Source organism: Panthera pardus, unplaced genomic scaffold, assembly GCF_024362965.1.
Source record: "Panthera pardus isolate Hobbes unplaced genomic scaffold, ASM2436296v1 HiC_scaffold_20, whole genome shotgun sequence".
NCBI lineage: Eukaryota > Metazoa > Chordata > Mammalia > Carnivora > Felidae > Panthera > Panthera pardus.
In genome coordinates this window covers 43841811-44349222 of record NW_026526766.1, presented here as the reverse complement: position 1 = coordinate 44349222, position 507412 = coordinate 43841811, and the positions used below count along the sequence as shown (strand labels likewise).

The following is a 507412-nucleotide window of genomic DNA, read 5'->3' as shown; positions in this document are numbered from 1 at the left end:
TTGAGCAAGATGCTTGACTTTATTATGTCTTCATGAGTAAAATGGGTACAATATCAGTGTCTACACCTTGGGCTACTCTCAAGATTAAAGGAGCTAATATATGTAAAGCCTTTCACATAGTATTAGGCATAGAGCAAGCCCTCAAAACATGTTTCTTTAATATTAAAGAATTAATATTTTTAGGATTGCCAGGCGATTGAACATCTTTCTCCCAGTTATTACCAAGGGATAATTTTGTAGGCCCAAAAATTTGTACAAAAGAGAAAGAGGAAGGGGATTTCTGATTTGCCTGATCAATTGTGGATGAAGGGAATGGTAACTATTTATCTTTGAGGTGATTATCAGATGCATTCAGATTAAAATTAAAGAGACTTCTCCAGGTACTCTCTGCTCTATGAATGTTATTGTCATGTTTTAATGCTCAGCTTTGGATATAGCACAACTACTTCCATGAGAACCAGTAACAAGAGGTATAGTTTGGGAGATCATTTCATTATGATGACTAACAGACTAGAGGACTAGAGAGAAAATCCCTTATTTAATATCAGATCCTTCAAGGAAAGAAAAACATGTGTTTTTTTTTTTTTTAATGAGATTGTTTTCGAGTATGCCTCATTCAGAAATCTTCTCTTTACATCAAGTCAGGTTCAATTATGTAATCCCAAAGGAAGAAAAGAAAACTCATCGTCTTCCCTGCACATTGTTTGGCCTGCTTAATAAAAGCAGTGGCCTGCTTTGTTTTGTTATAATCCCTCATTCTTTGGGATTTAATGAGACAAGATACTGTATTTTGAAATGAACACATATACAAAGGCAAGTCGATTTCCTTTGGGGATAAATCTCTTATAAAACTCCGGCTCAACAAATTTAAATATAATAATGGCTTTGACTAAATCTGTATACTGTGAAATCCACTAATGGAGACCACCCCATAGTTCAATAAAACAAAACAAACGAAACAAGAAAGTCTTTTAAGCAGGTGGTCTCCCAACACAAATTCATGATAGCTTATGTTCAGTTATTAACTGGAAGGATTCAGGGTAAGATAGAGCTAGAGCTGTTTTCAAAGCATGTCACTTCTCTTTCCTCCCTCTGCCCACTTCAGAGCATGAAGTGCTCAGTGATGTGTCCAGTTTCCTTAGAAAAGGCCGACCCACACAGTGGCCACAGGCCTAGCTGAGCATGGGTCGGCAAAAGTATCCACCTCTGTAAAGCTAATTGATGGGAATCCTCCAAATATTGGGGACCAAAGATTTGGGAAGCAAAGGCAATTATGCAAATGGAGATTGCCAATACACAGCCCATGCTTTCTCAGCATCCACTGGCTGCTTGGCAGAGACCTGGTTATAAGGGACCTGTATCTGTATCCATTTTATACACATCAGCATTAGATTATATGAAAGAATGTCAAGGCTGACAAAAACCTCTCTCAAAGAAAAGAAAACCGCCCTAGAATCCTAGCTCTCTAGCCCAACTACTACTTGCATATATGTAGGTTTTCTTTCCAGATTTTAAAATATACAGACATAAACATTTACACACAGTGGCAATCATTGGAGATACAGTTTTTTATCATGCTCATTTTCATTAACTATCTCATATTAACACGGTTTTCATAATCATCATTTAAATGGTGGCACCATGGATTAGCAAACAACTTCTCATTAGCCAAGTCTGGCCCACTGCTTGTTCTTACAAATAAAGTTTTATTGAAATTTGGCCATGGTTATTCATTTTCCCATTGCCCGTGGCTATTACAGTAGAAGAATTAATAGAAGTTACAGAAACCCTATGGCCTGCAAATCCTAAAATATTTACTCTTCCCTTCACATAAACAGTTTACCACCCCCTGGCATACTTTCCACTGAGCTCCATAATTTATTTAACCATTTCTCTGTTTCTGAACATTTAGCTTGCTTTTTCTTTTTGCTACCACCTCACTAAATATCAGGATTCGTATATTTTTTCCCTTTAAATAAAAGATTTCCTTAGCCTAAATTCCTTAAAGTAGGATTATTGCATCAAAAGTTATGAATATTTTGATGGCTCGTAGTTTCTAGATGAAATTTTATGAAACAAAGCTGTTTGTCATATAAGGATGCATTTCTCTGATAATAGGTTTGCCAACCATATGGACCTGCGAGATGCAACTACCACCCTCCATTGGGTTATTTATTTTCAAAGTGAGAGTGTGGCCATCAGACCAATGGATACCAATTATCTTGGCTTGGATACCAAGATAATATTCATCTGTTGGGGTCAGGTGATCCTTCTGAACTTGTAAGACAATAATTCCAACTGATGCTCTCTGCCTCCCTCCCCCACACCTTCTTACACATAACTCTCCTGTCAACAGTGATTCTGTTTTTCTCATGAAACATATCTCCGTGTATGAAGGAGGAGTCTCACATTTTGCATTAATTCTCTCTTTCTGGCACGTATATTTTCTTTTTGCTTAAGCCAAATCCAAGCTTCATCTTTTAGCTCAAAATCAGAGCCTGAAACTTGTAAAACACTAACATTGAAAAAACTCAAATGCAAAAAGGTGGCAGAAACGGAAGATGTGGGAGAAGGGATCCATAGGTCTCAGAGCTGGTTCACGAACTTCTTCGAGTTCCTGTGGCAGTTTTTATGGGTTTGTGTATGTGTGCTTTTTGCCTTCTGAGATTTCTTGATTGCTCTCCAATAAGATTGGATGAACTCTTTGAGGATGGAGATCCTGCATGTTGTATATTGAGACCCAGCACCCAAAGTCTTCTCTCCGGCCTAGGATAGGCTTCCTCCCTGATGCAACTGTAGGGCAGTCTGGATCCAACCTGCCCAGGCCCAAGCCTGTCTCTGGTATTTACTAGCTCCATCCTAGCTATATAGACAGGCAAGGCAGTTAAGCCTCAGTTTCCTTGTCTATAGAATGGGAAGCTGTTGTGAGCAAAATCCACGTACTGTGCCTAGCACAGCTCTTGGCATATAGTAGCGATTCATAAATATTGGCTATTATTAATACAGGGTGGAATAATAACATTCAACGAGTGTCAACCATTTTCGTGCATGCTCGTTTACAAAAATCTTTTTAAGTAGTACTTATCACCATTTTGTAGCTAGAAAAAGAGCAAGTCCGAGAAATGCAGTTTTCTTGTCCCAGGTCACACAGTGATTTGCAAAACTGTGCTTCCAGCCCCCCAGAACTACAGTCTCTGAACCTCTCCACACTGTCCTTGGCACTCAGGCCATGAGGATCCTGGACTGGGGCAGCCACCTGCCAAAACCACCACCGGTGAGCCAAAGAAGGCGAAAGACCACGGGCCCCTTTTCAATATTATATTCCCAGCTGTGGGTGTTGATGGCACTTTCCCTCCTGGTCTCACTGATGAACATCCTCTGTGACTCTGGCTCAGGAAACTTTGGGGCAGTGGACAGGAGGTCAGCTCTGTAATTCCATAACTGCTTGCTCACTGACTGCTTAGGGAGAAGCCACGACAGCAGCTGGGATCTTTTCCATGATGAGTAATTGCCCCGTCATACAAATCTATTTAGACCACATCCTTCTGGTGCAAACCACCAGTTGATTTAAGATGCAAACCTTTTGTAGCTCATTGCCAGAAGGATAAAATATAGAGTTTACCCAGACTTTTCTTTGCTGAAGTATTTATTGTAAATCATTACTTACTGTGAGTTGCTACCCATATATCAAGCAATTCCTACCCAGCTCTGGGTGCTGAATGAATTCTCTGTGCTTCTCTAGAAAATGTACCATTTGTCCAAGAGCATGATTACTGTATACTTTTTAAAAATCTCAAGCTCATACATTCATATGGAGAAACTCAGGCCCAAGGACACCCAATTAGCTGGAAACAGCCAATGTGGTTTTTAATGCAGGAACCACAAGTCTTGGGGGATGTTTAGGAACATGGATAATAAATGCCTCACCTACAACTCAGGCCTGCAGCCAGTGAGGGGAGGGGAAGATGCTAACTTTCAGAGAGCGTCTCCCTTGTGCTACAAGCCTTGTGTTAAACACTCTCTATAGGCCCCTTTTAATTCTCCCAGCAGTTCCGATGGGTAGATATTATCATCTTCATTTTATAGAGGAGTAAATTGAGGATTGCACCACCATCTCATGCCGTGAAGCAGTGGAGCCACAATCCATACCCAAAAGAATTAACTTTCCCAAGTCTCTCTGCTGGATCAGAGATTCCACCTAGCTGATTCCTGGCTTCTGCTGGTCTGAGGCTTCTGTGGGAGGCTCTATAACAAATAGGAGGGCTGAGGTTCGCCATCAGCGGGGCTGAACATCAAGGAGCAAAGCTTCTATGTATAGCAAGCATTTTCATCTCGCCACCAACAAAGATCAAGCACACAGAATCCGAATCCCCCCAGGGGTGGGAGAAGGAGTGAGGTCCTATTTTTGTCCCTGACCATTCTATCCAGAGCCTGCAGCAATATGGGCAGACAATTAGTATGAACAGATCTGAGCAAAACACCAGATCTGATTGATGCTGAAAGCACACCCATGTGGGAGCACACAAAGGGCTGGTGGAGGAGAGGGGTGATCATATGTAGCAGGGCCTGCTTAAAAATTCTAATCCTCATAAGCTTCTGAGGAAGCTGCTCTTTTCACTGGGCAGGTTTTTAATATTTATTGCTAAGGGCCATTTTAATCCTAATGAAAATAGCGTGTCCTCAGGAAAAGAAGTGTGGTAGCTAAAAAGAACAAGTGTGGCCCTGGCATTTAGTGTCCGAAGGCCCACCGAGGGTAGAGGTGACCCAGAAGTGCATCACTGAAAAGCTTCAGGAAGTGCCACTGACAGGAAGGAGTGGAGCTCAGAAAGGGGTACGTGTGGACCAGTCCTGGCTGAGTTACCCCCACATGCAAGAGCCAAGCTTCCTGGCAGAAAAGCAGTCAATATAGCTCCCGGGTGAAGAGAGACAGACTCAGAATGCATCTGCCAGGGTCTGAATCCCAGCTCTGCCATCTCTAAACCCCAATCTCTTTGTGGATAAAATGAAGATAATGATGATTACAGACCCTGTTGATTTGTTATGGAGATCCATTGAGACAATGAATATAAATCACTCAGCACAGACTCTGGCACAGAGTAAGTGCTAAATAAATGACAGATACATTATTATTACTATAATTTTTATTATTGCTATGGCTTATCCCCAGTGTGATTGGTTTTGCCCAGAAAGCAAGGAAGCCAGATATGAACTAACAGCTAGCAATGAGGACAGCGTGTTGGAAGGAGTCAGGGAAAATTAATGATGCGTCCTCTATTGACAAAATTAGGTTTGAAATCTGGCTTAAGTTGGGAAGAAAAATAAGAGTTTCACCTCTGCAGTGAGGGACAGTGGCAAATTAACTGTTTGTTCAAGTAGTGTTGCCATTGGCAGGTAAAACGTATTGCTTGAATCCAAGCATGTCCTCAAGTGGGATCTAGACAGAGCCGAACCTTTGTGGAAGCGTGAAGCCTGAAGTTTGTCTGCCAGGCTCCTGGCTGCTGTTGTAGTCCAGTTTTTTTCAACAACGAAACCATTTTTAACTACTTAGTAAAACTTCCCTGTATTGTTCCCCATCAGTAATGGTGCATCAGCAAATGGGGAAAACCCTTCTGTCTTTGGGTTAATCTTACCCTTGGAATGAATGTGCACAATGACCCTGACCCCCTGTCTTTTGGGCTCACAGATGGGGGAACTCAGCTTCCCCCCCCCCCCCACCACCACTAAGGACCAGATTAAGAGCTTCAGGAGCATCATGAAAGATTAGAGTACTCCCACTCCCATATGAAAGTAAAAATGGAAATGGTATCGCATTGTTAAATCAACTCACCTTTCAAAAGGACATAAAGCTTAAATATATGCTGACATTATAGTCTTCCTTCTAAATTTTGGTTTCCTTCTCTCTCTCTCTCTCTCTCTCTCTCTCTCTCTCTGCCCCTGCTTTGCTGGTTCCCTAAACTCATGTCTAGCCTATTGAGAATCCAGCACCAACATTAGATTACAAAAATTAAGAAGAAATAGTAAAGATACTCTTCGAGACCAAATTTTAGCCATTTCTTCCAGTCTTGAGGAAAAACACCTCTTTTCTGGTTCTTATTCTCAAAAAACACCCCTAGCTAGAGGGCTCAGAATATTGTTTGCTTTCTGGCTTTTTGTCCCATCTTCTGCCTGTCACACTGGCATAGTTTCCTAACCAGGTGTCTCCCTCCCCCTTGCCTTCCTCATCTCCACTCCATTCTCCATGCTGTGACCACACACTACTTTCTAAAATTTGAATCCAGTGATATCACTGCCTAGTTTGATACCTGTCAGGTTCCTCTTGTCTAGACCTACCATTGTCAAAGCAAGGAAGGGGTACTTCTTGAGAAAAGGGGCCCCGTGGAACATGTAAGGGCATAGGGTAAAAGGACAGAACTTCTGTAATGCCACTGGTGAGAAACGTAAAAGTTTACTCTTAGATTACCAAAACATGAATATATCATAGCATAGAACACATAGTTTTCCTGGCCGTTAACGATGAAACCTGGGATTCCAGAGGAGTTTCACACTTGGGCGTTGCTGCCTTCTGACCCAGGATTTAAGGAGATAAGCAATCACTCTCCTAAGACCTTAAAGTGGAAGAAAGGGTGGAGCACGAACCCAAAGAATAAAATCAAGCTCCTTGTGTGCAAAGCTCTCTGAGCTTTTGCTTCCTGACCTCACGCTCTTTCCAACACTCCACACTTCTGGCAGTTTATGCATGTCAGTTATAAGTATCTTTGCTAATGCCACTCCTCTAGCTCTGTGTCTCTGCAATGCCTTTTAGGTACCCCGCTTCAAAAGCTGGAGGCCGATATTCTCTCTCAACCTTCCCTTCCCTTCCCCAAAGAACCAGGTCCAGCTGCCTCTGGAGACTGCCCCAAGAGGTTAGCTCAGCAGTGAACATGTGCCTATTCACCTGTAAGGTGGGGAGCGGCATAGGCTACGCTACTTTGGCTAAGCATATGATGCCCCATCTCTTGAACGTTAGGAAACAGTGAGTGACTGAGGACTGGTTGCTGTGGCCACTCTACATAGGGCTCCTCTACTTCTCAGCTGGGTGATCTTGGACTAAACTCTTTGTACTTCAAATTGCTCATCTAGAACATGGAGATCATAGCAGGATAATAATTTGGTAAAGAGGGGCAAAGAGTCCAAATGTGTTAAGTGCTTCAAAAACTGTGGCCTCTGACCAAACGTTCGCTATTATCATCATCAAGCCCTCTTTATGGGAGGGAGTTTGTTCGAAATGGCCAGTGTCAGATCGAAAACATCCTGGTCCCTGGGCATTCTCACATGGCCTCCTCACTGCCTGGATCCTGTGGTTCACAGGACAAGTATGTTCTGGGGCATAAATTCAGCTCCTTTTATGTTTTTTTTTCCTTCCAGAGGACAGGCATTCTGATAGATCCACATACAATTCCAACCCTCCCTTTTCCTTGAGGCGTGTGTGTTGAAAGAGAGACTGAAGGATGGACATATTTCTAAGGTAGAGATCATGAGGGAAAAGTTTAGTGTTGAATTAAGATTATATTTTTTAAATTTTTATTTATTTTTGACAGAGAGAGAGAGACAGAGACAGAGCATGAGTGGGGGAGGGGCAGAGAAAGAGGGAGACACAGAATCTGAAGCAGGCTCCAGGCTCTGAGCTGTCAGCACAGAGCCCGACGCGGGGCTCGAACTCAGGCTGGAACTCACGGACCACGAGATCATGACCTGAGCCGAAGTTGGACGCTCAACCAACTGAGCCACCCAGGCATCCCACGATTATGATATTTTAACTGAAATAGAATTTACATACCAAGATTATTTTTCAACTCAACTGTACACCCAACACTGGGCTCAAACTCATGATCCCAAGATCAAGAATTGTATGCTCTGTTGACTAAGCCAGCCAGGTGCCCTCCAATATTATTATTTTTAAGTCTAAAAGATATTCATGGAAGAAAGAAGAAGAGAACTAACATTTGTTGCAAGTTCATGTGCCAATCTTCAGTCCTCACTCCCATAATAATCCCGCATGAAGGGAATAGTTACCCTTGTATGAAAAAAACTCTAAAGTTCTGAGATATTAGCTCACACAGGGGTTAAATCCCCTAACCATCCCCCAAATTAAAAAATAATGGTATTTGTTCCTACTGAAATTCAATATCACTGGCATTTTAAGACAAAAAGCTATTACTTTAGTTAGTTTTAATTAATGAAATCTGCATTCTGTGGGAAGTAGGTCCCTCCAGTCCCATCCCTTTCTGCATATTTCAGGAGACCTCCATAGGAAGTCTCTCTCTCTCTCTCTCTCTCTTTCTGTCTGTGGAGTGAATGAGCATAGGCTGGCTCCAGGGCAGACTAAAGGAAGGGGCTGTGGAAAGCTGTTGAACTTCAGTGCAGAGCCGCACTGTCCACAGGTCAGCACATGGCAGCCAGTGCCCCATCCTCACACATGCTGAGTCCTCAGAGGCCCCTAAGAAGGCGCTCTGCACCGTCCCCCAAACCCCCCCCGCCCCTCCCCCCCCCTCCCCGCTTTGGGCATTCTCTTCTAGCTTGCCAATGGCTGCCTGGCTCTCAATCCAAGACGTTAAGTGAGACTTTGAACGGACTCAAAGGCCTGGTCATCCCCCCTCCCAGGCATGATTCGTTAATCCACTGTGAATGAGCCAAGATGAGAAACCCTGCAGCTGCTGCACCCACAGGTGCCCAGCTCATTCAGACATAAACCAATTGGCCATGCTCTAGCCGGGAATTCGTATGACTCAGAGTGGAGAATGAGAGCCTGCTCAAGACTCTCGCCCGTGGAATTTATTGTGTTGATGGTTAATTACCTTGGCCATCCATGCTAAGGCTTTCTTTACATAGACTTTGGCCAATAGTCACAGTTTGTTATTGCCTATTAATTTAGCACTTATCAGCAGAGGACTCATGTTCTGAGATATGAGAAATTGCAGCATCCTTTCCTGATGGAGAAGGTGGCCGTCACTCCTCCTAGAAGCAGAGTGCAGAAGCCTGCTGGGATAGAAAAAGCGGCTGACCTGGAATCAGCCAGATCTCAGTTTTGCTCCCAGCTCTGCCACCTGCCATCAGCATGAACCTCTGCAATCTACTTGGCCTCTCTTCACCTCCGTTTCCTACACACAGTACTGCTGTGGAGATTAATTACAAACGAACAAGATAATAACGGAAGGGTGCCTGGCATAGAGTGGGGGCTCAATTACCGTGTCTTTCTTCTTTTCCAATGTTTAGATCTGATCACTTTCACCATGGGCATTAATGACAGCGCTTTATCAATCACTAAGCTCAAAGTTCAAAGCTCTTTTATTAGCTGTTATGGGGATATAACAGTAATATTCTAGAGGAGCTTAACATCTTGTTGAGGAAAGACATAATTAAAGAGTAGGATGGTCTACCGTAAAATGCTCAATTACCTAGTGCACACTCTTGGCCCAGGGTGGGAAGAAATCTGTGTGGGCTTTGGTTATCAGGTTAGGCTTCATGGAGGGATGATGCGAAATGATGAATTAATGTGGCACATTGCCCTGAACACAGTAGCAGTTACTTTATAACTGGTAGCTGTGTGGAATGACTATACATATTTAATGCTTGGAATGAATAACTTCCTAGTTTACAATGTAAGCTCTTCGGAGGAAATGTCCATGAATGGTTAGAGAACAAATTTTAGCAAGGACACGAACAAAAAGCTTTAAAGTTAGGAATTTTATTTTCAAGTGGATTAGAAAAAAATTAACTACCACATGCATCGTGTGACTTTCTATTTTCTAGATCTTGGGGAAAAGCCAAAGTTTTAAGAGTCTGTTGATTTTTAAAATACATTAAATAATATTAAAGGTAGTATGTATGTATGTCAACCATCATCGGTATGTGGTATGTGAATGTCTAAAGTTTGGGAAACCCTTCTAGAAGTAATATGATTAGTTTTTGGATACCTTTGGATGAAAAGATTTGAACCAGAATCTTCATCCCTCTGCTGTGAGAGGCTGCGTGCTTATACCTGTGCTGTGCTTACTAATGTGCTGTGGCTCCTTTTCCCAATTTATTAAAGAGGGATAAATATGATGCTACCTTATGGGGATGGTTAATATCTATAAAGCATTTATAACACTGCCTGGCACATGTTAAGAGTTCAATTAGAGTAAGAGAAAAAAATCCGTGAGAGTTATATACGGGCTTGGGGGCTACCACTGATGAAGTGACCCATGGAGGTAACTAGGTATTCTAGTAGGTCTTTGAGAGTAAGATTTAACCTGCCCCTCACTGACACACAATGACAGGGCAACAGATTGCGTTGTGGTTGCCAGGAGGAAATTTGCCGCTCTGTCATTCAAACCCTTGTGGGTTACTTAAGGTCACAAGTCCTTTTACTGTATGACCAGAGAAACCACATACTTGGGCAGCTGGGAGCATATTCCTGCCAATGTACAAAGAGCTGATGTGATTCTACAAACAACGGCATGGGTGGCTTTTCCTGTAAAGCAAGTGAGTCCCCAGTCAACTGAGCTGAATTTACTCTGAATCCTTGAGCCTGCTCCAGTGTGGTCCCGGGCCCTCCTGATTCTTCCAGAGGCAGATGGAACAATTAGCCAAATCTTGTCTCTGGTTTGTGTTTTTTTTTAATTCAGTTAATATATATTTTATTCCAACCTCAGAAGCTTGCAAATTTGAATTGAATGGCACACAGTTCATATATAAAGCTATTTGGTTCCACCCAGAGGTAGATATATTTTAGTACTCACCCAGATTGCATTTCCAATGCCTGAGGTATAGCCACTGGTTTTGGAATTAAAAAAATATATATATCTTTATCTGGCAACACTTATCAAGTGAGCAGGTGCTGTGACAGAAATGCTGTCAAAGATCTGAAGAAAACACTCCTCAGAGCTCTGCCTCCTGCCCAGCCCTCTTGAGCACCAGACCCCTATTGCCAAGACTCCTGGGCATCTCCTAATGCATATGGAATTGTTCCCTTGAGAGTTCCCAATGACCAGTAGTGTTCAAACACATCGAGAAGTGCTGTAAAACAATCCTGTTTAACCCTACCATGTTTGATAATGGGTTCCTTTTGAATGATGACCTTAATATTTCTGTTCCCTAGAAGACGGAATAAAAAATGCTGCCCCAGCATGGCCATATCATCCTCTTAATCTTCAATATAAAAACCAGGGTAACATACCCTCCTTTTTTTCCTTCAGCCTGCCAGTCCCGAAGTCCTATCTATTGTCTCTCCCTTAGGGATGTTTCAAGAGTCCCTTCCCACCTCTTCATCCCTGTTGCCAAAGCCTTAGCTTAAGTTCTGCACGGATATATTTTGAAAGTCTAGACTGTTCTCCCTGCCTTCAGCCTCTCTCCTCTATAACCCATCTTTCAGAGTTATTTTCCTAAAAATAAACCTCATCATATTACTTTTCCACTTAGAACCTCTCTTGGCTCCCCATCACTCCCATGGAGAAGCCAAAATTATTCTCAGACACTAATTCTAGGGCACAGGACAGCATGGTAGTTTTACAAACATAGGATTGGAAATCAAATAGTCCTGGATAGACTGTGGGTGCTTTATTTAGTCCTTCCAAGCCTCAGTTTTGCCATCTATAGAATGAGTGTAATTATAGTATAGATTTAACAGGACTATGGTAGGGATTCAGTGAGATAATACACATATAATGCAAACAGAGCACCTAAAATATTGAAAATGCTTATAACTTCAGCCATCTTTGTTACTATTATACACCACTCAGAATAGCGGAGCCCCAGCTCTCCAATCTCATCGCCTGACGGTCTTTCCTAATAGTCACGGCACCGTCTACCCTTCTCCAACATGGCCTCACCTGCCTCCATGATTTTGCACTTTTGCCTCTCCACATGGTACTGCCCTCCCCTCCTCCTGTGGATGTGTCCTCATTCCAAGAGACCTCTCTGCTGGTTGAAAGAAGTAACTGTCATAAAGCCTGTGTACTTTTCTCTGCAGGGAAGTCTTGGAGATCTTAGTCTGTTTATTTAGAATCAGGTAGACGTTTAAACCTACTGATTTAGCACACAAGATTATCTGGTTTCCTTGGTGAGTGGGAGAGGGAACGGTGGTCTCAGTTTATAAGGAGATCAGACTGAAAGCAGCAAGGGGAAGCAAAAGCTAAGAAACAGGAATAGTGACAGATCATTCAGCATAAAGCATAGCCTGTAAGGACCTCACAGTATTAACATCCACTTTAATGGACACTTATATAAAAGGATTGACTGGGTTAGGTACAATAATTGACATTCCTTGTGAGGACTCCAAAATCATCAAAAATTAGCCACAGAAGGTATAAATGCATGCTATTGTTAAGTGCTTATGATAGGCCAGCGTTATGCTAAGTGTTTACGTTAAGAGTTTTTGACTCACTCTCATTGCCGGTAGTGTTATCACCCTCCATTCTGCAAATGAAAAAACAAGTCTTGGAGAAATTAAGAGACTCCTCCTAGGTATTCAGTTGGTGGGTGGCAGAAATCTATTGATTCTAAGGCTAGTGATCTCAACCATTTACGATATTGCTACTTGCTAAATTTATTATGTCTGATAAATTCTGCATCAATAGGCATGGCATAATATTAACACGATATTTCTGATTAATATGCACGATGAAAATGTATCTTGTTAAGTTGTTTTACCTGGCATCGTTTACATTTTTTAAATGCCGTTATGTTAGCTAGCTGCAGAATTCATAAGCAGGACATCGTATTTCTCTGCTGTGGGATAAACGATGCTTCGAACAGATGACTAAGAAAGTGAGCTTTCCGAAAGAAAACCTAATGCCTGTGAGCATGTTGGTGTTGTACATGTCTACGGGAAAATTAAAGTTTCAACCCAAATTTTATGTTTTATCTCATTGTAGGAGGTTTTCCTTAGATCTGGAGTCAAAGGGCTGTATGTGAGTTGGAATGAGTGGATTCAGTGTTCTTCTGATCTTGGTTTTGTTGCAGAGACAGATGAGTGTGTATAAACTTGTTTCTCATCTGCCTTCTTGGTTCTTCTACAAAAGCAGAACCACCCCTGTGGGAGACACTGCCTATTGCCTGTCCCTTCAAGCTTGTCCTTAGGGCATCACCTTTTAAAGCCAGCTCTCATCTCTCTTCCCATTCAAGCCAGACCCTCCCTCTCTTGTCTAAATCTTAGCCAAGCATAGCAAGACCAGCTGGTGAGAGCCTTGTCAAAAACAATGGCACCAGACCCTGCTTAATGGAACGCTGCATGTGCCAGTCGAAGCTTCCTGGATTGGAACAGTTGATTTTGAGTTGTGGCCCATTCTCTGACCCATATTGAAACACTGTCTTCAGTGAGGATTAAAAGCCTTGTGAACTGGAGTAAGAAGAAGTAGAAGAAAGAGGTCATTGTGGGTCTAGAGAAAATCAATATTGTCTCTTTGAAACAGCCTGTGTCTGTTCCCAGACTGACCATCTGGGGCCGTGTGGCTCAAAACCAGTTACAAAGGAGGAAAAGGAATTAAATTGAGACAGGGAGAACTTTGCAGGGGTAGGTTTCCAAGGTAGCTTGTTTGGGAAGACTAAAGGAGCCAAAGAGGTTAGGGAGAAAGGATTCAAGAAAAGTAGAAAAAAATTTAGATTCCTACACATACCTGTACTTCATCTGCCCCTCCTGGTGCCCCTACCGAATGTTTTCCAGATGTTTTCCAGAATAAAACGCTATTTCCATAGCACTCACAAGTTCTCCTTGATTCTTGAATGCCTCTTTAGCACAATTATTTTTGTTTTCAATAAAATTGGCATTTCCAGCAGATTCCAAACTTAGAGCCTGTGGGTATGATCACAGTGTAGGGAGTGGTAAGGATAGAAAGAGACGGTGTTGTTGCTTCAGTGCCCCTGCCGTAGAATGTTTCCTCTACCTGGGGACTCACAGTTTCACTTTTCTTTAGATGCAGGTGGTAAATGAGTGAAGATACAGGCGCAAAAGTGGCCAGAAGAAGTTGAGAGGATCGATGTATGATGCAGGATTCTCAGGCTGAAACTGAGTTTGCTGGGACCAGCGACTTTGCTCTAGCTTTAAGATACCAATGAACCCTGTTTCGGCTAATTTTCTGGAATTAGAAGGACTTAAGAAAATAGATACGTTTCCCCAGGAGGTCAACCAACCTGAGAGAAGGGATGCAATTCCTGGTCCTTGAGTCTGGAATTAAGTCCAATGCTCCTGTCGGTGGTGAAATAATACCTAGCAAGTGTGGTATTGAAGCAAGAGTGGTGAGAGCTTCAGCACTGGACAAACTCTGGCTCCAAGATGGATTTGCTACATGTCCCTGGATGAATCCCTGATATGTACGATCCTCAGTCTTCGCTAATGAATTACAATGGCAAAACTGAATCTACTGAAAGACTCTTGTGTCCTAACAGTAGGAAAGTAGGAAGTTAATGATTTCTTGTACATGACCAATATTTTGCTTCAGAGGGGAATTTCATGCATAAAGTCCATCCACCAGGGTATCCTATATATCTTCTCTGTTCCCCACCACCCACTATATTCCAGAGGTCAGTGGCTCAACTGACCGTTAGAGCATTCCCCCTGCACACTTCCACAGGCACCTCTAGTCCTCATAATCCAACTAAACTCATTGTCTCCGCACGTAAACCCGATCTTCCCCCCACATTGCCAACATAGCATCTGTTTTTCCAGATGAGAAGCGTCAGCATCACCCTTAACTCCTTCCTCTCCCCCATTCTCTGCTGTCTCATACCACTCTTACAATATGCCTCGATTTCCTCCTTTGTCACTGACTCTGAGTTTAAGCTCATCATTTTTCATCAGAGCCAGCACCATCCTTTTTTTAAAAAAATTGAGTTGAAATTCACATAACATATTCACCATTTTATTTATTTTGTATTGGGTTGTCTGTGTTTTATAATATTTTGCAGGTTTCTTGAGATATAACTGACAGAAATGGATAAACTTCAGATGTACATTGTAATTAACCATTTTAAAGTCAACAATTTAGTACAATCATAAGGTTGTGCAATCACCACCTCCACCTAGTTCCTAAATATTTTCATCACCCTAAAAGGAAGTCTGTATCTATTAGTAGTTACTTTCTATTCCCTCCCACCCCCAGTCCCTGGTAACAACCCGTCTGCTTTCTATCTCTATCAATTTATCTATTCTGGACATTTTTTATAAATGGAATCACACAATACACAATATTTTGTCTCTAATTTCGTTCACTGAGCATAAGGTTTTCTAGGTCCCTCCACATTGTAGCACGTATCAGCACTTCTTTCCTTTTTGTGGCTGAATAATATTTCTTTGTATGGATATATGACAATGTATTCATCCATTCATCTGTTGATGGACATTTGGGTTGTTTCCACCTTTTGGCTATTGTGAATCGTACTGCTATGAACACAGGGGCATATGGATTTGCTTTCCATTTCTTTTGGGTATATATCAAGGAGAGGGATTGCTTGGTCAAATGGTAATTCCATGTTTCCCTTTTGAGAAACTGCCAAACTGCTTTCTACAGCAGCTTACCATTTTATATTTCCACCAGCAATTACAAGGATTCCAATTTCTCCATATCTTCACCAACACTTTTGATTTTCCATTAAGAAAAAATTTTTTAATGTTTATTCATTTTTTGAGAGAAACACAGAATGTGAGTGGAGGAGGGACAGGGAGAGAGGGAGGTACAGAATCTGAAGCAGGCTCCAGGCTCTGAGCTGTCAGCACAGAGCCTGACGCAGGGCTCAAACTCATGAACAATGAGGTCATGACCTGAGCCGAAGTCGGACACTTAACCAACTGAGCCACCCAGGCGCCCCTTCCATGTTTTTTAATTATAGCCATCCTAGAGGGTGTGAAGTGGTATTGATTTGCATTTCCCTAGCGGCTAATAAGATTGAACATCTTTTCATGGGATTTTTGGCCAATTTTATATCTTTTTGGAGAAATGTCTATGTAAGTAAGCCCTTTGCTCATTGGATTGTTGGTCCTTTTGTTATTGAGTTATAATGGTTCTTTCTATCTTCTGGATATTAGACTCTTATTAGACATGTGATTTGCAATACTTTTCCCATTCTATATGTTGTCTTTTCATTTTCTTGCCCATGTCCCTTGATGCACAAAAATTCTAAATTTTGATAGAATCAATTTTACCTATTGTTTTTGTTTTTATTAATGCTTCTGAGTGCTTAGATGTTGTCATAGCTAAGAATCCATTGTCAAAAAAAAATTCATTGTCAAATTCAAGGTTGTGAACATTTAACCCTGTGTTTTCTTCTAAGAGTTTTATCGTTTTAGCTCTCATATTTAAGTCATTGGTCCATTTTGAGTTCTATTTTTCAATGCTTTTAAAAATCAGCCTTATTAAAGTATAATTTACTTATGAAACATTCAATTTTTAATGCCTAACCACCATCACAACCATGATTTAGAACATATCCATTACCCCTCAAAAGTTCTCTTGCCTCCATTTATAGTTAATATCCTCTCTGACACTCACCTATGACAAAAATTAATTTGCTATGTATCAATACAGTTTTGCCTTTTCTAGAATTTCATAGAAATGGATTCACATATGGGGTGCCTGGGTGGCTCAGTCAGCTAAGCATCCAACTTCGGCTCAGGTCATGATCTTACAGTTTGTGGGCTGGAGCCCTGTGTCTGGCTTTGTGTTGACAGCTTGGTGCCAGATTCTGTGTCTCCTTCTCTCTCTGCCTCTCCCCTACTCGTGCTCTATCTCTGTCTCCCCAAAATACAATAAATGTGAAAAAAAAAGAAATGGATTCACATAGTATATAGTATTTATGATTGGCTATTTAACTTATAATAATAGTTTCTGAGATTTACCTAGGTTGTATTATCAGTAATTCATTCCCTTTTATTTCTGAGTAGTATGTCTATTGTATATTTATGCTAATTTGTCTATCTAATCACCAGTTGATGAACTTTTGTTTCCAATATTTTGGCTATTATAAATGAAGCTGCTATGCATATTTCATACAAGTCTTTTTATGGACATATGTTTTTATTTCTGTTGGAGAAATTCCCAAGAGCGGGATTGCTGAGTCATATGGGAAGTATATGTTTATCTTTATAAAAAACTACCAAACTGTCTTCCAAAACTGGTATATGATTTTCAATTCCCACTGGCAATGTACATTTCAGATGTTCTACGTTCTCAACAGCACTTGTTACTGTCAGTCTTTTTTCATTGTTGTTATTCTAGAACTGTATGTTGCTGTCTCATCTAGAGTTTTGTTTTTTTATTTTTTTTTTATTTTTTTTTTTTTTCACGTTTATTTATTTTTTGGGACAGAGAGAGACAGAGCATGAACGGGGGAGGGGCAGAGAGAGAGGGAGACACAGAATCGGAAACAAGCTCCAGGCTCCGAGCCATCAGCCCAGAGCCTGACGCGGGGCTCGAACTCACGGACCGCGAGATCGTGACCTGGCTGAAGTCGGACGCCCAACCGACTGCGCCACCCAGGCGCCCCTAGAGTTTTGTTTTTTTAAATTAGATTTATTTTTAGAGTATTTTTAGGTGTACTGAAAAGTTGCACATCAAGTAAAGAGAGTTGCCATATGTTCCTTTCCCCAACCTCCTTAAATTTTACAGGTGGTGTGAGGTAGAGGCCCAACTTCATTTTTTTTTTTTTTTTTTTTTTTTTTACATGTGGATCTCCAGTTGTCTCAGGACCATTTGCCAAAAAGAATATTCTTTTCCCATTGAATGGTTTTGACATCCGTGTTAAAAATAAGTTGGCCATAAATGTGTGGGTTATTCTGGACTTTCAATTCTATTCTACTGGTCTATATGTCTATCCTTATCCCGGTACCATGCTATTTCAATTACTGCAGCTTTATAGTAAGGTTTGAAGTCAGGAAGTGTAAGTTTTCTAACTTTGTTCTTTTTCAATATTGTTTTGGCTGTTCAGGGCCCCTTGCAATTCCATATGAATTTGATGATCAGTTTTTCCATTTTTGCAGAAAGGTCCATTAGAATTTTGATAGAGACTGCACTGAATCTGTAGATTGCTTTGGGTAGTATTTCTACCTTAACATTACTGTCTTCCAATTTATGATTATGGGATGTCTTTCCATTTATATAGTTATTTAATTTCTTCCAGCAATGTTTTGTGTTTCCAATGTACAGGACTCTCACCTCCTTTGTTAGATTTATTTCTAGATATTATATTCTTTTGCATGCAACTGTAAATGGAATTATTTACCTAACTAATTTCCTTTTCAGATTGCTCACTGCTGGAATACAAAGATACAACGTATATTTGTGTGTTGATCTTATATCCTGCAATTTTGCTGAAGTGCCTACTAAGTGCCGGGAAGAGTCACTCATGTTTTTTAATTTTCCCTTGATCAAACTCTGCCCACTTTCCAGCGTCATCTCCCATCACTTCCTTCCCTGCACTTGATTGCCCGACCATTCCCAGCTGCTTATTGTTCTTCAAACCCACCATACCACTTTTCAGTGTCACTTCGCGCTGATATTTCCTTAACCAAAATGCCCTACTCCCTCACTTCTCTAGGTGTATGAACGATAATAGCATTACTTAAAATTTGTTAGAAAATGTAGAACGACATACCCTGACCCAGGTACTAAGTCAGGATCTGTAACTTCAGTGATTTGGATACGGATTAGATTTGAGAAGCATGTGGCTGTACCAGATAACTCTTCAACCAGATAACTCCCCCCATCCTTCAAAGCCCAGCCTAGCTATCATCTCCTCTGGGAAGACTTTACCCATGCCCCAGGTAAAGCTAATCAAGTTCTCCCTGTGCTATTCCTTCCCTTCCCTCCCCTTTCTTTTTTGTGTGCTATTTCGTTTACATGCTGCTACCACATCTGTTTTCTTTGCTAAACTATGCATTCCTTGAGTCAAGGAATTGAATCAATTTCATTTGTTTGTCCTTTGCAGGCAATGAACCTACAATAGATATCTATTGAATTAGGTGAATAGCCATCCACATGAGGGAGACTTTGTCACTACATTGTAAGTGCAGAAATTGGAGCTTAAGGAGTTTCAAGTTCTGTTCTAAGTGATAGCGTTGAAATTTGAGCCCAGACCTCTTCATTTCAATACCTATGTTCTCACCTTGATGCCATCCAGCCATTTTAAGGATTTGAGACAGTAAAGAGAGATATCTTAGCACACTGGGATTTTCTGCATGTGGGAAGCTGCCTATTCTAAAGCTGGTAACGAAAAGTAAGAGAAGTCTAGTAACTAAGACTGAAGAAAACAAAACCATTCAAAGAGATTGGTGCTGGAGAATTAGGCACACCTTGGAAAACCGAAGAAATATTTTGTAATTTTTTTTAAAGATCCATTTGCAAAGATCAGTCCTAAAGTGTGTTATCTGCATGTTCTTCATGTGTATATCTGTGTGTACAGTGCCTGCCCTAAAAAAAATGTACTCCAAATTTATTGTCTAAAGGAATGAATGTCTTTCTTTGCACCTACGTGTCCCAAGTTCATGTGTGTATTACACATCTTTAAACAGCTATGGGTATCTGTGACTGTGTGTTCCAGGCCCTTGCTCTTTCTTCAAAGTGTGATCTGAGGACCAGCACCATCGGCCTCACCTGGAAATCGGTGGAAATGCAAAAACTCAGGCATCATCTCAGACATACTGAACTAGAATGTGAATTTTTAATCGGAACCCTAGATGATTCATATGCACATAAAAGTCTGAGAAGCACTATTCTAAATAATCCCAAGTATGCCAGGACAGGCTGTCATGTCAAGTCTAAGCTAAAAATGTTGAAAAGCTGCCAGAGAGATGTTTCCGTTACTTGCAGAACACTGGGATCATTATCTCACTCCCCTGCTCTCCACACACCTGTAGACAAAGATCTACTTTACCACATGTGCCACCACAAGCACACAACATATTTGAACCTCTGTTGATACTTTATGATCTGGTTTGGCCTCAAAGCCTTCCTCGGTGTGCAGAAAACTTGCCCTTTTCATTCAGTAGAGCCACCCACCTGCCTCTTTCTTCTTCTCTCCGCTCTTTTTTAGCTTTCCTTTTACCTCTTCCCCCACCACTTAGTAGCAAGAAGATAACTTTTCTCTTTACTGGCTTCTATTCTGGCAATTCAGAGAATTACTCATTTTCTCTACTGCCCCCTCCAAGAATTAGATGCAGGTATCTCTCAGTTTTGTTTTGTCTAGAGGTAGTTGGAGAAAAACTGATGTTTATTAAGTTGTTAAATATTTTGAAGAAAATATGCTCTTTTCCTTTCCTTGAGTTAGTCCTGGGGATCATAACTTTGGTTGGTTGCACTGATACTATCCTCTTTCTTCATACCCTAAGTCTTTTTTAAGAGTTTAGAAATTATCCTAGGGTCACATTTTCTCTACCAAGTGACAACTTCTTCAACTTAAAAGAAATTGGCAATTGAAGCAAGCTAAAGATAACAAGTAGGGGTTATTTCTGAACAACGGTGCACTGAAACTTATCATTTCTCTCTAAAGCTCTCTTCTTTAGGAACTGATAAAAGAGAGAGACAGAGCATGAGCGGAGGAGGGGCAGGGAGAGACGGACACACAGAATCTGAAGCAGGCTCCAGGCTCCCTGCTGTCAGCACAGAGCCCGACGTGGGGCTCAAATTCACAAACCGTGAGAACAACGACCGGAGCAAAGTTGGACGCTCAACCAACTGAGCCACCCAGGTGCCCCCACATGTAATTTTTTTTTAATCTCCAAATTTAGAAAAATCCCAACCAAAATTCATAATTTGCATATTCTCTATGATTTAATTAAGTGTTTATACCAAGTACATATCAATCTAGAAGCAATGTTTAAGACCTAATGTCTTAATACCTTAATGTTTAAGACCTTAGGCTACAGAATGTAGAAGTATAAATACTGTCTGACAATCATTTGCTGTGTGATCTTGGGAGAAGTTACTTTGCCTCTCTTTCCCAGTTTCCTCGTGTGTAAAGTGAGGATGAATGAAAACAATGATACCTCAGAGGGTTTGAGTGAGGAATATATTAGTTATCATGCTTAAGCACTCAATGAAAGTTTGTAGTTATTATCATCATTTAGATTTGATGAAATTAGAGCTACTTCTCTTGAGATTCCATGGAAATAAAACTGATGTCCTGATCTAGGGGTTATACTTGTTTTAAAAGTTATGGAGAGGTGAGTATACTAATGACAGAAAGAGGGAGCCGTTCCTAAACAACCACTTGGTGCAAAGCTTCGGTCTCCCCATCTCAGTGGGGAGTGAAAGCCTCAGTGAAAGCCTTGCTTTCAGGACTATGGGGCCCAAGAAAGTGGGACGGTGCTGATGAGGTGCCTCTTTCTCTTCCCCTCTCTGTTTTCTCACCACTGCAAGGAGGGAGCTACACCAAAACACAGCTCAGAATCTGGGGAGGCATGGGAACTCAGTGAGCAGCAGGTCAAATTCAGAGTTTGAAACTGAGAAGGAGACCTGAAGGTAGACAGGGATCCATGGAGGACTGGTTTCCAGGATTGGTTGGAAGAAGCCAGAAAAGTCATGGAGGGCTGGGCTGAAAGTCTGAGGATGAGTCTGAGGAATCAGGGCTCTGTACTGGTGATTGAAGTCAGAGAAAACATTGCATCTTAGCACCATAAGATGCAGATCTTCCTCAGGAATGGTAAAGTGGGTGAACAGAAGACCCTGGCTGGCAATCAAAACAAAACAAATTACTCTGCAAGATAATAAGGTCAGGGCAAAGCAGAGAGTCAAGAAAACAGTAAGCTAGATCAGCCAAGGACAAGTGTGCACTAAATTCGACAACTCATGTAGGGCAGTGTGTAGAAACCAAGTAGACCGTCTAGAACATGAACAAAAAGGACTTGATGACAATGGTGAATCTGTCTTGTGCTTCTGCTCCTAGATTAAGCTAAACTTAAGGTCTTGAGAATAGATGAGGACAGGTAAATATCTGTGAGACATTTTACCTCACCTTAGCCTTGTAAGGGTAAGAGTGCAGATGAACATATCTAGGGATAATCAGAGATAAGAGGCAGACTGAACTGTATTAGATGTTACTTGGCTTCTCTTGAGGATCTCTATAACCAAAAATGAAAAATCTAAATACTTGGTGTAATGATACACCATGAAAAAGATCATAACACAAATCAACTGTGCATGTTAATTAAACAAATACCATTAATTGTAAATGTTCTGTTATGTTTTAAAGGAAATATACAGAGATGTGATCATCCGGGCTTCCAAATCTTTCTCAATATTCATTTACTGGAAGGGCTTGGGTCATGGCAAGTCTGTTTCTCTTTTGATCCATTGTCTTTTCCTGATCTATTTCTGTTGCTCTCTTTACCATACTGGATAATGTTGTCCTTTGAAGTTTTACTGTCCTTGTTGCCGCTCACATTGCCAGAGCTTACATTACCCACTATAATTAGCCACCTGTCCAGTCTTTGTTATGGTGGCAATTGCTGACCCTTATTGTACTTTATTATATGTTCAATACATTATCTTTCTTTTTATTTTCACAAGCACTTCTTATTGTCAAGTCTTTCAGACTAGGGCAAGGGGTCTGAGTACCCTTCATCCAGAATTGCACTGCAATCAACAAAGAACAGAATACTGGAAGCAATGAATGTGGCCTTAAAGAAGTACAGTGTTAAAGCTAGGGAAAGCCACCGAAAACCAAACCCCAACCCAGATGAGCTGAGTGAGGAACCTGACCAGTCTTTTGAGATAGAGCAATCATAGGAACTGGTAAAAAGAATAAAAAATGGATTTCTTTTAGTCACCAGGTACTTTACATTCTTGTACTAAATCCTAGGAGGTAGACATTTTTGTATTCCTAGTACAGATAAGGAAATGGAGGTCCAAACAGGTTCCATGATGTAAATAAATTGTGATAGAGCTATAATTCAAACTTGGGTCCATTTGATTCCAAAGCTCATTGTTTCCCTTCAATTCTGTATTGCCCTGGATGGACTAGAGGTATAGAGAAGGAGACATACATTGAAGAATTCACGTAGCAGAGTTAAGGCACCCTTGAAGGATTTTTTTTTTTTGAGATTGTTATACTTCCTTCATCAAAATGAAAAGAGTATTTTAAAAGGAAAAATCAGAATGTACAGTCAAGATGTCCAGGGAGTGTTAGGATAAGAGAAGCATCCACGTGGAAGCAGGCTAGGAGCCAAGAAGTAAGAGAGGCCAAAAGAGCTAGGCTAGGCTCTTAAGACTAGAGGCTAAATATCAAAGATCTTTAAATCAGACCATTTGTGTTCCTTTGGCCTAACCCAATCATGATAATCCTGTTTCTCCTTGCCTGGAATGGGTAATTCTATGATCCTCCTTTAGGGATGAATATGTGACCTAGTTTTGGCCAATGAAAACTTAAGGGAAGCCTGCTGAAGTGGAGCTTCTGGAAAGATTTTCCTGCCTGATAAAAAGAAAGAAAATTCTGAAAAAGCCTTCCACCCTTCCCTTCCTGTTTGGGGCACGATCATATAAATATGTGACATTTGGCTGCAGCAGCCATCTTGTGCCTATAAAGGAACCACAGAGAAGTAAAAGCATCCTATGAAATAATAATATTTGAACTTTGTATATGGCTGATAGTTTGAAAAGTACTTTTATATACCTAATCTCACTTAATGCTTAAATAATCCTGTGAGATTGTTATTATGTGTGCTCTGGAAGGGTCCTAAATCTGTAGATTCAACCAAAGTGACAGCCCGATGATGGAAATAATGTTACCAATGTTTCCAGGTGGTTTTTGACCTAGTCCTGTATGGTGTTCTGAAATAGTTCCCAGTGTTGCCTGAAACGAGCTCCCGAAAGAGACTCTGGACTTCAGATCCCCAGGATGTTGCAAGGAAAATCAGTTGAAATCTAAAGCACAGGTTTGTGTTTTGTTCGGGGAAGAATACCGGAATGATTAAAGGCAAAAACGGTTAGGCAAAACTATAAAGAGTACACAAGCACTTGTTGACACAATTTAGCAGTCGATTACTTGAGGACATGCCAAAGGTTTCATTCCATTTCAGAAAGTAACTGGAGGGCAGACCTAGGGAGTCATTAATCGTGGAGGTTTTATTATCATTCATTTGGAGAAATTTCACCATAGGGTTTCAAGGCAAACTCACAGTGGCTTTAAATCATGCAGGCCCAAAAATGAACAAATCAGGAGACTATAGATGCTGGAGAGGATGTGGAGAAACGGGAACCCTCTTGCACTGTTGGTGGGAATGCAAATTGGTGCAGCCGCTCTGGAAAGCAGTGTGGAGGTTCCTCAGAAAATTAAAAATAGATCTACGCTATGACCCAGCAGTAGCACTGCTAGGAATTTACCCCAGGGATACAGGAGTACTGACGCATAGGGGCACTTGTACCCCAATGTTTATAGCAGCAGTCTCAACAATAGCCAAATTGTGGAAAAAGCCTAAATGTCCATCAACCGATGAATGGATAAAGAAATTGTGGTTTATATACACAATGGAGTACTACGTGGCAATGAGAAAGAATGAAATATGGCCCTTTGTAGCAACATGGATGGAACTGGAGAGTGTTATGCTAAGCCATACAGAGAAAGACAGATACCATATGTTTTCACTCTTATGTGGATCCTGAGAAACTTAACAGAAACCCATGGGGGAGGGGAAGGGGGAAAAAAAAAAGAGGTTAGAGTGGGAGAGAGCCAAAGCATAAGAGACTCTTAAAAAACTGAGAACAAACTGAGGGTTGATGGGGGGTGGGAGGGAGGGGAGGGTGGGTGATGGGTATTGAGGAAGGCACCTTTTGGGATGAGCACTGGGTGTTGTATGGAAACCAATTTGACAATAAACTTCATATATTGAAAATAAATAAATAAATAAATCGTGCAGGCCCATATTTTCACCTGCCCCGTACAAATAATTTCATTCTGTTAAGTCCTGTAGTAAAAAAGCTGACAAAAGTGCTAATCATTGTTCATAATCAAATTCTGTAAAGTGACATTGACCTAAAAACAGTAACAGTTATAAATAAGGCAGAATACAGCAATTATAAATAAGGTAGATTAAGTATATTTGTTCAGGGTTTATCATGTACTAGAAGCTATATATTATGTAATCTAATTTGACTCTCCCAACATTACTTAATATTACTGGTAAGGTTATCAGTAATCTATAAAAGTGAGTACCTCACAAATCAAAAAAAAATTTTTTTTTAATGTTTAGTTTTGAGAGAGACAGAGCATGAACGGGAGAGGGGTAGACAGAGAGGGAAACACAGAATCTGAAGCAGGTTCCAGGCTCTGAGCTGTCAGTGCAGAGCCTGATGCGGGGCTTGAACTCACGAACTACAAGATCATGACCTAAGCCAAAATCGGACACTTACCTGACTGAGCCACCCAGACGCCCCAGTACCTCACAAATTTAATGAAACCATTTTTCAGCATACAATAGGCCAGAATATCATCCTGAATTATTAGATTCTGTGTATATGGAAACAAAACATGCAAACTATTCAGTTAATTCCATTTTTTAAATTGAGTCAAATGACCTTGTTTCACTCCCTGCTAAAAAGAAACCTACTCGCTGAATAACTCCATTAAAAAAAAAATCTTTTAGTTAATTATTTTGAGATGGTGCAGCCACCACATTTGAAAGGATCTCAACAAGCTGGGTAAGTTATATTTGGTTTGGGGGCATCTGATGTAATTATCCTCTTACTTCATACTTGACGAGAGCAGTTTATACGAGTTACCGTATGAAATTATATCAAAATCCTATGAGGTATGAATTATTCACGTTTTACAAATGAGAAAAAAGTAAAAAAAAAGATGAGAAAGGTTAGCTTGCTGCCGAGGCGATAGAGCAGGAAAATGGCAAAGGCAGGACGTAAGTTTGGGTGGGTCTTGCTCCAAAGCCCTTGTGTATCTTCTACTACTTTCTATAGTCAAGATGCCATTTTTCTTTAACTGAGGATAGGAAGAAACACCTTGGAATTTAAAACCATAAAATGAAATGCTTCACCGGGTGTAGGATCTGTTAGACAATTTTTTTTTCAAATGAGGATTTTACGTGTTTCCTACATTTCTCCCTTAGGGAGTTGCAGAAGGAGCAAAGGAAAAAGCTGTGCTCGTATTGCCAAGTGATGTTACAAGAATCGTGCCATTGCTGTGTGAACTACATGTCTACACTAGTGGCATCCTTTCAATTTTTAAAGTTCAGCTCAAAAGTCCTATTTCTATGCTAAGTACATGACTGATTGTCTATAGATAAGCCCAAAGCCTACCACTCTCCTCCCAGCACCCCCCCTGCCCCCCACCAAATCAAACTTTGCATCATTGTTTAAATAGGAAGATGTGGGTGGGCACAATCTTAATCACCTTGATGTTAATTTTAATAAAAATAAAATGGTTTGACGGGCATTGGATTAAGTGTTGCATTTCACTCTTGTTCTGGCTCTTAATGTCTAAAACTTTGGCGACTTATTTAATTTCTCTGAGCCTCAATTCTTCTATCCAGAAGCATTTCTCAAACTCTATTTTTTAAATTCCCAATCCATTTGAGGAAAAATACTTTTGTAAAATGCATGAAAATTAATTACCAGGAAAACGAAACAGAAAACATATAAAGTATATGCTCATTTCTTTAAGATTATTAGATTCAACAGGTAAAACATTGCTCTGTTAAAAGTTTCTGTTAAAATTGCTCACTCTCAATTTCTCGTCTCAATTTCCAATTTCACTAAGGCCTGGAAAGAGTTCATAGCCTGCATCAGTCCAGGAACTGCATTTTGAATCTCATTGCTCTTTAAAATTAAGGACAGGGTCGTATGGATGGCTCAGTTGGTTAAGTGTCTGACCCTTGATTTTGGCTCATGTCATGATCACACAGTTCTTGAGTTTGAGCCCCGCGTCAGGCTCTGTGCTGACAGTGTGGAGCCTGCTTGGGATTCTCGCTTTCCCTCTCTCTCTACCCCTCCCATACTCATGCTCTAAATCTCTCTCTCTCAAAAAAAACAAACATTTAAAAAATAAATAAAATTAAAGATAAAAATGTCCTTAATCATTAAAGGGTTGTTGCCAGAATTCAATGCATAATGTATGTGAAATGCTTAGAATAGCACCTAGTAAGTACAAAGCATGAGCAAATTCTACTCTCTGCCATAAAATTAAACCCAGAACCTCTAAGGAAACAGCACCAGGTAGAGAATATCCTGGCACAAGTGCATGAGATTAAGCTCCTAAGGACACTTGACCTTGCCCCCAACTTGACCTTCCCATCGGGATTATCTTCTGCTTTCTCACTCCAGCTCTACCTAGTCCTTTCCTGCTGCCACCAGGACACTGGCCTCATGGTGGGATGAAATTCCTTCCTGTTTAGAGTCAGAAACAGAGTGTAAGGGCTAACGACAACTGAGCTCACAAAATATGAAGTCTCATCTCAACCCAACCTGTCTGCTGTTTGGTTCCCTAGGCCCTGAGGCAGAGGCCCTTGAGCCAAATTGGTGACTACCCAGCTCTATTCTTTATTTGTCTTTGGCAAGTTATTTAATAGCTCTGGGCTTCAGTTTCCTCATGTATAAAATGGGGAAAAAGTAATGCCTTATAGGGCTGCTATGAAGATTAAATGAGCTACTATATGTCAAGAGCAGAGTATAGCACCTGGGACATCAGAAGCAATCTGCTCAGTAAAGGGTCACACGCCATCATCGTCATCATCATGGTCACCTGGAAACCCCTGAACCCTTCACTTTGCAGCTCCTGGTCAGTCAGTCCCTACAAAGCGAAGTCATTCTGAATGGACCCTAGAGAAATACCTTCCTAGACAAGAGGTCCTGCCTAGGAGAGATCCTGCCATGTCACTCACCTGACTATGACCCTGATCCTTAGATTTCATTGCCACTTGGAGAGATACTCCTTTTCCTTGAGTGATTGGTAGAGAAATGAGCTTGCCTTTGACATGAAAATCCTCCCCCTTCTTCCCTGGCTGTGCTGTGCCCCTCAGGGGCCACAGTCGATCTGAACACAAATCTTTACTGTCACTTTCATACAACATGCCATTCAACTCACAATGTGTTTTGATATCCAGAAACCATTTCCTAACTGTGGGTTTTGTATCAGTTATCTAGTCCCACAGTGACACTGCCTAACAAACCACCACAAACCACACAACAGTAAACATCTATTACTCATGCATCTGAGAGGTGTGCTCAGAAGCTATGCTGATCTTGGCTCGGCTAAGGGCAAATTCTACTCTTAGAATTTGCCAGTCTTGGTTGGACCTGCTCACGTGTGCGAGGATCGTCTGGTTGCTGACTCAGCTAGGATGGTCTCAGCTGGAGTGGCTGGGGTGACTTAGCTCTGTTGTGGGTCTCATCCTCCAGCAGGCTAACACAGACATGGTCTCATGGCTGTGGCAGAAAACAAGAACAAGGGGAAACTTAAACACTTCTCAGGTCTCTACCTGCAACACATTTTGTTAATCAGCTTGGCCAAAGCAGGTCACGGAGCTAAGTCCAGGATAGTAGTGGAATAGCACTATGCTGTTAGATGGCAATTGGCAAGGGTACTGTGCTCATTAAGTGTTTGTTTTGCCTTCCATTTCTTTATATTCCTGCCTGATCAGATCAGGAAAACCACTTGCCAATTCATATTACCAACTCAGGACCCTGTGTCAAGCCAAGATTTTATTGAATGTACACTCTAGGATTTGGTTTGTTTGTTTGTTTTAATGGAATCTGTAGGGTACTTTTCTTTCTTTTCCCCACTAGGCAGAAAAGCAGCAAAAGAAAACATTCATTTTTAATAATGGATATCTGAACATTTCATGTCATAATCCCTAGGATGACTTATAGCTTCTATGGGGACCAGTCTTCATCCCATGGTATTATGCTAGTCTCAACAAATGAATTTCACACACAAGGAATAATACTCAAATAGCTACATATTAGAGTTGAATGCTTTTCTCATAAAACTTGCAAAATATAAAACGAGCTTTCCTACTGTAGGTAGACTCTAGGGAGATTTCCTGTGTTCGTGATTTGATATTTTCCTCTCAAATGAAAAAATACTGTATTTCCTTTCTGACGGTGTTTCCAAACTAAATGCAGGATTACTATTTCCATTTCTGGAGGAGCAAAATTATTTTCACTTGCATGAAACTTCTCAGATGACATCTTGGTCAAAGGGAAGTGTGAAGTCCTTTTATTATCAGTTAACTCTCCAATTAGTGAGTTTGTGGGAAGGTCCCTGGGTAGCAGCAATGATTTCAGAATGGGCCCTTCCACTGTAAGAGCAAAATTAGAACCTCCTCAGTGCCCCAGCAATAAGCATATATGTGATTGTGGGTGGAGGGAGGGCAGGGCAATGACAAGGAGCAGAGTTCATCGTTTGTGCTAAACACGGTCAGGTGGATAATTCATCATAAAGATGTATGAAGCAAGTCAACAGAGGTGTGTAACGATGGGATCATGGCGGGGCATAGAGACCCTTCTGCTCTTCCCTGTATTTAGGTCACTGACCTCACATCCTTGCACAAAACTTGGACTCTGCGGTCAGACAGCCTTGGGTTTATATTTTAACCAGACCATTTACCAACTCTGTGGCCTTGAAAATTTTACATGATTTCTGTGAACTTGTGGTCACTCACATAAGAATACGTTTCATACCTGTCCAGGGACACCTGACACACAGAAAGTCACTTAATAGGACTTTTCCTACCATCCCAGATACATCTCCTCTCCCCTTTCTGATCCAGCCTCCTCCCCCACCCCATTCTTGTCCTTTTCTCCCCACTTTCACTTCAAGCCTCACAAGCATTGCTTATGCCAGAAAGAGAAAGACACGAAAAGTAGCGAGATCTTGAATTTGAAGCTGAAAGTTTCCATCAGCGTCTCTGCAGAAAAGCAGTCATGTGCTTAAAGTGGAGACACCTAAAGAAAGGAGGAGGGAGCAGAGAGTTTCATCCTGAGAAGGGGAAGTGTGGAATTTTTAGTATTTCATGGGTGGGAGACCTAGGCTTTCAGTGAGAGAGGGAGTGAGACTGAAATTACTTTGATTTTCATGGAAATTATCATTTGACTTTGATCTTGAGAGAATGTCACTGAGCCAAATGCTGAAGTTTAGGTTTTGGGGGAGGGATTTGGGGGAGGTTGTGGAGGGCTGTGAGAAAGAAGAGATGAAAAAAAGGAGATTTCATTCTGAGAGGAATAATTGTGTGTGTGTGTGTGTGTGTGTGTGTGTGTGTGTGCGCGTGCACCTCAGGAGCAATGTGTGTGTGGGGGGGGTGCGGATGCAGGAACAGGGAATCCCCTTTTTTTCTTGTAAGGAATTCAAGTTTAAAACAGAAAAAGTCTTAGAGAAGCTAAGATAATACTGTCCTTAAAACACAGGGAAAAAAGTGGAATTGAAGAATGTCTAGTAAAACAAGGGCTACAAACCTTTTATTATCATATTTGTGGCTTCTGGGGTATGACTTTAATACCATCTTTTAAGATGTTGCTCACTTAAAGCAATTGTGTTTAATTATAAGTTAAATAAAAAACCTATCCCAAGTATTTCTTTTCTACCTTCACCTCATTTTCCATTTAAGGATATTATTTCCTTGAAGAAACTCATGTCCTTGAAAGGAATGCATACTTTAAGTATTTCCACACCTGAAAAGATCTACTAATCATGAAAAGTAACATGAAGATAAAAAGCAGTGTGCTGTAGCTGCAGGCTTAGCACAACTGGCTGTGTGACCTTGGGTGAAGTCATTGACTTCTCTGAGCCTTAACTCCTTCATGTGGATTACATCAAATGGAAAGGTCCTTTCCGTTCTAAAAGTTATCATAAGCAGTCTGGAGGTGACTAAAACCCTTAAAACAAAGTTAATATGAACTATAAGAAATCCATCCACTTCTTCAAGACTGTGGAGCTTAATTCCATAAGCAAATTATATTTGCAAAGATATTCTCAACAAGGAGTTAATATCCAACATATGTAAAGAAATTATACAACTCAACATCAAAACAAACAAACAAACACCCAAATAATCTGATTATTTGCTCATCAATAAAATGGACATTATAGTGGTGTCTATCCTGTTAGGCTTGTTTTGAGGTTTACATGCAAAAATGTTTGTGAAGAGCTTAGCATAGGGACCGGCACTTAGGAAGTGCTCCAAGAATAGAGGTTAAACGAGAAAATAACAAGGGAAGCGGCTGTGCTCAGAGTCCCATCACTCCCTGCGATCCCATTTTGATACTGTGGGGTCCCCCGTGCGTTTCAAGGGACAACGTAAAACAGAGTTAGCAAAACAAAGAAGAGGAGGACGGGGTGGGGGAGGATGATAACAGCTCCAGGCTCTGCTCAAAGTGCCTTATCTGTATTAACTCATTTAATCCATATGCCAATCCTACAAGGTAGATAAAATTATCATCCCTATTTTATAAATGAGGAATCTGAGACAGAGAGAGGTTAAGTGACTTGCTCAATGCCACACAGCTCGTAAAGATCACTCTCACTTCAGTGAAGTTGGACATGGACACTGTCCCTAACATATCTGGAAAAAACAACAGAAAATTACTTCTATTCTAGCCTTTTTGGTTTTTCATGGGTGCTTAGAAAGTTGGCTGAATAATGTGTAAGCCTGACTTATCCCCCAAAGTTCTATGCCTGCATCTATGCCCGTTTCTTCCCACCTGGTGCTAATGAACATGGAAAATAAGATCTCAACATTTGTCTAATGACGTTAACTAACACCATGCAGGGGGCAGCGATTATAAGGGGGGGTGTGCTGCTGCTTCAGCAAGCAGGTGGTAGAAACTCTTCATGAAGATTGCGTACAGATTATAGCATTTTGGTGTGTTTTATGATGAAATTTGCCAAGGGTTCAAAACCTTTTCCAACTGGCTCATTTATCCTCAGCACTAATAGAGAGGCTTGATGTAAAGAACTAGAAGCATGGGATGAACTAAGTATAAATTGCATTAGGGCTAACCACACGTTGGAGGACCGACTCAGAATGCTAATGAGTGAAGCTTCTGTGATGCTCTTTATGAAAGGAAATCTACAGGAGGCAAAAGATGGACTCAGCAGACCAATTCTGAGTAAATCTACTGGCGTAGATTGAGACATTTTTTTATAGTGGGGAAGGAGAACTTTGCTAAGAATTAGGAACTATATACACCTAGTTGTATGTGTAAACGGACATGTGAACTTGTTGAAAGACTGGATATGGTTAAGAAAGAAAATGGTGAGCTGCTTTCTGTCCTGAGAGGAGCAATTTATTCATGCTAATGCTGGGAGATGAACTATTATTGAAAAATGGTTTAATAACAGTGGAACAACCTATGATTTATTCCAGGAAAATAGAATGAGGAGGAAAAATTCTTATTCTGTTCTGCTTTGTATGCTTCACAAGGTCATGCTAAGTGTATATGTTAATTTTTTTTTTCACTCATGGTTGCAGCAAGCATATTCAAATTCAATTAAATATATGTTTGCTAAATACAAAAATAAGACAAGTAGAAATGATCAAAAACCTACCTCATCATTTTCGGGGAAATTTTCCAGGCTTAAGAAGGAAAATTTGCCTCATGGCAATTTCAAAAGCTTTAAGGTTTTTGTGTATAGTCCTTTCTGTTCAGCTTTTTCTTGGTAACTTCTTTTACTAATTCAATTGCTTAAGAGGGAAGAATTTGAATTCAAAATTCCAAGTTCTCAGCAATCATATTCACACACCATTTTGTTAGTCTGCAGACCTACTTTTCTTTTGAATTCAGAAGTTTGTTTTTAACCATAGTCCAATATTTTCCCGTGGTTATTTTTACTTATAGAATGTTGAACCTGTATGTCATTTTCCTGAACAACAGAGAGTTAAGAGTGACGTGTTTGTTAGTGAGGATGGTCTTCAAATGTGGCAAATTTTAAGCCCAACTTCCCTAACTTTCCAATGAGAAGAATATTTAAAATATCTCAGGGATGACTGCATTATTTTTTTCTGTTTGTGATTTGAATTTCTTTTTAATGGCAGACACTGATTTCTTATAGTTTGAGCTTATCCAAGAGATGTTAATGGCTCTGAGGATACTGAAGTGCTCTTTGTGTTCATACTTACTCGTCATTGAACAAGGCTGCCTTTTCATTTGAAGCAAAAGAAGTTCATTTATACACCGTTATTATATGCACACAAATGCTATTATGGGCATGCAGACACAGGGGTCCAACTCTATTCTTAATTATTCATGCTAGTGGAAGGGAGGCAGAGACAACACAGAGCTATACACAATCCCAGACCTTTAAATATTTTAGTTTAGAATGTCCTGCTTGACTTTCCCCTGGAACTGGAATTTTGCTGAAATGCTATATGAACATTCAAGTATTTCATAGACACCTGCTGTATACAGATTTCTAAGTGTCAGGGGACATTACAAGATATAAAAAGAATCCCAGGTAAATAATTTGCTGAGAGAATGAGGCAATCAAAAGGAGGGATAAACTTATACTTGTGATGCTATCTAGAGAGAAAAAAGGCAGTCATAGATCAACTCATATCAAGTAATGGCCAGAATAAAATTGTGGTGGTAAGGTGGTAAAGTATAAAGCAAGCTTTTTGAGTGAAACGTGTCTTGACTCCAGAGTTGAAGGGGCTAGGGGCTATAGTTTTAAGGAACAGAGAAGCATTCCAGAACTCCAGGAAATTGCAGAGAAGAAAGCCAAGGTAAAGTCACGGCTTTCTGGTTCCAGGACAAGTTGTGGTAAGTGACTTGCCAAATCACAGTGTGTCAGTGGCAGAATAGGGGCTAAAATCCCTGTTTCCTGGTCCCTCATTCAGTGAAGGGATAGGGTCCTGGTCTTCTCTAATTGGATTAAATCTCATTTCTCCGTGGAACAGTTTCGACTATTTTGACTATGGCCATGTAAGACACATGGTTAAATCAAGTTCATTGACTTGAATAACTGGGATTTAAACCCACAGCTACACACCAAGCCAGCCAATGTTCCAGTCACATTAGACAGTTTGTTCTTTATCACATTCTCCTTGCATATTTTCTTCAGATCTGGCATTCAGCTGGAATGCATCAATATGATGGTAAGTTATTAAAAAATTTTTTTTGACAGGAAGTAGGATTTATTGGTGGGTGCGAATAAGGGAGTAGGGCCGAGGTTCTCATGAGTGCAGAACCTGCCACTTGTCCAGGGGGCCATGATTAGGGATATTTGACCCCACAGCCATCGGGGATAAGATGCTTGTCAGCCACCATCTCTTCAAATTCATCCACGTTAAACTTAGTAAAGCCCCACTTGGAAATGTGGATCTTCTAGTGGCCAGAGAACTTGAACTTGGCCCTGCATAGTGCCTCAATCACACGCTCCTTGATCTGCAGGTGGGTACAGACGGACAAGATGACTTGGCCAAAGTGGACTCTGGCCACTGCACCCTGGGGCTTCCTAACGGCATGCCACATACCTGCCTGGAGCCTAGATTGGGGATAGCATGAGGTCAGACATCAATGTTCCCTGAAAAGGACTGTCTCCAAGGTTCCATAGGGCAACCCATCCAGTAACCAGGCTGCATACACTACTAAGGAGCCTACTGTTTGCAGCCCTTGCACACTGGGCCCCCAAGGGGAAAAAGCACAAGTTATTAAAATATAAAACACTCTGTTCCAGTTGGGAAATAACCACATTTTTGATGGGGCCCCAAATGCTCTTAACCACCATAAGACCCACTCAGACATCTCCTCAGATAGTTTCCATAATTTAGTAATTAAAGGGGAACAGCCAGGACCCTTGAAGACCCTGCTTCGGCACTACAGCCAGCATTCATTCTGATTCGTCATGTACCAATGGTATGCCAGTGGTTAAGAATTGTATTAGTCCTAGATTTTTCCCTTCCATGTTTTTGTTCATACTATTTTTTCTGCCTTGAATGTTCTCTCTCTTTTCGTCTGTTCACCTCGTACCTTGTGCATGTCACAAGGAACTGGCTTACACAACTGTGGAAGTTGGAGAAGCAGTCGCTGTAAGGCTGTCATCTGAGGCTGGAGCTTAAAGTGCATGTGGCAGGCAGTCAGGAAGGCTGGCACCCCAAGCAGAAGGAAAGGTCAAAACCTTGTGTAATCCTGCCTCTCACCTTGGTGATGAGAGTATTCCTCAGAAGCCAAAAGCCCTTTATCACAGAGCTAAACATACATGGCTGGCCTGGAAGTCAGAAATGCTAAAGGAGGATGCAGGGTGAGGGTGAAGCAATCACAGACCCAGCCGCTGCATCACACCAGCAAGGTAAATTAGCAGATCAGCAGTGACTTGTGTGTATTACAAATTGGCTGCTGCTTTCCTTCTGCCATTAGGGATAATCTCCCTTGTGCTTTACCCTAAATAGAAACGTAAAAGAGTGGGCATTCTGGGGAATGTAGTTCAGTCTAGCCAAGTTGACGCCTGAGAAAGCCATCACACCTTGGTATTGAGGCACAAGTCAAGTGCCATCTCCTCCCTATGTCCCTCTTTCTTCTGGCAAGGCTGGAAGTTCTCATTCTCTCCTCTGAGTCCCCAAATCCCACTATCAAAACCATATGGTGGCATTTAACAGATACCTAGCATCTTCACTGTTAGTCTGCCCACAGTAGTTCCACCACTAGACTGTAAGCTCCCCAAAGTTAGGATCTGAAGGTAGTTATACTACTTGATACATAGTGAGGAGTTCATAAACATTCATGGAATGATGAACTAACCAACCTGACATTGAGATACTATGCGAAGATTCAAGGGTTGTGTATTCACTATCTATTCCTACAGACCAAATCATCCCCAAAACTTAGCAGCTTGAAACTACCGTTATCATCTCAGTTTCTGAGAGTCATGAATCCAAGAGCAGCTTAGCTGGGTCGTTCTGGCTCAGGGTCTCTGGTGAAGTCACGGTCAAACTATTGGCTGTGGCTGTAGTCATTTGAAGGGGCTGTAGGATCAGTTTCCAATCTCACTTATTTGGTTAGTGACAAAAGGCTTTACTTCTTCATCACATGAGCCTCTCCATGGGTCTACTCACAACATGGTAACTGACTTCTCCCAGAGCAAGGGATCCAAAAGAGAGGTGGTGCCACACTGCCTTTTATGATCACACATTGTGATTTCCACCTTATTCTCTCAGTTAGAAGTGAGTCACTAAGTACAGCCCACACTCAACAGGAGGAGGGAATTACACAGAAGGTGAATACCACGAGGTTTTGATCATCAGTGGCGATCTTGAAGGCTGTCTCAAACAAGTGGAGAAAAAGTAAGACTTTAGGCAGGAGACCATGCCATAGAGTTCTTTCGCTGAACTAAAAATATTAAACTCACTCCCCACTACTTGGTGTGTAGAGTCATGTTCTTTCCACCCCCACCCCTTTATTCACTTTTTTTTTTTTTTTTTTTTTTTGGTAAAGTCTACTCACTGAAAATAGGCCTTTAATGTCAAGCCAAAGATTGGATTTTGTGGAAATACTTTCAAAGAATGAGGAGAGGGAATCCAACTTGGATCTAAGCTTGCTCTACAAAAATGATTGCCTTTGCTGCAGCCAAGTTTGATTTAGCCTCTAGAAAATACTGATGAGCAAAGTAACAGCAGTTTCGATTTCACACACACACCAACCTGTCTCATCAAAATAGATATTGTAACCTAGTCTAGAAAGCTCCACACTACCTTAGCAGTTGGACAATAATAGATACATATGTTGGGTGGCTAATATAGCCAATAATTTATTGAGCATTTACTAAGCACCAGGCATGTGCTAAGGCCTTTACATGTATTATCACACTTAATTCTCAAACAATCATATGAGGTAGGTATTATTATTCCTCCAATTTTTTTACAGGTGAGTAAATGGTAGCTTAGAGAGATTATAGGACTTAGAAGTTTAGAGACATTACCTACCTAAGCTCACACAGCTAGCTGGTACCAGGCCTAGAACTCTCCATTCTTCAATGCCTCATTACCCTGCTGTCATCATACTTCTATGAGACGCTAGGTGCTCGGGTAGGTATTTTCACTGCTTGCTATTCTCAATAACCTTTTGAGGTAGGTATTATTTTCCTCATTTTGTGGATGAGAAACTAAAGTTCAAAGAAGAGGTCACTTGCGTTAGCCCACACTGTTAACATACCAGCAGCCCAGATCACACCCCACCACTGCGTGACTCAAAAGTCTGTGCTCCTTCTATCACCTTTATTGCCATCTAGCTCAGTGGTTTTCAACTTGCAGATCGTAACCTATGAGTGCACAGTGAAGTCAATGAAGGTGTCCCAACCAGCATTTAAAATACTGAAGTGGATATTTCTGTTTTTAATGTTTTGAGGAACCTCCATACTGTCTTCCAGTGTCTGCACCAATTTACATTCCCACCAGCAGTGCAGGAGAGATCCTGTATCTCCACATCCTCACCGACACTTGTTATTTCTTTTCTTTGATTCTAGCCATTCTGATAGGTATGAGGTTATATCTTGTTGCAGTTTTGATTTATGTTTCTCTGATGACTCGTGATGTTGAGCGTCTTTTCATGTGTCTGCTGGCCATCTGTGTGTCTTCTTTGCAGGTCTTCTGTCCATTATTAATCAGATTATTTGTGGTTTTTCTGATGTGGAGTTTTATAATTTATGTATTTTGAATGTTAGCCCCTTATTCGATAGATCTTTGCAACTATCTTCTCCCATTCAGTAGGTTGTCTTTTTGTTTTGTTGATAGTTTCCTTTGCTGTGCAGAAGCATTTTATTTTGGTGTAGTCCCAATCGTTTATTCTCACTTTTGTTTCCCTTGCCTCAGGAGACATAACTAGAAAAATGTTACTATAGCTGATGTCACATGCCTATGTTGTCTGTTAGGAGTTTTATGGCTTCAAGTCTCACATTTAGGTATTTAATCCATTTTGAGCTTATTTTTGTATATAGAGTAAGAAAGTAAAACAGTATGGATGTTCCTCAAAAAATTAAAAATAGAAATACCATATGATCTCGTAACTCCACTACTAGGTATTTACCCAAAGAAAATGAAAACAGTAATTTGAAAAGATATATGGACCCCTATGTTTATTTCAGCATTATCTATAATAGCCAAGATATGGAAGCAGCCCAAGTATCCAAAGATAGATGAATGGATAAAGAAGATGTGGTACATACGCACACAGGAATATTATGCAGCCATAAAAAGAACAAAATCTTGTCATTTGCAACAACATGGATGGACCTAGAGAGTATAATGCTAAGTGAAATAAGTCAGACAGAGAAAGACAAATACCAGATGATTTCACTCGTATGTACAGTCTAAAAAACAAATGAATAAACAAACAAAAAGCAGAATCAGACCTATAAATAGAAGAAACTGATGGTTTCCAGAGAGGAGGGAATTTGTGGGGGGGGGGGGGCATAGGTGAAGAAGAGTGGGAGACACAGTCTTCCCGTTATGGAATGACTAAGTCACAGGAATAAAAGTTACAGCATAGGGAATATAGTCAATGGTACTGTAATGGCGTTGCATGGTAACAGATGATAGCTACACTTGTGGTGAACATAACATAATGTATTGAGTCAAATCACCGTTGTACACTAGAAACTAATGTAACATTTTGTGCCAACTATATTCAAAAAAAATACTGGAGTAAAATAGAATGGAAGGGAAGGAGAAGGGAAGAGAAGAAAAAGAAATGGAAAATATTCGTGTGCATCACACATAGTAACAATAAGCATTGCTTAATGAAAGCTTTATTTCAGTTATGTACATATGTATGTGTGAGTGTGTGTGTGTGTGTGTGTGTGTGTAAAATGCGTTTCTTACTTTGGTTGCCACCAAAAGTATTGGAAAGCCTCTTTTCTAGCTACTCCATCTATTCTTAAGGTCACTGTCAAAGGATAAGCATTGAGGTTTTAATGATAGCTTACCTTCATTGTACACACTTTCTTCTGGTCCTAACCACTTAGAAATGGGCAGTTACAATTCTTGATCCACTTCCCAGTGCCCTTTTCACTAAAATAAAATTGTTAAAGGAAACCATATGCAATTGGTTAACATGATCTCAACTTACCAGCTTTGTGACCTTTGCTGAGTTACTTGACCTTTCTAAAGGTAGCCTCCCTGAGTTTTACTTTTCCCATCCTTAATGTTGGGTAATTATGTGCTCACTTATGCTGCAAGGATTGACTGAGATCATGTGAACTTCTTAGCATAGTTCCTGATACAACAATTCTTGAATAAGCACCAGCTATTATTACATTATCTACACAGACTGGAGGAGTCTCCGTTGAGAGTCTCACGTTTAAGAAAATAAAGGGGTAAGGAGGGAAATGTATTCTTCTCCAGCCTTGAACCCTCCAACTCCATGAACACAAATTAACATAAGTTTCCATTCTTTCAACTCATTTATCAAATATATCAAATACTTATTGAATTCCTACTATGTGCAGAGACTGGGCTTACTTACAATAACATGAGATTTTAAAGGTAAGACCCAAATTTATAGACGCTTCTTAAAGTTAAGGTATGTTAGAAAAGCAGAGTGATAAATCACTTTGGCACCTTATTTTATGATTGTGGACAAGAGTGATCATCACTTAACTCTTACATGTAAGCTCTGTCAAATGAACTTGACCGATAATAGCCTCATTTTTTAAAGCTATGTCCACATGGCATCTGATTGATTGAATCGGAGGTCCCCACTTTCCATTTTTATAGCTTAGTTCCTTCTCTCTACATGCCACAATCAGGAGGATTGATTTTCCTTGTACATTGTCTTTTCTTCTCTCCAATTCCCAGGTCCCTCTTTTTCGCTCCCATACTCTTCCCTGACCACTGATTTTCCTCCCCTGTTCTGCCAATTATCTCCAGCCCTGAGCTAGGAGAACCACATTTTTCCCCATACACATTTTCCGTGAGAGGTAGATTAGCAAGAATCAAAGTGTAGGTCTTAGGGGAAAAGAGCCACAGTAAAAGGCCACTGGTTTCTAATTCTATGTCACACATCTTTGCTTTTGGGGGCAGGGAGCTTACCACACAAAAGTTGCCTTTGTGTACTTAAGCTGCATATGTATAACTTAATGCTCCTTCCCAAAGGGTCTGCATACAAAAGAGCAAGGCCTCAAAACTACTGGTTGACTTTCACTGAACATAAAAATGATGACATTTTAGCCTCTATTAGCTACTAAAAAGTCACAAGCAGTAATGTTTACACTTGTGTGCCCCTTTAAACTTCACAAAATATTTTCACTCACATTTTCTTTTACTTCACATACTTATGCTTCCAGTGCCTCCTAAAGCCAATAAGAACAAGGATTATTTGATGTTACAAGAAACTTCCCTGTGAAGTAGACAGAACAAATATTTTATCCTCCTTGTTCAGACAAGAAAACTGAAGTCCAGAGAGATTGTATCTTGCCCAATTTCATGTCGCTCCTAAAGAGGGAGGTTAATACTGGAGTCAGAGACTTGGGGCAGCCAGCCTTTGTGGATCAGTGCCTGAGACTCGGACACATTCCGTGCCCTGCCTACTTGGGTCATGTATCACTTGGGTACAACTGCACCACTTCTTACAGATCTGGGTATTAGAAGTCCTTTAGTGGTAGAGCTCAGGCCTCCGACAGCCCCATAATGGTGAAAAAACAGAACCTCTGGGTAGATTTTTCAAGGAAGCTTTGCTATTGCAGCAGCTGGACAATGTTCCTTGTTAATATTTGTCAGCATGATGGCCATATCATTTCACTGTGGTGACAGAGACTCAGGTCCAGAAGTCTATCTAGTTAAAACACCTGGATTCCAGTCTTTCAATGGCTTTGAGAGGGCCCAAAGGGCCTGCTCTTGAGCCTGGTAGGCTTCTAAACAAGATGATCTTCCCCATCAGGATGTACTGCTAGGCAGTCAGGCATGAGGATGCCCTCAAGAACACTACACCATGGCTCCTCTTCCATCAGTCATGGGCAGCATGCCCGGAAAGCCAGTGATTCCAAAGCCCAAGTATCAGGACCTTGACAAGATGGATTAAGAGGAGGACAGTACGACCTTCCCTGCCATGACCCTTTGGCATTGATAGTGTGAACAACGACCCGGTGACGAATGCTAGAGCTACCCATGCCATCATGAATTCTCTGATCACAGAGCAGACCCAGAGGAGCATTCAGTGTTTTGAGCAAAAAGCAGGGCAGAGAGATGCTGAATGCATACTCCACAAAGGCCTTCCCACCAAGGAGATCAAGTACCTCCAAGCAGAAGCTCATCATACATGAAAGATACACAGTGAAGAGATAAAAGTAGAGAGGCAGGCTGCATCAGCCAGTTTCACCCCCCAGCTCCCCCTAAGCAGAAACCCAGAGACTGGGACACTTCTGGTTCTTCCACAGCCTTACCTGGCCCAATCCTAGCACCATGGATTCTGGAAGTAGGGAATATAGAAACTCATCAGATAAATACAGTTTCTTTGAACTAAATCCCCTCCAAAAGTTTGATTTGGGTTTTGCCACTCAGGCACACAAAGGGGACCAGATGCCCTTTCCAGTGAAACTGGTCCAGACCCAGGCCACTTGCATGGCTGAAGATCCAGCAACATTCAAGCAACCCAAGATGGACATCCCAATTATAAAAGGGAAGAAACAAATGCCACAGACCCATAATCTTAAACTTGAATGTGCTTGTGCCTACTAGGTTCTAGGGCTCTTTCTATTCTAGGGACTCTGTATAGAGAGAGTCTCCTTCCTTATTTCCCTGGAAATATATATATATATATATATTTTAAGTAAACTCTATACTCAACATGGGGCTTGAACTCACAACCCCAAGATCAAGAGTCACATGCTCTTCCAACTGAGCCAGCCAGACACCCTTGTACTGCTCTAATTTAAAGTCTGATGAAATGATCTTAGCAGTGATGTTGGGGGCAGGGGGGGGGGGACTTCATTACCTACTTTCATAACATTTGACTTAAAAACAATTTTTTGTTAGGGGCGCCTGAGTGGTTCAGTCGGTTAAGCGTCCAACTTCAGCTCAGGTCATGATCTCATAATGTGTGGGTTCGAGCCCCGCGTTGGGCTCTGTGCTGACAGCTCGGAGCCTGAAGCCTGCTTTGGATTCTGTGTCTCCCTCTCTCTCTGCCCCCCGTCTCCCCCCAGCATGTGCTCAGTCTCTCTTTCTCCCTCTGGTAAAAAAATAAAATAAAATAAACATTAAAAAAGTTTTTTAATGTTTATTTTTGAGACAGAGAGAGACAGAGCATGAGCAGAGGAGGGTAGAGAGAGAGGGGGAGACACGGAATCCTAAGCAGGCTCCAGGCTCTGAGCTGTCAGCAGAGAACCCAACGAAGGGCTCAAACTCACAAGCTGTGAGATCATGACCTGAGCCGAAGTCGGATACCCAACCGACTAAGCCACACAGGCACCCCTCATATCATTCAACTTAAACAAGAACTTTGATCATTGTCTATTACATAAATAATATTTATGTTGTTCCAAAACCTAGGATTTTTTTTAATCCCTTTACTGCTGCAAATGCTCCTAAAAAGCACAGGCAAATCATACAGATGTTCGTTGACTGGTTTAGACAATTTTGACCTTCTTGATCCTGTGCTCCTGTACAAAATAAGATTTGGTTGCATTGCTTCCCACAAAGAATGAGTTGGATGTTAAAATGTTGATATCACCCAAAGCAATCTACAAATTCAATGCAATCTTTATCAAAATAACACTAGCAGTCTTCACAGAGCTACAACAAATAATCCTAAAATTTGTATGGAACCAGAAAAGACAAGCCAAAGCAATCCTGAAAAAGAAAACCAAAGCTGGAGGCATCACAATTCTGGACTTCAAGCTGTATTACAAAGCTTTAATCAACAAGACAGTATGGTACTGGCACACAAACAGACACATAATCTTTGACAAAGCAAGAAAGAATATCCAATGGAATAAAGACAGTCTTTTCAGCAAACGGTGTTGGGAAAACTGCAGAAGAATGAACCTGGACCGCTTTCTTACACCATACACAAAAATAAACTCAAAATGGATGAAGGACCTAAACATAAGACAGGAAGCCATCAAAATCCTTGGAGAAAGCAGGCAACAACCTGTATGACCTCAGCCATAGCAACTTCTTACATGGCAGGTCTCCAGAGGCAAGGGAAACAAAAGCAAAAATGAACTACATCATCAAGATAAAAATCTGCACAGCAAAAGAAACAATCGGCAAAGCTAAAAGGCAACCAACAGGAGGGGAGAAGATATCTGCAAATGACATATCAGATAAAGGGTTAGTATCCAAAATCTATGAAGAATATATAAGTTATCAAGCTCAACATCCAAAAAACAAATCCAGTGAAGAAATGGGCAAAAGATATGAATAGACACTTTTCCAAAGAAGACATCCCAATGACTAACAGACACATGAAAAAAAATGCTCAACGACATTCATTATCAGGGAAATACAAATCAAAACCACAATGAGATACCACCTCACACCTGTCAGAATGGCTAAAATTAACAACTCAGGCAACAGTATATTTTGGCAAGGATGCAGAGAAAGAGGAATTATTTTGCACTGCTGGTGGGAATGCAAACTGGTGCAGCCACTCTGGAAAACAGTATGGAGGTTCCTCAAAAAAACTAAAAATAGAACTACCCTACAACCCAGCAATTGCACTACTAGGTATTTATCCAAAGAATACAGGAGTGCTGTTTTGAAAGGGCACATACACCCAATGTTTATAGTGGCACTATTGACAGTAGCCAAAGTATGGAAAGAGACCAAATGTCCACTGACTGACGAATGGATAAAGAAGATGTGGTGGGTGTGTGTGTGTGTGTGTGTGTGTGTGTGTGTGTGTGTGTGTGTGTATACACATACATACACACATGTGTGTACATATATATATGTACCCATAACGGAATATTACTCAGTGATCAAAAAGAATGAAATCTTGCCATTTGCACTAACATGGATGGAACTAGAATATATTATGCTAAGCAAAATAAGATAGAAATACAAATATTGTATGATTTTACTCACATGCAGGATTTAAGATACAAAACAGATGAACAGAAGGGAAGGAAAGCAAAACTAAAAACAGAGGGAGACAAACCTCAAATACAGAAAAGAAACTGAGGGTTGCTGGCAGGGTGTTGGGCAGGGAGATGGGCTAAATCAGCAAGGGACACTTGTTGGGATGAGCAGTGGGTGTTATATGTAAGTGATGAATCACTAAATTCTACACCTAAAACCATTACACTATATGTCAACTAACTTGGACTTAAATTAAAAAAAAAAATCCAAAAACAAACAAATGAAAGAATGAGTTGGAAAACCCAAGGAATAATTTCAAAATTCTTACAACCAGAGGCTGATATGATATGGACTTTCTAGAATCCCCAAATAAAAGACCGACAAAGTCTGGTAGAAAATGCTGTTTTACCGCCTAATGCATGCACAATCCTGATAAAGTTGTAAAAAAAAAAAAATCAATGATTTCCAATCATTCTTGGGGGAAAAGACATGCCAGTTTTCCCAGGACTGCCCATGTTTAGGCCTGTTTTCCCGGTATTACTAAAATTTATATCAAATGGAAAGGACTTAGATAAGCCAAGACAATTTTGTAAAAGAAGATTGGAGGAGTTACACTACTTAATTTCCAGGTTTATCATAAAGCTACAGTGGCTGTGATACCGGTGTAAGGATAATGTATCCCTTATATAACACATAAATCAATAATCTAGAAATAAACCCTTTGTTTATAACCCATTAATTGTTGACAGACAAGTCAGGCAATTCAATGAAAAAGGATGGTCTTTCTTACAAGTGATGATGGATATTAGATATCTGCATGAAAAAAAAGTGAACCTTGACCCTTACACCCCACACATTACACAAAAATTAACTTAAACTGTCTACACAAAAAAGAACTCAAACTGTGTCACAGACCTAAATATGAGAAGTATCAAAATTCTAAAGAAAATATTGAGGAAAAAAAAATCTTGATGACCCTGAGATTCTTAAATAAGACACAAAAAAAACCCTCAAACCATAAGAGAAAAAAATGTCTAAATTGGATTTGACAATAATTAGAAATGCTTCCCTATCAAAAGACACTGAAAAATGAAAAGTCACAGATTTCAAAAGAAAAACACAAAATATATAAGTAACACTGATAACTTAATAAGAAAAACAACACAGTTTTAAGGAAGAGAGTAGAAGATTTGGATACTTCCCCAAAGGTTATAATGAATGAGTTCCCATTAAGGTCAAGATTCTCCAGGAGGAAGTGATACTTCCTGGTGATACTCATCAAACCTCATAGAGGAGCCCTTTGCCTGCTCTTCAGCAATGAGTGAGCCTGATCAGGGAAACTAATGGGGCACCAACCATCTCAGCTCCCCACTTAGTAGTCCTCCGACTTTGCTTTGGAATATAGGTTTCCTATAGTCACAAAGTCCATTATGCGAAAACCTTTTTGGCCCTAGACAGATTTTGTAATAACCATAACCTCATAGGCCCTAGGAGGTTTTGATCTATATTTCACTTCTTGTTTTTATGGTGCTTACTTTTTCCAAACTAGTAATCAAGAAACACAGTCTGAGCCACAACCTGATAATGAAACCCAAACTTGATAGATAATCCCCATGTCCTGGTCATTCCCCTCTTTTCCACTAAAATATAAGCTTCATGAGTACTGAATGTGATCAGAAGCTAAATGGCTTAAACAAAAGAGAAGTTCACTCTTTGGCAATAATAATAACAAGCCTTCCATAGCACTACATCAACCTGTTCACATATGCTAACTGATATAATCCTTCCAACAATCCTATTGAGGAGGTATTATTAATATCCCCAATCTACAGATGAAAAACCTGAGTCAGAGAGTTTTAATGATTTGCCCAAAGGGACACAGCTAATTTTAAGTAACAGATTTGCATTTGAACTCAGGATCTAGTTTCAAAGTCTATGCTTTTACCACTATACCCATGCTTCTCAACTTCTAATGCGTATGCAAATTGTTGGGAGATGCTTTTTTTAAATGCAGATTATAATTCAGCAGGCCTGAGGTGGAACTCTGCATTTCTAATAAACTCCCAGGTACTGCTGTTGCTGATCTGACTACAGATCAGGGAAGCCACCCCCCTCATATACCAGTAGGCAGTCTAGAGGTGTGGGGTGGTTCCAAGGTGGTGTAGGATCTAGGTGCCTTCAGTCTTTACATCATCCACTAGGCGTTGCCCTCATCTGCATGGTCAAAAATGAACCCCCATATCCACATTGCAGTTTGGGGGAAGAAAGAGAAAGAGGAGAGCAATTAGCTTTCTTAAACGCATGACCAGAAGTTACACATCACTTCTGTACTGCTCATTAGCCAGATTTAGTCATGGAGTCAACACCAAAGCTGGAAGAAAGGCAGGTAAATGTCGTTTCCGAGGGGACAGCCACTCAGCTTAAAACTCAGGAGGCAGCTCTATTACTGAAATAAAACTTCTTAAATGGATGAATGTAGATTATTGAGACAACAGTCTTTGCCTTTGAATGTTTCATCACAACTTGTTACTGCCTTTTTCTTAGTGTGATCTAATACATTCTCTTCCATTTCCCTCCACCTTCTGCTGACCTGAACACAAGTTCCTTTGTGTCCAGAAAAATCCATTTCACTACTAAGTCGTCTTCCTTAATTTGATTCCTCCAAAGTTCTGCTTAAATGGAAAAGAGGACTCCATGCTTGCATACCGTAAAGATAGTAGTTTAGGATGAATAAACAAAACGTTTTAAAGGTATGCATTCCCTCTTTCTTTAGCCATATTTCTTTTGTGGCCCATCTACTCTCAATCTCTACCTGAACCTAAAGGAAACTCAATCAAGAGGGAAATATTGTCTTTGAGTCGATTTATTTTTGATGAATTTTTCCTCTTTTTCTCTAACTGGAAACGTTAAGAAACGGCTTCTTGATTTCTTATCTATCTCTGTTATAACCAGAGGAGTCCTGAAGAAAATACCGTGGAGGTCATTTATTCTAAGTAGGTGTGATTTGAGTCAAGTTTAGGCAAAGGCTGGGGACTGCCTTCCTTTTTACTGGAACATCTTAGCCTGAACCTAGCAACTTAGAGACATTTGTATCAGGCAACTCATACAATGCACTTATCCTGCCAGTAGTCATGGATGAGTCACGGAAGTAAAGAATGCAGTGCGGAACCATGGTAGCTTAATACGTCCAGTCACTTGTGCAGGTTTTGAGAAAGGACTGAGGAGTCTCACCTATCACTCTGGAACCTGGATCTTCTTTGAAGAATTTTACCTTCACAGTTGGGAAATACATTTGAGACAACTGCTTTTTTTTTTTTTTTTTTTTAACAAGCTTTTGAATTTAGCACAAAAGCAAAAGATACCCCAAGAAGAAAAAGAGGCAAGGTGGGGTGCATCAGGAATCATTATTGTTGTGGCCTGGCACCAAAATCTCTACACTTTGGGCCTCTGAAACAGGTCAGTCTACAAAATCCACTGAATAAAATATATTGAAATAAATTGAACTAATGCACTTTTGGAGGGGGGCAGTTAAAATGTAGCCTCATTTGTAGATGGACCTAGGAGTCATTTCTAATAACTGATTTTCAAAAGATGGCACCTGGCTGATAATCGACAGAGGCTGTAACTTTTGAACGGGTCTTGGCAGACAGCATGGCCAATCCATTTGTTTTAGCTTTCTCAATAATCAGTGAGTATCACTGCAGGCTCAGTTGGTCTGGCTGATTGATTGTAAAGACAGCCAAAATGAACAGCTCGACCATCTCACAATCTGATTTCCCCACCATGTATTGACCCAGTCCAAGTTACATATGTTACAATATTTGCAAAGCTGTCACTATTATAAAACTCTTACTGGGCACTTGCTACTGACAGGGGCTTTATGAGAATTCATGAAAATTAGAAACCAACTCACCTTGGCGTGTTTGAGCTTTGGAAATTCTCTTCTGGAGGGAGAAGGAAGCAGTTTTGTAGCTCTCTACACACTCACACAAACATAGCAGTAACAACAATGACAAAACAGATAGCTCTTTGAGAATTCCCTTTGATGTGCCTAACTGGGCAGTAACAGCGAGTGAAAGCAGATAGAGAACAACCTTTGATTTTGTGTGTGAGTGTGTGTGTGTATTGTTTTTGTGGATTTCAATCTGTCTTTATTTTTAGAATTACAGGATGTGGGGAGTGGAGGCCAAACCCCTGGGCCAGTTCTTAGCCAAGAAGAGGAAGTGCTGGCATCTGCTGGTGGAGGTGGGGACTGTTCCTCAGCACAAGTCTTCTCATTAACTCAGGGGATGGCCTGGTCTGTCTGGAAACTGTCTGCGTTTCAGGCCCCTCAACTGATTTACGGTTAAAGCAAAATGGGTTGTTTGAAATTGTGGAGCCAGTGGTTTGCTTTCATTTGTCTTTAAAGCCATCACTTGAATTCAGGGCAGATCAGAGAGATTTCTCATTGCACTAAATAAACTAAGGATACCGACTGAGCTTCTCAGATGGGACACTATGGGAATGTGGAAAATTCAAGGGCCATTAAATCACTGAGAACACTTAGTTGAAATTATGATACTCTAGTTACCCGTGGCTAAATGAAGAGCAGAGGTTTAATGAGTTTACCAGGTTAAAAATGAGCCTGTGTCAGGCAGGAATCAGACTCATTAATTAGGGCTCCACTTAACTATTGAATAGTTTTACTTACTAGCAGTACTCAAGTTGGGGGTGGGGGAAGCAGAAGAGATGTGGTGATAGTTCATAATTGGCCACGAGCAAACGACTAAATGAGGGTTAAGGGGGGAAAGAGGGTATTGAGAAGACCATTTTAACCAACTTTCACCATAGATCACAACAAACTTGAAAATCCAATGTTCTTACATTTTACTATTGAATCCAATTGAGACCCCAGAGTGGCAATCTTCTCCACTGTATCTTGGGAGGGTTTCCAGACCATGGCCAACCCCTAAAATGCCTGGCTACCTCCAAAGCTGCAGCTGGTGTAGAATGGGAACTTGGCAGTCTCCTTTGGAAGAGATGGAACTTCCTTAGGGCCCAAGTCCTTGAGGGATGTATGGACCAAACCAGTCTGTTCATACAGTAATGGGAAGAAACCTCCATTTCAATTATCAGCAATTAGTTGAGCATTGGGAAATTGGGGTGTGGGCTCTGGAGAAATATTGGCTGCCTCCTACTCTGAGATCTTTGAACCTTCATCTCTTTATCCCCAAAATGAGGGTAGTAATAACACCTAACACAAAGGAGTGTTGTAGGGATTCCATGTAACGATGGGGGTGGGGGGTTGGGGGCGGGTAAGGTGCTGAGTTAGTGCCCAGCGTTTACTTAGCACTCCACAAACAAAGGTGTCTGTTGTGGTCCACCCTCCGCAGCAAGGCGAAAATGCCTCCTCACTCCTACTTTAATCTCATAAAGCAATGAGCATGGAAAAGAAAAAAAGAAACCTAGATCTAAAATGTTTGGGGAGTTTAGTCTGGAACAGCTGCAGGGACTGAGTAACTGTTCTAACATGAGGGGAGTCCATTTCCACAGACCTGCTTTGCTTTCTCCTGCGCTCTCTGATGTTCTCCCTTCCTCCCCCTCTCCCCCTCCTTTCTCTTCCCATCACCCCTCCCACCCCCATCTCTCCACCTGTTTTTGTACTGGAAGAGCCTGGTGCTGCTAGCGTTTTCTTACAAAGCAAAGGCATCTCATCCCCAATTCAGAGAAATTGCAAATAAAATTGCCACAGCCGAGTCTGCAATTTAATGTCTTCTATGCTTGTCCGTGACAACTCAATGCAGTGTTGAACATGCTAATCTTCTGATTTGGTGTCCTTATTCTTTAATTCAAAGAAAAACAGCTGAGTTAGATGTATATGATTTGACTTATCAGGACCACTCTGTATGTACAAAAGGGACATGTGTGGAGGAAGAACCCATCCCTGGACAGAATACTGAGGGGACAAGCCAGGGTGGATCAAACAGAAATTAGACAACCTTTTTCTCCAAATGGAGATCTGCTTAAATGACTGAGTCCAGCAACTCAGAATAGTTGTTTTCCCCCTGTAACTATTCCATATATATATACACACATGCACACATATATGAATATCTATATTTTATATACGAATATCTATATTTTATATACGAATATCTATATTTTATATATCTATATATATGAATATATATGAATATCTCTGTGTATATTTCACACATACCTATGAGCACATTAATGAGGACAAATATCAATGAAATAGGACTTCTAGCTTCCACTTACCTCCAGCCTCTTGCCACCTAGGGACCTGTGCATTCTACTGGAGTGAACATCATGCCTCATGGTCAAAAGGAAACAAAGGGACACTGAAACTTTAGAAAGGCACGGTCTCCGGGTGTCCAATTTCGCCTAGGTCATGATCTCACCGTTCCTGGGTTTGAGCCCCACATCGGGCTCTGTGCTGACAACTCAGAGCCCAGAACCTGCTTCGGATTCTGTGGCCCCCTCTCTCTCTGTTCCTCCCCTGCGTGTGCTCTCTCAAAAATAAATAAACATTAAAAAAAAATTAAAAATAGAAAGGCACTGTCTCATATGGCATATTTCAAAGGCATAACACTGGTGGAAAATTGCATTCCTATCTTGAAATACATCCCAGTTAATGAGATTACAGACTGAATGTTCTTTCAGTAGGTACTAAGCTTTATTTCTAAGTTGTACCTTTTCTGATAGCTCACATTCATTCCCTCTCATTTTCTTCACCATTCCTTTGAATTATCTAATGTTTAAAGTTATAGGAAAATGTGGTATGAGAATTAAGCTCCTTGAGAGTTTTTTTAAGTCATTTTTGTATTCCCAATTTCTAGCTCAGTGTCTTACACATAGAATCTCAACATATTTTTGATGAATGAATGAAAAGTCAAGTTGTAGTAGTTATCCAGTATCAGTGAATAAAACAGGCTAAGTAACTCTCTAAAGTTTTTCAAACAGAAGGGAGCAGTAGCTTTCTTACTTGAGGTAATGACAAAACCGTACAACGTTGGAAATAATGCCATTCCATGACTCAGGTCAGCCAAAAAAACATACAGATATAAATACAGATACATTATCTATATATAGATATCTCAGCAGAGAGTTATCTGCAAAAATATTCTACTTAACAATTTCAGAGAAGAAGAGGTATGAATGCACTTTCGAGATTTCTCTCAGAAAGATTCTTCCTCGCAGCTAATAGTGGGTTTGGGGCAATTGCTGGGCTCCGCAGCACTGTATATGCTCTAATAAAGAAATGGCTTGAGGTGTAGTAAAGAAACAAACAAAAAAAAAGAATTAATGAAAAGGGACAGAAGAGATATAATGAAAATAAATAGTTCCTCCCAACTTCCCTCTTGGGAGCAGGTTATGAAAGATAGCTGGAATAGTAGACTCTGGAATAAAATTCTTCCAGGGTAGAAAGTAATTAGGGTGAGTAAATGAAAGCCCAGGTTTAATTGTTCTTTTCAATGCAGTAAAAGAAGACATTCATTATACAACTTTAAATGAGGGTCCCATTAATGGAGTATACCTCTGATAGAACACTATAAATTAATATTTTTATATATCCTGTAATTATTTTGTGAGTAGCCCATTTTTTGTGTATTATACCTAGAGGTATGTGTTAAAAGCATTAATCAGGTAGAGGTCATCATTTAAAACACACAATTGCTGATACCCCATTTAAGCTTTTAAAAAATATTTTAATATTCCAAGACCCTCATGAAGATGACCAATAATTTCTTAAGCTTCTTAATTAAAAAGCCTTTGAGTTCTAATTCAATGGCCGATATTGATTTCTAGATCCTTCTAGATCCTTCTAGATCCTTGGGGCCCTTCTTTAGAGTTGACCAGTGGAAGAGACTGCAAATTTTCTTTACAACTTCAAATTCTGTTGGTTCATCAGTGCCTGGAGGCAACACCGTTGACATCTAGGACATCACTGCCCCAATTATGGCAGCACAGTAAGCTTCACCTTCTCTTAGGTCTAAATTCTTCTCAGGATTAAGTAGGGATTTTGTGACACAGGTGACATCTTCCTGGGCACAGTGCCATATGGACATAAATGGTGGCCTCAGGACACTTAAGCAATCTGGTTATAAATATCTTCTTACTTCTAAATACTCAGCTGACAAGGTGATTGTGTTAGCTAGGCTAAATTAAAAACACAATATGCTGTTTAACCATGTTAAGCTGTCCTTTTCTTTCCCCTAAGAAATTCTCATATTCTTTCGCAATTGATATAAATGCACCAACAGCCTGGGTTGCGCTTTGAGATGCAGTTTCCTTTCCAATTGGTCCTACAGGAAATGGGGCCTGGATATCACCTGCCTAAGAATCCCGAATCAGCCACGGACTCTCCATGTGACTTTGGGCAAGTTATTTAACCTCTCTGCACCTAAGTCGCCTCATCTGTAAATGGATGAAAATAGCACCTGTATCTTTGAGAGTTGTTGGAAGGCTAGGAGTTCAGATTTGTAATATGCTCAGCATCTACTTGGTCACATATAAAGGCAATATCCGTGTTCACTGTTCTTTTTTCTCTAGCTTTGCTGCCAAAAATTAAGAAGATATTTACCCTGAATTCTCATTTCTCGGAGGGTTGACAGAATGAGATAAAATACATGTAAGACTTGGAAAACTCTTCAGGGTTATATGAATGCTAGCAAAATGGCAACTAAGGTAAAGAATTATAGTAAATAAAACAAAGTAAGATTTTTTTTTAAGCTGACAATTTTTTTGTTTTAAATCCCTAAATTTTTGTATTTTATCTTTTGAAATTATAAATATAAATATATAAATATATTATTATTTTATAAATTTTATAAATATATATTATATATATAAATATATATTTATATATAAACATATATATAAATATATATATAATATACATATAATATATAAAATATAAAAATATATAAAATATATAAAAATTTATATATTTATAAATATATAAATATATTAATAAATATAAATAGAAATATATATTTATATGCATTTATTATAAATATATATGCATATGCATATGTATGCATACACATACACACAGCCACGAAGTATCCCTTGTGGGATTAAACTCCCCAGTAAGGGTTCCTTGTTAGTACTTTCTCAGGTTTATCATGTGTTTTATGGAACAGAAGCCTTCATGGCAGATATATTCATTTGATATTTTGTTATATACAATATCCTTAATTTTTATTAAAACAAAAGTATTTATCCTGTGCTTACAGTAAGTATGGAATTACAAATGCCATATGATGAGCATTTTAGCCCAGATGGGTTTAGAATAGGTAAAGCCATCCCTCCTTTTCACAACACGACTCTCTCTTTCAAACACACACACACACACACACACACACACACACACACACACACACACCCAATCCTCTACAAAATCTGGTAAATAAATCTGGTGGCTTTCTAAAGCAGGTGTTGTGGTTTTCTGGGGGGACAAGGGGGATACGAGTCCGGGTAGCCTGAACATATGATCCTTCTACATTACAGTGGTCCGTAAAGTAGACCTTGAGAAAGACAGTGAAACAAGTTGAGACCAGACAAAATGGAGGCTTTATGAGGCCGTCCCATCAAGCCCGGAGTCAGCTCCTCAACACTAAAGATTGCTGATGAATCAGAAAGGGAAGAAGGCTTCAAGTTTCAGTCTCCCAGGACAGGTTGGCCTCAGAGATTTATTCTCAGATCTTTTTTTATTGGTCTCTGGTGCATAGTAAAACTTGGGTGGGCAAAATTCTCCCCATTCCAGGGACCCTGTATAGACTGCTGTAGGATTTTATGGGACTGATACGCTTCTTTTTTAGAGGGCCATTTATGCCCAGTGTCTCTCCTCTTCTCAGCCAGTGTACATCAGTCTCTAAATCTTCCTCCCCCACCTTTGAAAATTTATGGCAGCTTTCAGCCAGGCTTGGCTTAAAGCCATTGACCTCTGTGGCCTGCGTTATTGACCAGAACATAGCATCTTCTGCCCACATAATATATGTCTCTTTATCTCCCTGAAAGGAAAGGAAATGACTCTTAGAATGGCCAGGAACACAATAAAAATGAGAGAGGCTTTCTCGTTTTTTTGTCAGTGGCATTTGGCTTTTCAAAAAGCCACACCGGGATTCGGGTTTGTGCTAGGCAGTGCTTTGAACAGTGCATTGAGAGGGCACCCTTGGGAGCGTGCATTGTAGGACACAAGGCCTGTCCCAAATAAAATCACCATTTTGTAAGTTCTCACCTGGAACGTGAATGAATGAATAGCCCTAAGTCAGCAAGTCCTCATAACTGAATCTACAGACATCCTGACACAGTTAGCCCACATGGATGCTCATGAGAAATGCGGCAGGACTCACAGATCCTGCCTGCCCTTTGGGTCACAGTGGCATAGAAGATTGGAGCTGGAAGAGTCATAAGCATCACATTATTCAAGCTGCTAAATTCGCAAATGAGGAAACGGAGGCCCAGTGAGAAGGTGCAACTTCTCCATAGTCACAAAGAGGCGCTAGAGATGGAGTTTGCAACTAATGTATGCAACACCGTATGACCTTGTCCTTAAGAGTCCCGCCCAACTATTAAAAACTTTTCCGCAAGATGCAGACACAAAATTCTGTATATACAAAGGTCTATACAAAGCTGTCAGCAAAAGCCTCTTGAATTCCCCCTTCAGGTAGTATTTCCAAAACCCCATACTCAAGAATCCTCAGCTGCCCTGAAAACATGGCAGCAGATAGGTCTCCACTATCCCTTTCAGACAGGAGCTGGGAGCAGCCCTGAGAACCACCCCAAAGGAAGACAATGCAGAAAGTGGCGCTCAGAGCTTCACAGCTGCGGAGGAGCCTCTTACCCTCAAACCCTTCACTCTCTGTGCGTCCAATGGGAACAGGAACGCCACCCCACCCAGGGCTGTTGGGAGATGTGAGATAGCAGGCCCGGAGACTCCAGTGCTGTGGGTATAGCCCCGGGTTAAGAAAAACGGTGTTGGAGGCTTGTGCTACAGCAGAACGCTCAGGATGAGCTCGGAGCATTTGATCGGAGTGTGTCAGGACTTTGTGGAGGAGGATATTGGCAGAAGCCATGACTTTTAGCACAGCTCTCACTAAGAGCTGGCCATTTATGTTCTACTGACAGCATTAGTTCTCAGGTCTAAAGGACAGAGCACCAACATGGGGCCAGACTCCTTGTGGAACACCCATATATGTTGCTATCCTCCATTCTACTACATAAACTAGAATCCAGAAACAAGAGGACTAGCAGAAGGCATATACCATCTACCTATTTATATGATCGACCATAAGCAGTCACGTCCATGAGAAAAATAGGACTAGACACAGAAGACTCCTGATGAGTTTTCCCAAGTCCCATCACCATTTGATCACTGCTTCTCTCTAAGTTTTGTTAGGTAGTCTCAGAGAGATAAGCTGCAGCAAATGCCAAAGTTTGAAGTAAAATCTGTGGAGGGAAAACTTTGAAATTAAAAAATTGTATCTGGTAGGGGCGCCTGGGTGGCTCAGTCAGTCAAGCATCCGACTTCGGCTCAGGTCGTGATCTCACGGTTCGTGGGTTCGAGCCCTGCATCGGGCTCTGCTGACAGCTCAGAGCCTGGAGCCTGCTTCGGATTCTGTGTCTCCCTCTCTCTCTCTGGCCCTCCCCCGCTCACATTCTGTCACTCTCTCTCTCTCTCTCTCTCAAAAATAAACATTAAAAAAAAAAGATTAAAAAATTGTATCTGGTAACTTTTTTTTCCCCTGGAGATTTGGAGAAGACATAATTATTGAATTTTAGTGATAAAACAGCACAGTTCAGCTTATAGAACACCAAGGATCCATTGAACAATTTAAGAACCACTGCACTAGAGGGTTAACGAACCAGGGGAGTCATATTTCCTGGTCATGTAAGTATCAAAATAAGGGAAAGAAAACCAGAAACTTGGTCAAGGTGAGTTTTTAGTGTCTTGCCTAACCAATAATATTTAAAACTATGAAGCAAAATAAAACTATTTCAGGGTCTGTAGTTAATTCTTTAAGACATTTTAATAAGCCATACTTCTATTCAAGACCATGAAATTTCTCCTAAAACTGAAAGTGTCAGAGGACTGGGACATTAATAGTAGCCTTAAAACTATGTCCATATAAGTTAAATGGACTTTAAAATATTTCTATCCTGTTTAGAATCTCTTGCAGTTTTCTCATATTTTTCTTTCAAAAATAGCATATTACAAGCCTAACAATTCAACCTAAAATCGGAGTTTCTATAGTCTGTTTTTAAAAATGGTTGCCCAACAGTGGAGAATTGCTTGAATAGCCCAAATATGTACCAAAATGATGGGTTAAACAAATATTTTAAACAAATATTTTTTTATAAGAATGGCTAATGATATGGAAAGATAGAAACTGTAGTAAGGGGAAATAATCTCTAAGAATGTATCATACAATATTATCTTATGTGTAATCTATACATACACATAGAGAAAACTCACCAAATGGCTAATAGTGGTAATGTGATTAACAGCTGCTTTATGTTCTCCTTTTCATATATTTGCATTCTTAATAAACATATTGCTCTTGTAACAACCAAATCACAATTGTTAGGATAAAAATTAGAGTTTCTGTGCAATGTTATTTAATTGCTAAAGTACTAGAAATATAACCATTTCATTTATAAGGCTGTCTTACCACATGTATCCCGAAGACACCATTTGAACACAGCTTCCATATCCAGAGAAACGTGTGTGTATATGTGTGTATACACACATCTGTGTGGTTGTGTTTATAATAGTACTTTATGCTTGCATAGACCAAGTGTCCTATACAAAATTCTATCTCAACTTGATTGGCTATTAGGATACATGGATAAATTTCAACAGACAACATCGATTAGTTGTAATCTAGGTCCTTATCAGAAAGTACAGTTTCAAGCTCATTGTCATCTGTTAATTTTCAGTCGCTAAGTTCAGAGAAATTCAATTTTAATTTTTAAAAATTGAAACTAATGAATCTGTTACCAAACTACATCAAATCCTCCAAGTATTCCAAAGTCTATCCCTAGATCAAGCAGGGATATTATTTATCTGATTTGCACTTGGGTGTGACATCAGCTCTCCGGGTTGAGAATTAGGCTAAGGGGTGGAGGGGGGGGGGAGCGGGGGGGGGGGGGGGGCGGGGAACATGATACGTTTCAAAGATGTTGTTGAAGATGTTAAGCGCATCTCTGTCTTTTTTGAGGAAGACTCCAGGAAGAAATTTCCTTTTGATGTTTTAATAACAAAGAGCAGGAAAATGCTCCCAAAGAATCCGTTTGTTTTCATGTGTGGATGATATGAATCCGCTGACCAGGGGTTCCCTCTCTGACCGCTCTTGTATAGCTGGGAGCCAAATGTAGGACTCAGCTGCAGCAAATGTGTGAATCAACGTGGGGTGTGTTTTTAAACCTAATTCTTGACTCAATTTTATGTTCCCACCATGTTTCCCTTGCTCTCTCCTTTTTGTTTCTTAAAGAAAAAAGAAAAGAAAAAAGTCCACTAAATACATGTGCGTGGGAACAAATCAACAAGGACAGAAGAACTTAAGGTGAAAAGCAACAGCCTCTTGCCCCTCTGCTCCCTGCCTCCACCCCCACCCGACTCCCCAGATTCAACCTCTTTTAACTGTTTGTTTTTAGTTCCTTTAGCAGTTACCTCCATAAATCTAGATAAGAGGCTTAACCTCTTTTTCTCCATTTATCAACTTGAGATAATATCTCTAGACACCTTAATATGAAAAGGGAGGACTTAGCTCATTTACTAGAAACCTCCCCTGCTTCCAAGTGTTTTATGTTTATATTCTTTTCAGTTCCTACCTTTGCGACTTTAAATATTTAAATCTTCTCAGCAGAGGCCCCCACTCTCAGATTTTTTAATTGTACTACTGTGAGCTGCCTGATTTTAACAAGTGGAGACAACGCACAACAACGCAAATGCCAGAACAATAAGGCCAAAAAGTCGTTACCACGCATCCGAAGCTAAATAGTTAAGGATCCCTAGAAAATAGGGATGGTAACACAGGTCCACCCCAGACATCGTGGTAAGCTCTCCGTTTTATCAGGGGGGCAGCCTCAGTTACATTTATTATATAACTTAAACTGGAGTTTGAGCAATGAGCTGCAGACCTCTACCTGATACGCAGGTAAAATCCTTTCAAAAGCTTTTGTGGTTACTTGAAGCCTTGGGTTTCAACGTTTAATACACCGTTTTTCCAGTACAAAGGCCATTTCTCCTCTTAGTCTCCTGTGGATTCTCTTAAAAAGACCCCACGTGGAGTCCCTCATGCTAGGCCAGATCACCAAACCTGACCTTAATACCTAACCTAATTACAGTTTTAACCTCCCCCAAAAATGTAGTCTTTACCTTTAACCTCCCCCAGAAATGTGAGTCAGGAATTTTCTAATCAGCATCAATGTAACCTGTCACATGGGCTTCCCCATTCCCCAAAGATGAAGTAATCCACCTAACAAGACCCATTTGTCCCCAAAGGAAGGTGTCTTCATCCAAGATAATCCTTTTTTTCTGTTTAAGACTTCCTTGTCTTGCCTTTAAAAACCCTTTCTTTCCTATAGCCCTTTGGGGCATCTCTTACACTTGCTGGATGAGATGCTGCCCAATTCATGAATCTCTTAAAAAAACCATTATCTTCAAACTTACCCAGTTGGATTTTTGTTAACACCTATCCCCTGTAGGTTGCTTTGTTAACCTTAAAAATAAAACCAGAGGTTCTGGGGCACCTGGGTGGCTCAGTAGGTCATGTGTTCATTTCGCCTCAGGTCCCGATCTCACAGATCGTGAGATAGAGCCCGGCTGACAGTGCAGAGACTGCTTGGGATTCTCTCTCAGCAACCACCCCCGTCTTTCTCTTCCTCGTTCTCTCTCTAAATAAATAAACACTAAATTAAAAAAACTGGCAGTTATTTTACCAGCAAAAATGGGTTCGTTTGGGAATAACAGAGGATTACAACTCAGAACAAGCAAGCTCTGACAAAAACACAGCCAAATCCTCCCAACAAAAGAGAAAAACCGCTCTTATAAAGGAAAAGGGGAAGTTGAGACTGTTATAAACAAAAAACCCATTGGTGGAAACTGGAAGTTCAAAGTGTAGTGGCTTTTCATTGGCTGAGTTGTGACTGTCTATCATTGGCTGGGCTGTTGCTAGGGGAGGAGAGAAAGCTTTTTCTCCTCCAGCTGGGGTAGCAAGGTAGCTAAAGTAGTAGGAGACTTGCAAGGTACTTCTCTTCCTGTTAAAGTCTGCAACTGACAATGAGTGGTAGGGCAAGAGAGTTTCTCCTTCTGGTCTCCCGACTCCATTTTAAGCGTGGTTTTCTTGTATTAATTATTAAATTAATTTATTAATGTTCACATCTTCAAAGGTTCAGAGTTAAGGGTTGTGTTAATTTCAGCCGGTCCGTGGGCTGTACAGATCTAGCTCCATGACCTCACCATGGTTTAACTTGGTGACACGCCTCCCTTGAGCTCCTCATGCGTGTCCCACTGGACACCCATCAAACACAAAAGGGGACCTTGCAAAAGAGCAGTTAGGACAGCTCTGGCAAAGACAGCAAGGGCAGCGTGCTGGTCTTAGCCTCCCGTATCATTCAGCGTCAGCCATGCCCTGGACAGACAATAAGCCAAGTCCTGACTGCAAGTACAAGGGCTGCTAATCAGAAGAATGAGGAGCAGGTATGGTGAGCAGTGCTGGCAGGAGGCACGGAACCGGCAAGGTGAGATGGGAGAGGAGTCAGCAGGGAGGCCCTTAGAAGAACTGCCCAGGTGTCATAACTTGGAGACCTGAAGTAGAGGGGCGGGCTCAAAAACAGCATGACAAGATAGCAAGAATTCTTAGATGGGGATGTGTGTGGGTTTGAAACACTATGATTAATGTTCTAACACTATGCATGAGAAAACATAAAAAAAAAAGGAACACATGAATACCTTGCTTAGAGATTTGAAAGATCAGAAGTTACAACAGTTGAGGAGTACTGCTTTAGCAAAGCTGTGTAAAAAATTAATTAAAAACACCTAAATAAATCCTTTGATTCAAATACCTTACATGTACTTGCTCTTAATTCTCTAGTATAATAAGAAGGTTTGAAATGCATCATTTTAAGTGCCACCACATTGCTAAAAAGCTTGTGCCGGGGGGGGGGGCAAGTGAATGTTTGGAGTGGTGACAAATGAATGGGGTGGGACTGGGACGACTGGTTGCAGCTTTGCTTTGTTTCCTAATTTCTCTTAATGGAAGGGGCCTTGAGTTTGTATTTTCTACCTAGTCCTCCTCAAGCCTGCTGCTCTGAAATGTTGCTTTTTCTTTTTTGGCTTTTAGTTCCTTTGGGCCCTCATGAGAAATCTTCAGCAGCAAGGACTTGGTGCCCACCGGAGGCTCTTAAACTTTAGTTTGCTTAATAATCATCCAGGAAGGTTGTTAAAAATGCACACCCTTCATCTCGGCCTCCTTGATTTCTAATACAGTAGGCCAGGGTGGAGGCTGGGGGATCTACTTTTACAAGCAATTCAAGTGACACCCATGCAGGTGATCTTGGACCCAGCATTGAAAAATGTTTTTCACCCCACTTTGTCCCTACCCCATCCTACCCCAACCCTACGGCTAAAAGGGGAACCAATAACCTTTACCACTAGGAAAACAAAATTCCAAGGCCACCAGGATGACCAAATCTCAAATCCCTGAGATCCCTGCCAGCCCTCCCTCCTCCACCCAAACCTCTACATTTAAAATCTTCTCTTCTACCTTCTCTTCCTCCAGAACTCCTAGCAGGACAGAAAACAGAAATGCCACTCTGTCCTCCACACCACACCCCCAGCCCCTCCATCCACCATTTTGGTTTTTTATTGAATTTCAGTTGACACAGAATATTATATTAGTTTCAGATGTACAACATAGTGATTCGACAATTCTGTACATTTCAAAATGCTCACCACAAAAAGTGTAGTCACCATCTGTCACAACACAAAGTTATTACAATGTTATGGACTATATTTCCTATGCTGTACTTTTCATCCCTGTGACTTATTTATTTTATAACTGTAAGTTTGTACCTCTTAATCCCCTTCACCTATTTCGCCCCTCCCCACCCCACCCCCCTCTGGCAACCTCCCGTTTGTTCTCTGTAATTAGCCACTCTTAAGAGGCTCTCATCAAGCAAAAGAGAAAGTTCCCCGTCTTTAAAACTCTCCGGGAAGTCCAGAGTAACATTTCCTCTTGGAAAGCTCTTTGCCACGACTTTCCCAGGGCTGCACTTGAGTGAAACCCCCAAAGGAAATTACCACTTAAATTAGGCAGGATGTGCTGGCTGCTTTTTTGGCCTCTGCCAAGCACACACGCAGTGAGGGATGAGGCTGTGGGGGGAGGGGGAGCGGGGAATGGAGAGGGGCCCACACGTGGGGGGGTGGGGAGCCTGTCGGGGGAGACAGGCCTGGGGATGTCACTGGGGAAGCCAACACTGGGAAATGAAGCCTGTGTTTCCTTTTCCTTTCCTGCTCCTTTCCTGCCAAGCCCTTTATTGGCCTGTCAGGGGTGGGGGGGGGGGGGCAGACAAAATGATGGGCCAGCTTTGGTGCCCAGCCACCCATCTTGGAACCTGTCCTCATAGGTGCAGTCTCCACGGAGCCAGACTATAGGCTCCATGAAAGCAAGAACAAGATCTGTTTTGTTTTTGTTCTCCCACCCTTTTTTTAAGTTGTAGTCGACATACGATGTATTATTAGTTTCAGGTGTACATGGTGCTTTGACAACTGTACATTACACAATGCTCCCCATGGTAAGTGTGCACACCATCTGTCATCATACAACGTTATTTCAATATTATCGACTATATTCCCTATGCTGTACTTTTCATTCCTGTATGGTTTTTTTCTCCCGCTTTTTAAAGATAGAATCAAATGCCATAAAATTTAGCCTTTGAAAGTATGCCATTCAGTGGGTTTTAGTGTATTCCGAGGCATGGGTAACCATCCCACTGCTCTAATTTTAGAACATTTCCTCCCCCCAAAAGAAGCCCCTCTCCCTGTGAGTAGTCACCCCAATCCCTCCTTCCCACAACTGACCTACTTTCACTCCCTATGGACCTACCTACTCGGCAATTCATATAAATGGAATCATACTACCTGTGGCTTTTCACATCTGGTTTCTTTCACTCAGCATAATATTTCAAGATTCATTCACACATAGCATGTGTCAGTACTTGATTCCTTTTTATTGTGGAATAATATTTCATTGTGTGGATAGGCCACATTTTGTATAGCTCTTCGTCAGGTGATGAACCTTGTTTCTTCTACCTCTTGGCTATTTTGAATAATGTACATGAAGCTTCATGTACAAGTTTTAAAATGGACGTACGTTTTCATTTCTTTTGAGTATGGCTAGGAGTGGACTTGCTTGGGTCATATGGTGACTCTGTATTGAACCCTTTGAAAGAATCTGTTTTTACCCACTGCTGCAATTCCCCACTGATAGCCCGGCCCCTGGCACGTTCTTTGACCAATGGATGAGTGAATTGAATCGGTGAAAGAAATTAGGCATCAAATGAGTGAGGTTCTGAGTTTTTGAGTGTGAAAGCATTTTATACTCTATTAAGAGCAGTACAAATGGGACTTACTGTTACTAAATAATGATATCAAAAGTTTCTAATCTGGAATCTATGAAAGTGCTACAGGAGGGTGGCAAATTGTCAGAAATTGTATATCCTGTAGACTTGTTGAGGATGTGGGCATGTAGTGTTGCCTTTGCAAGAGGATTCCCTTAGGGCCCTGCTCAGGCTGCTCCTCTCTCAACAGCATATGGTGTCCCAGAGGCTAAGGGACTGTGCTCACCATAAGCCGTCCCCTACTTTTATGGCACATTCTGCTCCTAAAATCCTGGAATCTCTAGCCTAATAGAGACCAAGCCTCTTCCCCAAGTTCATCTCCTGAGGGCAACTCATGCCACTCTGGTCAAAGAATGGCTGTAGACAGAAGTGCAGACAGGTGAAATCTGCAGGGTAGGATTTTATACCACAGGGGCTCAGGAGCCCCTCCCCCACCCCACGATGGAAAGAGAAGGGGAGAAGGCAGGAGAGGGCAGGCCATGGGCTGGGCTGAGGCCCAGCTTCATCCCCAGCTATCCCCCTTCCAGTGAGACACTCCAAGAAATCCAAGAATTCTAAATTCAAACCTGGCTTTCCAGTCCTAGTTTCCTTGGAAGAGCTTAAGAGGATGATAGCCATCAATGATATTGTGCACAGGGCAGGAGGATGAGGAAACACCTTGTCACGTGTGGCACATGGGCCTCCATTTCCACTAATGCTCTTGTGAGTGTCAGTGGGGAGTCATGCTACCTGGATGTTTTTTTCAAGGAGAGGGTATATCATTGTCATCAGATTCTCAAAGGCCTCAAAAAAAAAAAAAAAAAAAAAAAAATCTGGACCACAATGGAAAGAGTTGAAAATGAAAGGAAACTCCAGGATAGAAGTCAGAAGTTCTGGGGTTTAGCCCTTCTTCCTCCACATACAAGCTGGATAAACCAGGGTAGTTTCTCTTGATCTTAGTCACCATACAGTGAAATGGAAATTATCCTAGCATATATTAAATTTGCCATAAATCATCAAGGAATGCAAAGTGTCACGTTAATATATATTTCCCTGCCTTTTTTTTTTGTTATAGCCCCTTCATTAGACCCACAAAATTATTAATTTGGGCTCATAATATTGCTACAAGCTAAATTTCACTACAATATTACAAAAGATTTATGTAAGATAAACTTGGATTACATAATTTGTCCAAAGTTATTCAGCAGTAAATTAGTGGCAGTTAAAATATATATAACCAGGAATTCTGACATTCCTTCCCAAGCTTTCATTTCTACACCACACCCTCATCTAAGACAAAGAAACATTGACCAGTTCAGAACAGAAATGTTTTTCTGAGAGCTGTGACTATTTAAAAGGTTTCCCTTTTCTCTTACGGTTCACTAATATTTTTCAGTTTCTCCATATGAATTTATTCCTAGTATTTGTTTGTTCTTATACTCTTATGTTTAATGGGGCCATGAATATTATGATATGTAAACATACGAGAAATTTTAGCTGTTAGCCATTATGGCTGATACATAATGGATCTTTTTTTTACTAAATTAACAAAACTTATTCTACATAAAGAAAAAAGCTAAATCTCTAAAAACTAACCAGCTTGGTCTGTAATGTGAAATAGCCAACTTATGTTTTTATTTCATTATTCAATGAATTCATTGTTATACAGAAATTCTATAGACAGATCATAGAGACATAATGATTCCAGTAGTGGTGGTGGTTATTTGACGTAAAGTGACCAACTGTCCTTCCCGTGCTGAATCTAGGACAGACCTGACTGGGCAAAACAAATTTGTTGGTCACTCTAATTGAAAAGCAATGGGGTGCCTGGTGTCCCACTCCAATGGTGTCCCACTCCAGCTCAAGTCACGATCTCACAGTTCGTGAGTTTGAGCCCCGCGTCGGGCTCTGTGCTGACAGCTTGGAGCCTGGAGCCTGCTTCGGATTCTGTGTCTCCCTCTCTCTCTGCCCCTCCCCTGCCATGCTCTCTCTCTTTCTCAAAAGTAAATAAACATTAAAAACATTTTAAAAAGAAAAGTAACATGTACCATTTTGTCTATGATTTAAATCTGAAAGCTGTGGTAGACTGGTGAGTCAATTTAGATCTTCTTACTGTCTACATCTACTCTTTTTTGGTTTGAAAAGGAATATGTGTAAGTGAATCAATTAGGTCACTATGATGTTTGTAAGCTTTAATTAGAACAAGAAGGATATTGAGAGAAAATTAACATTCTTTTTAATTTTTTATAATTAATTATTTATTTAGAGAGGCAGAGAGAGAAAGAGAGGGAGAGAGAGAGAATTCCAAGCAGGCTCTGCATTGTCATCACAGACCCCACCAGGGGCTTGAACTTATGAACCATGAGATCATGACCTGAGCCAAAATCAAGAGTCAGAGGCTTAACCAACTGACCTACCCCGGTGCAACTGAAATTAACATTCTTAACATTCCAAATAGGTTTCCGCATGATGAAAAAGAATTGTTTGTTTTCCCTTGTGTGTTTTATGTGTTAAATATATTATTATCTAATATTTATATTATTTAATATTAAGCTATTGCCTATAGTTATTACTGAAAAAAAAATTTTTTAATAAGTTTATTTATTTTGAGATAGAGAATGTGATCACTCACAGAGAGATCATGACCTGAGCTGAAATCAAGAGTGGATGCTTCACCAACTGGGTTGGTGGCCTAGGGCCACCTAGGCACCCTGAAAAAAAACATTTTTAAATTCCACTATTGAATATGGAAGTTACATGAGTTTTTCAGCCTTCTCAATTCTTAATTATAATTGTTCTGGCAAGCTTTCACTTGGATAATTTATTGGCCTCAGTTTGAATGCCCAACTGATCAGGACTGTAACCTGGATATCATCTTGACCTTGCCCATTTTGTCCTCTTACTCATCTGGAGGTATGTTCTTCTGTCCCTCATTGCTTTCATAGCCTATAGCTATGAATATTATCATTCTATTTCAACCATAGTGTTTTCTTTTTTTGTTTAATGAGCTTTTGCCTCCTGCTTTTTTATTTCACATTCTGTGGTCATATTATTGAATATCTTTTTTGAAAGGTATCAATCACTATTGGTCAGTGCTAGTGTCATATGAATTTAAAGGATTTTGCCAAAGTCAATCCTGTGTTGAAACACAAGAGATAAGCCTTCCATGCAGACCTATTGTGGTAGGCAGTAAAGTTAATAAAATTTCCCTCATTAGAAACCTTAAAAATAGACACTTTAAGAGTAAGAAAACCTGGGACAAATTCTAGCTTGACCACTTGCTAGATCTGAATGTGTAGTTACATGACATCTTTGGACTCTGTTTCCCAAGCTATGCATAAGAAAGTTGGACTTTTTCAGAGGTTCGTAACCTGATGACCACTCTTGGACTACAGGTTATCTGTGAACCCTCCTTAAGTTACATTTAGTTTATATGTCCCCTACATTCACAAAGGAATTCATTACCTGAAAGACCGAGAACCACCCAGCCGGATGGTCTCCTAGAAGACTCTGGAACAAAGTGTATGATATATAAGTTTTCAAAAACCATTGTCTAGCCTCTTTATAACCAATTTAGCAGAATCTATCAAAATTTCCAAAATAAAGAATGTGAACGGTTTGCTCAGAGGCAGAAGGCATCCTGGTCCTCTGTTGCCCAAAGTGCTACACTGAAGCGAATCCAGAATAAGGGCAGCATAAACAGTTCTCTTTGGTGTCAGGCTAAGGAATTTGGAATTAACCTTGGGGGTAGGGGAACCTGCTGACAACTTTTGAGGAGAGAAGTGGTGTGATGAAAGCATTGTTTTGGGAAAACCAAAGTGGAGTCAGTGTGACAGGATGATCTGGAAAGAGGCTGGGGACCAAAGGAGCCATGTTACAGGACGGCATTTCCTCAGTTGTGTTCCTTGTTGTTACCCTAGTGACCTGAGATATGTTAACAGATGTTTTCCAAAAAAAAAAGTTGCCGGAGCCAGTAATCTGGGGAAATGCTGAGTTACAGAGTGAGCAAGTTTTCCTCACATGATTTTCAGAACTTTTAATAACTGGGTGTTACTGAACATGGCAATTTACTAGTATTACCTGACCATGACCCTCCCTACTAATGGCTGTTAATTCGAGAGTCCACTACTGGCGGTGAAGAGCATGAGCTATGAAGTTAAACTGCGAGGGCACTACTACCACTAGTAGGACTTTGTGCAAGTTTCTTAACCCCTCTATGATTCAGCTTCCTCTTCTGGAAAAAGGGGGCATTACTGATACTTGATCACCTTATTGTTATGGAAATTAATATAATTCATATAAAGCGCTTATACAAGGCTGGCCCATAACACGTGCTTAAGGGATATAAATGTTGCTAATGATTTAACACATCTATTTGCAAATATGCAAATGCTAACATATTTGTTAAAGAGATGAAGACTTGGAGTTGCCACTCACAGACAGCTCTGTCTGTTAGAAAGTTCTTTAGAGCACATATCTGCCTTCCTATCATTTCTATACCTTTTTCCATTTGAATTATTCCCTCAAAACACATTTATGGATCACCTACTAGGAGCCAAGGACTTTGCTAAGACTTGGGGATACAAAGGTGAGCAATAACAATACCCGTCACCAAGTTGGTACCGCCTTGTGAGCAGGTAGGTACCTGAGTCCCACCTTAAAGGATAGGGTTTGTCCGGCTGAGCAGGAGGGGAAGGGAGAAGAAAGAGTCTGTGCAGAGCCTGGGAGGTGTGAGAAGGAGGCACAGGGTGGGCTGCAAGTCGGGAGGTTAGAAAGATGACACCGGTCAAGAAGCAAGTCACAAAGATTACAACATGAAGGGTTGTATGTGTTGCGTTAAGAATTTTATTTTATCCTGAAGCTAAATCCATGGGAGGATTCTAACTCAAGGACCAACATAACCAGATTTACCACTTAGAAAAGTCATTCTAAGTCTATGGCCACCTCCCTAAATCTCTGTTTCCTCACTGGTCAGATGGGAATCGTACCTACTTTATAGAAGTGTTCTGAGGATTAAATAAAAGTACCATAAGGTGTTGAACACTCTGCTCAATTAATTTTGATGACGAGATTCATAATGAACACCTATCCTGGTGGTAGCCTTCTGATGGGTGAGCACAAAGTATAAAACCTGTTGGGTGAGGCAGGGTAAGATGAAGAGTGGATGGAGAAATGGAACAAAGAGAATCTCAGTGGGATTCAGTGACTTCTTCAAGGTCACTCAGCTGTGAAGAATATAAGCTGGGACTGGAGCTCAGATCTGTCTAGCTCCAAAACTCATGCTTTTAATCCCTGACCCTGGACCACTAACTCCTCCCTCTGTCTTTTTAGACTCTAGTTCTGTCTAACGATGTTAGACATTAATGTTCTAAGGACATCATTTCAGAATCTCTGAGACACCACACTGGCTTTTTCAGGGAGACACTCATGATCCCATCTTCAGAGAAAAGCTTCTACATCTCCATGCCCTGGCCCAAACTCTCTGTGTTCTGTGGCTTTTCAGTAGAAGGTATCAATGGTTTGGAAAGAGCTAGAACCAGCTTCCCAGCTGGGGGCAGAAAGCTCTACCGTGCCTCAGTGAGTATTCCTGCAAAGCCTCACTTTCCCAATGTAACCAGCTCCTCGAGCCCCCAGGACAAAAGCCTGCCAGGCTTCTAGGGCCACTGCACTGGGCCAGCTCCAGGGGTGAGCAGGGAATTTGCTGCTGGGAAAACAATGGCCCATTGCTCCCAGCCAGGTGCCGCAGACCCTTCCTTACAGGGCTCAGAAGTGGCCTGTTCTTTGTGAGCTCCAGGAGCCCTGAGCAAGAGGGAGGAAGGCTTGGTTTTGGTTTGGTTAGATCCCTTACGGAGCTCAGTGCATTGGGCTTTCAGAAGATATTCTTGAGTTTCAGTTCACACCCCATTGGATTTCACTTCAACCTGAAAACTCACAGGGAAGGTCAGCTGAAACAACTGAGTTTGGTCGGCTTGCCCCTCAGAGCCATAAATCACGCTGCTGCCACAGAGGAAAAGAAGAGGTGAGATGAGAAACTTGGCCTATCTTCTCTCATTTACCCCAAGTACGTGTGTGCATTAAGGAGTGGGGGGTGGGGGTGGGGCATGTTGGAAAGGGCAGGGAGTTTCATTTCACACCTGCTTGGGTTTTTATTATGAAATGTTGCCATCACAGCACTCAGGTGTGTGTCCTTAAAACTCGATTCTGCCTGATAGAATAAGCTGCCGATACAGGCCCAAATGAATACTAATCATCAACACTCAGAACATGCAGATATATATGGGCCAGATACTGCACTAAGCACTTGACTTCCGTTATTGCACTTGATCCTGGAAAAAACCCCATGAGGCGCGTACCATTATCATCCCCATGTGATGCAGGAGGAAACTAGACTTGGCTAAAAACTTACCACAACAGGAAAGACACCTTCATTACTCAGATAGATGGCACAGGGAATTTTCTGGCCCGAGGCCCGGGGAGCTCCTCCTTACCAGATTGGAAGCAGGGACTGGGTGGCCATGGGGGATGGGATCCCTCACCAGAATGAAGCCACCTGCTGTGGGTCTTTCTGACCTGATGCCACCCTGATGCTCTTGTAGGTCTCCAAATAGGAAGAACGCTGTCCTGCCAGCCTGAGAGTACCCCGCAGGGGATTTGGCCCCAAGGTCTCCTCAACTCTTGTCCCCATAAATTCCATGAACATTAATGGGAGTTACCCCTAGGCCTTGAGGGAAACACAGACTTCTGACTGGTGTGAAAGAGACCTGGGAGCCCCCACCCCGCCTGCCACCCCACTGCCCTCCTCTGTGGGGGCCATGGCCTCCCTCATGGTCTGCAGGCTGGTGAGTCAGCATTTGGGTTGGCGCCTCAGATAATTAGGTCATTTATAAAATAAAACGCATGTGCTCTTTAGGGTGTCTTTTAAAAAAAAATCTCATCACAGCAGTCTGCTTTCTCAATCCCCCTCTATGCCCCTTTTCTGGGTCCATGCAGTAAAGGTCAGTTCCAATACAATATGGAGACATGGCAGGTCTGGGGCCCGTCTGCATCCCCTCAATAGAATTTTTTTTTAATCCCCATAAGATTATAATATTCTGATTTACATGAAGCTTTTTTTTTTTTTTTAAGTAATACCCTGCATAAATAGCATTACCCCCAAGTTATGCAGAGCAGAGCAGTATGCCTATTTTGAGACATGAACACCTGGCCAGGGACTGGGTGACATTTGACAAGAATTGTGTGGAGGACCTGGGAGTGAATGCTGGCGGTGGACTGCGGGGCGGCCGGCGCGGGAGAACCAGGGTCACTGCGTGAGTCCCGGACGCTCCCAAGCCCCCCAAGCCCGCGCCGCCACAGCCGGGGCCGGGCTGGCTTTCCTTGAACAGAGGTGCTGAAAAGCACGCCACGCAACTACAGCGGAGAGAAAAGGAGACGGAAAATGGTGAAGTCAAACAAAGGGGCAGGAAAAAAAAGCACAGAAACAAAAGTGTTCCTCCCCCTGCAGGGTGAAAGGAGCCGCCGCCGGGGCTCCAACTCAGTCCCTTCCCGCCATCTAGTGGCCGTGCTTCGTGACTGCAGCACAGACTGCTGCCGGTGATCTTGAAGCGGGGAGGTGCCCAGAGATGGCCACCTCCTGGACGGAAGAGAAGCCGTATACCCAACAACACAAAGAATAACTTGAGCCAAAACCTTGACCGGGAGAGCAGACCCTTCTCCGTGGAAGGGTCTGTTTGTTTTGATTCGAAATATTGTGCAACTAAAAACCAGATAAGTGTTTTGCTCAACCTGCAGAATAACGGAGGTTGGGATTGGAAATTCCCCACCACCTAGCAGTTTCTTTAAAAGGATTCACATGTGTAGCACGTGATTACACTCTTCCTCAGGAAGAGCTGGTTCCTTTATTAGTAAAGACTATTTATTACTTCTTTTTCTGACACTAGCCAAAAGCCAAACATTCTTAACTTTTGAGGAGGAGAGACCAGAGATGATGTTACATGGCTTCGTTGGCCAGGATCCACTCAGGAACCCAAGTTTTACCCTCATCTTGTAATTAGCTTTCCTTTGAAAAATACATAATGAAGATTCTGGCCATTTGTTTCTTTTTCTCTGCAAGATTTCCCCCGTTCACAGATGAAATAATACAGTTTTTCAGCAGCAAGAACTAAGATATTAGGAATAAGATACATATGTACATAAAGTTATGCTTTTAGAAATACGTATGTATACCCTGGATGATTATGCTTGTCACAGACTTTGATATCTGTCCATGCCAGAAAGTCTCATGTGTGTTAGAGTCTAAGGGATTTTGACAAAAAAAGATCAAGTAAATACAGCCTCTTAAAATTCCATTTTCCTGTGCCTGTATATACAAGACAACTGTAGATCTAAGTAGCAGTCTGTTTTTCTCTAGGCTCCTCTGTGTTTTTTCCTGATCACTATAAATGTATATGTTTTTGGCTGAAAGAGAAAGATGTAGCCTAGAGGCAGTCCAATGTTTTTTCCAAAGCACATCTGTGCAGGTCTGTGAGGTTGCTGGTCATTCTGGGGGGTGATAATGTATGCTCCTTTATGTGAGGCAAGCTGCACTTTACTTTGGTACTAGAGACGGAGGGTTTAGGGTGCTACAGAAATTTCTAGTTTGATGCACTGGCTTGCTTTGGGGCCAAAGAGCCTGTGTAATTGACTCCACTTGAAGCCTGACCTCCAAGAGCACTGAGTGGGGCACATTCAGACACGCCGGTTTGGAATGCCTGTACTGCATTCAAAGGCCTGATTCTTTGCTTTGAGAGCCAAATGAGCTCAAGGACAGCAATTACAGAGCAGACAATAGACTCTCACGGAGACCGGAGGAGAGGAAGATGCTAAGGAGTTTGGCGGTTGCTTTGGTTAAAAAGTTATTTCACATTTTTGGTGTGTTTTACTCTCAGAGATTCCATCTGCTTTTCTCCCCATTTATTCACCCTAGTCTCAATCTTAGAAAATTAACTTCTGCAGGCGATGAAAGGTATTTATCTTGAGCCACACGACAAGGGATCCCCGTTGGCTCTTGAGTAGGAGTCAGCTGGGAAAAGAACTCCTTTCCCAAGCAGGGATGCCTCTGATAGATGATTTGATTGACGGTAACATTTACTGCAGGCTTTTGCAAATCCATCTTCTAAAATTTTAGCCCCCTACTGGGTGCTAATAGAAACTGCTATGGTGAGATCTTTGAAATAGACAGGTAGTCACTCCCTCTCCCTCCTCCTGCCAAGTACCCAATGAACACTGATAAAATCACAGTTAACCAGAGGAGAGGGCCTCAGCAGCGTGTGCTGGAAAGATGTCGGTCAGCACTGAGCTTCCCGCTGATGAACACAGCTGACTAGAGCAGTGGTGGAGACTTGACCAAGAGGATATCCAGAAGCCACAGCAGGGATGAGTCTTGGGAGGGGGGAGCAGGAAGCTGGTCATCCAGGAAGGGCAAGAACAGTGGGTGGTGGAGTCCCTCAGAAAGCAGCCTAATGGCAGAACTCTGATGACCCAATAACACAACCACCCTAAATGGCCCTTCACATCTTGGTTCAGCTGGCCAAGAAGGATGTAATAGCCACCCTCTGCCATTTGTTTTCCCCACTCCTCGGGGAAAAAGCTCACTCGATAATAACCCCCACCATCTGAGCCTATTGGGTGTGTCTTTCCCTGTTAAAGAAACACACCCAATATCTGTGACACAACCAATGGACCCTGTTAAAGAGACACATCCAATATCTGTGACACAACCAAATGGACAAAGTGGCACTTCATTTTGTTCCTGACCCTTGCCACCCACTCCCCTTTAGAAATGATCCCAACCCTCTATTCATTTGTCTCCTTTGGGGGGACATTTAGCAGACTGCATTCCCCAAAGGGGCCCATGGTATCTCCTGTCCCACGTGTTCTTCTACAATGTGACCTTGTCATTCTTCTGTGAATGTGGGTGGGCTTGTGACTGGTCAATCTGGTCAAGCAGATGCCATATGATTTTCAAGATGGGGGGAAAATGACAATGGACTCGCCTCTTGATGTGTGGCTGGGTGGGCAGGGTGGGTGGAGAGCCTGGTCAGAGATGTTCTGCAAGGATTGGCCACATCTCCTTATGGTGGCTGGGATAGTGTCTCTCCTCCAACCTAAGATGTTTCCTATGTGAGAAGTATCACCAATTCAACAAAGGCACTTAGGGAACAAAAGGACAACCCCTACCATGTTAAGTGTGTCATTTATCATCTGATGCATTACAAGAAATTTTAACAGATGAAACAAATGCAGAAAATACAAAGAAATATGGTGGGTCCTTCCTCATGTTTGGACACCTTTCAGTGCATTCTGAAGGGACAAGGGAAGGAGGGTGTCTGGACCTTATAAGCCCCTGACTTCCTTCGTGTGTACACACAGAACTGGCTTATCCCCTAGGCATAATGCCTAGGGCCCACAATACTTCGAGGGGCTCACAAAAGTGTTTTAATTTCTTTTAAAAATCAAAAGAAAAAATTAACTTTTAGATTCAATGAAGTGTTTTAATATAAAATAGCAATATATTCATTTTTATACAAACACTCATAAAATATAATTTTTAAGGCTTAAGATATTTAATTTAAATGCTTCTGCTTATTTAACATTTAATGTTCAATGTGCTTTTTATCTAGGAGAGTCATCAGGCAGCTGGGTTGTCGTGATCCCCTACTAAAGAGGCTCCGACATGTACATCCTCTCAATACCCAGATCTCAAGGATCCTCTAGAAATGAATCCCAGAGGGGGATTTTTCCATTCAGTACTTCCCTATTTGGAATCTAGATGGCCCCACTGCTCCTCAGTTAGCTGTGCAAAGTGCTATGATTTACAGTAACTGTCCAGTGCTTCCTATGAAGCAGACAGGGGTTACTTTTTGGTAGAGATAGTATTCAGTGTGCATGGCTGAAGGCAGGCCTGGGATTTGTCATGGCTGTCATTCTTTTAAACCTTTAGTCCCCGAGGATAATCCGTGGAAAGTAAAACCTGGCCATTTTGAGCTAAACTTGAATTATTGAGCATGCCAGGCCTGCATGAAAAATTTAAATGTCTAGGAAAATAGACAGGGTGCATAAAAAGATTTTATTGAACTCATCCCAATCAGGGAAGAACAGTAAATGGATGCTTTTTCTTTTTTCTTCTTCTTTTTTTTTTTTTTTAAGCATCAGAGGAAGTGGGTGCAGTTTGTTAAGAGATCTCTTGGCTTCCTTGAAAATAATGGACTCAAATGCTTAGGGACGAACTAGCAGGAAAAATAATACAGCTCCCTGAGGCTAGTTCATACTTAGGAGATGGCTTCTAAAATTTTTGAGTGAAACACTAAATCTTCCACTGAAGAGTTCCTAGCCTAGTCTTTGAGTCTAGATGGTTACTCTTGAAACAACAGAAAGGGCCTGAATCACTCAGCTCTATTTTCTCTAGCTTCTTGGGGTGGACGTATACGCAAATGTGTGTGAATAGAAGCAGATGTATTTAAAGAGCATAAAAACTGACTCGTGGCATTCTTGGGCCAAAAGGATCATTTCTTATATTTCTGCCTTTAATTTGTGTCTTATGTCCACAGAGGCTTCATAACCCTTTTCTTCCCTCTTGGCTACTTTGAAAAGTGATTTGCTCCGATCCTATTAAATTCAAATTCAGTATAAATAATAGATGTGCTTTCTGTGATGTGACTTACCAGTGGGACTCGGGGCCTCTTGGCTGCAAAGTACCATGGATGGAAGATAAGGGACAAGGCAGGGGGCAGGAAGTGGCCTTGTACCATAGGGTGCTCTGTGGAGATGTGTTCCCAAGCACTGTGATATCTCCAGGAAAAAAAGGAGAATCAACTGAGCTTTATCAAAATATGCTTGGGTGAGGGGTTTAGATGCTCCCCCAAATGATGAATATGTGTTTATGTGTATGAATGGAAAATAAACTTGAAATCCCAATTGAGGTGAGGGTACTCATACATAGCATGGTAAGTTCTGAGTTCTTACTGAAGCCATTAGAACTATCAGGAGGCGCCTTGTGTCATTAAGTGATAGTGAGGAAGACACTGGTAAGTGGTACTTGTTCAGCACAGGTGCCCTGTCGGGAGCAGGTTGACAATTCACTTTGGAGCTCCCAAATACTGAGTATGGGTAGGTAGCACACACAATGCGTCAACATTATTTTTAGCTCGTTACCTATATTGACCCACTCAATGCTCACAACAGTCCTATGAGGTTATGAGGTACTGTTATTATCTCCTTTTTTACAGATGAGGAAACAGAGGCACAGAAAGGTTAAATAATTTTCTCAAGGTCACAGATGAGCAGGGGCATACCTGGTTTGAACCCAGTTGGGTTCCAGACACTGCAATCTTACAGTCTTCTGCCTCTCGAATCAGCTCCAGAATATTGCAGACTCTGTCACTGTCCTGTCCAGATCCCCTCAGAAACTCACAGCTCTTCTAGAGGCCAACAGTCCCTTACTGCCTGAGGAGTCTCTGGTCATAGACACCTGGCACACAGGGGCCTGTGGGGAGTGCTGGACAGTTAACATCCACCGGGAACCCAGCAGCTCTCAACCAATGGCCAACAAGGGATGGTGGGGGAGCACCAGCTTGAGGTGTGCTGTCTTCGGTCTCTCAGAGGCGCCTCACAAGACAGCCCACAGTGGTACTTTCTGGCTTCCTTTCCTTCCTCGCCTCACTTCGTCACTTTCCCCGGCATCTCCCCCGAAATAAACTGCTTGTACCTCAGAATCTATATCTAGAGAACGTGGGCTTTGAAAAATCATGACTGCTAAATTCATCATTGGCAGATGCGAGAAATGTCCTAAAACTAACTCTATTTTTTTCTATCATGATGAATTTACCCCAAGGAAGAAAAAAGATATATCTGGAAATGTCAAAATCCTACCAAATGATCTTAAACATTCTTGGTAATTAGAAGAGATAATTTATTTCCAAGCTGCTATATCTAGTGAATTTGGTAAATTGTTTCTTTTTTTTTCTTTTTTTAAGTGTTTATTTATTTTCAGAGAGAGTGAGACAGAGAGTGTGAGTGCGCGCACACACGAGTGTGAGTGGGGGGAGGGGCAGAGAGAGAGGGGGAGGGAGAATCCCAAGCAGGCTCCATGCCATCAGCACAGAGCCCGACCCAGGGCCTGAACCCATGAACCGAGAAATCATGACCTGAGTTGAAACCAAGAGTTAGACACTTAACTGACTGAGCCACCCAGATACCCTGGTAAGTTGTTTCTTAATATAAACTTGGTCTTAATATAACTTGAAAGAAAGGCAATATATAAAATATTACATGACTATACCAAGGACCTCATTATTTTTAGGCTCTTACCTAAAACGTAAGAATGCAAATAAACAGAATACTGAAAATACTGAGATCAAAGTAAAAAAATGCCACATTCCATTATGATTCTTCTAGTATATTTAGAAATACTTTGGACTCCAGGAATAAAAGGTTTTTTTCCACAAACTATGAGTTGTGATGTTTGACTTTTTTTTTTTTTTAAGAGAGAGAGTGAACACAAGCCAGAGAGAGGGGCAGAGGGAGACAGAGAATCCCAAGCAGGCTCCACACTCAGGGCAGAGTCTGACCTAGAGATCAGAGATCATGACCTAGGCTGAAACCAATAGTCAGACACTCAACTGACTGAGCCACCCAGGCGCCTCATACTGTATTTATACTTTGTCCCAAATATGTTGGCATCTAGATTTATTTTGCTAAAATCCCATGTGAGCCTTTTTCATTGTTCCCGTTAAGCTCTTCCCTGTCCATTATATTTTCAATTAGAGACTCTGTCAATGAAAAGCAAATTACAGTGTCCAAGATTTAGATTAGGCAGTGGATTGCCATTAACTTTCAAAGCACAATGAAGTAGAATATTCTAAAAGTAATTGCATAAAACAAGGCCAGGAATCACTCTCAGTGCCCCTCTTTGGGCCTGTTTGCCAACTAAGCTGAACTCAGTGGGAGTAGGCAGAAGCTAGCACTAATCTCTCACATAACTACCCTCTCTCTCTCTGCTCTGTGAAATCATTTCCCTTGACACAAGTTTGGAGAGGTTCCATAGCTTTCTAGGCACTTTCTGGTAATAAAAGTTGTCCTGCAATGGTTAAATAATTAAAACCCCATTCAGTATAATATCAAAACTTCAACCTTCATTTAATTTAAATCTTCCCCTTCCTCCAACACTGGCCTATTTCAGGCAAAGAGAGGTGTAGATGACTTTTCATTCTGCTCAAGATTCAGATTTTGAGTAAGGAAGAAGGGAACTTTGGGACTTAACTGGTCCTATTTGCCTGGGACAGTATACTCTTGCAGCAGGGCCTCCTGTATGGTGCTTGACCAGTGGCTGACCCCTTCATTACAGGGATTTGGTGCTGTCCTTGGAATTCTTCCCATTGGACATCTGTCATGGGCAGTTTCCCCTGCCCCCAGTGCCTCATCTGGCTGGCATATTGGTTGCCCCCAGTCTTTAGATTTCTCTTAGACCACTTGTGGCACGGTCTCTTTGCCCCCCGATTCATATGATGCTCTTGGTGGATGCCTTTCAGACTGCTCATCTGAGACTCTTTTAAGAGTCTGGACTCTGGGGAAACACACCATGGCCGTCTCATGGCAGCAGGCAGATTCAGCCTGCATCTCCCATGGTTCAAAATGGCAACACAGGTGAGAAGCAAGTAAAAAGCAAAGGTGTGGGAATGAAGAGGGAATGATGTGACAGAGAAAAGCACGAGAGAGGTAACTTCCTTGAATGAATCTAAAACCCACAAACTATTCCAGAGCAGAGAAAATGACAGAATGCTTCCCTTTGTTTTATAAAGCCAGAATGAACACAATATCAAAATAACACAACACCAAACAACAATAAAGACTCCAGGTCAACTTTTCTTATTAAGATAGATATGACAAATCCTAAACATTAGCAAATGCAATTCAGCGGTTAATTGAAGAAATGATATACCACAATCAAATAAAGTATTTCCCACAAATGTAAAGATGACTTAGTATTAGGAAATCAGTGTGTGTGAAATCTGCTGGTGGAATACATGTGTGATTATTTCAAAGGATAATGGCAAGATAGCAATAAAATTCAATCCTGACTCCTTATTTTTTAAAAAAAAAATCTTTTAGCAAACCCTTTTCTCAACAGCAAATCAAACAATAGAGACATTCCCATTTTCAATAGGAATAAGATAGTCTCTCCATCCCACTATTATATTACACTGTCTTTAAAGTTCTGAACACTGTATTAATTTTTTTTTAAGTTTTTATTTACTTGTTTTGAAAGAGAAAGAGAGAGAGGGAGAATCCCAAGCGTGCTCAGCACTGCCAGCGTCAAGACCCGACAGGGGGAGGAGCCAAGATGACAGAACAGCATGGAGGCTTTTTGTGTGTCTCGCGTCCATGAAACACAGCCAGACCAACACTACACCATCCTACACACCTAGAAAACCGACTGGAAGATTAACACAACAATCTGCACAACCTGAACCACAGAATTCACCAGGTACGCGGTGCAGAGAGGTGAATTTGGGGAGCGAGAAGCAGCGGATGGTCGGGAGCTGCTTTTGCAGGCAGAGAGAGGACAGAGACTGGGGAGGGGGGAGTATACAGGAAAAGCACCCTTCCCCAAAAGCAGCTGGAGAGAAAGTGGAAAATTGGAAACAGCCGCAGGGACTAAACTAAAAAGGGAGAAAGGAGAAAGGAGAGGGTTTAAATACCATTAAGACTGTAAACGAGGGAAGCGCAAAGGCTGCAACTCCGCAGCTCCATACCTGGCCGTGCTCTGGTGGGAAAGGTGAATCCCCAGGAACAGAGTGGGGTCTGGGAGGTTCTCGGGCCACACAGGGAAAAGCGGTTCCACTGCTGGAAGGACGTTTGGTAGAGACTGTTGAAGCCGCCTGGTCCCAGCTGACCCCGGAAGGCAGCCACATTCGCTGGTGCTGGGGTAAGGTCGTTGAGGGTGGAAGCCTGGTGCCAGATGTGTATTGCGATTTTCCATGGTCCCTGAAATGCTGAGGCTACACTGTCATGCGATTTTTTTTGGGGGGGTGGGCTGGCACCTGGCCGCAGTCTCGGGGCATCAGCAACAGCAGGGTCCAGTGGGCGTTCCTGGGTGCAGCTGACATTCTGCCATTGCTCATTCAGCCATTGCTCGGTGAGACCCTCCCGCAGAGGGGCGGAGCGGGTCAAAGCCACAGTCCTTCGGAAGTAAGGGGCTGGGGAAAACAGCCGCATCTGAGAGAAAACTCGGGAGAGAGGTACTGCCTGGGGCCTTAGTCACAGAGAGTGGACGAGAGCTGAAGACGGAGGACCGGTGTGCGATTGCTGATCCTGGAGAAGAGACTGGGTGATTGGGCAGCGCCATTTTCCGCCGTCCCCACGCATGCACATGCGCACCTACAAGCACTGCAACAATCCACCCCAGTAGGGTAGCAGCGCCATCTAGGGGAGAGTGGAGCTGTTACACCGAACCCTGCCCAACTGGGCCAACTTCCCTCTTCAAGAACACAAACCTCACCCCCGGCCTAATTTATGGGCTATAAAGAGCTACATGGACTGACCTCTAGGGGAAAATGAAGCAATTTCAGTCCTACTTCAATCTGTCAGCAGGTTCATCTATTCAATTTATTTTCTCCCTCTTTTTCCTTTTTCTCTTTTACAAATCTTTTTCTTGAATACAAAAAGAAAAAACTCATTTTTATTTTCAATTGTTATTAAAAATATGTCTTTAATTTTTATTACTATATTTTTTAGTTTTGTGTAAATTTGTTCAAATTCTACTTCACTTCCATCATTTTAGTTTAGTCTACTTCAGTGTACTCACCTTTTCAAATTTTCAAACAATTCCCTTTTTTTCTTTCTTTTTTCTCTTTTTCATTTCTTTTTCTTGAATGCAGAAAGAGAAAAACTTCATTTTTACTTTCAATTTCTTTTAAAAATATTTTTATTTAATTTTTCTTACTATATTTTTTGCTTTTATGTAAATCTTTTCAAATTCTATCTTACTCCCATCATTTTATTTCAGTCTACTACAGTGTATTCACTTTTTCAAATTTTAAAACGCTTTGTCTTGCCTTTTTTTTCTTTTTTAATCTTTTTTCTCTTTTTCGTTTCTTTTCTTTTTTCTTAAATACAGAAAATGAAAAAATTCATGCTTCTTTTTAATTTTTATTAAAAATATTTTTCTATAATATTTTTCTAATATATTCTGTACTTTTGTGTATTTTAGTCTACTTTAGTGTATTTTTTCAAATTCTCAAATGATTTCCTTTTTTTTCTCTCCTCCCCCCTTTTTTTTCTTTTTGTTTGTTTCTCTAATCTGTCAAACCACTTTCTACACCCAGACCAAAACACACCTAGGATCTAGCATCATCTGTTCGATTTTTGTGTGGGTATGTTTTTAATTTTTAATTTTAATATTTTTTTTTATTTTAATTTTTTTACTTTCAAATTTTCTACCTCATTAATTCCTTTTCTCCCTTCAAAATGACAAAACGAAGGAATTCACCCCAAAAGAAAGAGCCCAAAGAAACGACAGCCAGGGATTTAACCAACACAGACACAAGCAAGATGTCTGAACCAGAATTTAGAATCACGATAATAAGACTACTACCTGGAGTTGAAAATAGATTAGAATCCCTTTCTGCAGAGATAAAAGAAGTAAAAAAATGGCCAGAATGAAATTAAAAATGCCATAACTGAGCTGCAATCACGGATGGATGCAGCGGCAGCAAGGATGGACGAGGCAGAACAGAGAATCAGTGATATAGAGGACAAACTTACAGAGAATAACAAAGCAGAAAAAAAGAGGGAGATGAAGGCAAAAGTGCACGATTTAAGAATCAGAGAAATCAGTGACTCATTAAAAAGGAACAACATCAGAATCATAGGGGTCCCAGAAGAGGAAGAGAGAGAAATAGGGGTAGAAGGGTTCTGTGAGCAAATCATAGCAGAAAACTTTCTAACCTGGGGAAAGACACAGACATCAAAATCCAGGAAGCACAGAGGACTCCCTTTAGATTCAACAAAAACTGACCATCAACAAGGCATATCATAGTCAAATTCACAAAATACTCAGGCAAGGAGAGAATCACGAAAGCAGCAAGGGAAGAAAAGTCCCTAACCTACAAGGGAAGACAGATCAGGTTTGCAGCAGACCTATCCACAGAAACTTGGCAGGACAGAAAGGAGTGGCAGGATATATTCAGTGTGCTGAATCAGAAAAATATGTAGCCAAGAATTCTTTTTTTTTATTTATTTTTTTTAACGTTTATTTATTTTTGAGACAGCATGAACGGAGGAGGGGCAGAGAGAGAGAGGGAGACACAGAATTGGAAGCAGGCTCCAGGCTCTGAGCCATCAGCCCAGAGCCTGACACGGGGCTCGAACTCATGGACCGCAAGATCGTGACCTGAGCTGAAGTCGCACACTTAACCGACTGAGCCACCCAGGCGCCCCTGTAGCCAAGAATTCTTTATCCAGCAAGGCTTTCATTCAAAATAGAAGGAGAGATAAAAAGTTTCCCAGAAAAACAAAAATTAAAGGAGTTTGTGACCACTAAACCAGCCCTGGAAGAAATTTTAAGGGGGACTCTCTGAGGAGAGAAAAGATGAAAAAATATATATATATGTATACATATATATGTATGTATATATACATACATATATATATATATACATACATACATATATATGTGTGTGTGTGTGTGTATAAATGAATACCAAAAGCAACAAAAGATTAGAAAGAATCAGAGAACACCACCAGAAACTCCAACTCTACAAGCATCATAATGCCAATAAATTCATATCTTTCAGTACTCACTCTAAACGTCAATGGACTCAATGCTCCAATCAAAAGACATAGGGTAACAGAATGGATAAGAAAACAAGACCCATCTATATGCTGTTTACAAGATACCCACTTTAGACCTAGACACCTACAGATTGAAAATAAAGGGATGGAGAACCATCTATCATGCTAATGGTCAACAAAAGAAAGCCAGAGTAGCCAAGCTTATATCAGACAATCTAGACTTTAAAATACTGTATCAAGAGATGCAGAAGGGCATTATATCATAATCAAGGGGTCTATAGACCAAGAAGACCTAACAATTGTAAACATTTATGCAACAAATGTGGGACACCCAAATATATAAATCAATTAATCACAAACATAAAGAAACTCATCGATAGTAATACCATAATAGTAAGAGACTTCAACACCCCACTCACAGCAATGGACAGATCATCTAATCAAAAAATCAACAAGGAAACAATGGCTTTGAATGACACATTGGACCAGATGGACTTAACAGATATATTCAGAACATTTCATCCTAAAGCAGCGGAATATACATTCTTCTCCAGTGCACATGGAACATACTCCAGAATAGACCATATACTGGGACACAAATCAGCCCTAAGTAAGTACAAAAAGATCGAGATCATACCGTGCATATTTTCAGACCACAATGCTATGAAACTTGAAATCAACCATAAAAAAAAATTTGGAAAGGTAACAAATACTTGGAGACTGAAGAACATCCTACTAAAGAATGAATGGGCTAACCAAGAAGTTAAAGAAGAAATTAAAAAGTATATGGAAGTCAACAAAAATGATAGCACCACAACCCAAAACCTCTGGGACGCAGCAAAGGCGGTCATAAGAGGAAAGTACATAGCAATCCAGGCCTTCCTAAAGAAGGAAGAAAGATCTCAGATACACAACCTAATCTTACGCCTTAAGGAGCTGGAAAAAGAACAGCAAATAAAACCCAAAACCAGCAGAAGACAGGAAATAATAACGATTAGAGCAGAAATTAATGCTATCGAAACAAAAACAAAAAACAAAAAACAAACAAACAAACAAAAAAAACAGAACAATGAAACCAGAAGCTGGTTCTTTGAAAGAATTAACAAAATTGATAAACCACTAGCCAGTTTCATCAAGAAGAAAAAGGAAAGGACCCAAATAAGTAAAATCAAGAATGAAAGAGGAGAAATCACAACCAACACAACAGAAATAAAAACAATAAGAGAATATTATGAGCAATTATATGCCAATAAAATGGGCAATCTGGAAGAAATGGACAAATTCCTAGAAACATATACACTACCAAAACTGAAACAGGAAGAAATGGAAAATTTGAACAGACCCATAACCAGTAAGGAAATCAAATTAGTAATAAAACATCTGCCAAAAAACAAGAGTCCAGGGCCAGATGGCTTTCCAGGGAAATTCTACCAAACATTTAAGGAAGAGTTAACACCTATTCTCTTGAATCTGTTCCAAAAAATAGAAATGGAAGGAAAACTTCCAAACTCTTTCTATGAAGCCTGTATTACCTTAATCCCAAACCAGACAGAGACCCCACTAAAAAGGAGAACTATAGACCAATTTCCCTGATGAACATGGATGCAAAAATCCTCAACAAGATATTACCCAGCCGGATCCAGCAATACATTAAAAAAATTATTCACCACAACCAAGTGGGATTTATACCTGGGATGCAGGGCTGGTTCAACATCCGCAAAACAATTAATGTGATTCATCACATCAATAAAAGAAAGGACAAGAACCATATGATCCTCTCAATAGATGCAGAGAAAGCATTTGACAAAATACAGCGTCCTTTCTTGATAAAAACCCTCAAGAAAGTAGGGATAGAAGGAACATACCTTGAGATGATAAAAGCCATATACAAGTGACCTGACACTAATATCATCCTCAATGGGGAAAAACTGACAGCTTTCCCCCTAAGGTCAGGAACAAGACAGGGCTGTCCACTCTCACCACTGTTATTCAACATAGTATTGGAAGTCTTAGCCTCTGCAATCAAACAACACAAAGAAATAAAAGGCATCCAAATCGGCCAGAAGGAGGTCAAACTTTCACTCTTCACAGATGACATGATACTCTGTATGGAAAACCCAAAAGATTCCACCAAAAAACTGCTAGAACTGATTCACGAATTCAGCAAAGTTGCAGGATATAAAATCAATGCACAGAAATCGGTTGCATTCCTATACACCAACAATGAAGCGACAGAAAGAGAAATCAAGGAATCGATCCCATTTACAGTTGCATCTAAAACCATAAAATACCTAGGAATAAATCTAACCAAAGAGGTGAAAAATCTACACACTGAAAACTATAGAAAGCTGATGAAAGAAATTGAAGAAGACACAAAGAAATGGAAAAAGATTCCATGCTCCTGGATGGGAAGAACAAATGTTGTTAAAATGTCACTACTACCCAAAGCAATCTACATATTCAATGCAATCCCTATCAAAGTAACACCAGCATTCTTGACAGAGCTAGAACAAATAATCCTAAAATTTGTATGGAACCAGAAAAGACCCCGAATAGTCAAAGCAATCTTGAAAAAGAAAACCAAAGCAGGAGGCATCACAATCCCAGACTTCAAGCTGTAATCACCAAGACAGTATGGTACTGGCACAAGAACAGAGACTCAGATCAATGGAATAGAATAGAGAACCCAGAAATGGACCCACAAACGTATGGGTAACTAATCTTTGACAAAGCAGGAAAGAATATCCAATGGAATAAAGACAGTCTCTTCAGCAAGTGGTGCTGGGAAAACTGGACAGCGACATGCAGAAGAATGAACCTGGACCACTTTCTTACACCATACACAAAAATAAACTCAAAATGGATGAAAGACCTCAATGTAAGACAGGAAGCCATCAAAATCCTCGAGGAGAAAGCAGGCAAAAACCTCTTTGATCTTGCCCGCAGCAATTTCTTACTCAACACGTCTCTGGAGGCAAGGGAAACAAAAGCAAAAATGAACTACTGGGATCTCATCAAAATAAAAAGCTTCTGCACAGCGAAGGAAACAATCAGCAAAACTAAAAGGCAACCGACAGAATGAGAGAAGATATTTGCAAATGACATATCAGTTAAAGGGTTAGTATCCAAAATCTACAAAGAACTTATCAAACTCAACACCCAAAAAACAAATAATCCAGTGAAGAAATGGGCAAAAGACATGAATAGACACTTCTCCAAAGAAAACATCCAGATGGCCAACCGACACATGAAAAAATGCTCAACATCACTTATCATCAGGGAAATACAAATCAAAACCACAATAAGATACCACCTTGCACCTGTCAGAATGGCTAACATTAACAACTCAAGCAACAACAGATGTTGGCAAGGATACAGAAAAAGAGGATCTCTTTTGCATTGTTGGTGGGAATGCAAGCTGGTGCAGCCACTCTGGAAAACAGTATGGAGGTTCCTCAAAAAACTAAAAATAGAACTACCCTGTGACCCAGCAATTGCACTAGGCATTTATCCAAGGGATACAGGTGTGCTGTTTTGAAGGACACATACACCCCCATGTTTATAGCAGCACTATCAACAATAGCCAAAGTATGGAAAGAGCCCAAAAATCCGTCGATGGATGAATGCATAAAGAAGATGTGGTATATATATACAATGGAGTATTACTCGGCAATCAAAAGGAATGAAATCTTGCCATTTGCAACTATGTGGATGGAACTGGAGGGTATTATGCTAAGTGAAATTAGTCAGTCAGAGAAAGACAAAAATCATATGACTTTACTCATATGAGGACTTTAAGAGACAAAACAGATGAACATAAGGGAAGGGAAACAAAAATAATATAAAAACAGGGAGGGGGACAAAACAAAAGAGACTCATAAATATGGAGAACAAACTGAGGGTTGCTGGAGGGGTTGTGGGAGGGGGGATGGGTTAAATGGGTAAGGAGCATTAAGGAATCTACTGAAATCATTGCTTCACTATATACTAACTAATTTGGATGTAAATTTTAAAAAATAAAAAATAAAGTTAAAAAAAAAAAAAAAGACCCGACATAGGGCTCAATCTCATGAACCGAGATCATGACCTAAGCCAAAATCAAGAGTCTGACACTCAACCAACTCAGCCATCCAGGCATCCCTGAACACTGCGTTAATAATTGAAAAAGAAAAGAGATTCTAGTTATTAAAAATGAAGAGACGACATAGTAACTATATGCAAATAATATCACATCATGTAACCTTAAAACCACAATGCATCTACGAAAAACTAACAAGGTACAGAGTTGAGACAAAAGTATAAACTGAAATATTTATTGCATATCAATGACAATATACTTTAAGTAGAAAAACAACAAAAATGTCCTCTTTGCTATTTAAGAAGACAAACCAAAACTCTAGGGATAAGCTTATGGGTATGATCTACATGAAAAGAATCGCAAAACCTAGTCGTGGGACACAAAAATAGAGAAAAATATGATGTTCTTGAGTGGGAAAATAAATATTGTAAATATTTCAAATTAACTTATAGGTTTAAATGCAATTCAGATCCAAATCTCAATGGGATTTTTAAAATTTTTGACAGTGTGATGATAAAATTCATTTAAAGGCAAAAATACACATGAAATAGCAAAAAAGGCCATAAAAAGGAAGAATAATCAATGAACATGAGCTCTACCAGCTATAAATTTTAAGGCCATAATAAATAAAATAGCGTGGCTAAAATTTTAGAAAAAAAAAATCAAATTAAATCTTTTCTAAAGACAATATTGCAGCAAAGTCCAGGTGGTGAAAGAGATCGAAACCTGAAAACAGACATACAGGTACCTTGGTGGCCCTTTTGTGAATAAAGACATCCCAAACCCAAAAGAAAATACAAAAAGGAAAACTTGAAGATTGTATTTAAAAAACGTGAAGCTCCAGAAAGTCAAAGAATATAATGATTACAACTCAATGGAGACCCAGAACACAGAGAAGAAAATTTGCTACACAGAAGACAGATAAAGTCTCTGCGTCCATCCATAATGAACTCAGAACTCACACGATTCATTAGGAAACATACCAAAATCTTCATAGAATAATGGATATAGAATATAAACGTTCAGAGGAACTCCATTATTCATTTTTAAGAGGCTAACTAGGGAGACACAGGCCTCCAGTTACGGAATGAGTAAGTCATGGGAATCAAAAGCTGAGCGTAAGGAATACCATCGATGATATTGTAATAGAGATATAACAGGACAGATGTTTTTTAGCTGCACTTGTAAGAAACATAGCATGATATGCAAACTTGTCAAATCACTAAGTTGTACACCTGAAATTAGTGTAATGCTGTGTGTCAACTAGACTCAAATAAAAAAAGAAAAGAGAAAGAAAAAAAGGCTACAGAAACAAAATGCTACCATTCTATTAAATTAGCAAATGTTTAAAAAGTGATAATATTCAGGGTTGGCAGTCTGGTGAGGTATGGCATTTTCATACGTCAGTGGGATTGCACATTGTTACAATCTCTGTAATAAGAGAATTTAACCATTAAAACCCAAAGTCTTAACATAGAGTTTGAAGCTGTAATTCTATTTCTAGGCACCTATCCTAAGAAATGTATTAGGGATGTACAAAAAGACTTTTTTTGAAATGTTTGTTTATTTTTGAGAGAAAGCATGTGCAAGTCGGGGAGGAGGAGAAAGAGGACGAGAGAATCCCAAATGGGCTCAGTGCTGTCAGCACAGAGCCCACCGCAGGCCTGATGTCACGAACCGTGAAATCATGACCTGAGCTGAACTCAAGAGCCAGACGCTTAACCAACTGAGCCACCCCAAAAAGGCTTTTTTATAAGCAAGTGTAATTCATCATTATTTATGATAGAAAAACACTTGAAATAGCCTACATGTCCAGCTATAGAGGAATAAGTAATAATACAGCTATTAAAATGACATTTTCTGAGAATATTTAATAGCATGTGATATTGCTCATGATCTAATGCTATGTGGGAAAAAGACAAGGTATAGAGCTATGTATCTTAATTTATTACATATATATATATATATATATATATATATATATATATATATATATCAAGCACATATACATGCTTTTAAATTGTTAAAATAAATAAGAACAAAGTTCTTACACTTCCTGATTTCAAAACTAACTACAAAGCAATAGTAATAAAAACAGCATGGTGCTGGCATAAGCATACACGTACACATCACTGGAACAGGATTGCAAATCCAGAAATAAAGCTATAAGTGTATGGCCAATACATTTGCTATAAGGGTTCAAAGGCTCCTCAGTGGGGGAAAGAATGGTGTTTCAACACTGGGTGCTATCCACATGCAAAAACATAAATGTGTACCTCTACCTCACACCATCTATGAAGATAAACTCAAAATATATTAAAGACATATATAAACATTAGAACTAAAACCATAAAACTCTTAGAAGGAAACAGCTTGACATAGTTTTGTGACCTTAGAAAAGGCAACAGTTTCTTAAATATGACATCAAAAGCACAAGCAACAAAAGAAAAAATAGATAAATAGGACTTTATGAAAATTAAACTGCCTTTTTTTTTTTAGAGAGAGAGAGAGAGCACAAAACTAAGGGATAGGGGGAGGGAGGGAGAGAGAGAGAGAGAGAGAGAGAGAGAGAGAGAGAGAGAGAGAATCTTAAGCAGTCTCCATGCTCAGTGTTTAGCCTGATGCCTGGCTCGATCCCATGACCCTGGGATCTTGACCTGAGCCAAAATCAAGAGTCACATGCTCAATCAACTGAGCCACCCAGGCATCCCGGACCTTATCAAAATTAAAAACTTTTATGCCTCAAGGAAAACTATCAAGAAAGTGAAAAAACAACCCACAGAATGGGAGAAAATATACGCCAATCATAATCATATAAGGATCAAGTATCCAGAATATATTTAAAAACTCTCACAACTCAACAATAAGGCAAACAACCCAATTAAAAAATGGACAAGAAATCTGAGTACACATTCTGCAGAGCAGCTACACAAATGGTCAATAAGCACAGGAAAAAAATGTTCATTAGGAATTAGGAAAAGGCAAATAAAAACCACAATGAGAAACTACTTCCCACTCACTAGAATGGCTACATTAAAAAAATTAAAAAGGAACATAACAAGTGTTGGTGAGGATGTTGAGAAACTGGAATTCCCATGTATTGTAAAATTCTCATATTGATTCTGTGCTACAGAAAAAGCTTGATGGCTCCTCAAGAGTTAAATATTTACCACATGACCCAACAATTTCACTCCTAGGAATATACCTGAGAGAGGTGAAAATACACGTTCACACAAAAACTTGTATATGAATGTTCACAGAAACATTATACACAATAGCCAAAATGAAATGGAATGAAAAAAGTACTGATGCATGCTATAACACAGATGAGCCTTGAAAATATTGTGCTAAATGAAAGAAGCCAGACACAAAGGCCACATATTATGTGCTTCCATTCACACGAAACATCCAGAATAGGCAAATCTATAGAGACAAAAAATAGATCTGTGATTTCCAGGGAATAGGAGGAGAGTAGAATTGGAAGGCATAATGCTTTGGGCGAGAACGATGGAAATACTCTGGAATTAGTAGTGGTGATGGCTATACAACATTATGCATATATTAAAAGCCAACGGATTGTACACTTTATAATTATTAAAATCTTAAGTTTCATGTGATAAGAATTTTATCTAAATCAATTTAATTATTAAAATGTATGTTTTAGATAAAATTGAAGTCAACTGTGTGCAGAACTCTTGAAGCACTTGGAGTCAGACCTTTTATGTGACAGGAGTTTGCAGAGACCTCTCTCCACAGTCTGGGTCCTATCTTTGAGTGATCATGTGACATTGGGCAGGACACTTATTGCTTTAAGCCCATGTTCTCACCTATGAAATGGGATGCATTCCTGCCTCAACTGCCTGAGGTGTTATATGGTTCAACTGGGATAATCTTGGTATCCACAAGGCATAGTTATAAGAGAATTATTATTCCTATTATCTCTTCTCACCCGTTTATAAATTGCAGAGTCTCTGAGGGGTGGACAGAAACCCTTAAGAGAACATTTCTTCTGCCTACATCAGAAGAAATGCTTGAGCTTGTCCTAAAGGTTGAGTTTACCAGATATATGGGAAAAGCCTTTTTAGGCAGAATGAAATGTGTATTGGAAAAATGCAAGCTCAGAAAATGCTAGATGTTTAATGTGGTTGGAAATCACTGGAATACAAGTTGTGGGAGAGAACAAGGGAGACAAATTTGGGAGCAGGTCATGTAGGGCCTCATATAAGGAGTCTGTACTTTGTCCTTGGAGCAAAGAGGAAGCAATGGACATGTTTGCGGGTGGGTGTCAAGATGACAAATGGGACTTAGGGGTGTTGTGACATCATGAGGATGAGCTAGTGTAGGGACAGATTGTCAACAGGTGGACCGGATGAAAGGTGGTTTAAACATTGCGGGTGAGAAGTGTCAGGGATCCACTTTGAGGCAGGATAAAAAGGAGTATCTAAAGGAAAGGATATTTTGAAGTCGAATCCAAAGTATCTGGCAATCAACTGGATGTGTATTAAGCAGAGGAGGAATAAACACAAATATAAGGATTTTGAAAACAAGGGTGTCCCACCATACCGCAGACCAAGATGGGGCTTTCTGGAGAAGGAGCCAGCATAGTGAGGATCACAAGTTTTATTTGGGGCATATTTAGAATTAAGTTATATACTGATCATGGATCCCTGGACTGCAAGAAACAAACTCGCTCAAACATGTGCAAGTAACGGGGAATTTACTGAGAACAAAGATTCAAGTAAGATTTATGAGGTCAGAGACCACATTTTTCTTATTCAGCAAAACATGTCTTGTCCACAGCAAAGTTCCTGATGTAAGTAGGTTGTCAAACAGTATTTGAGAAATGAAGGATTGAATTTCATGAAATACAATGAGGGCGACAGAGCAAGGTCTCATCGGCACCAGAAACATCTTAGCCAACCACCTGCTCCATCTCGCTCTCTCTGAAATCCTACGGCACTTTGCTCTGCCTCACTTTGCACATCTGCCCCATTCTCCGGATTCTCTCTCTGTATGGGCTTCCTCTGCTCATTTGTCAACAGGATAGGGTCTCAAGCCCTGTATCACATTACAGGTGCAGGCCTCTCTGGCAGAGGGTTTCCAGGAAAGGGAGTCTCACTGAACTGGCTTAGAGCAGGTAGCCACTCGGGTAAAATCAGTGATGACCTGAGGGAAGAGGTCACATAGTGATCTGCGTGGCTTCCCACCAGGGGCTGTGGGAAGGAGGCGTCGGCAGACAGAAAGTGACTGCATCTCTGATACGAGGTTGTGGCCAAACACCTGGTGTAGCTGAGGATATGGGACCTGCCTTTTGGACAGGGTGGCTGTACATTTTGGAGTCATTAGCAAACAGATGGTAGTTGAGGTCGATCAGTCTAGAGGAGACAACCAGGGGAGAGTATGTAGAAGTGATAAAAACTGGGCTATAAGAAACAGAGGGAAAGAGCCAATGAATGACAGAATTGTCACAGAGATATGAAAAAACCCAAGAGAGACAGGTAGAGACTGTGAAGGACAGAATATTAAGAAATAAAAAAGTTTCCAGGGCGCCTGGGTGGCTCAGTCAGTTACACGTCTGACTTCAGCTCAGGTCATGATCTCGCAGTCCATGAGTTCGAGCCCTGTGTTGGGCTCTGTGCGGACAGTTCAGAGCCTGGAGCCTGCTTCGGATTCTGTATCTCCCACTCTCTCTGTCCCTCCCCCACTGATGCTCTGTCTCTCTCTCAAAAATGAATAAATGTTAAAAAAATTTTTTTCGGAGAGAGGGAAGATGGCGGTGTAGGAGGACGCTGGGCTCACCGCGCGTCCTGCTGATCACTTAGATTCCACCTACATCTGCCTAAATAACCCAGAAAACCGCCAGAGGATTAGCAGAACAGAGTCTCCGGAGCCAAGCGCAGATGAGAGGCCCACGGAAGAGGGTAGGAAGGGCGGCAAGGCGGTGCGCGCTCCACGGACTGGCGGGAGGGAGCCGGGGCGGAGGGGCAGCCCGCCGGCCAAGCAGAGCCCCCGAGTCTGGCTGGCAAAAGCGGAGGGGCCGGACGGACTGTGTTCCGACAGCAAGCTTGACTTAGCGTCTGGGAGGTCATAAGTTAACAGCTCTGCTCGGAAAGCGGGAAGGCTGGAGGACAAAGGGAGGGAGAGTTGCTGAGGCCCCGGACGACAGAGCTCAGCTTGGCGGGGAACAAAGGCGCTCACCAGCGCCATCTCCCCCGCCCATCCCCCAGCCAAAATCCCAAAGAGAACCAGTTCCTGCCAGGGAACTTGCTCGCTCCGCGCAAATACCCAACTCTGGGCTTCTGCGGAGCCAAACCTCCGGCAGCGGATCTGACTCCCTCCCGCTGCCACAGGGCCCCTCCTGAAGTGGATCACCTAAGGAGAAGCGAGCTAAGCCTGCCCCTCCTGCCCCCGTGCACCTTGCCTACCCACCCCAGCTAATACGCCAGATCCCCAGCACCACAAGCCTGGCAGTGTGCAAGTAGCCCAGACGGGCCACGCCACCCCACAGTGAATCCCGCCCCTAGGAGAGGGGAAGAGAAGGCACACACCAGTCTGACTGTGGCCCCAGCGGTGGGCCGGGGGCAGACATCAGGTCTGACTGGGGCCCCGCCCACCAACTCCAGTTATACACCACAGCACAGGGGAAGTGCCCTGCAGGTCTTCACCACTCCAGGGACTATCCAAAATGACCAAACGGAAGAATTCCCCTCAGAAGAATCTCCAGGAAATAAAAACAGCTAATGAACTGATCAAAAAGGATTTAAATAATATAACAGAAAGTGAATTTAGAATAATAGTCATAAAATTAATCGCTGGGCTTGAAAACAGTATAGAGGACAGCAGAGAATCTCTTGCTACAGAAATCAAGGGACTAAGGAACAGTCACGAGGAGCTGAAAAGCACTTTAAACGAAATGCAAAACAAAATGGAAATGACGACGGCTCGGATTGAAGAGGCAGAGGAGAGAATAGGTGAACTAGAAGATAAAGTTATGGAAAAAGAGGAAGCTGAGAGAAAGAGAGATAAAAAAATCCAGGAGTATGAGGGGAAAATTAGAGAACTAAGTGATACACTAAAAAGAAATAATATACGCATAATTGGTATCCCAGAGGAGGAAGAGAGAGGGAAAGGTGCTGAAGGGGTACTTGAAGAAATCATAGCTGAGAACTTCCCTGAACTGGGGAAGGAAAAAGGCATTGAAATCCAAGAGGCACAGAGAACTCCCTTCAGACGTAACTTGAATCGATCTTCTGCACAACATATCATAGTGAAATTGGCAAAATACAAGGATAAAGAGAAAATTCTGAAAGCAGCAAGGGATAAACGTGCCCTCACATATAAAGGGAGACCTATAAGACTCGTGACTGATCTCTCTTTTGAAACTTGGCAGGCCAGAAAGGCTTGGCAGGATATCTTCAGTGTGCTAAACAGAAAAAATATGCAGCCGAGAATCCTTTATCCAGCAAGTCTGTCATTTAGAATAGAAGGAGAGATAAAGGTCTTCCCAAACAAACAAAAACTGAAGGAATTTGTCACCACGAAACCAGCCCTACAAGAGATCCTAAGGGGGATCCTGTGAGACAAAGTACCAGAGACATCGCTACAAGCATAAAACATACAGACATCACAATGACTCTAAACCCGTATCTTTCTATAATAACACTGAATGTAAATGGATTAAATGTGCCAACCAAAAGACATAGGGTATCAGAATGGATAAAAAAACAAGACCCATCTATTTGCTGTCTACAAGAGACTCATTTTAGATCTGAGGACACCTTTAGATTGAGAGTGAGGGGATGGAGAACTATTTATCATGCTACTGGAAGCCAAAAGAAAGCTGGAGTAGCCATACTTATATCAGACAAACTAGACTTTAAATTAAAGGCTGTAACAAGAGATGAAGAAGGGCATTATATAATAATCACAGGGTCTATCCACCAGGAAGAGCTAACTATTATAAATGTCTATGCGCCAAATACCCGAGCCTCCAGATATATAAAACAATTACTCACAAACATAAGCAACCTTATTGATAAGAATGTGGTCATTGCAGGGGACTTTAACACCCCACTTACAGAAATGGATAGATCATCTAGACACACGGTCAATAAAGAAACAAGGGCCCTGAATGATACATTGGATCAGATGGACTTGACAGATATATTTAGAACTCTGCATCCCAAAGCAACAGAATATACTTTCTTCTCGAGTGCACATGGAACATTCTCCAAGATAGATCATATACTGGGTCACAAAACAGCCCTTCATAAGTTTACAAGAATTGAAATTATACCATGCATACTTTCAGACCACAATGCTATGAAGCTTGAAATCAACCACAGGAAAAAGTCTGGAAAACCTCCAAAAGCATGGAGGTTAAAGAACACCCTACTAACGAATGAGTGGGTCAACCAGGCAATTAGAGAAGAAATTAAAAAATATATGGAAACAAACGAAAATGAAAATACAACAATCCAAACGCTTTGGGACGCAGCGAAGGCAGTCCTGAGAGGAAAATACATTGCAATCCAGGCCTATCTCAAGAAACAAGAAAAATCCCAAATACAAAATCTAACAGCACACCTAAAGGAAATAGAAGCAGAACAGCAAAGGCAGCCTAAACCCAGCAGAAGAAGAGAAATAATAAAGATCAGAGCAGAAATAAACAATATAGAATCAAAAAAACTGTAGAGCAGATCAATGAAACCAAGAGTTGGTTTTTTGAAAAAATAAACAAAATTGACAAACCTCTAGCCAGGCTTCTCAAAAAGGAAAGGGAGATGACCCAAATAGATAAAATCATGAATGAAAATGGAATTATTACAACCAATCCCTCAGAGATACAAGCAATTATCAGGGAATACTATGAAAAATTATATGCCAACAAATTGGACAACCTGGAAGAAATGGACAAATTCCTAAACACCCACACTCTTCCAAAACTCAATCAGGAGGAAATAGAAAGCTTGAACAGACCCATAACCAGCGAAGAAATTGAATTGGTTATCAAAAATCTCCCAACAAATAAGAGTCCAGGACCAGATGGCTTCCCAGGGGAGTTCTATCAGACGTTTAAAGCAGAGATAACACCTATCCTTCTCAAGCTATTCCAAGAAATAGAAAGGGAAGGAAAACTTCCAGACTCATTCTATGAAGCCAGTATTACTTTGATTCCTAAACCAGACAGAGACCCAGTAAAAAAAGAGAACTACAGGCCAATATCCCTGATGAATATGGATGCAAAAATTCTCAATAAGATACTAGCAAATCGAATTCAACGGCATATAAAAAGAATTATTCACCATGATCAAGTGGGATTCATTCCTGGGATGCAGGGCTGGTTCAACATTTGCAAATCAATCAACGTGATACATCACATTAATAAAAAAAAAAGAGAAGAACCATATGATCCTGTCAATCGATGCTGAAAAGGCCTTTGACAAAATCCAGCACCCTTTCTTAATAAAAACCCTTGAGAAAGTCGGGATAGAAGGAACATACTTAAAGATCATAAAAGCCATTTATGAAAAGCCCATAGCTAACATCATCCTCAATGGGGAAAAACTGAGAGCTTTTTCCCTGAGATCAGGAACACGACAGGGATGTCCACTCTCACCACTGTTGTTTAACATAGTGCTGGAAGTTCTAGCATCAGCAGTCAGACAACAAAAGGAAATCAAAGACATCAAAATTGGCAAAGATGAAGTCAAGCTTTCGCTTTTTGCAGATGACATGATATTATACATTGAAAATCCGATAGACTCCACCAAAAGTGTGCTAGAACTGATACATGAATTCAGCAAAGTTGCAGGATACAAAATCAATGTACAGAAATCAGTTGCATTCTTATACACTAACAATGAAGCAACAGAAAGACAAATAAGGAAACTGATCCCATTCACAATTGCACCAAGAAGCATAAAATACCTAGGAATAAATCTAACCAAAGATGTAAAAGATCTGTATGCTGAAAACTATAGAAAGCTTATGAAGGAAATTGAAGAAGATATAAAGAAATGGAAAGACATTCCCTGCTCATGGATTGGAAGAATAAATATTGTCAAAATGTCAATACTACCCAAAGCTATCTACACATTCAATGCAATCCCAATCAAAATTGCACCAGCATTCTTCTCGAAACTAGAACAAGCAATCCTAAAATTCATATGGAACCACAAAAGGCCCCGAATAGCCAAAGTAATTTTGAAGAAGAAGACCAAAGCAGGAGGCATCACAATCCCAGATTTTAGCCTCTACTACAAAGCTGTCATCATCAAGACAGCATGGTATTGGCACAAAAACAGACACATAGACCAATGGAATAGAATAGAAACCCCAGAACTAGACTCACAAACGTATGGCCAACTCATCTTTGACAAAGCAGGAAAGAACATCCAATGGAAAAAAAACAGTCTCTTTAACAAATGGTGCTGGGAGAACTGGACAGCAACATGCAGAAAGTTGAAACTAGACCACTTTCTCACACCATTCAGAAAAATAAACTCAAAATGGATAAAGGACCTGAATGTGAGACAGGAAACCATCAAAACCCTAGAGGAGAAAGCAGGAAAAGACCTCTCTGACCTCAGCCGTAGCAATCTCTTACTCGACACATCCCCAAAGGCAAGGGAATTAAAAGCAAAAGTGAATTACTGGGACCTTATGAAGATAAAATCTTCTGCACAGCAAAGGAAACAACCAACAAAACTAAAAGGCAACCAACGGAATGGGAAAAGATATTTGCAAATGACATATCGGACAAAGGGCTAGTATCCAAAATCTATAAAGAGCTTACCAAACTCCACACCCGAAAAACAAATAACCCAGTGAAGAAATGGGCAGAAAACATGAATAGACACTTCTCTAAAGAAGACATCCGGATGGCCAACAGGCACATGAAAAGATGTTCAACGTCGCTCCTTATCAGGGAAATACAAATCAAAACCACACTCAGATATCACCTCATGCCAGTCAGAGTGGCCAAAATGAACAAATCAGGAGACTATAGATGCTGGAGAGGATGTGGAGAAACGGGAACCCTCTTGCACTGTTGGTGGGAATGCAAATTGGTGCAGCCGCTCTGGAAAACAGTGTGGAGGTTCCTCAGAAAATTAAAAATAGACCTACCCTATGACCCAGCAGTAGCACTGCTAGGAATTTACCCAAGGGATACAGGAGTACTGATGCATAGGGGCACTTGTACCCCAATGTTTATAGAAGCACTCTCAACAATAGCCAAATTATGGAAAGAGCCTAAATGTCCATCAACTGATGAATGGATAAAGAAATTGTGGTTTATATACACAATGGAATACTACGTGGCAATGAGAAAGAATGAAATATGGCCTTTTGTAGCAACGTGGATGGAACTGGAGAGTGTTGTGCTAAGTGAAATAAGCCATACAGAGAAAGACAAATACCATATGGTTTCACTCTTATGCGGATCCTGAGAAACTTAACAGAAACCCATGGGGGAGGGGAAGGGAAAAAAAAAAAAAGAGGTTAGAGTGGGAGAGAACCAAAGCATAAGAGACTGTTAAAAAACTGAAAACAAACTGAGGGTTGATGGGGGGTGGGAGGGAGGGGAGGGTGGGTGATGGGTATTGAGGAGGGCACCTTTTGGGATGAGCACTGGGTGTTGTATGGAAACCAATTTGACAATAAATTTCATATATTAAAAAAAATTTTTTTTTCATAAAAAATAAAAGTTTACGATGAATGGATGAAGAAGAGGTGGTGTGTGTGTGTGTGTATATATATATATATATATATACATATATATATATATATATATATATATATATGTATATATATATATATATATATATTGGAGTATTACTCGGCAATCAAAAAGAATGAAATCTTGTCACTTGCAACAGTGGATAGAACTGGAATGTATTATGCTAAGTGAAGTAAGTCAGTCAGAGAAAGACAAATATCATATAACTTCCCTCATATGAGGACTTTAAGACAGAACAGATGAACATAAGGGAAGAGAAGCAAAAATAATATAAAAACAAGGAGGAGGACCAAACCTAAGATACTCTTAAATACAGAGAAGAAACTGAAGGTTGTTGGAGGGGTTATGGGTGGGGGGATGGGCTAAATGGGCAAAGGGCATTAAGAAAGACACTTGTTGGGATGAGCACTGGGTGTTATACATAGGGGATGAATCATTGGAATCTACTCCTGAAATCATTATTGCACTATATGCTAACTAACTTGGATGTAAATTTAAAAATAAATAAATAAATAAATAAATTAATTAATTAATTAATAAAAGTTTCATCTAATTTTTTTAAGTTGAAATGAACAGATATTTTTATGTTTATTTATTTTGAGAACGAGAGGGAGTGTGTGTGTGCGCTCTGGGGGGAGGCACAGAGGGAGAGAGAGCAAGGGAGAGAGAAAGAGAATTCTAAGCAGGATCCACGCTGTCAGTGCAGAGCCCAATGGGAGGCTTGAACTCATGAAACATGAGATCATGACCTGAGCCAAGATCAAGTGTCGGATGCTTAAACAACCGAGCCACCCAGGTGCCCTTCATCTTAATTTTTAAAAAGTCTTTTCTGATAGCTTCACAAGCCTGCAAATTGCAGGGAGAAGGTAGATACAGTGTTCTAGGTGTCAGCATTTGACACCTTTCATGACACCATTTGGGTCAAGACAGAGAAGAAAGACTGGATAAAATTCAGATGGGAAGATTATCAATCAGGCAATATAGACCCTCAAAGGGATACTAGTTAATGGGAGGATGTCCAACACAAGGAACTCTCATGTGGGCTAAGAGGATCCAGTGCAGTCTTGTCTTTGTGAAATTTTTATAAACTGTGTGGATGTAAACAAGGGTGATTTTTTCATCCAACTTGGGAGTAGCATGAAGGTGGAAAGAATGGCAAGAAACTTCTGTGGCAGAGCGAGGGTCCCTGCTGAATCCAGTGGAAAAGAGGGGGATAACTTGGCAACTTACCACAACCATTGATTTCCGACCCACACCTCGGTCACATTCCTGCTGATGAGATGGGAACAGCAAATTCATCCTGGTAATCCTTTTTCTGGGACATACCACTTCTCAGTACTGTCTCTGGACTAATATCTGAGAACATGGTCTGAAACCTCTAAAGGGCTCAGTGAGAGTTCACCAAAATGGTCCCTAAGGTCTTTTCCAGCTAGAACATTTGCATCTGCGCACATGTAAGGAGGATGTGGGTTTCCACGGAGGGTTAACCCACCATGTGACTGCTGGCCTCAGTCCTTGCACTGGGGATTTGAATATCTTCGTGACACTCCATAGTGAAGCATCCTCCTTCTGTGAAACTATGAGGTGGCTTTAAAAGGATGCTTAAAATGTAAATACACATGTATATCAAATTATTTTGGTAAATGGACAAATACAACCTTAGGTCTCAGACACCGAAAGGCTCAAGGGCATGTTAGCACACGTGGTTTCTTTCTCACGTTTATCTATATCTGTTTGCTTCACCCCCAAATTCACCCATAAATGTCTGATTTTATTCACAATGGGAAGAGAAGCCAGTGTGCTGGGATAAGATCTAGGCAGGAATTAAAAACATGAGATAACGGAGTGCTTGGGTGGCTCAGTCGGTTGAGCATCCGACCCTTGTTGATTTCAGCTCAGGTTGTCATCCCAAGGTTGTGGAATTGAGCCCTTTCTGCCCACCCCCCTCTCTACCCCTCGCTCTTGCTCGCGCAGGTGCTCTCTCTCTAAAATAAAAAAAAAAAAAATTTTTAAGTGATAATGAATGTGCATATCATGTTTTTTTTTTTTTTTTAATTGCCATGGGTGAAGTATTTCCCACCACAGAACAGGCTTAGTGAAGCAGTGAGTGGAAGACTAAGGTAGAGCCATTAACATCTCATCTCTCGGTGGAAATGCTGGTTATCCAATGACGCTATGGAATAAAACCAGATAGGATTAAGTTCCATGTCCATAGCCCCAGGAAATTCATCTAGTGATAGAAAAGCTCAGATCATGCCTCATTCCACAAATATTTATTGAGTTCCTACCATGCTCCAAACATTTTTCTAAAGAAGTTCAATGCTTGGTGAGAAAGAATGAACAGTTATAAAATAACAGCATAGTGATGAATAGACATACACAGCCACTATGGAAGCATAAAGGAAAGACACCCATCTCTCCCTTCAGGAAGGGGAAAGGTTTTTTAGAGTAGGTAGCAAAAAGCTGAGTCTTGAAAAATGAAACTAGGGACATTTGCTGGTAAACACAGCCAGGGGTCGGTGGGCAAGAAGAACCCAAGAAAGGACGTTCGCGGCCGTTGTGAGCTCAAACACTTACAAATATTGAATATGTTATATGTGGAAACCTGCAAGGACATCTCCTCATCAGGGATATGAGATTGGAGATGAAGGTGGTGACAAAGGTGTGAGCCCCCACTGGGGAACCTGGACTTTATCCTATAGGAAATGGGGAGTCTTTGAGGGGCTGAAAGCATAGGAGTGACCTCTACAGTTCACATCTGGAGGAGGGATTTAATGGAGCTGAATCCAGAGACAGGAGGACGAGTTATAATGACCACTGATGAGCAAGGCATGGTCAAGGCCAGTCTAGAAACATGATGGTAGGGATGGAAAAAGGGAATCATTAAAAAAAAAAAAAAGTAGGTAATGTCACCTGCATTTGGTGATGTGTGGTATGAAGAGCAGGAGGAAACTGAGGTCAGGTCCTAGGTTTGTGGTTTGGATGATAGGATGGCACTTATTTAAGAAGAGAGGAAGAGCAGGCGGAGTAGATTACTCTGAGGTTTGGATGAAAAGGAAATGAGATTGGATGGCAGCTAGAGGGGGATGTGGGCAATGGACTGTACGTTTCAGGAAGACAAGGACTGTGTCTGTATTATTCCCCCACCACATCCTCAACACCTATATCATTGCTGTGCTAATAAGCCCTGAATAAATATTATTTTAAATGAATGTGGAAGGACCAGGGGAAGGATGGATCCTTAGATGAGAAGGATTTGAGCATGTTCACAAGAAGAGAGGAAGAAGCAACTTGGGGAGGAAGTGAAGTTATAACGGAGGGAAGGTATGCTCGATACAGTGAAGAAGATCCAAATATGCCACATTGGCCTAAGGATTATTTCGAGCTGAAGGCAACTGAGAATCAGCGGCTGCAGGAAGAGTTCTCTGCCCTCTTCTTATCTGCCTAAAAAGCAGGACATAAATTTCTCTTTGGGAAGGTGCCACTACCACCACCGGGAACAGAAGGGCAATTCTTACCATCAGAAATAGACAGTCAATGCCAAGATGAGTTTTCATGAACACACTACTAAAATAACCTTTATCTTCCATTAATTCCTCTGCATATTTCATTCCTCCCTGTTTAATGGTCTCTTGATGCTCAAGCCTCCTTTGCTTCATTAAAATGGTATATAAGCCTCTGAGTCCAATAGCTTCCTTGAATTTCACTTCTCCTCCATGAACTCTTGTGCAAGTAATTATTAATAAAATATTGTGCCTTACCCCTGTTAATTTGTCTTTTGTCAGTTTATTTTGCAGGCCTCCAGACACTGAGCCAAAGAGGGGTAGAGGAAAAGATTTTCCTCCCTGACAATAGCAAAGTACCTAAACAGGTGGGAAGAGATAGGGTCAGGGTGCAGGTATTTGACCAAAGGTACAACATCACATGTTCTGAGACAAGAGAAAAGTTGCTGAAGATGGGTAACAAATACAAGTGTTTGCAGAGAAAATACTGTTGAAGTTGAAGGAGATTATGCCCGATGGGCTTGCATAACAATGATGTAGTAAGAGGCGATCTGAACGATAACTCCTTCTTTCTGATCCTGCATTACTGTCCTTGAACCAACTGAGCCAGAAGGACTAGGCTTTTCCTTCCTTCCCTGTCCGATTCTGGCTTGTGCCCCTCTGAGTAAAATTGAGAGCCACAAACCTGGCACTATGTGTGTGTCTATGTGTGACAGTTTATTTTAACATAAAATAATACATGCATATAGCTAAAAATAAAAGATGCAGAATGATATAAAATGAAAAGCAAAGCAGTCACCGAATGTGCTGCAAAGCAAGGGTGTGTGTGTGTGTGGAGGGGGTTGAGTAGAGAGACAGAGCATGAGCAGGGGAGGGGCAGAGAGAGAGAGGGAGACACAGAATCTGAAGCAGGCTCCAGGCTCTGAGCTGTCAGCACAGAGTCTGATGTGGGGCTCAAACTCATGGACCGTGAGATCATGACCTGAGCTGATGTCAGACGCTTAAACTGAGCCACCCAGGAGCCCCTCAAAGAAGTCTTAACTCAAAATCTAATTTGAGGCCTGGTGCTTTATCTATTAAATAAAATGGTCAAAAAGTTCAGAAACTGTACAAAAAAAGCCTAATTCAAGACTTGCTGTATATATATATATATACATATATATATATATATATATATATGTGAATATATATATATATGTGAATATATATATATACTGTGAAACTCAATGATCCTTCTTTCCTTTACCTCTACTCTTTTCCCTTAAGGTGAGTTCATTATTATGAGGATTTATGGTCCCTCAAGTGAATAGAGTCTGCCAGTCTTTTCTATCAGCTGTGCAGACATGTCCAGGCCTGACTGGATCTGAGGGCAGAGAAAAAAAGCCTGGCTTTAAGCTGGGTCTCCTGCTATGCAAATTTATAAAAATATTTCATGTCATAGACTCGTGGATTCACTCATTTGGAGATGAGTCAAAAAAGTTAAACGCACAAAAGACTATGAAAAGAAGTGAGCAGGAGGCAACAGCAAATGGGAAACCACACAAGGTGTCTACTGCTCATCTGGTCTTGAGTGAGAAAGAATCATGACTAATACAAAAATCGACAACCATGTCCCTCAGAGGGCACTGATCAAAGCAAATGTACTTCCATTATTTTCTATCTTGATTTAATCTTAGGGGGCCAGTTTTCCAATCCAGGAAACTCAATCCAATTCAAGAACTCAGAGGGGCACCTGGGTGGCTCAGGTGGTTAAGCGGCTGACTTCAGCTCGCTCAGGTCATGATCTCGCAGTTCATGGGTTCAAGCCTCACGTCGGGCTCTGTGCTGACAGCTCAGAGTCTGGAGCCTGCTTTGGATCCCATGTCTCCCTCTCTCTCTCTGTTCTTCCCCTGCTCGCACTCTGTGTGTGTCTCTCTCTCATAAGTAAATAAATAAATAAATAAATAAATAAATATTAAAAAATTATAATAATAAAAAAGAAAGTCTCTGCAGATAACTGAGTCTAATTTTGGATAATGCTGAGTCTTTCACATTCTTGACCCTTCTTTTGCTCTTCCCTAAGAGAGCACGTGGCTATAGAGGATGATCGTGGTATGTAGCTCATGTAAAGGACAGACAGAGCCCTTGGATTCACACCATGTCTTCTAGATCAAGGCTTCTGAAACTTAAATGCGACAGGAATCATATATTGGTATAGACTCTGAGACTCACTGGCACTTTTTCCTAGGTAGAATTGGTTCTCTCTTTTCCTGAAGCAGTGAGCCTTAAGGCTTAGCCATGGAGGCAGAAGTTGTAAGGGAACATGATTTAGGGAGGAAATAAAACTATATTGGCTTACTATATCAGATACGTTAAAACTATATTCATACATCTCATAAATGCTAATTCACATAGCCCATTTCTGTTCCTCCTTCCCTTCTGACTTAGTTGTAATAGAGTGATTACCTCACCTCATATTCTTGTCCTGTTTTAGGAATCTAGCCCGTTCTAGAGACCCAGCTCTCCACTATAATGTTGACTGATATTATGATATCTACAATAGGAGTGTGACAGGTCCAGAGACCAGGGCAAGCGACCCAATCAATATCCTCTTCCAGTGTGAGCCTTCACTCAATAGAGAGTGCACCTGTTCTGCCCGGGCCAGATCCTGTGAACTGACGTTTCACAGCTCTGGTGGTACCCGGGAAGTCATTGTTGGTGATGATAAGGAGCTTTTCATTGTTAAAGGCTTTACCCATTAAAAAATATCTGATTATTGATTTTCTAGGCCCTCTGATTTCTGTAAGGTCAAGATTACTCCATTGTAAGGGGAAAGTCTTTTCTCCTTGTCTGGAATGTCCTTTCCCCACTGTCTGCTTTGAAAATTCCTACTCAGTTTTTATTTTATTTTATTTTATTTTTTAAATTTTTTTAAATGTTTATTTATTATTGAGAGTCAGAGAGACACAGAATGTGAGCAGGAGAGGGGCAGAGAGAGGAGGAGACACAGAATCCAAAGCAGGCTCCAGGCTCCAAGCTGTCAGCGCAGAGCCCGACGCGGGGCTCGAACTCACAAACTGCGAGATCATGACCTGAGCTGAAGTTGGTCACCCAACCAACTGAGCCACCCAGGCGCCCCTCCTACTCAGTTTTTAAAACCCAGCTATAATGCTGCCTACTCGGGACAGCCTTCTCTGAGTCCTTCCCTGCGCCCAGGAAGACTCAAGTTCTCCATTATGTGCCACTGCTATATCTTGTAAGCACCTCTATTATGACACCATTCACAGTGGATCAGGAGTATTTGCCACCGTGTCTGTCTCGCTTACCAAAGTTTCTGTACTGTTCACACTAGTCCACAGTCTGGCATACAGTACAGGATCAATAAGCATTTGTCGACTGAGTGACTGGCTGAAAGAACAAGTGAGTGGATCTCAAGTGTCAGTGCCAAAGGTCCCACAGGTAGTATAAAGGAATGTTGGAATCCAACAACGGATTGTGACCCCCAGGCCCACTTTTCCCCGGCACCACGCTGCCTCGCACTTTTGGAATTTCAAATTGAGCAAGCTTGTTGTCTACCTGTGATACATAGGAGTGAAACTCCATGAGCCTTACATATTTTTCCAGTCCTTTCTCTCTTACCTACCCTTCTTTTGGTGAAGAGTAGATTTCCCAGAATTGTCATTGGAACTAAGTTTTTGTTAGCAATTTGTCTATCTGTTTGTTTGTTAGCAAACTAAGTAATGTTAGCAAGATAATAAAATGGACTGGCATCAGGTTGAGTCCTAAAAAATCAAGAGCAGAACAGAACTCCTTTCCTTGATGAATTGCTGGCATTTCTCATATGTCTCTTGTGTGCTTGACATATTGGTAAGATTTTTGCATACTTTCATTTAATTGTAACAATTGCCCTTTGAGAGAAGCCTTCCTAATAGGCTTTACTTCACAAATGGGTGACTGAGACTCATATCATCTTAACTTCCCAAGGCCACATGGCTTTAGCAGTAGCAGAACTGAGACCCAAGCCTGCACGGGCATGCCTGATGTCAAAATCTACTCTCGTAAAATAATGGAGTCCACCAGGAATATACCAGCAAGGAAGACAGAAGAGGAATTAATTATGAATTAGCATTTATTAGGGTAATAGGTACCTTTCAAGCTTTGTGGCCACCCAGCATCTCTGAACACCTTTCCTATATTTGGGTGATTTTCCATATTAAGAGTCCTACCCTCCCAAAGGTGGAAACCAGATGTTTGCACTTGTACAAAAAGGGAAAATTCCAGTCAACATACATACACAAGGACTAACCTAATGAGTAAGTGAATGGACCTCACAAAAATAGAAGCAGTAGCTGGTACACTGGTCCCTATTACCCACTGCATCCTGTTAAACTCATTAAACAAGAGAGCCATTAGAGGAAAGTGGCTCTAACACCTTGGTGGCCAATATAAGCCAAGCAGAATCTAAATCTTACCTTTACAAATGCCACGAGGTTATGAAATCAAAACACTAAAGACAGCCAATCACAAACAGCCAGGTAGACTTTAAGTTATAGCCAATCAAATAATTTCCACACTTTCTCTATTAAGTTTTTCCCCTGGCTCCTGTGGGCAGAGCACTCCTAATCACTTCTGACTTGGTACCACCCAATTCAAGTAAATTTTTGCTCAGATGAACTCTCAAACATGTTTAATATACCTCAGTTTGTTTTTTAGCAGTTCTAAGGCATCACACAGAGATCTAATGAGGCCAGACAGAAGAATCCCAGAGAGTGACCTTAATCTTGGGCCACGAGGCTTACGAGCTACATGATTAAGAGAGGCATTGGCCCCTCTCATCAGGTAATTAGGGGTCAGGGTACCATAGTAATATGGCACGGCAGAAAACTGGCTCTCACCCTACCCTGACCTTTCATGGCTTTGGGGAACATCAGGCCTTCTTCTAGTACAAAGTAGAAGCTGGAGATCAAGTTGTATGACGTAGTCAACTATTGATTGGACCCCAACAACCAAGCACATTCAAGACCGCAGAGGTAGCAGTCCTTCTACTGCATGATCAGAATGCTGGGGTCTGAGCCTCAAGGTTGACCAGAATTGACTGCCTTAAGCCACTGGGCTATATTCAGTTCCCAGCAAATTTTCAGGGAAGGCACTCACAGTCAAGAAGGCAACCTGCCAAGGGAATCAGTCTTAGACAAAATTTCCCTTTCTCTCCCTTGCTTTCCCAGCCTCCCTTGCAATAAGGGCATAGGTGTGGGTTCTAGGCTCTGCTGGTCAGACACACCCATGTGAGATTCGATTTAGAAGAAACTGAGGGAGGGGCGCCTGGGTGGCTCAGTGGGTTAAGCGGCCAACTCTTAGTTTCCGTTCAGGTCATGACCTCACAGTTTGTGAGTTCAAGCCCCACATTGGGCTCTGCACTGTCAGTGCTAGGAGAGAAACCCTCCTTGGGTTTCTCTCTTTCTCTCTCTCTCTCTCCGTCTCTCCCCCACTTGCTCTCTCTGTCTTTCCCAAAATAAACAAATAAACTTAAAAAAAACTTTTGTTTGGAAGAAAGCAGGGTGAGAATACAGGAGCGTGAAACATATACTGGCTAATACCAGAGGCCTCTGTTTCTGGGACAACCATGGCCGGCAACTCTGGAATCCAGGGCCCGACATCAGTGTGCCTGTTACAGTGTTTGTGCCTAGAAAAGGCTGCAACAGGGCCGCTTCCGGGACAGACCCATGGGTGGTTTGATGTTGCTTCTACCCTAACCCTGCTGGATATTCTCTGAGCTACCTAATAACCTGGAATAAACTTATCCTCTGCTTCAACCGGCTGAAGGAGGTTCTGTTGTTTGCGACCTAGAAGCAGAGTGGTAACTGATCGTCTGTTTGGGGCCAGGCACCGCCCGCGACGCTGTCCCATCCTTAATCTCTTTGGATCCTTACACACAACATACCGGACAAAGACCATCTGAAGTGCTGAAGGAGAAGGTGGAAAGGCAGCAGTGCGGGATGGGGCTGACAAGATCCAACGCCAGAGATCACGAGGGCTCTTGTTCTTCAGCTGCTGAGTTCGCACCTTCTCCCAGAAGCATGCTATCACACACGCCCCGGGCTGTGTGTAAGATGAGCACCACGTGCCCGGCTGCAGACTTGGTGGTGGCAGCTTCCACAGACCCTTCCACGAGCTTCTTCTCTGCCATCCCACTCTGGCAACCAGAGGCACCACACCACTTAGATTCTCCCGCCAACTCTAACTTTTGGCACGCGTAGCCGTGCTTCAGAGAAAGTGCCTAGAGATCGTTCTCTGACCCTGTGATATCCACGCCCCAAGCCCCCCACCTCCCACCAGGCCTTCCTGTTACAACTGCCCACAGTCACGCAAGCTGTAAGTCCTTGACTCAAGTCACGATCTCCAAAATACGTAGTTCCTCTTTTCCAGACCGGACTGTAATAACACGTGTGATAAAACTTTGTTCAAAGCAACCTAGACTTGAAAAACATTGAGCGTCAGGGATCATAAAGACTCGGCTTCTAATTTCAGCTTTGCCCCTTATAGCTCTATAATGTTCAGTAAATTAATTACTAAACCTCTCTGAGACTTCATTGTCTCATTTCAAAATGGGCATTATATTCACCTCCTGGGCTTGGTGGTGATAAAATGAGAATGTTTTATAGTGTTGAGAACATAATTGACTCAAATCTCAGGCCCTTTCCATCTTGTGACCAATGTTTAGAAATCAAATGTAATGAGGACATGTGTTTCTTGCCCATTTTAACTGTGAATTCTTGCTTTTTTTAATTCAAATATAATTTGAATTAAAAAAAAATTTTTTTTTTGAGAGAGAGAGAGAGAGAGAGAGTGCGAGCAAGGAAGGGGCAGAGAGAGAGATACAGAGAATCTGAAGCAGGTTCCAGGCTCTGAGCTGTCAGCACAGAGCCCAACGTGGGGCTCAGACTCGTGAACTGCGAGATCATGACCTGAGCCGAAGTCGGACGCTTAACTGGCTAAGCCACCCAGGTGCCTGGAGAATTTTTGTTTTTAATACTTATTTATAGGACTTGCAAGGTAAAAGTGAATACCTTTATAAAACACATAGCTTTAAATAATATATATCAAAATAATGTTGTGGTTACTCTGGGTTTGCTCTCTCAAATTGGTTTTTAAAAGTATTCTGTACTATGCTTCTTTTAATGTACTTCAGAAAAAAAGTGTTAAGTTTTCACCGGTTACGGATTTTTAGGCTTTCAGAAAGGAGAAGTTTCATTTTTTACATTTAGAAATGGAAAGAAAGATGTTAGACATAGCATATTTTGACTGATAACTAATTGTTCATATGATGGCAAATTCAAACAAAGAAATACAAACAGAAGGGTAGCTAAGAATTCATTCTGCTCACATGGAGAGGCTCACCAGTGGCTTTGCAAAATGGTTTCACCGAGGTCATGGTTCTCCCAGTCTCGGACCCCAAACATGACTTGGCTCCTTGGGTCTCAGTCTCCTCAGCAGTAATTACAAAGAAGGCTTAACGTGGCGTCTTCCAAGTTCTGGCATTCTAGGACCGTGAATGTGAGCTCTGTTGGCAATAAATAACATTTACTCAGTTATTCCTCCTCCTCGCCAAATGAGAAGAGGGGTGATAATTATATTCTTCCCAACCCCTGAATGTGACAATTTAAGAGAATAATAATAGCATGGTATGTGTAATAAGGCATTTTGCTGAAAGTTTTATATCTACTATGTATTATTTTTTTAATGTTTATTTTTGAGAGAGAGAGACAGAGCGTGAGTGGGGGAGGGGCAGAGAGAGAGGGAGACACGGAATCTGAAGCAAGCTCCAGGCTCTGAGCTGTCAGCACAGAGCCCAAGGCGGGGCTCGAACTCATGAACTGTGAGGTCATAACCTGAGCCGAAGACAGCCACTTAACTGACTCAGCCACCAGGCACCCCTTATATCCACTATATAATTCAATCCTCATAATGCCAATAACACAAAATTATTCTTGTTCCCTTCTACAGACAAGGAAAGTGAGGCAGAGAAAAGCTAAGTAACCCTCACAATAGCACCCAGTTAGAAGGACAAAAGCTGAGGGAGTACTGAAGTGTGGTATAGTATATTGGCTCTGGGAGTCAGACTGACCTAGGTTCAAATCCTGACTTAACCATCTTTTGTGATTTAGAGGCACATTACCCAATCTCTCCAATCCTTCATTTTCATTATTTGTTAAATGGTGATGATACTGGGACACCTGGGGGGCTCAGTCAGTTGAGTGTCTGATTCTTAATTTCAGCTCAGGTCATGGTCTCAGGATCATGGGATCGAGGGTGGCTCCATGCTGAGTGTGGATACTGTTTAAGATTCTCTCTCTCTCGGGGCGCCTGGGTGGCTCAGTCGGTTAAGCGGCCGACTTCGGCTCAGGTCATGATCTCGCGGTCCGTGAGTTCAAGCCCCGCGTCGGGCTCTGTGCTGACAGCTCAGAGCCTGGAGCCTGTTTCAGATTCTGTGTCTTCCTCTCTCTGATCCTCCCCCGTTCATGCTCTGTCTCTCTCTGTCTCAAAAATAAATAAACGTTAAAAAAAAATTAAAAAAAAAAAAAAGATTCTCTCTCTCTCTCTCTCTCTCTCTCTCTCTCTCTCCCCCCCCCTCTGCTCCTCTCCTCTGCTCACACACTCTCTCTCTAAAACAAACAAAACAAAACAAAAACAAAAAATGGTGATGATGCCATCCGTACTTCCCTCCAAGAATTAAATGAAATAATTTGTTTAGCGTTCAACAAGTGATAACTATGCTAGAGATGATAATGATTTATATTACCTCCCAAAGCATTTCCTTTTAACAACACCCAGTATCCTAAGCAAACTGGCATTTCAAAACCTAAGCCCTGTGCACCAATGTTGTTACACAAATGTTAACCTTTTCCTCCAATTAGAAAGACTAACGCAACATAACTGGCAAAGCTATTTCACATTTCATGTGTACTCAGAGACAAAGTCCAAAAAATTGGCTCTTTATGACAGATTGCTGTACATCATGTTACAAACATATTCCCCACTACTCACAGGAAGGCACTTGGCAATCCAGAAGGAATTCTTCAACATGCTAATTAATGCAGATAATATATCTTCCCAGCAATCGAAAAGGTCAGAGGAATGTATCACTTCTCTCTTCCATTGATTAAAAAACATTTGCATCCTCTTTTGACCTTCTTCCTACTTTACCCAGAAGAACCGACAATGCCCGCCAGGAATTATTGGATAATCCTCCACCCCATTGCCTAATGGCAAGAAACATCTTGACGCCTTTGGGCTCAGCTGTGCTCATTAGGTACAGAAATGCCCTGAGAAGATAGCGAATGTATTCAGATTTTTGTTTGTCTGCAGTTTGATGTAATAGTGTTTTATTTTTGGCCCCCAATTGCTCAGCAAAAAGAAAAAAAAAACTTTGGGTAAGCTGCTGATTTCCTCTAAATCGCTGAGCACAGGGATTGTAGCTTGATAAAGTCATTTAGCTGCTAGATGTTTATATTCAAACCATGCCAATGGCTCTTGCTGGAGCTTTTCATGAGGAATGTGATGATGTCTACTTCTTCATGGGGTTGAAATAACTGTAAATTTACCAGTACTACCTCATAGGAAATTTTAAAAAAATTATTTCATCTTTAGGGCTTTGCAATATAAAAATTTATGTGGGTTTTCAATGAAGATGTTACAAAGAGAAAGTGTGTATGCTCTCACTGAACAAAGTTAGTTGCAACTTCCCTGAATATTCCTAAATCCTGAAGCATTAATACATTGGTCATTGGTCTTGAACGTGGCATACTCAAGTCATTTCTCAGAAAGTATTATCAAGGTCCATTTGAAAAGCAAAATTCACAATTGTGGCATCAATACTAAAGTGAGAGAAGGAAGTAGGAGACCGGAGAACTTGTATAAATACACCTCATCTCCTTTTCCCTTTTCCTGTTTGTTGTTGTTGTTGTTGTTGTTGTTCTCTTTTCTCTCTCTTCTTCCAACCCTGAAAGCAAAGGGATTAGCTGAGAATGCAGACTGCTTCTCTAAAATCAGAAAAAAGTGTTGAATTAGGAAAGTGTTGATTTTCCATCCATCCATCCATCCATCCATCCATTCAATAAACATGGGTTTTTTTGGATATCTGTAAAAGGCCAGACAATGTGCTAGAGACACATAAAACTATGTTGTTTGTTAAGTGAGTTAGTCATGTAATAAACATTACCAATTAGCCAGTGTTTGATTCAAGAAAACCAAAAACAAGTCATTATAACATTTGGGGTGAGGTTATAAAAGTATTCAAGGGGTGCCTGGCTGGCTTAGTTGGTAGAGCATGTGACTCGATCTTGGGGTTGTAAGTTGAAGCCCCACATTGGGCGTAGAGCTTACTTTAAAAAAAAAATAGAGAAGTATTCAAAATGCTGAGGAAGCAAGAAGCTGAGGAAATAACTAAGACGTCACCTGTAGTATATATGACAGAGGCTGAGTTAAAGAGGCACACGGGCTGCCACAGGATATAACAGTAAAGCTGTCTTTGGAACCCTCAGCTGCTAAGGTACTCAGGAGGCAAAGTGGGGGTTGACAGAAAGATTGTGATCTCAAGAACCACATAGCCTTGGGCTTGCAGCCCTATCGTGGCGACTGTGTTTTCGGTCTTCCTTGCAGCTGGGTAAGCCCTTGAAATGAAGTTCCAGTCAATGGTTGCAAATGGAATTAGTGCTATCGATCGAATACAGATGGAACCACAAAATTCACATGTTAAAATTCCAACCCCCTATGTGGATGAGGAGGAGGAGGTCTTTGGGAGGTGATTCGTTCCTGAAGGTGAAGCCCTCTTGAATGGGAGTGGTGCTCTTATAAAAGAGACCCTAGAGACCGCCCTTTGCCTCTTCTGCCATGTAAGGACACAGCTGTCTATAAACCAGGAAGAGGGCTCTCACCAGACATCACATTTGCTGGCACCTTGGCCTTATTCTTCCCAGCCCTCAAAGCTGTGAGAAATAAACTTCTGTTGTTTATGAGCCACCCAGTTTATGGTTAAGTTGCTATAACAGCCTGGTGGTCTAAGACAAGTAGTGTAATTTTCAAGAAGTGGCCTTAAGAGAAGGGATTTCTCCCCCCTCTCTATTTTTCTTTTTGTTGGTCGGTAGGTGGACATGAAGGCTGAAACTAGAGCAATGACCTTAGTTCCATCATCAGATGGAAACCTTGTGAGGTGGATAGAAAACAACATGAGCCACAGTCTGATGGATATGAAGTCACGGTACCAGCCCCATGTGGCCTGTGGGAGGAAAAACAAAGCTTACATGTTTTAGCCACTACTGGCTTCCTGTCACTCGCAGTTGAACTTAATCCTAACTGCTACCAACAACGACACCTTAATCAAATTCAACCTGAAACCCTCTGAGACTCACTTTCCTACAAAACAAGGATAATAATGCCTGTATTTTTTTTTTAGAGAGAGAAAGCATGAGAGGGGGAGAGGAGTACAGGGAGAGAGAGAGAGAGAGAGAGAGAGAGAGAGAGAGAGAGAGAATCTTAAGCAGCCTCCAAACTTAGTGAGGAGCTTGACACAGAGCTCAATCCCATGACCCTGGGACCATGACTTGAGCTGAAATCAAGATTTGGACGCTCAACCAACTAAGCTACCCAGGCGCCACAATACCTATTTTTATAATTGTTGGGAGGACTGAATCAAAAGAATAATGCCAGGTACCCAGTAGTGTTATTACAAACAGTTGCTATTATTATAGTGATGTTCTTTGTCTTTCCAAAGCTCATGCTCCACAAATCTCTAACACTTGAATAGCACTCCCATTCCCTGACAGTTGTAACAACTGTCATCAAGGTCAAGCACCCCCAGAAATCAAGGGTGTTTACTTGAGCAGTGGGAGATACTGAGGTAGGAGATGGGGGAGGAGGGGAGAGTAGGGAGAAATCAATAGTTCTTCTTTAGATATGTGAAGTTTGAGATGCTTATCAGACATCTAAGTGGAAATAGATGTAGAGTAAGCAATTGGATATATGATTCTGGAGCTAATAAGAAAGGTACTGGAGAGCCACAGATTTGAGACTTGTCAGCACCTCAATGCTATTAAAAGCTATGGGGTAGGATGAGATCACCTAAGAATGTAGATATCAAAATAAGGCGGCCAAGGACAGAACCTTCAGCATTCTAATATTTAGAGGTCGATAGAGAATAAGTCCTAAATGAGGAAATCAAACCAATATGCTGTCTCAGAAACCTAGACACTCAATGTTTCACAGAAGAGGTAATCAACTGTACCAATGCCCATGAGAGGGCCGAGAGCAGAAAATTGCCCATTGGCATTGGTAAGATATGGGTCACCGGCAACTTGGATGTGGTAGGCAGTCTCTGATGCTCCAGAGAGCCTTGCCTCCTGGTATCATGCCCTTATGCAGTTTCTTCCCCTTGACAATAGACTGGACTTACTGATTTGCACTTAACAGAATACAGCAAACAACGATGGAACTTCTGAGACGAGGTTACAAAACGACTGTGGCTTCTATCCTGCGATCTCTCTCTCCAGGGTCTGGCTTGGGGGAGGGCACAGGGTAAACAGATACTTGGGTTTAAACTGAGTGGGGATATTTCAAGGCAACGATGAGAAAGGAAGAGAGGGGTGTGGGACTTAACAAGGCTTATAAGGGAGTAGTTATGTTGGTGGTCTCTAAACTCTAAGCTGTGTGAGAAAAGAAGTGAGAATATGAGTGTGTGAGGAAAAGAGAAGACGGAGTAGGACGAAGCATGAGAATCTCAGTGGGATGAGGACCTGGTGGAATACCTGAGTAACTGAGGAGAAAGAATAAGAGGTAATGGGCAGAAAGAAAAACACTTCTGAGATTTCAAAACTCGGGCTGGTGAGCGTAATGTCTGCAGAGCAAGTGGCTCAGAGAGAGTGAAGGAAAACGTGGAAAGAAACTAAAGGTGTAGAATGAATCACTGATGTAGGTATGGAGGTCATCCAGGATTTCCACAGACACATGGAAAGGATGACAGCGAGAGGGGCACCTGGGTGGCTCAGTCAGTTAAGCGTCCGACTTGAGCTCAGGTCATGATCTCACGGCTCATGGGTTTGGGCCCCGCGTCAGGCTCTGTGCTGACAGCTCGGAGCCTGGAGCCTGCTTTGGATTCTGTGTCTCCGTCTCTCTCTGCCCCTCCCCTGCTCATGTTCTGTCTCTGTCTCTCCTCTCTCTCTCAAAAATAAATACACATTAAAAAAAAAAAAAGATGACAGCGAGACAGAGGTCAGGACCACCAGGCATGGAAGTAGCAGGTTCTGTACCCAGAATAAATGTCCTGCTCCGTATCACTCGGAGTGAGTCTGCTTTCCTGGCACCTCTAATCTTGGACATTAGCAAGTGGTAACCCATGTTAGAATCATAATTTATCTAAATACAAGTCTTTCTCATCTCTATTCTTCCAGATATGCCTTAAGCCTGCAAACAAACGGTATGTTTAAGGAAACATCACAAGAATCCAAAGTAACGAGCTCACACATAGAACTGGTGCCACCAAGACTGAATCACTCTAAACAGAGACAGTCATATTATACGCTCATAGAGGCATTGAGTGATATAGAAGAAAAAATTGGGCTGGTTAACGCATGCTCCTCAGTCCCATTAGGTTTTGTCGGTGAGCAGGGAAGATCAAGACATTGGGGGAATGTAGAAGGAAAAATAGGAAATTTTGGCAAAGGAAATGAAAGGAAGGTTATGAGTAGATCTTTCAAGTCATTTGCACCTACTTAGGAATGAACTTTAAAAGAAATACTGTTCTATTATACAAACATTTTTCAGAAATATTAAAACACAATGGAGCCCATTTGTCTACAGGGTGACAATGTGAAAATCCCACTTGAAGTTTCGAAGAATCCTTTTAAATTATCTTAAATCTTAATTAAGTGCATAATCGTCCCAACACCACGTGCTGGCTGCAGGGTTCTGAGCTTGTTTTCTTGCCTATGAAATGGAGACAAGAACCAAATTTCATGGGATTTCTGTGAGAACCAACAGACACGGTATCTATGAAAGTGTTTTATAAATTGTAAAGTTCTCTATACAAAAAATCTCTTCATCATCAGCCATGTGAAACCATGTCTGTCATGTGAAAAACCATTGTTTTTGTCTACCCAGATCCTTGCCCTCCTTCCAGTAATAACATAGCTCCCCTTCCACTGAAGAATTGTTCTTCCTTATTAAGGGGGGGGGTGCCCATTCGCTATCCTGGCTAAGCGATTCAGTACACCCCATGCAGCTGGCCACGGTGATGGGTCAGGAACAGCTGTGTCCTTTAAGTCAGTCCAATCCTGTTCTTCTTGGGTTTTTTTTTCTTTTCTTGCCAAGAGCCATGAGAATATGTCCCTAGAGACACAAGTGACCATATCCTCCCTTGCCACCTGAAAGATACAGTTGACATGTAGAAAGAATGAGAATTGAGAGACAGAGTCCTGAAAGAATTTCCATCATCCTATATGGCCAGCCCCAACCCTGTCCTTTCCATAATTTCCATATGTCAACTTTATGTGCGTGCACACACACACATATATGTAAGCATTTGAGTTGTAGTTTAGTCACTTCCAACCAAGAGTCTGGCGAATATAGATTCCACAACAACAAACTTTCAAATTCAAAAATATGGAGAGAGGAGAACTTTCTCATTGTCTCCTTTTCAAACCATAGAATAGCGTTCAGAATAATGAAAACACAGAACCTGTAGATAGCCTCAGGATATATACAAGATATCTGTACACAGAATGAGAAACTACCCATCCTCCAGTATCATCAGGTAGCAATAATATTAGGCATTTTGTAGTATGTGATAGAGGAAAAAAACCTCTTAAAGAATATTGTTCATATACATTAAATCCCTTAAAAAGAAATTTCACAGTTTTAGTGCAGCTATTCTAAACTAATACACGTTGTTGACATAAAGTCCTAAGTAAAAAAGACGATTATAGTTGAATAGCTAAATTAGGTGCATTGACCATCCCAGACTTTTTCTAGAATAAGTAGCACACTTTACAGAGTAGAGCTCTAACAAGGCCAATTTCTGCTTCTATGTGCCACTTATCATGGAGATCTAGAGTGGGAGCAGCCTCAGAAATACATCCAAAATGATGTATGGGGCACTGGGTGGCTCAGTTGGTTAAGCGTCCGACTTTGGCTCAGGTCATGATCTCGTGGTTTGTGAGTTCGAGCCCCGTGTGGGGCTCTGTGCTGACAGCTCAGAGCCTGGAGCCTGCTTGGGATTCTGTGTCTCCCTGTCTCTCTGCCCCTCCCATGCTCATGCTCTGTCTCTCTCTGTCTCTCAATAATAAATAAACCTTAAAAAAAAACTTAAATGATGTAAAGACACATTACTTTACAGATGAGGGCACCAAGCCCCCAAAATATGAAGCAACTTGAGGAAGTTCACTGTTTGCCAATAAATGAGGTGAGGATTCTTTGCTTATAAAGTAGTTCTTTGCTTTACAAAACACTACAGTATAATTTTCATTTTAATTGATGCTTACAATATAGATTTCCTAGTCTGTGACCATGTTAAAAAAAAAACTCTATTAAATTTGTAAAACTGACTTTTACACAACCCAGGAAAGCATTTATTGCATCTATATATAATTCCAATCTGGACACACTATTTATAATATCTGAAGTTCACAGTCTTTTGAATGAGTCAGGACTAGGAATGATAAAATGTTTAGATTGGCAAATCCCAATATCTTGAAGAAGTAGAGACAATTGCCGAATGGAAACATGATATTCCTATTAAATGTTCCAGTGGTTCTTAAAGCAGGAGATGAAATCCTTATTGCTCTAATTCTTATATTAGGTAATTTTAATCATTTCATGTTCTAAGTCACAACTGTTTAACCAGTTTCTCTTACAGTGCAATTATTTTCATCAATCTTTCTGTATATCTAATGGAACTGGGAGAGCTCCAGCAGGAATCATATATCAGCTGCCTCCGTGAACTATCCTTTTCGTTCAGTGAAGCACAGCTCAAAATAGGATTTCAAGGGTGTCATTTTTCAGATGTTATTTAATGTCGTTTGCTATTTGCTTTTTATTTGAATTACTGGGCTCAATTTTCCAATCTATGGTTTGGCTTTTTGTATATCTTTTGAATGTGTTTATCTTCCTACATACTATTCTATACTATGCTATATATTTTCTTGTATATCTTATAAACTATAACATATATCACTTGTATATTTTGCTTTTGCTCAATAAGGACTGGTGGGAGGCTGATTCTCAATTTTTTGCCACCTCCTATCCCCCATCCCTGTACAGCCCCAGAAAGTTTCTGCAGAGACCAAATCTCTAGGGGGTTAAAACTGACGGTAGGCAACACTGAGCCTTCTACTAACCCTAGAACTGTATTTCTGTAGGCTTTCTTATGCCAACTTTCTTCTCCACTGCTTTTTCAGCAGACTAAGGCAAGTGTAGGGGGTTGATGTAGTGCTAGTCTTAAAAGCTACCAGTCACAACAAAGAGATGCCATACTTAAACTACGATAACGTATAATCATGGACACCAAAAACCAGAGGGGTGCAAAAGAACAGAAGCATAAATGTCTCAAGAGAAAAAATGCAATGCTTACTAAGCATTAACCTTTGGATGGAAAATTAAAACAGCAGTGAGATACCTTTTTCACTAATCAAAACAGCAATGTTGGGGCGCCTGGGTGGCTCAGTCGGTTAAGTGCCCGACTTCGGCTCAGGTCATGATCTCGCGGTTCGTGGGTTTGAGCCCCGCATTGGGCTCTGTCCCGGCAGTTCGGATCCTGGAGCCTGCTTTGGGGGCTGTGTCTCCTTCTCTCTCTGCCTTTCCCGCACTCATGCTCTGTCTCTCTCTGTCTCTCAAAAATGAACAAACGTTAAAAAATAAAAATCAAACAAAAACAGCAATGACTTACTCAAGTATGTTCAATACTGGGGTGGTGAGATGGGCACTCTATCTCTTGGCATATCTTATAACAGTATAATACTTCTGGAAAGCTATTTAACAGCATATCAAGAGTCTTTAAAACATTCACATTTTGTCCCACTTTTGAGAACCACCACCCCCACAAGATAATATCGGAGCAAAGGCAAAGATTAATGTATGACAGATTACTTTGGTGGTGTTTGCAACGATTAAAAAAACGGAAACACCATCAATGCGCAAAAGAAGAAATGAATTGTGGCATGGGCATAGGCTGAATTATTAAATAGTTATTTAAAATGATGTTCCTGGGGCGCCTGGGTGGCTCAGTCGGTTAAGCGGCCGACTTCAGCTCAGGTCATGATCTCGCGGTCCGTGAGTTCCAGCCCCGCGTTGGGCTCTGTGCTGACAGCTCAGAGCCTGGAGCCTGTTTCGGATTCTGTGTCTTCCTCTCTCTGACCCTCCCCCGTTCATGCTTTGTCTCTCTCTGTCTCAAAAATAAAAATGTTAAAAAAAAAATTAAAATGATGTTCCTGAAAATGTTTAAAACATGGAGACATTCTCACGATTTACCACCATGAAGAAAGCAGGGCACATGACAAATGTACTGCAGGAGAAGCCGTGGAACGGAAGGTACCTGTCACTCTGTAACTTCCACGTGAGGAAACCAGCCTGAGTGGTTGCTGATGCCTAACGTTGCCTCAGCTTGTGATGATAGTGGTACCACATCATTTAACTTGTGCACATTTAATTCTGTGGCCTTAGGAAAAAAATAAAATGAGGAAAATAACATCTAAAATAGTGCCTCCAAAGTCACCCGCATTTCCACTCAGTAAGTGTGTGCCTTTAAGTGAGCGTGAGATGGGAATTATGAACTTGCTGTTCCCTCAGAAAATTTTAGCCTCTAAGGAGCTGTCATAGTGGGGGCATCTTGCAAAAATGTGTGTAGTCCTAGAGCATACAGATACAATTCTATAACATTCTCCTTTGCACGTAAGCTCTTTATGGCGTGGTAACTTCCCATAGGAATAGCTCCCGCGACGTCCCCTTGGGTCTCCATGTTGCCAAACTCAGCAGGTTGTTCTCCGGCTTCATCTTATTAAACTTCACAATGCACTTGATACATTTATGTCTGCTTCCTTCTAGCAAATGTTCACTTGACTTCTGGGAACATCATCCTCTCTTCCTTCTCATCCTATTCACTCTTTAGGCTGTTCCACTGATCCCTTTTCCTCTTCTTTCTATCTAAAGATTGTAGTGTCTCATGTCGCAGTCTTTCAACATCTTCTCTGGCTAGACTCAGGTGAGCTTATTGAATACCATGGCTTTAAATATCAACTGTAGTCATATGATTATAGCAGGACTAATAACTGACACTCCTACTCTGTGCCCCATTCTACGTGTATTACATACACTAAGCAACCCTCACAATGGCACTATAAGATAGTTCATATTATTACTCCCATCTTAAAAGCAAAACTGAGGCACAGAGAAATGAAATCATTTGCCCAGAGTCACAGCTAATAGGGGATGGAGCCACGACTTGAACCCAGGCATTCTGGCTGCAACTTGCCTGCTCTTACGCACTATCCTAGATTATGCTACACCACTTCCTCAATGATTCCTAAGTTCTACCTCTACCTGTTACTTCTCCCCTAAAACCTAAGACTTGTACATTGGACATCTTTGGTTTGACGTTTAATGTAAACTTCAAACTTAATATATCCCAAACAGTATTTTTATACCCTTCAAATCTCTTCCTCCTGTAGCCTCTCTGTTCAGTAAATGGCATCCCACTATTCCAATTTCTCAAGCCATCCTTGACTTCTCTTTCTCTCATTTCCCACATTCATTTAAATACTGTTGGCTCTGTCTTCTAAATAAATCAAGAATCTGACTGCTTTTTTCATCTTTTCCCTAGCTACCACCCTAAAGCACATCACCCGGACTCCCACACAGTCTAATTTCTACATAAGTTGAGACTATGTGATGTGCTCAGGCACATAGTTCTAATCCAGGCGCCCTCTGCTGGCGGTCTCTTCCATGGCTTTCCATTACTGCATAATCGGCTTTGGGGGAATGTTTTTCTGATACTATGAGGCAAATTAAAACAACAACAACAAAAAAAAACCCTACATAACTATTCAGATATACATAACTAGGAACATTTTAACACCCAAGAAGTCTTTGTAATAAAGTTCTATTGGGCCCCAAATAACTTGCTATTCCCTTAAAACAAAGAGCTAATAATGACTACACAAGGCATTTATATGACACCCCATATAGATTTTCCTAAACTCATAGCTATTTGACTTATAGTGATTTCAACCCACCATGATTCACGTGTATAGGCCCCAGCTGTAAAATATCCCTTTGCAGACTGCATACAAATTACTTCTCCCCAAGCAACCTCCTCTCTGGGTTCCAAATCAGTTCCTTGACTCCCAGCTTGTCCCTTCTCACAGCCCCCTTTCTCAGCACCTCCCCTTCTAAGCCAGTGCCAGACCCAGCATGGCCTCTCAAGATGTTACTGCTGCTTGTGTAGAAAATAAGGAAGAGACAGAGGAAGCAGGGAGTACATTCAACAGGAAAAAGATAAGGAAGAAGGGAAGCAGGAATAAAGATTAGCAGACTGAGAGAGAATGTCCAGTTGGCATAAAATAATGATTTTGTCCTGTGTTTGATAAATGGCTTTGAAGGTGGTTTCCAAAAGAGAAGTCCAAACATGTACTGAATTATGGAGACACTGTTGTCCGCATTCTCTAAAGAGCACTACTTTGAAGGACAATATTCTTTTGGTAGCATGATTCAGGGTTTTTTTTTGTTTTTTTTTTTTTTTTGGCGGCGGCGGGGTAGGTAGGGGGTGAGGAGGAGATTGTCAGTATGACTATGTTGTTATTTTATTTTTAATTAATTTTCATATCCTGCTTTCTTCCAAAAAGGACTTAAGATAATTTCCAAAGATGTTGTAAAGTAACAAGGAGGATTAGTATTTAAAAATTCAGGTCCTAATCCTGGATTACTGGATGGTGAACTGGCTAGAACTAGCCCTACTCTCTCTCCCAATGGGAAACTTAAATACAAATCCAACTTCTCCTTGCAACAAGGCCTCAAACTTCCCACTGGTCTCAAGGTCTCCAGGTGATTTGCAGGTGTATTCCCAGTGTTGTTGCAAAAGCAGGTGCCTAAGCTCTGCCTGGCAACGAGGAGTCCCCGCCACTGACAAGGGCATTTGCGAGCTCACTCATACAAAGGGGAGCAATAAGTGTTGTTCTCTCTTCCCTGGAGATTCTAGAACTGCCCGTCCCAAGGTGCCTCTGCACAGGGAAGTAATGCATCTGTTCCCTCTCTGACCATGAGTTCTAGCCAACACCATCTGCCCCTACTGGTATTATTTGCTAGACTCAGTACAACATAGATTCACACCACAGAAGAATTAAGGACATACATACATTTATAGGAATGAGTAACGAAAAAAACCCACAAGGGTAACATGGAACTAGGGTTGATGATATAAACTGAGTGCACACCACGAAGTGATACACTCTTGTATGCTACAAGTCCCAGTGATTTCAGCCCTCGTATATTCTTGTTCCCTACAATACCCAAAGCAAGAGTCCAAATACCCACTCCATGTGACCAAAGACAGTCCAAGCTTTCTCTAGGCTCCATTCACTGAGTGGATCTAGAGCCCTGCAGAAAGCCTCCATATGCCACAATTTGTCTTGGTGGTCATGTGGTGGTGACCTCCTCAGCCTGCCATCTGACTTTAGCAGGTCACTTCCGGCCATCTCAGAGCCAGCCTCATCCTGAACTCTGCTATTTTCCCCATATGCCTTCCCTCCAAACACTGGGTAATTCCATACCCGAGGTCAATTTCCAGAATATGTGAGACTGTACTAAAAGCAAAGGAAATATCAGAAGGGAATTTCTATACAGACAAGGTGAATTAATTAGATATTAAAACGGTCACTACCTCTAGAATCCATAGGCCAAACCCAGTGCAGTTAGTCCCTTACCCCAGACCTGGTCTCCTGGCCAGTCCCAGCTTACCTCCTACAAAGGAATTTTTGACTCTGACTTCCCTACTGAATGTCAAGGACCCCAACTTTAACTTGGGCCCAATAATAGGGAAGAAAATCACGTTTCCCTCCCCGCTCAGTGTCAGCTCTTGGACACAAGCACAAAAATCTGCACAGATATGAATACCCTCAAGAAGGTCAGTTTCACATTAATATTTGGAGACATCTAGTTCCCATAGTGTCCAAAGTTCTCCATTCTGAAGTAAGATTTTGGCTTTAGCTTAACAAAAGAGAAATGAAAATATTTTTCTTAGCATAGAAAATAGCCCTTCTCAAAAATGAACCAGAAAACAGCTGACAGCTTTAAAATAGCAGCTTGAACTGACTTAGCACCATCAAGATTTCAAAAATATTGACTCAATATTTTTGGTGGACCACAAACATGGTTCTAAATCTTGAAACCACTGTGGAGGGAAACATGATTCGCTCTGTGTTTCACAGTATCTATAAGAACAATAAACTTTCCCAGTGGCTATCACAGAGAGAGAGAGAGAGAGAGAACTGTGTAATGTGATGAAAACATCTTTCGTAATATCCATATAGTTAACATGGCAACAAGCTTCAGGAGGCTGTGTGACCCTCACTCCAAATTGGAGGCATCATCATTCAGTAGAAGCAATTCTATGAAGAGCCATTTTAAAGCGGGTTAAAAGCATAGCTTGCTGCTGATCTGACTTAATCCGGAGGTAGATTTTTTTTTTAATTTTTTTTAATGTTTATTTTTGAGGCAGAGAGAGACAGAGCATGAACAGGGGAGGGTCAGAGAGAGAGGGAGACACAGAATCCGAAACAGGCTCCGGGCTCTGAGCTGTCAGCACAGAGCCCGACGCGGGGCTGGAACTCACGGACCGCGAGATCATGACCTGGGCTGAAGTGGGACGCTCAACCGACTGAGCCACCCAGGCGCCCCCGGAGGTAGATTTTTTAAAATTCAGCCTGAGGTTCTTGCCTCGAAGAACATAGCCTCTAAGACAGATGGCTTCTAGAAGTTCTATGAATTAACACACGCACGTGCGCACACACACGCTTTTACTTCAGCGTATCCCTATTTCACAACAGTTTTTGTGAAAAAAAAACATACATTTTAATGGCAATTTACAAGTCCAGATATTTGCTCATTCTAAATTTTTTTTTAACATTTGTTTTTGAGAGACAGAGCACAAATGGGGGAGGGGCAGAGAGAGAATGAGACACAGAATCTGAAGCAGGCTCCAGGCTCTGAGCTGTCAGCGCAGAGCCAGACGCGGGGCTCCAACTCGCAGACCGTGAGATCGTGACCTGAGCCGAAGTTGGATGCTTAACCGACCGAGCCACCCAAGTGCCCCAGATATTGGCTCATTCTAAATCCATGTGAGATCTCGTGGTATATGACTAGATAGGCTCAGCATCTCGGAGTGTGCAATGATGTCTCATGATTTCCTACTGAACACATACGACTTGGCTTTCACAAATAAATTTGCCGAAGCCAACAACGCTGAAGGAAGCCAGATAGCGAGGCTTTTATGCTTTGTTTTGTTTTCAGAAAAAAGGTGGGGGCTCAACTAAAGCTTGAAAGGTTTTCAAACACAAAACCCTATTTTGAAGCTTTGAACAAAGTTGTGTAGCATGTCCCCAGCACACCCGGAGGAGTCTTGGTTAACGCAAGCGCCTTGGAAACGGTAAAGCTGAGCAAAAAGTCACTTGCAACAAAGGAAGAAATCTGAAGCAGGGTCTTATTCAAGCGACATAATCTACCCCCAGGTTCTCATACTTCTAAGCACATCATACGAGAACTGGCAGCTACTCATCCTTCTTCTTTCAGCGTGCAACTGGATGAAACCCCGGCTCTTCTCACCGCATCCCACACTGACTTTTAGCTGCTGGGTGCAGGCCTGTACTTCAAAGAAGAACTCCTCTTTCCTGAGCCCTGTTTTGAAACTTCAAAGGCCCTCACTGTCTTCGAAATGGTGACAAGTTTCCTTGCCGAGAAAACTTCCCCAAGAGGATAATTTTGATATTCTGGGCACAGACGGGGCCCTTGCAGGGCTTGGTGACACATCTGGTTTGCGGCTTTGATGAACAAAGAGGCTCCGTATGTCATCATGACTCACTGCTGTCCTCATCCGCAAGCGTTTCGCTCGGAGACTCTGCCAACGGACTCGACAGAAGTTCTGTCACCTTCTACTTAAAGTACGTCTTCCATCTCGTCAGAGCCAGGGCCTTCGTTCAGCTCATTTTCAAATGGCTTTGTTAAGAAAGGAGGGCAAAGTAGAAATGTTTTCTACTGAACAGAAGTTCATAGGCTTTCTTAACGGTAAGTCTTTAAAGAGTAGATTGAAACACCAGGGGGAAATTTCAGCTTCCTGAGAGAGAAAAGGAAAGCCTTGTCCGTATAATCTGACAGGAAGGTATTCATTCATTCATGATTTGATTTTCTTGGCAATAGCTGTGGCCATAGGCAAGAGTAAAATCTTTCCATTTAAAGCTTTAGTCACCATTATGGATGCTGGTAAAAACAAAACAAAAACTGTTTTGACAAAGCTTTTTTTTTTTTTTTTCTATTCTGGAAGATTGGACATAGAATACCAAGCTAACTTTGAAAGCTAGAGGAAGTGCTTCTGTAAACAGAGGAGAGAGGGGGAAAGCCTTAGAGAGTTTGGTGTAGGCAGAAATCTGAAGACACAATCAAACATGGCAGAAAAATACTTCTGCTCAGATTATTTGCTTCCAATTTTGCAACGCAGATTTGGAAGGCATTCTTTCCTCGATGAGATAGATAGCATCAATAATGTGGAGGAGACGGGGAAACCAGAGGAACCCCGTGGGAGGAAAAAGCTGGGTTGTTTTTCCTTTCCTTCTCTTCTGGCTTCTCTTCTTGCTAGGACATGAGCCCCCAACCCACTTTTATAAGTGCTTTGTAATGCAAATCGCTTATGTCTTCCTTGTAAGGGACAATCAATGATTCTCTAGAATAAATAACATGTAAGGAAGGACCAGGGGAGAATGACTGGAAGAAGCCATCATCTGTGGATTCCAGACCTCTGGAGCGAGCCATCTCAGCACCAACACCCTGGTTTCAAGGAATAAAACCTGAGTCCTTGTCTTTAATTCTAACTGGTTCCTCGATGCCTGAGGAGACACATATACCAGACCATCGTCCTTAATAAGAACCCCCAGACCCCAAACAAAGGCAAGACTCATGCTCTTTTCCTTTCCAAATCTCCCCGACAGTCTGTCTCTCCCTCTCTGTCTCTCTGTCTCTGTCTCCCCCCACCCTCCCCATATATATACACACATATATATATTCACTAAACCCTACTTTCACCACCTGCTGGCTTACATTTCATTTTCATCCTGTGTGAAGCCAAGGACCCTCTTGGCTGGTCCAGCGGACACCCCACCTCTGGGTCCTCGGATAGGCCTGCCAGCATCACAGACGAAGACAAAGCTGACCTCAGTGACTAAGGACAAAGAAAGTCATGTAATGTGCATTCAACTGGAAAAATCTTGAGAGAATTCAAGCACCCAGATAGAAGCCTATCCTTATGTGGCAAAGGGAGCTACTGATACCATACATATTTCTTTTTTTGTTTGTTTGTTTTGAGTTTTTTACCTATTTTGGGGGGGGCAGAGAGAGAGAGAGAGAGAGAGGGAGGGAGAGAGAGAATCCCAAGCAGGCTCCACACTGTCTGTACAGAGCCCGATACAGGGTTCAAACCCACGAACTGTGAGATCATGACCTGAGCTGAAATCAAGAGTCACACACTGAACTGACCGAGCCACCCAGGCGCCCCCATATAGATTTCTAAAAATTTTCAGCTATTAATGTACAACGTTAGAAAGCATCTGGGTCAAACTCATATATATTCAAGAACATTACACCTTTTCCAAGTTCTCACACAGACCAAGGACAACCTCCTTGATCCTGAAATAAACCTTTAGAATTAAATCTTACTCTTAATTTTGTTTGCATCTTTGGACTTAAAAAAAAAACAAGTATTCAATTATATTTCTATGAAAAATGAGAATGGAAGATATCATTCTTTCTGGACAACATTTTTCTATTGTAGGTGAAGGAAATCAATTTCTAGTATAATAAATTGTACTAATTGAAAAATAGTGTATGTGGAAGTTAAGAGAATTTTGTCTGGAGTTGGAATCTTACAGTTTTTGGCAAATCTTCGAAGCAGTTCATGACTGCAGAAAGTTTTAGAATTACTCATCTAGAGAGATAGTTGCATTAATTATCCTTAGAGCAGGCAATAAATATTGTCTGTGAACTAGGGCTTTGATGGACATTGGAAGTAGTGACTTGGGGTACTGGGCAAGTGCATGGAGTCCAGTCAGACTGTTTTGCAGTTTGAGAACTACATCATATGCTTTACCCCTCAGCATTCCTAGGGTAGAATTAAAATCCTCATAAAAGAACGGAGTTGTTTCCAAGAATTTGTACCTAATAGAAGCCCATCCCTCCTCCCATTAAAGATTCTCTTCTGAATGTAATTTGGGTTAACTTGACTGCTGAGACAAATGGGTACTTGAAGCCCCAAGTTCCACATCATAGACTACAATAGAAAAAAATTTATGATTTTTCCATTAAAAAAGAATAGAGTAAGTCTCTCTCACATCATAGAGACTAAAACAGAGAGTTTAAGGACTCATCTGGAATTAGGAAAAAGAGCCAGCTTTCTGTGGTCTATTTAATTTGTCTATGTTGAAATTTAACACTCAGAAGCTTTTAAAACTGAAATGTGAAATTGTGGTCAAGTTCAAAGAAAGGAAAATGAAATTCAAGGAAAGGTTGACTTTTCTGTATTAAATGCCAGTTCACTCTGCATAACCTCCAGGTGTTAGGTGAGGCTCTCGGTACAAGTGGGAATACAATAAAAAATAAGGTAGAGGTGGTTTATTTGGTATAAATGCTATTGGTGTATATGCTATTTTCTCAATATATACTTCTTAAATAAAACCACAGCTATCTGATTCCACCATCCAAGCCTTCTCACAAAGAACACACTGCCTCGTGACGCTTTCTGATTTCAAACAACTTCTTTCATGAATCGTCTTTCACGATTATGCTTATTACTATAAGTTCTAAGCCTCTGCATTACTCATCAGAGGGGTCTCCCCCTGTCCAGCAGTGTGTGGAGTAAAAGCCCAGGTGTCTCCACAGCTGAGTACCTGCCTGTATCTCCAAACACTCCCCGTTCCTATATGCCCCAGGGTTTTGATTCGCCTTCCTGTTACCACATGGTGAGCTTCTCCAACGTCCTTTGTGACCATCGCTCCCAGCCACCGGATTCTACAACTGGGCCTGATGCCCAAGGAACCACATCTGCCACCACCTTGACATTAGCCAAGTTAAGACCAATTCTGGACTTCTTACCTCCAGAACTATAAGATAGTAAGTAAGTGTTTTAAGCTGCTAAGCTTGTCATTTGCTACACCAGCAATGAGAAAATAATACCGTTGTTAGGTTAACGATCTTCCCAAATTGATTTTCAGAGTCAACAAAATCCCAACATGATTTTTTTTTTTTTGGAAACTGACAAGCTGATTCTAAAATCTACACAGAAATGCAAAGGACCTAGCATACACTGAAAATGGCACAAAGGAATATGGGGGAAATTATGGAAAATGTTTTAAAACTGGATTCTGGTAATAGCTGCACAACTTATAAATGGCTAAAAACCATTGACTTCCACTCTTAACACAGGTGAATTTTATTATATGTATACCTTAGTAAAGGTGTAATTAAAATGTATGCAATACTTCCAAGGAGGTGTAATTGATTATATACATAATGCTCCATACATTAAAAAAATTGTTGAATCTAGGTGATGAATGAATCTAGAACAATTCAGATAATCTACTTCCTCGGTGCTGTGTTTAAAAATGTTCTCAATATAAAAATTCTTTGAATTAGTCATTTGCTGCAATAAAAACTAAATTACAGAGAAAGAAGATGACATCACTGAATAATACCTTATGCTACTGTATCAAAATAAATTTAAATAAAATTTTAAATCATTAACTACTCCGATGCCTTCCTAATTGATTTTTAATTATTTAAAAGTCTTCATAACATACAGACATTTATATAATCTTGGTGGAGCATTCTTATAAAGAATTGAGAACCATGCCCTTACTCAGAAACATAGTCCTACATTATAACATTGATCCTATAAAAGAAGCAGACTTGATTAAGATTTAGACTTTCGGCCTCTTCTCTAAGAAAATAACTGCTGATAATGTTGGCTAACTGCTTTTTAAATTTGTTCACACGTATGAATTCTTTTTTTCCCCCACAACAACCCTTGAAGAACTTTTTATGTCTAAATCCATTATAGAAACATTCACTTTAAATATCCTTGATTGTTGATGAAATATCATCTCAGTGTTTTGGTCTTCACAGTTTAGATTGGTGCCTGCTATATTTATGTCTTCTTAGAATCGTAACGTTCCAGACATAGTGGGATAAAGACGTTTGCGTGGCTGCTTGACAGAAAGTCTATAGCCTAAAAATAGGACACATTTTTATACTATAGGCTATACATTGGTGAGTACATTTTATTGTCACTTACCTTCACAACTCTTTCATCATGCATTCCATTTTAAGAACAGATGTAAATCTTTTCTTCCAATGTTGCTTTATTTCTCTAATGGAACATTTGTAAACTAGTGTCATAAATGTAATCACAGTGCAATGGGAACAGAATCTCATCATATGCACATTTAACTGTTATAACCTCTGCGAGATAACAATAATTTTTTAAAACTAAAATACTGCAAAATATTGCTTGTATACTGACTATTACAGACTTTGTCTCATTGCCGGAGACCACTCACATGTGTACAGATGCGTACAGAATTTACTTTATATACACTTACTTAGATGGGCAATTATGAGATTTTTTTTAACAGTACCTTGACCCTAATACCTGTTAGGTTTTTTCTTGCCTTACTTGCTGGCTTTAGTACCGAACCCCCAAACACAGAGCAGATGCAAGGACGCACTACCAGGAAAACCACCTCTGACATCCACCCCTTCCCCTGGGGTGTCAGTGCCCACTTGGTGCCCCCTAGGCCCCTGCACATGTCACATACATACAACCTCAGTAGGGATGCAGCTGTCTCTTTACATGTCTGCCTCCCCAACTAGGTTGTGCTTCCTTTGCATGCAGAATCTATGTTTTATGTATCTTTGTATCCCCAGTGCCTGGGGCATGCTTGGCACTCAAATAAATATAGCCTTTGGACAGCTGCTAGTCAGAATGCAGATTATTCCAGGTCAACGTTTATTGAACATCTGCTGTTCGATAACTGCTCCGGTCAAGCAGGGAACATAAGAATGAGTGGATCCAATTCTGGTGACTGCAAAAACTTGAAGTATATTACAATTTAAAGAAGGATCTTTTGTGGTTAGAAGATTTTTACATTTTTTTTAAATCTCGCCTACTGTCCTTTAAGTGAAATTGTATGTACATATTTAGAAAGTGTTTAAAATATGTTTGTAATTGTAATTCTTATTATATATAACTATATTTCTGTAGTTTTTTTTTTTTTTTTGAGAGAGAGAGAGAGAGAGAGTGCAAGCAGGGGGAGGGATGTGGGAGAGGGAGAGAGAGAATCCTAAGCAGGGTCCATGCCCAGCACAGACCCCACACAGGGCTCAATCTCACAACTGTGAGATCATGACCTGAGACAAAATCTAGAGTCAGATGCTTAACTGACTGGGCCACCCAGGAGCCCTATTTCTATAGTTCTTAAATATTAATAATATATAACTCTGCCTGGGACCATTATAAGTATTTTACATACAACACTCTACATCATTTACACTCAATACTTTATATACACTATGTATATATAATTTATATACAACACTTTACCTACATTACAATATATAATTTTTCTCCATGCAACTACTCCCATTTTGCCCCTTTTATAGATGAAGAAACAGAAGCACAGAGAAGTTAAATAACTTGCACAAGTCATTTAACATTGAATATCATACAGCCAAAATTTTAACCCGCTCACTTTCTCCCCTGAGTTTTAGCACAATATTTTCAGCAAATCTACAGTTTAAACCTCCATCATACACACAAAAAGTTTAGTGTAATCAAGTTAACTTCCATCTAAATTCAGAAAAATCCCTCTGTTCTGAATAATTTAAATAACAATGCCAGGGATTATAACACAATCTGATCCCACACAAGAACGGCTAGTCACAAAGGAGTTGCTGAGAGTTGACAAATTTGAACTGCCGCTTCCCATTGAAAAACAGGTCTTTTGAAATCAGGTTCAAAGCTGGGATAAAGCCTTGCAGGGCACCTTCTATCCGAACATAAAATGACCAAATAACTAGTGTACCATGAATCCACCATCTATTTGCTCTAAGCAAATCTGGCCACTTGTTCACTGATATGAAGTAAAAAAAAAAAAGGAGTTACTCAAAATAAATTAATGGGGATCAGAAAGGTGCACAAGTGCTGACATGGGAGTAACAAAATGCGTTGTCTTGCCTTCTCTAAATAAGCTCTGAGTTTTTCTACCAATACGGATCATTCTATTTGTTGATGTATTTACTATTTTTACCGTTCCCACTCTCCACAAGTAATTGAGACCTCACAAACATATATATGTAAGGACGGTTTTTCAAAATCTGCAAAGAAAATTAGAGCCAGAGAGAGAAGGAAGAGATTTACATCAGTGACCACTGAGAAAGATAGGTTAATGCAATTGAGAGTGACATTTAGCACGCTGAACTTCTTGGCAGCCAAGGCTAAAAGAGAAACATTATAAATTAGGTGGTTCACGTTATCTGATACAAGAAAGCAGTTTGAGACGCACACAATTTTTCCTATCGTTAAATTCTACAAGGAACGTCTCTCAAGGAAGCAATGGACGGTATTAAATGAACAGATGGATAACAGTTTTGTAAAAGAGGCAGAGAGTTCTATTGTTCCTTATCTTCTGAATCATTCCCTTGTTTCCTAACATTTCTGTTTACTTGCATCAGTGGAGCATTAGCCCCTCCCCCCATATAATCCAATGTAACAATTGTTTAATGTCAAATAATTAGAAAAGCCATTTCTCCCCCCACTAAATTATCTCAAAATCATATGACCAGAACCCACGCCAGATCTGCACTTCTGTTTCAACATTTAACACAAGTGGAAATTTCTGAACAGAAAGAATTTAGGAGGCTATGAACTCCTCAGGGGCAAGGACTCAGTGATTAGTGAAGTCCCAAATGAATAAACACATATCAAACCGCAATTCTCCAAAAGACATTACACTAACAGCAATGTGCACTATTTTGGGAGGGGGGTTTGGAGGGTTATAATTCTTCATGTCTGAGGATACAGATATAGAGCTTCTGAGTTTTCGATTTTATCAAAGAAAGATTTCAGAAAACCCTACATCTATTATTACTATAGTTTCAAAAAAGATGAAGCATGTTGACACAAGGAAAGTATGAAGGGCATAACTTCAACATAAAAGACAGTCCTCTCACTTGAATACATTAGCGTTTAAAAAACCTGGCTACCAATTCATATTTCTTCCTCTTTGCTGCAGACTGGTGACAGCAACTACATATCTCGTCCCCAGACTTCCTTGTCACCAACATTCAAGTCCTGTTCCGTGTCCTTTATTGACAAAGCTTTAAGTGTGAGCTGGCAAGAAAAAAAAATGTATGTATTTTTAGGACCCAGATCTGATTTCACAAAGGAGGCAAAAAGGGTCAATCCAGAGCTGAGAGGCAGTGGGTTGATAGCTGACATATCCTACATATGAGCCCTGTCCACAGCCCATCACCTCTGACTGATCCCTACAAGGCTTGCTTCACCTGTGACATTAACAAGCCAGGTGTATTCCTACCCCAAGGGCTTTGCCTCGCTCTTCTTTAACTGAGAACACTCTTCTCCCAAATAGCTACACAACTGCCCCTCATCTGGTCCAGGTCTTTGCTCAAACGTCCTCCTCTCAAGGATGATTTCCCAGGCTACCTGGATACCCCTATATGCCAGGCCCCTTCTCTGCCTTATTTCACTCTATAACACTTATTGACATAAGCTACAATGTATATTTTTTATTTATCTTGCTTATATTTAGTGTCCTTGCTAGACAATGACCTCCACAGGAATGGAGATGTTGTCTATTTTGCTCACTCTTGTATCCTAACCACTTAGAACACAGCCTGTCTCAGAGTGGCCACTTGATGAATATTTGCTTAATAAATGGTCTTTAAAAAGCTTAAATATTTATATACTTTTAAGTCCGAGGTAACGAAAGAATATATAGTTCCAGGGGAGCCTGCGTGGCTCAGTCGGTTGAGTGTCTGACTCTTGATTTCGCCTCCGATCATGATCCTACCCATGGGTTATGGGATCGAGCCCAGTGTTGGGCTCTGTGCTGAGCACAGACTCACACACTCTCTCTCTAAAATAAAAAAAGAAAAAAATATATAGTTCCAAAAAAATTAAGACATACATCCATGAAAAGACTCATATAAGAGTGTCTGTTGCTCTATTCACAATAGCGCCAAACTGTAAACCATTCATCTGTCCATCAACAAGGGAACTGATGTATATGGTTACAATGGAATATACTCATCAACAAAAATGAATTAACTACTGACATGAGCAACATGGGTAATTCTCAAAAACATATTGAGCAAAAGAACCCAGTTATAAAATGTACCTACTGTACGAATCCTTTTATATGAAGTTCCATAACTGGTAAAACTAATCTATCATAATAAAAATCAGAATAGTATTTGCCTGGGAAGAGGGGAAAGGAATACAAAAGTACTTTTTGGGATGATAGACGTGTTCTATATCTCACTTGGTGTCGTTACCAGGAGAACACAGTTACCAAAACTAATTGAATGACAAACTTAACATGAGTGCATTTCATCCTATGTAAATTTTACCTCAATGAAAAACTTAGTCATAATTTGGATTCAGAATAAAGTCCCAAAACCAATCTGCAACCCCAATTTGATAATAATCTATTCATTAAACCAGGACAATGCATACATTCTTCTAAGTTTAGCAAGAAAAAACAATTACAATTCGAATGGCCTATCTTGGCCCTAAATGGTTTATCTGGAAATCAATGATTTCATTTCAGAAGAAAGATAAATATTTGGCATATTGATGGTTTGAGATTTGTTTTTTACCACTACTGGAAGTTTTTGTATTATAAACAATTTTTTTTGTATTACAAACAACTAGATAAATTTTAAGATAATATTATGTCTTCCAAATTAAAAATCACTTTAAAAATTCATTTGGGGAAATGAAGGGTCTATGAATCAAATGTAATTGAGAATTCAATGACATTTGTAGCAGTAAAATTGTTCAAAGTGATTTGGTTTCAAATTTATTTGGGGACATGCTTTAAAAACGTGTGCTTCCCACCCCACCCCCACCCCAGGTTTCAACACAGTTCATAGGTGGCTCAACTTTATGGATTAGTAGAAAGGAGATATTTCAGTTGGAAGGAACAGTGAGAGTAGTGGGTGAATTTTAAAACAGGCATATAATATAATGGACTTGATTCTTAGATTGCTTGAGATAGGACAAGTAGAACTTGACTGGTCCCCTTTCCAGGAAGCCACCCTAAAATACATAAATGTACTTGATATACCTGGTGAATTCACACAGTCAGGCATATGCTAGCCGTTCAATGTCCTTTGCTCAGTTCTTTGGCTAATGGGTCAATGCCAAGGTCCTCAGAGTCCCTGTAATGTCCAGTTAGGGAAGGGCAGGAGTTTAGAGTCCACTGGGTCTAGATGATTTACCACATTGCAGGGCTGCTCAGATGAACCTTACAGGGCTTTACTGGCTCCCAGGACAGAATCAGGCTGTTTCATCCCATCCTGACAGATCCTAATGTAGCTGGGGGTTGAAGTTTCACATAGATGATTCAGGGTCCAACTTTTACTGTGTGATTTGGGGCAAGTTATTTAACCTTTTCTAAGAATTGGCATCCTGGTTTATAAAATACAGCTACTAATAGTGTTGTGGTGAGAATCTGATGAACTAATGCATGTCAAAACCCAGCACAATGCCTCATGACAAGTGGGTATATAGAGAGTGTTATTGTAAAAATATGTTAATTAATTTTAAAGATGTTGGAATCCTGAGGGGTTCCCCAAAAGAACTTACTTTTTCTGGGGCAAGGAGGTCCTGGCATACCTGAAGCAAACACAGAGCCTAGCAGATTTCTTGTAGCCATAAAATCCAATATTTAAGATAGGTCATATTTGTGGGCTTTGCTCATAGCAGTCTCAAGGCCTCCATGGCAGTCCTGGGGAGGTGTCTCAGCATTCTGTTGGGAAACTGCTAGAAAGACTCTTTTTTTTTTAATTTTTTTAAATGTTTATTTAATTTTAAGACAGAGTGACACAGCAGGAGTGAGGAAGGAGCAGAGAGAGAGGGAGACACAGAATCTGAAGCAGGCTCCAGGCTGTCGGCATGGAGTCTGATGTGGGGCCCGAACCCACAAACTGTAAGTTCATGACCTGATCTGAAGTTGGCCGCTTAACCAACTGAGCCACCCAGGTGCCCCTACAAAGACTCTTCTATCATCATAGACCTGCTGCCTCATCACCACTGGCCCCTACCCCTGGGTCGTCATGGGAGCCAATTAGGCCAGTATTATCCTAAATTGTGTTTACATACCACATAAAAAAATTGACACTGGAAAATCTGGATATGATAAAATTCCAAACTTTAAGTAGTAAAAAGAAAAAGGATAATTACTTATAAGAGAAAAATGTTATGATTTTGTAAGAAAGAAAAGAAAGAAAGAAAGAAAGGGAAAGAAAAGAAAAAAGGAAAGAAAGAAAGACAGTTCCTGAGCTTTCTAACAGCCAAGGCAAGGTGGGAAAAGTGACAATTTCTTAAGTTTCATTCTACGCTTAAAAACATTAACCAAGGGGCACCTGGGTGGCTCAGTCGGTAAAGCGTCGGACTTTAGCTCAGGTCATGATCTTGTGGTTCATGAGTTCTAGCCCCGCATTGGGCTCTGTGCTGACAGCTCAGAGCCTTGAGCCTGCTTCAGATTCTGTCTCCCTCTCTCTCTGCCCCTCCACCACTCGTGCTCTCTCTCTGTCAAAAATAAATAAAAACATTAAAAAATTTTTTAAACAAAAAAAGACATTGACCAAATCATAGAAGACACAAGAATTTTCCTGGTCTCATGCACTGAGATCCATTTATCAGGTAAATGTCAAAATAAGAAATATGAAACAACATGATATATGGGCCCTCAATATCAAGTTTGGAGTATATGGTGCCTATGGCCCTTTTTTATGCCCCTACGCAGTCCTCATTAAAAGCTAATGACAGCATCTTAAGTGGGAATTCTATACATCTAGTGTTGCAGAGAGGTGGTTCAGGTCTACATGGAAATAGTCAAAAAAAAAGAGCTGGAGTTCAAGTGGTGGATGAAAATGTTTAAGAGATGGAGGATAACAAAGAATTGCGAAGGCAAGAAATCAGAGGGCCACTAATTTAGACCAAACTGAAATACCTTCCCAATTTGTGAACCAGATGATAAAATCTTGTTCTCAGAAATTAAAAGACTTTCTAGGAATTGTGCAGATAGCAGAATCAAGAATGGGGAAGGGAGGGTAAGAAAGGGAATTGAAGAAATATACTGAGCGCTTGCAACATGCAAGGCCTTCTGCTAGATGCTCTCCGCAAGAAGTCACTGAATCTTCAAAACCACTCAGCATGGTCTATAGAGACTATAGTCTCTGGGCAGTGGAGGCCAGTGTCAAACACATTTGTGCTCTAAACTGTGCTCTCTGCATCCCTTCATGTGAGTCATGGAAATGACTTCGACGGGCCACTGGGGGAGGAGGCTGGAGAGAGAGACAGAGAGAAAGAGAGAGAGAACGCTAAAAAGCAGCACAGAGCATTTACCCAAGGGATACAAAACTACAGATTCAAAGAGGTACACACCCCCCAATGTTTATAGTGCATTATTAACAATAGCCAAACTATTGGAGAAAGCCCAAATGTCACTGACTAATGAATGGATAAAGAAGATGTAATACACACACACACACACACACACACACACACACTGGAATATTACTCAGCCATCAAAAAAAATGAGATGTTGCCATTTGGAATGACGTGGATGGAGCTAGAATGTATTATGCTAAGTGAGGTGAGTCAATTAGAGAAAGACAAATACCATATGATTTCACTCGTAGGTGGAATTTAAGAAGCAAAACAGATGAACATATGGGAAGAGGAGGGGAAAGACAAGAGAGGGAAACAAATCATAAGAGATTAAGGAGGGGCATCTGGGTGGCTCAGTCGGTTGAGCATCCAGCTTCAGCTTCCGGTCACGATCTCGTGGTTCAGGAGTTTGAACTCCACATCAGGCTTGCTGCTGTCCGCACAGAGCCCGCTTCAGATCCTCTGTCCTCCTCTCACTGCCCCTCCCCCACTGTGCTCTCTCAAAAATAAATAAAACATTTAAAAATTAGAGAACAAACTGAGGGTTGATAGAGGAAGGTGAGTGGGGGGTGGGCTAGATGGGTATTAAGGTGGGCACTTGCTGTGATGAGCACTGGGTGTTTTATGTAAGTGACAAATCACTGAATTCTGCTCCTGAAACCAGTATTGCACTATATGTTAACTAAAAAAAGAAAAGAAAAGAAAAGAAAAGAAAAGAAAAGAAAAGAAAAGAAAAGAAAAAAGAAAAGTGGCACAGCAGAGCAAGAACTATGCAAACCCTCCCATCCTGTGAGTTTCAGGTACATGAAGACAGTATGATCTCTACAATGTGAGCTTAACTGAGAAAGTCACATTTCAGTTCTTCTTGTGTAGAGACCCAAAAAAGTGAGAAAAGAGTTGAAGATGAAAAGAAAGGGTAAGGAAAAGAGCATGGGGAGAGGATAGCATGCAAGGTGGGGACTAGCTGGTGGAGGAAAGGGCTGCTGAAGGTCCACCCGTGATCTGGAAGAAAACTTGTTGACTTTGTTAAAATTACCCCACCTCGACTGCAAATAGAATGCTGGTGTAGAGCCAGGACTTCTCTGGTCCTGAGCAATACACCCTCCTTTTTAAGCCTCCCCTAAATCCCCTCCAACCATCAGCCTAGCAGCTGGGCTGGGTTACCTACCAACATACCCACCCCCTCGGGCAATGTGTTCTTTTATGACACCTGATCACTTTTAAAACTCCTTACATCTGTCCAATCTGTACACTTCAACCAGATCTTATCTGGTTTTTAAAACTTGGGAGGTGGAGATTAAATGTAGGGATAAGACATGATTTTCCCAGCCTCCATGTGAATCTAGATATAAGCCCCTCCAATTCATGAATTTACACTAAGAATTCTAGGAAAACAACTTCATTTCCTATTTTTTTTAAATATTTAATTCATATTCTGCTTTGTGGAGATTAAATAAAGCCATCTACCAAACAAAGTGCCTGCACTTCTGTTTGTAATCGAATCATAAGACAATGGTACATAGAAGAAGAATAATACCAACCATCATAAAAAACAGGCTGGGATCGTTAAAAATTAATCCCTTATTACTATCAAGAAGGACAATGAGGACAGTTGGACAGCAAAAGGACATGCACATGTGGAAATTGTTCAGATGTGACTCGGCTGGCAGAGGAAAGGGCGGGCGTTGGCTGACAGAAATAGTCTAGACATGTCTTATAGATGGGTGATTCCAGAGTTCATAGAATCCTCTAAGGAAGGATGCTTAACCCTCAATAGGAAATTTTAAGTAGATGACTTCTCTTCATATAGATAATAAGCAGAAGGAGTATCTCTAGGGGACAGGAGTGAAGAACTAGAAAATATCATCCTATCCCCTTGAGAATAAGACAACAATTTAATAAGAGCTTTTGGCTTGTTTGTTTGCTTTGGGGGAGGGGGGCGGAGGAAAGCAGAGGGGAAGGAAAACAAAGAGACAATACTTAAACGTGCATGTTGAATGTAAGCCATATTTCCATTTCAGAAATGCCAAGATAAATGAAAATGTGCATTTTAGAATCAAGAAAATATGGTAATAAAGCTAATATTTTTTAAAAAATAGTACAGATAGGTATTTGCCCTTTTTTCATGGTCATTTGAATGTCTCTGTTAATTGTAAACTCCCTATTAAAGGTGCATGTTTACGGATATAAGGTTAAAATTTAGAGATTTGGTGGAAACATAATTTCATTTGTTATATAATCAATCTCTTATATTTGATAATCAAGTCTTAATTACAATGTGAAATGAGCAAAAGGGTTATTTTACACATGGATACAATGTAATTAGAGTTTCCTGATGTATTCTATATATGCCTGATTCCATATGTATAATCCTTCATATGGCCATTATAAAAATTGACAACATAAAAATATATAAAATGAATACAAATATATAAAATGAATATATATGATGAATATTATATGTATATATATTCATCCAATGGGAACAGTTTGCTCAAAGATCTTTACCTAGGGGCGCCTGGGTGGCTCAGTCTGTTGAGCGTCCGACTTCAGCTCAGGTCATGATCTCATGGCTCGTGAGTTCAAGCCCCACATGGGGCTCTGTGCTGACAGCTCAGAGCCTGGAGCCTGCTTCATATTCTGGGTCTCCCTCTCTCTCTCTGCCCTCTCCCGCTCATGCTGTCTCTCTCTGTCTCTCAAAAATAAATAAACATTAAAAAAAATTAAAAAAAAAAAAGATCTTTACCTAAGGATCAGTTAGCCTAAATTCAACCCACTTTTGATTGGTTATTTGTCTGTTCTCATAGTGAACTTATTTTTGCCTCTTTTGGGCAATTAACTCATAATACAGTTTGAAATGGCCAAGATAAAAACAATTCTAGTTTGGTTCTGGCATAATTCACCCTAGTTGCTTCTTCTATTTCTATTGCTGCATCTGTGGAATGATACATACCTGCAGACTGAAACACAGATGTAAGACTGATGCTACCCATCTGAGTGCACTCTGATATATTAAGGCTGAGAAAGCACAGTCTCTCCTGGATTATTATTTCGAGACTATGTAAATTGGGCATCTCCACCATAACGGAGCTCCTATTCCTCCAAACCCTGGACACCAGATGTGAAATTGTTCTATTACTACTCATCACAAGCTACCTCAAACAACTGCATTTGTTCTGCAAATATTTATTGAGTGCCTACTATGGGCTTGCCATTATGCTTGATTCCAGTGGTACACTGTAGTGGGGCAGAGAGAGGTAGATGCCACCAAAAATTCATGCTTCCTCATGGGGCACCTGGTTGGCTCAGTTGGTTAAGTGTCTGACTTCGGCTCAGGTCATGATCTCGTGGTTTGTGGGTTCAAGCCCTGTGTCAGGCTCTGTGCGGACAGTCTGGAGAAGAAATTAATAAAGTCTACTTCAGACTCTGTGTCTCCCTCTCTCTCTTCCCCTCCCGCATTCCCCCCTCCCTCTCTCTCTCTCTCAAAAATAAATAAACATTTAAAAAATGCTCCATCTTTTAGCATTGAGGTGTTCCTACAAAGAAGTTATACTTCCCCAGACCCCCTTGCCTTAGGTGGGACCCTAGGAGCAGTTCTTATCATCTGAGAATGTTTGCAAGTGATATATGTCACTTCTAGGTCAAGGTGATTTTAAGCGGGTGCTTTCTCTATCCTCTCTTCTCCTTAGTGGAAGCAGAGAATTCTGAGGTCCTAGAGAACCATAAGATGGAAAAAGCCTGGGTCCCCGAATAACCATATGGAGGGAAGCCACTCATCAACCAGGTGAGAATAAGGAGGATTTAAATATGCAAAGAGGGAAAGAAAGGCAGAGAGAGAAGCATATATAAGAAGCTCCTAGTAGTAGTAGGAAAGTAAGTACGTGAGGGACTAAAAAAAGACCAGAATATTCCTTCTGATTTCAGTGACTGCTTGCCAAATACCATATAAGGTGTTGGTGGGGGGGCAGTCGTCAGGGCCATTAGAAAACAAAAAATTCTGATTAAGGTAAAAAAACACAGAGCAAAAAATACCTGGACAATAACACCGATGTGTCCCAACATGGAAGTCTTTGGTACTCCTTGTACTCTATTGCCCATTACATGGGCTACAATTGTTATGTATAGTTTTTATGTTTTATAATCCAGTATGATCTTACGGACTTGAGATGTTGAAAAGTAAGATGTCCAAAAGTGGGATACAAAAGAACCTAATTGTTTACAAAATGTTCAAAATCTGATAAACACATATTAGAAAAAATCTAAATGTGTTCTATTTCCTTTAATTTAGAAGATAAAAATTAGTCTTTGCACGGGCTCCAAAGAATCTGTTAGTCTCCTGAAACTTCAGGCAAAAGTCTGTGGGTTTTGTGCATAGATGCATTTTTCTAAGGATAGGTCCCACAGCACATATCTGATTCTACTAGATTAAGAACTAAAGGGATTAGTGTCTACAAAGATTAAAATGTGGGGGAAGGAGAGAGCAGAGAATCAAACAGTCCAAATGATGCCAACAAGAAATTAATAAAGTGCTGAATTTTAAGTGAGCTAGTAATTAGGCAAGAACACCGTTTAAGGAAATTGGCCCAGGGCCATCCAATGAACTAAGCCTCCTTCCAGTTATTATTTCATTAGTATAACCAATATATCCTCAGAGGCCATATTTTATTTTCTGTAACAGATTGGAAAAGGAAAAAATCAGAGTTAGAAATATTAAGTGCCTTTTTCAGAACTTGCAGGAGAATCCCAGGACCCTTCCAGTTACAGCTTTTTGCTCATAACCGTCTGATTATTCCCATAAAATTGAAATGGGTGCCAAGAGAGCTCTTATCCTCAAAATTTAGATGTCTTCTGTGTGTTAGGGCCCAATGTTTGCAGTGATTAACTTAATGGGGAAGTTCTCTCACATTAGACAAAATCTATATTCTATCCTACCTTGAAAAAGAATGAACATTTTTTATTAACCCTCAAGTTGCAGACCAATTGGTCTGAAGGACGATCTTTTAGAATTCTCTGAGTTTTCTTTTCACCAAATTTCAGGACCACATTTTCCAACTGTATATCTGACATAATGAGAAAACAGTTTTCAGACGTGATGTTTCCGGTGTTCATCACAGTTATGCTTCATCTTTTCCATTGGAAACTTAGATATCATTTGCAAGATCCTTCCAAACAAAGGACTCATTTTTTTTATTCCACAGACAGGAACTGCTGCTACAATTAGAAAGAGATGCCTAATGTCTAAATGTTGACAGTACTTTAGTAAGAAGGCCATAAAAACAGTCAGATTCTGGCACAGGTGCATTCTGACTAACCATAGTCCCCCATGTAAGAAGACCACTCCCTCCATCCCAACCGACTTCCACTATCTACTTTGGAACACGGCATTAGTTGCTTATCCTGACGCCCATTCTTCCTAACTTCCCTAAGGATGGAATTCTGATTTTCAGTTGGGCATATTGTCACTCAGGACTTTTTAAATTACCTTTTACCGTGCGGGATGTGACCAAGTAAGTCTGAACAAGAATATTGATGGGTATGATAGAAAGGCTTAGAGCATACCAACATTCCCACTGAGAACAATTAGCACAAAAGAAACAAACAACAAACACGGGCATTGCCATTAAAGGATTGCTAAAGCAACCAGAATTAGGGAGACCAAGATTTTAGAGAGAGAGCAACAATGGACAGGTGAATTGAGCATTTGCAACTGCTGTTTCTCTGAGGGTATTTATCCACTTGGAGCTACACAAGAGGCTGAGAACTTAGGCTTTGCACACACAGAGGGCTGCTGAGGGCCAACAGAGGAAGCAATAAAGATTTTGGTGGTTTGGGAGCACCTGGATGCCTCAGTCGGTTAAGTGTCCGGCTTCGGCTCAGGTCATGATCTTGCAGTTTGTGGGTTCGAGCCCCATGTTGGGCTCTGCACTGACAGCTCAGAACCTGGAGCCTGCTTTGGATTCTGTGCCTCCCTCTCTTTCTCTGCCCCTCCCCCACTCACGTTCTGCCTCTCTATCTCAAAAAAAAAAAAAAAAAGAATAAAAAACATTAAAAAAAAAAAAAGATTTTGGTGGTTGGGGGCCAGAGAGTCAAATTTTGAGACATCATAAAACAAGACAGAGTGTGTCATGGGAGGGGAGTGGGTACAGAGAAGCAAGCCTGGCATGTGCCTGGTTTCTTACTTTAACCAGCTTCCAAATTCTGAAACTACACAGTGCAAGAGGCTATGAAGCTAAGTAGAAAACCTCTGGAAAACAGAACCGATTTTTAGTTAAAAGCAGGGATTAGAGTTCAGGACAGGACCTTCTAGAAAGAAAGGCCCAGAGAACACATCAGACTCTTAGTTGGAAGCCCTGGAGGGCTAAATATAGCTTAAGAGCAGAGGAGAATATAGGTAGAGAGGGACTTACTAAAACTGCATAGCTCAGTGCCTAAATAGGAAAGAAAATGGTGAACGCTTTCTGGAAAGAGATAAAATTGTCTGGAAGCTATATAGTAATAAATGGTGTTTGGCATTCAAGCAAAATTATTACACATGCCAAGAGGCAGCACACTATGACTTGAAATGAAGACAAAAATTAAATAACAGAAGCAGAACTACAGGTGGTTCTTATATTGGAATTGTCAAAAATTTTAAAATAGCAATGACTAATATGTTAGACAGAACTGATGAAAAAATGAAGAATTTCATCATAAAATTATAATCTATAAAAAGGCTCAAATGGAAATTCTAGGGCAAAAAAGCCCAATACTTGAAACTCAGGTTTGCCAGCCAATTAGATATAGCAATAAAGAGGATTAGCGAGGTGGAGACAGGTTGCTAGGAAATATCTAGAGTGAAGAAATAAGAAAAAAAAAAGGATTAAAAATTTAGAAGAGTATAAGACACACATAATTAACAACAACAACAACAACAACAACAACAAATGGAACTGTAATTGGATTTCCAGAAGGAGAGAAGAAAAAATATGAGGAAAAAAAAAAATGGACAGATCATGGTCAAGAATTTCCCCAAATTTTGGTTGTTAGGAATGTTCCCAATAACCATATTTTATTTCTGAATTTAAAAGAAGAAAAATGTGGTAAATATTGTAAATACCTATTTAGCCAAGTATTCTACAAGTTTTCTCCATTTCTTCCTGTGGGCCTCACACATTGCTTGTTAAGGTTACCCTTAACATTGGTTATTATGCGGCTCAAAAAATTATTATTGTCGTAAGATCTCATTGTCCATTTTGTTTGCTAACAGGTTACTGGTTTTATAAAATAGAGCTCTGAATTTTGTCATGGTTTTTCTTATAGCCAGCTACTTTACAGGATTCACTATCTGAATTAACACTCCCCTTTCAAATATTAGGATGTTTTATTATCTTGGGACACATGAGTACACCTTCTTTCTACTTCAGTATGCATGTGTGTAATGCTAAGATACTGTTGGAACCCATTTCCACCCACGTATGACCCTTAAAGCTGATCAGTTCAAGTCCTCAAAATAGTTCTTAGTTTTTCTTTCCTATTTATACAGATTTTTAAAAACACCTGGTCTTTATAAACAGATCAATCTTTATAAACAAATTAATCTTTATTAATAGATTAAATAAAATACCTACATATATGAACTTTCTGTGTCCCGCCACGCACTGAGGTCCTGCTTTGGATATCCAAGCTCCCTGTGTGTGGTACCTGCTCTCCTGAGACTGTGCTTTGCCCGGCTGCAAAGGGCTGCCGGAGGAGGGGGACGACGCTGTGTTGGGGTGTCTAAGCCAACTTCACCTTCTACCTGGAACCTCATATCTGCAATTCAGGCCTTCCTTACTCACTCAGGGCTAAATTTCTTCTATTTCCTATAGTTCCAGTTGGCAGCCTTGTTTGCATGCCCCAGGGACATAAATAAAATCGTAGTTGCCCAAAGTGTGGAATGTTTTGGAGGCTGTTGATTAGTGTGCTGAGAAAATAGCTTTTTGCCAGGTAAATGTTATCAAATTCCTTACAATTTTAAAGTTTGTCTTTGTATTCTGTTCCATCTCAGAGCATTTAATTGGTTCCTATGTAATAGAAAAATCCCACAGGGTTTCGTGTCATTTTAAAATTTATTGTTGAGGGTTTTTTGTGGTTTTTTTTTGGCTTTTATTTGTTTATTTTTGAGGGAAACAGAGACAGCGTGAATGGGGGAGGGGCAGAGAAGGAAAGAGAGAGGAACCCAGGCAGGCTCCATGCTGCCAGTGCAGAGCCTGATGCGGGGCTTGAACTCAGGAAACCATGAGTCCATGACCTGAGCCGAAACCAAGATTCAGACCCTTAACCGACTGAGCCACCCAGGTGCCCCAATAGATTTGTTTTTTAAGATAGGGAGATATAAAGAAGGAAACAAAACAGGAGCTAATCATTCTATCCCTCATATAACTCCTGTGGTCATTAAAAAAAATAATAATAATACATGTATATAATTAGAAAGTAAGTGACAGAAGAACAAAAAAAAAAAATGGGAAGAGTATACTCCTTAACTAATTTATTTGCAAATATATAACTAGTGATCATGGCTGAACCAGAAGTAAAACTCAGATGCTGCAGTCTTTGGAGGTCAATAAGCCCTCATTGCGGGCTGGATAGTGTTAAAAAAAAAAGACAAAATGCCCCAAATGGAGTCATTTGTGCTAAGCCGTTATCACCAAGCCAAGACTTAACACCTAACTTAATTATAGCTCCAACCTCTTCCAGGAGTGGAAACTTCTACCAGTCAATCTGGAATTACCTGATCAGCACTAGTAAGGTGCTCTGCCTGATAGATCCTTGCCATCCCACAAAGGAAGGTGACCTTGCCTGAAACCATCTGCTTTTTGCTTTTATAACTTCCTCATCCTGCCCTCTTCTGTCTATAAGTCTTTCTATTGCTAGATGGGATGCTGTCCAATTCATGAATTGTTGCATAAAGCCTGTAAGATCTAGAAATTTTACTCAGTTGAATTTTGGTTTTTAACAATAGAAAAACCTTCTTAAATAATCTTGAAATGTTCACTTCCCACATTGTATCAGAAAACTCTTGTTCTTAGAGTTGTTAATCATTATTCTAAGACAGTGAGTTTTATGGTCAAACGCTCTTTATGTAAATGTCATCTATTTCTTTCATGGGAGTTCTAATTTCATTACTCACGTGCCTTTTAAAAACAGACTGCATGAATGTCCTTCAAATTTACCAAAGATGAGAGAGAATACTGCAGTAGTTTCACAAACATCGTCTAATCTGGTAATGCTGACACTATCATGGTCGTTTTATTTCGGGCACCTTCCAGCACAATCTATACTTAACTATAAAGAAAATAGTAACTATTTCTTCTAGGAGTGTGAAACAAGATCTAAAAAGAACCCACAAAGATTACTCAGTATAATCCCCCATCTATAGGGAGTCCTTAGGGGGCAGAACCCAAATGTATCTACCTGTGTTTCCCTCATATTTCCTTCTATTTACAATTTGCTCTATAAATGCTCTCTGAATTGACTGGAAGTCATAACCATTCAGAAGGGATGACTACACCTAAGGATTTTTCAGGGGGTCATCATGCTGTTCTGAGGCCCTGACTCAAAACAAATGAAGAAGCAGAGTCACAAGGTTTGCACTGGTGTAAAGGAGCCCTTACACAAGGGAACTCAAAGGACTTTGCAATGTCACAGGACAATCTGTTTGTTTGTTTGTTTGTTTGTTTGTTTGTTTAAAGCAGATGCCGGGGCGCCTGGGTGGCTCAGTCGGTTAAGCGGCCGACTTCGGCTCAGGTCATGATCTCGCGGTCCCTGAGTTCGAGCCCCGCGTCGGGCTCTGTGCTGACAGCTCAGAGCCTGGAGCCTGTTTCAGATTCTGTGTCTCCCTCTCTCTGACCCTCCCCCGTTCATGCTCTGTCTCTCTGTCTCAAAAATAAATAAAACAAAAAATAAATAAATAAAAAAAATAAAGCAGATGCCATTCAGTAGCCATAAAGCATGAGATGAGGTGGGGACACTGTCTGCAGTTTGAAATGGCAGATTTCCTCCAAATACAATTACCATTTAAAACACTCTCATATCCATTTTTATTCAAATATGCCACCTTTGTAGTCATAGTAACCCTTTTATATTTAGATTTGGTTGCAGCCACTAGTCTACTTGAGCCATTCATTTTATCCCCCCTCCTAAAGGTACTAGGCTTCTCTCCCCTTTGTTCTTTCTAATAGAATCCACTGTTGCACTGTTTTCTTCTAACATATTGGTTCACCCTACAGGATGTGAGGAAAGCAAAATAAAATCTCATATTGAACAACAAAACTAGGAAACAGTTTCCTGGACTAACAAAAGGCTAAATGATGTTGCTGTGTTGGGATACATGGAAGGAGCCAAATTCTTACATACATTTCAAACCTATAACCTTCCTTTTGTTCCTTGTCACCATAAAGATACACCAGTTAACAGATTTAAATTCCTGAGATTATAAATGGTCCCATTTGGATTATAAAATTCAAGGGTCAGAACAGCAAGACTGTTTCCAAAAGAGGACAGAATCCAAATGAGTCCATTTTCTGTTTTTTGTTTGTTTGTTTGTTTTGATTTATAAAGCAAAATCTCAAGTGAGACAGAAAACATCATGTAAAATTAGCATTTTCCCCTGTATTTCTCTTTCAGGATCTGTTTTGACATCTGATGTTATGTTTACAGAAATGGATTTTCATTCCATTCTATTTGGAAAGAGGCATCAAAATTCAGAACAGAAGAAACCTCAGTTTATCTCATCCAGAGCCTTTATTTTGCAGGTGAGAAAACTGAAGCTGCAGAGGGTGAGGGACCTACTCAGGGGTAATATATCCAGTTAATGGCTCAAGTCAAGCCATTCCTGATCTGTGTGTTCTTTCCATGGCATGCCCAGTCTTCACACCATGCTCTACCAAAGTCCTTAAGACTTTAAATTTCAGGATTTTATATCTTGCTATGATTTTTCCAGATAATTAAATTTAAAAATAAAATTAAATAATATACTTTAGCCTAAATTATCCTAAAATTTTATAAGTAGCCTGCCCTTTCTAATTTCATCTAGTTTAGTAATCAAAGCCAGGGTGAAATGAAGAAATGGAAAACTTTTGATTTAATTTATGGGAGGACAAAAATTTTTCATTCATTCATTCATTCATTCATTATACAAGCCTCTATCTATAGTGACATTTTAGATAAGACAATTTACTGGTAAGCTAATAAACCTTAAGTCTCAGGGACTCACAATTGCTAGGCTTCTTCTAGGGTCCTATGACTAAGTTTATATTTTTCTCAGGTCCATAAAAGTGTTTGAGTTTCAGGCTACACAATACCTGGACCTAACAGTGGGAAAAAAATTTACCAAGTTTATAATTGGGTTGCATGTGAAGGCATTGGTTCACCAAGAACTAATCATGGTAACCTAACTGCTTTTCCTCTTTTGATTCCTTACCAGCTTAGTACAAGAGATTGAAATCACTCACTCATGTAACGTGTGTTTATCAAGAGCTTTCTGGGTGCCAGACACTGTTCAAGGGTTTGGGAATAACACAGTAACACAGTACTGGTCCTCATAGGGCACAGTGCAATGGACTTAGCCATATATTCCTTTTTTTTTTTTTTTTTTTTTTTTTTGAGACAGAGAGAGACAGAGCATGAGCAGGGGAGGGGCAGAGAGAGAGGGAGACACAGAATCTGAGCAGGCTCCAGGCTCTGAGCTGTCAGCACAGAGCCTGACGCAGGGCTCTAACTCACAGACTGTGAGATCATGACCTGAGCTGAAGTCGGACACTCAACCCACCGACTGAGCCACCCAGGCGCCCCGTTAAATAAGTTTTCTAAAATGTATTTTTGAGTAAGATGAAGTTATGTGTTCTGCATGATTACATTATTAGGTAGATTTCTTATTAGAGGAATGGCCAACATTAAAGAATTGATTAATAGATTCATGTAAACTTGGACAACAGTCTTTAGGAGAAAAGCACAGGGAATATCAGTCAATGGTATTGCCTTATTCAATTATTTTACTAACAATCTGAATGTAAAACACAAGCATCTTTATTAAATGTACAGCCAAAGAAAGTAAGTCAATATGATGAATGACAAAGTCACGACTTGTCAATATTTTCCATGAAATGTAGGTGGGCTTTCATGAAATGCTATTCCATTATCAACAGCATTACGCCCCTTTATTACACTGTGTTGACAGGTGTTAAGAATAATATGTATGTTTTCAATCACTGTGATAGTTTGCCAAATTAATGCCAGTTTTAATAATTGAAACATTTCTTTCTTATAAATTTTTTTAATGTTTATTTATTTTTGACAGAGAGAGAGAGAGAGAGAGAGAGAGAGAACATGCACAGGCAGGGGAGGGGCAGAGAGAGAGAGAGAGAGAGAGAGAGAGAGAGAGAGAGGGAGAGAGAGTAGGTGACACAGAATCCAAGGCAGGCTCCAGGCTCTGAGCTATCAGCACAGAGCCCTTACATGGGGCTCGAACACATAAGCTGTGAAAGCATGACCTGAGCTGAAGTCGGACACTTAAATCACTGAGCCACCCAGGTGCCCCATTTTCTTTCTTATAAAGTTCAAGAAAGTACTGACATCATTTATTAAAACTAAGTCTCCAAACATCTAAAAATAATTAATAGAATATACCATATCAATACAATAAAGTACAATGACCACATGATCATCTTAATTGATGCAGGAAAAGCATTTGACAAAATCCAGCACCTCTTCATGATAAAAACATTCAATAAACTAAAATAGAACAGAACTTTCTCAACCTGATAAAGGCCATCCATGAGAAATCCCCAGCCAGCATATATTTAAAGATTGAACACTTCCCCCGAGAACAGGAAAATCCAGCTTTTGTCACTTCTATTCAACATAGTACTGGAGGTTCTAATCAAGGCAATTAAGAAAAAATGAAATAAAAGTCATCTTTATTGGAAAGGAGGAAGTGAGACTCTCTATTTACAAGTGATATGATATTGTATACAGGCTATCCCTAAGGAATCTGCCAAGAGACTGTTAGAACCAATAAACAAGTTCATCAAGGTTGCTGGATATAAGATAATATACAAAAATTAATTGTATTTCTATACACTAGTGATGAATCATCCCAACATAAAATTAAGAAAACAATTCCAGGGGCACCTACGTGGTTCACTCAGTTAAGTGTCCAACTCTTGACTTCTCCTCAGGTCATGATCTCTTGTTTTCGTGAGTTCGAGCCTCGCGGTGGGCTCCATGCTGACAGCTCAGAGCCTGCTTGGGATTCTCTCTGACTCTCTCTCTGCCATTCCTCTGCTCAATGCTCTCTTTCTCTCAAAAATAAATAAATAAACTAAAAAAAAAAGAATATAAGTCCATTCATAATATCTTTGAAAAAAAAATGAAATACTTATGATTAAATTTTAAAGAGATATAAAACAGTACTCTGAAAAGCTACAAAACAATGTTGAAAGAAAGAAACCTAAATAAATGGAAAGAATTCCCATATTCATGAATTGAAGGACTTAGAGCAATATTTCCCAAATTGATCTACAGATTCAACACAATCCCTATCAAAATCCTAGGTGACTTCCTTGCAGAAATAAATGAGCTGGTCCTACAATTCATATGGAAATGCACAGGACCCAGAATAGCCAAAACAATATTGAAAAAGAACACTATTGAAGGACCCACGCTTCCTTATTTTTACACATCAGATGTTTTAGAACACCATTCATTGCCGATATCATTTCTTCTTCACTAAATAATATTTCTTCTTCACTAAAAACAATTGAATTGTACATTTAAAAAATATAAATTTAATGGTATGTGCATTACATCTCAGTAAAGACATTTTAAAAGCCCTAATTTTCCAATTCATTTCAAAATGAATTTTTTCATTTCTCAAATATTTAACCACCCTCTTTCATAATTTCTAATAATGGCATAATTTCCAAAGCTGCCAATTGGGGTTCAAATATCTTTCTAATTTTCATTATTTTACTTCCCATCTCTTCTAAAATATTGAGTAATTCTCTCTGATGTATATTTGATGAATAGTAGTATATAAAAAGTTATTGGGAATATATATTTTATATCTTTAATTGCATCATCCAGAAATTATTGAATATGGTTATTAATACCAAATTAAAATATTCAGAAAAAAATTTAAACTATGGTTAAAACTCCATATTTTCTTCCTAACATTATACTAGGACATATGTATAAAGTTCAGTAGAGTTTTTTATGTCAACATATTTCATTTCTCTCTGGCACCACCAACAAAAACTTTCATAGCATTTCAGATCTTATTTATGTCAGCTCTTTATGACATATTTATGTCAGCTTATTACATCAATATTGAAAAGAAAAAATGTTTCCAATTTTCTTCAAAGTACTGAATTTTTCATTTAGAGGAAATTACTCTATATTTACATAGAGCAACTGAAACATCATCAATAATGATTGAAATTTTACTGTCTTGATTTATGTTTTCCAAAAAGTAGTTTCCTCTTGTCAGTACACATGTTTTTAGCAAGCCAGGACTACAAACACAGATTATAATTACGTATCTATATTGATGTTATTCTTTTTTCCCAGTTCTATTAGATATTCATGCCTAAAAATGTCTATTATTTTTTAGGATTTTCAAGTGACTTCATTTACTTTGTCAAGAATTTGACTTTTCAAACTTTTGAAAATTTTATTGAATTTTTACTGAACTTCTGAATTTTCACTATTGCACTCACTCTTGATATTTACTTAAAAAATTTTTTTTAATGTTTATTTTTCAGAGAGAAAGAGATAGCATGAACAGGGAAGGGACAGACAGATAGGACAGAGGATCCAAAGCAAGTCCTGTGCTGACAGCAGAGAGCCCAATGTGGGGCTTGAACTCACAAACCATGAGATCATGACTTGACCCGAAGTCAAACACTTAACTGACTGAGCCACCCAGGCGCTCCCACTCTTGATACTTAAAAATTTTTTTCCTTAATGAGGACCACAAATTTCTTTTGTTTAAATCATAACCTATTCATTATATTTAAAAGAAATATTGAGAAACAAATCCAAACTTTGTTGTCCCTTCATTCTAGGTATTTCTATTCAACATTTTGTGATAAATCCTTACATTTCAAAATATTAACGTATACACTTTCACAAGAATTGCAACATGGTAACTATAAAAGACAAATAAAAAACACTATTTAGATGCAATAGCAACTATAATTCCAGGATGAAGATAAACTGGTCGTTCCCCCAAATCACAGACAGTTTTAAAAAGAACACACAATCTATCTGCACTGTTTCCTGGACTTTGGCCAATTGGTTATAGAGCTATCATTATTTCTCAGATGTTGTTACGATGGGTGTCCATTTATCAAGGGTTGTTGAGATATTCTACAATATTTCACTAGAACTAGTGAGTGTATATAATAGTTTATAGTAAATAGTTTGTAACTAAAATATATTATAATTTAAATAAATGCCTATCGCTATTGCTATAATAAAATTTACCAAGTGGTATAGAAATATTTCAGTATTTTAATAACCAGTCTGGCCTTTAACCATCGATCCTAAATCTGCATGGACTGTTCTGTGTAAGGGACAAGAAAATTGTTCTTTTTTTAAAAAAAAAAAAATTTTAACATTTATTCATTTTTTGAGAGACAGAGAGAGCAAAAGCAGGGGAGGGGCAGAGAGAAGGGGAGACACAGAATCCGAAGCAGACCCCAGGCTCTGAGCTGTCAGCACAGAGCCCGATGCGGGGCTTGAAATCATGAAACGCAAAATTATGACCTGAGCCGAAGTTGTACGCTTAACTGACTGAGCCACCCAGGTGCCCCAGAAAACTACTCTTACTAAAGGACATTCTGCATTAAACTCTGATATGTGCCTCATATGGAAAACTGACAAGACAGGAAGTATTTGAGGGAAGACAGTGACTCTTCCCTAATACTTTTGCTAAGGACTTAGCCAAGACAAGACTGGAGATTCATTTGTCCTCCCTGTGGATTAATTACAAGGTGGAATCGCCACTGGTTATTCGGAAAAGTAGAGATAACCCGGGAAGAGCATCAGCAGAAAAGACTCATCCTTGTCATTCCACTCTTTAGAGAAAGGCATGTGTGACTTCCCAGAGTTCCCAATAGTAAGAAAGATACTTCAAGATAAACAACAGGGTCTTTCCACACTGAGTTATGTATATAACAATGTCCATTGCAGTGCTGTCTATAATTGGAAAACAACAACAGGGTAATTGGGGAATTGTTACATAGGTTATGATCCACCCATAAGGTATTATGTAGCCCTTTAAAAAAAGTGGTCTTTCAGTAAAGGTAGTAGCATGAATGTATGTCTACATTTGCCTCACTGAACGCCTCCAAATCAACAAAACAAAACAAAACAAAACTATGTAGTGAAGGGAATCCCATCTACAATGAACACAGGATATGGCCCTATCCCAAACTATCAATGATAAAGAATTTCTGTAAAATAGTGATATTTGGACAATTAAGTGAGAATTCCAAAAAACGAATAGACAATGTTCTAGAGCTCAATGATACTCCCTCAAAACAAGTGACAAGGCATGAGAAATCTAATCTCTTGCTTGAAAGAATAATTAAAGTAGGCTAAACGAGGGGATGATATAAATTAGTGCCATAGTTTCATGTCATAGACCAGCAAGGCTGGAGTAGTCAGAATGTGGGCAAAGCTTATTGTTTTCTCGGACTTGGACTACCTACACATCCCACCCCATCAGCAAATTCACATCTACCTGAAACTTCAGAACGTGACCGTTTTTGGAAATAGGGTCTTTGCAAATGATATTAGCTAAAGATTTCGAGAGGAAATCATCACAGATTACAGTGGGTCCTGAAACCAATGGCTGGTGTTTTTGTAAGGAGGGGAGAGGATATAGAGAAAGAAAGAGGCAAAGAATGGAGCGTTGCAGCTCTAAACCAAAGAATGTCAAGGTTGATTTGGCATTGATTTCAGACTTCTAGCATCCAGAACTGTAAGAGGGTAAGTTTCTGTTGTTTTTTAGGCTACCAAGTTTGTGGTCATTTGTTTTGGCGGCCTGGGGAAACTAATATGCCACATAAATAAACTGGAGTGTGATAAAGGAGAGAGGGAGGGACTATCAAGCAGATTTGCAGTGCTGACCAAAGTGGATTGAATAGAAATAAACACCAAATGGCTAAACACAAAACATCTGTGATCTATTAGCCTTCATTATGAACCACAAAGGAAGACTGAACACTGTCTCCAGCTGAAAGCTAGTGAGTAAATGAAGACCTCAGTCCCACAACTGCATGGAACAGAATCCTCTCAATACCTGAATGAGCAGGAAACAGATTCTCCTCTTGAGCCTCCAGAAAGATTGCCTTGCTGACACCTTCATTTTTAGCTGAGACTATACTGGATCTCCGACCTAGAGAACTGTAAAGATAATAAATGTGTTAAGACACTAAGGTTGTATTCTTTTTTTTTTTTTTTTTTTAATAACAGCAATAGAAAACTAATTGAGCAAGGATACAAGCTGGGGCCGAAGACAGAAAGCCTCACTGAAAGTCTTAAAGAAGCAATTACATCTCCAAACGTCCTTCCCCATCCTGTGTAGCTAGGAGATGGCCCCTCTCTACTTGGCAGAAGATTGGAGGTTGACTCTCTGAAGAAGCTCAATCAGAATTATCTGGGACATAGGGCAAAGCCATGGTCAAACGTGAGCTACCTTCAAGTCTATAAACTGAATGATGAAGCTCCACCAACTGCTTTTCTTGCTCAGCTCCCATAATGCTGGCAGCTAGGAATCAATACCTCTGACAGGAGCTTGGAGAACTCCCCCACGCGAAAATTGATCAGCCAAAGAGAAGTTATGTAGAGATATTGACACATGTGTCTCCCACAATGGAATGGTTGAGTCCTGACTTGATCATCCGTAGCAAAGCCTTCTTCTTGACAGGTCCCATCCAAATGGGAGCTTTGAATTGCATTTTAGTACCTCACTCTTAATTATTTTTTTTAAGATTTTATTTTTAAGTAATCTCCACACCCAACATGGGGCTCAAACTGACAACCCTGAGATCAAGAGTCATATGCTCTACTGACTCTTAATTATTAACAGACACCAAAGGACACCAGACATTTTAGAACACTAGGCCAGAATAAACAGCAAAAAGCAACTTGTAGGAAAACGAACCTTCAAGAAGAAGAAAATGTGCAATAAGCTAACAGAAATATTCTTTCATTCAAAGATTTTATTGAACCCCTACTAGGCACTCATTGTTCTAGGTGTTGAACATAAAGTAACGAACAAAGCAGGGAAAGTCCATAGCCTCATGAGGCTTACATTAAGCAAGGGAAGAGAAGCTGCTAGACTAGGACTAAAAGCAGAGAACTATATATGAAAGAAATAGTTAAAGGACAAGATAGAACTTTTAAAAATTAAAACTACAGGGGCGCCTGGCTGGCCCAGTCAGTGGAGCATGCAACCCTTGATCTTGGGGTTGTGAATTTGAGCCCATGTTTGGTGTAGAGATTACTTAAAAAGAATATCTTTAAAAATTAAAATTAAAAAAATACAGTAAGTGGGTTCTTTCTTTCTTTCTTTCTTTTTGTTTTTACTACTAGAAGGGTTAAACGATAATGCTGAAAACCTCTTAAGAGATAGAAAATGGAGAAGAAAAAACATTTCTTAATTAGAGGATCAGGCAAGGAAGGCTGGGCAGGAGATCCAGGAGTGATGTCTCCTGAGAGGGAAACACGAAACTGGCAGATCAACCAAGATGTTCGAAAATCCTGAGGGAAAATGTACAGTTCCGCCAGAGAGTTTGGGGTGAATCTGTATACTATACAGCTCAACTGATGATTATACTTGCATAATGCAAAGGATGAATTATTGACTAGAGGTGTGACTTAATTTATTCAAAATGGTGACACAACTATATTGAAGGGATGGAGAGAGAGTTACATTGAGATGAGGGCTTCAGGGCGTGAGGGGGGAGGACACTGTAAGAGGAAGAAATCTTTTCCTTTCATAATAGGAATTTGATAGGTAGCATCCAAATCGGAAAAATCAAGTGATAACAAAACGAGTCTACTACTTTGAAAGAGAATGGGCTCAGTATGTCACCTGTCTTCCATCTTGATTTTGAACAAATTGAGAAAGAAGCAGAAGGGAGTGGCGGGCAGAAGAGAAACTATCACTATTATTACCCATAAAGGCTAAGTTGGGCAGATGGTGAACAGGAACCCCAGACAGACTTATTAACTGAGTCCCATTGTTGGGCCAGGGAAGCCTGTTCCATGGTATCAGCACCCCCAAACTCACCACCACATATACATTATTTGGAGGGGGAGGGGTGTTGCTGAACAGAACAGCTTGAGACCCTTGAACTGGGGAAATGATTTGTGATGCACTCCTTTACTTTCACGTGTTGAATAAAACAACTATTTTATTTCCGCGTTACAGTAGCACGTTCCTGCTGGCTTGTCCTAAATACGGATGAGGCTCAAGGCACACATCTCTTCTTTCCCAATATTTTAAACTCTATTTTATATTGAAATTCTGAGCCAGAGACAAGTAAAGAGAGAAGCTTAAGAAGGAAGGCAGCAGGAATACAATTTTTCTGAGCTGTCAGAAAAACGTGCTCCTTGCTTGCCCCCTGAATGGACGGTCCTGACTGTGCCTCTTCCCCAGCAGCTCTCCTTTTGCCAGTATTATTTATCCTTATCTCGTTGCTGATGTGGCTCTAAGACAGGGAGGGGCACCCTGGAGGTCACTCAGGAAGTCCCTGCTAGAATTGGGAAGACAGTCAGGGCTTTCTGTCAGGACACTCCAGGTCCCTTGTTGGAATCGGTAGTCCATGTTCCCTCCCTCCTCTTAAGCCCTGCCCCAGCACTGTGCCTACCTTGGTGGCCGAGCTGAGCTGGTGTTGCAAAGAGAAACTCAATTCTTGTGCTTCTTGAGCATTTAAGCCGGGAAAAATTCCTGTCCCTAATGTAAGAATCACAGGCATTCAGCATTTCTCATTTCCTAAATAGATAAAAAAAGAAGAAAGAGCAAGAATTTGGGTGTGTTGCTTTAAGTGCTATTGCAGAAACCACTGTCAAAAGCAAAGAAGCCTGTACTCACATCCCTCAACCCCACAGATACTTTTTCCTGCTTTTATGGTTTATGCTTTTATGGTTGAACCGGAAGGGGAGAGCCGATGTCCAAAAAAATGAGACAAATGCAAAGGAAAACAAAGTCAACCCAGAGGTGGAGAGCCAAAGAACATTTTTCAGAGAACATGCGGATTTTATTTTGGTATTTACACCTGTGATTTTTAAATAAGGAAAACAGGTCTTAGGAAGTAGAAAGTTATGCTAGATTATAGACCAGCTGGCAGTAAGTAGAAAAAACCCAGAGGAATTACCTAAGGATATGATCACAACACAAAAAATGCAACTAACTCTTAGGCAGGGACTAAAAATCTCAGTCACAGAAAATGAGGATTAGTAGAAAGAACTTGGGCATTCGAACCAATATGGGGCAAATGAGAGCCACTTAATATTGGGCAAGCTGCTTTAACCTTACTGAGCCTCGGTTTCTTCATCTGTAAAATGGGAATAATAATAGTGATAAAAGTCAGGAGATTGAAGAGATAAATGAAAACTTGTCGTTCATAGCAGCTATGTAACATACGTTAGCTCCTTCCAAGCTGAAGCTTTAAAAACAAGTACAAGATTTGCCATGCATCTTTTTTTCTCCGATGGCAACTGGCAGTGTTGCAGAGAGTGACCAGCTTGGAGCCAGGAGTGAGCATGACATTGCAAAATTCACAAAGAACAGGTAGCGTAAGTAAGAAAGAAAAACCTTTGTTTTTAGCCACTGTGAGTTTTGAGCTCTTTGTTACTGCAGCATAACCTGATTCATTCTCCTTTAAGTAATTTCATTTGCCACCAACTCATTAATTCCTGCCACATGTATGTGTTAAACAAATGCCAAGCCCTGTGTTACAGGCTGGGAAATGTCTGAAATACTGATTCTTGCCCTCAAGAAGCCCAAAGGAAGGGGGAAAGAGAAGGGTCATTGTCAGGAGTCTTTTAAAAATATCCCCCCCTCCCTGCCCCAGTTGAGTCTAGTATTTAATGAGAGTCAAGGATGAGAGATACTGCTTTTGTGCACATGGAATCCTTCCTCTGTGTCCTGATTACCTGCAGATATTGATAAAAGAGAAGGTAGAGATTGTAATAAAAGAAAGGAAGAAAGTAGTGCGGTGGGAGAGAATGAAAAAAGAGGTAGTTAAACTGACAAAGTAAAAACTGAATATTCCATGTTGTCTCTTGGTTGCCCACAACTTCCTGGCTCTGTTATCTCTCTCTTCCACTTTCCTCTGATGAAAATTTACTAGAATGTTTTTCCTTTACAATGAATATCAAGTCAAAAACAATAGAAAATTGCGTACTATCATTATAACTTTAGATCCATTTACTGTGTAAAACTTCTCAATTTATTATGAAGAAGATGTAAAATAAAAAGCCGAACAAATAAATTTCTAATGGTGAATTTGTAGGTACAGTGCCAACTGGGATGTCATTTTAGAAGGAAGCAAGGGGAACTTGCCAATCCTATCATAAACCATGCCGTCCTATGTTTCTATGTGAAAATGATATTGAGGCTTAGTAAATTATTAACTTGTATCCCTTTGGCAGTTTTCATTAAGGTTTTTCTCTGAGGTTTTATCTTGTCCTTTTGTTTAGAGCCTATTCCTCTGTTTCTTCGTTTCCCTTGACTCTCTGTATCGATTTCTTTGCATTAGATAAAATAGCCACGTCTTCCCTGTCTGGAAGGAGTGGCCTCGTCTAAGAGATGAACCTTATCGTTCAACCCTGTCCTAGCTCTTCACTGTCTCTCAAACTTTTGTGATTGTCCAAGCAGCCTATTTTATTTGTAATGGCTCCTAGTACTTGAGGGTGTGCCAAGACCCTCGGGCACTGGCTTTTAAAGTATGCAAGTCCTATGGGGCCGTAACCATAAGCCCACCAGTGCTAAGTGATCTTAGATGTGTCCCTTGGGCAGCCGTCACAAAAATCGGGGCTCCAGGCAAGTGTATGGGCCTCTATGGGAGATACCTGAGAGCTGTAGCAAGGGAGAAGGAGAGCACAGAGGCGGTGTGCACTGAGCTAGACCCCTGGATGTCTGCCAAACCTCAAGCCCGCCCCTCAGGCGGAAGTTCCAAGACAAGCATATATAGGCCTCTTTCACAGAAAGACTGAGTGTGTGTTTAAGGCTGCTGTCGGCCCGTGCCCTGGGGGGAAGGGCGGGGCGCCGGCCAAGAACTCTCTGATTTTCCCAGGCCTGTGGGACCCAGAAATACAAGCCCCCCCCCAGCCACCCCAGCTACCCCAGCAGGTGATCAAGTCTGGGAGGGGGGGTTCCCTGCAGCAGCTGCAAAGCACAGGGCACCACAAGTGAAAACTGGGGCACCAGAGGTGTGTAAAAGCTCTCCTCCAAGAGACACTGGGGCTGTGGAACGCCCCAGGGGGCAAGTATAAAGATGGAGCCCACAGGCTAGAGCCAGGCACAGGGAGTCTGTAGACATGACACCCCACCAGGAAAGAAAAGAGTCTGGGGCTAAAAACAAACACACAAGGGCGCCTGGGGGGCTTCGTCGGTTGAGCCACCTACTTCAGCTCAGGTCCTGGATCTCCGGGGTTAGTGAGTTCGATACCCACATAGGCCTCTCTACTTGTCAGCACGGAGCCTGCTTTGGATCCTCTGCCCCCTCTCTCCGCCCCTACCCCGCTTGTGCGCACTCTCTCTCTCTCTCTGTCTCTCTTAAAAATAAACAAACATTTAAAAACAAACACATAAACCAAAAAAAGATGGCGCCACCGCGGCCTGACCCAAGGCAGAGGGAGGGCGCTAAGATGGCACCGGGTAGTCTCTGACCCAGGAGAGCATCGGGGGCAGCCCCGACATGCGTGTCAGACAGGATGCCTGCCCCTCACGGGGAAGTTCCAGACATGCACGTGGGGCTCCCCCACATGAAGTCCAGGCACCCCTTACCCAGGGCTTCTGCACTGGGCCCTGGGGCGGCTAAGTCCGAAACAAGTGAGCCGTTTAAGAGCTGTTTCTCAGATCATTACAGCTTTGTGGGGCTCAAGAGTGCGACCCCCCATGGGTGTTCAAAGCTAAGTGTTTTGGGGGCTCGTCTCCCAGGTACAGGTGTTTAAAGTTGGGGTGCCCGATAGGGGGCTCAAACCTTTAGCTCCTGAAGGAGACGTCCAGCGTTTTGTGTTCCCTCCTGACTGTGGGTCCATGCACTGAGGGTGGGGTTTGTGGCAAGACTGTGTCCCTGCCTCTCTTAGCTGACACATAGTCGCTCGGCCAGTGTTCTGGGTTGTTTGGTTTGCTTTGGTTTTAGCTTTTCAGAAGAAATTGTTCCCCATGTAGCTGTAGATTCAGCGATTTCCTGGGAGGAGGTGAGTTCACCATCCTCTTGTGTCGTCGACATCTTGAACCAGAACCTGGCTCCTTTCTCCCTTTGGCATTTTTATATTAAAACTCCCATTTTAGTGTAAGGATGATCCCACGCCTTTCAAAATTTGTTGTTGAGTTTTGAAAGGCTCCCCTCCAGAATTATAAGAGCTCAACATTCTTAACTAGTAATTACCAAGGATTCCTATAAACTCTTATGTTCAAAGAAATCGCAGTTAATAAAAGGGTAAATAGAATGCCAACTCAGGTTTGTACTTATGCAGGTTTCTAAAAATAAAGAGTTGGCTTTTTATGGTCAGAGGAATATTTCTTTACATTTTTTATATGTTTTTATTTATGAGAGAGAGAGAGAGAGAGACAAAGAGCAAGCAGGGGAGGGGCAGAGAGAGGGAGATACAGAATCTGAAGCAGGCTCCAGGCTCTGAGCGGTCATCACAGAGCCGGATGTGGGGCTCCAACTCATGAACCACGAGATTGTGAGCTGAGCCAAAGTCAGAGGCTTAACCAACTGACCCACCCAGTCGCCCCAATTATAGGAATATTTCTAAAAATATATCACAATCTTTTTCTCTTATGCAGAAACTTACATAGAAGATACCCCTGCCCCCTGCACTCCTCCCCCATTGTAGCCAGAGGCACCCACTGCATCAGAGAATGTTACATGTTAGACCAGAAAAACAAAGACAAAGGCAGGGTAAAAGTATAGCCTAATTGGTTACCCTGAAGTCTATTTTGAATAAAAAAGGTGGAATAAATGCATGATTATTTTCTTTTTTCTAAAACAGCTTCAAAATAATGAATTCATTCCCTTTTATCTCTCAACAGTGACCAATCGAGTTGCTTGAGAGTCGTTAGGAACTTATAATCATATTTGATGTGTTTAAAACAATTCAATTATTACCAGTTTTGATGCTCAAAATGACCCATCCTTGCCCAGTGGGAGTCTATTTTAACTGATTCTTCAGACACAACCCTAGTAGTGGTTGATAGCTTCCTTGCTTTCTGTAAATATTTATAGATAAAACAATATGTCTGAGATTTGCTTTAAAATGATGGCACAGGAGGATGGCTGTGTTACTCGGTCAGTTAATCGTTGGCCTCTTGATCTCAGCTCAGGTCTTGATCTCAGGGTGGTGAGTTCAAGCCCCATGTTGGGCTCCACACTGGAGCCTACTTAGAAAAATAAAATAAAAATAAAGTAAAATGATGGCACACGAAAAAGAGGGATAGATGACACACGGTTGGCCATGACTTGCCAACTGTTTAAGCTGGGTGATGGCCACATGTTGGTTCATTACACTATTCTCTTACAATTGCACGTGTCTGAAATTTCCAAAATAAAAAGTAAAGATTTTAAAAGTTCAGCCTATGACTTCCAAAATAGGACCCTGAAATCCTTAGCAAGACAGTAGTCTTAAATGCCTGGTTTTGATGGGAGAAAAAGGAATTTGTAAGTTCCCGAGGCTTCTCTTGACTTATCAAGCGTAAGTGTACAGGCCTGAGGATAGGATTTTAGTCAAAATCAGAGGTAGTGAGCTTTCTAGATATGAGGACCATCCCCCAGTCTCAGGAAGGCATGAAACCTTCTTTCTCTAAGAAAACAGGAGGAGCGTGGAGGGTGAGGAGTAGCAAACGGTGAGGTGAAAGCCCCAAATGTTTTTCCTTGGGGGACCTCTGGACAGTTTTGGTGGTGGTCGCAGGGCTGGCTAAAAAGGGGCTTCCCTCAGTAACCTGTTCGTCTCACCTTCTTCCACTCTGTAGCCCAGATTCTTGCCTCTAATCCCCAAAAAGGCGGGCTCAATTACTTGTGGTCCGGGTAATCTTGCTTTCCAAACAGGGCAGGAAAGAGCACTGGGCAGGGAGTCCAGATGCCAGCATTTCAACCCCGTGACTCAAAATGACACTGTGTCGTGGGTCTCTATTTCATCACCCATTAAATGAAAAGTCAGTCTGTAAGACCCAAGACCCTTCAGGGTCTCAACCTTCCAAACCCTAGACTTCAGGAACCCTGGGCCTGAACACACAGCCCTGCAGGCCTTTATGCCTTTTCACTACCCGTCTTTTCCACCATTATACACTACATGGCCTCCTAAAGAAATATGTGACTGCTGTCACTTTTTGCAGATAATTGGGAGAGGAGGTGCCCGGCATAGATAACCCCAAAGTTGGCAGCACTTTCAGGCTTTGGGAATCAGGCGCGTCACCGACCTGTACGATTTCTCCTCTCTGTCCTTGCTCGCCTGCAAATCCTGACCCCCGTCCCCACTGCGGAGAAATCTCCTAAGAGACGGCTGCCGGCGTAGCCTCTGCGCGCGGGAGGCGTGGGGCGGAGGGCGCGGGAGCTGAGCGCGCTGCGGCCACGCTCCCCGCGCAGAGACGAGAGGGAGGGGCCGGCGGGGGCCGGGCAGCACCAGAGGCGGCGCGCGGCGCTCGCTGAGGCTCAGTCTCCTCCCGAGCCCAGCCCTGGCCGGCGAGAGCGGAGGCGAGCGCGAGCCGGAGCCGGAGACCGGGCCTCGGACCAGGGAGGCGGAGGGCCAGAGAAGGCAGCGGACCGGAGCGGAGGGTCGCGCTCGGGCCCCCCCGCCGCGTTCGCGTTCTCCTGGCGGTTCCCGGTAAGTGCGGGCGACCGAGTCCCCGCCAGTGTCCAGGTTCGGTGGCCGCAGTGGTCGTTGTCCCCGGATCCGGTTGCGCGCATCCCGCTGCAGCACCGCAGGCTCACAGGTGGCTCCGCGGTGGACGTGGGTGCCCCAGGCCCCGCAAGGAGTTAGCTAACTCTCTCCGCTCCGGGGCGCAGTTTCCGAGCCCCTGCTTTCCCGACGCCGACTGCCCTCGCTTCCTCCTCGGAGGTGGGTGGCGCGGCGGGTCAGGGCCTGCCGTCGGGGTAGACTTGCAGAGGGACGCTCCCCTTCCCCAACCCACCCACTAACGATTCGGGGAGATGCGGGCCAAGCGCCTTCCCAAGCTCTATCCCCGCTCGCTAGCGGGGTGCCTGTCCTTTAGTTTTATTTTCCTGTTAGCCCACCAGGGAAAGTTTGGGACCACAAAAGGCAAAGTTGGGGCGCGGCTGGGGGTGCACTTCCCCGGCGGAGGCAGCTTCCTTGGGGCGAAGCGGCTGGCTTGCAGGTGGAGCCGGGTCGCTGGAGCTGATCCTGCACCCTGAGAGTCGAGTCTGTCCCTGCCCTGTTGGTGGCCCTGGCCAGGCATTGTGACAATCCCCGGAGCGCTGTGAGTCGCTTAATCTTTGGTGCTAAGCGTCGACATCTGCAGCCAGCCGAGAATCTCTGTGATGGGTAGCAGCATCTTAGCCTGGTTTGACTTGTGTTCTTGCTCTGCTCTGCAAACCTGAGCTCCAGCTAATCTCAGTGTTTAACTGGCGTGTGTTTAATTAGCTTATTTTACACCTGAGATGATCTCAGCGAGCCTGTAAAATGAAATCGTTGATATAGAAAGCAGCAACAACAGTGTTGTTAAAGAAAAATTTAAATGGGAACCTTCAGAATATCCTCTGTCATGTCTAGATATTTTACCCATCTCTGTGGGATAATGAAAACTGCTTGGATATCTAACCTACTAGAAGACTCAGTGTTGGGGCTATTTTTGGCAGATTTTGTGGACAGAGGCATTGCTGCAACTTGCATATTGTTTATGAAATACACATTCAGTCTCTAAAAATAACCTACTTATTAGGAGTTGTTTGTTTTACTATGTTGTCTCTTTTACATGACTAAAGGTTGTTTTTAAAAATAAGCTTTAGCTGAAAATAATATAATAAAGACGTTTAGGGAAGACAGTTTGTGTCACCAGAACATTCTTCTGTAAACTTAAATTTTTAAAGGGTCATTTTTCTGCAACAGACCTAGGAGAGGCTTTTCATGAAAAATAATGCTGAAATCCTTATGTGTACAGGAAAAGAGGGACTATCTCCTCCGACACTCAGTGCTTTCAAATGATAGATTAAATCAGAAAAGTGTGCCTTTAACTGGAATTATATAATTGGACTAAAAGAAAACATAATGAATAATTATTGGTTGTCGAGTACTTAGTTCTAAAAGAAGTGTTATATCACGGAGAGGTTATTTGTTACATGATTAAAGGTGGGATAAACTGATAGATTTCCATCTATAAATTTCTTATATTTAACGCACATCCACATAGGTTAACACTGGATTTACTAAAATGTTTGAGTTTATAAATACATGATCGTAAGTGCTCACTGTGTGCCACGTCTTATTCTATGTGCCTCCCCCTCAAAGCAATCCTTGGTGGGAGGTGCCATAATTGTTCTTATTTCTGAGATAGGGAAACTGAGGCACAGAGAAGTTAAGTAAATTACCCAAGGTCAAACACAGGATAGGACTTCATCGTACTTGCAGAGCTCTTTTTGTAGAAGAGACCTATGATTTTGTGATTTACTTATCCTTGTTTTAATTTTTATTTAAGCATAAATGTCGAAAATATTTCCTGCGAAGCGTAAGATTCTCTGATTGTGAACGTGCCCCACACGCACCGTTGACTATAAAGTGAAGAAAAGTATGAGAGAGCCATCTGGTTAAGTCTCCACTTTGAAGACCACCACATCCCCAGAAGACCCAGGATGGATCTGCACCAAAGCACTGCCATCACTTTCCTTGAGAAATGGTGTTTGGATAAGTCACTGTCTGGCTACAGGAGACATTATAGTGTCAGGAAAAAACTGAAGTTAATTCGAATCGTAGGCCTTTTCCTGGGCCTAGTAGCCATTAGCACTGTCTCATTTTCAATCAGTGCCTTTTCTGAGACAGAGACAAAGAATACGGAAGAGGCCGTTGGCGCAAGTGGCCCTAAGGTAGCACACGGTTACCATCAAAGAACTCTCTTAGATTTGAATGACAAGATTCTGGATTATACTCCACAGCCACCTCTTTCTCAGGAAGGCAAATCCGAGAATACAACAGATCATGCCCAAGGAGACTACCCAAGAGACATCTTTTCCCTCGAGGAGCGAAGGAAAGGCGCCATCATTCTCCATGTCATTGGAATGATCTACATGTTCATAGCTTTAGCCATCGTCTGTGATGAGTTCTTTGTTCCTTCTTTAACTGTCATCACTGAGAAATTGGGCATCTCTGATGATGTGGCTGGAGCCACCTTTATGGCTGCTGGGGGCTCGGCCCCAGAACTTTTTACATCTCTCATAGGGGTGTTTATTGCTCACAGCAATGTTGGCATAGGCACAATCGTGGGCTCAGCAGTGTTCAATATCCTTTTCGTTATTGGCATGTGTGCTCTGTTTTCTAGAGAAATCTTAAACCTGACATGGTGGCCGCTCTTTCGGGATGTGTCCTTCTACATCGTTGACTTGATCATGCTGATCATATTTTTCCTGGATAATGTGATCATGTGGTGGGAAAGCTTGCTTCTCTTAACAGCTTATTTTGGCTATGTGGTTTTCATGAAATTCAACGTCCAAGTAGAAAGATGGGTGAAGCAAATGATAAATCGCAATAAAGTCGTCAAAGTGACAGCACCAGAGGCCCAAGCAAAGGTTGGTGGTGGTGGTTGTTTATTTAATATTCTGAACCATTGTTTTGGAGATCTACCACTTTTTTAATGTGATGATGTTTTAGGCTATAGACGATAGCAGAGTGCTTTCTGCAGTTCTGTGGTAGCCAGACTGATGGCAGGGGGAAAACGTATTTTCGGGATATTTTTGTAGATACCTTCTAAATTCTCAAGCTACTTGCTTCAGAGTAAAACATTTATAAATATAGTTATGTAAGTGTCCCAGTGTGGACTCAGCAGTTATTTACCTCTGAAAGTAGGCACAATGATTTTTGTGAGTAATTTAATTTTCATGGGAAAGTATGTGTATGTAGCCTAGAAAATTGCAGGTATTTTTTTTTTTTCAAGTAGGCACATGAAAATGATCAAGAACCATCTCTTTGAAGACATTTAAGGAAGAAAGTCTGTGTAACCAGTGCTGTGCCTTTAGGGCAACAGCAGGGCCCAGAAGGACTGGTTATTAGCGTGGTCATAGCTATTTTTCTTGATCCACACAATAATCTTCAGATCACTTGACCAGAAGCTGGTCAGGATCCATGAAACGGAGTCATTGCCAAGCCCTGCTGCCTCCATAGCTTGATGGCCCATTTTACATGGTATGATAAACATGACCCAAAATAATTTTACAGTGGAGTTTGAGGGAGTTTTAATGATAAGAGTGGCCATCCTTCCATGCGGGTGGTGAGCAAACTGGTATAGGGCTGAGAATAAATTGATCTACAAAAATGTGAACTAATTTTTTAAAATAATGGGTAAGCAACAGCAATACAATTTTTATGTTAAGTATAGTAATGAAGTTTTGATTTATATCCTAACATTGGAATGTTGTCTCTGAATGTGATTTTAAACAGAAAACCAAAATACATATGCAGATTTTTCATACTAGCATCTGGGGAAATTCTCGTGTATGCAAAAAACAGATGTTGACTGGAGGGTGAGATATTTTGTCCAAAATGAAAAAAATATTCATTTGATATAATTCCTTTATGTTCAGGTTGGATGACCATCCATCATGTTCTGTAGCAGCCAGACATTTAAGCAAAGTGCAGTAAAAAACAAAAACAAACAAAAAAAAACCCACTATTCATGTTCCTGTGTATTACATGTAAAAGAAAAATGTTTTCTACTGTATTTTTCTGACATTTCACTCAGTGTATGGTTGTTAGCAACTGTAGTAAAAGAAAAAAAAAAAACATTTAGCAGTAGACATGGCAAGTAAGCATTCAGATGTGAGAACTGAGTACATATCCTTGAGGGCATCATTGGACCCCTCTCCCTGCTCTAATTTTGTAGCCAAAGGATGATCTCTCAAGCCGGACTGCTCATTTGAGCAGTTTGCATTAATAATCTATGTGTTTATTCCAGTTAGAGTACTGAACAATTGCCAAGGGAAAGGCATATTTGTTAGAGGCAAGGAAATGATTTGGTGTCTTATAAATATCCTGGGCACCTCAAGGGTAAAAAGTCTTTTCGAAGGCTCGGTAGATTTGTGTTTTGTTACACAACAGTGGAACTTCATTAACTTAATCACAGATTCTGCTGAAAGTTATATTGACAACATTTATGAAAAAGGAACTTACACTTGCAGAGCAATCCAGTAGTGTATTTAAGATCGCAGGGGGATTTTGTTTTCTGATTGGAGGAGGAGCTGGTTCTCTGCATTTGGGAATAACTTTTTAAATACAGCTTACAGGCAGTATTTAATCTATTGTAAACCACTCATTAAAGTAGCTCTGGCAGTATCTTTACCTACTATAGTAGGTGACTGTCTTGTCATCTTTATGATATTTAAAATTCAGCAACTTAGGCTGACATTCCTTAACAGTTGTTATTCAAATCCGTAATTTTGTGCTATTCTTAATCTTGTGCATTTTTTAAAAGAAAGCAGATTATGTTCATGTCTATTTCTCCTGTTTCTGATTTCCCCCCAAAATGTGTTCATTGTATTATTTCCCCTTTTTGCACTATATAGCTTTAATTTATTCCTTTTAATCACTATTTCTTCTTTTGGCATTCAGTAACTAAATTGAACTATAAATTATCATGGGAGTAGGATTTTTCTTTAAACATAGCTATGTCTTGTTTGGTGTTCCTCAAAAATGCTAGAACACATGTTTAGGTGGAACAGTGTGTATTGATGTGTGATTTCCTTCTGGAAATTTCACTTTGCCAATTTCACTTTGGAAGTATTGTTGGATTTTTTTTTCAGCAGTTGGTCTGTGTCCTGTGCCTGATTTCAGAATCTTATGGAGGCTTTGCTGCCCAAGCATTGAACATAACGTGTCCCAAAGAAGGATGAGTCCTTGAGTGTGGTTATCTAGTTTTCTTTTTGCAGAGTTGTTTTCTGACTGCATATCCCAACTATCCTACAGAAATCAGTGCTTCTGATAACATCAGAACACTCAGAAAAAAGACGCTAAACCAAACGCAATTCCAATGAGGTCTTCATAGAAAGGAATGTGATGCAAAAGAATTTAGGAAGCAAAATAGTGAGCATGTGTTCATGGTCTTATTTGTACAATTATCGAGCAGGGGAGTTTGAGGAACTAGAGGAAACATATTGTAGATATTCTTGTACAAATCATCAGTGCTTCTTGCTAAAAAATCAACTCTGCTGGGCTCTTTGTGTTAAACTGTTTTGGAAACTACTTGTTTCATAGACAAGTTGAAGTTTTGATTTATATCCTACCATTGGAATGTTGTTCAAATCCTAATTTGGTTCCATTATTGATAATGTGTGCCATGGAGGCAACTGTGAAGCGTGGAAAAATGTGAACTGGCATGTTTTTTCATAGTGACAGTAATAGTTTCTCATCTCATTTAATTTTTACACCCTGTGTGTGGTTTTTTTAATTTGTTATTACTATTATTTCTTTTAGGGATAATGTTATCCTTTTTTAAAAAGTTGTGTAGTATTTTGACAGGGTAAATAGACCTGGGGCATTGACTCAGAGGAAAAAAAAAAAAGGCTTTGACCCCAGTGTATAATCAGGCCTGTGATCTTAGAGAAGTTCCATTAACTCTCTTAGCCTCAGTTTCCTAAATTGGACATGAAAATAACAGTGCCTGCTTCATGAAATTGGGAAAATTATTAAATGAAGAAACGAATGCTAAGCAGCTAACAGAGTCCTTGGCAGATGTGGGTTGTTCATTAAATGTTAGTTCCTTTCCTTTTGCTTTCTGTTCTTAAAAGTGAATCAAAATAAGGTACTTTTTAATGTTTATTTATTTATTTGGGGAGGGGGGGCAGAGAGAGAGAGGGAGAAAGAGAATCCCAAGCAGAATCCCAGTGCAGAGCCCTATGTGGGACTTGAACCCAGGAACCATGAGATCATGACCTGAGCCGAAATCAAGAGTCAGATGCTTAACCTACTGAGCCCCATAAATTATTTTAAATTTAAGAATTTGACATTTTTTGAAGACTGGCATTCACACAGGTCATTGTCTCCCTTAGGGGCGTATAATATTTGTCATAGTGTGATATTTGTAAGCCGTAGCTTACATATGGTGAACAATGCAGGTCAGGTATTATCATAAACTCCAAGAAAATCTCCAAATTTGTTTATTGTCCTGAAATTTTGTTGTGGGATTTTGCTTGAAATAAGTAGGCCGTTATGGGGTTATCTATGCTTAGCAGAGATTTTTGTTTTAAAGGTACTCTTATTTATAAATGATTAGGACTCTCTTCTAAAAAACACTCCATAGCTGGTCAGGAATGACTTTGATTCCTGCAAGATATAAAGCAGTGGAGTCTCAGGGCATCCAGAGCATTTTGCTGTGCTCCTGGCCTGGCTGCTGAGGTCCCTTGATCTGTTCTGGTGCTAGGCTGTCATTGGCCTAGAAAGCAGCTGTCCATGGTACTTAGCTTCTTCTTAGACTTGGCATTATAATCTGACAGCAACTCAGCCCAGTTCTAATGAAGGGAATGGTCTAAATAAAGATGCTTAAAGCTGGATAGTTGAAGAGTAGGCTATTTAGTAATTTAGGTGCTTTGATCCTGAAAAGTGGTTTGTAAATAGAGTTTTTACAGTTCCAATTGTTATTAATGTTCATGAGAAAAAGGGAATTGAAACCATATTATAAATCTTCCTCACAAGGTGAAGTATTTCTTTTAAGGTGCTAAACCATGAATGGTTTTATCAATACAAATGTGTAGGTCCAAGCTTACTTACAGCACAGAAGATGTTATATATTCAACCTTTGTTTCCCCTCCACACCTCGTAAATAAGTTAGTAAAATTAATGTGCAAACTTTAAGGAAGGAAAGGTAAGATCATCCTTATAATAAATAATACGGTAGACTTGGAGACTCTCTGTTCTTCTCACAAGAAAGAAAATTTAGGCATTAAAATTCTTAACTGGCTTAGATGTCTGTGGATGTAGTATGTTTATCTGGGGATACAGCATGGTGCTCTTTTCCTTGTTTTGTTTCCTTCTACTTATATAAAAAGCAAACCCTTCAGTGACTGCATGTGATTCAGAGAGTGAACAGGCATTTCAACACACCCAGAAAGCTCAGCAGATTTTAGTGCATAGAATTCAGATTGCCTTTGGCTTTTCATCCTTGCTGCTGTGATTTCTTCAGCAAGAGAAGACCTAAAGTTTGTGTTGAGAGCAAGGATTTACCACCACTTCCTTTCCTTCCTCCCTTCCTCCTTTGTCCCTTTCTCCTCCCACCTCCCACCACCTCTCCTCCCCTTTTCTTTCCTTTTCTGCCTGTCTCTCTCTTTTTGGTAAAACCAGATAATTTGTATTTGAACATTAACAAGGAATGGGATTGTTATGTTAAGCTGTTCTTTTGTTGTTGAGGAGGCCTGTACATCTTTAGTGGGGATTTGACTGTTTTTGTTTTTCCATTCTTTCATTTCCAACCTTCTTTTGTTTTAAATAAGTCTCTAGTAAACTGAATATAGCTATATTTTATTTAATTAGTTTGACAATCATTATCTTGTAACTGGAAAATTTAGTTTATTTACATAGATTGTGATTACTGTACCATTTGGATTCTTCTCTATTATGTTACTTTATACTTTGTATTTATTCTGATCTGTTTCTTTTTATAATTTTTTCTCACCTTTTTTGGAGAAGGGGCATTGAATTTTTTTCGTAAATTTTTTCCCTTTAATTGTTTGGAATTTATATACTCCATTTCTATTTTTTTAGTGTTGCCTATGAATTTTAATGTGTATATGATTCACAGTCCATGATTTAATAAGATCTATCTTTATGTTTTATAACAGCTTTATTGAGGTATAACCACTTTTTAACCCCTACAAATTAGACATTGTCATTATACCATCAATGTTTTTAGGTTTATCCATGTTTTTACCAGCTTTTTCCCTCCTTATTCTTTTTTTTTAATCTTTATTTATTTTTGAGAGAGAGAGAGAGAGACAGAGTGCAAGTGGGAGAGGAACAGAGAGGGGGGGCGCACAGAAAACAAAGCAGTCTCCAGGTTCCGAGCTGTCATCACAGAACCGGATGCAGGGCTCAAACCCACAAACTGCGAGATCATGACCTGAGCTGAAGGTGGACGCTCAACTGACTGAGCCACCCAGGTGCCCCTTCCCTCCTCATTCTTCTTCTCAGTTCAGACCTTTTTGCTATGAGTTTTTTCCTCTACTGACTTACATTCTTTATAAGTTCCTTTAGCAAGAATCTACTTAAATAGTAAATGCTCTTTTTTTAAATTTGCTTACAGATTTATTTCACTTTTAATCCTGAAAGATAGTGTGGGTGGGAGATTATTTGCTCATCTTACTTTGAAAATAATATTCTACTGTCTCTGACTTCCATTTTTTAAAAAAATGTTTACTTCTTTATTTTGAGAGAGAGAGAGACAGAGAGAAAGAGTAGGGACCAGGGGAAGAGAGAGAATTCCAAGCAGGCTCTGAGTTGTCAGCACAGAGCCTGACTCGGGCTCAGTCTCATGAACGGTGAGACTATGACTGGAGCTCATACCAAGAGTCAAACACTTAACCAACCAAGCCACCTGGGTGCCAATCTGACTGCCATTTTTGCTGTTGAAAAAGAAACAAAAAGCTGTCAGTGTAAATGTTGTTTCTTTCTAAGAAATCTGTCTTTTCTTTTTGACCATGTTTAAGGTTTTCTCTTTGTTTTGGATGTTCAGCCTTTTCCTTATTCTATGTCAGGTCTTGTTTTCTCACTTATTTATCCCCTATTTGTTATTCACTAGACTTCCTGAATTTGGGAACTAGTGCATTCCACCAATTTTGACTTTACCTCCTTCATTCTTCCTACAATCTTCTAGAATTCTGATTAAATAGATATACTATCTCAACCTGTTTTCTATGTCTTATAACTACTCCTCTTTTCTATCTCTGTTCCTCATTCAGCTCATTTCTTTACATCAGCCTCCTAGTTTCTAGTTTTCTCTTCAGTTTTGTCTAATCTGCTGTAAAGCTCATCCATTAAGGTTTGTTTTTTTTTTGAGAGAGAGAGAGAGGCAGAGTGCATGCATGTGCATGCACACATGTAAGCTGATGAGGGGCAGAGAGAGTGGGAGAGAGAATCCTAAGCAGGTCCCATGACTAGCACAGAGCCTGATGCAGGGCTCAATCTAATGACTGTGAGATCATGACCTGAGCAGAAATCAAGAGTCAGACATTTAACCAAATAAGCCACCCAAGTACCCCTCGTCCATTGAGTTTCTAATATCAATTATTATATTTTTTACTTCTAGAAGTTTTCTGTGGCTCTTTCATATCTGTCAGGTTGACTTTTATTATTTCTAGTACTTAATCATTTAATGACTTCTTTTATTCTTTAGAAATGTTAAATACATTTATATTTCATAATTGATATTCCTAGTGACCATATCCTTGTAGGTTTGATTTTGCTGTGTTATTGATTCTTGACCATGTGGAGTTGCTTTCTTACATATTTAGTGATTTTTAAAAAAAATCTTTGAGGGGTGCCTGGGTGGCTCAGTTGGTTGAGCATCTAACTTTGGTGCAGGTGATTATCTCCCGGTTTGTGAGTTTGAGCCCCATATCGGGCTCACTGCTGTCAGTGTAGAGCCTGCTTGGGATTCTCTCTCTCCCTCTCTCTCTGCCCCTCCCCCACTTGTACTCTGTCTCTCAAAAATAAATATACATGTTAAAAAAAAACAACAACAACTGTGAACTCCTATTCCTTGGGGCTTTCCCCTTGGGAAGTCATTGAGACCTAGGTTTTAAGTCTGTTCCTCTAGAGAGGAACAAGTGCCTGATAGCACGACCAACTTGGAACCATTCTAACCTAAGTGTTTGACTTTTTCCTACCCAGGTAGTGTGAATTCAGACTCCAAACCCATGTGAGTGAGCCAGTGGTAGAAATTCTTAAGGGAGACTCTTCTGTCTTTCTCTTTTTTCAATATCACTCAAAACCAAGACCAAAATAGGCACATCCTACTCTTTCCCCTTGCTAGGCAGGGTTTTTTTTTTCTTCCTTTCCTTTTATTCAGCCACTAGGAATGTAACCCCTTCAGCATTCCTAGTTTATTGGGAGGTGAGGTCTCTGAATTACTTCCTCTTTACTAGGCCTTTGTTTGTAGCTTCTAAAAATCTAGTCTTTAGCCACTGGGGAATGGCAGGTACTTTAAGAGCAAAGCAATACAGACTCCTCTGGATTTGTGCTTACTTGATGTTCTTGGTTCTAAGAAATCCCTGATTCCTCACTAGCAAAAGTAGGTAATTTAAAAATATATTAAAATATATAATATGCAATCTTTTGGGGTATGATATACTGAGAATGGTTTCTCTGAATATTAAGTCCAGTGTATTGTCAGAAAAATATGTTTCAGACTGTGGGTTTGTCAAAAGATAATGCATGTAACAAGAGATATGGATACAGAATTTTAATTGAGTACTCTCAGAGTGTTTCATGCAGCCTAACCATTATAATAGTATGTTTTCATATCTAAATTATTGCAAATATATCACTACTATAATTTTCGTCAACAAAAATCCTACCATTGGCAAATTTTGAGTCAAATCTAGGAGGCAATTTTAACAGAAAGTTGTATGGGGCCACAGTAAATTTGCCTTTTAAATAATATATTTTTTATGTTCTTTTTAAAATTTAATTTAATTTTTTTAAATTTACATCCAAGTTAGTTAACATATAGTGCAACAATGATTTTAGGAGTAGATTCCTTAATGCCTCTTACCCGTTTAGCCCATCCACCCTCCCACAACCCCTCCAGAAACCCTCTGTTTGTTCTCCATATTTAAGAGTCTTTTATGTTTTGTCTGTCCCCCTCCCTGTTTTTAATAATATTTTTTACCAAATACAGAAAGTAATATTTATTGTACAGGATTATAAAAACACATCAAAATATAAGAAATTTAAAATAGCCTATAAACTCTCCATTGCACCATCCAAAAATAACTCTGCACGTTTGTGTGTGTTCTTCCAGACTTTTCTCACATGCACACATATACACACATGCATATTCACATATATTTAAGTACTAAAATAAATTGGAATGATATTCGATATACATAACTTTAAGCTTACATTGAGTATATAACGGGTTTTTTTTTTAACTTCACTTTTTATGTGCATTTCCTCATGTCGTTAAATGTAATTGATTGTTTAGTATTATTGTAAAATGGAAAGTTGTTTTCATATCTAAATTATTGCAAATATATCACTACTATAAAAAATGCTACAACAAATAGTATTACAAATTTCTGATTTCATAGAAGCAGAAAGTCTGGATCAAAGTTTATGCGCTTTTTGTTTTTTTAATGTTTATTTATTTTTTGAGAGAGACAGAGCATGAACAAGGGAGGGCAGAAGGAGCGGGTGACACAGAATTTGAAGCAGGTTCTAGGCTCTAAGCTGTCAGCACAGAGCCCAATGCAGGATTCAAACCCACGACCGTGAGGTTATGACCTGAGCTGAAGTCAGACCCCAAAGTTTACGAGCTTTTTAAAGTTTTGTCTACATTGCAACATACTTGGTAATGTTTTGGTATTATAATTTTTAGTGTTTTCACAGTGAAACAATATTGTGTTGTTTTTAATTTGTGTTTTTTTGATTAATTGGGAGGTTGAGTCTTGAAAAGACTGATAATTTTTTTTTAATTTTTAAAAATACCTTTAGAATTTTTTTTAAAGAATAATTTTTTAATGTTTATTTATTTTTGAGAGAGGAATAGAGAGCATGAGTGGGAGAGGAGCAGAGAGAGAGGGAGACATAGGATCAGAAGCAGGATCCAGGCTCTGAACCTGACGCAGGGCTTGAAGTCACAAACTGCGAGATCATGACCTGAGCTGAAGTCAGACACTCAACTGACTGAGCCACCCAGGTGCCCCTAGAATTTTTTTTTAAATACTTATTTTGAGAGAGAGCGCGCACACATGCACATGTGAGCAGGAGAGAAGTAGAGAGAGAGGGAGAGAGAATCCGAGGCCGACTCCATGCTGTTAGCACAGAGCCAGCCCAGTGCAGGGACTCTATCTCACAAACCATGAGATCACGACCTGAGCCCAAATCAAGAGTCAGACGCTTAACGGATGGAGCCACCCAGGAGCCCCAAGAATTAATTTTTTTTAGTAAGTTGCCAGTTTGCTGGTGTCCTTCATGTCATTTTTAGTTTTCTGTGATGTCTCAAAGGTCTTACAAGTATATGTTGAGAATCACTAACATTAGATTTCCTCCCTCTCTACAATTCCACACCTAACTAAAGCCAGGAGGTTTTTGTGTTTTTTGTTTAAAAAAAAATGAATTATTTTGAAGAAGGTGGTCTTGGGGCTCAGGAGTTGGGAGATGAGGTTCCCAGGATTGGAATGTGCCCCTGACCTTGTGACCTTGGGGGATCCTGTACCGCCTAAGACCTCCATTTTTTCATCTGGAAAATGGGAGACTTGACCTAGATGACCTAAAAGATTGCTTCCAGCTTGTCATTTCTGTCCTTCAAAGCTCTAGTATATACTATGTGGAGTACTCTAACTGTGTCAAAGTAATAACCTAGTACATTTACCTAAAACAGAAGACCAGATTCTAACCGTACCCGTATCACCAAAGTGTGTTTCTAAATGGGCTTAGCTGCAGCATTTTCACACAAATGATTTACTGGCTCGGCCAAGCAGTAATTTTTGCTTGAGCATGTTGTGAGAGGTAGCTCTTCCAGACAGGAGAATAACTTGCATGGGAGAAAGTTGTTTGAAGTTTACTGCAGGATTCTCGACCTGCTCAGCATTTGTGGCTTCTGGCAGGGAAAACCCATCTTGGCAGCTACGTGTGCATCCCTAGAATGCTAGTCTCTCCACAGTCGAGAGAAGAGAGAGGTCTGAAAAGTGGGCATGTGCTTAATACCAGGTCCTTACTACATCAACACTCTGAAATTGAGATCATCTCTACCTGCACGTCAAGAACCAGAGGGTCAGAAAACATAAGTGATTGCCTGAGGTCCCGATTTAGTGGTATTAAACTGCATTTGAACTTGGGTCTGACTCCTAAATGCCTGGTCGTCCTCCTAGTGCTTTTCACTGGACAGTTGGGATTAAAGACAAAGCAAACCTCCAAATCAGATTCACATTTCGTATTAGACTCTCTTGAGTCAGTGACTTCCAAATATTTTTACCATGACTCCCACCAAGAAATATATTTTACATTCTGACCCACTATGTTAGGCAATGCATGCATGCACACATACATGTGTGCATGTTTATTTTTTATTAACATTTTTTTAATGTTTATTTATTTTTGAGACAGAGAGAGGCAGAGCACAAGTGGGGAGGACAGAGAGAGACGGAGATGCAGAATCCAAAGCAGGCTGCAGACTCTGAGCTGTCAGCACAGAGCCCGACACGGGGCTCAAACTCTGAACCACGAGATCGTGACCTGAACTGAAGTCAGGTGCTTAACCCACTGAGCCACACAGGCACCCCTGTGTGTGTTTATATAGACTTATAAAAATCTAAGTGTGATGCACTTCCTATTCTTGAGTTTTCTATGCTGTCAAAAATAGCAACCCTCTAAAATAATTTCATAACCCACCAATGGGTTGTGACCTGAGATTAAAAAATAGAATCATGTTAAGAAATTTCTTTTTTCTCCTTTTCCTCTTAGCAGGGCTGCCCTGCAAAGCTGTGCTATTTTACTGCACAAGGGCATCTTTCTGATCAAGGGGATGAATAGGGACAGAAATTCAGATGTCACTCTCCTGGACAAGCTGTGTGCTTTGGTGTGGGACTGTGGCTGCCCAGAGGAAGAGGTGCCTTTTGTCCATTCAACCAGGGTGCCCTTTTGGCTGGTGGTGATCCTCTAATTCTTCTTTTTATAATTGACTATTTAGAGTTTCAGAGTAATGGATCCACAGGGACCATTATGTGCATGTAAATCCATGCTGATTTTCTTTCTTTTTCTTGTTTCTTCTTTCTCCTTCCTTCCTTCCTTCCTTCCTTCCTTCCTTCCTTCCTCCCTCCCTCCCTCCCTCCCTCCCTCCTCTCTCTTTTTCTTTCTCTTTCTCTCTTTCTTTCTTTCTTTCTTTCTTCTCCTTCCTTCCTTCCTTCCTTCCTTCCTTCCTCCCTCCCTCCCTCCCTCCCTCCCTCCCTCCCTCCTCTCTCTCTCTCTCTTTTTCTTTCTTTCTTTCTTTCTTTCTTTCTTTCTTTCTTTCTTTCTCTCTTTCTCAGAGAGACAGAACATACACACAAGTGGGGGAGGAGCAGAGAGAGAGGGAGAGAAAATCCCAAGCAGGCTCTGTGCTGTCAGTGCAGAGTCCACCACAGGGTTTGGTCTCACAAAGTGTGAGATCATGACCTGAGCTGAAACCAAGAGTCAGATGCTTAACGGAATGAGCCACCCGGGCGCCCCAATGCATGCTGATTTTCATGATTGGGACTGTTTCAGCCATTTAGAGCTGGATCCATATGTAGTCTCAGCTTCCTCCCAAGCACACACACTGTCCGTGTCCAGTTGGGTAACTGACCCTCTGAGCAATGCAGATTTCTGCGGAGTCCTAAGATGTGAGCACATACCAAGCTATGTCTTGCTCTCGGTCTCTGACATAGACTGATTGCAGGGTAAGGAAGGTGCAGATCAAAGCATGATATGAGGCTCCCTGAGCCTCAACTCATCCTTGTTTCTCAAATGAGCTTGTCATCGAGTGGAAAAGAAATGCGGATGAAACAGGGAGATGAAATCAGGGGAAAACAGAACCTTGGCGAGAAGACCAAAGCTGCATTTCAATTAGGTTGGTTTCCTTTTTTTCAAAGGCTGGATTTGTAAACCAAATGATGCAGACATGGTTCTCGTGCTGGTAAAAACTGGTGGGGTTGGAAAGGGTGTGGGCATCAGACCATAGTAATACCATGCTTCCAGCTTTAAACGATGCACCCAGAATCTGCATTGGCAGGTACCAAGCCTGGAGAGATGATGTCCTTTTCATCCCACACAGTGGTGGTCTAACCCTGGTCCCGGCACTTTGCCCCAAGCATCACCTTTTTGACAGTAAAGAGACTAGCTTATCTCCCAGGTCCCCACCATCTCTTATAACTGCTTCTCTGTTAATGGGAAAGAAACAAGTATGTGCCTGTAATTAAGGACTGGCCAATAGAAGAGGTGGTCAGATAATGAAGCCCTGAACTTGCCTCCTTCGAAGTGCTTTTCCTTTTTTTTTTTTTTTTTAAGTTTTTCCAATTAAGGAACCCAATTAAAGGGGATTAGTTCCTTTGGAGGTGTTATGAGGGCTTCTTTACCCTTCCGTAGGACCTTCCTGGAAAGGGCCAAGTTGCTGGTGCACTGTAACTTTCTCTTTTACTGTTTGATGGACATTGAGCTGGGCAGACAGGTTGCTGGTAGAAATACAGGTTTCACCTTTAGCAGCCCTATTCCTCCCACTTAAACCTGTCATCTGTTGCCCTCACCTCTCAAGTAGGCTCAAGTTGGTTTTATTTTTGCATGTCACCTGATAACAGTTAAATACATGTTGAACGACTTCTGTTATTTTAGACCTGTGGTAGGCCCTGAGTATTGGTGTTTTCCAGCAACTTGTGATTTTGTTTTCTGAGAGGATGTACGATAGTTAAGGTTTAACACAATAGAATTATTATTTAAGCCCGGGATGGAGTGTGTCCCTCCTAGCAGTATGATCTTGGGCAAGTTACTTAACCTCTCTGGAGTTAACATTTCTTATCTGTAAATTCAGGAAAATAATAGAATTTTCATCCTACAGAGGCTGTGAATTTTGATGAGATTGCACAGGTAAAGTGCTTAGCAGAATACGGTCCCAGCTGCCTGCCCAAAGATGCAGTCCGCTCCTGGTCTCCTTTCCTCTTGAGTCCCTTCCCTGCTCTATTAGCTTGCTGTCTCTAAGTCCTGTGTCTCTAACCTCCTGGTATTTTCCTTCTGTCAGTTCAGGACCTTGCCTTGCTTCCTAGGCTCTCTTTGCCAAACCTCCCATGCCGTCATATGAAGGTACAGTTGCCCCAACTAATCCCTAACTAATAGTCAAATCCTCAGTGTTCGGACTTGAACCTGCTTTCCCTCTGTTCTTGCAGAGGATTAAGAGAGAAGCAGTTTCCCTGTCTATGAGACAGAACCTCACTCAGCTGTAAAATTCTCCTGAGCCCTCCCATCACTGCCCTATAAATGCATTTACTCTCTTCTTATGTGCATCATCAATATTTAATCTTAGCTTGTCATGTCTCCATCCCATCATGGCTCTACCTTACGTTGCTTTGTCGGCATCTGTGTTTTCTGTCTTCGATTCAGTCACTGCCCTGGGCTCAGGGACTAACCAATCTCATTTGCAGTATTCATTGTCTGGCTCATAGGTAAAAGTGCAAAGGGCACTTGATGCCCTTTGAGATGTTGATAATGGTGGTGGTGAGTGTTCATGAGAAAAAGACCAGGTCTGAAAAAAATCCTAACATGTAATGGCTTATGTTTGAAAGTCCAGTGGCAGACAACAAATTTCAAACTTAAAAATATAAGCGTCATTAGAAATTCTCCAGTCCTTTCAGGTTGCAAGTGTGGGTATCAAGGCAGGGCAGGTAAGGGCCCCCAGTTCTAAAACTCAGATCACTCCAGCTATGACTTTATTAAGCTTTTTTGAGATACAGTTTATTTACCGTAGAATTTGCCCTAAGTGTCCAATTTGGTGGTTTTCAGTATATTCACGGAATTGTAAAACCATCACCGGTATCTAATTTTAGAATAGCTTCATCACCCCCAAAAAGAAACCCTACACCTATTAGCAGTGACTCCCTTTTTATCTCTCCCCGCAGCCCCTGGGAGCCACCAGTCTATTTTCTGTTGCCATAGATTTGTCTGTTCTGGACATTTCATATAAGTGGAATCATGCGATATGTGGCCTTTTGTGTCTGATTTCTTTCACTCAGCATAATGTTTTTTGGGTTCACCCATGCTGTAGCCTTTTTATGGCCAAATATTCCCCCTGTATAGCTGTACTACATTTTGCTTATCTGTCAACTTATGGACATTGATAGTATTTCCATTTTGGGTACCATTATGAATAATGTTGCTATGAGCATTTGCTTACACATTTTGTGTGGATATATGTTTCCAGTTCTCTTTGCTATATACGTAGGAGTGGGATTGCTGGGTCATATGTTCACTCTATGTTTAACATTTTCAGGAACTGCTAAACTGTTTGCCAAAGCGGCCACACCGTTTTGCATTCCTACCAGCAATGTATGTTCCGACGTGTCATTGCTAACATTTATTATACGTCTTTTTGATTATACCCATCCTAGTGGATGTGAAATTGTATCTTCTTTTGATTTTGATTTGCATTTCCTTGAAAGATGGTGCTGCTGAACATCTTTTCATGTGCTTATCGGCCGTTGGTACATTTTTTTTTTTCTGGAGAAATGTCTATTCAAATATTTTGCCCATCTTAAAACTGGGTTGTTTGCCTTATTGTTGAGTTTAAGAGTTCTTTATACATTCTGGATACAAGTCCCTTACTATGTATATGATTTGCAAATATATACTCCTATTGTGTTGGTTATTAAGGAATATGCTCCATATATGGGGCAGCTCCTGGACTGGGGTCCCGTGGGTTTCCAAGCTGTTCTAGGCATGCTTATATCTAGAGTGATTTGAGACCCTGGGGTCTGACCCTAAAGCTGCCTCTTCCCTGGAGTTGGTCTTGAGAAAAAATTGATCCCCTTGAAGCTAAGGACTGGAGGAGGATTCAGGTTTGTTTGGGGTCCAAGACTTCCTGATTATGGACATCGTGGGAACGTGTGAACCTACTTGAACATTTTTGTTTGTTGTCTGCTAGCTGCATCACCCCTCTTTACCTACCCCTGACTCTTCTCTGTGTTATCTAAGAGAGCTTCTTGTCGTGAGTTCCTCTTCCCTATATCTTGTTTTATCCACGAGCCTTGTCAGAAAGCAGTTGGGCCATAAGCCTTCACTTCCAGATGTGAACTTGGCTCATTTTGTCCTCAGGACTTTGGCGCTTAGCTTTATGCGTCTTGGTTGTGGGCCAGACCTGCCCGTTTAACCCCCCTCCCCCAGTATAAACCTTCCTACTCCAGGCTCTAGGAACATTTGCCTTCATCTTAAACAAAGCTCTCTAAGTGCATGGAGAGCATACAGTAAATAATAACAATACAGTAACGATCTACTCCGTCATTGCCTAGCATGAACAGTAATTACACAAACCTGATTAATGAGCGCGCTCTGAGAGTAAAGAGAACTTATCCAAGCAATCATGCTTTGTACAAAAATGCACAATTGTTTCAAAGCTCCAGCAGTTTCCAAGGGGCTCAGGAAACATCTTCCTTCTTGCTTCTAGCTTGCTCCAGCTGCACAGTGACTGGTGGCATGGTGGATGGAGCTTTGGAGCCCTGAACAAGAGGCTGATTTATTTAAATAGGTTCGGATGTGCCAGGCTGTGCTTTTGATGCTTATTTTGAAGGACTGTTACAAATCTGCTGTTTTCTGCTGTCTTTTATTTTAAGTCCAATTAAGTGGAGAGCTACAAATAGCTCTGACCTTGAAAGTCTCAGTGAAGGTGAGATGTGAGAACAGGCTTGGGAAGCATATGTTTTGGCATGTTAATGCTCTGCAAGTTATACCCACTTAAGGAAAATAAATAGAACAGGACAAGATGATGTTGTGCTTTAAGAGGAAGAATTCGAATGCCCTGGGAAATGGCACCACATGCTTCACTGGTGGATAATCATAAACTGTGCTAAAAATTAATCCAGCTCTAGCTCACTTCACCGTGGCTCTGGGAGACAAGCCCCAAATGAGTGGTAATGTCAGTGACATTCAGCACATAATCACCTTGGATCGGTGTGGTCTGCTGTGTGCCACTCCTGAGCGATGCTCTCAGCAGCCCCAGTACCTGATTTTTATTATTTATTTGTAGTAAAACAATGCTTAGAGTACCATACCACCGTTTCGGCCCGGTTTCTTGCAAATGTGGATCCCAGGAAGCAACTTCAGTAGTTGAAAAGCTTGTTTTAAAAATATTATCAGCATGGGGCCTCTTAGGAAGATTCTTGAAGTCCTAGAGTTGGGTTATAGAGGTTTAAAGAGGTTTTTTTGAAGCCATCTTTACAAAAATAATATTAAGTATGTTGTGATGTGCTCTGAGCTGCTCTTTGCTCTTCTTAACGTTAACCTCACACATCTAAGGGGAGAAATGCTTGTTCAAGAATTTTACTGAATGGTTGTCTTTAAGGTTTAGTTTCTGTGTACCTATTTTTAAATATGTTTGTGTTCCTACTACCTCGTGAAATGCTCCAACATTTCATGAGTTACCTATGTGTTTATCTGTCCCCAGTTTTCTACATCAAGAAATGGGAGCAGATGGCTTTTCCCTTGTCTCTTGGGATAGTGTGATAGTTAACGAGGTTATAGGAATGGATCACTCTCTGAGCCTGCATGTGAATGACACTACAAACGTGAAGAGACCATGACAAGCACTAAACGAGAATAGGGCCTAGGACCAGAACGATTGCAAGCACATTTTCGTATAGGGTTCACATAAATTGTCTTTGTAGCAAGGATCATTCTAATGTGAATGTCCGGAAAAAAATATTCGTATAGTCATCCTGAGAGATTCATAAACCACTCTGACCACTTATATTTGTGTATGATTGTAATCGCATAAACTTCCATTTTTCTGGAAGTCCTGCATCCAGATGGCCAGAGCAGAACCCAGATCCAAAGTTGAGAGGACTTTTGAGAGCCAAATGGACGCCAGAAAAATCAATGCTCGAAATTTCAGGCACTTAATCCTACAATAACTCCGTAAGACTCTTTATAGGATTCTGTTTATATGTTTTCTCAGATACAAAATTCAAGTAAGTTAAGTTGCCTGACTTCCCAGCCCATAAAAAATTGGAAGCAACCAATGTAATTTCCAGCAGGTTGAGCTCTGTGTCGGGGAGACTCCTCTGTCCGTACACACAGATAGCCAGGCCTGCCACCGGCCCATTCATGCCTTGAAGCAGATTGTAAAAGGCTCGCTGCTCTAAGTAGACCAATTAGAAAAGGCACAACCCCGCTCCCTCCCCCAAGTACAGACAGCTCTATAGGTGTGGGACGTGATGAGCTGAAGGCGTCTTTGTGTGAAGGGAAAGGTGCCATCTCCTCGAGGTGGGCAAACACCGTGTCCACCAGGACTTGTGTCTTGGCATGGAACACAGGCTCTGCTCACCCCTCAGCCATACACCTCAAGGAGGTGCACACATACAGGGTCATACAGATGTGCAGACACAGATCACATCACAACCGATGGCAACAAGAATCTGAAGAACTATGAGACCACGTAAAAATATATCTGTCTGGGGTAAGTGTACATTCTAAACAGAGTACTTCACCTTTTTATGGCACTGGGCATGAAAGTCATGTAATAGTTAAGGTTGATAATAGCCACAGACCCATTGAGAGAATCTGAATCATGTTCAGTGTACTTTTCTACGAGGGGCAGTGGAACGGTTGAGACAGGCTATAGAGTGGGAGCTCGGTGAGCTACATGTTTGTGTAACTGGTGCCCTGATCTGGTTGGGTGATGATGGTGGCCTGGCCAGGGTGGTAACAGCAGAGGCAGTGAGAAGTGACCAAATTCTGGACCTGTCTTCAAGGTAGAGCCAATAGCATTTGTTGATAAGTTAGGTACAGGGTGTGATAGAAAGAGAGAAATGTAGGGTGATGCCAAGATTTTAGGCCTGAGTAAAGAGAAGAGTGGAATTGCCATTAACTGAGCTGGGGAAGACTTTAGGAGGAGATTTCAGGTGGGAGATTGGAGTTCAATTTGGAGTTTGAGTTTGAGATCTCAGTGGTTAAATTTAACATCTAAATGGGGATGGCAAGAGTAGGCCACTAGAGGTGCATCTGGAGTTCAGAGTAGAAAATACAAGTTCAGGAATCCTGAGACTCTAGGTAGTATGTAAAGCCATGGGACTGAATAAAATCGCCCAGGAGTGACATAGATGAAGAAGCGAAGAGGTCGAAGGCCCGAGTCCTGCGGTTTACAGCATGGCAATGGGAGGGAAATGAGGAACCAGCCAAGGAGTGGGACAAGTGGCAGCCACAGAGGAAAGAAGGACACCTGGAGAAAGAAGAAGCCAGGTGAAGAAAGGACCTCAAAAAGAGTGACTACGTCAAGTGGTGACCAAGTAGAATGAGGACAGAGAATGGGGTATCCTATTGAGCAGTGAAGAGGTCTTTGGTGACTTTGCCACTGTGGGGGGAGTGGATGGGGATCAAACCCTGGTAACATGCCTTTGGGAAACGGGAGAATGGGAATTGGAGATAAGTGTTAAGGGGGACAGGCAGGTGGGGAACAAGCTGGGAGAAAATGTAGGGTCAAGCGATTTTTTTCAAGTGGGGAAAATCCTAGCACATGTGTGTGGTAATGGGAATGACACAGGAAAGTGGGAAGATTGAAGGAAGTGAAGAGGGGAGAATTGTGGGAGCAGTGCATGCTTGAGTAACTGGGGAAGGGGAGGGGGATCCTGAACCACACAGACAGCTTGCTTGGGTGGACATCTCTTACTGAGAGGTCAGCCCAGTAACTGCAAGGCTGCAGGTAACGGGTGAATGTGTTTGAAGACTTGTACAAGGTCTCTTTTTGTTTCTGTTTTCTCAGCAGAATAGGAAGCAACAGATTTCCAAAATCTGATTGAAAAACGCTTTGATGAGTAATAAAATCTGTCGATCACAGCCACATTCAATAAAACAAAGATGTGTGGCTGAGATTGAATTATAAAAATCTGTACTCCTTGGGAAGCCAAGGTTGCAGAGTGATAAATATTAACCCATCTTATTTTAAAAGACCACGATATATATTTCTTGGACAACAGGATATAGCGGGACATTTACTTGCAGTTCAATGGGCCTACAGGGTGGCTTTCTCACTCCCTTGAGAGGCCCAGTCAGGCCAGTACATGTTTTATGGTAGAAACATAGAAATCAGTGAAATACAAGCTTCATGAGGGCAGGAATTTCTTTTGTTCACACGTGAATCTTTAGAAGAGTGTTTGGCAGGGGCGCCTGGGTGGCTCATTCGGTTGAGCGTCCAACTCTTGATTTTGGCTCAGGTCATGATCTCATGGTCATGGGATCGAGCTCTGCATCAGGATCCACTCTGAGCGTGGAACCTGCTTAAGATTCTCTCTTTCCCTCTCTGCCCCTTTCCCTGCTTGCTCTCTCTCTCTCTCTCCCTCTAAAAAATTTAAAAAAAAAATTAAAAAGAAGAGTGCCCAGCAAATAACAGGTGCTCAGTAAACAATTATTGAGTGAATGATTGATGCCAAACCAAGGGCAACCAGAGTATTTTTTACCGAACAAGATGGTTACCAATTATTTTAAGTGATCTGTTTCTGCGTGCTCAATTTTTCATCATTCAAGTGAGTGTCCATATGGCTACATCACTGCCTTTTTCCTCCAAACACTTTATTCTTTAGAACTGGCTGAAGAATACTGCTGATAGCTCTGTTTTTGTGGGATAATTTCAAAGGCTTTTAATCCGTAAAGTCACTTTGCAGGCAAAAAGCTGGCAGCATCTCTGTGCAGAATGAAAATCTGCTCCCTGATCTTCTCTGGTCCAATCTCATTATGAAATGGTGGTGAAGACCATAGAGTTTAATGGGTAAAATGCTGGACACCATCTGTTGGTGAGTTGGACGCCTACACTGGGAACCCAGCGATGGTTGTGGAATTTCAGAACCAGGTCCTCTGGTATCTAACTTATGCCGATTTGCTATCATGTGGCAGGCATGAGAAGAATCAGAAGTTAAATAGAAGCGCTACACTTTGTATTCTAGGCCTAGGTGCCTGTCGTCTTTTGTTTGATCTTCTTTGTAAACAGTGGGATCTCAAAGTAAGCTAATTGTTCTTTATTTCCCTTTGCTTGGCAAGATGCGTGTCTTCACAAAAATCAATAGGCTGCATGCTGGTGGCTGAGCAGTCTTGCCACAAAATAGCTGTGCAGGCATTTTGTGCAGATTGTCCCAGAAATCTCCGAAGAAAGGTGCAGTGCAGTATGGGGTAAGCTACTGGGTCAAGGAGAACAGATGAGTTTTGCCTTAGCAGAAGAGGAGGATATCTTTTAGCTCCAGCTTGTCTGGTTAGCAGGAATTATTGACAGACACTAGTGATTAGTAGGGAGTAAAACAACCTTCTTGAGGTATTGGATCATCATGCTTTTAAGGGGAATCATCTTCCTTATTAAAAAACAAACCAAATCTCACAAAGGTCTCCCCTCCCCTTGGGTCTGCTCACGTGCACAAACCAACCCCATGGAATGACCTTTTAGATGTGCATTACTCCTATGGGACTTTCTGGTTCCCAGGGCCAACAGAAGGAAACCATGCTCTCTCGTTCCTTTTTTAGCAAGTGGAACGTATTTTCCAAATGTTATATTCTAATTCTTAGGTTGTTTCTTTGTTTTTTTTTTAAGTTCATTTATTTGTTTTGAGAGAGTGAGAAAGAGAGAGCACAGATGGGTGAGGGGCAGAGAGGAGAGACAGAATCCCAAGCAGGCTCTTGCACCATCAACGCAGAGCCCGACGCAGGGCTCGAACTCCCGAGCTGAGATCAAGAGTTGGATGCTTAACCAACTTCGCCACCCAGGCGTCCCAGGTTGGTCCTCTCTTCCAAAGGAGGGCTCAGTTAGTATTTATGTGGACAGAGCAAATGATGATGGGAACTGGAGCTCATGGGCCCTTCCTGTGTCTATCTCCTTCGCCAACTTAATTCAGGCAGAAGGCTGGACTTGGTGTCTGCAGGCGGGTCATAGGCTATTTTTCTTTCATGCTCTGTAAACCGGCTCTTCCTGTTTGACGTTGAATTTATACCAACGGGACTCAGTAGTAGAATTTCTAAAGTTTCCATTTTGGTATACCTAGATGTTTGTTAAGATCTTTACTGGGTTGCATGCAATGGGAAATCCCATTGGCTTATTGGGATATTTTGGGTGTTTTTTTTTTATTTGAATTCTGAGCTTCACCTTCTCCTCATGCCATTTTTGAACTGCCAAGGGGATATTTCTGTTTTACATCTTTGCTAACAAAGGAAAAAATAACCTTTTCGATTTTTAAGTGAGTAGTCCTTAAAAGCAAGAAGAAGGAAGAAGAGAAGGAAAAGAAACAAAAGAAATTGTTCTAGAAAGTTTTCCATTCTGGGGCTCCTGGGTGGCTCAGTTGGTTGAGCGTCCGACTTCAGCTCAGGTCATGATCTCGCAGTTTGTGAGTTCGAGCCCCGCGTTGGGCTCTGGGCTGTCAGCTCAGAGCCTGGAGCTTGCTTCAGATTCTGTGTCTCCTTCTCTCTCTGCCCCTTCCCCACTCATGCTCTGACCCTCTCTGTCTCTCAAAAATGAATAAACATTAAAAAAATTAAAAAATTTTTTTCCATTCTTCCTTGCCACCAAATTTATGAATCCATGAAGTCTTCCAGGGATTGGTCATTTAAAAAAATGCAGCAGTGTACTTTGGTGCTGTGTTTAGCTTTGTCCAAAACACTCAGATTTATCAGATGCAAGGTGTGCTAAATGTAGGGCAGACCCCGTGCTCGACACTTTGGGTACAGAGCTACAAAAGACAGAGACTTGCCTTCAAGGAATTTATACTGTCCATCACTTGGCCAGTCGTTTGTTTCAATTGTGAGTTGGCAAATTGCATAGCTTGACTCCGGAATTTTGAGGTAAGTTTTCCTGTTGTGAAGAGGCTTCAGTAGAAGCCTGGGGCATGGATTCCAACCTCTAGTTTTATACATTTCTAGTGCCATAGACTTCTCCCCACAAAATCTTCTCAAAACGCAAGCTAGAAGGACTTTGCTGAAAGGACTACAGAAACATGGTATTTTTCTGAGTAAAGTGAATAGACTTAAGTCAAGGTTTCTTTTGGGGCACCTGGGTGGCTCAGTTGGTTAAGCATCTGACTCTTGATCTCAGCTCAGAGCATGACCTCCCAGTTCGTGGGTCCGAGCCCTGCATCAGGCTCTGCGCTGATAGTGCGGAGCCTGCTTGGGATTCTGTCTGTCCTTCTTTCTGCCCCTTGCCTGCTTGGCTTGTGTTCTTTCTCTCTCTCTCTCTCTCTCTCTCTCTCTTCCCCCCCCCCCCGGTCTGTCTCAAAATAAATAAACATAAAAAAATAAAGACTTCTTTCAAAGAACCTAGTCTGAAATAGAACCAGATAAAATCTGGTTTTCTAGTTTCAGAATAATCTGGAATGCTTTTGGAGTGCTAATATAATCTTTAGTGCTTCCCAAAGGTGAATGAATTGTCACATAATAACATGATTGCCAAAGTAGAGTCATGCTGTACCCAGACTTCTGACCTACAGAAACAGTGAGACAATAAATGCATGCTGTTTTAAGCTTCAGAATTTGTGGTAACTTGTTAGATAGCAAGAGAGATGCAGTACACCCATGCTAGCAAGATTGTATAAGAAGCTGTCCAAAAATGTTGGAATATCAATAGCTAAGCTTTGAGTATTTTCAAAGAACCACCATAGAATATTTAAGCCCACAATTGTCCTTTTCTTGGAATCCCTCTGGAATTGTTTTCTTTTTCTTTTGGTTTCTATAGTTGAAAAAAAAAAACCTCCTCTACAGAAGGACACATTAATTTGTTTATGGATTCGTGCATCAAATATTTATTATATATCAACTATGTATGTGCCTGGTGCTCAGTTGGGCATTTGAAAGTAAAATCTGACTAATGCATGGTCATTGTGCATCAGGAGCTCAGATAAGAAAGTAGATCATTGCATACAGTTTGGATGCTCAAGTTTGAAGATTATAGCTGGTTACACAGGGCATTGGAAGCAGGTGGCATTTACCTTGGTGAATTTGCCACGGTCAGGAGCCTGGCTGTTAGCCCAGTGGACTCCTAAACTTGATTGTGATGGTGCATTGCAAAGGGATTTTCTCTCAGAGGTAGACGTGTATCGCCCAAGCTCATTATGACTGCTGTCTATTAATACAAATCCAATTAGAGCCCATTAAAATACAATGAGAGTTACATCTCTAAAACCGAATGGAAAGCTCAAATCAGAAAATCAGTGCCTTATTATCCCCCAGTAGGCAAGTACATGGAAAACAAAATTATAATAATCAGGATGACAATCTATTAATTTGCAATGAGGAATTAAACTGTCAAGTTGACTGATCTGACCAGCACATTGGCTCTGTATAGATAACAAAATGTGAAGCCAGATTATGGCATCATGATGGATTTAAGAAGTGTTGCTTTGCTAAAATGCTTGACAGACTCTCACCACAGTAGGGATGACCTTACACTTGCTCAGCCAAGATTTCCTCTACCCTTGAGAGCCCTTGGACAGGCCTGGCCAACTCTGTCTCATTGTGATACTTCCTGCTCTTTGCTGTGCTTTCACACCTGACTACCTGTTCCTAACACAGTACATGACAGTATAATATAGACAGTTATGTTTCTAGGTAATGAATTACAATTACCTTTCAGTTCTCCTTCTTTAAGGTTATTCCTTGATTGGAAATTGGGATATTCCTATGCTCTTTACTCTCATATTACAGACAGCCCTCTGGGTTTGTGTTCACAGAGGGCTAATCAATACCATATGATAGTTCTATAATAAAATTGTGCGGAGGGTCCCATGGGAACTTGGGACAAAAAGAAACTAACATTTATCGAATCCTTCTAGGGACCAATTACTGTGGCCAGCATGCTACATGTATGACTCCTGTAATTCATTGTAACCCTTTCCTGTAGGAACTGGAGATGAAGAAACTTGCCTGTAATTTACAAAGTGAGTAAGAGGCAGGACCAAGGTTAAAGACCAGGCCATCTGAGCCTAAAGCTCATGTTCTCCACTGCTCTGCTGCCTTCCTTTGGTCCCTTAGTCCTCACACTCACTCTGAAGGATGGAGAGGTATGTCAGTCTGGGCTCAGTTGCAGAAATTGAAAACCCCTTTGTTGTTTTAAAAAGAGTGACAGTTTTAACGTAGGAACTGGATGCTTGCAAAATCACTAGGAGGGCTGGGTCTCCAGGAGTGACTCCAGCACCACACTCTAAGCCTGGCCCGCCCAGATTGCTGCCGCTTCTGCCACAGGCAGGAAGGTGAAGAATCAGGAAGCTGCCCCTGGGACTGTTGTTCCTGGAACAAGCCGCCGGTGCCCTGCCTCTCAGCACTATGATCTTCGTCACTAAGCACCACAGGTTAATCAGTAAAATCCTCTCTGTGATTGCCAGGAGAAAAAGCACAAGTAGCAGAAGCAGCGCGTGTACCTTATTTCCCCTCCTCAATCTAGTTTGAGAGTCTCTGGTTGGCTAAACCTACGTGACGCCCTATCCCACGGCTGTGAGGGAGGCCGGGAAATGGCACTGGCAGATTTTCCAGCCCTCTGCAGTTCAGGGAGGCGCCCCAGAAGGAAGGTGGGACAAATGCTGAGCGCCAGAACCTGTGTCGCCGAGGAGGAGTCCCGTGCTCAGAGGTTGATGTGCCTGAGGTCATGGAGTGAGGGACAGGTGGGCCCGGCTCTCAAAGCACTGGTCACACTCCGACCTCTGTGTTCCCAGTGCTCTCCATTGCCTGATGCTGCCTAGCCAGGAAAGGGGTGTTTCTAGAGACAGCCTCATGGAGAACTGGATCTTGAACGAGGGGTGGACTGTGGTCCTGAGAAGGCAGTGAGTGGGGTAGGGCGTGCGGGGATAGGTGGATCCTTTGTCTTACTCTGGCACAGAGGTAGTGACCCCTTTCTCAGAATCTCTGAGGAATCGATGGGCTTACCTCAACGAAGGCCAAGTAGTGAGCTTGCTCCCCTCCACAATGTAGTTTAAATTGTTGATGTTGTGGGAACGGTTGGGGGGAGGGTGCTATAGTTATTGCCGTGTTTAGTTTGTTTGAAGTGTGTATCTCTTGCATGCATGTTCAAATACATGACTTAATAATTTGCATACCTTTGCTGCTAGAAGGACAGCTTGGTTCTCTCGAAGAAGCTTGGTGGTTGATGGAGGTGGGAGATTCTGGCAGATGGTGATTGTTGGAATCAGAAGAGGCTCGTGGGGAGCATCTCCCACCCCTGCAGTGACAGAAGTCAGGGGAGATTGATTCACTGTCCCCATCTACTCCACAGCCAGAGGCCAGTCCCCAGCTTGGTTTTCTACTGGTGCATACCTTTAGCAGGACAGTCGTTATAAAGGAATGTCTTTGTTGAAATACGTGACTGAGTAGCCACGTACTTTGGTGGGAAAAATGAGAACACACTAAAACAGAAAGGTCCTGAAGAATCTTTGAAACTTGGAGGTTCAGGGATTACTGTTCATAGTAATGTAATTTAATTCATTCCTTAAAAGTTAGAGGTGAACACAACATTATAGGAAGATGGCAGTTTAAAAATAAGGATTGGTTTTGTGCCTGCCTGATAAGCACCCAATTGCACAGGAAATGGACAAACTATTTGGGGATGTTAACAGTTGAGGGTCATTAATTTTTTCCCCACATTCTTAGCTCTGCTCATCAGCACTTAGAAATCTCCAGAATAAGAGGCATTTCTGTTCTTAAAAGCTTTATCGATTGTCAACCCAGATAAAATTCAGGGTTTCAAAAACACTGGGACTTCGGCGGGGTGCGCCAGTTGAGGTGAAAGATGTGGTTAGAGGAGAAATGATTCAGCTGTGTGTTCCTGTCCTCTCTATCTGCTGAGTCAGGGGAGCTGATGGGCTGAGGACATCAAAAGGGGCCTTTTGTGTCCCCATACAAGGCTCTTCTCCCTCTGGCCAGAGTGTGCAAAGGAAAGGAAAGGATGTGATAAAAAGTGAGTCTAGAACTAAAACCCATTCCTGGCACCTGAGGGATCAGAGGACTCCCTCTTTGGAAGCTGTCACTTGGGGACCCTGGCATTTCCATTTGTCATGTGTCTGACAGGTGTCCTTATTTTGGTTGCCAATACATATAGAGAATTTTGAGCATAGTGTAGCAGTTAGGAGCTTAGACTCTGGTGCCAGATTGCCTTGGGACAAAATCTGGCTTGGCCACATACTATCTGTATGACCTTGAGGAAGTCACTTCTCTGTTCCTCAGTTTCCTCATCTGTGAAATGGGCATGATAATGGTACCTGTTTCCTAGGGCTGTCGTGAGGATTAAGTGAATAGATTATATACACACACACACACACACACACACACACACACTTTATAAAAGTTAGCTATCATTGTTGATGTAGATTCTTCATTTCTTCCCCCCCCCCCCACAACCATATGGGGTAGATCTTTATTAAGACTATTAAACATATGTAGAAACTGAGGCTCTGTGAGTTTAAGGAGTTTGCTCAAAGTGACAACTTACAAGGGGCTGAGCCGGGGTCCAAATGCCCAGGACCGCATGACTGCACAGCCTGTGGTAAGAGGCATCTTCATTCACCATGATGATGGTGTTTAACTCTTGAAGAGACAAGATGTTCTTTTTTTCAGCCATAGGGAATCCTTGTCTTTGCTCACTAGAAGGCAGCTGTAACCTCCCTCAGTTGTGGAGTCAGTCCGATCTGTCCTTCACTTTATGAACCCCGTCTTTGTCCTGTGTTTTATTCCTGCTAATACTTCTAAAGCCATGCATCTCATCTAGGTCTTTTCTACCCGCCAAGAAAAATTGCCTGCCATCGTAGCCCCACCCTGGATCAAGTCCTCTTTCTTTGTGCACCGAGCGTCTCTAGGTTTTGTTCTTTCTTATTCCTTCCCTGGCAAGCAGCTAGCACTGATGTCACCTAACCAAATACCTGACAGGCACGCATCAAATGAACATTTTTAAGGTCAGATTCTGCCTTTTGACAGCTTTTTGACTGCATAGAAAGTGGTTACTGCATTGCATGTTCTAATTTTGGCAAAGGAATGATTTCTTTGCAGAGAAGCAGCTGGTGCACAGAGAGGAATGGGACCAGTCCTGTCTTTGGAGAAGATTAGGTGGCCTCATCGTGCATGTGCTCAGAAATGTCTAATTCAGTCACAACCTTCCTTCGTGGCCTAGTAAAGTGCACCCTTGGGTCAGCAAGGAACGGTCTCCGCAACCTTCCCACTGCCGATCACAGGCCGTGCGTATAGTGAAGGAGAGAACTGTGATTTCATCTGCAATGCTGGGGCAGGAGGCAGAACATGTCAGGTACGCCGGGCACTTCGCTCACCTGTGTGAGTCTAATGCTCGACAGGAGACTTAGGGGCATGACAGCAGGGCTCTGGAACTCTCAGCTGCCAGGGTCTGGGCCCCTTTCCCCACTTAGAAATTCTCTGACTCCTCCCCGCTCTCCCCAACATTGGTTTGCATTTTCTTCGGATGCAGGGAGTAGATCAGTGATTCTCAAAGCTGGCTGCACTTTAGAATCACCTAGGGAGGTGTTTGTTTTTTTATGTTTGTTTTTGAGAGACAGACACAGTGCAAGTGGGGAGGGTGGGGACGGGGTGGGTAAAGAGAAGGAGACACAGAATGTGAAGCAAGCTCTAGGCTCTGAGCGGTCAGCACAGAGCCCGACGTGGGGCTCGAACTCACAAACCGTAAGTTCATGACCTGAGCCAAAGTCAGACACTTAACCGACTGAGCCATCCAGGTGCCCCACCTGGGGAGTTTTAATAAGCTCCTCCAGGTCCTAGGCTGTCAGAGATCCTGATTCAGTGGTCCTTGAGTGGGCCTGAGCAGCAGTATTTTTGGAAAGCTTCTCGAGCTTCTACTTTGCAGCTGAATGGAAGCTGCCAATTGACGAGCCATGGCACTTGGGCCTGCCCTTCCCATCTTTGCCTCTTCTTCTATCAAATGAAGATAATAGTACTGATCCCATCGGGCTGTTGTCCGGATTAAAGAGTTAAAATAATAAAGAGCCTAGAAAATTGCCTGGCACGTAAGCTCTCGGCCAATGTTAGCCGTAAGAATTACTATAATTATTATACTCAGTGCTTATGCAAAGTCCTAGGAATTCAAAGGTGAGTAAAGTAAGTCCTTGCCCCCAACTCATAATCCTCTGGGTAAGACAAACACATCACTGCCACACTCAGCACAAAGTGGCAAGCCCCACAGTGAAGGCAGGCGCAACGTGCCTCGTGGCTGCAGACTGGGAAACAAGCTAAATCTCTCTAGAAAGGGAAGCGGCTTACCAGAAGCAGGCCTGGCACCTGCAGCAGGTTCTAGAAGGACAAGTTTGCCAGACACAAGCAGAGTAGGTTGAGGATGCTCCAGGTAAAGGAACAGTCTTTGAAAAGTTATCTTACCATGAAAGAGCATCAGATAGCAGACAACTGGCTGTAGTGTGACACCATCTGTTGTTGGGGGAAAGTGATGGTTGAGAGGCCGGAGACAAAGACCAATCCATGCCAAACCTTTAAGGACCCGTGTGCCCCCGTGTGCCTGTCCGGAGGCAGTTCGATTTTACCCTACAGGCATGAAAAGCCCCATGGGTTTTTAAGAAATGGAGAAACATCCTCAAAATCACTATTTTTTAAATGTTTATTTAGAGACAGAGAACCTGTGCAAGGGAGATGGGGCAGAGAGAGAATCCCACGCAGGCCCCTCACTATCAGCACAGAGCCCGACACAGGGCTTGAACTCACAAGCCATGAGATCATGACCTGAGCCGAAATCAAGAGTCAGATGCCTAACTGACTGAGCCACTCAGGCACACCTCGAAATCACATTTTAGAAAGCTATCTGGAGCACCTGGGTGGCTCAGTCATTAAGCTTCCAACTTCGGCTCGGGTCATGACCTCATGGTTCGTGGGTTCGAGCCCCGCATCAGGCTCTGTGCTGACAGCTCGGAGCCTGGAGCCTGCTTCTGATTCTGTGTCTCCCTCTCTCTCTCTCTCTCTGAAACTCCCCTGCTCATTCATTCTCTCTCTCTCTCTCTCTCTCTCTCTCCCCCTCCCTCCCTCTCAAAAATAAATAATAAACATTAAAAAAAAATTAGAAAGCTATCTCATAGCAATGAAGAGGAAACGGCTGATGGGGAGAGGGCTCCATTAAGACCCTCTTGCTGATGTTGAGGTGAGAGACGCTGACAGCTTGAACTAAGGAGAGGCAGAGGGCGGGACTTGAGAGGTGACTCTGAGGTGGCCTCACCTGGACACCTGGTGGTGTCACCTTGACAGGTGACTGAGGCGTGAGGAGGTAGTGGCATGGGAAGGACAGGGAGGTTGCCAGCCCGGGGCTGTTGCAGTGTTGATGTGCGGGTTTGGAGGAGAAGAGAATGAATTAAGCATTGGGCACGTTGAGCGCGAGAGCTTTCTGGGATATCCAGGTGGAGGACGTTTAGGTAGAGGTGTTCATTAGGCAGCTGCGAAGAAAGAGATTGTTGCACCCCTAGGCCCTTCCAGTGTTCCCAGTAAATCTCTCTGTACTGTGGATCTCTGTGAAAACCTCATCCTTCAACCAGCTTCACAAGCCAGAAGTCAGAATCCTCTTTAAAGACTTGCTGTCCTTGAACCACAACACGAATGCCAGTCTACACCGGCAGCATCCAATCAACTCTCCTTGTCCAGGACGCACTGGTAACTGTGATTCCTTTTGTCTGGCTTGAGTTTCAGAGTGTCTAGCAGCCGCATGCATTGCTCCCCAGTTCGGTAGATTTCACTAGGCTTGTTCACATAGGGTTATTCCAGACGGAAGAATTTGGTTCATGGTCCCTGTAGCAGAATGCACCGTGGGGCGACAATGACTTTACACTGTTATATTAAAATGTTACTAATCCCAAGTTTTGGCATGTGAACTACTTACTGCATGATCCTGAACCCCACAAAGCCTCTCCTAATTAGGATTGCTAGATAAAATATAGGACAACTGATGATGTTTGAATTTTAGGTAAATAAGGAAGCATTTCTTAGTGTAAATATGTCCCGAATATTGCACAGGATAAACTTATACTAAAAGTGATTGTTTATCTGCACTACAAATTTAACTGGGCGTCTTGGATTTTTATTTGCTAAATCTGCCCACCCCTAAACCCAGTCTGCCTCTGACATTTCTTATAGAACTCTTCTAGTAGACTCTTCCTAGAACTCTTCTAATAAGAAATAAATGGTCCCTTTTTGCCCTTAGCACAAGGAGACCAGCTGAACTCCATTCTTGAGTGAACACGGCTCTAGTTCTCTTACCTCACACGCAGTAAATTTAGCTTTGTTTTTTATTTTTGGTGGTTTGTTTTTAAATCCCTGGGGGGTGGGTCTTTGTTTTTTTTTTCATTAAAAAAATTTTTTAATGTTTATTTTTGAGACAGAGAGACAGAGCATGAGTGGGGGAGGGGCAGAGAGAGAGAACCTGAATCAGCCTCCAGGCTGTCAGCATAGAGCCCGACATGGGGCTGGAACTTGTCAACTGCGAGATCCTTACCTGAGCCTAAGTCGGATGCTCAACTGAGCCACCCAGGCACTCCTGGGGGTCTTTTTTTATTGTTTGAACACACACCCAATAGGTACCCAGTCAAATATTAAAAATGCAATCAAAAAAGATCCTGGTTGATTTAATAAAATTCAGACAGGGAGATCAGCCAAAAAAAATGAAATATATGCTATTTCCCCTCTCTCCTTTAAACAGAATTAGCAAATACCTGCATTTCGCTGAGGATTCTGGGGATTGGTATTGGGTGCCCTTTCGTTATTTATTTTTACTTCTCTCATCTAAGTAACCCGAGCGGAGGGCAAGAAGAAAGGTGACTTGGGTCAGCATCTGGAATGCACACATTGGTCTTGCTGATTCGTGAGACTCTTGATGGCATCTGGAAATAACTCTGGAAGCTGGTTGTGCCGATCAGATGTGTTCTATCCTGCGCCACAAGGTCCCGAGAGAGAGGGAGAGATTGCACAATCTGGTGCAGCAACCTGTTCAAGATAGGAGGAGGTTCTCGTTTCTAATTTAACACAAAGCCACTTCCTCTCACACTCTCTGCATTTGAAATGAAGGGTTGCTTATCATTCTCCCCTGAGGTTGGACTGTATCCTGCGATTCTTCCCTCCTTCTGCACCTAGAGATGCTTTACTCCTTCTGTAAGGCCAGTGCTATCAGGAAGCCAAGAAGATGTTTGAGCTGTGTTGTTTAAAAACCCACAACAGAAAAGAAACAACAGAAACAATTGGGTGTCGGCTACCTAGATAAAGGGGCTGACCAATGTTGCTGAAAACTGGTCAGGGCAGGCTATAAAGATTGTAATTTGGACACCAACCAGCCACACCTGGTATCCATCCTGCCAAATCCTTTACTCTTCAGCTTCGACCACACGTTTAATGAAACCTGCTTAACAAGGTGCCTCAATAAACCTTTTCTACCACTTCTCCCGATACACTGGTAGAAGTCCAGTCTTAAAGATTCCTGTGTCATCCTTGGTGTCATGTTAGAGGGAAGAGAATGATGTTTTGTTATTTTTGTCGAGCATAAAGAAACCAGTGTCTCATGGTAAAGGGGAAAATCTGTCTGCTTGTTTATGAGTACTGGTGGGAGCCGGGGAACTGAAACCTCGGATCTGCTCTCCTGCACAACATGTTTATATCTGTTTCAGCTGCGCTGGCTGTGAGCCACTGTCAAATGCTAATGGCTTTGGGTATTTGTGTTTAGTAAATAATTCAATAAATGCCCTGGGAAGCTCATATGCCGTCCACTATTGCGGATCTCTTTTGTGAACGTGCACCTTTTGCAAAACCAGAAAGTGGAGAGATCTGTGTGGGCCGAGAGGTCGAGATGCAGCCAAGTGTCAGCCCTGAACCCAGGTTCAGGAGCAAGACCGCTTACATTTAGCATCCTGCTGTGGCCGCATTCCTGAGCTCTGTGATATCTGGCAATTTCGCAGCCCCCGTGTGCCTCTGTTTCCTCACCTGTAAAACGCACAAAGTTGTGTGGGTGAAATGGCTTACTATAGAGCAGCTGTAGTCGGTTCTTGTGCATTGTGTGTGTGTGTGTGGTGCATGCATGCGTGTGTGTCTGTGCCTTCGTAAGTGTGTTCAGGCAGTCTGTAACGCTCTCTTCACCTGATCTGCCCTTGGGTCATGTGAAGCAGGTAGAAATACATGAGTTTATGGAAGACATTTGCAGTAAAAGTTAATTTCCAGATACGGCAAGAAGAATTTGCCTTGGCTAATCTCAGGGAAGACAGCTTGATATGTCAGATAGTATAAACTTTTTGTAATTAACTTCTGTCAGATACCTGTTATAGGCTGGACACCATGCTAATAAGCACTTTACGGACTCACTTAGTCTTCTTGTAGGTAGGGTTATTATCCCTGTTTGACAGATGAGGAAATTGAGACTTACAGAGGTTAAGTACATGTGTATCAAGTTACATAACATGGGGCAAAAAAAAGCAAGTTGCATATGTATATTATGAACCCAGTTATAGAAGTGTTTTGGAGATCTATACATATGTGCATATGTGTATAATAAGAGTGAGAAAGCAAGGGTATAAAAAGTGCATGGGAATGAGAGGTAGCAGGTCAGGGGGTGAGAAAAGGGAGAGGAGGACTAGGATAGGACAAGAATACACAGGATCTTCGACTTTATCTGTGAAACTTTCTTTCTTTCCAGTAAGTGTCAATATGGCAATATGTTAAAATCTGAATAAGTTAGGCAGTGGATTCACAGGTGATTATTATATTCTCTGTACCTTTTTGAATGTTTACAGTATTTCATAATTTTATTCTTTTAACGTTTATTTTTGAGAAAGACAGCGAGCAGGGGAGGGGCAGAGAGAAGGGAGGGAGACAGAGGATCCGAAGCCGGCTCTACTGACAACAGAGGGCCCGACATGGGGCTCGAACCCACGAGCTGCGAGATCATGACCTGAGCTGAAGTTGGATGCACAACCGACTGAGCCACCCAGGTGCCCCAGGATTTCATAATTTTAGAAAGAGATCACACCATAGTGATCCGGAGAGTGCCAGTATGGCACTGGCACACAACGGACACTCAGCAGGCGGGATACAGGATGGCTCTTGTTGGGTTGGCTTTCTCCCCCTATTCGTACTGCTCTGAAATGACGCTGTCGATTTCACCGTTGGAATTACATTCTGTAGTGAAGATGCGGCAGTTGGGGGCTCTTAATGCAAACCCCCAGAAGGCACTCGGAACACCTTGACAGATGTTCTTGGAGCGGTCACATAGACCAACACTATAAATAAGTGTGACTAGTGCACTGAATAAATGTTCCTTGTCAGAAATAGCTCTTAGCCTGGCCTCCCCGTGGATCCTCTTTAGGCTTTCTGGCCTTCATTTTTTTTAATGTGTGAGTTAAAGAAATAAGGCAGGGAGTACTAATTTTAGAGTAATAGCAGAATCAGGGGAAAAATAATTCTCTGGGTCAGTCGAGAATTAAAAGCTTCTCAGTGCATGCCCTTGGGTATATTTTATAATTTTTGAGTGATTGCAGAAGCAGTATCAATTTTATTGACCCTAGACTGTTATGATAATGGAGGTTTTTTATTATTGAATTCTATTACAGTTAGTCACCGTGAGCCTACACACACTGTCTGTGGTTGGAGTTGCCTCGGGCACCCCTCTAATGGCATAGAGATCTTGAATATTTTCATATCAGGGTGAGCAATTTCCCCTGTCTGTCATGGCTGCTGGAAAAATCAGCACCGCTGATTTCATCTCATTTAGATTCTGCATCTACTTTCGGAGTTACTTATAACTTCGATGAACAAAAAATAAATAAAATACTTGAATTTTTTTCATCGATGAGCTCGCTAGAACTTTGCCATCGGCTCTGAACACAAGGATGCTGCTTGTCTCCTGACAGTACTGTGCAGTTGAAAAGAGGATTACACTTGCCCATGTGTGCCCTCATGCATTTAAAAAAGACAGAAAAAAGAGACAAAGAGAATACACACTGGAAGGAGCCGCAAAGATGGAAGCAGAGGTGAGAGCGATCTAAAACCAGGAGCCCAAAGACATGGGTAGCCTTTAGAAGCCAGAAAAGGTAAGGAAAGGAGTTCTCCCCGAGAGCCTCCAGAAGGAATGTGGTTCTGCCAACGCATTTTAGATATCTGACCTCCAGAACTTGCCTGTGGAGCCAGGCGTCAATGGGTAACTTGACTGCACATGTGGTTTGAGGGAGTTAATTCAGAACGTCCCCAAACATGCTTATTTCCTTGCTAAGAGGCAATGTGGTTCAAGTGGAAATTGAGGGCACTAGCCCATCCCTTTCCAAGGTCAGAGTCCCCTGGCAGGAGAACTAGTCTCAGGGAAGTTTCTGGAAGCTCAAGCCAGTCTCTGGGAGGACGACAAAAGAAACCCTAGTCTAACCCAGCTGTACCAGGAGTACCAGCAAGAGGAAGGAGGAGACAGAATCAAGGACACAAGTGGGAGAGTTGGTTTGGGGAAGGAATAGGAACATCTATCCCCCGATGTGGTAGGGAAGTAAAGAGATAAGATGGGAGTGAAGAAATGGCATTTGTTTTCCAGTTTTATTGAGAAATAATCGACATACATTACTGTATGAGTTTAAGTATACAGCATGATGGTTTGATTTACATGTGCTGTGAAATGATTAAAGTAACACCCATCATTTCATATAACTACAATAGAAAGAAAAGAAAATGGTTCTCCTGATGAGAACTCTTAGGATCTACTCTCAACAAGAAAGTGGTATTTTGAATTGAAGACGATGGTTTTGACCTTCTCAGTAACATAGACAGGATCCTCTTCTGAATCTGAGGGAAGGGAGCTTATCCTTGGGAAAAGAGAGGTTTGCGTGCAGAATGGGCTAGAGAGTTGACATGAGGTAGGAAAACGTCACAGCGCAGCTCTGCAAGCCCATTTGAAATGAAATAGACTGGATCTTCCCCTCCAGAAACACTGTGCAGCACGGTGGTGAAGATAGTAACCCAGGACAGGGATCCAAAGTCACTGTTTTATTTTGTGTTATTTTAAGTTTATTTATTTTGAGAGAGAGAGAGAGAGAGAGAGAGAGAGAGAACGCGCGCTAGTGGGGGAGGGGCAGAGAGAGAGAGGGAGACAGAGAATCCCAAGCAGGCGCTGCACTGACAGCACAGACACAGGCCTCGAACTCACGAAACCATAAGATCATGACCTGAGCTGAAAGCAAGCATCGGACGCTTAACTGACAGAGCCACCCAGGTGCCCTGCCATTGTTCATTTTAAATGACTTAATTATCAAATAAGCACAACTCTACAGTTTAGACTTGAGTTAATAAAGTTAAGAAGTATCCTCCTCACCTGCAACCCCACCAAAACAAGATATCAGTCCATTCATGCAGGTGTCTGATGTGCTCTGTGAAGTTTCTACAGCACCAAGAACTGCATCTAAATCTCCACGTTTTTTAAAAAATTTTTATTTATTTTTCTTGAGAGAGACAGACAGAACATGAGCAAGGGAGGGGCAGAGAGAGAGGGAGACACAGAGTCAGAAGCAGGCTCCAGGCTCCGAGCTGTCAGCCCAGAGCCCGAAACGGGCCTTGAATCCACGGGCCATGAGATCGTGACCTGAGCCGAAGTCGGACGCTTAAGGGACTGAGCCACCCAGGCGCCCCTAAATCTCCATGCTTTTGGAATCAGGAAAGGCAGTAGCATGCCTCAGGATAAACAGAGCCTTAGAATCTTAGCATAATTGTACTGCTAGCTATTTTAGAAGGGGGCAGAACTTAAATAATTTACCTAGCAAGTAATTTAGAACATTTTCGAATTACACAAACAAGAACAGATTGTGGAATGCAAAACGTCTCTATCTTTGTTGGATATGACACAGATTTCCAAGAAACTCGGCTTCACAGCAACCACTTTGGGCGACATGCCTCTGCCCAGCCCCCACCCCCACCCACCCTGTCCTCAGCTCTGGGACAACAGCAAAGTCTGAGAAACGAAATGTCACTGAGGGGAAACACTTCATTCTCCCAAGTTAGACTTCTAGTACAGTAAATGATCATTGTTTACAAAAATGTAGAAATCAGTGTCACCTGTGTTTCAAATACCGTTTCCCTAAAAAGCAGCTCATTAAAATTCTGTATAATTTATGAGGTGAATTACAAATCAGTGTGTGATCAGCTAGCTTCTCAAGAACAGAAATGAAAAACTGACCCCATGACGTAATCTCAGACATAATTATCCAACTCAGCTCTAACAGCTTTCTTAGGCCAATACTGATTTTGTCTTTTTAATCTTCACATGCTGCTGTTTTGTAAAAGATGTCAAGCATTGAAATTCTCTCCTTTTCGAAATAACAGGGTTTTTTTTTCAGACTTAGGAAAAAACTCAGAGACATTAAAATTTTTTTAAGTCTTTCATTGAAACCCAGAAGAGTTCTCTGGTTTTTCTTAGAAATTCCCAAGTCCCATTGGGATTTCCATCTGTTGATAAAGGGTCCCGGTAGTTTCCCTCCAAATGCTACAATATGGTACTATGAAGCTATGCTTTCTCACTACTAGGAGTACATTTGTAGCCCAAAGAGACCAATTGACCTACTGTCCTATGAGGCCACATTCCTGAGGACAGGTGTGTGTGTCCAAAGGGGTGAGAGTTTCAGCTCTTTTGATCCCTCTCACGGCTCAGTTCTTAGTTTGCCTTATTTTTGAAAGGAGACATGTTCTAATGCTGGTCAGAGTGGTTTTAGGAAAGGAGGATCAGGCTACCAATCACAGAGCAGGATCTAGTCCCTCTTTAGCCACTTGTCATACACTTGAACTTAGGTGAGTTTCCAACCTCCCTGTACATAAAAAAAATTTTAGAGTGGATATTGGGGAGGGGCACCGAGAGGAATAATACCAGCTCTATTCCATAAGACAAATATAAGAATTCAGTGCAGACATGCCAATGAAAATTCTTTGGGGATGGATCTTGTTTATATACAAATATTGCATGAATACAGAATACCAAAGATGGCTGTGTTCAGGATATGTCTCAGAAATTTGTTCACCGGAGATTGCTTTCCACACAAATACTGATTACATACAACTATGCTTCGGTCTAATAAAAATAGAAAACTGAAAAGTTCCTAACTTAGGGGGAATATCCATCTGTTGATTTAAGAAGGCGCTAAAATTTCTATAACATTGAGGGCTTTATTTCCTGCATTCACACCTTCTGAAAAGATGGGCAATTAAGAACAGGCTGCTAATAGGAAGGAAATAGATGAGCTGTCAGGTTTTTTTTGTCTTTTATTTTTAGTCTAGTCCAGGTGAATTCATTAGTGGGCCTGGATTGTTTTCCTTAAGATAATACCTGTCCATCTTCCCACAGCACATTTTGACTAAATTTTCAATGAGTTGTTCTCTGGTTTTGGCAATACGTATTCATATAACATGCAACTTTTCTCTCATCCGCTTTTAAATAAGCACCTACCTTGTAGCTCTCCTATGTTTATGACATGAATGCTTTGATGGCAGGTGCTTCTGAGATGGAATTTGGCGCCTTTTTTTTTTTTTTTGCCTCAGTATTGCCGTATCAATTTCATTCATAATGGGAGCCTCTAGGAGAAATAATGTAAACATGTGAGAAATGTGTGACTGATAGCTCGGATCCACTTTGTCAAAAATTGTTCCATTAGACACTGGGCTAACCACAGTATTGTTAAGGCAAACTTATTTAATTTTCAATAGTCTTTTTTTAAAAAACAAGAGTTGAGATAGCTGAATATTCAAATAGCTGAAATTGTTGTTGTTCTGTTTACCTGGAGTGAGAGTGGGAAGAAGAGGCGTTTGAGATGTTACACAAATGTGTGCTCAATAAGAGAAAATAATCAATACTTTTAGGTCAAGCACAGAGTATCACTCTTGAAGGTTGTATCTATCAATCAGGATCTGGTGAGGAGGCAGGAATGTTACTTGTTACTTGAACACCACGGGCTTAACGTAAAGAACAGTCACCTAGGTATAAAGTTAATTACCCATGTAAGAGAACTGTAAGGGACCAGGGAGGTAGAATTGCAGGAAACAGCTTCCACTCCAAGGACTGGAGAAACTGGGAAGAAGCTAGACTTTCTAAACCTAGAAACTTGGGAGGAGGAGGCTGCTCACTGATGCCCCTGTATTTGAGCAGAGGGCGATGAACCTGTTCCTCCAAGCAACAGCATGCTGGGTTTAGCTGTTGGGAAGGGAAAGGACTACCACCCCTGGGGTGAAACTCCACAGGAGCAGGAAACAGACAGGAAGTGCACAGGAAGTAAAAGGGAAGGAGGAAATCCCTTCTTCCTTCCTCCTCCTACACACTTCCAGTCTTGGAGTGCCCCTTTCCGCAGAACCACAGGGTCAGCTGGCAAATCAGAAACCTCATTTGCAGCATGGCACCCCCAGTCTCAGAAAGCCAGAATATAGAAGGGTGGGTTTGGATGTAAGAGGCGATAACTTTTTTTTTTTATGTTTATTTATTTTGAGAGACAGCGCACAAGCACATGTGCACAGGGGCGGGACAGAGAGCGAGGAAGAAAGAGAATCCCAAGCAAGCTCTGCGTTGTCAGCACAGAGCTCAAAGTGGGGCTTGATCTCACCAACTGTGAGATCATGACTTGAGCTGATATTAAGATTCAGACACTTAACGGAGCCACCCAGGCGCCCCCTAAGAGACAATAACTTCATCACTGGCACAGAAGTTCTCAGACAAGAAGTCTAGCTGATGGCAACAGCAGAAATTAAACCTGTGAGCTCTTAGGAAGAGTCAGGCCTTGAGACGCCAGGAGGGGCATACAAAATGTAGCATCATCTTAATGATGGTCCTCAAATGACAGTCGGCTTTAACAGTGTCTATTAACCTTCAGATAAAGCCAGTAAAACTGTGATTCAGTCATAAAGGGCAGTGAACCATCATGAGGCTATTGTAGGTCTCTATAAATAGGTTGTTTTTATATAATGGAAAATTTCAAATGTACCTGATGTACAAAGAATAATATAATGAACCCCCATGTACCCATCATCCAATTATAACAGTCATAAGCATTCGGCTACTCATGTTTTATTTATCCCCACATACTCCTGTATTCCTCCAGCTTCCCATTGAGCTATATAGTTTCATTCCTAAACAATTCTGTATGTTTAACTGCAGCTTCGTGAATTTCCACACATCAAACATGCTCATGTAAACTCCACCTAGATCCCTTTTACAGTTCTTTTGCAGGTCCTCTCCTCACTGTTTCCCAAGTGAGTGACCACTATCCCCTGTTTCAAATTTTGTGTACATGGCTTTGTAGAGTATGTGTATTTTGAGTTTGGCTTCTTTTGTTCAATGTTGTTGGTGAGATTTAAACATGTTGCATGTAGCCATAGTTCATTTATGTTCGTTGTGCTGTAGTATTTCATTGTGGGACTATACCACGATGGGTTCATTCATTCTGCCATTGATATGTAATTGTTTCCAGATCTTGGCTATTACAAAAAAGTTGCTGTGAACATTCTTGTGCATGCTTTTCGGTACACACTTGTATGCATGTCCTTTGGATATGTATCAAGAAAGCAATTGTTGGGTCTTAGAATATGCACATGCCCAGCTTTAGTAAATACTAACAGTTTTTCAAAGTGGTTATATTAGTTTACTTCCCACTACTTCCTCTTGCTCCATATCCTTGTCAGCACTTGGCATTGTCTGTATTTTTCACTTTAAACATTCTGATAGGGGCGCCTGGGTGGCCCAGTCGGTTAAGCGTCCGACTTCAGCCAGGTCACGATCTCGCGGTCCGTGAGTTCGAGCCCCGTGTCAGGCTCTGGGCTGATGGCTCGGAGCCTGGAGCCTGTTTCCGATTCTGTGTCTCCCTCTCTCTCTGCCCCTCTCCTGTTCATGTTCTGTCTCTCTCTGTCCCAAAAATAAATTTAAAACGTTGAAAAAAAAATTTTTTTTTAAATAAAAAAATAAAAAAAAAATTCTGATAGGTGTTTCATGGTATCTCGTTGTAATTTTAAGTTGTGTTTCCTTGACGAGCACATTTTATAATGCTTGACTATTTGGATATATTTTATAAAGGGTCTGTTCAAGTATTTTGCATCCTTTTGTTGGGTTGTTTGCCTTTTTTTTGTTGTTGATTTGTAGGAGTTCTTTCTATATTCTAGATAGGAGTCCTTTGTTGGACATAAACCTTGCACACATCTTCTCCCACTGTAGCTTGCCTTTTCATTCTCCTAATGCTGTCTTTGATAATAAAAGTTCTTAATTTTGTTGTAGTCCAGTTATCTGACTTTTTCTTTATAGTTAGTGATTCTTGTGTCTTGTTGAGGAAGATTTTACCTATCCCAGTGTGATAGAGATATTCTCTTATGTTATATTCTAGGAGCTTTTTTTTTAACCTTTCATATTGAGGTCTATAATCTACTGCAATTGAAATTTATGATGTAAGATATAGAACAGGGTTCTTTTTTCCCCCTCATATGGATGTACAATTGATCTAGCATCATTTCTTGAAAAGATTATTATTTCCTTACTATACTAAAGTTTTACCTGTCATAAATCAAGTATGAGTCTATTTATAGTTTCTCTATTTGTATATCCTTGTGCAGATATGTAATTTTGATTGTAATAAGGATGGAGACATCTAATGTATACACTCTTGAGTTCTTCAGAACTTTTTGGCTCTTCTTGCCTTTTTTTATTTCCATGTAAATTTTAAATTAGCTTATCAATTTCTAAACCAGTTGATAGAATTTTGACTAGAATTGCATTCAGTCTATAATGTAACTTGAATAGAAATGTCTTCTTTGCAATATAGGATCTTCTACCCATAAATATTTTGTAACTTTACATTGACTTGGAGTTTTCAAATTTCTCTAAATAATGTAGTTTTCTTTGTAGAGGTCTTCATTCTAGGATTCATTCCTAGATGTGTCATTTTTGTAGATTTACGCTATTTGAAATGGATAATTTTATATTTTTATTTTGTTTTGCTTGTATATGGAAATGTAATTGGTCTGCTGAATTCAATGATCCAAATAGTTTATTTGAAAATAATTTAATTTTTTTCTATATACAATCATGTTGTCTGCAAATAATGCAAACAGACACTATTTTTTCCTTTCTAATCTTTATATCTATTTTTTTTTTTTGCTTTATTGCACTGGTTAAGACCAATACCACTTGTACACCAGCATGTCACAAATACACACTGAACATAAGAATTTATTTTTTAAATGCATGGATTCCTCTTTCACGTGGGATCTCTTACCCTAAATATCCACTTGAACCCTAACACCATCCAGCCCCCTGAAAAATGGTTCTCCACATCTCTTGCAGTGTCTCTGAAACAAAAGGTATTGATGTCCAGATTCCATGACAATTTGGGACTTGTCTTGTGTTGGTAGTGGGGACAAACACTGCTTTGCAGTGAAGAGAGGTTGGGGTGGCAGAAGCAGTTATGTAAAAGGCACATTAATTAGCCTGAAACATCTGTCCTCCCAGCTAGCATGAATGCATAGATTCCTTGAATAATGAGGTATTGTTTCCCACTAGTTTTGGCTTCTGTTTTCTGTTTGTGCTCTTATTTGTGGTTCTGGGACTGACAGGTTATGCATAAATCAACATTTTTGCAGTAGTTGCACATCCCAGTTGAGGAACATTTTCCAGGAGAAAGCAATTTATATCATTCTGCAATCTGTATTTAACTCTACATCTAATGTATGTGATGCTTCCTACTGCCTCTTTTCATTAGCATATAGGAGAACATTGAATGCTAGAATTAAAAATGTTTTACATGTATAACAATATTTAATGAAATTTATTACATCTCCAAAAATTAAATATAAAACAGCAGGTTTCTTTAAATTTTATTTAAAATTTTGAGATTCACTAATTTATTTGTATTCTGCCTTTAGTTTTAATATATAGTTTCAAGTATTTTAAAAGAAAAGTGGCATTTTTGAAAACAAAAATCTTTTGATATTTTATATTTTCTTTATATATTTATTTATATTTTCTTTATTTTATATTTTCTATATTATATTTTCTTTAGTTTTTAATAAAAATATATTAAAATGTATCCACTTTGAATGCAATCACATTTTATTTTTTAATCCTTTACATCATTACTTTCAATATTACCGATTACATGAAAATACTCACTATAACAACATGAGAAATTTGCTAACATGAAGGTATAAAAAATACTTTTATGAATAAATACATACTAGTTGATGGATTATTCATGTATTCCTTGTATGACTTATGCAAACATGGCTGGCCCATCGACAGAACACCCAGATATGTACCATATAATAATTAAATTTAACCATCTTTGATACTTTGCCAATTTTAAGTCATATAAAAATATTAACTTAATACTTTTTAATTTTGTCCTTGTAAAAATATTCTTGTCGAGGTCATAGGATAGAACATATGGACAGTTTCTTTACTTGATTTGTAATTTTTACCTATTTGGATATGGCAAACGTGGCCTCCATTTGTCTTCTTACCTTTGTCCTTGCAAATGAGCTTGGGTGACTCTGGCTAGGACCTTGGGTACAATGCAGTGTAGAGGAAAAGATAGCCAGCATCCTTGTTTATCACATTCTTCAGTTAGTTCAATACTGATTTTTTTTTTTTTTTTTTTGGTCTGCTCTATCAATTTCGGGGAGAAATACATTAAAATTTTTCACTATGTTTGTAGATTTGTCTACTTCTCTATTAAATTTGCTTTGAATATTTTGAAGCTAGGTTATCAAACACATAAATTGAGCATTGTTATGTCATTATGCTGAGATAACCCTTTCATTCTTGTGAAATGGCCCTCTTGATTTCCAGTAATTCTTCCGGCTTTAAGGCCTATTTTGTCTAATTTTAATATAGCCATATTACCCTTCTTTTGGTTAACTTTTGCCTGGAATTTTTTGTTCTTTACTTCCTATCTTCCCATACACTTACATTCAAAGTGTGTCTCTTATAAGCTGCATGCAATGCAATTTTATTTGCGGTCATTTGTTTTACAATCTTTGTCTCCTAATTAGAGTAGTCAGTTCATATTTGATGTAACTATGGATATATTTGGGCTTAAAGCCATCATCTTACTTATTTTCTTTATGTCTTACCAATATCTGTGTTCTCTTTTTCTCTTGTTATTTTGCTACTTTTTGGAGTGAGTATTACATTTTGTTACCTTCCCCTGTTTTTTTATTATTTTATTATAACTGTAAATGCATCATGCATGCTTTACTTACTGAAGTCCGATATCAATGAGTACTCTTACCACTTTTTGGACAACATGTATTAAGAATCTTAGAATCTGTTAATCCTGTTTAATCCCCTCCCACTCTTTGTGTTACTGTTGTCATGTATTTTTTATTTCTAAAGATATCTTTGCATGGCTCAAACCATCCTGTCCAGTCTTTGCTCAGATGTTACTTCCTCAGAGAGCCTTGCCTGCATCATTCTAATTAAAATAATCTCATCTCATGGCTTTCTTCTCCATTCACTTATTTTCTTTTGTTTTTCTTCATGGACGTATCACAATAAATTAAGCATTTATTTGTTTTCTGTCTTTCTCATTAGAAGGTAAACTTCATAAAGGCAGGGGCTCTCTATCTTCTTCACCAGGACTTGGTCCAATAAATGTATGTTGACTCACCACTGTAGGTCAGAGGTGCCCAGTGGAGACCACAGCCACTAAGTCTCAACAATGAGGAAAGCAGAGACCCATATGGCATCGGAGAACTGCTACAAACCACAAGTCAGAAACTTTATATCAGGAAAATTTGGGTGGGATACTAAGATCACTCCATAAATAACACAGTGAGCAGATTTCCTCTATTCATGTTTTTCATTCATTCAACATTTCCTGAACACCTGTTCAAGTCTGGATGCCAAGCTAGGTGCTGAGTACCGTGCTAGACTCCATGCTGTGTGCGATAAGCAGTATTCTCTACAAAATTCCTTCATAGATTATCCTGGGAAACAAGACCTGGCTAAAGAGAATGTTGTAACACAAAGAAATAGAGATTGTTCTGCTGATGAGACATTCTTGGGCAGAAGGAAATCAAGAACTTTGATCCTGACACCCTTAAGTCAGCTGTGTTGAGACAGGATGCAAAAGGGGAGTCACACATAAAGTAACTGAGAACTGATCCAAGAAAATTCAAAATCCAGAGTCCCTGGATTTATAGTGCCCTGCTTTCCTCATTGCTGAGACTCAAGAACCAAAAAGCTTTAGGTCTGGAAACTGGGACCAGGGTACCATCCAGACAGCAGCTTAGATGCCCGGTGTTAGCTTTAGCCATATTTGCCTTTTTTTAATTTTTGTTTATCCACTGGTCACATCTTAAGACTTCTAGTATGTTCTATCCTTATGTGATTTTATAGTCACCGTTTTCTTCCCTTGTAACAATTGGGCCTGACCTGGTGTAAGGGATACTTGTCTCTGGCTTTTGCCCATTTCTGAAACTAAAAAAAAACAGTCACAGGTTAATTCCTAGGTTATGCTTGCAGAATGGCAAATGGAAAAAAACATCAGCAAATTTTTAAATAGTTGGGAGTGTATTGTTTTCACATTTCAGCTCCCGGCCTTTTCTCTGGCCTGGGAGCCATTTCTCCAGATGGGAAAGCAGCAGGGCCTACAATCAAAAGTGACCCTAGCAGCCAGTCCCTCTGTTTCACTGTCAGCCCTGGGTTCTGCATCTGGAACGCAGTTGGCGTTTGCCGGCAGAGTACCTGCGGAGGAAGAACCAGCTATGGAGAAGAGGTAGGTCTCAGGTGGGACATTAGGATCACATCCTGGCACATACTCAGCATTGCCCAAGCCTCTTTACAGACTGCCAGCCCTGAAGGAGTCATGGATGGATGTCTACGTGCCATTAAACAGCCAGTATTTCTAGTATTTATGCCAGTGCTGGTATTGTGTGCCCTGTTGGTCCAAGCCACTAATCAGGATTTTTTTTTTCCTGGAAGCCCTTTAAACTATGTGGAGATTAACCCACAACCTCTGCCTCTTCAAGGCCAGCCATTGACGTGAAGCCACCTGGAATGTTTGTACACCAGACATAACTAGGTGCCCACCGGGGATCAGGCACTGGGCTCAACGTAACTGGACAGGTGTCTGCACCTGCCCTTTTTCCAATACATCCAAGTCTTCACCAAGACTTCACCACAAGTCTTCATCCAAGTCTTAATTATTTTATTCATATATATACACACACACATATATACACATACATATATGTATATACATACATATATATATGTATACACATATATATGTATGTATATACATACATGTATGTGTATATATGTATACATATATATATGTATGTATATACATACATATATGTGTATATATGTGTATATATATGTATGTATGTATATACGTATATGTATATGTATATATGTATATATATGTATATATGTGTGCGTATATATATATATATGTATATGTATGTATATGTATGTATATATCCCTGAAAGCAACTCTTTAAGGTTTTATACTGGACATTCAAAAAAACCATGGCAATAGGTATTGTTTTAGAGCCCCTGCAACGTGCCAACATTATCTCAGCGCTTTCCCTTCATTTCCTCAAGTCCTTACAACCCTGCAAGGTCGATATCGCTACACCCATGTCACAGAGCAGGAAGATAATGCTCAAGTGGTTAAAGAAGTGGACTCACAATGAGTAGGCTGCACAGCTAGGGTTCACACCGAGTTCAATTTGACAACACTGTGCATCTTAGAAACTGCCTGTGTTGGTGACAATGTACGTGACAGTTTAATCCCCCTAAGTATTAAGAGAGATGTTGGAACTGCTCCTCTTTCTCTCCACGAGCCATTGTACCATCAAGACATCCATATCTCTGGTTTAGTTTAGGCTGCAACCTTTGTAAAGGGATTACACCACGGTCAGAACTTGTGCCTTCTTTGTAAGCCATCACTCGAGCACTGTCGAGGTGATGGTCTGTTTTCTTCTCTGTTATACTCCCCTTCTCTTCAAGGCAAGAGACATAAAATACTAAGATAATTGCTTCAGCTAAGGGATGAATTTTCAATCTTTTCGTTGCCCTCTTGAATAATTCCAATTAGCAATATAATTGTGTAGATTTTTTTATTAACGTATCTTAAGTACACAGAAATGTAATTGCAATAAACGATTATCATGATAAATATCAAGTATCCAGGCGGTCCTTACTTTTCACATGTTGGGGGGTAGCTGCCATGCAAAATGAGGACACAGTTCCAATATGCATGAGGTTCCTCTAACGGGTTACTGTACAAAGTGAGAACTGCCTGTGGTCGCCATTTATTCAGTGTCAGCTGTGTACTTGGTACTGTATTTGATGTTTTACCTAGGCTCTGTGTATTAGTTTGAGCTGCTGTAGCAAAAGACCACAGACTGGGTGTCTTAAACAACAGAGATTTATTTTCTCAAAGTTCTGGAGGCTGGAAGTCCCAAAGCAAGATTCTAGTCAATTCGCTTTCTGGTGAAGACTTCTTGCTGTGTCCTCACATGACAGAGAAAGAGGGAAAGCGAGCTCTCTAGTATGTCTTTTTGTAAAGGAATCAAATTCTATCAGATCAGGGTCCCACCCTTATGACCTCATTTAACCTGAATTATTTCCTTATAGGCCCTATCTTAAGACCAGACAGACACATTGGGGGTTAGGTCTTTAGCAAACAAATTGGAGGTAAGGGGACACAAACATTTTGTCCATAGCTCTATGTATGTAGTCCTCACAAGAAACGCATTTTACAGATGGAGAGACGGGAGGCTCAAAGAAAGTAAGTCATGACCATGGTAGAGAAAGGGCTCAAACCAATACTTAATTCTAAAACTCCACACTTTTGGGGCACCTGGATGGCTCAGCGTCTGACTCATGATTTAGGCTGAGGTCATGATCTTGGGGTTTGTGAGATCGAGCCCAGTGTCGGGTTCCCTGCTGACAGCATGGAGCCTGCTTGGGATTCTCTCTCTCTCCCTCTCTCTCTCTCTGCTTCTCCCTCTCTCTGTCTCTCTCAAATAAGTAAATAGACCTTAAAAAATTAAAAAATAATAAAATCCACACCTTTTCCACCCACTACACTGCTTCCTAAACTTTATTCTGTGGCTCAATATCAAGACAATATATAAATGACAAGAATAGCCAAACTTGATTTATTAATTGTGTTATGCACTAAGCTACTTTGTTTTGTGCTGGCTCAGTTAAAAGATGTACCTCAAAACAAATCAGTATCACTTAGCTTTTGAACAAATAGATTATAAAGCAAAATGGAACGGAAAGTATGCAGTTTTAAGTATGGTCAAGGACTAGAAAGATGAGTATCTTTTTTTTTTTTCCCATTGTCAGAAACTTTTATTACCAAAGGTAAAAAATAACCTAAGAGCTATAGGATTGAAGTGTAGAAAGGAGGAGTATTGGTTTAAAATACTATTAAATATGAATTTAAATACAGTCATATATGCTTGGGAAAGGTATGTATTAACTATGTTAGATGTTTAGGACTTTATTGCAAAAATAATATATCCACACTTTAAGCGATTCAAGAAATAGAAAATATATAAAAACATATACATACGGCGTTTTGTAAACAAAAATGACTCCTAGTTGTCACGTTATGTGCTTGCTTTTTTCATTTAATATATAAGTTGGATATATTCTCATGTTGCTACATACAGAGTAATCATTCATTCATCATTCATTTCACCATTTCCTTATTGGTGGCCACTTAGGTTGTTTCCCACAATCACAAAAACAGCACTGAGCATTTTTGCACTTCTCTCTTTAGACACATGGGCAGATAATTTATGTGATTTCTCTAGGATAAATGCAGTTACTGCATCAAAATCATGCATAATCAGGATGTTGACAGATATTGCCAAATTAAATTCAAGATAAATTTTCACATTTAACATTTCCAATGGTGCTTTCTACATTGAGCATGATGAAATAATGCCACTGTTCTCACTGCACTGCATACCTGTCCTTTGGTGACATTTGATCCGAGGCTTAAAGGAACTGAGGGAGATAGCCATGCTGCTGTGGAATGTGCTAGCAAAAACAACAGTCCACTGAATTTACCTGTGGACTAGGGGGAGGTGAACTGACATTCATTCACAGAAATGGTAGTTCCTTTGTCCTTTTCATTCTTCCAGTTCATTCCACAAACATCTATTGTGGAAGGCAAGGCGATGGGCACTACTAATGTTGTTCGGAGGTGAATAGGACAAATATGGCCCTCCCCAGATTCGTGTGTGCTTCAGCCTTTTTCTTGGGGAGGCAGTTATTTTGATTTATGCTTTTATTTTACATGCAGCAAAATTCACTCCTTTTGGTGTACTGCATTGCTTTTTAATTCAAACCTCAACTCAAACAAATAAAAGCAACAAATTGTTGCTATCGAATATGCCCTTTGCTAGGATTTGAATGTTTGTGTTTCCCCCTAATTCATTTGTTGAAATCCTAATGCCCAAGGTGATGATGTTAAGAGGTGTGGCCTTTTGGGGGGTACCTAAACCATGAGGGTGGAACCCTCGTGAACGGGATTAGTGCTCTTATAAAAGAGACCCCACAGAGTCCCCTAGCCCCTTCCACTGGGTGAAGACACAAGGAGAAATCCATGACCTAGAAGGGGCCCCTCACCTGATGGTGCTGGCACCCTGATTTCAACTTCTAACCTCCAAAACTGTGAGAAATAAATTGTTGTTTATAAGCCCCCGGCTGAAGCATTTTGTTACATCAGCCCAGATGGACCAAGACATCCTTTATCTTGTCAGTGAATAAAATCAACTAGTCAAGTTCTTAGGGCCTCTGACTATACAAAAATTGAGTCTTCCAATATGCAGAGTTTCCTAAATCAGAAGACTGTTCAGTTGAACTTATTTTTATATAAAATGTTGGACAGCTGTTTCTGTTTTGTTTTGTCTGGCGTAAGCATTATGTAGCCTTTGAATTTTATGCCTGCCTTTTCTGAACCTTTCCCCTCTCCCACACCCCCCAGAGTTGAGAACTTTCTATAATCATTACACGTGACAATTTAAGGCTTTTTTTCATTATAACAAGGCAGAATGAATTAAAAGGTGTAGTCTTTTGAGCTAAAACTACATTACCAACCTGAAGCTCTGGAAAATGCTAATACTCTGTATATTAAAACGACAGCCAGCTTAGCCTTCTTAATGCCCATTTGCCTGAATTTATGAGATATCATTCTTTTCAGTGGGTATTTTTAAAATTATCCAGCAGGGAGTGATCAGGTGGTGGTTTTGTTTTTGTTTTTTTTTTGTCACTAATTCATTAAAAATGTCAGTCATACCCAGCAACTCAAATGAGACCATCTGCCTTTCAGAAAACTGTAAATACCCAAAGAGCAAATGGGACTATATTCTTTGGACCTGTGAACGGGGGCTGATGCACTTGGAAAAGGCACAGCTTCCAAACCCAACATACCTAACCCCATTCCAAGTCCTTACGTCCTTACCTGGCCAGCAGTTGAACCCTTGGGAACCTTGGCTAATGAGCTTGACCTTCCATGGCCGTTTAGCCCCTTAGGATTAACCTTTCTTTCTCTTTTATGAACTTCCAGGGGTGTGTGGTGAATAATGGAAGCAACCCCTTTACCCACTGAGAAAGAATTGAGAATAATCTTAGTTTATGATGTCTGGTCTCCGTAGTAAATGACTGTGTTTTCAAATAAATATAAAACTGGCCTGATCATTGCTTAGAGAGAGATATAAGGTACATTCTTATAGGGTAGTTTTTAGGATAAAGTCCTCTTTTCAATACTTAGGATAAATGATTTTTTTTTAGGATAAATGAATTTTTTTAAAATGCTTCTTCTAGAAAAGGGATTACAATGAGATTACTTGAATACCTTAAAAATAGGAAAAGAATGAAAGGTGTAGTATCCATTCATCCAACAAATAGGTACAGGTGCCCACTACATGCTAGGCATTGTTCCACATGCTTAGGCACTGGCAGGGAACAAAGTTGGCCCAAATCCCTGCCCTCTTGGACCTGACATTCTTGAAGGAGGGACAGACAACAGAAAATGAATAAGGAAATGATGTAGTGTGAGGGTGGACGCAAGGTGCTATGGAGAAAGAAAGAATTAGGGAAGAAGGTGGGGGAATTCTAATGTCACACTCTAATGCAGAAAAGAAATGCTGATTATGAGGTAAGCACATGATACAAGTTATTTAAGGCCACTTTTCATAATCTGGATTGTATCTGAAGCATTCTCTTTTGTTTCTTGAGAAGATAACAAAAGTGTCACTGTGTAAAGACCCCCCCCCCTTCTTTGAGTCTATCCACATAAAAATGTGTAGTGTTTATGCCAACTCAAGTTAGGAGGGGAGAGCATGAAATCTCAGCAGACTTACTTGGTAAGGAGAGCCCAAGTATGGCACAGCTGTTTTTAACTTTCCTTACAAATAAGGTGACATAATCTTTGCGTCTTTAGTGGTGAAAACATGTCCAACCAAGCAGTAGATACAAAACAGTCTTTCTGATGCGAAGGGAAAAAAATCCAAGGGTACCCAGAGCATTTATTATAAGTTTAAAGTTAACTGAAAAGCTTTCCTTGGTTTAAAAGAAAAGAAAGGCTCTATAGATCAGGTTAAATTTGCCTTGGGGTAAAGAGGTCAATCCTACAGGATAGAAAATATTCTGCAGAACAGTTGGTAAACCACAGACGAATTTAACTAAGTTAACCATATGTGAATAACGCTATCCAGTGATTTCAAGTGAGTCATCTGCGTGACAGCTACAGGATACTTAATGCCAGTGGTTTTATCAGCCAACAGTAATTGGGTGATTGTTACGAACAGAGCAAAATCACATTTCACACTCTGTTCACTTTGAAGAAGGCGGCCGAGGTCTCTGAGTTCCACAGCCTTCTCTTCCATCTCCCTTCCCGTTTCAGGGGGAGCACCCTGCCTTCTGACTGCTGTTTGGAAGCAATAACCACACTGCAATTTATTTGCTTCCATAGTAAAACAAAGTAAGGTGGATAAACAGAATCAATAGAAGTGAGAATAATATATTAATCAGAGAGGCAGATGGTACTATGGTTTACGGAACTAGATTTTGCCCTCTCCTTTTACTTTTGGATGGATAGAAGATGCTTTTGAACTTTATTTTCTTCCAGGCAATTAGAATATTGTTGTTGCAGCAAAGGAGGCTGCCAGTTGAGAGGAAGTGTAATCCTACGCCATGTTTAGTGTGCGGTGCTTGTCTGCATCATGAGAGGTCTTGCCAAAAGGTGACTCCGGGAAGATTGGTTTTTGAAGTCCTATAAAGCTGGAGGCAGAAACCTTAATCAGGGCACATAGGCTTTGACTGTGCCTCCTTTCCTCGATGAGGATGTGGCCTCCCTAGAGATGACTTTGCTTCAAGAATCAAGAGATCACGGTATTCGTAAATAATCCTCGCTGAGCAGAAGCCCATATAGGCATGGAGCATAACTTTTTCCCCCAATACCATGTAAGTCTAAATATATGGGGCCAAGTCATAGCCAGCATTGGGCTTTTCTTTCAAATCTGACGTAACTCTGTCCCAGAGGGGGATGTGAGCAGCTGTTGGGTATCATGGGAATAGGGCAAAACCTCTTAATGAAATGCTGCATCTAATGCCGAACTGTGGACCCATATCTGTTTAGTTCTACGTCTTTTGGAACATGAAGGAGGAGTACATATAAGCTGTTTTCCCGAACTCGAATCCCTCAAATACCACAGTAAGAGTGTTTCATGTTTTTGATGCTCTGATCTTTACTCATACACCATCTCATATTCTTGTGCATATTTCCTTTAAAATAAATAAAATTAATGTGCCCATAATATAAAATGCTATAAAAATAATAAAACAGGGGTGCCTGGGTGGCTCAGTCGGTTGAGCGTCCGACTTCGGCTCAGGTCATGATCTCGCAGTCCCTGAGTTCGAACCCCGCGTCAGGCTCTGTGCTGACAGTTCAGAGCCTGGAGCCGGCTTCGGATTCTGGGTCTCCCTCTCTCTCTGCCCCTCCCCCGCTCATGCTCTGTCTCTGTCTCTCTCTCTGTCAAAAATAAATAAACATTAAAAAAAATTTGTTTAATAATAATAATAAAACAAAATGCTGTGATATGTATAAATGAAGCCCTGGGAAGATTGCTTATTTTGTAGACTGTTTGCCTCCAAATCTGAGAGCTTTTATCAAAACATTCAACAGAGTTTGTACACATTTCATCCTAAGCCAAAATAGAGTAAAAATAAAGTGTTGAGCCAAATTCTCTTACCTAAACTATTTGATTATGCTGAAGGAGGCATGCCTCAATTGCCATTAACTTCTTTAGCTACTAAAGAAGCAACTGGCTGAGTTATATGTAATTATAACATGCAATATGAAATTAACCACTTACCAAGTATACAATGTGCAGGGTATACTCCAGGGTTTCTCAGCCTGGGCACTCTTGACGACATTCTTTGCTGTAGGGTACTGTGCTGGGCACAGAAGGAGGCTTAACAGCATCCCTGGCCTCTGCCCACTAATGCCAATAGCGCCCCAGCCACCTGCCAGTTGGGACAAATATGTCTCCAGACATTGCAAAAATGCTCCTGGAGTGCAAAATCACCCACTGACATATACTATAGTGGGTAAAAATAGCTACAGTATAAGACAGAGGTTTTTTAAATGGTGCAGACCATGCCTTCAAGACATGTGAAGGGGTGGGAGGTGGTTTCCAGTGAGGAAGATGGGGAGGCTAGAGGAAGAGGTGCGATTTGGCTGGCTCTTGAAGTTTGTATAGGATTTTGTATTAAACTGTTGCTTGCTTATTGGTTTACTTTTAATGGTATCTTTCCCAACTGGTGTTTATATTTGAAATATGCCCTATTGGTTTCAAAGCTGTTTAAATTTCTAAACATGCCAAAATTATTTGTGCATGGATTAAAAGTTGAGAGAATGTAAGTAATTTTTATTTCCTTTTTAAAACTAACACTGAATTATTTCTGAACTTAATAATATGGCTTTTCTGGAATTAGAGCATCTGGGGGTGATTGGATTGTGTATTAACTTGCTGTTCTCCATTTATAAATGCCACCAAAAAAAAATGCCGCTTGGCATTATTTTACTGAAAGGGAAATAATATAACCGACCTTGTATCAATAATGTTCCCTTTTGGCAGGACCTCCTCAGAACTCCCCTCCCAAGAAAAAGCAAAATGCATGTCAAGTCATTTAGACATTTTACCCTGTATCCAGTGCATCTTGTCCAGATCAAAAATGTGCATGGTTGACTGTAGCTTTAACTCTGAAGACATCACCTTTATCAAAGGAAACAACTTGCTAAAGTTATGTCATGTTTGTAAAGCAAATGTTAACGCCTTCTGCTGTATTGAGATGCCATTCTTTTCCTGGTAACATCCCTCATTAAGTCTGATTGAGCAATAATCAGCCATGCACTTAGCCAAATGTGTGAGATTAATCATGAGCCAAAACTTTGTATTCACCAAACTTTGTAGCTCTGTATTATCCAGAAAAGAAGTCTTCTAGGATGACGTGATCTTAAATTCTACTTCAGACAAATTGACATTCTTTTCTAGGTATAATAACTGTGTCACTATCAATATCACCGCATAACAAATTAAATTATAGGATGATGGCAGAAGTTGTGTTTGGCTAGAAATGCTACTGTGGATGTACCACAAAGCATATTATGCCATGAGTTAGATTTGTTCATAAATTAGAGACCTCTGAGTAGTTTAATGCATTCAACCAATGTAAATTTATGAATCGCAAATACTCAATATGGCAAAATGCTCATATTACAAGAGACATACCTTGTACAGGACTCAGTACCTAAGTTCTCAAAAAAGCATTTGAAATAAACTCTTTATGCTAATAGTTCTCCTGAAATATGACGGATCGAAGACTTTCTCAATTGTGAATTTTGCTTGAATGGTTTTTCTCGCTTTGACTCCGGCTCTGGACTTCTGTTATTAATTATTAACAGACATTCTCTTGAAATTATCTTGCAAGCAGAATTCTGTGAATAGGACGGTAAATGATTGGTCTCTTATTCAGCTATGCTGGAAGGCAAGGTGATAGCCCTGATATTTTTCAGGATCCCTTCTAGTGCTATAATCAATCCTAAAGTCCTATGGCAAAAATTGCTTACTTCAGAGAGTCTATGTTAAAGTCACTGTAACAAGATGAAAGATTCCGTTTATGGCTTTAGACAGAGTTTGAGGGGAGAAAGTGTTAGAATGGTTGAAATGGAAACACCTGTATTCAATATCATTTTTAATGGGGGAGGAGTGCCAGATGTTCTGTGGGCTCATTCTTTTTTGCTGCATCTTATTTTTCTTTGTTGTTAGCAAAAATCTGAAATAAATGAAAACTCCTTCACATCTATGCAGCAGAAATAGAAAAAGAGAACAAATGACATATGACTGCTAGATGAAGCAGCACCTAAAATAATTGCCATAAGCTACTTGGAGATTTATTGTGAATTAAATTGCAGGAATGTGCATGATGAAAGTGGCATCTGTCACTTTAAAACAATATAGTAATTTATTTTAAAATGGATCCATGCATGCTGCTTAGATTGACAGGTTTTTAAAGTTTGGATGATAATTTTATCACTACCACCCCCAAGCCCCAGTATTTTATGTGCCGTTTGCTTTGGGATTTTCCTTGAATTAAAAATTGAACAATCTTATTGCTGTGCAGAGAGGATTTCATTACTTTCAGAGGTGACCTTCCAGATTCTATTAGGACAAGAAAATAGCCTTTAACAATGTCACTCAAAACCTATCTTTCTCTACTGGCTTCACCTCATTCTAGCACCTTCACATACTCTAGAAACTCCTTCTTTGACATTTCTCCTTCCTTCTGTCCTTCCTACCTCGAGTCAGTAATAGATATGTGTTAAGGTTGTTTGGAAGTCTTCCTTATCACTTTTTGTATGACTCTGCGCCTTGCATTTTTGATGCCTCAGCCCTTCAGTTTGAAAGTTAGTACTTTGAATATAGGAATTGAATATCCTCTTCCTTTATAACTGCCGAGAGTGCTTAATTCAGATCCCTATATGTAATGGGCATCTGATATTATTAGCTGGTTCTTTCTGATGAAATATCCCATTATTCCTTTAAAGACTGCCTTGATTTATCATGCATTTTTTTTCCTATCCATAAGAACCACAAACCAAGTATTAATCAGCTATTCTCAGCTTCCCTATTGAAGATGTACTAGTGATAAAGAAACTAGAACCTTTATTCATTTTACTACATAACAAGTAATTTTTTTATTTTAAAGTGATATCAACGTATGTATCCAACACAATATTCTCAGCTCAGTCCAATTAGCTTCTATAAGGAGTCACATTTTTTAATTGCTTCAGTACAATTTCTAATCTCATAAACTTTCTGAGGCAACATTCTTGAAGATGGTATCTGGTTTATCTGCTCCAGGATTCCTTAATCCAGTTTTTTTCCACCTAAATAAATCTATTTGCACCCACCTCCTACTCTGTATGAAACTACTTAAATACCGTTCTCTATAATTTCCACTTAAAATTAAGCAAGACCGTGAAAATAGCATCTATAAAAATATAATAGCAATTAATAGGTAGTTTCTAGAATTCTTTCTCCTCTCAGGAGGGATTGTATAACTAATGGAATATGAGAGATTTGGAAAAGCAACATGGAAAATAACTTTATATTAGAAAACGGAGAGTAAAAGTTATGTAAAAGGAGGTTGAAGAAATGAGATCTATTTACCTGAAAAACAGCGATAAAACTCACTAATTTGGTGACTGTTCATTTACATAAAAAAATTATGATCACTGTTTTCTCCATGCATGGACAGATAGAGTTTGTTTTTTTTTTTTTAAAGAAATAGCTTTGGATGGCAAAGATTAAGGTTAGATAGGATGAAAATATTCCCCAAATGAAGGCTGTTATGTGTTAGAATGATTTATTTATAAGGACTGTGGAATTGTTTCATTAGGAGGTCATAAGAATGAGGGAGACACAAAAGTGTCTGAAATGATGGGGACTAAATGATACTTTAAAGAGCCTCCTATTTTAATGGTTTTTAAGATTCCTTTCCATTTATTATTTAATTTCTTTATTAACTTACCTGATTCCATCAGATTTATCATCATCTCATGATTAAAGGTTTTTAAACCTTCATTACAAAAGAAGAGAGAACACTTCAGTGTTTAGTTATTTTATTGGAATACATATTTTTTCCCTTTTTCTTCCTTTATTTTTCTTCTTTTATTGTTGTCACACCAATCAAGGCAAATCACTAGCTCCAAAATAACGAAATAATCCAGATTTGCACATGGACTCTTCTAGCCAGTATTAACATAGGGTCAACATTTAAGAATATTTATAATGGAAAAGGATGACTTGTAGCTGAAATCCAGCAGAGATCATCTTTCTCTGGGTCTTTATGAACATGCAGAATTGATGTTTTGATTTAAAAACGAACCAAGTGAGTTGTATTTTAAAAGTGAGGTTTTCAGAGTGGAAATTTCTAGATTAGATGCCATTTTCCATTTTCAACGTGTGTGTGTGTGTGTGTGTGTGTGTGTGTGTGTGTGTGTGTGTTGTGAAAATTTTTCAATTCACATCATTTTGTGACAACAGTGATTTTTCTTAAATTCATACAAGGAAATAGTTACCAATGAGTTAAACTTGTAAGAAAAAGGGTCAGAAATTGACATTTCTGTACCACAGAGCTACATACTCCAGAGCAGAATTACTGGGACCTTGTGTAAATTGTCACTTGTATCAAGCACTATACATTGGAAACTTAGAGATAATGTTAACATCAAGGATATATGTAGAAGCTTTCAGAGGAATCACACAAGCACACATGCATGCACACATGCACCAACTACTGTATATACATAATTTTTTTTCAGAACTACAGAAAGGAAATTAAGGACCTGAATTTCCATTTAAGTGTTTGCTATTGAGTTAAGACTACATCAGATCCTCTTGGCCACACTGAGGTGGTTTGGTGGGGTTTTTTTTTTTGGTTTATTTTGTTTGGTGTATTAACATAGAATATGTTCAGTGTAAAGTATTCCCATATCACAGATTTTTGAGGAGAGGCTCCAGCTTTATGGAGAATTCTTAAGCACCATGGACAGCTGCAACTTTCTTCTTGCAGGTCTGTAGTTTAATAACACACAGGGACCAATGAAGGACAAATTCAGGGCTTGTAATCCACATGTTTACTGTGAAATTTCACCTTGCATTTTCAAACAAGGTAACAAGTCTCAGGTGAGCACTTCCATTTGCAAAGGGGCCCTTCCCACTCAATTGTTGAACAGTGTGTGAACCATCTTCTGTAAGTCCTTTTGTAATTTCTGGTAAATTATTGTAGATTCTTAGAGTCAAATTGATGTCCCAGAAGTTAAATATAGTCTCCTTCAGTTTTGTTTGGCACACACAGGGATACAAAATAGCACGGCAAGGATTGCTTGTATTGGCTGGTCACAATACTAATAGCATAGCATCTACCCATCTATCTCCACCCTCTTTCCTTCATTTATGTTAGCTTCCTGTCCCCTGTAGGAATATTATTGTGTGAAACATATCATAGAGCTCCAATAGAATTTTAAGGGACTCCAGAGTTGTCTCAAATAACGACTAAGACCCTTAAGGATTGTGTGGCTTGCTTAAAGTCACATAACATTGTATGTGTATATGTACGTATTGCTAAACATTATTTCTAGACGTGATTGACTCTATGATGTACATTAATGGAAACTCAGAGAATAGTCCAGAAGGGTAGATAATAGCATGAGATAAAACATTCTGAGTCATTGAGATAGTTACATGAACTTTGTTTAGGTTTGAAATCCATTTTACTTGGTCAGTGAAATTGCTTACTTCTTGTAAATACTTAAGATTTTACCTTAGTTGAAAATGAAACCTCAGGGTAACTGGGTGGTTTTGTCGATTAAATGTCTGACTCTTGATTTTGGCTCAGGTCATGGCCTCGTGGCCATGGGATCAAGCCCCACGTCGGACTCCATACTGGGCATGGAGCCTGCTTGGGATTTTCTCTCTCCCTCCCCCACTTGCACTCACATGTACTCTCTCAGAAAAAAATTCAACCCAGGCTGATTCCTGTCATTTTCTTCTCTGCTTTTCACTTTCTGGACCCTCTTTCTTCTGTCATTAGTGGGGGATTTTAAATGCAAATGCTTGATTCTTCTCATTTCTCAGCATCAGTTCTCACCCTGTGCACCAAAGGTGTAGGGATCAAGATGGTGAAGGCATCTTGAGAGCACTGAGCATCATCTGAGAGCATTGTTAAGAACTCAGATAAAACAACAGAAAAAAGTGATTTAGAATAGTCTAGGTCAGATATGAAACAGGACAGTAGTGCTTAAAGAGATTAGAACTGGGTAACAAATCATCTACCAGGCTTTAAGATGTTAGCCATGCTTCCTCTCCCACTAATTTGGTGACGAGTGTTGTGATAGGTCCTTTGCGGAATAGTGAGACTCTCCTGACCCTGAGCACGATGCTGGTAACCAAGGAAAAGAATGTCTTGTGACTGTGAGCACCACAATAAGAAACTATGCCTCAGAAAATGTCAAACAATAAAGTCTTAGCAGTACATGCCCAGAAGAAAGAGTCATCAGGAACCCTGGCATTTGGGATATTATATGAAGTGGAGGTGGAAGGGAGCTGGTGAGACTCACTTTGCAGAGGACTTGCTGCTTTCTGCCAATATTCTGTTTGACAGCTTATTGCAGATGGGTTCTTCTTTCTCATACAAGTGAAATGTGTCAAGGGAAATGTGTCCCACTTTTCTCAGACCAGCTCTGAAATTTCAAAAGGCAAGACTCCAGTATAAATTCAGAGAGAGTCTTGAGGGAAATAGGTTGACACCACACTCTAAAGTTCCATAAGTTGAAGAGGAGTGAAAATGGGTCATCTTTTAATGAGATAATACACATTCCCACAGGGGGAACCGTTGATTCAAGTATTTGAACGGGCATAAGATTCGTCTCCAGTTTGAGGCATTCGATGTCCATGATACGGTGACCATAAGCCTAGCTATCAGTAAGGGCCAGAAGTGCCAGTCTAAGTAGCCCAGTGATGCTATCACAGTGTTAAGTCACCCAGTTGCTATCGTCGTCTTCATATATCCCAGTCTTACACATGCATGCATTGTCTTTCTGTAAAGTTTTGAATTTTCAGGTAGTTGAAACATTGAAAAACTAATGCTTACACCTTTTTATGGGAAAGCCTAATCCAGTAAAGTCACTGCAAGAGACTTCAGATTATTTTAGCCCTAGAAAAAGAGTAGAAGCTGTAAAGAACAACTAAGAAAATAACTCAAAAACAGGTAAAAAATTCAGAATGTCAAGCCATAGATTGAGCCCTGATCAGGTGAAGTGGGTATTATGTAACTTTACTGTTTATCCGTTTAACTTTCCAATTTAGATGGATTTGTATAGCTTTTTCCAGAATCCCCCCCCCCAAATTAAATAGGCATATGTTGTTGCTGTAGTTGTTGTTGTTGCTGTTATAATGTTCATAATGACCTCTGAGGCAAATATTTTGGCAGGATCTTTTTATTAAGTGCATACATCCTCATTCTTTGAAACTTAGAAATCCAAATACAATTCATATGGCAATTCTTGGTTAATCAAAGAATTAAATTGACCTAACCATTTCATTATACCACCATTTCCAAATAAACTGGAGTGTGCTGGGCTATTTATGAAGCACCTTTCTCCCACGGAACTTTAGTGTAGGTCTCTTTCTGATCTAACATTCGCATTTTTTTTTTCCTGAAAATGAGAACCAGTGAGTTAGCACAGTATGTTCAAGGTTGCAGAGAAATATATGGCAAAGCTTCGTGCCCTTTGGCCTATTTCCAGGGTGCTGTTCATTAGGTCTTACTTTCTAATTCTGCCTCTACGTTTTGTCAAATGATGTGAGTGTACCTGGTGTCTCCAGAAAAGCTCTCACTGTTTCTGGCCAAGTGAACTGCGGTAGTTCATCCATTATGCAGAACTCAGATGTCAGATTACAAACAACTTCAAACATCCGGAATAGCACCAAACCAGGTTGGATGAGAGAGAGGGGAAGTGCTGGGGACAGATAAATTTGTGTTTTAAAGGATTCTTTGTTTGTCCAGACTTTGAGCAAATAAAAGTGACAGTGGTAACCAAGAAGACTTAGAAACCTCTAGATTATATAGTACCATGGACTGGCCAGACTGAAAACATGAACACACAAGCATAAAGACATGACTGAAGAAAAAAAAAAAGATAATGGAAGCAGAGAATAGATGACAAACAACAGAGGGGTGGGACAAGGAAGAGGCTGTTTGGACGAGAGGGATGATGGTGGATATAAGATGTAAACACGGGAGCCTGTGACAAAGGATCAAGTAGAGGAGACCAGCAGAAGGCTTATCCGAAAATCCCTATAGATCTCAGCAATGCCACAAGACATGATTGGTCCAAAAGCAGCCATCAGACCTCGGATAACACTGCTGTCTAGGGTGGAGAGGGTCGTATTTCAGATGATGATAAACTGGATCATCCCAGGGATCTCACAGGGGTGTTACTGCATGTAAAGTTTATTGAAAGCCATCAGGCATGTAGTTCAATGCTAGCTAATGACCATGAGGCAAGAGACCTTGTTCTATCACTGGGACTCACACACTGCCTGGCAAATGGTAGGCCCACAATATGTATGCCGAACGAAACAATGAATGAGCCATCATCATTGTCATCTGGTAGAGTCTTTGGCTGTAGAATAGTGGAAATGTGCATTTGGATTGGGAGTGATGTTGTAGATAGAATCCTGCAGTGTGGACCAGGAAAGGCAAAGGGAAATAGGAGTAGCAAATGGAACCCAAAGACACTTGAAAGGAGCAAGACTGGGAAACCAAGCCTGACATGTTATTCATTTTTCACTGTTGTGTAACTTGGTTACAAAGAGATGCTCTTCATAAGTCTTCTGATTTTCTGTTGTACATTCTGTTGATGTGTTGTACAAGCCACTATGTTTGGCCGAATGGGGGTACCTCTTCGATTTGAATATTTCTCAGTGAAAAGAGAGACTGCCTTTCTCTTCTCTCCTCACAGTGACTTACAATTCAAAACAATGTGAAAAGACACATTTTAAAGAACAAGTTAGAAAAACAGTAGATTCTTAGTTGACTAAGGCATCGGGTATTTTCTGCTAGGTACTTTGGTTTTAACTTTCATAAATAACTAGCGTATAATGCAGCTATGTAAGAATTTTCAGTTATTTACTCCTTTCATGTAATTCATTTGTAAATAGTCCCCCACCCTCAAGAGTAACATATAATAGTGCGCCCTGGCCACACTTTCCAGATTTGCTCTGGCTTGTGCCTGGTTTTAAACACAATGAGGACAGGTTGACCAAGACTGCAGGGACTAGTCTTATAGACTCATAGAAAATAAAACCTTTACCTTGTAGGAAAAAAATCTTTAGTACAGAGCTTTCAGAGGAGTCATGGTGTTGATTCCAAAAGACAAGCTAATGCATAGATGGATGAAGACTACTTCCCAAGAGGTTTCATCATTTTTTAGTACCTTCAGGGAAAGATTATTTCAAGTTTGAGTCTTACTTGAGGATACTTCAGCTGCTCTCCAGCTAGGCAATTATGGCTCTAACCTTGAAGAGGCAGGATTACTATCTTAGATCATTTCTCTGCCTGCCCATGTATCCACTGGGGTATTATTTAGAAAGAAAACACAAGAAGCATCTGATATGTTCTACAAATACTACACAAAACATCCAAACCTATTGTCCATTAAATGCATTTTGTAGGCATCTAGAATTCTTTTCAAAGTCAACATTGGGGAATGCTTCAAGAAAAATATAGTCCAGTATTAAATCTCTGGACGTGTTTATTTTCTGATGATACTAATGGAGTTAGAAAGAGAAAATGAGGCACTTGATGAGTTGGTTTTCCCCACTTTTCACATACATTCTTGGGCTAAGAATGAGGAATTCTCCTCCTCCATACAAAGGGAAATAGCTGAGTGATGTGAGTTGCAAAGAGGGGTGATTGAAGAGATCACGAAGAAGATTTGGAAGGTTAATGAGAAGCTAATAGGATTCTAGGAAAAGAGCAAAGAAGTGTTTGTTTGTTTGCTCGCTTGCTTGCTTGCTTGCTTGTTTGTTTTAATCAAGGGAACCCCAGAAAGGAAAGGCTACTTTCAGTCTTGGATTCAGCAATTTTGAAAAAGACAGGCTTTTGACATTGCCATCATGGTTCTGCCCATGCCGCGCTTTACCTGTGAGAGAGGTACTAGGGGTTACTCTTGGGGTTCTAACCCTGCAACCCTGACCTGCACTTACCCTTGCTTTTGCTTATGCTTGTGCACAGTTTCATGAAAGAAATCCTGTTCATAAGAATGACCATAGGCCTGGATGCCTGGGTGGCTCAGTTGGTTGAGCGTCCAACTTCTGCTGAGGTCATGATCTCATGGTTCACGAGTTCGGGCCCCGCGTCAAGCTGTGTGCTGACAGCTCAGAGCCTGGAGCCTTTTTTAGATTCTGTGTCTCCCTTTCTCTCTGCCTCTCCCCCACTCATGATGTGTCTCTCTCCTATTTCTCAAAAATACAATAAGCATAAAAATATTTTAAAAATAAAAAGAATGACCATAGATCATTAACACACACACACACACACAATTACAGATGTTCTGTTATAAAAGAGAGGGAAATATTGTGTGTTTCGGAAAGATTTTAATTAGTGAAAACTTGGAAAATATGAAAGAATTACTTAATTTTTTAAAGTTCTATTTAATGTATTCAGGAGTTATTCCCTAGAGGTTTTCAGAAGCTAGAGTGGTACAGAACTTCATTTAATAACTGGCTAGAATCAAGTTCTATGAGAATATTCTGGTCATTCATAAAGCTCTACCAGCTGTCAGGAGGTAAGTTTACCTCCTTCTCCAAAATGCATAATTATTTTGGCACTTGTAATTTCTCTTGAATACTTGCAGTTTTTTCCAGGAGAAAGCATTGTAGAAATCCATCTTACAATATGCCTGAAGGAATTCAAAAAGAACACAACAACTTTCAAAAAATATGCATACAATCTTACAATTAAGTAAGGACTTCAGTACATGAATAAATTTACTAGGGCTAGAAACTAGGTAATACCCACTCAACTGATAGGCCTAACATTACAGTGATGCTCATAAAAATGTCTCCGAAATACATTTTCCACTTATAAGGGTGAAAGACAGATGCAGGTCTTTGATCAGATACTTTTGTAATTATGAGAATGCTTTTTGCTCAATGGCAAGCAGATATTGATATTTATAATGGGTGAGAACATAGTTTCTTGATATGAAATGACTAATCTTAGGTCTGCAAAGTCCATATTATTCATAAATGTGACTGACAAATACATTTAAAATGTTTTATTTCTGCATTTAAAGCATCATTTTAGAGAAGGTGGGTAAGAGTGTGCCCATTATTAGAAACTTTCCTAAAACCTTGCAATTGTTATATGTAACAATCGATACAAATTTCAATAGCTAAAGAGAGTTGAAGCCTTCTTGTTGGTGGCAGGTCTCCATTCCCGTAAAATACGAACTTTATGTTTCTCTTCCAGCTATTTAAAGGGAACCTGCCTCCTTCCTTCATTCAACAGATTTTTATAAAACATCTACCACTGTCTAGGTACTGGGTGTTAGAACTACAGCAGTGTACAAAACATTGAAGGAAGACAATAATAAAAAACTATCTGATATAACATTAGCTAGTGATAAACACTATGAAAAAAGATAAAAACAGAAAGGGGACAGAGAGAGATGGGGTTTCTGTTCCAACCTGGGTTTTAAAAAAGGTTCCCCAGAGGTAACATTTGAGTACAGGTCTCAATTAAGTGAGAGAGTGAATCATGCAAATATCTAGGACAGTGATTCCTAACTGGGGGCGATTTGTCCTCTCAAGGGACGTTTGGCATCTGGAGATGTTTTTGGTTGTCACGACCTGGTCTGGGGGAAGACCTAGGGGGTTGTTTGGCTGGAACCCAATAACGAAGCATATTTACCAGGAAAATAATTTGAAAGCTCACAGCCAGGTCACGTGGAGTAATAGTTAAGACCTCTGCTTCTGTGTTCTCCGTCACTGCTTCCCACTCTACTAAACTCCTATTCTACAACTCTCCTAGGAGAACTAGCCAACTTTGCTAGCAGATGCCCTAGGAAGCTAACTCCGGGTTTTTGTGAAAAAAAAACAAAACAAAACAAGAACGAAAACATTTTACCTACTTTTTTACCTAAAGAGTGGGTTCTCCCAGCTATGTTGCCTAGTGAGGGGATCTTCAAGTTGGCTCTCCAAAGATCTGGAAGATCAGTCTGCTGATGTTCTAGAATGGAGCTCTACAATATGGTAGTTACTAGTCACGTGTGGCTATTTGAATTTAAACTAATAGAAATGAAATATAATTAGAAATTCAGTTCTTTAGAGGTGCTAGCCACATTATAGGCACTCAACAGCCTCATGTGGTTATGACTACCATATTGCACAGCTCAGATATGGAACATTTCATCATTGTTCTATTGGGCAATACTGTTCTCAAATAATCAAATATTAATCTTGTAAGGAACCTTTTAACTGAGCAGGGTTTTGTGTGTGTGTGTGTGTGAGGGAGAGATAAGGAAACTAAAACCAAGAAAGTTTAACTGATATGCCTATGGTAGCTGTCTCAGTTAATTTTTGCCCCATAAAAAAACCACCCCAAAACTTAGCATCTTAAAACAGAAATCATTTATTTAGTTTACAGTTCTGTGGGTCAGCAGTTTGGTCTAGACTTGGCATGGCAGTTCTAATTTTGGCTGGGTTCACTCATGACTGCTGGGTCAGCTATTAAGTTAGCTGGGAGTGATTGGTTTAGGAGAGCCTCAGCCATGATGCTTACTATTCTCTACATGTCTGTCATTTCTAACAGACAACTTTGGTCTGGTTCACATAGTGGTGGTGGCAGGGATCACAAGAACAAGGCAACAGCCCAGGTTTGCAACTCTCACATCATTACTTCTGCTTCATTATAGCAGCTAGAGCAAATCACAACCCAAGTCCACAGTCAAAGGGTAGAGAAATTGACTCTTGATAGAAGGAGCGGCGAAGAATTGTGGCCATTTTTAAAAATATACTGCCATCCCCCAGGTCATAAGTTGAAAGATGGAGCTCAGACTCAAGTCCAGTATGTCTAGTGGTGTTACTCTAAATTCCTCAAGGTTTTCCTGTCCACTTTCTCTGACACCTTCCAAGTCCTGTTCCAGTAGAACTCATGGTTTTGATTTCCCATACATTTTGAAATTTAAAAAAACAAAACAGGAGCCATGAATTCTAGCAAATAGTATACTCAGTTAGTATTCAACTCATTCTCTCATATTACCCTCTGCAGGAAAGTTACAGATAGCTTTAAGTAATTAAAGAATGGAATTTATTTTATAAAATATACAGGAAAAAATTTTTTTACAGGAAAAATTTTTAGTTTCTTTCATCGCTTGGATGTAAGTGGTAGCCAAAAAAGTAATGATCTTTAAAGGTAGCCTAATTTTGGAAGTGGAGCTACACTGAGGGCAATCAGGATAAGAAGCTGGAGCACAGAGGAGTTTTGGAGTGGGGACAGAAATAAGAACATAGGGTCAGTGCTGCTGGGGTGGGTGGAAGAAGATTGTAAAAGGTAATAAGCCCAGGTACCCAAGGCAGGTATTAAGTGGACTCATTCAACATGGCTATAGTCATTGCTTTCTTGTGCTATTAATCCTTTAAAAATTATATTGAAAGTTCTTCTATGAAAATCTGAACAACCTTTCTTGCAAGTAGGTTGGCAGAATGCATTAAAAGACTTCAAAGTGTTGCTACAATTTTCTCAGAATTTCCATTTCAAGGAGTTTATCTAACCTCAAGTGCTCAGATATACTCTCCACAAGGAATGTCCATGAATGTTAATTGCGGTGATGGTTATTAATGTGAAAAATTAGTCGTAATCTAATTGAGCAACCACAAAGCAATCAGTGTATGCTAATGATTACAAATTAAGTTTTTAATATATTTTTTTCATTAAATAGCAAAATCTTTAGGCTACAAGGTCAAAGAATACATTTTATCCTAACTTTTAAAGACTATTTTTTGTTTTCTTTATTTTCTACAGTCAAACATGAATTATTTTTACAGTCAGGAAAAAAAAGATTTTTAACATTTATTTCCTATAATATAAAACATTTGGAAACCATTCACTTCTGAGCAGAATTAGGTTCAAATGCTATTGTCTTTAGGCAAAAGGCCAAAAATTTACAGAGGAATAAATAAATCCAAAGTAATTCATGAATTTATCTAAATCCTTCCTGCAGGGGTGCTTGGGTGGCTCAGTAGGTTGAGAATCTGACTTTGGCTCAGGCCATGATCTCATGATCTCATGGCTCATGAGTTTGAGCCCCGAGTCAGACTCTGTGCTGACAGCTCAGAGTCTGGAACCTGCTTCGGATTCTGTGAATCCCGCTCTCCCCACCACCACCACCACCCCACCCCCACTCATGCTCTCTTTCTCAAAAATAAATAAACATTAAAAATTAAAAATAAATAAATCCTTCCTGCAGTACCTGTTAAGGGTGATAAGTTGACAAGATGCTTTATTTGCTAAATAGACCTCTATTTAAATTTTTTTAAGCAAAAGATATGTTCAATCAGCCTCTTTCAGGAACTTCTGGGACAGCCGTTTGTTTTATAAATCAAAGCTAGAAGATACCCTTTTTGGGGTTTTGTATATTTCAGTTATGAGCACTTCTTAGCCTTCTTAGATTTACCCACTAATGAATCCTATTTTACATTCAGATGTTTGACTTTCATCGTAACTTTTTTTATTACTTGAAAACCTTTCTACCTGGTTAGAAAAAAATCAGTACAAAAATGGGCATAGTGAGTGCTCGTCTTCCAGTATCCCTTCCCACCAGGGCACTGTTCATTTCACTTTTCTTATATTCTTCTATCAGTGGTCTAGGATTGTACAAGCATTTTTATATGCATAGACTCCTACCTCTTTATTCACAAATGAAACCATACTATACATTCTATTCTCTACCTTGTTTTTTTTTTTCTAGTTTATTTATTTGGGAGATGATTCCATATTAGCACTTACGCATCACTCCTTCTTCCTAAAAGCCGTATGGAACCCTGGCCCTATGTCTTGAGCTTTAACTGCCCTCTCTTTCCTTGACCATTTCCTACATTGCTCTTATCCTGAGCTTCCCCAAGCTCTTCATGCCGAGACATCCAGTGACCTCTTAGAAGGTCAACACCCCAGTATTGTTCAGAGACGTGATAAAGCTTCCTTTGCTGTCTCCAGACCTCTTCAGGTGGTGAGTAGGTGACTGCCAGGTTTGGGTTTGATAAGCCCATTTCCATGAATTTTTTAAAGGAAAGGTCCATAAGGGATCCTGAAGTTTTTTCAGGAATGGAAACTTGAGTGTGGAGCTCCTGGTTCTCTGAGTCTAGTTGTGCATCCTTTCTTCTCACTGTTATTTTCCACTTGCCCACATTGCAGCTTCTATTTTGCTTTTCTGCCCACACACCAGAGATCTTGTTCTCAGCTGGGAGTATTACTCAGTGACTCTGTTTTCTAACTTTAAAAAGTTTTGAGGACAAAGTATCTTCAGAATCACAGATACAGATTTCATATTTCTCTTAGTGCACCGTATGTCATGTGCTTAGATGTCTTTAGTTAGATGTCATCCTTAAATCCCAGGTATTATCCTTAGGTTGTACAGGAAATAGCTCTGATTTGAAAGGACACTAACCCTCAGATAAGGATTAGGCTCTTCCGTCAGTAGAGTCTACCCTCACTCATAAATTTGCTGACCTCTGGGGAGTGGATAGTTTTAAGATGTGCTTTAAATGCTAATGGCACTGGCTGTCAAATTTTGACCTCAGGTTCCCCTCTACACTCTTAAAACGTATGGAGGACCCAAAGCAGTTTTGTTGGTTTTTCTGTATTTACTATATTCAAAATTTAAACAGAAAAATTTAAAGCCCAAGACAGTCTTAGCACATATAATGTTAGCCATGACAGTAACTGCATCATGACAAACAGTAGGCTCTGGAAAATTCCACTGTATGCTTTGGAAGAATGAAAGCAGAAAAGGCAAACAGTGTCTTAGTATTAATATGAAATAGTTTTGACTTCACAGCCTCCCTAAATGGTAATGCAGTGACCCTCAAGGATCCCCGGACCTCACTTTGAGAACTGGTAGCCTGTTGTATAAATTTGAAACAATTTTTTCTCTAAGCAGACCCAGGTTTTATGTGGCCTGGAAATATTTTTTCTACTACTGCTGAGTTAAACCTAAAACCCCAGACGGACCAGGACTGACCCTAACTGTGCTCATTGTCCTTTGCGTGAAGTTAAACTTCCTCTGCCCCTTCCTAACTGGGCTCTGCTGACCCCTCCAGTATCACTTCCCTTCTTTCCACTGCCTCCACCTTCTACCCCAGATTCTAACCATTTTAGTCTGCTGAGTGCCTGAACACATGTGGTCTTTCTCACATTTTAGCCTTTAAATGCGGTATTCCCATTGTCTGAAACCTCCCAGCCTTTCTCAGCTAAGACCTACTGGTCTGTCAACTCTAAGTGAAATGTCACTTCTTCCAGGAAGACTTCCTCACCACCCCCACCCTTATAGTTGGGTTAGCTATGTCTCTCATTTTTTTCCTGTGAGAGATGGCCCTCTCCCTGTTGAACACTTGTTACACTGCAGAGTAATTGTTTCCTTGATTATATCCCCTGAGCTTGAAAGTATTCTAAGGCAAGAGAGTATGTCTGGCGTCCTGTACATTCTCCGACCTCTGGAGCATTCTCAGGCACATGATGGACACATAATACGTAGTTGTTGATGATGAATCAATCAGTCAATTTTTTAAGTATATCCTAATGCTCTACCATAAATGCTTTATGTATGTTATTTAATTTAATTCTCTTGACTGAAATAGATACTATACCCCCCAATTTTGTGTAAAGGAAACAGAGCCCTTTACTTCTATTGCCTAAGTGTCCCAGCAGCCAGGAAATAGTGAAGCTGGGATTTGAACCTTTTTCCCACCACAATATGCTGAAAAAAGGGATCACCAAAATGGTAAACAACTGGCAGAAATGAATGAATTTGAAGGTAAATTTTTCAAGAGAGAATTCTGGCAAAGAGTCATTCTGACATCTAGGTGTTCTTTCAGCTTCCAGCCATCACTGTTTGAATCTGTCTTCCCAAACAGAACTCAGAATAAAGCCACTGAAAATACTTGTTAGGGGAGATTGATGTTTTTTTTCAAAAGCTTATTTATTTTTGAGAGAGACAGAGACAGAATGCGAGTGGGTTAGGGGCAGAGAGAGAGGGAGACACAGAAACCGAAGCAGGCTCCAGGCTCCCAGCTGTCAGCACAGAGTCCGATGCAGGGCTCGAACTCATGAGCCGTGAGATCATGACCTGAGCCGAAGTCGGTCGCTCAACTGACTGAGCCACCTAGGCGCCCCAGGGAGATTGATCTTAAAAATTTCCCTGTTTCACCATAAAAATACTTTCTCAGTTGGCAGTCTTGAAAATGTCTATACTCCTATAGCTTCATGGCCTTTTTGTTTGTTTGTTTGTTTGTTTGTTTTTAATGTGTCCCAAGAGCTCCAGGGACTACAATGTAAAGGGTGCACAGCCTTATTTCACACGTATTGGGAAATTCCTACCTGATAAGACTTTCTTCTGACAGCATCTTGTTACACTGATGAAATCCCTGTGGGTTATTTTTCTAGGGGTGCCTGGGTGGCTCAGTCTGTTAAGCATCTGACTTCTCATTTCAGTTTAGGTCCTTATCTCATGGTTCGTGGGATTGAGCCCCGTGTTGGGCTCTGCACTGACAGTGTGCAGAGTCTGCTTGTGGTTCTCTCTTCTCTCTCTCCCTCCGTCCCTCCTGTGCTCGCATTCTCTCTCTCAAAATAAATAAACATACAAAAAACGTACCAGTGTAGTATTCATAATTTGTATGAAATAGGCCTGTTTCCTTGGCCATTTAATTGTGGATATCTTTCCATGCCACTAACCATCTACCCCAGTGCTTCTCACACTGCAATGCATGTCTGAATCGCTGGGCTCTTGATAGAAATACAGAACCTCAGATTCGGCTCCAGACCTGCTAAATCAAGCACTGCATTTTAAGAAGTTTCAGATGAATCTGATGGTGTTGGTCCGAGGACCACATGACAGTAGGAATGGTGAACATTCGCTGTGAAAACAGTTGTGTCCCCAGCGTCAGTGTGTCACAGTTTATGTAACTGAGCCTCACATTGTCAAGCATCAGAGTTATTTCCAATTTCCTTGTAAGATGAGGCATATCGTTATAAATATTAGTACATACCTATCATTCTTTCTTTAGGAAAAGAAACCCTGTAAGTAGTGTATGGGATCATACATCTTTTTAAGGGAAATCATATATTTTTAAAGAATTTGAAACCGTAATGAATTCTACCTCTTAGCATGTAAGACTGAAATGTAGTCATGGCACTTCCCGTCATGTCTGCATTTTCCCCTAGCTTCAGTGACCCAAGACAGAGCGTTCTTTATGGTTTTGGTAATTGTGATCACTGTGTTGTTTTTATTGAAATGCCTTTCCTTTGTCTTCTGTTCATCTAATTTTATCCACCCCTTTAATACACCATTTTAATCTCACTTCCTCCAGAAAGTCTTCCCTTTCAGTCCCACTTACAGTGAGCTCATTTGCTAAATATTGTCACCATTCTCCGAGGCAGTTATCTGGAAGCACACTTACTTACTTTCTCCCGAGGTCATTTGAATATATCACGTGGCATCTCATCTCTGTAACTGGCTTATCAAATGCTTGAAGGAATGGATCTTCTGGGTGCTTCATCCAAGTCCTCTGCATCACCTCTCCTAGGGGTTTACTCCACGAAGGCTTTGGGTACAGTAATAAGAGCACACCATTTGAAATGCGGAGGCCCGTGTTTGAGGCCCAGCTCCGGATTTACCATCTGTGTAATCAAGGAACAAGTCACATAACCTCTGAGCCCTGGTTTTGTCATCTGTAAAATGGGAATAATATCCGTGCTGCCTGCTTAACAAATAACAAGGTGGTTCTGCAAAGTAAGATTATAATCTATTATATCATTTCCCCAAAATCTAAGTAATTAGCTGAAGAGTCTCAACTTGGAGTTTATTTATCTCTGAACTCAAATATGCAATGCTTTCTCCCATTCTGCCACTCCTCACAAAAAAAGAGCACACAGTATCTAACAGGAATTAAGCAGCATTGCTTTGTTTTGATTGCAGTTCCTTCCTATATATAGCAAGCAATATTGGTTTTCTAGTTATGGTAGTGATATCAAGTTCAATCTTTTTCCTTTTCTTATTTTTTAAAAATTTAAATCCAAGTTAGTTAACATAGAGTGTAATAATGATTTCAGGAATAGAATTTAGTGATTCATTGCTTACATATAACACCAGTGCTCATCCCAACAAGTGCCCTCCTTAATGCCCATCACCCATTTAGCACATCTCCCCACCCAACACCCTACCACAACCCTCGGTTTGTTCTCTGTATTTAAGAGTTTCTTATGTTTTGCCCCCTTCCCTGTATTTATATTATTTTTGCTTCCCTTCCCTTATGTTCATCTGTTTTGTATCTTAAATTCCACATATGAGTGAAATCATATGATATTTGTCTTTCTCTGACTGACTTATTTCGCTTAGCATAATACACTCTAGTTCCATCCACATTATTGCAAATGCTAAGACTTCATTCTTTTTGATCACCAAGTAATATTCCATTGTGTGTGTGTGTGTGTGTGTATACACACACACACATATATGTACATATACACATACATATATACATACATACACACATATATGTACATATACACATACATATATATACATACATATACACATATATATGTACATATACACATACATATATATACATACGTATATATACATACATATATACATATATGTATATGTATATGTATATATGTATATATGTATGTATATATACGACATCTTCTTTATCCCTTTATCAGTTGATGGACATTTGGGCTCTTTCCATACTTTGGCTGTTGTCGATAGTGCTGCTGTAAACATTAGGGTGCATTTTTGAATCAGCATGTTTGTAAGAAGTTCAATTTTTAATTAAGCTTATTTAAGTTTTCAAAAGGGAAGAAAGTTTAAAGTAAAAGGGTTGGTAAATAGTAGGCCATAAGTTATGAAAATATGGCAAACGCTCATGTTGATGTTATAAAAATGACTGAAGTTTGAGAAACATCTAACTGTCAGATGCCACCTTCCAACTGGAAAACAATATGTGGATGTTAATGTGTAAACTGCCGGAAGATCAGTTCTATGGGTTGTTCTCCAACAGAGCTCTAGACATAATAGATTCTCAATAAAAATTACCCAGGTGTGATTAGAGATAGACCAAAAAGTCAAATGTTCTGTTAGACAGTGACCAGCCATTGTTTTAACTTGCAGAAGTATCCAAAGAGCGTAGAAAAACTAGTTTGTTTCCAATCTAAAAAAGTCGGATATAAATGTAGTTAAAGTATCTGATCAAAGTAACTGGGATGGCTCAGCACACACATATCAGACAAATATCAGTTACAGTCAGGAGAAACTGGAAGAGTGTGTTGCTTCTCAATGACACATTTCTTTTCATTATCAAAAAGAATAAATATTTGAGGAATACCAATTGTACAAAGGAAACTGTACTGGGAAAGATTTGACTAAAACCTGTGTTCACGGAAAAAAAAGCAAAAGATTTACTATGCTCTGAATTAACGTGATTACTGCTATTGTTTTAGAACTCAAAACAAGTTCCCTTAGAATTTTCTAGGTAACACTAAGTAATTTTCTCCCAAAGAAAGGGCAGTCCTTAACTAATTCTACCTCTACCTGAAGAAATGAAATCAGTCAGAGAGAGATTACAAGTGATTAGACTAAGATCATGAAGTTATTTATAACCAGAATGGAAAGATAGATTCTGGGCACCTGGGTGGCTCAGTCGGTTAAGCGTCTGATTCTCAGTTTCCGCTCAGGTCATGTTCTCTTGGTTCATGGGATCAAGCCCCATGTCAGGCTCCACACTGACAGTGTGGAGTCTGCTTGGGTTTCTTTCTCTCTCCTCCTGTCTATCTGTCTATCTATCTGTCTGTCTGTCTCTCAAAAATAAACTTTAAAAAATTTTAATAAATAAATAAGAGATTCTGACTCTGTAGACCTTGTAATTTCATCACTGATTTACATCCAGGGCAGGCTTCTGGGATGCTACATCTTCCTTTTGGTGTGGGGCGGGAGTAGATGATTCAACCCAGTCATTCTAGACTTGGATTGTGCAGTAGTGGGGTTAAATTAAATTAAGTGGGATTAAGACGAAAACCAATGTGATTCGTTTGAGGAGAGCAGCCGGGAAGGAGTCTTCAGTGTGAAGGATGCTGACCAAGCTCGTGATGCAAGTAGACCAAATCATGGACAGTTTATTTTCATAAGACCTGAAGATACCTACTTGAATTCTCTTCTCTTCATAACTAAAACAGTGCAGAATACAGTGATCAAAATCTCAGGCTCTGGAACTGAACCCATTGAGTTTCAAATCCTGCCTTTACTATTACCCATAGGATCTTGGACAAGTTGCTTAATGTCTCTGATTTTTAGTTCAGCTATAAAATGGGAAGAATAATAGTACCTACCTCATATCCTTATAACAAGGATTCAGGGTGGGTTTTTTTTTTTAAGATTTTATTTTTAAGTAACCTCTACATCCAACATGGGGCCTGAACTCACAACCCTCTTAGATCAAGAGTCGTACATTCCACTGACTAAGCCAGCCAGGAGCCCATATAATGGGATTATTTTTCATACGTGTTCAGAACAGTGTCTGTCTCTGGTATAGAAAGTATGAAGAAGGTTAAAAATATTTCTAAAAAAGAAAGCGTGAGCCAATGTTTTAGACATTTCAGGCGCCTCTGGGGTTTGCAGTCTTGCCTCTGGAGTGGAACTTATTCTCTCCTTACTTCAGATAATGAATCTCTTATTTGTTTGAGTCTCTTATTTGTTGCATTAACAAATTGTTATCAAAAAAGTTCTAAGCACATTTTCCAACTTTCCAAAAAAGCCTTTGCCTCATAGGACACATTCTACCCCTTTAATATTTCCACTTTGTCCTCCTGATGGCATCTCAACTAAAACAGACCTCAGTATCTCCTCCTCGAACTCAGATGCCCTTCTGACTCCCCGTAGTTATCTTTCTTCCATAATGGTGCAATTCATCTTTCTTGACTCCTCCTTCTATCTGCCATACGCTTCTCCCTTCATAATTTTGGTTTAAGTTTGGGTTCCCCCAGAAGCAGACCCCCAAGGCAAGGCTTTGAGTGCAAGTAGTTTAGTTGGGAGGTCCAGAAAACACCAAGAGCAGGGAGAGTGATAGGGAAGCTAGGACAGAAGCTAGGAAGGGAGAGCCGACAAATACGGTGAGTCACAAAGCCACCATCACTGGAGGTGATTAGAGCTTGTTCCTCAGGAGGAAACCTCAGGGGGTTGTATAAAACACACCTGTGGTAGCCCATTTAATACCCCCAACCCCAATGGCCATGCCCTAGCGCCCCGAACCTGTGAATATGTTGCCTTATATGATAAAAGAGATTTTGCAGATCTGACTAAATTAAGGATCTTGTGATGGGAAGATTATCCTGGACAATCCAAGTAGGCCCAAAGTAATCTCAGGGGTCCTTATAAGAGGGAAGCAGCAGGGTCCAGAGTCAGAAGGAGATTTGAAGGTGCTAAGCTGCTGGCTTTGAAGATGGAGGAAGGTGCCAAGAGCATCTAGAAGCTGGAAAGCAAGGAAATAGGTTCCCCCTCTGGGGTCTCCAGAAGTAACCCAGCTCTACCGACACCTTGATCTTTAGCCCACTTTGGACTAAGACTTATTTTGGAGTTCTGACCACCAGAACTGTTAGATAATGAATTTGTGTTGCTTTAAGGCTCTAAGTTGCAGTAACTTTTTTTTATAGCAGCAATAAGAAACAAATACAATACACCTTGGAATTCTTCTACCGAGAGGGCAAGGGAGCTGACCCCTGTCGACTCCTTGGCTGAGTCTGCTGGGCATGGGAGTGTGAATTCCTCAGCTTTCTGGTAAAGGAAAGTAGGGACTAGCAGTCCAAAGTCAGCCAGAGCACAACGGCCTGCTAAGACTCCAGGGAAATGGACGGGGGTACCAACTTCTGCCATAATGTGCCCGTCATCGGCTCTTCCTGTCTCATCTACTTCCAGGATGACCCCCCCACTTTGGATCAGCCCTTCCGGGCAGTCCCCAGCACCGTATAGATGAATCTTCCCAGAACAGGGAGGGCTTTAAGTGGGTGGCTCCCTTTCTCAAAAATCTTCAGTGTTCCTATTAAGGAAATATTCTTACAAAAAGAAGCCCAGAGATCAAAAAATAAAACTTAGGGCTGGATCCCCTGCTACTTTAATTTCGGCCCTTAAACTTTTAAATCTGGGTGTGCAGAAGAGACGGAGGATGTGCTTGGATGTGCTGTTGGTGCACAGAGTTCCACGCTTGGCACATGAGCCTCTGGAGCCCTGAGATGTGGATCGCTTAGGTCTGCATTCCTTGGAATAGCAGTAACACCATGAGGAAGTGAGAACATTGATTTGAAAATGGAGAAGGTTAATTAAAGGAAACATTTGAGATGTGCAGTTATCAATTGACACTAGAGAAACCAAGCCTGAGAAATTCTGAGTTCTGCACATTTACAGAATGTCACGCATCTATTGGCGAATCTGAGGAGACATAATAGGCCGAAATAACTTCCATGCACGAAAGCAAGGACGTTCACCTTCCTTATCTGCCTGTCCTAATGGGAAGTGCTGAAAATTTTAGAGCCTTTATGTGGCAGACTTCAGGCTCACCTGACTCCCTTAAATCTTGTCCACAGTCTTCACATTGATTTTCCCAAACTATGCTGACTTTGTGCTAGCTATTGGTCCAGACCATTAAAGGGTAGAGAAATGAGAGGGGGGAAAAAAAAGAAAAAAAGAATCCATACATTTTTAGCATACCAAAGGTAAATATGCTTTAAAATTAGAAAGTGCTTGATGCTGGAGAGGTTTTGTTTTGTTTTGCTTTGCTTTGGTTTTTGTTTACAGAGCAAGGGTGGGGCAGTGAAAAGGCAGAGCCTGAGAAAGGAAATCACGGAACCTTCACTGAGCATTGCTCAGGTGTTTGGTTCACGCTGACCCTCTGCAGAAGGCATTGATACCTCTGCTTTTACAAATGATGAGGCTAAGGTTCAAAGAGGTTACGTGATTTGACTAACGTCATGATACTAAAAGTTGATCACTTGGGGATTTGGGTCTCAGTCTGATTCTAGCACCTGTACTCTCTTGTCTTTCTCTCACGTAAGACAACTTGCATCCCTGTCATGTTTTTCAAAAGCATCTTTGTATGCTCTCTTTAACTTTCATCTGTGGGGCAGATATGAACTGCCACATTTAACGGATAAAATTACCAAGGTTCAGAACTGCTTTCCCCAAAGACCTCCAACTAATGAACAGTGAAACAGGTCGGGGTTGTAGGGCTCGGGACTCACAGTCTTTCCTGTCCTTCCCCGTGTCCAAACCAGAAGGGGCTGAGTCCTGGTGGCCTGAAATCAGTTAGCAGCGGGCAGTTCCTTTCAGAAAATCAATCTGGTCAGAAAAAAAAATTAACTGAGACTTAATTGCTTTCTCAATTATTAAATTAGTGGGGTCTGCTTACAGAAAAATTGGACGATACAGAAAAAAAAGAAAAGTCACCTGTAATATCACCACCCAGAAATAATCAAAAGTATCATTTTGATACATTTCCTTTCAGTGATTGTAATGCAGGTAGGTATGCATACTATATATTTTTTTAAGTAGGATCATGTTATATATAGTTTAACACCCAGGCTTTCTAATTAACATTAGATGACTAGTTCCCCAGGTCATTAACTAATCTTAAGTAACTGCCTCACATACTATAGCATTGCAAGAACATAAGCGTAATTTATTTAAACATTGCTTACTGCTGAACATAGAAATCATTCCTGGTTGTAAACCGTTACACGTGACCCTGCAGTTTCGGTATCTAAACATAAAATTTACATTTCCAGTAGCGGTGCATGAGAGAGTCTATTTCTCCATCTTGCGTGCTGCTATTTTAAAACCTTTGCAAGATTGATGGGGGGAAAGATTCTCCTAATTTGCATTATCCAGACGACAGCCAAGCTGAACTTGCTTCCGCGTGTGTACTTTATCAGGCGTTCTGATCCACACGCAGTTCCAGGGATGTTTCTGTGCTGCCGCAATCCTCAGAGACCGAGCAGTAGGTACAAAGACGGTCAAATGTTAACATATTTCCAGAACTCCCACGTCAAACCAGTGCCTGCATGAGAGCATGAACACCTCTGGGCAGGGACTGGGTCTTACTCATCTTTCTTGTTGCCACTTCCTGGCTCTGAGCCAGATACTTGCCAGGTTCTCAATACACTTGTTGAAAACACTGCAAGAGAACATATGTTCTGACTTGCTCTGTGACTTTCAACAACTTAGGTCACCTCTCTGTGCCTCCATGTCTCCAGCTACAAATGAATGGAAACCTGATGTGGCATGCTGTGTGAACTAAGTGCGGGAGTAACGCTGCAGGTCGGGGTTGGGGCGGGGGGCGGGGGGCGCCTGGGTGGCTCAGTCAGTTAAGCATCTGACTTTTGGTTTCAGCTCAGGTTGGGATCTCACAGTGTGCAGGAACAAGCCCCACATCGGGCTCTGAGCTGATAGTGCAGAGCCTGCTTGGGATTCTCTCTCTTCCCTCTCTCTCTCCCCTTCCCCACGCTTTCTCGCTCTCTCTCAAAATAAATAAATGAACTTAAAAAAAAAAAAAAAAGGAACTTAGCTGAAAAATGAGCCTCTGTGTGTGCACCGTGCCGCGTGGGCAGGATGCCTTTCCTTCTCCTGCAGTGTGGAGAAGCCCACTGGCATCGGAGACTCAGGCACATAGTTCATCCCACTTCTCATGCTGGTGTTCTGCGGCTAGTGCCCACTTCATTTTGTTTCTCTTCCTGTTCTGGGTCGAGCACAGTGCATGGCACGCAGGAAGTATCAGGAAAGGAGGCTGGGAAGGAGAGGGTCCTTAATGGTGAGAGGATGAGTGAATGAAATGTCGGTGCTGGAGGAGATCTTACAGATCTCATTTTAGAGGCCATCTTCTCGGTCACTGTTTTATTTTTATAAACACAGCTATGCTAGCATCCTCACCTATTGCTGGAATAAATTTAAATCACTAGTGGGAGGGGCGCCTGGGTGGCTCAGTCAGTTGAGTGTCCAACTTTGGCCTAGGTCATGATTTCACAATGCATAGAGCCTGCTTCTGGTCCTCTGTCCCTCTCTCTCTCTGTCCTTTCCCCACTGGTGCTATCTCAAAAATAAATAACCTTTAAAAAAAAAGAAGAAGAAGAAGAAGCATAGAGTTTTCCCTTTTAGAGGAAGCACGTGATTAGATTACAAATTAATTTCTCAGATGAACTTTGCAGTCATATCCAAAAGTGGTAAAGTCACATCACCAAAGCTAATTTAAATGAATTCGTATGAAGCCAGTGGAAACTGGAAAGTACAAATTATATCTTCTTTGAGGATCTTTTTTTTCTTCCTAAATAATGAAACATGTTTATTTTAACCTGCTAAATATTTTTATTTCTAAATGTTTCATTTCTTGGCATACAATATTTCAAAATCGACAACGTTTCTAAAATGACAATTAAAATGAGTTTTAGCTAAGCTGGAAGGGGAAATTAAAACTAATCCACTCACAACTTTCATCATTTATTTATACAATTAAAAATGACAGACTTTTATGCTTTTCTCAATTCCCAAATGAGTTCTCTAGTTAGAGCAAATTAGTGCCAAAGAAAAAGGCATTTGTTATGTAATTGCAGAAGTTGTTATTACAATTTTAAAAGCCTTTGATGCAATCACATATCTCAGGGACTGAATTCATTGATGAGATTTTAAACATTGGCAAACATGTTTTTTAATTTCTTAGCATTTCTATCTTGGACTGTGACTGCTAACTGCTTTAAAATGTAATCAGTTTTTCCTCTGTAGCAATTAATAATGTTCCCCAATATCTGCATAGAAAGCATTTAAAAGAAAATAGCTAGACATGGCAGGATGACCTATTGGGACTTATCTATAAAATTTTCCAAACAAGTGCATGACTCAGTTATATACTCTATTAGAAAAGAAAAACTCAATTAATTCTAGAATGATGCCACTGAGGTTAAATTTAACTTATGTATTTGAAATTAAACTACAGAGGTTTTTAAAGTAAACCTATACATTTTTATTTCATATTTTTAAAGCATGGGATAAGTTGAACACACATTGAATTTTCGAAATTACAGCAACTTTATTTTTAGAATTTAATTCCTACTTCATGAATGAGACACATTTCTTTTTATTGGATGCAATATTTTCTTTTATCTTTCTGAAGATATTAAAAATAGTTTTTTGTAATTTAAATTATGCCAAAAAATAAAGGAACCGTATAAGCAATTCTTAAGCCCAAAACGCGTTTAAGAAATAAAACATTACAAAGTTGCTAGCGTTTAAGAAATAAAACATTACAAAGTTGCAATTCTCCACCTGTCACACCCAGTTCCGCTTTCCTTCCATCCACCTTCTGAAGGGACCTCCATCCTGAACCTGGTAAATAGCTAAAATGTATGGCCTTACAGATTTAGTAGACAGGTACAAATCCTAAAGGATACATAGTAAAGTTTTACACATTTCTAACTTTATGTAAATAGTATCTTAATGGATATGGTCTTCTGCAGCTTGCTTTTTTTAAGGCAACGTTTTATTTGTGAGATTTACCTATATTGAAACATACTATGTCGTTCATTTTAAGTGAGTTAGGGTATTCGGTTATATGACTAGACTACAATTAATCTATTCATTCTTTTTGACGAACAAAGAGATTGTTTCTACTTAATGAATGATGCTGCCATGACTAATCTGAGCACCTTCTCCCAGTGACTTTGCAAGAGTTCCTCTGAGAAAAATCCCTACAGTAGGAACTGTTGGGTCACAGTTGGTTCACCTTGAAGTTTGCCGGATGTGATCAAATTGCATTTCAGGCTTGCTTGTACCAATTACAGGTTTTTTCTTTTTAAGCGTTTTTGCATAGTCTCTGTCTCCTCAAAGCCTTTGTTCTTTTTAGGTTGTTTTCGTGTTAGGTTGATGTTTGTTTTCATCTCTGACCTTCAGTGCGGGGCTTTTCCTCCAACGTGTGGTGAAGGGCCAGCCATTCATATTTAAGGATAAAGTCCAAAAAACCTGGTTGAAGTCCTCTGTGAGTGATGGGAACGGGACCGGTGTGACCGTGGGCTTCACTCTTAAGACAAGATTCCTCAGCAGCAGCGGCACTGGCCTTTCCGGCTGGATAAGTCATTGTTGGGGGGCTGTTACATGGGCTGGAGGGTGCCATCTCATTTCCCTGGCCTCTCCCACGAGATATGAGTAGTGCCACAAGCCTCTCTCTAGTTATGACCATCAGAAACATCTCTAAATGTCCCCTGGCGACCACCCCCCAATCCCTCAGGTTGAAAATCACTGCCTCCGGATCAATTAAGTGTCTGACTGGACTTTTTCTTTCCCCAGAATTTAACTTCTCTGGGGTCATCCACTTTCTCCAGAAGGGTCCCTCCAGTGTCCTATTGCTAGTGGAGGAGGAACAGGGAAACCAGCCTGGTGAAGGACCGAGGGCAGCCTTCTCTTTTGTCCTCCATTGGCTCCCTGCACCCCCTGCCGGCCCTCGGTTGGGGTTGGCATCCTTCCGACGACTCCTAGGTTAAATTTCCTCTGACACTTAGCCCCCTGTCTCCATAGGGTAGTCTCACCTGTCTGAAAATGGTGGGAAACACAGCTTTGCCATTTCTTGCCTATCTATAATCAACATTGGTATCATTGTCCTCACAGGGTGTATCTTTGTGCATATCTGAATTCTTTATGATAAATTACCAAAAGTGGTATTAAAAACTATGTGCAATTTAAAATGCATTTCTTGGTCTACACATTTTCAGCTCTTGATGCAATACCTACGATGCATATTCGTCTACGAAAGTTCTTTCCTTTGGTCAGCATTCTTTAGAAAGTCTTTAGCCCGTTACTTTTCCTGTAGCCTTCTCTTTATCAGTGAATATAAGTAAAATAAATTGTAAATCCTCGACCGAACGAGTATTAGAAAAAATATTTTGTTTTCCCCCTGCGAATAACAAATCAGTTCTTAAAGAAGATAGAAAGTGGAAGGAAAATTCTCCGTTGCTGAGGAGAACAAATACTTAGGTAAATGTAATCTATAAAACACTTGTGGCCCTGCCCTCATATAAAATACCTCTAGGGGCGCCTGGGGGGGCTCAGTCTAAGTGTCCAACTTCGGCTCAGGTCATGATCTCATGGTCCGTGAGTTCGAGCCCCTGTTGGGCTCTGTGCTGACAGCTCAGAGCCTGGAGCCTGTTTCAGACTCTGTGTCTCCCTCTCTCTCTACCTCTCCCCAGCTGGTGTGCTCTCTCTCTCTCTCTCTCTCTCACTCAGACATAAATAAACATTAGAAAAAAATTCTAAATACCTCTTACTGAGCCATTTAAACTGATGGGGAAGTGACTGAGTCAGTTGTTCAGATAATATGCTGTAGGAATACTTCTAACTCGTCAGTTGAGACTCCATCATTTATTATTTTCCTGTGGAAATAGGCTATTATTTTTCTAATGTTTTCAAAATGTATTTATTTAGAAAAGACATTGTAATGATTCAGGGACTTTTTAGAGCACACTGGTTGACCATGTTTGAACAAGCAACTCTGTCATAGTTCAACCAGCTCATTTTGCCTTTGCGGTCAAAATCATAATTTGAAGACGACTTCATGTACATTAATCCTCTAAGAAAGCTCTATGACCATTTTTTTCCTCCCTCTGATTCTGTGACCATTTTTCCTCCCTCTGGCCTTAGTTTTTTACTTTTTTTTTTTTTTTTAGAATTTTTTGAAAAATATTTTTAATGTTTTATTTTTGAGAGAGAGACTGAGAGAGCGCAAGTAGGGGAGGGGCAGAGAAAGAGGGAGACACAGAATCTGAAGCAGGCTCCAGGCTCTGAGCTGTCAGTCAGTATAGAGTCTGATGCGGGGCTGGATCTCACAGACTGCAAGATCGTGACCTGAGCCAAAGTCGGATGCTTAACCAACTGAGCCACCCGGGTGCCCCTAGAAATTCCTGTAGTTTATTTATTTATTTTGAGAGAGACAGAGACAGTGAGAGTGGGAGAGGAGCAGAGAGAGAGGGAGACAGAATTCCAAGCAGGCTCCACAGCTATCAGCATGGAGCCCGATGCAGGGCTTAAACACAGGAAACTGTGAGATCATGACCTGAGCCAAAACCAGGAGCCGGGTGCTTAACCAACTGAGCCACCCAAGTGCCTCTGGTATTGTAGATATTTATCTAATGTGAAAACAACCAAAAACTTAATTTAATTCTAGCTAATAAGCAAGGACATTTAGAAGAAAGGAAGAGGGGAGGAGGAAGATAAAAGGAAGGCAGGCAGTATGACTTAAAAACGAAAGAAAAAGTGCCTTGTAAATCACCTTTCTAAAACTCAAATTCCTCCTGTTTACTGTACGTAAGAAGAACCTGAAACACAAAACTGACCTTTCAGGAGAGACAGAAAAGACATCTTTTGTGCTTATCCGTCTTGTCAATGCCCTGTTCTATTTTTGCCCTCTAAATGTACTTGACTGGAGAGAACATTATGTTTTTAAATCTCTTCATATTAGAGATTCATGAACAGCAAGAGTTAAGGTATGTAAAGGCAATGCTTTCATCTACTGATTACCCTGTCCTTGGTTTTGGACAGGGCCACCAACAACCAGAAAAGAAATAATTCCATTCTGTAGTAAAATTGATGAATAAAAAGTGAATACACTAAACATAAACGTTTATGGTCATGTACTGTGGGTCAGATCCTCTGCCAGAGGGCTTCATTCATACATATATGGACAGGTGGATGGATACAGATGCTTACAGAGAGAGGCCAACACTTCATGGATGTTATCTCATTTTATTCTCATAAATGCCGTATGAGTTGACGGTGTCTACATTCTTTTTTTTTTTTTTTAATTTTTTTTGCAAGTTTTATTTATTTTTGAGAGAGAGAGAGCATGAGCTGGGGAGAGTCAGAGAGAGAGGGAGACACAGAATCTGAAGCAAGGCTCCAGGCTCTGAGTTGTCAGCACAGAGCCCAACGCGGGGCTCACAATTGCAGACCGTGAGATCATGACCTGAGCTGAAGTCAGATGCTTAACCGACTGAGCCACCCAGGCGCTCTGATGGTGTCTACATTCTGTAGACAGAGACATAAACTGTGGGAAGTTATATGGTGAAATGACCTGCCAAAGGTCAAATAGCTGACAAGTGTGTTTCAGATCTGATAACTGTTGAGTAGGCTTGCAAAATAAGAGGATTTGGTAATTCTAAACATTTGGTTATGAATCAGCATTCGTTCATCCAGCAAATTTTTATTGAGCACCTTGTATGTGCTGGGTATTTTGCTGGGTGCTGAAGAAACTACATGAAGAATAAAAGCCCCTGTCCTCATACAGCTTATGGTCTAGTGAAGGAAAGAGACAATAAACACAGCAAAATGATAGGACACATAATGACAAGTGCTAGGAAAAAAATCAAGCAGGTTGAGTGGATAAAGAATGATCATTAGAAGAAAGAAAGCAATTACTCCATCTGAAGTCACAAAATCTATGAGGCCTCTTTTTCCTAATTAAGAAGGAAAGCCATGTTTCATGCTTTACTACTGGCATATTTTATCTGCAGAGAAGCTAAAACATGTTAATTTAAGGAATAAAAAAGAAAAGTCTTGGGGCACCTGGATGGCTCAGTTGGTTAAGCACCTGACTCTTGATTTCGGTACAAGTGATGATCTCACAGTTGTGAGATCGAGCCCCACGTCCGGCCCTGAGCTGGCAGCACAGACCTGCTTGGGATTCTCTCGCCCTCTCTGCCTCTCCCTTGTGTGCGTGCGCACTCTCTCTTTTTCTCAAAATAAATAAATCAACTAAAAAAAAGTCTTAATAAGGTGGCTTCAGTTTCATCTTGTAGTATTGTAGTATTATAGTCCATCATCAGACAATGTCTAAATTACAGTCCCACTCTTTCAAGTATGACTGGAAGAAAATCAAGTCAGGTCATTGTTAGTGTCTATAAAATTCAAATTGAAAAAAAAAAAATACCGTTGAAGCCCATCACTGTTGAAATCGGTCTCTTCAGAGTTCACGTGGCAATTCTTCTGTGCCTTTTAAAGATAGATGATTTATTTCTGCTTAATATGGTTTCCTACTAATCCTTGACGGAATAAAATTATACAGTTAATCATGTGTACATAATTCCCATTCGTTTATGATGTAAGTATGTCATCTGCCTTTGGAGATGGGATAATGGAGTGAACTCCTTGGTCATTCTTTACCCCTTTCTGTGGACATACAGGAGGCAAGCCTCTTGCGAAAGGCCCCACATTTGACTCTTTTACTCTGCTTTCTAATTCTAATATTTTCCTGTAGACCCATCTTGCCTTGGAACATAAACCTAAGGCTTTGAAACTGTCTGAGCAGAGGGGAGGAGCAAAAGAGGGGCCCATGAAAACAGCACTGAGACTCAGGCCCCCCGAGAATCCTAGCATCTCAGGGGAGGAGGTGTGGCCCTCACACGTGGTGTTTCCCACTCGGAGTGCAGGCATGTTGTCATTGTTCCACACACCTGTCCTTTGCAGTGAGTGGCATAAATACCACTGTGGCATTGGAAAGGATTTAGATGGTACAACAAAGATTTTTTTTTAATGTTTATCTTATTTTTGAGAGAGAGAGAGAAAGCGAGAGCGTAAGCAGTGGAGGGGCAGAGGGAGAGGAAGAGAGAATCCCAAGCAGGCCCCATACTGCCGGCACAGAGCCCTATGCGGGGCTCGAACTCACGAACTGTGAGATCAGGACCTGAGCTGAAACCAAGAGTAGGGCACTCAACCGACTGAGCTACCCAGGCGCCCCATATAACAAACATTTTAAATGATAACATGCTTACTTTAATGCATACTAGAAAAGGTATATTAACTGGTACTAAACCCATGATTTCTCTAAGTGTATTACCTAGAATCAGCAAGGAAGTATTTAAAAGAGAAGTGAGTCCACTTAAAGAAAAGTACTAGGTTAGGGGTGCCTGGGTGCCTCAGGTTAGGGGTGCCTCAGTCGGTTAAGCGTCCGACTTGGGCTCAGGTCATGATCTCATGATTCGTGGGTTCGAGCCCCACGTCGGGCTCTGTGCTGATGGCTCAGAGCCTAGAGCCTGCCTCAGATTCTGTGTCTCCCTCTATCTCTGCCCCTCCCCCACTTGTGCTCTGTCTCTCTGTCTCTAAAATAAATAAACGTTAAAAAAAAATTAGAAGAGTACTAGGTTAGCAATAGTATGTAGTACACCCACGTGGCAAAACTGGGACGAAGGGACATGTAGGTCTAAGGCTGAGCGAACACAACCTTCATTATGGTCTTCGGTCACCGCAAGTCCTGTAACGACTGGTCCCCCGTGGCCCTTTGTTTTCTGGTAACCTCCTCTGCCCACATATCTTTGTGCCCATAAAATGTCCTCTTCCCTGGGGGTAGTAGACTCACAGCCTGGGCCTGCCTTGTAGGAACCCCACTCGTGTGAATCATGGGGGGTTGGCAAGCAGCCACGCTGAGCATTATTCCATTCTTGGACCTCTGGCTCTTGAACTTCCTTTTTTGGTTGGTGGATAAAAGACCCCCCCAAAGTATCTCTTACATCCAGGTGCATCCTATGTTTGTGGGTTCCTCTCCTCCATCCTTGGCTACACCTTCAGAATTGGAGTGTTGCAGTGTGGCCAGTGGACCAACACTGAGCTAGGCTTCTGGTATCTGAAATTATCTTGGGTGACTTCAGAGGTATTCATGATTTAAGGAATGGTCAGGTAGCCCTGTTGTGTGAATGTGATGCTGTTTTATTTATTTTTTTTTTATTTTTTTTTAATGTTTATTCATTTTTGAGACAGAGAGAGACAGAGCATGAATGGGGGAAGGTCAGAGAGAGAGGGAGACACAGAATCTGAAACAGTCTCCAGGCTCTGAGCGGTCAGCACAGAGCCCGACGCGGGGCTCGAACTCACGGACTGTGAGATCATGACCTGAGCTGAAGTTGGCCGCTTAACCAACTGAGCCACCCAGGCGCCCCGATGCTGTTTTATTTTTTGCCAGTGCACATGCACACACTCATACACACAGAAAGGAAAGAGATGTCCTTTGGTGGTGACTGTACTATAGCCGATTCACTTTTCAAATTAACTTTTTTTTTTAACGTTTATTTATTTTTGAGACAGAGAGGGACAGAGCATGAACGGGGGAGGGGCAGAGAGAGAGGGAGACACAGAATCGGAAGCAGTCTCCAGGCTCTGAGCCATCAGCCCAGAGCCCGACGCGGGGCTCGAACTCACGGACCGTGAGATCGTGACCTGAGCTGAAGTCGGACGCTTAACCGACTGAGCCACCCAGGCGCCCCGATTCACACTTTTCAATCCTACCAGGATCGACTATGCACTGTGAATGTCCATTGTTTAGCACTGGGAGGATATCCAGTGAATTACAAAGGAAAAGGATTTGCAACCAGACTGAATTCCAAGTTCACTACTTCCCAGAGTTTGAAAGTGGCCTTGTTCAAATGATTGGTCTTTGCAGAGCTTCAATTTCATGTAAAATGTGGGAAATTACACTTACAGGGTTGGCATAAAGATTAAGTGAGAGCATGTAAAATCCTGGTATATTAATCAAAATCATTTTTTTATTTGTTTAAACCATTTTTAAAAAGAAAATACTGTAGTTTTGAGACCGAATTGTCTAGTAACTTCAGGCATGGCGGTGGGGGGGGGGGGGGGGGGGGCGGGGAGGGCTAAGGAGCCATCAGATAATAACAATTGGGCTTTGCCTCTGTGTGTCTCTTGCACTCGGCCTTGCTTTCCTCTGGGACAGCTTCGTTCTCGGGCAGGCTGTTTACAAGCAGGAGAAACCAATAAACAACAAGTAAACGAGAAGCCACCAGTAGCCCTTAGCTTATGTTGCGTCAGCTTAATACCCCATCTTAGTCTGTTTGGGCTGCTCTACCAAAATACACCAGAGGCTAGGTAGCTTATAAATGTATTTCTCATAGTTGTGAAGGCCGGAACGTCAAAGATCAGAGTGTCTGTCTGTCGGATTCGGTGGCTGGTGAGAGTCCGCTTCCTGATTCTTTGACAACACCTTCTCCCCATGTCCTCACACGGTGGGAGATATTAGGGAGCTCTGTGGGGTCTCTTTTATGGGAACATGAATCCCATTCACGGGGGTAGAACCCTCATGACTTAAACACCTTCCCAAACCCCACCTACAGATACCAGCACATCAGGCATTAAGAGCTTAACATATGAATTTGGGGGCACACAAATATTCAGAACCTAGCAATCCCCAAAAGAAAGATAGCTCGTCTTTCCTGGTGGTGGTGGGTCCACCAACAGTCCCAGCCTTGGACCGGCTTCCGGCCATGGCCAGAAGGTGAGATACATTGCCAGAACAGGCCTGAGTCACCTGATCCCATGAAGTACGGGCGGGCAGGGGGATCCCCTCCCAAATCAAATGGACTCACAGTAGAAGAGAGAGGGGTCCTCCAAGTCAAACAAGGTGCTGCTGTTTCCAAAAGAAGAGGAGAGAATGCTGGCCTGAGAACACATCAGATCCCGTAGAGAGCCTAACACATGAGAAGCGGCCAGAAGTAGAAGCCTCTGCTTGTGGTGAAGATTACATTAGATGTGCCACACTGGCAGGTCCTTTTCCCTGCGTGTCAAGTGGCCTGTGGCATTTACTCCTTGAAAACTAGGATCAACATGATGTCATGTATCACACTACTGTACTCCGTAATAGAATGAATATTCCGAACATTAGTCAGATATGTTGAAAGATCTGCTCTGTAACTCCTTAACATCCAAATCTCTCTCACTAGCTCCTCTCAAGTCATGAGCACTGGATCAATGTTAGACTAAATTGAGGAAACTGTGAACGTGACCTTTTGAGAAAAGCTCAAGCCTTGAAAAACAATTGTAAAATAAGTGACTGGCTTAGTTGCTGTCCTTCTCTGGAAGAAAAGGGCACTGGCTGGGGAGCTGGGAAAGCCGTACCATTTATGGTTCGGTCCACTTAATCAGCCACACTGAGCCTTACCTGTAAGGGCCCATCTTTACCTCATCTGTAGAGTGACAATGATACGTGTTTTATTAGATATTTTATGTATTGAAAATATGACAAAGTAATACTAAGTAAAAAAAAAAACAAAACAAAAAAAACAAAAAAAAAAAACAAAAACCCAAAAAACAAAAAACTAGAAAGGGGCAAGGGAGGTGAGCCATGAGATGAAAAGCTTTGCCCCAAATTTACCTAAGACTTGAACTAAGCTAGTTGATATTATGTGCTCAGCAGTAGCACTGACAATCCGCAGCTTAACCCTATGAGATGCTGTATCCCTTCAAATTAACAAACTAAAGAGAATTTAGGTTCTGGGAGCTCTGAGCATGGTATCAGGAGACATGAAAAATTAGACATTTCTGCGGTTTCGAGAGAGACATGAATGTTGGAGGAAGATAAGAAACCCAGAATCAGTGAAATGATAACAGATTTCTGCAAATGAACGTCAAGTGTATTTCCTTAGTGAACATTATTCACCAGGAACACATTCCGATTTGCATCTTGAAAGTGAAGATAAAAAGAAAACCCATTCTAAGGAAATTTGCTTTCCAGTCGCTGTAACTGAAGTGCAACTCTTTTTTTAAACCACCCCCCCCCCCCAAATTTCCAGCAATTACCCATGGACCTCAATCACTATTTTGCTTTCAAATTTAGATTTAACAAAAATGTATCCAGTCTACCAGAAGGTACCCAGCATCTTATCAGCAACATTTTCACGTGTTTGGTTCTGCCTCAGGGCAGTGAGGGAGATGTTATTCCCTCATCCTGCGGAATAAACAGGTTCTAGAGAAGTTATATGACTTGCCGAAAGCCATGCAGTCACCAAGCCAGAAAGCTGGGATGGTCAAGCCCAGGCTGGGCAGCTGTCTCTCCAGGGTTCTTCTGGCAGAATACTAGGAGCCTACTCTAAACCAAAAGTGGGGTTTTTTGATTTTTCACATTTAATAGCACCTTTCTTCATCAAGATTTCTACAAGCTGAATAAATTGATTGGCAAGTTATTTATAGAAATCATTTCACCCATCACTGAAAGCAGCCTTTGAAGAGCCTTTCAAGAGCACATGAAAATATTGCCTGGAAGTTTAATGAAATGGAAAAAATAGAGAAATTATTGGAACTACAGAGTGTTTATGCATAAACACTGGAAAACACACATGGGGGCAGAGGGATGACTCCCACCGACCTTCAGCGATGATTGACACTTAAGTAACACAGGCTTCTCTAAGTCATTGTCCAGGTCCTAATTTTAAGGGATCAGGGCCCCTAAATGGAACATGTGTCACTTAAATTACAAGGCCCCAAACTAACCCTGTAACTTGGGGTGTTGATCTTAAAGCAGCCGAAAGTAGTAACTGGTGGGAACCTAAGTCAGACTCAAGGAGGGGAGCGAAGGTCAAAGCCAGAGAGTAAGAACTAACATCAGGTGAGAGGAGACAAGGAGAAAGCACCAGACAGGAAGTGAGCCATGGAATGAACCTTGGTAGCTCAAAGACAAGTTGAGAAACATGGCCTGGGGCATACTAGAAAGCTTGTTTCAGAACGAAGAATGTAACCAGGGGGAGGAATTCAGAGCTGTGTTCTGTCACCACACCCACTGCCTGCTATGTGGGACCACCAGAGTGGGCTAAAGGAATTTTCTATTTGCTCCCCCATGGATTCCACCTTCATGTCTACCACGTGAATCCCTAACAGTTTCATAATGGTTTTTAAAATAAGTAATTTAGGACTATGCACATATGGGCAAATAACATCGAATTTTACACATTTCTTACTTAAAACATAATGAATTGGTTAACCTGTGCAGGCTGCCATGATATAAACTCAGTGTGAAACCAGGTTAGAACCTCAGCAATGCAGTGCTTCCATCTTGTTATCTTCGGGGCTGGGTTTTTCCAGGTTTCTTGTTATCTACTCTCCTAGCCATTTGGCTTCCGTAAGGGGAAGAACCATATTCCAGACATCAATCAGTCTAGAAAGAATCACCACCTGGAACTTTCAAAATGTTCATGTTTACCTTCACCTGTCAAACAGACTAAGGCTTTACCTTTCTTAGCTCTTTAGTATGTCATGCTCAGTTATAGTGTGGTTCTAGAAAGTGCTATGCCCCCTGCCCCCCCAGCGACAAGTATTGACTGCTTGAGGAAACGTGTACCATCTCTCCTTGACCATCTTAATCAAAAGGCATCATCAGGGCTTCCTGGTGAAGGTTCACTCTACGGTTGTCACCCTGATTCTAGAGGGAGACTGTTTGGGGGAGGGATTCCTCTTCCCTTAGGTGCAGCATCCTGATTTCCATGGATTGGGGAGCGGAAGGATCTCTGTTTCTTTTATCATAAACCACACAGTTGAAGGAAGACTGTCTTTCTGCTGGGCCTTGGAAACTTGAGTGAAATGACAGAAAAACAGAAGGGGCAGGGGGGAAGCTTGGAGTTGATTGGCCCTGCAGGGAGACTGCCCATCAGTTTCTACTGCCTAGAACCCCAGAGGACCCTATACCCATTATTTCTAAACCTGATGCTTGACTTTCTTTCGATCCAGTGAGTTTCCCCATTTCTTTCCAATAAATTCCTTTTTCCATGTTAACCAGAAAGTTTCTTTTGCTTGTAACCATAGAATCTTAAGGGTGACCTCCAAGAAGAGATAGTAAGGGACCAGAGACATAGGGAGGAACTTCCAGGAAGTGAGACCAAGCAAAGAGGTGTGTGAAGAAGTCCTTGTGCACAAGACTGGTGGCCTCCCACCTGGTGTCCTCGGTGCCAGATCACCAACAGTGTTCTTAAATGTTTTCTCTCCTAAAATTTTTCACGTTATTTATTTATTTTGAGAGAGAGTGAAAGGAAGGGGCAGAGAGAGAATCCCAAGTAGGCTCCACACTGTCAGTGCAGACCCCAAACGTGGGGCTCAATCTCACAAACTCTGGCATCATGACCTGAGCCAAAATCAAGAGTTGGACACTTAATGACTGAGCCACCCAGGCGCCCCTCCCCCTAAAATTTTTAATGCCCCATTTAACCACAGGAAAGTGTCCTGTCTATGTTTGATTTCTGTTCTGTTTGCTCTTGGCTAGATTTCCATCACCCAGTGTAGTGATCCTTGCTACTTCAGAAGCTCTTATTAGAAGCCTCCAATTAATAGAAGTGGGGAAATGAAGTACATGTTGTTTAATTAATGAAGTTTGGTTGGCTGCCTCCTTCATGAAAAAATTAAAAGACATTACTTGGAGACTTAAAAAAAATGTTCAAAGCACAACTTAGAGGCAGGATGCCAGCTGCTGAGTGTGTAATGCAAGTCACTTGATCTGAATGGCTACATATGCCCAGACCAAATGGCCGCCATCTTCCCTGGACCCTTCCATTCCCAGGACAATGAACTCCTCCGCATCCTTCAAAATACAGCTCGCATCCAGGGTCATCTCCCCGAAACCTTCTTGGTTGCCTCTGCTGTGGCACTCACCCCTTGCCCTTTGCCCCAGTCATAGCCCGCGAATGAAGACCTGTATTCCCCGTTTCCAGTTCTGTCATTGTTCATGCCCACCCAAGTCCCCCACTAAACTGTAAATTCCTTGCCCGTGGGGGCCTTGCTTTCCGTGACTTCACTGCAGGCTTATCGTTGTATCTGGCACACAGTAAACACTCAGTAGGTGATTCATTGTTCTTTAAAGTGATTTGCTCTCCTCTCGTAGGCAGATGCTCTGCATTAGAATGTCACAGCAGCATTATCCTAGGCATGAGGTTTGTGAAGCTGAATATTCACGGTGAATTCATGTCTTCGCTGCATGTTTTCTACCATAAGTGAATCTGCATTTTTCCACCATAAGCCTTTTTTGAAAACAGCTGCTTTCAGTTTTGTTTTGTTTTTCAATCTATCTCACTCCAACACAGTACAGCCAATCAATACATATATAAACTAAAAAGAATGGAAAATGGATGTAAGCCATTACTTTTCCTGGGGTTTCCCCCTGGGCCCTATCTTTGAAAATCTTCCACATCTTCCATCCCTTGCTTAGAATAAGTACAGATTAGTTTTGACCATTCTGTGTTTTAAGATCAACTACAAATGTATCTCAAATCAAAGCTGCCTTGCTCTCTCTCTGATGGTGCATCCGTGTGTTTACTTCTGCCGAGTTCCTCCTGCTCCCTGGTCTGCTGCTGTGTCACACCAGATAATGTGCTGGTTAGATTTTGCCATGGAAACAGGCCTTTCCTTTGGGGCTTCCTGCATACCATGGCCACAGAGAATGAGACGGTTCCACTGCTAGGGTTTCCTATTGAAGTTTTCCCCCCTTTCGACATTTTAGTGAAAAATTATAGGAAGGGAGAGCAGCTATAAAAGAGAGGATTACTATACTAAGAGACTGATGTCTTTATTCCTTCTAGTATTCATTAGCAACTCAGTTGAAGGTCATGTGTCTCCCAATTGGGCTTACTGAATTGCCCAGGTTTTGCGCTCAGCTACCAAAATTTTGTACGCGACCTTTTACTACCGGTAGCGAAAGGAATCACTAAATGGAATTTCGCCAATGCTGCCTTAGACATTGAGCATCTTTCCCCTGGCCCAGCAAACATTTCTGGGTACTCATCACAGCACGTCAATGTTGTTAAAATTAGAATCTCACTTCTGGTAAGTGTTCACATAAAGCACGTCCATGATGCAGGATAATGAGTTTCAGAGGCCCCTATCTGGGTCCCAGTTCCAATTAACCTGTGTCCGAGAGAACTGCATAAGAAATGTCAACAGTAAAATGAGGCTGGTGGATTTGAGCAGAAAAAATGATGATAAATCACCCTGGTGGAACCCATCAATCAGTGCCCATTTCCGTTGCGTGAAGGAGTTGTTTTTGCAAACTAGCGTTTGTCGCTCTCCTCCCAATTATTCTGCGCATATAATCTACCATTTCCCAGACAAAGGTTGACTGGATGAATCTCTAGAGAGTAAAAGTAAATGATCTCCCCACTCATTAATCTATAGATCCTCAGTATGTGTTTGTAATATTCATGTTAACTGAGAACAAATAGAGAAACCTGCTGTTTTTACCCTGGTGGGCTCTATTAATTGCCACAACTTTCATTTTTATGGCTGTCCTACGTAGAAAGTGTCTTGCCTCCAAAACTCTTTTTTTAGCTGAATAATGTGAACCAGGGATAAAGGGAAGTGAAACACTGAGATCCCAGTGAGTTTCTCTGCTGGACCATAAATGGTTTGCTTTCTGAACTGTATCCCAGACTCCCCCTGGGTCTAGCTGGAAGATACAGCAGTGAACAAGAGAGAGCATTATTCCTACCCTCTTGGAGGTCACATTCTAGAGAAAGAAGCCAGAAAATAAAATAAGTGAATTAGATAGGATGCTAGCAGGTGCAAAGGGCTGTGGAGACACGTGAAGCAGAGGGGTAGGGAATGCTAAGAGGGCAGGGAGGCTGCAGTTTGAAATAAGGTGGTCAGAGGGGCACCTGGGTGGCTCAGTCGGTTAAGTGTCTGACTTCGGCTCAGGTCATGATCTCACAGTTGGTGAGTTTAAGCCCTGCATCAGGCTCTGACGCAGAGCCTGGAGCCTGCTTCAGGTTCTGTGTCTCCCTCTCTCTCTGCCCCCTGCCCACTTGTGTTCTCTCTCTCTCTCTCTCAAAAATAAATAAACATTTTTTTTTAAAGTATTGAAACAAGGTGGTCTGAGAGGCCTCCTTGGAAAGAGTGACATTTGAGCAAAGACTTGAAGGAGGGAAGGGAGATGTGTAAGGTCTATAGGATATGTGGGGTGAAAAGCATTCCAGAAGGGAAAGTCAAGGTCAAGACCCTGAAGTGTAGCTGGAGAAACATTAGCAATGACAGGTGAGGTCAGAGAGGTGAGGTGGGGGAGGAGAGCTGTCTAGATCTGAAGGGTCTCTGTAAGGGCTTTGGCTTCTGCTCCAACATAGGAGTTTGTTTGGAAGGTTTTCAGCAGAAGAGAGACACATTCTGACATTTTATACGGGGTCACTCTGGCTGCTGTGCTGAGAATGGGCTATGAGGAGGAGGAGGGTGGGGAGGGGGGCAGGGAGACCAAGAAATCATTCAGATGCTATTGCACTTACCAAGCAGAAAGTGCTGGACCCGGTGGTAGTGGTAGGGGCCTCCAGGAGTCACAGTCTGGACACATGGTGAAACATACACACATCTGCCATATATTTGGAGTGTTCCAGGTCAGCACAACTTTCTGAGCATTTCGTATGCCAGCTCTTGATGAGAAAGGACGAAGTTTGTCACGAATTACATTTGTGAACTTCTCAACGCTCTGAAATCAAGAAGGGGTTTTAAAATGCTTTGAAGCCATGACTCGTTGCCTGAAAGTAAGTATCTTTGGGTCGTGTGAAAGATTTTAGCAAGGCATCCCCCCTAACGTGAAATTTATACTCTCGTAATTTTAGCTATGAAAGTGATAGAGAACCATCTGCATTCCCCGTAATATTCCAGAAGGTGAACTTAAAGCATTCTAGCTAACTTGGTCCTTTTAGCGGACAAACGTTGTGCAAAAGGAACTAGGATTTTCAGCAGAACCTTGTCAACCATAGACCACTGCTGCAACATGTTGTGCGGCCAGCTCCCTTTGTCTTCATTCTTGTCCTCAGCCTGTGGGCAGAGGGTCTGCCCATCTGCGGGCCAGGTGAGCCATACCCTTCTCCCGGCGGGCCCTGACACATCGTGCATCCAGGTCTTGGCATTTCTGTGACTTCTGGAATGCCCAGCTCTCCTCTACTGCTGCCAACCATCGACTAATGAATGGATAAAGAAGATGTGGTGTATATGTATACAATGCGGTGTTACTCGGCGATCAAAAAGAATGAAATCTTGCCATTCACACCTACGTGGATGGAACTAGAGTGTATTACACTAAGGGAAATCAGTCAGAAAAAAACAAACATAGGACTTCACTTATATGGGGGATTTAAGATACAAAACAGATGAACATAAGGGAAGGGAAGCAAAAATAATATAAAAACAGAGAGGGAGGCAGACCATAAGAGACTCTTAAATACAGAGAACAAACTGAGGGTTACTGGACAGGTGTCGGGTAGGGGGATGGGCTAAATGGATGATGGGCATTAAGGAGGACACTTGTTGGGATGAGCACTGGACGTCATATATAAGTGACAAATCACTAAATTCTATTCCTGAAATCATTATTACACCATATGTTAACTGGAATGTAAATTAAAATTTAAAATAAATAATAATGATAATAATAGTAATAATAATAATAACTCAGCCCAAGTGACACTCCTTCCAGCAGGGCTAGATGTTTTTCCTGTGGCTTCCCCAACACCCGGCCCAGCCCCCATTGTAGTACTTCTTAGCGTTAATAGATTTCTCTACCTGTCTTTTCCTCTAGACTGTCAACTCCTGAGGACAGGGACCGTGTTGTGTTCTTTGCACCCCCGTGCTACAATAATACTGCCTGGCACTCAGGATGTACCTAGTGTGTGCTGAATTAAAGTTGGTTTGAAAGAGGGGTGCCTGGCTGGCTCAGCTGGTGGAGCACACGACTCTTGGTCATGGGGTCATGAGTTCGAGCCCCACACTGGGGGTAGAGTTTACTTAATAAGGGAGGCATTAAAAATTGTTTTCTTTTAAATAAAGTTGATTTGAAAGAGCCCATAGCAGCTCATCATTTTATGTGAGGTAGTTACACTTGCAGGAACCATTTAACCTTCCTTCCTGTGGTACTAAGAATGACCACCATTTATTAGGAACTTGCAGTGTGCCCAGTACCGAGCTAGGCACATTACAGGCATTATTTCTCTGAGCCCCCAGCAACCCTATGAGGAAGATAATTTTCATCCTTCTTCTGTAGATAAGGCAACAAAGGGGCAGGAGGAAGAGGCGGTGATCTATGCCTTTATGCAATCCGCAGAAATGATCAAAATGGATAATTTAGAGAACCTAAGGACACTATTTCCCTTTGATATATGTAGGAAAGTATGCTGTGAATCTACAACTTAAATAAAACCCGCCATAATATGGCCTCCTGCCTGGTCCCTGTTCTTGGTACAGAGGCTGCTTTCTTGTCTTGAGGGTATCTGGGCAGGATTGGGACGTGAATGTCTGGTGATCGTCTGAAACTCATTCAACTCAGGATACAGTCAGTTGCGTAACTTTCCCTATCTTGACTTTTGTGGGTTTTGTGACAGTATAGACCGAGTAAAATATTTTATTTTTCATTACATTAACCTTCTTGTGTACAACTCCGCATTTACACAATTGGTTTTCTTATCCCACTTATCATGTGATGATGGGCCATTCCTTGCTTGGGTTACTTGGAAGAACTATCAATTTGCAGCATCACTTATTAGTTGATTCATGTCAGTTCTGTGCATGGTGAAAAGGTATTTAAAAGAAATCCATGATAGTCTCTCACGGAGGCAGTCTCCCAATTCCAGACATTTTTATTTTTATAGGAATTTTATTTTAGTTGCAGGCAAGCATGAGCTCCTTAGCAGGAATTAGTTAAAAAGGCAAAGCATCTGTGTTTGTTCATGGTGAGGAGATCTTTAGATGTCGTCTTGACATGTTATGGTAATGCCTTATGGTAATGCCTTTGATTTTCTTTGGGCAAAAAGTAAAATTTAAGAAATGAGGACAAGAAAAAGAACCTTCAGTGTCTGTTAAATAGAGATGAAGTGTCACCCTAGACAGCCAAGTTAGAAACCAAAAGGCAAGTGCCTTATTCGGTTGCCTTAATCACTTCGTAAGTTTACCTGCCCAGGCCACACAGGAGGCATTAACGGCTTCTGGGAGGCAGCTGGAGCATGGGGTGCAAAGCTTCTTAACGGAAATAGATGTGGGAGAGGGTACTGAGAATTATATAAACTAGTGCCTGAAGGTGATGCGGTAGAAAGCACAGAATTTACAGTCAGAATGACAAGTGCCAGCAGCAGCCAGGGTGGTTTGTCACTTGGGAGGACGGACTCTGCTCGGCCTGCTGCCTGCGTCAGTCGTCCCTGGGAGTTGGTATTACTAGCTTGCGTGCTCCCATGAGGACAGAGACTCAAAGAGGTGGAGTCATTGGCCTAAGGTTACAAAGCTAGTGTGACAGAAAGAGGACTTGAGACCAGGACTCTCTGGTTGAAGCCTATGATCTTTTTTTTTTTTTCTTTAAAGTTTTTTTTTTATTTATTTTGAGAGAGAGAGAAAGCACAAGTGGGGGTGGGGCAGAGAAAGAGGGAGAGAGAGAGAGGGAGGGAGGGAGAGCCGGATGTGGGCCATGAACTCACGAACCGGGAGATCATGACCTGAGCCAACGTCAGATGCTTAACCAACTGAGTCACCCATGCGCCCCAGAACCCCATGATCTTTCTGCGGCACCCTGCTGCCTGGCACACTGCTGATGGCTCTGTCATCACTGTTCAGTGCTTGCCTTGTGTGCTTGTGTGTGTGTGTTTATATTTTATGTTTATATTTGTACATACTTGTTTATATATTTTTTGTATTATATGTAAATATTTGCTTATATAAATATATAACATGTATATGTTTATATACGTCTATATTTATTGTATCTATATAAATTTATAATGTAACATATAATAGATACCATGTAGTATAGAAGGCTTAGTATATATAATGTAACCACATATAATTGAATACAATATTTATATGGGTATATAAATATATTTATATAGTTTTTTTGAGAGAGAGAGAGAGAGAGAGAGAGAGAGAGGGGGAGGGAATCCCAAGCAGGCTCCACACCCAGTGCAAAGCCCAACTTGGGGCTCAATCCCACAACTGAGATCATGACCTGGGCTGAAATCAAGAGTCAGACGTCTAACCGACTGAGCTACCCAGATGCCCCATAGTTTTTTAAATATACAGAATATTTACTTGATTTTAAAATTTCAAAATACATGAGAATTGAAGGTTTTATTCACCTTAATTTAAATTTTTCTAATAAAAAACTTTACTGTTAAAATGTAAAGAAAGCCCTTGGGTTGAGATATTAACTATTAAATAACAAAATAATTTCTCTCCGAAGCCAAATCTGTCCTTCCTAATATGTACCTTAAAGGTAGAGAGGTACAACGTTTTATCAGGTTTATGTGACACCTTAATCAGAATAGAATTGCCGATTGTAAATATAAGCAAGAGTTCATTTATGTTGTTTTATTTGCTTCTTTCTTAGTCTTTATCTTACCTAATTTCTAATAAAAAGTTCTTTTCAAAAACTTTTCCCACTATGTAAGATATACGTGTGGAAAATGTGCCTTCAGTGTGGAAAAAAATAGAAAATATTAACAAAAACTACCTATAATTTTACCACCCAGAGGTGATCACTGCTAATGCTATATAGACTTCTAGGCTTCTTTAAAGCATCTAATTTTTAAATGCTATTTTCACTTATTCATTCAACAAATATTGGTAAGCATTATAATTAGTAAATACCATTGTTTCAGGAAACTCCTTGAAACAAAGATCTAAAGGATTTTTTATTACCAAAACTCCCTGGGGCGGGGGGAACTCCCTAGAAACACTAAATAACTTTTAATGATTGCAGACTTAACCCCATTCTAGTTTGACTACTTTAGGCTAATGAGCTTGAGGTCTTAGCACGGATGGCTGGATTCAGTTTTTATCTGGAATATCAGAAATGTTCCTTAGAAAGCTGTAGGTTCATTCAATGCAGATAAAGCAGGCTTTGCTCTATCACCTGGTGACCTGGACAGTGCAGAGCAACTTACAGAGCACAGAACAAGTGTCCTCATTCTGAGACATGCAAGGGTCTGGGCAACGTCTGCCTCTTCTTCTCCCCACTGCCTTTTTGTGGGCCTGGGCATGCTCTGGTGGGATCACAGTCTGACTGTGCTTATCAGCCATGTTCTCTTGGACAAATAATGTAAACTCACTAGGCCTCAGTGCTTGCGTGGTCAAGGGACAAACCTAGGGATGGAGAGAAGGAAGGAGGCAAAGCAGTAATTGGGAACTGGAGTCACCAGGATGTGGTGATGAGTCAGGCTTGAGGAGGTGACCAGGAAGGTTCATGACGCTCCCTGGATGATGGAACCATTCACCAAGATGGGAAACGTGGAAGGAAACGAACCTTTGGCGGGGGGGGGGGGGGGGGGGGGGGGAGTAAGAAGGATAAAATTACAGTGGGTTCACTTTTGAATATTTTTGAGACACCTAAGGGAAAACAGGGAAATAACTGGGTTAGAGATAGAGAAGAAATGGCTTTGGCAAGATCTCTGTCATTATTTTGCAACTTCTGCCTTTAATTATGATGCTTAAGATTTTATTGTCTCTTTTTATATGATAACGCATTTAGGTTATGTTCTTCAATAGGGAAATCAATTTATTCTCAGTCACAGAGGCATCTAGATTTATCGGTATCTCAGCTGAAAGAACAGACTCCAATTACACAAATATAAAAGTGCCTGCTCTTTGTTAACATGTACGGAGTGTTTTATTTTTGATATTTTAAGAAAAGAGTGAAAATTATTGTTTGGGTACCTCTGACAATGTGTGCATAAATAGCACTTGCCATGGTGAACACACTGTGCTTTATAATAGATAAAATGTCCAGAACAAAGAACAGAGCCCCACTTTAGTGAGTCGTTTACTGTCTGAAATCACGAAAGGCACCAAGTAATACAACCTCAGGGAAAAGGACAAGGTGTCCTGTGTTGAACAAAACTTAACGGTTTTAGTAGGCCTTTGGAAGGGGGAGAAATCTGTTAGGGAGGAGAAAGTGCTCCTTTATTGCCGGTACATGCCGTTCCCATGAATTGTTAGAAATAAATATATACTCTCTACGCTGCTGAGCTTTCATTCATTTACATTCTTTTCTTTATTTTTTATTTTTATATTTTTTAACGTTTATTTTTGAGACAGAGAGAGACAGAGCATGAACAGGGGAGGGTCAGAGAGAGAAGGAGACACAGAATCCGAAACAGGCTCCAGGCTCTGAGCTGTCAGCACCGAGCCCGACGCGGGGCTCGAACCACGGACCGCGAGATCATGACCTGAGCCGAAGTCGGCTGCTTAACTGACTGAGCCACCCAGGCGCCCCTATATTCTTTTTTTTTAATCAAAAGTTTCAAATCTCTGCACTAAAAATGATGGATGCTTTGTAGCGGCGCAGACAGACAGAGCCAGAAAATAATTTTGATTTCCTTGAGACATTAGAGGCTGCTTGCCCTGGTCCTTCACCACCACGCAGTTCCCTCACATTGTTCTCACCTTTCATTGAGGAGATGAAAACAAGCTTCTTCCCCTTGACCCCATTTGGAAGTAATGACAGTTAAAGAGATGGGTCACTGAAGGGTTCAGGAAGAAAGCGTTCTATTAATTATAGAATGTTTTATAGAAGCTAACCGTGTATCATACGCTCACATTGCCCTGGACACGTAGTACGTCACACCCTCATCCTCACTTGGGGTAGATGAGGAAACTAAAACCCCGTGAGGTTAAATCTCATCCATAGCTAGTGTGCTGTCATTACCCGGGTTCATGCTTACTTCCGCCTGATGCCCGTAGAGAACTCCGCAGCCAGTCCAGTTCCTTTTGAGTCGGTCCAGTCAAGAGCAATCGCAGTCAACTGTCCCCTTCTCACTGTTGCACCACCGCCCACCCAGTGACCCAGGCCAGGCGCAGTGGCTTCCCAGCCAGAAGCTGTCACGCTCACCCCCAGACCCAGTGCGTCGGCAGTCCTAGAGTTCCACTTTCCCAACACCTCGCAAAGCCATCCCTTCCGTCTCATCCACTTCCCCCCCATGAGTCCAGGCCACCTTCCTTTCTCCTTAGACAAGAGGGGCACTTCTAGACAGCCCCCTGCGCCTGTCTTTGTGTAACCTCCATGCCCTTTACCCAGGGCCGTGTCTAGAAAACTCACCTCTGATACACTGTGCCACTTCGCTGCCTACAGCGTCTCGCTGGCTTTCGTCAAGAGCGGGCAGCTCGGATAGAGCAAGAGGGAGGGCCTGTGATATCTACAAGCACACCCTAGGCAGCCTTGACCTTCCGTCTGGAGGACGACGTGGCTCTAGAAGCGGAGAACCTGGCGTCGGAATCCCAGGTGTGTTAGTTTCCTGGGGCTGCCATAACAAAGTACCACAAACTGGGTGGCTGTCCTATTAATCCTCTCGAGGCACAACTGGGACAGAGGTGAGCCCGGTTAATAGTGGCATGCTCTTTTTTTTTTTTATAATTTTTTAATGTTTATTTATTTTTGAGAGAGAGACAGAATGCGAGTGGGTTAGGGGCAGAGAGAGAGAGGCAGACATAGAAGCAGAAGCAGGCTCCAGGCTCTGAGCTGTCAGCACAGAGCCCGACGCGGGGCTCGAACTCACGAGCTGTGAGATCATGACCTGAGCCCAAGTCAGATGCTCAACCGACTGAGCCATCCAGGCGCCCCAATAGCGGCATGCTCTTAACAGGAGTTCTCTGAACTGTTTTCTGAGAGGTAGTGTTGTGTATTTGTTATGCGTGGCTTTGGTTTTTCATCATTTGGCTCTGAATCCTTTGACACCCCTTGATACTGGGGTGGCTTTGCAAAGGTTATGTAACCTTTCTGGCTCTCCGTTTCCTCACGATTGTCTTAGTCCATTCAAAGTGCTGGCAAAACCATCCTCCCTCAGAAGGCTCTAGGGAAGTGCCTGTCCTTGCCTCTTCTAGCTTCTGGTGGTTGTTGGCAACCCTTGGTGTTCCTTAGCTTGTAGCTCTTTTATTCCAATCTCTGCCATTATGTGCCGTGTGTGTGTGTGTGTGTGTGTGTGTGTGTGTGTGTCCGTCCTCTGCATTCAAATCTCTGTCTCCTTATAAGAATATCAGTCATTGGATTTAGGACCCACCCTAATCCAGTATGACCTCATCTTAAGCTGATTACATCTGCAGAGACCCTTTTCCAAGTAAGGTCACATTCGCAGGTACCAGGGATTAGGATGTCAGCATGTCTCTTCAAGGGACACAATTCAATCCACAACAGGTTTGCCCCCTGACTTGGCACTCCTTCAAACTTTGAATTCCTCACTTATACAACAGGAGTGGCAATATCTAATTTCCAGGGTTACTGTCAACAGTAACTGAGATGATGCATGTGAAGTGTTCCTCATAGTGCCCATCTCATAGAGGCCAACCAGTAAGTGGCAGCTGTGACTTCTTGCCAGACTTCTTCCTTGAAAGAATTATCCCTGTAAACTAACTCCTATTCTAAGTGTACCAAGGAAGCTTGGCATTTCAAGAAACACTGCATCAGACACAGCAAATAATGGTCACAAATTTATTTGTTTTCTGGTTTCTGTGTATCGCATCTCCTTGTGGTAGAATACGTAGACTCTCATAAAACAAATCAAAATCTGAATTCAAAAATTAGGGTGCTAATCTGCATGTGATGTGAATTCAGACTAAGCCTGCAGAGAAACCGATTGAGGAAACCCACCCATTCTCCCTGCAGGTCAAGGGGAGGAGCCACAGTGCTCAGGAGGACAGGCGCTTCTAAGAGCAGCTCTGCCGATCTCTTTTGCTTCCAGCTGTCCAGCTGCTTCGTAGAGGGAGAGATGGGAGATTGGGATGGAAGTCAATCCCTGCTGGCAGACTCCGGTTCACACTCTGGTGCTCTGCCTGCCTCTTAAGTTTGTTGCTAGCAGCTTTAGTGTCCTGCTTTCGTGTCTCAGCAGCCTTGGGATCGTCTGTGACGGCACCAACCACAGTGCCAGCCATACGTACGCTTAGTTTAACCGGCGCGATTGGGTGATGTTTATAGGCAGACTCCAGTACAGAGGGTGGCAGGAATGCTTCATGAGAGAGAAAACAAGAGCCTCTTTGGAAAGCAGGATGGACACAGTAAAGCTGTTTCTCACACTCAAAAGCTGGAATTGACCCCTGCCCTCTGGCAGCCTGACTGTCTGTGGGATGTAGACCCAGGGCCTTTCCTGCTGATCTGATCCAGCCTTGTGTCTCGGGGAGTCTATTCTGCTCCACGTCAGGAAGCATCTCCTGTCACTACTCTTTATGTTTGCCCCAGTGGAGAGGAGGGCAGATGATCCAGGTGGGGGAACGGATATAGAAGAGATGCCTGGCTATGCATTGTATTTTTCTCCTTTAGCTGTGAAAAAGGGACCTCTGAGCTAGAGTCTGTTGGAAGCGATCAGAAGGCAACTGTTCTAGAACTTTGTTGTAACTAGGGCACCAGTACAAAGATCAACTTCAGAGACAGAGCTGGACTCACATTTCCTCTTTGGGCACTCACTAGCTGTGTGGCCTTGGACAAGTTTCTTGACTTCTCTGAGCTTGGGTTTCCTCATCTGTCAAATAGGGGTAATGATATTTCCCTTGGGGGGTTGTCGTGAGAGTTAAAATGGCATAGGTAACTAAAAGGTGCTTGGTGAATGTTGGATTCCATCTTTCCCTTTCCGTTTCCAGGGAATGGACTAATGTATTGAACACTTAGCCATTTATCTGCTCTGCAGGTTATAAATACAGAATGTATCTTAAATTTTTTTTATTAGTTTTCTTTATTTTTGAGAGGCAGAGAGAGACAGAGCACAAGTGGGAGAGGGGCCAAGAGAGAGGGGGACACAGAATCCAAGGCAGGCTCCAGGCTCTGAGCCGTCATCACAGAGCCTGGTCGGGCCTGAACTCACGAACCGTGAGATCATGACCTGAGCTGAAGTTGGACGCTCAACCAACTGAGCCACCTAGGCGCCCCTCTTAAATCAGAAAGCTATTTTCTTTCAAAATTATATAAACTAATATCTTATTAACATATACTAAGTGCTGCTGCATTAATTTTATAGGTGTGGTGTTTGATATTAGTGATCTAAAACCAGGAAGACAGGAAATTACACACACACACACACATACACACACACACACACACACACACACACACACACACCCCTCATACCTCATAGGGCAGTGAATGAGACCAGTAAGCAAATTAATTGTGAGAGTATAACATAAATCCTGATACAAAATGTCCAGAAAATAAGCACTGAGTTGAAACAAAAATTGGCAGGGGACAGAAGCTTTTGGAGACCAGATGTTACCTTTTCAAGGAGAAATGGAAGGAGCATTCTGGGCAGAAGTGAAAACATGTACCAAGCCAAGGAGACGTGGATGGGGACTCCAGGGTCAGGGACCACAGGTGACTCAGTGTGCTCTGTGGAAGAATCAAAGTGAAGCCTGGGACCGTGCCTAAGACCTTGAAAATTAGTTGAGGGGACATGTGCACGTCTTGGAGGTTACTGACACAGGGCTTGGTGATCATCGCACACTAAACACAACAGACACGAGTGTAACTCAAAGGGCTAAAACTTAAAGCAGCAAGCATTTTGTTCCTACTGTGTGCCGGGCACTACCCTCGTCGTACAGTCTAATGGTGCACTACTCCACGCATGCCACTGTTGAGCCCTTGAAATGCGGTCAATCTGATTGAGATGCACTGTAAGTATAAAATATACTCTGGTATATATTACATCTCAATATTAATTTGTATATCGAGTATATGTTGGGATTGTACTAATATGGATATATTGGGTTAAGTAAAATATGTGATAGAAACTTATTTTACCTGTTTCTTATTTTTTATGTATTATTGAAGTATAACATGAGTTTCAGGCGTATGACATAGTCATGTGACAATTCTGTGCGTTATTCACTGCTCATCACAATTAAGTGTAGTCACCATCTGTCACCATATGTTATAACATTATTGACTATATTCCCTATGCTGTATTTTTCATCTCCATGACTTATTTATTTTATAAGCGGAAGTTTGCACCTCTTAATCCCCTTTATCTGTTTCACCCGTCCCCCACCCTCCTCCCTTCTGGTAATCATCAGTTTGTTCTCTATAGTTAAGAGTTTATTTTTTGTCTCTTTTTTTCTTTTTCATCAGTTTTGTTTCTTAAATTCCACATGAGTGAAATTGTGTGCTATTTGTCTTTCTCTAGTTGACTTATTTCACTTATACTCTCTAGATCCATCCATGTTGTTGCAAATAGCAAGATTTTATTCCTTTTTATGACTAATATTCCACTGTGTATGTGAGTACATATATATAGGTACATGTGTTTACACGTGTGTGTGTATGTATGTATGTGTGTGTGTGTGTATCTTGCAAGTTTATTTTGCCTTTGTTTCCCTTGACTAAGGAGATACATCTAGAAAAATGTTGCTATGCTTGTGTCAGAGAAATTACTTGTATTCTTTTCTAGGATTTTTATGGTTTCACATCTCACACTCAGGTCTTTAATCTATTTTGAGTCTATTTTTGTGTCTGATGTAAGAAAGTGGTCAGTTTCATTCTTTTGTCTGTAGCTCTCCAGTTTTCCCAGCACCATTGTTGAAGAGACTGTCCTTTTCCCATTGCATATTCTTGCCTCCTTTGTCAGAAATTAAGTGACCATACATCATGGGGTTATTTCTGGGTTCCCTATTTTGTTCTGTTGATCTATGTGTCTGTTATTGTGCCAGTACATACTGTTTTTAGTACTATAGCTTTGTTGTATGTCTTGAAGTCTGGGATTGGTATACTTCCAGTTTTGTTCTTTTTCAAGATTGCTTTGGCTCTTCGAGATCTTTTTCAGTGGTTCCTGTTAAATGTGGCTACTAGTAACTTTACAAGTGTATATGGGGCTCATATTATATTTCTATTGGACAGCACTCATCTTGAAATTGAAAAGTCTTGGCCTGGAATGACAGGGAAGGACCTAGAGCTTGAACATTCCTATAGAGAATCAGTAAGGCTCAGGTACGTATAAAGGAAGAGGGAAGAGTAATAAGTGTGTAAGCACCAAGGTAGAATGTGCAAGACCCATTTAGGGAATCGTGAGTAGACCGTCTAGATAGAATAGGTGGAGAGCTCTCAGTGGTGTTTTGATAAAACGATGCATGTTGAACATTTGCACACAGGTTGATAGTGAGAAACAGAAAGAAATGTCCATCTCTGGCAGTAACAATGGAAAATTACAAAAAGAGACTCCCTAATTATTCACTTTGGATGGTAGTCAAGGGTTACCCTAGAGAATATTAAAATGCTATCTCATGATTAAAGTTCTGAAAAAAATGAACGTGTTGATGAATCTTGTCATGCCCTTTACTTGAACTTCCTCAATGCTATGACTTCTTAAAGCTATAAATATAAATGTGTTCAAGGAAGATGTGGAGGAAGGCACGGGTGACAGACCCTTGCATGAGTATCTTTAAAGGGGAATTAAGAAATGGCTCTAATCTTTCATGATGATGTCCTGTGAGACAGCTACTAGATATGCCCCCACATGGGCACTCTGCCACAAGAAATTGGGAGCTGAATTGATCCAACAAGGTATTTTATTCGTGTATTTAAAGTATTTAGAAGGGGGCACCTGGGTGGCTCAGTTGGTTGAGCGTCTGACTTCAGCTCAGCTTATGATCTCACAGTTCATGAGTTAAGGCCCCGCGTCGGGCTCTGTGCTGACAGCTCAGAGCCTGGAGCCTGCTTCGGATTCTGTGTCTTCCTCTCTCTACCCCTTCCCCGCTCATGCTCTCTTTCTCTCTGTCTCTCAAAGGTGAATAAACGTTTAAAAAAAAAAGGTATTTAGAAGAAAGATAACCTGGACATGATGATTTTATAATAATTGCTGACTTTTTCTTCATCATCTAAAGGATGATAAAGCAAGATCCTGCCTTGGTACTGTGTTGGGTACTTTAGTGGTTTATACAGAAATGTTCGCGGTAAGTAAGGATTCATACTCTACAACAGGTAGTGTAGTAAGGACTGGTCGTTAGGGATAGTGTCGGTTAAATACACAAAAATATATGGATAGGAAAATATATAAATCATGGGTAGATTACTTTGTTGTATTGGATGAAGGGGAATTGCAAGAAAGGTTATTTAAACCAAAGTGCTCATCATGGCAAGAATTTTACCATTACTCTTATCCTCCAAACCTGCAGAATCACATAGATGGAGTTTCTTATGACAGGAGAAGGCAATTCATCCCACATGGGAAGTTTTGCCAAGATGTTCAGACTAGCTCTTGAGCAGGCTCCCTAGCTGAAAGACTCCTATGTATGTGTGACACCCCAGTGGGCCAGAATTACTGCGTGTCTCTGCTTAGGCAGACCTGAGTTCCAAGCCTGGCTTTGTCATTTATTAGTATGTTACCTTTAGGAAATGACAAAATCCTTCTAAACCTCAGCTTCCTTATGTGTAATATGGAATAGTAACGCTGTCTGTGTCATAACACTCTCCATGTCGTGAGGCATCCGTGAGACAAGGTGGTAAAGTGCCCTGCCCAGGGTTGGTAAGCTTAGTAATGGTGTTGGTCGTGCTGGGGATCCTAGAATAAGCTTTCCTGTACAAGAAGAATCAGGAAGCTGCCTTTTTCATATGAAATGTTTTTGCCCCAAGACTTCTAAATCTCCCAGTTCCTGACAAGAGTTTTCCCTGCTACTCCATTGCACAGTATAAAGCATTCTGAAGTAGAATTTCTTCCATCTGTCTTTCTACTTGGCTGGTCCCTCACCTGTCCCCCTTCTTGGGAAGCTTGGAGCCACTTCCCCCTTTGTGCCCTCACTCCTACTTGCAGAGGTTTTTGAGAACTTTTTCATTTCTCAGGTATCTGGGTCGAGAACACTTTACATTATTTTGGGCGGGGGATGGTTATGTGTTTCCATTGGTGCCCTTAATCAAAACAGTCAAGTCAAGAGGAGGGATAAAATTGGATAAATATAAATACACCCAAGACATAAGGGTTAAGTCATCATGAAGAGCCTCCCGCCCGCCAGAGCACTTACTTATATGAATGAGTCACCTCTAAAAACAGTGACATCCTTAAGGAGAAATGGTAGAGCAGTAATTACTCAGACAGCGGCTTCCTCCACCTGCTTCCTTGGGGCAGGAACTGGGGTATGTAAAGACAGAGGCTTCGAGATGGTCCCCGGGGGTAGAGCAATCAGAGGGATCCTGTGCGACAAAGGGAAACTTTCAGATCTATACCTTTTATCCACTTGCTTTCTATTTCTTTTTCATCTGGAAGAATTGCAGCATGCCACATAGCCAGCCTGTTTGCATTTAAAAGTGACTTGGCCCCCTCACGATTCCAATTCTCTGCCTGCTCGCCTTAAAAATGAAGGTACTACCCTGTAGTTTTAGGCTTTGATGGTAATGGAGGTCAGAACCTGAGCTACCTGCCTGGCTCTTCTCCGGATGGTATTCATGAGGAGTTCGTGAGCATATTTGAAAATCCTGACTCCCGGGGACCCTGGCTTCCACTTGTCCCGTTCCAGGTGCATTTGCTCCTCTTCAGGAAATCAGCTTTCTCAAGAGCGTATTCTTCATCACGGCTCTGCCAGTTAACGCAGACACGGCTGGTCCGACAGCAAAAAAATCATCAACAATGAAAGTATGACCTGCAGCACTATGCTCAGGCCAAATGGCATTAAGGGGGTTAATGCAAGCCCTGTGTACGTTTTATCTATAATGGTATTAGTATTATTATAGAGGATGAGTGCTTTAGTTTTACCATCAGAGCCCTGGATCGAGTTCCTAGCTCTTCACCCTAGGAAAGTCAGGGACCCAGTAGAAGCATAGCACACTGAAAATAAGTAATTGAAGAGAATTTAATGAAGGGACTATTTCCAAAGGTGGAGGCTGCTGCAGTAGTTTCTTAGGGCTCCTGTAACAAAGCATCACAGACCGAATGGGGGGGGGCACAAAATGACAGAAAGCTATTATCCCACGGTTCTGGAGGCTAGAAGTTGGAAATTAAGGTATCGGCAGAGTTAGGCTCCCCCTGAAACCTGGGGAATCTTCCCTCTTCTCTCCCGAGTTTCTGGTAGTGGCCAGCAGGCTGTGGTACTTTTTGGCTTGCAGCTACCTAAATCTGATCTCTGCCTTCCTTCTCTGTCTCCCTTGTCTTCACGTGGCTGTTATCTTACAAGGACGCCAGTCAGATTAGCTTAGGATCCTCCTACTTTTACACTAATTACATAAGCAATAACGCTATTTCCAACTAAGGTCACATTCTGAAGTCCTGGGGATTCGAATTTCAGCATCTCTTTTTGGGGGGTACAATTCCACCCAAAACAGTAGGGTTCGGGGAATCCCCCAAGTGTCTCTGAAGCACCTGGTTTATCTCTTGCCCGAAAATGCAAGGGCCAGAGGGTTCCTAGAGCCCTCTGATACCCACGGCTGTAGAAATGTTGCCTGACCGGAGCTGTGGCCTTGGGGAGGGAATTGCAGCCCCTGACAATGGACAGCCAGGCAGGGAGGGAGCTGGAGAAATAAACATCCTGACCTCTTTCTCCTCCCAACCTCTGATCTCCTGGATCTCCTGCTGGCACCTCCCACTGATGGAATCCAACCCAAAGCTCAAGAAGGGCAGCCCATTGACACAGTTCCTAAAGGTTGGCCTCCTGGAGCCTGGAGTAGGATGAAGTGGGTGAAGACGGGACGTGGAGGAACAAATAGAGACTAATTAGTATTGCCTGTTAACTTCTCCAAGTCTCAGTTTACCTGTACATAAATTAGGGATGATAATAATACCTACCTCATAGGGTTGTTAGCGTTTGTTTGTTTGTTTGTTTGTTTGTTTGTTTGTTTTTAAGTAGGCTTCATGCCCAGCATGGAGCCCAGTGTGAGGCCTGAATTCGTGACCCTGAGCTCAAGACCTGAGGTGAAATCAAGAGATGTTTGACAGACTGAACCACCCATTCACCCCTTAGCTATTGTTTTATTGTGAGTTCTGGCCATCTTCAAATGACTCAGCTTCTATGCTACGAGTGTACAAATCTTGTGAATGTGAGAGGCATAAGTGTCAGGCTTGTGAATGCACACAAATATGCACATAGGCCTTTTTCCCCAGCAATGTTTTCTGAGTTTTTGAGTCATAAGCCCAAGTGAAGGTTCTTCAACACCTGGGACCCATGCGGGCCAGAAGGCCACTTGGGCAAGGACTGGGTAATTTCCGTAATAGAGGCAGGACCAATCCAGTACCCAAAGTACACTGTTTGGAGGGGATGCTGATTGCTCTAGAAATCAATGAGGGTTTAAGACTGATAAGAATACCGATAGTTCCGCAGTGAGAAATATGAGAGGATTTGTGGAAAGGATAGTATTTAGGCTGGACCTTAAAAAAGTAGGATTGGGGCATATGAAGATTGGGGTCAGGGAAAGCAACAGCCTGAGCAAAGTTAAGGAAGCAGGACTGCACAAAGATCATACAGGAACTGAATAGATCCTATCTATGTGAATAGATCCGAGAGGGTGGAAGGTAAGGTATAAGACAACAAATAGGATTATAGAAGAATGGGACTAAAAATAATAATAATGGTAAAGCACCTAGAGTGCCTGCCAAGTTTCCACTGAAAGCATAGCACTCAATACATGACAGATATTGTGACTGTCAGCATTATAGCAATATGTCTGTCATGTTCTGAAAGCAAACTGGTTCCTCTCCCCTCCTCAGGCTGTCCCTCTTTCAGTATATATGGCTGTTGTAAGGTTCTTCTGAGATTGAGTTGTGTTGAAGTAGGCATCTTCTAGAAACAAGAGGTGGGCAGTTATTTGGCCACTGCAGAGGTACGAAGTGCAGTGCCACAAGCCAACAAACTCACCACACAGAAGGTAGCACCCAGGAGTTTTAGGGGAGCCAGAGGGAGAGGTGCCCTGGTGGAAGAAGTCTGAGACACAGGCCCCCTGTGGGGGTAAGAGTGGAGGTGAGATCCTTGAGGAGGTGGATGCTGGACACCAGGGAAGGGATTCAGCTTCACGTGGAGGGTAAGAGGTCCCAGGGACTAGACCCAAAGAAATCAGAGGAGGGAGCAGGCGAAAAAGAAAAATCAAGGCATTTCAACTACCACAAAGTGGTGACAAAGTAGGAGAAGAAGAGGGTGGAAGGTGTAGAGAGACCCTGGCTGCACATCACATTTCAAAAGAGGCAAAGGATCTGGAAAGAAGATGCCAAGAAATGAGAATGAGGAACATGGGGGCAGTGTAAGTCTGCTATGTGGGCTCTGAAGGTGGGAGTGAAAATTGGGACTCTTCCAAATAGGGAAAGTGAGAATCTGGGGAAGAGAAGGCAAATCAGTGCATGAGGAGGGATGGCAGAAACAGGATTTCAGAAAGGGTGTCTGGAGTTAAGTAGTAATGTGAAGAGTTGAATAAAAAGAGGCTCGAGATGGAAAGTGAGACCCTGAAGATTTTAGACTGATCAAAACTGAGAGAAGAACATCCTAGAGTTCTGCAGACCAAAAGAGCAGGTTAAGTTAGCCACAAATAGGGGAGAACATCAGACGAGTGGAAGTGTGACAGAATTAACCCCACAAAGTAATCCTGACTGTCCAGGTATAAGTTTTTAGTATTTCTATTTTCATTTTTTATATTGGCTGTAGTCTTAGCAACCACAAAGACTGCATTCTGTTCATTGTGGTATCTTACATAGCAATTTGACTTAAATGGAAGCTCTCTCCATGGAAATGATCCATTCCCTGGTTTTTGAGAGAAACACAATCTAGTTCACAGCATTGAAGCTGACAATCTGAGGGCTTGCACAAACAATTCTGAAAGGACTCACTTGTCATAATTGCAGGCAGACCAGGCTTCATAAATTGAGCCAGGAGAAAGTGATTCGGGCTCAGCAGGGGTAGTTGGAATGTGGGGTCTCCCGTGATCTTTTTTCACACTCAACTGTGGCACCTTCAGATTGGAATGGGGTTTCAAGACACCATGGCCTCTTCCAGTACCCATGGAAGACATCACTAGTCCATCCCAGTAGCGTCTCCCAGTGAGCCCAGCCAGGTATGAACTTTAAATTGATCTCCGTACAGCTCTCCAGACAACCTCCACCCACCATTTGTAACTGGCAAGGGAGTTGAGATCCATTTGCCACCAGCCTTCGGAGAGTCTTTCTTAAAAGAACTTTATGTAACTGGAATTTGTATCACTGGGGAACTCTGTAAATCTGTTATGAAGAAAATCCTTCACTAATTAATGCAGTAACACCTTTTTATCCAGCCTCATCACTGAATAAGAATTATGAACAAATGCATCTTCCGGAGAAGTGAAGCCTGTTCACATCATGTGCCATTTCTGATGGAATCCTTCCTAAGGACACTCATTGCATTCTTCCTTGCTTGGGAAACAGAGTTTATTAGATGCCATTTAATCTCTTCTTTTTCTTTTAATTTGTTAATGTTTATTTATTTTTGAGAGAGAGAGAGCAGGGGAGGGGCAGAGAGAGTGAGGAAGACACAGAATCCAAATCAGGCTCCAGGCTCTGAGCTGTCAGCACAGAGCCTGACACGGGGCTCAAACCCACAAACCCCAAGATCATGACCTGAGCCAAAGTCAGACACCCAATGAACTGAGCCACTTAGGTGCCCCCCATTTAATCCCCTCTAAATTTAGCCTTTCATTTTTTGAACATATAATTTTTTTAATGTCTATTTATTTTGAGAGAGAGAGACAGAGAAACAGAGAGAGAATGGGAAAGGGGCAGAGAGAGAGGGAGATGAGAATCCCAAGCAGGCTCCATGCTGTCAGCACAGAGCCCGACACAGGGCTCAGTCTCATGAATTGTGAAATCATGACCTGAGCTGAAATCAGGAATCGAACGCTCAAACAACTGAGCCATCCAGGCACCCCTTGAACATATTTTAAAATATTTTGTGTGTTTCTAGAGATGGGTCAGAAGACATCTGCCTCTCTGTCAGCTTCTGTGTCTTTAGAATGCCGTTTGAGTCAGCTTCTGGTGGTCTCATCACCTTCCAATTTTCTGTCTGAGGCTACTTAGACAGTCTGAGAGTCTGTCAAAAACACCGAGGAACTAAGAATGTTAAATCATTAACCCATTTTCCACACATTACCAAAGCAGGGTGGATGGACTTTATGAGGAGTTTTTCCCCTCTGTGGTGATGGATACTTCTTTTACATATTTCTGAATTTGAGGCTGTGTTACAGAGGTGTGAGGCCCTGAAATTTTAATTTCAGGATTAATGGACTGTTCGGACATGACCCGAGAATTATTTTGTTTTGTCTGCATTTACTTGTTTTGTCTAAACAAACTAATATGAATCAAAGGCTATAACTAAGTTACAGAGCAGAAGGCATGAATATTCATAAGGGTAATGGCTTTTCTGAACTTGGGCCTGAGAAAATGAGGGAATGATCCCTCATGTGTGTGGCACACTTGGTCCAAGATCCCTTTCACTGTCTCCACAGTGACCACTCATCCATGCAGTGCAGTGGTGAATAAGAGAGTCCGTACTGGACATGGGTGGAATCATGGAACTGGGATTATAAACTGAGTTGAGGATGGTTTGGGCAGGTACAAAGGATATTCATAGGTGAATGAGAAAGAACCTCTGCCTTCAAGTTACTCACAGAGAATTACAGATAGTGCAATTCTCAGACCTGCCAGACAGATATTTTTAGAACAATATCTTATACCATATTTCAAAATGCCCCCTTTCTTTGCCTGGAATGAAATTCACAGATACCATGTCTAAGGAAGAGGGAAGAGGGAACATAACCTCCAAGTTCCTTACTGGGGCAATGAGTGGGCAGAGAAAAGGGGCCATTAACCAAGAGAGGAGAAGGGCAGGCTCTCCAACTGGTTGGAAATTGGAGTCAGTCACACGGTGGAGAAAAGGTCACTGTTTAGGAACCCTCAGCTTCTTGGGAGTACACAGTGCTGGAGGACAAGACAGCCAGGCCAAATGCAGGAATACACCAAGTTCCAGGAAAACACCCAGACAAGATAGAAGATAAACTCATACGTATGGGTGCATGCAGCAGAATGGATGAATCTCAGAAACATGGGAAAGAACAAGATATTAAAGACTATATTCTGTACCATTTCATTTATAGGAGAGTCTAGAAGAGGCAAAATTATAATTACTGAAAGCACATTAGTAGTTGCTTGTGACCAGGGATTCGGAAGGGGATTAACTGCTAACGGCCACGAAGAAAGTTTTTAAGAAAATGGAAACATTCTGTATCATGAGTGTGGAGGTGATTCATGACATTAACATTTGTCAAAACTCATCAAATTGTTCACTTCACATGGGTGAACTGTATGTACATTATGCCCCAGTAAAGCTGTTTTTCAAAAACCGAGTGTATAGTCTGTCAGAGAGATAGAATCACTCACACAACACCTTAACTATGAGGAAGTAACTCCAAGGACCGGCAGATGGGACTGGGCACAAGGCATTAGGGAGATGCTAGCATAGGAGTAACCTGACCAGACCAATGTTAGATTGGGATATTTATTCCACAAACACGTATTGCACACCTATTACGTGCCAGGCACTGTGCTAGGTTGTGCTGATAGAGGAATCACAAAGTTAATAAAACTCTACACTCAACTTGGAGGTCAGTGTTCTACTGATATTTGGACTATATAGTGCCTGAATATTCAAGGTCCCAAATTATATCAAGCTTGTCAGCATGGCTATTTGGGTGACTTCAGGATGTTAACTTTTTAGCTAGAAACAATGCTTTCAGAGTGAAGAATAGTAATCAATATTGATAAGTAGTGAGGATCTCAGTCCCCACTAGCAGGAATATTTATCCACGATGAGTGCTAGCTTGTAGTTTTGTTCACTCAGCCCGTTTCTTGAGCACCTGCCGTGTGTCAGGCACTGAAAAAGACACACGTGTGACTGAGTCCTTATTCTCAAGAGAAGTATAAACTAGAAGAATAGAGAAGACATTCCTTGCCAGCATGTTGAGGAATATTCCAATGGCCAATATTGTTTGCCCTTGACCCTTTGTTATCTGGACCTGGGCCCTGAAAGTGAAAGGCCTCCGTCCTCAAAGGGAGCAGGTTCACTTAGCTGAATGTGTCCAAGGATTGACTAGTGGGCAGTAGGCAGCCTGAGGAGGGCTGAGTTTATCATTAGTCAGTTTCAAGGTCCCAAAGTGGAACAGCGAGAGGGAACCAGAGCCACGTGAGTTGGTACGTAGTACTAGTTGGATTTTCCCTGGCAGATAATGGACAGAGCATAGAGGTGGAAAGAATGGCATGGGTACGTGCAAGGAAAAGACAGGGCATGTCATTTTGCTCACATTATCCAGTTCCTGGTGCATAGCAGGGGCTCAGTAAATATTAGGTAAGTGCAGTGAAGGGATGAATGAATCATTGAATCTGGTGGAATAAACTACCACCTGGCTGAAAGCAAGGACAGTAGTTTTGAGCAGGACTGAAGATAGGAACAGGGTGATTGTTTTAGATTCGTAAGGCAAAGTACCACAAATGTTGTGACTTAAGACGACATGTATGTATTTATTAATGTTAGAGTCCTGGGGGTCAGAATTCCAAGATTGAGGTGTTATCAGGACCGCGTTCATTCTGGAAGCATCACAGGAGAGCACATTTCTTTGCCTTTTCAAGCTTCTAGAGGCCAGACTGCATTCTTTGGTGTGTGGCTCCTTCCTCCATCTCCAGTGCCTCATACCTACCCCTGGCTCTCTAGTCTTTTTCTCTCTAAATCTCACTCTATTGCCTCTCTTGTACAAGGACACCTGCAAAGTCCCTTTTGCCATATAAAGTAACATATTCACTGAGGTTAAGACAGGATGTGGACATCCTGGGGGCCATTATTTGGCCATGGTAATATCAGATACCAAGTCCTTTCTTTCACCGAGCAAAAGCCAAGAATTAGAGGAAGTACCCTACCTCCTGCACAAACAAAAGAAAGGTGAGAAGATACTGGTCAATAACCTTTAATCACATACAGATTAAATAGAAGTCCCTAGCAGTAGAGATTCAAAAAGATTTGAAATTTCTCTCCAAGCACAAGGACAGTTAGCATCATCTTAGGGAGCAGATTAGTATGGAAGTCTCCAGCAATCAGGCAGTCTACATGAGTAAGGATTTTCTGGTACCAGCTCACAGAGGACTGCCAAAATGGAAGGGAAGAACCAAGACCTGCAGGGGGAGAAAAACTGGGTTCTCTCTGAGAGAAGTAACTATGGTCAGGGATGAAAACTGAGTTTTAAGACAGTGGCTGAAGCCCTTTCAGTACTTCATAGGGAAACCTGTAAGATTAGGAAGGAGTGGGTCCTATTACAGTGCACACTGGCATTAGTTTGATGGTCCCAGTAATTTTTTAGGGCCCGTTAGTTTGATCTCTCAGTCTCCTCATCTGCAGAGTAAAGGCATTGGTTAGATAAGACAACTCTGGGGTTTATTTTTAATCTAATTTTATAAATTAGTGACAGTATGCTTGCTAACACTCAAAGTAACACTCTGGGGGAAAGGGGATAGGAAAAAAGGAGAGAGAAGTGTGAAGATAAGGGGGGAGGATGTCCCACTGGCAAGCTGTGTGTGCCTTAGTGCCTGATGTCATCTCTCATCTGTCCCAGGAACACCCATTGGCTGCCATGGGGAGTGATGTTAAGATCATGGCTTCTAAGTTAGACTGCCTGGGTCTGAATCCTGCCTCTACTTACCATATGACCTTGGACAGGTTCCCTAATTTCTCTCTGCTTTATATTCTTTGTCTATAAGATAGAAATAATAATACCACCTTTGTCATTGGGTTGTTCCAAGAATTAAACTAGCCAATACATGCTCAGGTGCTTAAAATAGTAAGTGCTACTGTAAGTGCTTACATTACTATTAGGTGCTATTATTGCTGACACAGCCCCTACTTGAGGTATTGTAGCTTTGCTTAGAATGTTTATTTCTTGTCTTACTGTAAAAGCAAATGAGGTCATCAGGGCTTTGATTCTGTGCTGCCTGATAATGTTAGGTCTACATCTGAGCTTGTTTTTGAAGTACTCATTTTTCAGTTTTCAAATTTTGGAAGGCAGCACACTTTTTATCTTTGAGGTAGGTGGGTGTCCTATCAATGCAAGTTGACAACTTAGCTATGACTTTTCAAATGTAACTTATAGCATAGTTTTCCATTTCAGAAGCATTTCAACCTTGCCAACAGAATTGACTTCATAGAAGGCTATCTACCAATGCTCACACCAAAAGAAAAATAGAAGCTGATTTGTAAAAATACCTGTGAATTAATTTATATTTGATTGTAAATCTTATTTGTTGTTTGCTTTTGTGTTTTTATTTGTGTGTGCATATGTGTTTATGTGTGTATGCCATGTTTTGTTTTCTCTGCAGATGGCTTAGCTGTCTGTGAAAAACTGGTCTATTCAAGGACATTGCTGACTCTTTTTAATGAGACCAAGGTCATGGTTTCAGTTCCCTTTTGGCCAGTTAGCTTTTCTCTTTGCTTTCTTTCATAGCCACAGGCTTCTCCCTAATCATCACATCTAAGCTGTCTCATGGGATGTGAGGATGGGAACAGGGAGAAGATTATCAGGACCAATCCACAACTGCAGATCAAGCATATGATAAGCCAGAGGTCTCCAGAAATGTTAGCTATGATCACTCATCAGGTTGTTCTTGTTTGCCTTCATGTGAATACCACTTCTTAATTTTCCCTGGGTTGGGTCCCTGCAGAAATCTGTTTCAGGCTCTGTTTCTTTTAACCAGTAGACTAGATATTTCAGCATCCATCCTCTTTACCGCCAGAGTTGGCTCCTGGGACCCAATTAGTACCATTATTTTTTGTCTTCTGGAAGTATTATATATTTTGTTTCTTAAATTTTCAGCTCTTGAGTCTATTTTCAAAGAATCTGCTAATAAGGACTAAAATTTATTAAGCATTTAGTTACCAGATGCCAAGACCTTCCACATGAATTACCCCCTTTAATTCTCAAAATAGCTTATGAGGTAGAACATAATAGTCCTTTTTTTTCCAGTGAGGCCTGAGGTGTGGAACAGTTACATTTCCAGTTATACACAGAGTTAGGATTCAGACTCGTGCATCTACTCCATATCCTGCACTCTTTAGCTACCATGCTATGACACTTCCCTGCAAATGTGTACTCTGGACAGAATAACTAGCAACTGGGTGATTACTGCAGATTCACAGTGCTCTAAATTGCTTTCTAATTTGGAGTGGGGTGGGGGGAGGTGAGGGATGCTCTTATATTTTGTCACCATAGTTGGAGCTAGATCCAAGATGGCCCCCTGGCAAACTGAGCCAGTTGGACAAACTCTGTGCCAGCAGTTAAATCTTATTCCTGCGCACTGTCAATATTTCCTAGTCAAATCACATGCCACTGGGGGACTATTGCCTGGACCTCAGAAATACTTTACTGAACAGAGATGCTTGAACATGCTAGTGCTTGTAACCAAATGAAACCTACATTTGAGGGATCCTTTGATCCGGATGGTTCTCCCCAATTGTCAGTGTGTACTAGACCATATTTTTGGAAGTGATTTTTCAAATGCTGAAAAGAAATCCCACATTAAAGCCCAAATATAGTATTCTTACTTTCCTCCCCAACCCTCAACTTTTATCATCAAGATATGGTTCTTATCATGAAGATATGGCTTAAGAATAGTATAACATCAGTGCTTTCTTTTCAAATTCACTAGTATTTCATATATTCCTCTCAATTATGAAATACCCAACATATTTCTGTGCAAGATAATTCAAACTTCAGGTCAATAAATATTATCTTTAAAAAAAATAAAATCTGGGGCTCATGGGTGGCTCAGTCAGTTGAGTGTCCAACTTGGGCTCAGGTCATGATCTCACGGTTTGTGAGTTTGAGCCCCACGTTGGGGTCTGTGCTGACAGCTCAGATTCTGGAGCCTGTTTCAGATTCTGTGTCTCCCTCTCTCTCTGCCCCTCCTCTGCTCATGCGCTCGCTCTCTCTCTCTCTCTCTCTCTCTCTGTCAAAAATAAACATTTAAAACATTTTTTTAAAATAAAATCTTAATACTTTTCATTGCTTATTATAAATGGAAATACAAAATGCCTACTGCCTCATCCCAAGAAACAAAAGTTTTGTATATTTTGAAAAAAAGCTATTTAGCTGTATCTCCAAACCTCTAAGCACTTACAATGTTTGCAAGCTGGGTAATATTTGGCACTGATTCCTTTCTAGTATTTAAATGGGTCTGACTGATCTTGAACTTTGCTAGATGGTTTCTACACTTCCCATCATCTACATCTTTTAAAGAATTGTTGAGTTGGGGGGGGGGAGGGAGTAATCTGTAATTGATAATGGTAAAATTCACTAAACCCTCTTATTTTGAAATGAATAACTTTAGGCCCAGACAATTTGAGCAAAACCAGTTTTATTAAATAACTTTGAGTCATTTCCTTCCCTGTTCTAGCTTTCCCAGTCTGCCAACAGACGTGGGTGGTACAGAGTCTGTGAAACTGAATACAAATTGACCCTTTTTATGGATTGTTTTATAAACACAAAACTCAGTAACCAACCCTAACCCCTTAATCTTAAAAGTGTCCTCTTTGATTAGATGTCTCCCCTCATTAGTGAATCAGTGTGTATCTGGCTCCCCCTTGGCCGGTGGAATTAAACGCTTTCCCTATTCCAAATAATTTATACAAACTGTTTCCCATTTGGGGCTTTCTTCCTACAGGTGAATTTTATTTCCTTCACTTCTCCTTAAATGATCTGGTTCAGTTTCCCTGTTTTGTAACATTCTATTATGTTGGTGCAAGTTCTAGTTCTAGCCAATTTGATGCTTTATCTTACTTTCACTTTTTCTCTTGTGTATTGAAATTCTTTCCATCAGTGCCATCCAATTCCTTTGGGTGCTTGGTTTCTTTGTTTCTGGGTTTTTGGTCTTCATTGTCCCCATCTAATCTCTTGCTACTTCTCTGAATTCATGAAACCTAACCTTTTTGAAATGTATTGCCCTTGTTTGGCAGATTTTCCTTTTTTATTAGACATGTGGCAATAACACTTATTAATTGGATGGCCTTAGAACAAGTTGTTTAACTTTGCTGCCCATCTGAAGAATGAAGATAATATTATGTAAGTACTTTACAGGGATGTTGTCTCTATTATTTAAACTAATGTCTGCCCATTGCCTAATAACAGTTTATGGCACTTCAGTTAATGTTTGCACCATTTTTATTTCTGAGAACTAGTTAATAGGGCTGCCTTGGCTAGTTAGAATCTCTTTATCTTTTGTCCTCCTTTCTTGCCTTCCACAAATACCTCCTACCACTACCACCAAGAGGAGAAGAAAGGAAGTTCAAACTCAGGGCTCACAATCCTCATGCAGATGTCCACTGTAAAATATGTGTTGGCTAACTCAAATAAGATACCCTATAACCTTGTTCATCATAGGCCTTCCCTTTGTGCTGTTTTTGAAGTCAAGCATTTTCCCATTTACTGAGAGGAGTTAATGATTCTTGTAAAGGTGAGAACCTACATTCACTTAAAGGATTGGGTTTTTAACAATAGCAACACAAGTGATACCCACTGATTAATTTCATAAGCATTCTTTCCTGCTGATAATAAATCTTGTTTATTTCCCACTTCCGTTTTGATCCAGAAATGTTCTTTTGTATTTGTTCATGTTGTCCTACCCTTAATTTACCTTTAGTGCCCCATTTCCCTGACCCCTTAATGATATTCTTCAGCCAGTAGTGCTATTCTGAGCAGTGCATGCTGCCCCATCTCATCTCAGGGACATCTGTCACATGAAAACAGAGCCATGAGCATTACCTCTTTCTCATCCTTCCTACTGCTCCTTCTCTAATTGTAGAGACCTGTTAGTGGTCTTGTCCTATATGGCCAAAATTTCTAATAAAGAAGATTTAGGAAACCCCAACACAGACCATCTATAAGTTCCCTGAGATAAAAGGACAACTTTGAAGAGTTTTAACAGGTAAATGTTCTTATAAATACCTTTACTAAAGTCTTAGTTACTACAGGAGAGACAAAGATAACTAGCATACCCCTTGTCAAGGAAGAGTTCCACACATAGAGAGGAAACAAATAAAATAAACCACTAAAGGCAGGCTGTAAATACTACTACAATCAAGGAATTCTCATGATACGAAGGAAAAGGAAATTAATTTCATCTGGGAAAACCTTGGAAGGCTTCATGGAAAAGGTGAGGGTTAGAGGATAGAGAGAAACCCAGCAAACTTCTCCAGGGGAACGGCCAAGGATAGTATTCCAGGCAAGAGGTACAACTAAAGAACTTGGAACTCCTTTCCCTCACTGTGTGTGTGTGTGTGTACATTTGTGTTTGAGGATGAGGGAAAGAATTGTGGGAAATACATGCCAAGGAAGGTTGGTTGTGGCCATATTTTTAGGGCCATAAAAGCCACCAAAACTTATTTTCACTCTAACCATGCCCGAGATAATAGCAGAGGAGTGGATTGGGAAAGGGTGTGCTTATGTCTTGTTCCTGTCTGATTAGCTCACCCTTGAAAGAGAAAAGCTTGTTGTTATCCATCAAAACCGTCTGCTTGTCAGTCTTATCCCACCCAGTCTGAGGCCCCGCACACAGGTCCTTTCTCACAGCAGTGACCTTTCTTTAAAAGGTGGACCTAGCCTGACATCACTGATGTTTTGAATTCAGCATTCAAAAGCTTCAGAGGCATTTCTTTCTGCAATAAAGAAAGTGTGTCAGCCCTAAAGGGACAGCCCCCTGCTTGCTGCCAAAGAGGATACAGGGTTTGGGGTTTTGTTTTGTTTGTTTGTTTTTTATAATCCGCAGCGAGGGCACTTTCAGAGAAGAGAAATGATCTGTTGGTGAAAATGCAATTTCTCTTCCAATCTTCTTCCGGGGGAGTCTGAGAACAAGCAAGAAACTCAAATGGTTTATGTCACACTTTGTGAGGAAAGGAAACCTATAAGATGATGCACTGAAATATACCTGTTTGTTTGGCTCTCGTACAAAATGGCTAGAATTCTTTGCATTTTGGCTAAGACTCAGATACTACAGGATTGTGCCTAACATGGATTATTTGATAGCAATGAGTGTATTGCTTTGCATCGTTTTCAAGGTAATTTAGCATACATCACCTCATGTACTGTTTCTAATCAGCATTCCTAGGAAGGCTTATCATAATCCTATAGCTAGGGAAGCTGGAACCACAAAGGCTGACAGCATTCCCCAGATCACACAGCTGGGAAGATGGGGGAACGTGACTTCAGGTGGGCATCTGACCCAGGTCCAGTGCCTTTTGCATTTCAAACACAGTCTCTTGTCGCGGGATCAGTTTCTTCCTCTTTAAAAAGGGAGGAATGGACAAGGACAATTCCCTTGAAGTTCCTTACACACCTGAAAAATTTGTATTTGTGATTCATAGTGAAAAATTGTACAGTCTTCTTTCTTACAGAACTAATATAGGAAATCCAAACTTGAGGTGTGGAGTGGGCCAGCCTTTGGGAGTTTGGGCTACTGGGGACCAGCCCCCCATCACCCAACCCCATGCTGATCTTGACCACAGACCCACTGTCATTGGGACTCACCTAAAAAATGTTCATCCTTTCCATGTTCTATCCTGAGTCCCATTTCTTCCACACCCTTCTTTGCCATCGTGTTTTGAAAACACACATTATTTTTGCCACCATGTTTAACAAACACGTCATGTTTATTTTGTTAGATATGGGGAATTTACTCCAAAGTACAAAATATGTCCTGATTTTCTTTTACAGCCGAAAGCTCACAAAAGAAGTTAGGCTAAATCATAGTCGTGAATGATCAGTTGTAACAATGCAGCACACTCTAAGGAACAAAGAAATTTTAAGTAAAATGATAATAATAATGTCAGTTTTTCAGTGTAAGATATTCCTAAGATGGTGGGAATTCTGGTTATCTTTGTCTTTACAAATGAATGTGAATAGGAATTATATTAATACATTAGCTAATTTAATCTTATGGAGCTGGGTGTATTTATAACATTCAGACATTTTTGTGTTCTTGATAATGTGTCCCCTCCGTCTATATCTTTATAGTATATAGCTTGAATGCTAAAATTATTTTCATCCATGGGGATGGGGAGCCTCTAAACTTATACAAAATAGAATGTAACAAAATAAGATGTTTTATCTCACCTTCAAGTACTGTATATTTTTTATTCTACTCCTTTAGTTTTATGCCTATTCAAAGTTTGTTTTGGAAGTTCCAGTTAATGGTTAACTCATGAAAAAGACCCTATTTAGTACTTTTCTACTTAGAGATCACAGAGTAAGAATACTAATATAGTCTTTCACCTACAGAATTTTTAATGCAAACAAGTAACGTTGATGATGATATTGAATATTCCTTATGAAGAATCCTATTTTCAGTTATTTACAAGTATCCACTAAGCAGAACATGAAAAGTGTCATGATAAGTTTTTTAAAAACATGAATATCAACTCTTTATGTTTCAAGCAGATTACGTGAAAATATAGAGAAGATATGCATAAGCTAAGGTCAGGTGAGGAAAACAGGACTGTAATTTAAAATCAAACGAGCTTAAATGGAGATAGAGAGTAGCATAATGGCCAAGGGCATAGACTCAGCTCAGCTCTTTCACTCGCTGTAGTTCGCATGGGGCAAATGATTTATCTTCCCCTTCCTCTGTTTTATGTTTTCCCATTCTGTCACTTAAGGATGAAAACAGAACTTACCTTACAGGCTGTTACAAGGATTTAATGAGTGAATCATAGACCCTTCCTGGAATATTAAGCATATAATAAGTGTCACCTACAAAATATATAACCATGTCCATTTAGGGTGAATGTCCTTATCCTTCAAAAGCCAGTCTCCCACCTACATCCATTTGAATCACTGAATCATTTCCACCATGGCTATGTCTAACACTGCACTTATTCTCACTTTACAGAAATCTTTGATTTTTTTACTTTTATAATTTTTTTAACGTTTATTTATTTTTGAGAGAGAGAAAGAGAGCACAAGCGTGAGAGGGGCAGAGAGAGGGAGACATAGAATCCAAAGCAGGTTCCAGGTTCCGAGCTGTCAGCACAGAGCCTGATGCAAGGCTCGAACTCATTAGCCATGAGATCATGACCTGAGCTGAAGTCAGACGCTCAACCTACTGAGCCACCCAGGCGCCCTTAAATAAATCTTTGATCTTTAGATGAGAGACGCCATTCCTCGTGAAGCTCTAAGTTTACAAGTGCAGCATGGAATTGGATGAGTGTATCCTCAGGTGTGAGGTGTGTCATAGGCAGTTATTATCCCCAAAGACCAAAGTACCCAAGTTCATAAATTTACTTCCACCAATTAGAGGGGTTTCAGGGTTACCTCAGTAACCTCAGCCTCACTCAGTTGAGTCCAACAAGCTTGCACAAGGAGGAATGAGGCAAAGACATAAAACCTGGGCAGTCCTGCACTCTGTGGATTAAGCACATCACTAGTCCATTGCTGTGTCGGTGCCACACATGTCCGTGTCATTCTCAAATGTTGCAGAAGAAATTGAATGTTGAGAACTGCAGTCCTACATGGCGTATTGATAGTCACATATTTCAAGTGCTTTGCAACCTGGAAAGGCACACACAGGTACTCATAGTTATTTTTGGTAAATATACGTTACAGAGAGAAGGCTCAGACATGACATTCTTCCCCTTCCAAAGGGTACAGGAGTGTGTAGGGCAGTTGTCCTGGTACTTAGTGTCTGTGGGAACAAGACCTCTCATGCATTCTCTGGAACGTATCCTCATTGGACTCCTTGATGGCCCTTTGGTAGCAGACGCTCTGCATACAGAGAAATAGACCCGAAGGGTCTGTGCTTAATTTGCTACCATGATAGGGTCATCTGCACCAGTTATTCAAATTTAATGGCAGTGGCAGAATGTGGAGCACAAGAGGCATGTCAAAAACTGTGCTAGAAATATTTCCTAGAAATAAGATTGGTGGAAAATGTAACATCTAGCCTGAATAATGGGTCCTTTGATCTCGGCAAATAGACATTTCAGCAGGAAAGAGACAGTAAATCTAATATTTTTATAGTGTAGTCTACTGAGTTCGGTAAGATGCCGGTATAAGTAGAGCAGGTATTTATAATTTTTCAATATTTAACCTTAAGATAAAAATTCTTCTTCTTAATAGGGTCAGGCAGCTTACATTTGATATGCAAAGAGCATTTAAAATCAGTCATTACTAAATCAAATCCACTGATTTTTTAAGTGGGTAGACGATTGATGAACTCATTCAGATCTGCTCAGAAAAATTAATACCATGTCTAGGAACAGGATCTTGCAATCATAAAACATGGAAAGTCACAGCCCCATATAAGCAACCATCAGAGCCAAATCAAACGACAGCAAAAGAAGCAAACAAACCTCATTTGGTCTATGTGAGCAGGACCTGGAGGCATAGCTACCGGTTAAGTGGCCTCTACATTGGCAAAAATGGCTCTCAGAGGAGTATACTCTTAGCTGGAAAGCTGAATCTGTGGTTTTGGTACGTTGCCACCTGGTGTCACCCCCATGCCAGGCCATAGATCCTGAGCCATTCAAGCTGAGCTCTGGCTGAACGGTGTCACCAGCCCTGTCTGCTTGGGCACCATCCCAGATGATGACTAGACACATTTTCACTAAAATCACCCTACCCCCTCCAAGACCAACCATCTGCTGGAGAATTTCACTCTCTGGTCCCAGATCTAGATGTGTGGACCCAGCATAGGATGTAAGAGAGTATGTGTGCTAGACCTAAAGTTGAGACCCTTTCTACCTGAAGAGACCCAGCCACATGGAGAACTACTTCTCTCCAAACTGCATCTTCTGCCCTCCAAAAGCCAATCCAGTCTACCTCTCTACGCCTGTCCTGGGAATTCAACAATACTATTCACACACTCTTACCCCTTGCCACCCCAGCCTTCTCCATCTGGGGCAGACAGTACCCTACATATGTGGGAACTATGTCCTTACGAGACCTACTAAGGTTGATGATTTTTTTAAATACAAATGGGGGCAAATGTTGGCAATAGACTTCATGGTATTTTTTTTTAATGCTTATTTATTTTTGAGAGAGAGAGAGCGCGCGCGCAAGTGGGGGAGGGGCAGAGAGAGAGGGAGACACAGAATCCGAAGCAGGCTCCCCGCTCTGAACTGTCAGCACTGAGCCCAATATGGGGCTTGAACTCGTGAACCGCAAGATCACGGCCTGAGCCAAAGTCGGATGCCTAACCAACTGAGCCACCCAGGTGCCCCTAGGCTTTGTGGTATTTGCTAACAGGCTGAATGTAGGACAAAAGGGGAAGGGAAAAATTAAGAAAGATTCCTAATTTTTTGGCTTGAGCAATTGGGTAGATGGCAGTGCCCTCCTCTACTAAAAGGTAGATAGAAGATTAACAGGTTGGGGAATGGAAATAAAAATTTTTAGTAAGCATGTGTTGCTTTTATAGTCCAAACACATACATGTTATTTTAGGTGTTAAAAAAATGTTTAAGCAACCTAAAATAAACCAAAGAAATATGAAGATGTTTTATAACATCTAAGTGTATGATTGGACTGATTTCAACAGTACAGAGAGAAAGGCATTAATATCTATGAAAGTGAAATTGGCTGTGTGAAGTCTGTTACGCCCACTAGACAATGAATGGAGACGGCTAACTGGCAGGGAGATGTGCATGTTCTGAGGGGACAAAGTCAGGACTACGGGTGTCCATTGATGGTGTGTAAGGCCAAAAGACTGAGAACAGAAGAGGGCACTCAATGAGATAGAAGGAGAGTCTCAATGACAACATGACAGTTAGACACATGCTGACATAGCCAGTGACATGTGAGGACAGGAAGTGGCCACTGTCTTCACGTCAGAGTGGCCTTTGGTGACTTGGGCAAGAGTAGCGTCACTAGACTAGTACATCAGCCTCCTGACCTCCCATCTCTCTGCATTTGATCTCCCTCCAATCTCTACAGCAGCCAAAGCCATCGTTTTAAAACTTAAATTCCATCAGTCACTTGCTTGAAAACCTTCGTTGGCTTATCATGTGAACCTGGGACAAAATCCAAACTCCCAGGGCTGGAACAGGGTGAGGTGAGTGGGGCACAAAATTGAAGGGGGCACCCAAAATCTCAGTAATCAAGATAAGTAATATTTTAATGTGGTATTTTAAAAATCAGGTTGGCAAACCACAGTCCATGGGCCAGCTGCTTGGTGGTTTGTTGGTTTGTTTGTTTCGAGTTTTTATTTAAATTCTAGTTAGTTAACACATTATTATTATTAGTTTCAGAAGTAGAATTTGTGATTCATCACTTATATACAACACACGGTGCTCATCTCACCAAGTGCCCTCCTTAATACCCATCACCCATCTAGCCCATCCCCCACCCACTTTCCTCCATCAACCCTCAGTTTGTTCTCTATAGTTGAGTCTGTTTTATGGTTTGCTTCTCCTCCCTCTCTCTCTCTCCTTTTTTAATTACCCTTTGTTCATATGTTTTGTTTCTTCAATTCCACATATGAGTATTACTCAGCTATAAAAAAGAATGAAGTCTTGCCATTTGCAACAAAGTGGATGGAGCTAAAGTGTCTTATGTGCTAAGCAAAATAAGTCAGAGAAGACAAATACATATGATTTCAGCTGCTTGTTTTTATAAATGGAGTTTTATTGGAACCAGGGCCAGGATCCAGGTAAGGTAAGCGAGAAAGGGTCAGGCAGATACAGGATCAAAGCCTGTCTTTACTTAAAATCTTGATCTTCTGTTAGTCATGGAATTTGGGCATTAACTTTGATTTTTGAAACATTGCCTTTATATCCTTTATATTACTGAGTTTTCTGGTGCCTCCTAAAATTTTTGTGCATGAGGTAAATGAGCCATTTTCCTCACCCTTGTCCTGGTTCTGCAAACCCCCTGTCAAGACCCGCGCTGTCCAAATGAACGTGTATTGCTTTTGTGGTCAAAACCCCAAGTATTAGTTTAAGTTTTTAAAAATGTTTAAGCGACCTAAGATAAACCCAAGACATCTGAAGATGTGTCGCCCAACAATACAGAAAGGCACCCAACTTCACCACCTAAAAAGGTGAATATTCAACTCCTTATTTTCCAAATAGATCTGATCCTACTTATGCAGTGAGTGCTCAGCAAGTCCCATGGATTAATAACAGCAGGAGAGCCATTTTTAGATAAAACTGATGATGCTTTCATGGAAAGGTTCCAGGCAGATTAAAGTTGCATAAGACATAATGCTTTTTGACTGCTTAAATATGTTACGATCATAATTTTTTGTGACTTCTCCAACAGAGAGATTTTTCTTATTTACCACGTTCTCCACCGGTAACTAATTTCTTCAGGCAGCTTAAAGTTCTTCATTCAGCTAAGTTTTTTATCCAGTTATTATATTGAAGCATGAAGGATCTTAGAAATCCATTCCCAAACAGATTTTTAACAGTGCGTATGGTTTGAGGTTTGGTTAATAGAATAAATATTCGTAGGTTTTCCAAGTTAACAAGAGCTATTTTCTTTCTCTTAGCCTCCCCTGCCCCCCATCCCCCGCCGCTTCCTTCATTACTATGCCTTATATTTTAAAGGTTGATTTGCTTCCTCAGTGAGTAACTGTGGATAAGTAGATTTAGCAGGGCCTAAAAGCTATTGACTCTCAGTGCAGCTCTAATATTACAGGAAATGTGTCTATCTCAGTTTCCCTATTTGAGATTTGAGAATCCACTAATGAGAAATGTTGTCGTCATTACAACTGGAAGTTAGTTATCCAGATATTGTCAGTGTGACCCACATGTCCAAACAAGACCATGGGTGAGAAAAACACCTGAGTGCGTACCACACACATACACTCACTTGCAATTTCTGTCATCTGACTGGGTGATGGCTGGCATGACAGGGGACAGCTAGCAGGCGAGGCTGGACTTGTTCACATGGTGGCTGTGCAGAATTCCAAGGGAACATCTGGATGCATGCACGGTCCCTTAAGGTCTAGGCTGGAAACTAGCACATTGTCACTTCTAATACATTCTATTGGCCAAACCAAGTCGTAAGACTAGCTCAGATCAAGGGGAAGGGAAATAAACTCCACCTTCTGATGGGAGGAAACTACAAAGTCACTGTTGCAGAGGTACCTGGATACAGGGAGGAGGATAGTTGTAATCATTTTGCAAACAAACTACCACAATTAATAAAATTGGAAAGCCTACTCATTTACCTATATAGTATAGCGGCTTCACCTTGTGATTTTTTTAACAACGTTATCATGGGAGAGACGTGGGAGAGAATTTTTATGTTGCTAAAACCACCTGCAAATGCAAAATGGTGACTGTCTGATGAGAAAATGGAAAAATTGAAGCAGATCACATTCTCACTTATCTGGGATGATAATGACTGACTTGCCCAGTTCTCGATGGTTATAGGAGGTTGAAACTCTTGCCCAAAGTTTCTGAGAGATTCAGTATTTGTTCGAGGCAGGAATCCCAACCAGACTGACATCTTCTGAGTTTAGATATCGAATTGTTTCAATTATAGATTCTTATTATTTCCTATTCTCACATATGTTTTTTAAGTGCCAGTAGGGATCCAGGAATTTTACATGTATCATCTTACTTAATTTGATAATTAAACAGTACCCTCTGAGATAGCTGTCATCTACATATTATGGTATAGAAATTAAGGCGTACAGCCCTTTAGTAACCGGCTGGAGGCCTCACAACTAGTAATTGGCAAAGCCAGGGCTGTTTAAAGCACTTTCATTATTCTATAGTGTCTTTCCATTGCTTTATCCTCTTGAACCATACCCTGTGTTATCCTTAAAAATAAAAACTGCCAGTTATTTTGCCAACAAAAGATGGGTTTATTCAAGAATGAGAGAATTGTATTCTGGGACAAACAACCTGCAGCAAAATAGTAGGCAAATCTGAGGAACAAAGGAGAGGTACACTTTTTTGAGGAGAAAAGGGGTGATTTGGGAAGGCTTGTTATAAACTAAAAATCCACTGGAATAAACTGGGAGTTCAAAGTATGGTGGCTTTTCATCGGCTGAGCTATTGGTGGGTGGCAGGGAGCGGGGAGCAAGGGTGGCAGGGGGAGGTAAGGAATGCGTCTCTTCCTCCAGCTGGAAGAGTAGAGTAGTATCCACGTGCAAGGTCAAGTCCATGTAACATCAAGTTCATGTGTTCCTGTTGGGTCTGCAATTGACTATGAGAGCTCCCCCTGCCTATCTCCTGACTCCATTTTAGTGAGGTTTCCCATTACTTATTTTCTTAATTATTTTTGTGCTTAATACTTAATGTCAGAATGCAAATATCAAAATCTAACTCACTGGGAAATAATTATCCCATTATAAAAAAAAATAGAGATTCCTTGAGGTATCTCAGGATGTTTATTTTTTTTATATTTATTTGTTTTTGAGAGGGAGAGAGAGAGTGAGCAGGGGGCGGGGGGGGGGGGGGGCGCGTGGTAGCTGGTGCACAGAGAGAGAGGGAGACACAGCATCCAAAGCAAGCTCCAGGCTCTGAGCTGTCAGCACAGAGCCTGACATGGGGCTGTAACTCACAGACCACAAGATCATGACCTGAGCCAAAGTCAGACATTTAACCAACTGAGCCACCCAGCCACCCCGTATCCCAGGAAGTTTAAATGCTGATTTGTGGATGTCCAGTGTGGGTAAACAGAACATATTAGAATCATCTGCCTAATGGATACCCATTGGCAGTAAAGATCAATTCAATTTGCTAAAACTCGGTTTTCTATAAAACTTCTCAAGAATGTGTTTATTGGATAAACCAAGGGTTCATTTGACAAAGAAAGTAACCTTTTCTCATTCAACTAAGTGTTCTCTGGTGGCCTCAAAGTTGGTGCCCTCCCAGGTGTTAACATGTGTCCTGATCCCACCTGGTCCATAGCCTCAAGCCTACAGAGAAGGAGAACACTGGCTCCTGGGCCAGTTTTGGGTGTGAGCCCCAACTTTATCAAGTACTGTATCTGTAGCCTTGGGCTCTTCACTCGGCCTCTCCAGGCTACTTTCTCAGCAGTAAAATGAGATTGGTAATGCTTATGGACCTCTAATATTAAATGAGATAATGCATTTAAATCAAGTGGTTCAGATGCTAAGTGCTATTGATTTGTCTCTCACCATGCATTTTTCAACAGAAGCTAGCTCAAAATAAAGCGCAGTAAGCAAATGACCCCACATGTGAGCCGATGTCACTTGTTTGTTGTTCTTTTTCATTGTGCATTCCATACCTATCCTCCCTCACCCGAGTGAATATTTACAAAACAACAAAATGTGCATTCAACAGACAGGGGTCTCACCCCAGCTGGCTGAGTAACTAGCTGTCCTTACCCCCATCCAATTGCTACACTTCTCTGAGCTTCACTTGTTTCCGGCTATGAAACAGAGATGCTAAGGAGGTCCTGCTACTTCTGCTAATGCTGTGAGACAGCCATGTAAGAATACTAAGCACAGCACCTGGTGCTTCTTCATACCCTTGTTTTGTTCCCTTTGGCATTTGCAAGAAAGTTCACCCGTTTTTAAAACGTCCAGGTATCTGGAGACGCTTTTCCTTTTTCTCACTTGTTTATTTTGGGTTTTTCTGCTTCCCCTTCTGCGTTTCTTCAAGGTGAGCTCAGTCACAGTCGGAAACCTCCCTAAAGGCCACCAGAGCCTGGAGAGGGGCTACGTTGGGAACAGACACAGTCCGGGCAAGGTAGGGGCCTGATCTCCAGAGTGGGCCTCTGGCACTCTGCCTGGACTCTGCCCACCGAATAGAGTTAGGCCATCTGCAGTGACATTCAGATCATTTTCCTGAAGACTTTGAACTAATTGGGAACTTGTCAGTGTGTGTAATATGCTTCGTGCTGCCGTCTGCTCTAGCTCTGTGCCAGAACCCAGTTCAGTGGCACCAGGCTGTCGATTGGATAGAATAGATGAGTCTTTTTGAAATTCCTCCTTTCTGTCAGTTAGCAGTTGATAATTTATGCCCTTGGTAATAATATCTCCCAGCTTCCAAAGGGTAAGCATTTTGAAAGCATTAAATCAATGGTTCTTAACCTTTTTTTAGGGTTGCACTTTTGAGAATCTGATGGCCACAGTGGATGCTCTTCTCCCTACCCCTGAAAATGGATACATACACAAAAGTTTACCATTTCAGGCATTTCACAAACTCCCCTCCTCAATCTAGACTGTGGACCCCACATTCCCGCATTAACTAGTTTGTATTTATGGAGGTCTGTATGGCTAGTATTGTTCAGCAGTAAGCTAACGCAGGCAGGAAAGGAGCACTGTGTCTGGAGCAACTTTTTTGTTTAATGAACCAAATGATTGTTGACCTGAGTAGGGAAGGGAAGGAAATCTTAGCAAATAAAATGGATGTTTTTTAATTAGGTTTTTCTTTCAATTCCGGTATAGCTAACATACAGTGCTATATTAGTCTCAGGTGTCCAGTGTAGTGATTTGGCACTTCCGTACATCACTCAGTGCCCATCACAAGTGCCCTCCTTAATCCCCGTCACCTATTTCACCCATGCCTCCACCCGCCTCTCCTCTGGTAGCCATCAGTTTGTTCTCTATAGTTAAGAGTCTGTTTCTTGGTTTGTTTCTCTCTCTCTCTCTCTCTCTTTTTCCTTTGCTCACTTGTTTTGTTTCTTAAATTCCACATATGAGTGAAATCATATGGTGTTTGTCTTTCGCTGATTGACATAACGTAAATATTTTGTTTCACATATACTTAATGACTAACTTTGGGGACAAAAGTGTAAATACAAACCTATTTGATCATGTTCTCGAAAAACCCATTACACGGTGTTAACCTGTTAAAGCAATGTCACCTATGACATACATACAAATGCACGAGCACATGGTATTATTATGTAGAAGAATGCCCATATCGTCAGAAGATAGCATGTGAGATGTGTAAGGGTGAAGAATGCATGACATCTTCACATTACTTTAAAATGACTCAGAAAATTAGAGATATAGATAAAGGAAATACAGAAACTGTTAAAAATTATTGAATCTAAGTGTTGGGACTATGGCTATTCACTGTATTATTCTTCAAACTCTTGTTTGAACTTTTTTTTTTTTTTCAACGTTTATTTTATTTTTGGGACAGAGAGAGACAGAGCATGAACGGGGGAGGGACAGAGAGAGAGGGAGACACAGAATTGGAAACAGGCTCCAGGCTCTGAGCCATCAGCCCAGAGCCTGATGCGGGGCTCGAACTCACGGACCGTGAGATCGTGACCTGGCTGAAGTCGGACGCTTAACCGACTGCGCCACCCAGGTGCCCCTTGTTTGAACTTTTTATTATTAAAACTTGGAGAATAGACACATTATTTTGAGAAAAATGTTTCCATAAGCACAGTCTTTTACTTTCAGACTGGATTTTCTTCATTCAGTTGAGCATCATTTTCCCTTAGGTCCAGTATATTTTTCACTGTGATTTAGAATCCTGCCCAAAGATGTCCAATGACAGTACTATAATTTAGTAAATGATAAACTTTCAGCAATGACATATTATACATTATACATTATATTATTATTATTAGCATTTAAGATGCTATCTGGGCAATACGCTCAGGTAGTAGGACCTGATACAAACTGAAGTACACAGAACAATTTTGAGAAGTTCCCAATGGTTAACACCAAGGCTTCAGAGCCAGCAGTAGTTACAAAGAAAGCTTCTTCAACAGGATACTCCCCATGTCACTGTCCCCTAATTCTGCAACAGATTTTTAATTCCAGTACTGAAAATAGTGCTGAATATTTGGCCAAGAAGATGGTGCTAACCATAATATCTATAGCTCCTGACCCTATTTGACTGTAATGCAGTTCAGATTCCCAGAACGTATCTTTACCATTTCTGTTACTGCAAGGCTGCATCTGTTTCCAAAAGTACACAATTTCCGTGATGCTATTGACAGATAACAGATAAGATATGCCCTAGGAGACCACAGTCACTATCTGGAACCAGAAATTTTATTTTAAGGCCTGAACCTTCCAACATCATCAGTCCATTATAATTTCATCAGCAAAAATAGAGCACTATCTTCACTTAATGTCAGACCTGTTTCATCTTTCTGTTTAAACTTTGTTTTTATATGATTAGAAGGATGCATGACACTAGAAGAATACAGTTTACTTTTAAAATCATGTACTTCTTATTCAAAGAAAAGCTAATAATTAGAGCTCTAGATTTCCTTAAATAGTTTAATGAAGATTAGATGGCTTCCATTTTCTGAATAAATTCCCTTCTATCCTTCATGGAAGGTGAATTCAGAGGATGTTTTATCCTTACTTAGGGAAAGCAAAGCGAGTGATGCCTTGAATCCAGCAAGTAAATACATGAAAAATGTTCAACATCATAAGCCATTAGGGAAATGCCCATTAAAATCACAATGAGATACCAATGTACCTATTAGAATGGCTGAAATAAATGATGATAATACCAAGGGCTGGCAAGAATGCAAAAGAGCTTAAGCACTCATACATATATTGTGGGACCATAAAATGGTATAGCCACTCTGGAAAATAGTTCTTTCTAAAACTAAAAATGGTCTTGCGACCCAGCAGTTGTATTCTTGGGCATATATCCCAGAGAAATTAAACTTATTTTTATGCAGAAATCTGTACATCAATGTTCCTAGCAGCTTTATTCACAATAGCCCCACACCGGAAACCATCCAAAGGTCCTTCAGTGGGTGGATGTGGTACATCCATACCACAGAATACCACTCAACAGTGAAAAAGGACTAAACTATCGATACATGCAACAGCTTGGATGAGCCTCAAGGAAGTTGTACTCAGTGGAAAAAGCCAGTCTCAAAAGGATAACATACTGCATGACTCCACTTATGTAATAGTCATAAAATAACTTAGATGAATACCAGATCTTGGTTATGGGGGTTAGGGATGAGGAGAGGGGATGGATATAGATATAAAGGGGTAGCATATGGGAAGCTTGTGGTAATGATACAGTTACATATCTTAAATGCAGTGGTGGTCACATGAAGCTATACATGTGATTAAATTGCCTAGGGTGACACGCACACCGTACACAGTCACAAGTAAGTGGACATATAACTGGTGAAATCTGAATGAACTCTATAGATTCTACCAATGTCAGCTTCTTGGATGTGAGATTGTACTGTACTTAATGTGAAATGTTATCTCGGGGGGGAGCCCAGCTAAAGGGTGCATAGGCCCTCCCTGCACATTTTTTTTTTTTTGCAACTACCTGTTAATCTGTGATTATTTCAAATTGAAAGGGTTTTTTTAAGTGCTTCCTATTACTTCCTACCACTTAGGATTGTGATGATGATGAGCATTTAGCACAGTATCTCAAGTGTGGTTAGTGCTCAGCAAAAGTCAGCAGGGATTTTATATATTAACTCTGCTGTTGCTACTTGATTGGAAGACTAGGTCTGAGAAGAGAGATTTAAACTAGAATATAAGTTCCATGAGAGCAAGGATTTGGGCTGTGCTGTTCACTGTTGTATCGCCATACCTAGACTAGTTTAGCACATATAAATAAGGTGCTCATGAAGCATGTGTCAAAGAGGGAACGAAAGAGTGATTTTGAAGATGAAGGAAGCTATGTGGCAAATGGAGCAAGAGGAAATAACTTGGTCATATCCAGGGTTGGGACACAAATAAAATAGCTAAAATAGTGATTTGCCAGGACTGCCTTCTGGGTAGGAAAGATAAGTGAGCTGAGAAGATGTTGAGGATAACCTTGAACCTCAGTGTGATTCTCACTTCCCTAGATTGCATCGGTCTTAGGGGGATGATTGAGAATTTAAGCACCTTCACGTCAAACCCGTTGTTGGGACTCCTAGTCCTTACCATGCACTCTACTTTTCCAGGGTGCTCAGGTGTATCATGGTCGGTGCCCAATAGAACTGTTCTTTAATGCCATTTTGTCCACTTATTACACGATGGCCTTGTTCCAATCAATACTTGCACTTCCGGCTAAAAGGGATCACTACCACCTTGTCCTCTGCCACTGGTATTACAGGTCCATCTGTGTTAGGCTACCAGAAGGAAGACTGGCTCTCTCAGGTTAAAGGACCCATGCAGTAGTGTCTAGGCACATGGTCCCAGGGACTAAGCCAAAGAATTGTTCATTGATGGCCCTCTGTACTAGTCAAAATTGTTTCTGCTGACCATGGCCTAAGCCTCAACACTGGATCCAAGCTCCTCTACTCTTTTCTGCCTCGGAGTGACTTTCCCACCTTTTTGAGCATCCACCTCCCTTGCAAAGCTCTAGACCCACCTCTCTGTAACTGCCAATCAAGACATCAATGTCCAATGTTGTTAAGACGCCTGTGTTCAAGAAGGTTACAATCTCAACCAAGCAGACAAAATGGCAAACACTGGCAATGCAGAATAACTGTGAAATGCCATTTCTAAAACAGGAGTTCAAAGAGCGGAGGTTTTATATTGTTACATTTCCACAAGAATGAGGAAATACAGGTCTGGTCAGAGCATATGTCTCAGATACATGGGAGGGGAGGAGTCAGGAGACAGTGAGTCATTAGCCGTATCAAGTAAGAGAAAAGTGACATAGTTCAGTGTTGGGCTGAAAAGAAGCCATTTGCCTCCAACTTTCTTATATTTGAGCATATACGCTAATTAAAAAATATATCTAATCTCACCTATTTATTATTAAACATGCACTTACTGAGAATCTAGCACCATTATGCTAGGTACTGTAGAATAATATAAAATGGAAATAAAAAAGTGGTCTCTGCCATCTGAAGGGTGTTCAGTAACAGGAAAGAGAGAAATGAGACAAATAATATAAAAGAATGAACTAGGGAGAAGATAGGGAGATAGACAGAGGGTGAATGGAATATAGATATAGCCAAGCAGTGTTCCAAGGGACCGCCATTGCTGTCCCACCTCCATGACATGAACGATCTGAGCTCCATCCTGGGCTCTCTTGGGAACAGGAGAGCAGGTCAAGAAATGGGACCAATTCTCAATATCAGTACATTTTCGACAGAGAATATTATATACTTCATATTTGTGCCCTTTATTGTTTTCCCACAGCTTAATTACATTTTCATTTGTATTAGTAACTATTTAAGTTGGATTTACATGATACACATTTGCTTCCTGGGAATTCCAAAACCAAGTTCAGCAAATCTGGCATCTCTCGTTTTCTGCACATATGGAAATTATATCAAGTCCTGTAGGAACCAGGTGCTAGCATGGTGCCAGTGAAATTTCCAGGATCACAAGTTAAAATGCGGTCGAGAATCAGTAAGTTGTATTAATGAGGTTACACAATACCTAGGAGATCATAAAAGAGAAAAGTTACATATACCCAAATCACAGAGTTACATTCAAATTATAGTCTTCTGTTCTCCTTAGAGTTCAGAGTTTCTTTTTTTTTATCTTAAAAATGTGAAAGTTTTTTTTAAGAAACTTTGTTGCCAATAATATTGCCAAAAATTAATCAGACTTCCAATTTTATTGCTTTCAAGATGCACTTTAAATATCTAGTGCCCTTTCCATCTGTTGGGTTTATAATTTTATAGACAGAATCGTGTTCTTTATATTCTTCATAGTTTTTGCTAGCTTCTCTTCAAACCAGAATGCAGGTTAAATGCATGATTAATAAATTAATCGTAAAGTTGATTGTAAAAGTTATGGCCAGACCACCGTTAATTCACTTAGGTACATCCTTACATATACCTCTTAATTTTAAGTGATCTAACTGCTGTCCTTTCTGTCTAATTTCATAACAATGTATTCTGGGATGTTAGCTCCATGAGGACAGAGATTTTTTTTGTCACCTCGGTGTCCCTAGAACCTGGAAGAATGCCTGGCATATAGTAAGTGTCCAATAAATATTATCAAATAAGTACTGTTAAATGACAGAATTTTTTGATTCAAAACTTGCTATTCAGAGTCTCTCATTGATGCTTCAGGCACTGGAATCATGATTAATTTTTTTTTTCATTGCTCTTTCCTTGAAACAAATAGCACTGGTCCTTCAAGTGACAGCAATAAATTGAACACTGGGGACACCGTGCTTCCAAATAAACTAAATATAGACTAGTATCATACATCCACAGTGATAAATGGGACCACAAGAGGGCCCCACTTTTCCCACCTACTGCTGAGCTATAAAGTCCTTGATACAAGTCAACCTGATATATGGATAAACTAATTTGCAGAGTTACTCAAACCTGTGCTATTGTGAAGGTCATAAAAAGTGCCTCCATGACCTTCAAGAGACAAAACCAATGTTGAAAATTCATGACAATTAATAGGTGAGTCTAAATAATAATGCTGGGAGAGACAAAGATAAGAAAATAACCTCTATTCTTTCTGCATTCCCAGGCATCAACTTTTTGTACCAAACAAGCACAAATAAAATCTGTCATTTTGTGTTCAAATCAATCACTTGGCAATACTATTTTCTTGCCTCCGTTGGAAGTCAGAGCTCATAAATAGCTTTTAATTTACATAAACTTTTTATTGTATTTGGAGTCTAGTGCCTCCAGTCTCCTTCCCGCAGGCCACTGCAGGGAAAATTCCACTTTCTTGTTTCTCCAGCACTTAGGCTCTGGAGCCCAGCTGTCTGAATTCACATCCCAACTCTGCCACTTACTAGGTCTGTGGCCTTGGACAAATTATCCAACTTCCATCAGCCTCAGGGTCCTTACTTACTAAAGGTTGCAGAATGGCTATAATACTTATTTGGGGGGTTCAATGAGATATTTATACATAAAGCACTTGGCACATATTGAACTTTCAATAAATGTTATCCATTATGACTGCAATCTGTTTGATTTGTGGCAGACCAGTCTGTGATTTGTTGGACTTCTCCTTAAAATTCACATCATCTTAGACACTCCTTCCTTCAAAGAAGTAAGGCAATCCAGACTTAATATGGGGGTGCATTGGGGGTTGTTTACTAGTCAAAGGAAATGTGTGACTAAAGCAGAATACCACTAACAGATTGTGTTCGACTGGCATATCGAAATGATTCGTTAGCAGTTGTGAGAATTGCTCAAGCGATACAGCAAAGTATATCAACAACATCTGGATTTGGGGTTGGGGGGAATGAGAGATGTCAGTGGCACTGGGTTGTTAATTCCCAAATTAAGTGAATTAACACAGGTGCTTAGTAACCTGAGTGCAGAAATAGGCGGAGGAACTTCCCACTGAGCTCTCTCCATTTATAAAGTGAGGATTACTGTCTTCTTTGTACCAACTTTATAAGTAAGATTATTTTCTTAAAAAGAGAGATAAGAAACCAGTCTATGTTTATATAATGTTTGACAGTAGTATATAAATGAAATAGACGATGGATGGATAGATAGATGATAGACATTCACATTACATATATGATACCTGCTCAGAATTTTTTGGTAATGGTATATATGATCAGTAAAGTTTGGAAACGCTGATAATATGCAATTGTGTAGATTTCAACTGATCAGTTATAATGCAATTCTGCATCATGAAGATCCCCTGTCCCCAGGCCTTACTGGAAATTCCTTAATTGTATTTTCTAACAATTTTAGAGTAGATCACAACAAATGCCCCATCTCACCTGTTATGAACAACTGCCCTCTCATGGGATAAGGTTTTTTCAAGCTTTGACTGGGACCTTGTTTCATTCTTTATCCAAACCATGACTTTCAACAGATGTGAGAGGTGCTCATACTGGACATGTTCACAGATCATTCCTGCACTGCCTGGCTTCCTGGATTTGTGAACTTGTAGTCCAGAATGTTACCTAATGAGAAAGGGCTCCAGCAGAAATTGAATTTATGGTTCTGATCCAGATATTTTCCTTTTCCTTCTCACGAGCAACTTCAAATGTTGAACAGAAACTTGCCGAGTTCCCGGGGTGTGGAGGGGTCTTTTGGTTCAGGCTTGGGTTCTGCCTTCTCTGAATTTTCCAGCCTCCAGAGCTTCCTGATCAAAACCAGGCCCACTATACCACTAAGGTATATGGGATATGAAATGCCGGCATAGCCTTGCCAATCCTATATCCTTCAGACTACGCCAATTCGTGGGACAGGGACATGGTCTGGAGCCAACTCAAGGAAGTATAATCTGTCGTGTCACCTCCTCCTCACTCAGCTGCCAACCCAGAATATGCCCAGCCAACCACCCTGCAGTGTCCTACACAAATCACCTCCCTCCATCCTGAAAAGTGGAATTTTACCCTTCCCAGAAGCCACTTGGTTCTCTAATCCAGTTCACAACCTTGGGCATGCTTTTGTCTTCTAATTTGCCATTATTCTCCCTTCTGACTCCTAATATGTATTGTAATGATGATGGAGCTAATCCATAGTGCTTACTATGTACCAAGCACTGGTCTAATCACTTTACATGTATTAATCCATTTAACCCTTACAACATTCCGAAATAGTTACTCCTTGTATCCCTACTTTACAGAGGAGGAAACTAAAGCATAGAGAGATTAAGTAACTTGTCCAAGGGCACACTGCTAATAAATGACAAAAATAGGAAAATGAATCTGGGAAGTGTGGTCCTGAATTCCATATTCTTAACAACTATAAGATGCTACTACTCATCCTGCATTTTTTTCTTCTCTTATGACGACTATTTAAAAGGCAAAATGCTGTTCCTTAACTGTCACTAAACAATTTCATTTTCACTCTCTCCATTTTGGGCCGTACCTATTCTTCTGAAATTTTTTCCTACTGTCCCAAATATTTCATGATCATGGGAATTAAACAAACCATCAAAAGGCTTTGCTCCAAGATGTGAGCTTCTGTTGCCACACTTTTTACTTAATTTCCACCCTTTCTCTCCATCCCAATGTGTTTCTTTAAACCAGAGTTGTGAAGCGGGTTATTTCTGTGTCCTGGGCTGCCACCTCCAATATTTCACTAACCTTTGAGATTCTTACTTCCCTAATGGGCAGAGATAGTAGAATAATTACCCAGCAACCAATGGTAGAAGTTATTTGAACTTAAATCTCTTAGTATTTCTTTTTTTAGGGATTTATTTGATCCCTCCCTCCTTAATGTTTTAGGTAGTGTGCTAAGACTGAAAAGGGAAGGGGACAGTGATGATTGTGCATCTGATTAAGTGGTAAGATTTATTTCCTTTTAGATTTTCAGTTTCGAGACTTCTGAAGGGTACCTTCCAGTCTTCCCATAGACTTTGAGGTTCATCTCTTTCCAGAAGAGAGGTTTTGAGGGGCATCTGATTGGCTCATTCGGTTTAGCGTCCAAATTCGGCTCAGGTCATGATCTTGTGATTCGTGGGTTCAAGCCCCACATCAGGCTCTGTGCTGACAGCTCAGAGCCTGGAGCTTACTCTGGATTCTGTATCTCCCTCTCTCTCTGCCCTCCCGTGCTCACACTCTGTCTCTCTGTCTCTCTCAAAAATAAATAAGCATTAATTTTTTTAAAAAAAAAAGAAAGTTATTGTTACAGCTGAATATGTTGAAAGAAAAAGGAGACAGTATTTCACACTTCCTTGTTAATTTCTTAATGAAAATCCATCTTTCCCCTCCACCCAACCTTTCTAAATTCCAAGACATCAAACTAATGTCAATTAAATATTGGATCAATATTTCTAATCACAGGCATCTATGTTTTAGGTGACGTTTATGACAAAATAATGGTACTTTAAAATTTTTTTTATGGACTTTACAGTGCTTCTTGGTCCTTGGCACAATAAATTCTGGTGCATTTCTCAGGATCTAGTGAGAGATTATAGTGGCAGAAGTTTATGGATGTTACTTGACTGTTGTGAATAATTGCTTATCTTTCTATATCTGATGGCATGCCACTGTCCAGAGAAGTCACCCCTTATTTTACACAGTTGTCTTTTGGCATGTGAAATCTTCCCAGCGACCCATTTGATCATGCGAGTGACGCATAGGCTGTGTGGCTATGACGCAGCTAAACTGTCATATTTGCCTGATGTTGATGTGTCTGCGGTGGAGGTGGGGGCCTGTATCTGGGGGGAAGCTCTGTATAAAGTCAAATCAAACACATTGTAGTCAAGGAAATCATCTCTCAACCAGTGGTTTCCGGGGGATCAAAGGAAGAAAGACAACTTAAGGATTTATGAATGAGTTATAGTGCTAAAAATACATCCTGAGTGGGCTAATGGTTTTATAATGGGGGGGGGGGTCCCTTTCAAAGCACCTAACAAATAGCAAAATTCCCATATAGAATTGGGGTTTCTGCCGGAGAGAATAACAGATATTAATGGCATCATTCCAGTTGTTCAATTACTCAATTACTTGCAGTGATTAAGGAGGAGGCCAGCTTACATTAAATAAAGGGTTGAATTATGAATACTTTCTTTTAAGTAAAAGATGTATCCCTTATATCCTGGCCTGGTGGATGTCCTGCTTTCATGAATGAAGAAGCAGGTCTGTGTTGGTGCACCACAGCTCCAACCTGTGACCCTGGGAGATGCAGTTTGTGAATTCTTTTAAATATTCCTCAAGAATTTCCGTGTATGTTCCCAATAGACTTAACAAATTTTTCCCGTGGCCAGCACAGCCTTTCAGCTGACCACCAGGGATTGGGCTTTCAAATTGCTACAGGCCAAATGTGCGATATGTTGGTGTGTTTAAAGTCAAGGGCATGCAAAAGCAAAAATGCATAAGAAGGCCAAGATTAATCCCCGAAGTCCCATGAGTCTTCATTTGAAGAAGCTGTCTTCTGTCATATACGATGGGTTAAAATAAAGTGGTCGGGGGTTCAGTGGCCCTGAAAATAAATTCACAACAACCTCAAGCCCAGATAGTGAGCTAAATAATTCAGTAGTTAGAAACACTGCAGGCCTATAAGCATCGGCTATACACGTTTGGATCATTCCTTTGTTGTCTTCACCAGTTACTTCCGGTGTAATTAAAACCCATTTAAAAATGAACTCCTAACATAATCAGCACCACTGCTTCACCATGCAGTGAAAGTGAGGCCAAGTCAGGTGAGCATGAGGGTTTACCAGTTGATGTAGGTGAGCCCCTAAAAATGAGCAGTTATCATCACACGACTCATTTTCCATCTCTTTTGCAACAGGGCTACATAAAAGGAAAGTGGAGGGGTGTCTTAATGGCTTCGGTTGCCATTTATATATATTCCTAAATATACATGCGGTAACCTGATGTATATTCATGTCCTCAAGTTACACTTCAAAGAAAACTAATGATGTCAACTTCGGCTGACATTCAACAGTGGGAGACTTTGTAAAGGATTTCAGACCTTTCTCTGCAACCAGTTTTTTCTTTGTAGAATCTATGTACTTAGGCATTTTCTTTCCATTTATTGTGTCTTGTGACCCGTCTTGCTTGTGAGAGAAAAAGGAAGTCAGTGGGGCAGATATATTTTCTCCCTTTCAGACCAAAAGACAGGCTTGATCTTTTTTCCTTCCTCAAATATTTTCTTTAAATATATATTTTTTTAAGGCACACCCTTAGCTGGTTATGGTTTTGCTCTTATAAAGACCACCCTGTTCTTTGCTGCATTTCATCCTGTCCCTTCATGTTCTGAAGTGTCACTGTGGTATCCATTCCAGCTCCTAATTATTTGTCTGCCATTTAGCCACAAGGTGTAAATTTGCTAACTGAAAAGGCGTGCTCTGACAGTTCATCTCAGTGTATGTCCAAAGGCTGAGCTTGCTGCACTGGATAACTTCCCTGGGGGAATGTTCTGTGGAATGTGGGGCCATTTGTTGAGCTGTCTGATGTAGAAGAAGAGAAAATGAAAGGACCTACCAGAGAGAAGCGGGATCATACAGTGCCTTCAGAGCAAAAAGGGAAATCAAAGACAAATTCCAGGTCCACATCAATCTCCAAGCATGTTCCTGGGGACTAGGGAATCAGCAATAGTTTCTTACTCGTATTTTTAGAGAAGTCTCTGAGAGAGAGCCCCAAATCAGGGGGTTATGGCAAATTTAGAATGCCCAAGGGCTGTGCCCAAAAATTATCACCAGTGGAAAACAGTTCTGTCTGGGCCTGAGGCATACAAGCTCTTCAAGGGCCTACAAAAATGTTTGGAACCAGAAGAAAAACATATATGTTGGTATTGACTCTAAAATCTAAAAAAAGTTTTCTATAAGAATATTAAATGTTTAATTGAATGTCTGCACATATTTAATATCAACTTCATTAAGTGCGAAATTTAGTCTTCTTAAAATTACATTATATGTGAAAACAAATTATGGATTCAGTTTCTCATGTTCCAAGATTTCAAACGTGCCAATCATAATTAAATGAATTACACATAGCCAATAACTTGAAATATGAAATTATAAGAATCCTTTCCAGTTTTTTACATGGAAATGTATATTTTAGGTGGGAAATGGGAGCATCTGAACATCCTTACATACAGACATGTGTGGTAGGACTAAAAAGGAGAGCCTAGGGTTTGTGAAGTTTCCAGAACAGCTCTGCATTGTGTAGTCTTCTCTGCATGTGATTGATTATTCATGAAGACATAAATTACCAAAGACACTGATGGGGAGGACCAGAAACTAGACCAGGAGTAGAGCTCTGGGTTGTTCCTGCTGTATGCACCCATAGTTGAGGTATAGGGGCAAAGGAGGTGGTCCAAGCATGAAGGTCACAGAGCACCTGTATATCATTAGAAAGATCACAGGATAGTGCCCTGGTTCTGCTGAAGGAGTGTGCATATTAAATTGACAAAGCAAAGCCATCCAGTTGGGTCATGTTAGAACTCTAATGTCCCTTTGTTGGAGTTGCATTCTCTCCTAACAGATGACTAGGCCCTCAGGTGCCCTTGTGTTTCAGTCGACTTTTCTTGACTTGACAAATATTTCCATTTTTAGAATGACAAACTTGAAGTGAGGGAGGCAGAGAAAGTGTAGTATCTGAATTCTGCGTGCGACGATCTTAGTCTTTAATCCGGTGGCCTAACTTCTTCAGGCTTTATTTTATTTACCCTATATGGGGTGGTTGAATGTGGATGCCCTCCAAAGTACTTGGAAAAACATTCTTCCTTGTGATCCCAACCCCCAACAATAACCACTGGCAAAGGTTTGGTATGATTCTTACAGAAATTTTTTTCGTTACATATGCTAAAGTATTGTTAATTTATTTTCCTTCATAACATGAGATGAAAAATAAGATTTTAATTGTTTTCACTTGAACAGTATATCTTAGATATTTTTGCATGTCTATACAAGTGTACTTACCTCATTTATTTTAATGACCACGTGGTAATTCCACTGCATGGATGGGCCATAATTGATTGAACTGCCCTCAGTTGCTGGGCACTTGGGTTGGCCATTCAACTTTGAGTGTTCAGGAGAATGTGCCATGTGCCTAAATAAACCACTATATATTGGCTAGTAATCTATACCTGTTGGCCCCCTGTGTTGGTTCATTCCTTCCCAGAAGCAGAAAGAACCAATCTTTCCTTATACTGATGCTTGTCATTAAATGTAAAACCTCTGTGTGATTCATCATTTATTTATTTGTCTTTTGTTTTTGCCTTTTTCTCTTACGCAGTCGTCCACAGCCAGGGACAAGGATGAGCCAGCTCTACCGGTAGGAAGCAGTGGCTGTGTCTGTACCTGTTTGTGTGCCTGTGGAGAGTGTGGGGCAGGGGAGGGAGGAGGAGGGCTCATGTGCTCAACAAACCATTCTCCCCCTTGGGATACTTAAACGGCTTAATCTGCTGATATATGTGTATACTCAGTCCTATAATTCGTGTCAGCTGTATTCTGATATTCACTGATGTTCAAATTATTTCTGGGACTAGATTTCAAAGCGTTAGAGTTCTCTCTTTCATTTGGCGTAAACTTTTATAGGAGTTGAAAGAGTGAAATATTTCCAAATTGCATCCCAGGGGATGTTGAGCTGATATTTGGGGACAGTGTGGGATCTAATGCTTGATATCTATTTTCTTTGTGTATCTGCATGCACCTAATTTTTGGCTAGAAATTTCTTTTGGTTCCATCAAAAGAAATGCTGCATGAGACCTATGTATTTAATATATACATAATACCCCAAAGAACGCTTTACGTTCTTCTGTAGATAGAATCCTTCGCTAATGATCTCCACAGCAAAGTTCTTCTAGTTTCCTAGAGCAAGCGTAGTAACGGTGGTTATGACAAATTATTAGCAACAAACACATTTACCAGTTCCTATCCAATTAACACATCACATTCTGTAATGTGCAACATGGCAAGGAAATGACCTTCAGAGTTTTGTGTCCAGCTGTCAGTGATTACATTTCAACTCTATTCGAGCCTCTTAACCTTGCCCCCCAAATTCTCTGAACCTTAATCATCTGAATCAAATAACACAATGCATTAAGAAACGTTACAGATTTTTAAGACTGAAAAGACTAGTAATAAAGATACATATGACCCCATCCTTTCTCCTGTAGGGCTCAGAGCAAAGACTTATGAGATTCGTTGAGAGCCCATAGGATATACCAGATCTGGTACTGGGCTAGAGATATAGACCCAATCTCTTCCTTTGAGGAGCTCGTGATCTGGTTCACAATTGAGACATCAGTAATCCCCTCTGATTCTTCTTCAGTCAAGAGTTCAGAATACGATTTCCGTAGAATATCAATGACAATAAAATCACACTAAGAAATTCAGATTTCTCCATGTATCTTACCCTGGCACTTTACCCATACTTCAAGTTACTGTGGGTTCCATGTTTGTCTCCCAGTGTGTGGACCATGATTGTTAGTAAGTATTCTACAAAATAAGAGACCTATGGGTGCTGTCCAAGACAACGGAGTGAACCAGATTTCCTTAGTGTTACATTTCGCGGTCCAGTGTGTATCTTAAAATGCTAATGGTGGCTTGGTCTAGGAGGCAGCACTTGCCAAATGTATTTGATTGTGAAGTCCCTTGTGGGACTCTTCTTGGAAAGCCCCCTTGTGAGTCTTGAGTGTGATGGTATATATTGGAAAACCCTGTAATGTAGAGATGGTTGGGAGACTGTAGGAAATCGCATTTTATTTTTACCTGGCCCCAGAAAAATTTTATGTTGAGATTTTGCATCAGAAGTTCAAAAAGCAATTAATTCCCTCATACCACATTACCTCCCTCCCTCTTAAATCCAGCTGCCTGTAAAGTTCAGCTACTTCTTAAGTCTCTTTCCCCATGAGAACTAGCACAGACTCAACCAAAGGAGGAGAAAGCGGTTCCTAGTCAGGATAAAAAAATCTATCAAATCCAGACGGTTTAGGGCTTCTTTTTTTAGACTGTTTGCTTTTGAAGATGCCATGAAAAGAGTTTGTAAGTAACCTCATCTCTAGAAGTTCTTTCTTCCTCTCTTACCTGTCAGTTTCATTTAATTAGCCAAAGACTCACACTAGTAGTTTATGCAAAAGGAGCCTCCCTTGGACGTCAGGAAGTTTTTCTGTGGACTCAAAAAGAGGTTCTTTCTCTTCAAATCTCACTTAATACACACCATAGGCTGTGGACCTCAGGGTAGAGATGAGGTGTCCCAGGAGATCTGCAAAGTGTTCCTTTGGGGAGTAAGGAGAAAATATTAGCTGCTCTATCATTTACTTTCTATATTCCTCATAATTTCTACTTTTGCAAATGTCTTATGCTAGACAGACTCATATTTTAGTGTGTGTGGATATAGAGACAGAGATGCGTAAATATAAGCATACTCAAAAATGTTATGGATGGGGTGCACGGTCCGAACATTTTAAGGATCATCCACTGGGTCAAATAAATTTTGAGAGAAGCAAACCCGAGATCCATTTCTCTATTCTCTGATTTTTGTCTGTGTGACTTGGGCACCTCATTTCACTTCTCTGAGACGAAGTTTCCTCATCTGTCTACAGGGAATAATGACCGCAGCTAGTTCACGGGGCTCATTTGGAGATTGAGATAAAGTGATGGATGTGAAGCACGTAGTGCACCGACTGGCATTTACTAAGCTCCCCTCCCCCACCCCGCAAAACATGTAGCAGTTGATTCCCTTAGGATGTGAGAAAGCAAGATTTGAAATGTACTTTGAAAATCTCTCATCCAGTGGTGTGTGATCATGTGACATCAATGGGTGCCCACCAGACCAAGTGAGATCTGACCTGTAATACACTTGCCTGTAGTTGCTGAGAACTAACAGCGTCTTTGTCTGGTTTCTCTGCTCAGGCTAAGCCACGTCTCCAGCGAGGTGGAAGTTCTGCCTCCCTCCATAACAGCCTCATGAGGAACAGCATCTTCCAGCTCATGATTCACACCCTTGACCCACTCGCTGAAGGTAAATGTCAGGCGTTTAGTCTGGGAGCTCGGTGGGGGGTAAAGGCGATGTGAAAAGGCTTCTCTTCAGAAACATGTTTATGCTTCCATCACATAAGCCTGCCAGTGTCCTCGTGTGGAACATCTGCCAGAGGAAGCCCTGGCCCCTTGGCATGCTTTATCTGCAACGCTCCGTTCACAATTGGAGAGTTTTGTACCAGGAGTAGGATCCGGGGTCTGTGTACTGATTCTCTTTTGATGCCTCCAGCATAAATAGTTTGTTATGAGGAAGAGAAGACAAAAAGGCTTCTCTCCCTTCCAGCTAGAGTGACAGTGCTCTTTCATCATCCCTCCTAAGTTCCAAAATGTAGTTGTATATGAAGATTAATGGTGTATTTTGAAAAAGAGAGAGAAGGGGACGCCTGGGTGGCTCAGTTGGTGAAGCGTCCGACTTCAGCTCAAGTTCGTGAACTCGAGCCCCACATCGGCCTCTTTGCTGTCAGCACAGAACCCACTTCAGACATCTGTCCCCCTCTCTCTCTGCCCCTCCTCTGCATGCTCACCCTCTCTCTCTGTCTCAAAAATAAACTTTCAAATTGTTTTTAAATAACAAATAGAGAGAGAGAGAGAGAGAAGAGAACTCCATGCTTAGTAGGGTCGTGAATAGTTTGGGGAATGATGTTCACTGTAGAACGTTAATATTGTCCTGATTCTTTGGCAGTTGGAGGGTGGTTGGTGACCATCCAAAGAGCCTTCTCGAAGGTAAATGCTTAGCACCAGTTTGACTCCCTTTGACCAGTCACTGGGGACCTAAAAGGCCTGGTTCATCTCCTAGGGTAATCATATGAACCATCACAAAGAATCCGGTATTGTTTTCTTCAAGTTTTACTCGTTCACAATGAAGGCAGATCCATTGTGTTTCTTAACTTGCATAACTATCCTAAAAAAATTAATTTTCCAGTATGTAGCTGTCTTAAGTGTTAAATAAATCAGAGTTAGGCTGCTAACAAGGGATTCAAACGTAAGCTAGTCTGTTCTCCCTTCACCTCCATACCTTATAATTGGGCCTGATGTTACATGGGGGCTAACATGTTACATGGGGATCATTGGAAGAATAGCGTCTGGGACACATGGGATGAGATTGTCAAATCATGTCACATAAATTAGATCTCTTAATATAAAGCTTTGCTGAATAATTTTAGGGGTGCAGGTCATAAGAGATTCGGATGAAGGAAAAAATTGGGGGGACCTCAAGAATGGCTCCCTAGGCCCTTTCTTCCCTCACTAAATACACACGTCTCACCCAGAATAATAGGTGAGGATCATGGGGTCACCTCTTACTACAGAGCATTTTTATTAGGAAACATCTCCATTTTATTCCCACAGAGAGTTGCATAGCTGATATGATATTCTGTAAGGAGCCCTGCTTCATAGATCCTGAGTCCTGTTGGCTAGAGGTAATCTTTAGCGAGGGGCATCCTAAGTATCATTACTCTCTTTACCCAGAGGCCCACTAGACAAGGGAATTACACGTGGTCACTAGCCTTCTCTTCCTTCTCTTGGATCCCTCCCACTACCCCGGAGAAGGGAATGAAGGGATGGCCGGCCAGCTTCCTCCCAGCCACTAAGCAGTTGTGTGACGTTGGGCAAGTTAGAGTCTCTCTAGTACTTGGTTTCTTCATCTATGGTAGTAGTTGTTTCTGTCTAGCACCTTACAGTCGACAGAGCATTTTCACCCCAGTGAATTTACACTTCATAATTACACTTCGTGGCCAACGTTATTATTCTAATTTCATAACCTATCATACCACCAAGTAGATCTCAAATTTATGTACTCTCTCTGCCAGCTCTTGATTCCAAACTATCCTCGTCACTTACCTGGATTCCTGCAGAGACTTCCTAACTGGCTTTCCACTGCCTCATTGCCTCGTCCTCTGTGTATTATTCACACAGCGCCCCCCAATAATCCTCTTACAAAGTAAATCAAATTATGTCACTCCTGCTTATAACCTGCAGTGGCTTCCCACGGCTCTTGGAACAATTGTGAAATGCTTATCATGGTGTGTGTGATATGCCTCTTTCTCCGAACTCAGTTTGACTCCCTTTGCTTTAGCCACAGGGGCCTTTCTCTCTCCAATCAGGTGCTTCTTTCCTCCCTTGGTGTCTCCGCATAGGCTGTTCCCCCCACCCAGAATACTTTTCCTTCTCCCACTCTCTTCCACTTTCCCTGCCCATTCTTCAGCAGGGCCTCCTCATCTCTTGACACACCCTTTCACTTTTCTTTATTGCTCACATTATAACTTGTGTGACTGTTTGTTTACTCCCTCTCTCCCCGAGGATGCAGTAAATTTCTGGAGAACAGGAACTCTATTTAATTCACTAGCTTCCCCCCCCAAACTCTAGTGGAGTACTGGCACATAGTAGCTACTAAAACTCACAAGATTGAGCAAGGTGGCCAAAGTCAGGCTTTTGACCTGATATTCACAAAATTTCAAAGTCTTCTAAAGCCCCATGGGTTTCAGATCATATCTTGGTTATTTTGAGCCACCATCTTTTCCACCCCATCATCCTGAAGGGCCATATGAGAGCAGAAAACCATTTTATCTGCCCCAACTTGATTATGAGCAGGCAACTGAGCATATTTATTTTTTGCAAGGCAGTATTGTGTAGTAATTAAGAGGACAGACTCCCGAGCCAAACTCTGTGGGTCTAGATCCCAGCTCTGCATTTACCAGCTGTGTGACCTTGGACAAGTTACTTAACCCCTCTGTACCTCCGTTTCCTCATTTGTAAAATCAGGATGTCTGCTTCATAAGGCTGTTGTAAGGACTAAAGGAGTGAATACACGTAAAGGCGGGTCATGAGAACCATAAACAGGTTTGGAATTACTCTATTTCATTATTTTGAAAAATAATTCATCGTGATTCTTTTTAACTTAAAATATTCAAAAGGCTATGATTAAAAAAAGAAGTCTTCCTCCTCCATCAACCTCCCAGTTTTCTCCAGTCCTCAGTTCTTTCCAGAGAAAACTACATGGCAACCAATTTCTCAGGGCTCATTCCAGAGACATTCTGTGTGTATACAACTCTGTGTGTGTGTGTGTGTGTGTGTGTGTGTGTGTGTGTGTGTGTGTGTGTATGTGTCCATCCGTCCTTGCCCAGAGATCTCCACAATCTAAATTTCTCTGGTGTTTGTTCGGGAGAGTTCCATTCTGGTGGGGCCTGTTGTTCTTCCTGTTTGGTGGGGGAGGTAATGCTTTGTTTTGGTGAGATAAGACAGAGTGAATCTGGGTTTGTCTCAGAGTTGGGCCATCAGTGATTTTCCGAAACACCTGGCCCTTGTGGGGCTATGTGCAATTAAAGTATTTGTTCCTGCTGTAACAAGATGTGCCTTCTGAATCCAGTGCCTGCTTTCAAGGTGAAACCTCTCCCTGAAAGACGGGGAGCGCTCTAGCGGTATGAATCTGCGAGAACGCTGAGAGCCATATAATCAGTTCTGGACTTGAGTGATTAGAAAATATGGAAAGCACTTCAATGCTTTAAAATTGTTCCATAGCACGCGGCCAAGAAAACAGATTGCTCTGGTATTTTTCCCCCAAAATTCACGATCATTTTCCATTCCAAGAGCAGCCAAAAAAATTAACCCACTGCTCTCAGAAATAGTCGTCTCTCTTTTCGTTTGCATCTAATCACTCGAATTCACACGTCCTCGTGCCAAACCGTCACCTTTTAATAATGTAGAGCATGCTGGTTCCATCACCGGTTTTTGGCACGAATGCTGCTGTGGCTTCCTTACGATGAAGGTCGGTTCGTTGCTGCTCCCAGCGTCCACCTCCATGGGCGCTGGCAGCACGAGACGTACAGCCAGTGTTCACAGAGGAAGTGTTCAACTTCCTTTGGAAACCTTATCTAGGACCAGTGGCTTATGGACAGACATTTCTCTGTCTCATCCATGCCCCTCAAGTGTTTCCGTCTTCCACAATCCAGCGATGGAGTTGTTGCCAGACACCTTCACTGGTGGATGGTTCAGCCTCTGAGCCCGAGTCAAAAGATCCAGCAGTGTTTGTGTTTCAGTTGTCTATTGATATGTAACAAAACACCCAAGATGGAGGTGGCTTCAAAGCACCACCATATTGGGGCGCCTGGTTGGCTCAGGCCATGAAGCCTCTGACTCTTGATTTGGGCTCAGGTCATGATCTTACGGTTTGTGAGTTACAGCTCCGCATCAGGCTCTGTGCTGACAGTGTGGAGACTGCTTGGAATTTACCCTCTCTCCCTCTCTCTTTCTCTCTCTCTCTCTCTCAAAATAAATAAATAAACTTAAAAAAAAAAACCCAAAAACTAAAGAAGCACCAGGCACCTGAGTGGCTCAGTCAATTAAGCCTCTGACTCTTGATTTGAGCTCAGGTCATGATCTTGTAGTTTGTGAGTTCGAGCCCTGTCTCAGGCTCCATGCTGACAGAGTGGAGCCTGCTTGAGATTCTCTCTCCCTCTCTCTCTGCCCCTCCTCTGATCATGCATGTTCTCTCTCTCTCTCTCTCTCTCTCTCTCTCATAAATAAATAAATAAATAAATACCACCACCATATTATTATTGCTCATGATTTCATGGATCAGGAATTTGGGCAGGGATCAGCAGGGATGATTCTTCAGTTCCATGTGGTATCAGTGGAGGTCACTTGGTGTTCTATAGTAGATGGGCTGGTTAGAGGGTCTAAAAGTGCCTACGTCCAGCTGAGTCCAGCTGGACACCCCCCCACCACCACCACCCCGCCGACTCTCCATGTTGTCTCAGGGCCTTTCCACATGGTTGGACACAGTGGCGAAGGGTTCCAAGAGCAAATTTTCCAAGAGGCCCAGACACAAGCTGCAAGGATTCCGATGAACTAACCTGGGAGATCCCCAAATGTCACTCCTGCATTCTACCAATCAAGCAGTCACAAAGGCCGGCCCAGACTCTAGGGGAGAAGGAGACTCTATTTCTCAATGGAAAGACATCAAAAATTTGAAACCACCTTTAATCTAATCCAATGTTTCAGAGACACATAACATCAGTTGGTTCATGTGTTCATTGGTGTGCTTTGGACAGACCACACTGTGTGAAAGGGATGAAGCCATAGTCAGACCACCTTGGATGAAGGTTTAGTCCAAAACAAAACTGAGCAGTGCCTTTCCAGGGTGGCAAAATGAACAGGACACTGCTTATGAAAGAAGGGTATCTGTTCATAGCGTGTGTAAATAGTTGGAATAAGGAATGAGTTTCTTTTATAAGAAAGCCCTAGAGAGCTAGTATTAGCCATCTTTGGGATCACAGTATGGCTGTCTGAATTGATCTTTCTAATAAATTCAGTGTCTCATATTGATTTTAACATTTTCTCTAAATAAGCCATTATATAAAATAAGGATGCTGGAGGTCACACTTTCGTATTGGATAGCTTCTGCTATCAATTTGTCTAAATAATAATACCACTAACTAATATTTGCAGAGTGCTTACTATGAGCCAGGCACTATGTTAAGTGGTCTACACAAACCATCTCATTTAACCCTTGCACTAGCCCTACTCCATCATTCAGAGAATGACACCATAGTGTAAAGAGGCAGTGTCTTGCCTCACCAAACGATACAGGCAGTAAATGGCAGAGCCACAGTTTGAACCTGTATCTACCTGACTCCAAGTCTGTGTTTATACTTCTTGTGTTTCTCTGCTGCCTTGTGTAATCTCACATCCAACTCAGTGTTCCCTGTTCTCCTGGTGTAGACACCAGCATAAACAGTGGGAGCTCTGACCTATCCCTGGACCAATCATACATTCAGTTTGGAAGATGTGAATTTCCTATACAGATGGCTTTGCAGCAAGGCCTGTCTTAGCCTTGGTCCCTCCCATCACATCCCCTGTAGCTTGAGTTGCAGCCACTCTTGTGAGCCCTCAGCACAACTTGCTCTCATCCCTGAGCTGCTGAATTATTGTTGACCTGCCTGTCCAGATGACATGGCTACTATTCTACACAGGAAAAGGTATCCCATAGCTAACTCTGCAACTCCAGCAGAGCCCAGGGACTAGGTGATAGATTGGAGACACTGACATGGGGACAAGGCATGTGGAATGCCATTAGAGTTTGGCTATGTAGCAACAAAGTCAGCATGTGGTTCAAGAACCAGACTGCCTGAGGTCAAATCTTGGTTCAACCTCTGGCTTTGAGACCTTGCTCAAGTTTCTCAACCTCATTGGGCCTCAGTTTCTCCACTTTTAAAATGGGATAATGATAGCACCACCAGAATACATTTATGATTGGTATCACGCTACCTTTTAGGGCCTTGGTTTCTTCACCTGTAAAAGGGAATAATGATAGTTCCACTACCAAAGCTTTATGGTGAGCATTCAATACAGTAATACCCCAGAATCATTAAATTAGTGCTCATTGGCTGGTGACAATGGTTTTCCAGTTAAAATTGTGTTCAGTGTAATGTAATAGAATCTAATTGCTGTGGCTTCATTTAAGAGGTTTCTTCAAGACTTTATTTTTTTAGAGAAGTTTTAGGTTTACAACATAATTAAGAGGAAGGTACAGAGAGTTCCTATATACCGCTTACCCGCACACATTAAGAGCCTCCTCACCTTAGGGTTCACTCTTGGCATTGTGCATTCTGTGGTTTAGGCAAATGTGTAATGACATATATCCATCATTATACTATCAGAGTATTTTCTTGCCCTAACAATCCTCTGTGCTTTGCCTGCACATGCTTCCCGTGTGTGTGTGTGTGTGTGTATGCACACGCACACACACACACACACACACACACACCTGGCAACCGTTGATCTTTTTATTGTCTCCATAGTTTTGCCTTTTCTAGAATGTCGTAAGGATGGAATCATGCCGTAGAACTAGCCTTTTCAGATTGGCGTTAATAGTTTTTTAGGGTTTTATTTCTCTTATTTAACCAGAAGCCCAATAGTAAGCAGTCCAAGGCTGGCCACAGAGTTCCCCTCTGCCATGAGGAACACAGTGTCTTTCTGTTGTTTCATTCTTCCATCCAGAGCATGTTTCTCCCATCTTCATCCTCATAGGAAGGCAGCTGCTTCCCTCCAGTCCCCCAACCCCCATCATCCCAGTATTCTGGGAAGAAGACCGTGCAGCTGTCTTGTTTTCATCAGAAAAACCTTAGTGTTCTCAGAAGCAGACTTCCACTTACACCACACAGGTCAGAATGGAGCTGGGCGGCCACTCCAACTTACAAAGGAACCAGAACGGGGCACTCCTGCCTCCCCAAACATGGGACTCCATGTAGATCCCTGTGAAAGTCAAATGTGTTTCCCTTCTCTGTTTTAAAGGGCTCTCTGTTGGCCTACAAGTCCAACTTTTAAACAGTGGCCCTGGATCCTCCTCCAGAAAAGGCACACCCCAAACTTGTCATCTAAGAATCCTGGTTCCCCTAAAGCATAACAGAAAGATTCCCAACCTCTGCTCAAAACCGTCTGAGCCACGGTAAAAGCCCTAGTCCTTCCAGTGGCCCAAAGGCCGCCTGAGCCCTGCCTGTCTTCCCTCCTCCCTCCCTCTATGCCTTTCTCTGCCCTTCTCTCCCCTCCTCCCCTTCTCTCCTTCCCTCCTCTCCTTCCTCACTTCTCTGGCTGCCCACCAGCTTCTTCACACAAACTCCAAGCACACTCCCGCCTCAAGGTTTTTGTACATATTCTTTCTTCCCCCAGATGTCCAAATGGCTTCTCTCCTCCCTTCCTTTTCAAATCAGCCTTCAAATGCCACCTGATCAGAGAGGCCTTACTCGATTAGCCTTTGAAAAGTAGCGAAATCAAAACAATGATAATAAAGCAGAGCGTTAGATCTTCCTTGACCTGGTCTATTATTTCTCTGTGACAGTCGTCACCATGAATGTATTTTCTTGTTGTTTGCTGTCTGTCTCGCTAATACATCTTGTAGGACAGGCCATGGACAGCTGTATCTCCAGGGCCCAGCACACATGGACCCCGATAGTACTTGTTGAATGCCTTAAATGAGTGCTTGCCTTTATAATTGATCTGCTGGAGAGCTCTATCTCTCTGGCCTTGTAAATTGTCTTGGCCCGTGCCCTGCCAAAGGGCTCTTTCTCACTGTGCCCAGCAAAGTCCTAGTCAGTTGATGGCTGTCTCTGCAAGAATGAATAGCAGTCATTTCTGCTTTCGCCACCATTGTATCCCCCAGCCTCTTGCATGGCCCTTATATGCTGGATGAGTGACTAAGTCCACCTCTGGTTCTGGAGGTATTGCTGTGACGGGAGATGTTTGCTCTCTGCCTCTCGCCTTCTTGGTGAGTTTTCCTGTCCACTTATGCCTTTCTTTCCAAACTCTTGGTTCTTCCATTTCATTTCCTTTTCTTCCCTTTGTTGTACCTTTGGTTCCTTTACTTGTTGCATTTCATGGGCCTAATTACCCATTGTGATTACCATCACTACAGAATTCTAAAAAGCTTATTGTTTTAGCCTTCCATCCATTGTACAAAAACAAATGCCTGTAAAATAGCATCTACCATGTCCTTTTGTGTTAAATCGTATTTGAGAAGGAAATCACAAAAGAAGTTCCTCATTCAGTCTCTCTGGATTCTGGGATTATCTTCTACAATTCCAGTAATTTCTCCTTCCTTGTGGAATTTTAAAATTTGACTTACATTTTTTTCATGGTAAAAACAATTTTATTATTGCCAGCAAAATCTAACAGATAAGTGCACCTGATAGAAACACAAAAGTCAGAAAAATACTTGCCTAATGAGCTATCATCGAACTGAAGGATTATTTAACTATAGGGTTTGAGGCAGTTTAGAAAAGCTGCCGCATGCCTTGTATGCAATTCCCCTCAGGCTGTTTTTTGTAACAAAATCTTCAGAATCCCATGAGGAGATGTCTGAAAATGACACTGTGCTCTTACCTAGCTTATTTGCTGTTAGAAAGACAGGGAAATTTTTCCCTTTGCAAATTCACTTCACATTACCAGAGCCTGCCTCTGCTGTCGTGACTTTCCATTCATGTTACCTTCATTCAGACTGGTTAGGGGAGTGTCCTGGGAGCCTTTCTGCTGGCTTCCTGAAGGACAATTTTGCTCCCTCAACTCCCCTCCAGTAGTTACTGTGACATCCCGTGTCCGTCTTATGCTTTATCAGTGTGGCTCAGGCAGTGGGTGGTGAACAAGCTGCTTCAGGGACCTGAATTCTGGGACATCTCAATGTAAAACCTCACAAATGAGTAGCAAATATCTGGTCTTTTCACCATCTTTCCCATGGGTTTTCGAACTTAAAAAAAAAAAATTAACAGCAGAACCCTTTGTTCAAAAGAATTCCCAGAGGGAAGAGTAAAAATATGTTTAAATAACACTGTAGAACTATTAAGAGTTCACTCATGTCAAATCCTTTAGCAATGTGCCCGATTCAAGAGCTTTCCTCTAGATTGGTGATAACAAACATAAAAGCAATAAAGACACCACTTACAAATGCGACAAAGCCATCGAGTACCAAGAATTAACCCAAAGGAAATGTTTAAGAACTTTATAGCAAAAACCCGAAGAACACAGACGATCTCAGTGTTGATATTTAATGAAGATATCAGTTCTCCCTCAGTTAAACTCTCAATGCAACTCAGTCCTAATTGAAATCCCAAGAAGATATTTTATGTGACTTCATCAACTCGATTTGTAAATTCATGTAGAATAAAGAAGAGCAAAGACACTTTTCGCAAAGAACAGAAAGGGAAAATGCGCCCCCATCAGAGATCAGACTTTGGATGTTCTGGTTGAAGTATTTGGCAGAAGGAGGAGGCAGCTGGGGTCACCCCAGAGGAGCCCCTTACCAATAGGAGTAAGAGGGGAGCACCCCTGCCCTCAGGAATCTTTTCATCGCTCTTAGGTGGAGCACTCTGCGGGATGGAGAGGGACTTCCTAGAGCACTCGCATCATTTATTTGAAGGAACAAGGTCCTCAGCCCTGAAGCGGTGGAAGTACACATTTATGGAGGCAGCATCACACTGTGACAAGTGCAGGTGAATAAACCAAACCGGCCAACCGTGCCGGGGCACATAGAGCCTTGAGCACAGTGGTGGCTGGAGTAAACACTCAACGTGGGTGATCGCTGCTTGCCGGATCTGAAGGTTATCTGAGGGCGTGAACCTGAAGGCAGAGGCAGCAGGAGAGTGTGCCGAAAGAAAGCTTGTGGTTCTCAAAGGAGGCGAGGAGCCCAGGGAAGGCAGGGAAGAAGGCAGGAATTCAAGGCATTGGAACCGGTGCGCTTGGAGATCCAAAACTAGTATTGTTGGCCCAACCAGAATGGGGACTCCTTTGGGATGAGCAGGCACGTATGTGGCTCTTTGACGCCTGAATTAACTTTCTGGCAGTCTCTCCTAGTGTCAAGGGGCACTAGGGGTGTGTGTGCGTCTGTGTCTGTGTCTACCATACCTGTGCGTGTGTGTGACTCAAGTGTAGGACGGGAAGGGTCTTCCAGATAGTGAAGAGGGAAAACGAGAGAGTAGAATTAGTTGGGCACACTGTGCCCCCCACCTGATAGTCATCTCAGTAATTCCCTGAACAGTGGCTTTGGAATTTTTGTGTGTTTTATCTCTGAGGAAACTGAAGTACAGAGAGTGACATTACTTGCTCATAGTCACTTAGCTCCGGAGTTTGCCGTCAGAGCCTGAATGTTTTCCACGTACCCAGGACTCCCATCTATAGCCACACATCTTCTGCACACATAGCCATACATCTATTTTGTAAAATCATTCCAATTCTTTAACATATACATTTAGTGCTAACTTGAAGCTGACACTAAGATTAAAAACGTTCACTTGCTTGCTGGGTTTTCTTTTTTTCTCACCAAACAGCAGAACTTGTTATTTCCCTAGCTTCTATTTTTAAAAAGAGCTTCAATATGAGTTTTCATAAGTTGTCATTTGATCCCAGAAGAAAGTCATCTTCATGCCTATTTCATTCAAAATGTGGGGAAGTTATCCCTGAAAGGCAGTATCGTAACCTTTCTCTTCATCCCAAGTCATAGATCACTTTACGTTAGCCAAGAAAAATGTTTGCATGCAGCCTCAGCTGGTAAGTGAGTAGACAACCGGAGTGAAAAATCTTCACTGGAGAAGAAGAAAATCCAATCTCCCAGCCGTGTTTTTAAGAAGATGGTAGTAGTTTAAATGCCTGGGTAGAGGAAGACAGACTATTAATGCCTCTCACAGAGCAAACACAGGGACAAGTCAAATAGCTCCTGTATTTGCGGAATAGTAAAGCATTACTCTTGGATTTGAATGGCAAAGATGATTGAAACTGAATCTCTCTTTGGGCTGTACACATCATAAATGAGTTTCATTTGGGGCATGAAGGACATGTGAGTGGTCTTATTGAAATCAAGGATTTTGAGTATGGACAGGCGTTTTCTCCCTTTCTGTCTCTCTCTCTAATGCTCTCTCTTTCAAGAAGGCTTGCTTTGAAGTAAAGGCAACAAAGGAATGTGGCCAAAAACCTGATTTTGATAGCACTTGAGTTTAAACGTAGCACGAAGAAGGAAAAAGACATGGAAGCATCCATAATCTTACAGCTTTATCTTTGTTCTCTTTAACTTATCACATGCTCAAAAGATGCAGTTAGAACTCCTTTCAGAGGAAGGACTCAGAGCTCCAGAGATAGTGAGCAGCTGTCACAGGCATGATGATGTGGCGACCAAAGGATGGGAGCAACCACTGAAAAATGTACTTTGATTTTACCGACTGCCCATTCAAAATGTGTACCGATATATAAATATCATCTGTGATAAGAGAGCATTCAAACGTGTTTTCTTGCCAACGAAACACTAAAGACACTGCTGCTTGTTTAATAACCAGCAGGGCCTCGCTTAATGGAGAGCAAGCTGGATGATTTACATTCGGTTTGGAGAGAGTTTGCTGTGATCATAGCCAAGACCCTTCCCACTTTGACTCTTGAGTCTGGGTTGTGTGCTGTGGGGGCGCTCACCTCTGGATATTGATCATGTTGTAAACACAAATCCTAAAGGTGCTGTCAGGATCTGTTTTCCTCTGATCCCATGATATCAGATCCCCCAAATCTGTCGTCCTCACCTCACTCATTAAAAAGAATTTCCTCACCCACACCAAACTGTCCTCTTTGGGTTGTCGAGGGGCTTGAATGAGACTATATGATGCACACGCACACACACTCACATACACACATTCACACACATCAAGAGTCAAGCAAGATTGTTGTTTACGTAAAGCTTCTGGGTCTACATCAGGTTGATTTCTTCTTTGTGTGTGGATTCATATATTCATTCATTCACTCATTCATTCATTCATTTACAAACACACTCCTCTTGCAAGCTGATGTGAGTGGTTACTCCACTGGGAAACACTTTTTTTTTTTACAAGCCCCCACTATTGATAAGTCTCTAGGGGAACATTAGCCAGTGTTTGTCCCAGACAACTTCCTGAAAACCAGTTTAAATGAGGTTGCTGAATCTGAGCCTCAGAAATGTAGTTGCGGTAACCTACGTGGCTCCTCCTGGGGTGGTGATTTCTCTCCTTGACTTCCCAGGGCAGCAGCACGTAATCCCAAGTAACCAATAGCAAGTGTAGCTTTCTTTCAATGCTATGACCTTTAGGCCAAAACAACCATCATTGCCAGGAGTTAAAAGTCATAGTGAGTCTGTTTCATTCCATAAAATTATTTGTGATGGAAATTCTCCTGTGCCATTTCTGAAAAACACTTCATCCAGTTAATCACCTTCCTTTCCATGTATGACACAATATGCCATGCAGAGTTTCCTTGCTAGAAAAACTTAGTCTTTTCTAGACCTCAGAAGTGTACCCTAGTGAGAGATAATGAGGAGGCTACTCTTGATGCTTGAAGGTAGTATCATACAATATGCCAATTTTGATGGGCTCTCTCCCCTGCTGGGGCGTTCATGGTGGCTACTTCCCATCAGACCCACGGGAAGAGGAGCATAGTTGTTAGACCCATTGCGAAGCCAGCCACCTTGGCTCAAATCCCGGCTCTGCCACTAACTTGCTGCATGACCTTCGGCACATTATTTAACTTCTCTCTAACTTGGCTTCCTCTTTTGTACAGCAGGGAAGATAATCATATCTCTTAGGGCTAGAAAGTATACTCACTACAGTGCTATTCATGGAGCACACAGAGTATTGCCTGGCACATCGTCAGTTCTGTGCAGGTATTTGTCAAATTGCTTTCAGCTCTTCTTTTTTTTTTCTTGCAATCATCATATTTTCAGGTATTTTTCGGTAATTCAGTAGTAACTTACTGAATTATTTTTTCTATATCTTCCCTTCAAAAGATGCCTATTTACCACATGCCAATTGTTTAGATCCCATGATACCTATCTAGAACATAACATGGGAACTGGTCTTTTTGGTAGTCTGGCCTTTAGTGGAGCCAAAGTCATCCTGAAGCTGTATAGTCATAGTCTCTGTGTTTACCAAGTTCTCCTGTCCTTTGTACAACAAGAAGGAAGTCGTGTGACATGGTACTTAACTCATTTCCTTCCAAAAAGTCCTGATTCCATCCTGGGGTCCATGGCTTTCAGACAGTCAGCAGACTAAAAATAAAATTCCTCTTTCTAAAGTATTGATACAAATCTGGAAAAGCAATAACTGTACTAATTTTTTAATCCTACAGAAACATCATTAGGCCACCGTTTATAGACATGGGATAAGAAGGTCCTTGCCTCCTCTGACATCATCAGATCTGTGTTTCACTGGCAGTCATTTGCTATTTAATCTAAGGAGGAGGATGAACTATTTGTGAAACATATCTTAATCTTCTGCCCTATATTTACATCTGGACTTTAAACTCACTTGTATAGTCCCACTTTACACAATATGGCATTTAAGTAAGAGTAATGGTAAATGGATTTACACTTAAATGGAATTTAGAGGATTGCATGAATATTCTTCCCACTTTAAATTTGATGATTTAAATTCTTCATAATTTGGGGTGATTGTTTCTATTGTGGTAAGGATCCAAGTAATCAGTAAAATGACATGGACAATACTAAAGCATAGGATAGTTAATTATGAGAATAGTTTTTACTTTGGGGGCACCTGGGTGGCTCAGTTGGCTGAGCAACCAACTCTTGATTTCAACTCAGGTCATGATCCCAGGGTCATGGGATCAAGCCCCACCTTAAGCCCCACATTGGGCTCCGCACTGAACGTGGCACCTAAGATTCTCTCCTTCTGCCCCTCTTCCCCACTCATGCTCACTCTCTCTCTCTCTAAAATAAAATGTTTTTAATTTTTAAAAAAGAATAGTTTTTACTTTTAATTTACTTCCACATTGGTGGCATTAATTTCCTGTCTGTCTCACAGTCTTTTTTCCCTCTTTTTCATTCTTTTCTCAAATTCTCTTAACTTCTCAGGCTTCTCCCTTACCTCTTGCCCTTTTCTCCCCTTAGATGGCTGGAGTTTTCTCTTTTATTTTGTGTTTTCATTTTATTGTTTTTCCTTTCTTCCCCTAGGATGCTTTCCTTATATACTTTTCTGATATTGTTTGATGCTTGGTACATCACAGGGTAGAAACTCAGCTGTGCTGACCCAATGGCTGGATATAATTTAGCACTGATTCTCTCTGTCTGGCAAAAACCACTGAATCCAGCCAGGCTGCAAGATGGGATCCAGGAGAACATCCAAGTTGTTCTCTAGCCAGCATGCAGTATCCATTCTCTGCACCAGTGTTTTTTTCCATCTCCATTTCCAAGGTATCCCCGCCATTTTGTCTTCTGTATGCTAAAGACTCTACTGATGGCACTCGTGCATGATGTAAATCCTCTTACTTTATAGAGGCAATGAAAAGGATTCCAAGAGTTAAGGCCACATACATTTTCCTCCCTGCAGAGTTACTGAAAACAGAATAGTTGAAACTGCAGGGTTAGAACGCTAAAATGGAAGGAACCATAGGTGTCAGTACTGAAGGTAACTAGGCTGAAGAAGATTAACAGTGCACTATTGAATAGAGATCTAATTCAGTTCAGTAGCATTTGAACACCTACAGAGTGCCAGGAACTCTGCTGGGTGCTAAAATTAACAAAATGAGTAAGATGATTCTTTGCCCTATAGGGCAGAAAGCAAATAGGTTAAGGTACATTTGATGAGCACACAACAAAAGTACGTACTTGGAACACACACACAGGAGGGCGTGACTCCCACTAGGGACAGGGGGCGTTCAGGGATGCTGCCTGCAGGAGGGAGCCTCAGAACTGGGTTCTAAAGGATTAAATAAACTAGGAAACCTAATAAAAGTCCAACACAAAAAGGGTAGGATTTGGAGCTGTTGTTTTTTGGTTTTGTGTTTGGGACATTCCCCTGGAAAGTGTGAAACATAGGTGAGAGTAGACAGTCGGAGGTGAGAAAGATTAGGAATTGAAAGTTCAAATAAGAGTATGGCAAGAGCCTCGGACTAAGGTGGGGGCAATGGGAATGGAGTAGAAAAGACAGAATTGAGGATATTTAGGGGTGGAACTGATAGGGCTTCCTGACCGGTTGGGTTGTGAGTGTGGCTTATGATGTGGAAGCTTCAGTAACATCTAGGGCCCCACCCTGTGGATCTTGGTCATATGTAATAGAACCAAGCTCCTATGTCTATGAAAGAAAATGGTGGGCCTATCTATATACACCACCTTATAAGTCCTTTTTTTAAAAAAAAGAATGCAGGAGCAGGAAAACAGAATGGAGTGTTTGGCCACTTTAAAGACTGAGATATGTGTCAGTGTCCTGCACCCCAAATTTGATAAGACTTAGTCAAAAAGTACATTTTGCTTGGTTTTGTAAACATAGCCTTTCAGTTTCCAGAGATGCGTAAATGTGCCCAAGATGTTAGAATATGTCATTAGTGAAACTGTTAGCTTCCTAACCCTTTACCCACACACACAAAAATTTATTGAAAACATGTTTTAGAAACTTGCCATTAGTAGGGCTCAGGCAGATTTTCTGAAATAAGAGATAAATTCCAAATTTTATATGGATGGTACCTGATATTCTGTGTTCTTTGCTATTCCAACTATAGTTTTTCATTACCTGTGACAATATAATTTTGTCTTTGGAAACTCCAGCTGAAAAAGAAGACACCAGAGAAAGTATCAAAGATTTAGCCAAAACTCTGGATAGATGCTCACAGGGGTGATTATAATAACCACCGTTTATCGCACATTTACTATGTTCCAGACACTGTGCTAAGCATTTTATTAAATTAACTCATTTAATGTTCACATCAACGCTGTGAGATAGGAACTTCTATTATAACATTTTATAGATAAGGACACTGAAAGTTAGGGTAATTAAATAATTTGCCTAAGGACACAAGAGAAGTAATTGATGGAGCCATATTCAAATTCAGATTTGTTGGCCCTCAGAATTCACTCTCTTAACCACTCAACAATACCACTTTCCTAAACAGCTGAAGTCCCTTTTGAGCCTTCCTTTTGAAAAGCAAAACTTAAAGATCTTTATATTATCTCTTTCCCTGAGCTGTACGTTCTCTAAATAAGACTAACAGTGTCCATGTACTTGATGTCATATTATACAAAAGAATATGACAGGGGCGCCTGGGTGGCTCAGTCTGTTAAGCTTCCAACTCTTGATTTCAGCTCAGGTCATGATCTCATGGTCATGAGATCGAGCCCCTCGTTGGGCTCCATGCTGGGTGCAGAGCCTACTTAAGATTCTCTCTCTCCTTCTTCCGCAGCCCCTCTCCAATTCACACATGTGTGCCTTCTCTTAAAAAAAAAAAAAAAAAAAAAAAAGGAAAAAAAAGAATATAACATTTATCGACTTCCTTCGGCATGATATAATGGGTCATTATTTTTGTCGTTCTTCTCCATTTATCTGTTTCTTCTCCAATATGAGCTTGTGAAAGGATGTTAGAACAAGTTTCTAATGGTAGGTGGTCATTTCTTGTGACTTATGTTAGCCTGGATACTCATCACTCACTGGGCTTTGGCACAGTTAAAGAATGATGGCTCCCATTTATGGAGCACTTCCAATGTTCCAGACATCAAGTAAAGTATCTTACAACAACACAATAGGGAGTTCTAGAATTAGTACTCTGATGGGGAAACTAAGGCTCTGAAAGACTGACTATCTTACTACAAAGTCATGTATCTAATAAGAATTAAAGTCTGGGGGCACCTGGGTGGCTCAGTCAGTTGAGCACCTGACTCTTAATTTCAGCTCAGGTCATGATCCCAGGGTCATGAGATGAAGCCTCATGCTGGTCTCCATGCTGAGCATGGAGCCTGCTTGGCATTCTCTCCCCCGCCCCCACCCCTCTCCCCCATTCACACTCTTTCTCTCTTTCTCAAAAAAAAAAAAGAATTAAAGTCTGGATTAGAACCCACATCTATTGACTCCAAAACTTACTATGCTACAAGACCTCCATGTTCTGCGTGATGATGAGAAGGTGTCTTGATATCAGGTTCTCTCTGATTTTGTAAAGATCAGAAGAATGATATCTCTTTGAAGGAAAAACCAACAGATACTTTATTTTTTTTTTTAAGTAGGCTCCACACCCAACATGGAGCCCAATGCAGAGCTTGAACTCACAACCCTGAGATCAAGTCCTGAACTGAGATCAAGAGTCGGCTGCCTAACTGACTGAGCCCCCCAGGCGCCCGATATTTTAAAGCCATAATAATACCTACCATATGTTTAATGAATATTATGTGCCAGTGATGTGTTAAGTACCTGTAATCCTCACCCCAGCCCTACAAGACAATTGTTATTGGTCCCATTTTATGTAAGTGAAGGAACTGAGTTATCAGAGAGGTTAGGTAACATGCCCAAGGTGTCAGGGCTAGTACATAGCAGACCTGGTTGTTAAGTCTGTAGGGCTCCAAACTATAAATGATATAGCTGTTATGCTATATAATCACTTGCTTTTCTCCATCCCTTTGGGGAAAAAAAACATTCTGACAAAGTATCAGTGTTTAAAATTATGTTAAGGTTGTCATTGAGGTTTTTAATTACGTGATTAAAAGGATACTCATAAAAGCTCGGGAAATCTTTTTTTAACCACACCGTTGGGGTTGATTCTCCTGCCTAGGTCGCTTACTGCTTTTCTTTAAAATTACTTTCCAGAAACCTGCTTGCTCTATCCTGTGCTCTCCCCCTCCCCCAACCGACCTCAAAAGGAAAGCAACAGATCAGCACATCCAGGTCCCATTTTTCTTGTTTGATCATCCAGAGCATGTAAATTACAGTGAAATATGGCCCAAGTCAGCTTCTCACAGGACAGAAATCAGTAACCATTGATATTGCTAAGCAACACCACAGAGGAGCAAGGCTGCAAATTAGGTGACAAATTTATAAGAAGTCAGAGTATCTGGGGACTCACTTGGGCATTTCATTATGAACCATCTGGATGATCCACAGTGATGACCACACATTATTGCTCACTGTTCGAGGATGATAATTCCCATGTAATTATACGGCACCTCCATCTGTGGTCCTAACTTACCTCTCAGAACCTTCCACTGTATTTTTCTAACCCAGATAGTTCCCTGCAAGATAATTGGGAACAGTTACACCTAATGGGCAACTTCCATTCCTTCCCAAAATAGTATTTGAAACAAAACAAAACAAAACCACTGTTTGTGTGGCAGAGCCGGCTGGGCAAGAACATGCATATAGAAGGACAGTCACAGATCATAGCTGCTTCGTGGACCTGACATGAGATCCACCTTTGGTGGTCCCAGAGGAGCCTGAGGTGATGAGGTTCAATTTGTTCCCAAGCCACGGATGAGCAGATTGTAGTACCTACATCACAAATGTAAGCTTTGAGACAGACAAGGAAGTGAGCCCAAGTCCTTGACCCTCTGGAGAAGGGTTATGTAAGCAAGGACCCCTCCCAGTTCAAAGAGCCTAGTTGGTCTCATTTGTTCATTCATTCATCCATCCAACTAATACTTAAAAGACAGAGCAGCCCAATTTTAAACCAAAGATTGCAAATCGATGAGCCCAATATGACCCAGGTGGTGTTTTTTTAATTTGGAATTTGTCGCCAACATTTAAAACTCAGGAGTTTTCACATTAAAATCCAGGTATCTGGCTTCCCTGGAATAACTAGCAGATCAACGCTATGCCTGCATTTCTTCATGGAACTGGAGGTGCGTGGCCACTGCCCATTTTTACGCATGCACTGTCCAGTTGTCCATCATCACACCATTCCCTGTCATTGTCCCCAGCCCACTTTGCTCACCTACATACCTGGCCCCTGTGGTTCATTCATGCTTTGTCAGAATGTCTTCTGTGCTCCAGACACCAGGCCAGATGCTGGGGACCATTCTGACTCCCGATGTAACATCAGTATTTCCTGGGAGCTGGGGCCTCAGAATGACGTCAGCAGAAGGACACAAACAGAAATACATGTGGCGAGTGTGGGAAACAAAACTAAGAGCTGTAACAAACCAACGTGTCTAGGTTTGCAGGAAGCTTAAAAGGAAGAGTGTTTCACGAAGGGGCTCGATCCCAAGGGCGTGAGACTCAGGTGATGAATTTCTGAGAGGAGTGTTCCTAAATCCTGTTGAAACTCAGCAGCTGATGGAAGATCACCCACCACTTGGCCCTTTATTTTCATTTGCTCCGTTGTTGCCTGGCGTCCAAAAGCCTAAGTGAGAGGTTTTCATCTCATAGAAGAAAAAGAAGTACTCACTAGCATAGATCGGGAAGAGTCAGATGTGAAAAGAACTCCATAGAGCAGGATCATCTCTGTTGACACCTTGTGTGTGACATATGTATGTTGCCACATGTGAAGTACAGCTGTCCCTGGGCAAGCGTGTACACATTAGGAGCCTCTTAGGGAAGCTTAACACATGAGCATCATTCCCCTCCACGGAATGGTGAGCAGAGCTTCTGTGATGAGTCAGTACTTTGAAAGCTTCTTGTGAGAATTTGAAGGTTAAAATATTCCTTTCCTTCTGACTTGAGTAAGAAGTGAGGATTCATGGTTGTTTCCTCATTTAACCTCAGTCTTTAAAGGTTATTTTTAAGTTAAAAAAAAAACAAACTACTTGCATCGGCATGGATTTGATATAAAAGAATAATGACCAAAGAAAGCCTTGTAATGGGAAGCAATTAATTCTGGTGGCTCAAGCAGCCTTTTTTTGAGGTGAAATCAAACACAAAGCTTTAAATCGGGCTGCATGAGAAAACACCTTTTAACTCAGAACTCAGGTTTATTGTGATGCAAGTTTTTCACATGAGGAGACAAGAAAAAGGTAAACCCAGATATGCCGCAAGAAACTTAAGAATTAAATAGCTCTACAAATATAAATGCTACATTTATGTTGGGGAGTGGGATGGAAAATTACAAAGGCTTGACTGTCATAGCCACCCGTTCACAAAATCTCAATAATGAAAATAAATTCACAAATTAAAAAAAAAAAAAAAACACTTTGGGCTAAAACTGCAAAATACGGTTCTGGAAGTTAGCCAGGGAAGCCTTTCACTAAACTGAAAGTTTTTCTTCTGACAGTTTCCCTCGAGTTTAAGGGAAAAAGTCTGGGGCGGGGGGGGGGGGGGGTGTTGTTGACTTGTATGGCAAGTATAGACATTGACATTGGTGCTCGTCCACGGAGATAATCAGGTTGAAGGGGATTCAGCAACATCCTGCTAGGCTGAGTTGATGTTCATGTGGGAGCTTTGGCAGACAATGAAAAGGGGTACTAATTGCTAAGGATGCCTGTGTCACCCCAATGCAAAGTGCTTTCTATGCTTGTTCTCATCTGATTCTCCAAAAACCCCTCTGAGCATAGGCACTTACTGTTCTTGTCCCCATTTTACTGAAGAGGAGATCGAGGCCCAGGGAGGATCACCCAGCTCGTAAGGAGTAGAGCCACTGCTCTGAATTAGCTATCTTGTCTCTCTCACTCAGAAACACTCTTAACCTTGATGATGCCATCATGGTATCGGCAGTCAAGAAGCTTCAGGCATTCGCGCCTGCCTTCCTGACTTTAGCTTCTAGGGAAGTTCAACAAAACAAAGCATCCTAAACCTCAGTGTCATTTGGGAGCTGGGCACTTACATACTTTATTTAAGAAATGTGAGGAGAGCATGTGATAAGAGAAAAGCACTGTTCTACGTTCCGTTGGAAGGGATCTAAGAGGAAGAGGGTCTCTGCCTCCGACATATGGACAGCCTAGTTGGACAGACAGGCTTGTGTGCAAATATCAGAAGGGAAGTTGCCAAGGTCCCAAGCTGGTACACTCGTGGTCAGATGAATGGTCACATGCTATTGCAATGGTTACAGTCCAAATTTTGGCATTCTGCATAGATCCAAGAGTCGAAGAGCAGGACTGATGAAGAAATTTCTTTTGTATGCTGGCCCCGATGTGGCAAAATATCTTTTGTTGTTGAGCAGCAGATCTCTGTGTAAAACCTCTTTAAGTAGTGTTGAATTTAACAAACCTGTGTAAAATACCAGATTCTCTAAATGCTCTGCTCCGTGTCCCATGGGTTCCTCACGCTTCTTGGGGTTCTTGCAGCAATAAAGCTGCCCATCCCTGGTGGCTTATTGGGAGTTGTTGTCCTATCTACTACTCTTTATCCCAGCATTATGGGATAGATACAATTATGCCCCTATATAGCTGAGGACACCAAGGCTTGGGGAGGACAAGCAGTTTGCTCAAAGTCACACAGCTAATAAGTGGCAGACCATGGATTCGAGCCTACACCCTGGTTGCAAAGCCCATGTCTTTAACTTCCATTTGCTACTGAAAATAATCCTTCCATTGTTGTGATATAATCCAGTATCTGCACACACCTTCTTGATAGGTATTAGGCAACTTTACTGAGAGACTACCACCCATTTGTATTGAGAAAGCCTTAATTTTTAGGTCTCCACATGCAGTCCAAGCCAGTACCAAAAATAAAGCTCTTTGATTAAAAAACAATAAACAAATTAATCATTTTTTTCCTGCCAGCTAACACTTAAGTGATAAATACTTGTTCTCACTGATTTCTCTACCTCTGTTTTTCATTCCAATCAAAGGAACTCAGCATAGATGCTTCTATTGAATTTCTGTCTTATAGATCAGAATTTTGAGGCCTGAAAGGTGAGAAGTCATTTTTCTCCTCCACCTATCTGGGGAGGTTTGCTGAAAAAAGGATTGAGAATGCCAAAACCCTCAAAAGTGGAGCTGAGAAAGTCAGTGTTGGAAGGAGAAATATGTGTCCATGCCCTTCTTAGGAAAGGAGATTAGGAACCCAAAACACGAATTCTTATTCATAGATTCTTTGAGGCTGAAGATAAGACCCTTCCCTTGACTTACCAATCATGAAGTATGGACAGGAATCAGGAGGTACCTTAAAGCAGGTTGTTATGTTGCCGGCAGGACCTGGAAGGAAGTGGAAATACTTCATCCCTCCTACAGATCTTGGAGCAAGATGCCTGTGGCCACAACGATCCAAATGGCATGAAAGCAAGGGGGGGAGGGGGGTCGCCATGACAGGCAGCATTCACAATCGGCTTATAGGCTCAGCTCCAGCACCAACCGCTGGGTTCTGGAATTTTTTCTTAGGCTGTGTGGGCTTCTTAGAGATATGTTACAGTGAAGAGACACCAGGTGGTACCCAGGATGATATTCACTGGTGATTCATCCCTCTTCCGATCCTGGCTACCTCTTGCTCCGTTGACAGAATGGATGTTGCTAGATGGGATTAAACAGCCCTCTCTTGAACTCCTTCACTGCCTCCTATCCCAGAGAAACTCAGCTTGGATGAGGCCCCGTTAGAATCCTGATCCAATGGTGTAAAGGAACCTTGGTTAATTTCTGTGGGAAGTGTGCTGACTGGAGGCCATTTCCCCTTGCCGGTGAATTTTCATTCATGCCTCTCAGGCCCTCTCAGGCCACAGTGGCTAAGACCACTCTCCATGAGGCATTCATTGTCTGTAGGACACCAATCCGGTGCACGATGTGCTCTGGCTTACGTGTACATGTTGTGTTCATCCTAGTCGCGTGTGACACCCCTCTTCGTGCCCCCCTAAATGAGAGCCACCAGCTCTTGGAGATGCACCCCCACCTACCCCAGGATGCTGTCCTAACCACTTGAAAGCATGAGAGTACTGAGCCCACCATCTCACCATCCTGTTGCTGTGTGCATTCGAGACTGTTCTAGCACACTGGCTTCCTTCTCATTCTTTTCTGCCTTTGCTTTAGTAAGCAACAAACATAATTCCCTTCACTTGGGCAGGTACTCTGACCTTGCCCTGCTTCCTCACTGTGCTTCGAGTTGCTGTGTCACCTGTTGTATTTTGGTTTTTCACTACTGTTGTTCCTTATCTTCCACCACCCTTAGCCTCATTTTTGGTATGTTCCTTTCAGTTCTTATCCCTCTGTCCCATTCATCCAAGGAAGCAGCTAAGAAACCATCTAGACATTGCCACAGCAGCAACAACGTGTGAGCATTGTCAGACATGAACAGTTCCAATTTCCACGATATAAAAATGAAATAATTACAGGCTATGTTTGTATTTGTTTATACCTGATTCCACAAGAGGTGGGGTAAAAAATAATCACATCTGCCACAAGCAGATGTTTGACAGTTTGGAAGTGATACATGAAAACGTGTATCCGTATATGGAGGGTTTGCATCTAAAAAGACAGATCCATAAAATTGCAATGGTGTATCTTTCCTGTGTAGAATATGGTCTACACCCAACTTTGCAAACACAGAGCCGCCCACGTTCTGTTTCCTGAGCAAAGAACAGAGAATGCCAGCTGCTTATGCTACTGCTTTACCTCAGGAGAGGAGGAGAGGCTACAAAAAAATTAGTTGGCTGATATAATTCATCAACTTACTCTAAGATTTTACACACGCGCTTGTGCGTGTATTATGTGTAAAGCTACCATGAACGTGTGTTTAATATTTATGAAGGTATTTAGATCATTTCGGAATTCCAAGCTTCTGCGATGTCATATATATAGTAGACTACTGTTCTTAAAATACCCCCCCAAAAATTATATTCTGCAGAATCAATCCCCAGAAGTCATTAAAAAGACTTTCTTGTTATTTACACAAAATTCAATTTCTTATTGAAGTGCTTGCACCTTTTGTCATGTAGCTACAAAATCCAGAGTAGGCAGGTTTTTGCAGAAGCATAAGGATGAGGTGATTTTTCTCCCCAAGGCATAATTTTGTATCGGTGTGTTAAAATAGCTTTAGTAAAATTTTAGGCGCATGGAAAAAGAATATGTATATAGATATAGGTAAAGATACAGATATAGATATATGCATACTATATATATTCTATAATGTATAATATAAACGTAAAATGGAGGGATATGTCTTATTGTCTTTTAAGCTGGATCCTTCATCTTGCACACAAAACCCATCAATTACTAGTTGATTCATGTGTGGGGTTTCATTGGCGTCCTAAGTTAATGAGCCATGGAGGCTTTCTGCAGAATCACAGAAATATGTCTTGAGTCTAATTAATTTCTTGAGGTTTATTGGGAGAGTGTTGTTATGACCGGGAAAAATATTTTTAACCTACTCACAATGTTGCTTAAAACACTCTGGAATTTTCAGATGAACAAGAATTAAAGTTTCTATTTTAGAATGGAACTAAGGAAACAGAAATGGCGCGTCCCGGCCTCCTCTCTTCCCCAACCCAGGCTGATTCAGCATCCCCAGATGATTCAGCACAGCATTGCTTTCTGCCAGTGGTGTCGGTGACAGTGAGTCCTTTGGTGATCTGCGCACAGGAGGGGCTGTTGATAGCCCCTCCCCACTGCAGTCTAAGGAGCCACAGGCGATGCCTCAAGCTGGGAGATGGGGCTGCTCTGTCACCTGCCTGAGCCAGGTGGCTTCCCTCTTCCAGAGCACTCCGCACCTTTTTCAGCTCTTGTCAGCAGGCTGCACTCATGGTATTCAGTGTTTTCTATCTAATCTATGAGATAAAAGTGAACACGGAGTTCAGAACCTGGTTTTGCATTTTGGGTTTTCCCAGGTAGCCTCCTTAATCTCTAGGAAGTGGTTCTGTTGGAGAGGAGCTAGGAAATGAATTTCTGGGCCTGCTGTCCCATGGCAAGGACTCCCAGTCCTCAAGCCCCACTGGGCCTGGACATTGTCCTCGTTTGTCCCTTTCCCTTAGAGCGTCACCTCTATACAAACTATAGGGCTAGGCTAGACCCGGTGTGAACTTGCCAACTACACTGTTTCATGGGATGTTAAAATAACTGTGTCCTATTCTGTAATGCAGGGCACATCCTACCCCCAGTAGAATAATATATTTTAAGTGATTTCTGAAAATGGGCCGTGAAAGCTGTCTGCCACATGGCCCATGTTTGCACATCTCTATATAGTTAACGATTGCGGAATTTGACAGTATAACTCTGAATCTGATTAATTAAGAATGTGTAAAAACAAAGTTCTTGCATTACAGCTCGTTCCTTATCTTTGTGTCTTTTACTGTGATGTTGTAGAACTTGGATCATATGGAAAACTAAAATATTATGACACAATGACTGAAGAAGGTAAGAATGATTTTAGAATTGTATGCATTGGCTTTTTTTTGTTTTTTTCATTTATGGTGTCTGGTGCTTGCCCATTTTTTTTTTAATCTTTTATTTTCCCTCTTTGCATGACTTCAGTGACATCATGTGATTTATTATTCTTTCCACATTTTTGTCTAGTTTTTGCCATCGTGTTTATTTGGGATTGGAGATGTGCAATACCATGGGCAATCATGTTATTCCATTCAGATGCTCCAAACCATGTCAGTTGTGTACCACACACACAGAGAAATGGTGTCAGCGATGTAAGCCCAAGCACACACCCACTGTGTCAGCATTATTTCCCCCACGTGCTCACAACACATAGAAACGCATCCAATCAGCACTCTTAATATGCCCTGAATTTCAGAGGGAGTGGATGTTCTGATTTGTGCAAAGGAAAGAGTGATCTCAACTCCTTAACCCAAAACCAGCTAGAGACCGGTTTCTGGCGCAGACAGCTGTGAGCTCATGTCCTCAGTCCCCACAGTCCCTGCTCACTCACTCATCCAAGAGCGTTGCTCAGAAAGGCCGAGGCCACAGTTCCAGCCGGTGGAATTGAATTCACTGGGGTTCATGCTTTGTGAGACCGAGCATAGCCTTGTAACCATTTCCCCTGAGTAAATGAAGGCTGGCAGAGATTTATTTTTAAATGAATTTACTAATGAACTCCAGGCACCATTCCTGGAGCACAATCTTGACCCAATGAGAGTCCCTTCTCTGAAATAAGTTCACCATGGAAGAACACTTTGAAAGGTTTACTCTTGTGAAGGGAGTTACCCTGTTTCCCCCATTTCACCCCACACATGCCTCCATCTTTTGGGTAATAAATAATATTTATAAGGTATGAAACGTTTGGGTTTTTACATGATTTTTATGTTGATACTGACAAGCAATCAAAAGGTAGTCCAGAAGAGGAATCAGCTAATTTTGGCTTTGGACATGAGCGAAACTCCCCAATGTGTTGCATATCTTGTTTGCAGCTTCTAGTATTTCTAAGTTGCCTTAGCTTGCCCAAGATCTCCTAGTTGCTTTGCATCAAAGAAGCGGAACATCTGACAGCCCCTGGTAAGAGGAAGCTCCTTCTCCGCCTCCCCGCCCCCGCACACAACTCTGGCTTCTGTACAACACCCAGGCTATTCCTGCACTTTCAGTTAACCACTGTGGCGTTTTCTAAAGCAGAAGGCCCCTATTAGGGTCTCATGCCGGGCGCTGTTATGACCCAGGATCCTCCCAACAACCTGGGGAAATGAGAGCGCCAGGGACAGAAAGCTACCTATGAGAATAAGTGTCCTACCACCAAGAGGATAGAAAGAGCAATCCAGACCTTAAAGGAAGGCTCCTGTGCCAGCTATTATTTTTATTCCATGTCTTCAGATCACTTGGGTTTTTATTGGCAATTGGCTTGAGAAGCCAAAGCTTTGAGACTCGCCTCCGGGCATCTCCCCAGCCCCCAGCCTCAGTTTCATGGCTCCAGCAGCAAGGTGGGGGGGGGGTCTGTTAGCTTCTCCCTGCCCTGTCACGACCGTCCACTCTCTCTCTTTCCTCTTTCCTCTTTCCTGTCCTCTGCCATCCACCCTTCACTTCCTATTCTTGGGGCAGCATCTGCCCTGCTCTTGCCTCAGTTGCCCCATTTCTCACCTACTCTGTTCCTTTCCTTCCTCTTTCCACAACCATTAGAGCAAGAGTTGGTGTCCTTTCTCAGCCTCCCTAAACCAGACAACTCAAGGCCACACCAAGATGCAAAAAACAGTACTTCCAATCTGATCCACCCACCTAGTAACACGCGGGCTTTCTAGGCAGGAAAATAAAGTCAAAATCATGCCGGCCCTTAGCAGGGCTGTGAAATTGTGTTTGGGGCCCTCATGGGCCACCTTTAACATTTCTTATGACTTCTCTTCACTTTCCCATCCCTTCTTGCATATCCCTTTGTGTCCAGTTCTTAGCTGAACTTTCACCCCTACTACCGTAACAGCTAATAGTGGCTCAGGCAGCATTTTTAAAGTGTGTTCTGTGATAAACTCATTTCATATGATGTCAGTAGGAATTTTGCCACACCCCAGAAAAAAAGAAGGTAAGATTGATTTCCTAGTTTAATAAAGTGGAAGAGCTCCTGAGTTTTCTTTGCCACGTGACCTGTCAGAGGCTTCCGTGTGCTCCTGTGCATTGCAGCATCGAGTAAAGCATAAAGAGGGATGCAGTTTCTTGCCCAGACTTCTTTGATGAGAGGCCTCTTTCTTCCACGGAACCTCTTGCGGGACTGTTTTAGAAATGCTGATCAAGGTGCTATCCTTCACTGGGAATAGGAGCCTCTGAAAGATTAAGAAGTGTTCCAGACACATAGCCATCCCTCTCAAGTACTCACAGAAATACTTTGGAATACTTTGGAACAGGTCTTCCTCTAGCCACATCAAGCCACACCCTTCACCTCCAGGACAAGCGAGGCCTGGCTTAAAGCTAATTCTGGGATTCTGTCTGAAAGATTCAAAGCCAGCCCAGTAACTTTAGACCAGGCAACAGCTACATGTGACTCCTTCAAACACTCGAGAGCCTCCCCCTCCCCCTGAAAATAGTAACTGTGATTTGTGCTGCTTCCATTTGTACGACAGAAGCAAGTGTCATAAAGATGTAGATGTTTGGGGCAATCGCTGTAGGCTACCTAACCTTCAGGAAATACCCCTCTCCATTTGAAGCATTTCTTTTCACACTTTTAGAAATGTGACTAGCTCTTGAGCAGGGCTTTATTGTAATTGCCCATATGACTAGTCCTCATTTGTAACTATTTCCAGGAAATCCTCTGGATGTTATGTGAGGTCAGCTACTTTAAATGAGGGCCCGTTTTTCCCCCCTCAAGTGGAGCAGTGGAAAGATGGGTCATATATGCTACCCCATATCTTAAGGGGAATTAACTGATGGTTTCCTAAATATAGAGAATTGTCTTGAACATATTCAGCTCATTATTTTAAGGCCCTGCTATATGCAAATTATGTTGCTAGGTGCTTTGGGGAAATACGAGATTAAAAGGTGAGCAATTTGCCCCCCGCAGAATTTATAGACAGGGAGAAAAATGAAACACAGTAACCACTGAGCCACCAGGAAGAAAGTGGTAAGTACCATAGGTATTCGGAAGAAAATGGCAGACTCCAGAAGGAGGAAGAATTGCTTTCAACCAGGGGGAAGATTTTGTGGAGAAAATGAACTGGGTTCCAAGGATCAGTAAATATGGGATAAACTGGGGAAGGAAGGGTGGTAAGTTCTGACCTACCAGGCTAAGGATGGAATCAAAGGATAGGGACACACCAACCTTTACTGGCCACCGGCCAAGTGCAGTGGGTGTCATTTAATCCTTACAATGTCCACACAAGGTGGATTTTTTCGAAGATGAGAAAGCCAAAGTTCAAAGTGTTTTATTAGATGAGGAAACTAAGACTCAGAGAAGTAAAGTATTTTGCTCTGGGACTCAGGGGTACTAAGTGGTGAATTGGGACCCAAAGTCAGGACCGTGGCACACCCAAGCTCTGCCCTCTTGGTACTGCTGCAGTTTGATGTACAAGGTGGGTGTGAGGAAATGGACTGTTCAAATTGGCGTCAGAATAGGGAGTGGAAAGAAATGCTTGATGGAGACCAATCATGGGAAAGGTTTAAACTACAGACTTAGAATGAGGGCATCATAGAGTGAACAACAATGTGCTGCTGAATAAAACCTGAACCGCTACTTGGACACTTCACCATAAAAAGGTTATTTTAATAAGACAATATACTCACTCTCAGACATTGGACAAAATCATGACATTTTGACAAAAAGTGACCTTGCCCTCAGAGCCCTCTCTCTCCCTCCCTCATCTTCAGGTGCCTTAGAAACTAAACTGGAAGACCTCCCTAGGCCACACCCAGCCTCCTCCTCACCCCAAGCTAATCAGAATTTCATTCATCCATTCACTCATTCATTCATTCATTCGCTCATTCTCTAATACATCCACTCAACAACACTCAGTAAGTACCAGGCATTGGACCAGACCCAGGGCTGATTGAAGACAGTCCTTCTAAAGAATTCACACTCTAGTGGGAGACACAGGCAAAGAGATGAATAGTATGATGGACAGACCCAAGGTGCAGGGAGAGTCCAGTGGAAGGCATCATATTCAGTCTTGAGAAATGAGGACAGGCTTCTCAGAGAAGTGATGTCTGCATTGCCTCATTCCTGCATCCCAAGATGACAACACCTACTGGCCACCTGATCCTGTGTTCACTTAATAATAACTGAGCACCTGCTCTGTATGACACATTTTGCCAGACTTGATAGTTAGTAAGGCTTACTCTTCCAAAGCACTGAATTTCCTTCTATAATAAGATGCTTCCAGGGATGCGAACAAATTACTCTAGAAGTGGCCTTTTGGTGACCTCAGACCGCTCTACATGGGCAGCCATCCTTTTATCTCCTTGTGCAGTAATACTGCATATTCTTGAAAGAGCGATCTCCAATTTTTACCTGGAGCTAACAACCCATAGTGTATTTCTCACCTGCAGATATCCAAGTTACACACCATTCTCATTCTGGAAAACTCTCAAAAAGTTGAACTTTGCTTTCTTACTAAAATTAGGTGAAAATGTAGAAAGCTAGCTCAAAAGAAAACATCCTTGTGTGGTTGAACACATGAATTAAAAGGAGAAGAGACCTTGCTATCCATTATATTAGGTGGAACTAACTTTTACTCTTTGGAGATAAACGTTCATGGAGACGTGTAGATAGGTAGATAGACAGAAATCCTGACTAATATCTTGCAAAGAAGCAATGTATGGGGAAGCTGCCTGCAGTGTACTGTCCTAAACTCATTGCCCCTTAACACTAGCCATTTCCAGGAAAAATAATTTCTTTATCATTTAAAAAGTCTTTGTTCATTTGTGTAAGAAAAAAAGATATAAAAAGTTGTTGTAATGTCAAGGGCAAAAATTACAATTATCTTTTCCTTAATGAGATTAAAGATACTACTTCCTGGCAACCAATAGCCCCTTTCTTTACAAAACTGAAAAGCTAATGTCTTAACCTGAATGATGGGGTCCTAAATTAAGCATGTGGCTGAGTTTTGAAAACCCCCATTATCTTAAAGAAGTAAAAGCCTTTAAGGTCACATAGTCTAGCCAGTCATTTGATGTTCTTAACTGCAGTGAAATAGTCCAGTTCTTTTTCAAGGAGAAATTGAATTTTGGAATACCATTTAACAGTATTTTCCATTACCAAAGATGTATCCTCTGAAAACGTAGTCCCAAAACAGGTCTTTGGTATTACCTGTGGCCTTCACATTATAATTTAATCTTTGCCCGAATGGATAAGACTGTGTTACATACACTGATATATTAGGCAGGATAGGTTCAGCTGTATATAGTAGAAAATCCGAATTAACCGTGGCTTTGGTCAGATGGAAGTTAATTTTTCTCTCAAGTAAAAGAGGTCCAAAGGTAGGCAGTATGTGGCAGATATGGAAGCCCTTCACTAATCCAAGACCAATCCCATCTTCTTCATAATCCTAGTATATGACTTTCAACCTCAAGGGCACCTTGTGGTCCAAGATGGCTGCTGGTAGAGCTCCAGTCATCATGTCTATATTCCAGGAAGGAGGAAGAGCCAACATGATTTTCCCCAGCTATTTTGTCTTCTTTTTGAGGAGGCTTCCCTTTAGACCCTTCCAGTAAAACTGCCCAAAACCAGTTACATGTCTACACCTCATTTCAAGGAAGCTCGGAGATGTAGTTTATTAAACTGGGTGATTTGCTGTCCCCCAGCTTTACATATTAATGTCACTAGGAAATGAAAAGGAAATAGATACTGGATAGGCAACATGCAATCTCTCCTCAAAAGAGAAATATCACTTTTGTATAATTATATGTTGATAGGGAATATGGAGAACAGAGCAAGCTGTGTGAGGGATGTTGAGAATTCATGTTAAATTTGAGATACCTGTGAGATATCCAAATGGAGATGTGGAGGAAGCAGTGGAAATGGAGTGTGTATCTTGGGAGAAAGGCCAGGGCTATGGATACAAATTTAGGAGTCATGCAATATAGGTGATATTTAAAGCTACAGAACTGGAGAAGAATACTGACCTAATCAGTAGGGAAGAGGAGGTCAAGGTTGACCCTGTGGACTCCAAAGGTTAGAGTCTGGGAAGAAGGGGAGACCCAGCAAGGAAAACTAGGGTGGACGGAGAACCAGGAGAGAAGGGCATCCCAGAAGCCAAATGAACTGTTCCACAAGAAGGCAATGAAAAGGTGATACCATCAATGAATTGACCAGTAAAATCAAAGAATTGCTGTCGTACAAAGAGAGTGATGGACACAAAGTGAGATGCTTCAAGTCAGGAGTTTGGAAGTGGTACCATTATTGCTAATGATGAAGTCTAGATCTGACCACAGGAGTGGGTGAATAAGGTGAGCTAGGGGAGAGGGTAGCTGGAAATGAGCAGGTTAGGGTGGTGAGGAGCCAAGTGTTGCGGGGCTTACCCATTACCGAAGCTGGTAACAGGAGCTATGTAAAAGAGTAGCGGGTTCTGGAATGACAGAAGGTTGATGAGGAAGTCAGTTGCCATAGAGGTGGTAGAGGTGGCTTATGCTTCAAAGGCACAAGAAATGGTTTGGAAGTAGTGAGAAAGGGGGGATGGAATGTGGGCCATTTGGAGAGACAAGCACCTGCCCCTTTCAAGGGCCATGAGAGAAAAAGGGCCCTCAGGAAACAGAAAGGCAAAGAGAATATTCAAAGCAGAGGTTAAGGACGTAGAGACAGATTTACTGGTGGCAGAGGTGTGAGATTGAGTCAGGTCAGGCATTTTCAGAGCCACATGGAGATGAAGGTCTGGATGGTGTTGGATGACCCAGAGGCTCTGCTGAAAGGAAAAGGATACAGGATGGAATGGGAACAACCTAACAATATGTTAGAAGTTCTTACTTGGTAGGGCCCCTCCAGGCAGTTTGCACTGATAAAGTAGGGTCCTTCTTTCCAGGATAGGGGAGCGCTGGGGAACCCCTTAAGTCCAGCTGGGGGTGAGGAAGGTTGAAGAAGGAGCCTTCCTCAATTCAGAGAGCGAGTGGGTTCAACCCAGCACAGGAAGACCTTTCCTACAGACATGGCCAAAGATGCAATGGCCTGCCTCAAAAGCCAGTGAGTCCCCCTCCTCTGGAGAAGCCAAGGTAGCCTCTGTCAGAAGAGTGTTCAGATAATGGACACCTTGATAGCCCTTTGAGTCCCATGTCCAAGATTCTTTCCTAGTTCCTTGTATTAAATGTGATGGCAGGCACTGGTTTAGAGTCTACTTTTGAGATTAAATCTTTTGAAAACTTCATCTTACATTTTGGGTAAGCTGCCACCAGGACTGTGGGTAGGTAGGTTCCTGGGCCACAGCTTCTGAAACAGAAGGCTTGTGTATTTATTGATCCAGTTCATAGACAAATTGTTTATTAATGTGGTTTTATATATAGCAGGTATTACAAAAGATAGTTCCTGTGAAATAGACCTTTAAAAGAATAACTACCTTCTCTTTTAGTTGCAAATACAAACTTTTAGCACAGTAAAAATTGTAACTGCAAGTTAATTTTAACTATTCCGTTTAATTATAAAAAAACATTACATGCATACAGAAGTAAAAAGCAAACACGACATAAGGGAAAGCAATAAAAATGAGTCTCCCTTTTACCCCAGATTCCACTTATTCCTTAGAGTTAACCACTGTCATCTATTTTCCAACATACACGCTTTTCTTCTATACACCATTCTCTATATCTGGCTTTTATTTATTAGCATATAGTGGAGACGTTTCCATATCAGCACTTTCCTTATCCTTTACTAGCTACATCGTATTCTACTGCTTGCCTCTTCCATGATAGGTCCTTCCCATCAGTCCCCTGTCAATGGCCATTTACAATATTTCCATTTCTGTTGATTTATCCAATTATTAGAACACCACATGAGCATCTTTCCCCATATAGCCAAGTCTACTGAATGGAAGACATATACATATAAAATAAATCCCTAGAAATAGAAATGCGAGATCAAAGCATATACACATTTCAGATTCTGAAAGCTATTGCCAAATTGCCCTCCAAAGGAATTGCACTAGCTGATGTGCCCACCAACAGTGAATGAGAGCTCCTCAAACCAACTTAATGAAGTCCCTTGAAGAGTCTGTACAAAGCAGATCAGCCTTTGCATTGTAACTGCCTTCTAATTTACTGATTTCAGAAGCCAGATTTTTTTTTTTTTACCAAAGTTGAGTTAAAGCCAGGGTTCAGTTATGATGGAAGTCTTTCCTCTAAATTAAATGACAAGGCTATTCTTCCTACACCGAATATCCAATTTCCACCACATCATGTGTCCCCCTTACACAAGACTGTTGTCATCCCTGCACAATGTCTGAAAGGTACACTGCAAATTAACTTTCTGCCTTCCAATTACCAAAAGTGGGGAGCCCCCGTTGTGCACGGACACCATTTCCCATACCATGTTACATTTCATTCATTCCAGGTTCATGGTTTAACTCATTCAGTCCAACTTGCCATCACCATAGGATTTTTCTAGCCACAGATGCTCTCGGTAAGGCTGAGCCTTACCCCTCCCCAACATGTACTGCCTCACCATTTATTAACCACATTACTTTTTTAGAGATGTATTCTTACAAGTATCTCCTGGGGCTGGATCTTAGGAAGACAGCAGCCTAGTAGGTACATAATCAGACTAACCAGCTAGTAACTGCTGTCAGATCTGTCAGAAAGACCAAACCAGCTGCGTGGGTGAATCCACGGTCTTCCTGAAAACCAGGACCAAGGAAGTCTAATTAGAATACATCCAGTTTTTCAGACTTCATTGCATCTTATTTTCATGATCTAAACTGTCAGCAGTAAAAGCAGAAAGATCGGACCTGGCAAGTAAAGGCAGATTTTGCCACATTGCATATGTAGAAGGTGTTAAGTTGCAGCAAAAGGCAAATTGTGGATGCTGCTTTTTGTCTATTTCTGACATCCCCAGAGCTGAAAATGCTAAGTTGCCTTCATTAGTCAAACTTGAATACTATTATTACAAGTTAATGATATAATTTCCCACCCCCATGAAGCTTTCTCTTACAAAAAAGAAAAAGTGGGAATCTGTAATACCAGGAGGCTGGCATGTTCAATTATGCATGGTAAGATTCTCTTTTGATTACATCTGAAATGAACTGAACCATGTCATTTTAGTCATGGACCACTAAGCCCTCAGTAGCATTTAGTTAAGAACACTCAGCATGTGTCGGCACTTCTGTTGCAAAACCATGCTTCAGATGAGATCTACAGGCACCGGTTTACGATGTAACATTGAGGATTCCAGAAACTAGGAAATAGGAGCTCAAATCAACTGACGATTCACAGACACATGAAATCCTGGTGACAGGAGATGACGTATGTACGTGAAACAGCGTCTGCTCCTGAATAAATGCCAGCCAAATCTAAGATCTTTCATTTCACATCAAGATAAATAATTGGGTGACATATAGGCTCATCAGAAGAAAGAACTGTTTTATGTTCTGTTTTTTATATAAAAGAGTAACCATTCGATACATATGCATTCAGCACCCACAATGTGTCAGGTACTGTGAACAAATAACAACTTGGCCCAAATGAATACGTTAATGTCACAACCCACTTGCAGAGACACACCCAAGATATGGGCTTTGAAAACTGACTCTGGAGAGATCTTTTGCACCCATTCGGTGGTAGTGGGGCTGGATGTTGGCAAGTCTTGAGATCTGAGGCCTGCCCTATAAAGTGATTGTTTATTCATTTATCTCTCAGATACCCACAGCGGGCAAGGGACGGGAACACGAGAAAGACAGTCAAACCTTCCATCATCTGTCAGCCGCTACCTGGCTCAGAACTCCAAAGCTGAGATCAGAGAAACCCCTTTGAGAATTTCGTGTGTGGGAGCCATTTGTATCCGTGTATATGAGACAGAAATTTTCGGAAAATTAAGTTCCTAAAATAATAAAGCAGGTGACCTAAAATGATAAAGAACATTAGCTCTCAAGCGGTGTCAGCCTCAGCTAAGGTCAGTAAGCTGGCTCTTTTCCTGAGACACTGTATTCTGGCATTGATCCTCGCTGTGAGTTTTTTGGTTTGTGAAATCCCAATTTTGCCTGGGTTTGATTAGATTATATGCTCTTTAAAAAGCCTCAAAATAGATAAATATTGACTGTAAACACTATTAGACTTTAGAGGCTTAATCACAGCATTAACCAAGAAGAGTGCCTGGTGAGTTTTCAGCAGTGTTTCTGCAGGTTTCCGGTCCTTCCTTGTTTCTCTACCCCCAGAAGGAACATAAGCTATGAATAGATTTTTATACAGCAAGTGCTCTAACCAACACACACACACACACACACACACACACACACACACACACACCCTTTGTTGTTTGTGTTAATGTTGGTATATTCATAAATACTTATTGAGGACCAGCCTAGGAAGTAGGCATTGGGGAGCAGATGAAAAATGGTAGCCCTATCCAGCTGGTTGGAGAGAGGTCAGTAGAATACCTCTGAGGGTCTATGATAACTGGTATGATAGGATGGATATCAGTGCTGTGATAGAGAAACGTACCAGGGTGCCTTGCCAGCCCAGGATAGGAATTCAGGGAAAGTTTCCTGAAAGATGAGATGCTTTGAAGCAGAGTCTTAAAAAGGAGTGAGACATGCAAATAACAAGTGTGGAGCATTCCAAGCCACAAGAAGTGTAACTTAAAAACTGGGAGATCAGTCAAGAGACTGTAACCAACATCCACGCTGGAAATGTTGGATCTAAAGTGTTCAAAAGTAGACTCTGAAGGAGTTGGTAACTAATTGAATGTGGAGTACAAGGGGGACCTCTAAGATGGCTAGAAAACACTGTGAGTGAGGAAATCACCAATAGAAAGTGCAAGCAGATGGACACATTCCTAGGAGGAAGACAATGGGTGGGAGTGGCGGGCGTGTTGAGTTTTACTGTGAAGGGGACTTGCAAGTGAAGTGTTCAGAAGTCCATTGGATAAGAGGATCAGAGCTAGAGATCTGAATTTGGGAATCACTGATATTCAGGTGGAGGTCCATTGGGTTTTTTGGCAGAATGTGGGGGTGGGGGACAGGGAGCGAGGAGGGAGCCTGAGGAATAGTGTGACACCTAAGTGTCACTCTCAGGAGTCCTGGAAAATCAGTTTGGACTGGGATGAAGAATATCAGATGCACCGAGAGACCCAGTCATGTGGAGGCAAAAGTGGCCAAGGGTGGATTCAGTGGAGCAATGCTGACAAAGGCCGGGTGCACGGTGAAGAGGTGAGCAAAGGAGCCCCGGGGACCCAGAGGTACCAGCGTAGGCTGACCTCTCCAGAGGCTTGGCTGTGAAGGGAAGGCAAGTGAGGGCAGTGCCAGCAGGAAACCTCAAGTCAAGAGAAAGGTTCCCAGTGGAGAGACTTAACCATGATTATATGCTGAGGGGAAAAGGAAGGACTGAAGAGTCATAGCGAGTGAGTAGGCAAAGGCACTACAGAGTCAAGGAACTGGAATAAAGGACAAAAATCTCAATCTTTAAGATATCAACTTTTGAAAAGCATTGGAAATCTTCCAAAATATTTATGAAAGCATTCCATATTTCCACTGATAAGGTGACCCTGCTAGGGGAGTTGATAGGATCAGTTCACATGCGGACAGATCCATTCTTTACAGTTGATTCCAAAGGTCATTCTTCTGGAAAATCATTTTTTAAAGCCTTAATAAGGAAATCTGGCTGCTTCATTTCATTGTATGATGGCCAGCCGTTGCGATACAATTATGTATATATTCTCATTAATTACAGAAACTAGTCCTATGATTAGATCTATAAAAATAACTACAACCAAATTATGTTGATTACCTTATTATATGGTTCATTCACAGAATATTTACTAAAGACATTTTACAAAATACTTTATTACTAGTTTAATTTCCATTATCAATGTAGTCATAACAACCAGTTTTACATGATGCTTCACAAAAATTAGAAAAAATGATTTAGAGGTTGTGCTTCAAAAATAAATTTAAGAATAAATAAACTCTATGTTCTTGGCATTTTTGCTTAAAATGAAAAATTTTGTAATGTTTTCCTTTTAAGAATAAAAATCAGGGTGCCCCTGGCTGGCTCAGTCATTAGAGCATGTGACTCTTGATCTCAAGATCATGAGTTCAAGCCCCATTTTGGGCATAGAGCTTACTTTAAAAAAGAAAAGAAAGAAAAGAATAAAAATCAGGCCAGATCCTGTGAGGTGAATAATCTGCTCCATGAGGACAGTTTGTAGAATGGAAGAGGAGTTTATTCCTTCAAGCTGCTGAGTGGTATCTTGTATCTTGGAACTTTCCCTATTCTCTGAGTTTCCATACCCTTCTGAGAAGGCCCCCACCATCATGAATCTTAAGTCCTTGTTTTTTGTCTCTCTGTCTCCAGGCTGTGACTCTACAAGGGCACCAGCTAGATTTATCTTATTCACCAAACACTGCCTGGTACATAGCACGGGTCTGGTTCATATTTACAGAGTGGATGATTGTTTGTGATCCGTACTCACTTGAAAGCAAAGCTCACATTCCTAAGAGGGCTGATGTAGGGAGAACTTCACTAGAATTCAGTGAGTGCATACACTGTGCCAAGCATCATTCTAAAATGCTTGTTGAGGGATAAAAGATGGTGAGAGAAGGTCCCTTCCCCAGAGCAACCTGCTATCTGATGGGAAAGCAGACATGTTGAGCAGCCAACTGAAAGAAATAAACACTACGATGAGGTATAATCAAAGTGCCATGGGAATGATGGATTTCCACTTGGGAAGGGGGGTGTGAATATCATTAGATACCTTCAGGTTGGGCCTTCAGTGAGGCCTTAACAAATGAGAAGCATTTTAATGAACAAGGAGGAGCCAAAGCCCCCTTTTCAACCTTCTGTGCCTTCTTCTGTGCTCTCTGTACCTCCTCTGTGTCGCACAGGCCCCTCTCAGCACCTACTTTGCCAGCCCTGGTGATGTGCAGAAAGAGGATGACTGGCATGCCCCTGGACTGTGGACACCTAGTCCACCCCATTTTCTCCCATTTACCTTCAGAAAGTTCCTGGGATTCCACATGTAGACTCAGTCCCACTGGGGCCTTGGGTTTGCATAGACCTGGAAGGATTTACTTTGGGTCATTAGCCAACAAGAAACATATTAAGGAGTGGTTGCCTCAACTGCTTGCCTGGAAACCCAAACACAATGATTTATCAAGCCCTACAGGGCTCTGGGGATGCCATAGGGAACAAAACCAATGGAAAGCCCTCCCCTCATGGAGCTTGGCTGCTAATGGAAAGCAACAGATAATCAATAGTAATGATGATATAGTATATTAGATGGCGATAAATATTTTAGAGAAAACAAGCTGGGGATAGGAAGTGCTGGAGAGAGAGAGGCTGCAATTTTAAATAGGCTGCTCAGAGAAGCCTCTGAGAAGGTGAGATTTGAAGAAATACTTGAAGGAGTTGAGAGAGTGAACTCAATGGATCTCTGGGGGAAGAACATTCCAGGTAGAGGGACCAGCAAATGCCATGGCTCTGAGGTGGGACACCAAGGAGGCCAGCATGGCTGGAGCAGAGTGAGACTGGAGAGAGGGAAAGGATGAGGCAGGGCAGCCTAGGTGGCTAAACCTCCTTACAGGTCCTTGTAACGACCTTGACTTTCACCTTGACCTGGAGAGCCACTGCAGGATTTTGTCCAGAGGAGTGACATGATCTGATTGATCATGAAGGATACCAGGATGAGACCGGCCTGGGAGACTGGTTAGTAGACCAGCAAGGTCATTGCTGAGACCAGGAGGGGAGGAAGGAGAAGTGGCCAGATTCTGAAATATTTTGGAAGTAGAGATACCAGATTTGCTGATAGATCGCATGTGGGCTGCGAGAGAAAGAGAGAAGCCCAGGATAGCCCCAAGGTCAGTGTTTGCTTATTGCCACATCAGTTTCATGGCATCCCTCCTCAGAGTGACGATGGCCTCTCTGACTTGAGTCTGTGATTCCAGAGGGGAAAAAAGGCAACGAATAAACAGGAGGAACATTCAGCTGCACTTTTGCTTTTTAAGCTACCTGCCAAGTCGTAAACTTCAAAGACAGAGATAGGAAAGGCAGAACTGAAAACACAAAAATAGATTTCAAAACACTGTGTTCAAGTTTTGCCTTCTGTTTCATTTTTTTCTTTTCTTCTCCCAAACCAAGGTCTGTTCACTGAAGTGTGTGTGGCTGCTCCCATTTGCATCTATATATCTCTTTTGTCCCATCTCTTCTGCGTTGCTGATGCTCAGAATGTTCCGTAGGAGCCAGGACCTAATTGATCACCAACCCCGAGGGTTCTTTTGTAACACCGCCTATTACAGGCTTGGTGAGAAAGAGGTGAAGGAATTTCCTGGGACTGTTTTGATTAACAGCTGAACAGAAATGAAATCCATTGCTGTGCAGCTTGGGGCTTCTCTTTCACGTCTGGGTGATAGGGTCAAGGATTTTGATTCCTGATTGGTTTTCCAAACTTGTTCTTATTCACATTAGGGCCTTACACTCTGATCTTTTCTTCTGCTCTTCCCTGCCACCCCCTCAACACACACTCCCCTGCGGATATTCAGCTGGTATTCTTTTGCAAACTTCAGGACAGGCTAAACTATATTAAAACTGTGTACTAGGTTTTGACGTAGGTGCCTCACGATTTGAACAGAGTTTGCTATTTCTGAGATTTTAAGTATACAAATATCTGTCGCTGTGTAAAAATACAACACTTCGAGGCTTTGCACTACAACAGAGTGTATTTTTTAAGGTTGCCTTAAAACATGTAAAAATCACTCCTGCCCTCACTTTGAAAAGTACCCCAAAATGTCTTCATTCTTCATCCCCAGGCACGGGGCTGCAGTTGTTTCTGACATCTGTCCCTCTGTGTCAACCCTAACGCCAGCGTGAAGTCCATGCGTCAAATAGTTTATGGAAGTGGCCCCCTTACTGCCAAGGTCTCCTGCACCAGAGGCTGCTAAACATGAACTCTGTTGTGAATATCTCTTTTTCTTCTCAGTACTTCATCAGAAGGATGTCCTATCATTCCTCTCCATAATAATAACCATTTCGGAGTGACAATTCCCTTACTGTATATCAGAGCCCATCTAAACACCTGATGCATATTAACGCATTGAGCCTTCCAACAGCTGTATGAGAAGGGTGTTCTTATTATCCCTGTTTTAAAATTCTGAGCCTGAGACACAGGAGGTAATACCCTTGTGCACCGGAAAGGTCTTGGAGCACACAGATCCATTGTGCAGCCGTAATTCCTTGCCTGCACTCTGTCCCCACAGGTGATGGGAGAAGACTGATCATCATCTTTCCATTTTGAGATTGCAAGGATATCAGTGTTTAAGACACACAATGTCAGCTCTGTCACCTTGACCTTCTCCATCTCAGGAAGATGTAAAGTGATCCTTTTCCTAATCGGTTTGGAACTGACTCGGGAGGCCTCACTGAAACCTGAACACCAATCCAAGTAGGCTTAGATGTCAGGGAGGGTGTAGCTAATTCTCCAGACTCACATGTCTGGACTGATAGAGAAGATGCCAGCACTTCTCCGAAGGCAGCTCAGGGCCCTGTCACCTTGACCCTGTGGTTTTCGTTACTTTTTCTTTTTCCTCTTATTTACAGATTTCTTCTGATGCCACGTGTCGTGATAAGCCCCTTGCACACATTTTCTCACTTAAGCTTTGCATCAGACTCATGAGCCAGTACCGTAGGAATCCCTGTTTAACAGATGGAATCCCTGTTTAACTCACCCAGCAGAGCCAGTGAAAGAGGCAGGGCTTAAACCCAGATCCACCTTTGAACCCAGTCATGTCCAAAATTGAACCACAATACTGTGCTGTCCCACACACACACAGACACACACACACACACCCTACTGGGTGTTCTGCCCAGCTTGTGGCTTCAGGCTAAACAGGTCCAGAACGCGCCATGCCTTCCTACCCCGGGGCCCAGAGGGTCTTTGAGAATCACTGCTTCTGCGCTGGCTTCTGCCCCAGAGACCTCATGCTTTCTCTTGTCTGGCTAGCCATCCTCACATCTGTTCTCAGGGGGTGCCCTGTGGCAATCCCTGGCATGTCCATTGGGCTAAAATGGGCATGCCTGGCTTTGTCAGGCTCTGCCCCACCACCCTCCAGGAGCACACCTGTGTGTTGAATTCCGAAGGTGGCATTTCACTGCTGCTTTTCTCGAAAGGACTCTTGGAGGGAAAATCCTTTTAGGCCACTGAGCAGCCATTGTCAGCACTGGGAATGCAGAATGGTAACCAGGTCATGCTAACTGGGACGAAGGTTGAATTTCAAAAGTTGCAGAGGTGAGTGGGAAGGAGAGATCCCAGCCAGCCTCTGCAGCTTTGTCCTGTTGCCCCTAGGGCTAAGCCCCAAGAGAACAAATAGAGCTAATCCCTCCCACCTTTCAGAAGCTTAGAAAGTCCCAAGTGCTGCTGCAGTGGGAAAAGTAGAAACACACTCTCTAGAAAGCCCTCGCTGACCTGTAAAAACGTTCAGGACCCTATGAAATCCCAAGTCTAGAGTCATTTCCTACCCTATGCTCCTAGCCTCCCTTTAGAGGATTTGGGAAACCCAGCCCATGAGTGGCTGTGGCCAACACTGTGGCCGAACCCTTCCATGCTTTTGGGTCCCTTTTACTATCATTTCTCCCTGGTATACATCTAAGCTCTGAAAAATACTCATGTAACCACAAACAAGATGTGATTAGCTGTTTTCTATCAAATAGTTTCTCTGCCATGATTCATGACTTTGGGGCATTCCTGGGGTCGGGTTATTTCAGATTATGTTCCCACAGGTTTATTTGTCTCTTCTTCTGAATGTTTCCTGCTTTCTTACTATTTTTTTAAGTAATTTTTAAACAGCAGTATTTGATCCTTTTCATCTCACAGAGATCCAGGAGGTTCTAAGTTCAAAGAATGACCCTGAAACCACTGAACGGTTTGATTAGTAAGAGCATTCTCTCCTATAATGTTTCAGAACTTGCCTTTTCCATCTCCTGAACTTTTTAGCAAATGATGTGAGGACATCTTGGAATTGTCTTCCACGAGAAGTACCACTCTTCAGGCTTAAGGCTGCAGAGTATGGACAGCCACGCTTCATTATTTGTCTCATCTCCAGACGAGACGAGGTTTGGCAGCCAGGACAGTGGCTCGCATCAACGCTGCCTCGGCAACGTCCAGGCAATCACAGCCCCCTGCCTCCCTCCTCCCTCCTTCCTCTTCTCATTTTCATTCCTTTCTTAGTCCCTTTTGCCTCCTTCTCCTCGTCCCCAGGCTTTCTTTTCTTCCCCCTTTTCTTCTCAGAATTTCTCTCAGAAACTAAATAGAAACAGCCAAATTCAAAACACCTTTCAGCGTGGTGAACCTAACGCTCACCTTCAACATCCCTCAAGGATGGAGTCATGCCTATCACCTCCTCCTTTTTTCTCATTCTTTCTGAAGCCCAAGCCACATCCTAACCTACTTTGTTCTGTGTAATGGTTCCTTTCCTATTTCCTTCGAGAGGGTGCACTCTGGTGCACATTCATTGCCTGCACTGAGGCACTCTCATCCTAGAGACTGCCTTTGCAGTAGCAAGGTGTCTAGGCCTATGACTGATGGAACTTGGAAGCAGAAAGGGCTCCATACTGTGTCACCTTCCCCATTGGCATCAGCTGATCCCACTCTAGTTTACGGCTTCTGTCACCACCACCCCCCCCCCCCAGTGACGCAAGTCACTACTTTGGCGACACCCCATGATTTCCATCCTTGAGGAAGGGAGGCTAAGTGGATGCCAACCTGCCATGGCCCATCCTAGGAAAAGAGACTCTCGAAGAGAAACATTTGGGTTTTGCTTGGGTTTGGTTCACTTTTTGGTCTGACTAGAGAAGTAAAATGATATCTTCTGCAATACGCTGCTAGAGAATCCAGCCAACGCAAATGCCTACTGAGAAAATTGTAGAGGTTGTGGTGTATTGAAGGACTCATCATATCTGAATCTAGGCAATAACCAGTCAGTTTAAAATGAGGCTCCTTTGTGCCTTGAGTGTTCTGGGGGGGGGGGGGGGGGGACGGGAATCAAGGACTAAAAGAGAATGTACTATGTTTCACTAATCTCTACATTTTTTGCATGCTTTTTGTTTCCTGTGCTTGTTGCATGCATTTAACCATTAACTATGTCAATAATGGAGAAGAAATTAAGTGTTATTCTTGTGGTATAGTCTGTTTTAAATGACTGTTTTGAGAATTTTGAGTGTTTTTTCCAGCACCTTTCCCTAAACATCCCATCACTGACAGACATTACTTGCTCTGCTCAGTTGATCATTCTTTGCCCTGAATCCCCAGATGGAATCTGTTGCCTCCTTGATGCTTTAATCGCAGCTGACTCAGCTCATTCAGAAAGCTGGGATGCATGCTCCCAACTCATTTAGACTCTTCAATGTTAATTAAGATAGATGGTTGAACAACTCAAAGGACCCTTGGGCTTGGATTTCCATTGTCACAAGCCAATTCTGAGATGAACATTTAATTCCAGAGTAATGGTTGTGTCTCCAGAGCATCTCTGTGTCTTTGGAGTTGTTTTGGATCTCAGCAGGAGGGGGAGTTTTAGTGATGATTGGTGCCTTCATTTATTTTGTAAACAATTGGAAGGGAGGGAAAGAGGTCCGAGTCAAACCTCCCGACTATGGTCTGGGAGCTTGAGATTCTCAAGCTGGGAGCTTGAGATTTGGGCTAAAGAATCCACAAAGGTAAGAAAGTACCCTTCCTGTAGGGCATAGGGCATTTGGGTTGAGCAGAAAGTTGTGGTCGCTGCTATCGTGCAGCATAACTGAGGAAGCCACATGCGTGTTGCACCAATGCTTCGCCATTTTCCACAAGCCCCTCTCTTTGTCTTCCTCCTCACTGTGTCTCCTTTCCACTGCTTTCTCTTGCTTCAGGGAGGTTCAGAGAAAAGGCTTCTATTCTCCACAAGATCGCCAAGAAGAAATGCCAGGTGGATGAGAACGAGAGGCAGAACGGGGCTGCCAATCACGTGGGTGAGTGCAGAGAAACTTCATCCCATGCCTTTTCTGGAGTGCATGGAGGGGAACAGAGATGGAGGACCCAGCATGGGCACCCTTGACTTAGTGCAGATGTGCAGCCCTGCAGCTCAGCCCATTCCTGGGTGTCAGGATGAGCCCATTTCCCATGCGGGGTACAGGACATGAATGGATGCACTGTCACCTGCACTAGGGGACTCCAAAAAGAGTAAATGATTCTATGAGGAACCAAAGTAAAATCAGCTTCTATCCAGGCATTTCCCTTGAAGAGTAGAAAATCACTTCATTTCAGGAATTCCACATAAAGAGGATACACACGCACACACAAACACACACACAAACACACAGACACACACACACATACACACACACCTGTCATTTAATGTTTAACAAAAGGTGAAATTCTCCTTTCTGAAATTCTTGCCTGGTAACCAGATACTTACACTGTATACTTCTGATCTTGCCTACCCCACACCCACTAAGTTACCAGATGGTTCACTTGGTCACCCCTAAACTGAGTGACAGGGTCCCTATGAGACAGCCCCACCTCTTCTTTCTTAAGAATTCGGCAATACTAGCCCAGGTCTTTTTTGGCTGACTTTTTTCTGAGCACCTGTGTGACCAGATCGTGACACTCAGACATCTTATTTTAACTTGGAACATGATGTTCCTCCTCTCCTGTCTGCAGCTATAATATAACTCACTAATTCCAAATTCAAACTAAATTTAACCTAATCTGTATCTATGCTACAAACGATGCTATTGCCCAAGAAACTGCAGTTATCTGCAGACAAAATTCAGCAATGTTGCACTCAAAATATATAACATTCCTTAGAAAAGTTTCTGCCTCCCCTGTTATCCTGACTTCTAGCTCCGGGAAAATCTTTGGCCAAGAAACAGTTAAGATTCCATTGGGTATGAAAAGATAAACTTGGGGACGCCTGGGTGGCTCAGTCAGTTAAGTGTCTGACTTCGGCTCAAGTCACGATCTCACGGTCCGTGGGTTTAAACCCTGTATCAGGCTCCGTGCTGATAGCTCATAGCCAGGAGCCTGCTTCAGATTCTGTGTCTCCCTCTCTCTCTGTCCCTCCCCTGCTCATGCTCGGCTCTCTCTCTCTCTCTCTCTCTCTCTCAAAAATAAATTAAAAAACATTAAAAAGAAAAGATAAACTTGAAGGGAATAAGCTGAGTTGTTAAATGTCATGTGCAGGAGGTTTTCTCCTTACCTGTTCATGTCTGTTCTCAGACATCTTACTTCCTCTTTGGGACCTGATAATCCCATGTTAGCCGCGGTCAGGTTTGGCCATTGCAGGCTGGTCTTAAAGTTGTCTCACTTCAACCAATAGATACCCCAAAGCCCAGTTTCAGTATTTCCTGAGGTTTTAGTATTTGGTATTTTTAATAACTGGACCAAGCATATTGGGATTAACTGGCAGGGTCACACACAGCAGAACATCACGTACACACACTGTCACTATTAAAAACATGGAAAGTTGAAATAAATTTGAGTGTTTGTGGCTTTCCATGTTTAAATATATTTGTGCCTCTGGGGGCATCTGGGTGGCTCAGGTGGTTAAGCGTGTGACTCTTGGTTCTGGCTCAGGTCACGATCTCCTGGTTCGTGAGTTCGAGCCCCGCGTTGGGCTCCATGCTGACAGTGCCGAGCCTGCTTGGAATTCTCTCTTTCCCTGTCCCTCTCCCCCCCTCCCCTGCTCGCTCTCTCTGTCTCTCCCCACAAGTAAATAAATAAACTTAATTAAAAACGATTTATGCCTCTGTGTTCCGCAACTGAGTATGTGAATAAACAAACGCTTCCCCGTGATTTCCGAAATTTGGCCACTTCAAAGTCAATAGTTTTTATGTGACGACGAAAATATCTTCCAGCAGAAGTTACTACGGGGAAAAAAAAAACATTCTGACACTCTGTGAGCAGTCTGGTGCTGCTCGGATCTGATGCTGATGAGCATGATGAGCATTACGATATTCCTGGTGACCCCTGGCATTGAATCACACAGCCTCATTGTCTCCTGAAATCCGAGAATTACCCAGCGCAGCCAGGGGGCCTAAACACCTTTATACTTCCCTCCCGCTGAAGTCATTGGCAGACCTTGGTAGCGCCTGATGACAGATCACCTGAGGTGCTCCTCTGAGCCTGGAAAAAATAAATCTTGTAGCGCAAGGCAGTTACTGTGATAACGATCAGATGGTTTACCCGCCTCTGTTCCAGCACTGTGCTAAGTGCTTTTTATGCATTTTTTAATTCAATTTTTATAGGCGTATCCTTTCATTGCATTGTTGTCAGTAGTCGCGGTGTTAGTACATCACTCCGGTTTCACAGACGAGGAAGCTAAATCGCAGAGAAGTTAAATTACTCGCTAAGGGTCCCATAGCATGAGCAGTAGAGCCAGAGTACGAACCTGGGCCGGCCTGTGATGTCCAGCGTCCCAGAGTCCAGTGACCCCGAAGTCACTTCTCAACTCCCAGAGGAAAACTGGAATCTGTGTTTTGTGACCTGCGGCTTCATGCTAGCGAGACATTACCTCTCGCTTAGGAATGACCGACTTTGGCCTCTGTGTCTTGTTCAGCTTCCTCTTGCCTTGCTTGCGATAGGATGCCCAGGTGGGGAACGTGCTGAGTCGCATTCTGCTGGCTTTTTGAGAAGGCCAGGCTCTTGACCCTACCCCCACCACCTAGACTTCAGCAGAGCTGTGCACTCCCAGAGCCTAGAGAATTAGAGCCAGAAGCAGTGGGCCTTAAGGTCAACCGGTGGAACCCCCTCGTTTTTTTTTTTATTTAAAAAATTTTTTTTAATTTTTTTTAATGTTTATTTATTTTTGAGAGAGAGAGTCAGAGCATGAGCAGGAGAGGGGCAGACAAAGAGGGAGACACAGAATCAGAAGCAGGCTCCAGGCTCTGAGCCGTCAGCATAGAGCCCGATGCAGGGCTTGAACCCACAAACCATGAGATCGTGACCTGAGCCGAAGTCAGACACTTAATCAGCTGAGCCACCCAGGCACCCCCTGAACTCCCTCATTTTACAGATAAGGTTCCTGAAACCTGGTGGAAGGGGGAGACTTGCCTAAAATGGCAGCCCGATAGTGGTGGAACAGAGCCTAGAACCCAAGTCTCCTGGGGCCCTAGCCAATAAATACCCCTTCCAGAATGTAATACAAAAGAAAAGAGCCTGTTGTTAAAAATATATAGGAGGGGTGTGGTCTTGGGTATAAATAGTACTGTGTAGACTGAGCATGGTTTTGGTGAAAAAAATGTCTGTGTTCATGTTCTTGAATGGCTACTTGGTGAATTTGCCTAGTCTAGAGAATGCACACCATGGGAACTGAAAGGGCACTCAAGATGTCAGGCCAGAGTAAGAGAGCCAGAGAGCTATTAAAGAGAGGAAGAACACTGATTTGCTAAAAGATGTTGGGGAGAATGGGAAAAATCCTCTGTCATTTGGCACAACCCTAACCCCAGGCCTCACCACCCCTCTGGCCCGACATTATAGGATGTTCTTTCCCATGTGGCTCTTACCCCCTATTGACTCCATTTGCTTTCTTTGTGTGTGTCTGAATTATATCACAGAAAAAATCGAGCTCCCAAACAGCACCAGCACAGAGGTTGAAATGACACCAACCAGTGATGCTTCAGAACCTGTGCAGAATGGAAATCTCTCCCACACCATGGAAGCCGCAGAAGCCCAGGTATGGCTTTTTTCCATTGGTCTTCTGGGCCACTGCTCCTGCTGCTGCCTTAATGTAGACGCACAGGCCCCACGCTCTCCTCGGAGGCCCAAGCTCCTGACAGGGCGGATATCGGACAGAATCATTTCTCTTTGTGTGTATTTCTCAGTACCAGCAAAGGGCCCCACCTGTGTCAAGCTCTTGGTTTATTGAATGAATACATATGTTATCTAAGCCACTGTTTCTCAGAGTGAGAGTGGCGGCCTCATACATTTAATCTCCTGGAGGTAAAAATGCAGATCCCTGGGCCACACTCCAGACCTGATGAAACAGAAATTGGGGAAACGGCACCCAGGTATCAGCATTTTTAACTCACTTCCCAGGTGATTCTTAATAAATGATAAGGTCTGATGGCTGTTGCAGTCTAATCCTTTCTCTGTGTCTTTAAGATCAAGGTTCAGTAACAGGGAAACTACAGCCATCATGCCTTGGTTAACCCTCTTTGACCTTCCCTGTCTCTGCAATGGAAATTAACCAATACTCTGGCCCATTCCACCACAGATTTGGTACTAGGCACTTTACATATGATACGGCCTTACAGCGTCACAGCTGAAGGTATAGGCCTTCACGGTCTTCATTCTACACTTGAGGAAGCTAAGGCTTGACAAGATGAACTGGTTAATCAGTGTTACCTAGCTAATAGGTGGGTAGTTGAGCTGAGATTCAATCTCAAGACCGTCTAAATACAGCGTCTGCACAAATTCCACCCCGCGGCACTGCTTCTGGACCCCAGTGATTCACAAAAGTAAATAGAACCACCCAGAAGTAAATGATGCTTACCAGATTTCTGGCTCTCATCCTCATCAAGTGAATCAGAATTTCTAAGGCAGAGAGCCCCAACTCCCATTTTAATCAGGCACCCTAGATCAGCGGTTCACAAACTCAGATGTGTTTACAAAGCTCCTGGGGGATCATGTTAAAATGCAGCTTGTGATTTGTCAGGTCTGGAGTGGTCCCGGAGTCTGCAATTCTAACGAGTCCCCTGGTGATTCTGCTGCTGCTGGTGCAAGGGCCACACTTTGAATAGCACTGCTCTAAAGTTTGTGACCTACTTCTCTAGATAGAATTTTCGCAATGAGCTGAAAAGTTACACAGTGCCCACAAATAGAAGCCAGACTACAACAAATCTATTTCAGCATTCTCTCCTCCTTTATACCAGGATACACTCTGTAATGGAGCCTGTTCCTGGGGTGGGGTGGGGGGGGGGGCTAATTTTGCCTGTTGCCCTTATTCCCTGAAAGAATATGCAAGAAAAGTCTCTTCACTTAATGGAAAGGGTAAAGATGTTGGGCACCATTTCATATACCTATTGGTCATTTGTGTGTGTTCTTTGGAAAAATACCTAATTCAGGTCCTTTGCCCATTTTTTAATCGGGTTTTTTTTTTTTTTTTTTTTGCTATTGAGTTGTAGGGGTTCTAATATCCAAAATATATCATTAGCCCCTTATCAGATATAGGGCTTGCAAATATTTTCTCTCATTCCATACATTGCCTTTCATTCTGTCGATGACTTCCTTTGTTGCGCTTTTCACAAGATATTCATATATCAAATGACCACGTCATACACCTTAAATAGATACCATTTTTTTCTGTCGGTTACACTTCAGTAAAGCTGGAAAAGAAGTAACTAAAGAAATGATAAAGAAATGGAGCTCCTTCTGCCCTGTCTCATCTGCCTTCTAGGCTCTCGCCCTTCTGTCCACAGCCCTGTGGTCCCTCCGCATTAGCTCAAGGGTAAGCTAGCGGAGCAGCTTACATCCACATGGATAAGCAGCGTGTGGCAGTGGGAGGCAGGCCCCAAGGACATCTGGCTGCCCTTGGGGATGGCACGGTCACAGGTGTGCCGAGGGCAGCGTAGCCATCGTGCCTCTCCATCTGGCTGGCAGAGGGACATCTGTGACCCCCACGAGGAAGCACCTTGCTATAGGGGAGAGAGAGAGAGCCCCACCTGACCCCTCTGTGAGCAGAGCTGTGCCCCCAGGTGTCACGCAGGGAAACAGGACAGATTTGTGTACCACCTCAAGGGCAAGCAGACCTCCAAAGGGCCACCCCACCAGCTGGCTGCAGGTTGGCGGATTCACCAGGAGCGTGTTACCTCATCCACAAGTTACAGATAATAATGGTGCCAGCCTCGTTTGGGTTATTAGGAGAGTTACATAAGATAATGTATGTAAAGCGCTTAGCACAGAGCTAAATGCTGCTATTTACGTTGTTACGTGCCCGTACTTACCACATAAATCCCATCCAAGGTGTTCCTTCCCTGAAGGAACTCATTTAGGTAAAATGAAAATGTAATACATATAAATAGATATAGATGGATATAGATGAACACACACATACACATAAACGTATGTAGACACACACACACACACACACACATATAATGTTTGGGGGCATTTAGGATATAATAAATAGATGAACATTTGTGGTAAGTGATTATAGCCCAGGGTGATCACGGAGCTCTGTACTGAGGGCTCTGGGAACCTGCCGGAGGAAGAAGGTGACACTAACAAGGGAAAGTGTAAAAGCTTCATGGAGGAGGTAACATTTGACTGTATTGATGGGTGCATAGAAGTTTGTTGCTCAGAGAAGGAGATGATAACAAGTGCAAAGGTGTACAATCTGAAGAGGGAAGCTCATGTTTAGTGATTGGTGAGAAAGCCGGTGGACCCGGGAACTGAAGTACAAGGTGAGGAGTGAGGAGAGGTCCACTAGGAGAGGTAAATTGGGCAGAAACTCTTCAGCTGTTCAATCAGAAAATTTTCAGGTATCACCTCATATGTATCAGGCACTGTGCTGGGTTCCGGGGATGCCCACACCAGAGAATTTACAAATACAAACCAAGATATACTTATAGATGACCATAAGGGCCATGGAAAAAATAAAACATGGTGACGTGACGGAGGACTAGTAGAGGTTCCCTGTAGGTTGGGAGACAAGGGAGGACCTCACTAAGGAAGTGGCATTTGAACTGAGGCTGAACTCCAAGGAGGCAGCCAAGGAATCAGCACCCATGGGTGCTGGTGTGGCTGGTGAGTGGGAAGCAGAGGGAGCAAAAGAGGATGGTGGTGATGAGGTTGGACAGGAGAGCCAGGCAGAGCTGGCTCACCTTGTAGACCACGGTAAGGAAGTCGACTTCCTTCTAGGGCAGCGACACACCATTGGAGGTTCCCAGATGCGATCTGCACTTCTAAGAAATCCCTAGGGCTGCACTGCTGTGAGAAGAGTAGATTTGGGGCAAGAGGGTCATATGTCAATAGTGGAGTAAAGGGGTCGCTGCAGGAGTTGAGGCTCAGAGCTGATGGTGGCACGGACCAGTGCAGTAGACATGAAGGTGTGGAGAAATACATGAATTGTGAAGGGTATCGTAGGCACCGCCAACCACTCTAGACTTTACCCTGTCGGGAGTGGGGAGCAACAGAGGGTTTAAAGGAAGCACTGACGGTGTCAGATTTGTATGATAGGACAGTGCTCTCAGGGTGGTCGGGAAGTGGCCAGAGTGAGGGAAGATTGGATATAGGGCAGCAAGGTAAGCGTCTGTTGGTTCAAGGATCAGCAAACTACGGTCTGTGGCCGAATCCGGCCTGCAGCCTTTTTTAATTCAACCCATGAGATAAGAATGCTTTTGCATTTTTAAAGGTTTTTTTGAAAAAGCACTAGCAGCATATGTGACAGAGACCATATGGACCACAGAGCCTAAAATATTTACTATCTGGCCCTTTACAGGAAAAGTTTGCGCCCCCCCCCCCCCAGACCATCTGCAGTCTTAAAAAAAGAAAGAAAGAAAGAAAGAAAGAAAGAAAGAAAGAAAGAAAGAAAGAAAGAAAGAAAGAGGAAGCTCTTCATGTATTGATACGGAATGATCTTCAATATATGTTCAATGAAAAAGGCATAATGCCAAATCGTATCCAGTAGAGTGTATTTGTATGAGGGGGGAACAAAAGGACGGAAGTAACATAAGTTTTTTCTCGGGACACTGTTGAAAAAACTGGTCATGCTGACTACCTCTTAACCAGGGTCTGGGGGCGGGGGGGGTGGGAGGGCGGATGAGGAGCCAGCGTGGCAGAGTCTTTTCAGTATGCAGCTTTCTGAAGCTTTTAAATTTTGAATCAGTTAACTGTATTCCCTATTCCAAAAAAAAGCAACAATAATAAAAATAATAATGGGTTAAATTAAAACAGAATCAGTTTAATGGTTTGAGATGAGAGACCATGGAGACATCACATGAATTCAAATCCCTGATCTGCCTCTTACGTGCTCTGTGACATTAGCCAAGTTACTTAACCTCTCTGTTCTCCATTTTCCTTCTCTGTGAAAGAAGGATCATAATCCTATTTCATAGCATTGTTGTGAGAATAGAATGCTCTTAGAACAGTTCTTGGCCCATAGAAAACACTGCCTGGGTGTTTACCATTATTAGCAGTACTCAGTATAACTCAAAAACTAGTATTACGTAGCCCAGGTGACAAGGCCTTAGACCAGGTGTTGGCTGTGGTGTGGATGGCAGGGGCTGGATTTGAGAGCCGTGTCTGTCGTGGAATTGAGAAGAACTGGTCACAGAGAGTGAACAAGAGAGGAAGGTGTAGATGATCCTGAGACTGCCAGCCTGGGAACTCTGGGTAAATGGGGTAAATTAAGGTCACGACTCCAGAAGCAGAATTAACGTGGGAAAACGGCTCAGGTCCCCCCAAAGCACAGCTTCACAGAAGCGAGTCGGTGCCTTTATTATGTCAGTTTCCTCTCTCCCAGTTGTATTTTTACCAAGCTACGTGAAGAATGAGGTGTGCATCCTGACTTTATTAATGGAAATTATGAGCCCCATGCATCATGTGCTCATTGCTGGTATTCTCCAGAGAGGTTAGCCTGTCTCTTGTAATTAACCTGCTGTTTAAAAATCCCTATTTACAAGTGAACTAATTTTACATTGACACCTCACTTCTGAGCGCTGTCTTCAGTGCAGACGTTACACTGGCAATGAAGAACATTTTAAAACCGTCTCTTTCACAGAGGAAGCCCCTCTGCGGGAGGTGTTTTGCTTTGTTCGTACGTTCTCTGGAACCCAGAAGTCATTTGACTTTTAAACGGCTTTTAGCGCTAATTATCTTCTCCCAGTGACTGCTGACACAGAACTGGTTTGAGCTGCCACGGGGAATTGACCAAGCTTCCAAATTTTCGGTGTTGGGAACGTATCCAGGCTTGAAAGACAATTCAAAGAAACAGTCTGTCCCGCCCAGAACCCGGCATTTTCTGACATTTTAATTTTGCCAACCTAGACGTGGCATAGGGTAGGCTTGCTGCATGAAACTGCCCTCCTTGCTGCGTCATGCTCCTCAAGGTGTGACACAGCAGACCCTTTAAATGTACACCCACAGGGAAGGGGGACATGGGGGGATGGCTTGCCAACTTCTTAGATTCCGAAATCTAAAACTCTAACTTTTTTTTATTGGGTCCGACGTGCTCAGGTATCGTGAGATGGTTTTTTACATGTTGCAGCTCTCATTTCGTTTTGCCTCTAAGATTTCTCTCTGTCCTTAAGAAAGTCAAAACTGTCCTTGCTTTCGTTAAAAGTTGTGCAGAAGATGCACCAGTGGGCAAACAGTTTTATAGAGGAAAATCACATTCTTGGAAAAAGAAGATGTAGACAGATAAAAAGACAGAGAATGTGGAAAATGCATGCTTTTCTTCTTACTTGCTTTCTGGAAACTTAAATATCCCCTTACTGTGTTCAGCCCTTCCTTTCTCCTTTCGGGAACTCAGCCCTGATTTATTTCTCCCCAGTCTAGCATTGGCCTTTACCTAAACTCAGGAGAGTTTTCAAGGTCTGCTTTCATAAAGCCTCACAGTGCTGATAAAAATGTTTCTGTATTATGTGACTAAGTAAAGAATGAGGAGGGAAGGATGATGAGACTGACTGGGATTTTAGATTTCTCTTAAAAAAATAAGAGAAAATGGCATAAAAATATCTCCTCTCCGCTAAATTTGGATCTTTGAGGGTGGTAAAACAAAAAAAAAAAAACAAAAAAAAACAAAAAACACAGGCATCGTTTATGAAGGCGCAGTTTGTTACATGTTGTTTTTGTTGTTCTATGATATTGGAGCTCCTTTGGGAGACTTCATGATAAATTTTGGTCAAAAAATGTTAGCTCTGATAGGGATTTCCAAGATTATTCAAGCAGATGGTACCTAGAATCCCCATGATGTCTTCCTAAAATATTACCCTTGGTTAGCAAACGTTTATGTTCTCAGCAGTAGTGAGGTTTAACGGAGGGTTTGTGAACCTCGAACCTTCCCGTTATTCAGAGAGCAAGTATCTTTTCTCGGTTACTAAGGTGTAACGGCAGGTTCGCCACTTTGAAAATTTTAGACTAGAATTTCCCGCTATATTGATGAGATAACTCAACCTCTTGGGACATGGTGAAACATAATAAGAGGATTCTGGCCCTCAAGAAATGGAGGCTTTTGGGTCACCTGCGTGGCTCAGTTAAGAGTCCAACTTCGACTCAGGTCATGATCTCGTGGTTTATAAATTCGAGCCCCGCGTCGGGCTCAGAGCCTAGAGCCTGCTTCCGATTCTTTGTGTCCCTCCCTCTCTGCCCCTCCCCTGCTTGTGTTCTCTCTCTCTCTCTCTCTCAAAAATAAACATTAAAAAAATAATAAAATAACAAAATAATAAATGGAGGCTTTGGTGGAAAGTGGGTATGTGTCTCTGTGCCTGATGCTACCAGAGCATGAGACAGTGCCAGGGGGAGATGCCAAGGCCCAAAAGTGAGAGAAAAAGAACATCCAAAGCTTCTCCACCTAACTGAACTTTTCAAGGCCCAAACCATGTTAGAACTATGATTGACTTAGAAAAGAAACTCATTAGTATCAGAGAAAACCCAATGCAAACTATTTTTTGAAAAAGTAAAAGTTAGGGGCCCCCAGGGGGCTCAGTGGGTTGAGCGTCCAACTCTTGATTTCGGCTCCAGTCATGATCTCAGGGTCATGGAATCGAGCCCCCCATCAGGCTCTATGTGCCTGCTTAAGATTCTCTCTCTCTCTGCCTCTGCCCCTTCTCCTCCACTCACACTCGCTCTCTCTCTAAAAGATAAAATAAATCATAATAAAGAATTTAATAACAATAAAATAATTTAAAAATAAAGTAAAAATTATAGTGTCTTAGCTAACAGACCTCACAGGAGCTCGTACCATTTCTGAAAATGATAACATTTTTTTTTCCATCTATACATATATTTTCCTAAGGAAAAGTTGAGGTCCAGTTTGTATATCTGATGACCTGAGCAATATTTACCGATAGCTTAAGATGCACTCAAAGGCCTTTCAAACACATTTTAAAATGAAATAAAGATCAGACTCTAGTTTCTGACTAAATTTGAATATTGACAAAGAATTATATATTCACTGAGAATCTTACTGTTAATAAAACCATTTGTCATTGTGCTTTCTGAAGGAGTTTGAAGAATGTCTATTAATCATTCACATAAAACACATTAAGGGCTGACTATTAATAAAAAGGAAAAAACTCTATTACCTCCCTGGAAAAAAATACTGACATTAATATTACTGTTCCTAGGAGTATTTCTAATCCATTTGATAATAAAATGATGAGAAGGATTTTTGAATTATTTTTTATGATTCTCTAGTAGCTTTTGTGTTGACAAATCTTTTATGATTTGTATTGGCAAGATTTACGAAGCCCATGCAAACTATACAAAAAAAAAAAAAAACGATTTACAACAGCAATACAGAAAGAAATCCATCTTGTCTGTAAGTTGCACCTCAGAATTATTTGGGCAAAATGCAAAGCAAAGAAAAGCAATTGCATTTCGCCGGACTCTTCAGATGCTATTTTACATTGCAATAAAATGGTCTCTTGGCTTTCGGAAAACTTAGGTCTGGACAGCTTCATCACTCACAGCAAGAGACTTTGAATCCTTGATTTCAATTCAAAGTCATGTAGATTACGTTTTTTTCAGGTTGCCATTGCTGGGTAAAACCTTATCTTGTTTATAATATGCTAAATTTTTGATGCCTGGATTGTTGGGTTTTTTTTTAATTTTTCCATCTATATGTAAAACAAACCATATGATGGTATTAGAAGGGGAATGAATTATTTCCTACCACTGGGTGGGCAGAGATTTATCACTTTTTAAAAATTTGTTTGCTACTTAAATGTTAGCTCTGTTGGTTCAGGGTGTCCACACAGAAGGCAACACAAATGTCTCAGATGGTGCATCCTTCCAAAAAGAGCTGCTTTGGACTTACCTCATTTTGACTTATCTCTTAGAAGATAGTGATAGAAACATAGAAGATAAAAAACAGATTATATATATATATATATATATATATATATATTACAAAGACATTGAGAAATTAAGAGAACAAAAGTAATTATTTTAAAGACTCAAAGAATGAGTGAAAAAAAGTAATTTCAAAATACATTCCAGCAGGTAGCACAATGATTTATTTCAAAACCAAAAAAAAAAAAACCAAAAATGAGATATTTTGAAAAGATAAATATTCATACGGTCAGTGTATTTAAGTCTGCTTGGGCTACCATAACAAACTATCATAGACTGGGTGGCTTAAAGCATAGAAATTTATTTTCTCACAGTTCTGGAGGCTCTCAGTCTAAGATCAAGGTTCTGGCCAGCTCACTTTCTGGCGAGGGCTCTCTTCCTGGCTGCCTCCTCCCTACGTCCTCATATGGCCTTTCTTTGTACACATTAGGTGGGACAGGGGGACCCTCTGATGTCTCTTCCTACAAGGACATTAATTCTGTTAGATCAGGGGCCCACTCTTTCAACCTCATGTAGCCTTAAGTATTTCCTTCAAGATCCTATCTCCAAATACTGCAACACTGGTGGTTAGGGCTTCAACATAGGAATTTTGAAGGGACACAAACATTCTGTCCATTATTAACAGTCAGTAAGGACTCATCTTCGAGTTGAGTAAATAAGTTTTTTCCAAATGTAGCTCTCTGGTTTTCCATTACTGGGATCTAACGGGGTTTTTTTCTTCCAGACTCTCCTGTTTTCATTCCCTTTTCAAAGAGAAAATCTAGCAAATGGCAAGTGAGGTCTTCTTTAGCCATAGAGCCCTTAGCTGACCCATCCCAGAACTCTGAGTTTGCTTTCAAGATGACTCACAACACACCTTGCTTGGCAAAGCCTGAGCTATGGCTCTGGTATCCCCCAAATTTATTTTTTCTTGTGTCGCCTAGAGATTTTGAGTACAGATTTTTGGGTCTATGAAACCAAAATGATCCACAACCCAGTAGTAAATATTTTTATAGGCCGATCTTTTTAATATGCCTATTTCAAGCATGATGTTCTGTTTCTGTAATAGATACAATGAAGGCCCCTGGTATGCTGACCACACTAATTGACCAATGAATTTAAGGGAAAATGGAGATGAGAATCCCTTACTGTCCCTGAGCCAGCTGGTATTTATGGGTGGGAGTTTATAAGAAATTTCTATTTCTATTTTGCCTACCTAGGCTATGGCATTTTGTTATGGCAGCCAAAGCAGACTAATACACTAACTATATGGGAGGATTTATCTTTTTTAAATATATCATTTTTTAATAGATTGCCTTTGTAAAGCACTGGTATGATTTGAGCTTACAAAATGGAGCACACTCTATAGAACATTTCTTGGGAGGCACCTTCTACTTGCCCAATAGTTGTTGATTTCAAAGACTTTCACGGTATTAAAATGTGACTGCATTTTTGGCAATTTTACCTTTGAGAGTTCCAACTCTGCTATTGTTTTTAGCTCTTCACAAAACACAGAATCAAGGTGTCACAATATTATGAGTCTTGCCATCTGCTTGGAAGCTTTGTTTCTGATAGAAAGTCTCCTTACAGCCTACCTACTAAAATAAAATCACATTTTCTCTGTAGAGCTGTGGAATTTTCCCTTTCATCCTGTTTATAAAGGCCTTCTATTCATTCATCTTACCTAACAGGAAAATAGATTCGATTGTTGACATCACTACAGTCAAGGAACACTCAATAAATGTTGGATGAATGCATAGCTGGAGGAACAAAATTATTTGACTTTCACGTCAAATAATCGATTTATAGAATTTTATTGCTGGAAGTATCATAACTCCCTTAGTCAAACTTCTTTCTCCTAGATGCCTTTGAAGAAATTATTTTCCTAAGCATTTATTAAAAGTAATAATAATAACCAACATTTATTGAGTGTTTACTGTATGCGAACCACTGTTTTAGGTAACTTTCATAATGATCTCAGTTAATTTTAGAACAGCGATAATGTTGTAAAAGCATGTTCTGGAGCAGAAGTGGGTCTTCTTTACCTATTAATCCCTTCTCCAGCAATTTCCTTCATTAGGTAAAGGCCCTTTCAAAATCCTTCTCTCCCTAGGAGCCTCCCCCACACGCACTGGACAGGCACACGCACCTTGTCACCAGTTCCCAAGGAAACCTAATTGGAAAAGTAAAATATGCCATCTTTGTCAAAGAGAGTATTTTTAATGCTTCAACAATGAAAGAGGATGGAAGCAGGAGGCAAAGCAGACAGTTCCCATTTAAAGCCAGTGCCCTTTTGTTGTGCATGCTCTGCCCCTGAGATTCTTCTACTGGCCTTTGAGCACTGGAAGCTGGCGTCTGGAAATAACCCACCTCCTACTTCAGTTCTTGCTAAAGTTAGCCTCAGGAAAGTTTATTGTTGTAAAGGGCTTCATCCGTCTTCTACAATGTCCCCTAGATATTCATTTTAGAAGTATCTAGCGCAAGATTAGCCACAGTTATGGGAATCGGGGGTGACATCGAGCGATGAAATGCACATAAAATCTCAAGCCCTCATTTTGGCCATCCGTGAGCTTGCTTGTCACTTCCTCCCATGTGAAGCCTGGGTGAAATTTCAGTACTTTCTCCTTGGGCAGAGATGCTGAAGCATAAGTCTCTCTTCTGCACCTGCATTTGAAGTCCTGGCATCCATTGATGTCAGCCTCACATTTCTTATTTATTTATTTGTTTGTTTGTTTGTTTGTTTGTTTAAATTTTAATGTTTATTTATTTTTGAGAAAGAGAGACACAGACTGAGAGTGGGGGAGGGGCGAGAGAGAGGGAGACACAGAATCCAAAACAGGCTCCAGGCTCTGAGCTGTCACCACAGAGCCCGATGCAAGGCTCAAACTCACAAACTGCGAGATCATGACCTGAGCTGAACTCGGACGCTTAACCAGCTGAGCCATCCAGGCGCCCCCATGTTTAAATTTGTACCTGGTACCTTGGAGGTCTCACCCACAGAGATAGAGGAGGGAGGAAGGCATCACAGTGGCCCCTCCTATCCACAGACTTCCAAATCTGCTCTTTATTTCCCCTTCAAGTTGCCCTGGATGCTGTAACAAGAATGCCAGAGAATGGAAAGCTTAGAAACAACAGAAATGTGTTTCTGACAGTTCTGGAGGCTGAGAAGTCCAAGATCAAGTGACAGGTGATGGAATCCACTTCCTGGTTCATAAATGGCCATTTTATTTACTGTGTCCTCACATGGTGGAAGAGGCAAGCTAGCTCTCCAGGGGTTCCTTTCTAAGAACATTAATCCTCATTACCTCCCTAAGGCCCCACACTCTAATACCATCACAAAGAAGGGTAGGACTTCAACATGAATTTCAGAGGTACACAAACATTCAGTCCACAGCAGCCTCGGAGAACAGGAAGAGAATGCAACTGAGAACAGGTGTTTCTGATCACCTTTTCCAAGAAACGCAGCCCATCCAAACCACCAGAAATTAGTTCTAGGCTCAAGAAAATTAAGCAAAACTATGTCAATTAAATGCTTAGTGTTTGCTATAGCTAGCATTTTTGGCTTAATAGGTCAAATTTATTACAAATAAAGCTGGTGTCATTGGGCATAAAGCACATTCATTTTTTATTTAGCAAACCTATTTTTTAGGAGTGAGGAAGGGAAGCAGTGTGAAATGGGGAAAGAAATTTTGGCTAGGAACGAAGTGGAAGGTCACTTGGGCCTGACTTCATCTTAGGGCCTTCATCCTTTAAATGCGGTGGGGGGGCGGGGGGGCGGTCTCCATGTACCAAGGCCCTTCAGCTCTGAACCTTGGGGGCCCCTTCTCTTGGGGCCTAGAACTCCTATTCTAGATGATTGCAGAGGTCTGTGGTTGTGGCTTGTCTTTCATGATCTATCAGTGTCCATATAATGAACCGAATGACAAAACTTCTTGGTCAAGAAAGTGAGCCCACAGCAAAGCATTGCAGGACACAAAGAAGTTCTGCCTCAGAACAACATGGATTTTAAGGGCTGCTGGGTCCTAAAATGCAGTGAGGTGTAGCGGGACTGGGTACCCATGTACTTATGGGTCCCATGTAGTATATGTTCTTTGGCTATTCCAGCATTTCCATTCATTTGCCTAAGGTCACATGGCTAGTTAGTCACAGAGATGAGATTAATGGCCAAAGGCAAAAGGATTAATGTGCATTAATCCCCAGGTCTCTACCAGACACTGTGCATCCATCCTGCAGTTGCCCAAGAGTTCCTATCCACAGTCTATAGATGAATGCCTCCCACAGTAGTCTAGACATTACACCTATGTTAGTACCTTTTTTAAAGCTTTGTTGAGTGTGATATTTTTAATATTCTTAATGCACCCACCCAACCTCACTTCTTAGGCTTAGCAAGTGTTTTTATGGATCTCTATTCCCACTCTCAGCCCCTCTGGGTCCTATAAAACGTTCCTAGCATGCATCACATTCTTTTGGTGAGCTTTGCCCCATTTGGTCATTCATGTGGGCATCCTTATGGCTGACCAACATGGAGATATAAACTCTTTTTTCTACAGTTATAAATTATAGAAACAGCAACAACAACAACTGTATTAAGGACCAGTCTGTTTAAGTAGAAATACAGATCACTTAAAATCTTTACTTTCACCCAACTTGACCATGGCCCAATGCTTTAGAGTAAATGAGTTATATTCCTCATGGCTATTTGAGTACTGGCCTTTTATTCTATCCAGCATCATGCCACACTGAAGGGGCTCCCCAGTGAAAAGAAATGGCACTCCCAAGTGCTGAAGTGCATTGTCCTCCTGCAGGGGAGAGGGAGAACTTCACTTCCAACCTGAATCAAACCCCAAATGAGCTGAAATCTAGGCAGATTCGGGCGATCCTCTGAGATTGCTCCTTGTGAACTGGAAATAAGATGTTATTAGCAATCAATAAAACTGAACTTGAAGATGGCCTATATTCAGATGCCTCCTGGGTTCTCATTTTAATTCTCTGATAGAAGAGATTGCATTAAAACGGACTCACCTTCACACCGAAATCTTGCACAGTGCCCTTCACAGGCAAGAATAAGAAATTGGGTTGCTCCCAGGAAATATTTTTCTGGCTGTGGAAGCAACCTCTGGGCTGGTGAATCCAGCTCAGACCCCTCCACTGGAGACCTGATGCCTTTTCTGGGGCAACCCATCCCTACCAGGCACAAGTAGAAATAGCATAAGATACACATGCAAAGAAGCTAACTAGGTTCTCATGATAGTGGGCCACAAATGGAGAGGCTTTTGCTATTCCCCCACCCATTCGAAAAATAAAAATAAAAATAAGTTGATTGCTCCAGAGACCTCCCAGTAGATACTAACTGACCTCTGGAAGTACTCTCTTCTACCTGTAAATATTCTGATGGCCAGACCCCCCCAGGATCCAGCCTTTAGTATTGATAAATAAATCACACAAGGTGATTGTCCACTTGTCACTTAGGATAACACACTCTCTCTCCCTCCCTCACGCACACACACACACACACACACACACACACACACAAAGTTATCCGAATAATTCCATCCAACCACCGAGGACTTGTAGTTTTGAGTCTGCCCTACCTTGTTTTGCAAAGATTCAAGGCTGCTTGCAAAAAATACTTCTGAGGAAAAAGGATAAAATGATGAATTTTGAGACAGTTCAGCACAGGCCGTAAAGGAAAAAGGAAAGAATAGGATTGGAGTAAGCGAGACAGACCCCAGAGGTGTGTTTGGTAGGTGGAGGTTACAAATTTGGCTCTGAATTCCTCAGTGAAAAGCAAGGGGGAAAAAATAGTAATTTACCTGATTCACAGTATTTCTAAGATTCTTCAAAGATTCTCAAAAGAAGCATGACTTTTTCTAGTGCTGAGATGGGGAAGATATTTTTCTTCCTTGATTCCTCATAAAGAGGACATTGGATTAGTCAGGGTAAGGTTCCACTGTGAGCAACCACAAACCCAAAACAACAGTGGCTAGAGTAAGTAAAGAGTAAGTAAAGAGTAGAGTGAGTAAGATAGAATTTTCTGTCTGTCTCAAGTCAATATAGGCAGCCCAGGGCTAGAACAGCTAGCTCTCAAGGGACATCAGGAACTCAGATCCTTTTATATTTTTTCTCCATTTCATCATCCAAGATGACTCTTAAAGCTCTGCCCAAAATGTTCCCATTCCAGCCAGTGCAAAGGAGAAAGGAGTGATGAAGGACGCATCTGCAGCCTTTAAAGATACATCCCAAGGTTGCAGAGAATTCTTTCCATCACCTCCCATTGGCCAGAACCTAATCACATGGCCACACCTCATTGCAACAGAGGCTATATAGAGAGTCTTTGTTCTAGGTCTACGTGAAAGTGGGCTTTCTATCACTAATGCAGATGGGCAGTATATTAGCTTGTTAGGGCTGCTCTAACAAACCATGGACTGGATGGCTTAAACAACAGAAATTTATTCCTCACAATTTGGATGCTGGAGGGCCAAGATCAAGGTGCTGGCAGGGTTGTTTTCCTCTGAGGCCTCTCTCCTTGACTTGCAGATGGCTGTCTTCACTGTGTTCTCACACGGTCTCTTCCTCTGTGCACACAAACCTCTGATGTATCTCTGTGTATCCTAATCTCCTCTTATAAGGACACCTTCTAAGGACCCATCCTAATGGCTTCATTTTAACTTAAGGGCCCTTTCTCCAAACAGCCATATTCTGAGGTATTGAGGGTTAGGTAAGTTTAAACATGAATTTGGGGGAGGGCACAGTTCAGTCTATTAACAGGCTCTTGCCACGTATTCTGCCGGCATCCTGGTAGCAGGATAAAGACTAAGTTCTCTGGAGCCATTTGTTCTGTCTCCTCAAAAATCCAAGCGTCCTTAAAACAGAGTTAGCAGAGCGCATGGGTCGCTCAGTCGGTCAAGCGTCTGACTTCGGCTCAGGTCATGATCTCGCGGTTCATGAGTTCAAGCCCGGGTCAGCTGGTTCATAAGTTCAAGCCCCACATCGGGCTCCGTGCTGACAGCTCAGAGCCTGGAGCCTGCTTCGGATTCCGTGTCTCCCTCTCTGCCCCTACCCCACTCATGCTCTGTCTTTCTCTCTCAAAAATAAACATTTAAAAAAAATTTTTTTTTAAACAAGACAAAAATAAACCCAGAGAGTTAGAGCCTACTGCACTAGCTCACACCCAAAAGCACTCAGTGAATACCTGCAGAGGATGGCAGTCACGGCCCAAGAAATCACAGCAGGAGCAGAGACTGGACACCAGGATTCCTGGCTCCACAACCTACTCTTCCCCCCAGGCTGCACTGGTCCCTTCGTGGTCTGACCACCAGCCCATATTACGTGGGAGCTTAAAGTCGGGTGTTTTAGTCTCAGATTCTCCGTATCGGAAATTATAAAGCCCCAAAGCAATGATCGCTGGCCCTGCTTTCCCACAATTCTAGGGCTTCTGCAAAGACCCCAGCACGTATCAAACTAGTTTAAGCCCTTATATCAAAAGTCATTTGAATTTTTTCTGGATCACTTTTCATTGTTCTGTTTTCTGTGGACACTCCACAGAAGCTTTATGAGGTTAGGGTGGGTTGCTACAAGGTCAAAGCCAAGATGCCATAGCTCTAGGAGGAATTGAAAACTTAGTGCACTGACTTCAGTGGCTTCTCCCCAGGACTGAGACTAATGAACATGCCAGCAGCCCCAGCTTGGGCAAAGGCAAAACTGGCCCCAGACTTGGAATGGTATTTTTTTTCCACTTTTCTAACCAGCTTGCAAGCTGTCACCCATTGAACCAGAGTGAGATTGCACTTGGCAGGAAGACAGTGAGAATTTTCCCCCAAAATATACTGACAGCCTCGCTCCCGGGACACCTCTCAAATCCACCCCAAGGTCCTGGGTTCCTATACTCTGTAGCAGGACCCATTCCCCCAAGAGGCTATCGATTCTGCATGAAGAGCACTGTTTGTTTGGCCTGAGACCCAAGCTCTTCTCCTTGCTCATTTCTGCCCTAGCAACGCCACCTCAAATGCAGCTTTTGGAAGCTGTACAATATAGCTAATTGTTTGCATTGGACAGTAGTGTGTTTAGAGCTTATGCATCTAAACAGACAATTATTTTCTGCTATTTGCTAGTGGCACTGCCTGCCTGGTGACTTTGGCAGATGGAGAAAGGAGCTAATCCGTAGGTTATAAGCAGAAGGGTTATTGATGAAATGTCACCATCTGTTGGTGTCATTAAAATGATATGAGTCATAAAGAGTTGCTTTTGTTTTTTTCTCAGAAAAAGGTTAGCTTAGAGTTTAGAGAGAAGCTGCTAGATTGCAGATGGCAGTGTGAGATGGGACCGGGGGGTGGGGACTGTCAGTCCTGGAAGGGGGAGGAGCCTTGATGAACATATCACATCAGCTCGATGGGTCTTCTGGGAAGTGCTGGAATCCTCTGCCGGAATAAAACCACCCATCTGGTATGAGATGAGATACTTACTAGGAATGATGCAATGCTTCAACTGTCCCATGATCCCTCCCCATTTCTGAGACATCTACTGGGTGGGGAGGGGAAAGTCATTCATTTGGGTTCAACAAGAAAAATCATATCTGGGACGGAACAGTTAAAATGCACTTGTCTCCTAAATCCTCACTGGCCTCATCACAGAGAGCTTATTCATGTATCCAGCTGACATCTTGGGAGGCTGGGGATCTCAATGGGGAATGATATTCTCTACATCTGCTGTATCTCCTGGGAGGACACAGAGTTGTCTCAGAAGAGGAATTAGAGACCGTATGCCCAAGATTCCATCAAGATGAAGAAAAGAAAGCAGTGGATGGACCCACATGAATTGCAAAGCAAAGGAATCAGCTTTTGGTCTTGTTGACTTTATTGACTCCCTTCTTGTCAATTTCATTGACTTCTTCTCCAACATTTTTATTATTTATTTTCTTCTGCTTACTTTGGGTTTAACTTGCTCTCCTTTTTCTAGTTCCCTAACGTAGAAGCATAGATTGTTGTTTTTATCCTTCTTCTTTTCCAACGTCTTACATATAGCAAAGGGATGGAGAGCGTGAGAAGTATATTTAATGAGGATCCAGATGACCAAAACAAACTGTGCCAACTTCCCAATTCTTCCTTCTTACCTAATCCTCTTAATTCCCTCATATTTGCTGTTTATAAATTCTTTTACCCACTGCCAAGGACATATGCCCAAAGAGAAAGAGCCTGTTATTACCAACTTTTTTTCAGTATGGCTTAAGATTCCTTTTATATATATTTTATGTAAAAATATATATTTTTTTTTTTAATTTTAACTCTTGGAGAGAGAGGTGGGTGATTGTATACACCACTACAAATCCTTTTGGCAGTACTAGGGTTTAAATTAGAAATAAACATAACATCGCAATGTGTCGGGCCACATGCCCAGCCCTGCGTCTGGGTGAGTCCTTTTCCCCGATGCAACTGGCCCGAGCCTGCCAGCTCCTAGGGAGAGGGGTGCTGAGGGGTCAGTGCTGCTGCTGGAAATAGTGCACACTGCTGGAAGCAAGAGCCACGGGGGGCAGGAGCTTTACGAAGCCTGTGCGGGTTATTTATATGGTCTCAAAAGGAAGCATCCGTGGAAAAGTTCCTGTTGATATTTTTAGATCTGATGCTTGATCCTCCTGCTGCACTTTTATTTTTAAACAAGCAGGGAAGGGAGTGATTAATACTGTCTGCAGTGCTGTTTTGAAGGCTCGGAGGGCCCATCTGACAGGCTGATGGTCAGCCTGCCAGGCCCGGAGCCACCTTCTGTCTCTTCTAGCTCTGGGACATCAGAAGCTGCTGACTTCAGCAGGTGGCACATAAAACCTTGGCCACTTGCTGCCAAGTCAGAAACTCTGAAGTTGAGCCCTGACTCTGAGGTCCTGTGCAGCTGACACTCACGGGTTCAGTGTCTTACTCTACTCCCATAGTCTGTTTCTCTGAGAATGGGACATATGTTTGTATAATAAGCCTTTGGCTGGAAGTAAAATGGTTTAGAATTTAACAAGATAATTGTGCAGATTAAAAATTCACCACCACACAGTAATCCATGAGCTTGACTATTCCAGGGCCTGAGAAGGGAGTTGAGTATTGTTACTGAATTGTTTCTACGGTTACTTTCATTTGCCTGCTCAAAATCACCGCTCTAAAAATACATAAATTTATTTGTTAGTAAAAAAGATATATATGTGTAATTTTTGTTTAATTTTTAATTAAAAAAAATCCTTCCCAAGGATTCCCATAATGAAACCTATAGCTTTGTCTTCAGGGAGAAGGGAAAGAGGAGAAGGTGGGCATTGGGGATCTTTTGCTCTACAGATACGGTTTCTTGTACAAAGTTCATGGATCGTAGATGTCACCCACTGCAGTTGAATGATCAGTTCACTTAAGTGAGAAGCTGAGGAGCGTTCAGGGAGAGAAAAGGAAGTTCCTAAGTTCCCATGGCTGTGCAATGTATTGTTTGTCCCTGGGCTCTTGTGGCCTGTGGACGTTGTCGTCTTTTTTATTTGTTTCTTCTTTCATCTCTGTTTTTCTACAACAGACCACGGAGACGGGTGAAGAGGAGGACCAGCCTCTCAGCCTGGCCTGGCCTTCCAACCCCCGCAAGCAAGTCACATTCCTAATTGTTTTACCCATAGTGTTTCCTCTCTGGATCACCTTGCCTGACGTCCGCAAACCTGTGAGTAAAGCACCGTTTGTTTCACCAACTCCTTGTGAAAAGCACGGTACATAGCAGTGTGATAGTCTGCTTCTATTTGCCTTAAAAGAGAAAGGAGGGGTGACATATATACACGTGTATGCTTATATATGTCTAAAATGTCTCCAGACAGAGGCACAATAAGAGTGATTGCTCAAGTTATCGAATTTATGTAACAAACCACCCTAAAACTTAGTGGTTTATTCTGCTTGTGGATCCTGCAGACCAGGAGTTCAAATAGGGTGCACTGGAGGTGGCATGTCTCTGCTCCACATTTGGGGCTTCGGATGGGAAGACTTGAATGGCTGTGGGATGGACTCATCTAGAAGTTTCTTCGCTGATGTTTCTGGTCCCTGGGCAGAGAGGATTCAAGGGCTGGGCTCAGCTGCAGTGGTCTATGGGAGAACCTAAATGTGGCTTCTCCACATGACTTGGGCTTCTTCACACCATGGTGACCTCAGGATAGTCAGATGTGTTAGATGAGAGATCAGGGCTCCAAGAAGGATTGTCCCAACAGCAGAAGGCAGAAGCTGCGTGGTCTCTGATGACCTAGTCTCAGAAGTCACAGAGAGTCATTCCTACTATATTCTACGGGTCAAAGCAGTCATTGATTGTGTTGGTTAAAGGGGAGAAGACAAAATGTTTACTTAGAATATATCATTGTCATATAGCGTATGACACCCTTGGTGGGAGGAGTGTCAGAGAATCTGCAGCCGTGTTTTAAAACCACCGTAGTGATTGTCTCTGAGAGGAGGAAATGAAGGTTCGAGGCAGGAGGGGAACTCACCTTTTGTTGAGTGTGTGCATGGGTTATTCATTCAATTCAAAAATAATTTGAACAAATGCATTCATGTTGCATAAATGCCTACGTGTCTGATCTTCTCCATCCCGTATTGTTATCATTACTGTAATATTATTTTCTACCATTATTATGTGCCAGGTGTATTGAACACAATACCATCATATGATCAGCAAAATACAATCTAAATGTAGATCAAATCAAAAAAAGAGTTCTCCTACTATTAAATTGGATTCTTGGGCCAGGGCCCCAAAGGGTGAAGGAACTAAATGATAAGAAGTAGCTGTGCTTTTTTTTTTCTAGAGAGAGAGCGAGCAGAGGAGAGGGGCTGGGGGAAAGAGAAAGAGAGAGAGAGAGAGAGAGAAAGAGAGAGAGAGATGAGAGAGAGAGAGAGAGAGAATCTTAAGCAGGCTCCATGCCCAGTGTGAGCCTGACGCTGGCCTCAATCCCCCAACCCTGGGATCATGACCTGAGCTGAAATCAAGAGTCAGATGCTCAGCTGACTGAGCCACCCGGGCACCCCAAGAAGTAGCTATACTTTTTATTACGGCCGTACACACTTCATTCAACAAAGGTATGTGCCTACTATGTATCAGACACTGCCCTAGGTATTTCCAATAAGCTATACTGTGGAATCCAGGAAACAGCTAGTGTAGGAAGGTGTGTATACACACACACACACATACACACACACACACACACTTATTTGTTAATTTTATTTATATTTATTGTATATAATATTACATATTACTGGCATAAGTAGAAAGAATCTTGGGCACTAAGAAGTTAACTAACTCATGCCTAAACACTTCCTAGCAGATGGAGCTGAGATTCAGACCCAGGTCTGTGTGACCACACAGCCTGGGGTCCCCCTCATATTTCATGATACCAGAAAGTGGAAATCTGAGAACATCATTTCTGAAAGCACTTACAATAGGATGGTGTGGTAACGTACAGCACAGTGGAGCGTAAGTCTTAAGAGCCCCACGGTGATCCCACTTTCCGCACTTGAAAAAGACAGAACAAAAATCCTGTCCCGTTGGCCTGGCCTATAAATAATCCAGCCCAGGAGAGAGCCAGTGTCTTATCAAGGACAGGCCAGGAAAGGACCCCTTCATGGAAGGACTCCCAACATTAGAGGCTTTCCCAGTAAAGGATGCATGTAATAGGTGTGGCTTACAAAGCAATATTTAGGCTTCTTTATTTGCAACGCGAGTGTAGAACATCTGCTCTGTGCAGAGGCCCGGATCCTGGAAACCTACGGCCAAATAGCTAGAATGTGTGGAGTTTCTTCTTGGCTCCCATCACATTGACATTTCCAAGATGTGTGTGCTCACATGTGCTCTCTTGCTCTCTCGCTCTCTCTCTCTCTCTCTCTCTCTCCATTGCTCTATTGTTTGGGCCAGTGCTCTTGCACGGCCCCGGGGAGGAAAATCAGAGAGACAGACACGGTTTCCTAAATGCTCTCCTTTGTACGTCTAGTATGGTGTGACCCCAAGCAGAGGGGGCTGGCTGGCTGCTAAGGGAGCGTCAGCACACAAGCGCTGGAGCAGTCAGGGAAGCGTGCAGGCATGGGAGGAAGGTGCCAGCCATCAAGGCCTGGGCTCTCGGGTTGGGTGGGACTCCTAGAGCAAGGGCTGGCAAAATTCCCAACCTCTCTGTGATCGGAGCTCAAAGGACAAGGAAGCGGTTAGAGAAGATCAGAGCTCTGAACCAGCGACTCCTGGACAACACACAGGACCCCACCATGGCAGTAGTTACCTGGATGACAACTTCTTTGCCTGATGCTATAATCCTGTTGGGTGCAAAGCAGGAAGATGCAGCTTTGTATCTTGATGTGATGCTTTCCTTTGTACGACCACGGACCGGTCGTTCACCGCGCACACGCCTTGAGAGCCAGCCTCTGGGGCCCAATAGCCAATGGGGCTTTTGCTCCTTGCAACCTCAAGCACCATTCCCGGGATGGACCGGACTTTTTTCTCATTTTCTACATATGCTGTGTGCTATCCCAAGCAAAAATGTGACTCTGAGGTGAAGCATTTGGGTGTTTTTTAATTTCCTCAGCAAATATTTATTGAGTTACTATTGTATGCCAAGCATCAAGCTTGTGCCCTAAGAGATAAAAAGACACAGAATTCACAATTCCTATGTTTAAGGACTTCTAAACTAAGTAGCAGAAACAAGGCATATAACTACAGAGGACAAATGCACAGCTATATCAGCGACAGGAGCTAGATTCAAACTGGAGTCTCCTGACTTAATATTGTTCTCATTCTACCATACTGACTACAGTGGGGTTTTTTTCCCCACATACCTCATGAGATACACAAGCTTGGGGAAGTCACGTCTCAACTTTGGACCTCAGTTTTCCTCCTCTGTGAAATAAAAGGGTGGAAGATCTCTAGAATCTCTGCCAACGATGACATTCTGTGATTAAGGAAAGCGTAAAGATATAACCATCAATACAGTATTATAAATTTTGTTTAATGTTTATTTTTGAGAGTGAGACAGAGTGCAAGCAGGGAACGAGCAGAGAGAGAGACACACAGAACCTGAAGCAGATTCCAAGCTCTGAGCTGTCAGTACAGAACGAGATGTGGGGCTCGAACTTGTGAACCGCGAGATCATGACCTGAGCCAAAGTCGGACACTTAACTTATTGAGCCCCCTTAGGCACCGCCAGTATTGCAAATTTAAGGGGACCATACATCCCCGTTTGCCCAGAATTGTTCCTTTAATCCCCAAGCCTGCTGGTTTAGAAGATGAATTATATGGTCATCCTTTGCATATACGAAATGCCAAATCAAAGAAACCATGCCAGTTGATACAAAAGCCAGGAAGTAGCTTCTTGATCATGCTTAGCACAGAAGAGTTTCATTAGGTTTGATCTTGATCTTGTATCAGTTAGCATCTGCTGTGTAACACACCACCCCAAAACTTAATGGCTTAAAAAAATAAGCAGTTTTTTAGTCCAGAATTCTGAGAACTGACCATTTGATCTGAGCTCAACTGGACAGTCCTACTCACTTATATGACTCAGGGCTTGTTGGTATAGGAGTATCTCAGCTACAAAAGCTCATCTCTGCACTACATGGTATCTTATCTTTAAGTAAGCTAACCAGAGCTGATTCACATGATGGCCAAGTTCCAAGGGCAGCAAGAATGAAAGCTGCAAAGTTCTCTTGAGATCTAGTTTGGTATCTGCATGCTGTCATTTCTATCACATTTTGTTGGTCAGAGACAATCAAGGCCAGCCCAGATTCAGAGGATGGGAAGATAGACCTCACCTCTTTTTTTTTTCTTTTTTTTAGTTTATTTATTTTGAGAGAGGGAGAGTGGGGGAGGAGCAGAGAAGAGAGGGAGACAGAGAGGGAAAGAATCCCAAGCAGACTCCACGCCTTCAGTGCAGAACCCGATGCGGGGCTCGAACTCACGAACCATGAGATAATGACCTGAGCCGAAATTAAGAGTTGGACGCTTAACCAACTGAACCACCCAGGCACCCCGAGACCTCACCTCTTGAAAAGAGTTGTAAAGTGTCGTGGCCACTTATGCAGTCTACCACAGTCCTCATGCACTGCCACAAGGGCCTCTTGACAAGATATCGAGGGAGAGGAAAAAGAGAGGAGAAAATGATTAGTTAATAAACATTTGCTACTCTGGAGGGCCCTGTCGGCTCTGTCTCCTCAGTTTTTTTTGTTTTTGTTTTTTAATTTTTTTTAACGTTTATTTACTTTTGAGACAGAGAGAGACAGAGCATGAACGGGGAGGGTCAGAGAGAGGGAGACACAGAATCCGAAACAGGCTCCAGGCTCTGAGCCATCAGCACAGAGCCTGACGCGGAGCTTGAACTCACGAACCACGAGATCATGACCTGGGCCGAAGTCGGCCGCTTAACCAACTGAGCCACCCAGGCGCCCCTCCTCAGTAGTTTTTGAATTACCCATAGAGATGAACATTCCAAACCTTGACAGTAATTACAAGGAAAACATGATTTTTTAGTATACATCCAGTTTCAGGGTAAACGGTCCTCCCACTTGTTTACTTGTTTTTATTTCCACCTCATTTATATGCAAATTATATGATAGTGTTTGTTGGATTATACACACTCCCAGCTCAGATTAATTCACTGGTACAGTCTTCTTAAAATAATGGCTTTGTTTTAAAAGTAAAAGAACTAAAATATAAATCTTGATGAGGAACAGGTCTTTGATAAAAATTGAAAATAACAAAGGAAATCAAGACCCCAAAAGTTATATTCTCTCATGACCTAGGACGGGCATTCTTACAAAATAGGAATGGATCTAAATAAGGTATCAAAACATGACTCATTAGAACTGGGAAAGTACCAAGAAGTCAGCTATATCTTTGCAATTTATGTCATTCATTGATTCATTCACCAAGTATTTATTGTGTCTGCTGTGCACCATGCACAGTTCTAGCAAGAATGAAGTGTTTGAGACCCAGAGAGGTTTAGCAACTTGTCCAAGCACATCCAGCAAGTAAGAAGCAAAGTCAAGACTCCCGGCCAGGTCTCGGCTGTGACTTTCACCTCTCTGACTTTCAGTCTCCTCATCTCTTAAAAACCAAAATGAGGATAAGATTATCCTATAACAACTGCCATGATTATCTGAGCACTTATTATGTGCCAGGCACTTTTGTAGACACTTTATGGGCACGAAGACCTGAGGACAACTAGATATGTTTTATTCCTCCCATTTTACAGATGAAAACCCTGAGGCTTTGAAGATGAAATAATCTGTCTCAGGTCACATCACTGGTAATAGGTGAGCAAGAATTTGAATACTGGTCGTATTAATTAGAGAACACACTTTTAATCTTTAATAGGATTATGTGGGGGACTTTTGTTAGATATGTATGTCCCAAAACCTTGCACAGAATAGATGCTAAGTGAGTATTTGTTGAATTTAAATCAGTAAGGATATGGCCAATTTGTGCAATCAGCTAATGTCCAGAAACGTTTTTCAAGCCAAGAAAGTATCACACTGATGTACTAAAAGCTTCTAATGAGAACATTAGCTGTCAATTAGACACATAAACCATTACATTGGGAACAAAATGGCCGGCACATGGACACAATTTGCTTTTTGCTAATTAGTATGAGGTTCATCCCAGCAGATGTTAGGATGAACCACCATTACTAACCAAAAATTGACATGTCAGACCTTGGCTTCAAGGGCTATTTTCTTTCTTCCAGTGAGACTGGTAACTAAATAATTGCACAAGTGCTACCGGGCAGTGATGTCTGGAACGAGACCATTGAGTCCAAATAAGGGGAGTGGATCAGAAAAAAATGAAAGAAGAAGGAATTACCTGGGCTGTGAGATTGGAAATTATAAGGTAGCTTGACAGTTGGGAAACACTTAACCAAACTGCTGGTGCATGAAAGGGTTGAAGCTTCCAAATCAGAGACAGTATGGGAGGTTGGGTGAGGCAGATGGCCATACAGCTGGAATGCTGGTCTATATCTCCCTGAAGCTCTTTATATTTTCTGACATTCAGAGCACACGCTAGTATTATGATGATCGTCATCATGTCTATAGCTGGGAATATTTTGAGCATCATTGGCCTTATTTTTCTTCAAGAACAAGTTTGTATAACCTACTTATTGGGAAGGCATGCTATAGTCAGACAGACTAGGCTTGAACTTCAGGTCTATTTCAAGATTTGCATACAGAGTAGGTACCTGGCCTTTACCTACCCCTAGTTTATGATGAAGACATGGAAACTTACAAATAAAAACTATCTTTAATTTATTTTCAGTGAGCCCCTAATAAAACACTAGGTACATATAGATGTCCATTAATTACAAATTGGCCTCTTGATCAAGGACCATAAGCATCAAATTTTAAATGAGAGAGGTTTTCTTTAGTATGTTGGTTTGAACTTAATTCCTTTACCTCCTTAGTCTGGTTCCTTAGTTGCTACCTTTTGACTAGGAATGTTCTATGGTTCAGGGATGATAATTTCGCAGATGAGAAGTATGTTCAAATAATTTGATTCTAACTTGTGACATTACATCAAATGAACAGACATGCAAAGGTATAATAAATAAAATAATAATTACATACTTAATAAATGAGATAGCGTAAAAAGTGAGCAATCTGTGAAATGAGGACTCTCCCAAGATCTCCTGTACGTATACCATAAAGTATGGAGATGATGGGGTGCCTGGGTGGCTCAGTCAGTTAAGTGTCCAACTTCGGCTTAGATCATGATCTCATGGTTTGTGAGATCAAGCCCCACATCGGGCTCTTCACTCTCAGTGTGGAGCCTTGCTCAGATCCTCTGTCTCCCTCTTTCTCTGCCTCTCTCTCTCTCCCTCTCTCTCTCTCTCTCTGTCTCTATCAAAAATAAATAAACATTTTTTTTTAAGTATGGAGATTGTACTCCATTGCCTTATAGGATGTCCAGAATCAAGCTCACAGACGGGCTTCTGCTCCAATCACATGGGTGGCCCAACACCACAAGAAAAGCCCTTTCCTTCCCTGTGACACAGCCTGATCCTAGGAGCTGAAACCACCATCTCAGGATACTTGTACAGTGACTTGTGACCAGAAGAAAAGAACAGGAACTCCAATCAGCTAAACTCCGTGGCTGGGAAAACTGATTTCTTAGCACTGGCAATTCCAAGGCTCGGCGGTCTGGCCTCCAAAACCCAGCTGAATGCTCAGCTTTAAAGGAACTTGCTCTCAGAAGAGCATGTCTCAACCTCCATTTTGAAAAATTGATGACTTTTCTTTCCATAACCCATTAAAGTGCTCAGGTCCCCAGAAAGGGCCTGAGTCTTTAGCCAAAATGTTTTCCTTCTAACACAGGGAAGGGGTGAGGGGCCACAGCCCAATTTAATCAAGCCCACTGGTCTTCCAGACACTGAAACTAGCAGATAGCCCCAAAAAGGCAGCAGTCATTAAGAGAAAGAAATGGTTGTCATGAAATTTAACAGAACAGTATGAATGATAATAAAAACATACATTGAAAACTTGCAGTTAGTAAAGAGAACATAAGCCTGTTCGGGGGCAATAGAGACTATGTCCATTATTATGATAGATCGTCAAGAGATTACTATGTACAAGTTTATCTTTTCCTTTTAATAAAGCTCTTAAAAGCCATGGCAGGAAGTGTTCTATGTGACTGCCCAAGGTCAGCCCTTTAGACAATTGAGGTAGCTTTCCTCCACGTCAACTCCAGGATTCACTTCTCTGGACAAAACTGGATGGCATTATCAAAGCAAAAAAATGAGATTGTTTCTCAAAGTGGAAAGCTTTGAAATAAAACACGTTTGGCAGTAAGAGGTGAGAGACTGAGCGCATTCTGCTATCTGAGCATGTTTTAAAGGGCCCCAGTTTTGCAAGAAAAAAGCCATCAACAAAACTCCACTACAATCCAGTGTAAACCTGGATCTCCCTGTAGTGGGATTAGGTTACAAAAAAAAAAAAAAAAACTGCATTTTGAGTATCTGATTTTGGTTAATATTTTAAGGAAACTAAAAATGCTCACTCTGAGCACTGAGTAATGTACAGAATTGGTGAATCACTATATTGCATTATATTATACACCTGAAACTAAGATAATACTGTGTGTTAATTACGCTCGAATTTAAAATATAAAAATAAAAAGTGCTCACACTCTAAGCCTGAGATTGCACAAAGGCCTGTGAACAAAGCAGAAAAGGACATAGTACAGTCAGGGGTGGAAAACAGGAGGGTAAACGTCCCGGGAGCATCTGCTCTGCCAGCCCTGTGGACAGCACTGTGCTGGGCCTCTGTTACTCCAGTCTGTAAGAGTGGTTCAAATATCCTGGAGGGTGACTGTCATCAAGAATGTATAGAAACTATGATGATGGCTTCCTCTCTGTGGCTTTTCCCAGTAATTCATGGGACTGTAAGAGGAACCTGTTTTAGAATCTGTGGATCCTTCTTGTTAACAGCAATTAGTCACGTAGGTTTTCTGGCAAATGGATTGCTAGGATACATGGGGTGAAGCAATACCAACTGATGGATTCTGATGAACTTGAGCAGAAGACAGAAAAGGGAGCAGGAGAGAAAGGAAGGCTATGGGGTAGTCAAGAGATTGAGGGCAAGACTAAGAAACCAGGCCATGGAAAGGGCAGGGGCGGGGGGCATCTGAGCAGCCAGCAACAGGAACAGACATTCTTTTCGAGAGACGTCCATCTCAGGCACTAGCTTGCTGATGATTTGGCTCCAAACAACATTCCTAAGAGAGAATCTTCGTGTCCCGGCCTAAACGCCGGGAGGGAGGGCCTTTTGATTGCGAAGCCTGTGAAGATGGGAGGGAATGAGGGAGGAGTAGCTGGCATTGGTGGTCTTAGCTTTAGTCTGCCAGATCCACCTCACTGGATGGCACTGACACTCTCGCCTCTTCCTGGTTCTCTTTCAGTCATCAAGGAAGTTCTTTCCCATCACGTTCTTCGGCTCCATCACCTGGATTGCTGTATTCTCTTACTTGATGGTGTGGTGGGCACACCAGGTAAGACCTTAATCGTAACACTCATCCGCCTGGTTCTTCTCGTGGTTGCCAAGTGGTTAATCAGTGTGTTTGCTTTTGGAAAGTGTCAGAATCGTACTGTGTCTGACAAGGTATATATTCCAGGACTAAAAGAATTTTACTCCACTCACCTTTCCCATCCCTCCTGGCCTTTTCCTGTAGCATGGAGTCAAATCAGCAGAACCCTGGACAGCCGTGTGGAAGACGGCAGCCTATCTCTTCTTGCCCCCTGCAACCTGAATCCAGGCCTACCTAGGTCTGGGAGGAATGTCAGGTTTTGCCTGACTCCGTGATGCTTACTTCCTCTTGGGCAGCCACTCACCTCGTGCTCTCACCAGCCTTTCCGATTGGCTGTAGGAACAGAACTGGAGACAAATTGGTCTCTTCCTTGAACCTCTGTTTACTATAATGAGGATGCATTTTGCTTTTACCACTTTTAACCCCGTACCAGTTATAGTGCCCATCACAAGAATAAACGCTCAGGAATTGTTTGTTGTCACACACATATGAAAGAATGAAACCCAAAACTTTTACATTCTCAGAGATGACAGTGGTAAACGTTGATTGAACGTGTACCAGATGCTGGATCATTCACATCCCTTCATCCTTGTGACTTGACAGTCACCCTGTACATAGGCACAAATCCTATCAAGGAGGTGCTATTATTATCCACATTTGTAGATCAAGGAGTTACGCTTAGAGCTAATAAGAAAACAGCTCGGGATCATATAGGTAGTAAATAGCAGAACTGAGATTATAACCCAGGGCTCTGACACTCCAGAACTCATGCTTTTAATCTCTATTATAAACTACACAAATTTCAAACTTCCCACTTGTATTCTTTGTTTAATATAGTCTTAAAATTATTATACTTGTTAGCATAAATAAAATATAGCAATTTGAAATAAGGAAATGTGAGAACATACATGGATATATCAAAAATGGTGCTGGGGTGCCGGGGTGGCTCAGTCGGTTAAGCGTCCGACTTCGGCTCAGGTCACGATCTCGCGGTCCGCGGGTTCGAGCCCCGCGTCGGGCTCTGGGCTGATGGCTCAGAGCCTGGAGCCTGCTTCCGATTCTGTGTTTCCCTCTCTCTCTGCCCCTCCCCTGTTCATGCTGTGTCTCTCTCTGTCTGAAAAATAAATAAACGTTAAAAAATTAAAAAAAAAATGGTGCTAAAATAATTGGTTTTTGATATGCCAGAATAAATGAGCTTAGACCTTTACCTCACACCGTACTCAAAAGTTAACTCAAAGTGGATCATCATTCTACGTGCAAGTGCCAAAACTATCAAATGTCTAGAAGAAAGCAGAAAATCTACATGACCATGGGTTAGACAAAGAGTTCTGTGATATAATGCCCAAACATCCATAAAAGAAAAATCTAGTCAGTTAGACTTCATCAAAAGTAAAATTTATGCTTTTCAGAAAATACCACTTAAGTAATTAAAAGACAAACCCCAGACAGAGAGAAGATATTTACAAATTATATACATCTGATAAAGCACTTGTATCCAGGATATATAAAAATCTCTTGAAGCTCCATAATAGAAAGGCAGGGGGCACCTGGCTGGCTCATTGGCAGAGCATACAACTCTTGATCTCAGGGTCATGAGTTCAAGCCCCACATTGGGCATGGAGCCTACTAAAAAAAAAAAGAAAGAAAAGAAAGAAAGGCAAGCATATACAGGCATCCTAATGTTTAAGATGGTCAAAACATTTGAAAGATATTTCATCAAAGAAGATATGCAAATGGATAATAAGCATAAGAAAACATGCTCGACATCATTATTCATTAGGGAAATGCAAATCAACACCACAAGGAGATGCCGCTTCACTCTCACCTAGGGTAGACATAATCAAAGAGACAGATAATAACAAGTATTGGAGATGATGTATAGAAATTGGGACCCTTATATATTGATGGCAAGAATGTAAAATAATGCAGCCACTTTAGAAAACAGTTTGGCAGGCCACAAAATGTTACACATAGAGTCATCATATGATCCAGTGGTTTCACTCCCTCTGTACCCAAGAGAAATGAAAACATCTACACAAAAATCTATATACACGTTTACAACAGCATTATTCATTATTGCCAAAGAGTGGAAACAACCCAAATGTCCATCAACTGATGAATGAATACAAAAAATGTGGCCTATCCACACAATAGAACACTATTCCACAATAAAAAGGGATGAGGCATTAATACGTGCCACATGTGAATGAACCTCTAAAATATTATGCTAAATCAAAAACGATAGTCACAAAAGAGCACATGTTGTATAATTCCATTTATATGAAATGTATGAAAAGATCATATGTTGTATAATTCCATTTATATGAAATAAGCAAATCTATAGAGAGAGAAAGTAGTTAATGGTTGCCTAGGGTTGGGGAGGTTGGAGGGAAATGGGTATGCTAATGGGTACGGGGTTTCTTCCTGGGATGAAGAAAAAGTTCTAATTTTAAATTATGGTGAGAAGCTATTCAAGTCTATAAGTATACTAGGATATTGAATACACACTTTAAGTAGATGAGTTTTAAGTTATGTGAATTATATCTCAATAGAGTTATCTAGAAATAAACACAAGATACCACTTCACAATCATTAGGATGGCTATAATTAAAAACACAGACATACGTTGATGAGGATGTGGAGAAATAGGACTTCCAACTCCCGCTATCAGCACAGAGCTTGCTTGGGATTCTCTCCCTCTCTCTACCTCTCTCTACCCCTCCCCCACTCGCATCTGCACTCTCTCTCTCAAAATAAATAAATAAACTTAAAAAAAACTCACAGAACTATTCTTAAAGGGTGAGTTTTACTGAATGTAAAATTAGACTTTACTATATGTAAATTACACCTTAATTTAAAAAAAAAAAAAAAGAACATACAACATCATTGAAAAAAATCTGCTGGAAATGTCAGCTAATATACCCACTATTATTCCTACAAGATATTTATATTATTCCTACCCTGGTTATTTTATGATGTTTGACTTCAGATTATTCTTCCAGGATATTTCCAAAACATTGTTGATCCTCAAAGAAGTTCTACGTGGCCCAAAGTCATGATTTTCCACATTCTTTGAAAGTCATTTGCCACCAAAACTGCATAGAAATCTTTGTAGAAGATGAGCCTCAGCCTCCAGATTTCCAGGCTAGAAGGACTCTTTGCCATTTATAACATGTAATGGCTTTTCATTCTGTAACTATTTTCATTCTTTAATGTACTGATAAAAAAGTGGATTTTATTCTCTCTTATTTTCTGGATATTTCATCTTTTTCTAACTTTTTAATGATTATCTTAATTCCATACTCTTGCTTCCTTTTCATTCTTGTAGAAAAATGCAAACACAATGCCTAGAATAGTATTACCAAAAGGGCCCAGAAATATAAAGTGCATAAAGAGAAACCTTACTTTCTAGTAATGAATGAGAAGTTTCTCTGTCTTTTCTCCTATAGAAATGCTTTTCTCTTTTAAGACATCCAGACATCCGATCAAAATAGCACATTCTGTTCTAAGAAGTTTGGCTCTAATTCTGCTGTTTGTACAGAATTTTTTGAGCTATAAAAGCCATAAAGATAACAAATACACCATTTGGTGCTCAACTGTTTTGTTATCCACAGCCTTACCAACAATAAATGCTATTTAATATCTTTATTTAGCTACTGTTTGGCCAAAAATAGATGCCCCTTACGTTAAATGCTTTATGCATATTTCCCCTTAGTTTTCATTACTTTTTATTCTTTTTGTATCATGAAATTAGTAAATGTCCTGAGTGATGAAAACGTGGTTAAAATCCATCCTGCATCTAATAGGAGAAGTTAATTCTAAGGGTCAATACGACCCTGTGTCTCATTTAGCCAATGTGACATTGGCTCCTGAAACCAAGATAAGGAACTACATCATGCCATGTTCAGAGCAGCACTGGATATGGATTCTGAGTGGCCCCATCGTTTATTTCGATTGGAAAACAAAGGAATTCCCAACAGACTGCTGATGTCCTTTCTAGCTCTAAACTTCTCTGATGATGCCAATTTGATCAGTGCTGTCCCATCTACGCACCGTGCCTATCATCCTGCCTCTTGCTCATGGAAAACCAAAGTCAGTGAAATGTTCTTAAAATGTGCCTATGAAGACGCGTTGTCAGACAGCAAAAGTGTTTCTACAGCCATGCAGATTCATCAAGAGTGTGACGTAAAATAAAAAGTCTTCGTTATTCTCATGATTTCTCACATTATGGACTGATGCCTACTAAACCAGCTTCTGTCTGAAGAGCCCAGAGCCAGAGCCCAATGGCTGCAGGCTGATAAGTTGGAGAGGGAGAGGAGTAGTGCCTGAGTTATCATAGCTGATAGTTACTGAATATTTACTTGATACCTGACCCTTGCCATTTGCTCTGTATGCGTCATCACATATAATCATCACAACGACTCTGAGGGTTGGATGTTATAATCCCCATTCTACACGTGAGAAAAACCGAGGCTCAGGAAAGTTGGCTACCACGTACTAGGAGCGGCAGGCTAGGATTTGCACCCATGTGTCCTTCTATCCATCCAAGCCATCACTCTTAACCACACTACCATACCACCCCTCTGCAGTTTCTGCATTTTTTCTGCCTGTGGAGTCATTCAAACTCCAAATATAAACATTGCTTTAAAATAGCCACTGCTTTAGAACTCCCTCAGAGAATCACCCTGTTTATTGGGGGTGACAACCATTGACTCAGCATCTTCACAGTCTTTGAAAATGTTTCACTCAAGATCTAACTCAAAAAATAGGTCAGCAAGGAGAGTTTTGCTCAAATAGGGCACTCCTGTGTAGAACTCTTACTTAATTTTTTTCTAGGAGAATCAGCAGAAAACACGCTAGGGAAATCACCTAAGTACGTAGATGGATTTATTTATTCAGCAAATAGGTATTGAGAGACTACTAAATACAGGCTATGTTCTGTGGATTAAGGAGACCGTAGTGATCAAAGTAGGAATTCTGCTTGCATGGGACCTCCTTTCTGATGGAGAGCAGTGAATCTTTGCTCTGTGAGGTCAGGATAAACTAGTTCAGCTAGCCAGGCTCTAGAGCAGGCGTGACCACCAAAACAAAAATAGCTCCCAACTATGCTTTTAAGTTCATGGAAACTAAGCTATTACTTACAAATCACAAAAGGTATTTTGAAATGAGTATATCCTAGGGGCGCCTGGCTAGCTCAGTCAAAAGAGTATGCAACCCTTGATCTCGGGGTCATGAGTTCAAGCCCCATGTTGGATGTAGAGATTATTTGAATAAAACTTTTAAAAAAGAAAGAAAGGGTCACCTGGGTGGTTCAGTCAGTTAAACGTCCAACTTCCGCTCAGGTCATGATCTCAAAGTTCATGGGTTTGAGCCCCACGTCACGCTCTGTGCTGACAGCCTGGAGCCTGCTTCAGATTCTGTGTCTCCCTCTCTCTCTGCCCCTCCCCTGCTCGTGCTCTGTCTTTTCCTCTCTCTCAAAAATAAATAATAAACATTAAAAAAAATTTTAAATAAATAAATGAATTTATTCTATTCCCTAAAAACCCTTATTCTTTCATGCTACTCTGGCCTTCTGCATTTTTTTCAAAAAATGATGAATGTCATAGAGTAGGCCATTGAAAACCAAACTGAAGGCACTATCTTAAAAGTTTTCAGAACTGCAGTTCACCAACTCCAGAAAATACATAGAGCTTTTAAAAGTCCTGGGAAGACAAAAAAATTTGCTCAAGAGGATGTAGGAGCCTCCATCTGGGACTAGACCAACTGTCCAAAATAGACTTCATCAGTGTTAAAAGGCAAAGACCAGAATAAAACATAATAACCATCCCCCATCATTTTTCAGTAATGATGTACTATTTGCAAAGGGATTTTCCACAAATGATCACTTAGTCCTCCCAACCACTTTGTAAGGTAGGTACTATCATCCCCGCTTTAAGCATAAGAAAGCAAGGATTGAAGACATTATACAATTGGTTAAGTTAATGATGGGTTAAATTCTTAACAAATGCCAGAGCCGGGTCTTGGACTTCTGATTCTGTAACTGATGGTTTCTCCACAGTTGCCTTCCTGATTTACAGTTGTGTGTTACCAAGCCCCAAAACACCCCAAATCAAGTTTCTCATGGAAGTAATAGTCTGAAAGTGTTCAAGAGTGGGTTACAGACACTAGGAGATGTCAAAGAAAAATGGGAACCCTGGATGTCAGTCCTTAACCTTCAGTTGTTAATCCAAAGGCAAATCGCTACAGGATTTGGTACCATTGTCAGCCCCTGGCCTCTGGAGCCAATGACCAGTTGGCTTTTATAACTCTCTTCTGCCTCCCTTGCACAGAATTATTAGATACCATATAATGACTGCACTCAAGCCCTCTATAGCTCTTTCTTGAGATTATCTATTTAACCCTGGTGTGAAAATTCCTGATCTCTTGGGTCTAAATATGATTAAAGTGTGAACTCCTCTATGGCAGTGATTGTGGCTTACTCTTTTTTATCATCTCATCACTCTGCACAGCATGGATAGGAATTCATCAGAAGGGAGTTGCACTGAAATGTGGGTTTGATGGTTTGGTGACTTCAGACACTCACATGTGTCCCTGCCATTACATTTAGGTTGGAGAGACAATTGGCATTAGTGAAGAGATTATGGGCCTGACCATCTTGGCTGCTGGAACCTCCATCCCTGATCTTATCACCAGTGTCATAGTGGCCCGGAAGGGGCTTGGGGACATGGCTGTGTCCAGCTCTGTTGGAAGCAACATTTTTGACATCACTGTAGGGTGAGTAGAGATAGTTTTATGAAGGTGCACACACCAGCTCAATTGCTGTCTTTGTCCTCTGAGAGGCTGTGGAGATAAAATCGGGATCTTTGAGCCCAAAACTAACCAATACCAGTAGAAAGTAATGGGAGTACCATTCAAGTTCGCTAACTCCATTTTCAATTTTCAGAGACCTTAATGAAGAATAAGTTATCCCTAGATAGGCAGAAACACACGCCAAGTACAAAGTGGATGTTGTAAGAAATACTTTAAGAATTTTGCTTATATAACGGCGTTGGCTACAAGTTATGAATATTCAGCATTCAGGTATGATGGAGATAGTTTTACTACATTTTTTCCCATATCCTAATTCTAATTAAAGTCCCCACCAGCCTCGGATGAGATTTGGATTATAAAACAGATTGGAACAAGCAAAAATATCCCATCTCCTTCTTTGGAAAATGCTGGCAGGTTTGGCGTTATCATTTATGTATGCTGCTGATAAAGATATTCTAAGTTTTTTGAAAGTCAGAAGATGAGATCTGTTCTTACGGTTAAGCAAATGGTAGTTCTCAATATGAATAATCTCTAAAGCGGATCAGATTGGGGTGGGATGCTCTTATCTCTGTCATGTCATTTAACTTGTCAGAGGTAAAAGTAGTCTGATGCATAACGCTGAATGAGAGAGAACCCCTGAGAAGGTAAGACATTGGGGTGTTTTCCTTCTGTTCCCAGAACTGGGCTCTTGACACTTGAATTTAGAAACTCACTAAAATGGATCTGCTGTTTCATTGAACGTCTTGAATATCGTTCTCTCTTGTACCTTTGCATTACCTGTGTTTTTCACTCAGTGTCTACTTTGTGCACCGTAAGTACATTTTTATCCACCTAAGCCAGACAATGATCCTGTGACATATGTATGATGATCCCCCATTTTTCAGGCCAGGCAGCTGAAAAGCACAGAGTTCACAAAGCTAGTAAGTGAAACAGCTGGGGTTTGGACACAGTGTCTCTCAGCCACAACACTGTCTGCATTAAACCCTGCCCTGAGCTTCCCCTGTCTTAACCACCTTTGAATTCCAAAGGTGCCCTCTGCTGCCATTATTTCCTTCCTTTGCAGGCCCCTCTCACATGAGATTCGTCCCTGCTTGTCTGCCTGGAAAACTCCAACTTACCCTACCAACGTCAACTCAAATCTCAGCTTTCCTCATTCCCTTGGGTCTGACCAGGGGACTCCTGCTCCTGTGTACTCTCTGAACATCGTACTCTTGTCATGGTCACGTTTATCAGTCTGCCCACTAGACTGTGAACTGGTCAAGAGCAACAGCTCCCCAAAGCCTAATACGATGCCTAATGCATGGTGGTGCCTTGACAGACGTTTGCAGACTGAATGAATGTATGTGTGACGAATGCCTTAAAAGGTGTATGTTTTAAAGGAAGGGCGTCTCTAGTAGAAAGTGTTTCTTAGTTCCGCTGCTTACACATTTAGACTAGTTTTCTTGATCAGTCTCTTCTAAGAAGGAAAATAAGATGTGCTATAGTAAGTACAAAGGGAGAAAATCTTACAAGTAGGGAAAAATTATAGGACGTTTTTGTCATGTTTTTGAAAAATAAGTAGTCTAGGGAATTGCAAGATGTCTTTGTTCACTGTTCTTAAATTGGATATATAGTAACAGGTTAGATGAAGGTTGCAAGATACCACCTAACCCTACTACCCAGAAGCAATATTTAATTTTTGTATGTTCTCTTCCAAGTATTTCACAAAGTTTTCCAAGTCAATATTCAGTTTTGTCCTTTTGGAGGGCTTTTGTTTTTCTATTTCAAAGCCATTTATGCCTGGCACAAAGTAGGCATCTATTATTCAATTAGTAAATCATCTATTTTTCTAGGTTCTTTTATAACCCTCATAAATAACATTTTATCACTTCACAATATTTCATCTTGTTGGTTTTTAGTTTAGCCATTATTTTTTTGTTTTTTCCAATTTTCTGCTATGATGGGTGTTTTCATGAAGACCTTTATGCAGAAAATATCTTTCAGCTATTTTTATTAGGATAAACTAATGAATTAAAGATTATGAGCATTTTAATGGCTGTTGATGTGTATTTTTAAAAAAGTCCTTTCTCAAGACTTTATACCAATTTATGAACTTGTTAACAATATATTGAATATAAAAGGTATTTCATAGTCTTATTGGCATTTTCTCCATGCTTATAATATTAATATACACTCATGGTAAAGGACTGAGTAAATACATATAGAGCATAAATAAAAATCAATGAACATTCACCACCCTGCTTTAGTCCATATATAGTTTACATTGCTGAAAATGCATTGCCATTTTTATGTGCATCCTTCATTTTAACCGTAGAATCATATCATGAGTATTTGCCTACATCATTATAAGCGTATGGTTTTTAATGGCTACATAACATTAACTTGGCTTAATAGTTCGCTATTTAACTAGTTTTTTGTTATTGGAGATTAAATTTTTCACTCCTCAAAACAACACTGAAATGATCATTTTTCTGCATGAAGTTATATCTGCCTTTCAAATATTTCTTATGCTTGATCCCTGGCGATAGAATCTATCGGTCAAAAGGCATGAACAAAATGTAATTTTTTACTACAAAGGGCTTCTACCTATTTGTAGTGCCATCAAGCACAACTTCACGGGAACTGGGTGTATATGTGTGCATGTCTCGCTTAATAAGAATACGATGGCTTTGGTCTTTTTCTTCCTAAGAGAATGCAGGGGTGGAAGAAGCGCTCCCCAGAACAAGTCCCTAGTGGGGGTTTTCATTTTTGAGCACTCCACCCAACACACACACCCCCACTCCCACTTTTCCTGACTTTCCATCACTGACCGGAGGATGCCAGGGCTGCCCCCTCCTGCCGAAAGCTGGAACCGCACCATGTTCCCTGAGCTGGCCTGTGGAGCCCCTCCCCTTCTGACATCTCCGTAAAGTGAGCACCTCCAAACCAGGCTGTAGTGGGCAAACCACCTGTACTGACTACTGTGGGGCGGTTGTATCGATCACTTCACCTTGGCCCAGGTTAACATATGTACCCAGATGGGGGCCTGCGTGCGCCAGGCCCTGGGTATTCAAAGTTACACAACTCGTGGGCTCTGCCTTCACATGCTCTCTCCAACTGAGGAGACCAGATGTGTAAACTCACTACCCCTTTCATCTCATTATTTCTCTCAAGATATCTTCTTTTCCCTTGGAGAACGTTGTGTTTCACCTCGTCTTCCATATTCCTGAGGTCAGGCCAAAACTGAATCTCCCTTAGCCAAAGGCTAAGGCTCTGCAGCAGCCTCACCCAGCTGGGTGGCTGGGTCCTTGTTTCCCCAGCCAATGTTCCATCATTAGGCTCAATGGATAGAACTGCGTCTCACTTGGCCACCTGGAGAGGCCCAGGCAACATGAGTCCCATGTTTTCGGCCATTTTTCTCTTGCTCAGAGTCCTAACTCACTCTCAGGGTTGCACCTGGCCATTAGCTTTTCTGATGTCTTCCAGAGTTGCCACTCTGGATAGAAAACAAAAGATGTTACCAGATTTTTAAAAGTCAAATGCCAAGGGAGAAAACACCTTTTTAAAAATCACATCACAAATGTAAGAAACCTTCTTCCTCAAATATTTCAGGAAGACCACTTCTTAGTGAAACGGTTGTCCCATCTTTTCCAGAATAAACCTCAGACAGCTATATTGTATCATGTATCATTTTTCACTTGCGTTAGATCAGTTGAGTCAGTGCTATTCTCTGTCTCCATTCCTAAAAATAATGTTGCCATTTTCACCACTGATGTCTATGCCTTTTCTCCATTTGTATTTTCCTTCTCCTGCCCTGTACAGATCTTCCAGTCCACCTTTTCCGGAGCTGAGAGCAATTTGAATCTAACTAGGAAAAAACACCCGATTATTTCAGATCACATCCAGAAATCACCCGCAGTGGTCACAGCTCCGAGCTTACTCAGCTATAGAACAAATTCCCTCTTCTCCCTAATTCAGTCAGGAAGTAGATACAGGTTTCTGAAGTTCACGTGACTTCCTTATGTGATTTCCTGGGCCAACCGCACACAAGGCATAGTGAACCCAAAAAGACACCCTATTCAGATTATGGATTCCAGGAAGCTGATGCTGTGTCCTGTGCCTTCTTCAACGTGTCTGACTGCTACCCCCGTCTTTCCTCACAGGCTTCCACTGCCCTGGCTCCTATATACCATCATTCACAGGTTCCAACCAGTGGCTGTCAGCAGCAATGGCCTCTTCTGTGCCATTGTCCTCCTCTTCATCATGCTGCTCTTCGTCATCCTCTCCATTGCCCTCTGCAAATGGCGGATGAACAAAGTGCTGGGCTTCATCATGTTCGGCCTCTACTTTGTGTTCCTGGTGGTCAGCGTCCTCCTAGAAGACAGAATTCTTGTGTGCCCTGTCTCCATCTAGTAGGAAAAGCCATATCCTGAACCAACAGCGTGGATGGCCCCTCCCTGCCCTGGGTTCTAGGCTCCTTGACCTCTCCAGAAGAGGCAGCTGGCACACAGCCGTGGGCATTTCAGAGCGTCCCTCACTAGCGGATTTGAGGATGGATGGATTTACGCTGGGCCCACTCATTTCACGAGCTGCTGCCAACCTTGCCTACTGAAACAGCTCCACACAAGAACCGTCCATTTTGGGGCTTCTCTCCGATTCACCACTGACAGGTACTCCTCGCTGGTCGGAGGTACATTCATTGTAATGATGCAAACAATGACAGAGGCTCTCTCTATATACACATACAAAATATACAAATTATAAATAGATGCATATGAACATACCCCCGCCTGCTCCTGTATTATACCTCTCCTTTCATACCTATAGAGTCATACATACCTGTATACAAACACAAAGAAAGAAAAATTTTATATATATATATATAAATTTTATATATATATATATATAAAATCATCACATATATATATAAATACAAATGCATCTTTTCAGGGATAGCTCTAGTATATTTATAGCACCTATTTGAAGAGGGGCATCAACCTTCAGTCTGAGCTTTACCTCTTAAGTACAAGAGGTAAACTAATAGAATCATTGCTGTGACCTTCAGCCTACCTTGGACTTATTGGGATCCTGCCGGGCAACGTGGATGTTTTAGAGGAATATGTTGCAGGAGGGAGGGCTTGGTGGAGAGGGTCTGTAGGGACCCTGAGCTGAGACCTCCAAAACATTCCCACCAGCCAAACAGTGAAAACTATTTGCCCACCCCTGCTGGGCACGCTGACCAAAACCCATGGGGCCACTTGGGACAGACAGAGGTAAAACCCAGACTGGGTGGATATTGCTTTGGAGGCAGGGGAGAGGTTACCAGGGTTGGGGTTTTTTGGAGTTTTTTATATATATTGCCCCAGCATGCAAGTAGAAAATGTAACTGCAAACCAAATTAGTGCTCTCCTAGGACAACAAGACTATATAAACTGAACCTATACTGTTCTAATGCATGTCCCATTATCATCAAAAGGGGGGGGACAGATTTAACTGTGATTGTCATTTAGGTGTATTTTGATGCTAAGGGCTCACATATCATCAAAATGCCTGCCAAGAGAGCCTGGGACAGGTGATAAGAAATATCATCCAGTAGAGGGGCTCAATGGAACTTGCCACCTAATGGGAATATAAGGGCATGGTTCTTTAAAGCATCTTCCAGTGCAGTTCACAAAGGGCTTCAGTGTCTAAATAAATTATTATTCCTGCAATAGAAATAAACAATCTGATCTATAGTGCTTGGGTCGAGGCAGCTTAGAGATGTTTGGAAAGGCATCTGTGCACCCCGTGCACTGAGGAAGGTTTCTGAGGCCTATGTTTAGCGGTGCCAGGATGAGGGGGTGGGTAGAGCCCAGGCAAAACCTGCGTTTCTCCCTCCATCGAGACCCTACGTGGGATTCTTGCTGGCATAGAGAGTCCACTGAAGACGTCTTCACGCTGGCCTCAAGCCAGTCACTCCAAGGTTTTGATCTCCTGATTTTGCCAGCATTCACGCGACATTTTCATTTCGTTCACTCCATGCCCCCAAATTCTGTTTGATACCTTGTATGATTTCTCATATCTGTGTCAATAGAAAATAAAACCGTCAGGGGGAAGAAAAGGCAAAGTGAAATCGATGAGAAAATATAGATTTTCATGTCTCCACGTCATGCTTTCCTTATAATCAGTTGAAAAAGAAAGTAGAGGATGGCCCATTATTCTGTACCCACCTTCCATCTCAGCTGGGACACACTACACACGACATGTGTTGTTGTCTCCGGCTTACCGTGTCCCTGATACCTGCTATGATCCTGTCGTGAGCACATACCTCCTAACACAGGGAGACAGGATGCAGAACTCACAACCAAATAGAGAGGAAGGGAGACCTGACAGCCCCAGATCAGGCTCACTATTCCTTCCACAGAACCCCAGCTCACTCCACAGAGTGTGGCAGTAACAGGCAGTGTTCCTCATGGCTCTTCGCCCCCAAGCGAAAAGCACTTCTGAGTGGAGGCTCACGTGGGAAAAACAAGAAGTCAAGATGGCTGCCACGCAGGAGGCGAGACTTCGAGTCTCTCCAATTTTGCCAAGTCAGGTGTTCAGTTGTGTCAGAAAAACCTGTGTTTCCTTCATCAAGGGCAGGATGTTGTATTGAGGCAGGAATTTGTGCTATTTCCTTAGGGTGAAAGAGAATGGGTGAGTGAACTTCTTGTTCAAAACTGTGGTTGGTTTCCCTGTGCATTACTTGAAGGGGAGCAAACTGGGTCCTTGCGTGAGTTACGTTTTATTGGGTGGTCTGTTATTCAAAAGAAGGTTTGAGTAGGGGACTGTAACTCAACTGCACATAAACTATGTGAAACCAAAAAGGACAAGGGAGACCCACCGCGGCCCTGTTCTTGGGCCGGCACTTATAATGTCCCCTGCCTCCTCACTCCCTCCCATTCATTCCCAGCTCACAGTGAAGACCCATCCAGGCAGCCACAGAGCATTTTACTTGTTTGGGGCTCCATTCCAGGGGAGGTGTTGTGGTCATTGATGAGAAGTTGCACTTGAAAAGACCATGCTTCCCAGCCCATTCCCACCCCTGTGACGTGCACTGAGCACAATGTACGACAAGCAGTGTTCCCTGGCTGGCTGGTGTGCAGGCACCCTTCCCCTGCCACTGCCTGACCCAAGCATGTGTCTGTGGGGTGATGTGTTGGGCCGGGACAAATCCAGAGAGCAGTGTATAGAATGCAACAGTGAATCTTTAAAAACAATCAAACCACTAACGTAATTATGAGAAAGAACTTTCCTGAGCAGGTCACCTCCAACACTTCCCCTGCATGTCTATGCATATACTTATATAAATACGTCTTTATGCCACGTCTATACGTACACAGTCACGTCGTCATTTACATCATCAGCCTCTGACCCAGTCACCTTCAGGATTCAAAAGCAGGGCACATCAAGTTTGTCATAGTGAAGGAAAAGGAAAGTCACGCACACCAACACCCAAAGGGAACATTTCTTCCTGATCTTGTAAGACTTGTTCTGTGCACGTGTACATGCGAACCTACACATACGCTCCCTTCCCATATATTTTCCCACCTCAAGAGTATACAGTTACATACAGCCTATGGAAATGGCCAGCCATACATACCCCTCATGCTGATGTAGAGGCAAAGAATACACAACAGAAAAACTTAGACCCTAGATTTTCTTTACTTTCTTGTAGCAAGGTATATAAAGTAATATCAAAAATTCCAAAGCCAACTTCTTACTTCTCAATCCAAAATATACAAGCTGGGGGGCCTGGGGGGCTCAGTCAGTTAAGCATCTGACTCTTGATTTCCGCTCAGGACATGATCTCATGGTTTTGGGGATCAAGCCCCATGTTGTGCTCAGCACTGACAGCCCAGAGCCTGCTTGGGATTCTCTCTCTCTCCCTCTCTCTCTAACCCTCCCTCACTCACACACATGCACTCGCATGCATGCTCTCTCAAAAATAAACATTTAAAAACAAATAAACAAGCTGTACCAAAATGGTTCCACTTAGCCACAGCAAACCAAGCAGGTATTGTTTGCTGTCACCTCCCCTGTCGCTGTTGGCAGCACCTGCACAGGAGAGCAACCTGGCTCAAACTGAGAATGCCCAGATAGAACCTTCTAAAGTGCATCTGGAAATGCCCGTGCTAAATCCAGCTGCCCTCTGATCGTGACTAACTCCTGAAGAATTGAAGCTGGAGATTAGATGGTGTTTATGCAGTGCTCCAGGACCTAAGCTAAGCCCAGCGGTGACAGATCGGGAAGACACAGTCCATGTGCACAGTCTAAGGGGTAGGGCTGTTTATCAATTTAGCAGATGCAGCAGCCTATGCTAGAGCCTTGCCCAGAAGATTATAAAAAGAGGCAGGGACTGATTCATATTCAGGGAAAATGCTTTGTAAGGCTTCTAACAGGTGTCACCTGACAGGGGCCATTATAATTTATTTTCTAGGAAAGACATGAATCAGGTGGTTTGGAGGCCTTTCAGCAAAACACAGCTGCCTCACTGATGAGACATTTGATAATATTAATGTACATCCATTCCTGGGCAGGGAGAGGGTTGGCAAACTCCCCACCAAAGCTCACAGCTCTTTCACTCCTCTGCAGCAGGGAGATGGGAGATGAGCTGTAAGGGAAGCCCCCCTCCCACACCACCTTAACCGAGAGCTGGCCAAGGAAATGACAACAGATAGCTGCTGGCCAGAGAGGCAGTTGGAGAGATGGGACTTGCGTTAAATGCTCAGCTGAAATTCCTGGGTTGGAACACGCAACGAGTCTGATGACCCATCTGAATGCAAGCATTTCAGGAAACTTCGGGATGCTTTCTTCCCTACACCTACCAACACACACACATGCGCGCGCACATGCACGCACAAGATTATGAGGATGCACCGGGGCAGGTTGCTACTCCAGTAATTCAGTGGCCATATTATAAGTGGCAGCTCTATTCCAGAAGAAATAAAGGGTAACTGTCCTCAGGGTGATTTCTGGGGGAAATCAGCTATCTCCTGAAGGCTGGATACAGAAGCTAATGCTCATTCTTGCTAAGCCAGATCTAACGTAACCACCTGGCTTAATATTGTTAAAAGACACGTCCTCAATTCCTGAACCTCCCTCAGCAATATTGTCTTTAATTAGTAAGAAAGAGCTTGCCATTAAAAGAGAATCAGTGCGAAAATGAAGCATAAGGAAAAGGAAGAAAGGAAAAATTAATTTACTACGATACCCAAGAGAAGAGTGTCACATTGATATATGTCCCAATGTAATTTAAAATAATTACAGGGGTGCCTGGGTGGCTCAGTCAGTTAAGCATCCAACTTTGGCTCAGGTCATGATCTCACATTTGTGAGTTCGAATCCCATATCGGACTCTGTGCTAATGGCACACAGCCTGCCTGGGATTCTCTCTCTCCCTCTGTGTCTGCCTCTACCCCACTTGCTCTCTCTCAAAATAAGTAAAAATAAACTTTAAATAAAAATAAAATCATAAATTTCAGGCTTTTTCCAGCCAATTACAAGAATCTGCATAGAGTCCCAGATAAAAATATTTTCTCTTCTCAAGAAGGCTTTGGTAATGTGCCCCTGCTCCACTGTCTATTTAAGCTTAGCTCCTTGCCTCTATCTCTTTGGGTCTTTTTTTTAATTTCACAGCTCCATATTCTTTGAACTATGTAGCAAACAAGAAAAGCAATAAAGACACGCTCACCACCAGCTAAACTCTATTACTTATCATTACAACACCACAGTGTTTGTTGCAACAGGGCTTTGAAACTGCATAGGCTGTGATCACAAGCAGAATTTAGGCATCTGTACAAATCAAAGGTGCATTCATACCTGGTATGGAAGTAAGACATCTTTCCACCCAGACACCGCCCTCCAAACACTGTGCTGCCATTTTACATGCCTTCCTCACCTAGAGGGGATCAGCCTTGCTCAGAATCACCTGAACTCCACAGTGGTCTTTCATCTGATGAGTGAAGGTTTTCTCTAGAAAAAAAAAGAAAGAAAAGAGCTAGAAACAAGTGAACCCTCAAGTCAGCCAGGTTTTTAGAGACAAAAATGAGCCTATAATTAGAGACAACGATGTTCAAATTAGTGTACAAGGGAGACTGTGCGGAACCACCAAATTAAGCCAAAGAACTTTCACGAAATGATTGGTTGACAGACTGGAAAACCTTAAAGAATTTTTTTTTTTCTTTTTTTTTTTTTTTTTAATTTTTTTTTCTTTCTTTTTTTTTTTTTAATATATGAAATTTACTGTCAAATTGGTTTCCATACAACACCCAGTGTAAAGAATTTTTTTAAAACACATAAATACCTAAGTCTGAAAGAGTTCCGTGGAATACACATTGAGTTTGCCAAAGATTTAATTCTGTTAAGAGAGTTTGTCCAACCTATCACCCTAGCTAAAAGGACAGTTCTTTCATAGGAGAGGGGTCCTAGCATCAAAGTTTCTGGTGGAAACCGGTTTCATCAACTGTTAACATTAACAACCAGCAGGTTAAGTCATCAACTGGTTAGGCTAGGGTTAACCTATGTCTTTTCTTTGGGGCAGAAAGGAACTGCATCTGGGCATTCTTCACTGTGTACCCCTGACATAGTTGGGAGTCTCCACTATGTGACCCTTGATCTGTTTTCATCGAAAGTATTTTTAGAGTTTTCTGTCAGAGTCCTAATTTCCTAACCCTCTTACACTTCTTCTCTACGAAGCCTTTGTAAATGCTTTATTTTGCTCCTAAATTATAGAACCTATGACTAATCATGACACAAGTAGGTCTGAACAGGGCTGAATTACAGCCTCAAACCTAATGCTTCACTCCCTTTTTGTGGACCCTCTGTTACTCTTACTTTGAGAAAGTCATATTTCATTGCTAATTCACATTGATCTCGTGTTCCCTATCACTTCTGTATCTTTTCTCCAAGACATTTAGATGAAGCCAGTGCATTTCTCAGCCTGCCCCAATGCATTTGAATAGCCATCATTCCTGCTGCGACCCGCTCTCCACTTGGCCTGGTTGAGTCTATGTCTGTTTGTTCCTAACACAACTTCCGGTTTTCAAGTCCAGGTTCGACCCAGCACTCCCTCCCCTTACCACCGAGCTCCCCAGTTTGCTTGCGCTTGGCACAACTCTAAGGACCGTTTTCTCCATCTCCTCATAAATGTGAATATCCAAAAATGCTGGACCCCTGCCCCCAAACAGTTTGTGTTGTGTGATTGATGACTGCTTGGTGGGTGGGGGGGAATCCCTCCTGATTGCTACTAAAATGTGAACAGAATTCACAGCCATAAGAGAGTAGAGTCACAGAAATACCTTAAGAGCACCAGTAGGCCTTGATACCACAGGCACTAGCAGGCATTTGTCCAGCGTCCAGAAAAGCGTGAACACTGGGTGCGGCATTATCATGAGGCCTGGTGAGGTCACACTCGTGAGCCTCAGCTTTAAAGTCATAATTCCACACTCACAAAGAACTCAGAGTGGGGGGAGACACCACTGGAGATCATTCAGAATCTCTACCTGCATCGATTTACCAAAAGGAATTCACATTTTCACTCAAATAGGAAACAGGAGAAATGGTTGGACCTCCTCTGATCACCCAGTACTGCAGTGCATTTCCTTCCTTGCGTGCGAGGTTGGATCAGAACTGTGTGGTTGTTGGTTGGATCCCGGCCCAGGAAAAGGGCTACAGTTCACCAAAAGATGGGCAGTTGCGTCTCCATTCTCACGTACAGGGTTGGGTTGCGTTTTCCTTTATAATGGATCCGTAAGTATCTAAGGCCTTGGGACTGACAGTTCTCTAAAACACTCAACACACTAACCGAAAGGGAATACTAATTTTTAAAATCATGTCACATGCACATACACAGGAATGAGTTAAGCCTGAATCCCTGAATTGAATAATTTTAAGGATAAAATGACATGCATGAATTAAGGATAGATAATTCCTTGCCATTTAAATAAACGAATCTCCAACTCTTCTCATCAGGATAAAACTGAAGGACGATGGATGCCTTTTGGGTTTTTAATTTTTTAATATTGCACTTTATAGTACTTCATAAGAGACAACTGTCTTAATTAAAGCCATAAAATACCAATAATACGTATATTCAGGGCTTCTGAATATAGTCAATCAATAAGCAGTCATGAGTCATTCCTGTTTTGTATCGTTTGTTGTAAATTGGAGTTTATCTGTTCTATTTTTTATTGCATACAGTTATTGCTCTAGACAATCCTAATCTGATAAATTTTAGGTGTGTACTTTAACGAAACTTTGCAAACAAAAGAAATTATTCATTTCACAACAGCATTCTTCATCTTGGAAGTAGCTTGTTACAGTTTCTTTAAATAGCAAGTTCCGAGACTATATTGAAAGTGTTTCTCTTTTTAAATTATAGATTTATTATTTTTCAGGAATCCATTTGTTACGTAAAGCAAGGTTCACCCACATGAAGAGTGAAATGGATAATTAGCAAATATATACCTGGGAAATTTAAAGTTTGTTTGAGTTTTTGTATAAATATAGGATGGACCTAAGAAGTTCCCTTATAAAAATGGCTAATATAGATACACAACTTGTCAATAATTTATTATGTCTAAGTTATCAACCTTCCTTGGGAGGACATATAAAATAACAGACTTCACCACGCATTCCCATTCCTCTAAAATACACAAGTTTTGAGCAGTATGGTAGACCACTTACCTATGTACCCAAAAGTCCCCACAACTAAAAACTAATATTTCACTTGATCACAACTTTCCATGTAATTTGAGTGAAAGCTAAAAGAATGACTTAAAAAGCACTCAGTGGCCAAGAAATAACTCACCCTGAGTAACCTAAGTTGTCAATATAGAGTAAATGTGTCCATTAAATTGAACTACCCCATCAAGTTAATGCTTAAATGACCATCTGCCCTAAGATCAAGTATCTAGCCCTGGAGCCAAAGATGTTCTTGTCAGGAACTGTTTTGTGGTCGGAAGAGTTTCTTCAAAGGGCAGATACTCCAACCAGAAGAGAGAGGCTCTGTTGACATATAGCCTTGTTGAACCCTGCACACAGAGTCCATATTTGTGCCCTGCGTCTAGCCCAGGTTTCTCGGGTTTGAAAAAACTCCAGCAGCAAGAGCCTCTGTCTCCTAGCAATCTGCAGTCTCAAAGAACCAGAAGAAATTAAGAGTAGCAAAAGCTACCTTTCTGGATTAGTGAAGTTGCTGCCTGCACTGAAGGAAAGATCAATTATACTTTTGTTCTTTGCACAGTTTTGTTCTTTGCACAAAACAGAGGAAATGTGGTCGATGCTGACCCCAACATCTTCCCTAGAACACATAAACTGTTTTTTGGACAGGTTACATTAAAAGTACCGGAATGCCATTTTTGTAAAGGATCTTTTTAGGGATAGATGTCATCTCCTGCTTCCTTTGTTTGCCTCCGTTTTAAAGAAGCGTTTTATCCCGTCTTTACCCCAACAAGAAACCCACTGTTGTACTTCCAAATTATTTTCGGCACTTTCTGTGTGTTTTGTTTATTATGCGCAATTTTCGCTGGATGACGAGATATATGGAGATTTTGCGTCAGTGTATTCTCTGTGGATATGTCTGTACATAGACGGAAAGCTATATTTATTTGTACATAGGCTGTTTGGAGCAATGTGTTTCTGTCACATGAACTTCACTTGATAAAGGGTGTTTCTTCTCTGTGTTCATGTTACACTTCCCACATCTTCGTGCTTCTACTACTGGTGATCAACTCCTAGGGTATCACTTTATGTAAGTAAGTCTCCTCGGTGTGGAAAAATAATAGTAATAAAATTATTGACTCAAGCAAAAGTGTCGTTTTTGGAATAATCCTTACGTTCGGCTAATCAGGACCCTAGGGTCTCAAGAAACAGATACATAGCCATAGAAGTTTCATTGCAGGGGTTCAAAGGAACAAAAGGCAAGCGGAACCTACCGTTCATTATAACTACCGCTTACTGAAAGCTTACAGGTGTCATTTGAGCTTTCAAATATCTGACCGAACCTTGTACACTGAAAAGACTATTCTAACAATTGGATTTTTATTAATCCAACATATTGAAATTGTAAATTTAAAAGCCTAGTGTTCTCTAAGTCTTTAAGTTCAATTTGGAAGCATGTTATAAATCTAATATTTTATATAAAAATAAGAATTCACACTGTTTTGATTATACTCCATTAACTGATAAGTTTAAAAGAGTAAATGTTAAAGAGTTGACCTCACCTATGAATTAAATTCCCTCAGGCATTTTTAAAATGTTATACATTTAACATACCGAATTTTCTCAAATACTCCAAAAGCCTGACAGACTTACAAACCTGAGAAACAAAGCCTTACTATGCACTTCAGCAACTGTTATTAATCTAATATATCAAACAAATGAAATATTATAAACCAGGTTTTCTTATACATTTAAATACTATTCACAAACAGTAAAAATCTATACCTTTAATATCATAAGTCTAATATAAATTAGATATAAATCCGATTATCTGATATGCCAGGTTTATTTAAAACATCTTAAAACACAAATACATACAAAATATCCCAATGATTAGGGGCGCCTGGGTGTCTGAGTTGGTTAAGCAGCCAGCTCTTGATTTCGGCTCAGGTCACGATCTTGGGGTTCATGACGTTGAGCCCCAAGTTGGCTCTGCACTGACAGTGGAGAGCTGCTTGGGATTCTCTCTCTCCCTCTCTTTTTGCCCCTCCCTGGCTTGCACATGTGCTCACTCTCTCACTCTCTCTCTCTCAAAATAAACATTAAAAAAATTTAAAAATCTATATAAATACCAATGCTTATAAAACCCATTCCTAAACCACACCAAAATATTACTGCGCTCAATTTGATTTACTTTATTATCTCTGTATTTTAATGTCACCTTCCCAGGCTTTAAAAAGTCACCCAGCGAATAAGCAGAACTACCATCTCTGGCAAGATAAGGTGACTGAGCCTGGATCACAATAGCATTATTTATCATTTAGAGAGTGGACCTCGGAACATGATACATGATCCCTACATACTAGATGGTTCTTCTGGAGCCAGTGGTAATCATGTAGCACTCAGACTTTGAGTCAAATTCTGTTTCATGTCCATGGAGAGCCCGTTCCTCACCAAGCCCAAGACTCTCGGCTGGAGTTTAACTTTGCAATCCAAAGAACATCATTACCATTACTTTTTTTAATTTTTTTAAAGATGTTATTTATTTATTTATTTATTTATTCGGGGAGGGAGAGAGAGAGAGCATGAGTCAGGGAACAGCAGACAGAGAGGGAGAGAGAGAGAGAATCCCAAGCAGGCTCTGCATCTCTGTATCCTCGTTTTAATAAGTGACCTTTGTAGCCCCACCTGAGTTACAGCCAGTTTTTCTATACCTTTGGATTATATTGGATTTCTATACCTTGGATTATATTCAACTATTCTATTGCTTAATTGGATTCTGCATTCTGTTCATAATTTTCTTGTCTATTCTGACATCAAATCCAAACATTTTGTTAACAATGGATGTGTCTGCACTAATGCTAAATGCTTTGTATACAACATTCCATTTAATCCTCCTAACAACTCATTGGGTTGGGTTCCATTATTATTCCCATTTTACAGATAGAAGTATGAGGCCCAAAATAGTTAATAACATGTCCAAGGTCATACAGTGGGTGTCAGAATATTAAAATGAATCAATCCTTCTATTACCCAGATTTGTGCTCTCAAGCATTGCTTTTTATGTTTTTACATTAGCTACACCATTACACCAAATCCCAGGATTTACAATTACGGACCACACAAGTCAGGGTGAAAACACCAACGTCAATCAAGTATTGGGCCTCTTGTGGCATTCCTCAACTTAAATATCTCCATAAAAAGTACATGCACACCAGCTGCATTTACGGACTGACTTTGGTATCTCCATCATGGGATTTCTCAACCTCGGCACCATGGACCCATGGGAAGGAAAATTATTTGTTGGTGGGTGCTGTCCTATGGATGATAGGATGTGTTAGCAGTATCCCTGGCTTTTATCCATTAGGTACAAGTTTCAAGGAACAACAACAAAAATGTCTCCAGACATTGACAAATGTACCCTGGGGGTAGGGAGGGGATGGGGCAAGATATCGCCCCTGATTGAGAACCATTACAGTTCTGTCCTGTAGAATTTCGTCCACTACCTCAAGGTGGCTTCACTTCAGCCAATGGTTGCGTTTTCAGCGCTCAATCTGTCTATCTCTCTCCCTCTCTTTCTCTGTGTGTCTGTCTGTCTGTCTCACACGCACACACACACACACACACACACCCTACCATCCATTTGGCATCATTTTTCAAATGGTTTCTGTGTGAACAGAGATGACTAAAGCTAAACTTTGGGACTCCTCCTTCAGCCCATTTTCACATGGATGGGCAGTTTACCAAATACAGTCTGGGTCTAAGTTGTCTGCCTCTCTTGAGTCTCTGGGTCCCTGGGCAAAGCTTGCCATTCTCTGGAGGAATTTCTGCAAGCCACAACCACGGAATAGCACATGCCCAAAATCATGCTCTGAGGTGACCTCTGTAATAAACGTCCATTGCATTGTCCTGATGGTTGGGTCTCTCCCCAAGGAGGAGTGAAAGGTCTTTTTCTCTGTCAGTGAGGCTGATGGGCTGACGGCAAACATTCAGCTCTAAGGAAAGCATGAAATCCACTCTTCCTCTCATCTTCCTTCCAAAATGAATCCCACTTCTCAGAGATGAGGATTTAGGAACAGCTTTATATTTAGGAAAATGGCACAAGACATTTTAACACTGCGTCCAACGCAGTGATGTTTACTGCCCCTGGTGGTATTTTTGATCTACGTTTGAGAATATAAATATTTTCATCAGAATGACATTAATGCTAATTTCTGCAAGGCTGATTTCAGGCAGCTTTCATTAGGTTGATTAAAATCCTTGATCACTTGTCTATAGAGAACAGTTTCTGTCTGTATTTTATTGAAATTTTCATAGAAACATTGCTTTCGTTATCAATTTTAAAATAGGAACTCAACTCACCAGCAAAGTTTAGTTTTGAATCCACATGAAAATTACTACCCACTCTAGTTGCTATTGGGAATAGCTATTGGGAATTGTTAAAAAGAAAACCATAAACCCAAAATAGCACCACTTAAGTTATGGCCCTAAACCATTAGACCAAGACTTAATACCTTAACCTAACTGCAGTTTCAACCCCTCAAGAATGTAATCTTTAACTAGTCACCATGAAATTTCCCGGCCAATACTAGGGAATTTACTAATACACCCCTTCCACCACCCTTAGGAGGGCCACCTTGCTGAAACAATGTGTTCCTTGCTGATAAATTCCTTTTTTTTTTTAAATGCCATCCCTCTGCTTTTAAAAACCTTTCTCTTGTTCAGCTCAGCGGGAGCTTCCCTCTACTTGCTAGATGGGATGTTGCCTGATTCATGAATTGTTTAATAAAGCCAAACTTACTCCATTGAATGTTGTTTTTTAACAGTATCTTCCCCATTATTTTGACTGAACCCAGTTTCGATCGGCACAATTTTATAGATTTAAATTTCACCAAGAACATTTCAGTTTTCCATCAATTTTTTAAATTTACAATTCCATAATAGATTGTACTCTTTGGAGGTTATGTTGCCAAAGAAAAAGCCATAGTATGCCCTGGAATTGCTGTTATTTTTTTTTTTTTCCAGAATGCCTTTATCTTTTAGGAGGATTAGTTTCTAAGTTTGGCCTCAGTAAGATTTATGGCAGTGAAAATGTGTGATTTTGTACAGCACAGCAATAGGTTTTTTGGTTGTTGCTGTTTTTGGTTTGGTTTTGTTTTTTTACTAACCTATGCTTTTGTAATACCACTTTTTAAATTTGTTCCTGACTGTAGTCTCAGCTTACAGTTGTAGAATACTGAAATCATGAGAGCTCTCTACTTAAACAACAACAACAACAAACCTATTGTGGTACACATTTGATTGACTAATGTGTTAAAGGAAAATATTTCACATAATTGTTATTAAGCCTTATTGAATTATATTTAAAAAAAATAAATTACAAAAAAATGCCTTCACAACTATTTACATTAGCAATTGGCCTACAAACACCCATATGATTAATGTGTTTAAAAAAACACTCCCTCCTCACAAATACCAATATACCAAGGTCCAAACACATTGACAATTAGCAAACATACAGACGTCTCGATATAATGACCAGAGTCCAGAACTGTCAGAAAAACTGACTCTGATCAACCTCTTGAAGGTTCCCCAGTGGCTCTGCATTACCAGTTCCCTGTCTATGAAATAATGCTACCATATTTCTACCTACTCTCCCCCATCCCCGCAATCGTGGGTTGTTGAAAAGAATGAGTTATTACTGCATAAAGTGCCTGGATCATGGAAGGCTTTTAGTATGCTGGCTCCCTCCTCCCCATCCCATGGGATGTTACACAACCTAAGACTAAGAAGATGTCTTCACTGGGTCCTTTACAGGATATCTGGACACTGCCTAATCTTACAGATAACAGGAATCCTAATTGTTTGTCTCAATACTCTAACACTACACCCATCAAAAAGCCTGTCTCTTCCTGGGATATAGCTGATCTCAGTCCCCCATCTACCCTCACTCAGCGATTTTCCCCAGGGCCTGGGGATCCAAACGCTTAGTAACAACATACCAAGAGGAACTCTATTTCTAGGTGTCAGGATCATCCAGGACATAAAAAATTCTGGGGTACACCAAGGCCCCCAGGATTCCCACATCTTTTGGAGGTTTTGGTGACCGATACCTACAAATAATACTCTGAAACACTAAACTCCTACTTGATCCATCTTGCCCATAGGGCCAGCTCACACATTAAACACATTCTGTGTATTTCTACAGGGACAGACCTCGGACATTGCAAACCCAGAGTTGGCAAACACTTGGTGAATTATGCCACTCATGCTCCCTCACCCACAGCAGACATCAACAAGCAATCACAGCACCATTTCCCACGACATTTTTCAGCCAAGCATTCCAGGCAGCCGTTACCGATCAGTTCCATTGGCATGCACGAAAAAACCTAATTGCCACGTTCTAGCCCAACCTATAAATGAGGAAAATGAGAGCTAAGGAGGCAGTGCTACTTTCCAGAGGTCACATTAGGATCCAGTAGAACTGGATCTTAAGGTCTGGTTTTTGTTCTGTGTATAGTCTTTGCTAGAGGACTGTGAGAAGACGCTTCTTGTTGAAAAGGTTTAAGTTAGGTCATTAGTTAGGTTATAGCCAGACAGTGAATAATGGCAGCTTCTAATTAGTGAGAATTGTGTAGAAAGGAAAGAAAGGTTTTTGCTGCTGGGATTTGATAATAGAATTTCCAGTAAATAATAACAATGCCCTCAAGGACAAGAAAAAAAAAAAAGTTAGGCCCAAATTTGGTAACAAAACTGTTGGAAGGTATGCATACAGCTGAGTCTGTTGCCAGCAGCTAATGACCCGTGTCCTTGAAATAGAATCAGGTCAGAGGAGGTTGTAAACATTCACGCTTTCCTGTCTCCCCGCAGGAATTCGCTCAAATGTGCAATCAATCCCCGTAATAGTTCCACTGGACTTAAGGGAAAAAGAAAAAAAAATGTTTTCCTCATGAAAAGTAATGCTAGTCACTCTCCAGTTGGCCTGACTCAGGGATGCCTTTAAGAAGAGCCTGGGAGGGGCGCCTGGGTGGCTCAGTCAGTTACGCTTCCGACTTGGGCTCAGGTCATGATCTCTGCTGTCAGCACAGAGACCGCTTCAGATCCTCTGTCCCCTTGTCTCTCAGCCCCTCCCCTGCTCGCACACTCTCTCTCTCTCTCTCTCTCTCTCAAAAATAAATAAACAAACTTAAAAGAAAACAAGAAGAGCCTGGGAGATGGGAGAAAGACCCTGTTCCCAGGATCCTGAAATGCTCCCTCCATCCCGGACTGTTGCCTAGAATTTTGTCATAGTGCCTTATCTCTCTAGCTCAGTGAGTCTCAGCCAAGAGGCTGCGCCCTAAGGGCATATCCGAAACACCTGCCGCCTTCAAATTCCACACGTAAAACCTGCCCTCATCCAGCTGCCACTCCACCCTCACCAAAGCCTACTCTCTCCGGTGAGAGCCATAGGGAGCCTTCCATGAAGGGAGTGCACCATAACCCACAGTGGTGTCGGGGGGGAAAAACATTGGGAATCCTGTTTAGTCTAAGACCCTGATCCTATGGAAATTATGACTATAGCTCTAGGAGGAGTTATGCCTTGGAGTTTCTCCAAATGACCAGGAGGAGTGCCTTACACTTTTTCTTTTTTAAGTGTATTTGAAAGAGAGAAAGGGAGAGAACATGCACACATGGGAGGGGTAGAGAGAGAGAAGAGAGAGAGAATCACAAGCAGGCTCCACACTGTCAGCGTGGAACCCAACACAGGGCTCGAATTCACAAACCACGAGACCATGACCTGAGCCAGAATCAAGAGTCGGATGCTTACCCAACTGAGCCACCCAGGCGTCCCATTTATGCTTATTCTTGCATTCAACAATAGGTGCTCAGGCCTGCAATATGCCAGATACAGGCTTCAGAACCGTGGTCCCAAGGAGAGTACCCAGACGCTGTTCTCAGAGACTTCGTGGCTTGCAGAGGGTGATAAGGATGTGACGAATACAGAATAAGCAGCCTTAGACGGTGGTTAAGAAACCGGACCGCCTGTGTTTAAAACCACAGCTCTGCCACTTACTTGGTGACCTAAACCTCTCTGTGCCTCACTGTTCCCATCTCTAACCTCATGAGAGTTGTTCCATGTGAGTTAAATCAGTGTTTTTTTTCAGAAAACCCCTAGAACAGTGTCTATCTTAGAATAAGCAACATCCCTCTGTATTAGAAATAAATGCTGTAAACAGGTGTCTGCGTGCCATCAGAGCCCAGAGGAGGGCCTGATCGACTCCATCCAGGAATTCAGGGAAAGCTACAGAGAAAAGATGGCCCCTCAGCTGGGGGTGTAAGGTGATAAGTCTAACGACTTGTATCACGTGATAGATGAAAACAATGTGGCCTTTGGGGAAATGGTGTTTGGTGTGGCGAGGTCAGGTCTTCCAGGTAGTAGAGAGATAGATGTTGGAAAGATGGACTCTATCCGATTGCAGAGAGCCTTGCCGAACCCGCCAAGGAGGCTGGATCCTCTCTCATGCCACCAAAGGTTCTTCACCAGCATGTGACATGGTCAGACTGAGGTCTAAGAAAGCCCAGCACGGGGTGCCTGGGTGGCTCAGTCGGTTGGCGGCCGACTTCGGCTCAGGTCATGATCTCGCGGTCCGTGAGTTCGAGCCCCGCGTCAGGCTCTGTGCTGACAGCTCAGAGCCTGGAGCCTGTTTCAGATTCTGTGTCTCCCTCTCGCTGACCCTCCCCTGTTCATGCTCTGTCTCTCTCTGTCTCAAAAACAAATAAAACGTTAAAAAAAATTTAAAAAAAAAATAAGAAATCCTGGCACATCCTGAAAAGAAATATCTTGGATTTGCTTCAAAATGACTCTGGAGAGATCTCCCTCAAAAATAAAAAAATTTTTTAAAAAGTATTAAAAAAATGACCCTGAGTGGGGTTGGGGGTATAGAAGAAACTACATTGGCTATTGTTAAGGCTGGGTGATGGGTACATGGAGGGTTGATTATATTCTGTTTTCATATGATTGAAGTTTTCTCTATCAACAATTATCTTGAGAGGGTGGCTGGGAGAAAGCTCTTAGACACAATCATTCCCTGCTGTTGCCAGTCATTTGTGCCTCAGTGTGAAGGATGGAAAGTTTTGGTGGGGATGAAAAGCCAGCAGGGGGCACCTGAGGTTGGAGGGAACCATAAAAGTAAAGTGGAGAAGGGGGAAGGCAATCAACCAGGAGGCTGGGGCCGCCTCCTTCCCTTCCACATGCTTCCCCGGGCCTCCTGGATACTTGTGCTGGACACAGATTTTGGCAATCTGCACTCTCAAAGCCAGGCTACTTCTACAACACCCTGTAATTTTTTTTAATGTTTATTTTTGAGAGAGACAGACAGAGTGTGAGCGAGGCAGGGGCAGAGAAAAAGGGAGACACAGAATCCGAAGCAGGCTCCAGGCTCCAAGCTGTCAGCACAGAGCCCACCGTGGGGCTCGAACTCATGAGTCCTGAGATCATGACCTGAGCTGAAAGTGGAACACTTAACTGAATGAGCCGCCCAGGCGGCCCAGCAAGCGCCTGGTTTTGATGCTAATATTTTTCCCGGGGCCACTGCTGGCCGACTTTTCCCCACCATGGGAGGGCCATGTGACTCCAGGACTGCCCTGAGCCCATTTTAGAGTCCAGGATGAGTTTTGTCTGAAGTGAGCTGTTGTGTCTGAGATCTTGGATCTTAGATGGGTCAGGTCTTGTGTTCTGGAGTTCACTCCAGGACCTTGGGGCTCAGATAGGCATAGAATTCGAGTATCAGGGCCCCAGACCGCCTGGACTCCTGGGAGCACCCCAGAGAGACCTCCAGGAGGCTCCGAGGGAAGTTCAGCCACTGCGAGCTCCAGGAGCCACTGATGATAGGACAGGTGTTGCCTGTTTCACAGCAAAAAGATAAATGGAAGCCGGTGGGCGTGAGTCAGAGCAGGAGAGAGCACACACGGGGGAGGAAGCATCGGAGAAAATCCTCTTAGGAAAAACTGGCTTTTAGAGAGAAGCGGGCCAAGTTTTAGGGTGTTTCTTGAAAGCAACACTAGTTCTGAAGATTCTGAACATTTCTAACAGGGAGCGGGGGTGGGGGGTGCCTTCTTGTGTCGCCTTCATATTCAGGGAACTGGGTCTTGAAAGAGCATCCTCTCACCTCCTCAGACCTTTGCCTGACCTTCTCTCCTTTTCGCTTTCTACGTTTTCTCCTTTCGCTTGTTGGAGTAGGGGGCAGAGGGAATTACAACCTTCCTGTCTGCTGCTTTGACGTCTGACATAGTGTAGCAGGAACTAACCTAATGACAAGAGACAGGGATTCTTTCTGGGAAGAAGCACTGGGGCGGGGGGTGGGGGCTGGAAAGCCAGAGGGAAAATGTGGGATAAAAGCCTGCTAGGAGGGTAGCAGTCACAGCCTCCTGCAGCCTCTGAGTGAGCGTTGCCAGATACCCAGGCTGTGGGGAGAGGGGTACTTCGTCCACATGACCCCAGAAGAGCAGCTGGGGCTCCAGCCAACACCACCACTGCTCCCCAGGCATCCTTCCCGGCCAGCGCCGCTAGGGCGGCAGGGATGCTCTGAAAATCTCTCCTTCAGGGCGACTGCCAAAAAGAAGGGTAAGGTGGGTGAGAGGTGGAGGCAATAGGGAGAGAGCTTAGGCAGACGACCACCTCGCACATTTTAAAATGCAACCAGGGGGAGCCTGGGTGGCTCAGCTGGTTAAGCATCTGACTTTGGCTCAGGTCATGGTCTCACGGTCCATGAGTTTGAGCCCCACGTTGGGATCTGTGCTAACAGTTAGCTCAGAGCCTGGAGCCTCCTTCAGACTCTGTGTCTCCCTCTCTCTCTCTGCCCCTCTCTAGCTCTCAATGTTAAATTTTTAGAAAAGCAAAAACAAAATGCAATCAGGAAGCCTACTGCTGCGGCCTAGAGCCAAAATGGTAGATTACAAAGGCAACCCCCCCCCCCAAAAGGGTCCTCAAGGCGGGCTCCCCGTGTCCTACCAGGGACCTAGAAGTAACCAAAAAGAAAAGCCTCACCCCCAGGAACCCCCAGATGCCAGCTGCAGCCAGTAGTGACACCAGAAAGGGCTGAGGGGGAACAGTCTTAAGGCAAACCGGGTGGTTTGGGGGTTCTCCACGGCTCTCACTTAAAAGCTATCAGACTGACCTTCTACCCCCCAGCCCCGCAGGGGATTTGAAAACGTGTGCAAGTGATTTGGGAGCACCAACTGGCATTCAATAGGCAAGACCCTGTAATGTTAAATGTCCTGCAAAGTGAGGGAAAGTCCTGGGCAGGCAAAAAAAATCATCCCCTTCAAAATACCACAAGCTCGCGCGCTCTCTCGCGCTCTCTCGCGCTCTCTCGCGCTCTCTCGCGCTCTCTCGCGCTCTCTCGCGCTCTCTCGCGCTCTCTCGCGCTCTCTCGCGCTCTCTCGCGCTCTCTCGCGCTCTCTCGCGCTCTCTCGCGCTCTCTGAAAAACACTGATAAGACCTCGTCTTTGCCAGAGCTCCACCAGGTCCTCAAACGTGAGGATTCCTGGAATCCTAGGCCTCCACAGAACCCCGTTAGGGAAACCCTACCCCCAAGGTTGAACATTGCCAGTTCCAGAGATGGTTTGGTGAGGTCCTTGTAAATGCAAAGCAGGCCCTAACATCGCATGCTGTAGTTGGTTTTGAGAAGGTTGTCTGTGATCTAGAATAGGTGTTTGCTAATCTTGAGAATAAAATCACAGTGCTTGTGACGTTACAAAGAACACTTGACTGCTCAGGGGTGTGCCTGCGTACCTTCTCGGTGTAACCCAAGGATACAATTTGATCTATGCTGACAAAAGCATCCTGGATTCCACCCCCCCCCCCCCCCCCCCAGTACAGGTGCAGATCGGCAGCACAGGGGGACTCAAGGGCACCGTCCTGGAAAACCCCCAGGTGGGGTCAGCAAACTGAAAAGGTCCTCCAGGTGACTCTGATGTTCATTAGACGTGGGAACCACTAGGCTATAGAAGCATTCATTTGAAACTTAGGTGTCTTATTTCGGCAACAAATGTTCCCAATTGTGCCCCCACCCCCTCCACCTATCTTGCAGGCAATGACCATGCAGAGAGGAGTAAGCTCTAAGGCAGAGAAGGTGGAAGAAACTGGACTCCTCCCTTCCCCGGATGCTCCCTCAGACCGCCTGGCACGCATCCCAATCAGGAGAGCCTCAGGACTCCCACAAGATCCCCCTAGTCTACTCGCGAGGGAAGGGCAACGCTCTCAGCTCCTGGCCAGACCGCAAAGCTCAGACCAGGCTCCCAGTGATGCGGGTGATTTAGGGGCAAAGGGAGAGCAGTTGTTGGGGCAGAAGGAGAACACTGAGCACCTAGGTCAGCCGGTCTCAGAAGGACCATCTCTTTTAATCTTCACAACTACCCCTTCAGGCAGGCGGTATTTTTTAAGTTTCTCTTTCTTTTAAGTTTATTTATTTTGAGAGAGCATGCAAGAGCAGGGGAGGGACAGAGAATTCCCAGCAGGCTCTGCACTGTCAGGGTGGAGCCCAACACGGGGCTCCAACTCCTGAACCGTTAGATCATGACCAGAGCTGAAATCAAGAGCTGGACGCTTAGCCAACTGGGTCAGCCGGGTGCCCCCGGCAAGTAGTGCTAACAGATCTAGAAACAGCCCTTAGAGAAGTCGAATGACTTGCCCAAGGTCCTTCAGCTCCTTAAGAGAAATGAGCTTCAGAAGACACAGACATGTTGTGAATTCTACTGGGCCATTTTCAGCATTGTCTAAAAGAACTTCCCCTGATGATGAAAATGGCTGCTAGCTTCTAGCCACTTGAAGCTATTGAGCACCTGAAATGTGGATGGTACAATGAGGCAGTCAATCTCTTGTTTGACTGAAATTTAAGTGGCCAAACGTGGTTTGTGGCTAATCTATTGCCCAGTGGAGGATCGTACAGTCCTGTATAAAAATGCCATCAGAATGGAAGTATTCACCCAAGTAACCCAGAGGAAAAAACAAACACAGGAACATTGGTATAACTAGCAATTAATCCTGCTCATTAATCTTAATGGAAATGGTGATTCTTTTTTAAACTTTTTTTAATATTTATTTTTGAGAGAGAGAGCGTGAGTGGAGGAGGAGCAGAGGGAGAGGGAAACACGGAATCCAAAGCAGGCTCCAGGCTCCAAGCTATCAGCACAGAGACCGATATGGGGCTCAAACTCAGAAACTGTGAGATCATGACCCGAGCCGAAGTCGGACACTCAACCGACTGACCCACCCAGGTGCCCTGAAAATGGTGATTCTTAACAGCGAGTTCAGGAAATAATATTAATCCAAACTCAATTATTCATATGAAGGTCTGTCTTCTCCAAATGTTGGCAGTCAGCAGAAGTCCGGGATGGCAGCGGTGAGATGCCCTGTGCCGACTAAGGGCCTGAATGCGGACCGTGAAGGCCTATAGGGAACCCTTTCAACAGCTAATCTCTTCGCCACTTGACCGACTTTAGAGATCCCCGCCCTGGCTTGTTTCTTAGAATCCTTCTTTTTCTAAATATTAAGAGGACATGGTCAAATGGTTACACTATGCAGGTTGACTCATAGCCACAAATGTAGAGATCATGGTGATCTAGCCATTATTTGGTGCTGGGCAAAGCAGTCTTTTAAGTTGGAAGTCTAGAGAAGAAAGCCTTCTGCCAAGAAAAGATCATAGGGCATGTCACCTGGTTAACATAGTTAACACCTGTCCCTTGACCATTCATTGCCTGCTTCTATGAGAATCCCAGCCCAAGGAGGCTATTCAGTAGATTCCAGAAAAGGCGAAGGACTCCAAATTCAGGTACCAATTGAACAAGATCTTTGCCTACTCTTGTCAGCAAATAGTACCCACTATGCAAGTCGACTCCAAACCTCATTTGTCTTTTGAATTGCCTAAGATTGAGCCCTTTTGAATGTAATAAGCAAATCGACAACTGTGGAGGTAGAGAAAAGCCAAATCGCTGTAATCTGCAAAATCGGGGCCTCAGGCAAAACTGTGAGCCAGCAGGAAGGTGGGGAAGCAGGTAATGAAGCAACGAAGAGGGTTGAAAGAAACTCTGAAAGTTTTACTATTAGGACCCATACAGTGTAGAGCAATATAAATGGACCAAAGAATTAATAGCAGAGGGAGGAAGAAAAATAAAAAGCTGAATAGAATAAGGTCTTCTAGAATAGAATAAGAATAAGGTCTTCTTTCCAGAACAACATGGGTCACAAAGCCAGTCTATGCTCTTCCTGGTGCCTTTGCACACACCGAGCTATCGTTAAAAGACCAAACCTGTCCTATACTTGATCGACATCTGTGCACCTTTCTGGGCACACAGTGGACCATTAAAACAACCAGTCTGAAGTTTCTTTGTGCTGTATGGTGACTTTTTTTCTAAGCTGGTGCATCCTCCTCTCCTGTGCGTGTGAATCCTCTCTGTGATTTGTTATCCTGTTAGTTTGAGTTGGTATTTCAGTAGGTCTGCAATGAGGCCTGAGATCTACAGTTCTAAAAAGTTCCCAGAGAGGCCAATGTGCTGGTCCTTGGACTCCACTTTGAGTAACCAGCCTTTATTTTCTCTGTGGGTCACGAGCTAGCAAGCACAGTTGGTGGAAAATCCCACCAGGAAAGTCAAGGACATCCATTGGATCCCCATCTGTGGGGGTGCTCTATTCTGTGGCTGCAAACTGAACCTACTGGTCCAGCTGGTCGTGTTGGGTCTGTGTTACACAGGACCAGAGGACATAGAACAGGAAGTGGACCCAAATGCCCCTCCCCCTGGAGGCCAGCATTTTGTACCTGGGCTGCTCCAGGCAACCAGCCACATTCTTCCGTAACCGTGACTCTGCTTTTTCCCTCTCCAGTGTCTTGTAAGCCCCACTCTCTGGGATGTCCCTTTCAGAATTACTCTTACACAGAATCACTCAGAAGCAGGATTGCAAACAGGTCTCCTCTTCCTGCCTGGCTGATCCGCAGGGTCTGCCTACAGAGCTAGCTTGAGAAGCACTCTGAAACCAGGCTTGGGCTCTGCTGGAACGGTCCTGATGGCTTTGTGACACCTACGGTGGGGGGGAAAAGAGGAAGAAAGTGGAAGCGTAGTCGGCACAAGGCACACTCGAAGCAGGTGCGAAGAATCTCGCAGGGAGGCCCGTCTTGCCTCCTTTCAGAACCCAGAATAGAGGGAGGCTGGCAGGCACATCAAGGTAAGTGCACAGCACACCTCCACGTGCCCAGCAAGAGGGTCCTCTGATGGAGGCACCAGTGCGCTGCAGCCTGGCTCCGCCTAAGGAATCCGGCCAGGTCTCCTGACTCCAATCCAGAAAGGGGCCCTAAGATTGTGTTTGAGGGGGTCTTCCCCCCCCCCCACCCCGCCCCCACTAGGCTGGCTGCCTCATGAGCAAACAGGCACCCACAGAACTTAGACTGAGCACTGCAGACTCGACGTTTTGAGAACATTAACCATTTTTAAAGAATCGGACGGACCTGGGTTTTAGTTCCATCTCTTTCTACTTTAGAGACGTCCCTTTGCTTCAGTTTCTTTGTCCACAGAATGGAGTGTAACTAGGTGGCCTCCAATTCTCTTTGTACTCCTACATCTTAGAGATCTACAGTCCTAGAGGACCTTCCAACCAAAGCACTGTGCCCGTCCACAAAGGACAGCTGCAGTCGCTCCCCTTTGTGACAAACTGCATTTTTTAAAAGGCATTTTGGTCCTCGGTTAGTGAGTTACTGCCGTTCTAGATCTCCGATTCTCCGAAAGTTTAGTCTATGAGAAAACTAGGTTTGTAAAGAGTTGATCCTTTCTGCCTGATAAAGAGAAAGTTTGACAGTCCTAATTCATTTCTAAAAGCGTCGTTTCTGGAACTAAAACCTGTCTAAGGTCAAGCCAGTGAGCTTCAAAGGGTGATCCTTAACCACCTGTGTGAAAGCTACCTGTAAGAATTAGCAAGATACGAGGGGTGGAGGGTAGAGTATTAAGAATCGTCCCCCACCCTTCCAGGTGACTCTCATGCACCCAGAAGTTTGAAGACGACTCCCCTAAGGTTTTCTCCCCCCTTGATGGGGGCTGGGGAGACACGCATCACACGAGGAGCATTTGCAATGGATTTAATGAGTCGCATCTGGTGTCGGCCCCACCCACGCCTACTTTCACAGGTGTTGGTTTTCTGCAGTCAAAAAGAAGCCCCTAGTTAAATCCTCCTTTATGCCCACGGCTCTGGCTGTGGCTTATTTTCATTGGTTTCACATCATTCGTTTTAACGATGATTTTCTGTGTCCAGTTGAAGAAATGTACACACGTATACTGACCTACGGTGTGGTTCCATAAAACCTAGGCACAACTTGAATGTTCGTTACACGAAAACTTCTCTCCCTTTAAAATGTATTGCCAACTATGCCATGTGACCAACAGCTTGATGGCTGATATTTATGCATTACTTCAACTTCCTCATAGATTAAAAAAGTAGAAATGTACAGTATTAGCATTGCCCCAGACACTTCTTACAGTGTTTTAACTGGAGTCCCCAGATTTCCGTGCTATGCAATGTAAAAATGTTAGAGATAGACCGAGATGTCAAAGGAGGTGGGGGGCAGAGGGCTTCTCTGACCAGACTAAAGGGCAGTGAGCTAGACCATTTGCAAAAACCAGCCACCACTATTCCCCTGCTTGTATTCTAATCCCTTAGCAATGACCATCAGGAGGCATTCGCCCCACTCTGGACTCTGACCTGGCATTGTGCCCTGCTTTAACCAACAGAATGGCTAAAGAGGCATTAAATCAGTTCAGAACCTAATCCTCAAGAGGCCTGGCAAGACTCTGTTCATGGTCTTAGAATCCACCTGGCCACTGCGTGAGTAAGTCCAGGCTAGAGGCGTGCCAGCAGAGAACCACTGAGATCAGCCCCTGAGCTGGCCACAGGCAATGATCAGCCCTTAAGTTCTTCACTGTTCAGTGCACCGTGGAGTAAAGCAGTATTCTTCTCGAGCTATAAAAATAGGAACCTTTCAGAATTCTGCATTTTGACAGCGGCAACGTCTCTCATTAAGTAACAGATGGGAGATTCGTACCTCCTGCTCCGAAGTCTGACGCACATTGCCTATAATTCTCTAAAGAACCCAAACCATTAAGTAATTACTTCCTGAAACTGTATTCACTGGAAGTCCATTTCTTTAACCTACTTGCAGAACAGCCCTGAAAGGCAGACTCCCCACATCACAGAAATGAGTCCCCTGTTGTTTGTTCCCTTCTGCAGAGTTCTTGGCTACATCTACTCGGGGACCTAATCGGGGGCTGTGAGAAACAGTGAGGTATTCGAGTATGCTTGCATGCCACCTCCAGATTCTGACGGTCACCAACCTGCTACTCTTAAGTAAGCCCATATATACTTGGTGAAAATTCAGGGCTCCAGCTAGCAAGCAGACAGGTGACATGTGGGCCTCAAGATACAATGGGATATTATTCAGCCATAAAGAAACCAAGGAAATCCTACCATTCACAACAACATGCATGGATCTTGATGGCATTTTATTAAATAAGTCAAATACTGTGTGATCTCTTATATGTGGAATCACAAAAACGTCCTGGAAAAAGACACCGGAATTGTGGCTATGAGAAGTGGAGCATGGGGAGGGGGGACTTGGAGGAATGTGGTCAAAAGGCCCAAACTTATAAGTACTAGGGATATAACGTACTACATGACTATAGCTAACACTGCTGTATAATCTATTGGAAAGTTAGAGTAAATCCTAAGAGTTCTCATCACAAGGAAAATTTCCTTCCATATTTTCTATTGTATCTATAAAATATTAGCTGAATCTACTATGGTAACTTCACAATATATGTAAGTCAAACCATCATGGTGTATGCCTTAAACCTATGCCTGATGTCAATTCTCAAAATGGGAGGAAATTCTATGAAGAAACCCAACACGATATTAAAGAATGGAAAAAAATCTTCATGGCATATTTGCTAATAAATGTTCATGAACTGTTAATGTAATACAACATTTAATATAACCTAGTTATGTCATAGAATTGTTCAATGTGACAAGTGTATAGTTTGTGACGATTCAGCTGAGTCACTTGACCACGTGTCTGTAACGTGTACTGATTGTGAAATCTTCATTTATACATTAGGTCTTCACTTGGCTGGAACCCACCATTAGTATTTTCACATTTGATACTAGGGTTATTGTATCATTGACCTATAACAAAGTAATACATGTCTTTTCTGTTTTCCTCCATGATTTTCTTTTTTTGAGGCCACTTATCTGGATGATTTTGGAAGAGCTTAACACATAGCTCAGGACTTCTTGAGGCTTTCCAGGAAGGAAAGGGTATGAAGAGGTCACAAACGTGTGTCACATATGTGCCTATGTCCCCGGGGTCCATGGTTAAGCTTCTAGTCCTAGAAAAGACTGGAAGAACACTTGGTAGCCAGAGACCCATCTTGGAAATATCTGTGCTCTGGGAGCAAATCAAGGCTCAAACCAGACATTGAACCTAGAAATTCCACTTCTAGGAATCTGGTCTACATGTATACAAAGGATGTTCACTACCACATTATAACAAAAACTGGAATCAACCTAAGTACACACCAGTAGGTTATATAGTTGAATAAAACGCAGTACTTTATTTGGTTGACTGCTATGTAGATATTAAAAGGAATGGCCCCTCTCTGGTTGTGCTGCTATGGAAGAAGCTCTTAGCGCTGCATTATTAGGTGAAAATAAAGTGCGGGATAATGTGTATATTGGATTCCCATCTGTGTATACAGGAAAAAAATTGTATCAAGGTGAGCAAACTCCTAATGCTGTTTACATGTGGAGGTGGGACTAGATTAGAATGTGTTCCTATCCCAGCAATAAGAGACTCTTCCTCATTTTGATTTTTCTCCTGTGCATATGCTATTTTCATAATTAAAAATAAAATCCTAACCCTGACCTCAAATAACTGCAATAGATTGCAAAAGGGAACACAATTCTCAACCCTTCCCCTTATGCACGTCCCTTTGTGATAGGACTTTGCACCTCCTTCCATTAAAAACTGGGGTCCATCTTCCTACTCCTGGACTCTGGACAGAACTCATGACCCGCTTTCACTGATAGACCACAGCAGAAGCAAAGCAGTACCAAGTCTGAGAGGCCTGGCATCCATTCACCCTTCCTCTTGGAATTCTGCCAAGCCACCATGTGAATGAACCCCAACTAGCCTCCAAAGGCTGAGTGAGGTCATGTGACTGGTTTGCCTCCTCCCAACACCAGCCAACAGCCAGGCAATCCCTAGAATGGTGAGCTGAATACAGGTAGTGGTTTGAGGCCTCTAAAATCTTGTAACAGCAAAAGCTAACTGGTATTCCAACCATGTGACCTTGGGAAGAATGTTTTCTCTTTCTTGAATGATGGGAATAATCCCACCAACTGAAGATTTCTATAAAAGTTTAAATGACAACATGTATAAAATACACTGAAATATTAGTTCCTTTTCCCTTCCCCATGCCCAGTAATGGAATGAATCTCGAAATATGGAACAGAAGGGAGGTGTCCCCCTGTGCCTGGCTGGAAAGTTTAACTTCCAGTAACACAGGCCTGGAACTGAAAGAGGCAGAATTGAGGGAGCACGCGCATGTGTGTGTGTGTGTACATACCTGAAGGTAATCCCCTGTATAAAGAGCTCTGTGGGCCCAGGAACATGCAAATCTATACCCTATGGGTCACCTCCTGAAAGCCCCAGAAATGTAAAGACAGTACTAAGACCTATCTGAGCAGCCAGTCTGGAGGTCTGCTCACACAAAGGAAGGATTGGAAGATCCTAACAGGAGTCCTTGCTTCAGTGGAATTAGCCACAGCTCTGGCAGCCATGGCAGCGTGCAGCCCCTCACCCGTTATGTCTGATACCTGTAGAACAAGGGCACCAGAGGATCTCCCTCCTTTTGGAGGTAACAGAACGGTTCTCTGGGATTATCTATGTTCATGAAGTACTAGGCCTTCTTCAAGCCTGCTAAGCTCATGGGGTTTCCTGCACTGGCCCCAGATGATACAGCCTCCAGGCCTGGGACCGTTCTGGACTGTGGGCTCTGAGCTGCCCTGGTCCCTTCAGTGATTCAGGAGGAAGAGCTCTCTGCCCAAGAGGGGCCCTAGAGAGCAGATCCGTGGGGTCTTGAACAACAGTTAAACAAGGTCAAGGAAAGGAAGTCTGCCTGGCCTGCTCAGTGTTCTGCCAGAGTGAGGCCTGAGGGAGATCAGAGAGAGTTGTCCAGCTCCTCTGCAGAGAGCAGACCTTGAGAACAAATCACTCGCCACCTGCGGGGCACTCGAGGAATCCCAAAACTGGCAGGACCCTGGCCAGCAGCGGGGATGGTCAGGACTGCCAAGAAGTGCTGGGTACCCAACTGTTCTCTGGGCTCTGTACCAGGATTTCCATCCTATAAGGTGAGCCAGGTGGAAAAGCAGAGGGAAGATGTGGGAAGGGCATTCTAAGCAAAGGGGAGAGTGTGGAGAAGGGCACAGAGACCCAGGAGGCCCTGGAAGTATTACAAAGAGTTTGGAGTGGCTGGAGCTTCCCAGCATGTGGGTGATGGAGCCGCCAGCTAATAGGACATGATGAGGATGGGGTGGGGGTGGGGGACCGGACTGTCCTTAAAGAACTCGAGTTTCATCTTGTAGGCCATACATCTTTTTACTTTCGAATGGGGTGGGGAGGAACTTGCACAGAGCCTGGCACATGGTAAATGCTCAGTCATTGTTGGGTGAGTTAAAGAAGAGAAGAATCTGGGTCCCACTAAACCTTCAATTTTAGCAGTCTACTGAGTTTGGGGAATTCTCCTTTAATGTTTAACTATAATAAAAGCAGCTGCCATTCATGGAGTACTTATAACCAGTAACTACCTCACCGGCTCTCGAATTTTGGCTGTACGTGGAGATACCTAGGGAGAATTTTTGAAATCTTGATGCATGGCTCCCACAAGCAGAAATTCTGACCTCATATCTGAGTGCTGCCTGGCGCTGGGATTTTTGAAACTCTTCCAGCAATTTGAATATTCAGCCAAGTTGGAGACCCCATTTCCGTATCTCAATCATTGCAACTACTCCAGGAGTAGACTGTTGTCATCGCTGTGGTTCAAATAGCCCTATTGGAACACAGGTGATCTGTGTGTTGGTGAAAGAGCTTGAAAAGAGCTGTTTGTGAGTCAAGGTGGCGTTTATTGACTGTCCGACTTGCTTAAAGTCTTAGAATTGGGGTTTATGCAGTTTTAACAGAGGAAGAACTAGGCTGTTCTGTCTCCCCAGGTTTAGAGGCACAAGAGTAGGGTGCCAGCCCTACATCCCCAGACCAGAAAGTGAGACCAGAAGAGGGATAAAAGGGAAGACAGTGACGCTTAGCTGAGGAAGGGTAGGAGAGTGAATGCTGACAAGCTCTTCTCATTCTCCTGCCAGCAAAAGCAGCTGGCTGCTCTTTTAATTCTTTGTCTTCTCCAGAAGGACAAAACACATTCTACGTAGAGAAGCTTCTGTTAGCAGCTGCAGTGGCTGGCTTCAAAGGCGGTGAGGGGGAAGGGAAAGTAGAAAAACAAAATTTTCACCATTTCTTTTCCCTCAAATTTGTGATAAGGAGAGCATGTATATTACGAAATCGGGTAGCTGGGTCTCTCTACAGATGGGGACAGCATTAAACAGTGCTCCTGCTATGGCGACTTGTAATAGGACAGTGGGGTGAGGGTGGGGAAGCTCCTTCAGTTCCAGTGTTACCTAAGGTCTAACTTGATCCAATAATTCTTCTTACAAATTACACCTGCATTCATCAGGCCTCTTCTGGTTTTAAGAAACAGAATCCAGTATGGGGCACCTGGGTGGCTCAGTCATTTAAGCGTCCGACTTTGGCTCAGGTCATGATCTCCTCCTTTGTGAGTTCGAGCCCTGTGTCTGGGCTCTGTGTGGACAGCTCAGAGCCTGGAGCCTTCTTTGGATTCTGTGTCTCCTCCTGTCTGCTACCCACCCCCCCACCAAGTTGTGCTCTGTCTCTCAAAAATAAATAAATGTAAAAAAAATTAAAGAAGAATCCAGTTTGTAGCACCAGTAAAAATGTATTATAATGGCACAGGAGTAGCTCACCTCTGAAGACCAACAAGTAACAATGGAGACGACAGTTTGCCAGTGTAGTTTGCCAACCTTTGCTCCAGAATCACCTCAAGAATTTGAAACATTTCAGTTGCCCTGACCGATTAAGTCAGAACCTCCAAGGCTTCAAAGCATCCTTCCTTTCTTCTAAAAGCCTTCTCAGATGTTTTGTAACCTGCAGTGGGAGAGAGACTTCTCTGGCTAGAATTGGCATAGAAGCTCAAACTTATTGAAGACGTGCTGTGCTAAGCCTTCTTCCAGCTGGTAACTCAGCTAAATTTCACAACCTGATGAAGTGGGTACAATCCTCTGCATCTTGAAGGTTTGAAAGCTGAGGTATGTGAAGGATTAAGTACCCCAGGAAGGCTCCCGGAGACCTGCTGTGTGGGAACAGACCAGCATTGGGGAAGGCACTGTAGGAAGACCATGGCAGGAAAGAATGAACTGGGTACAGGGGGCCAGTGGGAGGTCATGCTTGGTGTAGCCTAGGATCAGGTGCTAAAGAGACTCTGGAGACACTCAAGCTATCTCTATAGGGATGACCTCCCCTCTGGGGAGGGAACACAGCCTCCACATGAGCCCCTGTTGTGGCAACCATGTGGCAGCTGAAAATGGAGTGAGGTAGTGCTATTTTCTTATTAAAAACTTTTAATGTTTATTTTTGAAAGAGAGCAAGCACAAGCAGGGGAAGGGGCAGAGAGAAAGGGAGGGACAGAATCCAAGGCAGGCTCCAGGCTCCGAGCTGTCAGCACAGAGCCTGATGCGGGGCTCGAACTCACAAACTGTGAGACCATGATCTGAGCTGAAGCCGGGTGCTTAACCTACTGAGCCACCCAGGGGCCCCAAAGTAGTGCTATTTTTAACTAAAGCTGCAATGGAAGAATTTAGGTCAGTGGAACGCCGTCACTAAGACCAGAGTCTGGCTCAGATGGCAAAGCTGACCCCTTTCCTGTAGAGATCAGTGCTGGGAAACTTCTAAAGTCCTCAAGGACTAAAGGACTTTGGGTATTCTGGACCAGTTATAAAGAGTAATTCTTAACCTCTCTCATGACTTTCAAATCCATCTGCTAGCTCTGTCCACTGAAAAACGTTAGAAACCGTGATCAGGACATTAACTGTGGTTGTCCCTAGATTAGGTCTGGAAGTAGTGTCTCACTAAAATAGCCATTACTTGAAGCTCTGTGTGTTGAGTCCAGGAAATGTACAAGATGACCCTGGACTGCCCTGTCTTACTGATCAGTAAGGAAACTACCAATTACTAGGGTCATGTCAGAAAAATTCAAGAACTGAGAGAGCCTCAGTGGCTACATATGGAAGAATTTGGGTATAAATAATTGCAATGGCTTGAAATCCATCAGATACATTTAAGTCCATGAGTTCATAATTAGATATGCTTGGTCATTTTTGGTGGATGATAGGGAAACAATTTTTTTAATCTTGAAAATCCGTATATAATCAAAGAGATGTTCCATGTTTTCTATATAATTTTTGTCACTGGGTAGCCAAATAGTGGATGAGAATTTTCTGCTTCATAAAAGTACTCCAGGGGCGCCTGGGTGGCTCAGTCGGTTGAGCGGCCGACTTCGGCTCAGGTCACGATCTCGCGGTCCGTGAGTTCGAGCCCCGCGTGGGGCTCTGTGCTGACAGCTCGGAGCCTGGAGCCTGTTTCAGATTCTGTGTCTCCCTCTCTCTGGCCCTCCCCCATTCATGCTCTGTCTCTCTCTGTCTCAAAAATAAATAAACGTTAAAAAAAAAATTTTTTTTAAAAAGTACTCCAACTACTCAATGAAAAAGGAACAATAGAATATCACCATTTGGTAAACCCCAGTAAATTACTAGGAATAGGCATTAAACATCAATGACTGCTTATATCACTTCATAAAAAAAAAAAAAAAAAAAAGACAACCAGACGTTGTGTGCTTCCTGTAGTTTTGACAAAGGAACTGAACCTGAGTCCAAGCCAGTCTCAAGATCCAGTTACCAATTCACAGGAACTTCATAAACGACTCATGAATACGTAGTCATCAAAATCCAGACTGAGGGAACCACAGGTCAAATAGACCAGGTTCTTCTCCTGAGACTTTAAAAGGAACATAAAGAGATGGCAGGGAAGCCTCTAGGTTACAAAAGATTTGAAAGAGACTTAAGAGACCTGTCAAAGGTGTTTTTTTTTTTAATATCCAAAACTAGTGTCTGTGGATGCACATTTGGATTAAAAAATACATATAGAAAACTGGGATAGTGATTACTTAACAGGAGAGAAAGGACAGCAATGGTGGTTGAAAGGGGGACTTAGGCTTCTAGGACGGAGGTGAAGGTCTGTTTCTTAGTGGTGGCTACACAGGTGTTTTCCGTGGAATAATCCAGTCTCACATGTATGGCTTCCATAAAAAGGCAACTGCAAGGTGTTTTTAAAGAATTTCTAAAGTGTTTTTAAAGTAACTTTTCTTAAATACAGTATCTCCATTTCAGCAACTTGCCAATGCTTCTGGACTCCGGGATGCTTCCCCACCACCACTGCCAACTCTGCCTCCCGTTCATTAATTATTCCTATAAATATTTATTGCAAACTTCCTATGTGAAAGGCACTATGCCCGACACCGAAGATTAATTGCAGAAGGCAGCCCTATTCCCTTCCCCATTGAAGCCTCTATCCTAGTTGAAAGAGATAAAAAGTAGACTGACAAAAGAATCACAAATGTTGATGGGCTCCAACAAGGAAATTAGCAGCGTGTGAAAGTGGACCTGAATGGCGAAAGTGAAGTCTCCATAGCTGGGTTGGTGAGGGAAGACCATAAAAGAAACCAAGTGTAATCTGGGACCTAAAAAAATTAGTGGGAGTCATTACTGTTAGAGCAGGTGGAAGAACATTCCAGAAGGTGGAGGTAAAAAGCCCCTGGAGAAGGAGTTGGCAGATTTGAGGAGGTGACAGAAAACCATTGTGGCCAGTGAGAGGCAAGTGGCACTCGATGAGAATGAAGAAGTAAGCAGGGACCAGATTCTATAGGATCCCCAAGGCTACAGTACAGAGTTTGTTTTTTTCCCTAGAAGCAATAAGCAGCTACATCAGGTTTAAAGCCGAGGAATGGCATGATATGAACTAAGTTTTAAGACCACACTTTCGCTGCTAGGTAGGGAACAGGTTGGACAAGGGGGAAAGCCAAGAGACCAGAGGGTGTGGTGGTGGTCCAGGGAAGAGGGGGATGGCAGCTTATTGACGGTGGTGGCAATGCAGATGGAGAGCAAGACGTAGTTTTGAGCTATTCTAGCAGTAGAACCAACGAGGCCTGCTAAGGGGTTAGTGGGTAGTAAGGGGTGCAAAGCAGGGAAAGGATTACCCAAGAAGAGAAGGACTTGGGACATAGGAGTCTGTAGCTCAGTAGAGTCCTCAACAGATGAACATTAAGTCCTAGGACCAAATGGGATCACTGAGAACAAGCGTGCAGACGAAAAATTTAAATGAGGGTCCAGAGACATGCCTTAACAAACACCACCATTTTGAACAGGGGTTGGCAAACTTTTCCTAACGCATGGCCACGCAGTAAAATTCTAGGCTTTGTGTACCTAAGCACTGTGACACAAATGCCAGCATATACTGGGTGTAAACAAATGAGAGTAGCTGTATTCCAATAACTATTTACGGGAAGCGAAATGTGAATTTGGTATAATTTTCAGGTGTGATGAAACACCCCGCTTGTTTTTTGTAACTCCCTTAAAAATGTAAAAATCCATTCTTTGTTCCTGGGCACTACAACAATGGGCAGAGGGCCAATTTGGACCTCAGGCCCTCGTTTGCCAACCCCTGATTTACATTTCAGGGAGAAAAGGAAGTGTAAGCAAGCAAGGCGAGAGGAAGGGCCTGTGTGGGACCATGAGAAGAGCTATCCCAACCCTCTCTGAAAGGGGAACCCTATCAGGGATTAAGGTCACCAAGTAGAACATAAAGCACAAAAAGCACCTGCAGGAAAACCAGTGGTGGCCTGAGAAAGGTTAGTCCCACTGGGTCCTTCCAAGGCTAAGGTGGATTGAAGGAGACCTCAAGCCCCTTGTTCTCATTCTGCTGGTTGAGAATTAGGGGCTCAAAACAACTTTTGCAACCAGGGCAATCAGCCCTGCACCCTTCATCCTTTCCCCAGCTGGTGGGAAAAGGACAAAGGAAATGCAATGTATGAAATATTATAAATCTAGAGTATTACTACGGGGACAAGAGACCACTGAGCACTGATGCTAATGATGATGATGTTTTGCTGGCTTTGGTAGGCAGAATCCTAAGATGGGACCTGTTAATGGCTTGAATTGTATTTCCTTAAATTCATAGCTTGACATGTTAAAACCCAGTACTTTAGAATTCAGTGAGGCCATTCTGGACTAGGGTGGGCCCCTAATCCAATACAAGTGGAGTCCCTAAGAATGGGGGAAATCTAGAGGCACCTGTGTGGCTTAGTTGGTTGAATGTTCAACTCTTAGTTTCCGCTCAGGTCACGATCTCATGAACAGTGAGATTGAGCCCCGTGTTAGGCTCTGTGCTGAAAGCGAGGCACCTGCTTGAGATTCTCTCTTTCTCTCTCTCTCTCTCTCTCTCTCTCTCTCTCTCTCTCTCTCTCTCTGTCTCTGCCCTGTTCATTCCCTTTCTTTCTCTCTCTTTCTCAAAATAAATAAACTTAAAAAGGGGGGAGGGGGAGGAATTTGGACACACACAGGGAGAACCACATGTAAAGAGGAAGGCAGAGATTGAAATGACACTTCCACTTGCTGACAAATGCAAAGATTGCCAACAAACCACCAGAAACTAAGGGAGAGGCACTTCTTCCTCACTGCCCTCCGAAGTAACCAACCCTACTGACCCCTTGATCTCAAGCGTCTACCCTTCAGAACTGTGAGTTCATAAATTCCATTAAGCCACCCAGTTTGTGGTACTTGTTAGAACAACCCTGGGAAATGAACACAGCACCTAAGATCCCTGCCCCTGAGGATCCAGACTGGGTATAATCCACCCTCCCCCTATCCATGAGGGGGACTTGTGAGCATGAACAATGTCTCTCCTGTCACTATGTTGTATGGCAGGAGGGATTTTTACAAATGTGATTAAGGTCCCTAATCAGTTGGCCTTGAGTTAATCAAAAGGGAAATTATCCTGGGTGGGCCTGATCTAATCAAGTGATCCCTTAAATGGCAGTGGTTCCAAGTGCTTCCAAGTGTGAGAATGTGAGGGCCTGCAGAGAGGCCTGGCTGGTGGCAAGAATCTGAGGGTGGCCTCTAGGAACCAGGAGTGCCAACAGCCAGAAAGAAAACCAGGTCCTCAGTCCTTAACCACAAGAAATTGAATTCTACCAACAACCTGAGTAAACCTGGCAGAGCTCTAGGTGAGAAAACTGCTCGGCTTGACCCCTCGATTTCAGTCCTGTGAGACCCTGGACAGAGAAGCCAGCTGCGTGATGCCTGGACTTCCGACCTGCAGAGCTATAAGATAAGAAATAAGTGATGTTCTAAACTATGAAGCTTCTGGTACTTTAAGCTGCAATAAACTAATACATAGGCCAAGCTCTAAGCAGTGAGGAGTATTTTTAAAATGACCTATGTGCAATAGGGTAAGTGGGGTTTTCTTTCTTATTATAATGTTAGTTGTAAATAGGGGCGTGGGGGGAGTTCACAGTAGCAAAGCACTTTAGATTTCCAAAGTGCGATAGGGAAAAAGTTTTCAAATAGGCTAAAAATAATTGTAATTGGTAAGAAGCACTCGGTTGAGAAAGAGGTCTTCTGCATCTGAAGAAGCATAATGAACCCACCCCCTCACCCTTCAGGTTCCAACTACACATGTGGCTTAATAGAGACTATTGAGGAGGAGAAAGAAATTATCTTCTTCCTCCCACTCTTACCCACCCAGAAGCAATTAGTGACAGGGAACAAAGAAAGCTACCTGCTTTCTTGGTCTAAGGCTTGGGAGATTAGAGCTGGGTAGAGAAGGGAGGTGCCTGAATCACAGGAATAATCTGACAGAAGCAGGTGGCCCACTGCCAGTGGGCCACATTAACAACTGACCAGTGGATTTCTAGGCCCAGATTTTAAATATTTTTCCCCTTTGCCCATTTGATGCTTGATCCAGAAAATTAGGCTAGCTAACAAAACAGCATTGATTGAGCACCTCAATGCATTGGGTACTATACTACATACTGCTACACTGTAATTTCAGGTAATCCTGATGGCCATCCATATTAGGGTTCTCCCTAATATGGTTCAGAGAAACAGAACCAATCCTCTGTGGGGAGGGATGGAGATTTATTGTAAGGAATTGACTCGCCCAATTATGGAGGCTGGCAAGTCAAAATCTGCAGGTGGCTGGCAGCCTAAAGACCCAGGAGAGCCAGTATTCCAGTTCAACTCCAAAAGCCGTCTGTCCGAGAACCTGAAAGAGCCAATGCTGTAGATGAAGTTCAAAGAATTCTCCTGGAGAATTCTTGCTCTGGGGAGACTGATCTCTTTGTTCTATTTGAGTTTCCAGCTGATTGCCCTCCATAAGGAGTCTGGGCTTCATCCAATCTACTTAGTCTATTGATGTAAGTGTTAATATTCTCCAAGGACCCTCACAGAAATGCCCAGAATGATGTTTGACCAAACATCTGGTCCTACTACAGCCTAGCCAAATTGACATGTAAAATTAACCTTCACACCATCTGAAAGGTAAACATTGCCCTCGTTTTTCATGAGAAAACTGTGGCTCAGAAGGATTAAGTGTTATCAAGGATTAAGGATATTACGGATATTAAGGATTACTCATTCAAGAAGCTGGTTGGAGGTAGAAAACTAAAAATCTAATCTTGGAGACAAAATCAAAAAGCTGTAAAAATATGTGGCCAGTCTTATTTTCTCTCTGGTAGAGGGTTGGGGGAGGTTGAGCTGCTCCCCTGAGACCCACCAGAAGTGAGTGGTGATGCTAGAACCATGACCCAGGTCTGTCTGTCCACCTCTCCCTTCTTTGGTAACCACGGAGAAGACTGAACACTTTGACAGCAAGAGGAGCACATAAAATGATTTTCTTTTATGAGGGGGATTGCCTGCTGGAGTCCACTGAGGAGGGAGAATGGGTATTCCAATGACCCCTTCTTCCAGCAGGATGTAGGCATTAAGTATTCCCTTAGGGCAACCAGACCAGGAATGTAAGAAAGTCAGGTGGCTGACCTCTCCCAGCCACATCCTGCTTCCTGCACACATTCCCTGTACATCAATACATGGTCTGGTGCCTCTGGTATCATTGTGTTCCACCATTCAGGAAGCTGACTTCCTGCACCTCCAGCCCCCACATTTGTCCCCAGACCTCCTCTCTGGAGGCCCACTGAGCGACCACTGGTGACATCTAGTGGCCAAGGAGGAGGCAGCAGCAGAAGAGCCCGGAGTCCTGGCTTTCCCTCCTGGCTGGAGATGAGCATCATCCCTCTTGAGCCTTGGACAGAGGAGGCCCCGAAGTAGTCTAAGATTTCCCAGTGGGGGGAACCCCTGCAGGAAAGAAAAGAGGTGGGGTAATGGCTCAGAGTCCTGTGGTTTGAATATTAAAAGAAACATGACTTCATTTGTTAATCTAAGCTGGCCAAGGGACACCTGTGTTAAAAAGCACAGAAAAGCTGCTGGGCTTTTCTTGATTCTGGTCCCTGGAAAAGGGCCGAATGAAGACTTGGGGAGTCTGACCCCTTCTCATCCTTCCTTTATTGATCTGCATTGTTGACAGTCCACTGTGCTTCATAGTCACTAATGATACGTGGCTAAATTGAGTTAATTAGAACTAAACTCATTCTTCAGTTGCACTGGCCACATTTCACATGCCCAATAGCCACATGTGGTCGGTGCTAACATACCAAACAGTGCAGCTCATAGAACATTTCCATCTCTGGAAGCTATAATGGATAAGTGTCAGTCTATGGGCTAGGAACTTGTTTCCATTGTGGCTTCTAAAATTGTTTTCTCATCAGTTTCCTTTGGAAAGAAGGAAGGGTTGCAAGTTGGGTAGAACTGTCCTCTTATTACACTTCAGGGAAGCACAGGCTGACAGAAGCAATTGACAGAAATGTGGCTTCAACTGGTTGCACAATACTGTGTCTTTCTCTCAAGAACAGGAACCATGTAGGCGTGTGTGTTTCAGGCTCCATTCGTCACTGGAGGTTCAGATCTCGCATTCTCCCCCTTCTTTTCAAGAAAAAGAAGTTTCCTCAAATGCGTGACAAAGGATACTTGGTGAAAATGTTTGGGGTCTTCTGGTTTGGGATGAGGGAAGGTTCTTTTGAGACACGAGCTAGCCAGGTTCCAAAGCAAAAAAAGAAATCCTGAACCAGGGACCACTGGACTGGCCATGGGCATCTAACCATCCCATGGAGTCCCTCGGGACTCATTTGCTCATTCCACCCACATTTACTAAGCACCTACTATGTGCCAGACTAAGCTATCTCAGCCATGAGTTTGAACATACACCCTCCTTGATGGGGCTTACATGGAGGGAAGTGACCCATAATATAAATAATGGTGCCACATCACTATAATGGACCCAGCTCAGCCATGTAAGCTAATAGCAACAGCTGCCTCGTTTTAAATTCATAACCCCGCCCTTATTCCTTACCAAGCACTGAGGTCTCTGCTCACTGTAGATTAATTAATCCTCACAACAGCTATGTCTTTAGTATCCTTATTCTCGCCTTCCATATGTGCCAACACTCAGAAGTAAAGCTGGTTGCTGAAAGCCACACCGCTGGTACAGGGAAACACGGGCATCCAACTGTTGGTCTCACTAAATCCATATGGAGGGGAAAAAAGGATCTGTTGTCGGAAGACCTGATCTGGGTTACCATTTCTGTTCCCAACTAGCTGTAGGCTTTGGACTAATCACAAAATCTTTCCCCACCCCATTATTCCTCAGTAAAATGAAGATCTGATACTAAGGAATATTTAGGGTCCTTTCCAGTTCGAACATGCAGTGTTTCTAGAATGCTGAGAAACACCGGTAGTGCTGCTGGATAGTCTGTCTTGTTCATTTCTTCTCAGTGGTAAAGACTCTTTGATAAGGTGTGCTGTGCCCCATGGTGGGAAACCAGGTTGCTGTGGAAACGTGGGAAGAGCATATAAGTCAACCTTGGGAGGGTGTGGCAGGGGAGTTACCAGAGAAAGCTTCCTGGAGATGTTAGGTAAACAGAATCCTTGAAGGATAAGTAGAAGTAGGGGTGTTGAAAATGTGGAAAGGGGAGAAAGCTATACTGGGCAAAGGGAGTAGAAACCTGGCCAGAGCCTACAGGTGCCTGGGTGGCTCAGTCAGTTGAGCTTCCGACTCTTGATTTTTGGCTCAGTCATGATCCCAGGGTCATGGGATCGAGCCCTGTGTCAGGCTTCATGCTAAGTGTGGAGACTGCTTACAATTCTGTCTCTCTTCCTCTGCCCCCTCCCTCACTCACTCTCTAAAAGCAAAAAAAAAAAAGAAAAAGGCAGAGCCTAGAGGGAGGGTACTCAGCGTGGGTGGTGTGCAATTTGGAAGAAGCAATGATGAAGTTCATAGACCTGTTCAGAAGTGCTCACTTCGTATTAGGCAATCACTAAACTGTGTTACAGATGGGAAGATAGCCAAAAACACTTCTCAGCATCCACATTAGCAAGGTCACTTGTCACCAGCTTGCAATGTCACTCAATAAAGAGTGCCCTGAGCATTCACCCTGTGCTTTTGTACACAGACCTCTATAGTTTACAAAGCAATTCCACCTGCCCAAACTCCCAAGGCTGTTAAGTAGCCGGACCAGGACTGCCCCCTCCCACGCCCCCGCCACACACACACACACACCACCACCACCACCACCACCACCACCACCACCACCACCACCACTACCACCAAGTTCAGGTCAAACCTCCAGCTTCTATTCCATAGGCAACCTGCCAAATCCAGCGGTTGGCTGGTTGATAATCCTGGGGGAAAACTAAAAGCAAGTGAGTTTTTACTGGGCCTGGCTTTAAAACGAACTAGAGGGAGTGGAAGTCTGCAATCAAAACTGCTCTGGTGAACATTTCTCCTCCATGATTCTTCCAGATTATTAGCTAGGTTTCAGAACCTACCTGTGGTTCTCAGGATGGCACATCCGGCTGGGCCTACCAGAATTGCCTGCAAGGCTTTTTCACACTTGGCGATCACTCAACTTTTGTGCCCCCCCCCACCATCTTGCCCAAAGGCCTCTCCTCCCACCTTAAAGGAAATGAGCCTCTGTGGCCAGTGGGCACAGGGCATCCCCCGGGTGTGCCAGGTGGGGTGGGCACAGAACCACTGGCTTAATCATCAAATGGACACAACGTAGTACCTCAGGTTGTGATGAGAACTCCATAAACTGGCCAGAAGAGTCCTTAAGAAGGCAGCCATGCCTGGATGCCTGGTGCATGCCCATGGATATTTGCTATGTTTAAGGAAGAGATCCGATTTGACCACCTAAAACTTTCAAACAGGGTGTTAAGAAATAGTGGTTAACTACTGTATTCAAAGGGCTCCCTTCCTTGCCCAAAGCTTCCTCCATAAGGAAAACACGGAAGCCCCACATTGACCATTGAAGAAACGGTCGCTGACCTCTATTCATTGAATGTTTTGTGGAACAGCCCCTCCCATCTTCACAGAACCCAAGTGTATGACGATTCGCTCCAGTGGTGACCAGTGACCACAGCAACGGGCTGTAGAGGTTTGTGTTAAACAGCAACACTGTTACTTGAAAGCACAGTCTGAAGGCACAGTTTTCAAATGCAGGATTTACGGCGTGGCCCCCTCACCTGTGGATTTAGGTGTAGCTCCTTCACCTGTGGCTTAGGTGGTTGGAAAGGGCTGCTCTTCCCTATCCTGCAGCCCCAGCAAGATGAGATTTCACATGTTCCCAGTTTTTGATGTCTACCAACGTTTGACATGGCTAATGCCATGTAATATGTAGCCTAGAACTGCAAAGGGGAAAAACTTCCTGAGGTCATCTAGTTAGTCCCTCCACTGTGACACGGGGCCGCAGGTGCCATCATCAGCACACTTAGAGCTAGAGTCCTTGGGGAACCCTGGATAATGAGGAGCTTGACATTCTCCTTACCCTCAGATTATGGCTCATCCTAGAGAGCCTGAACAAGTATCCCAGCTCAGGTTCTTAGGGACACACACTGCTGCTCCTGGACACAACCTGGGGAATCCATCAGTTCTGTGTTTGTCAAATAAAGCTCCTAGAAACCTTGGGAGTCCCTCCTAACCCCCAAGGCAATTTGGGGATGGAACCAAAAGCACTGAATGGATTACAAGTTCCGATGACCTCTGTTTTGTGTGTTGGCTTCCACCTGCTGCTGAGAAGGGATGGAGAAATCTAGTGCTGGTCCAGCCCCTCTTTAAGAGAATTACACAGAGCCTAAGAAAGAAGACCTGAAAATATGACCCATGTCTCCTGGTCCCGGTGCTCTTTCTCCACCATCCTTGTTGTGGGATTTGGTTGGCTGCTCTGGCCCCAACTTCGAAAAATCCAATCACTTACCACTGTGCCGAGCACCTCCTGACTTTGCTAAGGAGTTTACTAAGGTGTAATGAGGTAATTCAATCAGGCTGCATGAGCCAGAAAACCTAACTAACAGTTGCCCAAACAAAAGTTGACCTCTGTATCACAATGCAGTCCATGGTTGGTATGCCAGCTCCATAAAACTTTTAGGAACCCAGGTTCCTTCCAATCTATTGTTCTGTCCTCTGCCAAGGGTGTGATACTTATCCCCATGTTCAAGAAGGCAACCAGAGCTCCAGCCATCACATCTACATTGTAGGAAAAATATATGAAGAACAACAGAAGGAACAGAGGTAGGAGTTACTTTTAAGGGAGGTGTACTCATCAGGGTTCTTGAGAGAAATGGAACAAAGTAGATGGATAGAGACTTATTATGAGGGACTGGCTCATGCAATTACGGAAACTAAGGAGTCCTGTGGTCTGCCATCTGCAAGATGGAGGCCAAGGACCGCCAACGCTGTGATTCTAGTCTACGCCCGAAGGCCTGAGAACCAGGGGGACCATGCGTAAGTCCCAGTCCAAGTCTGAAAGCCAGAGAACCGAGAACACCAATGTCTGAGTGTTCCTTCATCCACCTTTTCATTCTATACTGGCCTTCACTGGATAGGGTGATGTCAACCCACACTGGTGAAGGATCTTCACTCACTCTACTGACTCAAATGCTAATCTCTTCCAGAAACACCTCACAGACATACCCAGAAATGTTTTAGCAGCTATCTGGTCGTTCTTAATACAGTCAAGTTGACACACAAAATTAACCCTCCCGGGAAGTTTCCTGAGAGCTACCATACCCCACTCCTACTTACACAGAAGTGACTGGGGCAGGGGGAATGTAGACTTCTATTCCAGACAGCCATCTCACAGCTAATAACGAACTTCTTTTACAAAGAAAGAAGTGGAACTGTTCTCAGGGTAAGCGATTAGCAGCCTCTGCCACTCAAAGATTATTTCCTTAATGCTCACAACAACCTTATGAAGTAACCTCTATTATCTCCATTTTACAGATGAGGAAACTAAGGCTTAGAATTCTTGACAAGATGTCCTGTTCAAAGTCCCCGGCCAACATCTGAGCAGTCAGAACTGCCCGGCTAAGCCACTGATTTCCTGACCCTCAGACACGGAGGGATAGTAAATGTTTACTCTTGCTTTAAGCCACTTGGTTTTGGGGTAATTTGTTATGCAATCACTCATAAAGCTAATGTGTGTGTCTTCCAAGAAGGTTGCAATTTCATAGAAGATACTTTGGGGGCACCTGGTTCAGCCAGTAGAGAGAGCATGCAACTCTTGATCTTGGGGTTGTAAGTTTGAGCCCCAAGTTGGGTGTAGAAATTACTTAAAAATAAAATCTAAAAGTGGGGTGGGGGGGACTCTTGGAGAGGCCATCCATGTAGCAGGGAAAAAGCCCTGGGCTCGAAGTCCAAAGACCTAGATCTGGTCCTGCTTCTACTTCATAAAAGCCACCCAAGAAGAGGCTTGGAAAAGGCCCTGGGCCTCAGAATTCTCCTTATAAGCATTTCTTTAAAGGGAGGGGGCAGGGGCACGTGGGTTGCTCAGTCATTTGAGTGTCTGACTCTTGGTTTCAGTTCAGGTCATGATCCCAGGGTCATGGGACCAAGCCCCTTGTCGGGTTCTGAACTGAACATGGAACCTGTTTTAAGATTCTCCCTCTCCCCCCTCCCTCTCCTCCCCCTCCTTCTCTCCCCCTCTTCCCCCCACCACCCCTCTCCTCCCTCTCTGTCCCTCCTCTACCTGAGCACACATGGGCACTCTCTCTCTCAAGATAAAAGGGTGGGGAGGGGGCAGGTGTTGAGCTACGTGGCCTCTCTACTCACTTCTAGCATTCCTGTTCTCACTGCTGGAGGACAGAGGCTATGGGAACCAAGCATAGCACCCCAGACCAGGCTAGCAGCTGCTTTTCCACAGCTCTTGGGGCTGCAGCCTGTGGCCCTTGGAGGAAGGGAAGCCCTGGGCCCTCACCAGGCTCTCCACCTCCTGTGTCCAGTCTACCGAGCCCACTGCCCCATGCCTTAGACCAGGGCTTTAACTGGACTAATGGAAGGCATGGAACCTCCAACCTCTCTCAGAGGAAATTTCCAGGAAGTGGGCCTAAAACGGACCACAATTCAGCCTCTCTGGCCAAGACTTGAGGCTCAACCATAAGACACACTGGAAAAGCAAAGCTGAAATTATTTCAGCCTCCTGGCCAGAGTAATATCTCCAAATCAGTGATTGTCAACTAGGGGCAATTTTGCCCCTTCTGGGGGACATTTGACCATTTTTGGAGACATGTTGGGTTGTCACAACGAGGGAGGAGGGATGACCATCCAGGTCATTGTGGAGGTCAGGGATGCTGCTGCATACCTATAACTTACAGGTCGATCCCCCCACAAGAAGACTTAACCCCCTGGGAATATCAATAGGGCCGAGGATGGGACACCGCCAAGTGAAGGTATTCGAGAAGGCAAAGAAAGCAGGCTCACGACATAAATATTTTCCCCCAAAATGTCACTGAGCAAAGGGGACTTCTCCCTTGAGTGGGAGAAGTGTGTAACTAGATCAGGAGTTAGCCTGCGCTGCTCAGAGGTCTCTCTCGCCTCTAGACCTCAGTCTCTGGCTCCGCTCTGAGCGCACACTGGCACCGGTTTCCTCAGGCTGGTGCGTCTTTGGAGTTGGGACTGAGACCCTCCAGGAAGGGACCACCCAGAGGCAGAGCCTGGATCTGTGGGGCCTGAAACTTTGTATACTTCCGGAGTGGACTCCTGCAAGCAAGGAGCCCTGAAGCGTGGGATCAACTTTGGGGTGAATCCACAGCGGGGAATCTTCAAATCCGAGCTTCCAGAGGACGCAACCCTTGCTCCTTGCGGCGCGTGCCTACCGCGGAGAGTCAGCCAGGGCAGCTCCACTGAAAACCTCCCAATGGATGGGAGCAGGGGGCACGGGAGAACCGCTCCTGCCTGCAAGGGAGGCAAGTTCCCCGGCCGCATGGTACCTGCGGGGCCCTGAGCTCTGCGTGCGGCGCCGAGCTCTGGTCTTGATGCGCTCTGTGCCCGGCTGCACTGCCCCCTGGTGGACGCCCAGGCGCGGGCGGAAGGCTCCGGGGATAGCGCTCAGCCGGCTCCTGCGCCCACTCCCCAACCCCGCCAGCTCGGCCCCGGGGCACAAGTGCGTCCCTGCCTTTAGTTCAGTCCCCACCAGCACGAGGCACCTCTCCAACGTGGCAGAGAAGCACGATCACAATGGGTCTTGCAAGGTCCAGTCCCTCTTTCTGGTATTTTCAACTCCCAGGTGTAGCCCCTGCTGATCTGTCTCCAGGCTTTCCCTGCACCACACTCTCCACCTTCCCACTATCCCCCTACCCCCACAGACACACAATAACTCCTACTCCTGACGGACTGAACAGGTGCTGTAGACAAAGCTCCATTCTGTGCTCAGCGCTGTCCCACTCCTCTGAGATCTTTTACTCGGCGGTGTCCTCCTCAAGCCTGCAGATTGTGTGCACGCTGCCCAGGAAGACTTCCTTGTCCCACACTGTCCCCTCCCGCCACACCCTGAACTTTTCTTCCTTTATGATTTGATGGACTGAATCCAAACCTCGACTCACCAATCTCCTAAACACGGATGGCCAGGTCAGCCCTGGGCTTGCCTCTTTGCATTGCAGAGATAAAGACACGTGGGTGTGGTGCAAGGCTGGCTGGCTTTCCCCTGCCAGACACCATAAATGTCTGGGACGGAAGGGGTTTTCTGCAAGTAAGCTACAGACAAACTTCCCTTTTTTAAAGATATATTTTGAGAGAAGAGGGGCAGAGAAAGAGGGAGAAAGAATCTCAGGTTGTCAGCGAGGAGCCCCACGCAGGGCTTGATCTCACCAACCACCAGATCATGACTGAGCCAAAATCAAGAGTTTCACGCTTACCCAACTGAGCCACCCACACGCCCTGCTGTAAGCAAGTTTGCTAAGACCCATTCTTCCCCACCTCTGTCCACAAGCCTTTCTTCCTAACGCTGCCTCCACTCACTCCCTTTTTCAAGGTATTTTTTTCCACCACTGGTTGTGAGTGGGGCACACGTTCCCCAACTTAGATGGGGAAACATGAAAGGTCCTACAGGGACCAGGGGAGAGGAAAAAAAGAAGCCCTGGAATCCAGCTGCTCGGAGACCCCAGATTCCGGTGTCTTTGGCTAAGCGTGTGGGGAGGGGATCCCACACTATCGGCAGATGCAGGAAGCAGCTTGTGGGACAGTGCAGTAGGTTGAATAATGTCCCCTCCCCACCCCCATCCCCAAACTTCATGTCCACCCAGTGATCCTATATGGAAATAGGGATATAATTAGTTAGGATGAAGTCTTGTTGGATTACAATGGCCCTGAATCCAATGACCGGTGTCTTGAGAAAAGAAGAGATTCAGACAGAGACCCAGGGAAGAAGCCACATGACAGTGGAGGCAGAGGACAGAGGAATGCATCCACAAGCCAAGGAACGAGCATTGCTGGGAACCACTAGAAGCCGGGAGAGAGCCATAGAACCAATTTTCCCTCAGAGCCTCCAGAAGGAACCAACAGTGCCCAACTCCTCGATTTCAGACTGTGACCTCCTGAACTCCAAGAGATCCCTTCCTACTGTTTTAAGCTATCGAGTTTATGGTAATTTGCTACTGCAGCTACGGGAGACTCCAACCCAATCTGAAAGACATGAGCAAAATTCAGCCTCCAACTCCGTCACCGCAAGACATCTCTGAGATACTAGAAGAAAACCATGAGCTATTTTTCAAGAGCATCATTTGCATGGAAACGCCTGTCATGGTGGTGAAGGGCAAGGATAACACGCATGATGTCGAAGATGAGTTTGCTAAGGGGGTGAGAAGGTTAGCTGCAACCATGACCACAGAGAACACAGAGATTACCATTAAGTCTCCAGAAAAAAATCGAAGTCCTGTCACCTGAAGGCTCACCTTCAAAATCACCATCCAAGAAAAAGAAAGCCCATACTCCTTTTCTGAAAAAGAACGGAGTGGGCGGGGGGGGAGAGAGAAAGTTGAAGCCTAACTCAAGTCTTTTTATAATTCTTACAATATGACCTTGCACAAAAATACCACGTTTAAGTTGATAATTGATATGCAGTGGTAGAGACAACGGAGCTGTAGCAAACTAGACTTCAAGAACTGGAAAGAGATTTTACTAAACACATATTAGGAAAAAATTTCGAATTCCTGTTTCAATTTATATGTCCAAAAAGGTTTTGAATTTTGAAACAGTCGCTAGTTTTCGTTAGCTCTGCCCTCATGAAGTATTACTATAATTCACCACAAACCGATAGCTGACTGAATTACTTCAGGATTTTCTCCATACTATCTGCTGGAAACAAATTACCAGTGCATAAGTGAGAGAATTTTTATTTCTCAGCACCTGCCTCACTGGGAAATCGGATCACAATTTTTTCCCACGATTTTTGACTGTACCTTTTGGGTCCCATTGTTTCAGTGGGCATTAACAGAATGTTTTAAAAGCTTCTAAGAATCTATAGCATTACTATATACCGGCACATCATTTCTTTAAACATTTTTTTAAGGAAAGATTCATTTGGAACTTTATTCATAGTATAAAATGTCTTCACCTGAAGTAACTTTCTTTGCCAAGAAAACCTCATTTTGGTAACCTATCATTTTGGAAAACGTCCTCTATTAGTTGAGAAAAGCCCCTTATTTTTCAACAGGAGGGATTTTGTACACATAACATGGGTTATTTGGTTTCCCTCTGGCAAAGAGGATTCTTGCGTGTTTGATTATATACCATTCAGTAGAAAAGCATCACAAGCATGGTAACCAATCATGTAACGGTGGGCCATATCTGAGTCTTCTTGGTACTAAGTATACTTGAAGAATCCAGGGACTTGGTATCAAAAGGATTAGAGCATTTCAAGGTATAACTAGATTCCTATTTGAATTGTAATGTATTTGTCTCTTAGTATGGCTAATGAATGAAGAAGTTACCATAAGGTAAACAAATGAAAGGGAAGAGCGTGAAAAATGAAGAGAGTAAAAGCAGTGTCCTGCAAAGAATTCGAGTTTGACAAAGACGCGTAGTCAGGATTTGAAGCAAAAATGATTTGAAATCTGTCCCAAATTCCTAGAATTCTGCTTTTCTGCCAAAATCAGTGTATTGCTTGGTTGATATTTGAGTTTTGAAAGGGTCAAATCTTTTGAAGTCCTAGGTCTTTAGAAGGCCGCCGTAGCGCAAATCAGTGGGTCTAATTCTCCCAATGAGCAAACCTACCACTTCTTGATTTTTACAAAATTTTCTCCTCTTGTTTCAGTTAACTTTCTTTGTAACGTAAATACACATTTAAACAGAAACTTGATATCGCTTCCCCCCCCCCCTTCACCTAAGTGATGTCACAAATCGATAGAAAATCAATGATCCGAAATGGTCAGTGGGTGAAAATAATCCAAAGTGTTTCTGGAGGGTGAGTTGGCAAGTAAAAACTCACATTACACATTACGGTGTGGTCTGGGGCTGGTTCTGTTTGACTGTATGTGTACAATGAGACAAAGTTGAAACAGAGCCTGGGAATTTCATTCTAAATCTCCCTAACTATTGGAATCAGTGTTGTATCTCTTAATGGAAAGAATTAAGCAACTGAAAGTTAATTCTGTACTTGAGGATTTTTTTTTTATGTTCTACATCATTTATGTTGTATTACAACATATGTAGAAACAGTAACCTGTGACCTATGTTTTTCCATAACTTTTAAAATATAGATATGTATCTTAAATGAATGCAATGTGGGTAAATATTCTTTACACACAACTGTGAACTATTTACACCTGTTGCTAATGCCTCTATTTCCTTTGGCATACAGAATGAAATAATGATCAGGGCGCCTGGGTGGCTCAGTGGGTTAAGTGTCCAACTTTGGCTCAAGTCATGATCTCCTGCTTTGTGAATTCAAGCCCCGCACCAGGCTCTGTGCTGTCAGTTCAGAGCCTGGAGCCTGCTTCAGATTCTGTGTCTCCCTCTCTCTCCTCCCCCACCCCCTGCTCACGCTCTGTCTCTCAAAAAAATGAATAAACATTAGAAAAACTTTAAAAAAAAAAATGAGCTAATGAACCTCTGTGTCCTATGGAAAATGTATAAATGTTCTCTTAGATGTAATGCTAATTACTGTTAAATCACAAATAGACCATATTTTAAATGACAAAAAAAAATGAAAGAGGTGTATATGTATCGCAGGCATGACAGCCGAAGCTGTGATATTAGACATCCTGTCTGTCATTCACCAGCTACGTCCTCAGGCAGGTACCTCTGAGCCTCAGTCTTTCCATGTCAGGATACGTTTCCAGTGTCTTATGATCAGTAACCTAGAATGCAGTAAGAACTCCGCACACATAGAAAGTGCCCAGTGTATACTAATCACGTCCCTCTCATCCTTCACTCTCCCCATCCAGCCCAGTGGACACAGCCCCTCCTTGTCTGCTGCCAGAACAAAGACAAGAAAGAGCCCAGGTTTTGGAGTCGAGGGAGAGGTGAGCTGATTTCCAGCCCTGTGGACTTGGACTCCATATTCGGCTCCCCTGGGCCTCAGGACCTCATCTGGAAAATGAAGATAACAAAAGCCTCTCATGCAGTTTCCTAGGAACTCTGTTGTCCAAAATTTGTGCACTGAAGCCCTAACCCCTAATCGGATGGTATTTGGAGTTGGGGCCTTGGGGAGGTGATCAGGTTTAGAGGAGGTCACAAGGGTAGGACCTCTTGATAAGAGTAGGGTCCTGGGGCGCCTGGGTGGCTCAGTAGGTTAAGTATCTGACTCTTGATTTTGGCTCTGGTCATGATCTCACAGTTCATGAGTTTGAGTCCTGCATCGGGCCCACTGCTGTCAGTGCAGAGCACTGGATCCCGTCTCCCTCTCTCTCTCTGTCCTTCTCCCGTTCATTCTCTTAAAATAAACAAACTTATAAGGACTCTAATCTTTATTCCTTCTCATTAAAAAGCAAAACAAAACAGAGCATGCTCTCTCCACCCCCCATCATGGGAAGAGTCGACCCTCTGCAAGCAGGCTTCCAGCCGCACCAGGACCCGGATGTGCCGGCACCTTGGTCCTGGACTTCCTAGCCTCCAAAGTTGGAGAAATAAATACCTATTGTTTAAGCCGCCCTCCTATGGTATTTTGTTATGGCAGCCTGAGCTAAGACACAATTTATTGTCCCCCTCGTTCAACTGAGCTCCTACAGTGCTTTGGGTACTGTTCTAGTGCTAGGTAGACAACTACGAACAAAACGGACCAGTCCCTGCCCTCCTGGAGCTACCACTGGTGGGGACAGATGACAGAGGTGCACTATCCTGTCCATTACTAGTATATAAGGACGAAGCTGTGGGACTAAACGAACCAGTGTAAGTAAAGTATGGGACACACACAAGCATCCACTAAAAGTGAGCTGTCATCTCATAATCTCCTCCTTCTGACATCTCTGGTTTGACTCCTGGCACCATTATTCTCCTGCCACAGACACTTGACACCTGGGGACAGGGTGAGTATATTAGGCTACATAGAAAAAGGGAATTAAGGTTGCAGGTGGAATGGCCGTTTCTAAAGACTGACCTTGACGTGGAAGACTATCCTGGATTGTCTGGATAGGCCCAGTGTAATCAGAGTCCTTAGAAGGGGAAGAGGAGGACAGAAAAGAACCAGAAAGATGGCGGCATGAGAAGGACTTGGCCCAGCGTTTGCTGGGGGTGCAGATGGAAAAGGGCCATGAACCAGAAACTACAGGCAGCCTCTTAAAGCTGCAAAAGGAAAGGAAACCCAGGCTCCTCTAGCATCCCCACAGTGCAGCCCTGATGACACCTTGATTTCAACCCAGTGGAACTCCTCTGGGACTTCTGACCTCTGGAACTGCCAGATGATGCGTGTATTGTTCTGAGGCACTAAGCTGTTGCAGGAATAGGAAATGGACACTGGGGTCATTTTGGTCTCCTTCTCCTGCGCCCTCCGCTTCTACTCAACAGAAAAGTGGCTGGTCCTGCCTTTGTCAGTTCTACCGTAATCCCTCCTCACCGCACAACCGTCACCCCGCTTTTGTCCCTGATTCCTGGAATCAAATTCCACGAGTTTTTACTTTGTGCCAGAGTTTGAAAGAAATGGATATTTTTAAAGGCCTAATCCTTGCCCTATTACAATACAGGGTGAAAAGCACTGCACTAAAAGGGGAAAAGAGCTGAGGGAGGGGAGTAATAGGAAAAGCTTTCTGGAAAGAAGTAAAGTCTCAGGAGGTGGGAAGGTTGTGATGTGGCGCATCCTTGCAGAGAGAACCATTTCTGCAAAGGTTGTGCATTTACCAGCCTCCAAGATGGCCCTCAATGATCCCCAACTCATGCGACCCGTGTTGTCCTTCCCCACGCTGAATAGAGCTGACGTACATAACAAACACGATATTACAGAAATGACCAAATGTGGTTTTGGAGGCGAGGTCCTAAAAGACGTTGTAGCTTCCCATCTGCTCTGGTGGGTCACTGAGTCTAAAAGTCAGCCATCCTGTTATGGAGGAGCCATGTGGAGCCATCAACCCAGCAAAATGCTGAGGCCTTCAGCCGAAAGCCCTCTGAGTGAGCTACCTGGGAGGTGAATCCTACGCTCCAGTCAAGCCTTCAGATGACTGCAGCCCCAGCTGAAAGCTTGACTACAAACTCATGCAGGACCTGAGCGACAGCCACCTAGCTAATCTGTTCCCCAACTTATGACCTAACAGAGTAAATCTTTGTTTTAAGCCGCTGAGTTTTGGGGTGACTTGTTACACGGCAATGGGTGGCTAATACGGGTTCTAAGGCCATGTGAAATACCATGTAGAATCATAAAAGGCTCTTCAACACTCGAGTGAGTGAAGCCTACAAGAGGAGAGAAGCTCACAAGACTGGAAAAGAAGGCAAGGACCAGGGATTCTAAATCACATTAAGGTCCTTCAAATCATGTTTGCTTTGCTCTACAAGTGATGGAGAAGAATTGGTGGGTTCTGAGCCATGAATTGACCTGGCCCGATTTCGCTTTAGAAAGATGGCTGTGGCTGCAGCATGGAAGGATGGATCGGCAAGAAATAGCAGTGCCTTCACTAGGATGGAGAGAAATGGACGGATTTTAAGACATTGGGGAAGTGGAATCAGGAGGGTTCGCTATTAGGTTGGATGGGGACAACATTGGGAAGTGGGTGGGGGGCGGGGCACGGTGGGGCGGACTTCCTGGGCAAATGAAAGGAAAGTGGCCTGGTGTTCTGAGCAGGTGCGCAGGTGCTGGTTTGAGAGCGAAAGTGAAGGCAAATGTGAAGTGCCTGTAGGACAGCCAGGGATGGCCAGGAAAGAACTAGGTTTGCAGATCTGTCCCTGTGGGAAGAGACAGCTTGGACTGTGGAGCCAGAAGTAGAAGGATTCCCATGTGTACATACATGGTCACCCCTGGGAAGTGTGGCCACAAGATAGCACTGTTCTCTGCGACTGGTGGTAGATTCTTACTAGCTGCCTTTTGCTAAGCGCCTACTATATGCCGACTGCTACTCTGTTTTGTCTAACCATTTGTATTAATGGGATAGTTTTGAATCTGCTAATCCCAACTCGGCCCCCACCTATATGAAAACCTTTATCTCTTTTGCCATTTTGAAAGTTAAGATTAAATCCGTTGTTGGGGAACTAAACGGAAGAGTTGAAAATCTTGGGTTCAAATCTTGACTCTGCCACTTAATGCCTGTGATCAAAATACCTTTCTGAGCCTCAGTTTTATCCCACCCAAAACAGGAATCCTATTCCTTTTGTGAGTATTCCTTTTGTGAGTTGGCCTCACAAAATAGGAGTAAGTAAGACAATCTTGTGTGAAAGATAACTTCTGTGCTGGGCTTTCAAATAAGGCATGCTTTAAGAAAACAATATTCCTAGGGCAATACACCCATTCTTTCACTGCACGGATGTTACATTTTATTAAACACAGCTCATGGTCCATTAGTTAAAGCTTAGAAGTCTTGAACTCCAACTCTTCACTGGTCAAATATTACCACTCTCTCCTGCCTGCCTCCCCAGTGCTGTTGATGCCTCTTGTATGCAGGGATTTCGGCAGTTAGTGGTTTCTCTTCTCCTCTGCACAGCACGCTACCTTACTCGTCATCTAGCCCTCTGCAGATAGCATGACACGTAATACAAAGCAGGCATTTGCAAAGCGTTGGTTCAAACCGGATCCTGTGTTCAAGATTTTGGGGATTGTACCGGCATTTAGCTTGTGTAAACGGAACTATTAATCCCAAAACTTATACTTAACTCCAGTGGATTAAAAACCTTCCTCTAGATCACAACTACGTTAACTCAGTTTTACACGCAGGAAAATATTTGCTTTATGGTATTTGGCAGATTTTTTAAGTTCAAACACTGAGAAGGTGAAGAATGAGTTGCTGGGGGAAGCAAGGAGGAGGAAAGGCAGAGAGATGCTTGGGGTTTTAAAACAAACAAAAAACAAAAACAGGAAAGCATATGTGGACACAGAAAGAAGCCGTGTAATTTGGAGTTTTTGAAATAATTACACTGAGCTCTGGGGTGATTGGCAATGGGGAAGAGCTTTGAGTGCCACTGAAAGGAATACCTGAAAAGGCCACAAGATGGCGATATTACTCCAGGAGTCTCTCCTGGTCCTTCCCACTCTGGCTACGGCTTTCTTTGTTCACAGACTTCCTTCCCTAGCAAATGTCACCAGTGCCACCATCCATTTTGTGTCTCGTCACGCTCCTGGCCTTACCTTAAGCCACTTTCTTGTGACTAGCCTTACTACAAAAGCTACTCATTTTACTGCTACTTGTGGAGTTTTTAAGATAGTGTTGTGGTCTCTCTTCTCAGTGGTAAAAGCAGCTGAAGCAAATGTTTTAATGCTATAAAATCAACCAACCAAAAAACATGTGAGGTTGATCTTTCCCTTTGTGTGCATCACCACCCAGAGAGGCATCCCAGGTTAAGTGGGGTGTCCCCAGGCCTGCAGATGGTCAGAAACAGAAGTGCCCACTGAAGACAAACGCTTAAGCTGGAAAGACAGGCGGCCAGGGCCCCCTGAGATGGGCAGGAAGGTGGCTGAGCCCCACCCCAGAGAGAATGAAGGACATAACCCCCAAATACTCTACCTCTTAATTTTTTTATTATGGAAAAATCCAACAATACAGAAGGCAGAATATGACAGACCCAGATAAAATCTTATGGAGTGTCTGAAACTATAAGCCAGGAAAGAGGCTGGAGGAAAGTGTAAGCTCCTCTTTTGTTGAGGACACTTCAGTTGTACATTCCCAGCACCCCGGGGCTGCCCCCTCCAGCCCCTCAGAGGGTAAAGTCCTGACGGAGAAGGAGAGGAGGGGTGGAGCACTGGTCTTAGAGGGCAGTGGCATAGCAAGGCAGTGGAGATCCCAATTTCTGCACCAGAAATGGGATTTGGATCCTGGCCTGGTGCCCTGTTCCTACAGGAGTTGGGTGGCTTCCAGGGAACCTGAGTTCCCAGAGAACTCTACCTATAGGCGTTTTCCTGGGGAGAAGACCCTACTCCCATCAGATTGTCAAAAGGCTCTGTGGCCACTCCTGATCTCTTCCAGGTCAGAAAAAAAGTCTGAAAAAAGCCACTGTAACGATCATGTCTTTGTTTTGATGGTCACATTATTCTTTCCAATATCATGGCCTATGAAGTCTTTAATAACAATTTTTTTTTTTTTTAAATCATAGAAAATTAAGCAAAATAGGTACACCTAGAACTTTCCGGGGGCACTTGGGTGGCCCAGTCGGTTGAGCGTCCGACTCAGGCTCAAGCCTTGATTTCACAGTTCCATGGGTTCGAGCTCCGTGTCAGGCTCTGTGCTGACAGCTCACAGCCTGGAGCCTCCTTCGAATTCTGTGCCTCCCTCACTCTCTGCCCCTCCCCCCACTCGTGCTCTCTGTCTCTCTCAAATATAAACATCAAAATACATAGGAACTTTCCTGCTAAATAAAGTCATTTACTATTTTGAAATGTTATATGATCCTCCTTCCAATGGGGAAAATCCAGCATAGAGTAGTTTTCTATATTTGAGCTTTTACATCCATGACTTAATTCTAGACCTTCTAATAAAAATAATCTGTTTTTAGGCACTTTGTACTGGAAATACTTTGGTGTGTTAATTTCACAGCTCTGAGAAGAAACAACTACGCTAATCCTAAGTATGTTGAATAGCAAGGCTACCCAAATTCACTCAAACTAATTCAGGAAAATGTGCTTTGCTCTCCAATCCATTAGATGCATTTTTCCCTTTCAGATATTTCAGAAATCATTTTGGAAACAAACACAAACATAAACATATTTTCATTCACAGAAAATGCCACTTATGGCTTTAATATTGAAATATAACTCATAGTTCCCAAAAATAGTATAAAGTGCAAAAGCTCCATTTCAAAAGGCCTTAAAAACGCTCCCAAACAATGGACATTAACTGCTCCCACAGCCACTGGGCACACCACCCTAAGACAGCACAACCTATCTAAAGTATAAAACAAGGAATAGGTCTAAAAATACTATATATGCTCTGATTACATACTGTGATTACAAAATAGTCTTAAACCTGGTTTAACATACACAGAAAGAAACAATTCAAACAATCAGTCCTTTAGAGGCTTTTTTTTTTTTTTTTTTTTTGCCTGTAGGAGTATGTAAGATCCATTAAGCATCCCAACCTGGCCTGAGCATTCTCTTTGGCCAGCTGGAATGGGAGCACCCCGGCCAAGAGCTGGCAATGAAAGGTTCCAAGCTCATCTGGGGGAAAGGAGCTATGAGAGGGGCTCCGGTTGGGCAAGCTTCAGCCCTCACCTGTCCCTCAGAGATGGTCTCATGCCAGCCCCATGGGATAAAGAGCCAAGGAAGACTCTACCCCACTCTCAGAGCCCCCAACATGGCCCTGGCTCACGGAAGCGTGAGGAACTGGTGAGTAGTTTTTACACACCTGAGAAAGCCAATAAACAGGACAAGTTACGGTATTTTTAGAAAGTCTGTGCTTGATGACCATTGAGCTTAGGTCCCCCAACAGAACATCTCTGATCCATAATGAATGTAGTAGGCACTAATCAGAGGGACAGGCAGATTTCCCCCCAAAAGTAGCCTGTTACCGAACAGATTCAGGTATCTCTTCTCCCACACACCTTAACTATATTCACTGACATGCTAATAGTATAATCCTAATCATCAAAAGGAGAAAAGCTTTCTCAAAAGTCTGCATTCAACCAAACACTAATAAAAATCGCTGACTTAAGTGATTACTTGATAACTAGGATACTAATGTTTAATATCCTAGATCCAGTTCCATCAGGCAAATTCTATCTAAGCAGAACAAGTATCTGACTGCCACGGTGAGTAACAGCCATGACCTAATTCCCGAATGTCAACTTTCCACTTCCCTGCGTTATCAGGGGGAAAAAAACAAACAAAGGTTCTTGATTGCACATCAATAAGCTATTCACTTTTTGAAAATCTGAAAACCTCACAACCTGCAGAGCCATCTATTAAATAGCTATTTTCTGTAGTTGGTCAACCCAAGTGCAGAGGCCTAACAAAAAGTAGACTTCGGTTCATTACTTCTCAGGACCTATTCATGTCCGGCTCAATGTAAAAAGACTCAGCAGTAAGTCAGAATCCAGTGATGAGCTCTCAAGTGCAGAGCTAACTCAAGTGTATTCCAAAAGCTGCTCTTTGCGGAAAATACACAACTGACATTTATATTCCATTCGAGCTACCAGATGAACTGTGCATGCTAAAAGACCTCTATTTACAACTCTATTGGGAAAGAAAAAAAGATGAGGAAACACACCAAAATGCCAAAATATTAACAATGATTGTCCTTGGACAATAGAAATGCAGACTACTTTTTTCTCTTCAACGTTCCTGCAGCTTTCTAATTCTCTTCAAGAGCCTGGAGTGCTATAAAAGCATCGTAAATATAAACATGAATGATGCCATAAACCTAACTTCAAATAAAATCTTTAAACTCCTACTTTCTTGATTTACCATCTTCACACTAACAAGCCATAGCGATTTTTGTTCAAAAGTAGAAGTTATGTTTTTGTCCTCCTACAATATACCCCATTCCATACCTGTTATCAGCCCTTAGCTCATCAAAACCAATCTCTAGGGGGCGCCTGGGTGGCTCAGTCGGTTGAGCGGCCGACTTCGGCTCAGGTCATGATCATACGGTCCGTGAGTTCAAGCCCTCTCTCCCTCTCTCTGACCCTCCCCCATTCATGCTCTGTCTCTCTCGGTCTCAAAAATAAATAAACAAAAAAAAAAAACAAAAAAACAATCTCTAGAAGGGCCTTCTGGTTTGTTTTTTGTTTTTTTTTTTTTGTTGTTTTTTTTTTTTCTTTTTACAACAAAAGCATTCCTTCTGACATCTTAACTAAGCCATTTTTCTTGTAGAAGGTAGATGGAAACAGCCCTGTCAGGGCACTTATTTCCTCATTTCCAGCAGTCCCAGCTTATCTCTATTTCCAATGGACACTAAGAAATTTCCAGAAGAGTTAAGGTCAAAGAGTTGGGAGTTAGAAGGTGGTGTTCCCCAGGGACCTACCCCTTTACCTGATGGAGAGACCCACACTCTCCTTAACTGCTGGAACAATGCTCTCATCACTGAGGAGCCCTTGAGATGGAAATTAAACCTCCCATAGAGCACAAACACTTCCCACGGCCCCTTCTCCTCATGTATGCTCCCACAATAAGACAGCTGGACTTAAAGTAAATCAAAGCTTCCCCCTACTTTGGAGCATTTTTATACTCCAGAATGAATGACACCAGAATCCAAACCTGGGAAGTCCATCTGAAGTGAGGACAGTCTAATTCCCTTTGAAAAAATTCTAGACTTTAAACCCAAAAGACTGAACAGCAGTTTTAAAACTCTAGGTGGTTCCAGGGCGCCTGGGTGGCTCAGTTGGTTAAGCATCTGACTCCAGTTCAGGTCATGATCTCACAGTTTGTGGGTTCAAGCCCCTCGTTGGGCTCTGTGCTGACAGCTCAGATTTTCCTTCGGATTCTGTGTCTCCCTCTCTCTCTGCCCCTCCCCCATTTGTGCTCTGTCTCTTTCTCTGAAAAATGAACATTAAAAATTTTAAAAACAAAACAAAATTCTAGGTAGTTCATGAACCACCTAGGTCTCAGAAGTGCACTAGAAGCCCCACAAATACTTAAATACCATTTTTAAAGTATATTTTTAAGCTATAATAAACAGGGTACACTCATTCAATCCCAAATTTTTTACCATGGAAACCACCAATTTAACTTGCATTTTTCGCTGCATGATATTAAGGGAAATGTAGAAGTTTAGCCTTAAATTTAAACTACTAGAATGCACCATCTATCACACATTTGGGTTCCTTGATGATTTCTTATTGCAGATAGGGTTCTGCTAAAAATAACTTGAAAACCACAGAAGCAGAATAAAGTCCTTCATTTTTAAACTCTCAATTCAGTTCCTTATTGGACTTTTCACCTTCGATCCTGTGCAAATTCTAACTGGAGCCAAAGTTCCTAGACCTGCCACATGCTGGTCCTGCCCAATTCTTATTAGATCCTTAGCGACAGGACTCCCATCCACACAAGGACATGTCTGTCCTGCTCTCTTTCATGATGGAATGTTGCAAAGCGGGAGATGTGAGTTAAAGTGAGTATCCCTGAGGTCATGCATTCCCCCTCACACCTTGATGACCGTTTTAGAGTCTTCATTCGGCCCAATGAAGAGATTAGTTTTGGCTAGTGTCCCTTCAGGTGAGGAAAAACTGAGAAGGCCAACAGCATTGCCTGCTGCACCAACGACCCAAAGAGCCACAGTTCTAGAGAAAAGCAGCTATCAAATCCTTGGAGAAACCACAGGAAGCACCTTGTACTGGGAGAATATGGAGTATGATTCCCGCAGGAAATCTTGCAGAAAGAAGAGGGGACATTTTGGGGGATAACTTCCAAATGGAAGAGCATCCAGAAGGCTTCCAATCAGCACAAGTTTCCAGAACTTCATGTCTGCTCCAGACGTTGAACCAGGCAGGACTCCCACCGTGATTGTCATGAGGCCTGACCTTACGGAGCTCGGCACTAAGGAGCGGGGAGTCTGTGTGCAGACTGCTCACACCACAACTATCCTGTGTGTGTGTGTGTGTGTGACCGTTGGTTTGGGGAGGGGACCAACAATGTCCACATCTAAAAATTGCGCTCATCTTCAAGAATGGCTTAAAGCAGAGTGTAGCTTTTGGCACAGAGGGTTTTTCTCGTCTGCTTCACCCTCCTCTGAAGTCAAATCCCCATCTCTCAGCAGAGGTAGTAGAGAAAAGATTCACAAGTGCATGTAAAACCTGGTTATGGAGAGCTCTACATGGATGCCTCCTTAGCCATTAGCCCTGTGTGGATTTCATTGGCTTGGTCTTGTTTTAGGACAGTTTCCTCAAACGAAAATCCCTGGGATCTTCCATCAGACAGAGGTCTGAGTCTGTCGCAGGGCCTGTCGGTCAGCAGGAGAGTTGACACGGAGAGCACATGGGAATGGTCGAGTCTGGACCCATCTCCCACTGGGAAATGGGCTCCCCGAGGGACTGCTCTGCCATTGCCAGAAAGGATACAGCCCAACAAACTACCACATCTGGAAGAGGCTGAGAAGTTCCACCTGGTGCCCCTCAGCCCTCCACTTTCCATCTTTGGGAAAGGGGAAGACCTTCCTCCCCCTGCGTGGTAGAGTCCTGGCGGGCCACAGACACGTTAGTTGAGCCCAAGGGAACAGAACTTTTAAAAGACAGGCCCTCCCCCGGACTCTGCAAGCCCCCGGCTGTCTTTGCTGGCAAAGGGAGCCCGTGCATCAGGGAAAATAAGCAGAGAAGCCAAGCCACCACGGCCATGCCATCACGTGATCTTGACTGGTGATTTCTTGCTGGCACACAGGAGGGACACGTAAGGCACGCCGATGAAGGCCCACTTCTCACTGGGCCAGAACTTGATGACGGGGCCCTGCTCAGGGATCTCGGAGGCTGCATCAAAGTAGGCAAAGCATACACAGCCCAGGTAGGCAGCGAGGCAGATGAGGATGTGCCTGCGAGAAGGACACAGGGAGTGAGCACCTGACACAGGCAAAGATGGCCACCTTCACGCTAGCCTGCCCCTCCCGCTGGGCCAGCCCACCATTCCTGGCTGTAATGACAGCCCAGTGCCTTTTTCAATTAGGAAGGGGTGAAGGTGACCACTAATCTCCAGAATAGCAGGAGAGTGATAAATCTGGAGCAAACAGGGCCTGTTTCAGAAAGTTCTAATAGGAGCAAACATGCAAATGCCTTTGACACTCAACTGACACCCAAAGATTTAAAACCAGTGCTAGGAAGATGGAGGGAACTGAGCACGTCTGATTGGATCCCACCTTCTTACTCCAAGGTCGCTTACACGTAGTTAATGCTCTTTATTAGGAATCATTTTATACTGATTAAACTGCTTGTATACAGTTTAGCAGGGAAACTTTTTTACTGTGTCTGTAAAAAGTTTTAACATGAATCTTTATCAAGCAAGGGACCATTTAAAAGCATGTGATCCTGGGGCGCCTGGGTGGCTCAGTCAGTTGAGCGTCCGACTTCGGCTCGGGTCGTGATCTCACGGTTTGTGAGTTTGACCCCTGTGTCAGACTCAGTGCTGACAGCTCAGAGCCTGGAGTCTGCCTCGGATTCTGGGTCTCCTCTCTCTGTCCCTCCCCCGCTTGTGCTCTGTCTCTGTCTCTCAAAAATAAAAATGTAAAAAAAAAAAAAAAATTAAAAGCATGTAATCCTTCCTTCTCTTAGACTGAAATCTAATTCTAGATGAATGAAAGCTTTTAAATCTATTTCTTAAATATAATCAAAGAAAGTGTTTTTATAAACTTCGGTGGCTGAGGCCTTTCTGATAATGACACAAAGCCCAGAAACCCTACAGGAAAAGACTGACAGATGTTGGAACATGAATGTTTAAAATCAACATGGCCCCAAAATATCATTATATACTCAAAGACGAATGGAAGTGGGGGGGGGGGGGGGGGGGGACTTGTTACTCACATGACCAAAGAGTTAAAATCCCTATATTCCAAAGAACTCTCAAAAAGTAATCATTTCACAGGATGCCCTTTAAAACCATCAGTGTGGGAGTGGGCAGTGGATGAAGACAGCAAGGCCGAGATTGGCCTCAGGCAGATAATTACTGATGCTGGATGTTGCCCCCAAGAGGGCTCAATGTAGTACCCTCCATACTCTTGAAAATGATGTAAATTTGCATGATACACACACCTAGTTATGGGACAGTAACGACTGCCTACTACTATGTGCCAGGCACTAGGTGCTAGATAAAAATTTTTAAAAATAGAAATACTCTGCAGAGAAGACCAACAAAAAGGCTCCTTTCAAGAGAAGAAATACAAAGAGTAAGCTTATGTTGGAAAAGATGTTCAATAATAAGGCCATTTTTCTTACAAAGACATGAAAATAAAAATATTTTTAATCAGGTTAAGATTCAAGAGTTAATAATATCTAGTATATAGGACAGTATGGGTAAAAGGCATTATCTTATAGACTTTTAAAAAGTGTTCATTAATATAATCTCCCTGGATCTAGACAATCTCCTTGGATTTGGACATATATCTAGATACATAGATATCTAGATATATCGATGTAAATATATCTAGTATTCTCTTAAAAAAAAAAGAAAAAAAAAAAGATCATTTGCATCATGTATAGAATTGTTCTTTAAAAGCAGAATTAGAGGGGAGCCTGAGTGGCTCAGTCAAGTGTCTGACTCTATTACGGCTCAGGTCATGATCTCACAGTTTGCGGGTTCTAGCCCTACGTTGGGCTCTGTGCTGACAATGCAGAGCCTGCTTGGGACTCTCTCTCCCTCTCTATCTGCCCTCCCTGAGCCTCCCCACCCCCCACCTCAAAATAAATAAACTTAAAACATTTTTTTAAATAAGTAAAGGTAGAATTAGAGAAACAGACACAAATCTGAAAGAAAGGGCATTTGGCTGGCTCAGTCCGTAGCACGTGTGACCCTTGATTCTCGGGGTCGTGAGTTTAAGAGTCCCATTGTGCAGAAATTACTTAAATAAACAAATCTGAAAATCCAGAAGAATAAACCTCAGGTTGAGAACAATTGTTATCACTCGTTGGCAGACAGACTTATGAGAGCCTCTCTCTATACTTCGGTTTAAATTTGTTCTTAAAGCGTCCCAACTGGTACAAAAAGATGTTTTTCACCTTTGAAAAACAAGGCAGGAAGTACACAACACTTAGAAACAAATTAAGTTTGAGCCAGTTATTACAGTCTAATTTTTAAATTTTGCTTAAACTGTTGGATTAATAAAAATGCACTACATCTTGAATGAGGTCGTCTTTACACACGTGTACACATTTATCAAAACTCATCAAATTATACACTTAAAATCTACATTTTAGGGGCGCCTGGGTGGCTCAGTCAGTTAAGCATCCAACTTCAGCTCAGGTCATGATCTCAAAGTTTGTGAGTTCGAGCCCCGCATCAGGCTCTGTGCTGACAGCTTGTAGCCTGGACCATGCTTCAGTATCTGTGCCTCCCTCTCTCTCTGCCCCTCCCCTGCTCTCACTCTGTCTCTCTGTCTCTGTCTCTCTTTCTCGGCCCCACCCCTCTTGAGCTCTGTTTCTGTCTCTGTCTCTCTCTGCCCCTCCCCCCTTCCTTGATCTCTTTCAAAAATAAACATTTAAAAATCTGCATTTTATTATCTCCATTATAACTCAACAAACTCATACTAGTGAATCTATACACTGTAAGTCGAGGTTGAACCTAAAAAATATCAGGCAAAGGACCCTCAGACTAGAATCTCCAGTTTGTGCTGTTTTACTTTGTCTTCTGCGAACAGTCCTGGGAGTCCCCAAGCCTTCCACTGAGAGCAGATTGTGTCTCTTGCTAGATATATACAAATTCTCATGTTCAAAGGAATTCATACGAGTTCTCCCAAACCAGAGTCCTAGGCATCTCCTGACAGAAGTCAAGCTTGTTCTGAATCTTGGATCTGATAGAGTTTTTCCAACTCCTCACCACTAGAATTCTCCCTGGGTGCTCTCAATTGACAAGGGCCGTCCTACAGCAGATGTCTCTTGGTCCTTGTTATCTCTTGCAATCAGAAGTCGTGGCGGGTGGAGGGAAACGGGACTCTGGGTTCGTCGCTAAAGCAGTTCCTGGGAAGAAACCGCTCTGACTTCCTCTCTCAGCCCCCTGAGTGGAAACTGTTGAGTGTTGCTCAGTAAACCGCTTGCTGCTTTTGATTTTCAAACTTCACCGTGTAACCTGAGCATTCCAATGCATAGATGCTCCAACTCCCTATGACTGAACGCCCAGGTGAGGCATTAGTTTGCCTTCCCCTTCTGGGCATCCGTCTCTGTCTGGAAAGGGAGTGGCTGAGACTGTCCCTAGATGACCTGTGATGCTGTCACCTGGGCATCCCAGGCCCCACATCCTATCTGTCCCAAGCCTTACCCCCCACCCCCGCCCCCCTCCCTAGAGATCAAGCTACAGCTCAGGTTACAGATTCGGTTTTCAAGCTCCTTTATGCTTTAGTAATGGAGCTAAAGGTAAGAGACCGCAGACTTGAAACACGCACAATTAGGTCTTTTAGTTCTGGCTAAGCCTGCTCCCTGGAGCCCCTTCCGCCTTTGAGCACACTTTCCTGACGGTCTCTGTGAGGAGAAAGGCGCTCAGCCTGTGCTGTCCCCTCACACACCTGCACACCCTGCAGGGAGAATGATGCCTGACAACAAGCACAGATCCCCGTGGGGTCGCTGGGGCTTACCACACGCAGTGCAGGTAGGGGAAGTGGAAGGAGGACAACAGCTCACAGAAGGCTCGGTCACTGATCCAGCAGAAGAGCGCAAGGGTCCACCAGAGGCCGGAGAAGAGGCCCAGCTTAAATACACGCACGTTGTCGCACCTGCACAGGGATCCAGAAAGCAGGTCGCCATCAGGCTTGGTTGCCACCCAGCTCGCTGGCCACTTTCCTCTGGCTCCTCACATCCCCCTAGGCCCTTGGCACTGGAGGTCCAGCCCAACATACTGTCACCCCACAAGCTTGTGGATGTAGACACCATGCATACACAGATGGCCCCCAATGTGTCTCACCCAGGCCTCTCCCTGACTCACTCACATACCTGACCGCCTTGACGTGTCAACCCACGTGTGCTATGGACCTAAACTGAACATGTCCATAATGCACTCCTGATCTCCCCCTGCCCGCTCCAAAGAATCTTCCATGCTTTCGGAAGCTCAGGCCAAGAATCTTGGAGTCCTTGTTCTCTTTCCACACACCCCACAGCAGCTCTGCCTTCAATATATACCCAAAATCTGGTCTCTCCTACCACCCGCCCCCTGAGTCCAGGCCACCGTCCTCTCCTGCCTGAGTTATGGCAACTGTGTCCTCCCACCCTCATTCCCACGGTCCATTCTCCACGCTCCGTTCAAAGCCTCCCATGTCTTCCTTTCCAACCAGAGGGAAAGCCTGCAAGGCCCCACACGTCCCGGCTTCTCCTCTGCCCTCCACCTGCTCTCCTACATACTCTGCCCCTCGCTGCCTCTGCTTATCCACCACGCCATCTGGGGATCCTTGTGCTCGTCAGATATCCCGGGCGTGTTCCCCAGACCTCAGCATCGGCTGCTGCTGCCACCTGGAATGTTCTTCCTCACAAAACCACATGGCTCACTGTCTCCCAAGTCTCTGCTCAAATATCACTCAGTAAACCCTTTCCTGATCACTGTCTTTAACCATTGTACCACCTGTCTCCACCCCCTAAGTGATTCCTCCCAATTCCCCATTACCCCCTCCTCTCCTGTCATGTCCTCTGTAGGGATTATAAGCCTTCTAGCATCCTTCATGTCGTAGCTATTTGTTGATAGCTGGTCTTCCCCTGGTACAACACTGGGCACACAGAGGGCTCCCACTCTTTGCTGAGTGAAGGAAAGAACTCTGACCTACGCTAGGACAAACTGCTTTTCGGAAACAAATGCTAACAGCCCAAAGAAATTTCAACTGCTATTTTCCTTTTGTTGTTCCCGAATCACTCATAAGGGGGTGACTTCTGTTCCTAGGGAGGAATGTCCAGAGGCAGCTGGTGGCTGAGGGTCCTTCTAAACCCTCCCTCAGAGTCTCCTTCCCCCTCCCTCCCCCACGGGCCACTCCTCAGTCAATCAAGCTCTCTTTCCCGGTCCCAGGGTCCAATGTGACCTCTGTACCCGAGAAGGGGTCATGTTTATTTGTTCATATTTGTTGAACAAGTAAGGAAGGTGTCCAAAGCCTCACTTACTGGTACCTTTCCCAGCTGCCTGGCAGAGGCATCAGTAAAAGCCTCGGTGAAAACAGGACGGGCAGTACGTTCAGAAAGTCCTACTCAGAAAAAAACAAACTGAAATACCCTTTTGTAGAGCTAAATGCATTCCTTGAAAATTTTTCAAAACCTGTTTTGGGACAACAGAGGCCCCTGATCGGTCCGACTTAGCTTTGTTGAACGGCGCACTCTTAGACCTGCTGCTCCCTCACAGAGGCTCTGCTCCTCCTCTGTCTCAGCTCCTCTTTCTCTGCCTCCTCAGGTCTCGGCTTCAAGGGCACCTTCTCGGATAGACTTGCCCTGACCGCCCCTCCCCCATTACACTGTCTGCATCGGGGGCACCCGCCAGTTTCCTTCCTGACACTCGTCACTAGCTGATGTTGTTTTCATTGGTGTAATTATTCGTCAAATGTCTAGTATCCAACCAGACTGTAAGATCAATGAGAGAGGAGCCACACCTGCCCCCGAGTGTATGCAGTGCCCAGCCCAGGATAGGCATGATATAAATGCTTGCTGGATGAATAGATAAAACAAGGTAGTAAAGGAAAATGTTAATGAGATCCTAGCGATCATAGGAACACGTTTGTTTTTTTTTTTTCTGGATTAAAAAAAAAAAAAAGTAACCATGTTGACTGTGTACCAAATTCTCTGAAGCCATGCCAGGCACTACGAAAGGCAAAATGAACAGGACCCTTGCCTTGCCACTTTAAAATGAAAATGGACAAAAACAAATGTCAACAAATATGGCCAATCTGGTACAAGAGGACCCATGTACACTCAATTAAACCTAGAAACTTTGGGGGCAGCTGGGCGGGTCAGTCGGTTCAGCGTCCGACTCTTGGTTTCGGCTCAGGTCATAATCTCAAGGGTTCATGAGTTCGAGCCCCACATAGGGCTCCAAGCTGCTGGTGTGGAGCCTGCTTGGGATTCTCTCTCTCTGTCTGCCCCTCCCTCATATGTGTGTTCTCTCTCAAAATAAATAAACTTAAGCCAAAATTTGTAGGTTTTTGTTTTTTTAAGGAGAACACCAGAACACATCACAATATGCTGGAAAGGCAGTGCCTACGTGAACATTTGACGAATAATTACACCAATAAAAACAACGTCAGCTAGTGACGAGTGTCAGGAAGGAAACTGGCGGGTGCCCCCGATGCGGACAGTGTAATGGGGGAGGGGCTGTCAGGGAAGGTCTAACCGAGAAGGTGCCCTTGAAGCTGAGACCTGAGGAAGCAGAGAAAGAGGAGCTGAGACAGGGGAGGAGCAGAGCCATCCTGAAGTGGCAAGAGAGGCAGAATGTCAGGGGATGAGTCACATGTGGGGAAAGCACTGCAGAGTCAAGGTCTCAGGGTGGCCTGATGATGTCCCTTCCTCTGTTTCTAGAGGGACAGGTCCTGCTGCCTGCTACTGACCAGGCGTATCTCCCCGTGGGTCTTGTCCAAACCTGGGTTCCTTTGGGTTTTATTCCCATTTCTCAGGGCTTAGATCAAAATGTAAACGTGAGGTTAAATGGAGGGGAAAAAAAAAAACAAAAAAAAAAAAAAAAAAAAAAAACAAAAACAGAACAAAAGTGATAGATACAAGGAGGGCCCTATTTTAGGCTAAAAAAAAATCTGAGATGATGGCTACGGTTCTCTTCCTGACCCTTTGTTGTATTCTCAAAGTTTTCCTTAACTGACTCACTCCTAAATAATCAGAAGAAAAGCGCCAACCTTAAAAGGTGTTAAATGCACCTGAGTCCCTGGGTAATACGACCCCACCATAAATTTCAGTAAATGTCCAATCATAACCCCAAGTAAAATTTTGTTGCTTCCTGGTCTGAGAGAAGGTTCGGAAAGGACAATGAAAATATGGAAAGACTAGGAACAAGCTTTAGGAATGAGGCTAATGAGAAACAAAAAGCTTCCCCAGTTCCTTCTGAGCAGAGGGAGGTGGAAGGAGAAATATTTGGCTGGCACATTACAGATCATTGCTAATGACAATGGGGAAGGTCCTGGAAGGAAATGCAAAGAGCAACAAGGACATCTCTTCGTCTGGGAATTGTATCAAAGCCGGCCAACAACCATCTTCTCTCTCCCTGCTGGGATCCCAGTGGGGACAGAGACACAGCAGTGAACGTAGAGGCCCCACTCCTGCCCATGGGGCCTACATCAAGCAGAGGGGACAGACCGTAAACAAAACAGCAGCATAAATAATTTTTTAATTACAGTCAGGCTGGGGGCCAGAAAGAAGTCTGAGGTGCTATGACGGCGTATAAACAGTTGAGCCAAAACAGGTGAGTCAAAGGTGAGCCAGAAGTGAGCCAAACAGAAGGGTCAGAAGGAAGGGGACAGCATGAACAAGGACCTGGGGACGGAAAGAGCTAAGCCCCCTTGGGGATAGGGAAGGTCAAAACGGCTGAAGGCAGAGTGTAGCAGGGAGCTTCATGCAGGAAAGAGCTACAGCAGGCAGGGGCTACGTCAGGATTTTGAACTTCATCCTAACTGTGATGTCGGCTAAAACAACTCCATAAAACATTAGAGGCAAGCAAGGGGCCACACTGAGGATATTGAACTTTAATCTCAATTGTAATGTCAACTAATAGAAAAAGGACTATGATCAGAGGGGATGCTCAGGAAAGGAAAAGGAAGCCAGGCTTCTGCCTTGAGCAGATGGGTAAATGGTGCCATTTACTGCTGCTGGAAATGTTGGGAGAGCCAGAACTGGAAAAGGCAGATCGGCGATCTGGCTGAACTCGAGATGGCTGTGACAGGTGGGGACAGAGGTCGGACAGGCAGCTAGATGCACCGTGGTGGAGGGAGGAGGAAGGATGGGGTCAGACACACAGCTGGGAGTTGTTTGCAGATGTTTGCAGGCTGTGGATGAGCTCCTTCAGAGGGAAGTGTAGAGGGAGGAGAGCCGAGGTGAGCTGTCACCTGAAGGGACCCCTACCCGCAAAGGTGCACAGCAAACGAGCTTACATGAGAGACTGAAAAGAAGCCATGGAGGGAGTGGCATCCCAGGAGGGTGTGGCATCCTAAGAGGCACTCGGAAGGTTTCAAGGACGAGGGGGGTGAACTGCGCAAATAGCTGAGGGAAGAACACATAAGTTACGTTGAAAAACCATCACTGGACACACAGCCAAGAGGGGCTTGGGTAGCAAGGTGGGCTGAAGAAATGAGAGCTGGGCGGATGAAGGCCACTTTTAAAGACGTTGGGCTGTGGCACCTGGCTGGCGCAGCTGGTAGAGTGTATGAGTCTGGATCTTGGGGTCTTGAGTTCGAGCCCCACGTTGGGCATAGAGATCACTTATACACACACACACACACACACACACACATATATAAAATAAACACTTCCAAGATGCTGGGCTGTGACAGATGAGGGAGAGAAAGGGTGGTGGCTGGAGAGAGTCGTGGACTGAGTCCAGGCTGACTGCTAGGGAAGAAAGAGGGACTCCAGTGTTTTTACAGGCCAAAGGGAAAGACCTTTTAAGAGGAGTGTTGGGAGGGGGGGATGGGCTAAATGAGTTATGGGCATTAAGGAGGGCACTTGTTGGGATGAGCACTGGGTATTTGTAAGTGATCAATCGTTGAATTCTGAAACCATCATCACACTGTATGTTAACTAACTTGGGTTTAAATAAAATTAAAAAACTAAAAAAAAAATTTTTTTTGAAAGGCGGATCAAGGACCAGTAGACAATTTACAGGAATAAAGTAGGCATAAGAGAAAGAAGGGAATAATCCCTAGGCTGAAAGACAGACCCTGGCAGGATGGAGGGATACTTCCCATGATGCTGCCATTTGTTACAATGATGGAGACCAATCAGCTGCAGTGATGGCTAGCTTTTCAGGGGCAAAGATCTCAAGTACGAAACAGATTATTTCTTTTGTAATTATGTGCAAAGATTAGAGTGTTAAAGGAAAATTTTTCCTTGCTTAAAGATCACACTTGTGAAGCAGAATTTATTTAAACAGTAATCTGTCCTAACCACTTGTCCTAACCCCATTTGCTCTTGTTTAAATATTTTAATATTTATTTATTTTTGAGAGAGAGAGACAGAATGTGAGCAGTGGAGGGGCAGAGAGAGGGAGACACAGCATCTGAAGCAGGCTCCAGGCTCTGAGCTGTCAGCACAGAGCCTGATGTGGGGCTCGAACCCACAACCATGAGATCATGACCTGAGCTGAAGTCAGACGCTTAACTGACTGAGCCACTCAAGCGCCCCTAAATATTATTAATTAAAAATGTTTTCTCTTTCCTTAAGCTACTTTTTAACAAAATTATAGGCTAAAACATATTAGATTCAAGAGTTAAAATGAACTAGATTGCAGTGAATTCTCAAGAAACCTACATCCAGAACATTCTATTCACATCAGGCCTAATATAAGCCAGTACCACTGGACCATTACAAATTCATTTCAGATCTCTTTATTGACAACGTGTGTGTTTTCCAAAGAGCTTCAAAAATCTGTTAGCGTTCTGAAGCCAGTCTCTTGTTCTTCCACTCTTCCAAGGCTACCGAAGGAAAGCAACAAGACAAGATGGGACAGCGTCTTTGCTCTGCCAGCCAGTGTCTTAAAATATTTCTTCAACCACCTTTGACCCTGCCTGGTATTGCTGACATTCAAAGCAACCCCCAGAGGCAGAGCAGTGGGAAGAACTGTATGTCTCCTCTCAAAGACTGAAGGGAGAGCTGACAACATCTTACACAGAGCAACTCTCACACAAAGGAAGAGAGGCCCCAGACTTCAGTTAGGACACGCTACATCCATAGCAATGAGAAAGTCATGAATTAAAATGCATTTCTAAACACTGGCACAAAGAAAAAGCTGCATTTTCAGGGTATTAAAATAAGGGCAGTGGTTAGATGTGTTTGGGGGCTAAAGAAATCATGTACACACAAGGCTAAACTACTTGTAGATATCAACCTGAACTTGAGTATACAACTTCCCAAAGGAAAATCCTTAGGCAAATAGCAAAGGCTTTACCTGATAGGTTGTAAATAAGAGACTAAGCCTCAGGGAAAATAACACAGTCAACGGTATTATACCTGGAGTCAATGTTGCCTCGTATATAGACATTCGTTTTTCCTTCTGTGTGTGAATGCAATAGCCTCGTTAGGACTTTTCTCCTTATTCTCGTCCTAGGAACAGATCTATTCTTTGTACAGAATTAAGTCTAGGCAGGTTGGTCTGGGCATTCACCAGGTCCCTGAGATCTTCCTGCTAAGCTAGCTTCAGATCACTGGGATATATTGCATCCGCTAAACAGCTGCTCCCCTCTTTCTGGAAGTGAGATCGTTAACATTTAGGACCAACCCATCAAACGTGCTGTCAATCCAATAGTCAGAAACTAACTCTATGTGAGGAGTCCGATTCCTTTTCCACTGTTGAGGGCAGTAAAAAATGAACAAACAAACAAAAACCCCAGAAGCCGATATGTTCCCAACCCAGGGGCAGCCTGGTACCCACCTCCTTAGCTCTGCAACCAGCAGCACAGTGCAAGGAACCCCCAGGGTCATCAGAGAGATGTTGTTGATGGCGGGCTTGACAAACGCCAGGCACGTTGTGACCGCAGACAGGACACAGACCACCGCCTTGAACCTGCCCCTGAATCGATGGAAGCAAAACCAAACTGTTAGCAAAGGAGGTCTTGTTGTTTGATGAATGCTGGCAAAGCACAGGCACCACAGGCGGAAATGCAAACTGAGAAGTAAGTCGTGCACAAGGTACCAGGAGTTTAAAACCCACTCACAACCATGGGCTCACTAATTCTACTTCTAAGAGTTTATTCTTAGGAAGTAGCCAGAAATTTTCAAAATATTTAGCCAGGGGGTACCTGGGTGGCTCTGTCAGTTGAGCGTCAGACTCTTGATTTCAGCTCCAGTCATGATCTCATGGTTCATGGGGCTGAGCCCTGTGTTGGGCTCCGTGCGGGCAGCACACAGCCTGCTTGGGATTCTCTCTCTCCCTCTTACTCTGCTCCTCCCCTGCTCATACTTTCTCTCTCTCTCTCTCTCTCTTTCTCTCTCTCAAAAATGAATAAACAAACTTAAAAAAAAATTAGCCAGGAGAATGGTGAAATGAGAATCCATGTAAGTCCCTGAGGGTGAGATATGGATAATTATTTTCTTAGTGTCCTTTTTCTCTTTATTGTTTTCAGATCTCTTACAGCAGCGTTTAGCAAACTTCTATAAAGGGTGAGAGAGTAAATATTTTAGGTGTTGCAGGTCACAAGGTCTCCGCAGCTACTCAAGTCCACCACTGTGGACAGTAAGTGATTGGGCACGGCTGTATGCCAACAAAACTTGATTTGCAAAAATAGGCAGTGGACCCATTTGGCTCACAGCTTGTCAACCCCTGTTCTACAAGGCAAATGGATAAGACTTTTACAAGAAAACCAGGGACCACTTACAAACCATAAAGCTCCCTAGTTTAAAAGAAAAAAAAATCTGTGTCTAGCACACAAAATTAAGTCTTAAGAAAAAATTCTAATCGTGTCTTTATTTCCTGGCAAGTCACAGTCTAGCATGCATTGGAATTTTGTGTTGACAAGTCTTTGACCTGACAAATCTTAGAAAAATGCCATCCTCACTCCCTTCAGTGGAGGTGCTTTCAGTAGAAAGTGCCAGAAGTGGCGACGTGATCCCGGACGCGTTCCTCCTTCTCTCCCTGGGACTCCATTTCCTTATCTATAAAACGAAAAGCCTGGACTAGATGATCCCTAAGGCCTCATCCATGACTGAAATTTAAGAGCACATGATCTTCCTGAAGTTTCTTTTATTCCTCATTAGCACAATTTACTTTGGCCGCGAGCCCTGGAACAGGTCGCAGTTGGGAAACTAATTTGAATGAAATTCCATTATAAAGAAATCAAAGTGCATTGAGACCTCCAAAATACAAATTTATCTCTTAGAGAGGAAAACCATTTATCATCAAGGCACAGGAAATCATTGATGGGGCGGCCAACTTTCTGACTGGAATGGACAGGAATTGTAGCCCTGAACTTCAACCAGAGAAAAAAAAAATACATGTGTGGGAAAGGGTCCAGGCAGCAAGTTCTCAGGAGAAGCCTGTTTTCCTCCTGGCCTTGGCTGGCAGCCTTTGCTACTGGATGAAAGGCTACCTGCTCCACTCTGAGGACCACAGCCCGCAGCTCCCCTCCCCCCATCACACACCCACAGTAACTCTTATGGACCCACAATAACTCTTTCACTGGGTTTTGAGATTCTATGAACCACACCAAGGCCTTTCAGCCTTTTTAGATCGGAAAAACCATAAACAAAAAAAACACCATTCCTAAATTGTATCACTTCTCTAGATCAATGGCTGAGGGGTGGGTTAGTGAGGGCGATGGCGATTTAAGCACAGGTGTTCCAGCTAACAGATGCGTGTCACTTTTTCTCCTTCCATCTCATAATAGCCGTGGGACCTTTGACAAGTCACGAAACGCTCTAAGCCCCAAGTTTCTCTACCCCGTGGGGTTCCCGTAAGCATTAAGGCACTTCACACAGTGCCTGATGCACGGTATGTGCTGATCAAATCCACTCTTACTGTTACCATTACCATCATGTGAGAACAAGTGAGACTTTAAATAATGTTACTGTGAATCAGATCTACTCTCGGGGAAAATCTGGGCTGCTGTTGCTCTGTAGAGGTCTGCCAAACAGTTCAAAGGCAGCAAGCCTGACGAAACTTGCTTTCTTCAAGGAGAACATAGGCAGACTACCTCCCAGGTCGGTCCAGAGGGTGTGAGGGAATGCGCTTCAAGAAGGTGGCTTAGCCAACAAAACAACCTATGAACATACAAATCTGTAACCAGCAGAAGTCAACAGAAGTTACAGGGACAGTCCCGCTGACCCCAGAGTCAGGGTCCTGGGTACCAGAGAGCTGGGAATGTCCAGGAGGGACGGGGTCTGACAGGGTGTTACCTTATCAGTGACACCAGGCAACTCCTACTGTGGTCTCTGGTCCTGTTCTCAACTTTCCAGCCCATTGTGGGCTCAAAGTGGAGCACCAGGTCAGGGAACCCTTACCACCCCTTCTTCTTCAATTCTCCCAATCAAACCCTGGTAGCCCAACACCATCAATATAATATTATAATAAAGCTGCTACTGTTATCATTAGCCACCCATTAGAGCAGTGGTTTTCAACCATATCAGACCCTGTGCCCCTTTTTTATAGTAAAAACTTGGTAATGCCTCCCCGCCGTTTAAAAAAAAAAAAAAAAAAAAAGTTTATTTTTGAGAGAGGGCGAGAGCAAGAAAGAGAGAGAGTGAGTGAGTATGAGCAGGGGGAGGGATAGAGAGGGGAAGAGAGAGAATCCAAAGCAGGATCGCACTGTCAGCATAGAGTCTGACGTGAGGCTCAAACCCTTGAACTATGAGATCATGACCTAAGCTGAAGTTGGATGCTTAACTGACTGAGCCACCCAGGCGCCCCTAGCCCTTTTTCCAAAGTAAAATTGATTTTATGGATGATTAAACTCCATCACCGTAACCACCGAAAATATATCCACAGACTTCCCAGATGTCTCTTAAGGGATGGAAATGTCCCGGTTAAGATCTACTGCTCTAAACTACCCTGTAGGACTAAAACATGATCTATTTAGAACAACCAGACCATGATATTCATAGGACTACAGCAGTGGGTCCTGGAAGGTCTGCCCATGTCGTTTTATAAGTAAGGAACTGATAAGACCCAGAGAGTCTAAGCCCCTGGCCACAAGTTACCCAGCTAGAGCAGGATGGCCAGACCCCAGTCTGCACCCATGCAACTCAAAAACTGAATTGGATTGTAAGGTGAGAGCTGTCCCTAGATCATGTGGAGGCAAAATGGTAAAAAAAAAAAAAAAAAAAAAAAAAAAAATCACAGGAGGATAAATCTTTAAGAAATGGAAACAATTAGCCTATAATAGTTCTTTGTTCTTGGGAGTTTATTTTCTCAAAACAAAAATGTTTAAAAATTATTAATAACCGGGGTGCCTGGGTGGCTCAGTCGATTAAGCATCCGACTTTGGCTCAGGTCATTATCTCACAGTTCTTGAGTTCGAGCCCCATGTTGGGCTCTGTGCTGACAGCTCAAAGCCTGGAGCCTGCTTCAGATTCTGTGTCCCCCACTCTGCTTCTCTCTCTCTCTCTCTCTCTCTCTCTCTCTCTCTCAAAAGTAAGGGGCACCTGGGTGGCTCAGTCAGTTAAGCATCCGACTTCAGCTCAGGTCATGATCTCATGGTTTCTGAGTTCGAGCTCCGCATCGGGCTCTGTGCTGGAGCACAGACAGCTCAGAGCCTGGAGCCTGCTTCAGATTCTGTGTCTCCCTCTCTCTCTCTCTGCCCCTCCCCTGCTCACACGCTGCCTCTCTCTCAAAAAATAAATAAATAAATAAATAAACATAAAAAAATGTAAAGATAAATAATTAAAATTTTTTTCAATGTTTTTATTAATAACCATCAACAGCTGAGCGTATGATGATTCTTAGGACATTCGAGGCAAGATAAAAGAAAGCTTTTTTTTTTTTTTTACCTGCCAACTATTCCTGTTTATATCATAAACGTTAATTTCTCTGCTGTTCTAGACCTTACCTTCAAAATACTTACCAATGTTAGACATTCGTAATAACTGCTAGCATTTACTGAGATCTTATTCTGTACAAGACACTGTAGTGTATATTTTACAGGATTTTCCCATATATTTCCAACCCCATGAGGTAGGTACTCTTCTTATCTCCACTTTACAGATGAGCAAACTGAGGTACCAGGGCTTTAAAAACAAAACCTACTACCCAAAACCATGCCTGTCTGATACAATCCCTTAGCCACCACACTCTGCTCTCCTTTCTCCAGAGATCTCAGGCTGGAACTACTTTTAATGTGTTTTTAGAACCACTCCTGCAAAGTCGAGATCACAAACAGACGTCAACTGGTAAATTTTGACAGCGAAGCCACACGATCCCTGGTTTTGACGTGAAGTCCTTGGTCTGGCCCACCACTTGGGCACAGAGCTGCACCTGCCCCCATGTCACAGGCAGTGAGGCTCACAAAAAGGGGTCTGGTCGTCTTGCTCTGCCTGTCACTGGCAAGTTGAAGGTGGACGAATAGACCTGAACTCCTTATTTATAACGTGTTATTCTCCCCTAACACCATCCCTCTTCTGTGTTCATTCACATCTTCAATTCCCACTTTCTCCTTCAATGTACGTGTGTATCTCAGAAATGCTCGGCAGAAATCTCCACGTGCCATTGGTAGTAATGAAAGCTAACTCTGTATGCTCACCATGTGTGCTCTGCAGGATCCCCTCACAAGATGATTATGTCCCTAGTTTGACAAGTGAAGAAACAGGTGCCTGGGTGGCTCAGTTGGTTAAGCTTCTGACTTCGGTTCGGGTCGTGACCTCACAGTTCGTGGGTTTGGGCCCTGCATCAGGCTGTCTGCTCTCAGCACAGAGCCTGCTTCAGATCCTCTGCCTCCCTCTCTCTGCCCCTGCCCCGCTCGTGCGCACTCCCTCTTTCTCAAAATAAATAAATAAACTTAAAAAAGAGGAAATAGAAAGCTAAAGAATCAAGACAAATCACACTGTTTGTAGGCAGAAAAGCTAGGATTCAAACCCAGGGCGCTCCCAAAGCCAGGGACATAAACATCTGGGATGCTCAGGGCCCCCAAGGACTCTCCCCAAGCTAAAAACAGTGGGGTCACATCTTCCCAGAGAAAAGGTGCAGGGTGTTGGCGATGAAAAAGGTCCTACGTGGTACTGACTTCTCTGCCCCATGATATGGGCTTTGTTGTTAAAAGTTGGTAAGCTTCTAGAAATACATCCGTTTTCCTCTCTCCTGCTCATAACATTTCCCCACTTCTCCCTTCAAGAAAGAGAAAGTTTTTCTTTTTCACATCATGAACACATTAAAAACTGTCGCTTGGAGGGGCGCCTGGGTGGCTCAGTCAGTTAATGGTCCAACTCCAGCTCAGGTCATGAGTTCGAGCCCCACATCTGGCTCTGTGCTGACAGCTCAGAGCCTGGTACCTGCTTCCGATTCTGTGTCTCCCTCTCTCTCTGCCCCTCCGCCGCTCACGCTCTGTCTCGCTCTCCCTCAAAAATAAAGATTAAAAAAAAATTTTTTGTGAATAAATAAATAAAAATAAAAATAGTTGCTTGGAATTCCAAGTGGCACCTCCGGAGGGCCATGAACAAACAAAACCATTCTTCTCATGCTTGCAGCTTCTCCCTCAGATCCCAGGACTTGAAAGCTCAGATCTGAGAACCAAGAGGCCCCTCAGCGCTCAACCTCCCACGCCCCAGGCTCAGGGCAAGGATGGAGGTGAGCGGTGGGCACCTTCGACACCACAGGAGAGGCCAAAAGTAAATGATGTTTCTCAGCCAGAGTCAGGAAGCTCCTTCTCCACCTCCCAGGGCTTTCTAAGTGCTTCCTTTCCAGTCCCGTAACCGAAGCGGAACACGCACAAGACTGGAAACTGGAGACCGCCCAAACCAACCTGCTACACGTGAGAGCCTCCCTCCCCCACTGAGGAGAAAGCCTCAGCCAAGGAGACCGTATTTCTCCCAAGACCTGGAATGCCCTTCTTATCACTTCTAGTAAGCAGCTGGCTCACTCCCTTGTGGTTTTGTGATCCAGGAACCTTGAGGATACCTGAGCTGCTCAATGATACTCAAAATACTATTTAATTCAAATCCTTCTTGTACAATGAAGACTGTACAGCTAGTTCGCTTGAAGTAGGTCTTCTCCCTATCTCATTTTAAAATACACTTTTAGTGTTAAAAATTAACATGCACTCCTTAAAAACAAAAACTATACAGCAGTATAGATCAAAAGCAAACGTGAAGGTTCTCCCCTCCCCACCCCATTCCTAAGAGTAGCCAATGGTGGGGCACCTGGGTGGCTCAGTCGGTTAAGCAACTGACTTGGGCTCAGGTCATGATCTCATGGTTCAAGCCCCGCGTGGGGCTCTGTGCTGACAGCTCAGAGCCTGGAGCCTGCTTCGGATTCTGTGTCTCCCTCTCTTCTGCCCCTCCCCCACTCACACTCGGTCTCTCTCTCTCTCAAAGATTGATAAATATTAAAAAAAATAGAAATAAAAAAATAAGAATAGCCAATGGTATCGGTGCCTGTCTTCCTCCTCCAGGCATTTCTGTGCATATACAAAAAGATATACTCAAAAAAAGATCAGTTCATTCATTCTCAAACTAGGATACCATGTGCTTTTTGCAGTCAGAGTGTTTTATGGACACTCCTCCACCTCCATCCATAGAAGAGAGCCTCATCTTTAACACCTATAAAATTCCTATTCCTGGTCACAGTACCAGAAAAACCGTAAGGAATTCTTTTATTTTCCCAGTAGAGCTCTTCCCTGGGTATACACAGTTTGCTTAATTATATCCATGTTTTTAGACTACATCTATATATAGTGACAAAACAGTGTCCTACAGAGAAATATATGTGGGTAGTATATTCTAGGAACCCTTCTCATCGTTATGAGGTTGGCTCTCTTCTGTTCCTTCAGATATTAACAAACCTCATACAGCTCCTCAGAAAGGCTTTCCCTGACCAAACTCTAAATTGGCACCCCATGTCACCACTACCCCTTACCAGCTTTACTTTTTATCATGGCACTTACCATAACATTGTATTGTTTGTTTGTTTGTTCATTGGTTTGTACCCTCCTCAACTTCAGTATAAATTCACTGAAGGCAGAGACTACTGTTTTGTTTACTGCCAAAGCCCAGTGCCTAGAAAATTACATAGTTAAGTGTTCAAAAAAATACTTACTGGATGAATAACCATATAAGCATCATAATAGATATGAAAATGCATCTTTTGGGGCGCCTGGGTGGCTCAGTCAGTTAAGCGTCCGACTCTTGATTTCAGCCCAGGTCCTAATCTCACAGTTCGTGAGTTCAAACGGAGCCTGCTTGGGATCCTCTCTTTTCCCTCTCTCTCTGCCCCTCCCCTGTTCATTTTTTTTTCTTTCTCTCTCTCAAAATAAAAATGAACACTAAAGGTTTTTTAATGAATAAAATGCATCCACTCTTGAAATTCTGAATTTCCAGCTTAAAGGTGTGTGTGTGTGTGTGTGCATGCGTGTAGATCTCAGCAGAAGTATAAACCAATACCGTTTGACAACTACAGAATCTATAACTGCAGGAACTAATTCCTTAGTGGAGTTCTGTAAACTTAGCAAATGGTAGAACTCGACTGGACTCGAGGAAATGTTCTAGCAGCAAACCAAAGGTCTTCGAACTACCATTCCATAATTTCTCCCCCACTGAACATCTTTGCACTTTTGTTCATATCCTAAAGGGAGACATTTGACTTTTTTCCCCATTAGCATATAAATTCTTCAAGTATACTGAAATTTCCTCTTTAATCAGTTTGTTTATGGTCTGACACAATAAACAATCAGTGGATATTAAACAAGTATATGATAAGCTCATCACAAAGTTAGGCTACATCGTGTGCTGTTTTTCTTGATACGTACGTGGATATATTGGGTACTGCACCTAGCAGTGAGTGCAAAAATGTTTAGCACGAGCTTACCTGTCATTCCGAAAGATCTTTGGTAGATACCTTCTGGGGAACCACATGGCCAGAGCACACATCAGAACCCAAAGGATTGCAAGTTCATCAAGCATCTGACCCAAGAAACTTAGGGTTGCATGGAAGTAGACGGATCCAATTCCTAGAATCAATTACAACCAATCACAAAGGTCACCACAGAAGAACAGACTCACAAATTCAATACACTGCTGAAGGACCGCCCTTTCAACCAACCACTGTCCCAGTCACCAGATCACGTTCGCACTGAAAGCAGAAGCTAAAGGCAGAAACCCCTACCACCTAGGCATGCACGCTCAAAGCCCTAGAGAGCAGATTTCAAGCAGGACCCAATGTCAGCACATCAGAACTTTAATAATCCCACAGTTAGACACACTCTGTCCTCATCCACCAAGGCTTCATGGGAACAGGCAGTAAACAAGCCAACATTCTCTCACCGTTAAGTATTCCCAACCTGCCTGTGGAAGGAAATGGAAATTGCACAAGTGTTTCCCAGAACAATGAAGGCTCCAAACATCTAGAATTTTCTTTTTTTAAATTTTGATCCGTTACACTGAAGTCTCATCAGAGTTCAATCATTTCATGTGATTGTCTTCAGAAGTTGTCAGAAAATGGCACTGGCACAGCACCGGTAGCCATTACATAAATAAACCTTCGAAGGCAATTAAGTGATAATTACAGTCAACCTTGTTATCAAGGCCGTATTCAAAAGAGCCCTCCTTCTGGCGTCAAGCAAGCAAAATAAAAGTTGGCTGAGACGTCAGAGTGACTTTGGTTTACAAAACATAATGTTCAAACAGGACAGGAAGTGTGCAGAATTCCATTTCCTCCCTTTCAGCCCATGCTTGAAAATGAATCCACTTACCCACTACCACTAAGAGAGTCCATATTAGGTAGATGCCACTGTTGAAGCATGTTGCATACTGACGAAACAAGCACATGCAGATGGGCGGTAAGACGAAAAATAAGACATTGCTGATCTGGTGGGGGGGATGTAAAATGAAAAGAGAAATATTAAGTCAAAGGGCAAAAAATAAAGCCGTGTGTTCCAAATATGCTCTTTGCAAACTGGGAGGAATGTGGCCATACCTCTTGTCTAAGCTCTTACGTTTTTTGTTTTTTTGTGTGTTTTTTTTTAACTGCAGATACAGGGAAATTTAAGACTTCTTTCATGGGGACTCCTTCCCATCTCTTTGATTATGGGAGCAGTTTCAAACCTTAGGTAAAGATCAAATTTTCAGGTTCTAGTGTGGATTGAAGCCTCTTTTCTCTCCAGGGGGTATTTGCTTTTAAAAATATGTATAGGTTATCTAATGTAATATACACAAAGCAGTACATTTCAACACATAATCACTATTGAAATATCACTAATGAGCTATTTTACATTCTTTTGTTCACATAAGGCTTTGAAGTCCAGTATGAATGTCATCCTTCCAGCAACCTCCATCTGGCCCAGCCGTATTACATGTGCTCAGAAACCACAAGTGGCTAGTGACTATCATGCTGGCCGGCTCACCTGAAATTTTTTTTTAACTTATTTTTAATCTTTTTTTGGGGGGCGGTGTGGTCATAGCCAGTTCTTGTATCCCACATTTTTTTTAATTGAGGTAAAATTCACGGGGCGCCTGGGTGGCTCAGTCGGTTGGGCGGCCGACTTCGGCTCGGGTCACGATCTCGCGGTCCGTGAGTTCGAGCCCTGCGTCGGGCTCTGTGCTGACAGCTCAGAGCCTGGAGCCTGTTTCGGATTCTGTGTCTCCCTCTCTCTCTGCCCCTCCCCTGTTCATGCTCTGTCTCTCTCTGTCTCAAAAATAGATAAACGTTAAAAAAAAAAAATTGAGGTAAAATTCAGACAGCATAAAATTAACTATTTTAAAGTGTACAATTCTTGGAGCACCTGGGTGGCTCAGTTGATTAAGTGTCCACCTTCAGCTCAGGTCATGATCTCACAGTTCGTGAGTTCGAGCCCCGCATCGGGCTCTGTGCTGACAGCTCAGAGCCTGGAGCCTGCTTCGGATTCTGTGTCTCCCTCTCTCTCTGCCCCTCCCCACTCATGCTCTGTCTCTGTCTTAAAACTAAATCAAACATTTAAAAAAAAAATTAAAAAAATAAAGTGTACAATTCAGTGTCCTTAAATACCCTCATAATATACAACCATCACCTCTATCTAGTTCTAAAACATTTTCATCACCCCAAAAAGAAATCCTATACCCAGTATGCAGGCACCTTCTACTCCCTCCTTCCTGCCCCAGGCTCTGGCCACCACTAATCTTTCTGTGTCTACGGATCTACCTATTCTGGATATTTCATAAAGGTGGAATCATATAATATATGACCCTTGTGTCTGGCTTCTTTTGCTTAGCATAATGTGTTTGAGGTTCATCATGTCGTAGCACATATCAGTAACTCCTTTCTTTTTTTTGTGGCTGAATAATACTCCATCATCTGAATACCCCATTTGTTTGTCCTTTACTCATTAATGAGTTGTTGTGAATGGTGCTGCTACGAACATCCATATACAAGTTGTTAACTACTCATTGTCTTCTGGGCGTATGCCCAAGTTGGCATCACCGGATCCAATGGTAATACCATATTTGACTGACTGAGGAACCACCACACGGTGGCCCACAGTGGCTATACCATGTTTCGTTCCCACCAGCAACGTACCAGGGCTCTAATTCCTCCACCACTTTGCCAACACTTGTTATTTTCTGGTTGTTTTTGTTTTTAAATAGGGCCATCCTAGAAGGTACCAAGTGGTAGGGACACGCAGCTTTTTAAGTTTCACTTCTAATCATGACTCATAAGTGACTGCAGGCACAGGAAGTATGCAGAACGTGAAGACCACAGCTAAGTCTAAAAGAGCAACACCAATGGGGAGGGGTGGGAGGATTACACATACACACACAAAAGACTAGAAAAAAACTTTCAGAGATAGGAGGATGGGGCAGATAAAGTCCAGAAAGTCAAGGGCCTGGCATCCTTCAGAAGACCAGTCATCCATGTTGAACAGTACAGAGGAGGCCACAGGGGAACCAAGAGGATGGGTGTCTGAAGTGAACTGAAGGAACCAGGGTAGAAAGGCTTTACCAGACCCAGGAAATTGCACTGGTGCACAACGAATCAAAACGCATCAGCAAACCCCAGGACTTGAGGTGTGTAGGTAAGGATTGGCAATGTCAGTGGCCTATGCAGGTCCCTGTCACCATCTGGGAGCAAGAGCGGTTAGAAGTGACACCGCTTCTAGAAAGGGAGAAAGGCCGGGTAGGAGGGAAATAAAGTAAGTAAAGAGAGGAGAACCAGATCCTGCGTCAGCAGCAGGATGGGAGCGGGGCTGGCGCCTGTGGTTAAAATCTAAGACTGAAATCCCCCGTGGGGCTACACCATTCTGGAGTAGAGGGTACTTTTTTCCTGGTGAGTCTGCTCCAGTGGGGATCTTCTCCATCCCACATGGGAAGCCCCTGAGCTACCTGTGACCCTGAGCGAGACTATGAATAAATGGTCTCAGATGTCCCAGCTGGCGTACAGTCTCCAGTCTTAGAAATACGGCCAACTCTCCTTCACCAAGCAGGTAAGGAGGAATAGTGTACCGCCTACGTACATTATCCCACAGCAAGCTGTTCACTGTCATGACGACAGCCTTCAACCTTCCAAGGAATCGTTGAAAGAATGAAAGATCTTTAAGAGTTAAAATAAGAGGGTTTAAGACTGCCCCTTGTTTTACAAGGGGCAACACATGAGGGTCCAGAAAGGCTCCCAGGCTGGCCAAGGTCAAAGAGGCAGTCACCCACAGAACAGGGGCCAGCACTGAGCTGTTTCCACTGCCCAGAGCTGATTTTCACTGCCAAGCCCCTAGTCAAACTCTGACCCCCTTGGCTTAACTCCTCAGTGGTTACCTAAAAGCTCTGAGCTGTACCTGAATTGTGCACGTAGGACATGATTTCAATGTGGCTCTCCTTTTGTTAAACACAAAAGGAAGGAAGGGGGTGGGGGAGAAGGAGAAAATGGAATTGCTCTACCATAGGTAACTTAAAACCTGATCTTTCTCCTTTCTTCTACATAAATGTGCTCTCCTGTTTAAAAAAGCTAAAGTCTCCTTGCTGTCCTCCTCCCTAGAGATCACCATCGACCTCAGACTCACAGCCTTCAGGTCGTTTTCTTTGCATTTATGCGACGACACACACATCGCATATAATAACTTCATCACTCTGCTTCCTTCTCTCGTTCAACAACAGGCCATGCAAACCTTTTCATCTTAGTTCAGATAGACTGACCTCACTTGCTCTACATGCTGCACATGCCAGTGGTTTATTTAGCCATTCCCCAGTGCAAGGAGCTCCAATTTATAGCCTCTCCTACAATGCTGGGGGATAGAAGACATTTTGCTTTTTACCCCGGGGTAAAAAGTATTATATATATATTTTATATATATATATTTTTTATATACGTATTATACATATATTTTATATATTTTTATATACATATATATTATATATTTTTATATACATATATATTATATATTTTATATACATATATATTATATATTTTATATACATATATATTATATATTTTATATACATATATATTATATATTTTATATACATATATACTATATATTTATATATAGTATATATTATATATGTATTATATATCATATTTATTATATATTATATATATTTTATATGTATTATATATATTATATATTACATATATTTTATATAGAATATATATATTATATACATATAATATATATATATAACTTTAAGTAAGCTTCACACCCAGCATGGGGCTTGAACTCACAACCCTGAAATCGAGAGCCAGATGCTCTACTGATGGAGCCAGACAGGCATCCCATTTATCCCAATATATCTTTATTGCCTCAAGTCCTTGCAATCTCTGTCTCTTCAGCCAGGTGGAACCATCTACTGCCAACCTACCCCCAACTGGCTCTGTCCATTTACATTCCCACCAGCCATGTGCACATTAATCACTGTTCAATGTATTTACACACTGCTCACAAAGGCATGAAGTCATCTATTATACCTATAGGAAAATCATGGGACTTCAAACATTTTTTTTTTAATTTTTTTAAATGTTTGTTTATTTTGAGAGACAGAGTGTGAGCAGGGGAGGGGCAGAGAGAGAGAGACAGAATCCGAAGCAGGCTCCAGGCTCTGAGGTGTCATCCCAGAGCCCTATGCAGGGCTTGAACCCACAAACCGCGAGCTCATGACCTGAGCCGAAGTCAGCCACTCAACCGACTGAGCCACCCAGGCACCCCTCAAACATTTTTTTAATGCACATATTAAGGAGTTCAATTTAATTAGGCCCCATCTTAATACACACTCCCAAATAACACACAAATCACATTACTGCCACTTCCCAGACCAGATCTACCAGTGACTGCTGGCCTTCACCATGCCCCTTAAAGGCCTCCATCTATGAAAAGACAAAGGCAAAATTAGAGGGAGACTCCCCCCAAGACAAAAAGAGGAAGGAACTCCTAAAGAAATAGAGAAAACAAACAAGTCCTGGTTAAAACACACATGCAATGGCCCCATCTCTTCTGAGAAATGAACTTCCCCTTACCATTGTCTGGGTCAATCAAGTTGAAGAATATTTCAGCCAAGGGATATTTTTTAAAGCCTACTGCTTTGGAGAATAGGTTTGCTTAATGTCTGCAGAGCAGATTTTTTTGATTAAAAGGAAACCACAATTTTAAAACGTATTAATTATTTCCTTAGAAATTTCCTCATTCCAAGAATTCCTCCGTAAGTGTCGCACCAAAATAATCTGGAGGAACAGACGGCAATGTCCTCCTGACGCACATGAGTGTGCGCTTTCCCAAGCAGAGGGTAAATGCTGACAAAGCAACAGGCTGAAAGATTTCCTGAGCAGGAGGTTCATAAACAGCTAAGGGGCATTCCCCTCTAAGAGCAGAAGTCTGTGCATCTTAACTGTATGCAGATTTCGAACCCTCCATTCTGTTCCCCTCCTGCCACCGGAGGGCCAACTGTCCCAGTCTGCCTGGGGCTGAGGAGAGTTCCCGGGGCATGGGGCTTTCAGTTTTAAAATCAGCGAGGCCTAGACAAACGAGGACAAGTTGGTCACCCTACTCAGAAGGCTTCTTGCAAGATTCCCCCACAGTATACCAAGCCCGTGCAGAATATGAATAGTACCCTTGCCAGCTTGGACACATCTCTGGTAGGGCCTTCACCACCCGATGACCGTCTGCAGGTCTGGTCTCTGTGACACGAACACAGTAGTTGCCCAGTAAATAGATCTATAGATGAAAAGATACAGGCCAGTGGTGCCTGGGTGTCTCACTTGGTTAAGCGTCTGACTTCAGCTCAGGTCATGATTTCATGGTTCGTGAGTTTGAGCCCCGTGAGGGGTCCCGTGCTGACAGCTCAGAGCCTGGGGTGTGCTTCTGATTCTGTGTTTCCTTCTCTCTCTCTCTGCCCCTCCCCTTCTTGTGTCTGTCTCTTTCTCTCTCTCAAAAAAAAAAAAAAAAAAAAAAAATTAAAAAAAAGTGTTAATAATAAAAAAGTAAATAAATAATAAAAAAAAAGATACAGGATCTAGGTAATTCTGCCCTACGGTACAGGAGACATGGGCTTTGGCCTATCAGGAGAACTGCTTTCCTTACCTTCATTGTTGGCAGACCTAATTTGGAAAGGTGACCAATCATGAGCTGATCTTAGGCATATATTTTGCTTCAAGACTCTTTTCAGCACTAGTTGATTTCCTTCTGACCCCCTGAATCACTGCCCAGCAATAGAGTCCCCCAAAAGCAAAGCCCAGTGGTTAAAAAGCAGACACTACTTTTCTCTGACCCGGCAAGTCCTAGAGTCTTTCTCTTCAATGTGACTAGAGCCTGAAAACTTAAAACATAAAAAGGAACTCAAGTCAATAAAACTTGTGTGTGGAAGAAACAGTACAAAATATGCACAAGCAACAAAAGGTTGTGAAAGAGTGTGACATGTTCTTGGAAGGGATATTTGGGCTTGGCTGAAGCCCAGGATGATGACAAGACTTGAGGCAACAGAGATTTGCAGAGCCTGAAGGCAAAATGCTTTGTACACCCAAACATCGTCAGTTGGGAGTATAAACCAGGGTACTGTCTCTGGGGGGCCATTTAGCAATAATGCTCAGCCTTTAAGTAAACATTCTCCTTGATGCAGCAATTCCCCACGGAGGATTAGTACTTGGGAAAAGCACATCCAGATGCATCTATGAGGACATTCATTGCATCACTGCTCAAAAACGAGGAGGAAGGCAATAAAACAGAACCTTCCAAACTGTCCATCAAAAAGAGACTGAATGGGTAAATAAACTATGGTCAGTCCAGTAAGTGGAATACTGATTAGACATTGTAAAGAAAAAAAAAGAAGTCTATATGAGCCAATATAGGACCAACTCCAAGACCCTATTTTTTTTTTTTAATTTTTTTTTTTCAACGTTTTTTTATTTATTTTTGGGACAGAGAGAGACAGAGCATGAACGGGGGAGGGGCAGAGAGAGAAGGAGACACAGAATCGGAAAGAGGCTCCAGGCTCCGAGCTGTCAGCCCAGAGCCTGACGCGGGGCTCGAACTCACGGACCGCGAGATCGTGACCTGGCTGAAGTCGGACGCTTAACCGACTGCGCCACCCAGGCGCCCCTCCAAGACCCTATTAAGTGAAGACACCAAGAGGAGTCTGTGTAGTATGATCTCAACTGGGTTAAATAAAAACTTAGATATTGTATGTATACATTATACATACATAGTTTATATACTCACACAAATACATGTCTTCTGTACAACGACTTAGAAAAGGTCTGAAAAGATATGGAAGAAAGCCTGTTTTTCACTATAACTTGCATACTCTGAACTTTTTTTTTTTTTTTTTTTTTTTACCATGATCGCTTTTTGTGAAAATTAATAAATGGAAACCTCACTGAAGGGATGCTAGAAGGGGAGGCTGGGAGGGGAAGCCCCTGCCACTCGATGTCAACTACAGACCACTATCAGAAGACCCTTTAACAGAAGACCCTTTAACAGAAATGGATGGTCAGTCACAGGCCCCCATGGGGAAAGATGTACATTGCATTTCCCACAAGAAATCCATGATCCCTGCAACTCAGCCAATGAGAAGCGATCACCCTCAACTCTTGCTTTTCTCTAGTTCAAAACAACCCCTCCCAACTTCCTCCTTCTCCATAAGATAACATTCCTCTCCTTTGTTGGACTTGCCTATGGTTTTACTATAGCTTGCTTATCCTGAATTGCAATTCTGTTATTACGAAATAAACCCATTTTTGTGGGTGGTAAAGTAACTTTTATTTTTTAAGGTTAACATTTTATAATGAAGGACAATTATAGCAAAAAACTACTTTCAACACACTCTCTCATATCAAACATCGTAAGTTTTATCCTGTAGGTCAAAAGGTCCCAAGGCAGGAGTTTCAAGTTAAAGAATCAATGAATGATATACCTGTACTGTGCCAGATAAATCAAAGGTAGCTGCAGTAGCATTTGGATCTTCAGGAGAAGTATCCTTGCAGGGTCAAATGGACCAAGTTTTAACGCTAATACTGCCATTTTCTTGACCTCGTCAAGTTGCAAAATCTATCTAGCCCTGGTTTCTTCCTTTCATCAAATGGATCTAATAATGAGCACCGACTGCTTAGGGTGATTGTGCAGTACACGGCAGAGTTTCAACACCTAGCAAACAATTAATGTAGCCGGCAGTAATTGAAGTGGTAATGATGTGCTGCCCCCAAGACCCATTAAGAAGGTTCTGGATCCATCTCCCAGTCCTCTTTGGACTTTATATATTCAATTCCTTAAACTTCTCCTTAAAATGAGGAATGCTTATTTTCTTCTAAAATGGATAGTTAGACCTGCCGCCTTAGTATGAGGATTTAAGAAACTGTTTTATCAGCAAGTAATAGTCACGGTCTTCCTCAATATAAGAGAGATAAGCCCGGTTTGTCCTGTGATAACCTTCAGGAGATAATTAGGGCTTGGAAACAGAAAGAAGGAAATGGTTTTTGCTAAATTCTTTGGACCTATACTCAATAAAGTCAGGTGACCAACTACTTCTCTGAGATGTAAAGCTCTCTGCTGGTCTAACACAAATGCGGTTTAGGAGTATCCAGAAAATAAAGTCTGTTAGGTGGACCAGCCAGGCTAATCACCCACGGACACCGCAGCTGAAGATCCAAAGAGCCACCCAGGCGCCCCGACAGTTCATTTCTAAATAAGACTTTGGGGGCACCTGGGTGGTTCAATGGGTTGAGCATCCAACTTCAGCTCAGGTCATGATCTCGCAGTTCAGGAGTTCGAGCCCCGCGTTGGGCTCTCTGCTGACAGCTCAGAGCCTGGTGCCTGCTTCGGAATCTGTGTCTCCCTCTCTGTCTGCCCCTCCCCTGCGCGTGTGCGCGCTCTCTCTCTCTCTCTCTCAAAAATAAACATTTAGAAAAAAAATTTGAGACTTTGGCACTCACTGCCCAGCTCCATTGGGACTAGATTAAAAGTAAAAACAACATAAACTCTCCCCTCATCCAGTGCTCTGGGGCTTTTCAAGGCAAGTGCACAGCCTAGACCAATTTGTGGCCAAGTATCGAGGCCTGAATCTCAACTGGCCTCAGACTCTACAGAGAATTACCTTGCTGGGTATGTGAGAACTGGTCCCCAAACTGCCATTTGTTCCTTAAGTCTCTGGTGAAATCCTTAGTAGCATTCTCCACTTACAAATGGAGAAAATGAGTTACCACTATGAAAGCGCCCAGCCACACCCCAGCCCATCCTGTGTGCCCGTCTACACCCGAGAGTATGCTCTGAAAGGAGGTGTACAACAGGTGAGCTGTAGCCACCTCCACTAACTGTCTTTCACAGTATCTACGGACAGCAGAGGGCCACGCTTTCTTGAAGAACTAACCTGGTCATAAATAAGAAGCAGGAGTGTTGATGAGGAAGGGATGGAGGGGAGACTCCGTACAGACTTCTGGATGGTGCCAGAAACCTGAGCATGACTGCTCCCTTCTCTAGAGCTCAGTTTCCTCATTAATGAGTGAAAGGGCTGGGACTAGCCCATCAGAGATTCCTCCAGGCTACTGCCAAGGATGTTCTCCCCGCAAATCTAGGGAGCGATCCTAGAGAACAATCACAAATTCACAGTGACTCATAAACCAGGAGTTCCTGGTGTGTTTTGGGGGGGGGGGGGGGCAGCAGGAGAAAGGACCATGCAGCATCTTCTATTTGGTCTGGGAATCCTGAGCCATGCTGCACAGTGAAAAGAAGAGACATCCTTCTAGCTTCAAGCTTTCCCTCGCATAAAGACTTCCAACACCCGGGATACTGCGGGGAGTGGGGCTGGGGTAGTTTCAGCTTGCCCACACACCATCACTCCCAAACTTCCCTCTCATTCCCCAGGCTTAATCACTGGAGAGGGCACAGGCCTGGGGAAGTTGTCTTTGGAGCTCGACTGAGACTGGGAACTAAAGACAAAGAAATAAGAACTAGTAGTCATTAACTTGATTCTGGCCCAAAGTAGCTCGACCTGTGGGGTGGAACCAGTCAGCACGGTAGCAGTGGGCCCTGCCCCTGTGACCTGCTAGGGGACTCCCCCTTTCCCCGGACTGCTAGAGCAGGTATGCAGGGGAAAACCGCACAATGCGACCCAAGTGCGTCACGCCACAGAAATCCTGGGGGGGAGGAGGGGGCGGGGAAGGGAATTGTCCCGGCAGGTTCACCAGCCCAAGTCATCCTCCTGGGAGAGGGGTTGACAGGGTCCACTGGCTTCAGGACTGGTGAGGATCAAACAAGACAATAGAACCATCTGAAGGAAATGACAGGGGGAGGATGATCCCAGATGTCAGGATAGGCACCGAAGAAGACAGATGGAGAGCTGGAAGGAGCGCAGAGGAGGGGGCGCGGGTCGATTCTGGCCCTGGAGACAGAATGCCCCAGATAAACGTGGAGACCCACGTCCAGATTCCTGGCGCGGCCACAACTAGGGACGTTCCCCTCCCTCCAGCCCGCCTGCCAGCCCAGCTCCCACTCCTGCACGCACCGTGTTGTAGAACTCGGCGATGGCAGGCACGATGGTGTAGTTGTCTTCGCACCAGTCCACCTCCGAGCTGCCAGCCCGCAGCTGGTCCCACCAATGCGGGACGCTCATGGCCGCTGTGGGGCATTGGAGCAGCTGCCCCTGCAGCCGAGAAGGGCCCAGAGCTACTGTTGGAAGCCAAGTGCAGCGGCCGCGGCTTTATACACACGAGTCAGCAGCCGGATGTGGCGCCTCCCCAGCCGGCCTCCTGGTGCTCCGCTCCGCCTGTTGGACGTGACTCGATCGCAGAGACCCCTCCCCCAGCTCCGCCCCCTGGGGAGGGGAGGCGAGGATAGGAGCAGACCACGCCCAGCCTGGGGGGCGGGATGGGTGTCGGAGGAGAGGTAATCCGGAAGCGGGAACCTAGCTCCAGGCAAATTCAGATACCACCCCCCACTTCCTCGCAAATGGCAGGTGCCCAAAGCCTCGGAGGTCAGGCTCATACTTGCCCACACCTACCTTCCTGGCTTGGACTCACCGGCGCCACCCCTCCTACCCCGGGAGTATCCAGGCCCCCGCATACTCTCGAGGAGTTTGCAGCGCTCTGGCTGCGCCCTGCGTGGGAAGCCCGTGCTAACACCGAAGAAAGAAAAACTCTCGGTCCCCCTGAAGCTAGTTGAGGGTTTGCTTGGCAGGACTCCATGCCATAAGCTGGGGCAGGAAGACTGCGGGCTGGAGTGGCCGACTCCATGACCTTCCCCTGCAGCCTCTGCCGCCCCCTGCGCAGTCGAGCACCTGTGCAATTTCCAGAATGCTCTTGGTCCCCTGAACTCCAGCCTTAGGGTGTTCATCTGGTCTTCAACGAAACATAGGGCGAAACTTTAGTCATACCAACACTCGGAGGACGCACTGTGGCAGGTATGACATCTCCAGGACGTCCGAGGTGCAAGAGATGATGGTATAGATATATACTTGTTACATGCCACACAGTTTGAGGAGCTTCCATGCATCCTTACTTAGTGTTCCCAGGGAGAATCCTGTGAAGCCGGTTCTATTGACAATGCCATTACAGCTAGTAAGGCAGAGCTAGAAATCACATTCAGGCAGGATGACCTCAGACCTGCTGGTAACTACTTTGCTACCATAGTTTCTAACACCCAGTCTGGTCCCGACAAAAGCCAACTGTGTGTGTGTGTGTGTGTGTGTGTGTGTGTGTGTGTTGCCTCTGGTCCTTGAGTGGTTCTGGGATTCCAGGTCACGACACTGGCAGCGACAGAAGAATCTTCTGGTCAGCAATCCATGGTGCCTGTCGCAAGCATCTGCTTGCTTAAACCTTCATGGCACCCCAAAGGCCAGCAGCTCCCCAGGGACTGCCCTCTCTAGGCCTGACTGTGCAGTGGAACCCTGACTGGTTGTGCAACGTCCATCTGCAGCAAAATACCCACACAGCCGTTCGCAGGCCTCCCCGCGTCTCTAGAAACTGCAAGCTCAGCTCCTCTGTCTGTCTCCAGAAAACCCATCTTTCTTCCCCTGGGAACCAAACCACACTTCTCCTACTCCTATTTCTGTCCTAGCTTCTGTCATCCTCCTAGACAGCCCATTCCACTGCCCTGGAACCCACGCACGCTGGTACCTTCTCCTAAGGTCAGAATTACTCGAGCCTTCGGGATACCCAGTGTGAGCTGGCCACTTAAGTAGAAAGGGGGAAATATTTCTCACAGCCACAGAAGAAAACTACATCAGTTAATTTCTCCATGCCTCACGGTGCTATACTGATTGTCCAACAATAGTTTTCCACGTGGAAATCCTTCCCATATTTAAGGTGTAAATGTATCTGTATTAACCGTACTGGTATAAAACACACCATTATTTTTATATGCCAGTGATTCTCAAAGTGTGTTCCCCTTTCAGGCGATCCACAAGGTCAAAACTCCCTGTGAACACTATGACGTCATCTGCCCTTTTGGCTCCCCTCTCACCAGCACACATAGGAGCTTTTCAGAGGTTAAGTGACGTGTGGTGTCATTATCTCTCTGACAGCTAATGGAAACGTGGGTTCTTCAGTATTAAAAGTCTCTTTAAATTTTGAATATGATACACATTGGTAGATATTATCACATTAGGATTTTTTAGAATTTTAGGATCCTCAACATCAAGTACGAAAGGAGTCCTCAAATCAAAACAGTTGAGAGCTGGTGTTAGCCAAAAAAAGGGATGTATCCAATTAAACTCTTTGTAATGCTTTTATCTTTTAGAATTTCTAAATACTTATTCAATGAGAGCTTTTAGAATTAGACCTATATTATTATCCTACATCACTTTTGTGTGTAAAAAGGAAAACATAAGCAAAATAAACTTACGGAGTTCCTGCAATTTCTTCACACTCAGAATCTCTATTCTTTTGCTTAGTCATTTTGCAACTTTGTCATTGGTGTCCTCATGTTGTTAATTACCAGGCAGTGGTGATGCAGCATTTCTTAACTGCACTCTGCCACTGAATCCTTCCAAACCTGGCATATACATTTGGATACCAGCACTTTTTTTATCTTACCTGAAGGTTGCAAAGGAAAGCTTTCAGACAATAGGCATCATATTTGTCCTTCAGATGGCCCTTAGGTGATTTGTTGACAGAAATATGGAGATTACAGTTGCCAGGTCGTCTCACCAGGATCAACCTCTGAGTTTGTGCATGTTCAGGCAGTGACAACACATCTTGACACCCCACTTGGCCAACAGTGATTATAAAATGCCATCCACTGAAAGATGTATCTAGATTTCAGGATGTTACAATGCAAAACAATGTGACTTTTAGCACCAATGAAATCTAGAATCCACTGGATGTAAATCATTCAAGTCCTGATAAGGAAATGATGAGGAGTTTTCCTCACCCACCTCAGGAAATTTTATTGTCGATGACAATCCTAGTTCAAGATCAAAAGCAACCGCTTGGGTTCTAATTACAACTGCACAGAGAGAGAGTGCTAAACAGAAGGCCATTGGTGAGAACATAAGGGACACAAGTGACATTTCTCCAAAGCCACTGCTGTAGGTCTTCATGGTACTGCGTTACAATTTTTCTGACGTTTTCATCAACACTCCCCATTGTTGCCCTTTTTCAGTGAATATAACCTTAGTAATTTAACATTAGGACGCATCATGGGGTCATTAATTTTTGAAATTGATTTATATCAATATGCCTTGGCAACTACCTTTAGTAGTTGAATACAAGATTCTGAAATCAGGTGTAAACAGCTTGGGGAGAGGGGTTGGGGATGAACCCTCATGAAGAGTTTGCTTGTGTTGCTTTTAGTCTAAATATGAGTCATATTTAGTCTAAATATGAGTCAGTGATACAGATCCATAAAGAACACGTTTGAGGGAACCACCCCTGCAGGGAAGTCAGGATGCCAGCATCTTCTATTTTTACAGAGTTTATGACTGTGTTTATATGGTGTAAGTAAATATCTGATAATAATATCCAGCTCAACTGGTTCTACAAGTGGAAATTATCAAGTCACAAAGTCTTCCTTGGAAAAAATTATAGGCACCTGTCCCAGTGAAGCACAAAGTGAATGATCCAGAATGAAATTTTCTGTGTTTTCCTGTCTGGTCAGAGCTTTTCATCATGGTCTTGCTTGAGGTCATCGTTCAGGCCAGTTGACGTTCCAAGTGTTGTCCCCAGACCAACAGTATCAGCATCAACTAGGAACTTGTTACAAATGCAAATTTCTGGGCGCCTGGGTGGTTCAGCCAGTCGAGTGTCCAACTTCAGCTCAGTCCTGATCTCGGGGCTTGTGAGTTTGAGCCCCGCATCAGGCTCGCTGCTGTCAGCGCAGAGTCCACTTTGGATCCTCTGTCCCCCGTCTCTCTCTGCCCCTCCCCGGCTTGTACATACTCTCTCTCAAAAATGAATGAACATTTATTAAAAGAAAACAGAAATGCGAGTTTCTAGGTCCATGCCCCAGACCTACTGAAGCAGAAACTCTGGGAGAAGTGTCCAACAAATCTGTGGCTTAGCAATTCTCCAGGAGAGTCCAGCCCATGCTCAAATTTGAGAACCACTATTTTAGCCCATGTGTGGCTGGGCAAAAATTCAGAATGGGCTGTATGCTTTGCTTCCCTGAAAAATCAAATCCCAAGCCAAGACTGTTACTGCCACCAGGAAAAAGAGGAAGAAGACAGGCGCCTGAGAGAGGCAGCCAAACTTTCCCCACACTCATCACCAGGAAACTGGGGACTCGGAGTCTGGTACCCCTCTTCAGTTAAGAGGGAGACAAGAAAAACGAGCGAGGATTTTTTTTTTTTCCTTAGATCTAAGGCAAAGTCTCCAGGCTCAGAATTGTGGGAGAAGGCTGCAGGAAGCGGGCCTCACCAGGACAACACGACCGCAGCCACTACAGGAATATGGCCCTATTTGCTCTGTCGGGTGGTCTAGTAGTTTGCTGACAGGCCATCAGAGGTCACTTCCTGCTGTTGGCCCTGGGCCTCTCTCCTTTCTCTAATCTACACTGGAAAACCACACGCAGTTTGTTAGGACTGGGCACATAGTAGGAGTCAGTCAGCTGTGATTGCACATCTGAGGCTTTCCCTATGTCCCAAGTGCGTGGAATTGGTTAACTTGTGTTTGGACTGCTGCTTCTCGATAGAGGAGGCATTACTCTGTTGGATAACTAGCTTGCAAGGCTGTAATTTTGAGCCCCTGCTTTGTGCAAGGCCCCATGTTAAGTGATGGGTAACCTGAAGACAAATAAGATATTGTTCTCGGCCTCATAGAGCTTAGTCTAGGAGAGGCCCGCAGACCATTAGAATACAACATGATACTTGCAAAGAAGGAGAGGCACACATAGAATGTGGAAGCAAGGTGTGGGGGCCTGAGTCTTCACGGAGAGGTGAGGTAGGCCCCTCAGAGGATGCGGCCTTGGAAATGAGGTGCGCAAGATGAGTAGGATTATACCAGGAGCAGCCCTGGGGAGAAGCAATCCTTCAGAAGGCCCAGCGTGTGCACGAGGATGGAGGTCTAATTCAGGAAACTTCAAATACTATGTTTCAGCTAGAAAAGTGGCAGAAAGGGAGGCTGAGCCTAGTAGATGGTAGGAGGAGTACACAGAAAGGATCGGTGAGGTCTTTGCATAATCCAGGAGAGAGATGACAGCATGGTTAAAGCATGCATTCATTCATTTGCGTGTAATTATTGAAGGCTTATTATGTGCCAAGACATTTTTCTAGGTGCCAAGGATAAAATGGTGAGCAAAACAGGGGCGCCTGGGTGGCTCAGTCGGTTGAGCGGCCGACTTCGGCTCGGGTCATGATCTCACAGTTTGTGAGTTCGAGCCCACTGTCAGCCTGTCAGTGCAGGACCCACGCTTCAGATCCTCTGTCCCCCTCTCTCTACCCCTCCCCCACGTGTGCTCACCAAAAAATACTTTTTTCTTTTTTTAAAGGGTGAGCAAAACATGCTGGCTCTGTCCTCATGGAGCTTACAGTCTAGAGAGAAAGTCAGACATTGAATATTGCGTAAACAATTCAACACAAGTGTGCCACAAAATGCAGGTACTATGACAACAGACAGCCATGGATATGACCTTATCTCAGGGGGTCAGGAAAGGCTTCCCAGAGCAGGCGCATTCTAAGCAAAGTGAGGTTTCAGGCAGGAGGAAAGGGAACTGAAATAAGGGATGTGATTCAGATCTAAAAAAGGCATTGTGTTAGATGGTAGTATTCATTCCAGACATTTGAACACACGTTCCCAACCCACTGCCATGGGACTTGACCTTGTCATTGACTATGACCAGTAGAACGTGTGGGGAATTGATGTGTTTGGGTGACTGCCAGAGGCTTTGAAATCGATTCCTAGGTCTGCCATAAGCCACATGGGGACTGCTTCTGAGCCTGGATCCTGGAATGCAGAAGACACGTAGAGCCCAGCAGAAGTGCTCGGCTAAGACCCCAACTTAGAACAGCAGCAGAAAATAAAACTGTCTTGTCACTGAGATTTGGGGGCATTGTTTCTTATTCCAGCATAACCAAATGTAGCCTGACAAATACAGAAGAATTGATAGTTTACTAATTAGAGGTAGGACGTGAAAGAGGGGGAAAATGGAATAGTCTGGCCTGAGTGATCAGAGGAAGGCCAGGTTACTAACCCGAAAGGGAGAGGGAAAATCCCGATTTAGGCTTGGACTGGTTGAGTTAAGAGTGCAGGCCGGACCTCCGCGAAGATACATTCTCTCAGCAACCCAAAAGGAAGCTGAAGGACCAAGGGCGGGTCAGGATTAGACAGATGTGCAGACAAGAGGAGGAAAGAGAGTCCTGAAAGCCGTGTGGGTAAATGAGCTCACTGGACTCAGCCGGATGAGGGAGTGGAGGAGAGAGGGAAATGGAGCCTCGGCGGCAACGTTTACAGGGGCCTGAGTGACAGGGAGGCGCCAGTCCCCGAAGCCTTGAGCAGTCTGACAGGGCTAGAGAGGAGCAGGTGTGCCCGGTTAAGAGATGATAAGTGCTGTTGTATCCCTTACGGGGGCGGGGGTGCCAGAACCTTAAACTGGCTCAAAACTCTGGCTCTCACTGTGAATTCGCAGGAACTGAGTCACCTGGGGATCTTGTAAAAAAAAAAATAAAAAAACAAATAAATAAATAAATAAATAAATAAATAAATAAATAAATCAGATTCAGAAGGTCTTGAGTGAAATCCAAGATTCTACATTTCTTTTTAAAAATTTTTTTAATGTTTATTTATTTTTGAGAGACACACACAAAATTAGAAGCAGGCTCCAGGCTGCCAGCACAGAGCCCGATGCGGGGCTCGAACTCACAAACTACAAGATCGTGACCTGAGCTGAAGTCAGACGCTCAACTGACTGAGCCACCCAGGAGCCCCTAAGATTCTGCATTTCTAACGAACTCCTAAGTTATACAGATACTTGCTGCTGTGTGTTTCAGTAGCGAGGCGGCAGGGAACAGAAGCAATGGTGATATGCAGGTGCAGTCAGTACAATCCAGATGAAGGGAAACTCTTCACGACCACCCAGTGTCTTAGACAACAGCTGGGGGGGGGGGGGGGAAACGTACGGATTTCCTAGAGAACCCTCACAGCCGGGTGCAATGCATACACTTCATTCAGATCCTACATCAGAGTGTAACCATACTCTTTAGGACAAATGTGGAATGGGAAACATTGGCTATTTGCTGCTAGTGGGACTTATTGTTGGTTGGGGAAGACATTGATGTGATGATTATGTTTCAAAACGTGAGTCTTCAGGATTTTAGGATTCTGTCTTTTTTATGACCTTCTGGAAAAAGGTAAAACTGAGGAAGAGGAGACAGATCTGTGGTTACTTGGGGGGAGTAGAGGGAGTTCACTGCAAAAGGCATGGGGGAATTTGGGCCATGGGGTGGTGGTGGTGGTGGGGGGAGGTGACCAGTGTCCTACATCCTGATTGTGGTGGTTGTTATATAACAGAGTTTATAAAACGTCAGGACTATACCTTGTAAAGGTAAATTTTACTGCATGCAAACTATACCTTAATAAGCCTGACCGTAACCAAAAATGAAAAAGAAAGCATTGTTTAGAGACATACACTGAAATATTTACAGACAAAATATAGCATCCCAGTCTTGCTTTGAAATAATGGGGGAGGGAGGGCGCCTACCTGGCTTAGTGAGAAGAGCATGATCTTGGTGTCATAGGTTCAGGTCCTATGTTGGGTGTAGACACCACTTAAATAAACTTTAAAAACAAAAGAATGGGGGAAGGAGTTGGTTTGGGGGCACAGATGGAACAATACTGGTCTTAAATGGATAATTGTTGAAACTGGGTGATGCACACATTAGTGTCTCTACTTTGCATGTGTTTAAAATTTTCTGTAATAAGTTTTTTTAAAAGCATTGGGCTTTATGAAAAAGGGGGACCACAGGAGCACCCATATAGCTGAGAGAACCAGAAAGGCGGTCGGAAAGCAAGGGCGAAGGGTTCAGCCCTTAGCAGTAGGTACCACTAAAGCAGCAATTCTGGTTGAACCTGTGGTTGTTACCTGTCCCCTTCATTCCAGAGGGTGCAGGATGGCAGCGAGTTACCCTCCCCGGAGGAAGCAAATGGTGAATGGCTGAGGGTGTCCTCTCTGGCCTGTGCGTGAGAAGGCCCTTTCACCAGGGAGGCTTTGGTAAACAAGCTATCAGCAGCCTGGGTGGGGTCCGGGTAGCGCTGTGGCCACAGACTCTCAGGAACCAGGAAGCTAGAAAGGTCAGGGACTGGTCAGTGCCATGCCTCCCAATCCAGGGTCCCCCTTGGGGCTGGGCTCTCCAATTCCTGAGATGTGCCCTGAGGGAGCTGACCCTGCCATGTCAGACATCACACCCACTGGAAGGGCCGCTGCCCAATGACCTATAAATGTCAAGCTTCCTTCACTCTTCTGTGTCTTCAGCCTTTCAAAGACCAAGAAACAGCTTGGGGAAATGGAGGTGAAGTAAGTCAAGATGGAGGAGGCCAGGTTGGGGGTAAAATGTAAGGGCCAGGTGACATATATTTGGCAAAAAAGGCAGGCAGATCTTCAGATCTGCCAAGAGCTTGAAGAAGAGTTACAGGACATTGCTTTAGTATAGGAAAGACTTGAGCAAATTTCAGCCTAAGAAAAAGGCAATCGAGTAGAGAAACAGATTTAAAATGTAAAGGAAAAATAAAAGGGTAATTCACGAAACTAGATACTGAAGGAGATGGAAAAAGGTGGAACTGAAAACTCAAGATCTTGCAATTTACCTGGAGAAGAGAAAAGAAAGTCATGGAGTCGATGTGTGTTGTTTTATCTATCCCAGCGTCTCTTCCTTTTCTGGGACTTTCCACCGCTTCTCTGATGGGGCTGTGCACCTCCCACCTTCCTCTGCCCCTACACCATTCAGATGGCTGCCATAGGAACGGTCATGGTAACAAACTGTGATCCGACTCTGTGGCTAGTGTCCATTGGTCCAGGAGTGGGTCTTGACCCAAGCTGGCTGATCAGAATGTGTCAGTGGGAATTTGAAGTCAGAATTGAGCTCTTCAGCTCCACCTGATTGCCGAATGGAATAGAGATTTGAACCTGGGCCCTACTGATGACCTGTTCCACCAGTCGGGTGGAACAGCTGGCAGAACAGCTGGCAAAACATAAATGAAGCAGTACGGAAAAGAGCTGTCTAGGCGATTAGTAGTCCAAATGGAAAAGAAGTCCCCGGCTCCAGCTATGCCCAGGCACCTAGCCACATACAAATGTTCCCAAGACACCCCAGAGCCTTTATAGTGAAGTTACATTTTTTCTTAAGCTAGTTTGACTTGGGTTCCTGTGACTTAAAACCCAATGTCCTAACAGGATTCTATGCCAAGGAAGAAGGGAATGTAGAGAATATATATGAATGCCTGGAAACATGTTGAGGATGAGAGAAAATTGGGGCAGTTCATACTTCTGAAAGAAGGGGGGAAAAAACTCATTTAACTAAAAATGAGTGGTCCAGGTGAGGTCAGAGGCCTTGAAGAGAGTGCAAAAGATTGAAACCAGTGTGAAGATCATCCTTTTTCACTAAATTCTCTAATCATTTTAACAATTGGAGGTGAGGATCTAGTATATTCTACAGATGGGGACAGTCATTGCTAGGAAAGTTCCAGATTAGACACCAAGAAGGACCAAGAACTTTAATCTTTTGTATTAGCAATCCAGCCTGGGGAACAAATGATCTAGATGTTTGGGGACACCTGGCCCTCCTCTCAAGTATGCAAATTGGAAGAAATTTAATCCTAGAAATAGTTGATGATTTCCAAAATGAATGGACACGTTACAATTTCTTTTCACATGAAAAAGTTGCTAACATATTTTAGGATGAGCTTTTTTTTTTTTTTTTGCTTTCGCCACCAAACATTAGACCACTCCAGAGGAGGCAAATTTGCTGTATTTACCCATGTTTTGCTACATCCTTTTCCCCTAATATTCCAAGCTTCATTCTTTTGTCCTTTACTTTCTGTTTAAAAAATGTCCTTTTGCCATTCTTTTGGAGTGACAAATTTTAAAATGTTTAAATTCTTTACATATTCTTTCTTCTGAGGATATCTTGTTCCCTTCCCCCCCACCCCTGAACCCATGAAAGACCTGTGTTTTTGGGTAAAGGATTCTGTATTGAGTTCTTTTTTTCCCCATTGCTCAAAGAAATAGTATACCTTTCTAGCCTCCATGGTTTCTCTTTTTGTTTTTTTATGTTTATTTATTTATTCTGAGAGAGAGGGAGAAAGAGGGAGGGGGAACGGCAGAGAGAGAAAGAGAGGAGAGAGAATCCCAAGCAGACTCTGCACCTGCCAGCTCAGAGCCCAATGAGGGGCTCAAACTCACAAACAGAACCGTGAGATCATGACCTGAGGCAAAACCAAGAGTCGGACACTCCACACCTACGGAGCCACCCAGGTGCCCCTAGCCTCTCTGGTTTCTGAAGATCCCACTGTCATGCAAATTGTGCTTCCCCTAATAAGTAAGATGTTGTGTTTCTCCAGCTGGTTTTAAGATTTTTCTTCCTTTGTCTTTGGTTTCCAGAAACTTAATTATGCTGTCCTGAAGTGAATTTCTTGGGGTTCAGTCCATGTGGAGTTTGGTTAGCTTTTTGAATCTGTAGATTTATGTATTTTATCACATTTGGGAACTTTCCAGCAATTATTTCTTCAAGTACTTTTTAAGTCTTGCTTTCTCTCTTCTCTCCTTCCAGGACTCCAACGACTTAAATATTGGATTTCTAGGTTTTTTTTGGTAATCCCCAGGTCCTTTAGGCTCTGTTCATCATTTTAAAACTGATTTTATCTGTTGTTCAGATTAGGTAATTTCTATCATTCTATCTTCTAGTTCATTGATTCATTTATCCCCTTCATTCTGCTGTCAAGCCCATCCACTGAGCTTCTTTAGTTATTGCATTTTTTTGGTTCTTTTTTTTAAAGTTTATTTTGAGAGTGTGTGTGTGTTTGTGTGTGTGTATGTGTGTGTGAGCATGTGTGCGTGCAAGTCGGGGAGGAGCAGAGAGAGAATTCTAAGCAGGCTTCGTGCTGTTGGTACAGAGCCTGAAGTGGGGCTCAATCCCACGAACCATGAGATCATGACCTGAGCCAAAATCAAGACTCAGACACTCAACTGACTGAGCCACCCAGTGTTTGTGTATTTTTCAAGTCTAAAATTTCCATTTGATTCTTTATAGCTTGTATTACGATGCTGAGACTTTCAATTTCCTTGCTAAGTCCTTCTATTTTTTTTTCATTTATTTCAAGCTTTTTTTTTTTTAATGTTTATTTATTTATTTTGAGAGACAGTGTGAGCAGGAAAGGGGCAGAGAGAGAAGGAGAGAGAGAGAATCCCAAGCAGGCTCCTCACTGTCAGTGCAGAGCCTGATGCAGGGCTTGAACCCACAGACTGTGAGATCATGACCTGGGCTGAAATCAAGAGTTGGATGCTTAACCGACTGAGCCACCCAGGCGCCCCTATTTTGAGCATAGTCTTAATTGCTCATTGAGGCATTTTTATCATGGTTCCTTTAAAATCATTGTCAGATAGGGGTGCCTGGCTGACTCAGTTGGTAGTGTATGTGACTCTTGATCTCAGGGTTGTAAGTTTGAGCCCCATGTTGGGTATAGAGATTACTTCAAAATGAAATAAAATAAAATCTTAAAACCATTGTCAGGTAACGTTAATCTCTCCGTCATCTGCTTTTGCAGCTTTTTTTTTTTTAACTCACTTTGACATCTTCCTCATTCTTGGTATGATGCATGATTTTTCTCTATTAAAATCTCACCATTTCTGTATCATGTTATGAAACTTCGGGTCTCATTTAAACCTTCTGTCTTAGCTGGCTTTCTCTGAAGGAGGAGGAGAGGTTCTACCAGGTGGAGATACATAACCAGATTGCCCAATGGACACCAGAGAGGCGACTTTTCACTGATGGTAGGGGTAGAAGTCGAGGTTCTGCATCTAGTCTCCACTGACATCACAGGGGGTAAGAGAGGCTGTTTACTGGCCCACTGAGATGAAAGTTTGACTCCCTTCTTGGCTTTCTCTGACACCCCCCCAGGCAGGATTGTTTGAAAACCTCAGTATAGCCTGATAAGGGTAGAAGGTCTAGGCTTCCATTCAGCCTTTGCTTGTGTGGTTGGGGCTGGGCCATAGTTTGCTTTTCCTGTGGTGTTTGACTAGAGTAGAATGTTATTATCTAAATGTTTCTGCCCTACCAGGCTGCCCCTTTCTTGGTCCTCTGACTAGAAAAAATAAGCTTTTTGGTGGAATTTTTGGTCTACGCCCATTGGCATTTTGAGTTGCTGGCTTCTCCAATTCCAAGTCTGGGATGTATGAGGCAAAAAGAAAATGCAGAGAACTCCCCACCATACCATTCCTTGGGGCCCAAGTTCTCCAATCAGCCTGCCTTCTTCTGTCTACCTTTCAAATACTTGCTTTGTATATAATGTCCAAGAATGTTCAGTTGTATTCAGCAGGAGGAATAGGGAAAGGATATCTACTTCATATTTCTGGAACCAGAATTCTAGGGGAACAGATTTTTTTTTCAATTTTTTTAATGTTTATATATTTATTGAGAGAGAACGTGTGCTCATGAGTGGGGGAGGGGCAGAGAGAGAGGGAGACACAGAATCTGAAGCCAGCTCCAGGCTCTAAGCTGTCATCACAGAGCCTGACATGGGGCTCGAACCCACAAGCAGCAGCGAGATCATGACCTGAGCTGAAGTCAGACCCTTAACCGACTGAGCCGCCCAGGCGCCCCCAGGGGAACAGATTTTTATAGCAAGCTGGTGGTCTCCCCAGTACCACGGGACCAGATGAGCAGCCCAGAAGGGGAGGAGATAGAAAAGAGAAAAGGAGCAAGGACTGCGTCCTGGGGACTCCCATGTCTGGAGAGAAGAGCAGGAAGAGCTAGCAAGGCAGCAAGAAGGCAAGAGAGAGGTAGGAAGAAAAGTGAAGCACGTAAGAGAGCTATAGTTAATGACCTTTTAAAGGACAGTGTAAGTGAACACAAAATCCAGACTGGAACAGGTGTGAGAAAGAATAGGAACAAAGTGAAAGAAGCAAGTTGCCAAAGCCACATATTGTGTGATTCCATTGATAAGAAATGTCAGAATAGGCCAATCTACAGTGACAGAAATGGATTAGTGGTTGCCTGGGGTGGGGGTGGGGGGATAGTTTAGAAAAATAGGGGTGGGAAATGACTACTACTGGGTATGGGGTGTCTCTGGGGGGGTGAGAAAAATACTTGAAAATTAGATTGTGGTGATAGTGACAGAACTGTGGGATATATTTTTTAAAAGTATTACTTTAAATTGATGAATCATATAGTATGTGAATTATGTTTCAATAAAGCTGTTTTAAAAAGGGAAGAGGGGAGGGAGGGAGAAAAAAAGAAAATGATACACACTAGGAAAAACCTGTGGAACTTTCATCCAGGGATAATTTCCCCTATATATAAAGAGTTAATAATCCAACAGGGAAAAAATGGAACAGAAGAATATATAAAAAGATGGTTCATTCATAGTAATAGAGCTATAAATTATAACTACATTAAAATAACATTGATTTCAGAGTGCCCGGGGGCCCAGTCAGTTGAGCATCTGGCTCTTGATTTCAGCTCGGGTCATGGTCTGAAGCATCTCAATGTTCATAGGTTCGAATCCCGCATTGGGCTCTTTGCTGACAATGTGGAGCCTGCTTGGGATTCTCTCTCTCTCCTTCTCTCTCTCTCTGCCCCTCCCCTGCTCACTCTCTCTTAAGATAAACAATAAAAAAAAATAACATTTATGTCCTCTATCAGACTGACAAACTCCCAAAGTGTGATAATGTTTGCCAAAACTTTTTTTTTTTTTTTTTTCCGGGAGCATGTCTGTTGTGTTTGAGATGATCTGTCGGGTGCTCTCTGAACTACGCCAGGTAAAAGGAAACTCTCTCATTACAAACTGACAAAGGGAAAAGGGAAAACCCTTTTCGCCACAGCATGAACCCCATAGTCAGAAATAGGTCTGGGTTTTATGCAAATGACACAATTCCTAGTCATCTATGGCTGCTTTTATGACTTTATACAGATAATGAATTAGGTAAAAGGCACTATACTATTCGTTAGACTTCAGGATCACTATCCTCAGTCCCATCACACGAAATATATTCTGACATCCCAAAGAAGCAAGACTTGCGAGTAGGTGTTTTAAACGTAGCTAATCTACAGCCACAAAGTTCTACGCTTAGTAGCATTTACCTTCTGGGGGAGTCTTCCAGTGCCCAAAGGATAAAAGCAGAGACTGGAATCAGTACAACCTATACCCAGAAGTCTGGGCTGTAAAAGCCATACAATTTGCAGCACAGTGAGAAGATGCCCTTTCCTTCACACCACACACAAAGTATGAATTATGCTGCCTCTCTCTTGTTCCAGTGCATGGCTATCCCGTCAGGTTCTGCTCTGTTGGTCAAATACTGAGCAGCTCTGCTTCCAACCAGAGGATCCAGAGGTGTGCAGGACGCCAGTGAGAACAAACCGACAACAAACCCTTCGAGATAGTCAAAGCAGGACTCCAGGCGTCTTTAAGGATGCCCAGGCTGATGACTCCCTGATTGTTGATGTTGTACAGATTCTGGTGCAGCAAATAGACTTAAACGGATCATCAGATGAAAATGAGATGTCCAGAAAAAACTCAGAACCTGGTGGGCCAAGTGTAGTCGGTCTCCGTTCATAATGTTGTCTCCCTTAGGCCCAATACCACAGTTAGAAGGAGAATCAAGGGCTCTTTCGGCCAGGTTCACTCTGAATTCTTTCAGCACTAGTGGATAACTTCGCAGTGGTTTTGCTAGAGACTTTGGGGTATTTCTTCTGCTGGGTGGCAGAAGGTTTTCTTTCTTCTTCAGGCTTTAGAGCAGCTGGCTCTAGCTGGTCCGCATCTGAACCACCGTGGCTGGTGCTGCAGCCCTCATCATCAGATCTCTGCCCGTCCCCAGACATCTGGGTGAGGTCATTTCTTGGAAAACTCTGCCACCTGCCCTGCCCGCTTGCACATCATTACAGTATGTTGGGGAGTGGGGAACCCTTCCTTAGGGAAATAGAGGCAGCTGGGGAGGAAAGCGGGAGGCAGAGGGAAAAAGAAGTCAGGGAGCCTTTGGCCAGGGAGTATGGAACATTGGAAGTTGGAAGAGGGCTGTGCAGTGTTGTCCCGTTGCCTTCGGAGAAAAGGGGGTTAGGAGCTCGACAGGGCAAGGGCATGTGCTCTAGCGAGCCCCCCAGCTCCTCCCCGCCTGCAGTCCACAAGGTGCAAGAACACTCGCCAAGACTTCAGGGGAAAAGGCATTCTCCTAATGGTTAGTGGGTGTGTGAACTGCAACAACCCTCTGGAGAAAAATTTAGCAGGAGCTATCAAAATTACAAATGCCGTACACTTAGACCAGGCATATCTACTCCTAGTCATTTAACACTTTTTCTTCCAGACATGGGAAATGACTCACATGCAGGGTCATTATATAATTGCAGCTTTCTTTGTAATAGCAATGAACTGGGAACAACTTAAATGTCAGGAGGAGATGAAGAAAGGCAATGAGGAGGCTCTTTTTGTATTAAGAGAAAGTTCCCAGGGTGCCTGGGTGGCTCAGTCAGTTCAGCATCTGACTTGGGCTCAGGCCATGATCTCGCAGTTGGTGGCTTCGAGCCTCACATGGGGCTCTGTGCTGACGGCTTGGAGCCTGGAGCCTGCTTTGGATTCTAGGTCTCCCTCTCTCTCTGCCCCTCCCCCACTCACTCTGTCTCTCTCAAAAATGAATAAACATTAAAAAAAATTTAAAAAGAAAGTTCCCTGTGATGTGTTGTTAAGGGGAAAATAAAAGGGGCAGCTTGACAGATATGATGTGTTGCCACTTATGTTAAACAGGAAGATAGACTGTATTTGTACCAACCAAAAAACCAGTATCTGAATGTATAAACAAACTAATACGAGATACCTGGATGATGCGAGGTGGAGCTAGAAGGTGGGGTGAGAAAACGGTAGACCTTTTCATCATTCTTGAAATTTTAAGCATTTTTTTTTTTTTTTTTTTTTTTAGCAAAGAAGGGATGTGAGGGGAGAAAGTGGAAACAATAAGCTTAGCAATCTATCTATATAGTCTGTGTGAGGTGCTATAGCAAAAATACCATAGACCAAGAGGCTTATAAACAAGAGAAATTTCCTACAGTTCTTGAGGCCAGGAGGTCCAGGATGCAGGCACTGGCAGAGTCCGTGTCTGGGGAGAGCCCACTTTCTCGTAGCCTTCTTGCTGTGTCCTCACTGGCCAATGGGGCAAGAGTTTCCTCAGAGCTTCTTTTATAAGAACACTGATCCTGTTCATAAGGGCTCCACCTCTCAATCCCATCACTCTGAGGGGTGGGATTTCAACATACGAATTTTAGGAGGACACAAACATTTAAT

General features: G+C 42.2%; 3 protein-coding genes, 1 long non-coding RNA gene, 1 other non-coding gene and 2 pseudogenes across 8 annotated transcripts; 2 read left to right on the top strand and 5 right to left on the bottom strand.

The window, feature by feature from the left end:
• Nucleotides 1–34478: 34478 nt before the first annotated feature.
• On the bottom strand, nucleotides 34479–34613 carry LOC128778730 (small nucleolar RNA SNORA70). The gene has a single exon (XR_008424456.1). It is a non-coding gene; the product is annotated as a small nucleolar RNA SNORA70 (small nucleolar RNA).
• A 6184-nt stretch (nucleotides 34614–40797) lies between these two features.
• LOC109247113 (putative monooxygenase p33MONOX) lies at nucleotides 40798–41618 on the top strand (annotated as a pseudogene).
• A 66231-nt stretch (nucleotides 41619–107849) lies between these two features.
• Nucleotides 107850–110042, bottom strand: LOC109247126 (uncharacterized). Its single transcript, XR_002071594.2, has 2 exons — nucleotides 109740–110042; nucleotides 107850–108255 (listed from the first exon to the last, which is right to left on the bottom strand). It is a non-coding gene; the product is annotated as an uncharacterized LOC109247126 (long non-coding RNA).
• A 28841-nt stretch (nucleotides 110043–138883) lies between these two features.
• Nucleotides 138884–162364, bottom strand: LOC128778590 (uncharacterized). The gene is made up of 3 exons (XM_053908002.1): nucleotides 162200–162364; nucleotides 161369–161859; nucleotides 138884–139076 (listed from the first exon to the last, which is right to left on the bottom strand). The coding sequence occupies exons 1-3, from the start codon at nucleotides 162362–162364 to the stop codon at nucleotides 139022–139024; spliced, it is 711 nt and encodes a 236-aa protein (XP_053763977.1). The 3' UTR covers nucleotides 138884–139021.
• On the top strand, nucleotides 161609–406945 carry SLC24A2 (solute carrier family 24 member 2). Of its 4 annotated transcripts, none has more exons than XM_019415387.2 (11): nucleotides 161610–161772; nucleotides 163601–164684; nucleotides 310574–310612; nucleotides 313195–313303; nucleotides 338738–338788; nucleotides 357809–357907; nucleotides 361493–361611; nucleotides 380460–380597; nucleotides 389835–389924; nucleotides 396568–396734; nucleotides 400913–406945. In XM_019415387.2, the coding sequence occupies exons 2-11, from the start codon at nucleotides 163755–163757 to the stop codon at nucleotides 401160–401162; spliced, it is 1992 nt and encodes a 663-aa protein (XP_019270932.2). In that variant the 5' UTR covers nucleotides 161610–161772; nucleotides 163601–163754; the 3' UTR covers nucleotides 401163–406945. The 4 variants fall into 4 exon arrangements, with proteins under 4 accessions (XP_019270936.2, XP_019270932.2, XP_019270934.2 ...); XM_019415388.2 differs by lacking the exon at nucleotides 161610–161772 and adding an exon at nucleotides 162281–162385; XM_019415391.2 differs by lacking the exon at nucleotides 396568–396734 and having other exon boundaries at nucleotides 161609–161772.
• A 49446-nt stretch (nucleotides 406946–456391) lies between these two features.
• On the bottom strand, nucleotides 456392–491235 carry ACER2 (alkaline ceramidase 2). The gene is made up of 6 exons (XM_019415392.2): nucleotides 491008–491235; nucleotides 480816–480930; nucleotides 479933–480074; nucleotides 471860–471997; nucleotides 464883–465020; nucleotides 456392–461141 (listed from the first exon to the last, which is right to left on the bottom strand). Exons 1-6 carry the CDS (start codon nucleotides 491113–491115, stop codon nucleotides 460955–460957), a joined length of 828 nt encoding a protein of 275 aa, XP_019270937.1. The 5' UTR covers nucleotides 491116–491235; the 3' UTR covers nucleotides 456392–460954.
• Nucleotides 491236–505349: 14114 nt separating this feature from the next.
• Nucleotides 505350–506766, bottom strand: LOC109247127 (ubiquitin-conjugating enzyme E2 E3-like; annotated as a pseudogene).
• Nucleotides 506767–507412: the final 646 nt, after the last annotated feature.

Coding starts and splice junctions, on each gene's coding strand:
- LOC128778590 (XM_053908002.1), bottom strand. CDS start 162,364: ATGCCTGGCCAGGGCCACCAACAGGGCAGGGACAGACTCGACTCTCAG. Junction 161,860..162,199: donor CCCCAACTTTGCCTTTTGTG/GTCCCAAACTTT, acceptor GCGGTGCTGCAG/CGGGATGCGCGCAACCGGAT. Junction 139,077..161,368: donor AGAGAGGAGAAATCGTACAG/GTCGGTGACGCG, acceptor TTTCTTCTCCAG/ACTGTCCGCACAGAGCCTGA.
- SLC24A2 (XM_019415387.2), top strand. CDS start 163,755: ATGGATCTGCACCAAAGCACTGCCATCACTTTCCTTGAGAAATGGTGT. Junction 313,304..338,737: donor CCTTGACCCACTCGCTGAAG/GTAAATGTCAGG, acceptor GTGATGTTGTAG/AACTTGGATCATATGGAAAA. Junction 361,612..380,459: donor TGGAAGCCGCAGAAGCCCAG/GTATGGCTTTTT, acceptor TTTCTACAACAG/ACCACGGAGACGGGTGAAGA.
- ACER2 (XM_019415392.2), bottom strand. CDS start 491,115: ATGAGCGTCCCGCATTGGTGGGACCAGCTGCGGGCTGGCAGCTCGGAG. Junction 480,931..491,007: donor TCGCCGAGTTCTACAACACG/GTGCGTGCAGGA, acceptor CCCCCCCACCAG/ATCAGCAATGTCTTATTTTT. Junction 471,998..479,932: donor AAGATCTTTCGGAATGACAG/GTAAGCTCGTGC, acceptor CCATCGATTCAG/GGGCAGGTTCAAGGCGGTGG.